The sequence below is a fragment of the Loxodonta africana genome, chromosome 11, assembly GCF_030014295.1.
Source record: "Loxodonta africana isolate mLoxAfr1 chromosome 11, mLoxAfr1.hap2, whole genome shotgun sequence".
NCBI lineage: Eukaryota > Metazoa > Chordata > Mammalia > Proboscidea > Elephantidae > Loxodonta > Loxodonta africana.
The window spans coordinates 20,586,333-21,096,654 of NC_087352.1; the positions used below are offsets into that span (position 1 = coordinate 20,586,333).

General features: G+C 43.1%; 12 protein-coding genes and 1 pseudogene across 56 annotated transcripts; all 13 read left to right on the forward strand.

Moving 5' to 3' along the window:
- Positions 1-2,736: 2,736 nt before the first annotated feature.
- LOC100672306 (vomeronasal type-1 receptor 4-like) lies at positions 2,737-3,800 on the forward strand (annotated as a pseudogene).
- A 47,127-nt stretch (positions 3,801-50,927) lies between these two features.
- LOC100672881 (zinc finger protein 613-like) lies at positions 50,928-98,891 on the forward strand. Of its 3 annotated transcripts, XR_010323391.1 has the most exons (7): positions 50,928-51,106; positions 51,519-51,600; positions 53,979-54,187; positions 60,767-60,893; positions 61,149-61,244; positions 73,928-94,883; positions 98,339-98,891. XR_010323391.1 is itself a non-coding variant. In XM_010586573.3 (6 exons), the coding sequence occupies exons 3-6, from the start codon at positions 54,173-54,175 to the stop codon at positions 75,538-75,540; spliced, it is 1,851 nt and encodes a 616-aa protein (XP_010584875.1). In that variant the 5' UTR covers positions 50,928-51,106; positions 51,519-51,600; positions 53,979-54,172; the 3' UTR covers positions 75,541-95,514. The 3 variants fall into 3 exon arrangements, 1 of the variants encoding a protein (XP_010584875.1); XM_010586573.3 differs by lacking the exon at positions 98,339-98,891 and having other exon boundaries at positions 73,928-95,514; XR_010323392.1 differs by lacking the exons at positions 50,928-51,106; positions 51,519-51,600 and having other exon boundaries at positions 54,076-54,187; positions 60,751-60,893.
- On the forward strand, positions 61,148-113,462 carry LOC104845514 (zinc finger protein 350-like). Of its 7 annotated transcripts, none has more exons than XM_010586571.3 (6): positions 61,148-61,244; positions 98,339-98,408; positions 104,954-105,080; positions 105,341-105,436; positions 106,680-106,829; positions 110,397-113,462. In XM_010586571.3, exons 3-6 carry the CDS (start codon positions 104,981-104,983, stop codon positions 111,989-111,991), a joined length of 1,941 nt encoding a protein of 646 aa, XP_010584873.2. In that variant the 5' UTR covers positions 61,148-61,244; positions 98,339-98,408; positions 104,954-104,980; the 3' UTR covers positions 111,992-113,462. The 7 variants fall into 7 exon arrangements, with proteins under 7 accessions (XP_010584873.2, XP_023399183.1, XP_064150218.1 ...); XM_023543415.2 differs by lacking the exon at positions 61,148-61,244 and adding an exon at positions 92,402-92,513; XM_064294148.1 differs by lacking the exon at positions 61,148-61,244 and adding an exon at positions 94,779-94,879.
- A 9,465-nt stretch (positions 113,463-122,927) lies between these two features.
- Positions 122,928-152,968, forward strand: LOC100673163 (zinc finger protein 613-like). 9 transcript variants are annotated; one of them, XR_010323402.1, is made up of 8 exons: positions 122,928-123,091; positions 126,158-126,236; positions 128,120-128,328; positions 134,670-134,796; positions 135,066-135,161; positions 142,634-144,235; positions 146,597-146,689; positions 149,851-152,968. XR_010323402.1 is itself a non-coding variant. In XM_064294179.1 (4 exons), the coding sequence occupies exons 1-4, from the start codon at positions 128,263-128,265 to the stop codon at positions 143,812-143,814; spliced, it is 1,470 nt and encodes a 489-aa protein (XP_064150249.1). In that variant the 5' UTR covers positions 122,928-128,262; the 3' UTR covers positions 143,815-146,576. The 9 variants fall into 9 exon arrangements, 1 of the variants encoding a protein (XP_064150249.1); XR_010323395.1 differs by having other exon boundaries at positions 122,928-127,857; XR_010323396.1 differs by having other exon boundaries at positions 122,928-126,669.
- A 6,194-nt stretch (positions 152,969-159,162) lies between these two features.
- Positions 159,163-170,978, forward strand: LOC135227247 (zinc finger protein 350-like). Of its 3 annotated transcripts, none has more exons than XM_064294170.1 (4): positions 159,163-159,276; positions 163,937-164,063; positions 168,025-168,090; positions 168,843-170,978. In XM_064294170.1, the coding sequence occupies exons 1-4, from the start codon at positions 159,241-159,243 to the stop codon at positions 170,318-170,320; spliced, it is 1,707 nt and encodes a 568-aa protein (XP_064150240.1). In that variant the 5' UTR covers positions 159,163-159,240; the 3' UTR covers positions 170,321-170,978. The 3 variants fall into 3 exon arrangements, with proteins under 3 accessions (XP_064150240.1, XP_064150241.1, XP_064150242.1); XM_064294172.1 differs by having other exon boundaries at positions 159,173-159,286; XM_064294171.1 differs by lacking the exon at positions 168,025-168,090.
- Positions 170,979-184,440: 13,462 nt separating this feature from the next.
- LOC100673747 (zinc finger protein 350-like) lies at positions 184,441-188,621 on the forward strand. Its single transcript, XM_064294183.1, has one exon. It carries the CDS (start codon positions 184,659-184,661, stop codon positions 185,733-185,735), a length of 1,077 nt encoding a protein of 358 aa, XP_064150253.1. The 5' UTR covers positions 184,441-184,658; the 3' UTR covers positions 185,736-188,621.
- Positions 188,622-222,468: 33,847 nt separating this feature from the next.
- LOC100675448 (zinc finger protein 613-like) lies at positions 222,469-450,775 on the forward strand. 15 transcript variants are annotated; one of them, XM_064294165.1, is made up of 12 exons: positions 222,483-222,796; positions 227,503-227,712; positions 245,059-245,185; positions 245,455-245,550; positions 248,674-248,814; positions 408,175-408,301; positions 408,584-408,679; positions 421,221-421,431; positions 424,177-424,303; positions 424,580-424,675; positions 436,845-437,048; positions 444,100-444,209. In XM_064294165.1, exons 8-11 carry the CDS (start codon positions 421,417-421,419, stop codon positions 437,027-437,029), a joined length of 423 nt encoding a protein of 140 aa, XP_064150235.1. In that variant the 5' UTR covers positions 222,483-222,796; positions 227,503-227,712; positions 245,059-245,185; positions 245,455-245,550; positions 248,674-248,814; positions 408,175-408,301; positions 408,584-408,679; positions 421,221-421,416; the 3' UTR covers positions 437,030-437,048; positions 444,100-444,209. The 15 variants fall into 15 exon arrangements, 13 of the variants coding, with proteins under 13 accessions (XP_064150235.1, XP_064150236.1, XP_064150227.1 ...); XR_010323394.1 differs by lacking the exon at positions 436,845-437,048 and adding an exon at positions 426,314-426,406 and having other exon boundaries at positions 222,665-222,796; positions 444,100-444,194; XM_064294166.1 differs by lacking the exons at positions 436,845-437,048; positions 444,100-444,209 and adding an exon at positions 435,515-436,837 and having other exon boundaries at positions 222,485-222,796.
- Positions 248,821-250,977, forward strand: LOC100674306 (zinc finger protein 613-like). Its single transcript, XM_064294182.1, has one exon. The coding sequence runs from the start codon at positions 249,219-249,221 to the stop codon at positions 250,389-250,391; it is 1,173 nt and encodes a 390-aa protein (XP_064150252.1). The 5' UTR covers positions 248,821-249,218; the 3' UTR covers positions 250,392-250,977.
- LOC100674592 (zinc finger protein 613-like) lies at positions 262,668-279,849 on the forward strand. 3 transcript variants are annotated; one of them, XM_064294180.1, is made up of 6 exons: positions 262,668-262,931; positions 268,439-268,604; positions 269,087-269,156; positions 272,221-272,347; positions 272,619-272,714; positions 276,198-279,849. In XM_064294180.1, the coding sequence occupies exons 2-6, from the start codon at positions 268,582-268,584 to the stop codon at positions 277,265-277,267; spliced, it is 1,386 nt and encodes a 461-aa protein (XP_064150250.1). In that variant the 5' UTR covers positions 262,668-262,931; positions 268,439-268,581; the 3' UTR covers positions 277,268-279,849. The 3 variants fall into 3 exon arrangements, with proteins under 3 accessions (XP_064150250.1, XP_023399199.1, XP_064150251.1); XM_023543431.2 differs by having other exon boundaries at positions 262,669-262,931; positions 269,087-269,290; XM_064294181.1 differs by having other exon boundaries at positions 262,672-262,931; positions 269,087-269,296.
- On the forward strand, positions 290,582-327,899 carry LOC100674882 (zinc finger protein 432-like). Of its 2 annotated transcripts, XM_064294150.1 has the most exons (6): positions 290,582-292,221; positions 304,143-304,338; positions 304,653-304,716; positions 314,891-315,017; positions 315,288-315,383; positions 319,731-327,899. In XM_064294150.1, exons 4-6 carry the CDS (start codon positions 314,984-314,986, stop codon positions 321,908-321,910), a joined length of 2,310 nt encoding a protein of 769 aa, XP_064150220.1. In that variant the 5' UTR covers positions 290,582-292,221; positions 304,143-304,338; positions 304,653-304,716; positions 314,891-314,983; the 3' UTR covers positions 321,911-327,899. The 2 variants fall into 2 exon arrangements, with proteins under 2 accessions (XP_064150220.1, XP_010584882.2); XM_010586580.3 differs by lacking the exon at positions 304,653-304,716 and having other exon boundaries at positions 291,934-292,221.
- On the forward strand, positions 344,169-383,850 carry LOC100675168 (zinc finger protein 350-like). Of its 4 annotated transcripts, none has more exons than XM_064294169.1 (5): positions 344,169-344,267; positions 349,110-349,318; positions 354,090-354,216; positions 354,479-354,574; positions 369,312-383,850. In XM_064294169.1, exons 2-5 carry the CDS (start codon positions 349,283-349,285, stop codon positions 370,787-370,789), a joined length of 1,737 nt encoding a protein of 578 aa, XP_064150239.1. In that variant the 5' UTR covers positions 344,169-344,267; positions 349,110-349,282; the 3' UTR covers positions 370,790-383,850. The 4 variants fall into 4 exon arrangements, with proteins under 4 accessions (XP_064150239.1, XP_064150237.1, XP_023399208.2 ...); XM_064294167.1 differs by lacking the exon at positions 344,169-344,267 and adding an exon at positions 344,319-344,581; XM_023543440.2 differs by lacking the exon at positions 344,169-344,267 and adding an exon at positions 345,164-345,219.
- A 118-nt stretch (positions 450,776-450,893) lies between the features above and the next one.
- Positions 450,894-467,274, forward strand: LOC100675731 (zinc finger protein 432-like). The gene is made up of 7 exons (XM_064294151.1): positions 450,894-454,478; positions 455,000-455,800; positions 457,132-457,211; positions 457,703-457,917; positions 459,291-459,417; positions 459,694-459,789; positions 465,191-467,274. Exons 4-7 carry the CDS (start codon positions 457,903-457,905, stop codon positions 467,152-467,154), a joined length of 2,202 nt encoding a protein of 733 aa, XP_064150221.1. The 5' UTR covers positions 450,894-454,478; positions 455,000-455,800; positions 457,132-457,211; positions 457,703-457,902; the 3' UTR covers positions 467,155-467,274.
- A 3,566-nt stretch (positions 467,275-470,840) lies between these two features.
- LOC111747583 (zinc finger protein 350-like) lies at positions 470,841-500,804 on the forward strand. 7 transcript variants are annotated; one of them, XM_064294173.1, is made up of 5 exons: positions 470,846-471,061; positions 479,611-479,836; positions 494,428-494,554; positions 494,833-494,928; positions 496,815-500,804. In XM_064294173.1, exons 2-5 carry the CDS (start codon positions 479,822-479,824, stop codon positions 498,170-498,172), a joined length of 1,596 nt encoding a protein of 531 aa, XP_064150243.1. In that variant the 5' UTR covers positions 470,846-471,061; positions 479,611-479,821; the 3' UTR covers positions 498,173-500,804. The 7 variants fall into 7 exon arrangements, with proteins under 7 accessions (XP_023399211.1, XP_064150248.1, XP_064150243.1 ...); XM_064294174.1 differs by having other exon boundaries at positions 471,061-471,157; XM_064294177.1 differs by lacking the exon at positions 470,846-471,061 and adding an exon at positions 471,167-472,244.
- Positions 500,805-510,322: the final 9,518 nt, after the last annotated feature.

The window sequence follows — 510,322 nt, forward strand, 5'->3', positions numbered from 1 at the left end:
CAAATTTTAGCTGCTGTCCTCTATTGTATGTTCAAACTAAGGGGTTCCTATGGGTACTTTGGAGTCCTTGGGTGGTGCAAAATGTTGATAAACAGATTGGAAGTTTGAGTGAGATAAAAGAGATCTTAGAAAAAATGCTTGGTGACCTACTTCCAAAAGTTCACAACATGGAAAACCTTATGGAGCAGTTCTACTCTGCCAGATTTGGGGTAGAAAAACTTCTCAGAGAAGCAAAGAATCTGTTGAGACACAAATACCTTGCTCCAGTCTTTCAAGTGTCAGACCTCAGCATTTCTTGCTCCCTCCATGTGGACCCTGTCTGCCTCAGGGATCATCAAAAGATAAGGCTCTACCAGACACTCAATTAGTCTCTCAGGATATGCTACTAAAAAATTTTAATTGTTTTTGGTAATTAGCAACTGGAAATAGCTTTTTCAGGAATATTCTCTGGTCACCAAGCCTGTAATCCCATTGCTGCCACAGGTGAAATGATAATTGCAGTTCTGTGGGGAGGTGAGGTCACAGAATCACTAACCCGTATCTCAGGGTCTGTCTGCCTCCTTCCCACACATGTACTATCTCCTGTGACCATCACACCGAGCCCATTGTCCATCAGTGGGAAGGAGTCAGTGAGTATTTTCTATTTCAATCTGGGAGACAGAGACTGTGAAGGAAGGAGGAGTATCAGGAGCCTGGATAAGTGACCATGTCAGAAAAACGCATTCTTCTGGGTTTGGAGCTGGTCCAGTGTCAAAGCCACACAGGAAAGGGGAATATTTCATGAGGCATAAGCTGAGCTGGCAAAGAGAGATTGGGTTCCTAGATCCTGCACTACGTCCCCATGGCTCCTAACGTGCTTTAATTGAATCTTCACTGATAGTGATTGTTGGGTTTAATCCAAGTGATAATGAAATCTGATTTTTAATGTGGTTAATGACTGTAGTTCTAAAATTAATCTGCTATTCAGGCTACCTTATGAGCATCATAGACTAAACTTTCAGGATTTCTAGAGGTGTGCTTGTAATATCTTCATACTTGCAATAAAGAATGGAATAAAACTGCAGGAATCATCAATTCCTGTTCAGCAACTGTACCTGAATGGCAGTTCCTGGGTTAACGGTGTTTTCTCAAACTCTGGAGGTATGAAGGGCTTATTGGAGACAGTAATTGTGTCTTTGATGGAAACATTCATGGTGTGTTGGTTATGGTGAGATTGTTTTCCTTCTTGGAGCCCTGGTAGTGAAAACCAAAACCAAACCAAACCCAGTGCCGTCGAGTCAATTCCAACTCATAGCGACCCTATAGGACAGAGTAGAACTGCCCCATAGATTTTCCAGGGAACGCCTGGCAGATTTGAACTGCCGACCCTTTGGTTAGCAGCCATAGCACTTAACCACTACACCACCAGGGTTTCTGTGGTTAAAAATTCAGTTGCGGACCGAAAGGTCAGCAGTTTGTATCTACCAGTCACTCCTTGAAAACCCTATGGAGCAGTTCTACTCTGACCTATAGAATCGCTATGAGTTGAAATCGACTCCAAGGCAATGGGTCAACGGTTTTCCTTCTTAAAAGGAGGAAAGCAGCATTTAAGGAAAGGTAACTGTGACTACAAGCTTCAGACTGTAGTTGTCAGGCATAAATGTATCTTGTGATATTTCCCCTGATTTAAAATACATAGTCTGATATCAGTTCAAACACCTACTATTTTAGTTTATATAATACACAAAATTTCTTCCCTTAAGATTTAATTTTGCATAGGTCTCTGATATTTTAATATCTCTCACAAATGCTGACTCATTTCTAACATTTTTACTTAACACAGCTATTAATAAATAGACAAGTGTTGTTGTTGTTGTTAGGTGCCATCGAGTTGGTTCCGACTCATAGCGACCCTATGCACAACAAAACGAAACACTGCCCGGTCCTGCGCCATCCTTAACAATCGTTGTTATGCTTGAGCCCATTGTTGCAGCCACTGTCAATCCACCTCGTTGAGGGTCTTCCTCTTTTCCGTTGACCATGTACAAGTATATGATCTTAAATTAGTAGTAATTTGTTTTCTATGCTACCCTATTTTGTGATGTATTTGTTTCATGTCCTATAGTTTAGGGCAGGTTATGAGTTTATTCAGTAATTTCTGAGATAGATGACAATGCCCTTCTGTGCCTGGCATAAAGGCAAATGAATCTTTTTGTGTCTTTCTTAACATCTGGACATTCTTGTGTTCATTAATGAAGCTTCTCATGGGGCAAGTTTGTCATGATATTATACTACAATCAGTGTATCTACATTTCATGAAGAGATCTAAAGCTTAATTCATAATTAATATTGACCCATAGAATAAATTATTATGTGCAAATAGAAACATTTTGAAAGCAAAATTATAAAAAAAAATCCCACCAATCTAAAATGAAGTACAAGAAGTAAAAGCAAAACTAAATTTAGATCTGCTGCATCTGAAGAACACATTAATATAGTATTTTAATATCGCATGGTGGTTAAATGCATTATTTTCATCACCAGCCCAGCCACCTTGGTGTCTCTAATTTGCCCTTATTTAAGTGTATGAATTCAGAAAAAAAAAACTTAACCTCTCTGTGCCTAAGATCCCCTCATCTTTATAAAATGAAGTTGTAGTATTTTCTGCCTCATAAATTTGTGAAGAATGAAGTTACCACATGCATATCCTTCATTGCAGCGATTCCTATATTGTAAGGGACCTTTGTTGGTTATACATTCAACTGTGAAACCTCTTAATGGGAGAAGCACTTTAAGTGATTATTTCTACGTGGGAATTATTGCTAAGTGGAGAGTATTGGATTTCAGCTGTTATAATACATGAGGCCCACACCTCATAGAACCGTCAGGATGGATGTCAGGGAACTGGCAATAGGAACTGCCTACTTATCCCAGACTGTAGTTGGAATCCTGGGGAATTTCTCTCTTCTATACCGTTATACCATCCTTTACTTCACTGGGTGCAGGTTACAGCCCACAGATTTGATTCTCACGCACCTATTTGTAGCCAATTCCATGGTCCTTCTCTCTAGAGGAATCCCCCAGACAATGGTATCTTTTGGGTGGAAAGGTTTTTTCAATGATTTTGCATGCAAGCTTTTTGCCTATACTTCCAAAGTGGGCCGGGGCGTGTCCCTTGCCAGCACCTGCCTTTTGAGTTTCTTCCAGGCCATCACCATCAGCCCCAGGAACTCCAGATGGGCAGAGCTTAAGGGAAAAACTCCCAAGTACATTGGCCCCTCTGTTTTCATGTGCTGGATGACACAAATGCTGGTAAATATCATTTTTCCTATGTTTGTGATTAGCAAACAGACCAACACAAATATGACATCCAGAAAAGATTTGGGATACTGTTCTTCTGTTCGTCACGACAAAACCAAAGACTCCTTGTATGCAGCATTGTTATTTGTCCCTGATGTTGTAGGTTTGGGGTTCATGATCTGGGCCAGTGGCTCCATGGTTTTCATCCTGTACAGACACAAGAAGCAGGTTGAACACATTCATAGGAACAACGTCTCCTCCAGCTCCTCTCCTGAGTCCAGAGCTACCAAAACTATCCTTCTCCTGGTGAGCACCTTTGTGTATTTTCACACCTTCTCCGCCATCTTTCACTGTTATATGGCTGTTGCTGATAAGCCCAATTGGTGGCTGGAGAATGCCTCCCCGCTAATCTATGCATGTTTCCCAACTGTTAGCCCCTTTGTTCTCATGAGCCATGTCTCCAGTGTCTGTAGGCTGTGTTTTGCTTGGATAAGATAGACAAAATCCCCTCACCTTTGGGAGACATGTAAACGGTATGTATTTGCCAATGTTCAGTTGTTCACTCGCTCATCCTCCACTCATCATTTGATGTACAATCATGAAAGGGTTGCATTGCAAGAACTGAGCTTCTGCTCCCAAAGAAACAATCAAATGTAATAGCACTGGTAAAGGAAATGTCAGGTAATGATGTGTTTGTAATTTAACAGTTTGTGCCAGTCAGGTACTCGGAAAGAAAAGGTAGTTTACTGCAAATAGCAAAATCACTTCCGTGACTTTAAAGAGTGTCTGCTCATTTTCTCATACAGAGTTTTGAACTAAAAGGGGCTTAATAGACCGAGTACCATCCCAATATTTAAAGTCAAATATTATCTCTCCTGCCCCAAATTTCTCCCTTCTCCTTCTACAAACAAATAATTAGGTTTGAATATATTTAATTCACTAAATGTTCAAATTTTAAAGAAAATATTATAGAATCCCTCATTTTGATTGGCTGAAACTGGCAGTGGGTTTTAGAGGTTATCTTTTATGGGTAAAGTTAACCATTCACGGCCCTTGTATTAGAATCTTTATTTTAATAAACTTGGGAAATCATGTTCCTTAAAAGAACAGTAGTAACAAATATCAGGATTCCCTACTTTATGAAAATACCACAGAAAATATCAACATAAATATGATTCCCTATTTTATGGGCAATACTACAGAAAATATTCAACATAGGGGTATTCATTGCATAACATTGCATAAAAACTTAAATGGTGAAAGAAAGTACATATTCATAGAAACAGACTGTGAATTGTCTGAAAGGTGTCTGTATGGGCTTTATATTACTGAGAATATTACACCAAATGGTTTTGTGTATTTGAGAATAGCTTATGTAAGAATAACAATTGAAATACAAAACGCAACGTCATAGAGTGAAATTAATCAAGATTTATTTTAATTTGGACAAGTGTCAAATGTACAGAGAAGTGTAAAGTTGGAACATGGCAAAAGCAAGAGTCTGACCTACAAAAGGTACATTCTGTAACAACAAGAGGCCAAATTTAAGGACTAATCCCTGGGAAGATTCTGCCACAAAATCCACATCTGTGTCCTTCTGCATTCAATATGGGAAGGTCTAAAATACTTAGATTATGATTTTTAGAGACACATAGGTACTGTTGTCAGGATATCTTCTGGTTACACAACTATTTGAGTAAATGTCATCTAGTGCACACTTTTGGGGTGCTCAATTGACTTAATAATTGGGGGACAGCATTGCCTTTGGGAAAGAAAATGGAGATGCTGAATGAAGTCAAGTTTTTGTGTGAATCTGCGGTGGGCTCTCTACTCTACATGGAAAGTATTTAGTTTCTCTGGGATTGAGGTCTTAGTAACTAGCATGTAGTCAAGAGGTGCCTGTGTTTGCCATGTGACAACATTCGAGGATGGAGACTCTGGGGATTGAGTGAAAAAAATTGTCCCTACCCTTATGTCCTAGAAAGGAAGACCAACAATAAGCAAAGAAATATATAAAATGTATAAGGCAATAAGTCATAAAGGAGTATTTAAAGAGAAGTTGGCACTTGAGCTAGATTTCTAAGAATAAGTAGTTGTTTTTAAATGTAGATCATTAAAGTGAAATCCTTTCAGAGTTTGTGTCCTGTCATGCCACACCTCAGCATTTAGGAGTACATGAAATCAGATACCCCTGCAAGACCACCTGTCTAAAGGCAAAAGGCACCATGCTGAGCAGGGTCTCTTAGAGTCTCTGAGTCAAGGTTTCTCTGACAAGTGTCACAAGAAGGATAAGCTTGGCTTTCATTGCCCAGACATACCCACCTACCTGTCATTTTTTTGCATGCTGGTGGCTTGTATGTTTCTGTGATGGAGGAAGCTATGCCATCAGTATTTCCAACACCAGCAAGGTCACCCAGGACGGACAAGTTTCAGTGGAGTTTCCAGAGTAAAATAGACTAGGAGGAAAGCCCGGGCAATCTGCTTCCAAAAATTAGCCAATGAAAACCCTGTGGATAACAACAGAACATTGTACCACTTGTTTGCTTTGGGCACGTCATCAGGACCACAGAGGAACACATCATTTTTGGTGAAGCAAAGGGCCACCGAGGAAAGTGGAGACCCTCAGTGGGTTGGATTAACAGAATAGTCACAGCAATGGGCTCAAACATGACAGCAACTATGGGTATGGCAAAGGACTAGGCAACTGTTTCGTTCTGTCACGCATAAGGTCTCCATGAGTCGGAGTCAGCTCCATGGCAGCTGACAACCACAAGCATGTATTAGGTGTGAAAAGAATATGACTCAAACTCTCTTGATTCCTGTGCATGTGAAACCTAGGCTGGGAGGAATACAGGGATCAAACGGACAATAAGTAACAGGACAGTTGTAAGCACCTCAGAGGGGAAGTACTTGGCCCTATGAGATCCCTGAAGAGGCATCTATTCTCATGCAGGTATGCCACTTGTTCAAAATTAATATGTTATTGTATATATTAATGTTTAACCACTGTTCCACCAGAGCTCCATATTAATGTTAGGTATACCAAAAAAAAAAAAATTCCATACACAATGCCATTGAGTCAATTCCGACTCATAGTGACCCTATAGGACAGAGTAGAATCACCCCACAGGGTTTCCAAGTAGTGGCTAGTGGAGTCAAACTGCCGACTTTTTGGGTAGAAGGAAAGTTCTTAACGACTGCACCACCAAGTGTCCTAATGTTAATTATAGTCAAAGAAAAACTGAAAGGCTGTGTCTTAGAGTGTCTTGGTCAGTCATATACCAGTTTGAAAGTATGACTGACCAATATCATATTTTCATATTAAACAGACCCATTGTTGTTTAAATTTAGATAGTCTAGGTATTGCCATGAATATGGAAAAAATATATATGAATATGAGCATATATTAATTTAAAATAATAATCAGTAAATTGACTATGCAGTTGTTCATTATTGATAATAGTAGACTGTACCAATTGAGATGTTACCAGTAATTAATCATTGGTAACAATTGTGGGTGAACAATTGCTGATGGCCCCAGTTGTTGTTAACCAATATTAGATTATAGACAAATCCTGCCACTACACCAATTGTTCTGACAGATTTCATCTTAGAAAAGTAATAGAGAGCTACTCCGGTTTGACATGCATAAAGTCATTCAGTCTATTGCAAGCAAGCTCATAAAGTTTATGTTCTGCATCCCAGTTTGTTGAGTAGTATCTGGGGTCTTAAAAGCATGTGAGCAGCCTTCTAAGATACAACTATTTGTCTCTAATTGTTCAGAGCTGAGATGGTTCATGTTGTGTATCAACTTGTTTGGGACATGATCCTCAGGGTTAGGCAGTTATGATGTAGTTTGGCAGCTATATAATGATGTCATCACTTCCTATGATGAGATCTGATATGATGTAATCATCTCCACCATGAGATCTGTTATGAGCAGCCAATCAGTTGAAGGGGAGTTTTCTTGGGAGTTTGGCCTGCATCCAATATATGTAGACTTTCTGGCAAAGATCACTGGCTTTCGCTCATTCTGGATCCTCCATCTGATCTCCTGTTCTTGGAACTTGAGCTAGCAGCTTATCTGTGTGTCTTGGGATTCATCAGCCTCCATAGCTTGTGAGCCAGGTTCTGCCGTCTTACCTCCTTATCTTGAGATTCATCACCCTCCAACACAAGTGAGCCAGCACCTGGCACCCTACCTGCAGATCTTAGGTTCAGCCGCCTTTATAGCTACGTGAGTAATGAGAAGCCTCCAGCTTGACCCATGGACTTGGGACTTTCCAACTTCTACAACTGCATGAGTCATTTATTTGATGTAAATCTCTCACTCTGTGTTTGTCTCTCTCTCTGTACATACGTATATGCATCCGTGGTTTTGCTTTTGTAGAGAACCCAGCATAAAACAGGACTAAACAAGAAAGAAAGAAACCAAGGACTTAAGTTAGTGAGTAGACCACAGAACTAATGGACTATAAGAACCACAGTCTCATCTACCCTGAGATTAAAAGAACTAGATGATAGTTGACTTTCACCACCAGCTATTCTGATCAGGACCACAATAGGTGGATCCTGAAAGAATGGGAGAAAAATGTGCAACAGAACTCAAATTCCTAAAAAGGCTAGACTTCCTGGACCAGCTTAGACTTCAGGGCTCCCCGAGTGTATTGCCCTGAGATACTCTTGAAACCTTGAACTGCAATTAGCCCCTGAGCTCATGTTTTAACTGAATAACAGATCGGCTCACAAAATAAAGAATATCACCTGTGAGTACGGTACACCTTTAAAAGTGCATCTACATGAGAACCAACAGTCAATAATTACTTTAAAATACAGATGAGAACGTAAGAGATCAGGGACACTGGATTAATGGATATGGAACAGGCAGAACAGAAATACTGAGAATGTGAATGTAATCAATGTCACTGAACAATTTGTGTAGACTTTGTTGAATGGGAACCTAAACAGCTGTGTAAAACTTCACCAAAACCCAGAAAATATTATTTTAAACATTGTGAATATGTCTAGAAATCTATTACCGCTGGTTAGCCCTTGTGATGATTTTTTTATAAGGAAGAAGCAAGGAGAAATAAATATCCTTAAAATTGCAAGGGTCTTGTTATGTTTTATTATCGTATAATAAAGCATGTGCTATATTTTAGATATACCACAATAAAGAAAGGTACAGTATTTTTTTCATGTCAGTCTTGAAGCATAAATGTTCTTCCAGGCATGAAAGATCATTGATACATTAGCAGTCCTGGGGAAGGTGCTGGACTGGCACTTCTGTCGGACACTGAGTACAGGATACCAGTAAATGGCCTCTCGTACCAGATGTGCTATGGTCGCATCCTATACCTGATGTTTTAGTTTCCTAGCTTGCTGTGATGGAAATACCACAAGTCAGTGGTTTTCAAAAACAGACATTAATTTTCTTAAATTCAGGAGGCTGGATGTCCAAATTCAGGGCACTGGCTCTAGGGAAAGCTGTCTCTCTACCAGCTGTAAAAAAGAAAAAAATTGGAGGGGGGAAGCTATTTGTGTCTTTCACTTTCTGTTCCTTGATTCCTTGACAATTGCGGTGCAATGGGTTTCTCTTTATACATGGCCTTTTTGACCTTGGGCTTATCATTCTGTCAAAACGATTGGCTAGGTCCTAATCTTGCAAAGAATTTGTTAGTCTACTATGCAATTTGGGTGTGTAAAACCACCCAGTAGGGTTAAGTGACCTCTCAGGATTGGTCAATTACTATGGAAATGAAGTGGCAATAAACTATCAAGGGCCAGTTAGTGGTTAAATGAATATTTTCTTTTTTAAGGATCAGCATAAAAAGTTCCCATAAGGCAGAGGTTAAAGATGTCCTAAATGTCCAACTTTTCCAAACTGCTGTGGCACTCCACCTTCTCTAAAATCAACTACTCTTCCTCCCCGCAGTACTCTCCCTCCCATCTTTGGGTTCAGTAATTGGCCTCAATGTCTCACAGAACTCACTCACCATTCTTACAGTTAAAGTGGTTTATTATTGAATAATTTGTTCACCTAGTGCTGCTCTAACAGAAATACCACACGTGGATGGCTTTAACAAAGAGAAATTTATTCTCTCACAGTGTAGGAGGCTAGAAGTCCAAATTCAGAGTGCCAGCTCCAAGGGGAAGCTTTTCTCTATCAGCTCTGAGGGAAGTTCCTTGTCATCAATCTTCCCCAGTGGAGGAGCTTCTCAGCACAGACATCCCATGTCCAAAGGACACTCTATTCTCTTGGCTCTTGTTTCTTGGTGGTATGAGACCCCCAAATCTCTCTGCCCAATCCTCTCTTTTATATCTCAAAGAGATTGGCTTAAGACACAACTTAATCTTGTAGGTTGAGCCTGCCTCATTAACAGAACTGCTTTAATTCCATCTCATTAACATCATGGATGTTAGATTTACAACACATAGGAAAATCACACTGGATGCCAACACAGTGGACAATCACACAATACTGGGAATAATGGCCTAGCCAAATTGGCAGACATATTTGGGGACACGATTCTATCCATGACAGGGAAGTAATGGGTTACTACTTCGGTTCAGAGTCAACTTTGGTGTAACAGGAACGACTAGGACACACTTCCTTGATCAGGACAGCTTCTTCTCACCCCCTTGGCCCAGGCCCTGCTGGAGGTCTTTTGCCAGCGGTCCCTGCTTGGGGCCTCTTGGGCCAGTGTTAAAATTAAAACTCTCAGCTCCGTTGGTCAGCAAGCTCCACAGTAGCCATCTCACACCAGGCTCTGTGTTCCTTCTGTCTCCTGCTGCTACTGCTCTTGCTGCTGCTGTCCACCATCTCTCCCATCTCTGTCCACATGTCTCCGTTAAGCCTAATGTGGTGACAAAACTGACCAATCCTCTTGTTAGTGTTCCATACACATATTAGCATGCTCCCACCCCCACAAGCGTGTCATGCAACTTATTTACATTATTAGCAAACTATGCTATCCTGACGAGCACCTCCAGGGCTCCATCTGTTTGTTGAAACATCTCAATTGATATTCCCTCAATTCCTGGAGCCCTGTTTCTCGCCAATGCCTTCAGAGCAGCCTGGACTTCTTCCTTCCGTACCATCGGTTCCTGATCTTATGCTACCTCTTGAAATGGTTAAACAACAACTAATTCTTTTAGATATAATGACTCTGTGTATTCCTTCCATCTTCTTTTAATCCTTCCTGCATCTTTTAATATTTTCCCCATAGAATCCTTCACTATTGCAACTAGAGGCTTGAATTTTTTCAGCTTGAGAAACGCCAAGCATGTTCTTCCCTTTTGGTTTTCCATCTCCAGCTTTTTGCACATGTCATTATAATACTTTACTTTGTCTTCTCGAGCTGCCCTTTGAAATCTTCTGTTCAGTTCTTTTACTTCATCAATTCTTCCTTTTGCTTTAGCTGCTCAACGTTCGTCTATGCCAAGAAATATGGAAGACAACTTCCTGGCCAACTGACTGGAGAAGATCCATATTTATGCCTATTCTGAAGAAAGGTGATCCAGCTGAATGTGGAAATTATAGAACAATATCATTAATATCACACGTAAGCAAAATTTTGCTGAAGATCATTCAAAAATGGCTGCAGCAGTATATCGGCAGGGAACTGCCAGAAATTCAGGCCAGTTTCAGAAGCGGATGTGGAACCAGGGATATAGTTGCTGATGTCAGATGGATCCTGGCTAAAAGCAGGGAATACCAGAATGATGTTTACCTGTGTTTTACTGACTATGCAAAGGCATTCGACTGTGTGGATCATAACAAATTATGGATAACATTGCAAAGAATGGGAATTCCAAAACACTTAATTGTGCTCATGAGGAATCTTTACATAGATCAAGAGGCAGTTGTTCGGACAGAACAAGGGAATACTGATTGGTTTAAAGTCAAGAAGGGTGTGCGTCAGGGTCGTATTCTTTTACTATACCTATTCAATCTGTATGCTGAGCAAATAAGGGAAGCTGGACTATATGAAGAAGAACAGGGCATCGGGATTGGAGGAAGACTCATGAACAACCTGCATTATGCAGTTGACACAACCTTGCTTGCTGAAAGTGAAGAGGACTTGAAGCACTTACTAATGAAGATCAAAGACAAATCTTCAGTATGGATTGCACCTCAACATAAAACAAAAATCCTCACAACTGGACCAGTGAGCAACATCATGATAAACGGAAAAAAGATTGAAATTGTCAAGGATTTCATTTTACTTGGATCCACAATCAACAGCCATGGAAGCAGCAGTCAAGAAATCAACAGATGCATTGCATTGGGTAAATCTGCTGCAAAGGACCTCTTTAATGTGTTGAAGAGCAAAGATGTCACCTCGAACACTAAGGTGCCCCTGGCCCAAGCCATGGTATTTTCAGTTGCATCATATGCATATGAAAGCTGGACAATGAATAAGGAAGACCGAAGAAGAATTGATGCCTTTGAATTGTGGTGTTGGGAAAGAATATTGAATATACCATGGACTGCCAAAAGAACGAAGAAATCTGTCTTAGAAGAAGTACAACCAGAATGCTCCTTAGAAGTGAGGATGGCGAGACTGCGTCTTACATACTTTGGACATGTTGTCAGGAGGGGTCAGGACACCATGCTTGGCAAAGCACAGGGCTAGCGGAAAAGAGGAAGACCCTTAATGTGGTGGATTGACACAGTGGCTGCAACAATGAGCTCAAGTATAACAATGATTGTAAGGATGGCACAGGACCGGGCAGTGTTTCGTTCTGTTGTGCGTAGGGTTGCTATGAGTCGGAACCGACTCGACGTCACCTAACAACAACAACAACATCCTGTCCCGTACCTGGGGCACAAGCATCTCATTTGCATAATCCCAACCAACCATTTGGTGGGAGTTACAAAGACTGTGGCTAAAGGGGTCATTATACTAATTCACTGAACCACAGGGCTCTGGTAGAAGAACCATGCCTTGAATTAAACATAAAGACAAATATCACAGAGATTGAATAGGACCTGACGAAAATCAAGAAAAGCCTGGAGCAGAGTGAGTCCTTTGTGTTCAGGGTTCCTACACAGAGAACCTCCTAGATACAATAGAGAGAGAGCTGTAACGTAGGAGAAGATATGAGACAGCAAGAAGCAGTGACAACCACAGTACTTCCCAGCAGCAGAGAAACAGCAGCAGCAGTTAAAGCGGAGGGAACCAGGAGACTGGTATGAGGCAGCTGCAGTGAGCCTGCTGATCCACGGAGTGAAAGAGAGCTGAGTGCTTTCAGGAAGTAGACTTGCAGGTGGAGGAGTGGGCCTCTGAACACTTGTCAGTGAATCTAAAGATATGATACCTGTAAGTGAGGAGGACAGAGGCTGAGAGAAAACCTAGCAGTGAGTACAGCGGAGAGCAGGTCCAGCAGTTGGTACTGCCAAGAGCAGGCCTGGCAGTTGGTGCAGCCGAGAAAAGCCCCAGTACTGGGTATAGCCAAGAGAAGGCCTGGCAAGCGGTACAGCCGAGAGCAGGCCCAGCAGTCGGTGCAGCCGAGAAAAGCCCCAGTAGTAGGTACAGCCAAGGGAAGGCACGGTAAGGGGTACAGCTGAGAGAAGGCCCAGCGGCAGGGCCAGCCAAAGAAGACTAAGTCACTGGCATAGCCCAGAAGTAGCTGAGATCCGTCTTGGTTAGCAGCCGTCCTGTTTGAAGACTTGCATCCTCTCTCCTGTGCTGTATCCTGTTACTTCCATAATAAACCACATAATTGTGAGTATGGTCTGTGTGTTATGTGTGACCGTAACAACAGATTATTGAGCCCAGCAGAGAAGTAGAGAGTGCCATGAAGGGGAACGGCCAGTGTCAGAAATAGTGAAGTAGTTGGACAGCAGAGGTATGTCTGACCTCAACCTCATAGGAATCAGCTTTATGCTGATTTTGATTCTCATCCCTCCTCTTGAAATCAGACCAGTTCACATGCTAGATTACAACAGTCTTCATGTGGCATCTATCTTCCACCATTTCCCCTAGCTTGTTTCTCTCTGTGTCTCATCATCTCTTTCTATATCTAAAAAGTCATGCTGTGTTAACGAGAGGTATAAGTTTAAGAAGCCTCCTTCATCTGTAGGATCTCATTAACAAAGCAAAGAAAACCCTATTTCCAGGTGGGGTTACATCCATAGCTATAGGCCTTATCATCCCAACACATATTTTGTGAGGACACAATGCAGTCTATTACACCTCATATCCCAAAGGAATGGAGAAAATGCTGTCGAGTGTTCACCCAACTTTAAGCTGCTGTTCTCTACTGTATGTTCCATTTAAGGCGCTCCTAGGGGTATTTTTTGGTTAGGTGTATTTTGGAGTTGGTGGGTGGTCAAAATGATCAAACAGGTTTGCTGCTAAAAAGAGGTTTGGGTCCACTCAGAGGCACCTTGAAAGAAAGGCCTGTCTGTCTACTTATGAAAGGTCATATCCTTGAAAATTTTATAGAGTAGTTCTACTCCTTACACATGGTGTCACCATTAGTTGGAATTGTCACAACAGCAGAAAACATCAGATTATGTGTAATAGAGCTTCTCAGGGAAGGAGAGCTCCAGGGAGACACACATGCCAGTCCCTCACATGTCAGACCTCAGCATTTCCTGCTCCATCCATGTGAGACCCTGCCTGCCTCCAGAGATCATGGAAAATGAAGAGTCTCCAAAACACTCCAATGGTCCTTTTAGAGATACTATCTAGAAACTTCTAATTATTTTTGGTAATTAGCAGCCAGGAAAAAACTTTTTCAGGACTGTTCTCTGGTCCCCAAGTCTGAGCTGCCATTGCTAATACTGGTGAAATGATAATTGCAGTTCTGTGGGAAAGTGAGATCACAGAATCACTAACCCATATCTCAGGGTCTGGCTGCCTCCCTCCCACACATGGACTATCTGCCGTGACCGTCACACCGAGTCCACCATCCACACAGTGGGAATTATTCGGTGAGTATTTTCTATTTCAATCTGGGATACAGAGGCTGTGAAGGAAGGAGGTGTATCAAGAGTGTGGATAAGTGACCACGTCAGAAAAAGGCATACTTTGTGTTTGTAGATGGTCCAGTGTCAAAGCCACACAGGAAGCGGGAATATTTCATGAGGCGTTTGGTGAGTTGGCAAAGAGAGATGGGGGTCCTAGATCCTACACTACTTCCCCATGGCTCCTAATGTGATTTAATGGAATCCTCACCAACAGTGGTTTAATCCAAGTGATAAGGAAACCTGATTTTTAAGGTAGTTAATGACTGTAGTTCTAGAATCAGTGTGCTGTTAGGTTACCCTATGGGAATCATAGACCAAATTTTCAGGATTTCTAGACTTGTGCTTGGCATACCTTCATGCTTGCAATAAAGAGTTGGATAAAGTTACGGGTATCATTGAATCCTGCTCAGATCTGTACCTGAATTGTAGTTCCTGGATTAGAAATGTTGTCTAGAACTCTGGGGGTATGAAGTGCTTAATGACAACCCTGACTATAAGAATCAGCCCAAGGCTGGTTCCCCTGAGGCTGAAGTCAAATATATCCCAGCTCCCCACCTGAACATTATTTCTACATTATTTCTGACACCAGCCATCCTTCTTCTGCACTCTCTTTTTCTAATGGGTTTGGTAATCCATTTGCAATGGTCACAGAGAATTCATGGAAACACCCTATCTTCGATAACTTAATGTAACAAAGAGGTATATAAACAAAAAATGCATAGGATGAGGTTTGCAGATATTTCCTGCACTGAACCGCAACACTTCAAGGGCATCTGCTTCTTGTTGTTGCTGTTAGGTGCCTTCGAGTTGGTTGTGACTCACTGGGACCCTTCATACACTAGAACAGTACATTGCCTGATCCTGCACCATCTTCACAGTCATTGCCCTGTTTGAGCCCATCGTTGCAGCCACTGCATAAATCCACCTCATTGTGGGTCTTCATCTTTTTCATTGACCCTCTACTTTACCAAGCATGATGTCCTTCTCCGTGTACTGGTCCCTCCTGATAACATGGACAAACTACAAGAGACAAAATCTCACCACCTTTGCTTCTAAGGAGAATTCTGGCTGTACTTCTTCTGTAAAAATGGCTTTGCAGTGGCATCTGACCTCCTCTAACTTCACAAGTGGGAAGAAGAATCAAGAAATCAACCGAAAACTAGAGTCACATAACAATGTGTGTATAAATTTTTGTATGAGAAACTAGTTTGAACTGTAAACTTTCACTTAAAGCACAATAAAAAAAAATAACAATAATGTGAAAAAAAATAACAATAATGTGGAAAAAAAGATCAACAATCGAAGGCTGAATCCTACGAGCAGAGGTCAGACATGCTTCCTCTTTCTGCCAACTTTACCATTTCTACAACCAACATCCCTCCCGCAGCACTCTCTACTTCTCTGCTGAGTTCAATAATTTATTGCAATGGCCACGGAAAACTCACAGATAATACTCATGATTGTGGGGTTTATTAGGCAAGTAACAGGTTACAGTTCAGGAATACTCAGGATATAGTTCTTCCATCAGGACAGTCTCTTCTCAGCCATGCCTGCAGGCACACCTGTCTGGCCCCTCTGCTTCTACGCTGCTCCAGCAAGTGTTACTGAGCTCTTTTACCTCTACCAATAAGAGCTCAGAGGCACCCCACTCCGATAGTAAACTTTGGCCCAAAGGCACTCAGCTCTAGCTCCATGAGTCAGCAAACCTAGCTCCACCAGGTGACCAGAAGCAGCCTATTCTGCCAGCAAACCTCCTGCCCAAAGGCACTCACCTTTCTCATGGGCCCGGAAGCCACTGTGCTGTCTCCCATTTTTCTGGCACCATTTCTTGCCATCTAGCCATATTCAGTGTTAGAGCTCTCTTTCTTGGTCTCCTGGGTCTAGGACAATTTTAGAGCAGGGATCCCAGGTCCAAAGGACGCACCACCCTCTTGACTCTTCTTTCTTGGTGGTGGTGAAATCCTTTCCTTCCCACTTCTGGAATGGCTTATTTTAAACCTAGTAGGATTCAAAAGTGACACATCCCTTCATCAGGGTCCCATAGACCTGATTTCCATGGTCCCACCCCCACATGGGTGACATGAACTTTATTTGCACTATTATCAAGCAATCCACTCCCCTTGGTGGGCCACAATTACGTTTTTTGTATAGACCCACTGAATCACTTGGGTGGGAGTTACAAGTCCGTGACAAGAAAGGCCATTAAGAGTGATGCATCGCATTGTATCTTCCAAGACAGACATGTTTGTTTTTCTGGCAGTCCAGAGTATATTCAATATTCTTTGCCAACACCATAATTCAAAGGCATCAATTGTTCTTTCATCTTCCTTATTCATAGTACAGTTTTCACATGCATGTGAGGCAATTGAAAATACCATGGCTTGGGTTAGGCACACCTTAGTTCTTAAAGTAAGTGACATCTTTGCTTTCTAACACTTTAAAGAGGTCTTTTGCAGGCAGACCTGTCCAATGCAATACGTCATTTGACGTCTTGACTGCTGCTTCCATGGACGTTGATTGTAGATCCAAGTAAAATTTAATCCTTGACAACTTCAGCGTTTTGATGTTGGAGCCCTGGTGGCACAGTGGTTGAGAACTACAGCTGCTAACTAAAAGGTTGGCAGTTCGAATCCACCAGTTGCTTCTTGGAAATCCTATGGGGCAGTTCTACTCTGTCCTATAAGGTCGCTATGTGTTGGAATTGACTTAACTGCAATGAGTTTTTTTTTTTTTTTTTTTCTTTTATCATGCTGTTGCTTATTGGTCCAGTTGTGAGGATTTTTCGTTGTTGTTGAGGTTCGATCCATAGTGAAGGCTGTAGTCTTTGATCTTCATTAGTAAGTGCTTCAAGTCCTCTTCAATTTCAGCAAGGTTGTGTCACCTGCATATAGCAGGTTGTAATCAGTCTTTCTACAATCCTAATGTCATGTTCTTTGTAAAAATGGCATCTCTGCAGCATCTGACCTTCTCTAACTTCAATAAGGGGAAGGAGAATCGAGCAAACACCAATGTTTTCCATAAACTGTTATGATCCACACAGTCCAATGGCTTTGCATAGTGAATAAAACAGGTAATCATCTTTGTGGTATTCTCTGCTCTCAGCTTAGATCCATCTGACATCAGCAGTGATGTCCCTCATTCCACGTCTTCTTCTGAATCTGGCTGGAATTTCTGTCAGTTCCCTGTTCCCTGTTGATGTACTGCTGCAACTGCAAAATTTCAGCAAAATTTTACTTCCATGTGCCCTTAATGATATTGTTTGAGAATTTCCTCATTCTGTTGGATCACCTTTCCTTGGAATGGGCACAAATATGGATGTCTCCCAGTCTTTTGGCCAGGTAGCTCACTTCCAAATTTCTTGGCATAGACAAGTGAGCACTTCCAGCCTTGCATCCATTTCTTGAAACGTCTCAGTTGGTATTCTGTCAATTCCTGGAGCCTTGTTTTTTTGCCAGTGCCTTCAGTGCAGCTTGGACTTCTTACCTCATTACCACTGGTTGTTGATTATATGCTACGTCCCGAAATGATTGAACATTGGCCAATTCCTTTTGGTACAGTGACTCTGTGTACTTCTTCCATCTTCTGTTGATGCTTCCTGCACCATTCAATATTTTGTCAATAGAATCCTTCAATATTGCAACTTGAGGTTTGAATTTTTTCTTTACTTCTTTCAGCTTGAGAAATGTTCTTCGCTTTGGGTTTTCTAACTCCAGGTTTTTGCACATTTCATTATATTACTTCATTTTGTCTTCTTGATCCACAGTTTGAAATCTTCTTTTCAGCTCTTCTACTTCATTTCTTCCATTCACGTTAGCTGCTATGCACTCAAGAGCAAGTTTCACAGTCTTTCTGGCATCCATTTTGGTCTTTCTTTCTTTCATGTCTGGTATTCCCTTACTCTCCCTGAAATAGATGTTCTCTGTTGTCACCTAGGAAACCTTTCAACCAGGAAATGTTCTGTGATGTCATTCAGTGGGTCCCACTGTTGACTGCTCTTCTCAGCTGGTTCCCAGCTACTCTTGGCCAGCTCCAGGATAGCTCTTGGACTGTCCCCTTCTTGGGCAGTCTTAGCTACTTTAGACCATCCACAACTCTAGGCTGGCTTTATGACAGCTCTTTGTATAGAACTCCCTTAGTGGTGTCCCTTTCTCTGTGGGCAGCCACCTGCTTATGGTGCCGCGACCCTCAGAGTGTTACAAGTCCTGGCCAGGGTTTGGCCTTTACACTGTGCTGCTACCTTCTAAATTCATTTGTTCATGCAATTTCTCATCTCATCGTAGGTGCTTCTTCCACTACTGTTGGCAGCTGCAAGTGTTACAGCTGTCTTACCCCGGGCTGGAATTGTCTCAACACTGGGACCCCATGTTTAAAGAATGGGATCGTTTTCCTTCTCTTAACTCTCATTGATCAGGAAGCCCTCCAAAATCTTCAGTCTTTTTGACCTTCACATAGGCCAGTCCTTAAGACTGGGAAGGGCTCCCGAGGCCATCCAGCTAAAGGTCAGGCTGAGCAGGTCTCCCCCACCAATCTGAGTAAAGGTGAGTTACTGGACAGGCTTCACAGCGAATCCTAGTAAAGGTTAGTCTGGCCATTCTCTCCAGCCAATTCTAGTAAAGCACAGACTGGGTAAGGTTAGTGTAACCTTGCCTGTGAAGCCAATTGTAGTACTAGTGTCAGACCTCATCTAACTTCAAGAGTACAGATGAAAACCAAGATCAGAACAAAGCTGATTCCCAAGAGGTGGAGGTCAGACATACCTCCGGTCTGCAAACTTTTTACCAAATCTGACAGCAGCCATCCCTCCCAGGCACTCTCTACTTCTCTGCTGGGTTCTATAATTCATTGTAGTGGCCACACAGAACTCACGAACTATAGTTCCAGTTATCAATTTATCAGGAAAGTAACAGATTTCAATTCAGGATCAAGAAGAATGTAGGCAAAGTCTCCCTTGTCAGTGCAGGACAGCTTTCTCAGTGCCTCTCAGCCCTACAAGGCTCCTGTCAGCCCCCTGAGGACAGGTTCCTCTCTGCCCCTCTGTCTGGTCTCTCCATTGCTGGGGCCAATGTTACAAAGCTCTTTGAAATCCGCTGATAAGTGCCCGGACACACCCCACTCTGTCAGCAAGTGTCCTGCCCAAAGGCACTCAGCCTTCTCACTCTGTGGGTCATCACACCCATTGTAGCCAGCTGGGTTGGCTGGGAACCACTGTAGTCGTAATATGTTTGTGTATCCCTAATAACTGTACTATGTATGTGTAAAAATTGTTTTCTCACAAATGTAATATTCTGCATTTTTCACATGCCCAACTATGCCTGGTCAGTAGTTGTCTTTCAGTAAGGGTTTGTGGAGTGAATGAATCTGTCCTTCACCACTTGAAATCAGGAGGTCTTACAACCTCTGTGGTCTACAGGTTACAGTGACTTGCTTGTACTTTACACTCTATGTAAGTTTTGCAAGGCCTCATTTAAGAAGCAGCCAAACCTGTATCCATTCATTATGTAGTATCTAACCTTGTTTCCACATTAAATGCTTTTAATGTTTGGGTGGCTTATATTACTGTATTTCTATCTGTGTGCAAGGAACATTAAGCATGGTGTTTTATTTACACTCATGTCAGAGGGTTATCTCTAAAGACCCATGTTCCATCAATGTATTTTTTAAAATGGCTTCCTTCCAAGTGAAGACCGTGGAAGAATGAATTGTTCTGTTTTTTCCTAGAAGTCATGAACATTGATGATCACCTAGCCAAACACTCACAAAATAGAAGAAGGGTGGACAGCATGGAACAATGCTATGAGTATAATGCATTGGAGAATATTTTTCATTGGCACAAAAATCACGCTTAGGGAAAATCATGCTATGTTTGACTTACATGAAAAAAGCTGTGAAATCAAATTTAACTTTCCCAGCATTCAACCAGGACAAAAGCAACGAAATAAAGAACTCTGCTGAGCTTCATGGGGATGAGATGTCCTTTCTCCATGCTGACCATGAGCAATTTTGTACTGATAAGGAATTTCCCGAGAGTGAAATATCCAACAGCATTAAGTCCCAACTCATTAAGCATCAGAAAACTGACAAAATAAAGAAACTGCATGTGTGCAGTGAATGTGGGAAAGCCTTCATCAGGAAATCTTTCCTCACTGATATCAGATCATTCAGATGGGAGAGTAACCTTATAGATACAGGCTATGTGGGAAAACCTTCTTTAAAAAGTTCAAGCTCTTTGAACATCATCATACAACTCATAAAGGATAAAAACCATATAAATGCACAACATGTGGCAAAGCCTATCTCCATAAACCACAGCTTAGGAAAACATCAGAAAACATATGGCAGAGAAATCATATATATGCTGTGAAGGTGGAAAAGGCTTGATCCAGAAGACACATCTCACTATTCGTCAGTGAACTCCTTGGAGAAAAATCCTGTATATGCAGTAAATGTGGAAAAGGCTTCAAGTGGAAGGGAAGTCTCCTACATCAGTGAACTCATCCTGGAGAGAAACCCTATATCTGCAGTGAATGTGGAAAAGGATTCAACCAAAAGTCATGTCTCATAGCACATCAGAGATTTCACATAGGAAAGATTCCCTTTTCATGTAGTGAATGTGGAAGATCTTATTCCCAGAAGTCAAGTCTCATTAGACATCTGAAAATCCACGCAAGAGAGAAACACTTTCAATGCAGTGAATGTTGGAAAGCCTTCGAAACAAAGCGAGAGCTCATTGTACATCAAAGATCTCATACAGGAAAGACACCATATGGCTGCAATGCGTGTGGAAAACTTCTGCCTATGCTTCTAACTTTTATTCACATAAGAGAAAACACAAAAGAGAGAAACATGTAGATTTAGGCAAGATGGAAGGCCCTTCGCAGTGAGTCACAGCTTATCACACACCAGTTAATACATTGACTATGCAAATGCCTTCTTTGGCAGCTCAGAGATCAGTAGACATCAGTGGGCTTTTAGCTAATAGGGACATACTCCTTGTTGGCCAGCGTGTTGGTAGATGTGAACCCTCGGGAAACAGCAGAGCATTTGTACAGGAGAAAGACACTGTGAATACAGTGAGTATTGTAGTGCCTTTAAACGCAGTGAAAGTGGTAGTACCTTCAGTGTCCAATTACATCTTATTCCCAACAAAACCTGTAGGATAAACTTGGATACATTCCCTGGGCACCAGGGTTGAGTAAAAATTTCTACCTCATTGAATGGCTACGAAGTGTATCCTAAGGGAAATCATATAAATGCAGAGACTGGGAAACCCTGGTACACTCATCCTGCGAAATCTGTGCTTTGATATCGAAACATACTCTTTGATGTTAACACAAAAACATACACATCAATGGTTCTATTGTGCCAATTAAACAAATCAAAGTCTGAGTTAATCTCTGTGAAGGAAATAAATCCTGTGAATTTTTAAAACAGAAAAAAACTTCGGTATCTGGAATGTTACTATAAATAAAAAACCACATAGTAGGTGGTTCACCGGAAAGGGGCAATACTGAACTGGTGGAATATGGAATATATATATATATAGACACACACATATTAGGTATATTTATACATATATATATATATATATATATCAGTTCAGTTTCCCCAGTTCATTGTGAAGGATTAACTAAATACCAGATTGTCTACTAAATAAATTATTTCAGTAAGATCAGTACAAAGTTAGTTCCTATGAGGCGAAGGATAAAGATGTCCCAATAGTGCTTTACTTATCTGGAACCTCTTCCATTTCCATATAAAAATAATTACTAGTTTTTCCATTCATTAAACAATGCTGTTTGTATCTGGATGGAGATTGCATTGTATTTGTAGATTGCTTTGGGTGGAATTGACGTGTTCACAGTGTTAAGTCTACCTATCCATGAGCATGGTATGTTTTTCCATTTATCTAGGTCTCTTTTGGTTTCTTGCAGTAGTGTTTTATAATTTTCTTTGTATAGGTCTTTTACATCCTTGGTTAGATTGATTCCTAAGTATTTTATTTTTTAGGGGCTATTATAAATGGTATTGCTTTCCTGATTTCCTTTCACGGTATAGGACTCCAACTGATTTTTGTATGTTTATCTTGTATCCTACTTCTCTGCTGAATCTTTCTATTATTTCCAGTAGTTTTCTTGTGGAGTCTTTTGGGTTAACTATGTATACTATCATAGAAAAAAAAAAATTTTTTTTTTCATCTGCAAATAGGGACAGTTTTGCTTCTTCCTTACCAATTTGGGTGCTGTTTATTTCTTTTTCTTGCCTTATTGCTCTAGCTAGGACTTTCAATACAATGTTAAATAGGAGTAGGGATAAAGGGCGTCCCTGTCTTGTTCCTGTTCTCAAGGGGAACATTTTCAGCCGATCTCTGTTAAGAATGATGTCGGCTGTTGGTTTTGTATGCCAAAGCAAACCAAACCCAGTGCCATTGAGTTGATTCCAATTCCTAGTGACCCTGTAGGACAGAGTAGAACTGCCCCATAGAGTTTCCAAGGAGCGCCTGGCAGATTTGAACTGCTGACCCTTTGGTTAGCAGCTGTAGCACTTAACCACTACACCACCAGGGTTTCCTGGTTTTGTATAAAAAAATAGACACCCTTTATTATGTTGAGGAATTTCCCTTCTATACCTATTTTATTGAGAGTTTTTTAAATCAGGAATGTGTGTTGGACTTTGTTAAATGCCTTTTCTGCATCGATTGAAATGATCATGTGGTTCTTTTTTTTATTTATGTGGGGAATTATGTTGATTAATTTTCTAATGTTGAAACATCGTTGTATATCTAGTGTGAATCCTACTTGGTCGTGGTGTATTATTTTTTTTATATGATATTGAATTCTATTGGCCAGAATTTTGTTGAGAATTTTTACATCTATATTCATGAGAGATATTAGTCCGTAATTTTCTTTTTCTGTGGAGTTTTTGCCTGGTTTTGGTATCAGGGTTATGCTGGCTTCACAGAATGAACTCAGAAGTATCTGATCCTTTTCTATATTCTGAAATAGTTTGAGTAGTGCTGGTGCAAGCTCTTCTCTGAATGTTCGGTAGAATTCTCCAGTGAAGCCATCTGGGCTAGTGCTCTTTTTTTTTTTTCCTCTGGAAATTCTGATTCTTAGGTTTTATTGCCTTGGGTGTAAAATGTTCTTAGAGTGCCAAATAAAGGAACAGCCAACAGTTTTCGGGGCCTTGTGTTAAGGTGAGTGTCAGGAGCAGTGGCAGCATCTGGGCCTAGAGGTAACGTACCACTCATATTTATTTTTCCCTTCAGCCTACAGGTCCTGACTCCCCGACAACAAGAGAATCAACTGAAAGAAGGAGGAAGAGCTTGCAGGATTTGGGTATTATCATTGCTGAGGACACCCTTCCTGGGACACTAAGATTTCTGAATGGAAATTAGAGCTAATCCAGAAAACATAAAGACACAGAATCCCACTTGCTGGCAAAAGTCCCAAGAACAAAAGAAAATGGTTGAGGCGCAGGGAACTTTTGGTTTATTTTATGCTTTTCTTTGTTCCCTACTGGATTTGTAGGGGTCTGTAAAGTATTAGTGCAGTTCATTTGAAAAGTATAAATTGGAAAAGCAGAAGCTGGAGAGCAATAAACTTAGGCTCTGACTTCAGTGTCAGAAAAAGTAGGATTGTGAATATATTGTTCATGAGATTAACACTAAATTATTGACATTGAACATAATATGTTATTGGAGAATTCTTTGGGTTATATTAGCTGCCAACTTGCATTTAATATTATCCTGGCCAACAGAAGAGAGTCATAATTTAAATTCTGTGCTATTTTTTGAGAAGAAAAAGATCACTTCCCCTTGAATTTCAATATTTCATGGAATTTTTGTTTGAGAAAGTTTCTTTAATGTTTATTCCTGGAGGTGGGGTAGTGGACAGTATTCCTGAATAGCAGCATTCTTACAGATGCAAAGGCAGGTTTCCTATGGCTGTTTCTTCCATGGTTCCTCAACTGAGGGGAGAACAGTTAAGGGTCTGATATCAAGCTCATTTGCTTGGTCGTGGGCAGGATTCAGTTCCATGAGAGCCTAGGTTACTCACTTTGTGTTGGCCAAAGGGAGACCTCTGTTACTTGCCATGTGGACCTCCCCACCATGGCTACTTCTTCATGAATACCAGTGTAAAATGCTGGTAGTAGTAATGCTATCAGAGCCTGTCTAACTTCAGGGGGTTTATTGCCCAAGGCTGATCTCTGCGAGGTGGAGATCAGATATACCTCAACTCTTTAACCTTTTTAAAAATTTTGACACCAGCTCTCCCTCCCATAGCACTCTCTACTGCTCTTCTGGGTTCAATAATTTGTTGCACTGGCCACATAGAACTCGCAGACCATAATTATCGTTAAGTGGCTTATTAAGGAAGCAACAGGGTACAATTTGGGATGAGGATTGTAAAAAATGTCATAGGGGCACGTGACCCCTTCATTTAACTTCACAAGGAGGGAGAATTACCATCAGCATCAGCCCAAGGCTGATTCCTATGAGGTGAAGGTCAAACATACCTCTGCCCTTTAAACTTTTTACCAACTCTAATATTAGACATCCCTCCCACAGCACTCTCTACTGCTCTTCTGAGTTTGACATAATCCTTGTCTCCCTCTGTATTTATTTTCTTCATATGTTCAGGTCTGTTTCATAACACCAGGTAGGGAAAACAGTCCTTTAGTCAGAAAAATAGAGTCCATTCAGATAAACATATAATATTTTTAAACATTTCGTTTCATTTTCTGTTTTCCATCCTCTGAGTATCTTATCCATTTGTAAGCGTGTGGTCTTAGGTCTCTGTCTAGGTCAAACCAGAAGACCCTGGCCCCTGTCAGTCATCCTGCTTAACCTGCTGGGCTTTCATGCCGGGTCACTCCAGGTGCAGCTTTCCTGTCTGCTGCTGCAGCATAACAATCAGCAATACAAAACGGAGGAGGCATTTAATATGTAATCTAATCACAGAATGGCATTGTATTACCTTTGCCACATTCTACTAGATAGGAGGAACTAGGCCAGCCCATACTCAAGGAGAGGGGACTGTGCAAAAGTGTAAATAGGACTATGTGGCTATCTTAGAATATGCCTGCCACATCTTTTGTTTTGTAAAAAATTATTTTTGAATACCGAGTGAGATATTTGGATATGTCTTCTCCCTTATTCTATTTTCTCTTTCAGAAGTTATGAATAGGCATATAAGTGAATACTTTCTTTTATATGGATCATCACAAAGCTGGTTTCTATGAGGTGGAGGTTAAAGGTGCCCCAAATGTCCAACTTTTCCAATCTGCTGTACCATTTCATCGTCTCTAATGTCGCTACTCCCTCTCTCCTCAGTACTTCCCATCTTTTGGTTCACTAATTCACTGCAACATCTCGCAGAACTCACAAACCATAGGAAAAAAAAAGGCTCATGTGAATGTGGAGGCTGGCAAGTCCCAAATGCATGGGTCAGGCACAGGCTTTTCCCAACCCATGTGGCTGCAAGGGCTGGTGAACTCAAACTGGCAGTTCAGACCACAGGCTGCTGGCTCACAAGTCTGCAGAAGCTGCAAATCAAGTCAGTCTATAGTTTCTTGGCCCATGGGGCTGTGGAGGCCAGCAGACCTCTTGCTTAGTCCCAAGAAACTAAGGTCAATCAGTCATCAACCAGACATGGCATCCAGATGCAAAGAGAGAGAGCCCTGTCAGTACACACACATACACCTTAGATGCAGTCTACACCCCAGGGAAGTGTGTAACTTGAGTAAAGGTGGGACTTGAGTTATGGCCTCCTGCAAGGCTGCCACCCAAGACACACCCTACACCAACCTGCCTCATCAACATGTGGAAATCAGGATCCACCACACATAAAATGGAGGACAACCATACAATGTTGGGAATCATGGCCTAGCCAAGTTGGCACATAATCTCAATCATCACAGGTTCTATATACCTTATTTGCATAGTGCCACTCAATCATTGGAAACCCCAGTGGCGTAGTGGTTAAGTGCTACGGCTGCTAACCAGAAGGTTGGCAGTTCAAATCCACCAGGTGCTCCTTGGAAGCTCTATGGGGCAGTTCTACTCTGTCTATAGGGTTACCACTATGACTCAAGGGCAGTGGGCTTTTTTTTTTTTTTACTCAGTCATTGTTTGTGAGTCACATAGACTATGTCTAGAAGGGCCATGTTAAGTAATCCATTACACTGCACATTCAGAGCAGTCCTTGTTGGTGTTTTGTGCCTCAGAGTGTGCAAGAGGAATGTGTCTGATTCAGCCCATCTCTGCATTGCTGCAGCATCTGCATGTCCACTCATTTCATGGACCCATTTGGCCACCTCAAGTGAGTGTACCAGCATGTCCACTTGGTGATTCCAGGTGCCTTCCGATCCAGAGGGGGTTCTTCAGATGAGCATCGACATGTCCTACTCTAACGAACCCTCTAAATTCCCAAAGTGCTTTCCATAGGCCTGTGCCCCACATGGGTGTCCCCTTAATAGTCCAATTTTCCATCGCCCATTTGCCTGACTGTGTGTCCAGGCTGTTGACCACTGCCCACGAATCAGTAAAAATTCAAACATATGGGCTGTCACCATTGCACAATTTGTGTGCACTTTATGGCTAGGAAGACAGCATGCAGTTCAGCTCATTAAGCTGACCTGTTCTTACCTTCTTCAATCAGAACCTTTCCATATGCTGGTCTTAATGAAGCAGCTTTCCACATCACATGTTGTCCATGTACCCTGGAACTGCCATCCATGAACCAGGCGGCCTTCTGCTGGTCAGCAGAAAGCTGTTCAAAGGGCACTGTCCATGTAGCAGTGCGCTTTGGCAGTTTCTCAGGTGGTTCCAGGATAGGACCTATAAGGAAAGAGACTACCTGCTCATGGATACAGTGGGTGCCTCCCTGCATTCCCCCAGTAGATTGTTCTTTTTTTTTTTTTTTTTATAACTTTTATTAAGCTTCAAGTGAATGTTTACAAATCCAATCAGTCTGTCACATATAAGTTTACATACATCTCACTCCCTACTCCCACTTGCTCTCCCCCTCTTGAGTCAGCTGTTTCAGTCTCTCCTTTCTTGACAATTTTGCCGGCTTCCCTCTCTCTCTATCCTCCCATAAGAACTATTTCCATTTTATTATGGAACTATCTTGAGCACCGCCTTCTGTATTAGGGTGTTTCTCTGACATCACCCAAGACATTATGGATATTTCAGGCCTCACGGTGATTATATGTCTTTCTATCACTGAGGTGGTCTCAATCTACGCCCAGTAGCAGGCGAGTAATTGCCGTCTCAAATGGTGTGTGGCATGCCGCAGCATCTGGGAACTTTCTAGGCCAGAATCCCAGTGGTCGTTGTAGGGTGGCATTCTCAGGTTTTTGCCATGGGTCCAGTCTGCATAAGCATGTGTGGCAGACACGTCCAAAATCATATCACAGGGAGAGTGAGACTGCTTACTATAATTCAGACATAGCCTGATATTTCTGGTTTCAGCCTTGTTCAGGCTGACCTCTTCAAGAATGAGGGACCAGCAGGAATTTACCTGGTTCCACCTAACCTTCGGTAGTGCTGCAATAGAGCCTTTGTCTCAACTCCATCAATACCCACTATGTTCATCCCATTTTTTAGTAACCACCTAAAAATCTCTGTCCTGCTGGGTTAGGTTCTTTCCCCATTGCCTCTTCCCATTCTCCTATGAATCACTCTTTTGTTTCTTGCATCTGTAAGACCCCTGTGGGAAAGCTGTGCTAATAGATCCAACAAAGCTTCTCAAATTGTTGTTTTATTTCACAGTAACGAGGGTACGTGGGTTGTCCATGTAGAAGGGGCATACTCATTGGATGAATATCCCGATCACCATAAAATCATTCCAGCATGACTTTCATGAGGAACACATTAGCTCCTTCCTCTGGAGTATCCCATTGGGTATTTAGAAGGGGAGAGGGGCAGTTTCTCTTCTCAGGGTGAATAAATCTCACTGCAAGTTTTGTCCAGTCCGCCAGCCTTGCTGTCCCATCTGGATTAATCTGCTGTGTAACTGGATCTTGTATCATCATTCGTGACTGTTCAAGAATGAGTTGTGGGTCTTGCATCAACAGAAACATATTCTTCCATTCTGTAGCATTCAAAACTAAAGACACTACACCTAAATTTGTCACTCTCACAGACCATTTTAGCAATGGTTCCTCAGGAAGCTGATGATACCGATCTACAAATTGAAGCAACTCCTTTATGCTGTATTCCCTGGTGTCTAGCTTCTTGGTTTTGCCCGTTTTCCTGCTGGACTACCTTCTTGGTGAGCAACTGTCATAGGAAATTTCTGTTGTTCCAACACAATTTTTCTTTCCAGGTTGACTCTGAGACTTGTGGTCTTAGCTCTGACTAGATGGATCTGTGCTTGGTTAAATGCTAAAATGGGCCCCTACATTCTTTTTCCCCGCCATTACAGTTATTACTGATAACAGAAACCAAAGACTTGTATGTCCAGCCCTTTCCTTATCACTCTGTGTTTCCGTAAGTGTCCAACTAGTCAATTTCTCAGGAGTTAGATCCTCCACTCCTAAATCCTGAGAATAGCTTTTTCCCTCGGTAACTGATTGCAACTTAACAGCTGATTCAATCCATGGGTGTTGTTTATCTCATCCAGAAACCAAAGCTTTCTCATTCTTCCTTTTAACCCCTTTTTTTTTGAAAATCATATATTCCAGTGAGTCTGGACCATTGCAGCAAAACCCACCATTCTGACACCAACTAAATAATTTCTTTTAGTAGGATCAGTACAAAGCTGGTTCCTATGAGGCACAGGTTAAAGATGTCCCAAATATCCAGCTTTTCCAAACTGCTGTACCACTCCATCATCTTTAGCATCAACTACTACTCTTTATCTCAGTGTGCTCCCTCCTGCCTTTGGGTTCCATAGTTCACTGCAAAGTCTAACAGAACTCACAAACCGTATCCGAGAAATGGCTCACATGGTTGTGGAGGTTGGCAAGTCCCAAATCCATGGGTCAGGCATAGACTTCTCTCGATCCATGTGGCTGCCAGGGCTAACGAACCAAAACCGACACCTGAGAGCACAGGCTGCAGGCTCACAAGGCTTCAGAAGATGGCGAACCAAGTCAGACGATAGGCTGCCAGCCCTGGACGAAACAGAGGCCAGTGAATCCCAGAACCTGCAGGTCAGACATGAGGACTCTGGCTCAAGTCCCAAGAATGGGAAGTTGGATGATCATGAGCCAGATGCAAGATCCAGATGCAGAGAGCGAGAACCCCGCCAGGGCATCCACACATTATAACTTAGATGCAGGCCACACCCTAGGGAAGGGAATAACTTGAGTATGGGTGGGACCTGAATCATGCCCACCTGCAAGGCTGTGACCCAAGACACACTCCACACTGATCCTGGCACATCAACACGTAGAAGTCAGGATCCACCACACATAAAATGGAGGGCAACCCCACAATACTGGGAATCATGGCCTAACCAAGTTGACACATAACCTGTACCGTCACAGATTCCGTATACCTTATTTGCATAGTCCTACCCAATCACTGTGTCAGTCACAAAGATGTTGGCTAAAGGGCCACATTAAGTAATTCATTGCAACACGGCATATGTTAGACATTCTCACTCTATCCATGTTCCCTAACCTCTCCTTTATATTGTCTCACTCTCTGCTAGATTTTGGTAATTTCAATTCTACATTACAGTTGACTAATACCACTTTAGTGTATTTCATATGCTGTTAACTTGTCTATTAATGTATATACATACATGTGTGCGTAAGATGCACGTGTGTGTGTTTGTAAGTGTGTGTGTATGTATATGTGTGTATGAGTGTACAGGCATACCTTATGTTATTTCACTTTGCTTTATTCCGTGTAAAAATGGCATGCCAGCAGTGTCTCACCTCCTCTAACTTCGCAATTTGGAAGGAGAATCAAGATCAACAGCCCAGGGCTGATTCCTATGATGCAGATTTCAGACATGCCTTATCTCTCTGCTGTCTTTACCAATTGTGACACCAACTGTCTCTCACAGCACTCTACTTCTCTGCAGAGTTTGATAATTCATTGCAACAGACACCCAACTCACAGAAAAGACTCAGGATTATGCAGTTTATTAGGGAAGTAACAGTTACAGTTCAGGTTCAGGAACGCTCAGGATACAGTTTTCCCATCAGGACAGCTTGTTCCCAGCCCTTTTGCAGGCACACCTGTCTCTGGCCCCCAGCTTCTGCCCTGCTCGGTCAAGTGTTACAAAGCTCTTTTAGCCCTTGCCCTCTGCTCTGCAGTGGCAAGTGTTATGAAATTCTTTAAGCTCTGTCAGTAAATGCCCAGAGGCACCGCACCATGCCAGTAAGCCTCAGCCCAAAGGTACTCAGCATTTTCCCACTGTGGGCCGGGAAGCCCCCTGCGCCATCTCTTACCAGTCTCTCCTGCCACCATTTCTCTGTCACTGATTCTTACAATCTTCAATGTTACAGCTCTCTCTCTCTTTCTCTCTCTTGATCTCCTATTTCCAGGAGCTTTTCAGCACAGGGATCCTGGGTCCAAAAGTCCTGGCTCTTCTTCCTTGGTGGAGGTGAAATCCTCTTTCTGATCAGGAATTGGCTGCCTTTTAACCCTAGCGGGATGGCAAAACTGACCAATCCCGTTGGTAGACCACAATTACCTTATTTGCACAGTCCCACCCAATCACTTGGGTGGGAGTTACAAGACCATGGTGAGAAAGGCTTCATAAATGTGATCCATCACACTTCAGGCGACCCCCCTGCAGTGATTTTTCTAGTCATGGACCCTTTCACACTTGAAGGATTAACTTTCCCCTACCAACCATTTTACCAGTCCAAAATAGTGATTAATAATTAGTTCTTCAGTAGGGCAAAAGAGACCTCAGTGTGAGGTTACTCGGATACCAGCGATTTAAATCTTCTACAGGTGTTCATCTGATCTCTCGTGTTCTCCAAAAGCCATCTCAGCTTCACCCCTTCTGGTGTCTGATAAAGTTTAACTGAGAGAAGATTATTCCCTTCCTCAGAGGCTCACAAGGTATCAGCAGAGCAGAACCTTTAAGGGACTTTAGGTTTGTCCACTGTGTTGCAGTCCAGTGGTAGCCGCCTCCTTAGTCCACACTGTCACATTTACAGCTTCAACAATTATACTTTGTACAATCACAATTAACCCTGTTAACAATGAATACTCAAAAATGATTTATATATTCTTTTTATCAGCACATTCCCCCATTCTCTCTTCCCTAGTCCCATCAGGAAAAGAGGAATCTAATCAGTGAGGATCCTCTCTTGTCCCCCTCATTTTGAGTGTACACAAGCCCAGGAAAACATGTAAGCCAGCTACTTTATGCCTTTATCTCCCTCTATGTTAGACAGCCAGTTCTTAAATTGCCCTTCCATATCAAACGAGTAGTCTGAGGAGACAAGCATGTTCCCTGGTCTTGAAAAATCTCCTGTTTCCGTTGAAACTTTGAGCATCTACATCCATAAGCAAAGTCAAGTCCAGAGCAAGCCATCAAATTGCAGCAGTATACACCAGCTGACAGTGTCAAATATCTTTTTCTTCATTATGTTTGGCTCTGGTCAACTCATCCATGTCCATCTAAGCTACATCACAATGGGTATCAGCCTTGAGAGTTCACACACACTTCCCGTCACTTCAGATCAGCCAGTCTGTTATCTCTTATTCTCATCCAAACCCCCCTTGGACTAGGTCTGCAGGTTCAATCCATAAACTCAAGAGTCCACAACACCTTTTACTTCTGACCAACCAACTCTCCCTCTCTCTTTTTCTCGAGATTAGCCCCTGTGGGCTGGGTCAATGGATGCCAGTGAAACATGTCCAAACTCAGCCCCCCTCTTCATTGCTGCACTTCTCCCACTTCCACTAATTGAGTAGACACAGCTGGTCTCCATAAGCAAGCGTACCAAGTTGTCTACTTGCCAGCTCCCTTTAACTTCCTGCCGTGGAAGGGGGTAACTTCTGATGAGCACTGAATCTTCCTGCGTCAATGACCCAAAGGCTAACTGCTTACCTGCTAGAAATTCAAAAAGGTAAACAGTCTTTTTTTTTTTCCTTGCAGGTCCTTCAAATCCAAATCTTCTGTTACCTCAGCAGTTCTGAGTGGTTCTGCATGTCTTTTCAAATGTAAATTCAGAGTGGGGCTCAGGTTCTCAACCTAAGCCCCACTCTATACACAGGGCTACTGGCTTAAAACAAAAAGCCTCTGTTTCATCAGGCAAATCCTAGTTGCCCTTTTAGCGTATCCAATCAAGTATTGCCTGAAGATGGATTTACATGTTGTCTCTAATCTATAATACCCAGTATTCATTTCTATCATTCATTTAGGTCTGCTTTACAATACTAGGTAGGAGAAATGTTCAATATCCAGAGTACATTCAAATAAACACATAACCCATTTCAAAACATTCCAGTTGCTTCTTCTCTTCTCCACCCCTTGACAGTCTTCCCATTCGTATGCATATGGCCTTATGCCTCTGACTGAGTGGAACCAGTAGACACTGGACCCCTGTCAATCATCTTGCTTATCCAGTCTGACTTTTACCCCAAGCCATACCCAACCTATTGCCATCTTGTCAACTGTGATTCATAGGAACCCTATAGGACAGAGTAGAACTGCCCCATAGGGTTTCCAAGGAGAGGCTGGTGAATTTGAACTGCCAACCTTTTGGTTAGCAGCTGAACACTTAACCACTGTGCCACCAGGGCTCCCAAGCCATGCCAGAAGCAGCTTTTCTCCCCTCAGCTGCAGCATAACTTTCCTTTCAACCATTGCAGATAATAATAACCAAAGTAACCATCTAAGAATAAAAAGTTTCACTTCCCAAGCCCCTTAGTTCTTTCTCTTACAAAGCCCAATGCTTCTACAAGTTTGGAGCCATTGTAACAAATCCAACTTCTGACACCAACTGTAAAAATGGCACGGGTGTGCCATCTGATCTCTAACTGCACAAGGGTGAAGGTAGACCAAGATCAGCAGCCCAAGGCTGATTCCTATGAGGTGGAAGTCAGACATACCTACTTTCTCTGACATCTTCACCAATTCTGACACCAACCATCCTTCCCATGACACACCTCTGCCGAGTTTGATAATTCATTGCCATGGCCACACAGACCTCATAAACAATATTCATAATTATGGGGTTTATTAGGGAAGTAACAGGGAACGATTCATGTTCAGGCTCACTTAGGATCCAGTTCTTTCATCAGGACAGCCTCTTCACAGCCATGCCGCAGGCACACGTCTCTCTGGCCCCTCGATGCTGCAAACTTTGTTGTCTTATTTTAAGAAATTGCCACAGTCAGCCCAACCTTCAGCAACCACCACCCTGATCAGTTAGCAGCCGTCAACATCGAGGCAGGACCCTCTACCAGCAAAACGATTATGACTTGCTGAAGACTCAGATGATGATTAGAACTTCTTAACAATATTTTTTAATTAAGGTATGTACAGTGATTTTCTTTTAGAGGTAACACTATTACACACTCAATAGACTACAGTATAGTGTAAGCATAACATTTACATGCACTGGGAAACCAAAAATTCTTGCAACATGGTTTGGTGCTTTATTTACTTTATTATGGTGGTCTGGAATTGAACCTGCAATACTGCCGAGATATGTATGTGTGTGTGTGTGTATATGTATATGTATACATATACCATACTCACAAGTTCCTACCACTTTCTGAAAGTAGAGCATTCCTATGAAAGTTTTCTTAAGCCACAATGGTGTAAAGTGAATAAGCAATTACCATTAATTTATATGGGAAAATTTTTTGAGTATTGTCAAACCCAAAAAATACCTTAGAACACATCTTGATAATGGATGCACAAAATAAATGGAGATAAAACACAGATGCTCCTAGACACAGTTCAAAGCTCTGGGAGCTTGATGCTGAGATGTTGAGTGTAGTTCCCCGATAAGGAGCTTGGCAACGCCGCTCTTGCTACTCGGAGTGCATGCCACCTTCTTTAACGAGTCATTTGAAAACAAACGCTGAATGTTATTTCCACTTCTAGAGTTTTTTCGTAAAACTGAAAATTCTCTTTGGATTTCTTTTGGGGAGTGAAAACAGGTACTAATGTAAGTCTTTCATAAAAGTGAAGTGGAGTAAAGCAAACTTTCCTAAAGTGTGGGATAGCTGTATATTTGTGTGTGTGGGGGGGTATATATTTAAATGTGAGATTTTTCTAATTGAGGAAGATTATTTCACTGCCTCACATTATAGAAAACTCTAATGATGGATAGTTTATTGAAAGCATACATTCAGAATATTATTAGGATTTTGATTTTCCTATAAGATATTAAAAAAAAAAAACCTAGGTATATAGATGCAGCAGCCTATATAGAAGACAAGAGCAGAACAACTTCCCTTACGTTTCATTCAAATCATCAATTGAAAAATACTTCATTAAACAGGATTCTCTTAATACAAGAATCACTGACATTTAGCGATGTGGCTATGCAGTTCACCTTGGAGGAGTGGCAGCTCCTGGGCCCTGCTCAGAAGAAACTATACTGGGACATGATGTTGGAAAACTATTGCAACCTGGTGTCCGTTGGTGACGACAAATCTCCTGTCATTGGCACTGTCGTTGGCCTTTCCTTTTTCTGCTGCTGAAATCTTTGGAATGTCTGTGTTGCTCTAAAGTGAAAAATGCTCAGTCCATTCTTTATCCCTAGTTATATAGGTATATTCTCCCTACTCCTGACAGGAAAACCATTAATTTGTATGTTTCAAAATTGTTTTTCTTAATATAACATGCCGCAGTCTTCACAAACCCAAGGCCACTTTGGTCAATATAAGATTCTGTCATTTCCCATGAACAGGGTATCAAGTTAGCAAACCAGATGCACTCTCCAGGTTGGAACAAGGAGAACAACCATGGACTCTATTAGAGGAAAGCCATAATGGAATCTTTTCAGGTAGGCGAATGAAAGGTGGTAAGGCGGGAAGGCTGTGGAAGTCATGTTCAAGTGAGAGAAGGCATCACATCTGTGGTGGGTGTCTGAGGATACATAAAAATGCCTCCACATATCTCTCTCCCCATGTGATACCTTTTTTTTTTTTCTAGGACTTCAGAGAAATGTACTCCTCTTTCTCTTCTGAGAACAGATCCCTGTTTATGTGATCTACATTTTGTTAATTTTGGTTCCGTAATTTCCTTCTTCTTAAAATTCTCAAATCTTTCCCTTCTTCGTATCCTACCTCCCTTATTATGAAATGCCACCTTCCAGATCTCTCTCTGAAGAGAGAACATTGAATTCGTAACTGTCCTCAAAGTAAGTCACCTTCTTCCCCCCTTGACTAATATGAATTTCCCATCCCAGCATCGAACACCACCTTGGATGTTTTGCCCCGACCCTAAGCTGGTCTTCCATTGTGCTTCTGTGTGCTTCCTTTGTTTTTCTCTTACCCCACACTGAGTTCTCTAAAGGTTCTGATTTCCATTTTCTCATTTGTTCTCCCAACCCTTTAATATTTCCTTCATTCTAAGGAGTTAATCTTCTGTTTCTTAGAGGAGACTGTCAAGTTGACATTTCCCTTGAAAATGTCTAACAGACTTCTTTGTGTATATTTACTCATCTTAATGCAACTTCCATATGAGTTCCCGATATCTGCAAGGAACAAGGATCATCTTCCTAGCAAGAAAATTTCCATTCAGTTTAGTTTATCCTTTAGTACTGTAAATATGATATCCTAGCCATCCCAGTAATAACCTTTAATATTTCCTGCCTGCAGGGCTCTCTTCTTTAAAGGTCTCTGCTCTTCCTGATTATTTTTTAACTAGGAAAAACATTAACATCCTACATTTTGAGTTGTATCATAATCCAAATCATAACTCATGTCTACTGAAATGATAATTCTGACTGAAAAATCAGCCAAAGCTGGTTCTTATGAGGCCGAGACTAAATATATCCCAAATTGCCCACTTGTACAGTATTTCTGACACCAGCCATTCTTCCTCAGCAGTCACAGAGAAATCACGGAAACATCGTATGTGCGATAATTTTAAGATAACGTAAAACCCAAACCCACTGCCGTCGAATTGATTCCAACTCCTAGCAATCCTATAGGACAGAGTAGAGCTGCACCATAGAGTTTCCAAGGAGCGTCTGGCAGATTCAAACTGCCGACCTCTTGGTTAGGAGCCGCAGCACTTAACCACTACGCCACCAGGGTTTCCTGATGTGTATAAATGAAGGATAAACAAAGAAATGCATAAGACAAGGTTCACAAGTGTTTCCTGCAGAGAACCTCAACATTTCAAGGGCATTCGCTTACTCTACCTGAAACAGATGTTTACTCTGGTCAACCACAAACATTTCAACCAGGAACTGTTCTGTGATGTCACTTAGTGGGCTTTGCTATCAACTGCTCTACTCAGTGGAATCCCAGGTCCTCCTGGCTGACTCCAGGATAGCTCATGGATGGTCCCAGTTCTTGACTAATTCAAGCTACTCTAGGCTGGCCACAACTCTACACTGGCTTCAGGACAGCTCTTGGTGCAATACTCCCTAAGTGGCATGCCCTCCACTGCAGGCAGCCCCCTGCTGATAGTGCCCCATCCTTCAAAATGTTATATGTCCTGGCCAGGGTTTTGGCCTTTACACTCCACTACCACCATCCATGTTTGCTTGTCTCCACACCTTCTAGATGCCTCCTCTGTTGCTGTTGATGTTCCAAGTGTCACAAAGACTGAATTGAAGGGCCATATTAAGTAATTCACTGCACTGCACTCATAATCATATGGTTTATTGGTGAATTAAGAATTTACAAACATGGGATTAGCATCAACTTGGAAGTAACAGGATACAACTCAGGAGACACAATACAGTTCTTCAACCAGGACCGCTTCCAACCAACACAGCTCTCAGCTCCTTCTCTCACATGCCTTCTCTTGGCCATGCCTACTGTTGGGCCTCTCTGAGACTCTGCCCTGCTTGGTAAGTGTTAAAGCTCTCTTGGCTCCACTGACAAGTGCCTGGAATCATCCCATTCTACTAGCAAGCCTCCTGGCGTTAGATGCTCAACTATCACAAATCCACTGCATATGTCTCATGCCGTCTATCACTGTCTTCAGTGGTATAGCTTCTTGACTTAGGTAGCATCTCTTTTAGGAGGTGCCCTTCCTCTCTCTCTCTGTCTATTCCCCTTTCTGAAACCAGCTCTCAACTCGCCACTTTTACAAGTAAGTCATTCAGTCCTATTGGGTGGTTCTATATACCTATTTGCATAGCAAACTAACAAACCCTCTACAAGATTGTGGCACAGCCAATCATTTTGGCAGAATTATAAACCCAGGGCCAGAAAGGCCATGTATAAGGTCAAACTACATAAAGGAGCCTATTACGCTACACTACTTTAATTGAATTCCATTGTATATTTACTAATTGTGCTAATTGCACTAAAAAGGAGGCAAGTAAGACAAATTATGCCTTCAATGATGACTGCATGGTATGAATCAGCCTAAAGCCAGTTCCCACCTTACCACATCTCCATTATCATTGTCATAAGCCACCCATGTGGCACGTTCTCCTCTTCCCTCTGACTGCCCAGGGCTAGGTCATCTCATCCATGGATGCCTGGGACCAAGTCCTGTCTTTCCCTGGCTGCCTGGGGACAGGTCTCCTGTGCCTGGCCACCCTGAGCCAGATCAAAATACACAAATTAGAAGGATGCAGTCCTTCTGATCGCCTGCCTGTACAGCCCTTCTCTGAGTTAGTCACCCCGAGCTCTGTTAGAGTGTACAAGTTAGAATGACTCTGTCCTCTGACTTCCTAAAGGGCAGACACCAGCCATGTAGGCTTATTGTCTATTCTATAGAAAGCGTCATAGAATTCACAGAGACTACCTATATTTATAGTTCCAAGCCAAGCCAATCCCATTGATGTCGAGTAGCGTCTGACTCATAGTGACCCTGTAGGGCAGAGTAGAATTTCCCCATAGGGTTTCCAAGGCTGTAAATCTTTACAGAAGCAGACTGCTATATCACTTTTCTACAGAGTGGCTCCGTGAATTCTATAACGCTTTCTATAGAGTTAACTAACCCAAATGGGACAATAAGTCTGCAGGGCTGGTGTCTGCCCTTTAGGAAGTCACAGGACAGAGTCATTGTAGCTTGTACTCTGTACCAGAGCTCAGGGTGGCTAATTCAGAAGGGCTGTACAGGCAGGTGATCAGAAGGACTATGTCCTTCTAATTTGTGTATTTTGATCCGGAACCACCCACCTTTCTCTTAACAGCTGCGAGTTTAACTATTGTACCAGCAGGGTTCTCATACTTACGATTAGCCGTTTGTTATAACCAGAGTGGATACAAACGAAGAGACCTCAGGCGTGATCTGGGAGAGGTCACAACTTGACACTCCCGTTGTCTCCAAGGATGTCCGCCTTCTCCCATGCATGGATGTTCTCAGCAGCCTAGGAAGCCTTGAACTTCTTTTTCTTATCCTTTTGATGGCTTAATTTTATAGTTGTGATTTGGGCCTCATTGCATATGCATCATCGATTGAAAAAGTGAGTATGCATGCACATCCCCTCGACTCTTCAGGCTAGTTAACAGGTATACATGTGTAGCTCAGTCATTTCAACACATTCGAAGGCTTTGCCTGACCATTATAAAAAACAAGGGCACCTTGATTGCTGGAAAATTCCAAGGGCTATCTTTTAAGGGAGGAGCCCTGGTAATGCAGTGGTTAAGCAATCTGCTGCTAACTGAGAGGTTGGTGGTTTGAACGCACCAGCTGCTCCATGAGATAAAGATGTGGCAATCTGCTTCAATAACGATTACAGCCTTGAAAATCCTGTGGCATGGTTCTACTCTGTCCAATAGTGTTGCTCTCAGTTGGAATGGACTTAATGGCAATGGGTTTACTTATTTATTTTTAATCTTTTAAGGGACCAAAGACAAAAGCCAGATAGATTTCCTAGTCCCACACTAATTCTAATCCTTAGTTCATTGTAAATATTACCACTGTACTTACTTCAGTCCTCAGGAAACTTTTGCAATTCCAAAGCTCTAAATGTTAGAATGATTGAAACCTGGGTGTTCATCTTTTAATATACATGTTCTCTGAACACGATCTTATTCTGTTCTCTGTCCTTAGATTATAGTTAAATACTGAAGTTTTCCAAATTGTTACTTCCAGTCAAGGTTTATTCAGCTTTCAGATTTCTTCATTTCTGTACTTGGAGGTGTAATAACCATCTTGAAGCTGATATGCCTCAGAATATTCTCTTGAATATTCCATAAATTAGTGCTATTCCTCATCTCATGAAAAGACACTACTACCCTATGGCTCAAGTGAAATACTTAACACCTACCCTTTATTCCTCACTCTATTTAGCACCTCCAGCAACAATGAAGTCATTAGTGAGCCTTCTCTTCCTTCCAAATGTATCCTCATTTCCTTCATCCCTTGCTAGCCTCTCATAAAAACCACTTTTCAAAATCTGCTACTACTTTCTTTGTGGCTTTCCCTGCCTTTCTTCAGTTGTTTATCAAACTAGAATGTAGGCTCTGTAAACATAAAGAATATGTTTGTGAATCCCCAAATCTCTACTTTCTAGGTATGAAAATTATTTTTCCCTATACGTAACATTTTGCATTTTTTACATACTCAACATGCCTGGTGAATAGTTGTCTTTCACTAAGGATTTGTTGAGGGAATGAATCTGTCTTCGCTAATTGGGATCAGGAGGCCTTACAACCTCTGTGGACTGCGGGTCAGAGTGACTTGCTCATATTTTACATTCTCTACATGTTTTGCAACGACTTATTTAAAAAGCAGCCAAATCTGTATTCATTCATTATGTATTGTTTAACCTTGTTTCTACACTAACTGTTTTTACAGTTTGGGTTCTTTATATTATTGTATTTCTCTCAGCGTGCAAGGAACATTAAGCATGGTGTATTATTTAAAATCGTATGAGAGAGAGGGTTGTCACTAAAGATCCACCTTACAGCAATGTATGTTTTTTATAAATGGCTTCATTCCAAGTCAAGACTATGGAAGGATTCATTGTTCTCTTCTTTCCTAGAAATCCAGAAAGTTGATGATTATCTGCCTGGGCAACAGCAAAATGAAAGCAGGGTTGACAGCATGGAACAGTGCTGTGAACATAATGCACTGGAAAATACTGTTCGTTGGCACAAAAATCATATTCCTTTAAGGGAAAATCATGCTATGTTTGACTTACATGAAAAAGCTGTGAAATCAAATTTAACTTTACCGACAGTTGACCAGAGCAGAAGCGACGAAATAAAGAACTAATGGAGATGAGAAAACCCCTCTCCATGCTGACCAGGAGCAATTCCCTGAGAGTCAAAAATCCAACAGCACTGACTTCCAAATCATTAGGCGTCGGAAAACTCACAAAATAGACAAAGTGCATGTATGTAGTGAATGTGGGAAAGCCTTCCTCAGGAAGTCTTTTCTCGCTGAGCATCAGGTCATTTATACAGGGGAGGAACCCTATAAATGCAGCCCATGTGAAGAAACCTTCTTTAAAAAGTTCAAGCTCAGTGAACATTATCACACAGCTCATAAAGAACAAAAACCTTATAAATGCACAAAATGTGACAAAGCCTATCTCCATAAATCACACCTCAATAAACATCAGAAAGCACATATGGCAGAGAAACCATATACATGCCGTGAATGTGGAAAAGGCTCTGTACAGAAGACACATTTCACTATTCATCAGCGAATTCATACTGGAGAGAAACCCTATATATGCAATGAGTGTGAGAAAGGCTTCAACCAGAAGGGAAATTTCATTGTTCATCAACGAATTCACACTGGAGAGAAACCCTTCGTAGGCAGTGCTTGTGGAAAAGGCTTCATACAGAAGAGAGATCTTACTGTTCATCAGAGAACTCATACTGGAGAGAAACCTTATATGTGTGGTGAATGTGGAAAAGGATTCATCTGCAAAAGAGATCTCACTATTCATCAGGTAAGTCACACTAGAGAAAAACCCTATATTTGCAGTGCGTGTGGAAAAGGCTTCATCCATAGAAGAGATCTCACTGTTCATCAGAGAATTCATGCTGGTGAGAAACCCTATGTATGTGGTGAATGTGGTAAAGCCATCAGTCCAAAGCCATGGCTCATGGAACATCAGAAAAGTCACCCAGGAATGACTTCTTTGTATGCAATGAATGTGGAAAATCTTACTCTCTAAAGTCAAGTCTCATCAGACATCAGAAAATTCACACCGGCGAGGAACCCTTTAAATGTGGTCAATGTGAGAAAGCCTTTGACGAGAAGCCAAAGCTCACTGAACATCAAAGATCTCATACAGGAGAGACTCTGTATAGCTGCAGTGAGTGTGAAAAAACTTTTGCCTCCATGTCTTGCCTTTTTTTCACATAAAAGAATACACACTGGAAAGAAATGTGTAGATTCAATTGAGGTGGAAGACCCTTCCACAGCGAGTCACATCAAATCACATACCACTGATCTCAAGCAGGATAAAAGCCCTGTTAATACAGTGACTATGGAGATGCCTTCTGTGGCAGCTGAGACATCAGTAAACACCTCTGAATCTCTAACAAATAGGAATATAGTCCTTGAGGGACAACCTTTTGCCAGATGTGAACCCACAGAAGATAATGGAGAGTTTGTACAGGAGAGAAATCTTATGAATACAGAGAATGTGATAGAACCTTCAGTGATCAAGTACCTCATATTTTATGTCACATAAAACAAACAGTCACTGGTGAAGTGGGTTGAGCAAAAATTTCTGTCTTTTATATGAATTATATGAATGCAGAGACCGAGAATGACTGATACACTCATCCTACATAAATATGTGCTTTCATATCATGACATAATGTTAACACAAACACATACACTTCAATTGTTCTATTGTGCCAATTAATTGAGTGAAAGTGTGAGTTAGTTTCAGTGGAGGAAATAAAGACTGAATTTCAAAAACAGAAAAGATTATCAGTGTTTTGAATGTTGCTATAAATGAAAAAAGCCATAAGAGGTAGTTGGTTGCAAAAGGGCAATATTGGATTGGTGGGATTTGAAGCACATATAGATCAGTTTCCCCAGGTCAGTGTGAAGGAACAATTGAAGACCAGAATGTGTACCTTCAATTTTACAACTTTCTATCATGCAGAAGGACCTAAAAAACAGTAATGTTACACTGAGTTTATTCATTAATGTAACAAATATTTGTCACATACTGCCTTTGTGCCTGGCCATGTTTCCAGGAACTAAGGATACAGGGGGGAATAAAGAAAAGCTTATGCGTTGGGAAGAGAACATTTTGTTATTTGGATTATATTTAAGTGGAATCTTGACGCTCCAGCTAATCTAGTCGGAGGATGATGCAACGTCTGCATTAGGTGAAAGAGACATGGGGTAATTGGTACAAGGGGTTTAGTTAGGATTTTTAGGAGTTAGAAAATCCTAAAAATTTCTTATGACAATTTCCTGTCAAATCTAGTTGCCATTGAGTTGATTCCCACTCATGGTGACCCCGTGTGTATGAGGGTAGAACACTGCTGCTCAGGATTTTACATGGCTGACTTTGCGGAAGTAAATCACCGGGCCTTTCTTTTGAGACGCCTCTGGGTGGACTCGAACCTGCAGTCTTTCAGGTTAGCAGCCAAGTGTGTTAACCATTGTCATTACACACAGATTCTTGGAGTAAGGACTCTTTTTAATAGTACTTAACCTTTAACCCTTGTAGGAAATTTTTCATTTTTTTTTTTCCAGTGCCCATGTCTTATCTCCTCAAGGAAATTACAGATTCATTGGTAGTTTTTTTGTTTTTGTTTTCCCGTTGTGGTGAAATCAGTTCCTCTGTGCGTGGCCTTTGTCCTTAGATTTTTTTAAAAAACAGCTTGAGAGATTTTTTTTCCTCTAAGCCCTGAGGAGGTCTTACTTTTGCCCTAGTTTTTTCAGAAGCAACTTGGCTGGAGGAAGGGGGTTCCTTGCATTGTTTTCTACCCCAAAAAGGATTGTTACTTATTTCCGTTTTCAATTGACATTTTCTGGGTAAGCTGTAAACAAGTTGATGGTTTGATAGTTTTGTCTAGTGTTGCCTGGTTATGATTAACAAGACCTGAGTTGATTGACATCTCATGGTAATTGAGGATTTGTTGAACTCTGGTATTGTGAGGGAGGCCCCACCTTGCAAATGATGAGAATCAGGATATATATATATATATATATATAGCTAAAATGGAGAGGTATGGGAGAGACCTTCTGGATGCCAGAAGAGATGCTGGCTATGAGCTAGGATGGCAGAGAAAAAGCCATGTGACAGCTGTGTGGTCCCAAAGTTGCTACACTGACTGAGCTTGTCCAATTAGTAGAGCTATCGATGGCAGAAAGGTCAGCAGTGGAGAGGCCTGATGTCAGAAGAGCTTGACTACGGAGAGCATCTGATAGTGCTGACCATGCTGGCTATGATCTAGGCAAGTTAGCAGCAGAGAGGCTGATGGCAGAAAGGCTGATAGGGGAGAGATGATGGCTGAGAGGCTCCATGTAGAGAGCAAGTAAGATCATAGCAAGCTGCTACAATGGCTGTAAGCTGGGCCACTTAGCAGCAGAGAGGCCAATGACAAACAGGCTGGTGGAGAGGCCTAACGCCAGGGAGGACCTAAGAGAGCTGAGCGGGCTGCTACAATGGCTCTGTGGTGGGTTATTTAGTGGTGGAGTGGCCAATGGCGGGTAGCCAGATTGCAGAGAGGCCCAACAGTGGAGAGCTGTTTCTAAAAGAGCAGCCAAACAGTTCCCTGCTTATGCATTTCTCAGTGAGTACCTCAAATACCTCTTTGCCATCCGAAACTCAGCCATAGGGCCTCTTCTGAGCCCACAGGTTGTGCCCTTTGACTTGTACACGAGGGCTAGGGATGAGAGAGAGAGAGAAGGGGCTGGCTGATCTGAAGTGCCAGGAGGTGGGTGGACTCTCAAGCCCATGACTGGTACCCATTGTCCTAGCCCACAGGGGCTAGGGTTGAGCTGACCAGATCGTGACCAAATATTAGAGAGACCTGATATCGTGAACTGGTGTAAATTGCTGTAATTTGATGGCCTTCCTGGGCTGGACTTTGCTTATGGATGTAGATGCTCAAAGTTCCATCTGGAACAGAAGATTCTTCAGATCAAGGAACATATTTGTCTCATCAGAGTACTGGTTTTGCAGGAACAGGCAATTTAGACACTGGCTATGTAAAATGGAGGAGAAAAAGGCACAATTTCGTGGATGAGCTTACACTCAAAATGAGGAGGACAAGGGAGAATTCCCACTGAATAGATCTTCTTTTCCTTTAAGATCTTGGGAAGAGAGGGTGGGGAAACATGCTGACAGGATGTGAGTGTTGATTGTTTACAGACTTAATTGTAATTGTAAAAAGCAATAACTGTGAAAGATTGGACTAAGGAGGGTGTGATGCTGAACGAGATTACAGTGGTTAAACCTATAGTCCCCTAAAGTTTTTGCTGTGCTGGTACCTCATGAGGCTCAGAGAAGGGAATAATCTTCTCTCAGTAAAATTTTATCAGACACCAGAAAGGGTGAAGCCGAGACAAATTTGAGAGAACCTGACGGGATTATATACCTGCAACAAACCTGAACGGCTGCTCCTGAGTAACTTCACCCTGAGGACTATCTGCCCTACAGAAGGACTAATAGTTAATGACTGGGGCTGGTAAAATGATTGGGAGAGGGAAGTTATCCTCCAAGTATGAAAGGGCCAATGGCTAGAGAAGCCACAGGTGGGCTACAGTGCGACGGGTTGCTATTAAATGGCCTTTCTCACCATAGTCTTGTAACTCCCACCAAATGACTGGGTGGGACTATGCAAATAATTGCTTGTGACCCCCCAAGGGATTGGATAGCTTGTTAATAGCACAAATAAGGTGCATGTCACCCTTGTGGAGGCGGAACTATCCAAATAAAATGTATGCAGCCCTAATGAGGGGATTGGTAAGTTTTGCCAGACAGAGGGCCTCATTACCACAAAGGAAGAAGGGATGGGTTAGAGTGTGTCCTTTGGGCCCTGGGTCCTTGCCCGGAGAACCTCCTATACCCAGGAGACAGAGCTGTAACACAGGAGATGGCACAAGATGGCAAGAAGTGGCAGCAAGTACACCACAGAATCAGCAGCAACAGAACCAGGAGACCAGCAGAAGACAGGCATTGGGCTTCCCAGCCTCCACAGCAATGGAACTGAGTGCCTTCGGGCAGAAGGCTTGCTGATGGAAAGGGTGCCTCTGTGCACTTGTTGGCTTTGCTAGGCTGAAGCTTACTGGTGGAGTGGGGTGACCCCAGGCCAGTTATTGTTGGAGCTAAAGAGCATTATAACACTTGAGCAGGGCAGAGGCTGAGGAGGGATCAAAACGCTGTGGGCCAGAGAGGGGCCTGCCTGCCGACTGAGCTGAGAAGCTGTGCTGGCCAACTAACTGTATCCTGAGTTGTCCCTGATCCTGAATTGTAACCTGTTACTACCTCATAATCATGAATTTTGTCTGTGAGTTCTCTGTGGCCATTGCAATGAATTATTGAATCTAGTAGATGGACAGTGCTGAAGGAGGGACAGCAGGTACAGGAATTGGTAAGCAGTTTGGAGAGAAGAGGTACGTCTGACCTTCACCTCATAGCAATCAGCCATGGGCTGTTAATGCTGATAATGATCCTCATTTCCCCTCGTGAAGTTAGAGGACCTCTGATGCCAGCACACCATTTTTATACTTACTATATGGAATTCGGTCTTCCTCATTCATTGTCCAGCTTTCACATGCAGATGAGGTGATTCAAAATACCATGGCTTGGGTTAGGCAAACATTAGTCCTCAAAGTGACATCTTTGCTTTTGAACACTTTAAAAAAGGTCTTTTGCAGCAGATTTACCCAATGCAATATGTTATTTGATTTCTTGACTGCTGCTTCCATGAGCATTGACCATGGATCCAAGAAAAATGAAATCCTTGACAGCTTCGGTGTTTATCATGATGTTGCTTATTGGTCCAGTTGTGAGGATTTTTGGCTTCTTTATGTTGCAGTGCAATCCATATTGAAGGCTGAAGAAGAATTGATGTCTTTGAGTTATGATGTTGGCAAAAAATATTGAATATAACACAGACTGCCAGAAGAACAAACAAATCTGTCTTGGCAGAAGCACAGCCAGAGTGTTCCTTAGAAGCAGGGATAGTGAGACTTTGTCTCCCATACTTTCGACATGTTATCAGGAGGAACCAGTAGCTGAAGAAGGGCATCATGCTTTGTGAAGTAGAAGGTCAGTGAAAAAGAAGACCCTCAAGGAGATGGATTGACACAGTGACTGCAATAACGGGCTCAAGCATAACAAAAATTGTAAGGATGGCGCAGGACCAGACAGTGTTTCGTTCTGTTGTACATAGGGTCTCTATGAGTCACAACCGACTTGACGGCACTTAATGGTATATGGGATTAAGGAAATGAACTCTGGATTGAAGAAGACTATTTAAGAGCCCCATTCACAGCAAAGTGAGAAGAAATGATGAAGATCAGAGAAATAACAGTCTCTATTCAGCAGGGCACATAGAACCTGGGATCTTTGAAATGGTGCTAATATCAAGGTTGACATAAGAGCTCACATCCAGAAAAACCCAAAAGGATTTGACCTCTCATCTCCTATACACTGTTCCATTCTTGGAGTCCCTGGATGGCAGAAATGTTTAACCACTGGAATACTTAGAGAAAGATTGGTGGTTCAAACATAAAACCAGAGGTGCCTCAAGAGACAGTCCTGGCAATCTGCTTCTGAAAGGTCGAAGCCTTGAAAACCCTACAGAGCATTTCTACTCTGTACACATGGAGTTGCCATGAGTCAGAATTGATTCTACAACAACAACCTCCATTCGCAGAGACTAAGGTTTTTGCTTTGCATTTTATTCTACTTATTCTGGGGATCCATCTCCTTTTCTGTTCTTCCATCTCTCTTTTCAGTTATTGAATCTCTCAAATGTCACATGAAGATGTTTCCGGAGGACAATTCCACACAGCCTTCCAATGGCTCACGATGACAAAACAGTCTTCAATTAGTTCCTGGGATCATTCATTCATTTTCCAAATAAATATGTAATGAGTTATTTTTCTGTGTGCTGGGTAATATAAAATCATGTAAAACAGTGCTCTCCAATATAATTTTCTGGGATGATGGGAATGATGGAGGTTTCTCTCAGTATACACGTTCCAGCCATAGAAGGAGCAAGAATGCCTTGCTCATTGTTCTGTCCAGTTTGGTAGGCAGTAGTCAAAGATGGCTACTGGACATGTGAACTAAGGAACTGAATTTTTAATATTAAATTGTCACAAATTTTTAATATCAAGTTATTTATAATCTACTTGAGTATAAATACAAAAACTATCAAGGAATTTAAAATAATGTGGGGATAAATAGTTGTGGTGTAGCATAAGGATTTGTCTAAATACATGAGGGATAAGAATCAGGATCAGCACACAGCTGGTTCCTGTGAGATGGAGGCCAGACAAACCTCAGCTATCCAACTTCACCATTTCTGACACCAGCTTTTCCGTCTGTGGCACTCCCTACTTCTCTGCTGCGTTTGCTAATCCATTGCAATGGCCACACACAACTCACAAACCATACTGACAGTTATGTGTTTATTAGAGAGGTAACAGGCTACAGCTCAGGATCAGGATCAACTTGAAAGTAAAACAATATAAACAGGATGGAGTTGGTCAGTTGGGACAATTTTCTCACAGGTTAACCGTTGGAGCAAAAATGCTCCCTGCTAATGCACTTCTCAATGAAGACCTCGAAAAGTTCTGCGCTTTTGGAGCCTCTCTGCTTTAGGGCCTCTCCTGAGCCTACGCCTGTAACACTGAAGACAGAGAGAATCCCAGAAAGGGGCTCAAAAAAACCAAAACACAAACCCGTCGCTGTCTAATCAATTTCGACTCATACTGACTGCATAGGACAGAGTAGAACTGCCCCCACAGGGTTTACAAGGAGTGGCTGGTGAATTCGAACTGCTGACCTTTGCTTAGCAGCCATAGCTCTTAACCACTACGCCACCAGGAGGTCCATCAGAGAAATGGCAAAAGCACCCCAGAGTTGAGTGGCAGAGAAACAGCAGCAGCAGTATGAGTGGCAGGAACCATAAAACCGGTAGACATTGATGGCGGGTGAGTCAGTCCATGGAGCATAGTTGGGCACCCAAATTAACAGGAAACAGCCACAGGCCAAGGCTGTGCAGGCAGATGCCCAAGCAAAACAAACTGCATTGTGGAACCAAGCTGGGCTGCCTTTGGCAACATCACATGTCACAGCTCTGCTGAGAGCTGTAACTGACGCTGAGAGGGAGCCAGTCCTGAAGGCCCAGAGGAGGCCAAGAGGAGACTTACCTGATAGGGATTAGAGGAAACCTGTCCTATGGGGGCTAAGAAGAGGCCTGTCTTGAGGGCCAGAGGAAGCCTGTCCTGAGGTGGTGGAGAAAGGGCTGACTTGACAGGACCCAGAGGAGACCTTTCCTGAGGGGGCCAAGATGCGGCCAGTCCAGAGCTCATACACACATTGAAAAGAGCCTGCTTGCCTGCACAGCTGAGAGAGCTGTCCTGGTTGGCAGCTGTCCTACATTGATGAAGGGAGGGATGTTCTGCCCAGCTTGTCTACATGCTTCCTAATCTTGATCCGTAGTTGTTCCTGTTACTTCCCTAAAAAACTATGAGTTCTGTGTGGCCATTGCAACAAATTATCCCTGCCAGCAGAGAAGTATATTGTGGATGGAATGGGTGGTGTCAAAATGGTAAAGAAGTTGCTTCATGAGAACCATCTTTGTGCTCATCTGATTCTTATGCCTTGGGAAGTTACGTGAGTCCATATGCTAGATGACCCCAAGTCAGATCTTTCCATTCCCTGAACTGATCAATCAGGGTCCCAGGATATGCTGAACAGTCCTGTTGTAAAAGTGGTGTGGGGGCAGTGTCTGACCTCCTCCAGCTTCACAAGGGAGGAGAATCAACAGCCCAAGCCTGGTTCCTATGAGGCACAGGTCAGGCATGCCTCCACTTTCTGCCAACTTTACCAATTCTGACACCAACTGTCCTGCCCGCGGCACTCTCTACTTCTCTGCTGGGTTTGATAATTCATTGCGATGGCCACATGGAACTCACAGACAATACTCAGGATTATGGGGTTTATTAGGACAATAACAGGTTACAATTCATGTTCAGGAATGCTCAGGATACAGTTCTTCCATCAGGAAAGCCTTTTCCCAGCCATGCTCGTCAGCACACCTCCCTGGTCCTCACCCTCTGCCCTGCTCAGGTAAGTGTTAAAAAGCCCCTGCCAGTAAGTTCCCAAAGGCACCCCAGGCACTCAGCTTTCTCAGTCTGTGGGCGGGGAAACCCACTGTGCAGTCTCCTGCTACTACTTCTTGCTGTCTTCAAGGTTACAGCTCATTCTCTTTTAGTCTTCTGGTTTCAGGAGCTCCTCAGTATGGATCTCATGGGTTCAAAAGACAAGCTCTCTGCTCCTGGGTGTCCCTCCTTGGTAGTGGTAGGATCCTCTCTCTCCAGCCTCTGGGATGCCTCACCTCAAGCCCAGTGGGATATCAAAATGGACCCATCCTTAGGTGGGCCACAATTGCCCTATTTGCACAGCCACACCCAATCACTTGGGTGGGAGTTATAACACCATGGTGAGAAAAGCCACACAAAAAGGTGATCCATACCACCTCACCTGCCCTGAGCCCTGTGCACCAGGTGCTGAACTCATCTCTTAAAGGTTGGCATCCCAAGTGAAGGAGTTCCAGTGCGCACCTATACCTGGTACACACAACCTCTGTTCCCACAGCCAGGATCCTTGTGGCCTCAGTGAAGATCATCCTTCACCCTTCACCTTTCTCCACCTGTCAGTGGAAGCTTGCATGTTTCTATGATGCTGAACATGTTTCATTCATGCAACCTTACTAAGACAGACTAGGAAGAAAGGCCTGGCAATCTACTTGTCTTAGTGGCCTCAACATTAGTGGCCTTTCCCCTATGCCCTACTCTAAATATAACCTTTTTTTTTTTTATCCCACCTGCTCTTTTGCACTGTCTGTGAATGCCACTCTCATACAATACCAGTTTCTCCAAGCCTTTTTCTGTCCCTAAAGCCACTTTCTAAAAACTGTTCAGTTAGAATATTTCCGTGGTGCTCAGGTTACCAGCCGTTTGCCTTTTACCTTTCCAAGAGCACGTCTGTGCTGTAGTTTGTTCCCCAACTTTTTTTCTTTTTTTAAACAATACGTTTTAAATAAGGCTGTTTTTTTTCTGCCTCGCCCGCTAAAAATAATTTGATCGGCTCCATTATTTTCCTGTAAAGCCTGAACCACTAAAAATCTATCCATTTTTTGTAAGGGTCGAGAAGACAGGGAATCGGACAGTATTGCTGGCTTTTTCGTTTTTCTGGCCTTCCCTAGCTACTGGCACGAAGGATGTCCCCTTTTGCTCTGTACGGCGGGTATTCAAATATGGCTGCCTCGAGAGCCAAGACAAGCTGGGCGCAGACATATTAACTCGTGATGCAATGCCGGAAAGACCGTTATACTCGCTCCTGCAAAAGCTCCAGGTCCTCGCCGGCCTCCGTAGGCTGACAGATTTTTTTTTTTTTTTTTTTTTGTGCGAGGCGTAGAGACGTAGGATCCGTTTACGGAAGTATTGCAACTTTTAGGAACTTCTGGTGATTCAGGAGAAAAACGGATCGTTGTGTGTTTCTGTCCTTGAAACAGGGCGAAGTAGGTGTGTGGACGTGGTGTCATGAGGACTTGCAAGCTCCTGAGGGGAGCGTCATGGTGGAGGTGCTTGAAGGAAAGTAGGTGTGAGTTCGGTGTATTTGGGGTCAGACATGGGACGAACGCTTTAGTACAATGAGTAAGGCTGTCCGGACTGTTAGGGTAAGGGGACTTTGCAGATCACTCTGCTTGTAAGTGGTGGAGGTGGATATATACGATGAAAGCAGTGTCTGGTTCGGGTTCGGAATTTAATATAGAGTTCAGTGGATTTGGAGCTAGGGGATGAGCATCGTAGGGGATGTCTGGTCTAGGTTTCGCTTATTAAGGGCGTGAGGGTCGTCTGTGTCGTTGGTACAGAGGATTGTGAGGACGGAACTTTGGAAGTCCAGGACCCTAGGAACCTTGGCTTCTGAAACAGAAGGCGGTATATTCTCCGGACAGTGGTTTGAAAGCCTTGATTTTGATAATCATATATTTTCTCTTCTCATCCAGTAGTGGGATAACTGTTGTCTGAAGGACTACTCTACCGCGCTGCCCATCGGTGTAGGGCTACTTTCGCACTGAAAAAGTAGAGGTGAGTCCTTGTGTGTGAGACCTTGTAACTCATAAACTTCAAGTACATGCACACTTTCCGCTTTGCTGATATGAATTGAATTGTATCCCCCAAAAGTAACTTTTGTAAATCCTAACCTTTATGCCCTTGGTTATAACCCTGTTTGGAAATGGGTTGTTTTGTTATGTTAATGAGGGAAGATTAGTGTAGGATATTTTTGAGTCAATCTTCTTTAAAATGTAAAGAAATTAAGCAAGAAAGTTAGTAAGCAAAGCTGGGGAAATATAGCTACCAGACTACTTGGAGATCTCCAAGGAACCAAGAAACAGAAGCCGAAGAGACAAGGACCTTCCCCAGAAATGACCCAGACAGAAAGCCTTCCCCTAGAGCCAAGCGCCCTGAATTAGGACTTAGGGCAGTGGTTAAGAGCTTGGCTGCTATCCAAAAGGTTGACTGCTTGAATCCACCAGCCACTCTTTGGAAACCCTATGGGGCAGTTCTATTCTGTCCTATAGGGTCACTACAAGTTGGAATCAACTGGAGGGCAATGGGTTTTTACCCTTCCTAAACTTAAGAACCTAAATTTTGTTTGTTAAAGCCACCCACTTGTGGTATTTCTGTTTTAGCAGCACTAGTTAATTAAGACATAATTTGGTACCATTAAATGGGGGTACTGCTGTAACAAGTACCTACAATGTGGAAAAAGTTTGGAATTTGGTGATGGGTGGAGGCTGAAAGAGTTTTAAGGTGCCTTTAAGAGACTTATATAAATGGAGTGATGGTGGCATCTGACCTCCTGTTAACTTCACCAGGGGGAGAGACAATCTTCATCAGCATTAGCCCAAAGCTGATTCCTCTGAGGCAGAGCTAAGACATGCCTCCTGTCTTGCCATCTTTACCAGTTCTGACCCTAATCGTCCCTCCCATGGTACTACTTCTCTACTGAGTTTGGTAAATCTTTGCAGTGGCCACACAAAACTCACAGACCATGCTCACTGTTACTGGGTTTATTAGGGAAGTAACAGGTTACAATTCAGGAACTCAGGATACAGTTCTGTGATCAGGACAGCCTCTTCTCAGTCAGGCCTCTCTGGCCCTGGGCCTATCCATCCTTCAACCCCTCAGCCCTTCGGGGTTGTGACCAGACAGGCCTCTGCCTTCCTTGGGCAAGTGTTAAAAAGCGCTTTAGAGCCTCTGATAAGGGCCCGTATGTACGCCACCCTGCCAGGAAACCTCCTACCTGAAAGAGTTCTCCTGCTGTGGGTCAGTTCCCACACTGTCTAACACCAGTCTCCTGGTTCTGCCCCCATTTCTCTGGATCCAAGGATGTACTTCACTGCCATCTCTTCTTTCTTGGTAGTAATGAGGTCCTCCCTCTGCTCTGGGATTGGCTCTCTTTTAAGCCCAGCAAGTTACAAAACTAACCAATCTCCTAGTTAGGGTTCGATACATCTTATTTATATGGTCCCACCCACACCAGGATGCCGTTCACCTTACTGCATTATTATCAATAGCTGCCTAATCCCCTTGGTGGGGTACAAGTACCTTATTTGCATAGTACCCCTCAATCATTTGGTGGGAATTAAAACTGCATGGTCAGAAAGACCACATAAAAGTGATCTATCTCACCGCGTTGGGTTACTACAAATAATACTGCTTTAAATGTTTTGGTATATGTCTTGTGGTTCAAATGTGCACTCATTATGTGGGGATATAAACCTCAGACTTAAATTGTTACTTCTGAATGTATATATAACTTCAGCCTAATAGATGATGCCTAAGTGTGTTCTGGAGACCCTGGTGACATAGTGGTTAAGAGCTATGCTGGCTTAGTAAAAGGTCGGCCATTTGAATCTACCAGGCGCTCACTGGAAACCATATGGAGCAGTTCTACTCTGTCCTATAGGGTCACTATGAGTCGGAATCAATTCAACAGCAATGGGTAAAGTGTGTTCTAAAGTGGTTTTAGAACTTTATAGTTTCTCCAGCAGAGTACTCTTCATTTTATAGTTCGTGCTTTATACAGCGTGTTTAAAATATATTTCTAGACCCTAATGTAAACTTACCTTCTTAAGGCTTCATTGATTTGTTATTCTCACTGAGGGTCACACTTAACCACGAATTGATAGTCTTGCATGTTGTGAGGTAGGGATCAAGCTTATTTTTTTTTCTTTCACATGCATATCTGATTGTCCAGGCATCATTTTTTGAGAAGACATCTCTTACCTATATGTTTGCAAATTCTGAATCTTAGGTTTTATTGCCCTGGGTGTAAAATATTCCCCAAAGAAGGGGACAGTAAACAATATTGAGGGCCTTGTGTTAAGAAGAGTGCCAGGAGCAGTGACAGCACCTGGGCCTGGAGGTAGTGTACTACTCACATTGAATTTTCCCTTCAGCCTACAGGTCCTGACTCCACAGCAGCATGAGAACCACTTGAAGGAAGGAGGAAGAGGTTGCAGGATTTGGGTATTATCATTCTGGGGACACCCTTCACAGGAGACTGAAATTTCCAAACAGAAATTAGAGCTGATCCAGAAAACACAAAGACAGACCTTCCCAGTTGCTGGCAGTGTCCCAAGAACAAAAGAAAATGGTCAAGGCCCAGGTGACTTTTATTTTATTTTATGCTTTTCTTTGTTCCCTGATGGGTTTGTAGAGGCCTGTAAAATATCAGTGCAGTTCATCCGAAAAGTATTAATTTGGAAAAGTAGAAGCTGGAGAGAAATAAATTTAGACTCCAACTTCTAAATCAGGCAGTGTAGATCAGGAATATACTGTTTGTGCGGTGACACTAAAGTATTGATGTTGAACATAACATGTGACTGGGGGATCCGACTCGATGGCACTGGGTTTACTGGGTGGGGATTCCTTGGGTTACATTAGCTGTCAACTTGCATTTAATATTTCTCTGGCTAACAAAAGAGATTCATTGTAATTTAAATGCTATGTTCGGTTTTTGAAGACAAAGTAGATCATTTCCTTGAGAGACTTCCATGTTCCATGAAACTTTTTCCTGAGTAAGTTTCAGTGATGTTTCTTCCTGGGGGTGATGTGGTGGTCAGTGTCCAGTAGAGCAGCATTCTCATAGATGCAAGTAATATGGGACTAGTAGTAATTTTTTTAGTAATAGTAGTATAAAAATGATGGGTGGATTCCAACCTCCTCTAACTTCAGGGGTAGGACAGAGAATCACTGTCATCATCAACCCAAATCTGATTCTCATGAAGTGGAGGTTAAACATACTCGTACCTTCCAACCTTTTTACCAGTTCTAACACCAGCCGTCCCTCCTATGGTGCTCTCTACTTCTTTACTGAGTTTGATAATTCCTGGTTGTAATGGCTACACAGAACTCACAGACCATACAGTTAGGAGATTTATTAGGGAAGCAACATGTTATTACTCAGGATTATAATCAATAGGCTACAACTTGGGATCAATATTAGGAAGCATGTACGCAAAGTCTCCATTCTTAGTGCAGGACAACTCTGTCTGTCTTCTCTCAGCCATGTAGGGCTCCTCTTGACCCCCTGAAGACAGGCACCTCTGGGACCCCTGAGAGCAGGCTCCTCTCGACGCTCTTAGTGCAAGTTCCTCTTGGTCGCTGTAAAAATGGTGTCGGGGCAGTGTCTGACCTCCTCTAACTTCACAAAGGGGATAGAGAATCAAGATTAACAGCCCAAGGCTGAATCTTATGAGGCAGAGGTCAGACATGCCTTCTCCCTCCACCATTTTTACCAACTCTGACACCAACCATCACTCCCACAGCAGTCTCTGCTCTGCTGAGTTTGACAATTCATTGCAGTGCCTATACAGAACTCACAGACCATACTCGTGATTATGGGGTTTATTAGGGAGGTAACAGCTTACAATTCAGGCTAGGAGCACTTAAGGTACAGGTCTTCCATTAGGACAGACTTCCCAGCCGTGCTCATAGGCACATCTCTCCCTGGCCCTCAGTCTCTGCACAAAGGCATTCAGCTTTCTCATTGCATGGGCTGGGAAGCCCACTGCACCATCCACTGTGAGTCTCTCCTGCTAGTCTCTCCTTGGTGTTGGTGGACTCTCTTTCCCGCCTCTAGGGTGGCTCATTTCAAGCTCGGCGGAATCAAAAAACTGAACAATCCCCTTGGTGGCCCACAATTACTCTATCACACAGTCCCGCCCAATCACTTGAGTGGGAGTTACAAGACGTGGCTAGACTGGTGATCTGCGGCACTGCAGTCCCTTGAGGACAGGCTCCTAGGAGCCCCATCAGGACAAGCTCCTTCTCTTGGCTCTTGCCTTGGCCTCTGAGTTGCTCAGTCAAGTGTTACAAAGCTCTATAACACAGACAGTAAGTGCCCAGAGGCACCTCACTCCACCAGCAAGTCTCGTGCCAGAAGACAATCCTGCCCACTTTAGCCACCATTTGGCATACCCACTGTAGCCACTTCACACCATGACCCAGCAAGCCCACCGCTCCTGCTGATGCCAGTCTCCTAGTTCTGACAGTATTTCTCTGCCACTGGACTCTGCTGTGCTTGTCGCTGCTTCTCTCCCTCTTGTGCCTTCTCTGGTGTTCTGGCTTGCTGTCTCCTGGGTCTAGCAGGTTCTTAGCACAGGAAACCCAGGTCAAAAAGAAATGCTCCACTCCCACCTCTTGTTGGTACTGAGGTCCCCTCTTTCACTCCTGAGATGAGTTCATATTAAACCTAGTGGGATGGCAAAACTGACCAAAAGGGTTCCAAACACTTTATTTGCATATTTCCACCCCTACAGTTGTTCCGTGTACCTTATTTGCATTATTAGCAGGCTGTCCAATCCCTTTGGTGGACCACAAGCACCTTTTTTGCATAGCCGCACCCAACCATTGTATAGGAGTCACAAAGACTATGGCTGGAAGGGCCATGTTAAGTAATTAACTACACTGCAAGAAGTAACTTCAGAACCTGTACAACTTCAGGGGGAATAGCAACCAGGATTAGCACAAAGGTAATCCCTGTGAGGTGGAGGTCAAACATACCTCCACTCTCCCTCTCCCACTTTTTTACCAATTCTAACACAAGCTATCCCTCCAATGGCACTTTCTACTTCTCTTCTGGGTTTGATAATTTGTTGCATTGGTCACACAGAACTCATAGACCTTAGTTACAGGTGAGTGGTTTATTAAGGTACAGGGTACAACTTGGAATCAGGATCAGCAGGCTGCAACTCAAGATCTGCTCCAGGAAGTATGTAGGCAGAGTCTCCCTGCTCAGTGCAAGACAGCTCTCTCAACTCTCAGTCCTCTCAGGACAGGCTTCTTTTCAATCCCATGTGTATAGGACTCCTCTCTGACCCTGAGGACAGGCTCTTCTCAGCCCCCTCAGGATAGGCTCCTCTTGGCCCTGCTGTCACCACTGACTGCTGCAGGGCCCGTTCCAGGCCTGTCCCCACCAGCACGGCCACTGTGCCCGTTACTTTCTTCAGTGTCATAGCCCTCAATCCGTGTTTCAGCTGTTACAGGAGATTCCTTGCCTTCTCACTGTTTTTGTTTCTTCTTTCTTCCTTCTGCTTTTTTCTGTCTCTCAAACCTCTGTAGGAATGGCTGGTTATATCTATAACTCCTTGCCAGTTTCATAGTATGCTCATCCAGTGGGCCTACAGAGTGAAAAAATCTCCTTTCAATAGGCCAGAGATACATCATTTGCATAGTATGCCACCGACACTTCATTTGCACAGTCTATTGACCAGTCCCTGGATTGCGCTTATCAGTTGCAGGGCAGGCTGCAGCCCAGGGCCAGACAGAAAGTATCAAACCAAGTTTTTTACAGCTTGCCCAGGAAATAGCAATCAACGTGACAAAAAGTTATCAAACCCTCTGGGGTAGAAAACTTGGGCTGAGGTAATTTCTCTGGATTTAGGGTAAAATTCTCTCAGAGTGTTTTTCCAAAGAACCAAGGCAAAAGGCACATAAAGGAACTCATTTCACAACAGTGCAAAAACAGGCTTCCTGTGGCTCACTCTTTCAGAGTCCCTCATAGACCCTCACAGGAATAGACTAGACAAACTCAGTGGCCACAGGAGATGGACTGGGATCTCATCTGAGGGTCAAATGGGGAAAGATTTCATTTGAAGTTCTCTTACTTGGTCATGGGAATGATTCAGTTCCATGTGGGCATCACTTCCTCAATGTGTGTTGGCCAGAGGAAGCCCTCAATTACTTGGATGTGGACCTCTCCAACATGGCAACTGGCTTCACCAATACCACCGAGACAGAAATAACACCAAATATGTAATCTATTCATGGAACAACATTGTGTCACCTTAGCACATTGTGTAAGAAAGGAGGAACTAGGCCAGTCTGTGCTCACGGAGAGGGGACTGTACACAGGTGTGAATGTGATCACGGGGCTGTCTTAGAATCTGCATGCCACGGGTCTTTCATTCAGTGAAAAATTACTTTTAGTGCAGAGTGAGGTCTTTGGCTGTTTCTTTTCCCTTAACTATTTTCTCTTCCAGAAGTTATGGGTACACGTATGTTAGTGTATGAATAACTTCAAATATAAGAATCAGCACCAAGCCAATTCCTATGAGGTCAAATGTATCCCAGATGTCCACATTCTCTAATCTGCTGTGCCGCTCCATCTCTGACACCAGCCACTCACCCTCTTCTCAGGACTCTTTCCTACTCAGTTTGAGGTCAATAATTCACTGCAGAGTCTCACAGAAATCATGAAATGTACTTACGGTGAAGTGGTTTATTAAGGAAGTAACAGGTCACAACTCGGTTGTTGTTGTTGTTAGGTGCTGTCAAGTTGGTTCCAACTCATAGCGACCCTATGCACAACAGAACGAAACACTGCCGGGTCCTGAGCCATCCTTACAATCGTTGTTATGCTAGAGCTCATTGTTGCAGCCACTGTGTCAATCCAGCTCGATGAGGGTCTTCCTTGGTATCAGGATCAAAAACCTGCAACGCAGGATCAGGGTCAAGGAACCTTTAGGTAAAGTCTGCCTTCTTCAGTGTAGAATAGCTCTCTTGGCTCCTCTTGGCCACGCAAACAAGCAGTCCCTCCTCTCTGTGTGCACACAACCTCTCAGCTGTTCAGGCCTCCTCTCAGTTCCCTCAGGACAGACTTCCTGTTGGCCCCCTCAGGAAATACTCCTCTTAGCCCTGCAGCCTGTCACCACTGTCTCTGCCACTTAGCTTCTTTAAGGCCTGTCTCTGTAGGCTCTGCCACTGGGCCCTTTCCAGGCCTGTTGCTGCTGGCACTACCTCAGGGCCCCTTCCAAGCCTCTCGCTGTCTTCCATGTTACAGCCCTCGTTCCGTGTTACAGCTGTTGTAAGAGGTTCCTTGCCTTCTCTTTCTCTGCCTTTTCTCTCTTCTCTCTTGCCTTTTCTCCTTTCTGCTGCTTCCTGCTTCCTGTCTGAAAAAATTGTAGCTTCAGCTGTAAACACAAACTTCTTGTCATTTCAAGGCTTAGCCCTCCCCCCAGGGCCATGAACTGACCAATCCACTCTTGGTAGGCCATTTGCATAGAGGGCTACAGTGACTTCATTTGCATAGTGTATTGACCAATCACTGCAAAGTGTGTACCAATCATAGGGCAGATTGTCGGCCAGGAGCAGACAAAATATATCAAATCAAGGTGTTTACAACTGACCCAAGAAGTGTAACAAACACTGTAAGGTAGAAAAGTAGGGCAAAGGTAACTCCTTGGGGCTTGGGGGAGAAATCTCTTAAACTGTTATTCAAAGAACCTAGGCAAAAGGCCACATGAAGGAACTCATTTCACCACAGGTTGGCATTCTCACACTATCCATGTTTACTAAACTCCCCTTTATATTCTCTTTCTCTCTTTGCTACATTTTGGGTAATTTCTTCAATTATACATTAAAGTCGACTCATTACCTCTTCAATATATCTGGTATATGTGGTGAATGGAGTTCCTTTATATGGCCTTTTGCCTTGTTTCTTTGGAAAAACAGCTTGAAAGATTTTTCCGGTAAGTCCTGAGGAGTCACCTTTGCCCTAGTTCTCTCCCAAAAAGAGATTGTTACTTTTGTCCTGGTTGATTGACATTTCCTGGGTAAGTTGTAAACAACTTGGTTTGATTCTTTCTGCCTGGCCCTGAGCTGTAGCCTGCCCTGACGTTGGTATGCCCCTTGCAGGAATTGTTCAATAGACTATACAAATGAGGGGAGTTATAGTCTAGCCACACTGACTATCCATAGGAAGTGTCGCTGGCCTACCAAGGGGGGATTCGTCAGTTCATAGCCTTGCCTTGAAGTTGATAATGACTTTGTAGGTGTAAGTAACTAGCACTACAGAGGTTTGTCAGAAAGAAGTAGAAGGAAGAAAGCAGAAAGAAGAAGCAGAGAGAGAGAAGAGGCAAGGAACCTCCTAGAAAAGCTGTAACTCTGGTCAAGGGCTGTAACACTGAAGACAGAGAGAGGCCCAGAAGGGGCTCAGTGGCAGAACCAGCGGTAACAGGCTCAGAAGGGGCCCAGTGCCAGAGCCAGTGGTGACAGACAGCAGTGCAGAGGAGCTGAGAGAGCTGTCCTGCACTATATGGGAGACTCTGCCTTCATGCCTTCTGATCCTGATCTTGAGTTGTACCCTGTTCTTTAATTAACCACTTAACTGTGAGTGTGGCCTGTGAGTTCTCTTTGGCCACTGCAATATATTAATGAACCCAGAATAGAAGTAGAGAGTGCCATGGGAGGGATGGCTGTTGTCAGAATTGGTAAAAGTTTGGAGAGTGGAGGTTTGTCTGCCCTTCACCTCCTAGGGTTCAGTCATGAACTGATCCGAATTGTTATCCCTCCTGAAGTTAGACAGGTTCTGACAACACTGTTGGTACTGCTACTACTCCTCGTCCCATTTCACACTATGCTTTAACTTGTCTGTTAATATATCTACATGTGTGTTTGTGTAGTATATGTGTGTCTGTGTGTAAATGTGAAATGTTTCTAGCTTATGAATAAGATTTTATTGCTACACATTATAGAAAATTCTAATTTCATGAGTGGGTGGATTATGGAATGCACAAATTCAGAATAATTTATTGCAATTTTGCATTTTCTATAAGATATTTAAAAAAATAGGTATATAGATGCAGCAGCCTATATAGAGGAAATGAGCAGAAAAACTTCCTTCACATTTCATTCATATCATGAAAAGGAAATCACTTCATTAAACAGGATGCTCTTAATACAGGAATCACTGACATTCAGTGATGTGGCTGTGAAGTTCACCTGGGAAGAGTGGCAGCTCCTAGACACTGCTCAGAAGGACCTGTACTGGGACGTAATGTTGGAGAACTATAGCAACCTGGTGTCCATTGGTGAGGAAAACCCTCTTGTCATTGGCCTTTCCTTGTTCCGCTGCTAAAATCTTTGGAAGGTCTTCTGGTGCTCTAAAGTGGCAGATGTTCAGTCTACTCTCTGATTCTAGATAAAAATAAGTGGGTATATTTTCCTACTCATAAAAACAATTCGTACATTTTGAAGTTGTTTTTTCACAAATATAATATTCTGCCGTTTTCACAAATCCAAGACCAATTTGTTGACTCTAAGATTCTGCAATTTCCTGTGAACAGAGTGTCAAGTTAGCAAGCCAGATGCACTCTCCAGGTTGGAACGAGGAAAACAATCGTGGACTATACTAGATGAAAGCCTTCGTGTAACCTTTTCAGGTAGGTGATCGAAAAGTGGTAAGTGGGGAAGGCTGTGGAAGTCCAGTACAAGTAAGAGAAGGTGTCACACCTGGGAGGGGTGTCTGAGGATATGTAAAAGTACCTCCATGTATCCCTTTCCCCATGTGAGACCTCATTTTCTTTCTATGAGTTTGAAGAAATATATACTCCTCTTTCTCTTCTAAGACAGATCCCATTTATTTGATCTACCTTTTGATAATTTTGGTTCCATAATTTTCTTCTTCTTAGCATTCTCAAGTGTTTCCGTTCTTCATATCCTTCCACTTCCTTTACTGTGAAATTCACCCTCCAGGCATCTTTCCAAAGATAGAACTTTGAATTCATGACTGCCCTCAGAGTTTGGCATCTTAATCCCCCTTTGAGTAATACTGATTTCATTTCTTAGCATGCAACCCCACTTTGATGTTGCGCCTGTACAGTAAACTGGTCCCTCATTGTGCTTTTATCTGCTTCCTTAGCTTCTCTTGTCCTCCACTCTGATATCCCCATTCCATTTTTTCCTTTGTTCTCCTAACGCTTTAAAGTTTCCTTCATTCTAATGAGTTAATCTGTTTCCTAGAGAAGACTGTCAGATTGTTGTCTCCTTTAAAATTGTCTAAAATAGCCTTTTCTGAATATGTTTTACTCATCTTGGTGAAACTTCCCTGTGAGTTCCCAGTATCTCCAAGGACCTAGGGTCATCTTTCCGGTGCGAAAACTCCAGTCAGCTTAAGTTGTCCTTTAGTACTGTACATCTGAAATCCTAGCCATCCCGGCGGTTACCTTTAATGTTTCCTACCTGCAGGGTTCTCTTCTTTAAAGATCTCTACTCTTCCTGATAATTTTTTAACTAGAAAAAAATTTTTTTTTTTAATTTTTATTGTGCTTTAACTGCAAGTTTACAAATCAAGTCAGTCTCTCATACAAAAATCAATATACACTTTGCTTTATATATTCCTAGTGGCTCTCTCCCTGATGAGACAGCACACTCCTCCTTTCCACTCTCTGTTTTCATTTCCATTCAGCCAGCTTCTGACCTGCTCTGCCCTCTCATCTCCCATCCAGACAGGAGCTGGCCACATAGTATCATTTGTCTACTTGATCCAAGAAGCTCACTCCTCACCAGTATCATTTTCTACCATAGTCCAGTCCAATCCCTGTCTGAAGAATTGGCTTTGGGAATGGTTCCCGTCTTGGGCTAACAGAAGGTCTGGGGACCGTGACCTCCGGGGTCCTTCTAGTCTCAGTCAGACCATTAAGTCTGGTCTTTTTATGAGAATTTGAGGTCTGCATCCCACTGCTCTTCTGTAGAAAAATATTTTCAACATCCTGCATTCTCAGTTCTGTCATAAACCAGATCAGCACTCATATCTACTGAAATGACAATTCAGAGTATAAGAATCAGCCCAATGCTGGTTCCTATGAGGCTGAGATCAAATATATCCCAAATTCCCACTTGTATGTTGTTTCTGACACCAGCTATTCTTCTTCAGCACTGTCTTTTTCTAGTGGGTTTGGTAATCTGTTGCAGTGGTCACAGAGAAATCACAGAAACACCGTATCTGCAATAACAACTTTTAATATGACAGAGATGTTTACTAACAAAGAATGTAAATGACGAAATGCATAGAACAAAGCCTGCAAGTATTTCCTGCAGAGAACCTCAACACCTCAGAGGCATTTGCGTACTCTTCCAGAAACAGACGTTCATTCTCGTCAGCTGGGAAACCTTTTAACCGGGAACTGTTCTGTGATGTCCCTTAGTGGGCTGCGCTATCAACTGCTCTTCTCAGCTGGCTCCCAGTTTCTTCTGGCTTGCTTCTGGATAGTTCTCAGATGGTCCCAGTTCTTGAGTGGTTCTAACTACTCTAGGTCAGCTACAGCTCTAGGCCGGCTTCACAACAGCTTTTGGTGCAGAATTCCCTTAGTGGTATACCCTCCTCTGTGGGTGACCACTTGCTCGTGGTGCCCCAGCTCTCAGAATGTTAACATGTCTTGGCCAGTATTTGGCTTTATACTCTGCTACCATTATCCTAGTTCACTCGTTTCTGCAGCTTCACGTCTTACTGTAGTCACTTCCTCCATTGCCATCGCAGCTCCATTGTTACAGCTCTCTTACCTGGGTCTGAGTGGGCCTCAACAGTGGGCCTCTATGTCCAGAGACAAGCTTGCTTCCTCCTGTTGGATCTCATTGTTCAGTGCCCCCCTGAATCCTCAGCGTTTTTGCCCTTCATGTAGGCCAGCCTTTAAGACTGAGCAGGGTTCCCCGGGCAATCCAGGTAAAGGTCAGATTACACAGGTCTCCCCCAACAGTCAGGGTGAAGGTCAGTTACAGGACATGCTCCACAGCTAATCCTAGTGAATGTCAGTCTGGCCCTTTTCTCCAGCCAGTCCCAGTAAAGGATCAACCAGCCACACTCCCCAGCCAGTCTGTTTGTGAAGCCAGTTGTTTTCTACTAGCTACAGACCTTGTCTAACTTCAAGAGTACAGGTGAGAATCAATATTAGCACAAAGCTGATTCCTATGAAGTGGAGGTCAGACATACGTCCACTTTCCAACTTTTTCACCATTTCTAACACCAGGTGCTGTTCTACCCACGGCACTCTCTATTCTCTGCTGAGTTTGATAATTTGTTGAGCTGGCCACGCAGAAGACACAGACCATATTCATTGTAAAAATGGTGCGGTGGCGCCTGACCCCTAACTTCACAAGGGAGAGGAGAGAGAATCATCATCAACATCAGCCCAAGACTTACTCCTATGGGGTGGAGGTTAGACATACCTCCTCCCTCCAACCTTTTTACCAATTCCAACACCAGCCGTCACTTCCACAGCAGTCTCTACTTCCCTGGTGGGTTTCATAATTCATTGCAATGGGCACACAGAACTCATAAACCATACTCACAAATTATGTGATTTATTAAGGAAATAACAGGTTACAGTTCAGGATCAGGAAGCATGTAGGCAAAGTCTCCCTTCTCTGCAGTACAGCTCTCTCAGCTCTTCTTGGCTGTGCAGGACTCTTGTAGTCCCCAGAGGATAGTTTCCTCTTGGGCCCTGTTATGGATTGAATTGTGTCCCCAAAACATGTGTGTAAACTTGGCGAGGCCATTATTCCCAGTAGTGTGTGATTGTCCACCATTTTGTCATCTGATGTGGTTTTCCTGTGTGTTGTAAATCCTACCTGAAAGTATGATGGGATTATCAGCAGAATTTGGTACTGGGAGTGGGGTGCTACTTTAACAGATAGCTAAAATGTGGAAGCAGTTTTGAAACTGAATGGATAATGGCTGAAAGAGTTTAAAAGTCCCCAACAGTAAAAGACTATTGCCTTGAAGAGAGGATTGGTAGAATTATGGACATCAAAGACAATTCTGGTGAGGACTGCGAAGGAGGTGAGGAGAGCTGTAACACTGGAGATGGCACAGATGGCAAGAAGCAGCAGCAGAAAAATGGCAGCAACAGAACCAGGAAAACTGAGAGACAGCACTGGATTCAACCTATGGTGTGAGAGGCCTGAGCGCCTTTAGCAGGAGGCTTCCTGGCAGAGTGGGCTGTCTCCAGACACTTATCAGTGGAGCTAAAGAGCTTTCAAAAGCTTGCCCGAGAATGGCAGACATGGGTGGTGAGACCTGAAGGGCTGAGAGGCCAAGGAACACTGAAAGCAGAGCTGCTTTAGTCTCAAAGGTTAGGGTCACAACCTGTGGAGTCTCAAAGAGTGGAGTCACCAATCCGATGGACTAGAAGAATGAGGCTACCTAAAGCTGAGGGAGCAGAGTTGCTATTCTAGTGGGCCTGGAAGATCAATCTGAAGCACAGGGCCAAGGGGCCTCTACCCAGAATCAGAAGAGTATGGCCAACACCCAGAATCTGGAGGGCAGGCCCATTGCCTAAATTGTTTCAGAGAACAGAGGATTCTTGTCAAGCCTTGAGAGCTAATATGATATGTTCTGCTGACTTGCTTGGTGACAGTTATCCCTTCTTTCCCTCCAATTTCTCCCATTTGTAGCGGAAATGTCTACCTTGTGCTTTTTCCACCATTTTGGAAGCAGTTAACTTGTATTCTAGATTTCAAAGGTAAAGAAGAATTTTTGGATTTTGGACTTGGAGTTGATTTAAGATTTTTACTATGATATGGTGGGGTGTCGAGGGCACTGGGATGGTGGGGTGAATGTGTTTTACGTGTGGCAAGGACATGAGTTTCTGGAGGCCAAAGGATGGAATGTTATGGATTGAATTGTGTTCTCCGAAAACGTGTGTAAACTTGGCTAGGCCATGATTGCCCATTTTGTGTGATTGTTCACCATTTTGTCATCTGATATGGTTGTCCTACATGTTGTAAATCCTACCATCATGATGTTAAAGAGGTGGGATTAGGGGCGGTTATGTTAATGATGCAGAACTCAATCTACAAGATTAGGTTGTGTTTTAAGTCAACCCCTTTATGGATATAAAAGAGAAAAGTGAGCAGAGAGATAGGGAAACATCATACCACCAAGAAAGTAGAGCCAGGAGTGTGTGTCCCTTCAACCCAGGGTCTCTGCACTGAAAAACTCCTATGGCAAGAGAAGATTGATGACAAAGACCTTCCCCTAGAACCAACAGAGAAAGCCTTCCCCCTAAAACTAGCACCCTGGATTTGGACCTCTAGCCACCTGAACTGTAAGAGAAAAAACTTCTGTTTGTTAAAGCCATCGACTTCTGGTATGTCTGTTATAGCAGCACTAGGTATTGAAGACAGCCCCCTCAGGATAGGCTCCTTTCACCTCATTATGACAGGCTGCTCTCTTGGCCTTTAGCCCTCAGACCTCGGCTGGGTCTCTGCAGTGCTTGGGTTCCTGATACAAAGCTCTTTTAGGTCTGCCAGTAAGTGCCTGTGGTGTGATGAATTGTTTTAATACAGCCTTTTTTTCCATAGTCTTGTGGTTCCCACCTAGGTGTTTGGGTGGGATTGTGCGGGTGGGGTAACTGTGGCCCACCAAGGGGGTTGGTCAGTTTTGCCATCCTGCTGAGCTTGAGGTGAGCCATCCCAGAGGCAGGAAAGGAGAGGATCCTACCACCACCACAGAAGAAGAGCCAGCACGTACATTTGATCTGGGGTCTCTGTGCAGAAAAGCTCCTGGAACCAAAAGACTGAGAGACAAAACTGAGAGATGGAAAGAAGCAGTGGCAGGAGAAGAGACTATCAAGAGACAGGGCAGTGGGCTTCCTGGCCCACGGAGTGAGAAAGCTGATGACTGGGGCTCCTCTGGGGATTTATTGGCAGGGGATAAAAGAACTTTGTAGCACTTGCCCCTAAGTAGGCCAGAGGCAGATGGGCCAGGGAGAGCTATTCCTATAACACGGCTGGGAAGCGGCTGTCCTGATGGAAAAACTACCCGGAGAGTTCCTCAACCTGAATTGTAACCTGTTACTTCCCTAATAAACCCCGAAATTGTGCGTATTGTCTGAGTTCTGCATGGCCATTGCAATGAATTATCAAACCCAACAGAGAAGTAGAGAGTTCCATGGGAGGGACGAATTGGGTCAGAATTGGTAAAAGATGGTGGAGAGATGAGTCATATCTGACCTCCACATCCTAGGAATTAGCCTTGGGCTGTTCATCTTGATTCTCCTTCCTCTGTGCACTTAGAGGAGGTCAGACGCCAGTCCCACACCATTTTTACGATGCCCAGAGACACACAACTCCGCCAGCAAGTGTCTGCCTGAAGGCACTCAAATCTCTCACTCTGTGGTCCAGCATGTCCACTGTTGGCTGAAAGCCTACCACAGCTATCTCGCTTTGGTCCTGGGTTCACTGCTGCCACTGAATTGTGCTGTGCTTTCTGCTGCTTCTTGCAGGACCCCGAGTACAGAGGATGCCCCCAATCCTGCCTCTTCTTCTTCTTGGTGTTACGAGATCTTCTTTCTGCTGTGAGATTAGCTCTATTTTAAGCCCAGTGGCATAGCAAAACAGAGCAATACCCTAAAAGTGTTACATATACCTTATTTGCATGGTCCCACCCCCAGGTGCCACCACTCATCTGTCAGTTTGTTGTACTGTGGTGGCTTGCATGTTGCTATATATGTATATTTGAAAATTACCGGCAGGGTCACCCCTGGTGGGCAGGTTTCAGTGGAGCTTCGAGACTTAACACTAGGAAGAAGGACCTGGCGATCTATTTCTGGAAAAATTGGCCAGTAAAAGCCTTACAAATAGCAGCAGAACATTGTCTGATATAGTGCTGGAGGACGAGTCCCTCAAGTTGGAAAGCACTCAAAACGAGACTGTGCAAAAGCTGCTTCATCAAAGTAGAGTAAACCTTAATGACATGGATAGGGTCAAGCTTTGGGGACCTTCATATGCTTATACAGCAATGGCTGAAACTGAGAAACAGTTGCAAACATCCATTAATAATCAGAATGTGGAATGTACAAACTATGAATCTGGGGAAGTTGAAAGTCATCATAAATCTTGGCTGAAAGCAGAGACTACCAGAAAGATATTTACCTGTGTTTTATTGGCTATGCAAAGGAATTTGACTGTGTGGATCATAAGAAATTATGGATAATATTAGGAAGAAGGGCATTCCAGAACACTTAATTTTGCTCACACGGAACCTGGACACAGACCAAGAGATAGTTGTTCGAACAGAGCAAGTGGATACATCACGGTTTAAAATCAAGAAAGTTGTGCATCAGGATTGTATCCCTTCACCATTCTTATTCAGTCTGTATGCTGAGCAAATAATCCATGAAACTGAACTATATGAAGGATGTGGCATCAGGATTGGTAGAAGACTCATTAACAACTTTCAATATGCAGATGACACAACCTTCCTTGCTAAAAGTGAAGCAAATTTGAGGCACTTACTGATGTAGATCAAAGATGTAGCCTTCAAGATGGATTACACCTCAACATAAAGAAAAATAAAAAATTTTCACAACTGGACCAGTAACCAACATCATGATAAACAGAGAAAAGTTTGACGTTGTGAAGTATTTCATTTTACTTGTGTCCACAATCCATGCCCATGGAAGCAGTCAGGAAATCAAACAACGTATTGCATTATGTAGATCCGCTGCAAAAGATCTCTTTAAAGTGTTAAAAAGCAAAGGTGTTACTTTGAGGACTAAGATGTGCCTGAACCAAGCCATTATATTTTCACTTGCCTTATATGCATGTGAAATCTGGCCATTGAATAAGGAAAACCAAAGAATTGATGCCTTTGAATTATGATGTTGGTGAAGAATACTGAATATACCATGGACTGCCAGAAGAACAAACAAATCTGTCTTGGAAGAAATACAGCCAGAGTGCTTCTTGGAAGAGAGGATGGTGAGACTTCATCTCACTTGCTTCTGCTATGTTAACAGGAGGGATTAGTCCCTGGAGAAGGATATCATGATTGGTAAAGTACAGGGTCGGCAAAAAGGAGGAAGACCCTCGAGATGGATCAACACAGTGGCTGCAACAGTGCCCTTGAGCATAGCAATAATTGTAAAGATGGCGGAGGATTGGGCAGCATTTTGTTCTGTTGTACATAGGGTCCCTATGAGTCAGAAGTGACTTGACGGCACGTAACAACAACTCCCAACAGGATTTCCATGCACTTTATTTGCATTAGCAGCAAACTGTCCAGTCCCCTTGATGAGCCATAAGCGCCTTATTTGCGTAATCCCGCCCAGTGATTGTGTGGTAGCCACAAAGACTATGGCTAGAAGGACTGTATTAAGTAATTCACAATACCACAGTCAGAATTATATGCTTTATTAGGGAAGTAACAGGCTGCAACATGGCATTGGTTGGCCCTTCTTCTGGCCACACCCACTGCCAGTCCTCACTGGGCCTCTGCCCTACTGGGCAATTGTTACAGCTCTGTTGGCTCCACTGACAAGTGCCTGGAGTCATCCCGCTTCTCTGGCAGGCCTCCTACCCTTAGAGGCTCAACTCTCTGTTGCAGATTTACTGCAGATGTCTCACACCATCTCTCACTGTCTTCAGTGTTACAGCTCGTGACCTGTAGTACCGCTCTTTTAGGAGATTCCCTTTCTCTCTCTCTTTATGTATGTCTCTCTTTGAAAACTGTTGTCAGATTGACTGCTTTCATAAGTAATTCAATATTATTGGGTGGCTTTATGCACCCTATTTGCATAGTGGAGCCCTGGTGGCATTATGGTTAAGAGCTCAGCCAGTGAACAAAAGTTCATCAGTTCGAATTCCCCAGCTGCTCCTTGGAAACCCTATGCGGCAGTTCTACTCTGGTCTGTTGGGTCGCTATGAGTCAGAATCAACTCAATGACAACGGGTTTTGGTATCTGCATAATAGAGTAACCAATCCTGGAAGATTGTGGCCCAGTCAACCACTTTTGGCAGAATTATAAACCCGTGGCGAGAAAGGCCATGTGTAAAGCAAACCATTGCACTGCAGCCACATGACGTGCCTGTTGCACTTTACTACTTCAATTGAATTCCTCTGTGTATTCACTAATTGTGCTAACTACACAACAAAGGGAACAAGTAGGGCAAATCCTGCCTCCATTGACCACTGTGGTTTGGATCAGCATGATACCAATTCCCACCTTCCCTCATCTCCATTATCATTCTTGCAAACCACTCATGTGTCACTTCCTCCTCACTGGCCACCTGGAACCAAATCCTCTCCTCCCTCACTACCCAGGGCCAGATCCTGTCATCGATTGCTTCTCCGAGCAAGGTCCTCTCATCCCTGCCTGCTTGGGGCCATGTCTTGTGTGTCCTGCCATCATGGTGTCAAAATACCCAAGTTAGAAGGTTGACAGGTATATCTGTGTAGCCTCGAATCATTTCCACACATTCTAAAATGTTGCCTATTACAAAAAAATGAGGGCACCTTGATTGCTGGAAAATTCCAAAGGCTATCTTTGAAGGAAGGAGCCCTAGTTTTGAAGTGGTTAAGCTCTCTGCTGGTAACCAAAAGGTTGGTGATTTGAACCCAGGAGCCGCTGTGCTAGAAAAAGATGTGGCAGTCTGCTTGCATAAAGAATACAGCCCTGGAGACTCTATGGGGCAGTTCTCTGTCTTACAGGGTCACTATGAGTGAGAATCGACTCAATGACACGGGATTTTTTTTTTTTTTTTAATCTTTCAGGGGACCAAAGACAGAAACCAAGTTGACGTCTTGTTGTTGTTAGGTGCCATCAAGTCGCTTCAGACTCATGGGGACCCTGTGTGGAACAGAACCAAACACTGCCCAGTCCTTATCTATTCTGAAAATCGTTGCTATGTTTGAGTCCATTGTTGCAGCCACTGTGTCATTCCATCTCATTGAGGGTCCTCTTTTTTGCTGACCCTCTACTTTACCAAGAATGATGTCCTTCTCCAGGGACTAATCCCTCTTGATAACCTGCCCAAAGTATGTGAGATGAAGACTCACCGTCCTTGCCTCTAAGGAGCATTCTGACTGTACTTCTTCCGAGACAGATTTGTTTGTTCTTCTGGCAGTCCATGGTATATTTAGTATTCTTTGCCAACACCATATTTCAAAGACATTGATCCTTCTTTAGGCTTCCTTATTTAATGCCCAGCTTTCATGTGCATATGAGGCAATTCAGTGGCTTGGTTCAGGCACATCTTAGTCCTCAAAGTAACACCTTTGCTTTTTAACACTTCAGAGAGATCTTTTGTGGCAGATTTGTCCAATGCAATACGTTGTTTAAGTTTCTGACTCCTGCTTTCGTGGGCGTTGACTGTAGATACAACTAAAATGAAATCCATTACTGAAGGCTATAGTCTTTGATCTTCATCAGTAAGTGCTTCAGGACCTTTTCACTTTAAGTAAACAAGGTTGTGTTATCTGCTTATCACAGGTTGTTAATGAGTCTTGGGTTCTTAGTCTCACACTACTTCTAAACTTTCTCTTAGTCTGTTGTAAATACAACTGAAATGACTTCATTCCCTCAGTGGACTTTTCCAATTCCAAAGCTTTAAATGTTATAATGATTAAAACTCCGGGTGTTCATCTTCTGTAAAAATGGCATAGGGGCCGTGTGTGATCTCCTCTAACTGCACAAGGAGGAAGAATCATCAAGATCAATAGCCCAAGGCTGATTCCTAAGAGGTAGAGGTCAGACATGCCCCCTGTCCCCACCATCTTCACCAATTCCGACACCAGTCATACCTCCCACAGCACCCTCTACATCTCTGCTGGGTTCGATAATTCATTGCAGTGGCCACACAGAATTCACAGACAATACTCACCGTTATGGGGTTTATTAGGGAAGTAACAGGTTACAGTTCAGGTTCAGGAATGCTCAGGATGCAGTTCTTCCATCAGGACAGCTTCTTCTTAGCCGTGCTTACAGGCATGGTTCTCTGGCCCCCAGCCTCTGTGCTGCTGCTTAGGCAAGTGTTAACAAAACTGTGTTACCTCTGCTGATAAGTACCCAGAGGCACCGTACTCTTCCAGCAAGCCTAGTGCCCTAAGGCATTCAGCTTTCTTGCTCCATAGGCTGGGAAGCCCACCATGCTGTCTCATGCTGTCATTTCTCTGCCATTGCTTCTCTAGAGCTTTCTCTCTCTCTCTCTGACTGGTTCCAGGAGCTTCTCAGCAAAGAGAATCCACTCCTGGCCGTTCTTCCTTTGTGGTTATGGGTTCTTCTCCTTCCCACCTCTGGGATGGCTTAGTTCATGCCCAACAGGATGGAAAAACTGACCAGTCCCTTTGGTAGGCCACAGTTATCCTATTTGTGCAGTCCCACCCATTCCCGTGGTTGGGAGTTGCAAGACCATGGCTATAAAGGGCACACAAAAACAACTTATTGCACCACATCTTGTTTTAATGTACATGTTCTCTGCACATGATCATATTCTCTTCTCTGTCCTTAAATCACAGTTAAATACAGCAGTGTGATGGATCACTTTTATATGCCTTTCTCACCGTGATTTTCTAAGTCTCACCAAATGATTGGGTGGGACTGTGCAAATAAGGTGTTTGTGGCCCACCAAGGGGATTGGACAGCCGGCTAATAATGGAAATAAGGAGCATGAAACCTTTGTGGGGTTGGGCCATGGAAATAAGATGTAAGGAACCCTAACAAGATGATTGCTAGTTTTTCCATACCACTAGGCTTAAAAAAGAGCTAGTCTTAGAGCAGAAGGGTACCTACTACCACCATGAAAGAAGATCTGGGAGTGGGCCAGGTCCTTTGAACTGGGGTCCCTCCACTGATAACCTGCTAGACCCAGGAGACAGAGATCTGTAACACTGGAGATGGCACAAAATGATGAGAAGCAGTGGCAAGTGCAGCAGAGACCCACTAGTAGCAGAACCATGAAACCACCAAGAGACAATGTGATAGGCTTCCTGGCCCACAGAGCTAGGTAACTGAGCACCTTCGGGCAAGAAGCTTGCTGGAGAAGTGGGGTGCCTCTGGGCACTTGGCAGATCTAGGCTCCTTGACGCACAGAGTGAGAGAGCTGAGTGCCTTCAGCTGAGGCTTGTTGGTGGAGTATGGTGTCTTTGGGCACTTATCAGTGGAGCTAAAGAACTGTGTAACATTTGCCTGAGCAAGGCAGATGCCAGACCAGGCCAAGTGGCCAAGGGCCAGGAAGAAGCCTGTCTGTGGGCATGGATGAGAAGCTATCCTGATCAAAGAACTGTATCCTGAGTTTTCTAATCCTGAATTGTAGCCTGTTACTTCTTTAAAAAAAAAAAAAAAACCATAACTGTCAGTATTGTCTGTAAGTTCTCTGTGGCCACTGCAGTGAATTAGCAAACCCAGCAGAAATGTAGAGAGTGCTGTGGGAGGGACAACAGGTGTTAGAATTGGTGAAAAGACTGGAGAGGAGTTATGTCTGACCTCTGCCTGACAGGAATCATCCTTGGGCTGAGGCTGATTCTCTTTCCCCCTTGTGAAGTTAGAGAAGATCAGATGACCCCATGTTACCATTTTTACAAATAGTAAACTTTTCCATGCTGTTACTTCCATTCAAGATTTACCCGTCTTTTAGACTTCTTCATATCTGCACTAACCCACTGCCGTCAAGTCGATTCCTACACTAATCTGGACTAGGATATGTAATAACCATCTTGAAGTTGATATGCTTCAGGATGTACTCTGGAACATTCTATACATCAATGATATTCCTTACCTCATTAAAAGATGCTAGTACCCCCTGTCTCTAGAGAAATACTTAGTAGCAACCCTTTTTTCCTCACTTTTTTATCCCATGCTGGCAACAAATGAACTCATCAGTGAGCCTTCTCTTTGTTCAAAATGTATCCTCATTTCTTCCACCCCTTGCTAGCCCTCTCATAAAAACTACTTTTCACAGTCTGCAGCTACTTTCTTTATGGCTTTCCTTGCTTTTTTTTTTTTTTTTTTGAGTAGTTTACCAAACTAGAATGTAGGCTCTGTAAAGAAAAGGGTTATGTTTGTGAATTCCCAGTACCTTTACTATGTATGTGTGAAAATTGTTTTCTACCAAATGTAACATTCTGCATTCTTTGCATACTGTACTTGGTGAATGGTTGACTTGCAGTGAGGATTTGGAGTGTGGACGAATCTGCCCTATCAGTGTGCAAGGAACATTAAGCGTGGTGTTTTCTTTACACATCTATCAGAGGGCTGTCACTAAAGATCACCTTACATCAATGCATTTCTTTAAATGGCTTCATTCTAAATAAAGAATATGGAAGTTTCATTGTCCTCTTCTCTCCTAGAAATCCGGGAAGTTGATAATCATCTGCTTGGGCGTTCACTAAAAGAAAGAAGGGTGGACAGAATGGAACAGTGCTGTGAATATAATGCATTGGAAAAGATTGGTCATCGGCACAAAAATCATTTTCCTTTAAGGGAAAATCATGCTATGTTTGACTTACATGGAAAAGGTATGAAATCCAATTTGACTTTACCAGCAGTCAACCAGAGCAAAAGTGATGAAATAAAGAACTCTGCTGAGCTTAATCGAGATGAGAAAGCCTTTTTCCATGCTGACCAGGAGCAATTTTATACTAAAATGAAAATCCCTGAGAGTCAAAAATCCAACATCAAAAAGTCTCAACTCACTAAGCATCAGAAAACTCACAAAATAGAGAAATCGCATGTATGTAGTGAATGTGGGAAATCCTTCTTCAGGAAGTCTTTCCTCACTGATCACCAGATCATTCATACAGGAGAGAAACCTTACAGTTGCAATCTATGTGGGGAAACCTTCTTTAAAAAATTCAAGCTCAGTAAACATTATCACACAACTCATAAAGGACAAAAACCGTTTAAATGTACAGATTGTGGCAAAGCCTATTTCCATAAATCAAAACTCAGTAATCATCAGAAAACTCATAGGGCAGAGAAACCCTATATATGCCATGAATGCGGAAAAGGCTTCATCCAGAAGACACATCTCACTATTCATCAACGAACTCATACTGAAGAGAAACCCTATATATGCAGTGAATGTGGAAAAGGCTTCATCCAGAACAGACATCTAATTATTCATCAGCGAACTCATACTGGAGAGAAACCCTATGCGTGCAGTGAATGTGGTAAAGGCTTCAACCAAAAGGGACATCTCATTATTCATCAGAGAACTCATACTGGAGAAAAACCTTATGCGTGTGGTGAATGTGGTAAAAACTTCAGCCATAAGGGAAATCTCATTATTCATCAGCGGATTCATACTGGAGAGAAACCTTATGTATGTGGTGAGTGTAGTAAAGGCTTCAGCCAGAAGTCATGCCTCATAGCACATCAGAGGTTTCACACAGGAAAGATGCCCTTTTCATGCAGTGAATGTGGAAAATCTTATTCCCAGAATGCAACTCTCATTAGACATCGGAAAATTCACACAGGAGAGAAACCCTTTCAATGCAGTGAATGTTCAAAAGCTTTCAAAACAAAGCGAGAGCTCGTTGTACATCAAAGATCTCATACAGGAGAGACACCATATTGCTGCAGTGAGTGTGGACAAACTTTTGCCTATACCTCTTCCTTTTATTCACATAAAAGAAAACACAAAAGAGAGAAAGGTGTAGATTCGATCAAGTTGGAAGGCTCTTCCACAGCAAGTCACAGCTCATCACATACCAGTGATCTCATGCAGGTGAAAAGCCCAGTTAATACAGTGACGCTGCAGATGCCTTCTGTGGCCGCTGAGACATCAGTAAACATCAGTGGGCTCCTAACTAATAGGAGCATAGTCCTTGTGGGACAGCCTGTTTCTAGATGTGAACCCTCAGGACGTAACAGGGAATTTGTACAGCAGAGGAACCTTCCGAATGCAGTGAATTTGGTGGTGCCTTCAGTTGTCAATTACGTCTTATTTTATGTCACATAAAACCCATGGGATAAACTCAGATACATACATTAGGGATGAGGATTGAACACAAATTTCTACCTCATTGTATGGCTACAAAGTGTACCCCAAAGGAAATCATATGAGTGCAGAGACTGGGAAGGCCTGATACACTCATGCTATGTGAATATGTGCTTTGACACTGAGACATAATCTGATGGTAACACACATATTCATCAATTGGTCTATTGTGCCAGTTAAACAAATGAAAATCTGAGTTGGTCTCTGTGGAGGAAAGAATTTTTTAAAACTCAAAAGATCACTGGTGTCTCAAATGTTGCTATAAATGAATAACCAAGTAGGAGCTGGTTGTTGGGAAAGGGGCAATACTGAATTGGTGGGATATGGGGCACATATATATGAATTCAGTTTCTCTATATCAGTGTGTAACCAAAAACTATATTGTCTACCATACATAATATAACTTTATATTATACAGATGGACCTATGAAACAATGGTCTTACATGGAGTCTGTTCATTAATAAACCACATAACTCTAAGTATAGTCTGTCAGTTCTGTGTGGACATTGCAGTGATTTATCAAACCCAGCAAAAAAGAGTGTCCTGTGGGAGGTCAGCTAGTGTCTAAATTGGTAATAGTTGGAGAGTGAAGGTATGTCTTACCTCCACCTCACTGGAATCAGCTTTGGGCTGTTGGTGATTCGCTTTCCTCCTGAAGTTAGAGGACATCAGTTGCTACTAGTACCAGAACTTTAAAGTTGGTATCAGAAGTGTGATTTGTCACAATGGCTCCTGATTCATGGAAACATGGGGCTTTGGAAGAGAAAAGAAGAACGGGCATGGCATGAGAAAATTTTGATTCTGGGGTGGTTATTTTCATTTTTGCTATATGTAATGCCTAAAATACAAGTAAGAGATGGTATGCTGAAGCAGTGGATAGGAAAGCTACACCTGGAATGGCTTGGAGTGAAAGCCCAGCAGGTTAACCAAGATGATTGGTAGGGGGTCAGGGTATTCTTATTCAACTCAGCCAGAGACCTAAATCCATATGCTTATCAGTGGGTAAGATAGATGCTGGAAAACGGAAGATGAAACTGCAGGGTTTAAAAAGGTTATGTGTTTATTTTAATGTACTATATTTGTCTGACTGAAGGAGTGTTTTCCTTACCTGGTGTAAAACAGACCTGAATGTATGATAGAAATGAATATTGGGTATGGTTTAAAAAAAAAAAAAAAGCGTGTAACTCCATCCCTCAGGAAATACTTGATTGGATATGCTAAAAGTTGTAAATAGTAAATGGGGATTATGTTAAAAGCCTTTGAGATTAGGAGATTTGCATTTGAGACACAATAATATTGAACTTTGAGGGTACCAGGATGATTAAAGTCTTGATGGACCAAAGAGCTACTTGTTGAATGAACAGTAAAAGAATGTTCATGTGGGGCACAGCCCTATGGAGTCTGAACGGTGTGTTCAATAGGATATATCAGTGACCATAAGAAGACCTCACTTTAAGGACTGGAAATTAATGGAAGCTGATAAGTAGGTAGCTTGGTATGCTCACTTGTGCCAGCTCCAGAGGAAGTCTTTTTCTCTCTGTCAGCTCTGGGGGAAAGTCCTCGTCATCAGTTTTCCCCTGGTCTAGGAGCTACTCAGTGTAGGGACCCCAGGTCCAAAGGACGTGCTCACTCCTGGTTCTTCATTCTTGATGATAGCAGGTCCCCCTGTCTCTCTGCTCCCTTCTCTCTTTTATATCTCAGAACAGATTGACTCAACATATAACCAGTCTTGTAGATTGAGTCCTTCCTCATTAACCTTACTGCCTCCAGTCCAGCCTCATTAACATCATAGAGATAGGATTTACAACACATAAGAAAATCACATCAGATGACAAAATGGTGGGCTATTATGCAACACTGGGAATCATGGCCTAGCCAAGTTGACACATTTTTGGAGGACAAAGTTCAATCCATGACATTCCATCGTTTGGCCTCCCAAAATTCATGTCCTTGCCACATGTAAAACACATTCACCCCATCATATTATAGCAAAAGTGTTAAATTAACTCCAAATCCAAAATCTAAAAATTCCTCTTCGTCTGAAATCTATAATACAAGTTACCTGCTACCAATGTTCAGTGGTGGAACAAACACAAGCTAGACATTTTCATTATAAATGAGAGAAATTGGACGGAAAGAAGGGATAACAGGCACCAAGCAAGTCAGCAGAACACATTATATTACGTTTTCAGGTCTTGAAAAGAATCCTCTGTTCTCTGAGAGCATTTAGCCAATGGCCCTGTCCTCCAGGCTCTAGGTGTTGGCCACACTCTCCTGAATCTGGGTGGATGCCCCTTAGTCCTGGGCTTCAGATGCACATTCCAGCCCACTGGAATAGCAACTCTGCTCCCTTGGATTTGGGTGGCCCCATTTGCCTAGTCCTTCTGCGTGGCGGCCCTACCCCTCAGCCCTGGCAGGCCCCATTCTTCTGGCCCTTGGGGATGGCAGCCCCAACCCCACAGCCTTGGGTGCTGGATCTGGCCCCATCTTGCTGGCACTCGTAAAAGGTAGCCCCACGCTCCAGAAACAAGTTGGTGAGGATATGGCCCTGAAACGTAGGAGGTGTGGCCTCACCATTTGAAATCCAGAGGCCATGTCTCCACCCTTTGAGATCCCAGAAATCATGGCCCTCCTCTTTGACACTGAGGCAGCTTTGCTTCCTGTGCTACTTTGTCTTCACCTTCTGCTTTCTGGTTCCTTGGCCTCTGCCCCTTGGGCCTCGCTTCCCAAATCTGCCCTGCTGGAGCGAGTGTTCCAAAACCGTTTAGCTCTACTGATAAGTGCTTCAGGGCACCCCACTCTGCCAGTAAACTTCAGCCAGAAGGCACACAGCTCTCTTGCTCCGTGGGTTGGCAAACCTTGCCCCACCATTAAGTGCCCAGATGCACCCCACTCTGCCAGGAAGCCCCCCGTGCAGAGGCACTCAGCTCTCTCTTGCAACTCAATGGGTTGGCTCCAGTGCTGCCTCTCGCTGGTCTCCTGGTTCTGCTGCTGCTTCTCACCATCTGCACCATCTCCAGTGTAACAGCTCTCCTCATTTCCTTCTGAGTCCTCACCAGAATTGTCTTTGATGTCCATAATTCCAACAACAGTCTCTTCAAGGCACTTTTTAAATTCTAGCCTCTCTTCGTTCACAGTTTCAAAACAGCTTCCACACTGTAGGTATCTTAGAGCAGCACCCTACTCTGTCGGTACCAAATTCTGTCTCGGTTATCTAGTTGCTATAATAGAAATACCACAAGTGGGAGGCTTTAACAAACAGATTTATTTTCTCACAATCTACTAGGCTGAAAGTCCAGATTCAGAGTGCCAGCTCCAGGGGAAGGCTTTCTCTCTCTTTTAGCTGTGCAGGAAGGTCTTTGTCATCAATCTTCCCAGGGTCTAGGAGCTTCTCAGCACAGGAACCCCAGGTCCAAAGGATGCATTCCCTCCTGGTTCTCCTTCTTGGTGATAGGAGGTCCCTGTGTCTCTCTGCTCCTCTATTTTATATCTCAAAAGAGATTGACACAAGAAACAACTTAGTCTTGTTGGTTGAGTCCTGTCTTATTAACATAACTGGCTCAATCTGACTTCATTAACATCATAGAGGTAGGATTTACAACACATAGGAAAACCACCTTAAATGACAAAATGGTGGACAATAACACAACACTGGGAATCATGGCCTAGCCAAGTTGACACACATTTTGGGGGGACACAATTCAATCCATGACAGTGGGGGAAGATGCCGATAGGATTATTTGATTCAACTGTGAATGTTGATTGTTAGCAGTGTTAATTGTGATTATAAAAACTTAATTGTAGAAGTTGTAACTGCTATGCTGATAACTCTTTAAACTTAGAGCAAAGGCATAAACTTTTCTCAGTTAAATTTTATCAAAGGCCAGAAAGGGTGAAATGAAACATCTAATGGAGAACCTGACCAGAACGGACGGATACCGGCAGCAGACATGAGTGACTGAGACCTGAGTGACCTTACCCTGAAGACTCTGCCCTACTGAAGGACTAGTTACTAATGATTGTTTTGGGCTGGTAAAATAATTGGATTAACTTGAAGTTAATCCTTCAAGTATGAAAGGGTCAATGGCTAGAATAGCCAGGGGTGGCCCGTGGTGCAGTGAATTACTTAATATGGCTCTTGTAGCCAAAATCATTGTAATTCTTAACAAATGACTGTGTGGGACTATGCAACGAGGTGCATGTGGCCCACCAATGGACTGACTACCTTGCTATTAATGTAAATAAGGTGCATGGAACCCTTATGAGGGAATTGGTCAGTTTTGCCATTCTGCTAGGCTTAAAAGAGAGCCAGCCTCAGAGCAAGGGGTGGATCTCTCCACCACGATGAAAGATGCAGCAGTGGAACGCATCCTCTGGACACGGATCACTGTGTTGAGAAACTTCTCGACCCAAGACACAGAAAGACTCGTAACACCAGAGGTGATGAAAGATGGCAAGAAGAAGCATCAGAGAAGCGAATACGCCAGAGGCACAAGAACCAAGAGGCTGGCAGGAGATGGCACGATGGGCTTCCAAGCCCACAGGGTGAGAAACCTGAGCACCTTCAGCCAAGGCTAACTGGTGGAGTGGAGTGCCTTCTGGCACTTATCAGCACAGCTAAAAGAACTTTGTACCACTTGCTTAAGCAGTGCAGAGCCCGGACCAAGGGGCTGAGGCGCCAAGGGGACAAGTGGATGCCAGGTCTAAAGGTTGAGGACCACAGAAAGGCATGCCTGCATGCATGGCTGAGAAGCCGTCCTGACTGAAGAACTGTATCCTGAGTTGTTGCTGATCTTGAATTGCAACATGCTACTTCACTAATAAACCTTGTGTTGTCTGTGAGTTCTCTGCGGCCATTGCAATTAATTATGAAACCCAGCAGAGGAGTAGAGAGTGCCGTGTGAGGCATGACTGGTGTGTGTCATTGATTGAATTATGTCCACCAAAAAATGTGTGCATCAAATTGGCTGGCCCATGATTCCCAGTATTGCGTGGTCGCCCTCCATTTTGAGATTGTAATTTTATGTTAAAGAAGATTAGAGTGGAATTGTAACATCTTTACTAAGGTCACATCACAGATCCAATGTAAAGGGAGTTTCTCTGGGGTGTGGCCTGTATCACCTTTTATCTTATAAAGGTGTAAAACCCAATATTCACTTATGTTATAAGAGATAAAAGGAAAGGGAAGCAAGCAGAGAGTTGGGGACTTCATACCACCGAGAAAGCAGTGTCGGGAGCAGAGCACATCCTGTGGACCTGGTGTTCCTGTGCAGAGAATTTCCAAGTACTGGGGGGAGATTGATGAGAAGGCTGACAGAGAGAGAGCCTTCCCCTGGGGCTGATGCCCTGAATTTGGACTTTTAGCCTTCTTTACTGTGAAGAAATAAATTTCTCTTTGTTAAAGCCATCCACTTGTGGTATTTGTGTTATAGCAGCATGAGATGACTAAGACAGTGTCAGAATCGGTGAAAAGGTTGGAAGGTGGAAGTGTGTCTGACATAAACCTTGAGCAATTGCAATGAGTCTGCTTCTGCGCCAACTGCAAAAATGGTGTGCTAGAGGCGTCTGAACTGTTCTGACTTTACAGGGGAGAAGGAGAATCATCAACAGCTCAAGGCTGATTCCTATGAGGGAGAGGTCAAGCATACCCCTCAGATATGCCCTGCTCAGACAAAAGTTACAAAGTTCTTTAGCTCCATCGATAAGTGCCCAGAGACACCCAGACCACCAGGAAATTCCTGCCTGAAGGAACTCAGCACACTTGCTCTGTGGGTCAATCCTGCTTCGCTTTGTATCATTTTCCTGGTTCTTCTGCTGCCATTTCTGCTTCTCACTGTCTTTCACCATCTCCAGTGTTACAGCTTCTCACTCTCCATCTCCCGTGTTTAGGAGTTTCTCAATGCAGTGACCCTGGGATCAAAGGATTGCTCTCCTCATGTCTCTTCTTCTGGGTGGTAGTGAGGTTCACCCTCTGATCTGGGATTGGCTCTCTTTTAAGCCTAGCAGATGGAAAAAGAACCAATCCCCTCCTTAGAGTACCATACACCATATCTGCATGGCCCCACCTTCACAAGTGTCCCATGCACGTTATTTGCATTATTAACAAGTTGTCCAATCCTCTTGGTGGGCCACAAGCCCTTTTTTGCATAGTCCCACCCAATCGTTTCCTGGTAATTCCAAGACTATGGCTAGAAAAGCAATCTATCACACCTCATTGGGTTATTACAAATAATGCTGCTTCAAAAATATTGGCACATGTCTAATGCTTGAAATGAACACTCAGTATAAGAGGAGATAAACCTCAGACTTAAATTGTTATTTCAAAGTGTATGTAGAACTTCAACCTAATGGATGATGCCAAAGTGTTTTCTAAAGTGGTTGTACAGCTTTACAGTTCCTCCAGCAGAATAGTTTTCAGTTTATAGTTAGTGCATTATATGGCATGTTTAAAATATGTTCTCAGAGCCTAATGTAAACTTATCTTCTAAAGCATCTTTGATTTGTCATTCTCATTGAGAGTCACACTTGAACACAAATTGATACTTTTGTATGTTGTGAGGTGGGTATCACGCAAATTTTTTCACATGTATATCTGATTTTCGAACACCATTTTTTGAAAAGACGTCTTTTACCCATATCTCTGCAAATTTTGAATCTCAGGTTTTATTGCCTAGGGGTTTATTCTGAGGTGTGCCTTTAAAACCCAATATTCATCTCCATCTTAAATATGTATCTGTATTATATTACTAGGAAGGAGAAACATTCAATATCCATAGTACATTCAGATAAACACGTAACCCTTTTTAAAACATTCCAGTTTTGTCTTCTCCACACCTTCAGTATCTTCCCATTCATATGCATGTGGCCTTGGGTCTCCAGCTGGGTGGAATCAGAAGACCCTGGCCTTCTATCAATAATACTGTTTAACCAGCCTGCTTTGTGCCCCACACCAGATGCAGCTTTTCTCACGTAAGAGACAGCAAAATATCACCTACTTTCCTTTCAACTAGGTAACAATAACAAAATTGACCATCTAACAATCAAAAGCGTCACTTTGCACACCCTGTCATTGTTTCCTTTGCAATGTCCCATGCTTCCGTGAGTCTAGAGTCATTACAATGAATCCCGCACTTGACAGCAACTGTAAAAATGAATAATTTGGTAGGATCAGCACAAAGGTGATTCCCATTAGCAGAGGTTAAAGATGTCTCAAATGTCCAACTTCTCTAAACTGCTGTACCACTCCATCATCTCTAACATCAACTACTCCTCCTCCCCGCAGTACCCTTTCTCTTGCCTTTGGGTTCCATAATTCACTGTAGTGTCTCACAGAACTCATGAACCTTACTTACAGTTAAGTGGTTTATTAGAGAAGTAACAAGGGTACAACTTGGGATTGGAACCAATATGGAAGTAACAGGAAGGACATCTCAGGATGAAGTTCTTTGATCAGGACAGCTTCTCACCCACTGCTAGTCCCTGCTGAGGTTTTGCTACCACTCACCCTGCTTAGGACCTTCTCAGGCAAGTGTTACAACTGTCTTTTTAAGCCTCACGGGATGGCCAAACTAACCAATCCCCTCATTAGGGTACCATATACTTTATTAGCATGTTCTCATCTGTTCTCTTGGGTGGAAATTACAATACCATAGTGAGAAAGGCCACACAAAAGCGATCAATCTCCCTACATCTTTTGTGTGGCCTTTCTTGTCATGCTGTTGTAATTCCCACCCAGTCACTTGGGTGAGACTGCATATAGGGCAATTGTGGCCCACCGAGGGGATTGGTCAGTTTTGTCTTCAAAGAGAGCCAATACCAGGGCACAGAGAGGATCCTACCACCACCAACGAAGAACAACCAGGAGCGGAGAGCATGTCCTTTGGTTCTGGGATCCCAGTGCTGAGAAGCTCCTGGAAACAGGAGACCAAGAGAAAGCGAACAAGCTGTAACCCTGAATATGGTGAGACGTGATGGCAGGCAAGATCAGCAGAAAGCTGCCTAGTGGGCTTTCCAGCCCGAGGAGCAAGAAAGTTCTGTGCCTGGGCTGCCTCTGGGGACTTATTGGCCACAACTAAAATGCGTTTGTAACACTTGCCTGAGCAGGATAGAGGCCTAGGGCCAGGGAGAGGTGTGCCTGCCAGCACAACTGAAAAGAGGCTGTCCTGATGGCAGAACTGTATCCTGAGTGTTCCTGAGCGTGAATTGTAGCCTGTTACTTCCCTAATAAACCCTGTAATTATGAGTATTCTCTTTGAGTTCTGTGTGGTCATTGCAATTAATTATCCAACCCAGCAGAGAAGTATAGAGTGCTGCATAAGGGACAGTTGGTGTCAGAATTGGTAAAGATGGTGGAGAAGGGAAACATGTCTGACCTCCACCTCATAGTTATCAACCTTGGACTGTTGATCTTGATTCTCCTTCCTCGTGAAATTAAAGGAGGTCAGAGACTGCCCCTAGGCCGTTATCACCGCAGGGGAATTTTAAGTTTTTCCATCCCACTAGGCTTAAAATGAGCTAATAATATGTGGAGAGGAAAGGTTCTCACCACCACCAAGAAAGAAGAGTTGGAGTGGAGTGCATTCTTTCGATGGTGTGGTGAGAACATCCTACTTCCAGGAGGCAGTGAGAGACTGCTGTAACACTGGAGATGGTGAGAAGCAGCAGCATAGAAACAACAGAAGTACCCAGAGACCACCAGAAGGCTGGCAGGAGACAACACAGTGGATTCCTGGTGCACAGAGTGAAAAACCTGAGCAGTTTCCAGTGGGAGGCTTGCTGGTGGAGAAGGGTGTCTCCAGACGCTTGGTGGAGTTAGGTTTTCCTAGCCACAGACTAGAGCAGAGCCCATTGGGCTAAGGCTTACTGGTGGGGTTTGGTGGCTCTGGACAGTACTGGCAGAGCTAAAAGGACTCTCTAATACTTTCCCAAGCAGTGTAGTGGCAAGGCCAAGCGGTGGAGGGCCAGAGAGAGACCTGCCTGCATGCATGGCAGAGAAGAGGCCTTCCTGATAGAAGAATTGTATCCTGAGCACTTCTAAACCTGAACTGTAAAATAATACTTCACTAATCCCCCACGTGTCTGTCAGTTTGTTGTACTGTGGGGGCTTTCATGTTGCTGTGGTGCTGCAAGCTGTGCCACCAGAATTCACATACCAGGGTCATCTGTTGTCTTGGTTCTCTAGTCCTGCTCTAAGAGAAATACCACAAGTGGATGGTTTTAACAAAGAAAAATTAATTTTCTTACAGTCTGGTAGGTTACAAGTCCAAATTCAGGGTGTTGGCTCCAGGGGAAGGCTTTCTCTCTCTGTCAGCTCTGGAGGAAGACCCTTCTCCTCAATCTTCTCCTGGTCGAGGAGCTTCTCAGGTGCAGGGACACTGTGTCCAAAGTATGGCATGAGGTCCCCCAACTCTCAGCTTGCTTTCCTTTCCTTTTATCTCTCAGGAGATAAAAGGTGTGCAGGCCACACCCCAGGGAAACTCCCTTTACCTTGGATCAGGGAGGTGACCTGGGTAAGGGTGGTGTTACAATTCTACCCTAATCCTCTCAACATAAAATTACAATCACAAAATGGAGGACAACCACACAATACTGGGAAGCATGGCCTAACCAAGTTGATGCACACATTTTTAGGGAGACATAATGCAATCCATGACATTCCACCCCTTGGCCCCCTAGAAATCACATCCTTGCAACATGCAAAACATATTCACTCCATCGTATCATAGCAAAAGTCTTAACTCCGACTCCAAAATCCAAAAATTCCTCTTCATCTGTGAAATCTAGAATACAGATTATCTGCTTCCAATGGTACAATGGCAGAAAAGGCACAGGCTAGACATTTCCATTACAAATGGGAGAAACTGAAAGACAAGAATGCATAACAGGCACCAAGCAAGTCAGTACAACACATTACATTAGCTCTCAAAGCTTTGAAAATAATCTTGGCTGTTCTCTGAGACAATTTAAACAATAACGCTGCCCTCCAGACTCTAGGTATTGGCCACACTCTCCAAATTCTACTTGTAGGCCCCTTCAGCTCTGGGCTTCAGCTCCACCTTCCAGGTTCACTGAAACTGCAACTCTGCTCCCCCAGCTTTAGGCCCTCCATTCTCCTAGTCCATCTGAGTGGCAATTCCACCCTTAGAAACACCAGAGGCCATGGCCCCACACTTTGAAACCCCTGAGGTCACGGCCATACCTTTTGAGACTGAGACAGCTGGGCTTCTTGTGTTCCTTGTCTCTTCAGCTACTGTTTCCTGGTTTCTTGGTCTCTTGGCTCCTCAGGCCTCATGCCTGCATCTGCCCTGCTGAGGCAAGTGTTCTAAAGCTCTGTAGCTCCAGCAGTAAGTGCCTGGAGTCACCCCACTCTGCCAGGGAGCCTCCTGTGCACAGGCATTCATCTCTCTCGCTCCCTGGGTCAGCTCCAGCACTGTCTCATGCTGGTCTTCTGGTTCTGCTGCTGCTGGTTCTTTGCTGTTGCCACTTTGCTGTCATTGCAGGTTCTCTGCTCTGCTTGTCCTCTGCCGCTGTCTCAACTCTATCCATTCACAGTTTCAAAATTGCTTCCACATTATAGGTATCTGTTACAGCAGCACCCCACTCTCTTAGTACCAAATTCTGTCTTGGTTCTCTAGTGCTGCTGTAACAGAAATACCACAAGTGGATGGCTTTAACAAAGAGATTTATTTCTCACAGTCTAGTAGGTTACAAGTCCAAATTCAGGGTGTTGGCTCCAGGGGAAGGCTTTCTCTCTCTGTCAGCTCTGGGGGAAGATCCTTCTCCTCAATCTACCCCCAGTCAAGGAGCTTCTCAGGCACAGGGACACCGTGTCCAAAGGATGCGCTCTTCTCCTGGTGCTGCTCCCCTGGTGGTATGAGGTCCCCAACTCTCTGCTTGCTTCCCTTTCCTTTTATCTCTCAAGAGATAAAAGGTGGTGCAGGCCACACCCCAGGGAAACTCCCTTTACCTTGGATCAGGGAGGTGACCTGGGCAAGGGTGGTATTACAATTCCACCCTAATCCTCTCAACAAAAAACACAATCACAAAATGGAGGACAACCACACAATACTGGGAAGCATGGCCTAACCAATTTGATACACACATTTTGGGGGAGACATAATTCTATCCATGACACTCATGGTGGATAGGTTTCAGCTGAACTTCCAGACTGAGACAGACTGGGAAAAAGGACCCAGCAATCTACTTCTGGAAAGAATTAGCCAGTGAAAATCTTATGAATAGCAGCAGAACACTGTCTGATATAGTGCCAGAAAATGAGCCCCTAAGGTTGGAGGGTACTCAAAATGCAACCAGGGAAGAGCTGCCTTCTCAAAGTAGAGTCGATCTTAATGACATGGGTGGAGTCAAGCTTTCAGGGCCTTCATTTGCTGATATGGCACGACCCAAAATGAGAAGGAACAGCTGGAAATATCCGTTAATATAATCAGAATGTGAAGTATACAAAGTATGAACCTAAGAAAATTGAAAATAGTCAAAAATGAAATGGAACACATAAACATTGATATCCTAGGCATTAGTGAGCTGAAATAAACTGGTAATGATCATTTTGATTCAGACAATCATATGGTCTACTGTGCCAGGAATGACATCTTGAAAAGGAATGGTGCATTCATTGTCAAAAAGAATATTTCAAGGTCAATCCTGAAGTACAAAGTGGTAAGTGATAGGATAATATCCATATGCCTACAAGGAAGATGAGTTAATACAACAATTATTCAAATTATGAACCAACCAGTAAAGAGAAAGATGGAGAAATTTAAGATTTTTACCAACTTCTGCAGTCTGAAATTGATCAAACATGCAATCAGGATGCATTGATAATTACTGGTCATTGGAATGTGAAAGAAAGCTAGAAACGAAGAAGGATCGGCAGTTGGAAAATATGGCCTTGGTAATAGAAAGGATGCCAAAGATTGCATGATAGTAATTTGCAAGGACAAGGACATCTTCATAGCAAATACCATTTTTCACCAACATAAACAGCAACTATACACGTGGACCTTACCAGATGGAATACACAGAAATCAAATAAACTATATCTCTGGAAAGAGACGATGGAAAGCTCAATATCATCAGTCAGAACAAGGCCAGGGTCTGACTTCGGAGCAGACCATCAGTTGGTCCTACGCAAGTTCAAGCTGAAACTGAAGAAAATTAGAACAAGTCTACAAGAGCCAAAGTACAACCTTGAGTATACCCCACCTGAATTTAGAGACCATCTCAAGAACAGATTTGACACGTTGAACGCTAATAACCGAAGATCAGATGAGTTGTGGAACAACATCAAGGACATCATACATGAAGAAAGCAAAAGGTCATTAAAAAGTCAGGAAAGAAAGAAAAGCCCAGAATGGATGTTAGAAGAGGCTCTGAAACTTGTTCTTGAATGTCACGTAGCTAAAGCAAAAAGAAGAAAAGATGAAGTAAAAGAGCTAAACAGGTGATTTCAAAGGGTGGCTTGAGAACACAAAGTAAAGTATTATAATGACATGTGCAAAGACCTGGAGATAGAAAAACAGAAGGGAAGAATATGTTGGGCATTTCTCAAGCTGAAAGAACTGAAGAAAAACTCAAGCCTCGAGTTGCAACAGTGAAGGATTCTACAGGGGAAATACGAAACGACACAGGAAGTATCAAAAGAAGATGGAAGAAATACACAGAGTCAGTATAACAAAAAGAATTGGTCAAGTTCAACCATTTCAGGAGGTAGCATATGATTAGGAACTGATGATACTGAAGGAAAAATTCAAAGCTGCACTGAAGGCGATGGCAAAAAACAAGGTTCCAGGAACTGTCAATACCAATTGAGATGTTTCAGCAAATGGATGCAGCACTGGAAGTGCTCACTAGTCTATGCCAAGAAATTTGGAAGACAGCTACCTGGCCAGCCAACTGGCAGAGATCCATATTTATGCCTATTCTCAAGAAAGGTGATCCAACAGAATGTGGAAATTATTAAACAATATCATCAATATCACAGAAAAGTAAAATTTTGCTGAAGATCATTCAAAAATGGCTACAGCAGTATATTGACAGGGAACTGCCAGAAATTCAATCCAGATTCAGAAGAGGTTGTGGAGCCAGGAATATCATTGCTGATGTCAGATGGATCCTTGCTGAAAGCAGAGTATACCAGAAAGATGTTTACCCGTGTTTTAATAACTATGCAAAGGCATTCGACTGCGTGAATCATAACAAATTCTGGATAACGTGAAGAATGGGAATTCCGGAACATGTAATTGTGCTCATGCAGAACCTGTACATAGATCAAGGTAGTTGTTGGAACAGAACAAGGGAATACTGCGTGCTTTAAAGTCAGGAAAGTTGTGCATCAGGGTCGTATCCTTTGACCATGCATATTCAATCTTTATGCCGAGCAAATAATCTGAGAAGCTGGACTATATGAAGAAGAATATGGCATCAGGATTGGAGCAAGGTTTATTAACAACCTGCGATATGCAGATGATACAACCTTGCTTGCTGAAGAGGAAGAGGACTTGAAGCACTTGCTGATGAAGATCAAAGACCACAGCCTTCAGTATGAATTACACCTCAACATAAAGAAAACCAAAGTCCTCACAACTGGACCGGTAAGCAACATCATGACAAATGGAGAAAAGATTGAAGTTGTCAAGGATTTCATTTTACTTGGATCCACAATCAGCACCCATGGAAGCAGCAGTCAAGAAATCAAAAAATGCATTGCACTGGGTAAATCCACCACAAAATATCTCTTTAAAGTGTTGAAAATAAAGATGTCGCCTTGAAGACTAAGGTGCACCTGACCCAAGCCATGGTGTTTTCAGCTGCCTCATATGCATGCTAAGGCTGGACAATAAATAAGGGAAACTGAAGAATTGATGTCTTTGAATTATCGTGTTGTTGAAGACTACAGAGTACACCATGGACTGCCAAAACAACGAACAAATCTGTTTTGGAAGAAGTACAACCAGAGTCTCTTTAGAAGCAAGGATGGCATGAGTATGTCTCACATAGTTTGGACATGTTTTCAGGAGGAATTATTGCCTGGAGAAGGAAATCAAACTTGGTAGAGAGTAGGCGAAAGGGAGGAAGACCTTCAATGAGATGGATTGACACAGTGACTGTAACAATGGGCTCAAGCATAACAACAATTGTGAGGATGGCGTAGGACCCGGCAATGTTTGGTTCTGTAGTACATGGGGCCAGTATGATTCAGAACTGGATTGAGGGCACATCACAACACTTCACTAATAAACCATTGTGAGTGTTGTCTGTGAGTTCTGTGTGGCTATTGCAAGGAATTATCAAACCTATCACAGAAGTGGAGAGTCCTGGAGAAGGAATAGTTGGTGTCACAATTGGTAAAAAGGTTGGAGGGGAAGTATGTCTGACCTCCGCTTCATAGAAGTCAGCCTTGGGCTGTATTTCTTAAGTTAGAGGAAGTCAGATGCCTCACCGAGCCATTTTCACAATGATTTTATGTTTCCAGGACACAGAAATACTTCTAATTATATATTGATTGTAAAGTGAATAAATGAGTGAATGGACTGATCTAATAGTATTTTTTTCGTTGGAATAAGCCATTGGAAGGCAGTTTATAAAATGGAATTTTCCCCCAGGAACTTTTTTCATGTGACATTGTTGCTGTTAGGTGCCATCAAGTCGGTTCCGACTCATAGTAACCCTGTGTACAACAGACTGAAACACCACCTGGTCCTGTGCCATCCTCATTGTTACGGTTGAGTCCATTGTTGCAGCCACTGTGTCAGTCCATCTCATTGAGGTCTTCCTCTTTTTTGCTCACCCTCTACTATACCAAGCATGATGTCCTCCAGGGACTGGTCCCTTCTGATAATACATTCAAAGTAGGTGAGATGAAGTCTCGCCATCCTCGCTTCTAATGAGTATTTTGGCTGTACTTCTTCCAAGACAGATTTGTTCGTTTTTCTGGCATTCCATGGTATATTCAATATTCTTCGCCAACACCATAATTCGAAGGCATTAATTCTTCGGTCTTCTTTATTCATTCTCCAGCTTTCACATGCATATGAGGCAATTGAAAACACCATGGCTTGGGTCAGGTGCACCTTAGTCTTTAAAGTGACATTGTTGCTGTGGGATTAGAGAAATGCAGAAACCGAATATAAAGGGGCAGAGTAGAAAAGGAGAAGGAGCCTCAGAATAAGTAAAATAAAAAGTAGGGCAAGACCCTTAGTGTCTACCAATGGAGGTGAGGATAGGAAATGGGAGGAGGTGAGGACAGGAGTAGGGAGTCGTTTTGTATTGTCCTAGAGGTAAACCCTTATATCACCTTTAAGGGCTGCCACCATTTCAAAGACTCAGTGTCCTCTGTGACCTGCTAATATGAGATATGTGATTTCTTCTATCATCATTATTCATTCTCGCTTTGCTTGGAGTGGGGCTCTTGGCCTCTCTCCTCTATCCATGTTAACTGAATGCCTCTCGGTTTTTTGTCTTGTCCTATTAGCTGATTGAGGTAAGATGGACGCTAATTGCAAGGGAAACAGAAAATGGCAAATTTATTGTCTGCGCATACAAGGAGCGATGCGGGGGTGGGGTGGGGTGGGGGGTCTAGCAACCATAAGGCCAGGTGCTCGACATCTGAGGGGGCTGGGGAGCTTTTTGTTTCCAATTGCGTCAGGGGTTGGGTTTGGTACTGGGAACTCTCCGCCCTTAGCCCTCCCATGCCCATATTTGGAGGTCCGGCTATTAAATCATCTGTCCGATGCTTGTGTAGTGTGACCGCTCGCTTCTAAAATGGAATCGGGTGAAATCATGGGCTGGGAAATATCGTTCTTTCCGGTGACAGTCGGGTCCGGGGTCAGTTGAAGGACGTGATCTCTTTAATCTGTGCATGCTTGGAGGTGTAGCTTGGGCTAGTTCAATGGATGGAGCCACTACCTGCTGCGACTTCCTGAACAGTGTTGCTCAAAACAAGTTTGTGGTTAGCAAGACAGAGGAGTGGTGGGGGGGGGGGGAGAGAAGGGTGTTGATTGGGGTTTTCATCCACAGTTCCTTTCCTTAATCCCATATACGAAGTTACAATGAGTCCTGCTCATATGAAAAGAGATGGAAATTTAACGTGCAGAAGCTGTCTCAGACTGCACTGTGAAACCCTGGATTAGTGGGTAATTCTTTCACTCAAAATTATAAATCCTTTCTTTCCTTTTGGAATCCAGGCTTACTAAATTTGAGTTTCCAAAAATATGGGTGGTGGAGGAGCAGAGACCATGCTGGGAACTGATATTCGTCGATCTCAGTAAAAGGCAGAGGGCAGGGTTCAATTAACTATGTTCAGATTAGCTGATTGATATTTATCCCTCCTCTTCTCTTTATAAGCCTCTTCAAGTAATTTGCTTTTTCCAGAATCAAAATGGTCTCCCTATACGCATATAGAATAACCGCTTAGAGTAAACCTGTATGTTCAAATTTATTTGAGTTTTGATTATTTTTAACACTAGCTGCTGGTACCAAAAAATTGCCCCATGCGTTTTGTACGGCGGGTGTTCAAACATGGCCGCCTTCGTAGAGACACGACAAGACGGGCGCAGACATATTGCCTCGTAAGTCAATGCCGGAAATGGGTTTCCCCATCCTCGTCGACCTCCGTAGGTGAACAAGGATTCTGCGCAGAGATCCAGTAATAGAAGCAGTTCACAGAAGCTAGTGCAATATTTCTAAAATCCGGGTGATTCTGTTGCCGGGTGGAAAACGCAGGTTCTGCTTGGCGTGACTCATTACAGCCAATAAACAACAGGCTGACGTGGGAGAGAAGAAAGACACCTCCATTTCATTGCGCAGGAAAGGAGCAGTTGGGGATGCTGCCTCCAAGACTCCTCGCAGGCAGTTGGGGGAAGTGGGCTTTTACAGAGATCCGACAAGGAAATGCAAATTATTCATGAATATTCAGGTTTGACCTTGACGCAGGTGCTCAGGGCTTGGGGGGTTCGATCCTCTGGGATGGATGAAGAGGTCCATGTTCCTTCATTAGTATGTTAAGTCTCCACCGAGAGGCGGGGTGTTTATATGTGTTTTTCACTTAATGAGCTAATGGGTCACTTAAAATGCGGAGATGGCTTTGAAAACCTGCTAAAACTGGTTGAGGCCATCTATGACCTTTCTGTGGTTACCTTGTCAAGGGCAAGTCTAGAACACTGTGCGGCCTATTCTGCTTGGTGTAGGAGGGTAAGCCAGAGTAGGTGTGTATTAGAAGGGTTGGACTCTGAGGCTGCCTGCCTCAGTTCAGGAGAAAAACTGGTCAGTGTTTTTGTCCTTGGAACAGAGGGAGGGAAGTGTGTAGACATGGTGTAGAGAGAATTCATGTAGTTCCTGAGGGGAGCGCTGGGGTCCAGGTGTGTGTGGGCAAGCAAGTGGGAGCGTGGTGCCTTTGGAGTCAGACTTGGGGTGATAGACTTTGTACGATGATTAAGGCTGTGTGGACTGTCAGGGTACTGGGTCTTTCCAGATCTCTCTTCTTATAAGGGGTGGTGATGACATTTATGACGAATGTGCCATCTGGTTTTCAGGTTCGTCATTTAATATGGAGCGCAGTTGTTACTGGGTAGAACCCACAGGTTCTTGCTCAGCATAACTCATACTGGTTAGTAAAAGAGAGACCATGAGGGGAGAACAGGAAAGGCACCTTTATTTCGTTGTACAAGGAAAAGGAGTCAATGGGAGCTGCTGCTGCTAAGACTGCTCCCTAAGGGCAAGGGGACAAGTTACTTTTAAAGGGGTTACAAGTAGGGAGTTCATACAAGTTACACCAGCAACATTCTTAATCATATTCCACAGGTCCAATGGGGTTTACATATAATCTCCAAGCAAAAGCAGGATTCAAGTACAGAGCCGGGGGAGGAGGAAGCCCAGCAAAAGAAACAGGATTTTTAATGCAACACTGTGGGAGCTCTGCCTCATTCCTTCCATTTCTGTTTTTGACATTGGTCATTCAGGACCAGGGTCTGTTTTGAGGTATAACCCAGCTCGGAACCATTTGGCATATTCTCAGTGAGGGGCAAATATTGGACCTAGGCCTTTCATTGTTGCTACTGACCTCTTGTTGGTTTATAGCTATTTACTAAATATTAAAAGAAAAAGAGTGGCTTTTATACACTATTTATGTGAATATATGTAACGATCGTCCTAGCTATTGTCTTCTTACCTCAGCGCCCAGCTGATGTGTCCTTGTGAGTCCAGCTTCAGCTGGGTCACATTCTTTATGCTCAAGGACAGGGAATAATGGCTCAAATTTTATCTCCTAAATCATTCTTTTCTTTTGCTCTGAGATTGGAGATAACTCATTGATGATTAATACCTGGATTTAGTTGAGCCTTTAGATGGCAGCCATGGGAGGTTCTGTAAATTTATGGTGCTGTTTTCCACCAAATACCATTTGGTTCTTCACCAGAATCTTAATTAAGAGCAATGTTTCCATCAATCGAATTGTCAAAGTGAGCAGGGTCAATGTACATCAGCATTTTAGCCTGAGGCTTTTTCAAGTATGTAAGACAATAAAAGATAAATTTTATACTGTCTGATACTATCAGGATACAGACTAAGAATATTATTATTTCTTGCAATAGTGATTTAGCTCATGTATTTATTCTTGATGGTAACTAACCAAATAAATCTGGTGTTTGTAAGGGTGTTATGGTGTGTATCCAAGTAGGTTGTTGTCTAATTCTGTGTGTATCCTGTTTTATTTCTCTTGTGTTACTTTTCTGAACAAAACAACAGGTATTTGCTACAGATTACCCTTTTTTGGGCTAAAAAAATCTGAGACTATTTTGTTATGTTACCTTGGCTAATGAGGTTCCGAGGTTGCTGTTGTGTTTTTATCTCATTAGCAACTTCATCTGCTATTTGCCCCATAATGATTGATGAATTTCTTAAAGAATTTTCCAGTTTAACTATACCATGATAGAAACTAAAGCTGCCAACCCCATCCTGAGTATTGGACTAATGGGTTTCGTTTTGACTCTGGTTTTGTAATGTGTAACAATTTAACATTACCGTTTCAATATTTACTACCATCATTAACTATGACTATATAAAGGTGATTTTAAAGTTCTCAAAGTGCATTGCCCGTGCATTCACTAGGAATCTAATCAAGAGATTGCCCACAGAAACTCACTGTCAGTTGAAAAGGGATCATTTAAACTAGTATAGTTGGATCCGCCACACAAAAACATATCCATAAGGAGCACACAAGTTTTGTCTAGAGGAAACAGAAGGTATAGAAGAATTCACATGTGGCAACCAGATTTTCATTGGAGAGTACGTGAGTAACAAGATAATATAGGATGGACCTCTCCTGTTGGAGGTCTTCAGTTAATCTGTTTAAAACATACTAAGTGTTCTTCTCCAGGGCAAGCTGCCCTGCCTGTTTACCTATTAACAGTCATGGATCACTTTCTCAGAAGTAGAAGTGTCACAAAACTTTTATTTTAAGCAAACTAATAGGGATTTTAATCCTATTCTATTTGGTAAAATCATAACTTGAATGAATTTCAGACACTTTTCTGGTTATGGTATTTACAACGTTGCTAAGTTTACCAATGAGAACTTCTAATTCGAAAGTTACAATATCAAAACCCATTAGTTAAATAATTTAGGAGAAAGGAAAATGGTTTCTTATATCCAGAAAGTAGGACTTAAGACATCAGCAGTGTGCCCATATAAAACCCATAGTATTCCTTTACTCAGTCTTCTGTAGTTAATTTCTGTTCCCTGTGATTCTGGATCAGCCGCAGCCTGTAAACTCATCAGCTTCTAAATAAGAGTTTTGGAAATCTTGATTCAGTCTAGTCACTGTTCTTTTCAGAAGTTTAATGTAGTCCATCATTTTGTTGAGATATTTTGGTCATTTTCAGCAAATCAGCAAAGTAAAAACTTACCTAAAAAAAAAAAAACTTACCTGCAGACAACAAATCTTAATATGGCTGTGATTAATTTATGAGCATAATACTCTTAATTATAAAAATTCAGAGCCCAGTAAAGTCAGTTTAAAAAAACTTTAGACAAAAATATTTTTAAATAATGATTAACGTTTATAAAGAGCTTCAGATATAATATACTATGTAATAATTCTGAGACGTAATGACATATAGTCAGGATATGCCAAGATTATCAAGTCTCTAGATACCTGAATAGTGTAAAAAGACTTCATAGGTAAATGATGTGAATGCCCCAGTCAAACCATTGGCTTTGATGCTAGATTCAAAAAATAAAGTTGCAGCCAAGTTAGCAATAAAGAAGTAATAATAAAACTATGGCATAATATTTTGCGTTTGCTGTCTTACATTAGGCAGAAACATAAAAGGAAATACTAACATATAAATTTTGACCCAAAGAGAATCAGGCATTTCTCTTGATTTTTGACTACACATTCCACGTAATTCATAGCTTATTAAGTTAACTTTTCCTTTATATATAAAAAAGAATTTTTTTTTCTCTCAAGCCATGCAGCTTGGTTTTTGACTCAGGAATTTTATTTTAATCAGAGGCTGAACCTTTGTCTTTGAGGCAAATTACACAAAGAATAAATTAACCCTTTAACTCAAAAATCAAAGAAACATTGTAAGGGAGGAAGCCAAGCAAAGGAAACAGGATTTTTCATGCAATGCTGTAGGGCCTTTACCTGACCAGGAACCTTGGCTGGTGGGACAGAAGGTGGTATATTCCCCAGCCGGTAGTTCTACAGCCTTTGTTGAGATAATCATATATTTTCTCCTCTCATCCAGTAGTTGGATAATTAACTACTGTCTCAGGGACTAATCTACCACGCTGCCCGTTGGCCTAGGGCTGCTTTTGGAGACCTTACAGTCCACAAAGCTTCACATACATGGACACTTTCTACTTCGCTGACAGACTATTTTGTTAATTATTCATACCTCTGGCAAAGTGACCCATATTCCAGTTTATTACTAAGACCTGTGTGTCCTGGTGGCACAGTGATTAAGCCCATGGCTGCTAACTTAAAAGGTCAGTGGTTCGAACCTACCAGCTGCTCCAGGGGGAGGAAGATGCAGCGATCTGCTTCCATGACGATTTATAGCCTTTGAAACCCTATGGGGCAGTTCTGCTGTGCCCAGTAGGGTTGCTATGAGTCGGATTCCACTCCGTTGCAGCGGGTTTTGTGTGTCCAGTTCTCATTGGTCGTATCAGGAATGGCACGCACATGAGCTTATGTCTGTGGAGTAATTCTGCCCAAGTATACAGTGTTGATTTTATCTGGGTCATTTCTCAGATTCAGTCCTTACATTCTCTGTGTGTGCCACTTCTATTTCTCTTTTGATCCATCTCACTAAAAAAAAAAAAAAAAAAAATCAGTGGCGGTCCCGTCGATTGACACCTCTTTCTCTAGCAGAGCGGATGGTTGGTTTGAACCACCTGAGGTTCACTCAGCAGCCCAGCATTTAGCCACTGTGCCACCAGGGTTCTTTTCCGATCTTACTAAGACTGTGTGTATTTTATTGGTCTTATCAAAGAAGAAACTTTGGTGTTTTGAGGCTCTTCATTTTTGTTTTGGCATTTTTGGACTCTTCTTTAATTTTTCTAAATTTATCTTCTTTTTTTTAAAAATTGTACAATTTATCTAGTATAAAGGCAATATAGGTGTAGCTAACCACTGCACAGGACAGAAAAATGGAACATCGCCAGCAGCCAAGCGGTTATAGCAACCACTTCAGGCTTTTCTTTATAGTTTTACTGTGTAGTTAACTGTTCCTAATCGTTATAATTTATTTAATTTTGCCTGTTTTCAACTGAGTATAAATGGAATTGTATATAATCTTTTTTTAAATCAGGATTGGTTTGCTCAATATTATATTTTTGTGAGTTATGTTATCACACAAAGGGGTATTTACTTTGCTGTGCAACAAGACTTGGTAAACTTACTCTGTGAATGGCTACCTAATAAATATTTTAGAATTTGCAGGCCACAGAAAGTTTCTCACATAGAATTCCTTGCTTTTGTTTTGTTTTGTTTTTTAACAATCCTTTAAATAATGTACCAAACATTCTTAGCTTGTAGGCTGGCCAAAAACTTCCATTGTTTGAATGTACAGCTTTTTTTTTTTTTCTTTTTTTCCTATTATTAATGTTCATTTGGGTTCTTTGAAGTTTGGGGTACTAAAAATGCTCCTTTGAAAATATTGGTACATGTCTCATAGTTCAAATTTGCACTCATTATAGGGGGATTTATACCTAGATGTATGGCTCAAGACAAATTGTTATTTCAAAGTGTGTGTATAATTTCAATCTAATAGATGATGCCTAAGTGTTTTCTAAAGTGGTTGTATCTTTTATAGTTCTTCTAGGAAATTAGTCTTCACTTTATAGTTAGTGCTTTATTTGGCATGTTTAAAATATTTTTCCATACCCTAATGTAAACTTATCTTAAAGATTTATTGATTTGCTGTTCTCATTGCTAGTCACGCTTGATCCCAAATTGATAGTTTTATATGTTGTGAGGTAGGGATCAAGCTTATTTTTTCTATTTCACATATATATCTGATTGTCCAAGCACCATTTTTTAAAAAGACATATTCAACCAATACCTCTGCAAATTCTGAATCTTAGGTTTCATTGCCCATGTGTGTAAACTGTTCTGGGGGCACCAAATAAAGGGACAGTCAGAAGTTTTAGGCACGTCATATTAAGGTAAGTGCCAGGAGCAGTGACAGCATCTGGGCCCAGAGGTCATGTACCACTGATAATGATTTTTCCCTTCAGCCTACAGGTCCTGACTCCCCAGCAACGACAGAATCAATTGAAGAAAGGAGAAAGAGTTTGCAGGATTTGGGTATTGTCATTTCTGGGGACATCCTTCACGGGTGACTAATATTTCTGAAAAGAAATTAGAGCCGATTCAGAAAACACAAAGACACAGAATTTCAGTTGCTGGAAATGTCCCAAGAACAAAAGAAAATGGTCAAGGCCCAGGTTACTTTTAGTTTGTTTTATATTTTCATTTGTTCTTCCATGGATTTGTAGAGGCCTGTAAAGTATCAGTGCAGTTCATCTGAAAAGGATAAATTTGTATAAGTAGAAATTGGAGAGAAATAAACTTAGATTCTGACTTCAACATCAGGCAAAGTAGGATCACGAATATATTGCTCATGAGATTAACACTGAATTATTGACACTGAACATAATATGTGACTGGGAATTCTTTGAGTTATATTAGCTGTCAACTTGCATTTAATATTGTCCTGACCAACAGAGAAGAATCATAATTTAAATGCTATGCCCAGTCTTTGAGGAGGAAAAAAAAAAAAAAAGGCAGTTCCCCCTGAGATTTCAATATTTTATGAAACTCTTGTCTAAGGAAGTTTCTTTAGTATTTCTTCCTGGAGATGATGTGGTGGACAGAGTCCTGAACAGCAGCATTCTCATAGATGCAAACGCAGGTTTCCTAAGGTTGTTTTTTCCATGGTTCCTCAACTGAGGGGTGAATGGTGAAGGATCTGATTTCAAGCTCACTTGCTTGGTTGTGGGCAGGATTCAGTTCCATGAGAGCCTAGGTTACTCACTTTGTGTTGGCCAGAGGGAGCACTCTGTTACTTGCCACGTGGACCTCCCTAACGTGGCAGCTTGCTTTATGAATACCAGTGTAAAATGGTAGTAGAAGTAATGGTGTCAGAACCTGTCTAACTTAAGGGGGATTAATGCCCAAGGGTGACCTCTGTGAGATGGAGGTCAGACATACCTCCACTCTTTAACTTTTTTAACAGTTCTGTCACCAGCTGTCCCTCCCACAGCACTCTCTACTGCTCTTCTAGGTTCAATAATTTGTTGCATTGGCCACATAGAACTCGCAGACCATATTTACAGTTAAGTGGTTTATCAAGGAAGTAACAGGGTACAACTTGGGATGAGGATTGTAAAAAATGGCAATGGGGGTCAAACATACCTCCACTCTTTAAACTTTTACCAATTTTGACACCCGCTGTCCCTCCCACAGCACTCTCTGCTGCTCTTTTGAGTTCTATATAACCCTTGTCCCCCTCTGTATTTACTTTCTTTGTACATTCAGGTTTGTTTCATAACATTGGGTGGGGAGGAGGCCAGCAAATCCCAGAATTGACAGGTCAGAAGGCAGGCCTCTAACTCAGGTCCCAAGAACTGGAAGTTAGACAATCATGAACCCGACATGGGATCCAGATTCAGAGAAACCCTGCCAGAGAATCCACATATATCCTTAGATGCAGGCCACACCCCAGGGGAGTGTATAACCTGAGTAAGGATGGGACTTGAGTCACGCCTTCCTACAAGACTTGACCAAGACAGCCCACACCAATCCTGGCTCATCAACATGTAGAGGTCAGATCCACCACATGTAAAATGGTGGACAACCACACATTACTGGAAATCATGGCCGAACAAGTTGGCACATAACCCCAACCCTCACAGGTTCTGTATACCTAATTTGCATAGTCCCACCCAATCACTGTGTCCATCGCAAAGACCATGGCAAGAAGGGCTACATTAAGTTATTCATTGCATCAAAGCATATGTTAGACATTCTCTCTCTATCCATGTTCCCTAACCTCTCCTTTATATTGTCTCACTCTCTGGTAGATTTTGGTAATTTCAGTTCTACATTACAGTTGACTAATACCACTTTAGCGTATTTCATATGCTGTTAACTTGTCTGTTAATCTATATACATACGTGTGTGTAATATGTTTGTATGTCTGTGTTTGCGTGTGTGTGTGTGTGTGTCTACAGGCATACCTTACTTTATTGTGCTTTGCTTTATTGCATGTAGAAATGGTGTGGCGGCGGCACCTGACCTCTAACTTCACAAGGGGGACGGAGAATCAAGATCAACAGCCTACAGCTGAGTGCTGTGATGCAGATTTCAGACATGCTTTCTGTGTCTGCCATCCTTACCAAGTGTGACACTAACCATCCCTCCCATGGCACTCTCTGCTTCTCTGATGAGTTTGATAATTCATTGCAATAGACACACACAACTTACAGACAATAGGCACGATTATGGAGTTTATTAGGGAAGTAAAACTTACCACAGTTCAGGTTCAGGAACACTCAGGATATAGTTCTTTCACGAGAACAGCTTCTTCCCAGCTATGCCACAGGCAAGCCTCTTTCTGACCCCTTTGGCTTCTGCCCTGCTCATTCAAGTGTCAAAAAGCTCTTTTAGCCCTCAGCCCATACCCTGCTCGGCCAAGTATTACAAAGCTCTCTGCCGGTAAGTACCCAGAGGCTCCCCACTATGCCAGTAAGGCCCTGCCCAAAGATACTCAGCTTTCTCACAACGTGGGCCAGGAAGCCCCCTGCACCATCTCCTGCTGCTGTTTGTTTGCCACTGCTTCTTGCCATCATCAGTGTTACAGCTCTCTCTCTCCCTTTTTCATGGTATCTTGGTCTCCCGGTTCCAGGAGTGTCTCAGCCCAAGGATCCTGAGTCCAAAAGACCTGTTCTGGTCCTGACTCTTCTTCCTTGGTGGTGGTGGGATCCTCTCGCTCAGGAAGGCAAACCTGACCAATCCCCTTGGTGGGCCACAATTACCTTATTTGCACAGTCCTACCCAATCACGTGGGTGGGAGTTACAAGACCATGGCGAGAAAGGCCACACAAATGTGATCCATTGCATGGCAGGCTACCCCCTGGCTTTTCTAGCCATCAACCCTTTCATACTTGAAGGATTAGTTTTCCCCTCCCAATCATTTTACCAGTCCAAAACAGTCATTAACAATTAGTCCTTCGATAGGGCAAAAGAGTCCTCAGGGTGAGGTTCCTCAGGTAACAGCCAGTCAAGTCTCTTGAAGGTGTTCATCTAATCTGGTCATATTCTCTAAAAGCCATCTCAGCTTCACCCTTTCTGGTATCTGAAAAAGTTTTTTTGAGAGATTATTCCCTTGCTAGAAGCCTCACAAGGTTATCAGCAGAGCAGAACCTTTAAGGGACTTTAGGTTTGTCTACTGTATTGCAGTCCAGCAGTGGCCTTCTCCTTAGCCTGCTGTCACATTTACAGCTTCAACAATTACAGTTCGTACAATCACAGTTGACCCTGTTAACAATGAACACTCACAAATGATTCATATAATCCTATCAGCATATCCCCCCATTCTGTCTTCCCTAGTCCCATCAAGAAAAGAGGAATCTATTCGGTGAGGATCCTCTCTTGTCCCCCTCATTTTGAGTGTACACTCACCCAGGAATACACGCAAGCCAGCCACTTTATGCTTTTATCTCCCCCCATTTTAGACAGGCAATTCTTAAGTTACCCTTCCATATCAAACCGATATTTTGAGGAGACAAGCATGTTCCTTGGTCTTAAGAAACCTCCCAGTTGAAACGTTGAGCATCTGCATCCATAAGCAAAGCCCAGGCCACAGCAAGCCATCAAACTGCAGCAATATATACCAGCTCACAGTGTCAAACATCTTTCTCTTTATTCGGTCTGGTCCTGGTCGGCTCATATCTAGCCATCCAAGCTAGGTCACAATGGGTAGCAGCTTAGACTTGAAAGTTCACATACACCTCCCAGCACTTCAGACCAGCCAGGCCCTTCTCCCTGTTACTCATCCCTAGCACCCTTCAACTAGGTCAACAGGTTCCATCCATAAAATCAGAATGCTACACAATTCCTTTTTCTTCTGACCAGCCAGCTCATCCACTCTCTCTCTCATGCCTAGTCCCCGTGGGCTAGGACAATGGGTGCCAATGGAACATGTCCATATTCAGCTGTCTCTTAATTGCTGCATGTCCCCCACTTCCACTAATTGAGTAGATACAGATGGTCACCTTAAGTGAGCATACCAGGGTGTCTACTCACCGACTTCCTTTAACTTCCAGTCCCTGGAAGGGGGTTGCTTTTGATGAGCACTGACTTTCCTAGCCTCAGTGCACCCAAAGGCTAACCACTTGCTTGCTGGAAATTCAAAAAGCTAAATAGTCTTTTTTTTTTTTTCCCTGCTGGTCTTTCCTTCAAATGTAAATCTTCTGTTATATCAGCAGTTCTGAGTGGTTCTACATGTCTTTGCAAATGTAAATTCTGGTTGGGGCTTAGATTTTCAACATAAGCCCCCACTCTATACACAGGACTACTGACTTGAAACAAAAAGCCTCTGTCTCATCCTGGATATCCTAATTGCACTTTTAGCATATTCAATAAAGTATTGCCTGACAGCCTAGTCCCATGCTGTCTGTAATCTATAATACCCAATATTCATTTCTATCATATATTTAGGTCTGCTTTACAATACTAGGTAGGAGAAACATTGAATATCCAGAGTACATTCAAATAACACATAACCCATATTTAAACATTCCAGTTGCTTCTTTTCTCCACCCCTTGACTATCTTCCCATTATATGCATATGGCCTTGGGCCTCTGGCTGGATGGAATCAGCAGACCCTGGACCCCTGTTAATCATCTTACTTATCTGGTCTGGCTTTTACCCCAAGCCAAGCTCAACCCATTGCCATCTTGTTGATTTCCATTCTTAGGGACCCTATAGAACACATTAGAACTGCCCCATAGGATTTCCAAGGAGTGGCTGGTGGATTTGAACGGCCAACATTTTGGTTAGCAGTGGGGCAATTAACGACTACGCCACCAGGGCTTCCAAGCCATAGCAGAAGCAGCTTTTCTCCCTTTGGCTGCAGCATAACTTTCCATTCAGCCATTAGAGGTAACAACAGCCAAAGTAACCATCTAAGAATAAGAAATTTCACTTCCCAAGCCCCTTTGTTCTTTCTCTTACAAAGTCCCATGCTTCCATGACTTCAGAGCCATTGCAACAAATTCTACATCCGACACCAACTATAAAAATGGCATGGGGATGGCATCTGAACTCCACTCACTTCACAAGGGTGAAGGAGGACCAATATCAACAGCCCAAGGCTTATTCCTGTGAGGTAGAGATCAGACACCTTTTCTCTCCACTATATCTATTCTGACCCCAACTGTCCCTCCCACAGCACTCTCTATTTCTCTGCTTAGTTTGATAATTCTTTGCCACGGCCACATAGAAGCACACAGACAATACACATGATTATGGGGTTTATTAGGGAAGTAATGGCACAATACATGTTCAGGCTGACTCAGGGTACAGTTCTTCCATCCGGACAGCTTCTTCACAGCCGTGGCACAGGCACACCTCTCTCTGGTTACTGGATGCTGAAACTTCATTATTGTCTTATTTTAAGAAATTGCCACAACCAGCCCAACCTTGAGCACCCACTACCCCATTGGTCGGCAGCCATCAACACTGAGGCAGGACCCTCCATCAACAAAGCAATTATTACTTGCTGAAGGCTGAGATAATTGTTAGCATTTTTTTAGCAATAAAGTATTTTTTAATTAAGGCATGTGCATTGATTTTTTAGATATAATGCTGTTGAACACTTAGTAGATTACAGTATAGCATAAGCATAACTTTTATATGTACCACTAAATCAAAAAATTCTTGCAACTTGCTTTACTGCTATATTTGGTTTGTTCTGGTAGGCTAGAATCTAACTTGCAATATCTCCAAGGTGTGCCGTGTATATGTGTATATATATATGTATGTATACAAATATATACATGTATAGATTTCCACCACTATCTCAAATTAAAGCGTTCCTATGAGGTTTTCGTAAGTCAGAATGATATAAAGTGAAGAAGCAATTACAGTTAATTTATATGGGAAAATTGTTTGAGCATTGCCAGAACCAAAAACTACCTTAGGACACATCTTGCTAACAGATGCACAAAATAAATGGAGATAAGTCACAGATGCTCCTAGACACAGTTCAAAGCTTTGGCAGCTTGATGCTGAGATGTTGAGTGTAGTTCCCGGAGAAGGACACCCACCACTCTTGCTGCTCGGAGTACATGCTGCCTTCTTTAACGAGTCATTTGAAAAAAAAAAAAATGCTGAATGCTCTTCCCACTTTTTGTCTTTTTTCATAATGGCTAAAATCCCCTTTGAATTTCTTTTGGGAAGTAAAAATAGGTACTAATGTAAGTCTTTCATGAAAGTGAAATGGAGTAACTCAAACCTCCCTAAAGTGGGGGATAGCTGTATATTTTTGTATTATATATATGTGTATATATACACACACACACACATATATATATTTAAATGTGAGATATTTCTAGTTTAGGAAGACTTTCACTGCTACACACTATAGAAAATTCTAATTTCATGAGTGGATAGATTTTTGAATGCACACATTCAGAATATTTTGTTAGGATTTTGCTTTTTCTATAAGATACATTAAAAAAAAACCTAGGTATATATAGAGGACATGAGCAGAACAACTTCCTCCACATTTCTTTCAAACCATCAAAAGGAAAATACTTCATTAAACAGGACGCTCTTAATACAGGAGTCACTGACATTCAGCGATGTGGCTATGGAGTTCACCTGGGAGGAGTGGCAGCTCCTGGGCCCTGCTCAGAAGAACCTGTACTGGAATGTCATGTTGGAGAACTATCGCAACCTGTTGTCCATTGGTGAGGACAAATCTCCTGTCATTGGCCTTTCCTTTTTCAGCTGCTGAAATCTTTGGAGTGTCTGTGGCGCTCTAAAGTGACAAATGTTCAGTCCAATCTCTATATTTATATAGGTATATTCTCCCTAGTCCTGACAGAAAAACTATTAATTTGTACTTTAAAAAAAAATTTTTTTTTTTTAAAAAAAACAACATTCTGTAGTCTTCACAAACCCAGGGCCAATTTAGTGAATCTAAGATTCTATGATTTTCCATGAACAGGGTATCAAGTCAGCAAACCAGAAGTACACTCCAGATTGGAACAAGGAAAACAACCATTGACTATATTAGATAAAAGTCATCATGGAATTTCTTCAGGTAAGTGAGCACAAAGCACTAAGGGGGGAAGGTTTTGGAAGTCTCGTTCAAGTGAGAGAAGACATCACATCTGTGAGGGATGTCTAAGGATACATAAAAGTGCCTCCACCTATCCCTCTACCCATGTGATACTTCTTTTTTTTCCTAGGAGTTTAGAGAAATATACTCCTCTCTCTCTTCTGAGATCAGATCCCCATTTATTTGATACGTGTTTTGATAATTTTGGTTCCATAACTTTCTTCTTCCTAGGATTCCCAAGTCTTTCCCTTCTTCATATCTATCCACTTCTCTTAATAAGAAATTCCACCTTCCAGGACTCTCTTCAAAGATAAAACTTTGAATTCATAAAACTGTCCTTAGGCTATGGCAGCTTTATGCCCCACTGAGTAATACAAATTTTCCGTTGTAGCGTGGAAGGCCACCTTGGATATTGAGCTCCCTTGCTAAGCTGGTCTCTCCTTGGGCTTCTGTCTGCTTCTTTAGCATCTCTATTCCCCATATTGATGTTCTCCAAAGGTTTAGATTTCCCTTTTCTCTTTTGTTCTTCTAACTCTTTAATGGTTCCTTTATTTTAATGAGTTAATCTTCTGTTTCTTAGGGGAAACTGTCAAATTGACATCTCCCTTGAAAAGTATTTAACAGACTTTTTTGTGTATGTTTTACTCACTTTCATGAAACTTCCATATGACTTCTCAATATTTGCAAGGAACTAGGATCATCTTCCCAGCAAGAAAACTCCTATCAGCTTAGTTTATCCTTTAATACTATACATCTGAAATCCCAGCCATCCTGGTAGTTACCACTTTTAATGTTTCCTACCTGCAGGGCTCTCTTCCATAACGGTCCCTGCTCTTCCTGATGATTTTATAACTAGAAAAAATATTAACATCCTACATTTTGAGTTGTATCTTAATCCAAGTCATAACTCATGTCTATTGAAATAAACTAAAAAAATCAGCCAAAGCTGGTTCCTGTGAGGCCAAGATCAAATATATCCCAAATCACCCACTTGTACGTTATTTCTGACACCAGCCATTCTTCCTCAACATGCTTTTTTTCTGATGGGTTTGGTAACCCATTGCAGTGGTCACAGAGAAATCACGGAATCACCATATCTACAATAACAACTTTTACGATAACAAAGATGTATATAAACAAAGGAATGCATGGGATGAGATTTGCAAGTGTTTCTTGCAGAGTACCTCAACATCTCAAGGGCATTCATTTACTGTCCCTGAAACAGATGTTTACTCTCATCAACCAGGAAACCTTTCAACCAGGGACTATTCTGTGATGTCACTCAGTTGGCTGCACTATCAACTGCCCTTCTCAGCTGTCTACCAGGTTCTCCTGGCTGGTTCCAGGATAGTTCTCGGATGGTCCCGGTTCTTGGGTGAGTGTAACTAATTTAGGCTGGCCACAACTCTAGTCTGCCTTCAGGACAGCTCTTGGTGCGGTACCCCCATGAGGCACACCCTTCACTACGGGCAGTCCCCTGCTCATAGAGCGCCATCCCTCAGAGTGCTACATGTCCTGGCCAGGGTGTGGCCTTTACACTCTGCTGTCAGGTTTCTTGTCCTGTAGCTTCTCATCTCATTGTAGGTGTTTCCTCAATTGCGGTCACAGCTTCAAGTGTCACAGAGACCACACATTGAAGGGCCATATTAAGTAACTCACTGCACTGTACTCACAATTTTGTGATTTACTGGCAACTTACCAGTGTACAATATGGGATTAGGATCAACTTAGAAGTAAGAGGATACAACTCAGGAGACACAACACAGTTCTTCAAGCCGAGCAGCTTCTAACCAAGACAGCTCTCAGCTCCTTCTCTTACATTGCCTCCAGGCAGGCAGCCCTTCTCTTGGCTAGGCTTACTGTTGGGTGTCTCTGAGATGCTGCCCTGCATGGCAAGTGTTACAGCTCTTTTAGCTCCATTGAAAAATGCCCAGAGTCACCCCCACTCTGCCAGCAAGCCTCCTGCCCTTAGCCACTCAACTCTGTGTCACAGATCTACTGCAGATGCCTCATGTTGTCTCTCACTATCTTCGGTACAGCTTCTTGACCTGTGTTAAAGCTCTTTTAGGAAGTACCTTTACTCTTTGTCTCTCTCTTTCCGTGTCTCTTTGAAACTAGCTGTCAACTGGCTACTTTTGTAAGTAAGTCATTCAGTCCTATTGGGTGGTTTTACATACTCTGTTTGCATAGTAGACTAACCAATACTCTGTAAGACTGTGGCCCAGCCAATCACTTTTTGGCAGAATTGAAAACCCAGGGCCAAAAAGGCCATGTATAAGAGCAAACTACATGATGGAACCTATTATACCACACTGCTTCAATTGAATTCCTTTGTATATTTACTAACTGTGCTAATGCTCTAAAAAGGAGGCAACTAGGGCAAATCCTGCCTTCATTGGTAACTGTGTGATATGGAGCAGCATGAAACTAATTCCCACCTTACCATGTCTCCATTATCATTGTTGCAAGCCACCCATGTCACACTTTCTCCTCCCTGTCCACCTGAACCAAATCCTCTCCCCCTGACTCCCCAGGGCCAGGTCATCTCATCCATGGATGCCTGGAACCAGGACCTCTCTTTCCCTGGCTGCCTGGAGTCAGGCCTTCTGGGCCCTGGTCATCCTGAACCAGGTCAAAATACACAAGTTAGAAGGACACAGTCCTTGTGATCAACTGCCTGCATGGAGCTTCTCTGGGTTAGCCCCCCTAAGCTCTGTTAGAGTGTACAAGTTAGAATGACTCTGTCCTCTGACTGCCGAAAGGGCAGATACCAGCCCTGCAGGCTTATTGTCCCATTTGGGTTAGTTAATTCTTTAGAACGCCTCACAGAATTCATGGACACTACCTATATTTACAGTTCCAAACCAAACCAAACCCACTGTCATCGAGTCGATTCTGTCTCATAGTGAACCTGTAGGACAGAGTAGAATTTCCGCCTAGGATTTCCAAGGGTGTAAATCTTTACAGAAGCAGATTACTAAATCAATTTTCTGTGGAGTTGCTGGTGGGTTTGAACTACCCACCTTTGTATTAGCAGCTGAGAGCCTAACTAGTGTACCACCAGGGCTCTTCATACTTATAGTTAACCATTTATTATAACCAGAGTGGATACAAATGAAGAAACACCTCAGGCATGGTCTGGTAGAGGTCACAGCTTGACAATTCCATTATATCCAGGGACGTTCACCTTCTCCCATGTGTGGATGTTCTCAGCAGTCCAGGAATCCTCAAACTTCCTTTTTCCTGTCGTTTTGATGGCTTATTTTTAGACACATGATTGGGGCCTCATTGCATTTTCGTCATTGATTGAAAAAATGAATATGCATGGTTTATTTTCATCAAACCCTCTCAACTCTTCAGGCTAGTTAACAAGCATACCTGTGTAGTTCAATTACTTGAACACAGTCAAAGGTTTTGCTTGATTGTAATAAAAAACAAGGGCACCTTGCTTGCTGGAGTATTACAAGGGCTACCTTTTAAGGGAGGAGCCCTAGTGAGGCAGTGGCTAAGCAGTCTGCTGCTAACTGAAAGGTCTGTGGTTTGAACCCACCAGCCGCTCTGTGAGATAATGATGTGGCAATCTGCTTTCATAATGATTTCAGCCTTCCTTGAAAATCCTATGGGGTGGTTGTACTCTGTCCTGTAGGGTTGCTCTCAGTTGGAATGGACTCAATGGCAAAAGGTTTATTTATTTATTTATATTTTTTAAGGGGCCAAAGACAAAAGCCAAATTTAGTTCCTGGTTCCACATTCATTCTAATCCTTCTCTTCATTCAGTGTAAGTATTACCACTGTACTCATTTCAGTCCCTCAGGAAACTGTTGCAGTTTCAAAGCTCTAAGTGTTAGAAGGGGTCCTGGTGGCACAGTGGTAAAGAGCTCCACTGCTAGCCAAATGATTAGCAGTTCGAATGCACCAGCTGCTCCTTGGAAACCCTATGGGACAGTTCTAATATTAGAATGATTAAAACTTTGGTATTCAACTTCCTTTAATATAAATGTTCTCTGAACATGACCTTACTCTGTTCTCTGTTCTTAAATCATACTAAAGTTTTCCAGATCATTACTTCCAGTCAAGATTTATTCATCTTTCAGATTTCTTCATTTCTGTACTTGAATATGCAATAACCATCTTGAAGTTGATGTGCTTCAGAGTGTTCTCTTGAATATTCCATACATTAATGCTATTCCTCAGCTCATGAAAAGACACTACCCCGTGACTCAAGCGAAATGCTTAGCAGCAACCCTTTATTCCTCACTTTCTTTACCACCCCTGGTAACAGTAAATTCATTAGTGAACTTTCTCTTCCTTCAAAATGTATCCTTGCTAGCCTGCTCATAAAAACCACTTTTCCCAATCTGCAACTGCTTTCTTTATGGCTTTCCCTGCCTTTTTTTTCAGTTATTTATCAAACTAGAATGTAGGCTCCATAAACATAAGAGATATGTTTGTGAACCCCCAAATCTTTACTGTATAGGGTGAAAATTATTTTCCCCCATTTGTAACATCCTGCATTTTTTACATACCGAACTATGCTTGGTGAATAGTTGTCTTTCAGTAAGGATTTGTTGAGGGAGTGAATCTGTCCTTCACCACTTGTGATCAGGAGGCTGCCTTACAACCTCTGTGGTGTGCGGGTCACAATGCTTTGCTTCTATTTTACATTCTCTACATGTTTTGCAAGGACTTATTTAAGAAGCAGCTGAATCTATATTCATTCATTATGCATTATCTGACCTTATTTCTACACTAACTGCTTTTACTGCTGGGTTGCTTATATTATTCTATTTCTCTCAATGCACAAGGAACATTAAGCATGGTGTATTATTTAAACTCACACGAGAGCGTTTTCACTAAAGATCCACCTTACAGCAATGCATTTTTTAATGGCTTCATTCCAAATCAGACTGGTGGAAGGATTCATTGTTTTCTTCTTTCCTAGAAATCCAGAAAGTTGATGATCATCTCCCTGGGCACCAGCAAAATGAAACCAGAGTTGATAGCATGGAACCATGCTGTGAACATAATGCACTGGAAAATACTGTTTGTCAGCACAAAAATCATACTCCTTTAAAGGAAAATCCTGCTATGTTTGACTTACATGAAAAAGCTGTGAAATCAAATTCAACTTTACCAGTAGTCAACCAGAGCAGAAGCGATGAAATAAAGAACTCTGCTGAGCCTAATGGAGATGAGAAAACCTCTCTCCATCCTGACCAGGAGCAATTCCCTGAGAGTCAAAAATCCAACAGCACTGACTTCCAAATCATTAAGCGTCGGAAGACTCACCAAACAGAGAAAGCGCATGTATGTAGTGAATGCGGGAAAGCCTTCCTCAGGAAGTCTTTTCTCATGGAGCATCAGATCATTCATACAGGAGAGGAACCCTATAAATGCAGTCTCTGTGGGGAAACTTTCTTTAAAAAGTTCAAGCTCAGTGAACATTATCACACAGCTCATAAAGGAGAAAAACCCTATAAATGCACAGAATGTGACAAAGCCTATGTGCATAAATCACACCTCAATAAACACCTGAAAACGCATATGGCAGAGAAACCCTATGTATGCGGTGAATGTGGAAAAGGCTTTGTACAGAAGACACACTTCACTATTCATCAGCGAATTCATACTGGAGAGAAACCCTATAAATGCGGTGAATGTGGAAAAGGCTTCAACCAGAAGGGAAATTTCATTAGTCATCAACGAATTCACACTGGAGAGAAACCCTTCAGATGCAGTACATGTGGAAAAGCCTTCATCCACAAGGGAGATCTCACTGTTCATCAGAGAACTCATACTGGAGAGAAACCCTCCATTTGCAGTGTATGTGGAAAAAGCTTCATTCATAAAAAAGATCTCATTATTCATCAGAGAATTCATACTGGTGAAAAACCCTATGTGTGTGATGAATGTGGTGAAGCCTTCAGTCGAAAACCATGCCTCAAAGCACATCAGAGATGTCACCCAGGAAAGTCTTCCTTTATATGTGATGAATGTGGAAAATCTTATTCTCAGAAGTCAAGCCTCAGTAGACATCAGAAAATTCACTTGGGCGAGAAACCCTTTAAATGCTGTCAATGTGAGAAAGCCTTTGACCAAGAGCCAGAGCTCACTGAACATCAAAGATCTCATACAGGAGAGACTCTGTATAGCTGCAGTGAGTGTGAAAAAACTTTTGCCTCCATGTCTTGCCTTTTTTCACATAAAAGAATACACACTGGAAAGAAATGTGTAGATTCAGTCGAGGTGGAAGACCCTTCCACAGTGAGTCACATCAAATCACATACCACTGATCTCAAGCAGGAGAAAAGCCCTGTTAATACAGTGACTATGGAGATGCCTTCTGTGGCAGCTGTGGCATCAGTAAACACCTCTGAATCTCTAACAAATAAGAACATAGTCCTTGAGGGACAACCTTTAGCCAGATGTGATCCCTCAGGAGATAACAGAGAGTACGTACCAGAGAGAAACCTTATGAATACAGAGAATGTGGTAGAGCCTTCGGTGATTAATTACCTCATATTTTATGTCACGTAAAATAGATACGGTAAAATCAGAAACACTCACTGGAGAAGAGGGTTGAGCAAAAATTTCTATTGAATTGTTTGGTTACAAAGTGTATCCTGAGGGAAATCATATGAATGCAGAGACCGACAATGCCTGATACAGACTCATTCTCCATAAATATGTACTTTGATATCATGACATAATCTGATGTTAACACACATACGCTGTTCTATTGTGCCAACTAAATGAAAGTGTGAGTTAATCTCAGTGGAGGAAATTAAACCTGTGAATTTTGAAAAGATAATAGATAATCAGTGTATTGAATGTTGCTATAAATAAAAAGACCTATGAGAAGTGGTTGGTTGCAAAAGGGCAACATTGGATTGGTGGGATTTGAAGCACATATAGATCAGTTTCCCCAGATCAGTGTGAAAGAACAATTGAAAACCAGAAAGTCTACCCTCAATTTTACAGCTTTCTATCATGCAGAAGGACCTAGAAAACAGTAATGTTACATTGAATTTATTCATTAATGTACTGAACATTTGGCACATACTGCCTTTGTGCCTGGCCCTGTTTCCAGGAACAAAGGATGCAGTGAGGAATAAAGAAGAGAAAAGCACATGTCTTCTTGAGGAGAGCATAGAATTATTTGGATTATATTGAAGTGGAGTTTTGACATTCCAGGTAATCTAGTCAAAGGATGATGCAATATCTACACTAGGTAAAAGAGACATGGAGTAATTGTTACAAGGGGTTTAATATAGAATTTTTAGGAGTTAGAAAATCCTAAAAATTTCCTATGATAATTTCATGTCAAATCTAGTTGCCACTGAGTTGATTCCCACTAATGGTGACTCCATGTGCGTTGACAGAACTCTGCTCCCTAGGATTTTCCATGGCTGATTTTTCAGAAGTAGATCACCAGGCCTTTCTTTCAAGACACCTCTAGGACTCAAACCTGTAGTCTTTTGGATTAGCAACCAAGTGTGTTAAGCATTGTCATTACCCACAGATTCTTGGGGTAAGGACCCTTTTAATAGTACTTAACCATCATAGGAAATTTTTTTTTCCACACCCATCTTTTGTCTCCTCATGGAGATTATAAATTCCTTGATAGTTTTTTTTTCTATTGTGGTAAAATCAGTTCCTTTATGTGGCCTCTGGCATTACCGTTTTTGAAAAACAGCTTGAGAGATTTTTTCCCCTAAGCCCTGATGAGGTCTTACCTTTGCATTAGTTTTTTGGAGAAGCAGTATGGGAGGAGGAAGTGGGTTCCCATGTTGTATTCTATCCCAAAAGGACTGTTACTTATGCCCAAGATATTTCCCTGTTCAACTGATATTCCCTGGGTACACTGTAAACAAGTTGATGGTTTCGTTGTTTTGTCTAGTCTTGCCTGGTAATTAACAAGACCTGAGGTGATTAACATTGCATGGGTTATTGAGGATCGGTTGAACTCTGCTATTGTGAGGGAGGCCCCACCTTGCAACTGAAGAGAATCAGGATATATATACATATGTGTGTGTGTATTTTTATATATATATATATATAGGAAACACTGGTGGCGTAGCGGTTAAGTGCTATGGCTGCTAACCAAAGGGTCAGCAGTTCGAATCTGCCAGGCGCTTGTTGGAAACTCTGGGGGCAGTTCTACTCTGTCTTATAGGGTCGCTATGAGTCAGAATCGACTCAACAGCACTGGGTTTGGTTTTGGTTTTGGTTTTATATATTATATTATATTAGATTATATTAGATTAGATTAGATTATATAATATAATATAATATCTAATATAATATCTAATATAATATAATATAATATCTAATCTAATATAATATAATATCTAATCTAATCTAATATAATATAATATCTAATATAATATAATATAATATCTAATATAATATAATATAATATCTAATATAATATAATATAATATAATATCTAATATAATCTAATATAATCTAATATAATCTATTAGATTATATTAGATATTATATTAGATATTATATTAGATATTATATTAGATATTATATTAGATATTATATTAGATATTATATTAGATATATATATAATGGAGAGCTTTAGGGGGAGGCCTTCTGGATAGCAGAAGAGATGCTGACTGAGAACCGGGATGGCAGAGAAGAGCCATATGAGAGCTGTGTGTGGTCCCAGAATTGCTATACTGACTACAAAGTTGCTATACTGAGTTGCTCACTGGCTTCAAAGACCAAAGCACCCCCTGATCAGCAGGCAAGACCACAGGTAATCTACTAGCTCAAGTCCCAAGAACCAGAGGTCAGACTAACAGGAGCCAGCTGCAGGATCTAGTGTGAGCAAAAACCCTGCTCTCTGACCTGCTGATCTTGGATTCGCCAGCCACTGTGGCTACATCAATCAGGAGAAGCTGCTATCTTGGCCCACAAACTTGGAATGTTCCCAGCTGTACAACCTCTTGAGCCATTTCCTTGATCTAAATCTCTGTATATTAATTTATACACTTTAGTGATTTTTCTTCTCTGGAGAACCCAGCCTAAGACATTTGGTACTGAGAGTGGTTCTAGGAAAACAAAATTGTAAGGATGAGTTTCTAAATGGATTCTCAAAGCTGGTTAGTCTTAAAGATGTTGATGACTCTGCTTCCAGTAGTAAAGAGGGCACTGCTAATCCATGGCATGAAGTAAAATACAAATAGGCAAAATATCACCACCAATAGATCAAATATTGGTGAAAGGTGAGGCTCTGGGTGATTGCATATGTGATACCATTATACAATTTTGTATAATGGGAAGTATAAGAAAGCTGGTTGGTTGGTCTTACTTTCACTAGACAAACTGATGAAAGAGAGATGAGCTCAGGGCTTCAGAGTCCAAGCTCAAGTGCCAGAAAAATGACCTCAAAATTTCCACTTGTGCCTTGAAAGAAAGCCTTATTTCTTGTAGTAACAGAGCTGATATTGCCAAAAACTAAACCCAGAGTTTTATTGTAAGAGTGGCTAAATTACAATGCCTGCTCAATTGCCAACCTCGAGAGGTGTCTGAAGTTAAAGGGAGGGCATTGACTGGGAAGAAAGGTGATCCTGAAACTTGAGATGGAGATATATGGGCAGGTAATCAGAAAGCTGGAGACAGTGAGCCCCTCAATTCCATTGAATCACTTCTGCCAACAAAACCAGCTGTCTCGCTCCCCTCTGAAGTGATTACTCCATGTTTGTCTGCTAAATCACCCTCCACAGTGAAACCATTAGCCCCTCCACCCCCATCTAATGAGATTAACCCAGCTCAATCTGAAGAGCCCTTGTCTGAGTCATTGCCAGCATGGCTGGGAAGAGGCTGTCCTGATGGGAGAGCTGTATCTTTGAGTGTTCCTCAGCCTGAGTTGTAACTTGTTACTTCCCTAATCAACCCCATAATTGTGAGTATGGCCTGTGAGTTCTGTGTGGCCATTGCAGTGAATTATTGAACCCAGCAAAGAAGTAGAGAGTGCCACGGGAGGGATGGTTGGTGTCAGAATTGGTAAAGATGGGGGAGAGAAGAGGCATGTCTGACCCCTGCCTCACAGCAGTCAGCATTGGGCTGTTGATCTGGAGTCTGCTTGCCCCTTGTAAAATTAGAGGAGTGCAGACACTGCCAGCAAACCATTTTTACACTTGATGAAGTAGAGGGTCAATGAAAAAGAGGAAGACCCTCATCGAGACGGACACAGCGGCTACAAAAATGGGCTCAAGCATAGCAATGATTTTGAGGATGGCGAAGGACCAGGCAGTGTTTCGTTCTGTTGTTGTACATAGGGTCACTATGAGTGAGAACTGACTTGAGAGCACTTAACAACAGCATATGTGATTAAGGAAATGATCTGTGCACTAGAGATGACTATCCAAGAGCCTCATTCACAGCAACATGAGAAGGAATGGTGAAGATTGGAGAAATCACAGTCTCTATTCAGGAGGTCACAGACAACCTGGGTTCTCTGAAATGGTGTTAATATCAAGGGTGACATAAGAGTTCACTTCCGAGAAAATCCTAAAATATGTCACATCTTCCCATCTCCTATACACTGTTCCATTCTTGGAGTCCCTGCGTGGCAGACATGTTTAGTCACTGGAATACTAACAGAAAGACTGGTGATGGAAACACACCCAGAGGCATGTCAAAATACAGGCCTGGCGGTCTGCTTCTGAAAGGTCACGGTCTTGAAAACTCTGCATAACTTTCCTACTCTGTATACAAGGAGTCACCATGAGTCAGAGTCGACTCTATGACAAACAACAACAACCTCCATTCATAAAGACTAAGGGTTTTTTTGTGTGTGTTTTAAGTGAAAGTTTACAAATCAAGTCAGTCTTTCATACAAAAATTGATATACACCTTGCTATATTCCTAGTTGCTCTCCCCCAATAAGACAGCACACTCCTTCTCTCCACCCTGTATTCCCGTGTCCATTCAGCCAGCCTCTGTCCCCTTCTGCCTTCTCATCCCACCTCCAGACAGGAGCTGCCCACATAGTCTTATGTGTCTACTTGAGCCAAGAAGCTCACTCCTCACCAGTATCATTTTCTATCTTTATAGTCCAGTCCAATCCCTGTCTGAAGAGTTGGTTTTGGGAATGGTTCCAGTTTTGGACTAACGAATGTCTGGGGACCATGATCTCTGAGGTCCTTCCAGTCTCAGTCAGACCATTAAGTCTGGTCTTTTTATGAGAAATTGAGGTCTGCATCCCTCTGCTCTCCTGCTCCATCAGGGATTCTCTGTTGTGTTCCCTGTCAGGGCAGTCTTCAGTTGTAGCCAGGCACCATCTAGTTCTTCTGGTTTCAGGCTGATGTAGTCTCTGATTTACGTGGCTCTTTCTGTCTCTTGGGCTCATAATTACCTTGTGTCTTTGGTGTTCTTCATTCTTCTTTGCTCCAGGTGGGTTGAGCCCAATTGATGCATCCTAGATGGCCGCTTGCTAGCATTTAAGACCCCAGATGCCACTCTCCAAAGTGGGATTCAGAGTATTTTCTTAATAGATTTTATTATGCCAATTGACCTAGATGTCCCCTGAAACCATGGTCCTCAAATCCCTACCCCTCTACTCTGGCCTTTGAAGCATTCAGTTTATTCAGGAAACTTCTTTGCTTTTGGCTTAGTCCAGTTGTGCTAACCTCTCCTGTATTGTTTGTTGAGACTAAGGTTTTTGCTTTGCATTTTGTTCTACTTATTCTGAGGATCCATCTCCTTTTCTCTTCTTCCATCTCTCTTCAGTTATTAAATCTCTCAAATGTCACATGAAAATATTTCTGGAGGACAATTCTGCACTGTAAACTGACTTCCAGTGGCTCATTCCCTTCAATGAAAAAACAGTCCTAAATTAGTTCATGGGATCATTCATCCATTTTCCAGATAAATATATATTTGGTTATTTTTCTGTGTGCTGAGCAATACAAAATTATATAAAACAGAGCTCTCTAATATAATTTTCTGGGATGATGGAAATAATGGAGCTTTCTCTCAGTATATATGCTCCAGCCATATAAAGAGCTAAAATGTCTTGCTCATTGTCTGTGCTGTCCAAATGGTAGACACTAGTCACACATATTTATGCCTATTCCCAAGAAAGGTGATCCCATCAAATGCAGAAATTATCAAAAAATATCATTAATATCACACGCAAGTAAAATTTTGCTGAAGATCATTCAAAAGTGGCTGCAGCAGTATATTCACAGGGAACTGGCAGAAATTCAAGCTGGATTTAGAAGAGGACCCAGAACCAGGGATGCTGATGTCAGATAGATATTGGCTGAAAGCAGAGAATACCAGAAAGATGTTTACATGTGTTTTATTGACTATGTGAAGGCATTCGACTGTGTGGATCATAATAAATTATGGATAACGTCTCAAAAAATGGAAATTCCAGAGCACGTAATTGTGTTCATGAGGAACCTGTACACAGATCAGGGGGCAGTCGTTACAGTAGAACAAGAGGATGATATTTCCTAGTTAAAAGTCAGGAAAGGTGTACTTCAGGGTTGTATCGTTTCACCGTAACTATTCAATCTGTATGCTGAGCAAATAATCCGAGAAGCTGGACTATATGAAGAAGAATGGGGCATCAGGATTGGAGAAAGACTTATTAACAACCTGCACTATGCAGATGACACAGCCTTGCTCGCTGAAAGTGAAGAGGGACTTGAAGCACTTAACTGAAGGTCAAAGACCACAGCTTTTAGTATGGATTACACCGCAACAGAAAGAAAACAAAAATCCTCACATCTAGACCAACAAGCAATATCATGATAAATGGGGAAAAGATTGAAATTGTCAAGGATTTCATTTTACTTGGATCCACAATCAACACCCATGCAGCAGTCAAGAAATCAGAAGACGCGTTGCATTGGGCAAATCTGCTGCAAAAGACCTCTTTAAAGTGTTGAAACCAAAGATGTCACCTTGAAGACTAAGGTGGATCTGACCCAAGCCATGGTGTTTCCAATTGCTTCCTATGCTTTTGAAAGCTGGACGATGAATAAAGAAGACGAAAGAACTGACGCCTTTGAATTGTGGTGTTGGAGAAGAACATTGAATACACCAGGGACTGCCAAAAGAACGAACAAATCCCTTCGAAGAAGTACAACCAGAATGCTCCTTAGAAGCAAAGACGGTGAGACCACAACTCACATGCTTTGGATGTGTTGTCAGGAGAGATCAATTCCTGGAGAAGGACATCATGCTTGATAAAGTAAAGGGTCAGCGAAAAAGAGGAAGATCCTCAAAGAGATGGATTGACACAGTGGCCGCAACAGTGGGCTTAAACATAACAATGATTGTGAGGATGGTGCAGGACCAGGCAGTGTTTTGTTCTGTTGTATATAGGGCCGCTATGAGTCAGAACTGACTCAATGGCACCTAATAACAACAACAACGGTCACCCATTTAAGGCCTGATGGCACAGTGGTTAAGATCTAGGCTGCTAACCAAAAGTTTGACAGTTTGAATGCACCATCCACTTCTGGGAAACCCTATGGGGTGGTTCTACTCTGTTGTATAGGGTCACTATGAGTTGAAATCGACCCGATGGCAATGGGTTTTTGGTTTACTCACACATGGCTATTGAACATGTGAAATGTGAATAGTGCAGATAAGTAAATGAAACTTTAATTTTAAAATTTACACAGTCACAAATTATATCATTATTTATTATCTACTTTCATATAAACACTCAGAAAATCCATCAAGGAACTTAAAACAATATGGGGTTAAATAGTTGTGGTGTAGCGTAAGAATTTGTTTAAATACGTGACGGCTAATAATCAGGATCGGCCCACAGCAGGTTTCTATGAGTTGGGGGCCATACAAACTTCCACTCTCCAAATCATTCACCATTGGTGACATAAGCTGTTCCACCGAGGGCACTCCCTCCTTCTCTTCTAGGTTTGATAATCCATTGCAGTGGCCACACAAAACTCACAAACCATACTCAGAGTTATATGTTTTTTAGGCAACAGGCTACAGCTCAGAAATCAGGATCAGCTTGAAGGTAGGATGCAATTGGTCAATCTGGACAGTTTTCTCACAGCTTTACCCTTGGAGCAAAAATACCGCCTGCTGATATAATTTTCGATGAGGGCTTTGGACAGTTCTCTGTTGTTGAATCCTCTCTGACCTAGCGCTTCCCTTGCGCCTATGGCTGTAAAACTGAAGACAGAGACAAGCCAAGAAGGGTGCCCAAGTGGGGTGAGTCAGCTCATGGAGCATCTATGAGAAGGGCACGAACAGAGCTGGTTGCCCTATAAACGGTAAGCAGTCACAGGCCAAGGTTGCACAGTTGGATGCTCAAGCAAAACAAACAGCAATATGGGACCAAGCTGGCCTGCCTTTGGCTCTGCTGAGAACTGTAACTCTGACACTGAGAGGGAGCCAGGCCTGAGCACCCAAAGGAGGCCAAAAGGACACTTGTCCTGATAGGAATGAGAGGAGGCCTGTCCTGATGGGGCCAAGAGGAGACCTGTCCTGATGAGGCCAAGAGGAGACCTCTCCTGAGGAGGCCAAGAAGAGGCCTGTCCAGTGCGGGGCCAAGGGAAGACCTGCCAGAGATTGCATGCATGTCTAGAAGGGCCTGCTTGCTTGCGCAGCTGAAAACACCTGAGAGAGCTGTCCTGGTTGGCAGCTATCCTACATGGATGAAGGGTGGGATGTTCTATCCAACTCAGGGAAGTCATTCAACCTTGTCTCTGTGCTTCCTGATTCTGATCCATAGTTGTTCCTGTTACTTCCCTAAGAAACTACATAACTGTGAGTATGCTCTGTGAGTTCTGTGTGGCCATTGCAACAAATTATCCAAGCCAGCAGAGAAGTACAAAGTACTGTGGAGGGAATGGCTGGTGTCAGAAAGGGTGAAGAATGTGGAGAGTGGAGGTATATCTGACCTCCACCTTATAAGAACCAGGTTTGTGCTCATCGTGATTCTTACGAAGTTATGTGAATCCTGATGCTAGATGACACCATGTCCGATCTTTCCATTCCCTGAACTGATCAGTCAGGGTCCCAGGATAGGTTGAACAGGCCTGATGTAAGAATGGTGTGGGGGCTGAGTCTGACCTCCAACTTCATGAGGGGGCAGGAGAATCAAGATCAACAGCCCAGGGCTGATTTCTATGCGCAGAGGTGACACATGCCTCCTCTCTCTGCCATCTTTACCAATTCTGACACCAACCGTCCCTCCCATGATGCTCTTTGCTGCACTCCTGGGTTCGATAATTCATTGCAATGGCTACACAGAATTCACAGACAATATTCACAGTTATGGGGTTTATTAGGGAAGTAAAGGTTACAATTCATGTCGTGGAATGCTCAGGAAACAGTTCTTCCATCAGGACAGCCTCTTCTAAGCCATGCCCGAAGGCACACCTCTCTGGCCCTCAGTCTCTGCCCTGCTTGGGCAAATGTTACAAAGCTCTTTTAACCCCTACCAGTAAGTCCCCAGAGGCACCCCAGTCACTAAGCTTTCTCAGTCTGTGGACAGGGAAGCCCACTACAGGTTCTCCTGCAGGTCTCTCCTTCTACCACTTCTTGCCCTCTTTGGGGTTACAGCTCTCTCTCTTAGTATCCTGGTTCCAGGAGTTTCTCAGCACACGGATCTTGGGTGCAAAGTATGCACTGTCCTTTCCTGGGTGTTCTTCCTTGGTGGTGGTAGGATCCTCTCTCTCCTGCCTGTGGGATGGCTCACCTCAAGCCCACCAGGATGGCAAAAGTGACCAATCCATTTTGTGGGCCACAATTACACTATCTGCACAAGAACACAGCAAGAAAAGCCAAGTAAAAGTGATCCATCCCACCACACCTGCCCTGAGCACTGCACACCATGTGCTGAACTAGTCTGTCAAATATTGACATCCCAGGTGAAAGAGTCCCAGTGTATACTTATGCCTGGTATACACAGCCTCTGTTCCCACACCCAGGGTCCTCTTGGTCCCAGTGAAGATCACCCTTCACCTACCTGTCTCAATGGCCTCAGTTCCTCCTGGGCTGAGAGGCAGTATTATCACATAGCATTTAGGAGTGACTCCTGAAGTAACACTTTCTGGGTTTGAATCCTGCCCTGACATGAACCAGGTATATAACAGGTAATTTAACTGTGTCTCCATTTTATTTTTGAAATTAGTATCTGCCTCATTCGGTGGTTTTGGAGAGTAGTTAAAATAGCACCTGGCAAACAAGTAATTAATAAAGGTATTATTCTTTTTTGTGTAGTCCTAGTGAGAAGAGGAGGAATAGTTGAGAAATAGTGTTGTCTGACCTTGATTGTAAATCTGTAGTTTGATAAAAACAAGTGTTTTCATGCACTAAGCCAAGGGTATCCCATATATCATAGCATTTAACCTTTTGAATAATCCCGTGGTGGCAGAGTCACTTGTCGGGCCAGTAAGGTGGCAAATTAAGCAGTAATCCAGAGCAGTGAAGTATAGCAATGAGGACAGAGTAGAGGAATTGATTCAATGATATTTTTCAGATAGCATCAACAGGAACTGGTGCCATTTGGGGGAATGACACATGGGTTATGTTTTGAGTTGGTCCTTTGACCTTTTCTCATTATCCTCCAGTATCCTACATTCAAGATAGTATCTATATTTTCCATTCTTAGTTGTTTGTGTTATAATGACTGCTGGTTGAGAAATGGAATGAAGGAGAAGTAAGTTGAGGGCAGTGGTGATTCAATAGTAGAATTTCTTGACTGCGATGCGGGAGATGCGCTTCAATTCATGCCCACCGTACCTAAAGTGCAGCCACCACTTGTGTCAGTAGAGGCTTGCATGTTGCTGTGATGCCGAACGGGTTTTATTGGAGCAACCTAAGATAAATAGGAAGAAAGGCCTGGTGATCTATTTGCCTTTTACCGGCATCACCTTTAGTGGCCTTTCCCCTATGCCCCACTCCAAATATAGCCTAGGTTCATCCCACCTGCTCTTTTGCACTGTGAATGGCAGTCTCATACAACATCAGTTTCTCCAACCCTTTTTTCTGTCCTTAAAGCCACTTTCTGAAAGCCATTTTCATCTAGAATAATTTCCTTGGTGCTCAGTTTACCAGCTTTTTGCCTTTTACCTTTCCAGGAGCGACCATCTGCTGTACAGACACTTGAACTCCTACTTTTTTAAAAAACATACTGTTTAAATGTGGGGCCGTATTATTTTTCTGCCTAGCCCGCTAAAAGTAATTTGATCGATTCCATGATTTTCTTGTGAAGCCTGAACTACTGAAAATCTATCCATTTTTTGCAAGGATCGAGAAAACAGGGAATCGGACACTTTCCTTGGCTTTCTCTTTTTCCTGGTGGCCTTCCCTAGCTACTGGCGCAAAAAAAAAAAAAAGGGTCCCCTTTTGGCCGGTACGGCAAGTATTCAAATATGGCTGCCTTCGGAGAGACAAGACAGGTAGGGCGCAGACATATTGTCTCGTAAGGCAACGCCGGAAAGGCCGTTATCCGCCGTTCTGCAAAACATATAGACCCTCGCCGGTCTCCGTAGGCTGACAAAGATTTTGTGCGCGAGGTGGGAAAGTAGGAGCAGTTTACGAAAACGTTGCAACGTTTCGAAACTTCTGGTGATTTAGGAGAAAAACGGGTTAGCGTGTACTTTCGTCCTTGAAACAGGGCAGGTAGGTGTGTGGACGTGGTGTCGTGAGGACCCGTGGAGTTCCTGAAGGGAGCCTCGTGGTGGAGGTGTTCGAGAGGAAGCAGGTGGTAGTCCGATGCTCCTTGGGTCAGACTTGGGGTGAGCGCTTCAGTACAAGGATTAAGGCTGTCCGGACTGACAGGGGAAGCGTAGCGGTTAAGTGCTACGGCTGCTAACCAAAGGGTCGGTAGTTCGAATCCGCCAGGCGCTCTTTAGAAACTCTGTGGGGTAGTTCTACTCTGTCCTGTAGGGTTTCCGTGAGTCGAAATCCAATCAACGGCGACGGTTTTTTTTTTTTTTTTTTTTTTCTCCCTACTGACAGGGTGCGGGTTCTTTGCCGATCGTTCTGCTTGTAAGGGTTGGAGGTGGTATTTATGATGAATGCGGTGTCTGGTAAGCCTAGATTGCCTTTAAGAGACTTGTAAAAATGGCGCGGGGGCGGCATCTGACCTCCTGTTACTTTGCTGGGAAGAGGGAGAATCAGCATCAGCCCAAGGCAGATTCTATAAGGCGGAGCTCAGACATGCCTTCTCTGGCTCTTGTTTTTTACCAATTCTGACACTAACCGTCCCTTCCATGGCATATTTCTGTACTAAGTTCTGTAATTCCTTACAGTGGCCACACAAAAGTCGCAAACTATGCTCACGTTTATGGGTTTTTTAGGGACGTGACATGTTACAATTTAGGAACGCAGGATACAGTTTTTTGATCAGACAGCTTTTTCTCAGCTGTGCCGGCACTGGGTTTTTTTTCTGGGTGCCTGCAGGCAGGTCTCTCTGTGGCCCTTGGCTTGTCTGTCCCTTAATCCCTCAGCCCCTAGAGAGTCTTGGGCCGGACTGCTCTTTGCCTTATTCGGGCTAGTAGTACACAGGTCTGTAGCCAAACCAAACCCCCCCTGCTCTTGAGTCAGTTCCGACTCATAGCGCGTCTATAGGGCAGAGGAGAACTGCACCATAGAGTTTCCAAGAAGCCCCTGGCAGATTCGAACTGCCAACCTCTTGATTAGCAGCTGTAGCACTTAAACACTACGCCGCCAGGGTTTCCCAGCTCCGAAGAGTCACGGATAAGGGCCCAGAGGCACCCCACCTCGTTAGGAAGCCTCCTGTCTGAAGGCTCTCAGCCTTCTTGCTCTGTGGGTTGTCTCCCCTGCCACCCAGCACCAGTCTCTGTTCTGCTGCTGTAAAAACAACTTGGGGACAGTCTCTGATCTCTTCTAACTTCACAGGGGAAAGGAGAATGAAGATCAAGAGCCCCAGGCTGGTTCTTATAAGGCAGAGGTCAGACATCACCCCCACACGGTTTTTTACAGTTGTCAGAAGCAAGATTCTTTGCAATGGTTCAGACTCACGGAAGCATGGGACATAGTAAGAGAAAGAAGGAAGGGGCTTGGGAAGTGAACCTTTTGATTTTTGGATGGTTGCTTTGATTGTTGTTGCCTGTAATGGCTGAAAAGCTGCAGTTGAAGTGGCCTGAGGCAAAAGCCAGGCCAGATAAGTAGAATTATTGATAGGGGGCTGGGATCTGGTTCCATTCAGCCAGAGCTCCAAGGCCACATGCATATAAATGGAAAGCATTAAGGTGTGGAGAAGATGCAACTGGAATGTTTTTAAAAAGGTTTATGTGTTTAGGATTATGTATTGATCTGAATGTACTATGGATATTGAATGTTCCTCCCACCTAGTGTTGTAAAGCAGACCTGAATGTATAGTGGAAATGAGTATTGGGTATTAGAGACCGTAGAGCACATGTAACTGCACCTTCGGCCGAGATTTGATTGGGGGTTTTTTATGCTAAAAGAGGAACTAGGATTTGCCCCAGGGAAACACAGCCTGTCGGTTTGAATGCAGTAGCCCTGTGTATAGAGGGTGGGGCTTAGGTTGAAAACCGGGGCCCAACCCAGATTTGCATTGAAGAGACTTGCAGAACCTCCCAGAACTGCTGGGAGAATGAGATTTGCATTTGCAAGCAGGACCTGCAAAAAAAAAGAAAAAAAAAAGGGACTGTTTTGCCTTTTGAATTTCATATAAGCAGTTTGCTGTTGGATGCATAGAAGTAGGAAAAGTCAGTGCCTAACAGAGAACTCCCTTCCAGGATTGGAAGTTAAAGGGAGCCAGTGAGTAGACAGCTTGGTCGGCTTGCGTCTGACCACCTAGGTTCACTCATGAGTGGAAGCAGGGGAAGTGCAGCAAGGAAGAGATGGGTTGAGTTTGTACATGTTCCACTGCTACCCGTTGACCTAGCCCATGGGGGCTAGGGATGAGGGAGAGAGAGAGGAAGGGCTGGGCAGGTTAGAAATCAAGGGAGATATGTGGACTTCTATGTTTATGGGTTCGTTGAGGTAGCCCAAGGGGGCTAGGGATGACAGTGTGAAGGGACTTTCTGAAGTTCATAGAGGTGTGTGTGAGCTCCTGAGCCTAAGGCTGCTACCCATTGTGACCTAGCTTGGGTGGCTAGGGATGAGCGGACCAAAACCCCAACTGAATGAAGAGAAAGATACTTGACACCGTGAACTGGTGTAGATTGCTGCAATTTGATGGCTTGCTCTGGATTGGACTTTGCTTATGGATGCAGAAACTGAAAATTCCAACGGGAATAGAAAATCTTCAAGACCAAGGAACATGCTTGGCTCCTCAGTACTGATTTGTAGGGATGGGCAATTTAGAATTGGCTGTCTTAAAAAGTGGGGGAGATAAAGGCATGAAGTGGCTGGCTTACATGTTTTCGTGGGGTGTGCTTACACTCAAAATGAGGGGCACAAGGGAGGATCCCCACTGAATTAAATTTTTCTTGATAGCTCTGGGGAAGAAAGGGTGGGGGAGAAGCTGATAGGATTATATGATTCAGCTGTGAGTGTTGATTGCTAAAAGGGTTAATTGTGATCGTAAAAACTGTAACTCTAAGAGCTGTAAATGTGAATCAGTGGACTAAGGGGGAGGCGCTGCTGGACTCCAGTTGCCAAACCTAAAGACCCTTAAAGGTCTTGCCACTTTGATACCTCAGGTGAGGCTCAGAGCAAAGGAATAATCTTCTTTCAGTTAAATTTTATCAGGGGCCAGAAAGAGAAGATGAGTCGACTTTTAAAGAATGTGACCAGATCAAATGAAATCTACAGCAGACCTGAATGGCCGGTAACTGAGTAACCTTACCCTGTGAACTCTTTGTCCTATTGAAGAACTTATTGTTAATGACTGTTTCATACTGGTAAACCATTTGGGAGGGGGAAGTTACCCTCCAAATATGAAAGAACCCTGACTAGAAAAGCCAGGGGCTGACCTGTGGCTTTTGTAGCCCTGGTCTCCTAATGCCTACAGATGTGATTGGGTGGACTGTGTAATAGGGTAATCGTGGCCCACCAAAGGCGTTGGTCAGTTTTGCCATCCTGCTGGGCTTGAAACCAGGGGCGGGAAAGAGAAAAATTCAACTGCCACCAAGGAAGAACAGCCAGGAGCCAGCATGTTTTGAACCTGGGATCCGTGTACTGAGAAGCTCCTGGAACCAGGAGGCAGAGAGAGACAAAGATGTAACACTGAATACGGAGAACCAGCAGCAGGAGACCATGCGGTAGGCTTCCCAGCTTATGGAGTGAAAAAGCCGAGTGCCTTTGGGCAGAGACGGGGCCAGGGAGAGGCGTTCCCGTGAGCACAACTAGGAACAGGCTGTCCTGATGGAAGAATTGTATTCCATGTGTTCCTGATTCTGGGGAAGTAATAGAATTATATCTATTACTTCCCTCATAAACCCCATAATTGTGAGTTTTGTCTGTGAGTTCTGTGTGGCCATTGCAATGAACTAACGAACCCAGTAGAGAAGTAGAGAGTACCGTGGGAGGTATGGTTGTTGTCAGAATTGGTCAGGATGGTGGAGAGAAGATACGTCTAACCTCTGCCTCATGGCAGTCAGTTTTGGGCTGTTGATCTTGATTCTCCGTCCCTTCTATGAAATGAGAGGAGGTCAGACAGTGCGCCCACGTCACTTTTACACCTGCCACTGTTTCTCTGCCGCTGTCTGACTGTCTTGCACCAGCTCCTGTGTTATAGCTCTCTCTCTTCCTATTTCCTGGTCTAGGAGGTTCTCAGTGCAGGGTCCTGGAACCAAAGGATGCACTTTACATCTGTCTCTTATTCTTGGTGGTAATAAAGTCCCTCCTCTAATCTGGGATTGGCTCTCTTTTAAGTCCAGCAGATGGCAAAACTAACCAGTCCCCTAGTTAGGGTTTTGTACATTTTTTTTATATGGTCCTATCCACACCTTGATGTCATGCACCTTATTTGCATTATTAACTAGCTGTCCAGTCCCTGTATTGGGGCACAAGCACCTTATTTGCATAGTCTCCCTCAATCATCTGGTAGAATTTACAAGACCTTGGCTAGAAAGGCCATATGGAAGAAATCTGTTTCACCACATTGGGTTACTACAACTAATGCTGCTTTAAATATATTGGTGTATGTCTTGTGGTTCAAATGTGCACTCCTTACGTGGGGATATAAACCTCAGGCTTAAATTGTTATTTCCAAATGTATATATAACTTAAACCTAATAGATGATGCCTAAGTGTTTTCTAAAATGGCCGTACAGCTTTACAGTTACTCCAGCAGCATAGTCTTCATTTGATAGTTAGCGTGTTACGTGGCATGTTTAAAATGTATTTCCAGACTGTAATGTAAACTTACCTTCTTAAGGCTTCGTTGGTTTGTCCTTCTCACTGAGGCTCACACTTAACCATGAATTGATAGTTTTGCATGTCGTGAGGTAAGGATCAATCTTATTTTTTTTCTTTCGCATGTATATCTGATTGTTCAAGTGCTATTTTTTTTGAGACAACATCTATTACCCATATCTCTGTACATCTTAAATCTTAGGTTTTATCGTCCATGGGTGTACAGTGTCCTGAGTCACCAAATAAGGGGACAGTCAACAGTATTGAGGGTCTCGTGTTAAGAAGAGTGCCATAAGCAGTGACAGCATCTGGGCCTAGAGGTTATGTACCACTCACATTGAAGTTTTGCTTCAGCCTACAGGTCCTGACTCCCAGGAAGCAAGAGAACCACTTGAAGAAAGTAGGAAGAGATTATAGGATTTGAGTATTGTCATTTTGGGGGACAACCTTCATGGGAGACAGTTTTCTGAACAGAAAATAGAGCTGATCCAGAAAACATGAGGACAGACCATCCCAGTTGCTGGCGAATGTCTCAAGAACAAAAGAAAATGGTCAAGGCGCAGGTGACTTTTGGCTTGTTTTGTGCTTTTCTTTGTTCCCTAACGGACTTGTAGAGGTCTGTAAAATATCAGTGCAGTTTATCTGAAAAATATTAATTTGGAAAAGTAGAAGCTGGAGAGAAATAAACTTCAACTCCAACTTCAAAATCAGGCAGTGTAGGATCAGAAATACATTGTTTGGGGGATTAACGCTGATTATTGACGTTGAACATGATATGTGACTGGTGATTCTTTGCATCACATTACTGTCAACTTGCATTTACTATTTTTCTGACCAAAAAAAGAGGTCCATTATAATTTAAATGCTATGTCCAGTTTTTGAGGAGAAAGTAGATCAGTTCTTTGAGAGACTTCTGTATTCCATGGGACTTTTTCCTGAGTAAGTTTCTTTGATGTTTCCTCCTGGGGGTGATGTGGTGGTCAGTGTCTTATATGGCAGCATTCTCATAAACCCAGTGCCGTCGAGTCATAGATGTGTGTAAAATGGGACTAGTAATAGTGGTATAAAAATGGCAGGCAGACTCTGACAGCCTCTAACTTCAGGGGTAGGAGAGAGAATCACTATCAAAATCAGCTCAAAGCTGATTTCTCTGACATAGAGGTAAAACATGCTTGCACTCTCCAACCTTTTTACCAATTATGACGCCAGCCATCCCTCCCCCGGCACTTTACTTCTTCACCGAGTTTGATAACTCATTGTAATGGCCGTGCTCACAGTTACGGTGTTTTATTAGGGAGGTAAAAGATGATTATTCAGGATCACGAACAACAGTCTACAAGTCGGAATCAGGTTCAGGAAGCGTGTACAAGATGTTTCCCTTCTCCAGTGCAGGATACCTCTCTCTGTCTCCTCTCACCCATGTAGGGCTCTGCTTGACCCCTTCAAGACAGGCACCTTTCGGCCCCCTGAGAATAGCTCCTCTTGGTCCCCTGAGTTCAGGCTCCTGTCAGCCCCCTCAGGACAGGTTCCCTCGAGGCTCTCAGCCTGGCCTCTGTCCTGCTTGGTCAAGTGTTGCACAGCACCATAACTCCGAAAATAAGCACCCAGATGCACCCACTCTGCTAGTAAGTCTCTTTCTGGAAGTCGTTCCCGTGCACTTTAGCTGCCACTCGGCACACCACTGTATCCACTTTGCCCCATGGCCCTGCAAGCCCACCTTTACTGCTTATTCCCATCTCCTGGTTCTGCCACCGTTTCTCTAAGACCAGACTCTGCTGTTTTTGCCGCCACTTCTCTCTTGTGCCTTCTGTAGTGCTGGAGCTCACTATCTCCTGGGTCTGGGAGGTTCTCACCATAGGTAACTCAGGTTGAAAGGACATGTTCTGCGCCCAGCTCTTCTAGTTGTTAGTGAGGTTGTCTCGCTTCCGAGATGTGCTCATTTTAAGCATAGTGGGATGGCAAAACTTACCCAATGCCCTTGTTAGGGTTCCATACACCTTATTTGCATGCTTCTACCCTCAAAGCAGTTCCATGCACCTTATTTGTGTTCTCAGGAGATTGTCCAATCCCTTTGGTGGGCACCTTATATGCACAGTTTTACCGAGTCATTGTGTGGGAGTCATAAAGACTGGCTAGAAGGCCATATTAAGTAATTCACTGCACTGCAAGTAGTAGCTTCAGAACCTGTCTAATTTTAGGGGAGATAACGGCCAGGATCAGCACAAAGATAATCCCTATGAGGTGAAGGTCAAATGTACGTCCACTCTCCAACTTTTTTACCAGTTCTGACACTGCTGTCTCTCTGATGGAATTTTCTACTTCTTTCCTGGTTCAATACGTTGTTGCATTAGCCACACAGACCTCACAGACCTTAGTAACAGGTAAGTGGTTTATGAAGGAATAGGATACAACTCAGGGTCAGAATGAACAGGCTACAACTCAGGACCTGTTGCAGGAAACATGTAGATAAGGACACCCTCCTCCAGTGCAGGACAACTCTCTCATCTCCTCAGCCATGCAGACCTCCTCTCAGCCCTCTCAGGACAGGCTTCTCAATTCCCTGAGTACAGGACTCCTCTCAGACCCTGAGGACAGGCCTCTCTTGTCCCCACCAGAACAAGCTCCTCTTGGCCCTGCTGTCTGTCACCACCAACTCAGTTGCAGGGCCCCTTTTAGGCCTGTTACTGGCAGCACTGCCACTGTGCCCCTTTTACCGTTTTCAGTATTATTGCCCTTGATCTACGTTTTAGCTCTATTAAGAGATTCCTTGTCTCCTCTCTCTCTGTTTCTTCTTTCTTCTTCCTTTTGCTTTTCTTCCTGCCTTCTGTCTCTCAGACCTCTGTAGGCTTGAGTGCTTATAGCTACAAGTCCTTGTCAATTTCATGGCATGCCCATCCAGTGGACCCACAAACTGACAGAAATCCCCTCTCGGTAGGCCACAGATACATCATTTGCGTGGTATGCCACAGGTACTTCGTTTGCATAGCCTATTGACCAATCTCTGCCTTGTGCCGATGTGGTGCAATGAATTAATATGGTTCATCTAGCCATGGTCTTTGTGACTCAAAGTGATTGAGTGGAACTGTGCAAATAAGGTATATGGAACCTGTGATGGTTGAGGTTATGTGTCGACTTGGCTAGGACATGATTCCCAATATTGTATGGTTGTCCTATATTTTATGTGTTGTGGATCCTGACCTCTATATATTGATGAGGCAGAATTGGGGTAGAATGTGTCTTGGGTTGCATCTTTGCAGGAGGGCATGACTCAAATCCCACCCTTGCTCAAGTTCCTTCCCTGGGGTGTGGCCTGCGTCTAAAATATATATTTGTCCTGGTGAGGCTCTCTCTCTCGCTGTATCTGGATCCTTCATCTGGTTTGTGATTGATTGATCTCTGGTTCTTGGGACTTGACCCAGAGGCCTGCTGTGATCCGTACTGCCAGTTTCAGGTCATCAGCCCCTGCAGCCATGTGGATTGGGAGAAGCCTATGCTTGACCCACAGATTTGGGATTTTTGCAAGCCTCCACAACCATGTGAGCTATTTCTTTTATGTGGTTCATGCGTTCTGTGAGATGTTGCAGCAAATTAGGGAACCCAAAGACGGGAGGCAGTCCTGAGGGAATTCTCTGGATTTAGGTAGAAATCTCTCAAGTTGTTTTTCCAAAGAACCAAGACAAAAGCTATACAAAGAAACTCATTTCACCAAAGGTAAAAGTAGGTTTCCTATGGCTCTTCCTTTCAGGGTCCCTCATAGGCCCTCATAGGAATAGGCCAAGCAACCTCAGTGGTCACAGAAGGTGGACTAGGGTCTCATCTGAGAATCGAATGAGGAAGGATCTCATTTGAAGCTAACTTACTTGGTGGTGGGCATGATTCATTTCCATGAGGTCCTCAGTTCCTCAATGTGCGTTGGCCAGAGGAAATCATCAATTACTTGTATATGGACCTCTCCAACATGGCAGTTTGCTTCATCAGTACCAGGAAGACTAAAATAACACTGAATATGTAATCTGTTCGTGGAATAACATTGTATCACCTTAGCACATTTTGTTAGAAAGGAGGAACTAGGCCAGTGTGTGTTCATGGAGAGGGGACTGTACACAGGTGTGTACAGTCATGGGACTGTCTTAGAATCTGCCTGCCACAGGTCTTTCATTCAGTGAAAAATTATTTTTTATTGCGGCGTGAGGTCTTTGGCTATTTCTTCTCCTCAGTTATTTTATCTTTCAGAAATTATGAATAGGCATATGTTAGTGTACGAATAACTTCAAATATAAGAATCATCACAAAGCCAATTCCTATGACATCAAATATATCCCAGATGTCCACATTATCTAAGTTACTCTGCCACTCCGTCTCTGACACCAGCCACTCATCCTTCCCTCAGCACTCTTCCCTCCCTGGTTTGGGGTCATTGGCAGCAACGTCTCACAGAAATCACTAGACAAGAGTCACTAACCGTATACACAGTTAGTTAAGTAAGTGGTTTATTAAGGAAGTAACAGGTTACAACTCGGGATCAGGATCAAGGAACATGTAGGTCAAGTTTGCCTTCTTCAATGCAAAATAGCTTTCTTAAGCTCCTCTCGGCCATGCAAATAAGCAGTCCCTTCTCTTTGTGTGGACACACTCTGAGCTGTTCAGGCCTCTTCTCAGTTCCCTCAGAAGAGGCCTCCTGTCGCCCCCTCAGGACAGGCTTCTCTACACCCCACATGACAGACGCCTCTTAGCCCTGCAGCCTGTTGCCTCTGGCTCTGCCATTGGGCCCTTTCCAGGCCTGTTGCTGTTGACACTGCCTCAGGGCCCCTTACACGCCTCTTCCTGTCTTCAGTGTTACTTGTTACAGTTTTTTTTAGGGGATTTCTTGCCTTCTCTCTTGCCTTTTCTCCTTTCTGCTTCCTTATTCCTTTATGAAAAACCTGTAGTATTGGCTGTGCACACTCACAAACTTCTCATTTCAAGGCATGGCCCTATCGAAGGGCGATGAACTGACCAATCCACTCTTGGTGGGCCACAGACACTTCATTTGTAGGGTAGGCTATAGTGACTTCATTTGCATAGTATGTTGACCAATCAATGCAAAGTGTATACCATTCATAGGGCAGATTGGCACCCAGGCGCAGACAAAAGGTATCAAACCGAGGTGTTTACAACTTAGCCAGGAAAGGTAACAAACTGTCTGAGGTAGAAAAACAGGGCAAAGGTAACTCCTCAGGGTTTAGGGAGAAAATCTCTTAAATTGTTACTCCAAAGAACCAAGGCAGAAGGCCACATAAAGTAAGTCATTTCACCACAGATAGGTATTCCCACTCTATCCATATTTACTAACACCTCCTTCATATTCTCTTTCTGTCTTTGCTGCATTTGGGGTAAATTTTTCAGTTATATGTTAAAGGTGACTAATTATCTCTTTAGTGTATTTGATGTGTGGGTTAAAGGAGTTCCTTTATGTGGCTTTTTGTCTTGGCTCTTTGAGAAAACAGCTTGAAAGATTTTTTTCCCCTAAGCCCTGTGAGTTACCTTTGCCCTTGTTTTCTGCCCCAAGGAGATTGTTACTTTTGTCCAGGTTGATTGATATTTCCTGAGTAAATTGTAAACAGCTTGGTTTGATTCTTTCTGCCTGGCCCTGGGCTGTACCCTGCCCTGTCATTGATAGGCACAGTGTAGGGATTGTTCAATAGACTATACGAATGAGGTGTTTGTGGCCTACGGAGAGGTGATTGGTTAGTTCATAGCCTTGCCTTGAAATTGGTGAGGAATTTGTAGGTGTAAGTATCCAGCACCACAGCGGTTTGTCAGACAGAAAGAAGGGAGAAGAGAAGCAGCAGGAAGAAGCAGAAATAAGAAAGAGAAAGCAGAGAGAGAGAGAGAGAGATAAGAAACCTCCTAGAAGAGCTGTAACACTGATCAAAGGCTATAACACTGAAAACAAAGAGAGGCGCAGTAGCAGCTCAGTGGCAGAACCAGTGGGAACAGGCCTAGAAGGCGCCCGGGGCAGTGTCGGTGGTGACAGACAGCAGTACCAAGAGGAGTCTTTCCTGAGGGAGCCAAGAGGAACCTGACTTAAGAGGGCCAAGAGAGCTGTCCTGCACTGAAGAAAGGAGACTGCCTTCATGTCTCCTGATTCTGATCTCAAATTGTACCCTGTTCCTTAATAAACCACTTAACTGTAAATATGGTCTGTGAGTTCTGCATGGCCATTGCAACATTTTAATGAACCTAGAAGAAAGGTAGAGAGTGCCATGAGGGTGGTGGCTGTTAGAGCTGGTAAAATGTTGGAGGGTGGAGGTATGTCTGACCTTCCCCTCATAAGGCTCAGAGTTGAACTGATCCGGATCGTTATCGGCACTGAAGTTAGGTTTTGACAACACTGCTGATACTGCTGCTGCTGCTAGTCCCATTTCACAGTGACCTTAACATGTGTTTATGTAGCGTGTGTGTATCTCTGGATAGGTGTGAGATGTTTCTAGCTTACGAAGAGAATTTCACTGCTACACATTAGAGAAAACTAATTTCATGAGCAGGTGGATTTTGGAATGCACAAATACAGAATAGTTTATTATGATTTTGCTTTTTTTTTTAAAGATATTAAAAAAAAAAAACTATGTGTATAGATGGAAACCCTGGTGGCGTAGTGGTTAAGTGCTACGGCTGCTAACCAAAGGGTCGGCAGTTTGAATCCACCAGGCGCTCCTTGAAAACTCTATGGGGCAGCTCTACTCTGTCCTATAGGGTCGCTATGAGTCGGAATCGACTCGATGGCACTGGGTTTGGTTTTGGTTTGGTATGTATATAGACAGTAGCAGCCTATACAGAGAAAGCCAGCAGGAAAACTTACTTCACGCTTCATTCATACCATGTAAAGGAAATCACTCCATTAAACAGGGTGCTCTTAATATAGGCATCACTGACATTCATCGACGTGGCTGTAAAGTTCACCTGGGAGGAGTGGCAACTCCTGAACCCTGCTCAGAAGAACCTGTACCGGGACGTGATGTTGGAGAACTATCGCAACCTGGTGTCCATTGGTGAGGACAACTCTCCCGTCATTGGCCCTGTCACTGGCCTTTCCTTTTTCAACTGCTGAAGTTCTTGGAATGTCCGTGGTGCTCTGAAGTGGCAGATTCTCAGTCCAATCTGTGGCTCTAGATAAGTGGGTATATTCTCCCTACTCATGACAGAAAAACCGTTAATATGTACTTTGAAAATTGTTCTTTCACAAATCCAACATTCTGCAGTCTTTACAAACCCAAAGCCAATTTGCTGAGTCTAAGATTCTGTGATTTTCTATGAACAGGGTGTCAAGTTAGCAAACCAGATGCACTTTCCAAGTTGGAACGAGGACAACCATGGACTATGTTAATAGACAGAAATCATAATGGAATCATTTCAGGTGAGCAAGTGAAAAGTGGGAAAGAAGGAAGGCTGTGGAAGTCCTGTACAAGTAAGAGAAGGTGTCACATCTGGGTGGAGTGTCCGAGGGTACATAAAAGTACCTCCATGTGATTCCTCTTTTTCTTTTTGGGAGTTTAGAGAAATATGTAGTCCTCTAGGAAAACCTGGTGGCGTAGTGGTTAAGACCTACTGCTGCTAACCAAAAGGTCGGCAGTTCGAATCCACCAGGCACTTCTTGGAAACCCTATGGGACAGTTCTCTTGTGTCCTTTAGGTTCGCTATGCATTGGAATCGACTCGACAGCAACAGGTTTGGTTTGGTTCTTTTTTATGGATGGTCCTTTATCTCTCCTGAGATAGATCCCCATGTATTTGATCTGCTTTTTGATAATTTCGGTTTCATAATTTCCTTCTTCCTAGCGTTCTCAAATCTTTCCCTTCGTTGTATCCTTCCACCTGTTACTATGAAATTCTACCTTCCAGGTGTCTCTCCAAAGATAGAAATTTGAATTCATAACTGTCCTCAGAGTACAGCACCTCATTCCCCCTTTGAGTAATACTAATTTTACTTCTTCACATCCAACCCCACTTTGGTGTTGCGCCCACAAAGTAAACTGGTCTCTAATTGTGCTCTTACCTGCTTCCTTAGCTTCTCTTACGGTTCTCCTAACCCTTTAATGTTTGCTCCATTCTAATGTGTTAATCTTCTGTTTCCTAGAGATGACTCAAATTGATGGCTCCTTTGAAATTGTGTAACATAGACTTTTTTGTGTATATCTTACTCACCTTGGTGAAACTTGCCTGCGAGCTTCCAATATTTGCAAGTAACTAGGATTGTCTTCCCTGCAAGAAAACTCCTGGCAGCTTAAGTTATCCTTTTGTACAGAGTACATCTGATATTCTAGCCATCCCGGCAATTTGCCTTTAATTTTCCTACCTGCAGGGCTCTGTTCTTTAAAGATCTCTGCTCTTCCTGATGATGTTTTTAACTAGAAAAATGTTTTTAACATTCTATATTTTTAGTTCTATCGTAAACCAGATCATAGCTCGTATCTACTGAAATGATAACTCTGACTATAGGAATCAGCCCAAAGATGGTTCCTCTGAGGCTGAGGTCAAATAGATCCCAAATTCCCCACCTTGACTTTATTTCTAACACCAGACATTCTTCTTCAGCACTCTCTTTTTCTAGTGGGTTTGGTAATTTGTTGCAAAGGTCATAGAGAGTTCACAGAAAAACCATATCTGCGATAACAATTTTTAATATAACAAAGATGTATATAAGCAAAGGATATAAATAAAGAAACATAGAAGGACGAGGTCTGTATGTGTTTCCTAGAGATCCTCAACACCTCAAGGGCGTTCATTTACTCTTCCTGAAACAAATGTTCACTTCAGGAACCAGGAAACCTTATAACCAGGAACTGTTCCGTGATGTCACTCAGGGGGCTCCACTATTAACTGCTCTTCTCACCTGGCTCCTGGCTTCTCTTGGCCAGCTCTGGGACAGCTCTCAGTTGGTCACAGTTCTTAGGCGTTTCTAGCTACTCTAGGTCAGCCACAGCTCTAGGAGAGCTTCACAACAGCTCTTGGTGCAGAACTACCTTAGTGGTACGCCCTCGTCTGCGGGCAGCCCCTTGCTCATGGTTCCTTATCCCTCAGACTGTTACATGTCCTGGCTAGGGTTCAGCCCTTAAACTCTGCTGCCACCATCCAAATCCGCTTGTTTTCACAGCTTCACATCTTATTGTAGGCGCTTCTTCTGTTGCCATCACAGCTCTGTGTGTTATACCTTAACTGGGTCTGAGGGGGACTTAACACAGGGCCCCCATGTCCAAAGGATGAGCTCACTTCCTCTGGTTGGATGTCACCAATTAGGGAGCCCCCCCTCCCTGGAAAATCCTCAGTGTTTTTGTCCTTCATGCAGGCCAGTCCTTAAGCCTGGGCGGGGTCCCCAAGGCAATGCAGGTAAAGGTCAAATTGGGCATGTCTCCCTCACCAGTCTGGGTAAAGATCAATTATTGGACAGGCTCCATGGCCAATCCTAGTAAACGTCAGACTGACCATTCTTACTAACCAATTCCGGTAAAGGATGGACCAGGCCGCAGTCCCAAGCCAAGCTGGGTAAGGTCACTGTAATGCCGTTTGTGAAGCCTGTTTTCTACTAGCGTCAGACCTCATCTAACTTCAAGAGTAGGAATGAGAATCAAAATCAACACAAAGTTGATACCTGTGAGGTGGAGGTCAGTCATAACTCCACTTTCCACCTTTTTCCACCATTTCTAACATGAGCCACCACCCCACCCTTAGCACTCTCTACTTCTCTGCTAGGTTTTATAATTCATTGTGATGGCCACATAGAACTCACAGACCTTACTGGCTGTAAAATGGTGGGGCGACATCTGACCTTACAAGGGGGAGGAGAGAGAATCAACATTAGCCTACGGCTGATTCCTATTAAGTGGAGGTCAGACATACCTCCTCTCTCCATCCTTTTATCTACTTTGACACCAGCTGTCACTCCCACAGCATTCTGTACTTCTTTGCTGGATTTGATAATTTGTTGCCATGGGCACACACAACTCACAGACCATACTCAAAATTAGGGGATTTATTAGGGAAGTAACGGGTTACAGTTCAGGATCAGAAAGCATGTTGGCAAAGTCTCTCTTCTGTGCAGGACAGCTCTCTCATCTCCTCTTGGCCCCCTCGGGACAGACTGATCTCTTGCCATTTTGCCCTCAGAGCTTGCTTGGCCTCTGCACTGCTTGGGCCAGTGTTTAAAAAGTTCTTTCAGGTTTGCTGATAAGTTTTTAGAGGTACCCAACTTCACCAGCAAGCCTCCAGCCTGAAGGCACTCAGATCTCTTGCTGCATGGTTCAGCACGCCACTGTAGCCCCCTCACTCAGTTGGCTGGGAAGCCCACTGCAGCCGTCTTGGTTACCTGCTTCCGCTGCAACCACTTCTCTGCCACTGGGTTCTGTGGTGCTTTCTGCTGTTTTTTGCCGGCTCCAATTTTACAGTTCTGTCTCCTGGGTCTAGTAGGTTCTCAGCACAGGGACTCCAAGTTCAGAGGATACACTCTAATCCTGGCTCTCCTTGGTGGTCGAACGTTTTCTCTCTGCTCTGGAGTTAGCTCTCTTTTTAAGTCCAGCAGGATGGCAAAACAGACCAATACCCTACATACACCTTATTGCATGGTCCCACCCTCAGCAGGGTTTCCATGTACCTTATTTGCATTAGTAGCAAACTGTCCAAACCCCTTGGTGGGCCCCAAGCACCTTATTTGTATAGTCCCACCCAATCATTGTGTTGTAGTGACAAAGACTATGGTTAGAAGGACTGTATTAAGTAATTCACTGTAGTATACTCAGAATTATGTTCTTTATTGAGGAAGTTGCAGGCTACAACATGGGATCATATCAACTTAGAAGTAATGGAATCAATTAAGGGGACACATTACCGTTCCTCAGCCAACCAAGATAGCTCTCAGCTCCTTTTCTTGCAGTGCCCACAGGCAGGCAGCCCTTTTCCTGGCTGTGCCAACCACTGGGCCTTGTTGGGCCATTGTCCTGCTCGGCAAGCGTTATAATTCTTTTAGCTCCACTGACAAGTGCCCGGCGTCACCCCACTCCACCGGCAAGCCTCCTGCCCTTAGGAGCTTAATCTCCTGTTGTAAATCCGCTCCAGATTGTCTCGTGCCTTGTCGCACTGTCTTCAGTATTACAGTTCTATTAGGAGGTTCCCTTACTGTCTCTGTGCATGTGTCTCTCTCTGAATATCACTGTTGGGTTGTCTGATTTTATAAGAAAGTCAGCACTATTGGGTGGTATTATGTACCCTATTTGCATAGTAGACTAACCAAGCCTTGAAGATTGTGACCCGTTCAGTTACTTTAGGCAGAATGTAAAAACCCAGGGTCGGAAAGACCGTGTATAAGAGCAGACCATTGCACTGCAGCCACATGGGGAGCCTTCTGCACCATGCCACTTCCCTTGAATTCCTTTGTATATGCACTAATTGAGCTAACTGCACGAAAAAGGCGCAGTTAGGGCAAACCCCACCTTCACTGTTAACTCTTTGGTTACTATCAGCATGAAACCAATTCTGTGTTATCATTTTTGCCACTCATATGGCAGTTTCTCCTCCCTGGCTGCCCGAAACCAAATCCTCTCCTCCCTGAATACCCGGACCCAGGTCCGCTGATCCATGGCTGCCCAGGGGCCAGGTCTTTTCATTGCCAGCTACCTGGGGCCAGGTCTTCTGTGTCCTGCACATCCTGAACCAGGTCAAAATATGCAAGTTAGAAGGTTGCAGTCCTCCTGGTCAACTGTCTGCCCTGCCCCTCACTGAGTTAGCCACTCTGAGCACTCAGAGTTACAAGTTAGAATGACTGTGTTCTCTGAGTGCTAAAAGGGGAGGCACCAGGCGTCGGGCTCGTTGTCCCCTTTGGGTTTGTTAATTCTTTAGAAAGACACAGAATTCACCAAGAGTATCAATACAATTCCAAACCAAACCCATTGCCGTTTATTTAGTCCATAGAGTTTCCAAAGCTTTAATCTTGATGGAAGTAGACTGCCATATCTTTCTCCCATGGAGCACCTAGTAGTTTCAAACCATTGACCTTTCAGTTAGCAGCCAAGGTACATAACCACTGCACCACAAGGGCTCCACTTACTTGGATTTAGCCATTTATAATAACCAGAGAGGATAGAAAGGAAGAGACAAGCGTGGTCTAGGAGAGGTCCCAGCATGGCACTTCCATTGCCTCCAGCTACATCCACTTTCCATGCATGGATGTCTTCAGCAGTCCAGGAAGCTTCGGACTTCTGTTTTATTGCGTTTTTATTGTTTCATTTTATACTTGTGACTGAGGCCTCAATGCATAGGCAACATCAGTTGAAAAAATGAATATGCGTGATTGCTTGCATCAAGCACCCTTCTCATCTTCAGGTTAGTTACAAGTATATTTGTGTAGCCCCCAATCATTTCCAGACATTCTAAAGTGTTTCCTGACTGTTATAAAAAAAAAAATATGGGCACCTCGATGACTGGAAAATTCCAAGAGCTCTCTTTCAAGGCAGGAGCCATGGTTTCACAGTGGTTAAGCACTCGGCTGCTAACCAAAAGGTCAGTGGTTTGAATCCAGCAGCCATTCTGCTAGAGAAAGTTGTGGCAGTCTGCTTCCATGAAGAATACAACCTTAGAAACCCTATGGGGCAGTTCTGCTCTGTCATATAGAGTCACTATGAGTCAGAATTGACCTAACATCAATGGTTTTTTTTGTTCGTTTTAATCTTTCAAGGCATCAAAGACAAAAGCCAAATTGAGTTCTTGTTGTTAGGTGCTATCGAGTAGCTTTCGACTCACGGTGACCTTATGTACAACAAAACCAAACATTGCCCAGTCCTGCTCTGTTCTCACAGTCACTGCTATTGTTGCAGTTTGTCTCACTGAGGGTCTTCCTCATTTTTGCTGATGTCTGCTTTACCAAGTATGATGTCATCAGGGACTGGTCCTCCAGATATATATCCAACGTATGTCAGATGAAGTCTCACTATTCTCGCTGCTCAGGAACATTCTGGCTGTACTTATTCCAAGACAGATTTGTTCGTTTTTCTTGCAGTCCTTATTCAGTATTCTTAACCAGTGTAATAATTCAAATGCATCAGTTCTTCAGTCTTCCTTATTCGTTGTCCAGCTTTCACATGCATATGAGGTGATTGAAAATACCATGGCTTGGTTCTGGTATACCTTGATTCTCAAAGTAACATCTTTGCTTTTCAACACTTTAAACATGTCTTTTGCAGTAGATTTGCTCAGTGGTATATGTCATTTGAATTTCTGACTGCTACTGGTTTGTTTTTACTTGATGGTAGATCCAAGTAAAATGAAATCCTTGACAACTTCAACATTTTCTCCATTTAGTTTAATGTTGCCTATTGGTCTAGTTGTGAGAGTTTGTTTTTTTTTGTTACTGAAAGCTGTAGTCCTTGACCTTGATCAGTAAGTGCTCCAAGTGCTTTTCACTTCCAGTAGGCAAGGTTGTGTCATCTGCTTATCGCAGCTTGTTAATGAGTCTTGAGTTCTTAGTCCCACCCTAATTCTAATCTTTCTCTTAGTTTATTGTAAATATTACAACTGAATTAATTTCAGTCCCTCAGTGAACTTTTCCCATTCCAAAGGTCTAAATGTTAGAGTGATCCAAACTTTGGTGTTCATCTTCTGTAAAAACAGTGTGGGGGCAGCATCTGACCTCCTCTAACTTCACAAGGGAGAAGGAGAATCAAGATCAACAGCCCAAGGTTGATTCCGATGAGATGGTGGTCAGACATGCCTTCTCTCGCCACCATCTTTACCAGTTCTGACACCACCCATCCCTCCCATGGCCCTCTCTACTTCTCTGCTGGGTTTGATAACTCATTGCAGTGGCCACGCAGAACTCACAGACAATACTCCCCATTATGGGGTTTATTAGGGAAATAACAGATCACAGTTCAGGTTCAGGAATGCTCAGGATACAGCTATTCCATCAGGACAGCCCCTTAGCCATGTTTTCAGGGATGCCTGTGCCCCTCAGCCTCTGCTCTGTTCTGCTTTCCTCTGCTCTGCTTGGAACAAGTGTTACAAAGCTTTTATCACTCTGCTGATAAGTGCCCAGAGGCACCCTACTCCGTCAGCAAGCTTCCTGCCCAAAGGCACTCAGCTCTCTCACTTCATGGACCGGAAATCCCACCACTCTGTCTCTTACTGTCTCTTGCCATTGTTTCTCTGCTATTGCTTCTCAAGAGCTCTCTTTCTGTCTTCTGGTTCCAGGAGCTTCTTAGCACAGGAATCCTGGGTTCAAAGGATGCACTCTCCGCTCCTGGCTGTCCTTCATTCGTGGTGGTGGGATCCTCTCCTTCCCACCTCTGGTTTGGAAGCCCAATAGAATGATGAAACGGACCAATCCCCTTGGTGATCCACAGTTATCCTATTTGCACTGTCCCACCCAGACACTTGGGTGGGAGTTACAAGACAAAAGTGATCCATTGCACTGCATCTACCAAAAGTAACATTCTGCATTCTTCACATACTGTGCCTAGTGATTGGTTAACTTCCAGCAAGGATTTGTAGAGTGAATGAATCTGTCTTTCACCAATTGGAATCAGGAAGCCGTACAACCTCTGTGGTGTGTGGGTCACGGTGACTTGCTTGTCTTTTACATTCTCTGCGTGTTTTGCAAGGCCTTCTTTAAGAAGCAACCAAATCTGTATTCATTCTTTTGTATTATCTAACCTTGTTTCTACACTAATCACTCTTACTGTTTATATTATTTCTATCACTGTGCAGAGAATATTTAGCGTGGTGTTTTATTTACACTCTTATCAGAGGGTTGTCACTAAAGATCTACCTTATGTCAATGAAGTTTTTTAAATGGCTTCATTCTAAACAACACAATAAAAGGACTAATTGTTCTGTTCTTTCCTAGAAATCGTGAACATTGATCATCATCTGCTTGGGTGCTCAGAAAAAGAAAGAAGGGTAGACAGATTGGAACCATGCTATGAGCATAATGCATTGGAAAATACTGTTTGTCAGCACAAAAATCAGTTTCCTCTAAGGGAAAATCATGCCGTGTTTGACTTACGTGAAAAACCTGTGAAATCAAATTTAACTTTACTGGCAGTCAACCAGAGCAAAAGCAATGAAGTAAAGAATTCTGCTGAGCTTAATCGTGATGAGAAAACCTCTCTCCATGATGACTGGGAGCCATTTTGTACTGAAATGAAATTCCTTGAAAGTCAAAAATCCAACAGCACGAAATCTCAACACACTCAGCATCAGAAAACTCACAAAACAGAGATATCACATGTATGCAGTGACCATGGGAAAGCTGTCATCAGGAAGTCTTTCCTCACTGAGCATCAGGTTATTCATTCAGGAGAGAAACGCTATAGGTGCAGTGTCTGTCGGGAAACCTTCTTTAAAAAGTTCAAGCTCATTGAACATCATCACACGACTCATAAAGGACAAAAATCGTATAAATGCACAGAATGTGGCAAAGCCTATCTGCATAAATCACAACTCAATAATCATCAGAAAGCTCACCTGGCAGAGAAACCCTATATATGCCGTGACTGTGGCAAAGGTTTCACCCAGAAGACACATCTCACTGTTCATCTGCGAATCCATACTGAAGAGAAGCCCTATATATGCGGCGAATGTGGTAAAAGCTTCAACCAGAAGGGACATCTCATTGTTCATCAGCGAACTCATACTGGAGAGAAACCCTATGTATGCAATGCATGTGGGAAAGGCTTCATCCAGAAAGGAGATCTCACTATTCATCAGCGAACTCATACTGGAGAGAAACCCTATGTATGCAGTGAATGTGGGAAAAACTTCAGCCACAAGGGAAATCTCATTATTCATCAGCGGATTCATACTGGAGAGAAACCCTATATCTGCAGTGAATGTGGTAAACGATTCAGCCAGAAGTCACGCCTCATAGCACATCAGAGGTTTCACACAGGAAAGATGCCTTCTTCACGCAGTGAAAATGGAAACTCTTATTCCCAAAATGCAACTCTCAGTAGACATCGGAAAATTCACACAGGAGAGAAACCCTTCAATGCAGTTAATGTTCGAAAGCCTTTGAAGCAAAGCTAGAGGTCATTGAACATCGAAGATCTCACCCAGGAGATATACCGTATTACTGCAGTGAGTGTGGACAAACTTTTGCCTATACGTCTTTTGATCACACGAAAGAAAGAAAGGTGTAGATTCAGTCAAGTTGGAAGACCTTTCCACAACAAGTCACAGCTCATACAAATACCGGTGATCTCATGCAAGAGAAAAGCCTGGTTAATACAGCGACTTTAGATGCCTTCTGTGGCAGCTGAGACATCAGTAAACATCAGTGGGCTCCTAACTAATACAGACTTCGTCCTTGTGACACAGCGTATTGCTACATGTCAAGCCTCAGCAGACAAGAGAGAATTTGTACAGCAGAGAAGCCTTATGAATGCAGTGAACTTGGTGGTGCTTTTCAGTGGTCAATTTTGTCTTATTTTATGGCAAATAAACTCAGGTACGTTCACTAGGGACAAGGATTGAGCAAAAATTTCTACCTCATTATATGGCTACAAAATGTATTCCAAGGGAAATCATGTGAATGCAGAGACTGGGAAGGCCTGATACACTCATCATACATATGTATGTGTTTTGATATTGGGACAGTCTGATGTTAACACACAAACACATACTCATCAATTGTTCTATTGTGCCAGTTGAATGAAAGTCTGAGTTAATCTGTGTGGAGGAAATAAATACTGTGAATCTTTAAATCACATAAGATCGTTGGTGTCTGAATGTTGCTGTGAATGTAAAACCAAATAGTAGGTGGTTGACAGGAAAGGGGCAATATTGAATTGGCGGGGTATGGGACACATATATATAAGTTCAGTTTACCCAGATCAGTGTGAAGGATTAACCAACACTAGATTGTATACGTAGTAGAATTTTATATTATGCAGATAGACCTGTGAAATAATGGTCTTACATTGAGTCTATTCATTAATAAACCACTTAACTTTAAGTATGGTCTGTCAGTTCTGTGTGGACACTAAAATGATTTATCGAACGCAGCAGAAAACTAGAGAGTACTATGGGGAGGTCAGCTGGTGTCTAAATTGGTAAAAAGTTTGGAGAGTGGAGGTATGTCTGAGCTTCACCTCACCGGAATCACCTTTGGGCTGTTGGTGATTCGCTCTCCTCCTGAAGTTAGAGGACTTTATTTGCTACTAGTGCTAGAACTTAAGTTGGTGTCAGAAGTGTGATTCGTTGTAATGACTCCTGACTCATGAAAACACGGGTTTTTGAAGAGAAAGGATGAGTGGGCATGGCATGAGAAGATTTTGATTCTGGGTGTTTATTTGATTTTTGCTATATGCAATGGCTAAAATACAAGTAAGAGATGGTATGCTGCAGCAGTGGATAGGAAAGCTGTACCTTGAGTGGCTTACGGTAAAAGCCCAGCAGATTAAGCAAGATGATTGATAGGGGACAAGGGGCTTGTGATTTGACCCAGCTAAAGAACTAAATCCATATGCTTACCAGTGGGTAAGATAGATGCTGGAAAACAGAAGATGAAACTGCAATGTTTAAAAAGGTTACTTACCTGAACATACTGTATTTGTCTGACTAAAGGAGTTTTTTCCATACCTGGTGTTGTCAAACAGACCTGAATGTATGATGGAAATAGAGCATGTAACTCCACCCCTCAGGCAATACTTGATTGGATATGCTAAAAGAGGGTAATAGTAAATGGGGTTTCTGCCAAAAGCCTGTGAGATTAGGAGATTTGCATCTGAGGGACAATTATATTGGACTTTGATTGAGAGTACCAGGATGATTAGTCTTGATGGACCAAAGAACTAGTTGAATGAACAGTAAAACAATGTCTTTTTTAAATGCAAATTCCCTAAGCAGAAAGATTCTGAGTGGGGTTCAGGCTTTCAACCTAATCTCAGTATTCTGTACACAGGGCTACTGCATTCAAACCAACAGCCTGTGTTTCTCTCAGGCAAGTTCTAGTTCCCCTTTTAACATATCCAATCAAGTATTGGCTGAAGGCAGAGTTGCAAGCTGTTATCTATAATATTCAATATTCATTTCTATCATGTATTTAGGTCTGCTTTACAATACTAGGTAGGAGAAATACTATCCATAGTACATTTAAATAAACACATAACCCTTTTTAAAAAAACATAAAGGTTTTATCTTCTCCAGGCCTTGACTATCTTCCCATTCATATTTTTATGACCTCAGGCCTCTGCCTGGGTGGAAACAGTAGACCTTAGCCCACTATCAATCATCTTGTTTAATCAAACTGGCTTTTGCCCCAGGACACTCCAGATGTGACTTTTCTCTCCTCAGCTGCACCATTACATCTCTTACCTTCCTTTCAGCCATCACAAGTAACAATAAAGTTACCATCTAAGAATCAAAAGTTTCACTTCTCAAGCCCTTTTGTTCTTTCTCTTACAAAGTCCCATGGTGCCATGAATCTGGAGCTGTTGCCACAAGTCCCACTCCTGACACCAACTGTAAAAATGACATGGTGGCAGAGGTTTCTGACCTCTAACTTCACAAGGGGGAAGTAGAATCACGATCAACAGCCCGTGGCTGATTCCTATGAGGTGGAAGTCAGACATGCCTCCTCTCACCAACCTGACACCAACTATCCTTCCAGTGGCACTCACCACTTCTCTGCTGCATTTGACAATTCATTGCAATGTCCACACAGAACTCATGGACCATAGTTCAGTTATGGGGTTTTTATGGAAATAATAGGTTACAGCTCAGGATCAGAGATGCTCAGAATACAATTCTTCAATCAGGACTGCTTCTTCTCAGCCTTGTCCACAGACATACCTCTCTCTGACCTTAGGGCCTCTGGACTGGCCTCCACCCTGCCCAGACAAGTGTTACAAAGCTCTGTTCATTCTGCCGATAATGTGCCCAGAAGCACTGTACTGTCTCAGTAAGTCTCAGCCTGAGGATGCTCAACTCTAGCTTTGTGGGTCAGCAAACCTAGCTTCACCAAGTGCCCATAGACAGCCTACTCTGACAGCAAGCCCCCTGCCCAAAGGCACTCATCTTTCTTGCTCTTTGGGCCAAGAAGCCCACCTTGCTGTCTCCTGCCAACCTCCTGGTTCTGCTGCCTCTGCTGCTGCTGTTTCTGTGCTGCTGCTTCTGGCCATCTCTCATTTCCAGCGTTCTCCAGTTCTCTCTTTCTCTGTCTCCTGGTTCTCAGCACAGGGATCCTGGGTCCAAAGGATGTACTTCACTTCTGGCTCGTCTTTGTTGGTGGTGGTTCCTTCCTGCCTCTGGGATTGGTCATTTTAAGCCTAGCAGGGTGGCAAAACTGGCCAATCCCCTTGTTAGGGTTCCACACACCTTACTTACATGGTCCCACCCCCAGAAGGGTGTCACGCACCTTATTTACACTATTAAGCTATCCAGTCCCCTTCCTGTGGGCCACAAGAAGCTCATTTGCATAGTCCACTCAGTCGATTGGTGGGAGTTACAAAGATTATGACTAGATGGGCCATATTAAGAATTTTACTGCACTGCCATATGGTCTTTCTGCCTCTGGGTTTGTAATTCTGTGAAAAATGATTGGTTGAGCCACAGTCTACCCTGTGATTGGTCTATGTGATGTACCTTGCAAGGATTGGTCAATTTGCTGTTCAATTGGTGGTTTGATAATCCACCCAATAGTATTGAGTGACTTGTGGTTCACCAAGGGAATTGTTTGGTTTGTGGTCCTTTTGAGAGGGATATGGCTTATATAAGCAGCCAACTCCACAGAGGTTTTTAGGAGAGAGAAGAGGAGGGAACCTCCTAAAAGAGCAGTAATATGGGTCAATCACTGTAACACTGAAGATGGTGAGAGGCCCAGAAGGGGGCCCAGCAGCAGAGAAATGGTGGCAAGCACAGCAGAGCTGAGCAGCAAAGTAACTGCAATAGCAGTACAAGCAGTGGGAACCATGAAACCGGCACACAGCTACAATAGATGAGTCGGCCATGGAGCATAGCTGGGCACCTGGCAGGAGGTCCCCAAGAGAGCTGGGTTCCCTGTAAAGGGAGCTGCCAAGGTCTTGCAGGTAACACCCAAGCAATCAAACAGAAGTGTAGGACCAAGCTGTCCTGCTGTTGGCAGTAGCAAAATGCCCTGGCTCTGCTGAGAGCTGTAACCCTGAGACCTAGAGGGGACCAGGCCTGAGAGCCAAGAGGAGTCTTAGAGGCACCCTGTCCAGAGTAGGGGTGAGAGTACGCTTGTCCAGAGGGAGCCAAGAGAAGACCTGTTGTAAAAATGGCATGGGGGTGATGTCTGACGTCCTTTAAATTCACAAGTGAGAAGGATAATCAAGATCAACAGCCCAACACTGATTTCTATGAGGCTGCGGTCAGACACGCCTCCTCTCTCCGCCATCTTTACCAATTCTGACACCAACTGTCTTAGTCATCTAGTGCTGCTGTAACAGAAATACCACAAATATTTGGCTTTAACAAAGAGAAGTGTATTTCCTCACAGTACCAAAACCCATCCTTTGCAGCAGATTTGCCCAATGCAATGCATCTTTTGATTTCTTGACTGGTGCAAAGGACCTCTTCAAAGTGTTGAAGAGCAAAGATGTCACCCTGAAGACTAAGGTGCGCCTGACCCAAGCCATGGTATTTTCAATCACATCATATGCATGTGAAAGCTGGACAATGAATAAGGAAGACTGAAGAAGAGTTGACACCTTTGAATTGTGGTGTTGGCGAAGAACATTGAATATACCATGGACAGCCAAAAGAGCAAACAAATATGGAAGAAGTGCGGCCAGAATGCTCCTTAGAGCCAAGGATGGCGAGACTGCATCTTACATACTTTGGACATGTTGTCAGGAGGGATGAGTCCCTGGAGAAGGACATCATGCTTGGCAGAGTACAGGGTCGGTGAAAAGAGGAAGACTATCAACAAGGTGGATTGACACAGTGGCTGCAACAATGAGCTCAAGCATAACAATGATTGTAAGGATGGCGCAGGACCAGGCAATATTCCATTCTTTTGGGCATAGGATTGCTGAGTCAGAACCGACTCAACAGCACCTAACAACAACACCACCACCAAAACCCAAACCAAACCCACTGCCGTTGAGTGGATTCCTACTCATAGTGACCCTATAGGACAGAGTAGAACTGCCCGATAGAGTTTCCAAGGAGCACCTGGCAGATTTGAACTGCCGACCTCTTGGTTAGCAGCCATAGTGCTTAACCACTACGCCACCAGGGTTTTAGGCTAAAAGTCCAAATTTCAGGGTGTCAGCTCCCGGGGAAGGCTTTCTCTGTCGGCTCTGGAGGAAGGTCCTTGTCCTCAATCTTCCCCTGGTCAAGGAACTTCTCAGGCACAGGGACTCTGTGTTCAAAGGATACTCTCTGTTCCTGGTGCTGCTTTATGGGTGGTATGAGGTCCCCAACTCTGCTTGCTTCCCTTTCTTTTTATATCTTGAGAGATAAAAGGTGGTGCAGGCCCCACCCCGGGGAAACTCCCTTTACATCAGGGGGGTGACCTGAGTAAGGGTGGTGTAACAATCCCACCCTAATCCTCTTTAGCATAAAATTACAATCACAAAATGGAGGATAACCACATAATACTGGGAATCATGTGGTTGACACACATTTTTGTGGGGACACAATTCAATCCATGACAGCAACCTTCCCTCCCACAGCACTCTCTACTTCTGTGCTGAGTTTGATAATTCATTGCGATGGCTACGCAGAACTCAGACAATAATCCTGATTATGGGTGTGATCATTAAGGTTGTGTGCCAATTTGGCTGGGCCATGATTCTCAGTGGCTTGGCACTTATAGTTTGGCAGTCATATGATGATGTGATCATTTCCATGATGAGATTTGATATTATGCAATTGCCTCCATGATGGGATCTTCTGTGAGTAGCCACTGAGTTGAAAGGGAGTCGCCTCGCAGGTGTGGCCTGCATCAAATATAAGTGGACTTTCTGGCAAGGCTTAGGGGCTTTTGCTCTCTCTGGATCCTGTAACTGGCTCCTGTTTGTCTGACCTCCAATTATTTGGGCCTGAGCTAGCAGCTTACCTGCTGTCTTGCCTGACGATCTTGTGATTCTCTTTCAGAGCCTGTGAGCAAGAGCCCTGCTGTCCGGCCTGCCGATCTTGGATTCATCTGCTCCTGAGGCTTCATGAATCAAGAGAGGCCTCTATCCTGACCCGCAGACTTGGGGTGTTCTAGCCTCTACAGTTGGCCCAAAGGCACTCAACTTTCTCACTTCTTGGGCCAGTAAACCCAGTGCATCATCTCCAGCCAGTCTTTCCTGCCACTGTTTCTCTACCATCTCTTCTCTCCATCCTTAGTGTTACAGCTCTCTCTCTCTGTGTCTCCTGGTTCCAGGAGGTTCTCAGCACAGGGATCCTGGATCCAAAAGACACACTCCGCTCCTGACGCATTCTTCCCTGGCAGTGGTGGAATCTCTGTGCTGAGAAGTTCCTGGAACCAAGAGACCAAGAAAGAGAGCAAGCAGTAACACTTAAGACAGCAAGAAGCAACAGCAGAGACCTGGCAGCAAGAGATGGCATGGTGGGCTTCCTGGCCCACAGCACTTGGGTGAAGGCTGAGGGCCAGGGAGAGGCGTGCCTGTGAGCACAGCTGGTTAGAGGCTGTCCTGATGGAAGAATTGTATCCTGAGTATTCCTGAGCCTGAATTGTAATTGTTCCTTCCCTGATAACCTCCATGATTGTGAGTGTTGTCTGTGAGTTCTGTGTGGCCACTGCAATGAATTATCGAACCCAGTACAGAAGTGGAAACCCTGGTGGCATAGTGGTTAAGATCAATGGCTGCTAACCAAAAGGCCAGCAGTTCAAATCCACCAGGTGCTCCTTGGAAACTCTATGGGGCGGTTCTACTCTGTTCCATAGGGTCACTATGAGTTGGAATCGACTCGATGGCAATAGGTTTGATTTGTTTTGGTACAGAAGTAGAGTGTGCCGTGGGAGGTACAGTTGGTGTCAGAATTGGTGAAGATGGTGGAAAGAGGAGGCATATCTGACCTCTGCCTCATAAGAATCAGCCTCGGGGTGTTGATCTTGATTCTCCTTCCTCCTTTGAAGTTAGAGAAGGTCAGATGTCACCCCCACACCATTCTTACAACCATGGTGAGTATAGTCTGTGAGATCTGTGTGGCTATTGCAATAAATCAACCAGCCCAGTAGAGAAGTATAAAATACTGTGGGAGGAATGGCTGGTATGAGAAATGGCAAAGAAGTTGAAGAGTGGAGGTATGTCTGACCTCCACCTCATAAAAACCAGCTCTGTGCTTATCCCGATTCTTATCCATTGGGACGTTACCAAAGTCCTGATGCTAGATTACACCAAGTCAGATCATTCCATTACCTGAACGGATCAGTCAGGGTCCCAGGATAGGATGACCAGGCCTGCCTTGAGCCCTGCAGACCTGGTGCTGAACTCACCTCTCAAAGGGTTGCTGTCCCAGGTGAAGGAGGCCCAGTGCATACCTATACCTGGTACACACATCCTCTGCTCCCACACCCAGGACTCTCATGGTCCCAGTGAAGGTCACCCTTCACCTGTCCCCATGGCCTCAGCCATGTGAGGCAGTATAATCAAGTAGTGGTTAGGAGTGAGTCTTGAAGTCTTACTGCCTGGGTTTGAAACCCGTGTCTCCACTTTTTCTTTAAAATAATTATCTGCCTCATAGGGTGGTCGTGGAAAGAAGTAAGAACAGCTCCTGGCAAACAGGCAATTAATAATGGTGTTACCGTTTTCATTAGTCCTTGTGAGGAGAAAGAATTGAGAACGTAGGGGTATCTGACCCTAATCATAAATCTATAGCTTGATGAAAATGACTATTGTCATCCAACGAGCCAGCAGTATCCCATACTGTGTAATCTTTGTAATAATCCTTTGGTAGCCAGTAAGGTGGCAAATTAAGCAGTAATTCAGAGCAGTGAAGTAGAGCAATGAGGACAGAGAAAAGGGAGTGAGCCCATGTTATTTCTGAGATAACATGAACAGGAACTGGTGCCAAGTGTTATAATGACTGCCGCTGAGAAACAGAACGAAGGAGAAGTAAGTGGAGGGCAGTGGTGATTCAGTGGTAGAATTCTTGCCTTCCATGCAGGAGATGGGGTTCGGCTCCTGCCCAGTACACCTCAGGTGCAGCCACCACCTGTGTCAGTGGAGGCTTGCATGTTTCTGTGATACCGAACAAGTTTCATCAGAGCATCCTTAACTAAGATGGATGAGGAAGAAATGCCTGGCAACCTGCTTGCCTTTTACTGGTCTCATCTTTAGTGGCCTTACCACTATGCCCCACTCCAAAGATAACCTAGGCTCATGCCATCCACTCTTTTGCTCTGTGTTGGCCACTAGTTTCTCCAAACCCTCTTCTGTCCTTAAAGCCACATCCTGAAAGCCGTTATCAGTGAGAATACTTCCGAGGTGCTCCATTTACCAACTTTTTGCCTTTTGCTTTCCCAGGAGCATGTCTCTGCTGTACAGACACTTGAACTCCTACTTAGACATTTACAATTTTATTTTCTTAAACATACTGTTTTAAGGTGGGGCCATATTATTTTTCTGCCCAACCCATTATAAGCAGTTCGATGTGGTCCATGTTTTTCCTATGCAGTTTGAGCCTCTTCAGCAAGGGTAGAAGATCAGGGAAACTGGACAGTTTCAGCGTGCTTTCTCCCTTGGGGGAACTGGCAGGGGAACCACTGACCTGAGCCACCAGCCCTCCTATGGTCCTTGCCTACATACCTGAAAACCAAGGCCATGGTTGTTGACTGGATTCTGACTCATAGCGACCCTGTAGGACAGGGTAGAACTGCCCCATAGGATTTCCGAAGAGCGGCATTGTGGATTTGAACTATGGACCACTGGTTAGTAGCTGAGTTTTTAACCACTGTGCCATCAGGAGTCTGCACCTTGCCTAACCCTTTGTCATGGAGTCTATTCCGACCCACAGCAAGCGCGCTCTTAACCACTGTGCCAGCAAGGTCCTTCAGTCCCTCCCTAAACCAAACCCAAAGCAAAAACCATTAAAGTGGAATCGATTCAGACTCATAGCGACCCAACTGTCTGTCCCACAGGGTTTCCACGGAGCGGCTGGTGGATTCCAACTGCAGACCTTTTGGTTAGCAGTGGAGCTTTTAACTACTGTGCAACCAGTCCTCCTTGCCTAAGCAAAAAAACAAAAACAAAAAACCAAACCCACTGCCATCAAGTCAATTCCAACTCCTAGTGACCCTATAGGACCCAGGAGAACTGCCCCGTTCGGTTTCCAAGGAGCACCTGGTGGATTCAAACTGCTGATCTTTTGGTTAGCAGCCCCATCTCTTAACAACTATGCTACTAGGGTTCCCCCCGACTTGGTCCACTGCCTGAAAAACAGCCACTGCGCCTTCTGTACGGCCGATTTTCAAACATGGCTGCTTCCGGAGGGACGTGGCGAGTACGGCGCAGACATATTACCTTTTAAAGCTAAGCCGGAAATGACTTTGTGCCACTCCTTAAGTTCCTTGACCTTCCCCGCTACCGTAAACGGACAAGTTTGTGCGTGACAAGTCCAGAAGTAGTAGCTGCTCACGGAAGAAAGTGAAACTGCCGAACTGTTCGTGGTTCAGGAGAAAAACTGTTCGAGGGACAAAAACAATGTGTGTTTTTGTCTTTGGAACAGGGGGAGGTAAGTGGTGTCGTGAGGACACTTGGAGTTCCTTGAGAGGAGCGCAGGGGTGGAGGTGCTTGAGGGGAAGCAAATGGGAGTCCGGTGTCTTTGGGTTCGTTCATGGGGTGAGCACTTTTGTACAAAGATTAAGGCTGTCAGGGTACGGAGTCTTTGTGGATTTCTCTGCTGGTAAGGGGTGGAGGTGGTATTTACGATGAATGGGGTATCTGGTTCATTATTTAATATGCGGCTGAGTGATGTTGTAGTCTGGGGGCGGGGTAGGAGAACGGACTTAGTAGGACGGTGTCTGGTCCAGGTTTTGCATTGAAACGGGTCTTGGATTGATCTGTGTCTGTGGTACAGAGGCTTGTGAGGCAGTCTGCTTCCGTAAAGATTAAAAACCCAAAGCCTTGGAAACCTTATGGGGCAGTTCTATTCTGTTCTAAAGGATCACTTTGAGTCAGAATCAACTTAACTGCAACGAGTTTGAGGATTTTTGGATGTATGTAAAAATCTGGGGGTTTCTTGGGGAGCATTATGACTTTTAAGTAGGCAATTCCTTGAGTCTCTTTTTTCATGGAGATGATCATACTGTTTGAAAATAATCTTAATTTTCGATCCTACCTTGTAATGTTTATACCTTATGCTTATCATGATGGATTGGCCCAGCTCTTCCATACAAAGTCCGTAAGTAGGTTGGTAGTTTTTGCTAAGATGTCTTTGTCTTGTTGCCCACTTATAAAACGTGCTTGCTGTATTGTCTGTTCACTATGTATTGTTGTTGTTAGGTGCCCTTGAGTTGGTTCCAACTCATAGCGACCACAGAACAAAATACAGCCCAGTCCTGTGCCATGCTTACAATCTTTGTTGTGCTTGAGCCCATTGTTGAAGCCACTGTGTCAATCCATCTTGTTGAAGGCCCTCCTCTTTTCTGCTGACCCTGTACTTTACCAAGCATGATGTCCTTCTCCAGGGATCAGTCCCTCCTGACAACATGTCCAAAGTATGTGAGACGCAGCCTCGCCATCCTTGCTTCTAAGGAACATTCTGGCTGTACTTCCTCCAAGACAGATGTGTTTGTTCTTTTGGCAGTCCATGGTGTATTCAGTATTCTTCGCCAGCACCACAATTCAAAGGCATCAGTTCTTCTTCCATCTTCCTTATTCGTTGTCTAGCTTTCACATGCATGTAATGCAATTGAAAATACCATGGCTTGGGTCAGGCGCTCCTTATTCTTCAAGGTGACATCTTTGCTTTTCAACACTTTAAAGAGGTCTTTTGCAGCAGATGTGCCCAGTGCAATGCGTCTTTTGATTTCTTGACTGCTGCTTCCATGGGTGTTGATTGTGGATCCAAGTAAAATGAAATCCTTGACAACGTCAATCTTTTCTCTGTTTATCGTGATGTTGCTCATTGGTCCAGTTGTGAGGATTTTTGTTTTCTTTATGTTGAGGTCCAATCCATACTGAAGGCTGTGGTCTTTGATCTTCATTAGCAAGTGCTTCAAGTCCTCTTCACTTTCAGCAAGCAAGGTTGTGTCATCTGCATAACACAGGTTGTTAATGAGTCTTCGTCCAATCCTGATGCAACCCTATATATACTGTGTTTTTTCTATGCATACCTACAATAAAGCTTAAAGTCTCAATTAGGCACAGTTTCACGGATAGAAGTTTCCTTCTTACAGTAGACCTTAGCAACCTCAGCATATGATTTTTCTTTCCTTATTAAGTTGAGAACTTTCACTTTTTCACTTAAAAGAAACACTTTACAGCTTCTCTTTGGCATATCACTATTCTTGCAATTTGGGGCCAGTATTAAGTAATACAAAGGTTATTTGAATTCAAACCCTGGGATACCTCGACAGTTGATCTGATAACCAAAACAGCTACTAAGTTAACTAAGGGGCAGGTAGTGTATGCAGCTTGGATATGCTGAAAAAAGGGATGACTCACGTTCTCGGTGGGCAGGAGCAGGACAGTGAGGGATTTCATCATGCTACTTAGAAGTGCAATTTAAAACATAAGAATTGTCTATTTCTGGAATTTTTCCTTTAATATTTTCGGACCGCAGCTGACTGCGGGTAACTGAAACTGGAAAGTGAAACCACAGATGGGGGAGCTAGTGTACCTCCGGTCTCCAAACTTTTTACCAATTTTGACACCAACCGTACCTCCCACGGCACTCTGTACTCCTCTGCTGGCTTCAGTAATTTGTTGCAGTGGACACACGCAACTCACAGGCTATACTCACAGTTATGGGGCTTATTAGGGAAGTAACAGGTTAAAATTCAGGATCAGGAATGACTAAGGATGCAGTTCTCCAATCAGGACACCCTCAGTCTTGCCTGTGGGCAGGACTCTATCTGGTTCTTGGCCTCTTGGCTCCTCAGCCCCTCAGCGTGACCTCTCCCCTGCTCAGGCAAATGTTACAAAGCTTTTTAGCTCTTCCAGTTATTGCCTGGGGGCACCCCAGTCCACCAGGAAGCCTCCTGCTTGAAGTTACTCAGCTTTCGCTCCATAGGTTGGCATGCCCACTGTGGCTACCTTTCTCTGTGAGCTGGGAAGCCCACCATGCTCTCTTTTTTTTTTTTTTAATTAATTTTTATTAAGCTTCAAGTGAACATTTACCATTCCAATCAGTCTGTCACCTGTAGGTTTACATATGTCTTACTCCCTTCTCCCACTTGCTCTCCCCCTATTGAGTCAGCCCTTTCAGTCTCTCGTTTCGTGCCAATTTTGCCATCTTCCCTCTCTCTCTATCTTCCCATCCCCCCTCCAGTCAAGAGTTGCCAACACACTCTCCAGTGTCCACCTAATTTAATTGGCTCACTCTTCATCAGCATCTCTCTCCCCCCCGCTGACCAGTCCTTTTCATGCCTTATGCGTTGTCTTCGGGGATGGTTCCTGTCCTGTGCCATCAGAAGTTCTGGGGAGCATTGTCTCTGGGATTCCTCTAGTCGCATTCATATCATTAGGTATGATCTTTTTATGAGAATTTGGGGTCTGTATCCCACTGGCCTCCTGCTCCCTCAGGAGTTGTCTGTTGTGCTCCCTAGCAGGGCAGACATCGATTGTGGCCAGGCACCAACTAGTTCTTCTGGTCTCAGGATAATGTAGGTCCCTGGTTCATGTGGCCCTTTCTGTCTCTTGGGTTCTTGGTTGTTGTGTGACCTTGGTGTTCTTCCTTTGCCTTTGCTCCAGGTGGGTTGAGACCAATTGATGTATCTTAGATGGCCACTTGTTGGCATTTAGGACCCCAGGCGCCACATTTCAAGGTGGGATGCAGAATGTTTTCATAATAGAATTATTTTGCCCATTGACTTAGAAGTCTCCTCAAACCATGTTCCCCAGACCCCAGGCCCTGCTCCGCTGACCTTTGAAGCTTTCATTTTATCCCGGAAACCTCTTTGCTTTTAGTCCAGTCCAATTAGGCTGACCTTCCTTATATTGTGTGTTGCCACCATGCTCTCTTGCACTAGTCTCCTGATTTTGCTGCTGCCGCTTCTCTGCTGTTGCTTCTTCCTACCTTGCGCCACCTCCGTTGTTAGAGCTCTCTTCCTGTCTGTCTCCAGGATCTAAGAGGTTCTCAGCATTGGGACCCTGTGTCCAAAGGACTTGTTCCATACTGTCTTGTCTTCTTGGTGCTAATGAGGTTCCCTCTCTGCCTCTGGGATGGCTGATTTTAAGCCTAATGGATGGCAAAACTGATTTCATTAGGGCTTGCACATACCTTGTTTGCATGGTCCCACTCCTGCTAGCGTTCCATATACCTTATTTGCATTGTTAGCAAGCTGTCCGTTCCCTTTGGTGGCCCACAAGCACCTTATCTGCATGCTGTTGTTGTTGTTAGGTGCCATCGAGTTGGTTCCTACTCACAGCTACCCTATGCGCAACAGAATGAAACACTGCCCAGTCCCGCGCCATCCTTACAATTGTTGTTATGCTTGAGTTCATTGTTGCAGCCACTGTGTCAATCCACCTTGTTGAGGGTCTTCCTCTTTTCCGCTGACCCTGTACTCTGCTAAGTATGATGTCCTTCTCCAGGGACTCATCCCTCCTGACAACATGTCCAAAGTATGTAAGACGCTATCTCGCTATCCTTGCCTCTAAGGACCATTCTGGCTGCGCTTCTTCCAAGACAGATTTGTTCATTCTTCTGGCAGTCCATGGTATAGTCAATATTCTTCGCCAACACCACAATTCAAAGGTGTCAACTCTTCTTCAGTCTTCCTTATTCATTGTCCAGCTTTCACATGCATATGATGTGATTGAAAATACCATGGCTTGGGTCAGGCGCACCTTAGTCTTCAGGGTGACATCTTTGCTCTTCAACACTTTGAAGAGGCCCTTTGCAACAGATTTGCCCAATGCAATGCGTCTTTTGATTTCTTGACTGCTGCTTCCATGGGTGTTGATTGTGGATCCAAGTAAAATGAAATCCTTGACAACTTCAGTCTTTTCTCCGTTTATCATGATGTTTCTCATTGGTCTGGTTGTGAAGATTTTTGTTTTCTTTATGCTGAGGTGTAATCCATATTGAAGGCTGTGATCTTTGATCTTAATTAGTAAGTGCTTCAAGTCCTCTTCACTTTCAGCAAGCAAGGTTGTGTCTGTCTGTCCTTACTTGCATAGTCCCACCCAATCACTGGGAGTTGCAAAGCCATGCATGGCTAAAAGGGCCATATTAAGTAATTGACTTTACCACAACGAATGTGTGTATATTATTGATTGTTTCCGTCAACAAGCTTTTTATATTTTTGGGCTCTTCTAGTCTTTAAATTTTTTTAATTTGTCTTTTTTTTAAATGTACAATTGTATGAATAATTTCAAATATAAGAACCAGCACAAAACCAATTCCTAAGAGGCGGAGATCAAATATATTGCAAATTCCACATACTCCAAACTGCTAAACTACTCTGTCTCTGACACTGGCCGCTCTCCCTCACCTCAGCATTCTTCCCTCCCCCATTTGGGTTTGCAAATTGCTTCAGAGTCTCACAGAACTCAGGAACTGTACTTGCCGTTAAGTGGTTGTAAGAAAAGCTTTATAGGGGCATCTGATGAAATATAATTTGGTGGGTCAAATTGATACAGTATCTTTTGTTACAATCCCTTAATGGTGTTTTTGGCATTTGTATCTCATGAGATATGCAAAGCCCAATTCACAGCATCTGTTCCTGTGAGGACCCATTTGTAGTCCTCTGGTGCCACCAGTGTCATTGGTCCAGTATAATCAACTTAACAGCTATATGCAGGGATTTCCCCCCCAGGCATACTTCATAGCCACCTGCAACCTTTGTCTTTTTTGCTGGCAGACCGAGCAGTCCTTATTGCACTTTGTGCCTCAGAGAGTACAAGGGGGATATGTCCAGATTCAGCCCATCTCTGTGTCCCTGCAGCACCCCCATGCCCACTCATTTCATGGACTGAATTGGCCGCCTCAAGTGAGTGTGCTAACAGGTGGACTTGCTGATTCCAATCACCTTCAGATCCAGAAAGGAGATTCTGTTGCTCATGGATGTAAAATGTTTTGGGGGCACCAAATAAAGGGACAGTAAACAGTATTGGGGGCCTTGTGTTAAGGTGAGTGCCAGGAGCAGTAATTTCCGGGCCTAAAGGAAATGTACCACTCACACTGAATTTTTCCTTTAGCCCACAGATGCTGACTGCCCAGCAGCAAGAAAACCAATGGAAGGAAGGAGGAAGAGGTTGCAAGATTTGGGTATTGTTGTTTCTGGGAACAACCGGCATGGTAGACCGAGGTTTCTGACCAGAAATTTAGATCTGATCCAGAAAACAAAGAGCATCTCAGTTGCTGGTCATGTCTCGAGAACAGAAGAAAATGATCAAGGCCCAGGTGACTTTTGGTTGGTTTTCTGCTTTCCTTTGTTCCCTAATGAATTTATAGAGGGCTGTAAAATATCAGTTTTATCTCAAAAGTGTACGTTTGGAGAGTAGGAGCTGGAGAGAAATAAACTTAGATTCTGACTTTAACATCAGACAGAATAGGATCAGGACTATATCGTTCATGGGATTTAACACTAAATTATTGACAATGAGCATGATATATGACTGGAAGCTCCTGTGGGTTAAATTAGCTGGCAATTTGCATTTAATATTGCTCTGGCCAACACAAGAGAATCATTTCAATTTAAATGATATTCCCTTTTTTTTGAGGAGAATGGAGATTATTTCCTCCCAGGATATCAATATTTCATGGTACTTTTTCCGAGTAAGTTTCTTTGATAGTTTTTTTCCTAGAGTTTATGTGGTAGATGATGTCCTGAACAGCAGCATTCTCATAGATGCAAAAGCAGGTTTCCTATGGCTGCTTCTTCCAGGGTCCCTCCAGTGTGTGAATTACTTAATATGGCCCTTGTACCAAAATGTTTGTGAGTCCCACACAATAATTGGGTAGGACTGTGCAAATAAGGTGGTTGTTCCCCTCCAAGGGGATTGCTGCTAATGCAAATAAGGTGTGTGGAACCGTTGTGGGGGTGGGGCCATGCAAATAAGGTATACTAAACCCTAACAAGGGGATTGGTCAGCTTTGCCATCATGCTAGGCTTAAAGGGAGACACAGAGAGAAAGGGAGGATGTGTAACATGGAACACAGTGAGAGACAGCATTGCAATAGCAATAGCAAGAGCAATAGCGATGTAAGATGGCAGGCACCAGGAGACGTGCAAGACAGCTGCAGTGCGGTTGCCGACCCACTGAGCTACGAGTTGTAGTGCTTGCTCAAGAAGGCTCTGACCAGGACTCATCATCAGAGGGTGAGAAGAAGTTTTCCTGATCAAGAACTGTATTCTCAGTTGTTCCTTTTACTGATCCTGAGTTATATTTTATTACTTCACTAATAAACCTCTTAACTGTAAGTATGGTTTGTGAGTTCTGTGAGATGTTGCAGGAGTTACGGAGCCCAAAGCCTGGATGGAGAGTATGAGGAGAAGGGAGGGTAGTTGGTGTTAGAGATGATGGAGTGGTATGGCAATTTGGAGAAGTTGGACATTTGGGACATCTTTAACCTCTGCCTCATAGGAACCAGCTTTGTGCTGACCCTTGTGAAAGAAATTATTCGTTTGGTTCCTCATAGCCCTGTGTGGGAATAGATGAAGCAAACTTAGTGGACAGTGGAGACAAGCACCTGTTAGCCCATGGACATAGCCTTGTGGTGGTCTCTAGGTTTATATAGGAATTAAACCTAAGCATACTTGTAAAATGTAAGCAATGCACGGCTGTCACACGATTCTCAATGAACTGGTGATTGAGTACAGATTTGGAAGTAGGGAGTAGCTCCGTGACCTTGCACATTGCTGTTTATGGCTGTGGTACACCTGAGTTCTCTAATCTGTAAAGTAGTGATGATGCTAATGGTGCCTGGCTATTTAAAGCATTTAGAAGAGTGTCTGGTATGTGATATGAAAGAGCATCCAGTGTCCGCAGTTCTTTCCAGTACTTACCATTACACAGTTATCAAATGTCATAACTTTCAATAGTCTACATGGTCAAAAATTTTCCTGTCTTACTCTCTTTTGTATTTTTCTAATAACTTTTGAGATTGAGGTCTTTCTTGTATTGGTCAGTTAAATTATTCATTTTCTGAAATACTTGACCATATCCTTTGGTCATTTATAAATCCTAATTTGTCATCCTAATTTAAAGGAATTGTTTATATGTAACGTGTATCGATCTTTTTTGTAAAAATCTCTTTTGGGAAATATTTTTTCCAAACCGTCACTGGTCTTTTTCCAGGCAGAAGTTTTAATTAAATCTTTGCTCTAAAATTTCCAATTTTTCCTTCCTGGCTTTTGAGTTATAAACATGGCGTGGCAGAGGAATCTGACCTCCTCTGTCTTCATGAGGCGGGGAGAGAAGCATTATCAGCATCGTCATCCCAAGGTGATTCCTGTGAAGCAGAGGTCAGACATACCACCGCCTTCCAACCTTTTTTTTTTTTTTTATAACAATTATGACACCAGCCATCCCTCCCACAGCACTCTACTACTCTTCTGGGTTCCAGAATTTGGTACAATGGCCACACACAACTCACGGACAATACTCACAATTGTTGGGTTTATTAGGGAGTTACAGGTTACAATTCAGGATCAAAAACAACTCGATACAGTTCTTCCAATAGGACAGCCTGCTCTCAGCTGTGACTGCAGGCAGACCTCTCCCTGACCCCCAGCCCCTCGGGCCTCTTGGGCCAGCATGGCCCAGCCTCTGCCATGCTCAGGCAGGTGTTACAAAGCTTTGTAGCTCCACTGATGAGTACCCAGATGCACTCCACTCGGTCAGTAAGTCTCAGCCTGAAGACACTCAGCTCTCTTGTACTGTGGGTGGGCGAGCCTAGTTCTGCCATGTGCCTGGAGGCATCTCACTCCGTTGGCAAGCCTCCTGTCTAAAAGTGCTCAGCTCTCTCACTCCGTAGGTCTCCTGCCAGTCTCTTGGTTCTTCTGCCTCTGCTGTTGCTGTCTCTCTGTCGCTGCTTCTCGCTGTCTCTCAGTCTCCTGGGTCTAGGAGCTCTCAGTGCAGGGGTCCTTCCTGGTTCCAGAGGACGTGCTCCCTTCCATTCTCTTCTTGGTAGTAGTCAGGTCCCCCCTTTCCACCTCTGGCATGGCTCATTTTAAGCCTACTAGAATGGCAAAACTGACCAATCCCCTTATTAGGGCTCCATACACCTTCTTTGCCTGGTCCCACCCCCACAAGGGTTCAATGCACCTTATTAGCATAGCCCCACACAATCATTGTGTGGGAGTCACAAAGACTATGGCTAGAAAAGCTGTATTAAGTAATTTCACTGTACTGCACTTGTGTCATAAATATATGCTATATTTTCATACCTTTTTTTTTTTAAGTTTTGAATTATCTGTTGCTTCCTAGCAAAGTGTTCCAACATTTTAGAGGCTTAAAACAGTTGACACTTACTATCTCGTAGCCTCTGTGGTGAGGAAATGCAGGCACAGACTCTCTTGGTGCTCTGCTTCTTGGTCTCTCACAAGACTGCAGTCAAGGTGTTGGCCAGGGCTGGGGTCTGATCTTAGGCTCGAATGGGGAAGGGTCTGCTTTCAAGCTCACTCACTTGGTTGTGGGCTGAATTCAGTTCCGTGAGGGCCTCGGTTCCTCAGTACGTGTTGGCCAGAGGCAGCCCTCAGGTGCTTGCCATGTGGGCCTCCCCAACATGACAGCTTGCTTCATTAAAACCAGCCAGACAGAAGTACCATATCTAATATGTAGTCTGGTGACAGAATGGCATTCCATCACCTTTGTCATAGTCTGTTAGATAGGAGCAAGTCACGAGGGCAGCCCCTGCTGAAGGGTAGGGGACCGTACACAGGTGTGAATGTGATTATGGGGCTGTCTTAGAATCTGCCTGCCACAGGTCTTTTGTTCAGTAAAAACTTAATTTTGAGTGCAGAGTGAGGTCTTTGAATATTGCATCTCCCTCACTCTCATTTCTTTTTCGGAAGTTATGGAACGGTGTATGCTAAGACATTCTCATTCTTCCCATGTTTTTACGTTGTCTCCCACTGCTACATTTTCGGTGATTTCTTAAACTGTAAATTACAGCTGGAAATGATCTGTCTAGTGTATGTGATATGCTGTGAACTTTTATGTTAACGTGCATACGTATGTGTGTTTGTTGTTAATGTCTATGTCTAGGTGTTTATGCGTGTATGTATTATTTATTTTTCCCAAATCCACCCAATTATTTTGTCTCTTGTTCTTTAAATATTTTTGATAGTTTCTTTAATTCCTTTCTACAGATTAACTTATTAACTTAATAAACCTGTCATTTCTTGTAATTTAGATGCCTGGGGTCTTTATAGATTCTGATATTGGCTCTGAAGGCTCATGTTGAATGTAGGAATATGTTCTATTCTCCTGGCTGACACTAATATTTATTTATCTCTTAGAATATAGGTGGTCAAATACACATACTCACATATATATATACATATAAGCATGTGTATATATATATGCCTGGAAACCCTGATGACATAGTGGGCTGCTAACCAAAAGGTCAGCAGTTCAGATCTACCAGGCACTCTTTGGAAACCCTATGGGGTAGTTCTACTCTGTCCTATAGGGTCACTGTGAGTCAGAATCGACTCAACAGCAACAGGTTTGATTTTGTTTTTTTTTAAATATATATGCATATACATGCATATACACACACACACACTCAGGTATATCCACATACACACAGATACATATACACATCCACACATTTGTATGTGTGTGCATGCGTGAATGTGAGATGTTTCTAGCTTAGTAAAAGGATTTCACTGTTACTCATTATAGAAACTTCTAATTGGATGAATGGATGGATGATTGAATACACACATTCAGAATATTTTGTTAAGATTTCTAGTCTCTTGCAAGGTGTTGAAAAAAACACTACAATTGTGGTTGCAGCGTATGTAGAGGAAATCAGCAGAACTACTTTCTTCGCATTTCAACCGTATCATCAAAAGGAAGTAAATTCATGAAATGGAACCCTGTTATTACAGGAATCACTGACATTCAGCGATGTGGCTGTGGAGTTCAGCTGGGAGGAGTGGCAGCTCCTGGACCCTGCTCAGAAGGACCTGTACCAAGACGTGATGTTGGAGAACTACAACAACCTGGTGTCACTGGGTGAGAACAGTTTCCGTGTGTCACTCAGGAGGTGGCCAGTGACCTTTCCTTTCTCACCTGTTGAAAGCTTAGGAGTGTCTGTGGTGCTCTGAAGTGGTGGATTCTCAGCCCACTCTGTGCCCCTTGACAAGTGGTATACACTCCCTACTCCTGAGAGAAAAACCTTTACTTCGTATGCTTGAATATTGTTTTTTTTTCACAAATGTAGCATTCTACTGGCTTCACAACCCCAAGACCAATTTAGTTTGTCTAACCACTTTATTTGCATTAGCAGACTCTTTGATCCCTGCATGTACCTAATTTACATAATCCCACCCAGTTATTTAACAGGAGTCATAAGACCATGAATAGCTGGAAAGTTCATATAAAATAATTCATTGCACCACAAGGTCAGACATACCTCCACTCTGCAGTCTTTCTACCCATTCTGACATCAGCCATCCTCCCCATGGCACTCTCTGCTTCTCTGCTGAGTTCTATAATCCATTGCAACCGCCACACAGAACTCACAGACAATACTTAAATGGTTTATTAAGGAAGTAACAGGGTACAACTTGGGATCAGGGTCAACAGGCTACAATTCAGGATCAGGAAGCATGTAGGCAAAATCTCCCTTCTTGAGTGCAGGACAGCTCTCTCAGCTCCTCTCGGCCATGTCGACCTCCTCTCTGGCCCCTAGGACAGGCTCTTCTTCACCCTGCCATTTGTCACCACCAGTTCTGCTGCATAGTCCTTTCCGGGCCTGTCATCACCGGGTTTACCACTGTGCCCATTCAGGGCCTCTCACTGTCTGCAATGTAACAGCCGTTGACTCTATTACTGCTCTTTTAGGAGATTCTTTATCTCTCTCTGACTCTTCTCTCTTCTTACTTCCTTCTGCTGCTTCCTGCTGCATCTCTTCCTGTTTCTTTCTGTCTGAAAAACCTTTGTGGGGCTGGCTGCATATATATATATATATATACAACTCTTTGTCAATTTCAAGATATGACCCCTTCTAGCAGGGACTGCAAGCCGACCAATCCCCTTAGTAGGCCACAGACACTTCATTTGCAAAGTGGTTTGTAGTCACTTCATTTGCATAGTCTATTTACCATTCCATGGAATGTGCATACCAATCACAGGGCAGGCTACAGCCCAGGAGCAGACAGAAATATCTAACCACAGTTGTTTACAGTTTACCCAGGAAATGTCAGTCAACCTGGACAAAACTAACAAACCCTCTGGGGTAGAAAACTAGGGCAAAAGGAACTCCCCAGGGCTTAGAGGAAAAATCTCTCAAGCTGTTTTTCCAAAGAACCGAGGCAAAAGGCCACATAAAGGAACTCATTTCACCACAGCTTTGGAAGTCACATTCCAGCCAGAGAAGGCATCACAACCATGAGGGGTGTCGAGGCTACGTAACAGCACCTCCACGTGTCCCTCTCTCATGTGAAACCTCCTGTTCTTTGTAGGAGTTTAAAGAAAAATGCACCTTTCTATCTCTTCTATGATCAGATCCCTTTTATTTGACATCTCTTTACTTCTTCGTAGGATTCTCAGTCTTTAACTTCTTCATATCCTTTCACCACTCCTGCTGTGAAATTCCACCTTCCAGGCCTCTCTCCAGAGAGAGAACTTTGAATCCATAACTGTTCTCTGAGCACGGCACATTCCTCCCCCATTGGGAAATACTGGTTTCACTTCCTAACATCGAGCCCCACCGTGGATGTTGCACCCCCACAGTAAACTGGTCTCTCACTGTGCTTCTATTTGCCTCCTCAGCCTCTCTTTTCCCCACTCTGAGGTGCTCCTAAGGTGGTCATTTTCACTTTCTCAATTTTTCTTCTAACCCTTTAAAATTTCCTCCATTCTAATGCGTTAACCTCCTTTGCTTCCCTAGAGGAAACTGACAGATTGACATCTCTCTTGATATAGTCTAATATAAACTTTTTAAAAACATACTTTACTCCTCTGAAGAAACATTTTTTACATCCTACATTCTTAGTTCCAGCATAAACTACATCATAACTAATGTCTACTTCAGTTTAATCTCTCTGCATATTTACTAATTCCAGTCTTTCTCCTAGTTCATTGTAAATGTTACCCCCATGTTCACTTCAATTCCTCAGGGGACTTTTCCCATTTGAAAGCTCTAAATGTGAGAATGATTAAAACCTTGGTATTCCTGTAATTTTAATGTACATGTTCTCTTGTTCTGTGAACATGATCTTCTGTCCTCTGTCCTTAAATCATTTTTTTCCTTTTTTAAAATTTTTATTGTGCTTTAAATGAAAGTTTACAAATCAAGTCAGTCTCTCACACAAAAACCCATATACACCTTGTTACTTACTCCCAATTACTTCCCCCTAATGAGACAGCCCGCTCTCTGCCTCCACTCTCTCTTTTTGTGTCCATTTCGCCAGCTTCTAACCCCCTCTACCCTCTCATCTACCCTCCAGGCACAAGATGCCAACATAGTCTCAAGTATCCACCTAAACCAAGAAGCTCACTCCTCACCAGCATCCCTCTCCATCCCATTGTCCAGTCCAATCCATGTCTGAAGAGTTGGCTTCGGGAATGGTTCCTGTCCTGGGCCAACAGAAGGTCTGGAGGCCGTGACCACTGGGGCTCTTCCAGACTCAGTCAGACCATTAAGTCTGGTCTTTTTATGAGAATTTGGGGTCTGCAACCCACTGCTCTCCTGCTCCCTCAGGGGTTCTCTGTTGTGTTCCCTGTCAGGGAAGTCATCGGTTGTAGCCGGGCATCATCTAGTGCTTCTGGTCTCAGGCTGATGTAGTCTCTGGTTCATGTGGCCCTTTCTGTCCCTTGGGCTCGTAATTACCTTGTGTCCTTGGTGTTCTTCATTATCCTCTTCAATCATTTTTTTATAAAGTTTTCTGAACTCTTTCTTCCATTCAAGGCTTTTTTCAAGATTTATGAATCCTTCTGAGATCTTCATTTCCATACTTACATATTTAATAACCATCTGTAAGTTGATATGCTTCAGAATGTTTGAACATTCTATACTTGAGTGATATTCCTTATCTCTTCAAAAGACAATATTTCCCCATCACTCAAGTCAAGCCAAATATTTACCAGCAACTTTAAATGCCTCACTTGATACCCCATCCCAATCCACCCCCCGCAACATTGAATTTATCAGTGAGCCTTCTCTTCCTCCAGCATGCGTCCTCATTTCCTCCACCTCTTCCCACCATCTCTTTCAAACCCCATTTCACAATCTACACCTACTTTCTTTGTCTTTCCATGCTTTTATTAATGGTTTTTACTGAAGTATAATGTAGGCTTTGTAAACATAAGGAATATGTTTGTGTATGTAAAAATGGCATCGGGGCTGTCTGATCTCCTGTAACTCCATGGGGAGAAGAGAGAATCAACATCAGCCCAAGGCTGATTCCTATCAGGTGGAAGTCAGACATGCTTCCTCTACACAACCTTTTTACCAATCCTGACACCAGTCGTCACTCACTCCCATGTCAGTCTCTACTTCTCTGCTGCTATTGATGATTTGTTGCAATGGCCACAAAGACCATAGTTATGAATAGGGGTTTACTAGGGAAGTAACAGGTTACAGTTCAGGATCAGGAACAACTCAGGATACAGTTCTTCCGCTAGGACACCTCCTCGGCTGTGCCTTCAGGCAGCCCTCTCCTTCAGCCTCTGGGTCCCTTGGGCTGGCCTCTTCCCTCTCAGGCAAGTGTTAAAAGACTGTTTAGCTCCCCAGTAAGTACCCAGAGGCACTCCACAGCACCAGGAATTCTCCTTCCCAAAGATTTTCAGCTGTTTTGCTCCATGGGTCGGCAAGTCTTCTGTAACCACTTTGGTTCGTAGGCTGGGAATCCTACTGCGCCATCTCACACTGGTCTCCTGGTTCTGGTGCTGCTGTTTCTCTGCCACTGTTTCTTGCTGTCTTATGCCATCTCCAGTGTTACAACTCTCTGTCTCTGTCTCCTGTGTCTAGGAGGTTCTCAAAACGGGGACACCAGGATCACAGGATGTGCTCTGCTCCCATCTCTTCTTCATTGTGGTGAGATCTCCCCTTTCCACCACTGGGATAGCTCATTTTAAGCCTAGTGGGATCACAAAATTGACTAGTCCCCTCCATATGGTTCCATACACCTTATTTGTATGCTCCCACTCCCACAAAGGTGCCATGTACTTTATTTGCATCATTAGCGAGCTGTCCAATCCCCATGATGGGCCACAAGCACCTTATTTGCACAGTCCCACCCAGTCATTTGGTGGGAGTTACAAAACCGTGGTGAGGAAAGCTATAAAAAAGGGATCCATTGCACTGCAGTGTAATACAAGTACCTTTACTGTGTACGTGTGAAATTTTTTTTGTCCTAAGTGAACCTTGCATTCTTCACAAACCCAACTATGCCTGGTGTATAGTTGTCATTTAGTGAGGATTTGTGGAATGAATGAATCTGTCCTTTACTACTTTGGATCAGATGACTCTCCAGTCTCTGTGGTCTTGCTGTTCACAGTGATTTACTTGCATTTTATTTTCTCTACAAATTCCTCAAGGCCTTCTTTAGGAAGGTGGCCAAATCTGTATTTATTTGTTATGTATGATCTAACCTTGTTTCTATACTAACTGCTTTAACTTTGCTTGTTTATATTACTGTGTGTTTACCAGTGTGCAAGGAACATTAAATTTATTTACACTCATACCATAGTGTTGTCACTAAAGAACCACCTTATATCCAAACATTTCTTGATCAATTTATTCCATATGGAGATGATAGAAGGATTCGTTGTTCTTTTCTTTCCTAGAAATCTGGAAATTTGATGATCATTTACCTGGGCCCTGGCAAAATGAAAGCAGAGTGGATGGAATGGAACAGTGCAATGAACATAATATATTGAAAAATATTGTTTATCAACACAAACGTCGTTTTCCTTTAAGGCAAAGTCATATGTTTGAATTACATGGAAAAGCTGTGAAATCAAATTTAACTTTACCAGCAGTCAACCAGAGCAGAAGCTATGAACTGAAGAACTCTGCAGAGCTTAACAGACATGAGAAAACCTTTCTCCATGCTCACCCTGAGCAATTTGTTACTGAATCTAAATTCCCTGAGAGTCAGATATCCAACACCACTAAATCCCAACTCTTTAAGCACCAGAAAACTCACAAGGTAGAGAAACCGCATGTATGCAGCGAATGTGGTAAAGCCTTCATCAAGAAGTCTTGGCTCATTCATCATCAGATAACTCATACTGGAGAGAAACCCCACAGATGCAGTCTATGTGGCAAAGGCTTTTCTAAAAAGTACAATCTCACGGAACATCATCAAAGAACTCATAAAGGACAAAAACCTTATGAATGCACAGAATGTGGCAAAGCCTTTCTCTATAATTCACAGCTCAATAAACATCAGAAAATTCATATGGCAGATAAACCCTTTATATGCCATGAGTGTGGAAAAGGCTTCACTGAGAAGTCATTTCTCATTATTCATCAGCGAACACATACTGGGGAGAAACCCTATATCTGCAGTGAATGTGGAAAAGGCTTCATCCAGAAGGGAAATCTCATTATTCATCAGCGAACTCATACTGGAGAGAAACCCTATGTTTGTGGTGAGTGTGGTAAAGGCTTCAGCCAGAAGTCATGCCTTATTGCACATCAGAGATTTCACACAGGAAAGAGTCCCTTTGTATGCAGTGAATGTGGAAAATCTCTTACCCAGAAGGCAAGTCTCATTAGACATCAGAAAAGTCACAGAAGAGAGAAACTCTTTCAATGTAGTGAATGTCCAAAAGCTTTCCCCACAAAGCACAAGTTTATTGTTCATCAAAGAACTCATACAGGAGAGAGACGGCATGGCTGCAATGAGTGTGGAAAAACTTTCCCCTACATGTCTTGCCTTCTTAGACATAAAAGAAAACACACAAGGAAGAAACGTGTAGATTCAGGCAAGGTGGAAAACCCTTCCTCAGCGAGTCATGCCTCCTCACCTACCAGTGATCTCATTTGGGACAAAAAGCCTGTTAGTACAGTGACTGTGCACATACCTTCTGTGGCAGCTCAGACATCAGTGAACACCAGCGGGCTCCTAACTAATAGCAACGTGGTCCTTGTGGGACAGCCTGTTGCCAGAAGGGAACCATCAGGAGATAACAGAGAATTTGTACAGCAGGGAGTCCTTATGAACGCAGTGAATGTGGTAGTGCCCATGAATGCGGTGAATGTGGTAGTACCTTCAGTGTCCAATTATATCTTATATTATATTCCACAAAACCCATAGGATAAACTCAGATGCATTCACTGGGGACTAGTGATTAGGAAAAATCTCTGCTTCATTATATAGCTATAAAGTGTATCATGAGGGAAATCATATGAATGCAGGAATTGGGAAAGCTTAATAAGTTTATTGTATCTAAATGTGTGCATTGATATCGAGACAATCTGATTTTAACCAAAACTCATACACATTGATTGCTCTGTTGTGTCAATTAAATGAATGAAAGTCTGAGTTCACGTCAGTGAACAAAATAAGTAATGTGAATTTTGGAAACAGAAAAGATAATTGGTATCCGGCATGTTGCTTCTTGTTACTTGCCTTCAAGCTAGTTATGAGACATAGCTACCCCATGTGGTATAAATGAAAAATCACTTAGGGAAGAAACCTGAGGGGCAATATTGGATGGGTGGGATTTGGACATATATACGTTAGTTCAGATCCCCCAGATCAGTGTGAAGGAACAATTGAAAACCAGAATGTCTACCATCAATTTTAGAACTTTATATTGTGCAGAGGGACCTATGACACAATAGACTGAGTTTGAGTCTATTCATGATTGTAAAGAATGTTTGTCACATATTGCCTTTGTACTTGGCCCTGTTTCCAGGAGCTGAAGATGCTATGGTGAATAAAGAAGAAAAAGTCCGTGCCTTCTTGAAGAGAGCGTTGACTTAGTTGGATTATATTTAAGTGGAATCTTGACACTGCAGCTTATGTAGTCGAAGGATGATGCAGTATCTACATCAGGATAAATAGATATCGAATAATTGGTACAAGGGGGTTAGATAGAAGTTTTGGGAGCTACAAGTAGCGTGGCAGGGGCATCTGACCTCATCTAACTTCACAAGTGGGAAGGAGAATTAAGATCAACAGCTGAAGGCTGATTCCTATGAGGCAGAAGTCAGACATGCCTCCACGTGCCAACCTTTTCTCCATTTTGACACCAACTCTCACTCCTGTGGCATTCTCTACCTCTCTGCTTAGTTTGATAATTTGTTGTAGTGGCCAGACAGAACTCAGACAATAGTCACAATGACAAGGTTTATTAGAGAAGTAACAGGTTACGATTCAGGTTCAGGAATGCTCAGGATACAGTTCTTCAGTCAGGACAGGCTCTTAACCAGACCCCCAGGCATGCTTCTCACTGGCCTCTCGGCCTCTGCCCTGTTTGTGTGTTAGCTCTTTTAGCTCTGCCGATAAGTGCCCCAAGGCACCCCATTCTGCCAAATAAGCCTCAGCCCGAAGGAGCTCAGCTCTAGCTTTATGGGTTGGCAGACCTAGCTCCATCAAGTGACCAGAGTCACCCTACTCGATCAGCAAGCCTCCTGCCTGCCCAAAGGCACTCGCTCCATGGGCCAGGAAGTGTACCATGCTGTCTGCTGCCGTAGTTTCTCTGCCACTGTTTCTCTTAATCTTTTGTGTTACAGCTCTCTTTCTCTCTCTGGGTCTCCTGGTTCCAGGAGCTTCATCAGCGCAGGGATTCTGGGTCCAAAGGATGCATTCCACTCCTGGCTTTTCTTTCTTGGTGGGGTGAGATCATCTCCTCCCACCTCTGGGATGACTCATTTTAAGCCTAGTGGGGTGGTAAACCTGACCAATCCCTTTGTTAAGATTCCACGCTCTTAATAGTCTCACTCTGTGTGTGAGTTACAAAGGCTATGGCTAGAAGGGCCATATTAAGTAATTCATTGCACCACACTTCTAACGACAATTTCTTGTCAAAATCTAGTTGTCATTGAGTTGATTCCTACTCCTTACACGTGTGAGATTAGAACTCTGCTCCCTTGGGTTTTCCATTGCTGATTTTCAGAAGTGCATTAACCATTTACACTATCCATGGATTCTTCGGGTAAAGAATCCTTTTAATGGTACTTAGCCATTTCAGAAAAAAAGTTACTTATTTTAATGTCCATGTATTATCTCCCCATGGAGATTATACATTCCTTGATAGCTGTTGTGACTGTTGTGGTGGAAGGTGTTTCTTTATGTGGACTTTTGCCTTGGCTTTTTGGAAAAACAGCTTGGGAGATGGTAAGAATGGTGGCAGAGGTGTTTGATCTCCTCTAACTTCACGAGAGGGGAGAGAGAATCACCATCAGCATCAACTCAAGGCTGGTTCTTGTAAGGTGGAGGTCAGACATACCTCCACCCTGCAGCCGTTTTACCAGTTCCAACACCAACCGTACTTCCCACGGCACTCTACCCCTCTGCCCTGTTTGATAATTTCATTGCAATGACCACACAGAACTAACAGACAATACTCATGATTATGTAGTTTATTAGGGAAGTAAACAGTTCAGGTTCAGGAACACTCAGGATACAGTTCCTTCATTAGGACAGCTTTTTCTCAGCCATGCACACAGGCACGTCTGTCTCTGGACCCTTAAATCTGTCCTTCTTGGGCAAGTGTTACAAAGCTCTAATTTTAGCTCTGCTGATGAGTACCCAGAGGCACCCCACTCCACCAGTAAGCCTCGGCCCAAAGGGATTCTGCTCTAACTTCATAGACCGGCAAACCTAGCTCCACAAAGTGCCCAGAGACACCCTACTCCAGCAAACTTCCTGCCAGAGGCACTCAGTTTCTCACTGGGAAGCCCCACAATGCCATCTCCTGCCATTCTCTCCTGTCACCATATCTCTGCTACCACTTCTCGCCATGTTCAGCATTACAGCTCTCTCTCTTTGTCTCCTGGTTCCAGGAGCTTCTCAGGGCAGCGATCCTGGGTCCAAAGGATGCACTGTGCTATTGGCCCTTCTTATTTGATGGTGGTGCTATCCTTTCCCACCTGTGGGATGGTTCATTTTAAGTCTAGCGTGATGGCAAAACTGGTCAATCTCCTGTGTGGGCTACAATTACCTTATTTACACCAAAAACCAAACCTGTTACCATTGAGTTGATTCCAACTCATACCACAGTCCTACCCAATCACTTGGGTGGGAGTTACAAGACTGTGATCATTACAGTTGGGTTGTGAACTTGGCTGGGCCATTATTCTCAGTGATCTGGCAGTTTTGATGTAGTTTGGCAGTTGCATGATGATGTGATCACCTCCATGATGAAATTTAATATAATGTGATCACCTCCAAGATGGAATTTGCTGTGAGTAGGCAATCAGTTGAAAGGGAGTTTCCTTGGGAGTGTGGCCTGCATCCAATATAGGTGGACTTTCTGGCAAGGTTCCTGGCTTTTGCTCGCTCTGAATCTTGCAGCTGGCTCCTGTTCATCTGAACTCTGGTTCTTGGGACTTGTGCTAACAGCTTACCTGCCATCTTGCCTGCTGATCTTGGGATTCTTTGGTCTTCGCTGCCTGTGAGCAATCTTGGGTTCACCAGCCACAGTAGCTACATGAATCAGGAGATGTCTCCAGCCTGATCCACAGACTTGGGAAGTTCCAGCCTCCACAACTATGTGAGCCATTCCCATAATATAAATCTCTCTGTATATGTCTATACACTTTACCAGTTTTGCTTCTCTAGAGAACCCAGCCTATGACATTTGGTACCGAGAGTGGTTCTAGAGAAACAAAACTGTAAGGATGAGTTTTCTAAATTGGTTCTGAATTCTAGTAGTCAAAGATGTTGATGACTCTGTTCTAGTAGTAGAGAGAGCACTGCTAATCCATGGTGTGAGGTGGCAATAGAAATACACAAAATGTCACAACAAATAGATTAGGAATTGGTGAAAGGTGTGGCTCTGGGTGATCACGTGTTTGATACTTCTCTACAGTTTTGTCATAATGAGAAGTACAAGAAAGCTGGTTGGTTGGTCCTACTTTTGCTAAAAGTGGTAAAAGAAAGCAATAAGCTCAGGGCTTCAGAACCAAAGCTCAAGGCCGCATAAACGACCTCAAAGTTTACACTTGTGCCTTGAAAGAAAGCGTTATTTCTTGTAGTAACTGAGCTGATGTTGCTGAAAATCAAACCCAGAGTTTTATCGTAACAGTGACTGAGTTACAATGCCAACTGAATTCTCAAACTTGAGTGGCATCTGAAGTTAAAGGGAGGGCATTGATTGGGAAGAAAAGGGATCCTGAAACTTGGGATGGCGACATATGGGCAGATAATCAGGAAGCTGGAGACACTGAGCCCCCAAATTCCATTGAATCCCTCCAGCCAACAGATCCAGCCCTCTCGCTCCCACCTGAAGAGATTACTCCATCTTTGCAAAGCCACCCTCCCCAGTAAGACCACTAGCCCTCCACCCCCATCTGATGAGATTAACCCAGCTGCATCTAAAGAAACTTTGAGCCATTGCCTGAGGCAGATACCTTACAAGACAATACTGAATGTTTCAAAACACATCCCCAAACACCCATTTTGGCTTCTAGACCTATAACTAGACTTAAGTCCTAGCGAGCCCCAAAACGTGAAGTACAAAGTGTGATCCAGGTGAAGGTATGCTACACTCCAAAAGAACTGCTTGACTTTTCTAATATGTACAAACAGAAATCTGGGGAATATGTGTGGGAATGGCTATTAATGGTGTGGGATAATGGTGCAAGGAATATAAAGATGGATCAGTCTAAGCTTACTGATATGGGCCCACTAAGCACAGATTCTTCATTAAGTGTTTCAGTTCAAGAGGTTAGGAAAGGGTCTAATTTAATTTGTTGAGCTGCTGAAGCATGGATTACCTGGTGGCCCACACTAAATCCAGTTGAAGTACCAGACCTGCTTTGGTATACTGTAGAAAAAGGCTTAGGAAAATTGGCGTATTAGAGGGGATTTATCAGGTTAGACCCACAGACTCACACATGGAGTGCCAAGAAGACACACCTTTTACAACAATGATGAGAAACAAATTTGTGAAGGGAGCCCCAAAATCCTTGAAGACTGCTGTGATTGCTATATTATGTAAGTCAGATTTGACAGTGGGAGCTGCCTAAACTGAATTAAGACACCTAACTACAATGGGGTTGGTTGGATCCTGTAGTAGTAGGGGTCAAATGGTGGCACTCAATCTACCTAAGCCCACTCTAAACACAGGGCTACTAGCTTGAAACAAAAAGTTGGTGTTTCTCCAAGGCAAATCCTAGTTCTTTTAGCATATCCAATCAAGTATTGGCTGAAGGCAGAGTTATACACTCTCTGTAATCTATAATACCCAATATTCATTTCTATTATGCATTTAGGTCTGCTTTACAATGCTCGGTAGGAGAAATCTTCAATACCCATAGTACATTCAAATAAACACATATCCCTTTTTTAAAACATTTCATTTTCATCTTCTATACCCCTTGACTGTCTTTTATTCATATGCATATGGTTTTTGCCTTGGGCTAGGTAGAACCGGAAGATGTTAGTCCTCTATCAATCATCACCTTTAAGTGCTTGGATCTTGCCAGTGCCACTCCAGATGTGGCACTTATCCCCTCAGCTGTAGGATAATTTCCCTTTTAGCCATTATAGGTAACAACAAAGTAACAATCTGAAAATCATAAGTTTCACTTCCCAAGCCCCTTCATTCTTTCTCTTACAAAGCCCCATGCATCCATGATTTTGGAGCCATTGTAATGAATCTCACTCCCGACACCAACTGTAAAAATGGCGTGGGGGTGGTGTCTGACCTTCTCTAACTTCACAAGGGGGAAGGAGAATCAAGATTAACAGCCCAAGGCTGAATCCTATGGGGCAGAGATCAGATATATCTCCTCTCTAGTCGCTATGAGTCGGAATCGACTCAATGGCAGCAGGTTTGGTTTTGGTTTCTGCCATCTTTACCAATTCTTAAACCAACCATACCTCCCACAGCTGGGTTCAATAATTCATTGCAGTGGCCACACAGAATTAACAGACAGGCCACACAGACTTAAAAGACAATACCAGTACTCATAATTAGGTTTATTAGGGAAGGAAACAGGTTTCAATTCAGGTTCAGAAACACTCAGGTTACAGGTCTTTCCTTAAGACAGCCTCTTTTCAGCCATGCCCACAGGCATGCCCCTCTCTGGACACTCAGCTTCTACCCTTCTCAGGCAAGTATTGCAAAGCACTTTTAGCTCTGCCAATAAGTACCTAAAGGCAACCCACTCTGACAGTAAGCCTTGGACCAAAGGCACTGAGCTCTAGCTTCATGATTTGGCAAACCTAGCTCTACCAAGTGCCCAGAGGCACCCTACTCTGCCAGCAAGCTTCCTGTCCAAAGGCTCCCATTTTTTCACTGGGAAGCACATGACTCCATCTCCTACTGCTCTCTCTAGCCGCCATGTCTCTGCTACCATTTCTTACTGTATTCAGTGTTACAGCTCTATTTCTCTCTCTCGGTCTCCTGATTCCAGGATCTTCTGAGCATAGGGATCCCAGATCCAAAGGATGCACTCCACTCCTGGCTCTTCTTCCCTGGTGGCGGTGAGATGCTCTCTTTCCGACCTCTGGGAAGGTTCATTTTAAGCTTAAAAAAAGCCCCAAAACCAAACCCATTGCCATCAAGTCAATTCTGACTCATAGCAACCCTATAGGTCAGAGTAGAACTGCCCCATAGAGCTTCCAAGGAGGGCCTGGTGCATTTGAACTGCCAACCTTTGGGTTAGCAGCTGTAGCACATAACCACTACACTGCCAGGGTTTCCATTTTAATGGAAAACCTGACCAATCCTTTTGTTGTTATGTGCCATTAAGTCAGTTTCCACTCATAGCTACCCTATGTATAACAATGAAATGCTGGCCGGTCCTGCACCATCCTCACAATTGGTATGCTTGAGCCCATTGTTGCAGCCACTGTGTCAATCCATCTCATTGAGGGTCTTCCTTTTTTTCGCTGACCTTCCACATTACCAAGTGCAGTATCATTCTCTAGGGACTTGTCCCCTGCTAACATGTTCAAAGTACATGAGACGAAGTTTCGCCATCCTTGCTTCTGAGGAACATTCTGGCTGTACTTTTTCCAAGACAAATTTGTTCATTCTTCTAACAGTCCGTGGTATGTTCAATATTCTTTGCCAACACCATAATTCAAAGGTGTCCATTCTTCGGTGTTCGTTATTCGGTGTTCCTCATTCATTGTTCAACTTTCACATGAACATTAGGCAACTGAAAATATCATGACTTGGGTTAGGCACACCTTAGTTCTTAAAGTGATATTTTTGCTTTTCTACACTTTAAACAGGTCTTTTACAGCAGATTTGTCCAATGTATCACGTCATTTGATTTCCTGGCTGCTGTTCCCATGAGTATTGATCGTGGATCCAAGTAAAATGAAGTCCTTGACAACTTCAGTCTTTTCTCCATTTATCATGGTGTTTCTCATTGGTCCAGTTGTGAGGATTTTTGTTTTCCTTATGTTGCAATCCATACTGAAGGCTGTAATCTTTGATCTTCATCAGTAAGTGCTTTAAGTCCCCTTGACTTCTGCAAGCAAGGTGGTGTCATCTGCATATCACAGGTTGTTAATGAGTCAAGCTGACAGATGTGTAGGGGAATCATTACTTACTCCCTTACAATCCCTAACGTCAGCTGATACCACATTACGAGGTGGTCTTTCTGGCTTGACAGCCCCCACTCATCAACACAAGCCTTCAGGTACTGGCCTAGATAACAAAAACACCTGAATTACTCAGTATCTTAGCTAGTGATGCTGTAACAGAAATACCACAAGTGGATGGTTTTAACAAAGAGAAATTTATTCTCTCATAGTCTAGGAGGGTAGAAGTCTGAATTCAGGGTGCCAGCTCTGGGGAAGGGTTTCTTTCTCCATCAGCTCTGGGGAAAGGTCCTTGTCATCAGTCTTTCCTTGAGTCTAGGAGTTTCTCAGTGCAAGGACCCTGGGTCCTAGAGATGCGCTATTTCCTGGCTCTTTCTCGGTCACATGAAGTCCCTGTCTCTCAGCTCCCTTCTCTGTCCTTTTATCCCTTGTAAGATAAAAGGTGATGCAGGCCACACTTTGGAGAAAATCCCTTTATATTGGATCAGGGCTGTGACCTGAGTAAGGGTGTTGATCCCACCTAATCCTCTTTAACATAAACTAATCTTGCTTTATTAATCACAGGCAGAGACTGGGATTTACAACACATAGGAAAATTACATCAGATCATAAAATGTAGGACAACCACACAAAACAGAATCATGGCCCAGCCAAGTTGACACATATTTTTTTTTTAACATTTCAATGCTTTTTTTAAATTGTACTTCAGATGAATGTTTACAGAACGAACTAGCTTCTCATTAAGCAGTTAGTACACATATTGTTCTATGACATTGGTTAACAACCCCACAACATGTCACAAGTTGACACATATTTTTAAGGGACACAATTCAATCCATGACATTCAGGACATGACAAGATTTTAACAGTATCTCTCAGGAACGGAGGGCAAAGACTAAATTACTTTAAGTAAGGTTAATTGTAAACCCCACGCTGTACATCCTGCCATGGCAAGTACACTGCAATGGGTTTCTCTTATATATGTCCTTTCTGGCCCTGGGGCTGTAATTCTGCCAGAAATCATTGGTTGGGCCACAGTCTGGCCTGTGATTGGTCTGTTTTACGCACCTTGTAGTGATTGGTCAATTTGCTATTCAAATAGTGTTTTGAAAATTCACCCAATAGGATTGAGTGACTTGCAGTCCACCAAGGGGATTGTTTGTTTCGGGGTCCTGTTGGGAGGGCCATGCCCTGAAATTGACAAGGCGTTTGCTAATATAGTGGTCAAGCACACAGAGGTTTTTAGGAAAGAGAGAGGAGGAGGGAACCTCTGAAAAGAGCTGCAATATGGGTCAAGCATTGTAATACTGCAGACAGTAATATGTCCAGAAAGGGCCCCAGCAACAGAGAAATGGTGGCAAGCACAGCAAACCTGAGTGGCAGAGAAACTGGAGAAGCAGTACGAGTGGTGGGAACCATGAGATTGGCAGACAGTGATGATGGGCAAATTGACAGTGGCGCATAGCTGGGCACCTCCTGGCAGAAGGTTGCAAAGAGAGCTAGGTGTCCCGTAAACAGGGAGCAGCTGCAGTCTGAGACCATGCAGGTGGACACACAAGCGATGCAAACAGCAGGGTGGAACCAAGTTGCCTGCCTTTGGCAACAGCAGATGCCGTGTCACTGCTGAGAGGTATAACCCTGACCCAGAGGGAGCCAGGCCTGAGGGCCAAGAGGAGGCCAAAAAGAGACCTGTCCTGAGAGGGGTGCGAGAAGGTCTGTCCTAAAGCGGTTGAGAGGAGACCTGTCCTGAGGAGGCTGCCAGAGGTCACATGCAAGGCCAAGAAGGGCCTGCTTGCTTGCACAGCTGAGAGCACCTGAGAGAGCTGTCCTGGTTGGAAGCTAACCTGCACTGATGGAGGGAGAGATGTTCTGTCCACCTCATGGGAACCATTCAACCTTGTCTTTGTGCTTCCTGATCGTGATCCCTAGTTGTTCCTGTTACTTCCCTGTGAAACCACATAACTGTGAGAACGCTCTGTGAGTTCTGTGTGGCCGTTTCAACAAATTATCCAAGCCAGCAGAGAAGTATAAAGTACTGTGGAAGGTTCCAGGAGTCATCTAGGTCAACTGGCATAATAAAGTTTATTAAGAAAATGTTCTGCATCCCACTTTGATGAGTGGCATCTGGGGCCTTAAAAGCTTGCAAGTGATCATCTAAAAACCAAAAAAAAACCCAAACCCAGTGCCATCGAGTCAATTCCGACTCATAGCGACCCTCTAAGATGCATCAATTGGTCCCAACCCACTTGGAGCAACAGAGAATGAAGAACACCAAAGACACAAGGAAAATATTAGTCCAAGAGACAAAAGGTCCACATAAACCGGAGACTCCATCAGAGACCAGAATACCAGAAGAACTAGATGGTGCCTGGCTACCACCAATACCCGTCCTGACAGGGAACAAAACACAAAGTCCTGAACAGAGCGGGAGAAAAATGCGGAGCAGAACTCAAATTCACGTAAAAAGACCAGACTTAATGGTCTGACAGAGACTGGAGGACCCTCCGAAACTATGGCCCCCAGATACTCTGTTAACCCAGACCTAAAACCATTGCTGAAGCCCACTCTTCAGACAAAGATTGGACTGGACTATAAAACAAAAATAATACTTGTGAAGAGTGTGCTTCTTAATTCAATCAGATACAGGAGACCAAATGGGCGGCTCCTGTCTGGAAGCACGATGAGGAGGCAGGAAGGGACAGAACTGGTTGAATGGACACAAGAAACCTGGGGCAGAAAAGGCAAGTGTGCTGTCACATTGCAGGGATTGCAACCAATGTCACATAAACTTTAGTGGCCTTTTCCCTATGCCCCACTCCAAAGATTGCCTAGGCTCATCCCACTCGCTCTTTTGCCCTGTCTGTGATGCCCACGGAAACCCTGGTGGCATAGTGGTTAAGAGCTCTGGCTGCTAACCAAAAAGGTCTGCAGTTTGAATCCATCAGGCGCTCCTTGGAAACCCTATGGGACAGGTCCACTCTGTCCTGTAGGGTCGCTATGAGGCTGAACAGACATTACGGCAATGGGTTTGGTTTTTTGGTTGGTGCCTCCTGCACGGCTGGTATTCAAATATGGCCTCTTCCAAAAAGACATGTCGCATAGGGCGCAGACATATTACCTTTTAAGACCGTAATGGAAATGCCGTTGTTCACGCGCCTTTAGAACTCTCTAACCCTCGCCTGCCGCCGTACACGGGCGAGCGTCTGTGAGACCCGTCCAGGACTTGCAGCAGCTCACGGACGTGCAACTTTTCGTAACCTTGCGTGGTTCAGAAGAAAAACAGGTCACTGTGCGTTTTTGGTCTTAGGACAGGGTGAGGGAGATGTGTGGATGTGGATTAGTGAGAACCCACGGAGTTCCTGAGGGGAGCGTATAGGTGGTGGTTTTGGGGGCAAGTAGATGGGAGTCGGTGCTTTTGAGGTCAGTCAGGAGGGGCGCGCTTTTGTACAGCGATTAAGGCTTCCCGACTGTCGGGATACGGGGTCTTTGCGGATCACTCTACCTGTAAGGGGTGGAGGTGGTATTTATGATGAAGGCGGTGTCTCCTGGGCGTTCGGAATTTAATATGAGACTCAGCGAAGTTTGAGCCCGGAGGATGGACTTCCCAAGGGTGCAGGTCCAGGTTTCGCATTAATGGGAGGCGGGAGTGGTCTGTGTGTAGTACAGAGAATTGTGAAGCAGACCGCTTCCGTGAAGATTACAGCCATGGAAATCCTATGGAGCAGTTACAGTGTCCTATAGAGTCACTGTGAGTGGGAATCGATATGACTGCTACTGGGTTTTTGTTTTTTTTTTTTTTGATGTATGTAAAAATCTGGGAGTTTCTCGGGGAGCGTTTTAACTTTTAAATAGGTAATTCCTTTAATCTCTTTTTTCCATGTAGATGATCATATTCTTTGGAAATAACCTTGATTTTATCTCCAACTTTGTAATGTTTATATCTTTTCCTTATCACGATCCACTGGCTCAACTTTTCATTCAAAATCGATAAATAGGTTGGTAATTTTTAAAAAATAATTTTCCTTGTGCTTTAAGTGAAGGTTTACAAATCAAGCCAGTCTCTCACATATAAACTTATATACACCTTACTACATACTCCCACTGACCCTCCCCCTAATGAGTCAGCCCACTCCCTCCTTCCAGTCTCTCCTTTCCTGACTGTTTTGCCAGTTTCTAACCCCCTCTACCCTCCCATCTCCCCTCTAGACAGGAGATGCCAACATAGTCTCACGTGTCCACCTGATACAAGTAGCTCACTCCTCATCAGCATCTCTCTCCAACCCATTGTCCAGTCCAATCCATGTCTGATGAGTTGTCTTCTGGAATGGTTCCTGCGCTGGACCAACAGAAGGTTTGGGGACCATGCCCGCCAGGATTCTTCTAGTCTTAGTCAGACCATTAAGTCTGGTCTTTTTATGAGAATTTGGGGTCTGCATCCCACTGTTCTCCTGCTCCCTCAGGGGTTCTCTGTTGTACTCCCTGTCAGGGCAGTCATCGGTTGTGGCCAGACACCATCTAGTTCTTCTGGTCTCAGGATGATGTAAGTCTCTAGTTCACGTGGCCCATTCTGTGGCTCATAATTACCTTGAGACCTTGGTGTTCTTCATTCTCCTTTGATCCAGGTGGGTTGAGACCAATTGATGCATCTTAGATGGCCACTTGTTAGCATTTAAGACCCCAGATGCCACACTTCAAAGTGGGATGCAGAATGTTTTCATAATAGAATTTATTTTGCCAATTGACTTAGATGTCCCTTGAAACCATAGCCCCCAAACCCCCGCCCTTGCTCCGCTGACCTTCGAAGCGTTCAGTTTATTCAGGAAACTTCTTTGCTTTTGGTCCAGTCCAGTTGAGCTAACTTTCAGGTTGGTAATTTTTGCTACAATTTCTTGTTTCCCACTCATAAAATGCACTTGCTATATTGTCTTTTCAGGATATAGGATTGTAAAAATGGTTTGGCAGGGGCATCTGACCTCTTCTAACTTCACAAGGGGGAAGGAGAATCAATATCAATAGCCCAAGGCTGATTCCTATGAGGTGGAGGTCAGACATACCTCCTCTCCGACTTTTTTTTTTTTGATCATTTCTGCCACAAACCATCCATACCATGCCACTCTTCTTCTCTGCTGGATTCAGTAATTCATTGCAATGGCCACACCGAACTCATAGACCATACTCAGAGTTATGGGGTTTATTAGGGAACAGCAGGTTACAATTCAGGTTCAGGAATGCTCAGGATACAGTTGTTCAATCAGGACAGCCTCTTCTCAGCTGTCCCTGCAGGTAGGTCTCTCTTTGATCCTCGACCCCTTGGCCTGGCTTCTGCCCTGCTCGGACAAGTGTTTCAAAGTTCTTTTAGCTCTGCCAGTAAGTACCCAGAGGCCCCCACTCTGCCAGTAAGTATCGACCCAAAGGTGCTTGGCTCTAGCTCTGTGGGTCAGCAAACCTAGCTCTGTCAAGTGCCTGGAGTCACTCTACTCTGCCTGCGAGTCTCCTGCCCAGTGTGCTCAGCTTTCTCATCCCATGCACTGGAAAGCCCACAAGTTGTCTCCTGCCTCTGCTTCCGTTGTTTCTCTGCCGCAGCATCTCTCTGTCTTTGGTATTACAGCTCTCTCTAGTCTTCTGGTTCCAGGCACTTCTCTGCTCAGGGATCCCGAGTTCAAAGGACTCGTTCCACTCCTAGCTCTTCTTTCTTAGTGGTGGTGAGCTCCTCTCTTCCAGCCTTTGGGATGGCTCATTTTAAGCCTAGCAGGATAACAAAACTGACCAATTTTCCTTGTTAGGAGTCCATACAGCTTATTTGCATGATCTCATCCCATTAAAAGACACTACTACCCCGTGGATCAAGTGAAATACTTAGCAGCAACCCTTTATTTCTCACTTTCTTTATCAGAGACCCTACTCTTCCTGCAAAATGTATCCTCATTTCCCCTGCGTCTCCCTAGTCCTCTCATAAAAACCACTTTCCACAATCTGCAGCTACTTTTTTTGTGGCTTTCCTTGCTGTTTTTCAGTGCTTTACAAAACTAGAATGTAAGCTCCATAGACATAAAGAATATGTTTGTATATCCCCAACAACTTCATTATGTTCGTATGAAAATTGTTTTCTCTCAAATGTTATATTCTGCATTCTTCACATACCCATCTATGCCTGCTGTATAGTTGTCTTTCTCAGGATTTGTGGAGTGAATGAATCTGTCCTTCACCAATTGGGATCAGGAGTTACACCAAACTCTGTGGACTGCAGTTCACAGTAACTTCCTTATATATTATAGTCTCTGCATGTTTTGTAATGCCATATGTAAGAAGCAGCTGTATGTGTATGTATTTATCATGTATTATCTAACCTTCTTTCTATACTGCTTTTACTGTTTGTGTTGTTTAGATTATTGTGTTTTTATGTTGTGCAAAGAACCTCAAGCATGGTGTTCTATTTACACTCATATCAAAGGGTTGTCATGAAAGGTCCACCTCACATCAATGCATTTTTTAAAATGACTTCATTCCACATTAAGCCAGTGGAAGGACTCATTGCTCTCTTCTTTCCTAGAAATCCGGAAAGTTGATGGTCAGCTGCTTGGGCACTTGAAAAACGAAAGCAGGGTGGATAGAATGGAACAGTGCTATGGACAAGATGCATTGGAAAATATTGTTCATAGACACAAAAATTATTTTCCTTTAAGGGAAAATCATGGTATATTTGACTTACATGACAAAGCTGTGAAGTCAAATTTAACTACCAGCAGCCAACCAGAACAGAAGTGATGAAATAAAGAACTTTGCTGAGCTTAATGAAGATGAGAAAATTTTTCTTCATGCTGACCAGGAGCAATTTTTTACTGAAAAATTCATTGAGAGTCAAAAATCCAACAGCACGAAGTCCCAACTCATTAAGTATCAGAAAACTTCTGAAGTAGAGAAAATGCATGTATGCAGTGAACATGGGAAAGCCTTCATCAGGAAGTCTTTCCTCACTGATCATCAAATCATTTATACAGGAGAGAAACCACAGAGATGCAGTCTATGTGGGAAAGCCTTCTCTAAAAATTTCAAGCTCACTGAACATTATCAGACAACTCATAAAGGACAAAAACCATATAAATGGATGGAATGTAGCAAAGGCTATCTGTGGGAATCAGTGCTGAAAAGACACCAGAAAACTCACAGAGGAGAGAAACCCTATGTATGCAGTGAATGTGGAAAAGTCTTCTTCAAGAAGGCAGATTTCAAAATTCATCAGCGAATTCATACTGGAGAGAAACCCTATATATGTAGTGAATGTGGAGAAGGCTTCATCCAGAAGGGAAATCTCATTACTCATCAGCAAATACATACTGGGGAGAAACCCTATGTATGTAGTAAATGTGGTAAATCCTTCATTCAAAAGTCATGCCTTATAGGGCATCAGAGATTTTACACAGGAATGACTCCCTTTTTATGTAGTGAATGTGAAAAATTTTATTCTCAGAAGTCAAGTCTCATTGAACATCAAAGAATTCACACAGGAGAGAAACCATTTAAATGCAGTGAATGTTGGAAAGCCTTCAACGCAAAACGAAAGCTCAATGTACATCAAAGATCTCATAAAGAAGAGACATCCTATGGCTGCAGTGAATGTGGAAAAACTTTTACCTCCATATGTTGGCTTGTTAAACATAAAAGAAAACACACAATTGAGAAACGTATAAATTCAGTCAAGGTGGAAGACCTTTCCACGGGGAGGCCCAGCTCATCACATGCTGGTGATCTTATGCAGGAGAGAAGACCTGTTAATACAGTGACTATGCAAATACCTGCTGTGGCAGCTCAGACATCAGTAAACAATAGTAGCCTCCTAACAAATAGGAATGTTGTCCTTGTGGGACAACCTGCTGATAGATGTGCACCCTCTGGAGATAACAGAGAATTTGTACAGGAGAGAATCCTTATCAATGCAGTGAATGTGGTAATGCCTTCAATGTTCAATTATATCTTATTTCATGACACACAAAACCCATAGGACAAACTCATACATTCACTGGGGAATAGGGATGAGCAAAAATCTTTACCTCATTGTATGGCTACAAACTGTAACCTGAGGGAAATAAATCATATGAATGCAGACACTGGAAAAACCTGATACACTCATTCTGTATAAATATGTGCATTGATATCAAGACATAATCTAATTTTAACCTAAATGCATAAACATCAATTGCTCTATTGTGTCAATTAAACGAATGAAAGTCTGAGTTCACATTAGTACATTCGTAGACAGAATAAGTAATGTGAATTATTTAAACAGAAAAGATAATAGTATCTGGAATGTTGCTCGTTGTTAGTTGCTGTGGTGTGGTGAATTACTTAAGATGGCCCTTCTAGCCATAGTGTGGAGCCCTGGTGGCACAGTGGTTAAAAGCTTAGGCTGCTAACCAAAAGGTTGGCAGTTCAAATCCACCAGCCAATCCTTGGAACCCCTACAGGGCAGTTCTACTCTATCCCGTAGGATTGCTATGAGTTGGAATTTACTCAACAGCAGTGGATTAGCCACAGTGTTTGTAACTCTAACCAAATGACTTGTGGGTTTATGCAAATGAGGTGCTTGTACCCATCAAGGGGATTGGATAGCTTACTGTTAATGTAAATAAGGTACATGGCACCCTTTTGGAGATGGGACAATATAAATAAGGTATATGTAACCTAATGGGTGAATTGGACAGTTTTGCCATCTACCTAGGCTTTAAGGGAGACACAGAGACAGAGAGAGAGGAGCTGTAACATAGAAGACAGAGGCAGAAGAGTTAGCAGAACCAGGACAGAAGTAGAGCTGCAACATTGGAGGCGGTGAGAAGCAGTGGCAGAGAAACAGCACCAGGAGACCGCCAGGAGATGGCATAGTGGGCTTCCCAGCCCACAGAGTGAGAAAGCTGGGTGTCATTGGGCAGGAGGCTTGCCAACCCAGTAGGGTGCCTCTGGGCACTTGGTGGAGCTAGGTTTGCCAACCCATGGAGCTAGAGCTGAGAGCCACGGGGCCGAGGCTTACTAGTGGAATGCGGTGTGCCTGGACACTTATCACCAGAGCTAAAAGAGCTTTGTAACAGTCACCCAAGCAGGGCAGAAGCTGAGCCAAGAGCCAGAGAGAGAACTTCCTGTAGGCACAGTGGAGAAGAGGCTGTTCTGATCGAAAAACTGTATCCTCAGCATCCCTGAACCATAAACTGTTACTTCTATAATAAACCCAATAACTATGAGTATGGTCTGTTAAGTTCTGTGTGGCCATTGCAAAAAAAAAAAAAATAATCAAATCCAGCAGAGAAGTAGAGAGACTCTGGGAGCAATGGTTGATGGTTGGTTGCAGAATTGGTAAAGATGGCAGAGAAAGGAGGTATGTCTGATGTCTGCTTCATAGGTATCGGCCTTGGGCTGTTGATCATTTGCTTTTGATTTTTTTTTAATTGTACTTTAGATGAAGGTTTACAGAGCAGATTAGTTTCTTAATGAACAATTAATACACATATTGTTTTGTGACATTGGCTGCCAACCTCATGACATGTCAGCACTCTCTCCTTCTTGACCTTGGATTTCCCATTATCAGCTTTCCTGTCCCCTCCTGCCTTCTTGTCCTTGCCCCTGGCCTGGTGTATCCATTTAATCTTGTTTAATAGGTCTGTCTAATGTTGGCTGAAGGGTGAACCTCAGGAGTGACTTCAGCACTGACTTAAAAGGGTATCTGGGGGCCATAATCTCAGAATTTCTCCGATTTCTGTCAGACCAGTAAGGCTGGTCTTTTTTTGGGAGTTAGAATTTTGTTCTACGTCTTTCTCCAGCTCTGTCTGGGACCCTCTATTGTGATCCCTGTGAGAGCAGTTGGTGGTGGTAGCGGGGAACCATCTAGTTGTGCTGGCTGAGAGCTGGGATGGCAGAGAAACCGAGCTGCGTGGGAGCTGAGTGGTTAGGAAGGTGCTACACTGCCTGTGAGATTGGCCAGTTAGCAAGTAGCAGCCAATGGCAGGAGGCCAACAGCAGAAGGCCCTGTCAGCAGAGAAGGCTAATGGCAGAGAGCATCTGTGAGAGCTGAGCATGCTGCTCCACTGGCTGTGAGCTGGGCTAGTTTGCAGTGAAGGTACATTACAGCTGAGAGGCCCAATATAGAGAGCACCTAAGAGCTGAGCAACCTGATACGCTGGCTGTGAGCTAGGCCAGTTAGTGGCTGAGAGGCCGTATATGGAGGTGCTGATGGTGGAGAGGCCTAATGGCAGAGAGCACTTGAGACACCTGAGCAGGTTGCTACACTGTCTGTGAGCTGTGGATAGGCCGATGGTAGAGAGGCCAATCATGGATTGGCTGACAAGAGAGACCCAAGGACAGAGAGCTGATTCTAAAAGCACCAGGGGAGAGAGCTGGCTGGTCTGCTATACTGATTGTGAGCTGGGCCAGCTAGCAGCAGAGGGTCCTATGGTGGACAGCCAGTGGCAAAGCAGCCAGATGGTAGAGAGGCTCTGACAGCAGAGCACTGAGGTCCTCATCTAGAATTGTAACAGCATGGAACATTTTTGCTGTAAGGGTTATCTTGCAAGTAAGCTGTCCAGTCTGACCAGTTGCATCATAGTTGTGTCTTGTTACTTTTAAGTTGATCCTGATTCTAAGCCTTAGCCTCTTACCTCCCTAATAAACCACGTAACTGTGACTGTGGTCTGCGAGTTCAGTGTAGCCATTGCAATGAGTTAACAAACCAAGCAGAGAAGTAGGGCATGCCATACAGCAAATTGCCAGTGTCAAAAATGGTAAAGAAGTTGGATGACAGGAGTATGTCTAACCACCATCTCAAAGGAACCAGCTTTTTGCTGATCTTATCTCTTATCCCTCAAGTATTTAGACAAATCCTTATGCTGCACCACAGCTATCCCCAAATTATTTTAAATTCCTTAATAGTTTTTCTGAATATTTATACCCAAGTAGATTATCAATTTGGTAAATAGCTGCTTGCCAACCAACTGGATGAGATCTTCATACTTGCCTATTCCAAAGAAAGGAGACCCAACAGGATGTGGGAATTATCGAACAATATCATTAATGTTACATACAAATAAAATTATGCTGAAGATAATTAAAAAATGGTTACATCACTACATCGACAGGAAACTGCCAGAAATTCAAGCTGGATTCAGAAGAGAATGTGGGACAAGGGATATAACTGCTCATGTCAGATGGATTTTGACTGAAAGCAGAGAATACCAGAAAGATGTTTACCTGTGTTTTATTGACTACGCAAAGGCATTTGACTGTGGGGATCAAAACAGATTATGGATAACATTGCAAAAAATGTGAATTCCAGAACACTTAATTGTTCTTATGTGGAACCTGTGCACAGACTAAGAGGCAGTTGTTCGAACAGAACAAGGGAATACTGCATGGTTTAAAATCAGGAAAGGTGTGCATCAGGGTTGTATTCTTTCACCATACTTGTTCCATCTGTATGCTGAGTAAGTAATCCGAGAAGCTGGACTATATGAAGAAGAACGGGGCATCAGGATTGGAGGAAGACTCATTAACTTGCAATATGCAGGTGACACAACCTTGCTTGCTGAAAGTGAAGAGGACTTGAAGCACTTACTGATAAAGATCAAAGACTACGGCCTTCACTATGGATTACATCTTAACATAAAGAAAACAAAAATCCTCACAACTGGACAAATAGGCAACATCGTGATAAATGGAGAAAATGAAGTTGTCAAAGATTTCATTTTACTTGAATCCACAATCAACGCCAATGGAAGCAGCAGTCAGGAAGTCACATGATGTGTTGCATTGAGTAAATCTGCTGCTAAGGCCTCTCTAAAGTGTTAAAAAGCAAAGATATCACCTTGAAGACTAAGGTACGCCTGACCCAAGCCATGGTATTTTCAGTCGCCTCACATGCTTGTGAAAGCTGGACAGTGAATAAGGAAGACTGAAGAAATGACCCCTTTGAATTATGGTGCTGAGGAAGAATATTGAATATACCATGGACTGCCAGAAGAACCAACGAATCTGTCTAGGAAGTACAGCCAGAAAGCTCATTATAATGGAGGCTGGCAAGACTTCATCTCACCTACTTTGGACATGTTATCAGGAGAGAGCAGTCCCTGGAGAAGGACATCATGCTTGGGAAAGTAGTGGGTCAGCAAAAAAGAGGAAGATCCTCAGTGGGATGTATTGACACAGTGGCTGAAACAATGGGCTCAAACATAGCAATGATTGTGAGAACGACGTAGGACCAGACAGTGTTTTGTTCTGTTGTATGTAGGGTCACTTTGAGTTGGAACCAACTCAACGGCACCTGACAACAACGACAGACTATCAATAACTTGATAGGAATAATTTGCGACTTTAAATTTGAAAATAAAAAAATTCAGTTCCTTAGTTGCACTAACCACATTTCATGTGTTCAGTAGCCATGTGTGACTAGTGCCTACCAGACAATGAGCAAGACTTTGTATCTCTTAAATGCCTGGAAAGTGTGTACTGAAAGGGATCTCTATTTATTTCTTTTATCCCAGAAAATTATGTTATAGAGCATATGGTTTGCATTATTTTATATTTCTCAGCACACAGAAAAATAATAGTATATTAATTTGGAAAGTAAATCAAAGAGTGTTTTGTCATTGAAGTGATTGGACCATTGAAAGGTAATTTACAAAACGTAATTGTCCCCAAGGAACTGTTTTTTTAATTATAATTTTGTCGTTATTGAGAATATACACAGCAAAGCATACAACAATTTGACCGTTTCTACATGTGCAATTCAGTGACATTGAGTACATTCTTTGAGTTGTGCAACCATTCTCATCCTCCTTTTCTGAGTTGTTCCTCTCTCATTATCTTAAACTCACTTTTCCCTAAGGTTTTATCTAATCTTTTGCTGTTGTCGATTTGATCCCATGTGGATAGTACTTTTTTTTTTTAATTGTGTTTTTTTTTTAAGTGAAAGTTTACAATTCAAGTCAGTTCCTCATACAAAAACTTATATACACGTTGTTATTCGACCCTAGTTGCTCTCCCTACACTATGACAGCACACTCTTCTCCACCCTGTATTTCCTGTGTCCATTCAGCCAGCACCTATACCCCTATGCCTTCTCATCTCATGTCTGGACAGCAGCTGCCCACTTAGTCTCATGTGTCTACTTTAGCTAAGAAGTACATGACTCACCAGTAACATTTTATGTCTTATAGTCCAGTCTAATCTTTCTCTGAAGAGCTGGCTTCGGGAATGGTTTTAGTTTGGGGCTAACAGAGAGTCCGGGGGCCGTGATCTCTGGGGTCCCTCCAGTCTCAGTCAGACCATTAAGTCTGGTCTTTTTACTAGAAATTGAGGTGTGCATCCCACTTTTCTACTGCTCCATCAGGGATTCTCTGTTGTGTTCCCTGTCAGGCCAGTCATTGGTGGTAGCCAGGCACCATCTAGTTTTTCCAATCTCGGGCTGATGGAGTCTCTGGTTTGTGTGTCCCTTTCTTTCTCTTGCGCTCATATTTTCTTTATATCTTTGGTGTTCTTCATTGTCCTTTGCTCCAGGTGTGTTGAGACCAACTGATGCACCTTAGATGGCCGCTTGCTAGCGTTTAAGACCCCAGACAACACTCGCTAAAGTGGGATGTAGAATGTTTTCTTAATACACTTTGTTATGCCAATTGACATAGATGTCCCCTGAAACCATGGTCCTCAAACCCCTGCGCCTGCTACTCTGCCCCCAAGGAACATTTTTATGTGTCATTTGAGAGAATAAGCAACTGAATATAGAGATGAAAGAGCAGAAAAGAGGAAGGATGTCCAGAATAAGTAGAATAAAACATTCAAAGCAAGAACCATAGTCTCTAAGAATGGAGGTTGTTGTTAGTTGCCCTTGAGTTGTTTCTGGTGCACGGAAACTGATTGTTAAAGTTGTGTGTCATCTTGTCTGGGCCATGATCCTCAGTGGTTTGGCAGTTATGATGTAGTTTGACAGTAGTATAATGATGGGATCACCACCATGATGAGATTTGATATAATGTGATCACTTCCATGATGGGATCTGGTGTGAGTAGCCAGTCATTTGAAACGGCATTTTCCTGGGGGTATAGCCTGCATCCAGTAGAGGTGGACTTTCTGGCATGGCTTGGGGCTTTTGCTTGCTCTGTATACTATAGCTGGCACCTGTTCATCTGACCTCTGGTTCTTGGGACTTGAGCTAGCAGCTTACCTGATGACCTTGGGATTTGTCAACCTCTGCGGTCTGAATCTTGGGTTTGCCAGCCCTTGCAGCTCCGTGAGTTGGGAGAAGCCTCCAGCCTGACCTACGGTTTTAGGACTTTCCAGCCTTTACAACCATGTGAGCCATTTCCCTCATATCTCTTGCTCTCTCTCACTCTGTGTGTGTGTGTGTGTATACGTACACATATATATATATATATATATATTTTTTTTTCCTGGTTTTACTTCTCCAGAGAACCTAGCCTAAGACAGACCCTATATATACAGAGTAAAAATTCTCCGTAGGGTTTTCAAAGCTGTGACCTTTCAGAAGCAGATCACCAGGCTTGTCCTGTGAGGCACCTTTGGGTGGGTTTGAATTGCCAGTCTTTTGGTTAGTATTCCAGTGCTTAACCATTTGCTCCACCCAGGGACTCCGAGAATGGAGCAAAGTATAGGAGATGGGAGGCGGTTAAGTCCTTTTGGGTTGTCTTGGAGGTGAACCATTATATTAACCTTGAGATTTACACCATTTCAAAGATCCCAGATTCTCTGTGACCTACTGAATTGAGACATGTGATTTATATTCATCATATTTCTCACTTTTCTGAGTGTGGGGCTCTTGGCCTAGCTCCTCTATCCAGAGTTCCTTTACTTAATACCATATTAAATGAATAATTTCTTTTATAAGGACCAGCACAAAGCTGGTTCCTATGAGGCAGAGGTTAAAGATGTCCTGAAAGTCCAGCTTTTCCAAACTGCTGTCCTACTTCATTATTTCTAACATCAATTCCTACTCTTCCCCTTAGGACTCTCTCGCCTGTTTTTGGATTCTGTAATACGCTGCAATGTCTCAGAAGTCATGAACCGTATCTCCAGGAAATAACTCACCTGGTTGTGGAGGCTGGCGAGTCCCAGATCTGTGGGTCAGGCATCAGACATCAGGATTCTCCCGACCCTCATCTCTTTAGGGACTGATAAACTCAAACCAGCAGGTCAGAAAGGCTGCTGTCTCACAAAGCTATGGAAGCTGGTGAATTCGATCAGATGATAAGATTGCTGGCTCAAGGAGTGGCAGAAGCTCATGAATCCCAGAATTGGTAAGTCAGACAGCAGATTGCTGGCTCAAGCTCCAAGGGCTGAAGGTCACATGATCACGAACGAGATACAGGATCCAGAGTGAGAGAGAACTTCCCCAGAGCATTCATGAACATTTGATGCAGACCATACCATCAAGGACACTACCCCACTTGAGAAGTCAGTGACTTGAGTTATGCCCTTTAGTAAGGGTTGTGACTGGCGAAAGGGTGGTGCCTCAAGATACATCCCTATTCCTGCCTCATTAACACAACCAAAGGCATAAAGGCTAGGATTCACAACACATCATAAAATGAAGGATAATTTATCAGATCACAAAATGGAGGACAGCCATACAATACTGGGAATTATGGCCTATCTAAGGCAACACATAACCCCAACCACCACAGATTCCATACACCTTATTTGTATAGGCCCACTCAGTCTTTGTATGTGAGTCACAAAGACTATGGCTAAAAAAAGCTAGAAGGGCCATATTAAGTAATTCATTGTACCTCAGACCACCCCCTGGCGCTTCTGGCCATTCCCTCTTTCATATTTGAAGGATTAACTTCCCGTTCCCAATCGTTTTACCAGTCCAAAACAGTCATTAACAATTAGTCCTTCAGGAGGGCAACAGAGTCCTAAGGGTGAGGTTACTCAGGTATCAGTCATTCAGGTCTGCTCTAGGTGTATCTGATCTGGTCAGGTTCTGCAAAAGTTCATCTCATCTTCACCCTTTCTGGCCTCTGATAAAATTTAACTGTTGTTGTTAGGTGCCATCGAGTCAGTTCTGATTCATAGCGACCCTGTGTACAACAGAACGAAACACTGCCTGGTCCTGCACCATCCTTACAATCGTTGTTGTGCTTGAGCCCATTGTTGCAACCACTGTGTCAATCCACCTCATTGAGGATTTTCCTCTTTTCTGCTGACTCTGTACCTTACCAAGCATGATGTCCTTCTCCAGGGACTGATCCCTCCTGACAACATGTCCAAAGCATGTAAGATGCAGTCTTGCTATCCTTGCTTCTAGGAAGCATTCTGGCTGTACTTCTTCCAAGACAGATGTGTTCGTTCTTTTGGCAGTCCACAGTATATTCAATATTTTTCGCCAACACCACAATTCAAAGGTGTCAATTCTCCTTTGGTCCTCTTTTAATTTTTTTTTTTTTTTAATTTAACTGAGAGAACATTGTTCCCTTGGCTCTGAGTCTCTTTCAAGGTATCTGCATAAATTTTAGATTCCCCCACTGTATAACTCATTTATTCATTCCTTTACCTTCAAACTTTTCCACCTTGGGAAAGGACATCAAGTTCAGCTGCTGTGCCACTCTAGATTGCTGATAGCAAGACCAGTCTATCAAGTGCTTCCCCTTCAGTCCACTCTCATTCGTGTTGGGTAAGGTTACATACGTACTGCACTAATGGGCTGTCTCAACCACTAGGCAAAAAGGCAGTATTCACTGTCAGCACCAGTTTTGCTAGATGAGGGGAAGGTACAACCCATCCCATCAGGACCTTGGGAATTCTGGCATATGAGTTCAGGGGTGTAGTTACAGTCTCTTGCTTAGGGCTCACCCGTGCTTCCGGCACCTGCAGCTGCATCCCTGGTCCAGGGACTGCAGCATCCGGTAGGAAGAAAGCGATTCTAGGTGATGTGGGGAAAAACTGTATGGTGGCACCAGCATCCTCCCCCTCCCTCTCTTCCTCACGTCCTCCAGAGAAGTGTAGGAATCTGTCCATTGGTGATCCTGTCTTTGCCCCCCTCATGTTGTGTGTGAGACACAGTCATGATGGTGTATGAGCCAGCCCTTCATGCCTTTATCTCCCCCTGTTTTAGGTAATAAATGTTGCTCATTCCGATTCTCTATCAAACCATTTTTCTGAGGGTGGTGTGCAGCATGGTATGTCCATTTAATATGATGTTTCTTGGCCTATGGCTGACCCCTGTAAAGTGTATTCCTTGGTCTAATGAAATATAACTTGGTGGCCCAATTTGGTACAGTGTCTTTTTTTCCAAACCTTTAATGGTGTTTTCGCCATTTGCTTCTCTCACAGGATATGCAAAGCCACGTCCAGAGTAAGTATGTATTCTTGTGAGGACCCATATGTAGCCACCTGGTGGCACTGGCATTGTCGGTCCAGTATAATCAACTTGCCATCTATGTGCAGGGCCTTCTGCCCAGGCAGTCTACCCCATAACCATCTGCAACCTCTGCCTTTCTTGCTGGCAGGCTGAGCAGTCCTTATTGGCAGTTTGTGTCTCAGAGGGTGCAAGAGGGATGTGTCTAATTTCAGCCCATCTCTGTATTGCTGCAGCGCACCCATGTCTGGTCATTTCACGGGCCCAATGGGCCACCTCAAGTAAGTGTGCCACCAGGTCCACTTGCTGATTCCAGTCGCCTTCCGATCCAGAAGGGGGTTCTTTTGATGGGCATTGACATGTCCTACTCTAATGTGCCCTCGAAATTCCCAGAGTGCTTTCCATAGGTCCATGCCCAACACGGGTGTCCCCTTAATAGTCCAGTTTTCCATTGCCCATTTTCCTGACCATGTGGCTAGGTTTGTGTCGTCTATTCAGAGTTCCTTTCCTTAATCCAATATTGTGTGTTACACTGAGTCCTGCTCAGAGGATCAGAGATGGTAATTTGCCATGGTGTTGCTCCTTTCTTGGAACTCAGTCTGAAATCCCTCATTAGCAGGTAATTCAGTCCTCCAGAAATATTTTGAAGCACCGTCACTGGACCAGGCACAGTCTTACACACTGGGGATACATAGGGCAACAAAACAGGCAAAGAAACAACCTTTATGAACCTTATAATTCAGCAGAGGAGACAGACACTAAAGTGGAGAATAAAGCGTCAGCAATGGTTGTTATGAAGAAAAATAAAGCCTAGTGAGTGTGGCAATTGTAATGGAGGAGCTATTTTAGTAAGAATTTTCAGGGAAGGGTTTACTGAACAGATCAATTGAGCCAAGACTTAAGTGCACTGAGTGGAGCCAGCCATTGGAGTATTTGAAGGGATAGAAAACTACGGGACTGTTTCTAAGTGTTGTGTGCGAGTTTCCTGCCTCAGGATTCTGTCAGAAGCTTGCAGAAGAATGCACATTCCTGAGTCACATCCCAGACCTCCTGAAGTAGACCTTCTGGGCCTGGTGCCCAGGCCTGTGTATTTAGAACAAGACTTTCTGCTGTACACTTAATTTTTTTTTAATTCTGAAAATGTACATCAAAAATATACACCAACACAACAAATGCCACATTTACAATGTAAAGACTGATTATATTTTTCATGTAGCATTACCAGTATCACTATGGTTTTCCAAAATATTCCACCATTAACTAAAACTCACTGCACCCAAAACAAAAGCTCCCTTCCCCCTCTCCTTCCCACTCCTGGTAAAGATTCATAAGCTTTGGTTTTTATATATTTACTTGTTTCATGTAAGTGAGATCATATAGTACTTGTTCTTTTCTGACATATTTTGCTCAGCATAATATTTCAAGGTTCATCCATGTGTGGCATGCATCAAGACTTCATTTCTCTTTAAGCCTGGGTAATATTCCATTGTATGTATATACCACATTTTGTTTATCCATTTGTCTGTTGATGGATTTTTCAGTTGTTTGCAAATTTTGACTCTTGTATTGAGAGCTTCAGTGAACATTGGTGTACAGGTTTCTGTTTGCGTTCCTGACTTCACTGCTTCTGGGTATATTCCTAGGATTGGGATTGCTGGGTCATGCACATTGAATTTTGAACATCTCTGCCCCGAAGCTTGGATTACTGCTCCCCTCCCCGCCTTCGCACTCTAACAGGATGGATTCATGCAGATACTTTTCAGCAAAGAATCAGAAAGGTGTGCGCCACAAACCACACCCTCCCCTTCCCTTGTCCTGTGAATTTGCATGTGTGGGAATCTCAGAATCCTCACTATTCTGATATCAGCTATGAGGGTAAGTATCAAAACAACCCAAATCTGCATTTCTTTTTGCTGTTCAATCTGACATCAGCCACCCGTGCAGCAGTTCTTTCTCTTTCTCTAGCCACTCAGAGCTAGGTCAGATTTCACGAACTAAAATGATACCATCCTTCAGCGCATGACTTAGGGTGCACCAAGCTCCCCTCACTTTTGACCTGTTGGCTACAGATTTGAGATTGTCTCTTTACCCCTTCCAGATGTCATCCATAAGCCTGTGGACCCCTATAGGCCTCCCTCACTTATGACCATATATATACAAATACCCCCTTAGCATCCTAGCAGTAAGCTTAAAGTTCTCCAGTGGACTCACTTCTGACCTGGGGGCTCCCATTAATTCCTTGAGATTGATAATTTACTAGAATGACAGAGCTCACTGAAAGCGCTATACTTACCATTAGAGCTTTTATTACAGCAAAAAAGGATACCAAGGAAGGCATGCATAGCTGAAGCCTGGGAGGATTCCCATCACAAAGCTTCTGTGTCCCAAAGGCTTTGCAGCCATCCTTCCCATGTGTATGGAGGTATTTCAGCAATCAGGAAACTTATGTTTCTTTCATATCCAGAGGTTTTATTGGCTTAATTACATAATCATGATTGGTGCCTCATTGCATAGTCTTGATTCATGATCCCCCACCCCCAGGTCAGCTGATATCAAGACACTAGGTGGTCTTTCTGGCCTGAACATCTCCCACTCATTAGCATAAGCCCTCAGATATTGACCCAGATAACAAAGGCACCTCAATCACTCAGGATATCACGGGATTTCTAATTATCTGTCAGGAACTGTGGGCAAAGACCAAATTCTTTTAGGCAAGGTTAATTGTATACCACACTGCACATCCTGCCATGGCAAGTCAGAGTATTGCATTCTGTGAACTCATCAGTCAGGGTCCCAGGATGGCATAGCCAGGCATACCCTGAGCCCTGCAGACCAGGTACTGAACTCACCCCTCAAAAGTTGACATCCCAGGTGAAGGAAGCCCAGTGTATACCTGTGCCTGGTACACACAGCCTCTGCGTCCAAACCCAGGGTCTTCATGATCCCAGTATAGATCACCCTTCACCTGTTTTCATATACTCTATTCCTTCTGGGCCGAGAGGCTGTATCATTACATAGTGGTTAGGAGTGAGTTCTGAAGTCACACTGCCTCGGTTTGAATCCTGCCCTGCCGTTCCCCAGTTGTAGGCCTTTAACTTACCTGCTTGTTGATTATATCTTTAAAATAATTATCTGCCTCATAGGGTAGTTGTGGAAAGTAGTTAAAACAGTTCCTGACAAACAGAGAATCAACAGTGGTATTGTTCTCATTATTAGTACCGTTGTCCCTAGGTATCTTTGGGGGGTTAGTTCCAAGACCCTCCATGGATACCAAACTGAGGATACTCAAGTGCTTTATGTAAAATGGTGTAGTATTTGCATGTAACCTACACACATCCTCCCCATATACTTTAAATCATCTCTAGATTACTTACAATACCTAATACAATATAAATGGTTTTCATACTGTATTGTTTAGTGAATAATGACAAGAAAAAAAAGTCTGTACATGTTCAGCACAGACACAACCACCATAGGCCTAACTACATAGTACATGTCAGCAACAACGTAACTTTTTTCCTCTAAAATTTTTGGTCCACAGTTGGTTGAATCCATGGATGGGGAACCGGCAGATACAGAGGGCTCGCTGTGCTTGTAAAATATTAGGAGGAGGAGGAGTAGCATCAGAACTTGTCTAACCTCACAGGGGGTGATGACCAGCATCAGCCCAAAGCTGATTTCGCATGAGGTGGAGGCCAGACATAGCTCCACTCTCCAACCATTTTACCAATTCTGACATCAGCTGCCCTCACCATGGCTCTCTACTTCTTTGCTGGGTTCAATAATCCATTGCAGTGGCCATAGAGGATCCACAGATCATACGTAAAACTAAGTGGTTTATTAAGGGAGTAATAGTGTACAACTTGGGATCAGGATCAGGAAGCATGTATGCAAAGTCTCACTTCTTCAGTGCAGGACAGCTCTCCCAGCTTCTTTTGTTCCCTTGTAGGCCTCTTCTCAGCCCCTTTAGGAAAGGCTCTACTTGTCCTCTTCAGGAGAGGCTCTTCTTGCCTTGCTCAGGACAGGCTCTGCTCAGGCCCTGCTGTCTGTCACCACTGACTCTGCTGTAGAGCCCCTTCCGACCTGTCACAGCAGACTCTGCTGCTGGGCCCGTTTGAGACCTGTCACCGTCTTCAGTTTTACAGCCTTTGATCCATGTACAGCTCTTGAAGGAGGTTCCTTGACTCTTCTCTGTCTCTCTACTTCTTCTCTCTGCTTTCTTCCTTCTGATTCTTCCTGCAGCTTCTCTCTGTCACAAAAACCTCTGTAGGGTTGGCTACATGTATAGACAAACTCCTCATCAAATTTAAGACATGGGCCTCCCAACAAGGCCACAAACTGACCACTCCCCTTTCAGTAGGCCACAGACACTTCATTTACATAGTAGGCTACAGACACTTTGTGTGCATAGTCTGTTGACCAGTCACTGCAAGGTGCATACCAATCACAGGCAGGCTGCAGCCCAGGATCAGGCCAAAAGTATCAAACCAAGTTGTTTACAGCTTGCTTACCTGGGATATGAATCATCCTGGACAAGGGTAACAAAACCTCTGGGGTCGAAAACTAATACAAAGATAACTCCTCTGGGCTTAGGGAAAAATCTCTCAAGCTGTTTTTGCAAAGAACCAAGGTTAAAGGCCACATAAAGGAACTAACATCACCACAGTACTATTGAGAAGAGGAGGAGGAATGGATAAGATATGTGACCTTAATCATAAATCTCTAACTTGTTGACAAACAAGCGTTTTCATAACATTGAGCCAAGGGTTTCCTATTTACCAAAATGTTTAATCTTTTCAATTATGCATTGGTTGCAAATTCATATGGTAGGGTCTAGTGAGGTGGCAAATGAAGTAGACATTCAGAGAAATTAAGTAAAGCAATGAGGACAGAGAAGAGCGTGTGATCCAAGTTATTTTTGAAATAGCATCAACAGAAAGCAGTGCCAAGTGTGTGGATGACAAATAGCTGAGTTTGGGTCGATCCTTTGACCTTTCTCATTAACCTCCAATAGCCTATAGTCTAGATAATTCCCAAAAGATCCATTCTTAATTGCTTGTGCAATAATGAGGGTTGACAGCTTAATGGAATGGAGGAGAGGTCAGTTGAGGGCAGTGGTGATTCAGTGGATGAATTTTCATCTATCATGTGGAAGGCCCAGATTTGGTTCCTGGCCAGTGCACCTCAGTTGCACCCACCTCCTGTCTGTCAGTGGAGGCTTGCGTGTTTCTGTGATGCTGAAGAGGTTTCAGTGGAGCTTCCAGACTAAGACTTGAAAGAAAGGCCTGGCGATCTACTTGCCTTTTACTGGACTCAGTTTTAACGGACTTTCCCCTGTGTTCCACTCCGAATATAACGTAGGCTCATCCCATCTGCTCTTTTGCCCTGTCTGTGATGGTCACTGTCATTCAGTACCACCTTCTCTAAACCTTTTTCTGTCCTTAAAGCTGCTTCTTATAAGCTGTTTTCACTGAGATTTACCTGATTACCCACTTACTGGCTTTGCTCCTTTTATTTTTCCAGTCGTGTCTCTGCTATACAGATACTTGGAACTCCCACACGTCCTGTTTCCAAGCTTTTTTCTTTTCTTTTAAACATACTTGTGAAAATGGCATAGAGGTGTGTTCTGACCTCCTCTAAATTCACAAGGGGGAAGGAGAATCAAGATAAACAGCCCAAAGCTGATTCGTATGTGGCGAATTTCAGACATGCCTCCACCCTCCAACCTTTTTACCAATTCTGACACCAACCATCCCTCCCTTAGTGGTCTCTACTTCTCTGCAGGGTTAGATAATTCATTCCAGCGGCCACACAGAACTCACAGATAATACTCACAATTATGGGGTTTATTAGGGAAGTAACAGGTTACAATTCAGGTTCAGAAATACTCAGGATACAGTTCTTACATCGGGGCACCCTCTTACCTGCCATGATCACAGGCACGCCTCTCTCTGGCCCCTTGGCCTCTGCCCTGCTCAGGCAAATATTACAAAGTTCTTTTAACTCTGCCACTAAGTGCCCAGAGACACCCCACTCCACCAGTAAGCCTCAGCCGGAAGACACTCAGATTCAGCTCCGTGGGTCTGCGCACCTAGTCACCCCAAGTGTGCAGAGGCACCCCACTCCACCAGCAAGCCTCCTCAAAGGTGCTCAGCTTCCTTGCTCTGTGGGCTGGGGAGCCAACTGAGCCATCTCCTGCCGGTCTCCTGATCCTGCTGCCTCCGCTGCCGTGGCTTCTCACCATCTCTTCCATTCTCTCTAATGTTACAGCTCTCTGTGTCTCTTGGGCTCAGGAGCCTCCTACTGCAGGGATGCCAGGTCCAAAGGATACACCCCACCCCTGGCTCTTCTTTCATTCTTGACGGTCATGAGGTCCCTCTGTCAGCAGTGGGAGGGTTCATTTTAACCCCAGCAGGATGGCAGAACTGACCAATCCCCCATAGGGTTCCATACACCTTATTTGCATTGTCCCACCCCCACAAGGGTACCCCATGAAGGTAACTATTTACATTATTAGCAAGCTGTTCAATCCCCTTGATGGGTTGCAAGCACCTTATTTTCATATTCCCACCTAGTCACTTGGTGGGAGTTACAAAGACTATGGCTGTTGATGTTATATGCTGTAGAGTCAGTTCCAACTCATATTGACCATGTGTACAACAGAACAAAACACTGTCCAGTCCTGCACCAGCCTCACAGTTGTCGTTATGGTTGAGCCCATTGTTGCAATCATGTTGTCAGTCCATCTCCTTGAGGGTCTTCCTCTATTTCACTCACCCTATACTTTACGAAGCATGTTGTCCTTCTCCAGGGACTGATTCATCCTGATAACATGTCCAGGGCATGTGAGACAGACTCTCACCATTGCTGCTTCTAACGAGCATTCTGCGTGTCCAAGACAAATTTGTTCATTCTGGCAGTCCATGGTATGGTCAGTATTTTTCACCAACGCCATAATTTAAAGGCATCAATTTTCTTCCATCTTCCTTATTCGTTGTCCAGCTTTCACATGCATATGAAGCAATTGAAAATACCATGGCTTGGGTCAGGCATACCTTAGTCCTCAAAGTGAGATCTTTGCTTTTTAACACTTTAAAGAGATCTTTTGCAGCAGATTTGTCCAATGCAATACATCATTTGATTTCTTGACTGCTCCTTCCATGGACATTGATTGTGGATCCAAGTAAAGTAAAATTTTTGACAACTTTCTCCATTTATCATGATGTTGTTTATTGACTCAGTTGTGGGATTTTTGTTTTCTCTATATTGAGTTGCAGTCCATACTGAAGGCTGTAGTCTTTGGTTTTCATCAGTAAGTGCTTCAGATCCTCTTCACTTTCAGCAAGCAAGGTTGTGTCATCTGCATATTGCAGGTTGTTCATGAGTCTTCCGCCAGTCCTTGGTGCCCTATTCTTCTTCATACAGTCAGACTTCTAGGAACATTTGCTCATACTGATTGAATAAGCATGGTTAGAGGATACAATCCTGACACATGCCTTTCCTGACTTTAAACCACACAGTACCCCCTTGTTCTGTTTGAATGACTGCCTCTTGGTCTTTGTACAGGATCCTCATGAGCACAATTACGTGTTCTGGAATTCCCATTCTTGCAAAGTTATCCATAATTTGTTATGATCCACACAGTTGAATGCCTTTATAAATGAATAACTTCTTTTATAAGGATCAGTACAAAGCTGGTTCCTATAAGGTGGAGGTTAAAGATGTCCCAAATGTCCAACTTTTCCAAACTGCTGTACCTACCGCTCCATCACCTCTAACATCAATTACTCCCTCTCCCCTCAATACTCTCCCTCTAGTCGTTGGATTCCGTAATTTGCTGCAACGTCTCACAGAACTCATGAAGCATATAAAGAAAATGGCTCATACAACAGAGAACCCCTGAGGGAGCAGGAGATCAATGGGGTGCAGACCCCAAATTCTCACAAAAAGACCATACTTAATGGTCTGACTGAGACTAGAGGAATCCCGGCGGTCATGGTCCCCAAACCTTCTGTTGGCCCAGGACAGGAACCATTCCCGAAGACAACTCATCAGACATGGAAGGGACTGGACAGTGGGTAGGAGAGAGATGCTGATGAAGAGTGAGCTATTTGTATCAGGTGGACACTTGAGACTGTGTTGGCATCTCCTGTCTGGAGGGGGGATGGGAGGGTAGAGAGGGTTGGAAGCTGGCAAAATTGTCATGAAAGGAGAGACTGAAAGGGCTGACTCATTAGGGGGAGAGCAAGTGGGAGTATGGAGTAAGGTGTATATAAGCTTATATGTGACAGACTGACTTGATTTGTAAACATTCACTTGAAGCTCAATAAAAATTAAAAAAGAAAAAAGAAAATGGCTCATATGGTTGTAGAGGCTGGCAAGTCCCAAATCCCTGGGTCAGGCGTGGGCTTTTCCTGGTCCATGCGGCTGCAGGGGCTGATGAACCCAAACCAGCAGTTCAGACTACAGGCTGCTGGCTCACAAAGCTGCAGAAGCTGGTGGTAATGATGGAAGCCGGTGAATCTCAGAATTGGCAGGTCAGACAGCAGGCCTCTGGCTCAAGTCCCAAGAACCCGGAGGTCAGTTGATCACAAACTGGATGTGGGATCCAGGTGCAGAGTGAGCGAGCCCCACCAGGTCATTCACACATGTATCTTAGATGCAGCCCACATGCCAGGGAAGGGCATAATTTGAGTGAAGATGGCACATGAGTCATGTTCTTCTGCAAGGCTGTGACCCAAGAAATACCCTATGCCAAACCTGCCTCATCGACATGTAGAGGTCAGGATCCACAACACATAAAATGGAGGACACCCATACAGTATTGAGAATCACGGTCTAGTCAAGGTGACACATAACCCCAACCATCACAGGTTCCATATATTTTATTTGCGTAGCCCCACTCGGTCATTGTGTGTGAGTCACAAAGACCATGGCTAGAAGGGCCATATTAAGTAATTCATTTCATCGCACTTTGCATAGTCAATAAAACACAGGTAAACATCTTTCTGGTATTCTCTACTTTCATCCAGGATCCTTCTGACATCAGCAATGATATCTCCTGTTCCACATGCTCTTCTGAATCAAGCTTGAATTTCTGGCAGTTCCTTGTCGATGTATACTGCAACCACTTTTGAGTTATCTTCAGCGAAACTTTACTTATGTGTGATATTAATGATATTGTTTGATAATTTCTGCATTCTGTTGAATCACCTTTCTTTGGGATGGGCATAAATAATGGATCTCTTCCAGTCATTTGGCCAGGAATCTGTCTTCCAAATTTCTTGACTTAAATGAGTGAGCACCTCCTGCACTGCATTTGTTTGTTGAAACATCTCAATTGATATTCCGTCAATCCCGGGAGCCTTGTTTTTCACCATTGCCTTCAGTACAGCTTGAACTTTTTCCTTCAATACCATGTGTTCCTGATCATATGCTACCTCCTGAAATGGTTGAATGTTGACCAATTTTTTTTTGGTACAGTGACTCTGTATAGTTCTTCTGCCTTCTTTTGATGCTTCAATACTTTTCCTGCTGAATCCTTCAGTATTGCAACTCGAGGCTTGAATTTTTTCTTCAGTTCTTTCAGCTTGAGAAATGCTGAGTGTATTCCTACCTTTTGGTTTTCTAACTCCAGGTGTTTGCTGATGTCGTTGTAATACTTTGTCTTCTCGAGCTGCCCTTTGAAATCTTCTGTTCAGCTCTTTTACTTTATCGTATCTTCTGTTCGCTTTAGCTGCTTTATTTTCAAGAGCAAGTTTCAGAGTCTCTTCTGACATCCATTTTTGTCTTTTCTTTCTTTCCTGTCTTTTTAATGACCTTTTGCTTTCTTCATGTATGATTGCCAAGCTCATCTAGTGTTCTTCAGCCGTTAGTGTTAATGTGTCAAATCTGTTTTTGAGATGGTCTCTAAATTCAGATGAGATATACTCAAGTTTGTATTTTGGCTTTCATGGACTTGCTCTAATTTTCTTCAGGTTCAACTTGAATTTCTTATGAGCAACTGATGGTCTGTTCTACGGTTGGCCTCAGGTTTGTTCTCACTGATGATATTGAGCTTCTCTATCGTCTCTTTCCACATATGTAGTCGGTTTGACTCCTGCATATTCCATCTGGTGAGGTCCACATGTATAGTTGCCATTTATGTTGTTTAAGAAAAGATATTTGCAATGAAGAAGTCATTGGTCTTGCAAAATTCTATCATGTGATCTCCAGCTTCGTTTCTATCACCAAGGCTGTATTTTCCATTTACTGATCCTTCTTTGTTTTCAGTTTTCAAATTCCAATCACCGGTAATTGTCAGTGCATCTTGATTGCATGTTTCATTAATTCCAGACTTCAGAAGTTGATAAAAATCTTCAATTTCTTCATCTTTGGCCTCAGTGGTTGGTGCACAAATTTGAATTATAGTTGTATTACTGGTCTTCCTTGTAGCGTTGTGGATATTATTCTGTCACTGATAGTGTTGTACTTTAAGATTACAGTGTAATAAATTGCTAAATGTGGCCCTTCTAGCCCTGGTCTTTGTGACTCACACACGATGATTGCGTGGGATTGTGCAAATAAGGTAGACCGAGAGATGGAGAGCTGTAACACTGAAGACTATGAGAAGTGGTGGTGGAGAAACAACCAGGAGAGACAGGCAGGAGATTGTGCAGTGGGCTTCCTGGCTGAGTGCCTTTGGGCCGAGGCTTACTGGCAGAGTGGGGTGCCTCTGAGCACTTATTGGCAGGGACTAAAAGAGGTTTGTAACCCTTGCCTGAGCAAGGGCAGAGGCCTCAGGCCGGACAGAGGCATGGCTGCAAACATAGCTAGAAAGAGGCTGTCCTGATGGAAGAACTGTATCCTGAGCATTCCTGAACCTGAATTATAATGTTACTTCCCTAATAAACCCCATAATTGTGAGTATTATCTGAGTTCTGGGTGGCCGTTGCAATGAATTACTGAACCCAGCAGAGAAGTTGAACGTGCTGTGGGTGGGACGGTTGGTGTCAAATTTGATAAAGATGGTGGAGAGAGGAGGCATGTCTGGCCTCTGCCTCCTGGGAATCAGCCTTGAGCCATTGTTCTTGGTTCTCCTTCCCCCTTGTGAAGTTAGAGGAGGTCAGATGCCATACCCCCCACTTTTGCAATGATGGGGCTTGAAATATTCTTTTTGGTGACGAGTGTGACACCATTCCTCTTCAATTTGTCATTACCTGTATAGTAGAGCATATGATTATCCAATTGAAAATGGCCAATACCAGTCCATTTCAGCTCATTAATGCCTAGGATATTGATATTTATGTGTTCCATTTCATTTTTGATGACTTCCAGTTTTCCTAGATTCATCTTCATAATCCTACATTCCAACTATTAATGGATGTTTTTTGCTGTTCTCAGTTTGTGTCCTGCCACATCAGCAAATGAAGGTCCCAAAAGTTTTACTCCACACATGTCATTGAGGTTGACTCTATATTGAGGAGACAGCCATTTCCCTGTTGTATTTTGAGTATCTTTCAACCTGAGGGGCTTGTCTTTCGGCACTATAGCAGACAATGTTCCACTGCTATTTGTAAGGTTTTCACTGGCCAGTTTTTTTAAAAAGTAGACTGCCAGGTCCTTCTTCCTAGTCTGTCTTAGTCCGGAAGCACTGCTGAAACCTGTGCACCATGGGTGACACTTCTGGTATTTGAAATGCCACTGACATAGCTTCCAGCATCACAGCAACATGCAAGCCACCACAGTACGACAAACTGACAGAAAAGCAGAGGCAACTATAGCTAGAAGAACCGTATTAGTTAATCCACCGCACCGCACTTCACAAACCCAACTATGCCTGTTGCATATTTGTCATTCAGTGAGGATTTATAGAATGAATGAATCTGTCCTTCACCAGTTTGGAGCAGGTAGCCCTCCATCCTCCGTTGTCTGCTGTTCACAGTGACATACTTGTGTTTTACAGACTCTACAAGTTTTTTAAGGCCTTCTTTAGTAAGCAGCTGAAACTTGTATTTATTTGTCATGTATGATCTGTCCTTGTTTCTGTACTAACTGCTTTTGCTGTTTGGGTTGTGTATATTACGGTGTGTTTACCAGTGTGCAAGGAACATTAAACATGGAGTTTTATTTACACTTATACCATAGCATTGTCACTAAAGAGCCACCTTGCATCAAAGCATTTTTTTAACCAATGTATTCCTAATGAGGTAACAGAAGGATTCATTGTTCTCTTTTTTCCTAGAAACCTGGAAAGTCGATGATCATCTGCCTGAGCACTGGCAAAATGAGAGTAAGTTGGATGGAATGGAACAATGGATGAACGTAATGCATCGGAAAATATTGTTCATCAGCACAAAGGTCATTTTCCTTTAATGCAAAATCTTGGTATGTTTGACTTACATGAAAAAACTGTATCAAGTTTAACGTTAATCAACCAAAGCAGAAGCTATGAAATAACTCTGCTGAGCTTAACAGAGGTAAGAAAATTGTTCTGCATGCTAACCATGAGCAATTTCATACTGAATCTAAATTCCCTGAAAATGAGATATCCAACACCACTAAGTCCCAACTCATAAAGCACCAGAAAACCCAAAAGATGGAGAAACTGCATGTATGCAGTAAATGTGGGAAAGGCTTCATCAAGAAGCCTTGGCTAAGTCGTCATCAGATCATTCACCCAGGAGAGAAACTCCACAAATGCAGTATATGTGGGAAAGCCTTCTCAAAAAAGTACAAGCTTACTGTGCATCAGAAAATTCATACAGGAGAAAAACCTTATGAATGCATGGAACGTGGCAAGGCCTTTTGCTCTGAATCACTGCTGAATAATCATCAGAAAATGCATACAGGAGAAAAACCCCATATATGCAGTGCATGTGGGAAAGGCTTCATCCATAAAGGAGATCTCATTGTTCATCGACGAACTCATACGGGAGAGAAACACTGTGTATGCGGTGAATGTGGTAAAGCCTTTAACAAGAAGGAACATCTCATTATTCATCAGCAAACTCATACTGGAGAGAAACCCTACATACGCAGTGAATGTGGAAGAGACTTCAACCAGAAGGGAAATCTCAATAGACATCGGAAAATTCACACAGGAGAGAAACACTTTCAATGCAGTGAATGTTGGAAAACCTTTGCAAGGAAATCAAAGCTCATTGTACATCAAAGATCTCATACAGGAGAGACACTATCTGGTTGCAGTGAGTATGTACAAACTTTTGCCTATGTTTCTAACTTTTATTCACATAAAAACACAAAAGAGAGAAATATGTAGGTTCAATCAAGGTGGAAGACTCTTCCACAGCTCATCACAAACCAGTGATCTCATGCGGGAGAAAAGCCCTGTTAAAACAGTGACTACGCAAATACCTTCTGTGGCAACGCAGACATCGATAAACTTCAGTGGGCTGCTAGTTAATAAGAATGTGATTGGGACAGGCTGTTGCTAGATGTGAACCCCCAGGAGATAACAGAAAATTCATACAGGAGAGAATCCTTATGAATACAGTGAATGTAGTAGTGCCTTCATTGTCCAATTACATCTTATTTTATGCCCCACAAAACCCATAGGATAAACTCAGATACATTCACTGGGGAATTTCTACCTCATTGTGTGGCTACGAAATGTATCCTGAGGGAAATCATATGAATGCAGAGACTAAGAAAGCCTGATGCATGTATCCTACGTAAATATGTGCTTCGATATTGAAACATACTCTGATGTTTACACAAACACATACACATCACTTGTTCTCTTGTGCCAATTAAATAAATGAAAGCCTGAGTTAATCTGTGTAAAGGAAGTAAATACTGTGAATTATTGCAACAGAAGAAATCATCAGTATCTGGAATGTTGCTATAAATGAAAAACCTCATAGGAGTTGGTTGATGGGAAAGGTGCAATACTGAATTGGTGGGATGTGGGGCACATACATATCAGTTCAGTTTCCCCAGATAAGTATGAAGGACTAACTAAAAACTAGATGATCTACCATACATAATAGAACTTTATATTATGCAGAGGGACCTATTAAACAGTAGTCTTACATTAAGCCTATTCATTAATGAATATTTGTCACATACTTCCTTTTAACTGGCTCTTTTTCCAGGAGTCAAACATACAGTGGTGAATAAAAAAGAAAAAGCCCATGCTCTTTTCAAGAGGGCATTCAGTTGAATCATATTTAAGTGGGATCTTTACACTCCAGTTAATCTAGTCAGAGGATGCAATATCTACATTAGGTGAAATAGACGTGGAATAATTGGTTCAAAGGGTTTAGTTAGAAGTTTTAAGAATTAGAAATGCTAAGAACTTCTTGTACAATTCCTTGTCACACTCTAGTTGCCATTGAGTTAATTCCAACTCATGGTGACCAGATGAGTGTGAGAGTAGAACTGTGCTCTGTAGGGTTTTCCATGGCTGATTTTTAACAGGTAGATAGGCCATGCCTTTCTTCTGAGTTGCCTCTGGGTGCACTTGAACCTCCAATCTTTTGGGTTAGTAACTGAGTGCATTAACATTTGTACTACCCACGGATTCTTAGGGTAAGGACTCCTCTTAATGGTACTTAAGCAGCCTAGGATACAGTCATTTTTTTTAATGCCCATGCCTTATCTCCCCAGGTAGATTATAAATCCCTTGATAGTTTTTGTGACCCCAAGTTATTTTAAATTCCTTCAGTTTTTCTGAGTATATCCAAGTAAATTATAAATAACATGATAGGTATAACTTGTGATTATTTAAATTTTAAAAATAAAATTAAAAATCAGTTCCTTAGTTGCACTCACCACATTTTATGTGTTCAGTAGCCATGTGTGACTAGTGTACACACAATTGGACAGCACAAACAATGAGCAAGACTTTCTTTTATTTTTATGGCTGGAGTGTGTATACCGAGGTATTTGTATCATCCCAGAAAATTACATCAAACAGCACTGGTTTACTTGATTTTATTTTCCCAGGACACAGAATACATCTAATTATATATTGACTTGGAAATTGAATAATTGAGCTGATGAACTAATCAAATGGTATTTTGTTATTGAAGTAAATGATTCATTGGAAAGCAGTTTACAGAACGGAATTCTGCCCCAGGAGCTTTTCATGTGGGATTAGAGAAACTCAGTAACTGAATGTAAAGGGGGCAGAGTAGAAAAGGAGAAGGATCCCCAGAATAGAAAGTAGGGCTTCTCATGTCTTCAGGGTTACAGCTGACTCTGCCTCCTAAGAATGTAGGAGAGGATAGGAGATGGGAGGAGATGAAGTCCTTTTGGGTTGTCTTAGAGGTGAACCATTATATCACCTTTAAGGGGTGCCACCATCTCAAAGATCCTGTGTCCTCTAACCTGCTGATATGAGACTTGGGATTTCGTCTATCTTCAGCATTCCTTCTCACTTTGCTGGGGGTTGGGCTCTTGGCCTCTGTACAAATGGAGTGATGTAGGCTTCTGACCTACTCTAACTTCACCAGGGGGAAGAATAATAAAGGTTAACAGCACAAGGCTGATTCTGATGAGGCGGAGGTTAGACAGATGTCCTCTCTCTTCCATCTTTACCAGTCCTGACACCAAACATCCCTCCCACAGCACTCTCTACTTCTCTGATGAGTTCAATAATCGATTGCAGTGGCCACACAGGACGCACAGACAATACTCAAAATTATGGCTAGCAGGGCCAAATTAAGTAATTCATTGCACTGCACTGCTGCACACTTTATTCTGAACATTTCTGCCCTAAAGTTCGGATTACTTTACTGCTCCCCTCACCACACCCACACCATGACAGAGTAACAGAATGCATTCAGGGCAGACACCTTCTAGCAAAGAATCAGAAACGGATGGATGCTGCACCAACCACGCCCTCCCATCACTTATCCTGTGAATCTAAATGTGTGGAAATCTCAGAATCCTCACTATTCTGACATCAACTCTGAGGATAATCATAAAATTAAATCCAAATTCTAATTTTTTACTGCTGTTCAGTTCTGATACCAGTGACCCATGCAGCACTTCTTTCTCTGACCCTACATACTTGGAGCTAGGTCAGCTCTCACAGGTTAAAAGGACACTGTAAAAACGATTTGGGGGCAGTGTCTGACCTCCTCCAACCCCACAAGGGGGAAGGAGGACCAAGTCTGACTCCTATGAGGTAGAGGCCAAGACAAGCCTCCCCTCTCCGCCATCTTTACTAATTCTGTCACCAACTGTTCCTTGCACAACACTCTCTACTGGGTTAGATAATTCATTGCAATAGCCATACAGAATTCACAAACCATACAATTATGGGGTTTATTAGGGAAGCAACAGCTATAGTTCAGGCTCAGGAACATTCAGGATACAGTTATTTCATTAGGATTGCCTCTTCCCAGCTGTGCTTACAGGCATGCCTCTCCCTGGCCCTCAGTCTCCATCCAGAGGCACTCAGCTTTCTCTCTGTGGGCTGGGAAGCCCACCGTGCCATCTCCTGCTGTTGCATCTCTCCTGCCACTGCTTCTAATGTCTTCAGGGTTACAGATCACTCTATGTCTCCTGGTCCCAGGGGCCTCCCAGAGACAGCTTCTGGCTGTTCTTCCTTGGTGGTGTTTGGATCTTCCTCTCTGCCCTGGAATTGGGTCTCTTTTAAGGCAAAACCAACCAATCCGCTTGGTAGGCCACAATTACCCTATCACAAAACCACCTAGACGGAAGTTACAAAGACCATGGCTAGAAAGACCACACAAAAGTCATCACAACACAGACACCATCTTTCAGCCTATGATTTCAGATGCCAACTGCAAGCTTGGGAGTCCCTGGTGCTCCTCTTGCTGCTAATCTGCTGGCTATAGATTCGAGGTTTTCTCATGACCTCTTTAGGATGCCAGTCATGAGCTTGGGGTGACCCTGGGCTTCCTTACTTCTGACTTGGTTACTACAAATTTGGCTGTATACCCTCTACCCCCTCAGGATACCAGCCACAGCTTAGGGGTTCTGAGCCACCTGACTTCTAAACTGCTGAGTTCCACTAGCTCTTAACCATTGCACCACTTGGACTCCACCACTATTCCCTAGGGTTAATAATTCATTGGAACAATAACCAGGCCTCATGAAAAGCACTATACCTAGGGAAACAGCTTTATTATACCAAAAGAAGGTATAAAGATGCATAGTACCAGATCTGGGAGGATTCCCAACATGAAGGGTCCATATCCCAAAGAGCATGCTCCCTCTGTAAAAATGGTGTGGCAGGGGTATTGTCCGGCCTCTAACTTCATAAAGGGAAGGAGAACCAAGATCAACAGCCCAAGGCTGATTCCTATGAGGCAGAGGTCAGACATGCCTCCATCTTGCAGCTTTTTTTTTTTTTTTACCATTTCTGACACCAACCGTTCATTCCGTGGCACTGTCTACTTCTCTGATGAGTTTGATAATTCATTACAATGGTCACACAGAACTCACAGACGAAGTAACAGGTTTGGGTTCATGAATGCCCAGGATACAGTTCTTAGATCAGGACAGTTTCTTCTCAGGTGTACCTGAGGCAGGTGTCGTGCAATGGATTGATTTTATATGGCCTTTCCAGCCATGGTTTTATAACTCCTACCAACTGACTGGGTAGGATCATGCATACAGGTGTATGGATCCTCAATAAGGGGATTGGTCAATTTTGTCATCCTGCTAGGCTTAAAGAGAGACACTGAAAGAGAGAGATTAGGAGCTATAACACGGAAGACAGAGAGGGAAAGCCATAACAGCAGAGTTGGCAAGATGCAGTGGCAGAGAAATGGCAGCAACAGAACCAGGAGACTTAAGGAGACCAATAGGAAACCAGCAGGAGATGACACGGTGGACTATCTGGCCCACGGAGTGAGAAAGCTGAGTGCCGTGAGGCAGGAGATTTGCTGGTGGAGGAGGATGCCTCCAGGCACTTGGTGAAGCTAGGTTTGCCAACCCATGAAACTAGAGCTGGGCACTTTCAGTTTTACTGGTGGAGTGGGGTGCTAACAGAGCTTTGTAACACTTGTCCAAGTACTATAGAGGCCAAGACAAGGAGACAAGGGCCAGAGAGAGGCCTTCTTGCAGGCACAGCTGAGAAGAGGCTGTCCTCATCAAAGAACTGTATCCTGAGCATTCTTGAACCTGAATTGTAACCTGTTTCTTTCCTAATAAACCTCATTATCATAAGTATGGTCTGTGAATTCTGTGTGGCCATTGCAATGAATTATCATACTCAGCATAGAAGTAGTGTGTACCGTAGGAGGGACAGATGGTGTCAGAATTTGTAAATACGGCTGGTGAGATGGGGTATGTCTGACCTGTGCCTCATAGGAATCAACCTTGGGCTGTTGATCTTGATTCTCATTCCCCCTTGAGAAGTTAGAGGAAGTCAGACGTCTCTGACATATCATTTTTACAGTTGGCGTCAGAAGTGGGATTTGTTGTAATGGTTCCCGATTCATGGAAGCATGAGACTTTGAAAGAGAAAGAATGAATGGGTCTGGGAAGTGAAACTTTTGATTGTTAGATGGTTACTTTGTTTTTGTTACCTGCAATGGCTGAAAGGAAAGTTATGCTGCAGGTGAGGGGAGAAAAGCCACATCTGGAGTGGGTTAGGGCAAGGACCAGGTCAGTTAAACAGCATGATTGATAGGGGGCCAGGGTCTTCTGGTTCCACTCAGCCAGTGGCCCAAGGCCATATGCATATGAATGGGAGATAGTCAAGTGGTGGAGAAGATGAACCTGAAATGTTTTAAAAAGGGTTATGTGTTTATTTGAATGTACTGTAGATATTGAATGTTTCTCTTACCTAGTGTTGTAAAGCAGACCTAAATGTATGGTAGAAATGAATATTCAATATTATAGATTACAGAGAGCATGTAACTTCACCTTTAGCCAATACTTGATTAAAAAATACTTGATTAGATATGCTAAAAGGGAATTAGAATCTGCCATAAGAAATACAAGCTATTGGTTTGAATGCAGTAGCCCTGTGTATAGATTTGAAAATCATAGGTCAAAAACCTGAGCCCCACCTAGGAATTTTGCATTTGAAAAGACACTCAGAATTACCTAGACCTGCTGAGAGAACAGGAGGTTTGCACTTGAAGGATGAACCTGCAAAAATAAAAGGGACTGTTTTGCGTTTTGAATTATGAGCAAGTGGTTTGCCACTGGATGCATTGAGGCAGGAAAAGTCAGTTCCCATCAGTAAAACCTCCCTTCTATGACTGGAAGTTAAAGGGGGCTGGTGAATAGTATGCCTGGTATTCTTGCCTCAGGGGCCCACCTGGGTCCACTCAATTAGTGGAAGTGAGAGAAGTGCAGCAATGAAGAGATGGGCTAAGTTTAGTCATGTACCATTGGCACCTGTTGACCTAGCCCATGGGGGCTAGGGACTAGAGAGGGAGAAGTTAAAGTTTTCTCTGGTCAGGAGTGCAAGAAGTTGTGTGGACTTCTGAGCTGAGCTTTCCGGTGATGTCCACTAACCTAGCCCATGGGGGCTAGGGATGAGGGACAGAGAAGAGGCTGGTTGGTCTGAAGTGCTGGGAGGTATGTGTCCACCCCTGATCTTACAGCTGGTACCCTTTGTGACCTAGCTTGGATTGCTAGGGATGAGCTGACCAGAACCTGACCAAATGAAGAGAAATATATTTGGCACCATGAGCTGGTGTAAATTGCTACAATTTGATGGCTTGCTCTGAAATGGACTTTGCTCATCGATGCAGATTCTCAAAGTTCCAACTAGAATAGAAGATTCTCACTCTGTGGGTTAGGAAACCCACCATGCCATCTCCTGCTGCCATTTCTCTGCTGCTGTTTCTCACCATCTTTGGTGTTACAACTCTCTCTCTTGGTCTCCTGGTTCCAAGGTCTTCTCATCACGGGGATCCCAAGTCCATAGGTCACACTCCACTCCTAGCCCTTCTTTGTGTTGGTAAGATAATCCCTTCCAGCCTCTCAGATGGCTCATTTTAAGCCTAGCAGGATGGCAAAATTGACCAGTCCCCTTGTTAGGGTTCCATATACTTTATTTGCATGGTCCCACTCCCACAAGAGTGCCAGAAACCTCACTTACATTATTAGCAAGCTATCCGATCCGCTTTGTGGAGCACAAGCACCTCATTTGCATAGTCTTACTCAGTCATTTTGTAGCACTTAAAAAAACTATGGCTAAGACCATATTAAGTAATTCACTGCACCGGATCCTTTCATGTGCATGGACGTGTTTCACCAACCAGGAAACACATCGAACTTTCATGTACAGAGAGCTTTTATTGGCTTCATTATATAGTCATGAATGGGGCCTCTGTATGTAGGCATAGTTGATTGAATCATTACTCCCTCACACTCCCTAAGGTTAGCTGATATCAGGCTATGAGGTGGTCTTTCTGACTTGGACAGCACCTGCTCATTAGCAAAAGCCTTCAGATGTTGCCCTAGATAACAAAGCCACCTTAGTTACTCAGGATATTACAAGATCTTAATGATATCTCTCAGGAACTGAGCATAAAGACCAAATTAAGTAAGGTTAATTGCAAACCCAACACTGCACATCCTGCCATGGCAAGCACAGTGCAATGCACTTCCCTTATTATGGCTTTTCTGGCCCTGCATTTGTAATTCTGCCAAATATGATTGGTCGGGCTACAGTCTGCCCTATGATTGGCCTATCTTATGAACATTGCTGGAATTGGTTGATTTGCTATTCAAATGTTGTTGTTAGGTGCCATCCAGTTGGTTCCAACTCATAGCAACACCATGTACAACAGAAAGAAACACTGCCCTGTCCTGTGCCATCCTCGTAATTGTTGTTATGCTTTAGCCTATTGTTGCAGCCACTGTGTCAGTCCATCTCCTTGAGGGTTTTCCCTCTCTTCCGATGACCCTCTACTTTAACAAGCATGAAGTCCTTCTCAAGGGACTGGTACCTCCTGATAACATGCCCAAACTATGTGAGATGAAGTCTTGCCATCCCTGTTTCTAAGGAGTATCCTGGCTGTACTTTTTCCAAGACAGATTTGTTAATTCTTCTGGCAGTCCATGGTATATTCAATATTCTTCGCCAACACCACAAATCAAAGGCAACAATTCTTTGGTTGTCCTTATTCGCTGTCCAGCTTTCACGTGCATATGAGGAGACTGGAAACACCATGACTTGGGTCAGGCGCAACTTAATCCTTCAAGTGACATATTTGCTTTTTAACATTTAAAAGAGGTCTTTTGAAGCAAGAGTTCCACAATCCAATATGTCTTTTGATTTCTTGACTGCTGCTTCCATGAGTGTTGATTGTGGGTCCATGTAAAATAAAATCCTTGACAATTTCAATCTTTTCTCCATTTATCATGACGTCACTTATTGGTCCAGTTGTGAGGATTTTTGTTTTCTTTATGTTGAAGTGTAGTCCATACTAAAGGCTATAGTCCTTGTTCTTCTTCAGTATAGGCTTCAAGTCTTCTTCACTTTCAGCAAGCAAGGTTGTGTCATCTGCATAACACAGGTTGTTAATGAGTCTTCCTCCAATCCTGATGCCTCGTTCTTCACATAGCCCAGTTTCTTGGATTATTCGCTCAGCATACAGATTGAATAAACATGGCGAAAGGATACAACCCTGATGTACACTTTTCCTGACTTTAAACCATGCAGTGTCCCCTTGTTCTGTTCAAACGACTGCCTCTTTGTCTATGTACAGGCTCTTTACAAGCACAATTAAGTGTTCTGGACTTCCCATCCTTTGCAATGTTATCCATAACTTGTTATGATCCACATAGTCAATGAAACACAGTTAAACATCTTTCTGTTATTCTGTGCTTTCACCCAGGATCCATCTGACATCAGCAATGATATCCCTCGTTTCATGTCCTCTTCTGAATCAAGCTTGCATTTCTGGCAGTCCCTGTTGATGTGCTGCTGCAACCACTTTTGAATGATCTTCAGCAGAATTTTGCTTGAGTGTGATATTAATGATATTGTTCAATAATTTCCACACTCTGTTGGATCACCTTTCTTTGGAATAGGCATAAATATGGATCTCTTCCAGTTGGTTGGTAAGGTAGCTGACTTCCAAATTTCTTGGCATAGGCTAGTGGGCAACTCCCTCCCTGCATCTGTTTGTTGAAACATCTCAATTGGTATTCTGTCAATTCCTGGAGCCTTGTTTTTTGCCAATGCATTCAGTGCAGCTTGGACTTCTTTCTTCAGTACCATCGGTTCTTGATCGTATGCTACCTCCTGAAATGATCGAAAGTCGACCAATTCTTTTTGGTACAGTGACTCTGTGTATTCCTTCCATCTTGTTTTGATGCTTCCTGCATCGTTCAGTATTTTGCCCATAGACTCCTACAATATTGCAACTTGAGGCCTGAATTTTTTCTTCAGTTCTTTCAGCTTGAGAAGTGCTGAGCATGTCCTTCCCATTTAGTTTTCTAACTCCAGGTCTTTGCATATGTCATTATAATACTTTACTTTGTCTTCTAGAACCGCCTTTTGAAATCTTCTGTTCAGCTCTTTTACTTCATCATTGCTTTCATTTGCTTTAGCTACTTGACATTCAAAAGCAAGTTTCAGAGTCTCCTCTGACATCCATTCTGGTCTTTTCTTTCTTTCCTGCCTTTTTACTGATCTCTTGCTTTCTTCATGTATGATGTCCTTGATATCATTCCAGAACTCTTCTGATCTTCAGTCATTAGTGTTTAATGCACTAAATCTATTCTTAAGATGGCCTCTGAATTCAGGTGGGAAATACCAAGGTCATTGTTTTAGTTATCTAGTGCTGCTATAACCGAAAAAACCATGAGTGGATAGCTTTAACAAAGAGAAATTTATTTTCTCACGGTCTAGCGGGCTAGAAGTCCAAATTCAGAGTGTCAGCTCCAGGGGAGGCTTTCTCTCTCTGTCAGCTCTGGAGGAAGGTCCTTCTCATTGATCTTCCCCTGGACTAGGAGCTTCTTCACACAGGAACCCTGGGTCCAAAGGATGCGCTCTGCTCCCAGCACTGTTTTCTTGGTGGTATGAGGTCCCCCTCTCTGCTCGCTTGCCCTTCCTTTTTATCTCTTGAGAGAGAAAAAGTGGTGCAGGCCACACCCCAGGGAAGCTCCCTTTACATTGGATCAGGGATGTGACCTGGGTAAGGGTGGTGTTACAATCCCATCCTAATCCTCTTTAACATAAAACTACCGTCACAAAATGGAAGACAACTGTGCAATACTGGGAATCATGGCCTAAACAAGTCAACACATATTTTCGGAGGGGACACAATTCAATCCGTGACAGTCATGCTTTGGTTCTCATGGACTTGTTCTAATTTTCTTCAGCTCCAACTTGAACTTGCATATGAGCAGTTGATGGTCTGTTCTGCAGTCATCCCTGGTTTGTTCTGGCTGATGATATTGAGCTTTTCTATTGTCTCTTTCCACAGATGCAGTCAATTTGATTCCTGTGTTTTCTATCTGGTGAAGCCCATGTGTATAGTCACCATTTATGTTGTTGAAAAAAGGTATTTGCGATGAAGTCGTTGGTCTTCCAAAATTCTACCATGCGATCTCCAGCATCGTTTCTATCACCAAGGCCATATTTTCCAACTACTGATTGAATAAATATGTCACTTCCCTAATAAACCCCATAAGTGTGAGTATTCTATGTGAGTCCTATGTGACCATTGCAATGAATTATCAAATTCAGGAGAGAAGAGGTGAAGAAGGGGGCCCATCAGCAGAGAAACAGCAGCACACGCAGCAGAGCTGAGCAGCAGAGAAAGGGCAAAAGTCATACCAGTGGTGGGAACCATGAGATTGGCAGAGAGTGATGGTGGGCAAGTCAGCCAATGGAGCATAGCCGGGCATCTCCTGGAAACAGGTTGCCAAGAGAGCTAGGTGCCTAGTAAATGGGTAGCAGCTGCACTCTGGGGCCATGCAGATGGATATCCAATCAAACAGCAGTGTGGGACCAAGCTGGCCTGCCATTGGCAATGGCTGATGCCCCAGCTCTGCCGAGAGCTATAACCCTAAGACTTACAGGGAGCCAGGCCTAATTGCCAAGAGGAGGCAATCCTCTTGAAATTGCCAAGGTGGGGCTGAGAGAAGGCCTGTCCTGAGGAGGCAAAGAGGAAACCTGTCCAGAGGGGGCTCAAAGGAATCCTGCCAGAGGTCACAATGCACGGTTGAGAAGGGCCTGTTTCTGTGTGCGGCTGAGAGCAGTTGGGAGAGCTGTCCTGCGTGACAGCTGTCCTACATTGATGAAGGGAGGGATGCTCTCTCCACCCCAGGGGAGCCTTTCAACCTGTCTATCTGCTTCGTGGGAAACGCTGGTGTCATGGTGGTTAAGAGTTCAGCCGCTAACCAAAAGGCTGGCAGTTTGAATCTACCAGATTCTCTTTGGAAACGCTATGGGGCAGTTCTACTCTATCCTATATGGTTGCTATGAGTCAGAATCGACACGACAGCGGTGGGTTTGGTTTTTGGTTTTATGTGCTTCCTGATCCTGATTCCTGGTTGTTCCTATTACTTCCCCAAGAAACTACGTAACTGAGAATATGCTCTGTGTGTTCTGTATGGCTATTGCGAGGAATTATCCAAGCCAGCAGAGAAGTATAAAGTTCTCTGGAGGGAACGGCTGTTGTCAGAAATGGTAAAGAAGCTGGAGAGTGGAGGTATGTTTGACCTCCACGTCACAGGGATCAGCTTTGTGCTTATTCTGATTCTGATTCTTCGGAAGTTATGTGAATCTTGATGCGAGATTACACGAAGTCAAATCATTCTATTTCCTGAACTAATCAGTTAGGGTCCCAGGATGGCATGGCCAGGCCTGCCCTGAGCCCTACAGACCAAGTGCTCAACTCACCTCTCAAACATTGACATCCCAGGTGAAGGAGTCCCAGTGGATATGTATGCCTGGTACACAAAGTCCCTGCTTCCACACCCAGGATCCTCATGGTCCTAGTAAAGATCACCCTGCACCTGTCTCCATGGCCTCAGTTCCTGCCACAACTCAGGTGTATGACCTTGAGTAAGTTACTTACCTGTATCTCCATTTTATTTTTTTAAATAATTATCTGCCTCATAGAGTGGTTGTGGAAAGTAGTTAGAACAGCACCTGGCAAAAAGGCAATTAATGAAGTTATTATTCTTTTTATTAGTCCTAGTGAGAAGAGAAGAAATTGAGATTATTGGTGTGGTGCGATGCGTTGTTTTTGTGTGGCCTTTCTCACCACGGTCTTGTAACTCCCACCCAAGTGATTGGGTGGGACTGTGTGATAGGGTAATTGTGGCCCACCAAAGGAATTGGTCAGTTTTGCCATTCTGCTAGGCTTGAAGTGAGCCATTCCAGAGATGGAAGGAGAGGATGCTACCAACACCAAGGAAGAACAACCAGGAGCAGAGAATGCATCTTTGGACCGAGATCCCCGCACTGAGAAGCTCCTGGACCCAGGAGAGAGAGAGTGAGCTGTAACCCTGAAGATGGCAAGAAATGGTGGCAGAGAAATGGCAGCAGGACAGACTGGCAGGAGACAGCGCAGTGGGCTTCTCAGCTCTTACAGCAAGAAAGCTGAGCGCCTCTGGGCACTTACTGGCACAGCTAAAAGAACTTTGTAATACTTGCCTGATCAGGGCAGAGGTGGAGGGGTAGAGAGGTGTGCCTGTGAGCACAGCTGTGAAGAGGCTGTCCTGATGGAAGAATTGTATCCTGTGCATTCCTGAATCTGAATTGTAATCTTTTACTTCCCCAATAAACCCCATTATCATGAGTATTGCCTGTGAGTTTTGCGTGGCCATCGCAATGAATTATCAAACCCAGCAGAGAAGTAGAGAGTGCCATGGGAGGCATGGTTGGTGGCAAAATTGGTAAAGATGGTGGAGAAAGGAGGCAAGTTTGACCTCTGGCTAGTAGGAATCAGCCTTGGGCTGTTGATCTTAATCCTCCTTCCCCCTTGTGAAGTTAGAGGTCAGACACTGCCCCCACAGTAGGGGTGTCTGACCTTTATCATAAATCTGTAGCTTTATGAAAACAAGTATTGTCATGCACTGAGCCAAGGATATCCCATATATCATAATTAATCTTTTTGCTAATCCTTGGGTTGCAGACTCACTTGCTGGGGCCAGTAAGGTGGCAAATTAAGTACTAATTGTGAGAGCAATGAAGTAAAGCAATGAGGACAGATTCAATGTCACATCCGAGATAGCATGAACAGGAAGTGGTGCCAAGTGTGAGGACGACACATGGATTGTGTTTTGAGTTGATCCTATGACCTTTTCTCATCCCACTCTCATACTGTATATTCAAGATAATATCCATATTTTTCATTCTTGTTTGTGTTTAATGACTGCTGGCTGAAAAATGCAATGAAGTACGTTGAGGGCAACGGTGATTCGGTGGTAGAATTCTCATCTTCCTTGCAAGAGATGGGGTTTGATTCTCACCATTGCATCTCCACCTGAGTCGGTGGAGGCTTGTATATTTCTGTGATGCTGAACCAGTTTCATCAGAGCAGCCTTACTAAGACAGACTAGGAAGAAAGGCCTGGCTATCAACTTGCCTTTTACTGACCTCACCTTTAGTTGCCTTTTCCCTATGCCCCACTCCAAATATATCCTAGGCTCATTCCACCTTCTTTTTTGCCCTGCCTTTGGTGACTACTGTCATACAATACCAGTTTCTCCAAACCTTTTTCTTAAAGCCTTAAAGCCACTTCCTAAAAACTGATTTCTGTCACAATATTTTCTTGGTGCTCAGTTTACAAGGTTTTTTGTCTTTTCTCTTCCCAGGAGTATGTCCAAGCCAGCAGAGAAGTATAAAGTACTGTACAGACACCTGAACTCCTACTTGTCCATTTCCAATTTGTTTTTTCTTTTTAAATACATTGTTTCACGGTGGGGCCATATTATTTTTTCTGCCCAGCACGCTTAAAGCAATTTGATACTTTCCATGATTTCCTTCTGAAGCTCGAGTCTCTGAAAATCTATCCATTTTTGCAAGGGTAGAGGATCCAGGAAAATGGACAGTTTCAGTGTCTTCCTGTCCTCTAGGCAATACTTGCCTAAAACAAAAGAACCAAACCCGTTGCCCACGACTTGATTCTGACTGGACTCATCATGATCCTGTATTAACAAACAAACAAAACCGGTTGTCAATTCCGACTCATACAGACATTAAAAAAGAAAAAGTTTCCCCAGGGGCAATTCCAACTCATAGCGACCCTACACCACAGAGTAGAACCGCCCCATAGGGTTTCCAAGGAGGGCCTGGAGGATTCGAACTGCTGACCTTTTGGCTAGCAGCAGTAGCTCTTTACTACTATGCCAGGAGGGTTTCCATAGCGACAAAGGACAGAGTAAAACTTCTCCATAGGGTTTTCAAGGCTATATATTTTTACGGAAGCTGACTGCCACATCTTTCTCCCACAGAGCCGCTGGTGAGTTGATGCCACGGAACTTTCAGTTAGCAGATGAGTGCTTAACCTCTGCACAACAAAGACTCCTTCGGTCCTTGCCTACTGCCTCGAAAACAGCCACTGTGCCTATTGAATGGCAGGGATCCGAGTATGGCCATTTCCAGGGAAACAGGTAACGTTGGGCGCACATATGTTACTTCCTAAGGCAATACCGGAAATGCTGTTGTTCACGCGCCTCCAAACTTTTTGACTCTCGCCGGCCACCGTAGGTGTACGAGGATTCAGCGCGACAGGTCGAGAAGAAGCTGTTCATGGAACCAAGGGCAACTTTTCGGAAGTCTTCGTGGTACAGGAGAAAAACAGGTCAGTATGTTGTTTTGTTCTTGGAACAAGGCGAGGGGGACTTGTGGAGGTGGGGTAGTGAGGACCCATGGAGTTCCTGAGAAGTGTGCCGGAGTGGGGGTTTTGGGGGCAAGTAGGTGAGAGTCGGTGCTTTTGTGGTTAGTCAGGAGGGGCGCGCCTTTGTACAACGATTGAGGCTGTCCCAACTGTCAGGGTACGGGGTCTTTGCGGATCACTCTGCTTATAAGGGGTGGAGGTCGTATTTACGATGACTGCGGTGTCTGGTTCAGGTTCGGCATTTAATATGGGGCTGAATTAAGTTGGAGCCGGCAGGGTAGACTTTATAGGGTCTGGTCCAGGTTTCTTATTAATACGGGGGTTAGGTTGATCCGTGTGTGTGATACAAACACTCTTGAAGCAGTCGGCTTCCGTAAAGATTACAGCCTTGGAAACCCTATGGGAGCAGTTCTAGTCTGTCCTGTAGGGTCACTATGAGTCAGAATCTACTTGAGAGGAACAAATTTGGGTTTTTTTTTTGGATGTGCGTAAAAATGTGTTTGGAGATTTTTGGGGGGAGTATTTTCACTTTTAAATAGGCAAGCCCTTGAATCTCTTTTTTCCATGTAGATGATCGTATTGTTTGAAAATAACCTTAATTTTCAGTCCTCCTGTGTAATGTTTATACCTTATGCTTATCATGATGCTGTTGGCTCAGCTCTTCCGTACAAAGCGATTAGTAGGTTGGTAGTCTTTACTACAATGTCTTTGTCTTGTTGCCCACTCATAAAATGCATTTGCTATATTGCCTTTTCAGGATTAAAAAAAATCATAAAATTATAAATGCATCCAAGATTTCAAGTTTAATGAAATAAAGAGGTTTGTAGGTTTATTTCAAGAATAAAAACTGTTTCATCTAGGTCATTTCTCCCATTAATATTTTTTTTTATTTGTGACACTTCTCTTTTGATCCCTCTCAATATGAATGTAAAAAATGGCTTCAGGGCCTCGTGACACCTCCTTGTCTAACTTCACAAGAGGAAGGAGGGAGAATCAAGGTTGACAACATCAGTCAAGAGCTGATTCCTGTGAGATGGAAGTCAGACATACCTCCTTTCTCCAAACTTTTTATCAATTTTGATACCAGCTGTACCTCCCAGGGCACTCTTTACTCTTCTGCTGGGTTTGATAATTTGTTGCAGTGGCCACACAGAACTCACAGACCATACTCACAGTTACAGGGTTTATTAGGAAAGTAACAGGTTACAATTCAGGACCAGGAATAACTCAGGATACAGTTTTCTGCTCAGGACAGCCTCTTCTCAGCCATGTCTGCAGTAGGCCTCTATCTGGTCCTCGGCCTCTTGGCCCTTCAACCCCTCAGCCTGAGCTCTGCCCTGCTTGGGCAAGTGTTAAACAAAGCTCTTTAGCTGCACTGGTTATTGCCTGAGGGTGCCCCAGTCTGCCAGGAAGCCTCCAGCTTCAGGACACTCAGCTGTCTTGTTCTGTGGGTCAGACGAGGAGGCTGTCTTTCTTCCAAATTTCTTGGCATAGATGAGTGAGCACCTCCAGCACTTCATCCATTTGTTGAAACATCTAATTGGTATTCATCAATTTCTGGAGCCTTGTTTTTCATCATTCCCTTCAATACAGCTTGGACTTCTTCCTTCAGTACCATTGGCTCTTGATCATATGCCACCTCCTGAAATGGTTGAATGTTGACCAGTTCTTTTTTGTACATGACTCTGTGTATTCCTTCTATCTTCTTTGGATGTTTCTTGCACTGTTCAGTATTTTCCCTGTGGAATCCTTCAGTATTGAAACTTGAGGCTTGAATTTTCTCTTCAGCTCTTTCAGCTTGAGAAATGCTGAGCGTGTTCTTCCGTTTTGGTTTTCTAACTCCAAGTCTTTGCACATTTCATTATAATAATTTACTTTGTCTTTTCAAGCTGCCGTTTGAATTCTGTTCAGCCCTTTTACTTCATTTCTTCCATTCACTGCAGCTACCTACATTCAAGTGCAAGTTTCACAGTCTCTTCTGACATCTATTTTGGGCTTTTTTTTCTTTCCTGTTTTTTTTAGTGACCTTTTGCTGTCTTCATGTATGACATCCTTGATGTCATTCCACACCTCATCTGGCCTTTGGTCATAAGTGTTCAGTGCGTCAAATCTGTTCTTGAGATGGCCTCTGAATTCAGGTAGGTATACTCAAGGTCATATTTTGGCTCTTGTGGACTTGTTCTAATTTTCTTCAGCTTCAACTTGAACTTGCCTATGAGCAGTTGGTGGTCTGTTCCACAGTTGGCCCCTGGCCTTGTTCTGACTGATGATATTGAGCTTCTCCATCATCTCTTTCCCCAGATGTAGTTGATATGATTTCTGTGTATTCTGTCTGACAAGGTCCACGTGTATAGTTGCCATTTATGTTGTTGAAAAAATGTATTTGCAATGAAGACATCTTTGGTCTTCCAAAATTCTATCGTGTGATCTCTGGCATCATTTCTGTCACCGAAGCTATGTTTTCCAACTACTGATTCTTCTTTGTTTCCGGCTTCCACATTCCAATCACCAGTAATTATCAATGGATCTTGATTGCTTGTTTGATCATTTTGATCAATTCCATACCGCAAAAGTTGGTAAAAATCTTCAATTTCCTCATCTTTGGTGTTAGTGGTTGGTGTTTAAATTTGAATAGTAGTCATATTAACTGGTCTTCCTTGTAGGCATATGGATATTATCCTATCACTGACAGCGTTGTACTTCAGATTAGGTCTGGAAATGTTTCTCTTCAATTTGTCATTCCCAGCATAGTAGACCGTATGATTGTCGGATTCAGAATGGCCAATACCTGTCCATTTTAGCCCACTGATGCCTAGATATTGATCTTTATGGGATCAATTTCATTTTTGAAGACTTCCAATTTTCCTAGATTCATACTTCGTACATTCCATGTTCCAAATATTAATGGATGTTTTTAGCTGTTTCTTCTCATTTTGAGTCATAGCACCACAGGAAATGATTAGGGAAGTAACAGATTACAATTCTGGATGAGGGAACAATTCAGGATACAGTTCTTCAGTCAGGGTAGCTTCTTCTCAGCAGTGCCCACAGGCAGGCCTCTATCTGGCCCTCGGTCCCCTTGGCCTGGCCTCTGCCCTGATCTGGCAAGTGTTACAAAGCTCTTTAGCTCTGTCATTAAGTGCTTGGGGGCACCCTACTCCTCCAGGAAGCCTCCTGCCTAAAGACAGTCAGCTCTTTTGCTCCATGGATTGGCATGCCTACTGTAGCCACCTTGTTCAGTTGTCCAGGAAGCCCCCAGCGCTGTCTTGATCTGGCCTTGTAGTTCTACTACCACCATATCTGTGTCACTGCTTCTTGCTGTCTGGCATTGTCTCCAGTGTTGCAGCTCTTTCTCTTTGACTTCTGAGTCTAGGAGATTCTATCTATCCGCATGAACCTCAGGTTCAAAGGATGTGGTCTTCTACCGTCTCTTCTTCTTGGTGGTACTGAAGTCCCCCACTTCCTGGTTCTGGGATGGCTCATTTTAAGCCTAGTGGGATGGCAAACTGACCAGTCCCCTCGTTAGGAGTCCATATACCTTATGTGCTTGGTCCCACCTCTGCAAGTGTTCCATGCACCTTATTTGCATTGTTAGCAAGCTGTCCATTCCCCTTGGTGGGCCACAATCACCTTATTTGCATAGTCCCACCCAGTTACTGTGTGGGGATTACAATGCATGGCTAAAAGGGCCATATTGAGTAATTCACTGCACCACAGCGAATGTTTATATTTTATTGGTCTTTTCAAAGAACAAGCTTTTAGTAGTTTCAGGGCTCTTCCCTTTAAGTTTTCTAAATTTATTTATTTAATGTGCAAATGTACAAATAACTTCAAATATAAGAATCAGTCCAAAACCAATTCCTGTGAGGCGGAGGTCAAATATATCTGAAATTTCCACATTCTGCAAGCTGTTGTACGACTTGATCTTTGACATTAGCCACTCTCCCCCCTCTCAGCACTCTTCCCTCCCCTATTTGGGTTTGACAAATTACTGCAAAGTCTCACAGAACTCAGACTTTGCAGTAATTTGTCAACGGTACATAGAGTTAGGTGGTTGTAAGAATGGTGTGGCAGGGGTGTCTGATGAAATATAACTTGATGTCCCAAATCGTTACAGTATCTTATGTTCCAATCCCTTAATGGTGTTTTTGGCATTTGCATTTCTCACAGGATATGCAAAGCCCAGTCCAGAATAAATGTTCCTGTGAGGACCCATTTGTAGCCCCCTGATGCCATGGGAGTTATTGTTCCAATATAATCAACTTGCCAGCTATGTGCAGGGCCTCCCCTCTTCCCCCTACCCAGGGAATCTGCCTCATCGTCATCTGCAACCTCTGCCTTTCTTGCTGGAGACAGAACAGTCCTTATTGGCAGTTTGTGCCTCAGAGGGTACAAGAGGGATGTCTAGATTCAGCCTATCGCTACATTGCTGCTCATTTCATGGACTCGATTGGCCACCTCAGGTGAGCATACCAACAGGTCCACTTGCTGATTCCAATTGCCTTCCAGTCCAGGATGGGGTTTCTATTGCCCATGGATGTAAAATATTTTGGGGCATCAAATAAAGGGATATTCAACAGTATTGGAGGCATTGTGTTAAGAATGACATGAGCAGTGACATCAACTGAGCCTAGGGGAAATGTACCACTCACATTGAATTTTCCCTTCAGCCCAGAGATCCTGACTCCCCAGCAGCAAGAGATGCAATGAAGGAAGGAAGAAGAGGTTGCAGGATTTGGGGATTGTCACTTCTGGGGACACCTTTCACGGGAGATTGAGGTTTCTGAACAGAAATTTAGTGTTCGTCCGGAACACACAAAGACACAGCATCCCAGTTGCGGGCCACGTCACAAGAACAAGAGAAAATGATCAAGGCACAGGTAACTTTTGGTTGATTTTGTGCTTTCCTTTGTTCCTTGATGTATTTATAAGTGCTTGTAAAATATCCATTCAGTTAATCTCAAAAGTATAAATTTGGAAGAGTAGGAACTGGAGAGAAATGAATTTCTACTCTTACTTCAACATCCGGCTACATAGGATCAGGACTTTATTGCTCATGGGATTAACACTAAATTATTGACATTGAACACGATATGTGACTGGAGGGTCCTGTGGGTTACATTAGCTCTCAACTTGCATTTAATATTGCTGTGGGCAACACGAGAGGATCATTATAATTTAAATGATATGTCCGGTTTTTTTTTAATTTTGTTGTTGAGAATATACACAGCAAAACATAACCAAGTCAGCTGTTTCTTCATGTATAATCCAGTGACATTGATTATATTCTTTGAGGCGTGCAACCATTCTCACCCTCCTTTTCTGAGTTGTTCCTCTCTCATTATCATAAACTGACTGCTTTTGGGTATGTACCCAGGAACGGAATTGCTGGGTCTTATGGTAGTTTTATTTTTGTTTTTTGAGGAATCGCCACACTGTTTTCCACAATGGCTGTACCATTTTGCATTCCCACCAGCAATGGATAAAGGCTGTAGTCATTCTACATCCTCGCCAACATTTGTTATTTTTTTTTTTTATTCTTACCCATTCTCTGTTAAAACCCATTGCCTTTGAGTCAGTTTTGACTCATAGCAACACTCTAGGACAGAGTAGTACTGCCCCATAGAGTTTCCAAGGAGCAGCTGGTGGATTCAAACTGCCGACCCTTTGGTTAGCAGCCGAGCTCTTTAACCACTACACCACCAAGGCTCCTACCCATCCTAATGGGCATGAAATGGTACCTCATTGTGGTTTTGATTCGTATCTCTGATGGCTAATGATGCTGAGTATCTTTTCATGTGCTCGGTGGCCATTTGAATGTCTTCTTTGGTGAAAAGTCTATTCAAGTCCTTTACCCATTTTATGATCAGGTTGTTTGTCTTTTTGTTGTTAATTTGTTGAAGTCTTATATATATTTTGATTATTAGAGCCTTGTTGGATATATGGTTTTCTATGATACTTTCCCAGTCAGTAGCTTGTCTTTTCACTTTTTTGTTAAAGTCTTGTGATGGACAAAATTTTTTAATTTTTATGAGATCTGAGTTATTTGCTTTTTTGTGTGTGTGCTTTTGTTATCATATTAGATAATCCATTATTGAAACCTAGGCCTGACAGTATTGCCCCTGCTTGTTGTCCTAAAAATTTTATGGTTTTAGTTTGTGCATTTAGGTCTTTAATCAATTTTGAATTTGTTTTTGTGTATGGTGTGGGGCATTGATCCTGTATCATTTTTCTGCTTTTGGAAATCCAGTTTTCCCAGCACTATTTATTTGAAGAGATTCTTCTTTTCCCATCAGATGGACTAAGCACCCTTGTCAAAAAGCAGTTGACCATAGATGTGTGGGTTTATTTTTGGATTCTGAACTCTATTCTGTAGTTCTTTAGGGTTGCTACGAGTTGAAATTGACTTGATGGCAATGAGTTTTGTTTTTTTTTTTTTAATGTGTCTATTGTTACACCAGTACCAGGCTGTTTTGATTAGTATAGCTGTATAGTATGTTTTAAAGTCAGGAAGTGTGAATCCTCCTACTATGTTCTACTCTTTCAATATTGTTTTAGCTATTCGGGGCCTCTTGCCATTCCATATAAAGTTGAGGATTGGTTCTTCTATTTCTGTAAAGGAGGCCCTTGAAATTTTGATCAGGATTGTGTTGAATTTGTAGATTGCTTTGGTTAGTGTTGACATCTTAACAATATTAAGTTTTTCAATCCATGAACATCTTTCCATTTATTTAAGTCTTCTTTAATGTCTTTCAGCAGTGTTTTAGAGTTTTCATTGTATAAGTCCTTCACGTCCCTAGTTGGGTTTATTCCTAGGTATTTTATTCTCTTAGGTGCTACTGTAAATTGAATTGCTTCACTAATTTCCCTTTCAGATTTCTCATTGCTGGTGTATAGAAACCCAGCTGATTTTTGTTTGTTGACCTTGTAACCTGCAACTTTGCTGAATTCCTCTATTAGCTCTAAAGGTTTTCTAGTGAACTTTTTGGGATTTTCTATATATATCTCTACAAATAGAGATACAGGTATCCCCTTGTAAAATTGGTGTGGCAGGGGCATCAGACCTCCTCATGTAACTTTACAAGGAGGAAGGAAAATCAAGATCAGCGGCCCAAGACTGACTCCTGTGAGGTTTAGGTCAGACATGCCTCCACCGTGCAGCCTTTTTTACCAATCCTAATACCAACTGTCCCTCTTATTGCACTCTACTTCTCTGCTGGGTTCAATAAATCATTGCAATGGCCACACAGAACTCACAGACCATACTCACAGTTATGGGGTTACAATTTACAGGTTCAGGAACACTCAGGATACAGTTCTTCAATCAGAACAGCCTCTTCTCAGCTATGCCACAGGCGGGTATCTCTCTGGCTCTTAGCCGCTTGGCCTGGCCTCTGCCCTGTTTGGGCAAGTGTTACAAAGCTCTTTTAGCTCTACTGATAAGTGCCCAGAGGCACCCCATTCCACCAGTACGCCTCAGCCCAAAGGCACTCAGTTCTCTAGCTCCATGGGTCAGCAAGCCTCGCTCCACCAACAAGTGGCTGGTGTAACCAACTATGCCAGTAAGCCTTCTGCCTGAAGGAGCTCAGTTCTCTCACTTTGTGGGTTAGCGAGCCTAGATCCCAGAGGCACCCACTCCACCAGCAGGCCTCCTGCCCGAAGATGCTTAGCTTCTTTGCTCTGTGGCCTGGGAAGCCCACCTGTGGTGTGGTGGATTGCTTTTGTGTGGACTTTCCTGCATTGGTATTTTAACTCCCACCCAAATGATTGGGTGGGACTGTGAAAATAAGGTAATTGTGGCCCACCAAGGGGATTGGTCAGTTTTACCATCCCACTAGGCTTAAAAGAGAGCCAATTCCCAAACACAGAGAGGATCTCACCGCAAACAAGGAAGAAAGGGCAGGAGTGAAGTGCGTCATTTGGATCCCTGCACTGAGAAGCTCCTGGAACTAGGAGACTGAGAGAGAGAGAAAGGCATAACAGTGGAGATAATAAGAACTGGTGGCAGAGAAATGGCCAGGAGAGACCAGCAGGAGACAGCGTGGTGGGCTTGCTGGCCCACGGAGTGAGAAAGCTCAGTGCCTTTGGACAGGCGTACAGTGCGTCTGGGTGCTTGGTGCAGCTACGTTTGCCAACCTCTGGAGCTAGAGCTGAGTGCCTTCAGGCTGAGGCTTACTGATTGAATGCGGTACTTCGGGGCACTTATTGACAGAGCTTTGTAACACCTGTCCACGCATGGCAGGGACTGAGGGGCTAGAGAGAGGTATGTCTGTGGGCGTGGCTGAGAAGAGGCTGTCCTGATCGAAGAACTGTATCCTAAGCATTCCTGAATCTGAATTGTAACCTATTACTTCCCTAATGAGCCCCATAACTGTGAATATTGTCTGTGAGTTCTGTATGGCCATTGCAATGAATTATTGAACCCACCAGAGAAGTAGAGAGTCCAGTGGGGGAGGGATGGGTGGTGTCAGAAATGGTAAAGATGGAGGAGAGAGGAGCCGTATCTGACCTCTGCCCCATAGGAATCAGCCTTGGGCTATTATTAATCTTGATTCTACTTCTCCCTTGTGAAGTAAGTGGAGGTCAGATGCTGCTCTCATCCCGTTTTTATACCATCGGGTCATCTCCTGCCCATCTCTTCGTTCTGCTCCTGCCTATTTTCTGCTGTGTTTGCCCATGCTTCTTGCTGTCTTGTGCCATCTCCGGCGTTACAGCTGTCTCCTGGGTGTAAGAATTTCTCAGTGCAGGAACCAGTTGTTTAAAGAATGCTCTCTACTCCCATCTCTTCTTAGTGATAGTGAGGTCCTACCTTTCTGCCTTTGGGATGGCTCATTTTAAGCCTAGCAGGAAGGCAAAACTGACCAATCCCTCATTAGGGTCCGTACACATTATTTGCATTGTCCCACCCTCATAAGGATGCCATGCACCTTATCTGCATTATTTAGCAAGCCATCCAATCCTCTTGGTGGGCCACTAGTACCTTACTTGCATAGTCCCACCCAATCATTTGAAGTAAGTTACAAGGCCATGGCAAGAAAGGCCATATAAAAGTGATTCATTGCACTGCAGTCCCTCATAGACCCCTGTAGGAATAGACCAAGCAAATTCAGTGGAAATAAGAGACAAACACATGTAACCCCATGGACTTAGCCTTGAGGTGGTCCAGGGCTATTTAGGAATTAAACCTAGACATGCTTGTAAAACGGAAGCAATGCACAGGTGTCAAATGACTCTCAATGAACTGGTATTTGAGTACAGATTTGGAAGTAGGGAGTAGCTCTATGACCTTGCACACACCATTTATAAGTATTGTACATTCGAGTTCTCTTGTTTATAAAATAGTGATGATGATAATGATGCCTGTCTTATACAGTTATTGTGGAGATGAAATTAGTTAACGTATTTAAGGCATGTAGAAGAGTGTCTGACATGTGATATGAAAAAGCATCCAGTGTTCCCACTTTTTCCATTTGTTTCTATTACAGTGTTATCAAATGTCATCACTTTTAACAGTCTTCATGGTCATATATTTTTCTGTTTTTATTTCTTTTGTATTTTTCTTATTCCTAGAGAGGTTGAGATCTTCGTACCAAGAGTGGTTCTGGAGGAACAAAATCATAAGGATAAGTTTTCTAAATTGGTTCTCAAGTCTGACTAGTCTTAAAGGTGCTTATGTCTCTACCTACAGTAGTAAAGAGGGTGCTACTAATCCATGCTGTGAGGTGGCAATATTAATATGCAAAATATCACTGCCAATAAGTGAAGTATTGGTGTGAAGCGAGGCTCTGTATGATCACGTTTTGATACTTTTCTACAATTTGGTCAGAATGAGAAGTATAGGGAAGCTGGTTGGTTGGTCCTACTTTTGCCAGACAAAGTGGTGAAAGAAAGAGATGAAGGGCTTCAGAGTCACAGCTAAAGTGCCGCATAAAAGACCTCAAAGTTAACCACTTTTGCCCTGAAAGAAAGCCTTATTTCTTCTAGTAACAGAGCTGATGTTGCCGAAAACCAAACCCAGAGTCTTATTGTAAGAGTGGCTGAATTACAAGGCCAACAGAATTCCCAACCTCAAGTGACACCTGATGTTAAAGTGAGGGCATTAATTGGGAAGAAATGGAATCCTGAAACTTGGAATGAGGACGTATGAGTAAATAAACAGGAAGCTGGGGGCATTGAGCCCCTAAATTTCATTGAATCACTCCTGCCAACAGAACCAGCCTGTTTACTCCCATCTGGAGATTACTCCATCTTTGTCTGCTATGCCACCCACCACAGTAAAACCATTAGCCCCTACCCTGATCAGATGAGATTAACCCAGCTGTGTGTGAAGAGCCTAGAATGGCATCTGAGTCATTGCCTGGGGCATAGCCTGAGGGAGATGCCTTACAAGACATTGCTGAATATTCTTAGAACACATTCCCACTACACATATTTGCTTCTAGATCTATAACTAGACTTAAGTCTCAGTGAGCCTCAAAAAGTGAAGTAGAAAGCATGACCCAGCAGGAGGTACCAAAACCAAATCCGTTGCCATTGAGTCAACGCCAACTCATAGCAAACCTGTGGAACAGAGTAGAACCGCCCCATAGAGTTTCCAAGGAGCACCTGGTGGATTTGAACTGCTGACCTATAGCTCTTAACCACTATGCTACAAGGGTTTCTGCACAAAAGAATTGCTTTACATTTCTAATATGTACAAACAGAAACCTGGGAAATATGTGTGGGAATGGCTATTAAGGGTGAGGGATAATGGTGCAAGGAACATAAAATTGGATCATCTGAGGTTTTTTTTTTTTATTATTGTACTTTAGATGAAAGTTTACAGAACAAACTAGCTTTCCATTGGTTAGTACACATGATGTTTTATGACATTGGTTAACAACCCTATGACATGTCAACACTCTCCCTTCTCGACATTCGGTTCCCTATTACCAGCTTTCCTGTCCCCTCCTGCCCACAAGTCCTTGCCCCTGGGCTGGTGTGCCCCTTTAGTCTTGTTTTGTTTTATGGTCCTGTCCAGTCTTTGGCTGAAGGGTGAACCGGATTATCTGAGTTTATTGATATGGGTCCTCTAAGCACAGATTGTTTGCTCAGTGTTTCAGCTCGAGAGGTTAAGAACGAATCTAATAGTTTATTAGGTTAGTTCACTGAAACATGGATTACATGTGGCCTATACTAAAGTTGAAACACCAGACCTCCCTTGATATACTGTAGAAGGTACCCAAAGGCTTAGGAAAATTGGCATGTTATTTATCAGGTTAGACCCATAGACCCAGACTTGGAGTACCCAGAGGTCACACCTTTTCTCACAACGTTGAGGATCAAATTGTGAAGGCAATCCCAGCATCCCTGAATAGTGCTGTGATTGCTAATTTATGTAAGTCAGATTTGACAGTGGGAATTGCCCAAACTGAAGATACCTAACTACAATGGGGCTGATTGGACCCCATGGTGGTAGGGCTGATAGTGGCAGCATTCAATCAACAAAGAAAAGATAGCCGTGGTTGTTACCATACGGACAATGGAGTCAAAGCGGTAATCAAAATAGTCTTGACTTGTATGGACTTATGGTGTTGGCTACTTAGTCTTGGTGTCCCTAGGAGTGAAATATATTAGAAAAACTACTAAATATTTACTTGATCTGTACAAGCAGAGGAATTCTAGGTCAAGTGAATGGCTGTCTAATTCAAATTGACAGAATAGAAAGTCACGGCCCCTCAGCCAGTTCGCAGAGTTGAGTGAGTTTACAGACCCACAACCTCTTGAATGAAGGGGAGGCCAAGTTCCTTTGAAGGAAGACTCCACTACATTGCCAAAAATTTATGCTCTTAATTTTTCTCCTAGTCTTCCCCAAAGGAATCTTCTGCCTTTTAAGAGAATGACTGTTCATTGGGGAAAAGGAAATATTCAGACTTTGGGGGATTTCTGGATACTGGCTCTGAACTGACATTAATTCCAGGTGACCCAAAATGTCACTGTGGCCACCAGAGTGGGTGCATATGAAGATTAGGTTATTAATGAAAGTCTTAACTTGGATTCATCTTACAGTGGGTCCAGTGTATCCCCAGACCCATCCTGTAGTGATTTCCTGCAGTTCTTCTGCAGTTCCAAAATGTATAATTGGAATAGAATACTCAGCAACTGGCAGAACCTCCACCTTGGCTCCCTGACAAGTGCAGTAAGGGCTGTTATGGTGGGAAAAGCCCATGGAAGCCATTAGAACTACCCTTCCCTAGGAAAATAGTGAACCAAATACAGTACCACATTCCTGGAGGAATTGCAGCGATCACTGCCGCCATCAAGGACTTGAAGGATGCAAGGGTGGTGATTCCCACCACATCCACATTCAACTAGCCTGTTTGGCCTGTGTGAAAAACAGATAGATCTTGGAGAAAGATAGTGGATTATTGAAAACTTAACCAGTTAGTGACTCCAATTGCAGTTGTTGTTCCAGATGTGGTTTCATCACTTGAGCAAATTAATACATCTCCTGGTACCTAATATGCAGCTGTTGATCTGGCTAATGCCTTTTTCTCTGTACCTATTTCAAAGGACCACGAGAAACTGCTTAACTTCAGCTCTCAAGGCCAGCAATACACCTTCACTGTCCTACTTCAGGGGTATGTCAATTCTCCAGCCCTATGTCATGATTTAGTCTGCAGGGACCTTAATTGCCTTTCCCTTCCTTCCACAAGATGTCACTCTGGTCCATTACATTGATGACATTATGCTGATTGGACCTAGTAAGGAAGAAGTGTCACAGACTCTAGACTTATTGATAAAACATTTCCATGCTAAAAAAAAAAAACACATTGCCGTTAAGTCCATTCCAACTCATGGCAACCCTATAGGACAGAGTATTGCTCCACAGAGTTTCCAAGGAGCACCTTGTGGATTCGAACTGCTGACTTTTTAACCACTATGCCACCAGGGTTTCCATTTGCATGCTAAAATCTCAATCTGACAAAAATTAAGTCACCTTCCACCTCAGTGAAATTTCTAGGGGTCCACTGGTGTGGGGCATGCCAAGTTATTCCTTCTAAAGTGAAGGATAATTTATTACATCTGACCCCTACCAAAACGAAATAGGAGGCACAACACCTGTGGGCCTGTTTGGATTGTGGAGGCAACATATTCCTCATCTGGGTGTACTGCTATGGCCTGTTTATCAAGTCACTCGAAAAGCTGCTAGTTTGAGTGGGGCTTAGAAAAAGAGAAGGCTCTGCAACAGGTTCAGGCTGCCACGCAAGAGGCTCTGCCACTTGGGCCATATAATCCAGCTGACCCAATGGTGCTTGAAGTGTCAGTGGCAGATAGAGATGCTGTTCAGAGTGTTTGACAGGCCCCTATTGATGAATCACAGGGCAGACCGTTAGGATTTTGGAGCAAAGTCCTGCCATCCTATGCAGATAACTACTTTCCTTTTGAGATACAGCTTTTGACTTGTTACTGGGCCTTAATAGAGACTGAACGTGTAACCATGGGCTACCAAGTCATTATGCAGCCTGAGCTGTCCATCATGAACTGGGAGTTGTCTGACCCAGAGAGTCATAACGTTGGACGTGCCCAGCAGCACTCCATCATTAAAAGGAAATGGTATATACGTGATCGGGCCTGAGAAGGACCTGAAGGCACAAGTAAGTTGTGTGAGGAAGTGGCCCAAATGCCAATGGTCCCTGCTCCTGTCACATTACCTGTCTTCCTCCAGCCAGCACAGATGTCTTCATGAGGAATTGATAATCAGTTGACCGAGGAAGAAAAATGCATGCTTGATTACAGATGGTTCTGAAAGATATGCAAGCACCTCTACCAAGTGGACAGTGTTAGCACTGTAGCCACTTTCTGGGACCTTCCTGAAGGTCAGTGGCAGAGGGAAATCCTTCCAATGGGCAGAACTTTGAGCAGTGCACCTGATTGTTCACCAACAGATAAGTGACCAGGTGTGCATTGTAGACTGATTCGTGGGCTGTTGCCAATGGTTTGGCTGCATGGCCAGGGACTTCAAAGACACATGGTTGGAACATTGGTGACAAAGAGGTTTGGGGAAGAAGTATGTGGGTATACCTCTCTGGATGGTCATGTGAATGCTCACCAAAGGATGACCTCAGTAAAGGAGAGTTTTAACAATCAAGTGGATAGGGTGACCCATTCTGTGGAAACCAGTCATCCATCCTCTTTCCTCAGCCACTCCCATCATTGCCTAATGGGCTCATGAAGAAAGTGGTCATGGGTGCAGGGAGGGAGGTTGTGCTTTGGCTCAGCAACATGAACTTCTACTCACCAAGGCTGACTTGGCTACAGCCACTGCTGAGTGCCCAGTCTGCCAGCAGCAGAGACCAACACTGAGTTCCCGATATGGTACACTTCCTGGAGGTGATCAGCCAGCAACCTGGTGGCAGATTGGTTACACCGGACTGCTTCCATCATAGAAAGGGCAGCGTTTTGTTCTTGCTGGAATAGACACTCTGGATACAGATTTGCCTTCCCTGCATGTGATACTTCTGCCAAAACTACCAGAATGCCTTACAGAACACCTTATCCACCAGCGTGGTATCCCACACAGCATCGCCTGAAACCAAGGGACTCACTTTACAGCAAATGAAGCGCCGCAATGGGCCCGTGCTCGTGGAATTCACTGGTCTTAGCGTGTTCCCCATCATCCTGAAGCAGCTGGCTTGATAGTACAGTGGAATAGCCTTCTAAAGACACAATTATTATGCCATCTAGGTGGCAATACCCTGCCGCATTGGGCAGTGTTCTCCAGGAGGCTGTATATGCTCTAAACCAGTGTCCAGTATATGGTGCTGTTTTTCCCATAGCCAGGCTTCATGGGCCCAGGAATTATGGGGTGCAGGTGGGAGTGGCACCACTCACTATTGCCCCTAGCAACATACTCACAAAATTTTTGCTTCCTGTCCCTGCAACCCTATGCTCTGTGGGAATGCTTCCACCTGGAGACGCATCACTGATTCCTTTGAACTCAACAATAAGAATGCCACCCAGCCATTTTAGGTTCCTCATGCCTCTGGATCAAAAGGCAAAGAAGGGAGTTACCATACTGGCTGGTTTGATTGCTCCTGGTTACCAAAAGTACATCGGATTAACATCACATAATGAAGGTAAAGAAGAGTATGCCTGGAATACAGGAGATCCCTTAGGGCATCTCTTGGTACTACCATGCCCTGTGATTAAAGTCAATGGAAAACTACACCAAGCCAACACTGACATGACTACTAATAGCCCAGGCCTTTAAGGAATGAAGGTTTGGGTCACCCCACCAGGCAAAGGACCATTACCAGCTGAGGAGCTTGCTGAGGGTAGAGGGAATTTGAAATGGGTGGTGGAAAAAAGGCGGTTCTAAATACCAGCTTTGACCACATGACCAGTTGCAGAAATGAGGACTGTAATTGTTATGAGTATTTATTCCTTTTATGTGTGTATCAATTATTTTTGTTTTCTTATACAATATAAGATGTAGGCAGGACTAGTGTATTTCCAGTTGTACATGTTAGTTTTATCATGTGAGGCGCAAATATGATTTTATAATTCTCTTTTTGAGGTTATGTATGGTTGAAGGAGATGTGTATGGGTGCCAGGTTGACAAGGCGTGGACTTTACTGGTTAAAGTTAGGTGTCCACTTAGCTAGGCCATGATTCTCAGTGGTTTGGCAGTTATGATGTAGTTTGGCAGTTATGTAATGATATAATCACCTGCATGATAAGATCTTATATAATGTAATCACTTCCATGATATGATCTACTTTGAGTAGTCAATCAGTTGAAAGGGAGTTTCCTTGAGGGTGTGCCCTGCCTCAGTATATCGGTGGATCTTCTAGCAAGACTCTCTCTGGGTCCTGCATCTGGCTTATCATAACCTGACCTTTAGTTCTTGGAACTTGAACTAGCAGCTTACCTGCTGATTTTGGGATTCATCTGTTTCCACAGCCTGTGAGCCAGCAGCCTGCCATTTTACCTGTTGATCTTGGATTCATCAGCCCACAGCCTGTGAGCCAGCATCATGCTTTCTGACCTATCAATCTTAGGTTCGTCAGCCCCTGCAGCTACGTGACCTGAGGACTTGGGACCTGCCAGGCTGACCCTGACCTATTGGCTTGGGATCTGCCAGCCTCTGCAACTGCAGAAGCCATTCCATTTGAGATAAATCTCTCTCTATATATACACATGTATATGTATATACACTTCACTGATTTTGCTTCTCTAGAGAACAAATGCCAGGACACATGGAGATCTCCAAGGCCCAGGAAACAGAAGTTAAAGAGATAACTACCTTCCTTGAGAGCTGACAGACAAAGCCTTCCTTTAGAGTCAGCACCCTGAAATCAGACGTCTAGCCTCCTAGACTGCTCCAGGAATTGATGGAATACCAATTGGGTTGTTTCAACAAATGGATGCAACAATGGAAGCTCTCACTCATTTATGCCAAGAAATTTGGAAGACAGCTTCCTGGCCAACTGACTAGAACAGATCAATATTTGTGCCCGTTCCAAAGAAAGGTGATCCAATAGAATGTGGAAATTATTGAACAATATTGTTAATATCACACACAAGTAAAACTTCGCTGAAGCTCATTCGAAAGCAGTTGCAGTAGTGCATCGACAGGAAACTGCCAGAAGTTCAAGCTGAATTCAGAGGAGGACGAGGAATATCACTGCTGATGCCAGATAAATCTTGCCTGAAGATGTTTACCTGTGTTTTATTGACTATGCAAAGGCATTCGGCTGTGTGGATCATAACAAATTACGGATAACACTGTGAAGCGTGGAAATTCCAGAACATTTAATTGTGCTCATGCAGAACCTGTGCATAGACCAAGAAGCAGTCGTTTGAAAAGAACAAGGGGATACTGTCATTTAAAGTCAGGAAAGGTGTGCGTCAAGATTATAGCCTCTCACCATATTACACAGTCTATATGCTGGCAAATAATCCAAGAAGCTGGACTGTATGAAGAACGGGGTATTAGGATTGGAGGAAGACTCATTAACAGCCTGTGATATGTAGATGACACAACCTTGCTTGCTGAAAGTGAAGAGGACTTGAAGTACTGATGAAGATCAAAGACTACAGCCTTCAGTGTGGCTTGAACCTCAGCATAAAGGAAACAAAAGTCCTCACAACTGAACTAATAGGCAACATCATGAGAAATGGAGAAAATATTGAAGTTGTCAAGGATTTCATTTTACTTGGATCCACAATCAATGCCCATGGAAGCAGCAGTCAAGAAATCAAATGACGTATTTGGATTGGGCAAATGTGCTGCAGAAGACCTCTTGAAAGTACTAAAAGCAAAGATATCACTTTGATGACTAAGGTGTGCCTGACCCAAGCCATGGTATTTTCAATTGCCTCACATGTGTGTGAAAGCTGGACAATGAATAAGAAAGACTAAAGAAGAATTGATGCCTTTGAATTATGGTGTTGGCGAAGAATATTGAATACTGAATATACCATGAACTCCCAGAAGAACTAACAAATCTTTCTTGGAAGAAGTACAGCCAGAATGCTCCTTAGCAGCAAGGATGGTGAGACTTCGTCTCATATAATTTGGATGTTATCAGGAGGGACCATTCCCTGGAGAAGGATGTCATGCTTAGCTGCTTCTAAGGAGCATTCTGGTTGTACTTCTTCCAAGAAAGATTTGTTCATTCTTCTGGAAGTCCATGGTATATTCAGTATTCTTCACCAATACTATTTATAGTGTTTTCACTGGCCAATTTTTTCAGAAGTGGACTGCCAGGTCCTTTTTGCTAGCCTGTCTTAGTCTGGAAGGTCCACAGAAACCTGTCTGCCACAGATGACCCTGCTGGAGTTTGAAATTCCGGTCACATAGTTCCAGTATAGAGCAACATGCAGGCCACCACAATACGACAAACTGACAGATGTTACAGCTCTCCTGTGTCTTCTGTGTTACAGCTCCTAGTCTCTCTATCTCAGTGTCTCCCTTGAAGCCTAGCAGCATGGTGAAACCAACCAATCCCCTCTCTGGGGTTCCGTACACCTCATTTGCACAGCCCCACCCAGTTATATATACCATATACCACTGAATACCAGAAGAACAAGCAAATCTGTCTTGGAAGAAGTATAGCCAGAATTGTCCTTAGAAGTGAGGATAGCAAGACTTTATCTTATGTATCTTGAATATGTTATCAGGAGGTACCAGTCCTTGGAAAATGACATCATGCTTGGTAAACTAGAGGGTCAGCAAAAGAGAGGAAAACCCTTAAGACGGATTGACACAGTGGTTGCAACAATGGGGTCAAGCATAGCTGTAATTGTGAGGAAGGCCTGAACGAGGCAGTGTTTCATTCTGTTGTACATGGAGTCACTGTGAGTCGGAACCAATTCAACACCACCTAACACAAACAACCTAGTCCCTTGGTGGGAGTTACTAAGACTGTGGGTAGAAGGGCCATATTAGGTAATTCACTGCACTGCAGGCTGCCTCCTGGCTCTTCTAGCCATTGGCTCTTTCATACTTGAAATATTAACTTCCCCCTCCCAATCATTTTACCAGTCTAAGACAGCTATTAACAATTAGTCCTTCAGTAGGGCAAAGAGTCCTCGGGGTGAGGTTATTCAAGTACAAACCATTCAGGTCTACTGCAGGTGTCTATCTGATCTGGTCAGGTTCACCAAAAGTTCGTCTTTTCTTCACCCTATGTGGTGTCTGATAAAATATAACAGAGAGAAGATTATTCCCTTGCTCTGAGCCACCTGAGGTAGCAGCATAGCAAAACCTTTAAGGGATTTTAGGTTCAGCTAATGTACTCCATTCCAGCAGTGCCTCCCCCTTAGTACACTCTTTCACAGTTACTGCTTGTCTTAGTCATCTAGTGCTGCCATAACAGAAATACCACAAGTGGATGGCTTTAACAAAGAGAAATTTATTTCCTCATGATAAAGTAGGCTAAAAGTCCAAATTCAAGGTGTCAGCTACAGGGGATGGCTTTCTCTCTCTGTCGGCTCTGGAAGAAGGTCCTTGTCTTCAGTCTTCCCCTGGTCAAGGAGCTTCTCAATTGCGCAGGGACCCCATGTCCAAAGGACGTGCTCTGCTCCTTGTGCTGCTTTGTTGATGGTATGATGTCCCCAACTCTCTGCTTGCTTCTGTTTCCTTTGATCTCTTGAGAGATAAAAGGTGGTGCAGGCCACAACCCAGGGAATCTCCCTTTACCTTGGATCAGGGAGGTGACCTGGGTAAGGTTGGTGTTACAATCCCACCGTAATCCTTTTAACATGAAATTACAGTCACAAAATGGAGGACAACCAGAGAATACTGGGAATAGTGGCCTAACCAAGTTGATACACACATTTTGAGGGCGGACATAATTCAAGCCATGACACTGCTTCTACAATTATACTTTTTATAATCACAGTTATCCCTGATAACAACACTCACAACTGAATCATATGCTATCAGCATCTCCATCCACCTTCTTCCCCACACCTGTCAGGAAGAGAGAAATCAGTGGGGACCCTCCCTTCTCCCCATCATTTTATATAAACACACTCTCAAAAGCATGTAAGCCAGTCTTTATCTCCCCCCATTTTAGATAGCCAATGTATAAATTGCCTGTCCATATCAAACCAGTACTCTTAGGAGACAAGTATGTACCTTTGTCCAAGAATCTTCCGTTCTGATAGGAACTTTGAACATCTGCATCCGTAGGCAAAGTCTAGGCTAAATCAAGCCATCAAATTGCAGCAATCTACACCAGCTTATGGTGTCAAATATATTTCTCTTCATTAGGTCCAGTTGTTGTCAGCTCATCTGTAGTACCTGTGGGCTAGGTCAATTGGTACCAGCTGTAGGCTTGTGAGTTCACGCACCTCCCAGCGCTTTATATCAACCAGCCCCTTCCCTCTCATCCCTAGCCCACGGGGGCACTACCCGTAGGATTTGGAGTCCATACAACAGTCTGCACTTCAAACCAGCCAGCCCTTTCTCTCTGTCATCCCCAGTCTCCTTGGGCTAGGTCAACAGGTGCCAATGGAACATGTCCAAACTCAGCCTGTCTCTTCATTGCTGCACCTCCTCCAATTTCACTTATGTGTGGACCCAAATTGTCACCACAGGCACATGTACCAAGCTGTCTACTTGCTGCCTTCCTTTAGCTTCCAGTCCTAGAATGGGGTTTTTGGATGAGTACTGACTTTTCCTACCTCGGTGTATTCAAAGGCAAATCACTTGATGAAAATTCAAAAGCAAAACAGTCTTTTTTTTTGTTTCTGCACGTCCTTCCTTCAAATGTAAATCTCTTCTCTCAGCAGCTGGCGGGGGGGGGGGGGGGGGGTTGGTCTGCATGTCTCTACAAATGCAAATTTTCTGACTTCCAAGGGTTAGGGTGGGGGTCAAGTATACAAAGGGCTACTGCATTGAAATGAACAGCCTGGTTTCTTTCCAGCAAATCCCAGCATATCCAATCAAGTATTGGCTGAAGGCAAAGTTACATGGTCTGTGTAATCTGTAATATCCAGTATTCATTTCTATCATTCATTTAGGTATGTTTTCCAGCTCTAGATGTGAGAAATATTCGATATCCATAGTACATTCAAATAAACACATAACCCTTTTAAAAGCATTCTAGTTTTATCTTCTCCACCCATTGATTATATTTGCATTCATATGCACATGGCCTTGGGCCTCTGGTTGGTTGGAACCAGGAGAGCCTGGCCCCCTTTCAGTCATCTTGTTTAATCAACTTGTTTTTTTCCCCAGGCCACTCCAGATGTGAGTTTTCTCCCCTCAGATGCAGTATAGCATCTCTTACTTTCCTTTCAGCCATTACAGGTAACAACCAAAGTAAGCATCTAAGAATCAAAAAATTTCACTTCCCATGGCCCTTCATTCTTTCCCTTACAAAGTCCTGTGCTTTCATGACTCTGGAGCCATTTCAACAAATCCCAACTCTGACACCAACATTAAAAATGGCATGACAGGGGCATCTGACCTCTTCTAACATTGCAAGGGGGAAGGAGAATTAAGATTAGTGGCCCAAGACTGATTCCTGTGGGGTGAAGGTCAGACACACCTCCTCCTGCCAGCTCTTTTTACCAATTCTGACATGACCTGACCCTCTCATGGTGCACTGTACTTTCCTGCTGAGCTCAATAATTGGTTACCATGGCCACACACGACTCACAGACAGTTCTCATGATTATGAGGTTTATTATGAAAGTAACAGGTTACAGTTCAGATTCAGAAATGCTCAGGATACAGTTCTTCAATCAGGACACCCTGTTCTCAGCCATGCCTGCAGGCAGGTCTCTCCTTGGCCCCTCTGCCTAGCCACTGCCCTGCTCTGCAGGTTTCACAAAGCTCTTTTAGCTCTGTTGTTAATGGCCCAGAAGCACCCCACTCCACCAGTTAGTCTCAGTCTGAAAGGGCTTAGGTCTAGGTTCATGGGTCAGCAAAGCTAGCTCCACAAGGTGCCGGTAGGCACCCTATTCTGCCAGCAAGTGTCCTGCCTGAAGGTACTCAGCTTTCTCTCTCCATGGGCCAGGAAGCCCACTGTGCCATCTCCTCCCAGTCTCTTGCCGATCTCACTTGGCCTCCTGTGGGTCACCTGGTTCTGTTATTGCCATTTTCTGCTGCTGCTTCTCACCATCTCCAGTGTTACAGCTCTCGCTCTCTCTCCTTTGTTACAGCTCCTACTCTGTCAGTCGCTCCCTTTAAGTCTAGTGGGATGACAAAGCTGACCATTCCCCTTGTTAGGGTTGCATGTACCTCATTTGCATAATTCCACCCAGTCGTTTGGTGGGAGTTAAAACTATGGACAGAAGACCCATATTAGGTTATTCACTGCACTGCGTATACACAACTAAGAATTGTAACACTTGCCTAAGAAACACGTGTGTGTCTTTATACACTCGCACACTCACATACATCCACATGTATACAAGTATATATACACAAAGTATATATACACACATGTGTTTCTGTGAATGTGATGTGTCGTAGAGAATTTCACTGCTACTTATTATAGAAACTTCTGATTTGATGATTTAATGCATTGAGTACTATGATTAGATGGATGATTGAATACACAAATTCAGAATATTTTGTAGGATTTTGAGTCTTATAAGGTGTTGAAAAAAACACTAGACATGTACTTGCAGCGTATGTAGAGGAAATCAGCAGAACAACTCTCTTCACATTTCAGCCATATCAAAAGGAAGTAACTTCATGAAATGGAACCCTGTTATTACAGGAATCACTGACATTCAGCGATGTAGCTGTGGAGTTCACCTGGGAGGAGTGGCAGCTCCTGAACCCTGCTCAGAAGGACCTCTACCAGGATGTGATGTTGGAGAACTATAACAGCCTAGTGTCAATGGGTGAGGACAACTCCTCTGTGTCACTCAGAAGGTGGACAGTCAGTAACCTTTCCTTTCTCAGCTATTGAAAGCTTAGGTGTATCTGAAATGGTAGATTCTTAATCCACTCTGTGGTTCTAGACAAGTGAGTGTATTCTCTCTACTCCTGAGAGAAAAACCTTTACTTCTTACTTTTGAATATTATTTTTCCAAAAATGTAACATTCTGTAGTCTTCATAAACCCAAGGCCAAATTGGTTTGTCTAAGATTCTCTGATTTTCCATGAACAGGGTATCAAGTTAGGAAACCAGATGCACTTTCCAGGTTGGAACGAGGAGAACAACCATGGACTGTATTAGACAAAAAACATATTCGAAACTTTTCAGGTGAGTCAGCAAAAACCAGCAAGGAGGGAAGGCTGTTGTAAAATGGTGGGAATAGTAGTAGCATTGTCAGAACCTATCTAACTTTAGGGGGGATAATGAGAGTCAAGATCAGCCCAAAGCTGATTCCCATGACGTGGAAGTCTAAAAAGAATAATTTCTTTTTATAAGAATCAGCACAAAGCTGTGTCCTATGAAATGGAGGTTGAAGATGTCCCATATGTACAACTTCTCCAAACTGGTGTACCACTCCATCATCTCTAACAGCTACTTCCCCTATCCTCAGTACTCTTCCTCACATCTTTGGCTTTGGTGATTCACTGCAACATCTCACAGAACTCAGGCACCATACTTTCAGTTAAGTCATTTATTAGGAAGTATCGTTACAAATGAGGATCAGGATCAACAGGAAGTAACAAGAACAACTCAATATACATTTCTTTGTTTAGGACAGCTTCTTTTTGTCCTATAACCCTGGGCTGTGCTCGAGGCCTTCTTGAGCAAGTGTTACAGCTCTTAGTTCCATGGGTTGAAAAGCCCTACCACAGTGCTCTGGCATTGGTCTCCTGGTTCTTGATGTCTTGCCCTGCTATCACTCTTGCTGCTGCCATGCCACCATCTCTCTCTGCCTTTACCGCTCCTTCTCTCTCTCTCTGTTTCCCCGTGTCTCTCTGTTAAAACCTCTGTCAGGTAATCTTGTTACATAGCAAGCTCCTTATCAATTTCAAGGTGTTGTCCCCTTCAAGAAAGACCGTGAACTAACCAATCCCCTCTTACTGGCCAGACACATTTTGTTTGCATAGTAGGCTACAGTATCTTCATTTCAGTAGTCTGTAGTCACTTCATTTCTATACTGTATTAACCAATCAATTCAAGGTGCATACCAATCACAGGGCAGGCCACAGCCTAGGAACAGACAAAAAGTATCACACCACAAGTTTTTTACAGTTTACCCAGGAAATGTCAATCAACCTGGACAAAAGTATCAAACCCTCTTGGGTAGAAAACTCCAGCAAAGGTAACTCCTCAGAGCTTAGGGGAAAAAATCTCTCAAGCTGTTTTTTCCAAAGAACCAAGGCTAAGGCCACATAAAGGAATTCATTTCACCACAATTTTGGAAGTCACATTCTGGTGAGAGAAGGAATCATAACTGAGGAGCATCTGAGGATACATAGCAGTGTCTCCACTGTTACCTCATAACAGTGTCTCTCCCATATGAGACCTCCTTTTCTTTGTAGGAGTTCAGTGGAAAATATACCCATCTATGCCTTCTGTGATCAGATCCCTGTTTATCTGACGTCTTGATATTTTTATTTGTATAGCTTTCCTCATAGGATTCTTAGATCTTTAACTTCTCCATATACTTCCATCACTCTTGCTATGAAATTCTAACTTTAAGTCCTGTCTCAATAGAGAGAACTTTGAATTCATAACTGTCCTCTGAGTACAGCACCTTCCTCCCCCATTGAGAAGTACTGATTTCACTTCCTAACATCCAGCCCCACTGTGGATATTGTGCCCCCACAGTAAACTGGTCTCTCACTATGCTATCTGCTTCCTCAGCTTCTCTTTTTCCCACTCTGAGGTGCTCCTAAGGTGCTGATTTTCATTTCTCATTTGTTCTTATAACCCTTTAAAATCCCTTCATTCTAATGCATTAGCCCCCTTCGCTTCCCTAGAGGAGGCTGTCAAGTTGAGATCTCCCTTAATATCGTCTGACATAAAATTTTTTTTTAATATATTTTATTCATCTGAAAAAAAAAACATTTTTTTCATCCTACATCTTGAGGTACCAGCATAAATCAGATCATAACTAATGTCTGTTTCATTTTAATTTCTTTATATATTTATTACTCAGGATCCATCTCCTAGTTCATTGTAAACTTAACCACTATGTTCTCTTCAGTCCCTCGTGGAACTTTTTCTGTTCCAAAGCTCTAAATGTTAGAATGATTAAAACCTTGGTGTTCACCTTCCTTTAATATACGTGTTCTCTTGTTCTATGAGCATGATCTCCTCTTCCCTGTGCTTAAATCATATTTATATACTAATGTTTTCCGAATTGTTACTTTCAGATAAGACTTTTCTCAAGGTTTATGAATCCTTCTGAGATCTTCATTTCTGTACTCAGATATTTGAAGTTGATGTGCTTCAGAATGTTTGCTGGAGCATTCTATACTTCAGTGATATTCCTTATCTCATTAAAGACAGCATTACCCTGTAGCTCAAGCCAGAAACTTAGCAGCAACTCTTGATACCTCACATTCTTTACCTCACCCCAACCCACAACTCCTGGCAACAGTGAATCCATGAGTGAGCCTTCTCTCCCTTCAAATATATCCTCATTTCCTCCACCTCTCTCCACACTCTCTTTTAAACCATGTTTCACAATCTGTGGCTATTTTCTTTGTCATTTTTTGCTTTTTTTTTTTAATGATTTTTACCAAAGTAAAATGTAGGCTCCATAAACATAAGGAGTATGTTTGTGTACCACCAATACATTTACTATGTCACGTGAAATTTGTTTTGTCCCAGTTGTAACATTCTGCAATCTTCAGACACCCAACTATGGCTGCGGCATAATTGTCATTTGGTAGGGATTTGTGGAATGAAGGAAAACCTGGTGGCATAGTGGTTAAGTGCTACGGCTGCTAACCAAAGGGTTGGCAGTTCAAATCCGCCAGGAGCTCCTTGGAAACTCTATGGGGTAGTTCTACTCTGTCCTATAGGGTAGCTATGAACCGGAATCGACTGGACAGCACCGGGCTTGGGGCTTGGGTTTGTGGAATGAATACATCTTTCCTTCATCAGTTTGGATCAAATGGCCCTCCAGCCTCTGTGGTCTGCTATTCACAGTGATTTCCTTGTACAGTCTCTACAAGTTTTTCAAGGCATTCTTTTAGGAAGCAGCCAAATCTGTATTATTTCTCTACTAAATGCTTTTAAATGTCACTTGTTTGTATTATTGTGTGTTTACCACTGTGCAAGGAACATTAAATGTGGAGTTTTAGTTACACTCAAACCATAGGATTGCCACTAACGAGCCACCTTACGTCAAAGCATTTTTTAAATCAATTTAATCTTAATGGAGATAATGGAAGGACTCGTTGTTCTCTTCTTTCCTAGAAATCTGGGAAGTCGATGATCATCTGCCTGGGCACCAGCAAAATGAAAGCGGGGTGGAGAGCATGGAACAGTGCTATGAACATAATGCATTGGAAAATATTCATCAGCACAAAAATCATTTTCCTTTAAGGGAAAATCATGGTATGTTTGACTTACATGACAAAGCTGTGAAATCAGATTTAATCAACCAGAGTAAAAATTATAAAATAAAGAACTCTGTTGAGCTTAACAGAGTTGAGAAAACCTTTCTCCATGCTAGCCCTGAGCAATTTGGTACTGAATCTAAGTTCCCTGAGAGTCGGATATCCAACACTGCTAAATCTCAACATACTAAGCACCAGAAAACTCACAAGATAGAGAAACCGCATGTATGCTGTGAATGTGGGAAAGCCTTCATCAGGAGATCTTTCCTCACTAATCATCAGATCATTCATACAGGAGAGAAACCACATAGGTGCATTCTGTGTGAGAAAGCCTTCACTAAAAAGTTCAAGCTTACTGAACATTATCAGACAGCTCATAAAGGTCAAAACCCATATAAATGCATGGAATGTGGCAGAGCGTATTTGCATGAATCAGGTCTCACTAAACATCAGAAAACTCATAGAGGGGAGAAACCCTATATATGCAGTGAATGTGGAATAGGCTTCTTCGAGAATGCAGATCTCGTTATTCATCAGCAAATTCATACTGAGGAGAATCCCTATATATGTAGTGAATGTGGGAAAGCCTTCTCCAAAAAATACAAGCTCATTGAACATCATGAAAGAACTCATAAACGACAAAAGTATGAGTGCTTGGAATGTGGCAAAGTCTTTCTCTATAATTCACAGCTCAATAAACATCAGAAAAGACATATGGCACAGAAACCGTACATATGCAGTGACTGTGGAAAAGGCTTCATTGAGAAGTCAGCTCTCATTATTCATCACCGAATTCATACTGGAGAGAAACCCTATATATGTAGCGAATGTGGAAAACGCTTCATCCAGAAGGGAAATCTCATTATCCATCAGCGAACTCATACTGGAGAGAAACCCTATGTATGTGGTGAATGTGGTAAACGCTTCAGCCACAAGTCTTGCCTCATAGGGCATCAGAGATTTCACACAGGAAAGAGTCCATTTGTATGCATCGAATGTGGAAAACCTTATTCCAAGAAGTCAGGTCTCATTAGTCACCAAAAGATTCACACAGGAGAGAAACCCTTTCAATGCAGTGAATGTGGGAAAGCCTTCATTACAAAGTCAAAGCTAATTGTACATCAAAGATCTCATACAGGGGAGACACCATATGGCTGCAATGAGTGTGGCAAAACTTTTGCCTATACTTCTTCCTTTTATTTACATAAAAGAAAACATACAAGTGAGAAACGTATAGATTCAATCAAGGTGGAAGACACTTCCACAGCTCATCACAGCTCATCACATACCAGTGATCTCAGGCAGAGTAACAGCCCTGTTAATACTGTGACTCTACAGATGCCTTCTGTGACAGCTCAGACATCAGGAAACATCAGTGGGCCCTTAACTAATAGTAATATAGTCCTTGTGGGACAGCCTGTTGCCAGATGTGAACCCTCTGGAGATAATAGAGAATGTGTACAGGAGAGAAACCTTATGAATGCAGTGAATGTGGTAGTGCCTATGAGTGCAGTGACTGGTGTAGTGCCCTCAGTGATGAATTATATCTTATTTTATACCACACAAAAGCTGTAACATAAACTTGGATACATTCACTGAGGAATAGGGATGAGCAAGAATTTCTTCATTATTGTATGACTACGAAATATATCTGAGGGAAATCATACGAGTGCAGACACTGGGAAAGCCCGAAACACTCATTCTATGTAAATATGTGCATAGACATCAAGACATAATATAATTTTAACCTAAACACATATACATTGATTATCGTGTCAATTGAATGAAAGTCCAAGTTGATGTCAGTGGACAAAATAATTAATGTGAATTTTTAAAACACAAAAGATAATTGGTATCTGGAATGTTGCTTGTTGTTAGTTGCTGTCAAGTTGATACTGACTCATGGTGCCTCCAAGTGTTACAAATGAAAAATCACTACAAGGTGATTGGTGGGTGAAGGGCAGTATTGAATTGGTGGGCATTGGGACACATTTATATCAGTTCAGCTTGCCCAGATCAGTCTGAAGGATCAGTTGAAAACCAGAAAGTCTACCATCAATTTTAGAAGTCTGTATAGAGGGACTTACGAAACAATAGGCTTACATTTAGTCTATTCACGAATATAAGGAATATTTGTCACATAATGCCTTTGTACCTGTTCCTGTTTCCAGGACCTGAGGATATAGAGGTGAATAAAAAAGAAAAAGTCCATGCCCTTTTGGAGACAGCATTGAGTTGGATTATATTTAAGTGGAATCTTCATACTCCAGCTTATCTAGTCAAAAAAAAAAAAAAAAGGATGATACAATATCTACGTTAAGCAAAATGGACGTGGAATACTTGGTACAAGGAGTTAGAAGTTTTGGGAGCTGTTGCTGTTAGGTGCTGTCAAGTCAGTTCCGACTCATAGCGACCCTATGTGCACCAGAATGAAACACTGCACAGTCTTGTGCCGTGCCCACAATTGTTATACCTGAGCCCATTGTTGCAGCCACTGTGTTGATCCATCTTGTTGTGGGTCTTCCTCTTTTTCGTTGACCCTGTATTTTACCAAGCATTATGTCCTTCTTCAGGGAATGATCTCTCCTGACATTATGTCCAAATTATGCAAGACATAGTCTCACCATTCTTTGCCTCAAGGAGCATTCAGGTTGTACTTCATCCCAGACCATGTTCTTTTGGCAGTCCATGGTATATTCAATATTCTTCCCCAGCACCACAATTGAAATTCTGTTCTGTCTTATTCATTGTCCAGCTTTCCCATGCATATGATGCTATTGAAAATACCATGGCTTGGGTCAGGTGCACCTTAGTCTTCAAGGTGATATCTTTGCTTTTCAATGCTTTAAAGAGTTCTTTTGCAGCAGATTTGCCCAATGCAACATGCCTTCTGATTTCTTGACTGCTGCTTCCATGGGAATTGATTGTGGATCCAAGTGAAATGAAATCCATGACAACTTCAGTCTTCTCTACATTTATCACGATGTGGGTTTTATTGGTACAGTTGTGGGGATTTTTTTTTTTTAAGTTTTTATTGTGCTTTAAGTGAAAGTTTACAAATCAAGTCAGTCTCTCACACAAAAACCCATATACACCTTGCTACACACTCCCAGTTACTCTCCCCCTAATGAGACAGCCTGCTCTCTCCCTCCACTCTCTCTTTTCGTGTCCTTTTCGCCAACTTCTAACCCCCTCCACCCCCTCATCTCCCCTCCAGGCAGGAGATGCCAACATAGTCTCAAGTGTCCACCTGATCCAAGAAGCTCATTCCTCACCAGCATCCCTCTCCAACCCATTGTCCAGTCCAATCCATGTCCGAAGAGTTGGCTTCAGGAATGGTTCCTGTCCTGGGCCAGCAGAAGGTCTGGGGGCCATGACCACTGTGGTCCTTCTAGTCTCAGACCATTAAGTCTGGTCTTACAAGAATTTGGGGTCTGCATCCCACTGCTGTCCTGCTCCCTCAGGGGTTCTTTGTTGTGTTCCCTGTCAGGGCAGTCACCTGTTGTAGCTGGGCACCATCTAGTTCCTCTGGTCTCAGGATGATGTAATCTCTGGTTCACGTGGCCCTTTCTGTCTCCTGGGCTCGTAATCACCTTGTGTCCTTGGTGTTCTTCATTTTCCTTTGATCCAGATGGGTTGAGACCAATTGATGCATCTTAGATGGCTGTTTGCTAGCGTTTAAGACCCCAGACACCACTCTTCAAAGTGGGATGCAGAATGTTTTCTTAATAGATTTTATTATGCCGATTGACTTAGATGTCCCCTGAAACCATGGTCCCCAGACCTCTGCCCCTGCTATGCTGGCCTTGGAAGCATTCAGTTTATTCCGGAAACTTCTTTGCTTTTGGTTTAGTCCAGTTGTGCTGACCTCCCCTGTATTGTGTGCTGTCTTTCCCTTCACCTAAAGTAGTTCTTATCTACTATTAGTGAATGCCCCTCTCCCACCCCCCTCCCTCCCCCCTCTCATAACCACAAAAGAATGTGTTCTTCTCAGTTTAAACTATTTCTCAAGTTCTTATAATAGCGGTCTTATACAATATTTGTCCTTTTGCAACTGACTAATTTCACTCAGCATAATGCCTTCCAGGTTCCTCTGTGTTAAGAAATGTTTCACAGATTCCTCACTGTTCTTTATCAATGCGTAGTATTCCATTGTGTGAGTATACTATAATTTATCCATTCATCCATTGATGGGCACCTTCCTTGGTTGCTTCCATCTTTTTGCTATTGTAAACAGTGCTGCAATAAACATGGGTGTGCATATATCTGTTCGTGTAAAGGCTCTTATTTCTCTAGGATATATTGCAAGGAGTGGGCTTGCTGGATTGTATGGTAGTTCTATTTCTAACTTTTTAAGGAAGCGCCAAATCGATTTCCAAAGTGGTTGTACCATTTGACATTCCCACCAGCAGTGTAGAAGTGTTCCAATCTCTCTGCAGCCTCTCCAACATTTATAATTTTGTGTTTTTTGGATTAATGCCAGCCTTGTTGGAGTGAGATGAAATCTTATTGTAGTTTTGATCTGCATTTCTCTAATGGCTAATGATCGTGAATATTTCCTCATGTATCTGTTAGCTACCTGAATGTCTTCTTTAGTGAAGTGTCTATTCATATCTCGCCCATTTTTTAATTGGGTTATTTGTCTTTTTGCAGTTGAGTTTTTGCAGTATCATGTAGATTTTAGAGATCAGGCGCTGATCAGAAATGTCATAGCTAAAAACTTTTTCCCAGTCTGTAGATAGTCTTTTTACTCTTTTGGTGAAGTCTTTGGATGAGCATAAGTGTTTGATTTTTAGGAGCTCCCAGTTATCTAGTTTTTCTTCTACGTTCTTTATAATGTTTTCTATACTGTTTATGCCATGTATTAGGGCTCCTAATGTCCCTATTTTTTCTTCCATGATCTTTATCATTTTAGATTTTATATTTAGGTCTTTGATCCATTTTGAGTTAGTTTTTGTGCATGGAGTGAGGTATGGGGCTTGTTTCATTTTTTTGCAGATGGATATCCAGTTCTGCCAGCACCATTTGTTGAAAAGACTGTGTTTTCCACATTTAACTGTTTTGTGGATGGATTTATGTCTGGATTCTCAATTCTGTTCCATTGGTCCATGTATCTGTTGTTATACCAGTCTACGAGGTCAAGTTGGTTGATTGTGGCATTTATATTTTCTGCATCTTTATTGAGCTTCTTTCTGGATGTCCTGTCCTTCACCGAAAGTGGTGTGTTGAAGTACTATTACTGTGGAGCTGTCTGTCTCACTTTTCAATGCTGATAGAGTTTGTTTTGTATATCTTGCAGCCCTGTCATTGGGTGCATAAATATTTAATATGGTTGTATCTTCTTGGTGTATTGTCCCTTTAATCATTATATAGTGGCCTTCCTTATCCTTTCTGATGGATTTAACTTTAAAGTCTATTTTGTCAGAAATTAATATTGCCACACCTGCTGTTTTTTTTTTTTATAATAACTTTTATTAAGCTTCAAGTGAACGTTTACAAATCCAATCAGTCTGTCACATATAAGTTTACATACATATCACTCCCTACTCCCACTTACTCTCCCCGTCTTGAGTCAGCCCTTTCAGTCTCTCCTTTCTTGACAATTTTGCCGGCTTCCCTCTCTCTCTATCCTCCCATCCCCCCTCCAGACAAGAGTTGCCAACACAATCTCAAGTGTCCACCTGATATAATTAGCTCACTCTTCATCAGCATCTCTCTCCCACCCGCTGACCAGTCCCTTTCATTTCTGATGAGTTGTCTTCGGGGATGGTTCCTGTCCTGTGTCAACTGAAGGTCTGGGGAGCATGGCCGCCGGGATTCCTCCAGTCTCAGTCAGACCATTAAGTTTGGTCTTCTTATGAGAATTTGGGGTCTGCATCACACCTGCTGTTTTTTGATTGTTGTTTGCTTGATATATTTTTTTCCATCCTTTGAGTTTTAGTTTGTTTGTGTCTCTAAGTCTAAGGTGTGTCTCTTGTAGGCAGCATATAGACGGATCTTGTTTTTTAATCCATTCTGCCACTCTCTGTCTCTTTATTGGTGCATTTAGTCCATTTACATTCAGAGTAATTATGGATAGGTATGAATTTAGTGCTATCATTTTGATGTCTTTTTTTGTGTGTTGACAGCTTCTTTTTCCCACTTGATTTTATGTGCTGAGTAGATTTTCTTTATATATTGTCCTTTCCTCATATTTGTTGTCGTTGATTTTGTTTCTGCTGAGTCTGTATTTTTCCCTTGTATTTTATTTTGATGAGTAGGATAGTTTGTCTCCTTTGTGGTTACCTTATTATTTACCCCTATTTTTCTAAATTTATTACTAACTTTTGTTTCTTTGTATTGCTGTAGTTTCCTCTCCGTATGGAAGGTGTATGATTACATTTCTTAGTCCCTCTTTATTATTTTAATGTTGTCTTCTTTTATATAATAACATTGCTGTTACCCTGTGTTGGGCTTTTTTTTAATCTTGCTTTTTTTTTTTTCCCCCTGTCTGGGTTGACTTCTGGTTGCTCTGCCCAGTATTCTGGTCTTGGGTCAATACCTGATATTATTGATTTTCTAACCAAAGAACTCCCTTTAGTATTTCTTGTAGTTTTGGTTTGGTTTTTATGAATTCCCTCAACTTGTGTTTATCTGGAAATGTCTTAATTTCACCTTCATATTTAAGAGATAGTTTTGATGGATATATGATTCTTGGCAGGCAATTTTTTTCCTTCAATTTTTTAAATATGTCATTCCATTGCCTTCTTGCCTGCATGGTTTCTGCCGAGTAGTCCGAGCTTATTCTTATTGGCTCTCCCTTGTAGGTGACTTTTCTTTTATCCCTCGCTGCTCTTATAATTGTCTCTTTATCTTTGGTTTTGGCAAGCTTGATTATAACATGTCTTGGTGACTTTCTTTTAAGGTCTACCTTATGTGGAGTTCGATGAGCATCTTGGATAGATATCTTCTCATCTTCCATAATATCAGGGAAGTTTTCTGCCAACAAATCCTTAACAATTTTCTCTGTATTTTCTGTTATCCCTCCCTGTTCTGGTACTCCAATCACTCGTAGGTTATTTCTCTTGATAGAGACCCACATGATTCTTAAGGTTTCTTCTTTTTTTTAAAATTCTTTTATCTGATTTTTCTTCAAATATATTAGTGCCAAGTGATTTAGTTTCGAGTTCAGAAATTCTAGCTTCTATTGCTCAGTTCTGCTCTTCTGACTTTCTACTGAGTTATCTAATTCTGTAATTTTATTGTTAATCTTCTGAATTTCTGATTGCTGTCTGTGGATTTTTCCAGCTTATTAAACTTTTCATTATGTCCCTGAATAATCTTTCTGATTTCTTCAGTTGCTTTATCTGTGTGTTCCTTGGCTTGTTCTGCATATTGCCTCATTTCCTTCCTGATGTCTTGAAGGGTTCTGTATGTTCAACTTTTGTATTCTGCATCTGGTAATTCCAGGAATGCACTTTCATCAAAAAGATCCCTGGATTCTTTGTTTTGAGAGCCTGTTGAGGTGATCATGGCCTCTTTCTTTATGTGACTTGATATTGACTGTTGTCTCTGAGCCATCTCTAAGTTATTGTATTAGTTTATGCTTGCTTACTGTGTCGTAGCTGCTTGCTTTGTTTTGTTTTGGTCTACCCCTATGGGTTGTTTGAGTGAGCTAGCTTGATTATTTTCCCCTTTGGAGCTCTGATGTCCTGTCCCCAGCTGGCTAGAGCTGTTATCAGGTATATCAGTCTAGGAGTCCATTCAGTTTTCTTGTATAAATTCAGCTCAGGTTTCCAGGTAGCTGCTATCAAGTGTGTGGTACAGGCTCTGTCTGCAGTCTTTGAGGGGCAGGGGTGATTGGCGTGTATACCCAATATATACGCCAATAGGGGGTATATATTGGGTATACCTATTGCAGCAGGGGGTCACGTTCTGAACAAGGCAGGGGGCTGAGAACCGACTCCCAAGTGTCTGAGGAAAACGCGTCTGTGTTCCCTAGAGCATGCCGGTGGGTGGGCTCTGCAGAGGGACCATGGGCACCAGTTGTGGGGATTTCTGTTTGTTTTATGTTGAGGCGTAGTCCATACTGAAGGCTGTGGTCCTTGATCATCAGTGTTTGAAGTCCTCTTCATTTTCAGCAAGCAAGGTTGTGTCATCTGCATAATGCAGACTGTTAATTAGTCTTCCACCAATCCTGATGCCCTGTTCTTCTTCATATAGTCCAGCTTCTCAGATTATTTCCTCAGCATACAGATTGAATAGGTATGGTGAAGGGATACAACCCTAACACACACCTTTCCTGAGAGAAAATCCTAAAAAATTTCTTTTGACAATTTCTTGTCAAAATTTAGTTGCCATCTAGTTCATTCTCACCCATGGTGACCCTGTGTGTGAGTAGAACTGTTCCCTATGGTTTCCCATGGCTGGTTTTTCAGAACTACATCACCAGGACTTTCTAGACAAGTCTGGGTGGACTCGAACCTCCAACCTTTTGGGTTAGCAGCTGAGTGCATTAACCATTTGCACTCCCACGAATTCTTGGAATAAGGACTCCCTTTAATGGTACTTAACCATCCTAGGAAACAAGTTATTTAATGCCCATGTCTTATGTCCATAAAGAGTTTATAATTCCTTAATAGTTTTTGTGACTGTGTGGTGAAAGGAGTTCCTTTATGTGGCCTTTAGCTTTGGTTTTTTTTAAAAAAAACAGTGTGGAAGAGTTTTTCCACTAAGCCCTTAGGAGTTGTTACCTTTGTCTTAGTCTTTTGGAGAAGCACTGTTGAGGGTTGAGTCTCCCAGATTGTTTACTCCCCAGTGTGTTTGTTACTTTCGCCCAGGGAATTCCTTGCCTTGGTTGACATTTCCTGGGTAAGCTGTAAACAACTTGATGATTTTGATACTTTTGTCAGGCTTGTCCTGGTAATTAACAAGACCTGAGCTGACTGACATCTCATGGGTAATTGAGGATTGGTTGAACTCTGGTCTGGTGAAGGAGGCCCTGCCTTGCAACTCATGAGAATCAGGATATATAAAGGGCTAAAAAAGAGAGATTTTTGGGAGACCTTCTGGGTGGCAGGAGAAATGCTGGCTAAGAGCTGGGATGGCAGAGAAGCAGAGCCACGTGGGAGCTGTGTGGTTGCAGAGCAGCTGCACTGGCTGTGAGCTTGGCCAATTAGCAGAGGAGCAGTTGATGGCAGAAAGACCAACGATGGAGAGGCCTAATGGCAGAGAAGCCCAAAAGCAGAAAGCATCTATGAGAACTGAGCATGCTGCTACACTGGGTATCAGCTGGACTAGTTTGCAGCAGAGAGGCATGACGGCTGAGAGCCCCAATATAGAGAGCTCCTAAGAGCTGAGCAAGCTGATACACTGGCTGTAAGCTAGGCCAGTTAGTGGCTGAGAGGCCAACTATTGAGACGCTCGTGGTGGAGAGGCCTGATGGCAGAGAGCACCTGAGAGACCTGAGCAGGCTGCTAACACTGAGCCAAGACTTAAGTGTACTGAACAGGGCCAAGCATTGTCATATTTTAAAACAGATAACCGTTTCTAATGGTTTTCTGTAAACTTCTTGCCTGAACATTCTCTCAGAAGCTTGCAAAAGAATGCACACTCCAGGCTCACATATCCCAGACTTCCTAGACAAGGCCTTCTGGGCCTGGGATTATGTATTTATAGCAGGGCATTCTTCTGCACACTTAATTTTTTAAAATTGTTGTGAAAATATATGTCAGAACATTTGCCAGCACAATAAATGGCATATTTACAATTTCATAACTGATTATATTTTTCATGTAGTGTTACCATTATTGCGATCATTTTCCAAAATGTCCCACCACCATTAACGAAAATTTACTGTACCCCAAACAAAAGCTCCCCTTCCCTCTTCTTCCCACTCCTGGTAAAGATTAATAATCTTTGGTTTTTATACATCCACTCATTTCATGTAAGTGAGATCATACTTTACTTGTTCTTTTGTGACTGACATATTTCCCTCAGCAAAATATTTTCAGGGTTCATCCATGTATGACATACATCAGGACTTCATTTCTCTGTAAGGCTGAGTACTATTTCATTGTATGTATATACCACATTTTGTTTATCCTTTTATCTGTTGGATATTTCAGTTTCCATTTTGGCTCTTGCGAAGAGAGATATAGTGAACATTGGTGTACAGGTTTCTGTTTGCCTTCCTGAATTCACTTCTTCTAGGTATATAGCTAGGTTGGGATTGTTGAGTCATGCACACTGAATTTTGAACATCTCTACCCTGAAGCTTGGATTACTGCTTCCCTCACCACCCCCACACTGTAACAGGATGGATTCATGGCAGATAATTTTCAGCAGTGCGCCACAAACCACGCCCTCCCCTCCACTGGTCCTGTGAATTTGCATGTGTGGGAATCTCAGAATCCTCACTATTCTGATATCAACTATGAGGATAAGCATCAAAAAACCCAAATCGGTTTTTCACTGCTGCTCAGTTCTAACACTAGCTACCCATGCAGCGGTTCTTTCTGTTACTCTAGCCATTCAGAGCTAGGTCAGATTTTATGAGCTAAAATGACACCGACCTTCAGCCCAAGGCTTTGGATGCAATGATGGTCTCCTCACTTTTGACCCGTTGACTACAGATTTGGGTTTTTCCTTTACCCTTTCAAGATGCCATCCATAAGCCTATGGACCCCTTCAGGCCTCCCTCACTTATGACTGTCTACAAACACCCCCTTAACATCCTAGCCGCAAGCTTAAGATTCTCCAGTGGACTCACTTCTGACCTGGTGGCTCCTTTTAATTCCTTGAGAATGATAATTTACTAGAATCACAGAGCTCACTGAAAGTGCTGTGCTCACCATTAGAGCTTTATTATTGCAAAAAAGCATACCAATGAAGGCATGAATAGCTGAAGCCTGGGAGGATTCCGATCACAAAGCTGCTGTGTCCTGAAGGCTACAGTACCATCCTTCCCCTGTGTATAGATGTATTTCACCAATGAGGGAACCCATGGAACTTTCATATCCAGAGTGTTTATTGGCTTAATTACATAATTATGATTGGGGCCTCATGGCGTAGGCATGATTGATTGATTGATGACCCCCCCCCCACACACACACACATTCCCTGAGTTCAGTTGAGAAAAGGCCACGAGGTGGTTTTTCTGTCTTGGACATCACCCACTCATTAGCACAAGCCCTCAAAACACTGGCCCAGATAAGAAAGGTACCGCAGTCACTCGGGATATAGGATTTTTAGTTCTCTCTCAGGAACTGCAGGCAAAGACCAAATTCCTTTAGGTAAGGTTAGTTGTACACCCCCACACTGCACATCCTGCCATGGCAAGTCAGAGTATGAGATTCCATGAACTGATCAGACAGGGTCCCAGGATGGCATGGCCAGGCCTGCCCTGAGCCTTTTGGACCAGGTGCTGAATCACCTCTCAAACGTTGACATCCCAGGTGAAGGAAGCCCAGTGTATACTTACGTGTGGTACACACAGCCTCTGTGTCCAAACCCAGGATCTTCATGATCCCAGTGCAGATCACCCTTCACCTTTCTCCATATATTCCATTCCTTCTGGGCTGACAGGCGATATCATTACGTAGTGGTTAGGAGTGAGTTCTGAAGTCAGACTGCCTGGGTTTGAATCTTGCCATTCCCCAGTTGTAGGCCCTTGAGCACGTTAACTTACCTATGTCTTGATTTTATCTTTTAAAAAATTATCTGCCTCATAGGGTGGTTGTGGAAAGTAGTTAAAACGGTGCCTGGCAAACAATCAATGAAGGTATTATTCTTGCAAAAAAAAAAAAAAAAATGTTGCCATTGAGTCGATTCCGACTCATAGTGACCCTATAGGATGGAATAGAACTGGCCCATTGGGTTTCCAAGGAGCATCATATTAAAAAAAAAAAAAATTTTTTTTTTCTTTTTTTTTAATATAGTCCTTGTAAAATAGTAAGCGTTAAGAGTAGTAGCATCAGAACCTATCAAACTTCAGGGGGATAATGACTAGGATCAGCCAAAAGCTGATTCCTGTGAGGTGTAGGTCAGGCATTCCTCCACTCTCCAACCATTTTACCAGCTCTGACACGAGCTGTCCTCCCCACGGCACTCTCTGTTAGTTTGCTGGGTTCAAAAACGCGTTGCAATGGCCACACGGAACTCACAGACCATACTTACAGTTAAGTGGTTTATTAAAGGAAGTAACCAGGCACAACTAGGGATCAGGATCAACAGGCTAAAACTCAGGATCGGGAAGTATGTAATCAAAGTTTCCCTTCATTGCAGAACAGCTCTCTTAGCTCCTCTTGGCCATTCAGGCCTCCTCTCAGCCCCCTGAGGACAGGCTCCTCTTGGCCCTGCTGTCTGTCACCACTGATTCTGCTGTTGGGCTCCTTCCATGGCTGTCACGGCCATCTGCCACTGGGCCCCTCTGAGTCTGTCAAGGTCATCAGTGTTACTGCCCTCTTTTAGGAAGTTCCTTGGCTTATCTTTCTACTTCTCTGTTCTTCTGGTTCTTCCTGCTGCTTCTCTTCTGTTTCTTTCTGTCTCAAAACTTCTGTGGGGATGGCTGCACATATACACAAACTCATTGTCAGTTTCAAGGCAGGGCCCTTGCACCAGGGCCAAAACTGACCAATCCCCTCTCGGTAGGCAGAGACACTTTATTTGCATAGTAGTTTACAGACACTTCATCTGCATAGTCTATTGACCAATCCCTGCAAAATACATACCAATCACAGGTCAGGCTGTAGCCCAGGACCAGACCAAAAGTATCAAACCAAGTTGTTCACAGCTTACCCAGGAAATATAAGTCAACCTGGAGAAAAGTAACAAAGGCTCTGAGGTTTAAAAAAAAAAAAAAAATAGGGCAAAGTTTTCTACCTTAGGGCTTAGGGGAAAAATCTCTCAAGAAGTTTTTCCAAAGAAGGGAGGCAAAAGGCCATATAAAGAAACTAATATCACCACGGTATCGTACTAGTGAGAAGAGGAGGAGGAATTGAGAACATTGATATACCCGACCTTAATCATAAATCTGTAGCTTGATGACGACAAGGGTTGTCATGCACCGAGCCAAGGTTTTCCTACTGAGGAGTTTATTCCTTTGAGTAATCCTTTGATTGCAGAGTCCCATGTAGGGGTCAGTGAGGTGGCAAATTAAACAGCAATTTGGAGAAATGAAGTAAAGCAATCAGCACAGATAAGAGGGAGTAATCCAAGTGTTATTTGAAATAGCATCAACAAAAAGTTGTGGTGTGTGTGAGGATAACACATGGTTGTGTTTTCAGTTGATCCTTTGATCTTCTCTCATCAGTCTCCAGTAACCTATATTTGCCCTGTCTGTGATGGTCACTCTATTTCACTACCACCTTATCTAAAACTTTTTCTGTCCTTAAAGCCGATTCCGTTGTTGTCTGCTTACTGGCTTTTCTCGTTCATTTTCCCAGTCGCGAGTCTCTGCTATACAGACCTTTGAACTCCCACTCGTCTGTTTCCAAGCTTTTTTTGTTTTTTAAACATTCCGTTAAGAATGGCGCGTGGATATTATTTTTCTGCCCAGCCCGCTGATAGCAATTTGATTGGTTCCATGATTTCCTTGTGAAGCTCGAGCCTCTGAAAATTTATCTAGTTTCTGCAAGGGTGGAGGAGCCAGGAAACAGGACAGCGTCAGTGGCTTCTTTTCCTCTTAGCCATTCCTGGCGACTGGCTCTTGAACTTTGTCTTGCGTTCTGTACGGCTGTTATTCAAATATGGCTGCCTCTATATAGTTCTTTTGGGATGGGCGCAGACATATTACCTTGTGAGGCCATACCGGAAACCTCATCTACTGCCGTTCATCATAGGTTCGCTATGAGTCGGAATCGACTCGACGGCGCTGGGTTTGCACTTCATCAAATGTTTGTGGCCCTGGCCGGCCTCCGTAGGCGGGCAAATATTTTGCTCGACCGGCGGAGAAGTACAAGCAGTTCACGGAAGTAAGTGCAAACTTTTTGGAACTCTTCGTAGTTCAGGATGTGAACAGATTAGTGTTTGTTTTGTTCTTGAGACAGGGCGAGGGAAGTATGTGGACGCCGTGTAGTGAGGACCTGTGGAGTTCCTGAACTGAACGCCGTGGTGGAGGTGGTTGGGGGCAAACAGGTAGGAATCGGTGCTTTTTGGGGTCAGATAGGGGGCGAGCGCCTTTGTACAACGGCTAAGGCTGTTCCGAATGTCAGGGCACAGGGTCTTTGTGGATCCCTCTTGTAAGCGGTGGAGGTGGTATTTACGACGAATGCGGTGTCTGGTTCGGATTCAGGATTTAGTATGAGGTGCAGTGATGTTTGAACCGGGGGTATTGGACTTCCTACAGGGTGTGTGGTCCAGGTTTTGCATTATTACGGGGGGTGGTTAAGTGTCTGTGCTACAGCGGCTTGTGAGGACTGAAGCTTTGGGAGCCCAGGACCCCTGGCTAGAGGTTGAGTTGAGATTGGAAAATCAGTTGGTGGGACAGAAGCGGGTACAGTCCCTGGGCAGTAGTTGAAAATTTTTAACTTAGATAGTCCTCTGATCATGGCTTAGCTAGTATAGACCTAAGGACTAATCCACAACATCCACGGGTCTGTAGCTGCTCTGCCATTGCAAACATAGAGTTGAGTTGTGTGGGAGACCTTATGGCCCACAAAGCTGGACATAATTCACACTTTTTACTTTGCCAATAATCTGTATTTTGTTAATTTTTTATCTCTGTGGCAATGTAACTCTTATCCTAGTTATTTGAAAGTTCAATGTCCTAGTAAGTCCTTGTTTGTCCAATTTCAGTTCCCACTGCTAGTGTTTAGGAAAGGCAAAGAGATGAGCATGTTTATATGGAGCAATTCTATCCAAGTATGTATGTAAAAATCTGCTTGGGGGTTTCTGTCTGTAATGAGGTATAAAGAATTGCCTAGATTCCTGAAGGATAAGAATCAGGATCAGAACACAGCTGGTTCTTATCAGGTGAATGTGGTGCAGTGAATTATTTAATATGGTCCATGGTGACTCCTACAGAATGATTGTGTGGGACTATGCAGATAAGGTCCTTGTGGCCCACCAAGAAGATTGGATAGCAAATAAGGTGCTTGAGACCCTCGTGGGGGTGAGACCTCACAAGTAAAGTTGCTGGAATCCTAAAGAGGGGATTGGTCAGTATTGCCATCCTGCAAAACGAGCCATCCCAGAGTCAGAAAGGGGGACCTCTACTACCAAAAAAGGACACCCAGGAGTGGAACATGTCCTTTGGACCTGAGATCTCTGTGCTGAGAATCTCCACAGCCAGGAAACAGAAAGAGGTGTAACACCAGAGATGGCAAGAAGCTAAGGCAGAGAAATGGCTGCAGTAGAATGAGGTGAGACAGGTGAGTGGGCTTTCCAGGCCACAGAGTGAGGTGGCTACAGTTTATGTGCTGACCCATGCAGTGAAAAAGCTGAGAGCTTTCAGGCAGGTGGCTTACTGGCGGAGTAGAATGCCTCCAGGCACTTGATGGAGCTAGGCTCACTGACCCATGGAGCAAGAGAGAGCTGGGTGCCTTCTGACAGGAGGCTTCCTGACAGAGTGGAGGGCCTCTGGGCACTTCAGTGGAGCTAAAGAGCTTTGTAACATTTGCCTGAGCAGGGCAGGGGCTGAGGGCCAGAGAGAGGCCGCCTGCAGGCACAGCTGAGCAGAGGCTATCCTGATTAAATAATTGTATCCCGAGTCCTTCCTGATCTTGAACTGTAACCTGTTACTTCCATAATAAATCTCATAATCATAAGTATTATCTGTGAGTTCTGTGTGCTGTTGCAATGTATTATCAAACCCAGCAGAGACGTAGGGATGCCTGGTGTCAGAATTGGTAAAAGGTTAGAGATTGGAGGTATGTTTGGCCTCCACCTGATAGGAATCAGCCTTGGGATGATGATGATGATTCTCCCTGCCTCCTGATGTTACAGGAGGCCTGATGACACTGTTGCACCATGTTCAGAGTGGAGGTCATACATACCCCGGCTTCCAAATACCTCATAGTTTCTGATACCAGCCATTCCCTTCATGGCACTCCTCTGCTGCACTTGGTAATTTTTTTGGAATGGTTATAAGAAGTCTCAAACTGTATTTAAAGTTAAGTGGTTTATTAATGAAGCAAAACAGTACAACTTGGGATCAGGATCAACTTGGAAATAACAGTCTGTAACTCTATCCTTTGTTTCCAACTTTCGCGTGGAATTATCAGTTCATCCTAATTACATGTTCGATCGATTTCAGACTGCAGAAGCTGACAAAAATCTTCAGTTTCTTCATCTTGGGCCTTAGTGGTTGGTGCATAAATTTGAATAGTAGTCATATTAACTGGTCTTCCTTGAAGGTGTATGGATATTATCCTATCACTGACAGTGTTGTACTTCAGGATAGATCTGGAAATGTTCTTTTTGATGATGAAAGCAACACCATTCCTCTTCAAGAAGAAGGATGGGTAATTGGAAAATATGGCCTTGGTGATAGAAACCATGGCAGAGAGCAAATGATAGAATTTTGCAAGACCAACGACTTCTTCATCACAGATACCTTTTTTCAGTAACATAAATGGCAACTATACACATGGGCCTTGCCACGGGAATCGAATCGACTACATCTGTGGAAAGAGATGATGGAAAAGCTCAATATCAACAGTCAGAGCAAGGCCAGGGGCTAACTGTGGAAAAGATGATCAATTGCTGGTATGCAAGTTCAAGTTGAAACTGAAGAAAATCAGAGCAAGTCCACGAGAGCCAAATACAACCTTGAGTATATCACACCTGAATTTAGAGACCATCTCAAGAATAGATTTGACGCGTTAAACACTAATGACTGAAGACCAGACGAGTTGTGGAATGACATCAAGGACATCACACGTGAAGAAAGCAGGAGGTCACTGAAAAGACAGGAAAGAAAAGACCAAGATGGATGTCAGAGAAGGCTATGAAACTTGCTATTGATTGTTGAGCGGCTAAAGTAAAAGGAGGAACGGATTAAGTAACAGAACTGAACAGAAGATTTCAAAGGGCGGCTCGAGAAGACAAAGTAAAGTATTATAATGACATGTGCAAAGAGCTGGAGATAGAAAACCAAAAGGGAAGAATATGCTCAGCGTTTCTCAAGCTGAAAGAACTGAAGAAAAAATTCAAGCCTCAAGTTGCAATAGTGAAGGATTCTATGGGGAAAATATTAAACGATGCAGGAAGCATCAAAAGAAGATGGAAGAAATACACAGAGTCATTATACCAAAAAGAATTAGTTGATGCTCGACCATTTCAAGAGGTAGCATATGAGCGGGAAGCTGAGGGAGGAAGTTCAAGCTGATCTGAAGGCATTGTGAAGAACAAGGCTGCAGGAATTGGTGGAATATCAATTGAGATGTTTCATCAAACGGATGCAGCACTGGAAATGCTCCCTCGTCTATGCCAAGAAATTTGGAAGACAGCTACTTGGCCAACCAACTGGAAGAGATCCATATTTATGCCTGTTCCCAGGAAAGGTGATCCAACCAAATGTTTAAATTATTGAACAGTGTCATTAATATCGCATGCAAGTAAAATTTTGCTGAAGATCTTTCAAAAGCGGCTGCAGCCGTATATCAACAGGGAACTGCCAGAAATTCAGGCCAGATTCAGAAGAGGAGGTGGAACCAGGGATATCATTGTTGATCTCAGATGGATCCTGGCTGAAAGCAGAGAATACCAGAAGGATGTTTACCTGGTTTTATTGACTATGCAAAAGCATTCGACTGTGTGAATCATAACAAATTGCAGATAACATTGCGAAGAATGGGAATTCCAGAACCCCTGATTATGCTTACGAGGAACCTTTACATAGATCAAGAGGCAGTTGTTTGGACAGAACAAGGGGATACTGAGCGGTTTGAAGTCAGAAAAGATGTGAATCAGCGTTGTATCCTTTCACCATTCCTATTCAATCTGTATGCTGAGCAAATAATCCAAGAAGCTGGACTATATGAAGAATAACGGGGCATCAGGATTGGAGGAAGACTCATTAACAGCCTATGTTATGCAGGTGACACAACCTTGTTGCTGAAAGTGAAGAGGACTTGAAGCACTTACTGACAAAGATCAAAGACCACAGTCTTCAGTATGAATTACACTTCAACATAAAACAAAAATCCTCACAACTGGACCAATAAGCCACATCATGATAAATGGAGAAAATATTGAAGTTGTCAAGGATTTCATTTTACTTGGATCCACAATCAACACCCATGGAAGAAGCAGTCAAGAAATCAAACGAGGCAGTGCATTGGACAAATCTGCCTCAGAGGACCTCTTCAAAGTGTTGAAAAGCAAAGATGTCTCCTTGAAGACTAAGGTGTGCCTGACCCAAGCCATGGTATTTTCAATCACCTGATACGCATGTGAAACGTGGACAGTGAATAAGCAAGACCGAAGAAGAATTGATGCCTTTGAATTGTGGTGTTGGCAAAGAATATTAAATATACCATGGACTGCCAAAAGAATGGACAAATCTGTCTTGGAAGAGGTACAACCAGAATGCTCCTTAGAATCAAGATGGCGAGACTGCGTCTTACATACTTTGGACATGTTATCAGGAGAGATCAGTCCCTGGAGAAGGACATTATGCTTGGTGAAGTACAGGGTCAGCAGAAAAGAGGAAAACCCTCAATGACATGGATTGACACAGTGGCTGCAACAATGGGCTCAAGCATAACAATAATTGTGGGCATGGTGCAGGACTGGGCAGTGTTTCATCCTGTTGTACGTAGGGTCACTATGAATCGTAACCGACTCAACAGCACCTAACAGCAATTCCCAAAACTTCTAACTAAAACTCTTGTACCAATTATTCTATGTCTATTTCACTTAACAGAGATACCTTATCATACTTTGACTAGATAAGCTGGAGAGTCAAGATTCCACTTAAATATAGTCCAGCTAACTCCGTGCTGTCTCCAAAAGGTTATGGATGTGTTCTTTTTTATTCACCTCTGTATCCTCAGGTCCCGGGCCAGGTACAAAGGCAGCATGTGACAAATATTCCTTATATTCATAAATAGACTCAGTGTAAGTCTATTGTTTCATAAGTCCCTTTACGTAATATAGGGTTCTAAAATTGATGGTAGACATTCTGGTTTTCAGCTGATCCTTCACAGTGATGAGGACAAACTGAACTGATACAAATGTGCCCCAATTCCCACCAATGCAATACTGCCCTTTACCCACCAGTCACCTCCTTTATGATTTTTCATTTATAACACCTGGAGGGAAACCCTGGTGGCATAGTAGTTACGTGCTACAGCTGCTAACCAAAGGATCGGCAGTTCGAATCTGCCAGGCGCTCCTTGGAAACTCTACGGGGCAGTTCTACTCTGTCCTATAGGGTCGCTATGAGTCAGAATCAACTCGACGGCACTGGGTTTGTTTTTTTAACACTTGGAGGCACCCTGAATCAGTGTCAAGTCGACAGCAACCAACAACAACAAGCAACTTTTCAGATACCAATTATCTTTTGTGTTTTAAAAATTCACATTAATGATCTTGTCCACTGACATCAACTCGGGCTTTCGTTCATTTAATTGACACAATAATCAATGCATATGCGTTTAGGTTAAAATTATATTATGTCTTGATGTCTATGCACATAGTTACATAGAATGAGTTCCTGGAGGACCACATCATGCTTGATAAAGAAGAAGAGCCTCAAGGAGATGGATTGACACAGCGGCTGCAACGATGGGCTCACACACGGCAATGATTGTGAGGATGGCGCAAGACCCAGCAGTGTTTCATGCTCTTCTGTATTGGGTCACTGTAAGTTGGAACCCAGTTGATGGCACCTAACAACAACAACAAAAATGTTGCCTAAAGTGTGTGTACTTCTTAATAGTTTCTGCAGCAGAACGGTCTTCCCTTTTCGGTTAGGTTTTAGGTGACCTGTTTAAAATATGTTTCAGTACACTAGTATCGTCTTAAAATTTTACGGATTTGCTTTGTCATTGAGAGTTACAGTTGAACAAGGTTGTATATTTGTGTATGTTGTGAGGTCAACCATATTTTTTTCTTTCACGTATATATCTGATTGCCCACGTGCCATTTTTTGGAAGGAGATCTTTTGCCCATATATCTGCAAATTCTGAATCTTAGGTTTCAATGCTCATTCATGTAAAATGTTCTAGGGCACTAAATAAAGGGACAGTCAACGTATGGGGATCATCGTGTTAGGGTGATTGCCAAAAGCAGTGATAATGTGTGCCTAGAGGAAATGTACCACTCACATTGAATTTTTCCTTCAGCCTACAGGTCCTGACTCTTCAGCTGCAAGAGAATGAATTGAAGAAAGGAGGAAAAGTTTCCAGGATTTGGGTATTGTCATTTCTGGGGACACCCTTCACAGGAGACTGAGATTTCTGAACAGAAATTTAGAGCAGATCCAGAAAACACAGAGAGAGAGATCCCAGATGCTGGCTTTGTCACAAGAATAAAAGAAAATGGTCAAGGTCCAGGTGACTTTTAGTTTGTTTTATGCCTTCCTGTGTTTCCTAGTGGATTTTTAGAGGCCTGTAAAATACCAATTCAGTTCATCTGAAAAGTATAAATTTGGACAAGTCAGACCCGGAGAGAAATAAACTTAGACTCTGACTTCAACATCAGGCAAAGTAGGTTCAGGAATATATCGTTCATGGGATTAACACTAAATTACTGATGTTGAACACAATACATACTGAACAATCATACAGGTTACCTTAGCTGTCTACTAGCATCTAATGTTTCTCTGGCCAACATAAGAGAAACTTTATAATTTAAATGATATGCCCAGTTTTTGAGGAGAAAGATCAGTGCCTCAGGTGATTTTAGTATTTTATGGGACTTTTGTCAGAGTAAGTTTCTTTCATGGCTCGTCTTTTAGGGGATGTGGTGGATGCTGTCCTGAACAGCAGCATTCTCATGAATGCAAAAGCAGGTTTCCTATGGCTGTTTCTTCCCAGGTCCCTCGTAGACCCCCTGTGGGAATAGACCAAGCAAACTCAGTGGACACAGGAGACAAATGCAAGTTAGCCTGTGCCCTCAGCTTGTGGCAGTCTGTGTTTATCTAGGAATTAAACCTAAACATCCTTGGTAAATGGAGGCAATGCACAGATTTCAAACAATTCTCAATGAACTGGTGTTTGAGTAGAGATTTGAAAGTAGGGAGTAGGTCTGTGACCTTGTACACACTGTTAAGCTGTTGTGCACCTGAGTTTTCCTATCTGTGAAACAGGAATGACGATGAAGGTGCCTCATGTGGAGATGAAATTAGTCAGTCTATTTAAAGCTCATAGAAGAGTGTCTAATAAGTGATATGAAAGAGCATCCAGCACCCCTAGTTTTTCCAGTGTTTGTTATTGCAGTGTTACCAAATGTTAACACTTTCAACAACAGTCATGGTCAAGTGTTTTCCTGTCTTGCTTGCTTTTGGATTTTTCTAATTACTGGTAAGGTTGAGATCTCCTTTGTGTTGGCTAGTTAGATTATTCATTTTTGCAAGGAACCGTCCATATTCTTTGCTCATTTATAAATTCTGATAAGTCTTATTGATTTAAAGGAATTGTTTCTATGTACTGTATATTGATCTTTCTATTTTGGAAAATATTTTTTCCAAACTGTCATTTGTCTTTTTCCATGCAGAAGTTATAAATTTACGCATTTTCCCATTCTGGCTTTTGACTTGTGTCATAAATATATTCTACATTTTCATACCTTTTTTTTTTTCAAGTTTAGGTCTTAATATGACTTATCTGTTGGTTCCCAGCAAAGTGTTCCCAACATTTTAGAGGCTTAAAACAGTTCACATTTACTGTCTCCCAGCTTCTGTGGTCAGGAATCCAGACATGGCCTCTCTTGGTGCTCTGCTTCTTGGTCTCTTACAAGACTGCAATAAAAGTGTTGGCTAGGCAAAAAGGACACGAAAAGAGAGAGTGGAGGGAGAGAGCAGGCTGTCTCATTAGGGAGAGAGTAATTGGGAGTGTGTAGCAAGGTGTATATGGGTTTTTGTGTGAGAGACTGGCTGGATTTGTAAACTTTCACTTAAAGCACAATAAAAATTATTTAAAAAAAAAAAGTGTTGGCTAGGGCTGGCGTCTGACCTGAGGCTCGAATGGTGAAGGGTCTGCTTTCAAGCTCACTTACTTGGTTGTGGGCTGGATTCATTTCCATGAGGGCCTCAGTTCCTCACTGTGTGTTGGCCAGAGGCAGCCCTCAGATACTTGCCATGTGGGCCTCCCCAACATGGCAACTTACTTCATTAAAACCAGCCAGACAGAAGTAACTTTTCTAATGTGTAATCTAGTGACAGAATGGCATTCCATCACCTTTGTCATAGTCTGTTAGATAGGAGCAAGTCACAAGGGCAGCCCCTGCTAAAGGGTAGGGGACTGTGCACAGGTATAAAGATGATCACGGGGCTGTCATAGAATCTGCCTACCACAGGTCTTTCGTTCAGTGAAAAATTGTTTTTGAGTTCAGAGTGAGGTCCTTGGATATTGCTTCTGCCTTACTCTGTTTTCCCTTTCAGAAGTTATGAACAGACATGTGTTAGACATTCTCACACTATTCATGTTTACTACCCTCTCCTTTACATTCTTTGTCTCTGCTACATTTTCAGTGATTTCTTAAATTGTAAATTATGGCCGACAGTTATCTGTTTAGAGTATTTATATGCTGTTAACTTGTCTGTTCACATATATCCATAAGTGTTTGTATATATGTATATACATGTCTGTGTATTTTTGTGTGTGTATGTTATTCTGTTTTTCCCACATCTACCCAATTATCTTGTCTGTTATTCTTCAAATATTTTTGATGGCTTCTTTAATTACTTTCTATAGATTAAACACATATATTAAATATATCATTTGTTGTGATTCAGATACCTGGGTTTTTTTCTCTGTAGATTCTGTTATTGGTTCCGAAGGCTCATGTTGAATGTAGGAATGTGTTTTATTCTTCTGGCTGTCACTAACATGTATTTATCTCTTTGCACATATGTGGCCTAACACATACACACTTACATATGTGTGTGTGTCTGTATATATATCCATGTATATATACACATATGCACACATACATACACTCTCTTTTATCCACATAAATACATATACACGTGCACACACCACGTGTTTCTGTGTGTGGATGTGAGATGTTTCTGGGTTAGTAAGAGGATTCACTGCTACTCATTATAGAAACTTCTGATTTGATAAATGGGTAGATGATTGAATACACAAATTCAGAATATTTTGTTAAGATTTCATGTCTCTTACATGGTGTTGAAAAAAACACTAGCCTTGTGGTTCCAGCATATGTAGAGGAAATCAGCAGAACTACTTTCTTCGCATTTCAACCGTATCATCAAAAGGAAGTAAATTCATGAAATGGAACCCTGTTATTACAGGAATCACTGACATTCAGTGATGTGGCTGTGGAGTTCACCTGGGAGGAGTGGCAGCTCCTGGACCCTGCTCAGAAGGACCTGTTCTGGGATGTGATGTTGGAGAACTACAACAACCTGCTGTTGGCAGGTAAGGACAGTTCTCCTGTGTCACTCAGAGGGTGGCCAGTCAATAACCTTTCTCAGCTGTTGAAAGCTTAGGAGTGTCTCTGGTGCCCTGAAGTGGTAGATTCTCAGTCCAGTCTGTGGCCCTAGATGAGTGAATATACACTCCTGGCTCCTGAGAGATACCTGTACTCCGTATGTCTGAAGATTGTTTTTCACAAATGTAGCATTCTGCAGGCTTTACAATCCCAAGGCCAATTTGGTGAGTCTAACATTCTGTGATTTCCCACCAACAGGGTATCGAGTTAGCGAACCAGACGCACTCTCCAGGTTAGAACGAGGAGAACAGCCATGGACTATATCAGACGAAAGTCATACTCGAAACTTTTCAGGTGAGTGATTGAAAAGCAGCAAGGCGGGAAGCCTGTCGTAAAATGGTGGAATGGTAGTAGCATTGTCAGAACCTGTCTATCTTTAGGGGAATAAAGAGAATCAAGATCAGCCCAAAGCTGATTCCCATGAGGTGGAGGTCTGAAAAACTAACTTTTTATTGGAATCAGTACAAAGCTAGTTCCCGTGAGTTGGAAGTTAAAGATGTTCAAAATGTCCAACTTCTTGAAACTGCTATCCCACTCCATAATCTCTAACATCAGCTATTCCACCTCCCCTCAGTATTCTGCCTCCCGTCTTTGGGTTCCCTAATTTGCTGCAACGTCTCACAGGACTTATAAACAGTACTTAAAGTTAAGTGGTTTATTAGGGAAGAGAGAGGGTACAGCTCAGATCAGGATAAACTTGGAAGCAAGAGGAACAACTCAGGATACAGTTCTTCAATCAGGACAGGTTCTTTTTGCTCTTTGCTGTTGGGCCCTGCTTGGGGCCTTCTGCTGGGCCTTGCTTGGGGCCTTCTCACTCAAGTGTTACAAGTCTTAGTTCCATGGATTGGCAAGCCCCGCCACAGCCATCTTGCACTAGTCTCCTGGTTCCTGACGTCTCATGCTGCTGTTCCTCTTGCTGCTGCCTTCAGTGTTACAGCTCCTCTCTCTCTCTCTGACTCCCTCTTCCAACCTCTGACAGATAAGCTTGTCATATAGCAAGCTTCTTATCAATTTGAACGTGTGGTCCCTTCCAGCAAGACCATGAACTAACCAGTCCCAAATAAGGGATCCACGTACCTGTGGTGTGGTGGATCGTTTTTGTATAGCCTTTCTCGCCATGGTCTTGTAACTCTAACCCAGTCGATTGGGTGGGACTGTGCAAATAGGATAATTGTGGCCCACCAAGGGATTGGTCAGTTTTGCCATCCTGCTGGGCTTGGAGTGAGCCATCCAGAGGTGGAAAGGAGAGGATCCCACTACCACCAAGGAAGAACAGCCAAGAGTAGAGCGTGTCCTTTAGATCTAGGATCCATGTGCTGAGAAGCTCCTGGAACCATGAGCCCCATAGAGAAGAAAGCGAAAGAGAGAATGATGGAACTGAAGACAGTGAGAAACGGTGACAGAGAAAGTGGCAAGAGAACACACAGAGCGAGAAAGCTGAGTGCCTTTGAGCCAAGGTTTACCGGTGGATTGTGGTGCCTCTGGGCACTTATTGGCAGAGCTAAAAGAGCTTTGTAACACTTGCCTGAACAGGACAGAGGTTGAGGGGCCCCAGAGAGGCATGCCTGCGGCATAGCTGGCACGAAGCTGTCTTGATGGAAGAACTGTATCCTGAGTGTTCCTAAACCTGAATTTTGAACTGTTACTTACCTAATAAACCCCATAATTGTGAGTACCGTCTGTGAGTTCTGTATGGCCACTGCAGTGAATTATCAAACCCAGCAGAGACGTAGAGAGTGCTGTGGTAGGGACAGTTGGCGTCAGAATTGGTAAAGGTGGCGGAGCGAGGAGGACTGTCTGACCTCTGCCTCATGGGAATCAGCCTTGGGATGTTGATCTTGATTTTCCACCCCCCTTGTTAAGAGAGAGGAGGTCAGATGCAGCCCCCATACCACTTAACAACTCGTTGTCAGCTTCAAGTCATGACCACTGCCTGTGGGGCTACTCAGTAGGCCAGACACATAACAGTGTCTCTACAGTGTCTCTCCCATGTGAGACCTCTTGTTCTTTGTAGGAGTTTAGAGGAAAATACACCCATCTGTCTCTGCTGTGATCAGATCCCTGTTTATTTGACATCTTGTTTTTATTTGTATACTTTTCTTCTTATTAGGATTCATAAATGTTAACTTTTTCATATCCTGCCACCACTCTTGCCATGAAATTCTAACTGCCAGGCTACTCTCCAAAGAGAGAACTTTGAATCATAACTGTCCTCTGAGTATGGCACCTTCCTCCCTTACTGAGAAATACTGGTTTCCCTTCCTATCATCCTGCCACACCTTGAATGTCGCACCCTCACAGTAAGCTGGTCTCACTGTGCTTCTATCTGCTTCCTCAACTTCTCTTTCCCCCACACTGAGGTGCTCCTAAGGTGCTGATTTTCATTTTCTCATTTGTTCTCTTAACACTTTAAAATTTCCCTCATTCTAATGAGTTAACCTCCTTCGCTTCCCTAGAAGAGGCTGTTGAATTGACATCTCCCTTGATATCATATAACATAAACCTTTTATATATACATATTTTACTCATCCAAAAAAACATTTTTTACATTCTGCATTCTCAGTTCCACCATAAATCATATCATAACTAATGTCTACTTCAATTTAATTTCTTTATGTATTTACTAATTATGATCTTTCTCTTAGTTCATTGTGAACGTTACCACTGTATTCACTTCAGTCCCTCAGGGAACTTCCATTCCAAAGTTCTAAACGTGAGAATGAGTAAAACTCAACGGCACCTGACAACAACAACAAAACTCTGGTGTTCCTCTTCTTCTAATGTATATTTTTTTTGTATGATCATGATCTTCTTCCCTTGTCTGTGCTTATATCGTATTTATATACTAAAGTTTTTTTAAATTGTTGCCTCCAGTCGAGACTTTTCTCAAGATTTATGAATCCTGCTGAGATCTTCATTTCTGTACTTGGATATTTAATAACTGTCTAGAAGTTGATATGCTTCAGAACTTTTGCTTGAACATTCTATACTTCAGTGATATTGCTGATCTCGTTAAAAGACAATACTACCCCATCGCTCAACCCAAATACTTAACAGCAACTCTTAATTCCTTACTTTCTTTACTTCACCGCAACCTACCACCCTGGCAACAGTGAATCCATCGGTGAGCCTTCTCTTCCTCCAAATAAATCCTTATTTCCTTCTCCTCTCTCCACCGTCTTTCAAACCACGCTTCACAATCTACAGCTACTTTCTCTGTATTTCCTTGCTTTTTTTATTGATTTTTACCAAAGTACAATGTAAGCTCCATAAACATGAGGAATATGTTTGTGTACCACCAATATGTTTACTGCGTACGTGTGAAATTTGTTTTGTCCCATTTGTAACATTCTGCATTCTTCAGACACCCAATTATGCCTGCTGCATAGTTGTCATTCGGTAAGGGTCTGTGGAATGAATGAATCTTACCTTCACCAGTTTGGAACAGGTATCCCTCCAGCCTCTGTGGTCTGCTGTTCACAGTGATTTCCTTGTACTTTACAGTCTCCTCAAGTTTCTGAAGGCCTTCTTTAGGTATTTATTTGTTATGGATGATCTAACCTTGTTTCTGTACTAACTGCTTTGAAGTTTTACTTGTTTATATTATTGTGTGTTCACTTGTGTTTACCAGTGTGCAAGGCACGTTAAACATGGAGTTTTAGTTGCACTCATACCATAGGATTGTCACTAAAGAGACACCTTACATCAAAACATTTTTTTAATCAGTTTAATCCTAATGGAGATGATGGAAGGACTCATTGTTCTCTTCTCTCCTAGAAATCTGGGAGGTTGATGATCATCTGCCTGGGCACCAGCAAAATGAAAGCCAGGTGGACAGCATGGAACAGCGCTCTGAGCATAATGCATTGGAAAATATTATTCATGAGCACAAAAGTCATTTTCCTTTAAGGGAAAATCATGGTATGTTTGACTTACATGGCAAAGCTGTGAAATCAAATTTAATCAACCAGAGCAAAAGCGATGAAATAAAAAACTCTGCTGAGCTTAACAGAGTTGAGAAAACCTTTCTCCATGCTGACCAGGAGCAGTTTCATATTGAGTCTAAATTCCCTGAGAATCGAATATCCAACACTACTAAGTCCCAGCTCACTAAGCCCCAGAAAACTCACAAGATAGAGAAACTGCAGGTATGCAGTGAATGTGGGAAAGCCTTCATCAAGAAGTCTTGGCTCATTCGTCATCAGATCATTCACCCAGGAAAGGGTCCCTTTGTATGTAGTGAATGTGGAAAATCTCTTACCCAGAAGTCAAGTCTCATTAGACATCAGAAATGTCACAGAAAAGAGAAACTCTTTCAGTGCAGTGAATGTTCGAAAGCTTTCTCCACAAAGCACAAGCTTATTATACATCAAAGAACTCATAAAGAGAGACGGCATGGCTGCAACGAGTGTGGAAAAACTTTTCTTTACATGTCTTGCCTTTTTAGACATAAAATAAAACACACAAGGAAGAAACGTGTAGATTCAGGCAAAGTGGAAGACCCTTCCCGAGCAAGTCATTCCTCATCACATACCGGTGATCTCATGCGGGATAAAAACCCTGTTAGTACAGTGACTGTGCAGATACCTTCTGTGGCAGCTCAGACATCAGTAAACACCAGTGGGCTCTTAGCTAGTAGGAACGTGGTCCTTGTGGGACAGCCTGTTGCCAGAAGGGAACCCTCGGGAGATAACAGAGAATTTGTACAGCAGAGAGTCCTTATGAACACGGTGAATGTGGTAGTGCCCATGAATGCGGTGAATGTGGTAGTGCCTATGAATGCGGTGAATGTGGTGGTACCTTCAGTGTCCAACTGTATCTTATTTTATGTTCCACAAAACCCGTAGGATAAACTCAGATACCTTCAGTCGGGACTAGTGATTAGCAAAAATTTCTACTTGACTGTATAGGTAGTAAGTATATCCTGAGGGAAATCATATGAATGCAGGAGCTAGGGAAGCTGATATGCTCATTGTACGTAAATATATCCATTGATATCGAGACGTAATCTGATTTTAACCAAAGTGCGTACACATTGGATTGCTCTGTTTTGTTGATTAAATGACTGAAAGTCTGAGTTCATGTCAGTGGACAAAATAGGGAACATGGGTTTCTAAAACAGAAAAAATAATCAGTATCTGGAATGTTGCCAGTTATTTGCCATCAAATCAATTGTGATTCATGGCAACCCCATGTGGTATAAAAAAAATCACATAGGAGGTGATTGGTGGGTAAAGGGCAGCATTGGATTGGTGGGAATTGGGGCACATTTATGTCAGTTCAGTTTGTCCAGATCAGTGGGAAGGATCAATTGAAAACCAGAATGTCTACCATTAATTTTAGAATTCTATATTTTGCAGGGGGACTTATGAAACAATAGACTTACATTGAGTCTATTCATGAGTGTAAGGAGTATTTCTCACATACTGCCTTTTTGCCTGACCCTGTTTCCGGGAGCTGAGGACACAGTGGGGAATAAAAAAAAGTCTATGCTGTTTTGGAGAGAGCATTGAGTTAGTTGTATTATATTTAAACGGAGTCTTCACACTCCAGATAATCTAGTCAAAGGATGTGGGCATGGCAGAGGTGTCTGACCTTCTGTAACTTCACAAGGAGGAAGAAGAATCAAGATTAACAGCCTAAGGCTGAGTCCTATGAAGGGGAGATCAAATGTACCTCCTCTCCCCACCATCTTTACCAATTCTGCCACCAACCGTCTCTCTCATGGCACTCTACTTCTCTGCTGGGTTTGATGATTCATTGTAATGCCATACAGAACTCACAGACCATATTCACAGTTACGGGGTTTATTAGGGCAATAACAGGTTACAATTCAGGCTCAGAAACGCTGAGGATAAATTTCTTCAATTAGGACAGCTTCTTTTCAGCCATGCCCACAGGCATGCCCCTCTCTGGCCCTTCAGCCTCTGCCCTGCTAGGACAAGTGTTAAAAATCTTTTTTTTTAACTCTGCTGATAAGTGGCCAGAGGCACCCAACTCCGCCAGTAAGCCTTGGGCCGGAGGCACTCAGGTCTGGCTCCATGGGTCTGCAGCGTAGTGCCACCGGATGGCCAGAGACACCCTTCACCAGCAAACCTCCGCCCAAAGGCACTCAGCTTTATCGTTCTGCAGAAGCCCACTGCACCATCTCCTCCTGGTCATCTAATTCTGTTGCTTCCATTTCACTGCCACCACCTCTGGCTGTTTTCAGTGTTACAGCTCTCTCTCAATCTCCTGGCTCTAGGAGCTTCTCCTTGCAGGGATCCCAGGTCCAAAGGGAGCGCTCCAGTCCTGGCTCTTTGTGGCAGTGTGACCCTCTCCTTCCCACCTTTGAGATGGCTCGTTTTAAGCCTAATGGGATGGCAAAACTGACCAGTCCCTTTGTTAGGGTGCCATAGACCTTATTTAGATGGTCTCACCACCACATGGGTGCCCTGAACTTTATTTTATTGTTAATAGGGTATCCAGTCCCCTTGGTAGGCCACAATTACCTTAATTCCCGTGTTGTCGTGTGCCATGGAGTCGATTCCAACTCATAAAAACCCTATAGGACAGAGTAGAACTGCGCCATAGGGTTTCCAAGGAATGGCTGGTGGATTCGAGCTGCCGACCTTTTGGTTAGCAGCCTGAGCTGAGCTCTTGATGACTTCTGCAGCATAGCTACAAGACCATGGTGATAAAAGTGATCCATTGCACCACAAAGGATGATGTAATATCTACATCAGTTGAGGTAGACATGGAATAATTGGTACACCGGTTTTAGTTAAAAGTTCTGGTAGTGGGAAAGTCCTTAAAAATTTTAATGACAATTTCTTGTCAAAATCTAGTTGCCATTTGAGTTGATTCCTGCTCCTGATAACCCCATGCATATGAGAATAGAACCATGTTCCCTGGGGTTTTCCATGGCTGATTTTTCAGAAGTAGATCATCAGGCCTTTATTCGAAGCACCTGTGGGTAGACTCGAGCTTCCAACCTTTCAGGTTAGCAGCCAAATTCAGTTAACTGTTTGCACTATCCACAGATTGTTGGGGTAAGGACTCCTTTTAATGGTAGTTAACAATACTTGTTAAGCTGTTGTTGGTGAAGAATAACAAATGTACTGTGGACTGCCAAAAGAACAAACAAATCTGTCTTGGAAGAAGTACAACCAGAATGCTCCTTAGAAGCAAGGGTGGTGAGACTTCGTCTTACATACTTTGGAAGTGTTATCAGGAGCGATCAGTTCCTGGAGAAGGACATCATGCTTGGTAAAGTAGAAGGTCAGCAAAAAAAGGAAGACCCTCAACGGGATGGATTGACACAGTGGCTGCAACAATGGGCTGGAGCATAACAATGATTGTGAGGATGGCGCAGGACCAGGCAATGTTTCGTTCTGTTGTACATAGGGTCACTATCCATTGGAACCAACTTAAAAAAAAAAAAAAAAGGGCACCTAATAAAAACAACAGTCCTTGGAAACAAGGTATTTATTTTAATGTCCATGTCTTATCTCCCCAAGAAGATTATACATTCCTTGATAGTTTTTGTGACCATTTTGGTGAAATGAGTTTCTTTATGTGGCCTTTTGCTGTTTCTTGTTTTTCTTTTTTTAAATGGCTTGGAAGATTTCCCCCATAAGCCAGATTGCAAGGCCTGTCTTGTGAGGCTTGTCTGGATGGGTTTGAACTGCCAACCTTTGGTTAGTAGTCCAGCACTTCACCATTTGTGCCACCTAAAGACTCCAAGAATGGAGCAGAGCACAAGGATGGGAGGAGGTGAAATCCTTTTGCAGTACCTTGGAAGTGAACCCTTATATCAACATTGAGATTTGCACCATTTCAAAGATTCCAGGTTCTCTGTCATGTGCTGAATTGAGACATGTTACTTCTCTTCATTATTCCTTCTCACTTTGCTGGGAGTGAGGCTCTTGGCCTGTCTCTTCTATGCAGTTTCCTTAATCCCATATAGTAAGTTAAGTGAGTGTTGTTCAAAGAAACAGAGATGGAAATTTGCCATGCTGTTTCTATCACAGAACTCCATCTGAAATCCTGGGTTAGTGGGCAATTCAGTCCTTTAGAAATACTTTCAAGCACCATCATTGTTTCAGGCACTTTTACACACTAAGGATACAATGGTGGAAAAAGACAGATTTTATGGATACTGTACAGTCTTTTTTTTTTTTTTTTTATACAGTCTAGCAGAGAGACATACGGTAAAGTGGAGAATACAACATTGGGAAGCAATAATTGCTGTGAAGGAAAATAAGGACTACCCATAGACTCCTTCACTATTGCAACTCGAGGCTTGAATTTTTTCTTCAGTTCTTTCAGCTTGATATATGCCAAATGTGTTCTTCCCTTCTGGTTTTCCATGTCCAGCTCTTTGCACATGTCATTATAATATTTTACTTTGTCTTCTATAGGGTCGCTATGAGTCGGAATCGACTCGACGGCAGTGGGTTTGGGTTTTTGTTTTTTGTCTTCTCGAGCCACCCTTGGAAATCTTCAGATCTTTTACTTCATCATTTCTTCCTTTTGCTTTAGCTATTCGATGTTCGAAAGCAAGTTTCAGAGTCTCCTCTGACATCCATCTTGGTCTTTTCATTCTTTCCTGTGTTTTCAATGACCTCTTGCTTTCTTCATGTATGATGTCATTCTACAACTTTTCTGGCCTTGGGTCATTAGTGTTCAATGCGTCAAATCTATCCTTGACATGGTTTCTAAAGTCAGGTGGGATATACTCAAGGTGGAACTTTGGCTCTCATGAACTTGCTCTGATTTTCTTCAGTTTCAGCTTGAACTTGCATATGAGCAATTGATGGTCTTTTCCACAGTCAGCCCCTGGCCTTCTTCTGACTGATGATATTGAGCTTTTCTGTCGTCTCTTTCCACAGATGTAGTCAGTTTGATTCCTGTGTATTCCATCTGATGAAGTCCACGTGTATATAGTCGCCATTTATGTTCGTGAAAAATGGTATTTGCAATGAAGAAGTCGTTGGTCTTGCAAAATTCTATCATTCGATCTCCAGCATTTTTTCTTTCACTAAGGCCATATTTTCCAACTACCGATCCATCTCCTTTGTTTCCAACTTTCATGTTCAATCAACAGTAATTATCAATGCATCGTGATTGCATGTTCAATCAATTTCAGGCCGCAGAAGCTGGCCTTAGTGGTTGGTGCATAAATTTGAATAATGGTGTTATTAACTGGTCTTCCTTGTAGGCGTATGGATATTATCCTATTACTGACAGTGTTGTACTTCAGGATAGATCTTGAAATGTTCTTTTTGACAATGAGTGCAACACCATTCCTCTTCAAGTTGGCATTCCCGGCATAGTAGACTGTATGATTGTCCAATTCAGAATGCCAATACCAGTCCATTTCAGCTCACTAATGCCTAGGATATCAATGTTTATGCGTCCCATTTCATTTTTGATGATTTCCAATTTTCCTAGATTCACACTTCTTACATTCCCTCTTCTGATTACTGATGGATATTTGCAGCTGTTTCTTCTCATTTTGAGTCATGCCACATCACCAAATGAAGGTCCCAAAAGCTTTACTCCATCCACGTCATTAAGATTGAGTCTACTTTCAGGAACCAGCTCTTCCCCAGTCGTCTTTTGAGTGCCTTCCAACTTGGGAGGCTCATCTTCCAGCACTATGTCAGACAGTGTTCCGCTGCTATTCATAAGGTTTTCACTGGCTAATTCTTTTCAGCGGTAGACTGCAGGGTACTTCTTCCTAGTCTGTCTTAGTCTGGAAGCTCAGCTGAAACCTGCCTTCCATTGGTGACCCTGCTGGTATCTGAATACCAGTGGCATAGCTTCCAGCATCACAGCAACACGCAAGACCCCACAGTACAATGAACTGACAGTGTTCTACCATTTCAAGAGGTAACATATGACCAGGAACCTATGGTACTGAAGGAAAGAGTCCAAGCTGCGCTGAAGGCATTAGCAAGAAACAAGGCTACAGGAATTGACAGAATATCAATTCAGATGTTTCAACAAACAGATGCTGCGCTGGGAGTGTTCACTTGTCTATGCCAAGAAATTTGGAAGACAGCTACCTGGCCAACCAACTGGAAGAGATTCATATTTATGCCTATTCCCAAGAAAGGTGATCCAACCGAATGAGGAAATTATTGAACAATATCATTAATATCACATGCAAGCAAAATTTGCTGAAGTTCATTCAAAAGTGGCTGCAGCAGTATATCGACAGGGACCTGCCAGAAATTCAGGCCAGATTCAGAGGAGGACGTGGAACCAGGGATATCATTTCAGATGCCAGATGGATCCTGGCTGAAAGTAGAGAATACCAGAAGGATGTTTATGTGTGTTTTATTGACTGTGCAGAGGCATTCGACTGTGTGGATCATTACAAATTATGGATAGCATTGCAAAGAATGGGAATTCCAGAACACCTAATTGTGCTCATGAGGAAAAAGGGGATACGGAGTGGTTTAAAGTCAGAAAAGGTGTGCATCCAGGATGTATCCTTTCACCATACCTATTTAATCTGTATGCTGAGCAAATAATCTGAGAAACTGGACTGTATGAAGAAGTATGCGACATCAAGACTGGAGGAAGACTCATTAACAACCTGTGTTATGCAGATGACATAGCCTTGCTTGCTGAAAGTGAAGAGGACTTGAAGCACTTACTGATGAAGATCGAAGACTACAGGCTTCAGTATGGATTACACCTCAACATAAAACAAAAATTCTCACAACTGGACTAATAAGGAACATCATGATAAATGGAGAAAATATTGAAGTTGTCAAGGATTTCAGGATTTCATTTTACTTGGAGCCACAATCAACACCCATGGAAGAAGCAGTCAAGAAATCAAAAGAGGCAGTGCATTGGACAAATCTGGCTCAGAGGACCTCTTTAAAGTGTTGAAAAGCACAGGTGTCACCTTGAAGACTAAGGTGTGCTGACCCAAGCCATGGTGTTTTCAATCACATGATATGCATGTGAAAGCTGGACAATGAATAAGGAAAACCGAAGAATTGTCCCCTTTGAATTGTGGTGTTGGCAAAGAATATTGAATATACCATGGACAGTCAAAAGAATGAACAAATCTGTCTTGGAAGAAGTACAACCAGAATGCCCCTTAGAAGCAAGGATGGCGAGACTGCGTGGCGAGACTGCATCTTACATGCTTTGGACATGTTAGGAGGGATCGGTCCCTGGAAAAGGACATCATGCTTGTTAAAATAGAGGGTCAGCGGAAAAGAGAAAGACCCTCAATGAGATTGACACAGTGGGTGCAACAATGGGCTCAAGCGTAGCGATGATTGTAAGGATGGCATAGGACTGGGCATTGTTTTGTTCTGAGGTATATAGGGTTGCTATGAGTTGAAACCGACTTGACGGCACCTAACAACAACAACAGCAAGTGTAGAGATAGGGAGAAGTTATTTAGTAAAAATTTTCAGGGAGGCGTTTTCTGGACAGATGTAACTTGAACCAAGACTTAAGTGTACTGAGTGGAGCCAAGCATCATCATATTTTAAAGCAGAGAATGCAAATCGAAACAAGTTTCTAAGCGATGTCTGTGAACTTCTTGCCTAAAGATTCTTTCAGAAACTTGCGGGAGAATGCACATTCCTGGGACACATCCCAGACCCCCTAGAGCAGGCCTTCTGGGCCTTGGGCTGGGGATTATGCATTTATTACAAGGCTTTCTGCTGCACACATTTTTTTTTAATTGTTGTGAAATTATACATCAAAACCTTCTCGAGCCCAACAAATGCCACACTTAAAATTTAATTACTGATGTTATCTTTATGTAGCATTACCATTATCGCTATCATTTCCCAAAATATTCCACTACCATTCACCAAAACGCACTGCACCCCAAACAAAAGCTTCCCTTCCCCCCTTCTTCTCACTCCTGGTAAACAGTAATAGTCTTTCGTTTTTATGTATTTGCGTATTTCATGTAAGTGAGATCATACAGTACTTGTTCTTTTGTGACTGACATATTTTGCTCAGTATAGTGTCTTCAAGTTTCATCCATTTGTGGCATGCATCAGGACTTCATTTCTCTTCACCACTGAGTAATATTCATTGTATGGATATACCACATTTTGTGTATCCTTTTATATGTTGATAGATATTTCGATTGTTTCCATAGTTTGGCTCTCGTGAAGAGAGATGTAGTGGACATTAGTGTACAGGTTTCTATTTGTGTTTCTGATTTCTTCTGGGTATATGCCTAGAATTGGGATTACTAGGTCATGCACACTGAAGTTGGAACATCTCTGCGCTGACGTTTGGATTACTGCTCCCCTCATCACCCTCACACCATAATAGGATGGATTCATGGCAGACACTTTCCAGCAAAGAATCTGAAATGGGTGCTCAACCAACCACAGTCTCCTCTCCACTTGCCTTGTGAATCTGCATGTGTGGGAATCTCAAAATCTCCACTATTCTGTCATCAGCAATAAGGATAAAGATCAAATCAATTCCAAATCCTCATTTGTCGATATTGTTCATTACCAGCCACCTATGCAACACTTCGGCTCTAGCCACTCCGAGGTAGGTCATCTCATCAGTTAAAAGGACCATCTTTCAGTCTAAGACATCTGGTGGCATCGGGCTCCCCTCACTTCTGACCTACTGGCTACAAATTCAGGGGTTCCTTATACCCTCTTAGTTTCCCAGCTAAGATTTCTCAGTACCTCACTTCTGTCTTGGTCACTCACACTAATCTCTTGGGTTTCCTGCTTTGCTAGAATGACTCACAAAACTCACAGAAAGTGCTGTACTTACAATTAAAGCTTTGTTATACCAAAAAAATGATACAAACAGAAGCATGCATAGGTTGAAGCCTGAGAGGCTGTCCATTGCAAAGCTTCTATGTTACAAAGGCTGTGCTACGGCCTCTTGATGTGCATGGATGTATTTCACTGCAGTGCAGTGAATTACTTAATATGACCTTTCTAGACATAGTCTTTGTGACTCCCACACAATGAGTGGGTTGATCTATACAAATAAGGTGTTTGTGGCCAACCAAGTGGATTGCACAACTTGCTAAGAATGCAAAAAAGGTCCATGGAATCCTTGTCACAGGTAGGAGTGTATGGAACCCTAAAAAGGGGGTTGCTCAGTTTTTCCATCCTAGTAAGCTTAAAAAGAGAATTCCAGAGCAAAGGAGGGACCTCATTACCAAAAAACCAAAAACCAAACCCAGTGCCGTCGAGTCGATTCTGACTCATAGCGACCCTATAGGACAGAGCAGAACTGCCCCATAGAGTTTCCAAGGAGCACCTGGCAGACTTGAACTGCTGACCCTTTGGTTAGCAGCCGTAGCACTTAACCACTACGCCACCAGGGTTTCCACCTCATTACTAGACGGGGGAATTCACTGCCACCAAGAATGAAGGCTAGGAGTAGAGTGTGTCCTTTGGGCCTGGAGTTCCTGCGCAAGAACCCCTTAGACCCAGGAGACAGAGAGCTGTTAACAATGGAGCCTCCAAGAAGCAGCAGCAGAGAAACAGAGGCAGCAGCACCAGGAGACTGGAACAAAATGGTGCAGTGAACTTTTCACCCCACTGAGTGAGGTGGTTATAGTAGGTGTGCTGACCCACAGAGCAAAAGAGCTGAGCACCTTCATACAGAAGGCTTGCTGACAGAGTCGAGCACCTTTGGGTCAAGGCTTCCTGGCGGAGTGGGGTGCCTCTGGGCACTTATTGACAGAGCTAAAGAGCTTTGTAACACCTGCCTGAGCAGGTCAGGTCTGAGAGGCCAAGGGAGCTGAGGGGCTGAGGGCCAGAGAGGCCTGCCTTGTAGGCATGGCTGAGAAGAAGCTGTCTTGATCAGAGAACTGTTCCTGAATTGTAACCTGTTAACTTCCCAAATCAACCCCGTTACTGTGAGTATCATATATGAGTTCTGTATGGCCGGTGCAATGAATTATTGAATCTAACAGAGAGGTAGAAAGTGTCGTGGAAGGGACGGCTGATGTCAGAGTTGGAAAAAGGTTGGAGAGAGGAGGTATGTCTGACTTCCTCCTCATAGGGATAAGCCTTGGGCTGATGCTGATGATCTTGATTCTCTCTCCTCCCTCTTGTGAAATCAGACGAAAAAGTCTGACACCTTCACCCCAACTCTGCCATTTTTACATTCACCAACCAGGAAAACCATGGAACTTCCGTATCCAGAGCTTTTATTGATTTCATTTCATAATCATGATTGGGGCTTCATTCCATAGGCACGATGGATTGAATCATGACCCCCTCAATCCCTGAGGCCAGCTGATATAAGGCCATGAGGTGGTCTTTCTGTTTTGCACATCTCCCCACACAAACCCTCAGATACTCGCCCAGATAAAAAAGGCACCTCAATGACTCAGGTTATTACAGGATATTTAGAGTTATTTCACAGGAACTGAGGGCAAAGACCAAATTCCTTTAGGTAAGGTTAATTGTAAACCCCACACTGCACATCCTGTCAGGGCAAGTCTGATCATTGCATTCCCTGAACTAATCAGGCAGGCTCTGTGGCAAAATGAGTTCCTTTGTGTGGCCTTTTGCCTTGGTTCTTTGGAAAACAGCTTGAGGGAGATTTTTTTTCCCCTAATCACTGAGGAGTTACATTTGCCCTAATATTCTACCCCAGAGGGTTTGTTAAATTTTCTGGGTAAGCTGTAAACTAGTTGGTTTGGTATTTTTGTCTGCACTGTGATTGGTACGCACCTTCCAGGGTTTGGTCAATATGCTACGCAAATAAAGTCATTATAGCCTACTTTGGAAATGGAAGTATCAGTGGTCTACCAAGAAAGGATTGGTCAGTTTGTGGCCCTGGTGGGAAGGTCATACCTTGAAATTGACAAGGAATTTGCTTACATATATATCTAACCCAAAAGAGGTTTCAAAAGCAGTAAAGAGTAGACAAGAAGCAGAAAGGAGAAAAGGCAAGAGAGAAGAATCAGAAAGAGAGGAGGCAAGGAAGCTCCTAAAAGAGCTGTAACACTGGTCAAAGGCTGTGATGCTGAAGACAGTGAAAGGCCCAGAAGAGGCCCAGTGGCAGAGCTGGCAGCAAATGCGCCAGAAGGCCTAAGCAGCAAAGCCAGCAATGACAGCCCCAGAAGGGGCCCAGCAGCAGAGCAGGAGGAGATAGAATTGGAAGGGGTCTGTGGATTGCTTTTATATGGCCCTTTTGCCATGGTTTTCTAAATCCCACCAAGTGGGTGGGACTAAGCAAATAAGGTACTCGTGGCCTACCAACGGGATTGGTCAGCTTGCTAATAATGCAAATAAAGTGCATGAAACCCTTGTGAAGTAGGACAATGCAAAGCAGGCATATGGAACCCTAAAAGCATTGGTCGGTACTGCCATTCCACTAGGCTTAAAAGACAGCCAATCCCAGAGCAGATGGGGGACATCACTACCACCAAGAAGACATAGGAGCAGAGCATGTCCTTTGGACCCAGGGTCCCTGTGCTGAAAACCTAGACCCAGGACACAGGAGCTGTAACACGATGGACAGCAACAAGCAGCAGTGCAGAAATGGTGGTGGCGGGAACCAGGAGACCAATGCCAGATGGCTGCTGTGGGGCTTGCCAACCCATGGAGCTAAGATCTGTAGCACTGGCCTGGGCAGGAAAGAGGCCGGGTTGAGGGGTGAGTTCCAGAGAGGCCTGCTTGTGGGCATGGCTGAGAAGCTGTCCTGATGGAAGAACTGTATCCTGAGTCATTCCTGATCCTGAATTGTAACCTGTTACTTCCCTAATAAACCCCGTACTTGTGAGTATGATCTGTGAATTCTCTGTGGCCATGGCAACGAATTATAAAACCCAGCAGGGAAGCAGAGAGTGCCATGGGAGTGATGGCTGGTGTCAGAATTGGTAAAAAGTGTGGAGAGAAGAGTTAAGTCTGACCTCCACTTCATAGGAATCACCATGAGCTTTGTGCTGATGGTGGTTCTCTCTCCTCCTCCTAAAGGAAGAGGACTTCAGGCACTCCTAGTACTACTACCAGTTTATACATACTGTATAATCTTTTGTATATTTTGCTTACAGGGTCACTTGTAGAGACCAATGAAGTGGCAAATTAAGCAGTAATTAGGAGAAATGAAGTAAAGAGGATTAGAGAAGAGTGAACCAATGTTATTTTTGAGACAGTACCAACAGTAAGTGGTGCCAAGTATGAGGATGACCCATGGGTTGTGTTTTCGTTTTATCCTTTAACCTATTCTCATCAACCTCCAATAATCTATATTCCAGATAATACTCCGAAATATCAATTCTTAATTGCTTGTGTATTAATGACTGCTGGCTGACAAATGGACTGGAGGAGAAGTAAATTGAGGGTGGCATTGATTCAGTGGGAGAATGCGAGACTACCGTGTGTTAGGCCACGGTCCCATTCCTGGCAAATGCACCTCAGGCAGAGATACGTCCTGTATGTCAGTGGAGGCTTGCATGTATCGATGATGAACAGGTTTCAGTGAAGCTCGCTTACTGTGAAAATGGCATGGCGACAGGGTAAGACCTCCTCCTCTAACTTCACAGTGACTCAGGATACAGTTCTTTGGTGAGGCCAGCTTCTTGGCTGTGCCTACTGGTATTCTTCTCCCTGGCCATTAACTCCCAGCCTCGGTTCCTCAAGCCCCTTGGGATGGCCCAGCCTCTGCCCTGCTCAGGCAAGTGTTATAAAGCTCTTTTAGCTCTGCCAATAAGTACCCAGAGGCACCTCACACGACCAGTAAGCTTCAGTCAAAGAACTAGAAGAACTAGATGGTGCCTGGCTACCACTACCAACCGCTCTCACCGGTATCACAATAGAAAGAATGGGTAGAAAATGTAGAATGAAATACAAACTAAAAAATAAAAACAGACATACTAATCTGGGTGAAACTGGAAGACCCCCCCAACACTGTTGCCCTAGGACAACTTTCCAACTTGAAGCTATAAACATACCTGGAGGCCACCTTTCAGCCAAATAATAGACAGGACTATAAACAATAACATCCGTGATGAATGTGCTCCTTGGAACAGTTGACTATACAAGACCAAAAGGGCAACATTTGCCCAAACCAAAGATAAGAAGATAAGGAAGGACAACGAAACCAGACAAATAGAAACTAGGGAGAAAATGGGGAGAGTGCTGACACACTGCAGGGATCACAACCAATGTCCTGAAAAATTTATGTAAGAATCATTGGTTGGAAAATTGATTTGCTATGTACATATTCACCTAAAGAGCAAGAAAATGTTAAAAAAAAAAAAAAGAAGAAGAAGACCCTAGCTCCACATCAATCATCTTGTTTAACCGGCCTGGCTTTCTCCCCAAGCCACTCCAGATGTGGCCTTTCCCCACTCAGCTGAAGGATAACATCTCTTACTTTCCTGTCAGCTGTTACAGGTAACAATAACCAAAGCAACCATCTAAGAACCAAAAGTTTCACTTCCCACGCCCCTTCCTTCTTTGTCTTACAAATTCCCGTGCTTTTATGAGTCTGGAGCCATTGCACTGAGTCCCACTTCTGATGCCAACTGTAAAAATGGCATGGCGGCAGGATCAGACCTCCTTGTCTAACTTCTTGAGGGAGAAGGAGAATCATAATCAGCATCAACAGCCCAAGGCTGACTGCTCTGAGGTGGAGGTCAGACATACCTCCATCCTCCAACCTTTTCACCAGTTCTCATTCCCGTGTCCCTTCCACTGCACTCCCTACTACTCTGCTGGGTTCAATAACCCCTTGCAATGGCCACAAAGAGCTCACAGACACTACTCATGATTATGGGGTTTATGAGGGAAGTAACAGGATTAGGAATGACTCAGGATATAGTTCTTCAGTCAGGACCACTTCTCGGCTGTGCCCACAGGCAGGTCTCTCCCTGGCCCTCAGCCTCTCAGCCTCTGCCCCTAGGGCCTCTTGGGCTAGCAGAGCCTCTGCCCTGCTCAGACAAGTGTTACAGAGCACTTAAGTTCCACCATTAAGTGCCCAGATGTACCCCACTCCACCAGTAAGCCTCAGTTTGAAGGCGCTCAGCTCTCTCCATGGGTCAGCAAGCCTAGCTCTACCAAGTGCCTGGGGGCACCCCAATCTGCCAGCAAGCCTCCTACCCAAAGGCGATTATTCTTCTTGCTCAGTAGGCCTGGAAGCCCACCTTGCCATTGTCTTTCAGTCTTTTGGTTCTGGCTGCATCTGCTGCTGCTCTTTCTGTGCCGCTGCTTCTCACTGTCTCTAGCTGTCTCTGGTGTTGCAACTCTCTCTGTCTCCTGGGTCTGGGAGGTTCTCAGTGCAGGGATCCCAGCTCCAAAGGATGTCCTGCACTCCTAGCTCTTCTTCTTGGTGCTAATTAGGTCCCTGCCCCCTCCCCCATCCACCTCTGAGATGGCTCACTTTAAGCCTAGCAGGATGGCAAAACCTGCCAATCTCCTCATTAGGATTCCATACACCTTATTTGTATGATCCCACCCCCACAAAAGTGTGTAATAAACCTTATTAGCATTATTAGCAAGCTATCCAATACCCTTGGTGGGTTACAAGCACCTCATTTACATAGTCTCACCCAGTCACTTGATGGAAGTTACAAGACTGTGGCAAGAAAGGCCATTGCGGTGTGATGGATTGCTTTTATATGCAAGATGGTGGGTTTCCCGGCCCATGGAGCAAGGTGGTTACAGTGCGTGTGCGGACCTGCCAAGTGAGAGAGATGAGTACCTTCGGGTCAAGGCTTACAGGCCAAGTGGGGTGCCTCCTGGCACTTATCAACAGAGCTAAAAGAGCTTTGTAACACTTGCCTGAGCAGGGCAGAGAGAGGCACGCCTGCGGGAATGGCTATGAAGAGGCCGTCCTGATGGAAGAACTATATCCTGATGTTCCTGAACCTGCATTGTAACCTGCTTGTAACTTCCTTAATAAACCTCTCAACTGTAAGTATTGTCTGTGAGTACTGTGTGGCAACTGCATTGAATTGGGACCCAGCCACCCCCAAGCCACTCTTACAGCCACGGAAAAGCAATCCATCACATGGCACCAAGTTGGACTAGGAAGAAAGGCTAGGTGATCTACTTGTTTTTACTGGCCTCACCTGTAGCAGTCTTTCTCATATACCCCACTCCAAATATAACCTAGGCTTATTCCACCAGCTTTTTTGCCCTGTCTGTGATGGACACTCTCATATAAAATCAGTTTGTTTCTTCAAATCTTTTTCTGTCCTTAAACCGCTTCCTGCAAGACTTTTTCAGTCAGAAGCTATTCGTGGTTGTCCGTGTACCGGCTTTTTCCCTTTACCCTTTATTCTTTTCAGAAGCCTATCTCTGATGCACACTCTTGAACTCCTGCTTGTCCATTTTCAAATGTATTTTCATTCTGATTTTTTTTTTTTTACAAAGTGTTTAAAGGAAGCGACAATATTACTTTTTTGCCCATGCAATTTGATCTCTGCCTTGTTTTCCTAGTGAAGTTCGAGCGACGGAAAATCTATCCATTTTTTGCAAGGGTTGAGGAGACAGCATATCCAACAGTTCCGCTAACTTTCTCCTCCTCCTGGCTTTTGGCACAAAGAAGCTGCTGCATTTGTTCTGTACGGCCGGTACTCAAATATGGCCGCCTCCACACACACACACGCACACACACGCGCACACACACACACACAACGGGAATAGCTCAGACGTATGACTTGAAAAGGCCGTGCCGGAAATGCCCTTGTCCGCGCTCCTTCAAAAGTCTCGACCCTCGCCTGTCGCCGTAGGCAGACAGGGATTCAGCGCGGAGAGTGGGGAAGAAGAAATAGTTCACGGAAATCAGTGCAACTTTCGGAACTTGGGGTGATTCAGAAGAAAAACAGGTCAGTGTGTGTTTCTGTCTTGAAACAGCGCGAGGTAGGTGTGTGGACGTGGTGTCCTGATGACACTGATTTCCTGAGGGGAGCGCCGGGGTGAAGCTGTGAGAGGGGAAGCAGGTGTTAGCGCCGTTGGGGTCAGAGATGGGGTGAGCGCCTTTGTAGAACGATTAAGGCTTGTCCTGACTGTCAGGGTCCGGGGGCTTTGCGGATCTCTCTGCACGTAAGCGGTGGATGGGGTATTTACGATGAAAGCGGTGTCTGGTTCGGGATTTAATATGGGATCAGTGAAGTTGGAGCCGAGGGATGGGCATCTTAGGGATGTCTCGTCTAGGTTTCGTCTTCATAACGGCGTGAAGGTGGTCTGTGTCTCTGGTACAGAGGCTTGTGAGAACGAATATTTGGAAGCCCAGAACCGCAGGAACCTCGACTGGTGGGACAAAGGGCGGTATATTCCCCGGCCAGTAGTTCGAAAGCCTTGGTTTTTATTATCATCTATTTTCTCCTCTCAGCCAGTCGTTGGCTAACTGCTGTCTGAAGAACTAATCCACCACGCCGCCCATAGGTCTAGGGCTGTTTTTGCGCTGCAGAGGGAGAGTTGAGTGGTTGTGTAGGAGACCTTACGGCCCACAAAGCTCCGCATACGTGCATACTTTCTGCTTTGCTGACTGTGGATTGAATTGTGTCCCTTAAAAATACGCCTGGTAAATCCTAACCTCTGTGCTTGTGCTTATAATCCCATTTGGGAATGGGCTGTGTTTGTTTTGTTAGTGAGGTAAGATTGGTGTGGGGTGTATCTCAAGTCAGTCACTTTGGGGATATAAAAGAGATGAAACAAGCAAGCTAGCAAGCAGAAACGGGGGAAGATTGATGCCAGCCACGTGGAGATCTCCAAGGAAGCAGGAAACAGAAGCTGAAAAGACCAGGGCGTTCCCCCAGACCTGACAGAGAGAGAGGAAGCCTTCCCCTAGAGCTGAAGCCCTGAATTAGGACTTCCAGCCTCCTAAACTGTGACAAAATAAATTCTTGTTTTTTAAATCCATCCAGTTGTGCTATTTCTGTTACAGCAGTACTAGATAACTAAGAATTTGGTACTGTAAAAATGGCATATGTTCAGTGTTTGGCCTCCTCCAACTTCACAAAGGAGAAGGACAATCAAGATCAACAGATCTAGGCTGATCCCTATGAGGCGAAGGTCAGACATGCCTCCTCTCTCAGTCGTCTTTACCACTTCTGACACTAACTGTCCCTCCCAGAATGCCCTCTACTTCTCTCCTGGGTTCGATAATTCATTGCAGTGGCCCACAGAACTCCACAGATAATACTCGTGATTATGGGGTTTATTGGGAAGTAACAGGTTACAATTCAGGGTCAGGAATGCTCAGGATACAGTTCTTCCATCAGGACAACCTCTTCTTGGCTCTGCCCACAGGCAGACCTCTCTCTGGCCCCTCGGCTTCTGCCATGCTCAGGAAAGTGTTACAAAGCTTCTTTAACTCTGCCAGTAAGTGCCCCAGGCCACCCCACTCCACCAGTAAGCCTTAGCCCAAGGGTGCTCAGCTGTAGCACCATGGGTTGGCATCTTTCACCATGTGTCAGCAGCGTGGAAACAGCAGACAAGAAATCAAACCATGCATCGCATTGGGCAAATCTGCTGCAAAAGATCTCTTTAAAGTGTTATGCCAAGAAATTTGGAAGACACCTACCTGGCCAACTGACTGAAAGAGATCTTTATTTATGCCTGTCCCAAAGAAAGGTGATCCAACCAAATGCAGAAATTACCGAACAATATCATTAATGTCATACACAAGTAAAATTTTGCTGAAGGTCATTTAAAAGCAGTTGCAGCAGGACATCAACCGGAAACTGCCAGAAATTCAAAACGGATTCAGAAAAAGATGTGGAACGAGGGATATCATTGCTGATGTCAGATGGATCCTGGCTGAAAGCAGAAAATACCAAGAAAGATGTTTACCCGTGTTTTATTGACTATGCAAAGGCATTCAACTGTGTGGATCATAACAAATTATGAATAACATTGCGAAGAATGGGAATTCCGAAACACTTAATTGTGATCATGAGGAACCTGTACATAGATCAAGAGGCAGTCGGGTGAACAGAACAAGGGGATACAGTGGTTTAAAGTCAGGAAAGGTGTGTGTCAGGTTTATATCCTTTCACCATATTAACTCAATCTGTATGCTGAGCAATAATCCGAGAAGCTGGACTATATGAAGAACAGGGCATCAGGATTGGAGGAAGGCTTATAACAACCTTCATTGTGCAGATAACACAAGCTTACTTCCTGAAAGTGAAGAGGACTTGAAGCACTTACAGATAAGATCAAAGACTGCAGCCTTCAATATGGATTACACCTCGTCATGGATTGAATTGTGTCCCCCCAAAATATCTCAACTTAGCTAGGTCATGATTCCCAGTATTGTGTGATTGTCCACCACTTTGTCATCTGATGTGAACTTCCTGTGTGTTGTAAATCCTATCTCCATGATGTTAATGAGGTGGGATTAACGGCAGTTATGTAGACTCAATCCACAAGATTAATCTACATTTTAAGGCACTCTCTTCTCTTTTGAAATATAAAAGAGAGAAGTGAGCAGAGGGACAGGAGGACCTCATACCACCAAGGAACAAGAACCAGGAGAATAGCGTGATCTTTGGACCAGAGGTCACTGTGCTGAGAAACTCCTCAACCAGGAGAAGATTGTTGACAAGGACCTTCCTTCAGAGCCAACAGAGAGAGAAAAACCTTCCCCTAGAGTGGACACCCTGTATTTGGACTTGTAGCCTACTTGACTGTGAGAGAATAAATTCCTCTTTGTTAAAGCCATCCACTTGTGGTATTTCTGTTATAGCAGCACTAGATGACCAAGACACTTCAACATGAAGAAAACAAAAATCCTCACAACTGCATCAATAAGCAACATCAGGATAAACGGAGAAAAGATTGAAGTCGTCAAGGATTTCATTTTACTTGGGTCCACAATCAACATCCATGGAAGCAGCAGTCAAGAAATCAAACGACATATTGCATTGGGCAAATCTGCTGCAAAAAACCACTTTAAAGTGTTAAAAAGCAAATATGTCACTTTAAGGACTCAGGTGTGCCTTACTAAAGCCTTACTCAAGTGGTGTTTTCAGTCGCTTCATATGCATGTGAAAGCTGGACAATGAATAAGGAAGACAGAAGAAATTTGATGCCTTTCAGTTATGGTGTTGGTGAAGAATGTTGAATATCCCCTGGACTGCCAAAGAAATGAACAAATCTGTCTTGGAAGCAGTACAACCAGAATGCTCCTTAGAAGCCAGGGTGGTGAGACTTTCTCTCACATACTTTGGACGTATTATCAGGAGGGACCGGTCCTTGGAGAAGGACATCAGGCTTGGTAAAGTAGAGGGTCAGTGAAAAAGGGCCAAGACCTTCAACGAGATAAATTGACATAGTGGCTACAACAATGGGCTCAAGCATAACTACGATCATGAGGATGGCGCAGGACTGGGCAGTGTTTCATTCTGTTGTACATGGGTCACTATGAGTTGGAGCCAACTGGATACCTAACGACAACGTCAAACCAGTTCTCTGAGGAGAAAAGCATGTTCCCTAGTCTTGAAGAATCTTCTGTTACGGTTGTAATTTTGAGCATCTACATCTATAAGCCAAGTCCAGTCCAGAATAAGCCATCAAATTACTGCAATTTACATCAGCTCACAGTGTCAAACATCTTTCTCTTCACTCTGTTGGGTTGTTGTCAGCTCATCTGTAGCCATCCAAGCTAGGTCACAATGGGTAGCAGCCTTAGGCCCAAGAGATGACACACGCCCCTGACACTTCAGACCAGACAGCCCCTTTTCTCTCTCATCCCTAGCCCCCTTGGCCTAGGTCTATGGGCTCCACCCATCAGCTCAGGAGTCCACACAACTTCCTGCATTTTTAACCATCCAGCCCTTCTCTCGTCCCTACTGTCCATGGGATAGTTCAGTAGATACCTGTGGAACATGTCTAAATTCAGCCCATCTTTTTTTTTTTTTTTATTCTTTAATATACTTTCCCCACTTCCACTCTTTGAGTGGACCCAGGGGGTCACCTCAAGTGAGTATACTAGGCTGTCTAATCACGAACTCCCTTTAACTTCCATTCCTTGAAGGGGATTTTGATGAGCATTGACTTTTCCTGGCTTGATACATCCAAGGGCAAACTGCTGGCTTGATCAAAATTCAAAAAGCAATACAGTCATTTTTTGTTTTTTCTCTGTGGGTCCTTCCTTCAAATGCAAATATTCTGTTGTCCCAGCAATTCTGGGTGGTTGTGTGTGTCTTTTAAAATGCATATTTTCTGGGTGGCCCCCAGGTTTTTGGCTTAAGGCCCCAATACTTTATATGCAGGACTACTGTATTCAAAACAACAGCCTGTGTTTCTTTCATGCAAATTTCTAGTTTCTCTTTTAGCATATCCAGTAAAGTATTGGCTGAAGGCAGCCTTACACACTGTCCATAATATCCAGTATTCATTTCCATCTTACTTGTGGATCTGCTTTACAACACTAGGTAGGGGAAACATTCAGTATTCACAGTATGTTCAGATAAACACATAACCCTTTTAAAAAATATTCTAGTTACATCTTTTACACCTCTTAATTATCTTTCAGTTCATATGCATATGCCCTTTGGCCTCTGGATGGGTGGGTCCAGTAGACCCTGGACCCCTATCAATCATCTTGCTTATCTGGCCTAGTTTTTGCCCCAGGCCACTACATGTGTCTTAGTTATCTAGTTCTGCTATAACAGAAATATCACAAGTAGCTGGCTTCAACAGACAGAAACTTATTCTCACAATGGAGGAGGCTGGAAGTCCACATTCAGGGCTCCAGTTCCTGGAGAAGGCTTTCTCTGTCAGCTCTGGGGGAAGGTCCTTGTCATCAGTCTTCTTCTGCTGTAGGAGCTTCTCAGCACAGGGACCTCAGGTCCAAAGGATGCACTCCACTCCTTGGTCTTCTTGCTTGGAGGTAATGAGGTCTCTCACTTCTCTGCTTGCTTCTTTCTTTTATATCTCAAAAGAGATTGATTCAAGCAAGATACAACCTAAACCTGTAGATCGTATCTTTCTTTATTAACACAACTGCTTCTAATCCTGTCTCATAAACATCATAGAGATTTACAACACATCACAAATTGGAGGACAGCCACACAATACTGGGAATCATAGCCTAGCCAAGTTGGCACACATTTTGGGGGGACAAAGTTCAATCCCTAACAATGGGTAAGAACAACAAAAGTAACCATCTAAGAGTTAAAAGCCTCATTTCCCAAGCCCCTTTGTTCTTTCTCTTACAAAGTCCCATGCTTCCATGAGTATGGAGCCATTGCAAAGAGCCCCACTTCTGATGCCAACTATAAAAATAGTGTAGTGGCAGCATCTGACTCCTCTAACTTCACAAGGGGGAAGGAGAATCAAGATCAGCAGCCCAAGATTGATTCCTATGAGGAGGAGGTCAGACATGCCTCCTCTCTCCTCCATCTTTACCGATTCTGCCACAACTGCCCCTTCCGCAGCACTCTCTACTTCTCTGCTGGGTTTGATAATTCATTGCAACAGCCGCACAGAACTCACAGACAATACTCACAATTGTGGAATTTGTCAGGAAAGTAACAGGTTACAATTCAGGTTCAGGTATGCTCAGGATACAGTTCTTCTTTCAGGACAGCCTCTCCTCAGTCATGCCTGCAGGCACACCTCTTTCTGGCCTCTAAGCCTCTCTGCCTTGCTGTGGGACGTGTTACAAAGCTCTTCAGTTCGGCCAGTAAGTGCCCAGAGGCACCCCACTCTGCCAGTAAGCCTCGGCTTGAATCCACTCAGCTCTAGCTGTGTGGGTTGACAAACCTAGCTCTGCCAAGTGCCCAGAGGCAACCTACTCCACCAGCAAGCCTCCTGCCCGAAGGCATGCAGTTTTCTCACTCCGTGAGCCAGTACGCCTGCCACACCATATCCTGCCAGTCTCTACTGCAGCTGTTTCTCTGCCACTGCTTCTCGCTGTCTTCATTGTTGCCTCTCTCTCTCTCTCTCGATCTCCTAGTTCCAGGAGCTTCTCAGTGCAGGGATCCTGGGTCTAAATTACACACTCCACTCCTGGCTCTTCTTTCTTGGTGGTGGTGAGATCATCTCTTCCTACCTCTGAGATGTCTCATTTTAAGCCTAGAGGGATGGCAAAACTGACCAATCCCCTTGGTGGGCCACAATTACCTTATGTGCACTGTCCTCACTTGGGTGCGAGCTTCAAACCACAGTGAGAAAGGGCACACAAAAGCAAGCCATTTCACTGCAAGTACTGAGAAGTGGGAGTGCTGCTCTAACAAATACCTACAATGTGGGTGTAGTTTTGGAATTGGGTGATGGGTAGAGGCTGGAAAAGTTTTAAGGTGCCTGATAGAAAAGCCTAGATCGTCTTGAAGAAACTGTTGGTAGAATTATGAATATCAAAAGTAATTCTGGCAAGGGCTCAGAAGGAACTGAGAAGAGCTCCAGGAAAAATCTTAGAGAATATACCTGATTCTAGCAACAAAGTGTTGCTAGAAATGTGAACATTAAGTGTGCTTCTGGTGGGGCTTTAAGAAAATGATGAACATGTGATGGACAATGGAGGAAGGGCGATGCTTTTCATGCTGTGGCAAAGAACTTGTCTGAATTATGTTCAAATGTTTGGTGGAAGGTAGAACTTGTAAGTGATGAACTTGGATACCTGACTAATGAAATTTCTAAGCAAGATCTTAAAGAGGCTGTGTGGTTTCTTCTTGCTGCTTACAGTAAAATGCCAGAGGAAAGAGGTGGACTTAAAAATGAACTGTGCAAACTTAAAGATTTGGAAAATTCATTTGTACAAACTAAGGACCGATATCCTAGAATGTTCAGCAAATATGTGGCTACACATTCTTTTATTAAAGATATTAAGCCTGTGTCAGATGGTTCTAACCAACTACCACAGCAGAAAGCCCATAGCTTAGACTGAAAGTGGTAGAGAAAGAACAGAAGAAAATGACACTGTCTGTCTGTTGGAACTCTATAGGCAGAAAACAGGCCAAAGGAGCTACTTATGTTGTCCTTGAAGAAAAGAAAAGGACAATCCCTGGAGGAGCCTGGAGATCAGCAGAACTGTTGGAAGGTGTACAGGAAGCAAGGTCTTCTCGGTTTCTAAGGATGTGTGGCCACAGTTCCTGATCTCAAAGGGTGGGGTCACAGCCCCTTAGGTTCCAAAGCATCAGATCTTCACCAACTTGGTTCTAGAGTGTGGTGCTGTCCTTAACCTGTGCCAGGGGCATGGGGCCACCCCCGCAAAGTTGAGGGGTCGGGACTGCCATTTCCAAGGTGCTGAAGAATGGGGGCTGCCAGGACCGGGGGGTAGAATTGCCTCTCAGATGGACTCGGAGAATAGGGCCACCCAAAGGGAAGGGAACAGAGTTGCCATCCCATTGGGCCTGAAAGGCAGAGCTGCAGCTCAGGGCAGAGGGTCCTCAACCCAGAATCCATAGGGTGTGGCCAACACCCAGAGTCTGGAGGACAGGGCCACTTCCCAAATGCTGCCAAAACTGACCATTCATTATTTATCCTATGGAAGGTGAGCCATATCCGAGTTTATTAGTAAGTCATTGTGTGTCTGGTCCCCATTGGTAGTGTTGCGAATGGCATGCAGATGAGCTTAGGAATGTGGAGCAGTTCTATCCAAGTATGTACGGAAAAGTGCTTGGCTACTAGAAGATGTCGATTTCATCTGGGTCATTTCTCCCATTAATTCCTTACATTCTTTATGTGTGCCGCTTCTCTTTCTCTTTTAATCAATTTCATTAAGAATGTGTATTTTATTGGTCTTATCAAAGAACAAACTTTCTGTGTATTGGGGCTCTTCAGTTTGGTTTTGATATTTTTGGGCTTTTCCATTCCTTTAATTTTTCTAAATTTATCTTTTTTTTCCAAAATGTACAACTTAACTAGTATAAGGGCAATATATGTATAACTGACCTCTGCCCTGGGCAAGAAATAGAACTTTGCTAACACCCAAGTGGTTATAGCAAGCACTTCCAGACATTTCTTTATAGTTTTACCATGTAGCTAATTATTCCTAATCTTTATAATTTATGTAGTTTGCCTATTTTAAACTGAGTATAAATGCAATTGCATATAACCCTTTTTTAAAAAAATCAGGATTTGTTTCTTCAACGTTTGTGAGAGTCATTCATATTGTTACACATAGATGTATTTACTTTGCTCTTGTAAAAATGGCATGGCTGAGTCATCTGGCCTCCTCTGACTTCACAAGGGGGAAGGAGAATCTAGACAAACAGCCCAAAGTTGATTCCTATGAGGCGGCAGTCAGATATACCTGTCTCCAACGTTTTAACCAATTCTTATACTAGCCGTACCTCCCAAAGCACTCTCTTCTCTGCTGAGTTGGATAATTCATTTCGATGCTCACACAAACTCACAAACCATACTTACAGTTATGGAGTTTATTAGGCAAGTAACAAATTACAATCCAGGAACTCAGGATACAGTTCTTTGATCAGAACAGCCTCTTCTCGGCTATGCCTGCAGACAGACCCCTCCCTGGCCTTCAGCCTCTCAGCTCCTCCGTCCCTCAGACAGGCCTTTTCCTTGCTTGGACAAGTGTTACAAAGTTCTTTAGCGCACCAGTAAGTGCCCGGAGGCACCCCATTCCACCAGTAAGCCTCTTGCAGAATGATGCTTACCTCTCTTGCTCTGTGGGTTGACACACATACTATAGCTGCCTTACTCTCTCAGCCGGGAAGCCCATGCGCCATCTCTGACTGGTCTCCAGATTCTGCTGCCATCATTTCCCTGCCTCCACTTCTTGCCATCTCATGCCATCTCTGCTGTTACAGCTTGCTCTCTGTCTCCTGGGTCTAGAAGGTTCTCAGCCTAGGGACCTCTGGTCCAAAGGACGTGCTCCGTTCCCATCTCTTCTTTCTTGGTGGTGATTAGGTTACCCTTCCGCTCTGGTATTGACTCTCTTTTAAGCCTAGTGGTTGGGAAAATAACCAATCCCTTTGTTAGGGTTTCATATACCTTATTTGCATGGTTCCACCCACACAGGGCTGCCATGCGCCTTATTTGCATTATTAGCAAGCTGTCCAATCCCCTTGGTGGGCCACAAGCACCTAACATTTGCTGGGATGGTAGAGCATATGATTTTCTGATTCAGAATGGCCAATACCAGTCCATTTCAGCTCACTAATGCCTAGGATATTGATGTTTATGCATTCCATCTTATTTTTGAGAATTTCCGATTTTCCAATTTTCATACTTCGTACATTCCATGTCCCTATTATTAATGGTTGTTTGCAGCTGTTTCTTCTCATTTTGCATTGTGCCACATCAGCAAATGAAGGTCCCAAAAACTTGACTCCATCCACATCGTTAAGGTCAACTTTACTTTGAGGAGGCAACTCTTCCCTTGTCATATTTTGAGTGTCTTCCAACTTGAGGGGCTCATCTTCCAGCACTATATCAGTGTTCCACTGCTATTCATAAAGTTTTCACTGATTAATTTTTTTCACTGGCTATAGGTCCTTCTTTCTAGTCTGTCTTAGTCTGGAAGCTCAGCTGAATCCCGTCCACAGTGGGTGACCCTGCTGGAATTTGAAATACCAGTGGCATAGCTTCCAGCATCACAGCAACATGCAAGCCACCACAGTATGACAAATTGATAGACGTGTGGCGTTATTTGCATAGTCTGACCCAATCATTTGGTGGGAGTTACAAGACCATTGCTACAAAAGCCATTAACAACAATCCATCACACTGCCTTGGGTTACCACAAGTAATTCTACTTTGAAAATATTGGTACCTCTCTTGTGGATCAAATGTGCACTCATTATGGGGGAATACATACCTCAGACTTAGAGTGTTATTTCAAACTGTATGTATAACTTCAACCTAATAGATTATACTTTAGTGTTTTCTAAAGTAGTTGTATAACTTGACAGTTTCTCTAGCAGAATAGTCTTCAGTTTATAGTTAGTGCTTCATGTGGCATGTTTAAAATATGTTTCCAGGCTCCAGTGTAAACTTACCCTTTTTTTTTTTTTTTGTGCTTTAAGGGTAAGTTTACAAATCAAGTCAGTCTCTCGCACAAAAATTTATATACACCTCGCTACATATTCCCAATTGCTCTCCCCCTAATGAGACAGCCCGCTTCCTCCCTCCACTCTCTGTTTTCGTGTTCATTCCGTCAACTTCTAACCCCCTCTACCCTCTCATCTCCCCTCCAGACAGGAAATGCCAACATAGTCTCAAGTTTCCACCTGATCTAAGAAGCTCACTCCTCACCAGCATCCCTCTACATCCTATTGTCCAGTCCAATCCCTGTCTGAAGAGTTGGCTTTGGGAATGGTTCCTGTCCTGGGCCAACAGAAGGTCTGGGGGCCATGACCACTGGGGTCCTTCTAGTCTCCGTCAGACCATTAAGTCTGGTCTTTTTATGAGAATTTGGGGTCTGCATCCCACTGCTCTCCTCTTCCCTCAAGGGTTCTCTGTTGTGTTCCCTGTCAGGGCAGTCATCGGTTGTAGCTGGGCACCATCTAGTTCTTCCGGTCTCGGGCTGACATAGTCTCTGGTTTATGTGGCCCTTTCTGTCTCTTGGGCTTGTAATTACCTTGTGTCCTTGGTATTCTTCATTCTCCTTTGGTCCAGGTGGGTTGAGACCAATTGATGCACCTTAGATAGCTGCTTGCTAGCGTTTAAGACCCTAGATGCCACTCTCCAAAGTGGGATACAGAATGTTTTCTTAATTTTATTATGCCAATTGACCTAGATGTCCCCTGAAACCATGGTCCCCAAACCTCTGCCCCTGCTATGCTGGCCTTCGAAACATTCAGCCTTCTTGGCTTTTGGTTTAGTCCAGTTGTGCTGACCTCCCCTGTATTGTGTGTTGTCTTTCCCTTCACCTAAAGTAGTTCTTATCTACTATCTAATTAGTGAGTGTCCCTCTCCCACCCTACCTCCGTCCCACCTCTTGTAACCATCAAAGAATATTTTCTTCTCTGTTTAAACTATTTCTCGAGTTCTTATAATAGTGGTCTTATACAATATTTGTCCTTTTGCAACTAATTTCACTCAGCATAATGGCTTCCAGATTCCTCCAAGTTATGAAATGTTTCGCGGATTCATCACTGTTCTTTATCGATGTTTAGTATTCCATTGTGTGAATAATTTATTTATCCATTCATCCGTTGATGGGCACCTTGGTTACTTCCATCTTTTTGCTATTGTAAGCAGTGCTGCAGTGAACACAGATATGCATATATCTGTTCGTGTAAAGGCTCTTATTTCTCTAGGATATATTTCAAGGAGTGGGATTGCAGGATCATATGGTAGTTCTATTTCTAGCTTTTTAAGGAAGCGCCAAATTGATTTCCAAAGTGGTTGTACCATTTTACATTCCCACCAGCAGTGTATAAATGATCCAGTCTCTCCACAACCTCTCCAACATTTATTATTTTGTGTTTTTTGGATTAACGCCAGCCTTGTTGGAGTGAGATGGAATCTCATTGTATAAACTGATCTTTTCAGAGCTTCATTGATTTGTCATTGAGAATCACACTTAACCATGAATTGATAGTTTTGTATGTTGTGTGGTAGAGATCAAGCTTATTTTTTTTTCTTCCAGATGTGTATCTGATTGTCTAAATGCCATTTTTTTTAAAGACATCTTTTATCCATATCTCTGCAAATTTTGAATCTTAGGTTTTATTGCCCACTGGTATAAAATGTTCTGAGTCACCAAAAAGGGACAGTCAACAGTATTGAGGACCCTGTGTTAAGAAGAGTGCCAGGAGCAGTGACAGCATCTGGGCCTAGAGGTAGTGTACCACTCACATTGAATTTTCCTTTCAACCTACAGGTCCTGACTCCTCAGCAGCAAGAGAATCACTTGAAGGAAGGAGGAAGAAGTTGCAAGATTTGAATACTATCATTCTGGGGACAGCCTTCACAGGATACTGGAATTTCTGAACTGAAATTAGAGCTAATCCAGAAAACACAGAGTATCCCATTTGCTAACAATGTCCCAAGAACAAAAGAAAATGGTTCAGGCCCAGGTGACTTTTGGTTTGTTTTATGCTTTCCTTTCTTTCCCTGATGAATTTGCATAGACCTGTAAAATATGAGTTCAGTTCATCTGAAAAGAATAAATTTGGAAAAGTAGAAGCTACAGAGAAATAAACTTAGACTCTGAGTTCAACATCAGGCAAGGTAGAATCAGGAATATATTTTTCACGGGATTAACACTAAATTATTGATTGTTGAACATAGTATGTGACTGGGAATTTGGGTTATGTTAGTTGTTAACTCGTATTTAATATTTCTGTGGCCAACTCCAAAAGAATCATTATAATTTAAATGTTATGCCTAGTTTTTGAGGAGGAAGAAGATCAGTTCCTTGGAGGATTTCAGTATCTCATGGGACTTTTGTCTGAGTAAGTTTCTTTGATGTTTCTTTCTAGAGGTGGTGTGGTGGACAGTGTCCTGAACAGTAGCATCCTCATAGATGCCTTTACAATGGGACTGGTAGTAGTGGTAGTATAAAAAGGCAGGTGGCTTCCGACTTCCTCTAACTTCAGGGGTAGGAGAGAGAATCACTATTAATATCGACACAAAGCTGATTCCAGTGATGTGGTGATCAAACATGTGCACCCTCCAACCTTTTTACCAGTTCTGACACTAGCCGTCCCCACAAGGGACACTGTACTTCTCTGCTGGGTTTGATAATTGGTTGTAATGGCCTCACAGAACTCACAGACCATACTTACAGTTATGGGATTTATTAGGGAAGTAACAGTTTGTTCATAAGAATGGCAATTTCAGAACACTTAATTGTGCTCATGAGGAACCCGTACTTAGACCAAGAGGCAGTGGTTCAAACAGAACAAGGGATTTGTTATGAATTGAATTGTGGCCCCAAAAAATGTGTGTCAGCTTGTCTAGGCTGTCATTCCCAGTCATGTTAACGAGGCAGGACTCAATGTACAATATTAGGTTGGGTCCTGAGTCAGTGTCTTTTGAGATATAAAAGATGGAAGCAAGCAGAGAGACAGGGGAACCTCATGCCACCAAGAATGAAGAACCAGGAGGGGAGCATGTCCTTTGGACCCAAAGTTCCTGTGCTGAGAAGCTCCTAGACCGGGCGAAGATTGGTGACAAGGACCTTTCCCCAGAGCTGATAGAGAGAGGAAACCTTCCCCTGGAGTTGGCACCCTAAATTTGGACTTCTAGCCTCTTAGACTGTGAGAGAATAAATTTCTCTTTGTTAAAGCCATCCATTTCTGTTATAGTAGCTATAGATAACTAAGACAAAATTTGATACTGAGAGTGTGGTGCTACTGTAACAGATACCTAAAATGTAGCAGATACCTAAGATGTGGAAGTGATTTTGAAAGTGTGTACGGGTAGAGGCTGCAAGAGTTTCAAAGTACCTGATGTAAAAGCCTAGATTGCCTTGAAGAGACTTCGTGGAATTATGGATGTCAGACAGTTTTGGTGAGGACTCAGAAGGAAGTGAGGAAAGCTGTTGCCACAGATGGCAAGAAACAGCCGTAGAAAAACTGCAGCAGTAAAACCATGATACTGGTGCAAGACAGCACTAAAGCTGACCCACGCAGTGAGAGCTGCCTTTGCTCAGGAGGCTTCCTGGCAGAGTGGAGTGCCTACAAGCACTTACTGGTGGAGCTAAAGAGCTTTGGAACACTTCCCTAAGCATGGCAGACACTGGCAGGCCCAAAGGTCCAAGCAGCCGAGAAGCCAAGGAACCAGGAAGCAGAAGCTGAAGAGACAACACAGGAATCAGAGCTGCCTCAGTCTCAAAGGGTAGGGCCATGAAGTCTGGGGTCTCAAAGGGTGGAACCATGGCCTCTGGGGCTTAAAAGGGTGTGGTCACAGGCTCCTAGGTTTCAAAGAGTCAGATCTTCACCAACTAGGTTCTGGAGTATGGGGCTACCATTCATGAGTTCCAACGGGATGGGGCCAGATCCACTGCCAAAAGCTGAGGGGGCAGGGCTGCCATGCCCGAAGAGCAGAAGAACAGGGCCTTGCTGGGGCTAAAGGTATAGGGTCGTGACTCAGACAGACTAGGAGAATGGGAACACCCAAACTCAAGGGAGCTGAGTTGCTGTTCCAGTGAGCCTGGAAGGCAGAGCTGAAGCCCAGGGCCAAGGGACCTCCACTCAGAATCTGGAGAGTGTGGCCAACACCCAGTGTGGAGGGCTGGACCATTGTTTAAAGGATTTCAGAGAACAGAGGATTATTTTCAAGCCTTGAGAGCTAATGTAATGTGTTCTGCTGACTTGCTTGGTGCTTGTTATCCCTTCTTTCCCTCCAGTTTCTCCCATTTGTAATGGAAATATCTACCTTGTGCCTGTTCCACCATTGTATTTGGAAGCAGATAACTTATATTCTGGATTTCACAGATGAAAAGGAATTTTTGGATTTTGGACTTAGAGTTGAATTAAGATATTTGCTATGGTATGATGGGGTGAATGTATTTTACATGTGGCGAGGATGTAAATTTTAGAGGGCCAAAGGATGGAATGTTATGGATTGAATTGTGTCCCCTAAAAATGTGTATGAACTTGACTAGGCCATGATTCCCAGTTCTGTGCGATTGCCCACCATTTTGTGATCTGATGTGATTTTCCTATGTATTATAAACCCTTCCTATGGTGTTAATGAGGCAGAATTAGAAGCAGTTATGTTAATGAGGCAGGATTCAATCTGTATCAGTCCAGTTGTGAGGATTTTCGTTTTCTTTATGTTGAGGTACAATCCATATTGAAGTCTGTGGTCTTTGATTGTCTTTAGTAAGTACTTCAAGTCCTTTTCACTTTCAGCAAGCAACGGTGTATCATCTACATAATGCAGGTTGTTAATGCCTCTTTCTCCAATCCTGTTGCCCCGTTCTTCTTCATATAGTCCAGCTTCTCAGATTATTACTCAGCATATAGATTGAATAAGTATGGTGAAAGGATACAACCCTGATGCACACCTTTCCTGATTTTAAGCCACACAGTATCCCTGTTTTAGTTATCTATGGCTGCTACAACAGAAATACCGGAAACGGATGGCTTTGACAACGAGAAATTAATTCTGTCACCGCCTAGAAGGCTCAGAGTCCAAATTCAGGGTGCCAGCTCCAGGGGAAGGCAGTCTCTCTCTGTTGGTTCTGGGGGAAGGTCCTTGTCATCAATCTTGCCCGGTCTAGGAGTTTCTCAGTGTTGGGAACTCAGATCCAAATGACGTGCTCCCCTCCTTGTTCTTCATTCTTAGTGGCATGAGGTCCCTCTGTCTCACACCTTCTCTGAGTGTGACCTGGGTCTAGATGGTTCTCAGAGCAGGAACCCCTGTTTAAAAGGACATGCTCTATTCTCGGCCCTTCTTTTTGGAAGTGAGGTCCCCTCTTTCACTTCCAAGATGAGCTCATTTTAAGCCTCCTGGAATGGCAAAACTGACCATTCCCCTTCGTAGGGCTCCACACACCTTATTTGCATGGTCCCACCCCCACAAGGATTTTATGCACCTTATTTTTTTTTTTTATTTACATTATTAGGAGGCTGTCTAATCCCCTCAATGGGCCAGAAGCACCTTATTTCAACATCTCACCCAGTCGTTGTGTGGGAGCCACAAAGACTTTCACTGCACCGAAAGTAGTAACATCAGAACCTGTCTAACATCATGGGGAGTGATGACCAGAATCAGCCCAAAGCAAATCCCTATGAAGTGGATGTCAAACATACCTCCACTCTCCAAGCTATTTACCAATTCTGACATGAGCTGTCCCTCCAACGGCACTCTCTACTTCTCTTCTGGGTTTGATAATTTGTTACAATGGCTACACAGAACTCACAGACCATACTTATAGTTAAGTGGTTTATTAAGGAACAGGGTACAACTAGGGATCAGGATCAGCAGGCTGCAACTCAGGATCAGGATCCGGAAACATGGAGGCAAAGACCCCTTCTTCAGTGCAGGCAGCTCTCTCAGCTCCTCTCAGGCCTGTCGGCCTCCTCACAACCCCCTCAAGACAGGATATGCTCCTCTTGACCCTGCCATCTGTCACCACCGACTGCTGCAGGGTCTTTTCTTGGCCTGTCACTGCTGCTGTGCCCCTTCTTGGCCTATTGCTGCTGGCTCTACTGCTGGGTCCCTTCTGGGCCTGTTGCCACCTTCACAGTTTTAGCTCTTGACCCATGTTACAGCTCTTTTAGGAGGTTTCTTGCCTCTTCTCTTTCCCTGCTTCTCTCTTCTTTCTTCCTCCTACTTCTTTCCGTCTCTGAATTCTCTGTGGGCTTGGCTGCTTATATGTACAACTTCTTGTCAGTTTCATGGAAAGGCCCCTCCAGCGGTCCCACAAACTAACCAATCCCCTCTCAGTAGGCCACAGACACTTCATTAGCATAGTATGCTACAGAGACTTCATTTGCATAGTCTATAGACAAATCCATGCAAGGTGGTTATCAGTCACAGGGCAGGCTGCAGCCCAAAGCCAGACAGAAACTATCAAACCACTTTAGTTACAGGTTACTGAGGAAATATCAGTCAACCTAGACAACAGAATCAAACCCCCAGGGGTACAAAACTAGGGCAAGGGTAACTGTAGGATTAGGGGAAAAACCTCTCAAGCTGTTTTTCCAAAGAACCAAGGCAAAAGCCACATAAAGGAACTCATTTCACCACAATGCAAAAGCAGGTTTCCTATGGCTATTTCTTTTGGGATCCCACAGAGACCCCTGTAGCAATACAGCAAGCAAAATGAGTGATCATAGGCAATAGACTGTACTCTTATCTGAGGGTAACTCCTACCCAGGTGATTGGGTGACACTGTACAAATAAGATAATTGTGGCCCACCAAGGGGATAGGTCAGTTTTGCCATCCTGCTAGGCTTGTAATGACCCATCCCAGAGGAAGGAAAGAAAGGATCTCACCACCACTGAGGAAGAGGAGCTAAGAGTGGAGCATGTCCTTTGGACCCGGAATCCCTGCACTGAGAAGTTCCTGGAACCAGGAGACAGAGAGCTGTAACACTGGAGATGACAAGAATCAGTGGCAGGATAGACCAGCAGGAGGCAGCGTATTGGGCTTCCTGGCCCAGGGAGCAAGAAGGCTGAGTGCCTTCGGGCAGAAGGCTTGCTGACAGAGTAGGGTCCCTCAGGCCACTTGGTGGAGCTGGATTTGCCAGCCATGGAGCTAGAGCTGAATGCCTTCTGATGGAGGCTTGCTGGTGAAGTGAAGTGTCTCAGGATACTTATCAGCAGAGCTGAAAGAGTTTTGTAACATGTGCCCGAGCAGGGCAGAGATCAAAGGGCCAGAAAAAGGTATGCCTGCAGGCACAGCTGAAAAGAGGCTGTCCTGATGAAGAACTGTATCCTGAACTGTGTTCCTGAACCTGAATTGTAACCTGTTACTTCCCTAATAAGCCCCATAATCGTGAGCATTGTCTGTGAGTTCTGTGTGGCCATTGCAAAGAATTATCAAACCCAGCAGAGAAGTAGAGAGTGCTGTGAGAGCCACAAATGGCGTCAAAATTGGTAAAGACGGTGGAGAGAGGAGGCATGTTTGACCTCTGTCTCATAGGAATCGGCCTTGGGTTGTTGATCTTGATCCTCCTTTCTCCTTGTGAAGTTAGAAGAAGTCGGATGCTGCCCTCCCACCAGTTTTACACATGTGAACCTCCCCAGCATGGAAACTTGCTTCATCAATACCAGCCAGAAAGAAATAACACCTAGTATGTAATCTGATCACAGAATAACATTGTTTCACCTTAGCATATTCTGTTAGGCAGGAACTAGGCCAGCACATAGTCATGCAGAGGGGACTGTCCAGAGGTCCAAATATGATTATGGAACTATCTTAGAATCTGCCTGCCACAAGTCTTTCATTCAGTAAAAAATTATTTTGAGATTCAGTGTGAGATCTTTGGCTGTTTCTTCTCCCCAACTCTGTTTTCTCTTTCAGAAGTTATGGATAGGCATGTTAGTGTACGAATAATTTAAAATATAAGAATCAGGACAAAGCCAATTCCTATGAGGTGGACGACAATATATCCCAGATTTCCACATTCTCCAAGCTACTGAACCACTCCCATCTCCGACACTGGCTACTCACGGTCTCCTCAGCACCTTTCCTTCCTTCATTTGGGTTCAGCAATTTGCTGCAACCTCTCACAGAAATCACAAACTGTACTTACCACTTAAGTGGTTTATTAAGGAAGTAACAGGTTACAACTCAGGATCAGAATCAGAAGCCTACAACTTGGGATCAGGATCAAGGAGCATGTAGGCAAAGTCTGCCTTCTGCAGTGTAGGACAGCTTTCTTAGCTTCCCTTGGCTGTGCAAACAAACAGGCCCTTCTCTCTGCATGGACACTCCCTCTCAGCTGATCAGGCTTCCTCTCAGTTCCCTCAGGACAGGCTTCTGTCAGCCCCCTCAGGACAGCCTACTCTCAGCCCTCTCAGAACAGGCTCATCTTGGCCCTGCTGTCTGTCACCACCAACTCTGCCACTGGACTCCTTCCAGGCCTATCACTGCCAGCTCTGCCGCTGCACCTCTTCTGGGCCTGTCACACTGACACTGCCATATGGCCTCTCTGAGCCTCTTGCTGACTTCAGTGTTACAGCCCTTATTCCATGTCACAGCTCTTTTAGGAGGTTCCTTGCCTCCTCTCTCTCTACTTCTTTCTTGCCTTTTCTTCTTTCTGCTTCATATCTGAAAAACCTGTGGCATTGGCTGTATATTTACAGAAGCTCCTTGTCAATTTCAAGGCATGGCCCTCCTCACAGGACCACGAACTGACCAATCCCTTCTCAGTAGGCCATAGACACTTCATTTGCATAATAGACTATAGTCACTTCCTTTGCACAGTATATTGACCAATCACTGCAATGTGCATGCCAATTACCAGGATAGGCTGCAGCCCAGGAGCAGACTAAAAGTTTCAAACCATGGTGTTTACCACTTACCCGGGCAATGTAACAAACCCTCAGGGTTAGAAAACTAGGGCAAAGGTAAATCTTTCGGGCTTAGGGGAAAAATCTCAAGCTGTTTTTTCAAAGAACCCAGGCAAAAGGCCACATAAAAGAACTGATTTTACCACAGGTAGACATTCTCACTCTATCCACATTACCTAACTTCTTTATTTTCTGTTTCTCTCTTTGCTGCATTTTGGATAATTTCTTCAGTTGTACATTAAAGTTGACTAGTTATCTCTTTAGTATTTGATATGTGTGGTGAAATGAGTTCGTTTATGTGGCTTATTGCCTTGGTTCTTTAGAAAAACAGCTTGAGAGATTTTTTTCCCTTAAGCCCTGAGTAGTTACTTTTGCCTTGGTTTTCTACCCCGAAAGAGTTGATTACTTTTGTCCAGGTTAGTTGACATTTTGTGGGTAAGTTGTAGTCAATTTTGTTTGTGCGGTACAGTGAATTACTTAATATGGCCCTTCTACCCGTAGTCTTTGAATTCCCAACAAATGACTGGGGGAGAATATGTAAATGAGGTGCTTTTGTGGCCCATCTAGGGGATTGGATAGTTTGGTAATATAAATAAGGTGCATGGCACACTTGTTGGAGTGGGACCATGCAAATAAGGTGTATGGAACCCTAACGAGGGGATTGGTCAGTTATGCCATCCCACTAGGCTTAAAAGAGAGCCAGATGTGGAGCAGAGGGGGAAAAACCTCACAACCATCAAGAGGGAAGAGCAGGGAGTGGAGTGTGTTCCTTTGGACCTGGGATCCCTGCACTGAGAAGCTCCTGGGACCAGGAGACTGCAAGAGAGTGAGTTGTAACAACAAAGACGGCAAAAATTGGCTGCAGGGAAACGGTAGCAGCAGAGGCAACAGAATCAGGAGACCAGCAGGAGATGGCACGTTGGGTGTGCTGATCCACAGAGTGAGAGAGCTGGGCACCTTTGTGCAGGAGGCTTGCTGGTGGATGGGGTTTCTCCGTCCACTTGGCAGGGCTAGGTTCACCAACCCATGGGGTAAGAGAGCTGAGCATCTTTGGGCCAAGTTTTACTGGTGGAGTGAGATGCCTCTGGACACCTATTGGCTTAGCTCAAAGACCTTTTTAACACTGGCCCAAGCAGATCAGAGGCCTGGCCGAGGGGCCGAGAGGTTCAAGGCCCTGGGAGAGGCCTGCCTGTGGCGTGGCTGAGAATAAGTTGTCCAGATCAAAGAATTTTATCCTGTGTATTCCTAAACCTGATTTGTAACGTGATATTTCCCTAATAACCAAACATCTGTGAGATGGTCTATTAGTTCTGTGTAGCCGTTGCAACAACTTATCTATCGAACCCAGCAGAGAAGTAGAGAGTGCCACGGTAGGGACAGTTGGTGTTGGAATTGATAAAATGGTAGAGACAAGAGGTCTATCTGACCTCTGCTGTATAGCAATCAGCCTTGGGCCATTGATGCTGATGATTCTCTCTCCCCCTCCTGAAGTTAGAGGAGGTCAGATGCTTCCGCCACACCACCATTTTTATAGTTTGAAACTTCCTGCCTGGCCCTAGGTTGCAGCCTGCCCTGAGGAGCTACTTTTGCCCTGGTTTTCTACCCTAGAAGATTTGTTGCTTTTGTCCAGGTTGGTTGACATTTCCTGGGTAAATTGTAAACAACCTGATTTGACACTTTCTGCCTAGCCCTGGGCTGCAGACTGCCCTGTGATTGGTATGCACCTTGTAGGGATTGTTCAGAAGACTATGCAAATGAGGTGAACTGTTGCCCAGCCAAACCTACTATGCAAATGAAGTGTCCGAGTCCTACCAAGAGGAGATTGGTCAATTTATAGCCACGTCTTGAAGTTAACAAGGTGTTTGTATGTATAAGCAGCCAGCCCCACAGAGGTTTGTCAGACAGAAGCAAGAAAAAAAGCAGCAGGAAGAAGCAAAAGGAAGAAAGGAGAAAGAAGAAGCAGAGAGAGAGTGGAGACAAGGAGTCTCCTGTAAGAGCTGTAACAGTAGTCAAGGGCTATAACACTGAAGGCAGAGAGAAGCCTAGAAGAAGCCCTGTGGCAGAGCCAGAGGCAGGCGTAGAAAGGGCCCATGAGCAGAGCCAGTGGTGACAGGCCCAGATGAAGCCTGGGGGCAGAGCCAGTGGCAATAGGCCCAGAAGGGGCCCAGCAGCACAGCCAGGGGTGACAGATGGCAAGACCAAGAGGAGCCTGTCCTCAGGGGCTGAGAGTAGCTAAGGGTGCTGTTCTGTATTGAAGAAGGGAGACTCTGCCTAGGTGCTTCCTGATCCTGATCCTGAGTTGTAGCCTGTTGGTCCTGATCTCGAGTTGTTTCCTGTTACTTAATAAACCATTGAACTGTAAATATGGTCTGGGAGTTCTGTGTGGCTGTTGTGATGGACTCTCAAACTCAGATCAGAAGTAGAGTAGAGTGGGAGGGACAGCTGGTGTCAGAATTGGTAAAAAGATGGAGGATGGAAGTATGTCTGAGCTCCACCTCCTAGGGCTCAACCTTGAACCAACCGTGATCATTATTGCCCCTGAAGGTAAACAGGTTCTGATGATGCTACTGATAACTGCTACTATCCCTAATCCCATTTCACAATATGCTATTGAAAAAACCAGAGTGGAGGCGGCATCTGACCATCTCTAACTTCACGAGGAGGAAAGAGAGTCAAGATCAACAGCCCAAGGCTGATTTCTCCTGTCCGCCCAATTCTGACACCAACCGTCCCTCCCATGCCACTCTACTTTTCTGCTATATTCAATAATTCATTGTAATGGCCACACAGAAGTCACAGATAATACTCGTGATCATGGGATTTATTAAGAAGGTCACAGGTTATAGTTCAGGTTCAAGAACACTCAGTATACAGTTCTTCCATCAGGACAGCCTCTTCCCAGCTGTGTTCTCAAGCACGCCTCCCTGGCCCTTGAATCTGCCCTACTCAGGCAAGTGTTACAGAGTTCTTTTAGCTCTGTTGATAAGTGCCCTGAGGTACCCCACTTCGCTAGTAAGCCTTGGTCCAAAGGCGCTCAGCTCTAGCTCCATGGATAAACGATCCTAATTCCACCAAGTTGTCCAGAGGCGCCCTACTCCACCAGCAGCCCTCCTGCCCGAAGTCACTCAGCTTTCTTGCTTCAGGGACTGGGAAGCCCACTGCACCATCTCCTGCCAGTGTTCCCTGCCTGTCTCTCCTGCCCCTGTTTGTCTGCCACTGCTTCTCACTGTCTTCAGTGTTACAACTCTTTCTTTGTCCAGGTCTCTTGGTTCCAGGAAGCTTCTCAGTGCAGGGATCTTGGGTCCAAAGGATGTGCTCTGCTTTTGGCCCTTCTTCCTTGGTGGTGGTGAGATCCCCTCCTTCCCACTTGTGGAGTTGCTCATTTCAAGCCAAGCAGGATGGCAAAACTGACCATACCCTTGATGGGCCACAATTACCCAATTTGTACAGTCCTACCCATTCATAAGTTGGGGAATTATGGAATGTACAAATTCAGAATAGTTTATTCCAATTTTGCTTTTTCAATAAGATATTAATAAAACCATAGGTATGTAAATACTGCAGCCATATAGAGGAAATGAGCAGAACAACTTCCCCCACATTTCATTCATATAGCAAAATAGAAAATCGTTAAACAGGATCCTCTTAATACAGGACTCACTGACATTCATTGACGTGGCTGTGAAGTTCACCTGGGAGGAGTGGCAGCTCCTGGACACTGCTCAGAAGAACCTGTACTGGGACGTGATGTTGGAAAACTATAGCAACCTGGTGTTCATTGGTGAGGACAACTCTCCTGTCATTGGCCCTGTCATTGGTCCTTCCTTTTTCAGCTGCTGAAATCTTTGGAGTGTCTGTGGTGTTCTAAAGTAGCAGGTGCTCAGTCCACTCTCTGGCTCTAGATAAGTGGGTATATTCTTCCTACTCCTGACAGAAAAAGCATTGAATTGTGTGTTTGAAAATTGCTTTTCACAAATACAACATTCTGCTATCTTCACAGAACCAAGGCCAATTTGATGAGTCTTAAGATTTTGTGATTTCCTATGAACAGGGTATCAAGTTAGCAAGCCAGATGCACTCTCCAAATTGGAACGAAGACAACAATCATGGACTGTATTAAACGAAAGCCATAGTGGAATCTTTTCAGGTGAGCAGGTGAACAGCAGTTATGGGGGAAGGCTGTGGAAGTCACATTCAAGTGAGAGAACGTGTCACATCTGTGAGGGATTTCTAAGGATACATAAAAATACCTCCGTGTATTTCTCTCCCAATGTGAGATCTCTTTTTTTTTCTATGAGTTTTTGTCATTGTTTGGTGCCATCGAGTCGGTTCCAACTCATAGTGACCCTGTGTACAACAGAATGAAATACTGCCTGTTTCCTACGCCGTCCTCACAATTGTTATGCTTGAGCCCATTGTTGCAACCACTGTGTCTATTATCTCATCGAGGATCTTCCTCTTTTTGCTGACCCTCTACTTTATCAAGCCTGATGTCCTTTTCCAGGGACTGGTCCCAGCTGATAACATGTCCAAAGTATGTAAGACGAAGTCTTGCCATCCTTGCTTCTAAGGAGCATTCTGGCTGTAGTTCTTCCAAGACACATTTGTTCGTTCTTTTGACAGTTCATGATATATTCAGCATTCTTTGCCAACATCATAACTCAAAGGTATTGATTCTTCAGTCTTCCTTATTCATTGCCCAGTTTTCGCATGCATGTGAGGTGATTACAAACATCATGGCTTCGGTCAGGTGCTTTTTAGTCCTTGAAGTGACATCTTTGCTTTTTAAAACCTTAAAGAGGTCTTTTGCAACAAATTTGCCCAATGCAATGCATCGATTAATTTCTTGACTGCTGCTTCCATGGGTGTTGATTGTGGATCTGTGTAAAGTGAAATTCTTGACAACTTCAGTCTTTTCTCCATTTACCATGATGTTCCTTATTGGTACAGTTCTGAGGATTTTTGTTTTCTTTATATTGAGGTGTAATCCATACTGAAGGCTGTGGTCTTTGATCTTCATCAGTAAGTGTTTCAAGTCCTCTTCACTTTCAGCAAGCAAGGTTATGTCATCTGCAACACAGGTTGTAAATGAGCCTTCCTTCAACCCTAATGCCATGTTCTTCTTCGTATAGTTCACCTTCTTGGATTATTTGCTCAACATACCAGTTGAATAAGTATAGTGAAAGGATCCAACCCTGATGCACACCTTCTCTGACTTTAAACCACACAGTATCACCTTGCTTTGTTAGAAAGACTGCCTCTTGATCTATGTACAGTTTCCTCATGAGCACAATTGTTTTGGAATTCCCATTCTTCACAATGTTATCCATAATTTGTTATGATTCACATAGTTGGATGCCTTTGCATAGTCAATACAACACAGATAAACATCTTTCCAGTATTGTCTGCGTTCAGCCAAGATCCATCAGACATCAGCAATCTTCTTCTGAATCTGGCTTGAACTTTTGGCAGTTTCCTGTCAATATACTGCTGCAACCTCATTTGAATGATCTTTACCAAAATTTTACTTCTGTGTGATATTAATGATATTGTTCAATAATTTCTGCATTCTGTTGGATCATCTTTTTTTGGAATCGGCACAAATATGGATCCCTTCCAGTTGGTAGGCCAGGCAGCCATCTTCCAAATCTCTTGGCATAGATGAGTGAGCACTTCCAGTGTTGCATCCATTTGTTGAAACATCTCAGTTGGTGTTCTCTCAATTCCTGAAGAGTTGTTTTTTGCCAGTGCCTTCAGGGCAGCTTGGACTTCTCTTCTTGGTTATATGCTACCTCCTGAAATGGTAGAATGTTGACCAATTCTTTTTGGTATAGTGACTCTATGTATTCCCTCCATCTTCTTTTGATGCTTCTTGCATCGTTTAATATTTTCCCTGTAGAATCCTTCAGTATTGCAACTCGAGCTTTGAATTTTTTCTTCAGTTCTTTCAGCTTAAGAAATGCCAAGCATGTTCTTCTCTTTTGGTTTTGTAACGCCAGGTCTTTGCACATGTCATCATCTTCTCAAGCTGCCCTTTGAAATCTTTTCTTCAGCTCTTTTACTTCATTATTTCTTCCATTTTCTCTGGCTACTTTATGTCCAAGGGCAGTTTTCAGAGTCTCTTCTGATATCCATTTTGGTCTTTTCTTTCTTCCCTGTCTTTTTAATGACCTGTTGCTTTCTTCATGTATGATACCCTTGAGGTCATTCCACAGCTCATCTGGTCTTCAGTCATTAGGGTTCAACGCGCCAAATTTATTCTTGAGATGCTCTCTAAATTCAGGTGGGGTATGCACAAGGTCGTACTTTGGCTCTCGTGGACTTGTTCTAATTTTTTTCAGCTTCAATTTGGACTTGGTATGAGCAGTTGATGATCTGTTCCACAGTTGGCCCCTGGCCTTGTTGTGACTAATGATATTCAGCTTTTCCATCGTCTCTTTTCACAGATGTAGTTCATTTGATTCCTATGTGTTCCATCTGGTGAGGTCCACATATATAGTTGGCATTTATGTTGCTGAAAAAGATATTTGCAATGAAGAAGTTGTTGGTCTCACAAAATTCTATCATGCGGTCTCTGGCATCGTTTCTGTCACCAAGGCCATATTTTCCAACTGCTGATCCTTCTTTGTTTCCAACTCTCAAATTCCAATCAAACTGAAAGTTAAGTGGTTTGAACCAACTGGCTGCTCTGTGAGAGAAAGATGTGGCAGTCTGCTTCCATAAAGGTTACAGCTTTGGAAATCCTATGGGTTTACTGCAGGGTTGATATGAGTCAGAATCGACTTGATGTTGATGGGTTTGATTTTTTTTTTTTTAATCTTTCAAGGGACAAAAGACAAAAGCCAAATTGAGTTCTTAGTCCCATACTGATTCTACTTTTTTTCTTAGTTTATTGTAAATTTTACCACCGTATTGACTTCAGTCCCTCAGTGGACTTTTCCATTTCCAAACCTCTAAATGTTAGAATGTTTAAAACCTTGGTGTTCAGGGACTCCATCAGTCTGAGACTGGAACTAGATAGTGCCTGGCTATCACTGATCACTGCCCTGACAGGGAACACAACAGAGAATCCCTGACAGAGCAGGAGAACAGAAGGATGCAGATCTCAAATTCCTGTAAAAAGAACAGGCTTAATGGTATGACCGAGATTGGAGGGACCCTGATGGCAATGGTCCCCGGACCCTTCGTTAGCCAACTTTCCAGACAGGGATTGGACTAGACTAGAAGATAGACAATGATACTGTTGAGGAATGAGCTTCTTGGCTCAAGTAGACACATGAGACTACGTGGGCAGCTCAGCTGATGGCGAGATGAGCAGGAAGAGGGGGACAGGAGCTGGTTGAATGGACATGGGGAATACAGGGTGGAGAGGAGGAATGTCCTGTCTCATTAGGAGGAGAGCAGCTAGGAGTACATAGCAAGGTGTGTATAACTTTTTGTATGAGGGACTGACTTGCTTTGTAAACTTCCACCTAAAGCACAATAAATTAATTAATTAAATAAAATAAAACCTTGGTGTTCATCTTTTAATGTACATGTTCTCTGAACATGATGTTATTCTGTTCCTTGTCCTTAAATCATGTTTAAATAGTAAAGTTTTCCAAATTGTTACCTCCAGTCAAGATTTATTCTTCTTTCAGATTTCTTCATTTCTGCACTTTGATATGTAATAACCATCTTGAAGTTGATATGCTTCAGAATGTTCTCTTGAACATTCTGTACGTCGATGATGATTTTCATCTCTTTAAAAGACACTATCGTACTACCCCATGGCTCAAGTGAAATACTTAGCAGTAACCATTTATTCCTCACATTCCTTACCCAACCCCGGCAACAGTGAATGCATCAGTGAACCTTCTCTTCTTTCATAATGTACCCTCCCTCATTTCCTCCACCCCTTGCTGGCCCTCTCATAAAAACTACTTTTCACAATCTACAGCTACTTTCTTTATAGCTTTCCTTGCTGTTTTTCAGTAGTTTACCAAACTAGAAAATAGACTCCATAAACTTAAGAAATATGTATTTCTAGTACCTTTACTATGGACGTGTGAAAGTTGTTTTCTCCCAAATGTAACATTCTGCATTCCTCACATACCCAACTATGCCTGGTAAATAGTTGTCTTACAGTAAGGATTTATGGAGTGAATCAGTCTGTCCTTCACCAGTTGGAATCAGGATACCCTCAAACCCCTGTGGTTACAGTGATTTGCTGGTATTTCACATTCTCTGCATGTCTTGCAAGGCCTTATTTAAGAAGTAGCCAAATCTGTATTCATTTATTATGTATTATCTAATTTTGTTTCTACACTAACTGCTTTGGGTTGTTTATATTATTGTAGTTTTATCAGTGTGGAAGGAACACTAAGTGTGGTGTTTTATTTACATTCATATTAGAGGATTGTCACTAAAGATCCACCTTCCATCAATGCATTCTTTAAATGGGTTCGTTCCAAATCAAGTTAATGAAGGGGTTCATTGTTCTTTTCTTTCCTAGAAATTCAGAAAGTTGATGATCATTTGCTCAGGCACTCGCAAAATGGAAGCAGGGTGCACAGCATGGAACAATGCTGTGAACATAATGCATTGGAAAATATTGTTCATCGACACAAAAATCAATTTCTTTTAAGAGAAAATCATGCTATGTTTGACTTACATGAAAAAGCTGTGAAATCAAATTTAACTTCACCGGCAGTCAACCAGAGCGGAAGCGATGAAATAAAGAACTCTGCTGAGCTTAAGGGAGATGAGAAAACCTTTCTCCATGATGATCAGGAGCAATTTTGTAGTCAAATGAAATTCTCCAAGAGTCAAAAATCCAACAGCATGAAGTCCCAACTCATTCAGCATCAGAAAACTCCCAAAATACAGAAAATGCATGTATGTAGTGAATGTGGGAAAACCTTCATCAAAATGTCTTTACTCACCAATCATCAGATCATTCATACAGGAGAGAAACCTTATAGATGCAGTCTATGTGGGGAAACCTTCTTTAAAAAGTTCAAGCTCATTGAACATCATCACACAACTCATAAAGGACAAAAACCCTATAAATGCATGGATTGTAGCAAAGCCTATGTCCATAAATCACAGCTCAGTAAACATCAGAAAACTCATATGGCAGAGAAACCCTATATATGCTATGAATGTGGTAAAGGCTTCATCCGGGAGATGCATCTCACTATTCATCACAGAACTCATACTGGAGAGAAACCCTATATATGCCATGAATGTGGAAAAAGCTTTATCCAGAAGAGAAATCTCACTGTTCATCAGCTAACTCATACTGGAGAGAAACCCTATGTATGCCGTGAATGTGGAAAAGGCTTCATCCAGAAGAGAAATCTCATTATTCATCAGCGAACTCATACTGGGGAGAAGCCCTATATATGCAGTGAGTGTGGAAAAGGCTTCATCGAGAAGTCATCTCTCATTATTCATCAGCGAACTCATACTGGAGAGAAACCCTATATATGCAGTGAATGTGGGAAAGGCTTCATCCAGAAGAGAAATCTCATTATTCATCAGCGAACTCATACTGGAGAGAAACCCTGTGTATGCAGTGAATGTGGAAAAGGCTTCAACCATAAGGGAAATCTCATTGTTCATCAGCGAACTCATACTGGAGAAAAACCCTATATATGCAGTGAATGTGGAAAAGGCTTCAACCAGAAGGGAAATCTCATTATTCATCAGCGAACTCATACTGGAGAGAAACCCTGTGTATGCAGTGAATGTGGTAAAGGCTTTATCCATAAGGGAAATCTCATTATTCATCAGCGAACTCATACTGGAGAGAAGCCATATATATGCAACAAATGTGGAAAAAGCTTCAGCCATAAAGGAGATCTCACTGTTCATCTGCGAACTCATACTGGAGAGAAACCCTACATATGCAGTAAATGTGGAAAAGGCTTCATTCAGAAGAGATATCTCATTATTCATCAGCGAAATCATACTGGAGAGAAGCCCTATATCTGCAGTGAATGTGGAAAAGGCTTCAACCAGAAGTCATGCCTCATAGCACATCAGATATTTCACACAGGAAGGATGCCCTTTTCATGTAGTGAATGTGGAAAATCTTATTCCCAGAAGTCAAGTCTCATTAGACATCAGAAAATTCACACAGGAGAGAAACCCTTTCGATGCAATGAGTGTTGGAAAGCCTTCGAAACAAAGCGAGAACTCACTGTACATCAAAGATCTCATAGAGGAGAGACACCGTATGGCTGCAATGAATACGGAAAAACTTCTGCCTATGGTTCTAACTTTTATTCACATAAAAGAAAACACAAAAGAGGGAAACGTGTAGATTCAATCAAGGTGGAAGACCCTTCCGCAGCTCATCACAGCCCATCACATGCCCACGATCTCATGCCAGAGAAAAGCCCAGCTAATACAGTGACTGTGAAAATGCCTTCTGTGGCAGCTCAGACATCAGTAAACATCAGTAGGCTCCTAACTAATAGGAACATAGTCCTTGTGGGACAGCCTGTTGCCAGATGTGAACCCTCAGGAGATAACAGAGAATTTTTACAGGAGAGAAACCTTATGAACACAGTGAATGTGGTAGTGCCCATGAACGCAGTGAATGTGGTAGTGCCTGTCAATGCAGTGAATGTAGTAGTACCTTCAGTGTCCAATTGTATTTTATTTTATGCCCCACAAAACGCATAGCATAAACTCAGATACATTCACTGGGGACAAGGGCTGAGCAAAAATTTCTACCTCACTGTATGGCTACATAGTTATCCTGAGGGAAGTCATATGAATGCAGAGACTGGGAATGCCTGACACACACATCCTATGTAAATATGGGCTTTGATATTGAGACATCTGATGTTAGCACAAACACATCAGTTGTTCTGTTGTGCCAGTTAAATGAATGAAAGCCTGAGTAAACCTCTGTGGAGAAAATAAATACTGTGAATTTTTAAAACAGAAAAGATCATCAGTATCTGGAATGTTGCTATAAGTGCAGAGCCACATAGGATTTGGTTGGTGGGAAGGGCACAATACTGAACTGGTGGGATATGGGACACATATATATAAGTTCTGTTTCCCCAGATTAGTATGAAGGATGAACTGAAAACCAGACTGTCTACCATACATAATAGAACTGTATATTATGCAAAAGGTCCTATGAAACTATAGCCTTAAATTGAGTCTACTCATTAATGTAACAAATGTTTGTTACGTACTACCTTTGTACCTGGCCCTGTTTCCTGGAGCTGAGAATACGGTGGTGAATAAAAAGGACAAAGGCCATGCCCTCTTGGAGAGAGCATTGGGCTGAATCATATTCAAGTGGAATGTTGATACTCCCACTAATCTAGCCAAAAGATGCAATATCTATATTAGGTGAATATGGAATTCTTGTTACAAGGGGCTTAGTTAGAAGTTTTAGGAGTTAGAAAATGCTAAAAAAAATTTCTTATAAATTTCTCATCAAAATCTTGTTGGCATTGGGTTAATCCCGACTCACAGTGACCCCATGTGTGTGAGTATCATTTTGCTCCCAAGGGTTTTCCGTGGCTGATTTTTCACAAGTAGATTGCCAGACCTTTCTCCTGAGATGCCTCTGGGTGGATTCGAACTGCCAGTCTTTTGGGTTAGTGAGTGTATTAACCGTTTGCACTACCAACGGACTCTTGGGGTATGGACTCGTTTTAATGATACTTAAGCAGCCTAGGAAACAGTTATTTTTTAATGCCCACATCATATCTCAACAGGTAGCGTATAAACTCCTTGATAGTTTTTGTGACTGTTTTTCCCAAAGTTGTTTTAAATTCCTTGATAGTTGTTCTGAGTATTTATACCCAAGTAGATTATAAATAACTTGATAGTTATAACTTGGGACTGTTTAAATTAAAAAATAATAGTAATAATAAAATTAAAAATCAGTTCCTTAGTTGCACTAGCCACATTTCGTGTGTTCAGTAGCCATGTGTGACTAATGCCTTACCAAGTGGACAGTAGAAACAATGAGCAAGACTTTCTAGCCCTTTATATGGCTGGAATGTGTATACCGAGGGAAATCTACATAATTTCCATCATCCCAGAAAATTATATCAGAGAGCACTGGTTTACATGATTTTATGTTCCCAGCACAAAAATACATCTAATATATTGATTTGGAAAAGGAATAAATGAGCTGATGAACTAGTCAAATGATATTTTGTCATTGAAGTGAGTGAGCCGTTGGAGGGCAGTTTATAGAACAGAACTTTCCCCCAGGAACTATTTTCATGTGAGATTAGAGAAACTCAATAACTGAACATAAAGGGGACAGTAGGAAAGGAGAAGGATGCCCAAAAAAGGTAAAATAAAAAGTAGGGCAAGAACCATACTGTGTAAGAATGGAGGAGAGGACCAGAGATGGGAGGAGTTGAAGTCCTTTTAGGTTGTTTTAGAGGTGAACCCTTATATCACCTTTGAGGGGTGCCACCATTTCAAAGATGCTGTGTACTCTGTGACCTGCTGATATGAGACATGTGATTTCTTTTATCTTCATCATTCTTTCTTTGCTGGAAGCGGGGCTCTTAGCCTCTCTCCTCTATCCATTAAGTTCCATTCCTTAATATATATATATATATAGTGTACTAATTTATAGTGAGTTCCGCTCATAGGAAAAGACATGAAAATATGCCTGCAGAGGCTGTCTCAGAATTCATTGTGAAATCCTGGGTTAGTAGATAATTCACCCCTTCAGAAATAATTTAAAGCAACGTGACCACCCCAGGCACTGTTTCACGCACTGCGGATACGGCAGTGAACAGGCAAACAGGTTTTATGAACCTTACAGTCTAGCAAGGGAGACTTACAGTAAGATGGATAATAAAACATTAGGAAGCATGAGTGCTATGAAGAAAAATAAAGGCTAATAAGTGTAGAGATAGTAATGGAGGAGTATTTTAATAAGAATTTTCGGGGAAGGCTTTTCTGAGCAGATATATAAGCTAAGACCTAAGTTAGCTGAGCTGAGCCACCCGTCATCATACTTGAAAGAAAACACTACAGGACTTTTCTACGTGTTGTCTGTGAGCCAGCTTCCAGCCTCAGGAGTCTCTCTGAAGCTTGCAAAGTAATGCCCGTTGTTGGGTCACGTCCTTCTGGGTCTGGGGCCAGCTCTGCATTCATAACCAGGGCTTTCTGATGCACACTTTATTTTGAACATACCTGCCCTACAGCTTGGATTAGTGCTCCCCTCACCACCCCACACCATAACAGGATGAATTCAGGGTACTTTCCAGCCAAGAATCAGAAATGGACACTGCAGCCCCCACGCCCTCCCCTCCACTCGTCCTGTGAATCTGCACCCGTGGAAATCTCAGAATCCCTGCTATCCTGACATCAACTATGAGGATAATCATGAAATCAAATCCAAATCCTCATTTTTCACTGCTCTTCTGACTCTAGCCACCCATGCAGCACTTCTTTCTCTGACCCTAGCTGCTCGGAGCTAGGCCAGATCTCACAAGTTGAGGACACCATCTTTCAGCCTAGGATTTCAGATGCCAGCTGCAAGCTTTGGAGTGCCCGGGGCTCCCCTTGCTTCTGGCCTGCTGGCTACAGATTCAGGGTTTTCCTAGGACCCTTTTTTTTTTTCAAGATGGCAGTCATGAGCTTGGGGTACCCCTGGGCTCCCTCACTTCTGACTTGCTACAAATTTGGGTGTGTTCCTTCTACCCTTCAAGACACCAGCCACAGCTTAGGGGTACCCAGCCATCTCACTTCTAACCTCCTGGGTTCCACTATTCCCTAGGGTCTGGTAATTCCTTGGAACAACACCCAGAACGCTTGTAAAATACTATACCTGAGATTACAGCTTTATTATACCAAAAGAAGATACAAAGATGCACAGTGCCTGGTCTGGGAGGGTTCCCAACATGAATGGTTCGTGTCCCAAAGGACATGCTACCCTCCCATGCACATGGACATCTTTCACCAACCAGGGAACTCATCAACTTCCATGTACAGAGCTTGTATTGGCTTTGTTACATAGTCACGACTGGGGCCTCAATGCTCAGGCATGGTTGATTGAATCATTACTTACTCCCTCTCACTCCCTAAGGTCATCTGATATCAGGCTAGGAGGTCATCTTTCTGGCTTGGATAGCCCCACTCATTAGCACAAGCCCTCAGGTATTGGTCTAGATAACAGAAGTACCTCAGTTACTCAGCATATTAGAAGATTTTAGAGTTATTTCTCAAGAATTAAGGGCAAAGACCAAATTAAGTAAGGTTAATTGTAAGCCCCATTCACCACACCCTGCCATAGCAAGTGCAGTACAATGGATTCTCTTCTTCTGGCCCTGTGTTTGTAAATGAATAATATCTTTTATAAGGATCAGCACAAAGCTGGTTCCTATGAGGTGGAGGCTAAAGATATCCCAAATGTCCAACTTTTCCAAACTGCTGTACTACTCCATTTCTAACATCAAGTACTCCCTCTCCCCTCAGTACTCTCCCTCCCATCTTGGGTTCACTATGACATCTCACAGAATGCATGAACCATATAAAAGAAATGGCTCACACAGTTGTGGAGGCTGTGAAGACCCAAATGCGTGAGTCAGGCATAGGCTTCTCCCAACCCACGTGGCTGCAGTAGCTGACGAACTCAAACCGGCAATTCAGACGACAGGCTGGTGAATCAGGTCAGATGATAGGCCACCAACCCACAGGGTCAGACAGCAGGCCTCTGGCTCAAGTTCCAAGAACCAGAGGTCAACTGATAATGAACCAGACTCAGGAGCCAGATGCAGAGAAAGAGAGAAGAGAGAGCCCCGCCAGGTCATCCACACATATATCTTAGATGCAGGCCACACCCCAGGGAAGGGCATAACTTGAGTAAGAGTAGGACTCGAGTCAGGTCCTCCTGCAAGGCTGTGACCCAAGACACACCCTACACCAATCCTGCCTCATCAACATGTAGAGGTCAGGATCCACAACACATAAAATGGAGGACAACCATACAATATTGGCAGTCATGGCCTAGCCAAGGTGACACATGATCCCAACCATCACAGGTTCCATATAACTTATTTGCATAGTCCTACTCAATCATTGTGTGTGAGCCACAAAGACCATGGCTAGAAGGGCCATATTAAGTAATTCATTACACTGCAGTTTGTAATTCTGCCAAAATAATTAATTGAGCTGAAGTCTTCCCTGTGATTAGTCTATTTTATGCATCTTGCAGGGATTGGTCAATCTGCTATACAAATACAGTAGTGATTTGAAAATACACCCAATGGGATTGAGTGACTTGCACTTCACCAAGGGGATTATTTGGCTCTTTGTCCTTCTGGGAAGGCCATGCCTGAAAATTGACAAGCAGTTTGCCTATACAAGCAGCCAACCACACAGGTTTTTAGGAGAGAGAGAGAAGAGGAGAGAGAACCTCCTAAAAGAGCTGTAATATGAGTCAAGCACTGTAACGCTGAAGATAAGAAGAGCCCAGAAGGTGGCTCAGCAGCAGAGAAATGGTGGCAACAGTACCAGTGGTGGGAACCATGAGAGCAGCAGACAGCAAGCCCACGGAGCATAGCTGGGCACTTGGCAGAAAGTTGCCAAGAGAGCTGGGTGCCCCATAAAAAGAAAGCAGCCACAATCCAAGGCCATGTAGGTGGATGCCCTAGCAAACAGCAGTGTGGTACCAAGCTGGCCTGCCTTTGGCAATGGCAGATGTCCCAGCTCTGCTCAGAGCTGTAGCACTAAGACCTAGAGGGGGTCAGGCCTGAGAGCCAAAAGGAGGCCAAGAAGAGACTTGTCCTGAGGGGGACAAGAGGAGGCCTGCAGTGCACTGAAATTACTTGGTATGGCCCTCGTTAGCCAGAGTCTTTGTGACTCACACACAATGATTGAGCAGGACTATGCAAATAAGGTATATGGAACCCTAAAGAAGGGATTGGTCAGTTTTAATATCCCACTAGGCTTAAAATGAGCCATCCTAGACACGGGAGAAGAGGATCTCACCACTACCAAGAAAGAAGAGCCGGGAGTGGATTGCATCCTTTGGACTTGGGATCCATGCTCTGAGAAGCTCCTAGAACCAGGAGACAGAGAGAGAGAGAGAGCCATAACACTGAAGACAGCAAGAATCAGCAACAGAGAAATGGCAGCAGAACCGGGAGACTAGCAGGAGACTGTGAGGTTGGCTTCTCAGCCCTCATAGGGCAAAAGCAGAGTGCCTTCAGGCAGGAGGCTTGCTGATGGAGTAGAATGCCTCCAGGCACTTGGTGGAGCTAGGTTTGCTGACTCATGGAGCTAGAGCTGAGCACCTTCAGGCTGAGGCTTACTGGCAGAGTGGGGTGCCTCTGGGAATTTATCAGCAGAGTTAAAAGAGCTTTGGAACACTTGTCTGAGCAGGGCAGAGGCCATGGGCCAGAGAGAGGTGTGTCTGTAGGCATGGCTGAGAGGAGGGTGTCCTGATGGCAGAACTGTGTCCTGAGCTTTTCTGAACCTGAATTGTAGCCTGTTACTTCCCTAATAAGTCCCATAATCGTGAGTATTGTCTGTGAGTTTTGTGTGGCAATGGCAACAAATTACAGAACTCAACAGAGCAATGGAGAGTGCCCTGTGAGGGACAGTTGTTACAAGAATTGGTAAAAAGGTTGGAGGGTGGAGGCATGTCTGACCTCCACCTCATAGCAATCAGCCTTGGTGTCGTGAGGAGGGGGTCACAACGACTACTCCAAATGATTTGTGTCTTTCCACAATGTCTTTATTAATTATTAGGCACACAGGTTCTTGGCTACCCCAGATGCCAGAGATCTCAATTCACCAGGGAAAAGGAGAGAGAAAGCAAGCAAGCTTACGGAAAATGAGGACAGTGTTTGGGCGTTGTTGTTTTCTGGTCCAGGCCAACTCTTGACCACGCCATCGTCGTCGATGGCTTGGATGTCAAATCAGCCTTGATCCCCGAGAATCTCTCATGGATCTCTGTCATGTCTCTGGAGCACAAGGGCTTATCATCTCTTAGCTCTCAATGTATGGCCAAAGCAACGTGTGTTGGGTCGGGAGTGAACTAGGAGTAAACCCAGGTGAGCTGTCGCAGCCCACTGCTTCCTAGCTCATTCAGTCTCGACGCTCAACATATGACCGAGATAGCGGAGCAGCAAGAAACGTATGTTAAACTAGGGTGAAGGTCGAGAGTAAGCCTGAGCGAGCTGCTGCAGCCTAGTGCTTCCCAGTCCGCAACGTATGACCGAGTTGGCTCTGGTTATGACTCTGAGCAAAGCTGAGTCTTAGTGTCCCTTCTTTTATACACGTTGGAGCTCTTTGAGCCCGTTTGGCTGGTATTGATAAGTCATTGCTTGTGACTTAGTTGGTCCCGGTGTCTTCTGTTGATAAGGTTGTTTTTCTCCTCTAGGTTGCATCATCTTCTTTATCTCCTTTCTTCACATGTTGTTTGCTTTCAGCTAGCCTGCTGTCCACACTTGGGCTGTTGATCATGATTCTCCTTTTCCCTTGTGAAGTTAGAGGAGGTCAGATGGCACCCCCATGGCATTTTTAAAAGGCCTGTCCAGAGGGGGTGGAGAGCAGACCTGCCAGATGTTGCATGCACGGTTAAGAAATTCTGCTTTCTTGCATGGCTGAGAGCATCTGAGAGAGCTGTCCTGGTTGGAAGCTGTCCTACACTAACGAAGAGAGGGATGTTTTCTCTACCTTGGGGAGCTGTTCAGCCTCATCTGTGAGCTTCCTGATCCTGGTTCCTAGTTGTTTCTGTTACTTCACTAAGAAATCACATAACTGTGAGTATGGCCTGTGAGTTCTGTGTGGCCATTAAACAAATTATTCAAGGCAACAGAGAAGTGTAAGTACTGTGGAAGTAACAGCTGGTGTCAGAAATGGTAAAGAAGTTGGAGAGTGGAAGTATGTCTCACTTCCACTTCATAAGAACCAACTCTGTGCTTATGCTGATTCTTATCCCTTGGGAAGTTACACGAGTCCTGATGCTAGATTACACCAAGTCAGATCATTCCATTCCCTGAACTGATCAGTAAAGGTCCCAGGATAGGATGACCAGGCCTTTCCGGAGCCCTGCAAACCTGGTGTTAAACACACCTCTCAAAGGTTGACATCTCAGGTGAAGGAGGCACACTGCATATCTATGCCTGGTATACACAGCCTCTGCTCCCACACCTGGGATCCTCATAGTCGTAGTGAAGATCGCCCATTACCTGTCCCCATGTCTTCAGTTTCTTCTGGGCTGAGAGACAGTATTATCACATAGTGGTTAGGAGTGAGTCCTGAAGTCACACCGCCTGGGTGTGAATGCTGCCCTGCCACGATCCTGGTGTATAGCCTTGAGCAAGTTACTGAACTTACCTGTGACCCATTTTATCTTTAAAATAATTATCTGCCTCATAGGTGGTGGCGGAATGTAGTTATAACTGCGCCTGGCAAGCAGTCTGTAAAAATGGAGTAATGGGGGCAAATATACTAAGCCAAATACTTAACAGCAACTTTTAACACCTCACTTTCTTTACCTCATCCCAACCCACCAAACCCGGCAACAGTGAATCCATCAGTGAGCCTTCTCTTTCTCCAAAGTTATCCTCATTTCCTCCACTTCCCACCCTCTCTTTCAAACAGTGTTTCACAATCTACAACTACTCTCTTTCCTTGATTTTTTAATGATTTTGGGAGATGCTGATAGGATTATATGATTCATTCGTGAGTGTTGATTGTTAACAGGGTTAGTTGTGATTGTAAAAGCTCTAACTGTAGAAGCAGTAAGTGTGCAAGAGTGAATGAAGAGGGAGGCACTGCTGGATTCCAGCACAGTGGCTGAACCTAAAGTCCCTCAAAGGTCTTGCTATGCTGATACCTCGTGAGGCTCAGAGCAAGGGAATAATCTTGGTTAAATTTTATCAGACACCAAGCAGGGTGAACCCAAGACAACTATTGGAGAACCTGACCAAATCAGATGAATACCCGCAGCAGACCTGAATGGCTGGTACCTGTGTGACCAGAAGCTGACCCACAGAGCATGAGAGCTGAGTACCTTTGTACAGGAGGCTTCCTTGCAGCGTGTGGTGTCTGGGGGCATTTGCTGGTGGAGCTGGACATGCCAACCCAAGGAGCAAGAGAGCTGAGTGCCTTCCAGCCAAAGTTTACTGGTGGAGTGAGGTGCTTCCAGGCCATTGTTGGAGGGTCTAAAGAGCTTTGGAACATTTGCATGAGCAGGGCTGATGCAGGCAGCGAGGCCCAAGGTGCCCAGAGGCTGAGGAATCAGGAAGCAGAAGCTGAAGAGACAAGGAACACAAGAAGCAGACCACATCTCCTGTCCGGAGGGGGGATGGGAGGATAGAGAGAGTTGGAAGCTGGCAAAATTGTCACGAAAGGAGAGACTGGAAGGGCTGACTCATTAGGGGGAGAGCAAGTGGGAGTACGGAGTAAGGTGTATATAAACTTATATGTGACAGTCTGACTTGATTTGTAAATGTTCACTTGAAGCTCAATAAAAGTTAATAAAAAAAAAATGGTGGAAAAAGAAGCAGACCAGTCTCTACCTCAAATGGTAGGTCCATGACCTCTTGGGTTTCAAAGGGTGGGGCCACAGCCCCATCGGATTCAGAATCAGATCTTCACCAACTGGTTCTGGAGTGTGGGGCTGCCATTCATAAGTGCAAGTGGATGGGGCCAGATCTACTGCCCAAAGCTGAGGGGGGTGGGGCTACCATGCCCAAGGGGCAGAAGAACGGGGCCTGCCGGGTTGAGGGGATAGGGTCACCACTCAGATGGACTAGGAGAATGAGGCCACCCAAAGCTGAAAGCACAGAGTTGCCATTCCAGTAGGCCTGAAGCTCAGGGTCAAGGGACCTCCACTCAGAATCCAGAGTATGTGGCAAACACCCAGAGTCTGGAGGGAAGGGCCATTGGTTAAATGCTCTCAGAGAACAGAGAATTATTTTCAAGTCTCAAGAGGTAATCTACTGACTTGCTTGGTGCCTGCTATCCCTTCTTCCCCTCCAATTCCTCCCATTTGTAATGGAAATGTCTAGGCTATACTTTGGAAGCAGATAACTTGTATTCTAGATTTCACAGATGAAGAGGAATTTTTGGTTTTTGGACTTGGAGTTGATTTAAGACTTTTGCTATGATATGATGGGGTGAATGTGTTTTACATGTGGCAAGGACATGAATTTGGGGAGGCCAAAGGGTAGAATGTTATGGATCAAATCGTGTCCCCCCAAAATGTATGTCAACTTGGCTAGCCCATGATTCCCAGTATTGTGTCTGTCCACTATTTTGTTATCTGATATGATTTTCCTATATGTTGTAAATCCTACCTCTATGATGTTAATGAAGCAGGATTAGAGGCAATTGTGTTAACAAGGCAGGATTTCAATCCACAAGATTAGGTTGCGTCTTGAGTCAATCTCTTTTGAGATATAAGAGACAAGTGAGCCGAAAGACAGGGGGACCTCTTACCACCAAGAAAGCAGAGCTGGGGGCAGAGTGCATCTTTGGATCCAGGGTCCCCGTGCTAAGAAGCTCCTAGACAAGGGGAAGATTGATGACAACGTAACAAAACTGAATCATATGATCCTATCAGCATCTGCCCCCACCCTTTCTTCTCCAGACGCATCAGGAAAAGAGGAATCTATTCAGTGGGAATCCTCCCTTGTTCCCCTCATTTGAGTGTAAATACACCCATGAAAGGCTGTAAGCCAGCCACTTCATGCCTTTATCTTCCTTTATTTTAGCCAACATTTAAATTGCCCATATCAAACCAGTATTCTAAGGAGACAAGCATGTTCCTTGGTCTTGAAGAATCTTCTGTTCAGGTTGGAACTTTGAGCATCTGCTTCCATAAGCGAAGTCCAGTCCAGAACAAGCCACCATGTTGCAGCAATCTATACCAGCTCATGGCGTCAAACACAGCTGGCCTAACTTCCAGCATCACAGCAACACGCAAGCCCCCACAGTACAACAAATTGACAGATGTGTGGGGGAAATATTTATAGTATTTAAAGAGTTAAATCTTCACCAACTCAGTTCTGGAGTGTGGTGTTGGCATTCATGAGTGCTAGCAAGATGGGGCCAGATCCTGTGCCCAAAGCTGAGGGGGCAGGACTGCCATCCCCAAGTGACAGAAGAGTGGGGCCTGCCAGGGCCAAATGGGTGGGGTCACCACTCAGATAGACTAGGAGAATGGGTCCACCCAAACTCAAGGGAGCAGAGTTGCCATTCCAGTGGGCCTGGAGAGTGGAGCTTATATCCAGGGCTGAGGGGCCTCCACTCAGAATCCAGAAAGTGTGGCCAATGCCCAGAGTCTGGAGAGGAGGGCCATTGCCTAAATGGTCTCAGAGAACAGAGGATTATTTTCAAGTCTGGAGAGCTAATGCAATGTGTTCTGCTGATCTTGTTTGGTGCCTGTTATCCTTTCTTTCCCTCCAATTTCTCCCATTTGTAATGGAAATACCTACCTTGTGCCTGTTCCACCATCATCCTTGGAAGCAAATAACTTGTGTTATAGATTTCACGGATGAAGAGGAATTTGGCCCCAGGATGGAATTCGGACTTGCAGTTGGTTTAAGACTTTTGGGATGACATGATGGAGTAAAATATGTGGCAAGGACATGAATTTTGGGGGGCCAAAGGATAGAATATTATGAATTGTGTCTCCCAAAAATCTGTTTCAACTTGGCTAGGCCATGATTCCCAGTATTGTATTGTTGTCCACCACTTTGTGATTTATCCTGTGTTGTAAATTCTAACCTCTATGATGTTAATGAGGCAGGATTAGAGGCAGTTATGTTAATGAGGCAGGACTTGATCTACAGGATTAGGTTGTATCTTGAGTTGATGTCTTTTGAGATATAAGAAAGAGAACTGAGCAGAGAGGATGCGGACTTCCTACCACCGAGAATGAAGAACCAGGAGGGGAGTGTGTCCTTTGGACCCAGGGTCCCTGTGCTGAGAAGCTCCTAGACAAGGTAAGAGTGATGATGACAAGAACCTTCCCCCAGAGCTGACAGAAAGAGAATGCCTTCCCCTGGAGCTGGCACCCTGAATTTGGACTTCTAGCTTCCTAGACTGTGAAAGAATAAATTCTTCTTTGTTAAAGCCATCACTTGTGGTATTTCTGTTATAGCAACACTAGATAACTAAAACAGACCGTATTAAGTAATTAACTGTACCGCAGCCACCCCCAGAAGCATTCCATGTACCTTATTTGCTTTAGCAAACTATTTGATCCTTGCATGCTCCTTATTTACATAGTCCCACAGAGTCATTTAATGGGAGTCACAAGACCAGGAATGGCTAGAAGGGCCATATTAAATAATTCACTGCACCTCAAGGTCATACATACCTCAATTCTGCAAACTTTTTATCAATTCTGACATCAGCTATCCTCCCTAGGCACTCTTTACTTTTCTGCAGGGTTCAATAATCCATTGCAATGGCCACAAAGAACTAACAGACATTACTTATCGTTATGTGGTTTATTAATGAAGTAACTAGGTACAACTTGGGATCAGGATCAACAGGCTACAACCCAAGATCTGGATGCATGTAGGCAAAATCTCCCTTCTTCAGTGCAGGACAGCTCTCTCAGCAACTCTTGGCCATGCAGGCTTCCTCTTGCCCCCCCTCAGGACATTCTCCTTTAGTCCTCTGAGGACAAGCTCCCCTCCAGCCCCTGAGGGCAGATTCCTCTATTTCCCCTGAGGACAGGCTCCTCTAGGCTCCCTGAGGGTTGGGTCCCATTGGACCCCTCAGGAAAGGTGCCCCTCATAACAAGCTCCTCTTGGCCCTGCTATTTGTCACCACCAATTCTGCCCCAGGGCCCCTGCCATGCCTGTCACCAACAGCTGTGTTACTGTGCCCCTTCTGGGCCTCTCACTGTCATCAGCGTTACAGCCCTTGACCCACGATACAGCTCTTTTAGGAAGCTCCTTGTCTCCTCACTTTCTACTTCTTCTGTCTTCTTTTTTCCTTCTGCTTCTTCCTGCTGCTACCCGTCCTGCTTCTTTCTGTCTTAAAAACCTCTGTGGGGCTGGCTGCATATATACACAACTCCTTGTCAATTTCAAAGCATGGCCCCTCCCAGCAGGGGCCACTAGCTGACCAATCCCTCTCAGGTGGCCACAGACATTTCTTTGGCATAGTAGGCTATAGTAACTTTTTTTGAATAGTCTATAGTCACTTCATTTGTATAGTATATTGACCAGCCCCTGCAAGATGCATACCAATCACAGGTCAGGCTGCAGTCCAGGATCAGTCAAAAATTATCAAACCACTTTGTTTACAGGTTACACAGGAAATGTCAATCAACCTGGACAAAAGTAACAAACCCTCTGAGGTAGAAAACTGAGCAAAGGTTACTCCTCAGCTTAGGGGAAAAAAATCTCTCAAGCTGTCTTTCCAAAGAATTAAGGCAAAAGGCTGCATAAAGGAACTCATGTCACCACAGCTTTGGAAGTCACATTCTAATCAAAGGTGTCAAACTGTGAAGGGGGTCTGAGGATACATAACAGGGCCTCCACGTATCCCTCTTTCACGTGAGATCTCGTGTTCTGTGTAGGAGTTTAGGGAAAAATATACCCATCTATCTTGGTGGTGTAGTGGTTAAGTGCTACTGCTGCTAACCAAAAGGTCGGCAGTTTGAATCCACCAGGCGCTCCTTGGAAACTCTACAGGGTAGTCCTACTCTGTCCTATAGGGTGGCTATGAGTCGGAATCGACTCGATGGCAGTGGGTGGGTTTATCTCTTCTGTCCCCCGCGTGTCTGTCAATTTGTGATACTGTGGGGGCTTGTGTGTTGCTGTGATGATGGAAGCTATGCCACTGGTATTCAGATACCAGCAGGGTCACCCATGGAGAACAGCTTACAGCTGAGCTGCCAGACTAAGACAGACTAGGAAGAAGGCCCTGGCAATCTCCTTCTGAAAAGAATTAGCCAGTGAAAACCTATGAATAGCAGCAGAACACTGTCTGATATAGTACTGGAAGATGAGCCCCCCAAGTTGGAAGGCACTCAAAAGACAACTGGGAAAGAGCTGCCTCCTCAAAGAAGAGTTGACCTTAATGATGTGGATGGAGTAAAGCTTTCGGGACTTTCATTTGCTGATGTGGCATGACTCAAAATGAGAAGAAACCGTTGCAAATATCTGAGATTTCATCTTACATACTTTGAACATATTGTCAGGAGGGATCAGTCCCCAGAGAAGGACATCATGCTTGGTAAAGTACGGAGCCAGCAGTAAAGAGGAAGACCTTCAAAGAGATGTACTGACACAGTGGGTGCAACAATGGGCTCAAGCATAACGATTGTAAAAATGGTGCAGGACCGGGCAGTGTTTTGTTCTGTTGTGCATAGGGTCACTAAGAGTTGGAACCAACTCGACGGCACCCAACAACAATCTCTTCTGTGATCAGATCTCTGTTTATCTGACATACATCTTTATATTTTTGTTTCCATAGTTTTCTTCTTCATAAAACCAAAAACAACCAAGCTCGTCGCTGTCACGTCAATTCCAACTCATAGTTACCCTATAGGACAGAGTAGAACTGCCCCATAGAGTTTCTAAGGAGCGCCTGGTGGATTCAAACTGCTGACACTTTGGTTAGCAGTTGTAGCATTTAACCACTATGCCACCAGAGTTTCTGCTTCTTCATAGGATTCTTAAATCTTTCATTTCTTCATGTTCTTCCACCACTCCTGCTATGAAATTTTAACTTATAGGCCTCTCTCCAAAGACAGAACTTTGAATTCATAACTGTCCTCTGAGTACGGCACATTTCTCCCCCATTGGGAAATACTGATTTCACTTCCTAACATCCAACTCCACCATGGATGTTGCATCCCCACAGTAAACTAGTCTCTCGTTGTGCCTTTATCTCCTTCCTTAGCTTGTCTTTTACCCCACTCTGAGGTTCTCCAAAGGCATCCATTTCAATTTCTCATTTGTTCTAACTCTAAAATTTCCTTCATTCTAATGAGTTAACTTCCTTATTTCCCGCAGTGGAGACTATCGAATTGACACTTTGATATCATTTAGCATTAACTTTTTTTTTTTTTAATATATTTTACTCATCTGGAAAAAAAAATTCTTTACATCCTGTGAACTTTTAAAACACAAAAGATAATCGGTATCTAGAATGTTGCTTGTTGTTTGTTGCCATCAAGTTGATTCTGACTCATGGTGACTCCAAGTGTTATAAATAAAAAAAACACAGAGGAGGTGTGTTATGGATTGAATTGTGTGTCCCCAAAATCTGTGTCAACTTGACTAGGCAATGATTCCCAGTGTTGTGTGATTGTCCTTCATTTTGTGATCTGATGTTATTACCTCTGTGTTGTAAATCCTAACCTGTATGATGTTAATAAGGTGGGACTAAAGGCAGTTATGTTAATGAGGCAGGACACAATCTACAGGATTATGTTGTATCTTGCATCAATCTCTTTTGAGATATAAGAGAGAAAGGAGCAGAGAGGAGAGGGACTTCATACCACCAAGAAAGAAGAGCCAGGAGTGGAGTGTGTCCTTTGTACCCAGGGTCCCTGCACTGAGCAGTTCCTAGACCAGGGGAAGATTCATGACAAGGACCTTCCACCAGAGCCAACAGAGAGATAAAGCCTTCCCCTAGAGCTAGTGCCCTGAATTCCAACTTCTAGCCTCCTAAACTGTGAGAGGATAAATATCTCTTTGTTAAAGCCATCCACTTGTGGTATTTCTGTTATAGCAGTTCTAGATAACTAAGACAAACCAGTTGGTGGGTAAAGGGCCATATTGGATTGGTGGGAATTGGGGCATGTTTATATCAGTTCAGTTTGTCCAGATCAGGGTGAAGGCTCAATTGAAAACCAGAATGTCTACCACCAATTTTAGAACGTTATATTATGAAGAGGGACCTATGAAACAATACTCTTAACATTGAGTCTATTCATGAATGTAATGGATATTTTTCACATACTGCCTTTGTGCCTAGCCCAACGTCATGGATTGGATTGTGTCCCCCCAAAATATGTGTCAACTTGGTTAGGCCAAATTGTGTGGCTGTCCTCCATTTTGTGATTGTAATTTTATGTTAAAGAGGATTAGGGTGGAATTATAACACTGTTACTAAGATCACATCCCTGATCCAATGTAAAGGGTGTTTCCCTGGGATGTGGCCTGCGCCAGCTTTTATCTCTCAAGAGATGAAAGGGAAGCAAGCAGAGAGTTGGGGACCTCGTAACACCAAAAAAGCAGTGCCAGGAGCAGAGCATGTCCTTTGGACCTGGTGTGCCTGCACAGAGAAGCTCCTAGTCTGGGGAAAGATTGAAGAGAAGGTTGACAGAGAGAGACAAAGCCTTCCCCTGGAGCTGACACCCTGAATTTGGACTTTTAACCTCCTTTACTATGAGAAAATAAACTTCTCTTTGTTAAAGCCATCCACTTGTGGTATTTCTGTTACAGCAGCACTAGATAACTAAGACACCCTGTTTCCAGAAGCTGAGGGTAACAGTGGTGAATAAAAAAGAAAATATTTATACCCTCTTGGATAGAGCATTGACTTAGTTGGATTATATTTAATTGGAATCTTGATACTCCAGCTAATATAGTCAAAGGATGATGCAACATCTACATAAGGTGAAATAGACATGGGATAATTGGTACAAAGATTTTAATTAGAAGTTTGGGGAATTAGAAAATTCTTAAGAAACTTCTAATGACAATTTCTTGTGAAAATCTAGTTGCCATTGAGTTGATTCCCTCTCCTGATGACCCCGTGTGTGTGAGATTAGAACTCTGATCCCTAGGGTTTTCCATGGGTGATTTTTCAGAATTAGATCACCAGACCTTTCTTATAAGACACCTCTGGGTGGACTCAAACCTCCAACCTTTTGGGTTAGCAGCTGAATGCATTAACCGTTTGCACTACCCACAGATTCTTGGGGAAGGGACTCCTCTTGATGGTACTTAACCATCCTAGAAAATGAGGTATTTATTTTAATGTCCACAAATTATCTCCCCAAGGAGATTATGCATTCCTTGATAGTTTTTGTGGCTATTTTGGTGAAATGAGGTTCTTTTTGCCACCTTTTGCCTTGTTTTTTGTTTTTTAAACAGCTTGGGAGATTGCCCCCCTAAACCCTGAGGTGTTGTTACCTCACCCTAATTTGTTAGAAAAGCAACATGGGGGAGGGGGTCTCCCAGCTTGTTTTCTACCCCAGAAGGTTTATTACTTTTGCCCAGTGGATTCCCGGGTTTATTGACATTTCCTGGGTAAGGCATAAACAACTTAATGGTTAGCTATTTTTGTCCAGCCTGGCCTAGTAATTAACAAGACTTGAGTTGATTGTCATCTCATGGGTAATTAAGGATTGGCTGAACTCTGGTATTGTGAGGGAGGCCCCACCTTGCAACTGATGAGAGTTAGGATATATAAACAGCTGAAATGGAGACTTTTGGGTGAGGCTTTCTGGATGGCAGAAGAGATGCTGGCTTAGAGCTGGGATGGCAATGAATAAGAGCCACATGGGAGCAAAATGGCTAAGAAGCTGCTACACTGTCTGTGAACTTGGCCGATTAGCAGTGAAGTGACTGATGACAGAAAGGCTGACATTGAAGAGATTTTATAGTGGAGAGGTCTGATGGCAGAGAGCATCTAGGAGAGCTGAGCATGCTGCTATACTGGCTATGGGCTAGGCCAGTTAGCAGTGGAGAGGCTGATGGCAGAAAGTCTAACAGCAGAGAGGTATGATGGCTGACAGGCCTGTGTAGAGAATAGCTAAGAGCTGAGCAAGCTGCTACACTGGCTGTGAACTAGACCAGCTAGTGGCAGAGAGGCCGATGATGGAGAAGACTGATGTCAAAGACCAGCTGAGTGAGCTGCCATACTGGCTTTGAGCTAGACCAGTTACCAGCACAGAGGCCGATGGTGGAGAGCCAGTGGTGGAAGTTGCATACAGGGGAGAGTCTCTGGTGACAAAGAACTGTCTGTGGTACTAATCAGGAATTGTATCAGCACGGAGTATTTTTGTTCCAAGGGTTATGGTGCAGGAAAACTGCCCTGACTGACCAAGCATCCTAGTTGTATCCTGCTACTGACTTCTAAGTTGATCCTATTCCCAAGTTGTAGCCTGTTTCCTCCCTGATAAACCATGAAACTGTGAGTTTTGTGTGGCAACTGAAACCAATTGCCAACCCAGCAGAGAGGTAGGGAGTGCCACAGGGGTAAGCTGTTGGTGTCAGAAATGGAGAAGGAGTTGAACAGCGGAGGTATGTCTGACCTCTACCTCATAGGAACCAGTTTTGTGCTGACTCTATTATCCCTCATGTATTTAGACAAATGCTTATGCTACACCATAACTATTTATCCCATTATTTTAAATTTTTATGGCTTTTCTGAGTTTTTGTAGCCAAATAGATTATCAATAACTGATAGAAATTTGTGACTTTTAATTTTAAAATAATAAAATTAAAAATTCCCTTCTTTAGTTGTACTAGCCAGATTTCACATGTTCAGTAGACATGTGTGACAAGTGCCTACCAAACAGAACAGCACAGACAATAAGCAAGACTTTTTAGCTCTTTCTATGGCTGGAAAGTGTGTACTGAACCTCTATCATTTCAATCATCCCAGAAAATATTGAAAAGCACTGCTTTACATGATTTTATATTTTCCAGCACTCAGAAAAATAATAAAGTCCATATTGATTTGGAAAGTGAATGAATGATTCCATGAATTAATCAAAGAGTGTTTTGTCATTGATGTTAGTGAGCCATTGCAAGGCAGCTTACAGAATGGAATTGTCCCCCAAAAATATTTTCATGTGTCATTTGAGAGACTCAGTAACTGAATATAGAGATGGAAGACCAGAAAGGAGAAAGATTCCCAGGATAAGTAGAATAAAACACAAAGCAAGAACCTTAATCTCTATGAATGGAGGTTGTTGTTCTTATAAGTTGTTGTCAAGTTGATTCTAACTCATGGCGACCCCATGTGTATGGAGTAGAACTGCACTCCATAGGCTGTGACATTTTCAGAAGCAGATTCCAGGCCTGTCTTGCAAGGCTTATCTGGGTAGGTTTGAACCACCAATCTTTGGGTTAGTAGTTCAGCACTTCACCATTTATGCCACACAGGGACTCTAAGAATGGAGCAGTATATAGGAGATGGAAGGGGGTGAAATCCTTTTGGGTTGTCTTGGGGGTAAACCATTATATCGATCTTGAGATTTGCACCAGTTCAAAGATCCCAGGTTCTCTGCGACCTGCTGAATTGAGACATGTGATTTCTCTTATCTTTATTATTCCATTTCATTTCACTGTGAATGGGACTCTTGGACAGTCTTCTCTATCCAAAGTTCCTTTCCTTAATCCCATATGGTAAATTACAGTGAGTGTTGTTCATTGGAATAGAGATGGAAATTTGCCATGCTGTTGCTATCTCAGAACTCAGTCTGAAATCCTGGGTTAGTGGGTAATTCAGTCCTTCAGAAATACTTCTAAGCACCATTACTGTTTCAGGCACTTTCGCAAATTGGGGATACGCTGGGGGAAAAAAAAACAAGCAAAGAAACAGCGTTTATGGATGTTACAGTCTATGAAGAGAGACACACAGTAAAATGGAAAATAAGACATCAGGAAGCAATGATTGCTATGAAGAAAAAAAACTAGTAAACGTTTAGATAGTAAGTGAGAAGTTATTTTAAAGTAAGAATTTTCAGGGAAGGCTTTTCTGGACAGATGTAATTTCAGCCAGGATGTAGTGCGATGGATTGCTTTTGTATGCCCTTTTTCACCATGATCTTGTAACTCTCACCAAATGACTGGGTGGGAGTATGCAAATTACATGCTTACGGCCCACCAAGGGGATTGGATAGCTTGCTAATAATGTAAATAAAGTGCATGTAACCTTAATGAGGGGATTGGACAGTTTTGCCATTGTACTAGGCTAAATGAAGACATGGAAAGAGAAGGGAGTTGTAACACAGAAGACAGCAAGAGATGGCAGTGCAGCGGTAGCAAGAGCAAAAGTGGTGGGAGATGGCAGGGACCAGGAGACCACCTTGAGATGGCTGTGGTGGGATTGCTGAACCATGGAGCTGAGAGTTGTAACTTTTGCCCGAAAAGGCCCCGAGCAGGCCCCAGCAGCAGGAGGCCCCAGCAGGGCCTGGTGGCAGAGGGCAAGAAGAAGCTGTCCTGATTGAAAAACTGCATCCTGAGTTTTTCCCTTTACTTTCAAGTTAATCCTCGTTCCTAGTTGTACCATTACTTCCTCAATAAACCCTATAGCAGTGAATATGATCTCTGAGTTGTCTGGCCATTGCAATGAGCTATGGAGCCCAGCAGTGAAGTAGAGAGTGTTGTGGGGAGGATGGCTGGTGTCAGAATTGCTAAGGATGGAAGGTGGAGGCATGTCTGATCTCTACTTCATAGGAATCAGGCCTGTTGATGCTGATAATGATTCTTTCTCCTCATGAAATTAAAGGAGATCTGACACCTCCACCACACTGTTTTTACAATGAGTTGTTATGCTGAAGCTGAGGGGGAAAAACCTGCATCTTAAATGGCCTGGGGCAAAGCCAGGAGCCAGGCTAACTAAACAAGATGATTGATAGGAGGCCAGAGTCTACTGGTTTATGTATATGAATGGGAAGGCAGTTAAAGTGTAGAGAAGGGAAGATGAAACTAGAACGTTTTAGAAAGGTGATGTGTTTATCTCAATGTACTATGGATAGTGGGGTTTAGCTGCTGCTGGGCTCTGTTTGGACCTTGCTACCACCAGACCCCGCTGGAGGCCTTCTGTCCCAGGGCTCTCGTGGGGGCCTTTAGTTGCCTGGCCCTGCAGTGGGCCTTCTTGGGCAAGTGTTACACCTTGGGTCAGCAAGCCCCACCACAGCCACCTCCAGCCAGTCTCCCGATTCCTGTCGTCTTTTGCTCCCATCTCTAGCCGTCTTTCGTGTTGTATCTGCTCTCTCTGTCTCCCTTTAAGCCTAGTGGGATGGCAAAACTGAACAATCCCTTTATTAGGGTTCCATACATCTTATTTGCATGGTCCCACTCCCACAAGGGTGCCATGCACTTTATTTACATCGTTAGCATGCAAGCCAATCCCCTTGGTGGGCCACAAGCCTTCATTTGCATAGTCATATCTAGTCATTTGGTGCGAGTTACAAAAACTGGCTAAAAAAAAAAAAACAAACCTGTTGCTGTTGAGTTGATTCTGACTCATAGTGATCCTATAGCAACCCTATAGGACCCAGTAGAATTACCCCATAGGGTTTCCAGGGAGCGCCTGGTGGATTTGAACTGCTGACCTTTCGGTTAGCAGCTGTAGCTCTTAACCACTATGCCACCAGGGTTTCCAAACTATGGCTAGAAGGGCCATATTAAGTAGTTCACTGCATGACACTGGTCAAGGGTTGTAACACTGAAGACAACAAGAGGCACGGAAGGGGCCGGATGGCAGAGCTGAGAGTGACAGCCCTAGAAGGGTCCCAGTGGCAGAGCTGGCAGCCACAGCCTTGGAAGGAGTCCTGCAGCAGAATCAGTGGAGGCAGGTAGGCCCAAGAACAGCCTGTCCTGAGAGGGCCATGAGGAGGCCTGTCCTCAGGGAGCTGACGGGAGGCCTATCTTGAAACTGCTGATAAAGAGCCCTGCATAGCAGAGAGGAAGGCCTGCTTGCTTGCACGGCAGAGAGCATCTGAGAGAGCTGTCCTGCACTGAAGAAGGGAGACGTCACCTATATACCTTCTGATCCTGATCCCAAGTTGTATCCTGTTACGTCCTTAATAAACCAGTTAACTGTAAGTATGGTCAGTGAGTTCTGTGTGGCCATTGCAGTAAATTATCCAACCCAGTAGAGTAGAGAGTGCCATGGTAGGGATGACTTGTCAGAAGTGGTAAAAAGGTTGGAGAGTGGAGATATGTCTCACTGCCACTTCATAGGAATCACCATGAGCTTTGTGCTGATGGTGAGTCTCCCTCCACCTCCTGAAGTAAGAGGACTTCAGGCACTACTTGTACTACTACCATTTTACACATACTGTATAATATTTTGAGTAATGTTTTGGTCACAGCCTCACTTGTAGGGACCAAAGAGGTGACAAATTAAGCAGTAATTTATAATATTTTGAGTAATGTTTTGGTCACAGCCTCACTTGTAGGGACCAAAGAGGTGACAAATGAGGTGACAAATTAAGCAGTAATTCAGAGATGAAGTAAAGCAATGAGGACAGAGAAGAGGGAGTAATCCAGTATTATTTTTGAGATACCATCAACAGTATATGGTACCAAGTGTGAGGATGTCACATATGTTGTGTTTTTCGTTGATCTTTTAACACTTTCTCATCAACCTCTAAAAACCTATATTCTAGATAATTCTCAAAAATATCAATTCTTAATTGCCTGTGCATTAATGACTGCTGGCTGAAAAATGGAATGAAGGAGAAGTAAGTTGAGGGCAGTGTTGATTCAGTGGGAGAACTCTCAACCACTATGTGTGAGGCCAGGATTTGATTCTCGGCCAATGCTCCTCAAGCACTGACACCTCCAGGATGTCGGTGGAGACTTGAATGTTTCTATGATGCTGAACAGGTTTCCGTAGCACTTCCTTACTACGAATGACTAGGAAGAAAGGCCTGGGGATCTACTTGTCTTTCACTGGCCTCACCTGTAGTGGCCTTTCCTAGGCCTCTCCCACTAGCTCTTTTGCCCTGTCTGTGATGGACACTCTATATAATACCAGTTTTTCCAAAACTTTTTGTTCTTAAAGCCGCTTCCTGCCAGCCTTCTTCAGTCAAAAACTACTTGCGGTTGTCCGCTTACCAGCGCTTTCCCTTTATTCCTTCCAGGAGCGCGTCTCCACTGTACTGACACTTGAACTTCCACTTGCCCTTTTTCAATTTTTTTCTTCCTTCCTTCCGTTCTTTTTTTTTTTTTTTTTTACATAGTATTTAAGGAAGCGGCCATATTACTTTTTTGCCCTGACTGCGAAAAGAAATTTGATTCGTGATATGTTTTCATTGTGAAGCTCGAGTCACTGGAAATCTATCCACTTTTTGCAGTGGTCGAGGAGACAGGTAATCGGACAGTTTCGTTGGCTTTCTCCTTTTCCTGACCGTTCCTAGCTACTTGCACAAAAAAAGGCCCCGTTTGTTTTGTACGGCCGGTACTGAAATATGGCCGCCTACATACAGACGCGACAAGAAGGGCGCAGACATACCACCTCGTACGGCAATGCCGGAAATGCCTTTGTGCGCGCTCCTTCAAAAGTTCCTACCCTCGCCGGCCGCCGTAGGCGGACAAGGATTTTGCTCGAGGGGTGGAGAAGTAGAAGCAGTTCACGGAAGTATTGCAACTTTTCGGAACTTCAGGTGATTCAGGAGAAAAACAGGTCAGTGTGTGTCTCTGTCCTTGAAACAAGGGGAGGTAGCTGTCTGAAGTGGTGTCGTGAGGACACATGGAGCTCCCGAGGGGAGCGCCGTGGTGGAGGTACTTGAGGCGAAGCTGGTGGGACTCTAGTGCCTTTGGGGTCAGGCACTTTAGTGCAAAGATTGGGGCTGTCCCGACTGTCAGGGTACGGAGGCTTGCTGATCGCTCTTCTTGTAAGGGATAGAGGTGGTGTTAAATATGAATGCGGTGTCTGGTTTGGGTTCGGGATTTAATATGGGGCTCAGTGAAGTTGGAGCCGTAGGATGGACATTGTATCGGGTATCTGGTTTAGGTTTCGCGTTAATAAGGGCGTGAAGTTGGTATATAATTTTAACAGTAATAGACCACTGGTGGCGCAGTGGTTAAAGCCTTTGGCTGCTAACAGAAAATTCTGCGCTTTTTACCCATCAGTCACTTAGTGGAAGAAAGATGTGGCAGTCAGCTTCAGTAAAGATTTACAGACTTGGAAACCCTATGGGGCAGTTCTACTCTACCTTTTTTTTTTTTTTTTTTTTAGTTTTGGTGGTTTGTATCTGTGGTACAGAGGATTGTGAGGTCGAAGCTTTGGAAACCCAGGGACCTTGGCTGCTGGAACAGAAGGTGGTCTATTCCTGGGGCCGTAGTTCGAAAATCTTGGTTTAGATAATCATGTATTTTCTCCCCTCATCCAGTAGTTGGCTAACTACTGAAGGAGGAACTAATCCATTGCTCTGCCCATCGGTGTAGGGCAGCTTTCACACTGCAGAAGTAGAAGTGGGTCGTTGTGTAGCTGACCTTATGGCCCACAGAACTTCACATACAAGCACATTTTCTGCTTTGCTGACTGTTATGAATTGAATTGTTTCCCCCCAAAATATGTGTTGTGAACCCAAACCTCTATGCCTGTGATGATAATCCCATTAGAGAACGGGTTGTGTTTGTTATGTTAATGAGACAGATCATTGCAGAGTGTTTTTTGAGTCAGTCTCTTTTGAGATATAAAGAGATTAACCAAGAAAGCCAGTAAGCTGAGATGGGGAAAGATAGATGCCAAACCGTATGGAGATCTCTCAGCACCAGGAAACAGAAGCTGAAGAGATAAGAAACGCCCCTCAGAGCCGGCAGAGAGAAAGAAACGTTCCCTAAGAGCTGGTGCCCTGAAATAGGACTTCTAGCCACCTAAACTGTGTGAAAATAAATTCATGTTTGTTAAAGTCATCCACTTGTGGTATTTCTGTTACAGCAGCACTCCATAACTAAGAATTTGGTACGGAGAAGTGGGAGTGCTGCTCTAACAAGTACATATAAGGTGGAAGTGGTTGTGGAATTGGGTAATTTGTGGATGCTGGAAGACTTTTAAGGAGGCTAATTGTAAAAGCCTAGATTGCCTTGAAGAGACCGTTGGTGGAATTATGGATGTCAATGGCAATTTTGGCATCAGTTCAGAGGGAAGTGAGGCAATCTGTAGAGAAATCTCTGCTGTCTTAGAGAATACACTTGGCACCAGCAACAGAATGTTGCTAGAAAGGTAGAAGTTAAATGTGCTCCTGGTGAGGCTTTAAAAGAGAATAATGAACATATGATGGACAGTGGAGGAAGGGCAGAGCTTTTTATGCAGTGGCAAAGAACTTCCCTGGATTATATTCAAATGTTTGGTGGAAGGTAGAATTTGTTAGTGATCAATTTGGATATCTGGCTGATGAGATTTCTAAGCAAGAAAAAGGGACCATGAGGTTTCTCCTTGCCACTTATAGTAAAATGTGAACGGAAAGACATGGACTGAAAAATGAACTCTGCAAAATGAAAACAAAAAGATTTGGGAAATTTTGTTGTACAAACTAAGGACACATGTCCTAGAATGTTCACCAAAGATGTGGCTACACAATCTTTCTATTAAAGAGATTTAGCCTGTGACTGATGGATCAAACCAACTACCACAGCAGAAAACCCGTAACTTAGACTGAAGGGGACAGAGAAAAAACACAATGAAAGAATGCTGTCTGCCTGTTGTAATTCTATAGACAGGAGACAGGCCAAAGGAGCTAAACCTGTTGTCCTCCAAGAAAAGAGAAAGACCATCCCTGGAGCAGCTCAGAGATTAGTAGAACTGTTGGAAGGAGCACAGGAATCAGGGCCTTCTGGGATTCAAAGTGGAGGGGGGGCCACAGTCTCCTAATCTCAAGGGGTGGGGCCACAACCTCCTAGGTTTCAAAGAGTCTGATCTTTGCCAACTCAGTTCTGGAGTGTGGGGCTGCCATTAAGATGTGACAGAGGGATGGGGCCACTGCCCAAAGCTGACGGGGTAGGGCTGCTCCCAGACCCAAGGAGCTGAAGAACAGGGCCTGCAGGGGCTGAGAGTATGGGGTTGCCACTTAGGTGGACTAGGAGAATGGGGCTGCCCAAAACCCAGGGGAGCAGTGTTGCCATCACAAAGGGCTTGGAAGGCAGAGCTGAAAGCCCAGGGCTGCAGGTCTTCCACCTAGAATCCAGAGGGCGTGACCAACACCCAGAGTCTGGAAGACAGGGCCTTTCCCAGATGGCCCCAAAACTGATTGTTCATCATTTGTCCTCTAGCAAGGTGAGCCATATCCCAGTGTCTTTGCAAGTCATTGTGTGTCCAGGTCCCCTTCATAGTGTTAGGAATGGAATGCAGATAAGCTTAGGTACATGGAGCAATTCTAGTCAAATATATACGTAAAAGCACTCGATTACTAGAAAGATGTCGATTTTATCTGGGCCATTTCTCCAATTAATTCCTTGTATTTTTTATGTGTGCCACTTCTCTTTCTCTTTTAATCCATCTCATTAAGAATGTGTGTCATATTGGTCTTATCAGATAACAAACTTTGATATTTTGTGGCTTTCCATTTAGCTTTTAGTATTTTGGGAATCTTCCATTTGTTTTATTTTTCCAAATTTATCTTCTTTTTTAAAAATGTACAGCTTCAGTAGTATAAAGGCAATATATGTGTAACTAACCACTGCCATGGGAAAGAACTAGAACTTTTCCAGCACACAAGTGGTTATAGCAAGCACTTGCAGGCTTTTCTTTATGGTTTTACCTTGTAGATAATTATTCCTAATGATCGTAATTTATGTAATTTTTCGTATTTTAAACTGAGTATAAATGGAATTTTATATAATCCATTTCTTAAAATCAGGATTAGTTTCCTCAGTATTCCTGAGAGTCATTCATGTTGTTACACATAGATGTATTTGCTTTGCTCTTGTACAAATGGCATGGCAGAGACATCTGACCTCATCTAACTTCACAAAGATGAAGAACAATTAAGATCAACAGCCCAAGGCTGATTCCTATGAGGAGGAGGTCAGACATACCTCCTCTGCCAGTGGTTTTTGCCATCTTTTGCAGTCTCGTATTACATCTCTCTCTCTGTCTCTTGGGTCTTGGAGGTTCCCAGCACAGGGACCGCACATCCAAAGGATGCACTCTGCTCCCATTTCTTCTTTCTTGATGGTAGTGAAATCCCTCCTCTGCTCTGCCATTGGCTCTCTTCTAAGCCTAACTGGTGGCAAAATTTCATCCTCCTTAGGGTTCCATATACCTTATTTGCATGGTCCCACCCCCACGGGGGTGCCGTGTACCTCATTTACATTATTAACAAACTGTCCAATCTCCTTGGTGGGCCACAAGCACCTTTTTTGCATGGTCCTATCCAGTCCTTTAATGGGAGTTACAAGACCATGGCAAGAAAGGCCATGTGAAAGCCATGCATCGTACCGCCTTGGGTTACTACAAATAATTCTACTTTGAAAATATTGGTACTTGTCTTGGTTCAAATGTGTACTCATTATGGAGGGGATATATACCTCAGACTTAAATTGTTATTTCAAAGTGTATGTACAACTTCAACGTGATAGATGATGCCTAAGTGTTTCCTAAAGTGGTTGTACAACTTTACAGTTTCTCCAGCAGTCTTTAGTTTATAGTAGTACATTATATGGCATGTTTAAATTATATTTCCAGACCCTAATGTAAACTTACTTTCTTAAAGCTTCATTGATTTGTCATTCTCATTTAGAGTAACACTTGACCACCAATTGATAGTTTTCTGTGTTGTGAGGTAGGGATCAAGTTTATTTTTTTCTTCACATGTATACATTATTGCTTAATTGTTATTTTTCGAAAAGACATCTTTTACCCATTAAAAAACGCCATTGCCGTCAAGTTGATTCCGACTCATAGGTGGTGCAATGGTCAAGGCTACAGCTGGTAATCAAAAGGTTGGCAGTTTGAATCACCAGCTGCTCCTTGGAAACCCTATGGGGCAGGTCTCTTGTGTTCTATAGGGTTGCTATGAATCTTTTACTCATATCTCTGCAAATTTTGAGATCTTTGGTTTTGTGGCCCATGAGTGTAAAATGTTATGAATCACCAAATAAAGGGACAGTCAACAGTATTGAGGGCCTTGTGTTAAGAAGGATGCCAGAGCAGTGACAGCACATGGGCCTGAAGGTTATGTACCACTCACAATGAATTTCCCCTTCAGCCTACAGGTCCTGACTCCACAGCAGCAAGAGAACCACTTGAAGGAAGGAGGAAGAGGTTGCAGGATTTGGGTATTATCATTCTGGGGACACCCTTCACAGGAGACTGAAATTTCCAAACAGAAATTAGAGCTGATCCAGAAAACACAAAGACAGAGCTTCCCAGTTGCTGGCAATGTCCCAAGAACAAAAGAAAATGGTCAAGGCCCAGGTGACTTTTGGTTTGTTTTATGCTTTCCTTTGTTTCCTAATAGATTTGTAGAGGCCTGTAAAATATCAGTTCAGTTCATCTGAAAAGTATAAATTTAGAAAAGCAGAAACAACAGAGAAATAAACTTAGACTCTCTCTTCAACACCAGGCAATATAGGATCAGGACTATATTGTTCATGGGATTAACACTAAATTATTGTCACTGAACATAGTATGTGACTGGGGATTTTTTGGGGTTATGTTAGCTTTCAACTTGCATTTAATATTTCTATAGCCAACCAAAAGAATCTTAACCTAAGTGCTATGCACAGTTTTTGAGGAGAAAGAAGATCAGCTCCTTAATTTCAGTATTTCATGGACCTTTCATCTGAGAAAGTTTCTTTGATGTTTTTTCCTAGAGATGAGGTGGATAGTGTTCTGAACAGCAGCATTTTCATAGATGCATGTAAAATGAGACTAGTAGCAATAGTAGTACAAAATGGTGGGGGCTTCCAACCTCCTCTAACTTCAGGGATAGGAGAGAGAGTCATCATCAACATCAACCCAAGGCTGATTCCTGTGAGGAGAAGGTCAAACATACCTGCACCCTCCAACCTCTTTACCAATTCTGACACCAGCCACCCCTCCCTCAGGACTCTCTACTTCTCTGCTGAGTTCGATAATTGGTTGCAATGGCCACACATAACTCACAGATCATACTCATAGTTATGGGGTTTATTAGGGAAGTAACAAGCTATAAGAACAGGAATTCCAGAACTTTAATTGTCCTCATGAGTAACTTATGTGTAGACCAAGAGGCAGTCATTCAAATAGAACAAGAGGATACTGTGTGGTTTAAAGTCGGGAAGGCTGTGCGTCAGAGTTGTGTCCCTTCACCATACTTATTTAATCTGTGTGCTGAGCAATAATCCAAGAAGTTGGACTATATGAAGAAGAATACGGCATCAGGATTGGAGGAAGACTCTTTAACAACCTGTGATATGCAGATGACACAACTTTGCTTGTGGAAAATGAAGAGAACTTGAAGCATTTACTGATGAAGATCACAGACTGCAGCTTTCAGTATGGATTGCATCTCAACATAAAGAAAACAAAAATCCTCACAACTGAACCAATAAGCAACATCATGGTAAACAGAAAAAATACTGAAGTAGTCAGGGATTTCCTTCTACTTGGATACACAATCAGCACCCATGGAAGCAATAGTCAGGAAATAAAACAATGTATTTGCATTGTGCAAATTTGCTGCAAAAGACCTCTTTAAAATGTTAAAAAGCAAAGATGTCACTTTGAAGACTAAGGTAAGCCTGACCCAAGCCACAGTACTTTCTGTCACCTCATAAGCATGTGAAAACTGGACAATGAATAAAGACGAGAGAAGAATTGATGTCTTTGAATTATGGCGGTGTTGAAGAATATTCAATATACCGTGGACGCCCAGAAGAACAAACAAATCTATCTTAGATGAAGTTCAGCCTGAATGCTCTTTAGAAGAGAGAATGGCAAGACTTTGTCTCACGTACTTTGGATATGTTATTAGGAGGGACCAGTCCCTGGAGAAGGATATCATGCTTAGTAAAGTAGAGAGTCAGTGAAAAAAAGAAAAACCCTCAATGAGATGGATTGACACAGTGGCTGAACAGTGAGCTTAAGCATAACAACGGTTATGGGGATGGTGCAGGACCAGGCGGTGTTTTGTTCTGTTGTACATAGGGTCTCTATGAGTCGAACCTGACAAGATGGTATCTGACAACAATAACAACGCGTGATACCTCGATATCAGGATCAAAAGTCTACAACTTGGGATAAGGATAAGGAAGCATATAGGCAAAGTCTTCCTTCGGTGCAGGACAACTTTTTCTGTCTCTTCTTGGCCGGCTCCTCTCAGCCCCCCTCAGGACAGGCTCCTCTTGCCTCCCTAAGGACAGACTCCCTCCCTAGGCTCTTGGCCTGGACTCTGCCTTGCTCTGAAGGTAAGCCTACCATGCCTTCTTTCACCAGTCTCCTGGCTCTGCTGCCACTGTTTCTCTGCCACCGGACTCTGCTGTGCTTGTCATCACTTCTTGCTGTCTCGTGCCTTCTCTGGTTCACAGCTCAGTCTCCTGGGCCTAGGAGTTTCTCAGCACAGGGAGCCCTGTTCAAAAGGACGTGCTGTGCTTCTGGCTCTTGTTAGTAGTGAGATCCCCTATTTGGCCTCTGCCACGAGCCCATTTTAAGGCTACTTGGATGGCAAAACTGACCAATCCCCTTTTTAGGGTTCCATATACCTTATTTGCATGGTCCCACCCCCACAAGGTTTTCCCACACCTTATTTGCATTATTTGCAGGCTGTTCACTCCACTTGATGGACCCCAAGCGCTTTATTTTTATAGTTCCACCCAGTCATTGTGTGGGAGTCACAAAGGCTATGGCTAGAAAGCCCATATTAAATAAGGCATTGCACTGAAAGTAGTAGCTTCAGATCCTGTCTAACTTCAGGGGGGATTACGACCAGGATCAGCCCAAAGCTAAACTCTGTGTGGTGGAGGTCAACTATACCTCCTTTCTACAAACTTTTTACCGACTCTGACAGTAGCCGTCTGTCCGACAGCACGCTCTACTTCTCTTCTGGGTTTGATAGTTTGTTACAATGGCCACACAGAACTCACAGACTATATACTTACAGTTGTTTGTTAAGGAAGTACCAGGGTACAACTTGGGATCGGAATCATGAAGCATGTAGGCAAAGCCTCCCTTCTTCAGTGCAGGACAACTTCTCAGCTCCTCTTGGCCCTGCCAGCCTCCTCTCAACCCCATGAACATGGGCTTCTGTTGGGCCCTCTGAGTACAGGCCTTCTCTCAGCCCCCTGAGAACAGGCTCCTCTTGGCCCTCTCAGTATAGCCTCCTCTTGGCCCTGCTGTCTGTCACCTCTGAATCTCCTGCAGGGCCTCTTCTGGGCCTATCACCACGGGCATTGCTGCTGTACCCTTTCTGGGCCTATTGCCGCTGGCTCTGCTGATGGGCCCTTTCTGGGCTTATTGCCATCTTCAGCTTTACAGCCTCTGACTCATGCTACAGATGTTTTAGGAGGTTCCTTGCCTCTTCTCTCTTCCTTCTGCTGCTTTTCCTGCTTCTTTCTGTATCTGAAACCTCTGTAGAGTTGGCCGGTCATATATACAACTCCTTGTAAAACTCCTTGTCACTTTTATGGCATGGCACCTTCAGCAGGCCTACAAAATAACTGGTGCCTTCTTGGTACGCCGTAGACGCTTCATTTGCAGAGTTTGTAGACCAATTTCTGGAAGGTACTTAGCAGTCACAGGACAGGCTTTAGCCTGGGGCCAGGCAAAATCTATCAAACCACTTTGTTTACAGCTTACCCAGGAAATGTCAGTCAATCTGGACAAAAGTCTCAAAATGCTCTGGAATAGGAAGCTAGGGGAAAGGTGACTCCATAGGCTTAAGGGAGAAAATCTCTCAAGTTGTTTTTCCAGAGAACCAAGGCAAAAGCAACATAAAGGAACTCATTTCACCACAGTGCAAAAGCAGGTTTCCCATAGCTGTTTCTTCCAGGCTCCCTCACAGACCGCTCTAGGAATAGAGCAGGCAACCTCAGTGGTCACAGGAGCTGGACTGGGGTTTCACCTGAGGGTCATGTGGAGAAGGATCTGAACTGAAGCTCATTTATTTGGTCGAGGGCAGGATTCAGTTTCATAGGGCCTCAGTTCCTCAGTGTGTGTTGGCCAGAGGCAGCCCTCAGCTACTTGGCATGTTGAGGTACATTGGGTCACTTTCGTGTGGCCTTTGGCACTATGATATTGTAACTCCCACCCAAATGATTGGGTGGAACTGGGCAAATGAGATAATTACGGCCCACCACGGGGATAGGTCAGGTTTGCCATCCTGCTAGGCCTAAAGTGAGCCATCCCAGAGGCAGGAGAGGATCTCAGCACCAGCAAAGAAGAGGAGCCAAGAGCTGAAGCATGTCCTTTCAACCCAGGATTCCTGTGTTCAGAAGCTCCTGGAACAAGGAGACGGAGAGAGAACTAGAACACTGAAGACAGCTAGAAGCGGCAGCAGGAAGAGGCTGGCTGGAGATGGCATGGTGGGCTTTGAGGCCAAGGAGCAAGAGAGCTGAGTTCCTTTGGTTAAGAGGCTTACTGGCGGAGTAGGGCCCCCTTGGGCACTTGGTGGAGCTAGGTTTGCTGACCCACAGAGCTAGAGCTGAGTACCTTTGACTGAGGAATCCTGGCAGAGTGGGATGTTTCAGGGTACTTATCGGCAGAGCTAAAATAGCTTTGTAACAGTTGCCTAAGTAGGACAGAGGCCAAGTGGCCATTGAGAGGTGTGTGTGCAGGCTCGACTGAAAAGAAGCTGTCCTGACAGAGAGCTGTATCTTGAGTGTTCTGAAACCTAAATTGTATCCTGTTACTTCCCTAATAAACCCCATGTTGTTGTTGTTGTTAGGTGCCGTCGAGTCGGTTCCGACTCATAGCGACCCTGTGCACAACAGAACGAAACACCCCATAATCGAGAGTATGTTTCTAACTTATGAAGACAATTTCAGTGCTACACATTACAGAAAATTCTAATTTCACGAGTGGGTGGACTATGGAATGCACAAATTTAGTATAACTTATTACAATTTTGCTTTTTCTATATAAGACATTAAAAAAAAAAGGTATGTAGATGTAGCAGCCTATATAGAGGACAGGAGCAGAACAACTTCTTTCACAAATTTATTCATATCAAATGGAAAATACTTCATTAAACAGGATCCTCTTAATACAGGAATCACTGACGTTCAGCGACGTAGTTGTGAAGTTCTCCTGGGAGGAGTGGCAGCTCCTGGACCCCGCTCAGAAGGACTTGTACTGGGACGTGATGTTGGAGAACTATAGCCACCTAATGTCCGTTGGTGAGAACAATTCTCCTATTGTTAGCCCTGTCACTGACCTTTCCTTTCTCAGCTGTTGAAATCCTTGAAGCGTCTGTGGCACTCTAAAGTGGCAGATTCTTAGTCTACTCTGGCTGTAGGTAAGTGGGTCTATTCCCTCTACTCCTGACAAAGCATTGAATTATATGTTTGAAGATTGTTTTTACATATATAGCATTCTGCAGTCTTGACAGGCCCAAGGCCAATTTGGTGAGTCTAAGATTTTGTGATTTCCCACGAACAGGGTATCAAGTTAGCAAACCAGATGCGCTCTCCAGGTTGGAACAAGGAGAAGAACCATGGACTATATTAGACGAAAGTCATAGTGGAATCTTTTCAGGTGAGCAAGCGAAAACGGTAAGGGGGGAAGGGTGTAGAGAGCACATTCAAGTGAGAGAAGGCGTCACATCTGTGAAGGTTGTCTGAGGGTACATAAAGATACCTGAGCATATATCCCTCTCCCCATGTGAGACTTCTTTTTTTTCCTGGGAGCTTAGAGAAATATATACTCTACCTCTTCTGAGATCAGATCCCTGTTTGTTTAATCTATATTTGGTAATTCTTGGTACCATAATTTTTTTCTTCTATGAGACTCAAATCTTTATGTTCTTCACATCCTTCCACCTCCATTGCTATGACATTCCACCTTTCAGGTTTCTCTCTGAAGAGATCTTTGCATTTTATAACTGTCCTCTGAGCACAGCACCTTCCTCCCTCATTGGGTAATATGATTTTATTTCCTAACATCCAACCCTACCTTGAATGTTGCACCACACAGTAAACTAGCCTTCATTGTGCCTGTATCTGTTTTTTTACTGTCTGTCCTCCTATTCTGATGTTCTCTAAAGATTCTGGATTCCATTTTCTTATTTGTTCTCCTAACTCTTTAAAATTTTCTTCATTCTAATGAGTTAAGCTCCATATGTTTCCTAGAGGAGACTGTCCAATTGACATCTCCGTTGGAATTGTCAAACATAGGCTTTTTTTCTATATATTTTACTCTTTTTTTTTTTTTTTAATACAAAGCACTTTATTTTTTCTTATAAAACAAGAAATCCGAAGGTCGGAATTATAGAGCTAATTGACCAGCTCAAGTATGCCATCAGGAACTCATATTCTTCCCATCTTATTTCTGCACCATCATTAGGGGACAGACAGTCAACTCATACTTAATTGTTTCATAGTTGCAAGATGGGTGCTCTGCCCACAGGCTTTGCACAATATTCCAGGTAGAAAGAGGAGGGTAAGGCAAAGTTGCAAAAAGTAGTGGTAGCTGTATCTATTCCCCTTTCATCAGGAAAACAAAAGTGTTCCCAGAATACTCCTCAGTAAATATGTATTTACATTGAATTTGCCAAAACTCTGTCAAACAGCTACTACTAACTGTAAGAAAAACTGGGAAATCGAATATTCAGTTTTCCAGTGTGTAAAGTAAGAAAAAGTAGGAGGGGTTGAGAATACATTTTTTTGTTTGTGTTTAAATAATAGGTTTTATTTTTAGCTCTATTAGTATTTTTTTTTTTATGGTGCTTTAAGTGAAAGTTTACAAATCAAGTCAGACTCTCATAAACACCTTGCTGTATACTCCTTTTTCCTGTCCCCCACAATGAGACAGCACACTCCTTCCTTCCACTCCCTTTTTTTTGTGTCCATTCAGCCAGCTTCTGACCCCCTCTACCCTCTCATCTCCTCTTCAGATGGGAGATGCCAACATAGTCTCATGTGTCTACTTGATCCAAGAAGCTCATTCTTCACCAGTATCATTGTCTATCCCATAGTCCAGTCCAATCCCTGTCAGAAGAGTTGGTTTTGAGAATGGTTCCTGTATTGGGCTAACAGAAGGTCTGGGGACCATGACCTCTGGGGTCAGTCTAGTCTCAGTCAGAACATTTAGTCTGGTCTTCTTTCGAGAATTTGAGGTCTGTATCCCAACTGCTCTGCAGCCTCAGGAGTTCTCTGTTGTGTTCCCTGTCAGGGCAGTCATCAGTTGTAGCTGGGCACCTGGTCTCAGGCTAATGTAGTCTCTGCTTTATGTGACCCTTTCTGCCTCTTGGGCTCATAATTACCCTGTGTCCTTGGCGTTCTTCATTCTCCTTTGCTGCAGTTGGGTTGAGACCAGCTGATGCATTTTAGATGGCCGCTTGCTAGCATTTAAGACCCCAGACGCCACTCTCCAAAGTGGGATGCAGAATGTTTTCTTACTAGGTTGTGTTATACTAATTGACTTAGATGTGCCTTGAAACCATGGTCCCCAAACCCCTGCCCCTGCTACGCAGGCCTTCGAAGCGTTCAGTTTATTCAGGGAACATCTTTGCTTTTGGTTTAGTGCAATTGTGCTGACCTCCCCTGTATTGTGTGTTCTCTTTCTCTTCACCTGAAACAGTTCTTATCTATTATCTAATAAGTGAAAACCTCTCTCCCTCCCTCTCTCCTTCTCCCCTCCTCATAACTGTCAAAGAATATTTCCTTCTCTGTTTAAACTATTTCTCGAGTTCTTATAATAGGGGTCTTATACAATATTTGTCCTTTTGCAGCTGACTAATATCACTGAGCGTAATACCTTCCAGGTTCCTCCATGTTATGAAATGTTTCTCAGACTCATCGTTGTTCTTTAGTGATGTGTAAAATTCCACTGTGTGAATTTACTGTAATTTATTTACCCATTCATCTGTTGATGAGCACCTCGATTGCTTCCATCTTTTTGCTATTGTAAACACTGCTGCAGTGAACATGGGTGTGCATATATCTGTTTGTATAAAGGCTCTTATTTCTCTAGGATATATTGCAAGGAGTAGGAATGCAGGATCATATGGTAGTTCTATTTCTAGTTTTTTAAGGAAACACCAAATCAATTTCCAAAGTGGCTGTAACATTTTACATTCCCACCAGCAGTGTATAAGTGTTCTAGTCTATCCACAACCTCTCCAAACCAAAAAACCAAACCAAACCCACTGCCGTCGAGTCGATTCCGACCCATAGAGACCCTATAAGACAGAGTAGAACTGCGCCATAGAGTTTCCAAGGAGCGCCTGGCAGATTTGAACTGCCAGCCTCTTGGTTAGCAGCTGTAGCACTTATCCACTGCGCCACCAGGGTTTCCACAGCCTCTCCAGCATTTATTATTTTGTGTTTTTTGGATTAATGCCAGCCTTGTTGGAGTGAGATAGAATCTTATTGTAGTTTTGATTTGCATTTCTCTAATGGCCAGTGATCGTGAGCATTTCCTCATGTATCTGTTAAGCTACCTGAATGTCTTCTTTAGTGAAGTGTCTGTTCTTATCCTTGCCCATTTTTTAATTGGGTTATTTGTCTTTTCATAGTTCAGCTTTTGCAGTATCGTATAGATTTTAGAGATCAGATGCTAATCGGAAATGTCACAGCTAAAAACTTTTTCCCAGCGTGTAGGTAATCTTTTTACTCTTTTGGTGAAGTCTTTGGATGAGCATAGATGTTTGATTTTTAGGAGCTCCCAGTTATCTGGTTTCTCTTCTGCATTGTTAGTAATGTTTTGTATACTGTTTATGCCATGTATTAGGGCCCCTAGTGTTGTCCCTATTAGTCCCTATTTTTTGTTCCATGATCTTTATCGTTTTAGGTTTTATGCTTAGTTCTTTGATCCATTTTGAGTTAGTTTTTGTGCATGGTGTGAGGTATGGGTCTTGTTTCATTTTTTTGCAGATGGATATCCAGTTATGCCAGCACCATTTGTTAAAAAGACTGTCTTTTCACCATTTAACTGACTTTGTACCCTTGTCAAATATCAGCTGTTCATATGTAGATGGATTTATATCTGGATTCTCAATTCTGTTCCATTGGTCTATGTATCTGTTGTTGTACCAGTACCAGGCTGTTCTGACTACTGCGGTGGTATGTTGTTGTTGTTGCCCTCAAGTTGGTTCCGATTCATAGTGATCCTATGCACAACAGAACGAAACACCGCCCGGCCCTGCGCCATCCTTACAATCATTGTTATGCTTGAGCTCATTGTTGCAGTCACTGTGTCAGTCCACCTTGTTGAGGGTCTTCCTCTTTTCCACTGACCTTGTACTCTGCCAAGCATGATGTCCTTCTCCAGGGGCTGATCCCTCCTGACAACATGTCCAAAGTATGTAAGACGCAGTCTCGCCATCCTTGGCTCTAAGGAGCATTCTGGCCACACTTCTTCCAAGACAGATTTGTTGGTTCTTTTGGCACTCCATGGTATAGTCAATATTCTTTGCCAACACCACAATTCAAAGGCGTCAATTCTTTGGTCTTCCTTATTCATTGTCTAGCTCTCACATGCATATGATGTGATTGAAAATACCATGGCTTGGGTCCAGTGCACCTTAGTCTTCAGGGTGACATCTTTGCTCTTCAACGCTTTGAAGAGGTCCTTTGCAGCAGATTTGCCCAATGTGATGCGTCTTTTGATTTCTTGACCGCTGCTTCCATGGGTGTGGATTGTGGATCCAAGTAAAGTGAAATCCTTGACAACTTCAGTCTTTTCTCTGTTTATCATGATGTTGCTCATCGGCCCAGTTGTGAGGATTTTTGTTTTCTTTATGTTGAGGTGTAATCCATACTGAAGGCTGTGGTCTTTGATCTTCATTAGTAAGTGCTTCAAGTCCTCTTCAGTTTCAAAAAGCAAGGTTGTGTCATCTGCATAACACAGGTTGTTAATGAGTCTTCCTCCAATCCTGATGCCCTGTTCTTGTTCATATAGTCCAGCTTCTCGTATTATTTTTTCAGCATACAGATTAAATAGGTGTGGTGAAAGAATACAACCCTGATGCACACCTTTCCTGACTTTAAACCAATCAGTATCCCCTTGTTCTGTCCGAACAACTGCCTCTTGGTCTATGTAAAGCTTCCTCATGAGCACAATTAAGTGTTCTGGAATTCCCATTCTTTGCAGTGTTATCCATAGTTTGTTATGATCCACACAGTCGAATGCCTTTGCGTAGTCAATAAAACACAGGTAAACATCTTTCTGGTATTCTCTGCTTTCAGCCAGGTCCATCTGACATCAGCAATGATATCCCTGGTTCCACATCCTCTTCTGAAACCGGCCTGAATTTCTGGCAGTTCCCTGTCAATATACTGCTGCAGCTGTTTTTGAATGAGCTTCAGCAAAATTTTGCTTGCGTGTGATATTAATGATATTGTTCTTTAATTTCCACATTCGGTTGGATCACCTTTCTTGGGAATAGGCATAAATATGGATCTCTTCCAGTCAGTTGGCCAGGAAGCTGTCTTCCATATTTCTTGGCATAGACGAGTGAGCACCTCCAGTGCTGCGTCTGTTTGTTGAAACATCTTAATTGATATTCCATCAATTCCTGGAGCCTTGTTTTTTTGCCAATGCCTTCAGAGCAGCTTGGACTTCTTCCTTCAGTACCATCGGTTCCTGATCATATGCCACCTCTCAAAATGGTTGAATATCGACTTTCTTTTGGGTATAATGACTCTGTGTATTCCTTCCATCTTCTTTTGATGCTTCCTGCGTCGTTTCATATTTTCCCCATGGAATCCTTCACTATTGCAACTTGAGGCTTGACTTTTTTCTTTAGTTCTTTCAACTTGAGAAACGCCGAGCATGTTCTTCCCTTTTGGTTTTCCATCTCCAGTTGTTGCACATGTCATTATAATACTTCACTTTGTCTTCTCGAGAGGGCCTTTTCGAAATCTTCTGTTCAGTTCTTTTACTTCATGAATTCTTCCTTTTGCTTTAGCTGCTCAACGCTCAAGAGCAAGTTTCAGAGTCTCCTCTAACATCCATCTTGGTCTTTTCTTTCTTTCCTGTCTTTTCAGTGACCTCTTGCTTTCTTCATGGATGATGTCTTTGATGTCATTCCACAACTTGTCTGGTCTTTGGTCACTAGTGTTCAGTGCATCAAATCTGTTCTTGAGATGGTCTCTGAATTCAGGTGGGATATACTCAAGGTCATATTTTGGCTCTCGTGGCCTTGCTCTGATTTTCTTCAGTTTCAGCTTGAACTTGCGTATGAGCAATTGATGGTCTGTTCCACAGTCGGTCCCTGGCCTTGTTCTGACTGATGATATTGAGCTTTTCCATCATCTCTTTCCACAGATGTAGTCAATTTGATTTCTCTATGTTCCATCTGGCAAGGTCCATGTGTATAGTCACCGCTTATGCTGGTGAAAGAAGGTATTTGCAATGAAGAAGTCGTTGGTCTTGCAAAATTCTACCATTCGATCTCCGGCATTGTTTCTGTCACCAAGGCCGTATTTTCCAACTGCTGATCCTTCTTCTTTGTTTCCAACTTTCACATTCCAATCGCCAGTAATTATCAATGCATCTTGATGGCATGTTCGATCGATTTCAGACCGCAGCAGCTGATAAAAATTTCTGTTTCTTCATCTTTGGCCCTAGCGGTTGGTGCATAAATTTGAATAATAGTCATATTAACTGGTCTTTCTTGTAGGCGTATGGATATTATCCTATCACTGACAGCATTGTACTTCAGGTTAGATCTTGAAATGTTCTTTTTGACGATGAATGCAACACCATTCCTCTTCGAGTTGTCATTCCCAGCATAGTAGACTATTTGATTGTCTGATTCAAAATGGCCAACACCAGTCCATTTCAGCTCATTAATGCCTAGGATATCGATGTTTATGCGTTCCATTTCATTTTTGATGATTCCCAATTTTCCTAGATTCATACTTCGTACATTCCAGGTTCCGATTATTAATGGATGTTTGCAGCTGTTTCTTCTCCTTTTGAGTCGAGCCACAGCAGCAAATGAAGGTCCTGAAAGCTTTACTGTGGTGGTTTAATAGTTTCTAAAATCAGGTAGAGTGAGGCCTTCCACTTTGTTCTTCTTTTTCAGTAATGCTTTACTTATCTGGGGTCTCTTTCCCTTCCATTTGAACTTGCTGCTTTGTTTCTCTATTGCATTAAAAAATGTCATTGGAATTTGGATCGTAATTGCATTGTATCTATAGATTGCTTTTGGTAGAATAGAGATTTTTACTATCTTAAGTCTTCTTATCCATGAGCAAGGTATGTTTTTCCACTTATGTAGGTCTCTTTTGGTTTCTTGCGATAGTGTCTTGTAGTTTTTTATGTATAGGTCTTTTACATCTTTGATAAGACTTATTCCTAAGTATTTTATCTTCTTGGGGGCTACTGTGAATGGTATCGATTTGGTGATTTCCTCTTCGATGTTCTTTTTGTTGGTGTGGATGAACTCAACTGATTTCTGTATGTTTATCTTGTATCCGTAAACTCTGCTGAACTCTTCTATTAGTTTCAGTAGTTTTCTTGAGGATTCTTTAGGGCGTTTTGTGTATAAGATCATGTCATCTGCAAATAGAGATATTTTTACTTCTTCCTTACCAATCTGGTTGCCCTTTATGTCTTTATCTAGCCTAATTGCTCTGGCTAGGACCTCCAGCACAATGTTAAATAAGAGTGATGGTAAAGGGCATCTTTGTCTGGTTCCCGATCTCAAGGGGAATGCTTTCAGACTGTTCTACTCTGTCCTATAGGGTCGCTATGAGTCGGAATCAACTCGATGGCACTGGGTTTTTGGGCTTTCCATTTAGGATGATGTTGGCTGTTGGCTTTGTATAAGTGCCCTTTATTATGTTGTGGAATTTTCCTTCTATTTTACTGAGAGTTTTCATCATGAGTGGGTGTTGAACTTTGTCAAATGTCTTTTCTGCATCAACTGATAAAATCATGTGGTTCTTGTCTTTTGTTTTATTTCCATGATGGATTACATTGTTTTTCTGATGTTGAACCATCGCTGCATACCCGGTATGAATCCCACTTGGTCATGGTGAATTATTTTTTTGATATGTTGTTGAATTCTCTTGGCTAGAGTTTTGTTGAGGATTTTTGCATCTAAGTTCATAAGGGATATAGGTTTGTGGTTTTCTTTTTTTGTGGTGTCCTTACCTGGTTTTGGTATCAGGGATATGCTGGATTCATAGAATGAGTTTGGGAGTATTCTGTCCTTTTATATGCTCTGAAATACCTTTAGTAGTAGTGGTATTAACTGTTCTCTGAAAGTTTGGTAGAACTCTGCAGTGAAGCCACCCAGGCCAGGGCTTTTTTGGGGGGAGTTGTTTTGATTACCTTTTCAATCTCTTCTTTTGTTATGGGTCTGTTTAGTTGCTTTACCTCTGTTTGCGTTAGTTTAGGTAGGTAGTATGTTACTAGGAATTCATGCTTTTCTTTTAGGTTTTCAAGTTTCCTAGAGTAAGCTTTTCATAGTAATCTGATATGACTCTTTTAACTTCAGTTGGGTCTGTTGTAATATCACCCATCTCATTTCTTATTCGGGTTATTTGCATCCTCTCTTGTTTTCTTTTGTCAGTTTGGCCAGTGGTCAATTTTGTTAATTTTTTTAAAGAACCAGCTTTTGGTCTTGTTAACTCTTTCAATTGTTTTCCTGTTTTCTATTTCATTTCGTTCTTCTCTGATTTTTATTATTTGCCTTCTTCTGGTCCCTGAAGTTTTCTTTTGTGGCTCTGTTTCTATTTGTTCAAGTTGTAGGGATAATTCTTTGATTTTGGCCCTTTCTTCTTTTTGTGTGTGTGCATTTGTTGATCTAAATTGACCTCTGAGCACTGCTTTCGCTGTGTCCCAAAGGTTCTGAAAGGAGGTGTTGTCCTCATTGGATTCTGTGAATTTCTTTATTCCCTCCTTAATGTGTTCTATAACCCAGTCTTTTTTGAGCAGGGTATTGTTCAGTTTCCAAGTGTTTGATTTCTTTTCCCTGCTTTTTTTGTTATAAATTTCTGCTTTTATGGCCTTATGGTCAGAGAAGACACTTTGCAATATTTCTACGTTTTGGATTCTGCCAGGGCTTGCTTTACGGCCTAATATGTGGTCTCTTCTAGAGAATGTTCCATGTGCGCCAGAAAAGAAGGTAGACATGGCTGCTGTTGGGTGAAGCATTCTATATATGTCTATGAGGTCAATTTGGTTTATTGTGACATTTAGATCTTCCATGTCTTTATTGAGCTTCTTTCTGGATGTCCTGTCCTTCACTGAAAGTGGTATGTTGAAGTCTCCTAATTGTGAAGCTGTCTGTCTCACTTTTCAATGCTTTTAGAGTTTGTTTTTTGTATCTTGCAGCCTTATCATTGGGTGCATATATATTTAATATGGTTATATCTTTCTGGTATATTGTCCCTTTAATCATTATATAGTGTCCTTCCTTATCCTTTGTGGTGGATTTAACTTTAAAGTCTATTTTGTCAAAAATTAATATTGCCACTCCTGCTCTTTTTTGATTGTTGTTTGCTTGATGTATTTTTTTCCATCCTTTGAGTTTTAGTTTGTGTCTCTTAAGTCTAAGGTGTGTCTCTTGTAGGCAGCATATAGACAGATCTTCTTTTTTAATTTATTCTGCCGCTCTCTGTCTCTTTATCAGTGCATTTAGGCCATTAACATTCAGCATAATTATGGATAGGTATGAGTTTAGTGCTATCATTTTGATGTCTTTTTTTGTGTGTTGTTGACAGTTTCTTTTTCCCACTTAATTTTTTTGTACTGAGTAGTTTATATTTTGTCTTTTCCTCTTATTCGTTGTTGTTGATTTTGTTATTGCTGAGTCTCTTTTTTTCTTGTATCTTATTTTGGTGAGTGGGATAGTTAGTCTCCTTTGTGGTTACCTTAATATTTACCCATATTTTTCCAAGTTTAAACCTAACATTTATTCCTTTATATTGCCTTGTTTCCCTCTCCATATGAAAGCTCCATGACTACATTTCTTATTCTCTCTTTATTATTTTAATGTTGGTTTTTTTTTTTTCACAAAATGACATTGATGTTTCCCTGTTTTGAGTGTTTTTTTTTTATTGGTTTATTTTTGTGATTTCCCAGTCTGGATTAACATGTGTTTGTTCTGTCCAGTGTTCTAGTCTTGGGTTGATATCTGATATTTTTGATTTTCTAACCAAGGAACTCCCTTTAGTATTTTTTGTAGTTTTGGTTTGGTTTTTATGAACTCCCTAAACTTCTGTTCATCTGGAAATATCCTAATTTCGCCTTCATATTCCAGAGACAGTTTTGCTGGGTATGTGATTCTTGGCTGCAATTTTTTTCCTTCAGTGCTTTACATAAGTCATCCCGTTGCCTTCTTGCCTGCATGGTTTCTGCTGAGTAGTCTGAGCCTATTCTTATTAACTGTCTTTTGTATGTGCCTTCTCGTTTATCCCCAGCTGCTCTTAAAATTTCTTTATCTTTGGTTTTGGCAAGTTTGATTATAATATGTCTTGGTGACTTTCTTTTTAAAATCTACCTTATGTGGAGTTCGATGCGCATCTTGGATTGATATCTTCTCAGTTGTCACGATATCAGGGAAGTTTCCTGCCAACAAATCTTCATCAATTCTCTCTGTGTTTTCTGTTATCCCTCCCTGTTCTGGTTCTCTAATCCCTTGTAGGTTATTTCTCTTGATAGAGTTCCACATGATTCTTAAGTTTTTTTTATTTTTTAAATTTTTTTTATCTGATTTTTCTTCAGATATATTGGTGCCAGGTGCTTTATCTTCAAGGTCACCAGTTCTGCCTTCCGCTTGCTCGATTCTGCTCCTCTGACTTTCTATTGAATTATCTATTTCTGTAATTTTATTGTTAATCTTCTGAAATTTTGATTGCTGTCTCTCTGTGGATTCTTATAGCTTATTAAAATTTTCATTATGTCCTTGAATAACCTTTTTAATTTCTTCAACTTTTTTATCTCTGTGTGCCGTGGCTTGTTCTGTATGTTGCCTGATCTTCTTCCTGATGTCTTGAAGAGTTCTGTATATTGATCTTTTGAATTCTGCATCTGGTAATTCCAGGAAGTCACCTTCATCCAGAAGATCCTTTGATTCTCTGTTTTGAGAGCTTGTTGAACCAGTCGTGGTCTGTTTTTTTATGTGGTTGATATTGACTGTAGTCTCTGAGCCATCTGTAAGTTGTTGTATTGGTTTATTTTATGTTTGCTTACTGTATGCTAGCTTCTTGCTTTGGTTTGTTTTGATATCTCCTAATGGGTTGCTTGAGTGAGCTAGCTTATTTTCGCTGTTGGGGTCTGATGTCCTGTTGTAGTTTGGCTAGAGCCGTTATCAGGTATATGATCTTATGAGTCCATTCACTTCTCTTGTGTGGATTCTGCTCAGGTGTCCAGGTAGGTGGTCATCAAGTGTGTGGTGCAAGCTCTGTCCTACATTCTTAGGGGGGAGGGGTGTTTGGTGTAGATACTTGTATCTGGTTGCAGCAGGGGGTCATGCTCTGAACAAGGCAGGAGGCTGAGAACTGTCCCCCAAGTGTCTCTGAGGAAAGCATGTCCCTGTTCCCTGGAGCATACAGCTGGGTGGGTTCTGAAGATGGACCATGGGCACCCAGTGCTTTTGGTTGTAAGGGCTGGGAGTTACCAGTTATCCTTGGACCCCTGTCGTGAGTGGCTGGGAGACCTGAGTGGAGCCACTAGTCTTTATGCCCCTGATGTGGGTAGGTGAGGACCCTGTTTAGTAGGCAAAGCAGTGTCAAATATCAAACACCCACCTCTCTTCCACACCACTTAAACAGTTGCAGTCTGCCAACAAGGACCTATTCTCTCCTGAAATAGGCCCACACAGGTCCACACAGGGGGAAAGGTATTCATAGTCCAGGGATCGTTTATGCCTGGATAGGAGTCACTTCTGTCCTGAGCTCTGCACGTTAGTGGATGTGGCAAATTATCTTTTCTCCGTCTTGTGAATTTATCCCTTCTCCATGTCTGGGAGCATGGCTCAGGGTGCTCAGAAGTGTCTGTTTCAGGCCCATAGAAATGAACAGCCGCTGAAGCCAGCTTGGGGTCTGGGGTGCGGTAAAGTGTACGTAAGTACTTAGCTTTTGCTGAGAACACCGTTCTTCTCTGGTTCCGGAGCTGTGAGTAGGCTGTGCAGCTGCTTGCTTCTCCCTGAGGAAACTGCAGCTGAATGCTATCACAAGCCTGCCGCAGGCGCTCCTGGGAGTGGTTCCTGAGGGATCCCAGCGATTCAGGTCCAGCAGCTCCTGTCACCTTCTGAATCGTCTCTCCCCCTTCTGCTCAGTCCATTTTCTAACTTTGCCTTTGTTGTTCAGGGCTCCTCGCTTGTCATAAATATAATCGTTGCACTTGATTTTTTGGGTGTTTTTATAAGAGGGATCGCTGGAAGCATCTGCTCTTCTGCCGTCTTGGCCCCACCTCCTCTATTTTATTCTTCTGATAAATCTTCCATATGAGTTCCCAGTATCTACAAGGAGCTAGTGTCATCTTCCCACCAAGAAAACTGTCAGCTTAGGTTATCCTTTAATACTGTACATCTGAAATCCTAGCCATCTGGCAGTTACCTAGAATGTTCTACATACAGGGCTCTTTTCCTTTAAAGTCTTTGCTCTTCCTTTCAATTTTTTAACTAGGAAAACCATTTTTAACATCCTGCATTCTGAGTTCTATCATAAGTCATAACTTATGTCTACTGATGTGATAACTTCTGAGTATGAGAATCAATGCAAATCTGGTTCCTATGAGGTAGAGGTCAAATATATCCCAACATCCCCACTTCTGTATTGTTTCTGTTATCAGCTATTCTTCCTCTGTACTTTCTTTTTCTCTTCGGCTTGGTAATATGTTACAGTGACCACAGAGACTTCACGGAAACACTATGCCTGTGATAACAACTTTTAATATAACACAGAAGCTTGTGAAGAAAGAATATAAACGAGGAAATACATAGGAGGGAGGTCCTTGAGGGTTTCCTGGGTGTAAGCTTAACTTGACAAGTGCATCCGCTTACCCTCTCAGCACTCTCGTCAACTAGGAAACCTCTTAAGCAGGAACAGTTGTGTGATGTCACTCAGGAGGCTCTGCTGTCATCTGTCTTCTCAACTGGTCCCTGTCTTCTCCTGGCTGGGTCCAGGATAGCTCTTAGGTGGTCTCACTTCTTGGGCAGTCCTAGGTACTTTAGGCTGGCAATATCTCTAGGCTCACTTCATGACATCTCTTGGTGTAGAGCTACCTTCAATTTGTTCCCTCCGTCATAGCAGCCATCTGCTTGGTATGCCCGGTCCCTCAGAGTTTTACAGGTCCTGGTTGCAGTTCGGCCTTTACACACTGCTGCAGCCATCCAAGTTCACTTGTTTCCACAGCTTTTTGTTCCCATAGGCGCTTCCTCTAGTGGTGTTACAGATGCAAGTGTGTTACAACTTTCTTACCTGGATCTGCAAGAATCTCAACACAGGGCACCATGTCTAATGTACAAACTCATTTCCTCTTCTTGGCTCTCATCGATCAGAACACTAGAAAGAAAAATAAAAAACAGACCCATTGCCATCAAATTGATTCCAGTTCATATCGACTTCACAGAGCAGAGTAGAACTGTCCCATAGGGTTTCCAAGGAGTGGTGGTGGATTTGAATTGCCCACCTTTTGGTTAGCAGCTGAGCTCTTAACCACTGTGGCACCAGGGCTCCCCAAAATCCTCAGTGTTTTTGCCCTTCATGTAGGCCAGTTCTCATGAGGGAGCAGGGCTCCCCAGGCAATCCAGATAAAGGTTGTACTGGGCAGGCCTCCTCCCGCAATCTGGTTAAATATCAATTATCGGACAGGCTCCACAGTTCTTCCCCCCAGTCTCAGTATAGGACGGACCTGGAGGGGCTCCCCAGCCAGTTTGGGTAAGGTCAGCGTAATCCTGTTCATGATGCCAATTGTGTTCTACTAGCTTAAGACCTCATCTAATTTCAAGGGGAGGAATGAGAATCAAAATAGGTACAAAGCTGATTCCTGTGAGGTGCAGGTTAGACATACTTCCACTCTCCATCTTTTTCGCCATTTCTAGCACCACCACCACCACAGCACTCTCTACTCTTGCTGAGTTTGATAATTCATTGCAGTGGCCACACAGAACCCACAGATTATACTCACAATTATGTGGTTTATTAGGGAAGTAATAGGCTACAACTCAAGATTGGGATCAACTTAAAAGTAGCAGGATACAACACAGGAGACAGTTCCTCAACCAGAAAAGCTTCCAGCCAAGCCCTTTCTCAGCTACTTCTCTTGCCCTGCCCATAGGCAAGCAGCATCTCTCTCGGCTGTGCTTGTGCCAAGCCTTACTGGGCTTCCTTCCTGTTCGGGCAAGTGTTACAGCTCTTCTGGCTGTGTCGGCAGGTGCCCAGAGGGACCTCACTCTGTCAGCAAGCCTCTTGCCTGAAGGCGCTCACCTCTCTCACTATGTGGCACAGCAAGCCCACTGCATACATCTTGCATTGTGTCACGCCATGTCTCACTATGTTCAGTGTTAGACCTCTTGACCTCTATTACAGCTCTTTTAGGAGGCTCCTGTCCAATCTCTCCATCTTCTCTCTAAAAACCCTGTCTGGTTGGCTGCTTATATAAGAAAGTCACTCAATCTGATTACTTTCTTTATCCCACCCTGACAAGAATGAATTCATCAGTGAGCCTTCTCTTCCTTCAGAATGTATCCTCATTTCCTCCTCCTTTCCCTACCTCTCTCATAAAAACCACTTTTTCCAACCTTCAGCTCCTTCCTTTATGGCTTTCCCTGCTGTTTTTCAGTAGTTATGAAACTAGGATGTAGGTGCTGTAAACATACGGAATATGTTTGTGTAGCTACAACAACTTTACTGTGTACGTGTGAAAATTGTTATCTCCCAAATGTAACATTCTGCATTCTTCATATACCTAACTCTGCCTGGTGAACAGTTGTCTTTCAGTAAGGATTTGTGGAGTGAGTGAATCTGTCCTTCACCAGCTGGAATCAGGAGGCCTTACCACCTCTGTGGTCTGCAGATGACAGTGACTTGCTTGTTTGTGACTGTCTCTGCATATTTCATAACGCCTTATTTAAGAAGTGGCTGTGTCTGTATTTATCCTGTATTACCTAACTTTCTTTCTACAGTAGTTTGCCATTAGGGTTGTTTATGTTATTGTAGTTTTATCAGTGTGCAAGGAACATTAAGCATGTTTTATTAACAGTCATATCACAGGGTTGTCACTAAAGATCCACCTTACTGCAGTGCATTTTTAAAATGGCTTTAATCTGAATAAAGACAACGGAAGGATTCATTTTTCTCTTCTTTTCTAGAAATCCAGAAAGTTGATGATCATCTGCTTGGGCACTTGCAAAACAAAAGCAGGGTGGACAGAATGGAACAGTGCTATGAGTGTAATGCATTGGAAGATGTTCATCGGCACAAAAATCATTTTCCTTTAAGGGAAAATCATAATACGTTTGATTTAGATGACAAAGCTGTGAAATCAAATTTAACTTCTCCAGCAGTCAACCAGAGTAAAAATGATGAAATAAAGAACTCTGCTGAGCTTAATGAAGATGAGAAGACCTTTCTCTGTGCTGATCCTGAGCAATTTTGTACAGAAATGAAAATTCCAGAAAATCGAAAATCCAACAGCACCAAGTCCCAACTCAGTCAGCATCGGAAGACTCCCAAAATAGAGAAGATGCATGTATGTAGTGAATGTGGAAAAGCCTTCATTAGGAAGTCTTTCCTCACTAATCATCAAATCGTTCATACAGGAGAGAAACCCCATAGATGCAGCCTGTGTGGGAAAGCCTTCTCTAAAAAGTTCAAGCTCACTGAACATTATCAGACAACTCATAAAGGACAAAAACCATATAAATGCACAGAATGTGGCAAAGCCTATCTCTATCAATCAGGGCTTATTAAACATCAGAAAACTCATAGAGGAGAGAAACCCTATATATGCACTGAATGTGGAAAAGGCTTCTTCGAGAAGGCGGATCTCATTATTCATCAGCGAATTCATACAGGAGAAAAACCCTATATATGTAGTGAATGTGGAAAAGCCTTCATCCAGAAGGGAAATCTCATTATCCATCAGCGAACTCATACTGGAGAGAAACCCTATGTATGTGGTGAATGTGGTAAAGGATTCAGCCAAAAGTCATGCCTCATAGGACATCAGAGATTTCACACAGGAAAGAGTCCCTTTGTCTGTAGTGAATGTGGAAAACCTTACTCCCAAAAGTCAGGTCTCATTAGCCATCGAAAAATTCACACAGGAGAGAAACCCTTTCAATGCAGTGAATGTGGAAAAGCCTTCAACACGAAACCAAAGCTTCGTGTACATCAAAGATGTCATACAGGAGAGACACCGTATGGCTGCAGTGAATGTGGAGAAACTTTTGCCTATACTTCTTCCTTATATTTACATAAAAGAAAACACACAAGTGAGAAATGTGTAGATTCAATCAAGTTAGAAGACCCTTCCACAGCGAGTCACAGCTCATCACATACCAAGAATTTCATGCAGGAGAAAAGCCCCGTTAATACAGTGAATATGCAGATTCCTTCTATGGCAGCTCAGACATCAGTAAACATCAGTGGGCTCCTATCAAATAGGAACGTAGTCCTTGTGGGACAGCCCGTTGCCAGATGTGAACCCTCTGGAGATAACAGACAATTTGTACAGGACAGAATCCTTATGAATGCAGTGAATGTGGTAGTGCCCATGAATGCAGTGAATGGGGTGGTGCCTTCAGTGATGAATTATATCTTATTTTATGCCACACAAAACCCGTAGGATAAACTCAGATACATTTACTGGGGAAAACGTATGAGCAGAAATTTCTACCTCATCATATGGCTACAGAATGTATCCTGAGGGAAACCATATAAATGCAGACACTGGAAAAGCCTGAAGTGCTCGTTCTACGTAAATGTATGCATGGATATCAAGACAAAATCTAATTTTAACCTAAATGCATACACATCAGTTACTCTATAGTGTCAATTAAACAAATGAAAATCCAAGTTCATGTTAGTGGACAAAATAAGTAATGTGAACTTTTAAAACAGAAAAGATAATCGGTATTAGAAATGTTGCGTGTGGTTGCTGTCGAGTCAGTTATGACTCATGGTGACTCCAAGTGTTACAAATGAAACATCACATGAGAAGTGGTTGGTAGGTAAAAGCAGTATTGGGTTGGTGGGAATTGAGGCACATAAATATCAGCTCAGTTTGTCCAGATCAGTGTGAAGGATCAATTGAAAACCAGAATGTCTACAACCAATTTTAGAACTTTATATTATATAGAGGGACCTATGAAACAACAGTCTTACATTGAGTCTATTCATGAATGTAAAGTGTATCTGTCACATAACTGCCTTTGTACCTGGCCCTGTTTCCAGGAGCTGAGGATACAGTGGTGAAGAAAAAAGAAAAAAGACCATGCCCTCTTGGAGATAACATTGAGTTGGTTGGATTATGTTTAAGTGGAATCTTGACACTCCAGCTTATCTAGTCAAAGGCTGATGACATATCTACATGAGGTGAGATAATAGATGTGGAATAATTGGTACAAAAGGTTTAATAGAAGTTTTAGGCGTGCAAATATCCTAAAAATTAATGACAATTTCTTGTCAAAATCTATTTGCCATGGAGTTGATTCTCACTCGTGATTCCACGTGTGTGAGGGTAGAACTGTGCACCATAATCATGGCTGATTTTTTCAGAACTGCGTCACCAGAAATTTCTTTCTAGATATGTCTGGGTGGACTTGAACCTCCAGCCTTTTTGATTAGCAACCAAGTACATTAACCATTTTTGCTACCCACGATTCTTGGGGTAAGGACTCCTTTTAATGGTACCTAACCATCCTAGGAAACATAGTATTTATTTTAATGCCCGTGTCTTATCTCCTTAACCCAACCCAGTGCCGTCGAGTTGATTCCGACTCATAGCGACCCTATAGGACAGAGTAGAACTGCACCATAGAGTTTCCAAGGAGTGCCTGGCGGATTTGAACTGCCGACCCTTTGGTTAGCAGTTGTAGCAGTTAAGGAGATTATAAATTCCGTGATAATTTTTGTGACTATTTTGGTGAGATGAGTTTCTTTATATGACCTTTAGCCTTGGTTTTTTTGAAAAACAGCATGGGAGATTTTTTTACCCTAAGCCCTTTGGAGCTGTTAACCTTTGTTCTAGTTTTTTAGAGAAACCCTGTTGGGGGTTCAGTCTCTCAGGTTGTTTTCTACCCCAGTGTGTTTGTTCCTTTTGCCCAGGGAATTCCTTGTGTTGGTTGACATTTTCTAGGTGAACTGTAAACAACTTGATGGTTTGATAGTTTTTACTGGCCCCTTCTGGTGATTAAGACCTGAGTTGATTGATATCTCATGGGTAAATAAGGATTGGTTGAACACTGGTCTGGTGAGGGAAGAGGCCCTGCTTTGTAATTAATGAGAATCAGGATATATAAATGGCTGAAATGGAGGATTTTTGGGGAGGCCTTCCAGATGGCAGAAGAGATGCTAGTTAAGAGCTGGGGTGGCAGAGAAGCCGAGGTACATGGGAGCTGAGTGGTTATGAAGCTGCTACACTGGATTTAAGCTTGGCCAGGTAGCAGAGGAGCAGCCAATGGCAGAAAGGCTGATGGCAGAGAGGTCTGACGACAGAGAAGCTCAGAGCATCTGTGAGAGCTGAGCATGCTGCTATACTGGCTATGAGCTGGGCCAGTTGACAGTGAAAAGGCATGACAGCTGAGAGGCCCTGTGTAGAGAACCCCGAAGAGCTGAGTAAGCTGATACACGGGCCATGAGCTAGGCCAGTTAGCAGCTGAGATGCCAACCTTGGAGATGCCAATGGTGGAGGGGCCTGAGGGGTCTGCTACCCTGTCTGTCATCTGTGCTGTTTAGCTGCGGATAGGTTGACAACAGAGAGACTGATCGTGGATAGACTACAGCAGAAAGGCCCACTGGGAGAGAGCTGTTTCTGAGAGCACCAACTGAGATAGCTGAGCAGGCTGCTACACTGATTGCGAGCTGGGCCCGTTAGCAGCGAAGAGGCCAATGGCAGGGAGCCAGTGGTGATGGAGCCAGACAGTAGAGAGGCTTCAACAGCAGAGAACTGTTCTGAGGTCCTCATTTACCACTGCATCAGCAGGGAGCATTTTTACTCCAAGGGTTATCCTGCAATAAAGCTGTCCACACTGACCAGTTTCGCCCTAGTTGCATCCTATTACTTTTTAGCTGATCGTGATTCTGAGCTGTAGCCTATTACCTGCCTAATGAACCCCATAACTGTAAGTATGGTTCTTGAGTTCTCTGTGGGAATTGCAATGAATTAACAAACTGAGCAGAGAAGTAGAGAGCGCTGTACGTGGAATTGCAGGTGTCAGAAATGGTGAAAAAGCTGGAGAGCAGAGGTATGTCTGACCTCCTTCTTGTGGGATCCAGCTTTTTGCTGATCCAGATTCTTATCTGTTAGGATTGAATTATGTCCCCCCAAAATATGTGTTGTATGTCCTAACGTCTATGCCTGTGGTTATAATCATATTTGGGGATGGGTTGTCTTCATTATGTTAATGAGGCAGGATTAGTGTAGGATGTGTTTTGAATTAACCTATTTTGAGATACAGAAAAGATTAAACAAGCTGACAGAGAGAGAGATGGGGTAAGGTAAGTGCCAAGACAAATGGAGCTTTCTGAAGAAGCAGGAAGCAGAAGCTTAAGAGACAGACCTTCCTTCAGAGCTGACAGAGATAGAAAGCCTTCCCCTAGAGGTGATGCTCTGGACTTGGACATCTAGCCTCCTAAACTCTGAGAAAATAAATGTCTGTTTGTTAAAGCCATCTACTTGTGGTATTTCTGTTATAGCAGCAAAACATAACTAAGAATTTGGTACCAAGAAGTGGGGGTGCTTCTCTAATAGATACCTAATATGTGAAATTGGTTTTGGAATTGAGTAACGGGTAGATGCTAGAACAGTTTTAAGGTGCCTAATAGTAAAAACCTTGATTGCCTTGCAGAGATTGTTGGTAGAATTATGGTTGTCAGTGGCAACTCTGGTGAGAGCTCAGAAGGAAGTGAGAAGAGCTGTAGAGAAAGTTCCTGTCGTCTTAGAGAATACATATGGTGCCAGCAACACAGTGTGGCTAGAAATGTGGGCATTAAATGTGCTTCTGATGAGGCTTTAAAAGAAAATGTTAACATGTGTTTGGGCAGTGGAGATAGAGCAGTGGTTTTTATTCAATGGCAAAGAACTTGCCTGAGTTATATTCAGATATTTTGTGGAAGGTAGAATTTGTAAGTGATGAACTTGGATATCTGGCTAATGAGATTTCTAAGCAAGATCTTAAAGGTGCTGTGTGGCTTCTCCTTGCTGCTTATAGTAAAATGCAAGAGAAAAGAGATGGAGTTAAATATGAATTGTGTAAAATGAAACCAGAACTTGGAAAGATTTGGAAACTTCTGTTGTACAAACTAAGGACACATGTCCTAGAATGTTCACTAAGAATGTGGCTACACAGTCTTTATTGTTAAAGAGATTTCGCCTGTGACTGCTGGATCAAACTACCACAGCAGAAAACCCAAAGCTTAGACTGAAGGAGACAGAAAAACAAAACAGAAGAACACTGTCTGCTGGTTGGAATTCTACAGACAGGAAACAGGCCAAAGGAGCTATACCTGTTGTTCTCCAAGAAAAGAAAAGGACCGTCCCTGGAGCAGCTCAGAGATCAGCAGAACTATTGGAAGGAGCACAAGAATCAGGGCCTTCTGGGCTTCAAAGGGTGGGGCCATAGCCTTCTAGATTTTAGAGTCTGATCTTCACCAACTCAGTTCTGGAGTGTGGGACTGCCATTAAGGTATGCCAGAGGGATGGGGCTGCTGCCCAGAGCTGAGGGGGTGGGGCTCCCATACCCAAGGAGCAGAAGAACAGGGCCTGCTGGGGCTGAGAGGGTGGGGTTGCCACTAGAAGAATGGGGCCACCCAAAACCAAAGAAACAGAGTTACCATCACAGAGGGCTTGGAAGGCAGGGCTGAAGCCCAGGGCTGAGGGTCCTCCACACAGAATCAGGATGGTGTGGCCAACATCTAGAGTCTGGAGGACAGGGCCGTTTCCCAAATGGTCCAAAAGATTGACAGTTCATTATTTATCCTCTGACAAGGGGAGCCATTTCCCAGTTTATTAGTAAGTCATCGTGTGTCCAGTTCCTGTTGGTAGTGTTAGAAATGGCATGCAAATGAGCTTAGGTATGTGGAGCAATTCTACCCAAGTATATATGAAGTATATATGTAAAAGTGCTAGACTACTAGAAAAAGTCAATTTCATCTGAGTCATTTCTTCCATTAATTCCTTACATTGTTTACATATGCCACTTCTCTTTCCATTTTAATCAACATCATTAAGAATGTGTATTTTATTGGTCTTATCAAAGAACAAACTTTTGGTGTATTGGGGCTCTTCATTTTGCTTTTGATATTTTTTCAGAGTCTGATCTTCATCAGCTTAGTTCAAGAGTGTGAGGCTGTCATTAAGGTGTGCCAGGGGGATGGTGTTGCTGTCCAAAGCTGAGGGGGTAGGGCTGCCATGCCCAAAGGGCAGAAGAACTGGGGCTGTGAGGACAGAGGGGATGGGGTCACCACTCAAATGGACTAGGAGAATGAAGCTGCCCATAGCTGAGAGAGCTTAGTTGCTGTCCCAGTGAGTCTGGAAGGTGGAGCTGAAGGCCAGGGCCAAGGGCCTCCACCCAGAATACAGAGGGTGTAGCTAGCACTCAGAGTCTGGAGGGTATGGGGGCCATTGACCAAAACAGAGAAATATTTATTTTCAAGCCTTGAGAGCTAATGTAATTTGTTCTGCTGGGTTTTGGACATGCTTGGTGCTTGTTACCCCTTCTTTATCTCCAATTTTTCCCATTTAGAATGGAAATGTCTAGCTTGTGCCTGTTCTACCATTGTACTTTGGAAGCAGATAACTTGAATTCTAGGTTTCACAGGTTCACAGATGAAGAATTTTGTTCCAGGATGAAATACGATTAAAGTCTCATCCATATTTGATTTAGATGATTTCAGAAGATGAGACTTTGGACTTGGAGTTGACTGAAGACTTTCGGAATGATGTGATGGGTTGAATGTATTTTGATTGTGGCAAGGATGTGAATTTTTTGGGCCCACAGAGTGGAATGTTTTGGATTAAATTATGCTCTCCAAAAATATGTGTTGTAAATCCTAACCTCTATGTTTGTGCTTCAGAATGGATGTCTTTGTTATACTAATGAGGCAGAATTAGTGTGGGGTGTATCTTGAGTCAATCTTTTTTTTTTTCTTTTTAAGATTTTCTTGTGCTTTACATGAAAGTTTACACAGCACATTAGTTTTTCATTCAGTGATTCATACACAAATTGTTCTGTGACATTTGTTGCAATACCCTTGAGTTAATCTCTTTTGAGATATAAAAGAAATTAAGCAAGTAGCAGAGGAGAGATGGGGTAGGACAGATGCCAGGACTCATGGAAATCTCCAGGGAACCAGAAGTAGAAGCTAAAGAGACAAAGACTTCCTCCAGAGCCGATAGAGAAAGAAAGCCTTTCCCTAGAGCCAGTGCACTGAATTCGAATTTCTAGCCTCCTAAACTGTGAGAAAATAAATTTCTGTTTGTTAAAGCCATCTGCTTGTGGTATTTGTGCTATAGCAGCACTAGATGACTAAGACAGAATCCATCGAGTATTTAGACAGATCCTTGTGCTGCACCACAATTATTTATCCCCAAATGATTTTAAAAGTACGTGATAGTTTTTCTGAGTATTTATGCCCAAGTATATTATCAATAACTTGATAGCAATTATATGTGACTTAAAAAAAAATCTTAGTTCCACTAGCCACATTTCACGTGTTGACTGGTGACTACCAAATTAGCACAATGAGCGAGACTTTCTTATAGTTCTGGAGATAGTATAGTGAGAGGAATCTCCATTATTTTTATCATCCCAGAGAATTATATTGGAGAACAATTGTTCTATATTATTTCGTATTTCCCAGCACACAGAAAGATAATTATATATTGATCTGGAAGTAAATGAATGATCCCATTAACTAATCAAAGAGCTTTTGTCATTGAAGTGAATGAGCCATTAGAGGGCAGTTTACAGAAAAGAATTGTCCCCCAGAAACATTTTCATGTGTCATTTGAGAGAATAAGTAACTGAATATAGAGATGGAAGAGCATAAAAGAAGGTCCCCAGAATAAGTAGAATAAAATGCAAAGCAAGAGCTTTTACTTTCTAAGAACGGAGGTGGTGGCGGTTGTCGATTCTGACTCATGGAGATTACGTGTATACAAACTAGAACTGCTCCACTGGGTTTTCAAGGCTGTGACCTTTCAGAACCAGATCAGCAGGCCTGTCTTGTGAGGCGTCTCTTGGTGGGTCTGTACCACCCACCTTTTGGTTAGTATTCCAGCACTTAACCATTTGCTTCACCCAGGGACTCCAAGCATGGAGCAGAGTATAGGAGATGGGAGGAGGTTTATAAGTCATAATTTCTTTTATAAAAATCAGCACAAAGCTAGTTCCTATGAGGCGGAGGTTAAAGATGTCTCAGAAGTCTGACTTCTCCAAACTGCTAATGTCAACTACTCTCTCTCCCCTCAATACTCTCCCTCCCATTTTTGGGTTCAGTAAATCACTGCAAGTCTCACAGAGCTCATGAACCATACTTACAGTTAAGTGGTTTATTAGGGAAGTAATGGTACAATTTGGGATTGTACCGTTATACGGTACAACTTGGGATTGGGAGCAATTTGGGATAACAGGAACAACTCAGGATGCAGTTCCTCAGTCAGGACAGCTTCTTGCCCTCTGCCACCAGGCCCTGCTGGGGGACTTCTCAGCAGGTGTTATAACTCTTAGCTCTGTTCGTCAGCAAGCCCCACTGCAACCATCTCACACTGGTCTCTTGTTTCCTACTGTCTCACACTGCTGGCACTCTTCATACTGCTTCACCGCCGTCTCTTGCTGTCTTCTGTGCTATGGCTCCTCTCTGTCTCCCTTTAAGCCTAGCGGGATGGCAGAACTGACCAATCCTCTTGGTAGGGTTCCATGCACCTTATTTGCATAGTCCCACCTGGACAAGGATGCCATGCACCTAGTTTGCATTATTAGCAAGCTGTCCAATCTCTTGGTGCACCATAAGCACCTCATTTGTATCCTTCCACTTAGTCATTTGGTGGGAGTTACAAAGACTATGGCTAGAAGGACTATATTAAGTAATTCACTGCATCACAGTTGTCTTGGATGGAAACTGCTATATTACCCTTCAGATTTAAATTTCAAAGATCCCAGGTTCTCTGTGACCTTCTGAATTGAGACGTAATTTCGCTTCATAATTTTTTCTCACTTTGCTGAGCGTGAGGCTCTAGACCCTTCTCTTTCCAGAGTTCCTTTCCTTACTTCTATATGCTATGTTACACTGAAGAAACTTACACGAAGAATATGAAGATATGTTACGTGAAGAAACTGAAGATTTTTACCAAGGTCTGTAGTCTGAAGTTGATCAAATATGCAAGCAAGATGCATTGATAGTTACTGGGGATTGGAATGCGAAAAAAGAAGGAACAGAGTCAGAAAATATGGCCTTGTCGATAGGAATGATGCCAGAGATTGCATGATAGAATTTTGCAAGACCAATGATTATTGCAAATACCTTTTTCAGCAACATAAATGGCAACTATACATGTGGACCTCACCAAATAGAATGCACAGGGACCAAATTGACTACACCTGGTTAAAGACGATGGAGAAACTCAGTATCATCAGAACAAGGCCAGAGGATGACTGTGGAACAGATTATCAGTTGCTCATATGCAAGTTCAAGTTGAAGCTGAAGAAAATTAGAGCAATTCCATGAGAGCCAAAATATGACCCAGAGTGTATCCCACCTGAATTTAGAGATGAGATCAAGAATAGATTTGACACATTGAGCACTAATGACCGAAGACCAGATGAGTTGCGGAAGGACATCATGAACATGATACATGAAGAAAGCAAGAGGCCATTAAAAAGACAGGAAAGAAAGGACCAAAATGGATGTCAGAAGAGACTCTGAAACTTGCTTTTGAACATCAAGTAGCTAAAGCAATGGAGGAAACGATGAAGTAAAAGAGCTGAACAGAAGATTTCAAAGGGCAGCTCAAGAAGACAAAAACCCATTGCCACTGAGTCAATTCCAACTGATAGCGACCCTATGAGAGACGGTGTAAACTGTTACAATGACGTGCAAAGACCTGGCATTAGAAAATCAAAAGAGAAAAACACTTGGCATTTCTCAAGCTGAAAGAACTGAAAACAAAGTTCAAGCCTCAAGGTGCAGTATTGAAGGATTCCAGGGGGGAAAATATTAAATGATGCAGGAAGCATGAAATGAAGATGAAAGGAATATGCAGAGTCACTGTACAAAAAAGAATTGGTCTACATACAATTTCAGGAGGTAGCATATGATGAAGACTTGATGGCACTGAAGAAAGAAGTCCAAGCTGCACTGAAAGCACTGGTGAAAAACAAATCTCCAGGAATTGACAGAATACCAACTGAGATATTTCAGCAAACAGATTCAGTGCTGGAAATGTCCAATCATCTATGCCAAGAAATTTGGAAGACAGCTACCTGGCCAACCAACTGGAAGAGATTCATATTTATGCCTATTCCAAAGAAAGGTGATCCAACCGAATGTGGAAATTATCGAACAATATCATTAATATCACGTGCAAGTAAAATTTTACTGAAAATCATTCAAAAGTGATTGTAGCAGTACATCAACAGGGAGCTGCCAGAAAACTCAAGCCGATTTCAGAAGAGGATGTGGAACTAGGGATATCATTGCTGATGTCAAATGGATCTTGGCTACAAGCAGAGAATAACAGAAAAATGTTTACCTGTGTTTTATTGACTATGCAAAGGCATTCGGCTGTGTGGATCAGAATAATTATGGATAACATTATGAAGAATGGGAATTCCAGAACACTTAATTGTGCTCACGAGGAGCCTGTACATACCAAGAGGCAATCATTCGTACAGAACAAGGGGATATACTGCATGGTTTAAAATCAGGAAATACATGTGTCAGCATTGTATCCTTTCACCATACAATCTGTATGCTGAGCAAGTAATCCGAGAAGCTGGACTAAATAAAGAAGAATGGAGCATCATGATGGGAAGACTCATTAACAACCTGCAGTGTGCAGATGGCACAACCTTTCTTGCTGAAAGTGAAGAGGACTTAAGCGCTTACTGATGAAGATCAAAGACTATAAGCTTCGGTATGCATTACACCTCAACATAAAAAAAACAAAAATTCTCACAACTGGACCAATAAACATCATAATAAATGGGGAAAAGATTGAAGTTGTCAAGGATTTCATTTTACTTGGACCCAAAATCAATGCCCATGGAGTAAGCAGTCAAGAAATCAGATGACGTATTGCATTGGGCAAATCTGCAAAGTGTTAAAAAGCAGTGATACCACTTTGAGGACTAAGGTGCACCTGACCCAAGCTATGGTATTTTCAGTTGCCTCATATGTGTGTGACAGCTGGACAATGAATAAGGACGACTGAAGATGAATTGATGCCTTTGAATTATGGTGCTGGCAAAAAATAATTGAATATACCATGGGTTCCCAGAAGAACAAAAATCTGTCTTGAAAGAAGTACAGCTAAATGCTACTTGTGAGGATGGCAAGACTTCATCTCACATACATTGGACATGTTATCAGGAGGGACCAGTCCCTGGAGAAGGACATTATGGTTGGTAAGGTAGAGGGTCAGAGAAAAAGGGGAAGACCCTCAAAAAGATGGATTGGCACAGTGGCTGCAACAATGGGCTCAAACATAACATAGATTGTGAGGATGGCATAGATCCAGGCAGTGTTTCATTCTCTTGTACGTAGGGTCGCTATGAGTCAGAACTGACTCAAGGGTGCCTAACAACAACAACCACCACCTTACACTGAGACCTGCTCATAAGAACAGAGATGGTAATTTGCCATGCTGTTCTGCTAACTCAGTCTGAAATCCTGGGTCAGTGGGTAATCCAATCTTGTAGATGAGTTCTAAAGCACTGTCACTGGTTTACACACTAGGGATATGTCAGGCACCAAACAGGAAGAGAAACAACCCTATGAACCTTTTAGTCTAGCAAGGAAGACATACACTAAAGTGGAGAATAAAACATCAGGAAGCAATGATTACTATGAAGAAAAATAAAGCCTAGTAAGTGTAGTGATAGTAATGGAGGAGCTGTTTTAGTAAGAATATTCAGGGAAGGCTTTTCTGGACAGATACTTTGAGCCAAGACTTTAGTGAGTGAAGCCAACCATCACAATATTTGAAAGCTTCCTGACTCAGGATTCTCTCAGAAGCTTGCAAAAAAAAAAAAAAAAAAGCACATTCCTGGGTCTCATTCCAGACCTCCTGAACTGGGCCTGGGACCCAGGCCTATGCATTTATAGCAAGGCTTTCTGCTGCAAGCTATTTTTTTTTTATTGTGAAAATATACATCAGAACACACCAGCCCAACAAATGCTGCACTTACAGTTTAACAACTGCTTACATTTTTCATGTAGTGTTGCCATTATTGCAGTAGTTTTCCAAAATATTCTACCACCATTAACAAAAACTCACCATACCTGTCCTAGTCATCTAGTGCTTGTATAACAGAAATACCGCAAGTGGATGGCTTTAACAAAGAAATTTATTCTCACACTCTGGTAGGAGGCTAGAAGTCCGAATTCAGGGTGCCAGCTCCAGGGGAAGCATTCCTCTGTTGGCTCTGGGAAAAAGTCTTTGTCATCAATCTTTCCTGGTCCAGGAGCTTAGCACAGGGACCCCAGGGTCCAAAGGATGCGCTATACTGGCTCTTCTTTCTTGGTGGCATGAGGTCTCCCTGTCTCTGTTTGCTTCTCTCTTTTATATCTCAAAAGAGATTGGCTTAAGTTGTAGATTAATCTTATAGATTGAGTCTACATAACTGCCACTAATCCCACCTCATTAACATAGAGATATAATTTACAATGCATAGAAAAATCACATCAGATGACAAAATGTTTGTCAGTCACACAATACTGGGAATCATGACCTAGCCAAGTTGATACTTTTTGGGAACACAATTCAATCCAGGACAGCACCCCTAATAAAAACTCTCCTTCCCCCCTCCATCCCACTCCTGGTAAACATTAATAATTAGTGTTTATATATTTGCTTATTTCATATAAGTGAGATCATACAGTACTTGTTTTTTTGTGACTGACATATTTTACTCAGCATGATGTTTTCCGGATTCAGCCATGTGTTACTTGCATCAGGACTTCATTTCTCTTTAAGACAGTAATATTTCATTGTATATACCACATTTTGTTTATCAATTTATCTGTTGATGGACATTTTGGTTGTTTCCATATTTGGGCTCTTGTGAAGACTGCTGCTCTGAACATTGATGTGCACCTCTTCATTCCTGACTTCACTTCTGAGTATATACCTAAGATTGGAATTGCTGGGTCATGCACACTGAATTCTGAACATCTCTGTCCTGAAGTTTGGATTACTGCTCCCCTCACCACCCCAACTCTATAACAGGATGGGTTCATGGCAGATACTTTCCAGCAAAGAGTCAGAAATGGGTGCGCCACAAACCACACCCTCCTCTTCACTTGTCCTTTGAATCTGCATGTATGGGAATCTCAGAATCCTGACTGTTCTGACATCAACTATGAGGATAAGCATCAAAACAATCCAAATGCACATTTCTTACTGCTGTTCAGTTCTGACACCAGCCACCCATGTAGCGCTACTTTCTCTTACTCTGGCCACTAAGAGCTAGGTCGGATTTCATGAGCTAAAACGACACCGTCCTTCAGCTCAAAACCTCGGATGCCACAAGGCTTCCCTCACTTTTGACCAGCTGGCTGCATGTTCAAGGTTTTCCCTCCATCACTTCATGATGCCATCCATAAGCCTATGAACCACCACAGGCCTCCCTCACTTATGACCTTCTCTACAAATACCCCCTTAGCATTCTAGCAGCAAGCTTAGGGTTCTCTAGTAGACTCACTTCTGACCTGGTGGCTCCCGTTAAGTCCTTGAGTTTGGTAATTTGCTAGAATTACAGAGCTCACTGAAAGTCCTGTATTTACCATTAGAACTTTATTACAGCAAAAAAGGCACAAATGAAGGCACGCATAGCTGAAGCCTGGGAGAATTCCTATCATGAAGTTTCTATGTCCCAAACTCTATGCTACCGTCTCCCCATGTGTATGGATATATTTCACCAATCAGGAAACCCACGGCACTATTGTATCTAGAGCTTTTATTGGCTTAATTACATAATCATGACTGGGACCTCGTTGCATAGGCATGATTGATTGATTCTTGACCACTTCATTCTCTGAGGTCAGCTGATATTAGGACAGGAGTTGGTCTTTCTGTCTTGGACATCCCCCGCTCATTAGGACAAGCCCTCAAATATTGGCCCAGATAACAAAGGCACCTCAGTCACTTTAGGATATTACAGAATTTTTAGTTATCTTTCAGGAACTGTGGGCAAAGACCAAATTCCTTTAGGTAAGGTTAATTGTACACCCCACACTGCACATTGCGCCATGGAAAGTCAGATTATTGCATTCTGTGAACTCATCAGAGTCCCAGGATGTCATGGCCAGGCCTGCCCTGAGCCCTTCGGACCAGGTGCTGAACTTACCTCTCAGAGGTTGGCATCCCAGGTGAAGGAAGCCCGGTGTATACCTATACCTGGTACACACAGCCTCTGCTTCCAAACCCAGTCATCCTCGTGGTCCCAGTGTAGATCACCCTTTACCTGTCTCCATATACTCTGTTCCTTCTGAGGTGAGAGCGCATGTTATTACATAATGGTGAGGAGTGAGTTCTGAAATCACACTTCTGGTTTTGAATCCTGTCCTGCCATGCTCCAGTTGTATGCTCTTCAGCGAGTTACTTAAATTACCTATATCTTGATTTTATCTTTAAAATAATTATCTGCCTCATAAGGTGGTTGTAAAACTTAGCTAAGACAGTGCCTGTCAAACAGGCAATCAACAAAGTTATTGTTCTTCTTGTTGTTAGGTGCTACCTAGTCAGTTACAACTCATAGTGACCCTGTGTACAATGGAACAAAACGCTGCCCGGTCCTGTGCCATCCTCATAATGGTTGCTATGCTTGAGCCCATTGTTGGAGCCACTGTGTCAATCCATCTCATTGAGGGTCTTCCTCTTTTTCACTGACCCTCTACCAAGCATGATATCCTTCTCCAGGCTTTCATCCCTCCTGATAACATGTCCAAAATATGTGAGATGTAGTCTCGCCATCCTTGTTTCTAAGGAGCACTCTGGTTGTATTTCTTCCAAGACAGATTTGCTCGTTCTTTTGGCAGTCCGTGATATATTCAATATTCTTCACCAACACCACAATTCAAAGGTGTCAACTCTTCTTCAGTCTTCCTTATTCATCCTCCAGCTTTCGCATGCATATGAGGTGATTGAAAACACCATGGCTTGGGTCAGGCACACCTTAGTATGCAAGGTGATATTTTTGCTTTTCAACACTTTAAAGATGTCTATTACAGCAGATTTGCCCAATGCTATGCGTCTTTTGGAAACTCTAGTAGCATACTGGTTAAGCGCTACAGCTGCTAACCAAAGGGTTGACAGTTCAAATCCGCCAGGCGCTCCTAGGAAACTCTATGGGGCAGTTCTACTCTGTCCCATAGGGTCACTATGAGTTGGAAGTGACTCGACGGCATTGGGTTTGGTTTGGTTTTTGGTTTATGCGTCTTTTGATTTCTTCACTGATGCTTCCATGGGTGTTCGTTACAGATCCAAGTAAGATAAAATCCTTGACAACTTCAATCTTTTCTCCATTTATCATGCTGTTGCTTATTGATCCACTTGTGAGGATTTTTGTTTTCTTTATGTTGAGGTGTAATCCACACTGAAGGGTGTGGTCTTTGATCTTCATCAGTAAGTGCCTTAAGTCTTCTTCACTTTTCAGCAATCAGGGTTGTGTCATCTGTGTAATGCAGGTGTTAATGAGTCTTCCTCCAGTCCTGATGCCCTGTTCTTCTTCATATAGTCCAGCTTCTCGGATTATTTGCTCAGCATACAGATTGAATAAGTATGGTGAAAGGATACAACCCTGAAGCAGACTTTTCCTGACTTTAAACCACGCAGTATCCCTTTGTTCTGTTTGAATGACTGCCTCTTAATCTATGTAAAGTTTCCTCATGAGCACAATTAAGTGTCCTGGAATTCCCATTCTTTGCAATATTATCAATAATTTGTTATGATCCACACTGTCAAGTGCCTTTGCATAGACAATAAAACACAGGTAAACATCTTTCTGGTATTCTTTGCTTTCAGCCAGGATCCATCTGACATCAGCAATGATATCCCTGGTTGCATGTTGTCTTGTGAAACCAGCTTGAATTTCCGGCAGCTCCTGGTCAACGTACTGCTGTACCTGCTTTTGGATGATCTTCAGCAAAATTTTACTTATGTGTGATATTAATGATATTGTTCAATAATTTCCACATTCAGTTGGATCACCTTTCTTTGGCATAGGCATAAATATGGATCTCAGTTGGTTGGCCAGGTATCTGTCTTCCAAATTTCTTGGCATAGACAAGTGAGCACTTCCAGTGCTGCATCCATTTATTGAAACATCTCAATTGGTATTCTGCCAATTCCTGAAGCCTTGTTTTTGACCATTGCCTTTAGTGCAGCCTGGACCTCTTCCTTCAGTACCAGCAGTTCCTGACCATATGTTACCTTCTGAAATTCCGAATGTTGACCAGTTCTTTTTGGTATAGTGACTCTGTGTATTCCTTCCATCTTCTTTGGATGCTCCCTCTGTCCTTTAATATTTTCCCCATAGAACCCTTCAATATTGCAACTCAAGGCTAGAATTTTTTCTTCAATTCTTTCAGCTTGAGAAATGCTGAGCATGGTTTTCTATCTCCAGGTCTTTGCACATGTCGTTATAATAGTTTATGTTGTCTTCTCTAGCCGCCCTTTGAAATCTTCTGTTCAGCTCTTTACTTCATCTTTTCTTCCATTTGCTTTAGGTATTTGATGTTAAAGAGCAAGTTCAGAGTCTCTTATTATTACACGTAAAATGGTGGGAGGAGTGGTAGTGTCAGAACCTAATTTCAGGATCAACCCAAAGCTGATACCCTTGTGGTGGAGGTCAGACATACCTCTACTCTCAAACCATTTTACCAATTCTGACACCAGCTGTCCTGCCCACGGCAAACTCTACCCCTCTGCTAGGTTCAGCAATCCATTGCAATTGGCCTTGCAGAACTCTCAGACCACGCTTACAATTAAGTGGTGTATTAAGGAACTAACAGTGTACAACCTGGGATCAGCACCTGGATCAGGATCAGGAAGCATGTAGGCAGAGTCTCCCTTCAGTGCAGGACAGCTTCCAGCTCCTCTTGTCCTTGCAGGCCTCCTCTCAGTCCTCTTAGGAAAGGCTCCTCTTGGCCCTCTCAGGTCAGGCTCCTCTCAGCCCTCTCAGGACAGGCTTTTCTTGTATCCTGAGGAAAGGCTCCTTATGCCCCCTCAGGACACGCTCCTTTTGGCCCTGCTGTCTGTCACCGTCGACTCTGCTCCAGGGTCCCTTCCTGGCTGTTCACTGCAGGCTCTGCTGCTGGGCCCCTTCCAGGCCTGTCACAGTCTTCAGCGTTACAGCCCTTGACCTGTGTTACAGCTCTCTTAGGAGGTTCCTTGCCTCTTCTATCTCTGCTTCTTCCTTCTGATTCTTTCTGTTTCTTCTCTTCCTGCTTTTTTCTGTCTCAAAATCCTCTGTGGGGATCACTGCATATACACACAAACTCCTTTTCAATTTCAAGGCATGATCCTCCCATGAGAGCCATGAACTGACCAATCCCATCTGGGTAGGCCACAGATACTTCATTTGTATAATGGGGTGCAGATGCTTAATTTGCATTGTCTATTGATCAATCCCTGCAAGGTCCATACCAATCATAGGGTAGGCTGCAGCCCAGGAACAGACAAAAACTATCAAACCAAATTGTTTACAGCTTACCCAGGAAATGTCTGTCAACCTGGACAAAAGTAACAAACCCTGTGGGGTAGAAAACCAGTGCAAAGGGCTTAGAGGAAGAATCTCTCAAGCTGTTTTTCCAAAGAACCAAGTCAAAAAGCCACATAAAGAACAAATATCACCATAGTACTAGTGAGAAGAGGAGGAGAAGTTGAGAATATATGTATACCTGTCTTTAATCATAAATCTCAAGCTTGAAGACAAGGGGTGTCATGCACTGAGCCTAGAGTTTCCCATATACCCAAATGTTTAATCTTTTGAATAATTCATTGGTTGCAAAATAACTTGTATGATCCAGTGAGGTGGCAAATGGAGTAGAAATTTAGCAAAATGAAGTAAAGCAGTAAGGATGGAGAAGAGGGGGTGATCCAAGTGTTATTTTTGAGATAGCATCAATAGAAAGTGGTGCCAAGTGTGAGAATGACATACAGTTGTGTTTGGGTTGATCCTTTGACCTTTTCTCATCAACCTCCAATAACCCGCATTCTAGATAATTTCAAAAATATCCATTCTTAATTGCTTGTCTTAAAAATGGCATGGTAGGGGAGGCGTCTGACCTCCTCTAACTTCACAAGGGTGAGGGAGAATAAAGATCAATAGCCCAAGGCTTGATTTCTATGAGGCAGAGGTCAGGCATGCCTTTACCCTTCAACCTTTTTACCAATTCTGACAACAACCATCCCTCCCACAGCACTTTCTACTTCTCTGCTGGGTTTGATAATTCATTGTAATGGCCACACCAAACTCACAGACCATACTCACAGTTATGGGGTTTATTAGGGAAGTAACATGGTACAACTCAGGATCATGATCAACTTGGAAGTAACAGGAACAGCTCAGGCCACAGTTCCTCTATTATGACAGCTTCTCACCCTCTGCCACTGGGCCCCACTGGGGACCTTCTGCCACAGGGCTTTGATGGGGGCCTTCTTGAAGAAATGTTACATCACTTAGCTCCTTCAATTAGCAAGTCCCATCACAGCCAATTTGCACCAGTCTCCTGATTCCTGCAGTCTTATGCTGCCATCTCTTGTTGTCTTCTGTGTTACATCTCCTCTCTCTCTGTCTCCCTTTAAGTCTAATGGGATGGCAAAACTGAACAATGCCCTTGTTAGTGTACCACACCCTTATTTGCATGGTTTCACCCCTACAAGGGTACCAGGCATCTTATTTATATTATTAGCAAGCTATCCAATCTCCTTCGTGGGCCACAAGCACCTCATTTGCATAGTACCACCCAGTCATTTGGTGGGAATTACAAAGACTATACCTCGAAGGGCTATATTAAGTAATGTACTGCACCACAGGCCAAACCTGGCTCTTTTAGCCATTGGCCCTTTCATACTTGAAAGATTAACTTCCCCTTCCCGATCATTTTACCAGTCCAAAACACTCATTAACAATTAGTTGTTCAGTAGGGCAAAGAGTCCTTAGGCTGAGGTTACTCAGTGTCTTAATTATCTAGTGCTGCTATAACAGAAATACCACAAGTGGATGGCTTTAACAAAGAGAACTTTATTCTTTCACAGTCTGGTAGGCTAGAAGTCTGAATTCCAGGTGCCAGCTCCAGGGGAAGCCTTTCTCTTTCTGTTGGATGTGGAGGAATGTCCTTGTCACTGTTCTCCTAGCTCTTATTTCTTGGTGGTATGAGGTCCCCACGTGTCTCTACTCATTTTTTTCTTTTTTATCTAGAAAAAGATTGACCTAAGACACAACTTAATTGTCTTAGTCCTTTAGTGCTGCTGTAACAGAAATACCACAAGTGGATGGCTTTAACAAAGAGAAATTTATTCTCCCACAGTCTAGTAGGCTAGAAGTCCAAATTCAGGGCATCAGCTCCAGGGGAAGGCTTTCTCTGTCAGCTCTGGAGGAAACTTATCATCATCAATCTTCCCCTGGACTAGGAGCTTCTCTGATTGGGAACCCTGGGTCCAAAGGACACACTTTGCTCCCGGTGCTGTTTTTTTGGTGGTATGAGGTCCCCTGTCTCTCTGCTCGCTTCTCTCTTTTATATCTCAAAAGAAATTGGCTCAAGACACAACCCAATCTTGTAGATTGAGTCCTGCCTCATTAGCATAACTGCCGCTAATGCCACCTCATTAACATCATAGAGGTAGGATTTACAACACGTAGGAAAATGACATCAAATGACAAAATGGTGGACAATCATACAATACTGGGAATTATGGACTAGTCAAGTTGACACACGTTTTTATGAGTGGGGGAGGGTAAACTCAATTCAATCCATAACACTCAAGTACCATCCATTCATATCTACTGCAGGTGTCCATCTGATTTGGTCAGGTTCTCCAAAAGTTGTCTCAGGTTCACCTCCTCTGGCCTCTGATAAAATTTAACGTAGAGAAGACTATGCTCTTGCAGTGAGAGCCTCTGAGCCTCCTGAGATATCAGCATAGCAAAACCTTTAAGGGACTTTAGATTTGGCCATTATCCTCCAGTCCAGCAGTGCCTCCCCCTTAGTCCATCCTTTCACAGTTACTGCTTCTACAATTACAGGTTTTGCAATCACAACCCTGCTAACAATCAACACTCACAACTAAATTATATAATCTTATCTGCATCTTCCCCCACTGTCTCTTCCCCAAACCCAGCAGGAAAAGAGAAATCTATTCAGTGGGAGTCCTCCCTTGTCCCCTCATTTTGAGTGTAAGCACACTCACAAAAGTGTGTAAGCCATCTTCTTCATGCCTATATCTCCCTTCATTTTATATGACCAATGTTTAAATTGCCAGTCCCTATCAAATCAGTACCTGAGGAGACATATTCCTTGATCTGACAAATATCTGTTTCAGTTGGAACTTTGAGCATCTGCGTCCATAAGCAAAGTTCAGTCCAGAGCAAGCCATCAAATTGTAGCAATTTACACCCGCTCTTTTTTTTTTTTTCATGGAGTCAAACATATTTCTCTTTATTAGGTGTGGTTCTGTTCAGCTCAGTCCTAGCCCCTTTGGGCTAACGGGTGCACCCATAGGCTCAGGAGTCCCCACAATTCCCTGCACTTCAGAGTTGCCAGCCCTTTCTCTGTCTCTCATCCCTAGCCTCTGTGGGCTAGGTCAATATGTGCCAACAGATCATGCCCAAACTCAGCCCATCTCTTCATTGCCATACTTCCCCCACTTCAGTTCATCTTGTGGACCCACGTGGTCAAGTCAAGTGAGCACAGCAGGCTGTCTCCTCCTTGGTTCCCTTTAACTTCCAGTCCTGGAAGGGGGTTCCTTCTGATGGGCGCTGACTTTTCCTTCCTCAAAGCACCCAAAGGCAAACTTCTTGCTCAAAATTCAAAAAGTCATAGTCATTTTTTTTCTACAGGGCCTTCCTTCAAATGTAAATTTTCTGCTCTCTCAGCAGTTCTGGGTGGGTCTGCATGTCTTCTCAAAAGCAAATTTCCTGGTTCTGAAGGTTCAGGGTAGGGCTCAATATTTCAACCTAAGCCCCTAATACTCTACACGCATGTATACTGCATTGAAACCAACAGGCTGTGTTTCTTTCAGGCTAATCCTAGTTCCCCTTTTAGCAAATCCAATCAAGTATTGTCTGAAGCAGGAGTTACACACTCTCTGTAATCTATAATACCCAATATTCATTTCTCTCATATATTTAGGTCTGTTTCACAACACTAGGTAGGAGAAACGTTCAATATCCATAAAACTTTCTAGTTTCATCTCTTCTCCAATGCTTGACTAGCTTTCCATTTGTATCCATATGGCCTTGGCCTCTGGCTGGGTAGAACCAGAATACCTTGGCCCCTTATTAACAATCTTGCTTAACTGGCCTGGCTTTTGCCCCTATGTACTCCAGGTGTGGCTTTCACCCCTTAGGTGCAGCATACCATCTCTTACTTTCCTTTGAACCATTACAGGTAACAACAACCTAAGTTAACATCTAGGAATCAAAAGTTTTCCTTTCCACACCCCTTTGTTCTTTCTCTTATGAAGTCCATTGCTTCTATGAGTTTGGAGCCATTAAAACAAATCCCGTTCCTGAAGCCAACTATAAAAATGGTGAGGCAAGGGCATCTGAGCGCCTCTAACTTCACAAGGGGAAAGAAGAATCAAGATGAACAGCCTAAGGCTGATTGCTATGAGGTGGAGGTCATACATGCCTTCACCCACCAACCTTTTTTTTTTTTTTTTTCTGACACCATCTGTCCCTCCCATGGCACTCTCTACTTCTCTGCTGGGTTTGGTAATTCATAGCAGTAGCCACACAGAACTCACAGACCATACTCATAGTACTGGGGTTTATTGGATGACTTACAGTGTTCAGCTTGGGATTGAGATCAACTTGGAAATAATAGGAACAACTCAGGAAGCAGCTCCTTGATCAGGTTAGCCTATTGTTGAACACTGCTACCAGGCCCCACTAAAGGCCTTTAGGTGCCAGGTGCTGCTGGGGGCCTTCAGCTGCCAGGCCCTGCTGAGGACTTGCTGCCACTGGGACCTGTGAGGGCTTTCTCCAGGAAGTGTTACACTTATTAGCTCCATCAGTCGGCAAGCCTGACTGCAGGCATCTTGCCCTGCTGTCTTTCACTGTCTTCCGTGTTATAGCTCCTCTTTCTCTCTGTGCCTCCCTTTAGCCTAGTGGGTTGGCAAAACTGACCAATCCCCTCATTAGAGATCCTACAACTTATTTGCATGGTCCTGTCATCACAAGGGTGTCATGTACTGTATTTACATTATTAACAAGCTATCGAGACTCCTTGGTGGGCCACAAGCACCTTACTTGCATAGTCTCAGTCAGTCATTTGGTGGTAGTTACAGAAACTATGGCTAGAATGGCCATATTAAATAATTCACTGCACCACACTTGTGCAATAATGACAGCTGGGTGGGTCTGAAACAGAGTGGAGGAGAAATAAGTTGAGGGCAGTGGTGATTCGGCAGAAGAATTCTCACCTACCCCGTGGGAGGCCTGGGTTTAATTCCCAGCCAATGCACCTCAAGTGCGCTCACCTCCTGTCAGTGGAAGCTTGCCCATTTCTATGATGCTGAAGAGATTTCAGTGGAGCTTCCCTACTGAGACAGACTAGGAAGAAAGGCCTGGCCATCTACTTGCCTTTTACTGGCCTTATTTTTAACGGACTTTCCGCTATGTTCCACTCCAAATATAACCTAGGCTCATCCCATCTGCTCTTTTGCCCTATGATTGCCACTCTCATTCAGTACCACCTTCTCTAAGCTTTTTCTAAACTTAAAGCAGCTTCTTGCAAGCTGTTTTCAGCCAGAAGATTTCCGTGGTTGTCCACTTACTGGCTTGTCGCGCCTCTGCTACACAGACATCTGAACTCCCACTCTGCTCGAAAACTTTTTTTCTTTTAAACACACTGTTTAAAGGGGTGCGGTCATATTATTTTTATGCCAAGCCCGCTGGTGTCAATTTGATTGGTTCCATGTTTTCTTTGGGAAGCTCGAGCCGCTGAAATCTATTTTGTGTAAAAAGATCGAGGACCAGGAAAAGAGCAGTGTCAACAGCTTCTTGTCCTCCCTAGCCATTCCAGGCTCCTAGCTCTGGAACTGCATCTTGCGTTCTGTACGGCCGGTATTCAAATATGGCCGCCTCTGGTTGCTAAGAGGGCGCAGACATATTACCTTGTCGGGACTACGGGAAACCCGTTTACCGCATCCCTCGGGATCCTCGCCGGTACCCGTAGGCGGGCAAGGATTCTGCACTACTGATCGAGAAGTGGAAGCTGTTCACGGAAGTGGAACTTTTCGAAACTTATCGTAGTGCAAGAGAAGAACAGGTCAGTGTTTTCTCTTTGAAACAAGGCTATGGAGGTGTGTGGACTTGGTGTAGTGAGGACCCATGGAGTTCCTGAAGGGAACGCCATGGAGGAGGTGTTTGGGGGCTAGTAGGTGGGAATCGGTGCCATGGGGTCAGGTAACGTGTGAGCGCCTTTGTATAAAAGTTAAGGCTGTCCCGACTGTCAGCATACGGGGCCTTTGCGCATCTCTCTTCGTGCAAGGGGTAGAGGTGGTATTTACGAAGAATGTGGCGTCTGGGTCGAGTTCGGGATTTAATATGGGGCGCAATAATGTTTGAACCGGGGGAATGGCCTTCCTACAGGGTGTGAAGTCCAGGTTTTGCGTTAATACGGGGCGTGGTAAGAGTCCGGGCTACCGCAGCTACTGAGAACGGAAGCGTTGGGAGCCCAGGACCCCTGGCTAGTGGTTGAGTTGAGGTTGGAAAATCAGCTCTTGGGACAGAAGGCGGTTCAGTTCCCCGGCAGTAGTTGGAAATTCTTGATTTAGATAATCATATGTCTTCTCTAATCCGTGGATTAGCTAAATACAGACCTAGGGACTAATCCACAACACTCATGGGTCTGTAGCTGCACTGCCATTGCAAACAGACTTGAGTCTTTGTGTGGGAAACATTGCAGCCCACAAAACTGGATATAAATTCACACTTTTTGCTTTGCTGACAATCTGTATTTTGTTAATTTTTCATTCCTCTGGCAACACGACCCTTATCCTAGTTTATTCGAAAGTTCCACATCACGTTAAACCCATTTTGTCTTATTTCAGTTCCCACTGCTAGCGTTTAGGAAAGACATAAGGTGAGTTCCCATATATGGCGCAATTCTACCCAAGTATGTATGTAAAAATCTGCTTCAGGGTTTCTTGGTGCAGTGAGATTCCTGAAGGATAAAAAGCAGGATCAGCACAAAGCCTGATCTTGTGAGGTGAATGTGGTGCAGTGAATCACTTAATACAGCCCTTCTAAGCATGTGTGGCTTTATGACTCCTACAAAATGATTGAGTGGGACTATGCAAATAAGGTGCTTTTGGCCCACCAAAGGAATTGGACCACTTGCTGCCAATGTAAATAAAGTGCAGAGGACCTTTGTGGGTGGCACCATTGCAAATAAGGTATATGGAAACCTAAGGAGGAATTGGTCAGTTATGCCATTCCTCTAGGCTTTAAATGAGCAATCCAAGAGTGGAAAGGGGGACCTCACTACTGCCAAGAAAGAAGAGCCAGGAGTTGAGTGCGCCCTTTGGCCTGGGTCTCTGCAGCTGAGAACCTCTGTGAAAATGGTGTGAGGTTGCGTCTGATCTCCAACTTCACCGGGTGTAAGGAGAATCAAGATCAATAGGCCAAGGCTGATTCTATGAGGCAGAGGTCAGACATGCCTCTTTTCGCCACCATATTTACCAATTCTGACACCAATCATCCCTCCCATGGCACTCTACTTCTCTGCTGGGTTTAGTAATTTATTATAGGCAACAATCATGATCATGGGATTTATTAGGAAAATAACAGGCTACAGTACAGGTTCACGAACACGCAGGGTACAGTTCTTCCATCACGATGGTGTCTTTTTAGGTGTGTCTGCCGGCGTACCATTCTCTAGCCCCTTGGCCTCTGTTCTTCTCGGAGAAGTGTTTTGAAGCTCTGCTAGCTCTGCCCATAAGTGCCCAGAGGCACCACACTCTGCCAGGAAGCCTCAACCCAAAGGTGCTCTACTCTAGCTCTGTGGGTCAACAAACCTAGCTCCACTAAGTGCCCAGAGGCATCCTACTTTGCCAGCAAGCCTCCTGTCCAAAGACACCCTGTTTTCTCACCCTGTGGGCGGGGAATCACACTGCGCCATGTCTTGCTGGTCTCTCCTGCCGGTCCATCTTCAGTGTTACAGCTCTTTCTCGCTACAGTGTGATGGGTCACTTTTGTGTGGCCTTTCTTAACATGGTCTTGTAACTCTGTGATGGTTAAGATGGTGTGTCAACCTCACTGGGTCATGATTCTCAGTGTTTGTATGGGATTACTCCCATGATGGGATCTGCTGCAAGTAGTCAATCAGTTGAAAGGGAACTTCCTTTGGCGTGTGGCCTGCATCCAAATATAAGCAGACGTTTTGGCTTTTTGCTCACTCTGGATCCTGCGGCTGCCTCCTGTGTGTCTGACCTCTGGTTCCTGGGACTTGAGCTATCAGCTTATCTGCTGATCTCGGGATTCGTAGATCTTCACAGCCTGTGTGCAAGAGCCCTGATCTCCAAGCTGCCCATCTTGAGTTTGCCAGCCCCTGTGGCTTCGTGAATGGGGAGAAGCTACTGTCCTGATCTACTGACTTGGCATGTTCTAGCATCTACAATCTAATGAGCCGTTTCCTTGCTATAAATCTCTCTCTGTTTATATTTATGTGCTTTACTTATTTTGCTTCTCCAGAGAACCCACCCTAAGACAAACTCCCACCCAAGTGATTGGCCAGGACTGAGCAGATATGGTAATTGCAGCCCACCAAAGGGATTGGTCGGTTTTCCCATCCTGCTGGGCTTGAAATAAACCACCCAGAGGCAGGAAAGAGAACATACCACCAGCACCAAGGAATAAAAGCCAGGAGTAGAGATTGCATCCTTTGGACATGGAATCCCTGTGCTGAGGAGCTTCTGGAAGTGGGAAACCAAGAGACAGAGAAAGAGAGAGCGAGTTGTAACCCTGAAGATGGTAAGAAGTGGTGACAGCAGAGACCTGGCAGCAGGAGACAGTGTGGTGGGCTTCCTGGCCCAAGGAGAGAGAAGGCTGAGTGCCTTTGGGCAGAAGCCAGAGGTCAGGGAGATGCATGTTTCCAAGTATGGCTGGAAAGAGGCTGTCCTAATGGAAGAACTGTATTCTCGAGTGTTCTTGAGCCTGAATTGTAACCTGTTACTTTCCTAATAACCCCATAATCATGAGCATTGTTGTGAGCTTTGTGTGACCATTTTAATGAATTATTGAACCCAACAGAAAAGTAGAGACTTCCATGGGAGGGATGGTTGGTGTCAGAATTGGTAAAGATGGCAGAGAGAGGAGGCTTGTCTGGCCTCAGCCCCATCGGAGTCAGCCTTGTGCTGTTGCTCTTGGTTCTCCTTCCCCCTGGTGGGTTTAGAGGTGGTCAGACACTGCCCCCACACCATTTTTACATTCTCTGTCTCTTGGTTTCCTAGTTCCAGGAGCTTCACAGCACAGGGATCCCCTGTCCAAAAGCCACACTTTGCTCTTGGCTCTTCTTCCTTGGTGGTGGTGAGATTCTCTCCTTTACACCCCTGGGATAGGTCATTTTAACCCTACTGGAATGGCAAAACCAACGAGTCCCTTCATTGTGTTGTTGTTAGGTGCTGTCGAGTTGGTTCCAACTCATAGCAACCCTGTGTACCAGAGAGCGAAACTCTGCTTGGTCCTGTGCTATCCTTACAATCATTGTTGTGCTTGAGCCCATTGTTGCGGCCACTGTGTAAGTCCATGTCATTGAGGGTCTTCCTCTTTTCCGCTGACCCTGTACTTTACCAAGCATGATGTCCTTCTCCAGGGACTGATCCGTTCCAACAACATGTCCGAAGTATGTAAGACACCATCTCGCCATCCTTGCTTCTAAGGAGCTCTCTGGTTGTACTTTATCCAAGACAGATTTATTCATTCTTTTGGCAGTCTGTGGTATAATCAATATCCTTTCCCAACACCACAATTCAAAGGCGTCAATTCTTTTTCGGTCTTCTTATTCATTGTCCTGCTTCCGCATGCATATGACGTGATTGAAAATACCTTGGCTTGGATGAGGCGCACCTTAGTCTTCAAGGTGACATCTTCACGTTTCAACACTTTAAAGATGTCCTTTGCAGCAAATTTGCCCAATGCTGTGTGTCTTTTGATTTCTTGACTGCTGCTTCCATGGGTGTTGGTTGTGGATCCAAGTAAAATGAAATCCTTGACAATTTCAGTCATTTCTCTGTTTATCATGATGTTGTTTATTGATCAAGTTGTGAGGATTTTTGTTGCCTTTACGTTGAGATGTAATCCATGCTGAAGGCTGTAGTCCTTGATCTTCATCAATAAGTGTTTCAAGTCCTCTTCACTTTCAGCAAGCAGGGTTATGTCATCTTCATAACACAGGTTGTTAATGAGTCTTCCTCTAATCCCGATCCCTTGTTCTTCTTCATAGAGTCCAGCTTCTTGCATTATTTGCTCAGCATACAGATTGAATAGGTATGGTGAAAAGATACAACCCTGATGCACACCTTTCCTTACTTTAAACCACTAGGTATCCCTTTGTTCTGTTCGAATGACTGCCTCTTGATCTATGTACAGGTCCCTCATGAGCACAATTAAGTGTTCTGGAGTTCCCATTCTTCACAATGTTCTCCATAATTTGTTAGGATCCACGCAGTCGAATGTCTTTGCATAGTCAGTGAAACACAGGTAAACATCCTTCTGGTATTCTCTGCTTTCAGCCAGGATCCATATGACACCAGCAATGATATCCCTGATTCCAGGCCCTCTTCTGAATCCGGCCTGAATTTCTGGTGGCAGTTCCCTGTCGATATACTGCTGCAGCTGCTTTTGAATGATCTTCAGTAAAATTTTGTTTGCATATGATATTAATGATATTGTTTGATAATTTTCCACATTCAGTTGGATCACCTTTATCGGGAATAGGCATAAATATGGATCCCTTCCAGTGGGTTGGCCAGGTAGCTGTCTTTCACATTTCTTGACATAGATGAGTGAGCACTTCCAGGGCTGCAGCCATTTCTTGAAACAGCTCAGTTAATATTCTGTCAGTTCCTGGAGCCTTGTTTTTTGCCAGTGCCTTCAGTGCAGCTTGAACTTCTTCCTTAACTACCATCAGCTCCTGATCATACGCTATCTATTGAAATGGTTGAATGTAGACTAATTCTTTTTGGTATAATGACTCTGTATTTCTTCCATCTTTTGATGCTTCCTGCATCATTTAATATTTTCCCCATAGAATCCTTCACTATCACAACTCAAGTCTTGAATTTCTTATTCAGTTCTTTGAGCTTGAGAAATGCCAAGCGTGTTCTTCCCTTTTGGTTTTCTATCTCCAGCTCTTTGCACATGTGATCATAATACTTTGTTTTCTCAAGCTGCCCTTTGAATCTTCTGTTCAGTTCTTTTGCTTCATCATTCCTTTTGCTTTAGCTGCTCGACATTCGAGAGCAAGTTTCAGTCTCCTCTGTCTTGATCTTTTGTTTCTTTCCTCCATCTTGATCTTTTCTGTCTTTCTTGTCTTTTCAATGACCTCTGCTTTCTTCATGTATGATGTCCTTGATGTGATTCCACAGCTTGCCTTGTTCATGGTCGTTAGTGTTCAACGCTTCAACTCGATTCTTGAGATGGTCTCTAAATTCAGGTGGGATATACTCAAGGTCATACTTTGGCTCTCCTGGAGCTGCTCTTATTTTCTTCGGTTTCAACTTGGAGTCGCATATCGGCAATTGATGGTCTGTTCTGCAGTCGGCCCTTGACCTTGTTCTGGCTGATGATACTGAGTTTTTGCATCGTCTCTTTCTACAGATGTAGTCGATTTGATTCCTGTGTATTCTATCTGGTGAGGTCCATGTGTATAGTTCACGTTTATGTTGGTGAAAAAATGTATTTGCAGTGAAGAAGTCCTTGGTCTTGCAGAGTTATATCATTCAATCTCCGGCATTGTTTCTGTCACCAAATCCGTATTTTCCAACTACCGATCCGTGTTCTTTTTTTCCAACTTTTGCATCCCAATCACCAGTAATTACCAGTGCATCCTGATTGCATGTTCAATCAATTTCAGACCGCAGAAGTTGGTAAAAATCTTCGGTTTCTTCATCTTTGGCCTTAGTGGTTGGTGCATGAATTTTGAGTAATAGTGGTATTAACTGGTCTTCCTTATAGGCGTATGGATAGTATCGTATCACTGACTGCATTGTATTTCAGGATAGCCCTTGAAATGTTCTTTTTGGTGACAAACGCAACACCATTCCTCCTCACATTGTCATTCCTGGCATAGTAGACAATATGATTGCCCAATTCAAAATGGCCAATACCGGTCCATTTCAGCTCACTAATGCCTAGGATATCGATGTTTATGCATTACATTTCATTTTTGGCGATTTCCAATTTCCCTAGATTCATACTTCATACATTCCAGGTTCCGATTATTAATGGATGTGCCACGTCAGCAAATGAAGGTCCCAAAAGCTTTACTCCATCCACGTCATTAAGGTCGACTGTACTTCGAGGAGGCAGCTCTTTCCCAGTTGTCTTTTGAGTGCCGTCCAACCTGGGGGGCTCATCTTCTGGCATTATATCAGACAAGATTCCACTGCTATTCATAAAGCTTTCACTGACTAATTCTTTTCAGAAGTAGACTGCCGGGTCCTTCTTCCTAGTCTGTCTTAATCTGGAAGCTCAGCTGAAACTTGTCCTTCATGGGTGACCCTGCTGGTATCTGAATACTGGTGACATAGCTTCCAGCATCATAACAACACACAAGCCCCTACAGTATGACAAACTGACAGACACATGGGGGACACAATTACGTTTTTTGCACAGTCCTGCCCAATCACCTGGGTGGGAGTTACACGACCATGGTGAGAAAGGCCACACAAAAGCGGTTTATCACACTGCAACCTCCTAGACCCAGGAGATGGAGAGAAAGGTGTAATGGGGAGATGGCGCAAGACAGCAAGAAGCAGCAGCATAGAAATGGTGGCAGCAAACATTGTTCTTGATGGAGAGAGGCTGAAAACATTCCCCTTGAGAACAGGAACAAGACAAGGATGCCCTTTATCACCACTTCTATTTAACATTGTGTTGGAAGTCTTAGCTAGAGCAATAAGAGAAGAAACAGAAATAAAGGGCATCCAAATTGGTAATGAAGAAGTTAAACCATCCCTATTTGCGGATGGTGTGATACTAAGAAAATCCAAAAGGCTCCACGAGAAAAGTACTGGAACTAAAGAAAGACTTAGGAGAGCAGCAGGATACAAGATAGACATACAAAAATCAGCTGGATTCCTATATACCAATAAAATGAATAATGAAAAGGAAATTAGGGAAACACCTAAAAAAAATAAAATACTTGGAAATAAGTCTAACTAGGGATGTAAAAGACCTATACAAACAAAACTACAAAACACTACTGCTAGAAACCGAAAGAGATCTACATAAATGAAAGAACATACCATGCTCACGGATAGGTAGAGTCAGCATTGTGAAAATGACAATTCTACCCAAAGCGTTTTACAAATGCAATGCAATACCAATGCAAATACCAACAACATTCTTTAAAGAGATGGAAAAACTTATATTAACTTTATACAGAAAGGGAAGAGGCCTGGGATAAGTGAAGCACTATTGAAGAAGAAGCTTAAAGTAAGAGGACTTGTACTACCTGACTTCAGAACCTACTATACGGCTACAGTTGTCAAAACAGCCTGGTACTGGTAGAGCGACATACATTGACCAGTGGAACAGAATTGAGAACCCAGATGTAAACCCATCCACCAATAGTCACCTGATCTTTGGCAAGGGCCCAAGGTCCATCAAATGGGGAAAAGACAATCTTTTTAACAAATGGTGCTGGCAAAACTGGATGTCCATCTGCAAAAAAATGGAACAGGACCATAAAAAAAAAAACAGGACCCATACCTCACACCATATACAAAAACTAACTCATAATGGATCAAACACCTAAATATAAAGCCAAAAACTATGAAGTTCATAGAAGAAAACATAGTGTCAACACTAGAGACCCTAATACATGGCATTAACAGGATACAAATCACAACCAACAACACACAAGCTTCAGAGGTTAAGCTAGATAACTGAGATCTTCTAAAAATTAAACACTTATGTTCAACAAAAGACTTCACCAAAAGAGTGAAAAAGAGAACTTACAGACTGGGAAAAAATTTTTGCTATTGCAAATGAGACAAAGGTCTGATCTCTAAAATCTGCAAGAAAATCCAACACTTCTGCAACAAAAAGATAAATAATCCAGTTAAACAATGGGCAAAGGAAATGAACAGACACTGCACCAAAGAAGACATTCAGGCGACCAACAGACACATGAGGAAATGCCCACGAACACTAGGCATTAGGGAAATGCAAATCAAAACCACAATGAGATACCACCTCACCCCCGCATTACTGGCACTAATCGATAAAACAGAAAATAACAAATGTTGGAGAGGCTGCAGGGAGATTGGAACTCTTACGCACTGCTGGTGGGAATGCAAAATGATACAACCATTTTGGAAAACAATATAGTGCTTCCTTAGAAAGCTAGAAATAGAAATAACCATATGATCTAGCATTCCTACTCCTAGGAATGTGTCCTACGGAAATAAGAGTCATCACACAAATAGATATATGTACACCCATCTTCATTGCAGCATTGTTCATAATAGCAAAAAGATGGAAACAACCTAGATGCCCATCAACAGATGAATGGATACACAAACCGTGGTACCATACACACAGTGGAGTATTAGGCAGCGCTGAAGAACAGCAATGAATCTGTGAAGCATTTCATAACATAGATGAGTCTGGGGGACATTATGCTAAGTGAAATAAGTCAATCACAAAAGGACAAATGTGCGAGACCACTACTGTAAAAACTCATGAAAAGGTTTACATACAAAAAGAAGCAGTATTTGATGGCCACAAGGGAGGGGAGGTTGGGGATGGAAAAGGAGTTAATAGGCAATGAGTAATTGGTAACTTTGGTGAAGGGTAAGACTGTACACAATACTGGGGCAACCAGCACAACTTGTACAAGGCAGGGCCATGGTAGCTCTGTAGACGCATCCAAACTCCCTGAGGGACCGAATTGCTGGGCTGAGGGCTGTGGGGACCATGGTCTCCGGGAACATCTAGGCCAGCTGGCATACCAGAGTTTGTAAAGAAAGTGTTCTACATTCTACTTTGGTGAGTAGCGTCTGGGGTCTTAAAAGCCTGTGAGCGGCCATCTAGGATACTCCACTAGTCTCAGCCCTTTGGGAGCAAGGAATAATGAAGAAAACTAAAGACACAAGAGAAATTTTAGTCCAAAGGACTAAAGGACCACATCTACCACGGCCTCCACCAGACTGAGTCCAGTACAATGAGATGGTGCCTGGCTACTACCACTGACTGCCCTGACAGGGATCACAATAGAGGGTCCCAGACAGAGCTGGAGAAAAATGTAGAACAAAATTCTAACCCAAAAACAAAGAACAGACTTGCTGGTCTGACAGAGACTGGAGAAACCCTGCGAGTATGGCCCCCAGGCACCCTTTCAGCTCAGTAATGAGGTCCCTCCTGAGGTTCACCATTCAGCGAAAGATTGTACAGTCTTGTGGAACAAAACAAGACTAAAGGGGCGCAGCAGCCCTGGGGCAGGGACTGGAAGGTAGAAGGGTACAGGAAAGCTGGTAATGGGGAGCCTGGGGTTGAGAAGGGGGAGTGTTGCCATGTCATGGGGTTGTTAACCAATGTCATACAACAATGCGTGTACTGACTGTTTGATGAGAAACTAGTATGTTCTGTAAACATTCATCTAAAATTAAAAAAAAAAAAGAAAAGGCGGCAGGAGACTGGTGTGAAATGGCATGGTGGGCTTCCCGACCATGGAGCAAGGTGGCGCCAGTGAATGCGCTGACCCACTGAGAGAAGGAGCTGACAGCCTTTGGGCAGGAGGCTTACTAGAGGAGTAGAGTGGTTCAGGAACTTGGTGGAGCTAGGCCCACCGACCCACAGGGCGAGAGAGGTGAGTGCCTTCAGGCAGCAGGCTTCCTGGTGGAGCCGGTTGCCTCTGGTCACCTATTGGTGGAGATGAAGAGCTTTGTATCCTTGCCCAAGCATAGCAGGGCCCGATGGCCCACACTCCAGAGAGAGTCTATGGGTACTGCTGAGAAGATGCAGTCCTGACAAAGAGCTGTTCCTTGAGTTGTACCTGAGAACTTCCCTAATAAACCTCATAATTGTGAGTGTTTTCTGTGCGGCCATTGCAATGAATTATCGAACTGAACAGGGAAGTAGTAGCTGGATTGGTAAAAAGGTTAGAGGGTAAAGGCATGTCTGTGCTCCGCCTCATAGGAATCAGCCTTGGTATGTTAATTTTTGATTCTCCTTTCCTCTTGTGAAGTTAGAAGAAGTCAGATGCCTCCCCCACCATGCCATTTTCACAATCCAACATGTGTGCTTAAAGGAAATGTACCACTGTGTTATGATGGATCACTTTTATGTGGCCATTCTTGCCATGGTCTTATAACTCCTGTCCAGGTGATTGGGTACCTGTTGTACCTGTTGCCATCGAGTCAATTCTGACTCATAGTGACCCTATGGGTGGGGCCATGCAAATAAGGCCTAAGAAACTGTAATGAAGGGATTGGTCAGTTTTGCCACCCCACTAGGCTTAAAATGAGCCATCCCAGTGGCAAGAAGGAAAGAGAATCACACCACTACAAAGGAAGAAGAGCCAGGAGTGGAGTGAATCGTTTGGACCTGGGATCCCTGAACTGAGAAGCGTCTGGGACCAGGAGACAGAGAGAACTATAGCACCAAAGTTGTTGAGAATCAGCGGCAGCAGAACCAGGAGACAGCGAGGAGACCTGCAGGAGACAGCGCAAGGAGCATCCTGGCCCACAGAGTGAGAAAGCTGAGTGCCTTCGGGCAGGATGCTTGCTGGCGAAGTAGGGTGCCTCCGGGTACTTGGTGGAGCTAGTTTGCAGACCTATTGAGCTATAGCTGTGAGTCTTCTGCCCAAGTCTTCCTGGCTAAGTGGGGTGCCTCTGGGCACTTATCGGAGGAGCTGAAAGGGCTTCGTAACACTTGGTCAAACCAGCTAGAGGCCAAGGGCCAGAGAAAAATGTGCCTGTGGGTACGGCTGAGAAAAGGCTGTCCTGATGGAAGAACTGTATGTTGAGCATTCCTGAACTTGAATTGTAACCTGTTATCTCCCTAAGAAACCTTGAGTATTGTCTGTGAATTCTGTGTGGCCATTATAATAAATTATCAAACCCAGCAGAGAAGTAGAGAATACCTTGGGAGGGATGGTTGGTGTTAGAATTTGTAAAGATGGCGGAGAGAGGAGGCATGTCTGATCCCTGCCTCATAGGATTGAGCCTTGGGTGGTTGATCTTGACTCTCCTTCCTCCTTGTGAAGTTAGAGGAGGTCAGATGCCACCATGCCATTTTTACAACTGCTCACATTGAATTTTCCCTTCAGCCTACAGGTCTTGACTTTCCAGTAGCAACAGAATCTATTGAAGAAAGGAGGAAGAGGTTCCAGGATTTGAGTTTTGTCATTTCCGGGGACACCCTTCAAGGGAGACTGAGATTTCTGAATGAAAATTTAGAGCTGATCCAGAAAATACAGAGAGCATCTTGGATGCTGGTCATGTCACAAGAATAAAAGAAAATGGTCAAGGGCCAGGTGACTTTTGGTTTGTTTTATGCTTTCCTTTGTTCCCTAATGGGTTTGTAGAGGCCTGGTGGCCCTCGGAGTCCTGGTGGCACAGTGGTTAAGAGCTGGGCTGCTAAACAGCTAAACAGCTTGACTGCGAATCTACCCCCAACTCGTTGGAAACCTAATGGGGCAGTTCTACTCTGTCCTATAATGTTGCTATGAGTCGGAATCGACTTGAACAGTAACGGGTTTGTTTTTTGTTTTTTTATAAAATATTGGTTCAGTTAATCTAAAATCTAAAATGTATAAATATGGAAGTCAGAGCTGGAGAAAAATAAACTTAGACTCTGAGTTCAACACCAGGCAAAATAGGTTCAGGAATATATTGTTCATGTAATTAACACTAAATTAAATTACTGACATTGAACCTAGTATGTACTGGACAATCCTGGGGGTTACATTAACTGTCAAGTAGCATCTGATATTTCTCTGGCCAAAACAAGAGAATCAGTATAATTTAAATAATAAGCCCAGTTTTTGAGGAGAAAAAAGATCAGTGTCTCAGGTGATTTTAGTATCTCATGGGACTTTTGTCTAAGTAAGTTTCTTTGATGGTTTTTCCTAGAGGTGATGTGGTGGTGGATGGTGTCCTGAACAGTCGCATTCTCATTAATGCAAAAGGAAGTTTCCTATGGCTGTTTTTTCCAGGGTTCCTCACAGAGCCTTGTATGGATAGACCAAGCAAACTCAGTGGACTCAGCTTGTGGTGGTCTAGTTTTATATGTTAATTAAACCTAAACATGAGTGGAAAATGGAAGCAATGCACAGGACTCAGATGATTCTTAATGAACTGTTGTTTGAGTACAGATTTGAAAGTAGGGAGTGAGTTCTGTCACCTTGCACAAGCCCTTTAGCTGCTATACATCTGAGTTTTCTTATCTGTGAAATGGGGATGATGATAGAGGTATCTCATATTTTTCTTGTGGAGATGAAATCAGTCTATTTAGAAGAGTTCTAATATGTGGTATGAAAGGGCATCCAGTGCCCCCAATCTTTACAATACTTGTTGTTGCAGCAGTATCAAATGTCATGACTGTCAACAACCTACATGGTCAAATATTTTCCCATCTTGCTTTCTTTTGTATTTTTTAATTGCTGGCGAGGCTGAGATCTTTCTTGTATTGGTCAGTGTCATGGATTGAATTGTGTCCCCCCAAAATATCTGTAAGCTTGGTTAGACCATGATTCCCAGTATTGTGTGGTTGTCCTCCATTTTGTGATTTTTCTATTTGTGTTATAAATCATAATGTATACCTATAGTTAAAGAGGATTAGAGTAGAATGTAACACCCTAGTTCAGGTCACATCCCTGATCGAATGTAAAGGGAGTTTTCCTGGGGTGTGGCCTGCACCACCTTTTATCTTACAAAAGATAAAAGGAAGGGATGCAAGCAGAGAGTAGGGGACCTCATACCACCAAGAAAGCAGCATCAGGAGCAGAGTACCTCCTTGGGACCCAGGGTCCCTGCACCTGAGAAGCTCCTTGATCAAGGGAAGATTGATGACAAGGACCTTTCCCTAGAGCCAACAGAGAGAGAAAGCCTTCCACTGGAGCTGATGCCCTGAATTTGGACTTCTAGCCTACTAGGTGGCGAGAGAATAAATTTCTCTTTGTTAAAGCCATCCACTTGTGGTATTTCTGTTATAGCAGCACTAGATGACTAAGACAGTCAGTTTGATTGTTTTCTGAAATAAATAAATTCCGATTTGACTTACTCATTTGAAGGAATTGTTCCTATGCACTGTGTATTGATCTTTTTGTAAAAGGTTTTTTTTTAGAGAATATTTTTTCCAAACTTCACTTTTTTTTTTTATGCAGAAGTTATAAATTTACACATTTTCCCATTCTGGCTTTTGACTTGTGTCATAAATGTATTCTTTATTTTCTTCCATTATTTTCATACCTCGTTTTTTGTTTTTTAAGTTTAATTCTTATATGAATTATCTATTGGTTTTTAGCAAAATGTTCCAACATTTTAGAGGCTTAAAATAGATGACATTTATGATCTCGAGACTTCTGTGGTCAGGAATGCAGGTACAGCCTCTCTTGGTGCTCTGCTTCTTGGTCTCTCACAAGACTGCAATAAAAGTGTTGGCTAGAGCAGGCGTCTGATCTGAAGCTCGAATCGGGGAGGGTCTGCTTTCAAACTCACTTGGTTGTGGGCTGAATTAAGTTCCATGAGGGCCTCAGTTCCTCACTGCATGTTGGTCAGAGGCAGCACTCAGGTACTTACCATGTGGGCCTCTCCAACATGGCAGCTTACTTCACTAACACCAGCCAGACGGAAGTAACGTATCTAATATGTAATCTAGTGACAGAATGGTATTCCATCCTCTTTGTCATAGTCTCATAGGAGCAAGTCACGACTGCAGAGGTGTGAAGATGATCACAGGGCTGTCATAGAATCTGCCTGCCACAGGTCTTTCATTCGGTAAAAGCTTATTTTTGAGTGCAGAGTGAGATTGTTGGATATTGCTTCTACCTTACTCTGTTTTCTCTTTTGGAAGTTATGAACAGACATGTGTTAGACTTTCTCACACTATTCATGTTTACTAACCTCTCCTTTACATTCTCTGTCACTCTCTGCTACATTTTCAGTAATTTCTTAAATTGTAAATTATAGCTGACAGTTAACTGTTTAGTGTATTTATATGCTGTTAACTTGTCTGTTCATATATATCATACGTATGTGTGTATATATGTATGTGTATGTGTTTATTATTTTTCCCGAGTCCACCCAATTATCTTGTCTCTTGTTCTGTATTTTTGATAGCTTTAATTCCTTTCTACAGATTAAACACATTTATTAAACATGTCATTTTCTGTAATTCAGATACCTAGTCTTTTTTCTGTAGATTTTGATATCGTTTCTGAAGGCCTGTGTTGAATATAGGAACATGTTTTATTCTCCCTCTGTCGCTAACATTTATCTCTTAGCATATAGATGGCCAAATACATATATACCCTTACACCCACACGCATTTTTACGTGTATATATACTTAGTTATCTAGTGCTGCTAAAACAGAAATACCACAAGTGAATGTCTTTAACAAAGAGAAATTTATTTCTTCAAAGGAAAGTAGGCTAAAAGTCCAAATTCAGGGCGTCAGCTCTAGGGGAAGGCATTCTTTCTCTGTCTGCCTTCTTGGCCTTCTCATCAATCTTCCCCCAGACTAGGAGCTTCTCCACCCTCTGCTCCCAGCACTGCTTTCTTGGTGGTATGAGGTCCCCCACTCTCTGCTTCTTGCTTCCCTTTCCTTTTATCTCTTGTAACATAAAAGGTGTTCCAGGCCACACCATGGGGAAACTCCCTTTACATTGGATCAGGGATGTGACCTTAGTAAGGGTGTTACAATCCCACCCTAATCCTCTTTAACATAAAATTACAATCACAGAATGGAGGAAAACCACACAATACTGGGAATCATAGCCCAGCCAAATTGATACACATGTTTGGGGGGACACATTTCAATCCCTGGCATACACATATATGTGTACACACATACACACCCCCACTCACATATGTCCACATGTGTACAGATACATATTCACATACACACGTGAGTGTGTGTGTGTGAATATGAGATGTTTCTAATTTAAAGGATTTCACTGCTGGTCATTATCGGAACTTCTTATTTGATAATTGAATGGATGATTCAATACCCAAATACAGAATATTTCTTTACAATTTTGCTTCTTCTACAAGGTATTAAAAAAAACACAACACTTGGTATATAGAGGAAATCAGCAGAACAACTTTCTTCACATTTCAACCATATCATCAAAAGGAAGTAACTTCATGAAATGGAATCCTTTTATTATAGGAATCACTGACATTCAGCGATGTGGCTTTGGAGTTTACCTGGCAGGAGTGGCAGCTCCTGGACCCTGCTCAGAAGGACCTGTACCGGGATGTGATGTTGGAGAACTATGGGAACCTGGTGTCCCTGGGTGAGGACAGCTCCCCTGTGTTCCTCAGAGGGTGACCAGTCGGTGACCTTTCCTTCCTTAGCTGTTGCAAGCTTTGGAGTGCCTGGTGCTCTGATGTGGTAGATTTTCAGTCCGCTCTGTGCCCCTAGATAAGTGTGTATATTCTCCCTCTCCTGAGAGAAAAACCTTTACTTCTTACAATTAAATGTTTTTTTTTTTTTTTGACAAATGTAGGATTCTGTAGTCTTCACAAAACCAAGGCCAACTTGGTTAGTCTAAGATTTTGTGATTTCCCATGAACAGGGTATGAAGTTAGCAGACCAGATGCACTCTCCAGGTTGGAACGAGGAGAACAACCATGGACTATCTTAGACAAAAGCCACAGTCGAACATTTTCAGGTGAGTGAGTGAAAAGCAGCGATGGGGGAAGTCTGTGGAAGTCACAGTCTAGTCAGAGAATGTTCTTAGCTCTCAGGGTGTCTGAGGATACGTAACAGTGCCTCCACACAGCCCTCTCTCATGTGAATCATCTTTTTCTTTGTAGGAGTTTAGAGAAAAATAGATCCCTGTATCTCTTCTGTGATCAGGTCCCCATTTATTTGCCATGTATCTTTATACTTTTGTTTGCATAGTTTGTTTCTTCATAGGATTCTTAAGTCCTTACATTCATCATATCCTTCCACCTCTCTTGCTATGAAATTCTACCTTCCAGGCCTCTCTCCACAGAGAGAACTTTGAATTCGTAACTGTCCTCCGAGTACGGCACCTCCCTCCCCCATTGGTAATACTACACTTGATGTTAGCCAGAAGGCTGAGAAGTGATCTCCACTGGGAAGTACTGATTTCACTTCCTAACATCCAACCCCATCGTGGATGTTGCACCCCCACAGTAGACTGGTCTCTCATTGTGCTGCTATCTGCTTCCTCAGCTTCTCTTTCCCCTACTCTGAGGTACTTCTAAGGTGCTGATTTTCATTTTCTCATTTGTTCTCCTAACCCTTTAAAATTCCTTCCTTCTCCTTTGATATTGTCTAACAAAAACTTTGTTCTATATATTTTACTTATTTGAAAAATCATTTTTAAAATCCTGCGTTCTCAGATCCAACATAAACCAGATCATAATAATATCTACTTCAATATAATTTCTTCGTATATTTACTAATTCGGATCTTTTTCCTAGTTCGTTGTAAATGTTATCACTCAGTTCACTTCAGTGCCTCAGGAGACTGTTCTAGTTCCAAAGCTATAGTTAGAATCATTAAAACCTTGGTGTTCATCTTCTTTTAATCTGTGTTCTCTGAACATGATCTTCTTATGTGTCCTTAGTCATATTTATATACTAAAGTTTTCTGAATTTTTATCTCCAGTCAAGACTTTTCTCAAGATTTATGAATCCTTGTGAGTTTCATTTCTGTACTTGGATATATAATAACCATCTAGAAATTGATATGTTTCAGAATGTTTGCTTGAACCGTCTATGCTTTAGTTATTTCAGTTAATTCAGAAATTAATAATTTCTCATCTTATTAAAAGACAGTATTACCCTGTGGCTCAAGTCAAATACTTAGCCACAACTCATGATTCCTTTCTTTCTTTTCTTGAACCCGACCCTCGCAACATCGGAAACAATTATTCCATCAGAGAGCCTTCTCTGCCTCCAAAATAAATCTTCATTTCCCCCTCGCCTCTCTACCGTCTCTTTCAAACCGCATTTTACAATCTACAGCTAACTTTCTTTATGTTTTTCCTCGCTTTTTAAAATGATTTTACCAAAGCAGAATATAGGCTCCGTAAACAAAAAGAACATGTTTGTGTACCACCAGTACCTTTACTATGTAGGTGTCAGAATTGTTTTGTCCCAAATGTAGCATTCTGCACTCTTCCCAAACCCAACATTGCTGCTGCATAGTTGTCATTTGGCAAGGATTTGTGGAATGAACGAATCTGTGCTTCACCAGTTTGGAGCAGGTGTCCCTCCGTCCTTCATTGTCTGCCCTTCACAGTGACTTGCTTGTATTTTACAGTCTCTACACATTTCGCTTGGCGTTTTTTAGGAAGCAGCCAAATCTGTATTTATTTGTTATGTATGATCTATCCTTGTTTCTACGTTAACTGCCTTTATTATTTGGACTCTGTGTATTATTACGTGTTCACCAGTGTGCAGGGAACATTAAATGTGAAGTTTTATTTATATTCATACCATAGGATTGTCACTAAAGAGCCGCCTTACATCAAAGCACATTTTAATGAATTTATTCTTAATGGAGATGATAGAAGGTTTCATTGTTCTCTTCTTTCCTAGAATCCTGGATATTCGATGATCATCTACCTGAGCACTTGCAAAATGAAAGCAGGGAAGATAGGATAACACAATGCTATGAACATATTGTATTGGAAGATACTGTTCATCAGCGCAAGGGTTGTTTTCCCTTTAGACAAAACCACGGTATATTTGAGTTACGTGAAAAATTTGTGAAGTCAAATTTAACTTTAATCAAACAAAGCAAAAACTATGAAATAAATGCTGAGCTTAACAGAGGTGAGAAAGTCTTCCTCCATGCTAACCATGAGCAATTTCATATTGAATCCAAGTTCCCTGAGAATCAGATATCCAACACCACTAAGTCCCAACTCATGAAGCACCAGAAAGCTCAAAAGGTAGACAAACTGCATGTATGCGGTGAATGTGGGAAGGCCTTCATCAAGAAGTCTTGGCTCATTCGTCATCAGAAATGTCACAAACTCTTTCGGTGCACGGAATGTGGAAAATCTTTTTCTCAGAAGTCAAGTCTCATTAGACATCAGAAACGCCACAGAAAAGAGAAACCCTTTCAGTGCAGTGAGTGTGCAAAAGCCTTCGCCACGAAGCAAAGGCTCGTTATACATCAGAGATCTCACACGGGTGAGAGACCGTATGGCTGCCAAGAGTGTGGAAAAACTTTTGCCTATATGTATTTCCTTGTTAAACATAAAAGAATACACACAAGAGAGAAATGTGTAGATTCAGTCAAAGCGAAAGGCCCTTCCGCAGTGAATCGCAGCTCATCACATACCAGTGATCCCATGCAGGGGAAGAGCCCCGTTAATACAGTGATTGTGCAGCTGCCTTCTGTGGCCGCTCAGACATCGGTAAACCTCAGTGGGCTCCTACCAAACAGGAACGTGGTCCTTGCGGGACAGCCTGTTGCCAGGAGTGAAACAGCAGATGGTAACACTAATTTTGTACAGCAGAGAATCGTTATGAACGCAGTGAATGTAGTAGTGCCTATGAATGCAGTGAATGTGGTAGTGCCTTCAATGACCAATTACGTCTTATTTTATGTGCCACAAAACCCATAGGATAAACTGAGAGAAATTCCCTGGGGCTAGTGATTAGCAAAAATTTCTACTCATTATATGGCTATAGATCGTATCCTGAGGGAAATCATATGCAGGAGGTGGGAAAGCCTGGAACACTCACTGTACATAAATACGTGCACTGATATTGACACATAATCGGATTTTAAACCAAAAGCATATGTATCAATTGCTCTGTTGTGTCTATTAAATGAATGTAAGTCTGAGTTCATGCCTGTGGATGAATTAAGTACTGTGAATTTTTAGAACAGAAATGGTAGGTATCTGGAATGTTCCTTCATCTTGTTAGTTTTTGTTGAGTTGATTCCCATTCATGGTGATCCCATGTGTCACAAACGGCTGAAAAGAAAGTGATGTTATGCGGCAGCTGAGTGGAGAAAAGCTGCATTTAGAGTGGCCTGGGGCAAAAACCAGGTTGATTAAACAATATGATTGATACAGGGCCAGGTCTACTGGTTGCACCCAGCAAAAGGCCATATGCATATGAATGGGAAGAGGTGGAGAAAATAAAACTAGAATATTTTAAAAAGGGTTATGTGTTTATTGAATGTACTATGGATATTGAATGTTTCTCTGTCCTGGTGCTGTAAAACAGAACTAAATGTATGATAGAAATGAGGGAGGAAAAGTCAGTGCCCATCAGAAGAAGCCCCTTCCAAGACTAGAAGTTAAAGGGAGCTGGCGAGTAGACAGCCTAGTATCCTTGCCTGTGGTGACCCCCTGGGTCCACTCATGAGAGGAAGTGGGGGAAATTCAGCACAGAAGAGACAGTTTCCATTGGTACCCGCTGACCTAGCCCATGGGGGCTACAGATGAGAGAGAGAGAGAGAAAGGTAGCTAGTCTGAAGTGAGGGAGTTGTGTGGACTCCTGAGCCTACAGGTAGTGCATGTTGACCTAGCTCATGGGGGCTAATGATGAGAGGGACAAGGGGGTGGCTAGTCCGAAGTGCTGGAGGTGCGCGTAGACTCCCGAGCTGAGGTTTCTAACCAAAAGGTCAGCAGTTTGAATCTACCAGCCACTCCTTAGAAACCCTATGGGGCAGTTCTACTCTGCCCTGTAGGGCTGCTATGAGTTGGAATCATCTCGACAGCACACAACAACAACTATAAGAAATACTGTATTAATGGGTGGCTTTAACAAGCAGAAATTTATTCTCTCACAGTTTAGGAGGCTAGAAGTCTGAATTCAGGGTGCCAGCTCTAGGGGAAGACTTTTTCTCTCTTTTGGCTCCAGGGGAACGTTGTCGTCTCTCTTCAACATCTGTACACTCTTCATTCCTTGCAGATTTCCATGTGTTTTGACATTAATCTGCCCTTAGGTCTAGGAGGTTCTCAGCACAGGGACCCTGGGTCCAAAGGACACTTTCTGCTCCTAGCTCTTCTTTCTTGGTAGTAGTGAGGCCCCTCTCCTCTGTGCTCATTTCTCTCTCCTTTTATTTCTTGTAATATAAAAGGTGTGACTCAAGCAAGGGTGTGAAGGATGGTGATTTAAGTAAGGGTGATGACTTAACAAACAGAACCTAATCCTCATTAACATAACCTAATTCTGCCTTATTAACATAACAAAAACTGATTTACAAATGGGATTGTAACCACAGGCATAGAAACTAGAATTTACAACACATCACAAACTGTAGGGTAATTACATTAGATCACAAACTGGAGGACAACTACAATGTGGTGCAATTGATCACTTTTGTGTAGCCTTGGTCTTGTAATTCTCATCCAGGTGATTGGGTGGGACTGTGTGATAGGGTAATGGTGGTATACCAAGGGGATTGGTCAGTTTTGCCTTAAAAGAGCCATTTCCAGAGCGGAGAGAGGATCCTACCTCCACCAAGAAGAACAGCCAGGAGCAGAGAGCACGTCTTTTGAACCCAGGATCCCTGTGCTGAGAAACTCCTGCAGAGAGAGAGAGAGAGAGAAAGAGTGCAAGCTGTAACCCCGAAGATGGTGAGAAGTGGTGGCAGGAAAGACCTGGCAGCAGAGACCTGGCACATTGGGCTTCCCAGCCCATGGAGAGAGAAAGCTGAGTGCCTTTGGGAGAGACCTAGGGTCAGGGAGAGGCATGGAACTAGGGATATTATTGCTGATGTCAGGTGGATCCTGGCTGAAAGCAGAGAATACCAGAAAGATGTTTATCTGTGTTTTATTGACTATGCGAAGGTGTTCCACTGTGTGGATCATAATAAATTATGGATAACATTGAGAAAAATGGGAATTCCAGAGCACTTAATTGTGCTCATGAGGAACCTGTACATAGACGAAGAGGCAGTTGTTTGAGCAGAACAAGGGGATACTGTTTTAAAATCAGGAAACTTGTGCATCAGAGTTGTATCCTTTCATCATACTTATTCAATGTGTATGTTGAGCAAGTAACATGAGCACAGTTCAGAAGAGGCTGTCCTGATGAACTGTATCCTGAGTGTTCCTGAGCCCAAATTCTGTTACTTCCATAATAAACCCCATAATCATGAGTGTGGTCTGTGAGTTCTGTGTGGCCATTGCGATGAATAACTGAACCCAGTAGAGAAGTAGAGAGTGCTGTGGTAGGTATAATTGATGTCAGAGTTGGTAAAAATGGAGGAGAGAGAAGGCATGTCTGATCTGTGCCTAATAAGAATCAGCCTTGGACTGTTGATCTTTGTTCTCCTTCCCCATAGTAGGGTTAGAGGAGGTCACTGTCCCCATGCTTTTTGTACACACACAATACTGGAAATCATGGCCTAGCCAAGTCGACATATTTCTGGGGGACACAATTCAATCCATGACAGTATGTAAGATGATGTCTCGTCCTCTCTTTTAAGGAGCATCTGGCCATACTTCATCCAAGACAGAATTTATTCGTTGCTCTGGCAGTCCATGGTAAATTCAACATTCTTCACCAACACCACAATTCAAAGGCATCAATTCATCTTTGGTCTTCCTTATTCATTGTCCAACTTTCATGTCCTCTTCTGAATCTGGCTTGAATTTCTGGCAGTTCCCTGGCAATGTACTGCTGCAATCATTTTGCAGCTGAAGTAGCAGAGGCAGGAGATGGAACAGTAGGATTCCCCGCTCACGGAGTGAGAAAGCTGTGTGCTTTCGGGCCAAGGCTTACTGGCAGAGTGGGGTGCCTCTGGGCACTTTTCGGCAGAGCTAAAGAGCTTTGTAAGGCTTACCTGAGCAGGACTGAGGCCAGGCTGATGGTCCAAGGGGGCCTGCGGGCACGGCTGAGAAGAGGCTGTCCTGAGCGAAGAACTGTATGCTGAGTTCTTCCTGATCCTGAATTATAACCTGACGCTTCCCTTATAAACTCCATAACTGTGAGTATGGTCTGAGAGTTCTGTGTGGCCATTGCAATGAATTATCAAACCCAGTAGAGAAGTAGAGTGTGCCATAGGAAGAGATGGCTGGTGTCAGAATTGGTAAAAAGGTTGGAGAGAGGTGGTGTCTGTCCTCCAGAAAAACAAACCCGTTGCTCTTTGAGTCGATTCCCACTCATAGCAACCACCTTAAAGGAACCAGCCTAGAGCTATTGATCTTGATTCTCCTTCCCCCTTGTGAAGCTGGAGGTCAGACGCCGCCCTCAGGCCATTGTTACATGTAATACTAATACCTGAGAAATGGAATGAAGAAGTTGAGGGTAGTGGTGATTCAGTGGTAGAATTCTTGCCTTCCACGTAGGAGATGGGGTTTGATTCCCAGCCAGTGCACCATAAGCATAACCACCATTCTGTCAATGGAGGTTTGCATGTTACTATGATGCTAAACAGATTTCATCAGAGCTTCCCTACTATGATGGACTAGGAAGAAAGGCCTGGCAATCTACTTGCCTTTTACTCATCTCTTAATAGACGTTCCCCTGTATTCCACTCCAAATACAACCTAGGCTCATCCCATCTGCTCTTTTGCCCTGTTTGTGATGGGCATTCAGTACCTCCTTCTCTAAACCTTTTTCTGTCCTTAAAGCTGCTTCTTGCAAGGCGTTTTCAGTCAGATTTCCCTGGTTGTGCGCTTCCTGGTTTTTTGCCGTTCGCTTTTATTTTCCCAGTCTTGAACTCCCACTTCTCTATTTCTAAACTTTTTTCTTTTAAACATACCATTTAAAACGGCGCGGCCATGTTATTTTTATGCCAAGCCGTCTCGTATCAATTTAATTGATTCCGTTTCCCTTGTGAAGCTCGAGCTTCTGAAAATCTTTCTATTTTCTGCAAGGGTCGAGGAGCCGGGACACAGGACAGTGTCAGTGGCTTCTTGTCTTCCTGGCCATACCTGGTGGCCAGTGTCTCTAAAAGGGCGCCTTGCGTGCTGTACGGCAAGTGTTCAAATATGGCCGCCTCTAGCTCTGTTAAGACGGCGCAGACATATTAGCTCGTAAGGCCGTATCGGAAACTTGGTTTACAGTTCCCCGTCAAACGGTACTGACCCTCGCCGGCCCCCGTAGGCTGACAGGGTTAGTGCAACACCGGTCAAGAAGTCGAAGCTGTTCACGGAAGTAAGTGCAACTTTTCGGATCTGCAGGTAGTTCAGGAGAAAAACAGGTCAGTGTTAGTCTTGTTTTTGGAGCAGGGCTGGGAAGGTGTGTGGACATGGTGTAGTGAGGACCAATGGAGTTCCTGAGGGGAGCGCCATGGTGGAGGTGTGTGAGGGCAAGCAGGTAGGAGTCGGTGTCTTTGGGGTCAGATATGGGGTGAGCGCGTTTGTACAACGATTAAAGCTGTCCCGACTGCCAGGGTACGGGGTCTTTGCAGATCTTTCTTCATGTAAGGGGTGCAGGTGGTATTTACGACGAATGCGGCGTCTGGTTCGGGTTCGGGTTCGGGATTTAATATGGGGCGTAGTGATGTTTGAACCGGGGACTGAGGTTCGTACAGGTGTGTGGTCTAGGTTTCGCATTAATAGGCTACAGCCGCTTGTGAGGACGGAAGCTTTGGGAACCCAGGATTCTTGGCTAGTGGTTGATTTGAGGTTGGAAAATCAGCTGCTGGGACAGAAGGCGGTACAGTCCCCGGGCAGTAGTTGGAAATTCTTGATTTAGATAATCGTATGTCTTTTCTTTTCTAATCCGTAGATTAGCTAAGTACGGACCTAGGGACTAATCCACAACAAACGTGGGTCTATAGCTGTTCTCCCATTGCAAACGTAGAGTTGAGTCGTTGTGTGGGAGGCCTTATGGCTCACAAAGCTGGGCATAAATGCTCACATTTTTCTTTATAATAAACTTTATTTTGTTAATTTTTCGTATCTCTGGCAACATGACCCGTATTCTAGCTTATTGGAAAGTTCCATGTTCCAGTAATCCCTTGTTTGTACAATTTCAGTTCCCACTGTTAGTGTTTAGGAAAGGCAAAGAGATGAGCTTGTGTGTATGGAGCAATTCTATCCAAGTATGTATGTAAAAATCTGCTTGGGGAGTTCCTTGGTGTACCCATACCCAGTGCCATCGAGTCGATTCCGACTTTGAGGTGTAAACAATCGCCTAGATTCCTGTAGGATATGATTCAGGATTAGGACAAAGCTGTGAGGTGGTTCTTACGAGGTGGATGTGGTGCAGTGATTCCTTCTAGGCATACATGAAGCCCTGGTGACCCAGTGGTTAAGAGCTTGGCTGCTAACCAAAAGGTCTCCAATTTGAATCCACCAGCCACTCCTTGGAAACCCTATGGGGCCGTTCTACTCTGTCCTGTAGGGTCACTGTGAGTCAGAATCAACTTGACAGTAACAGCTTTGGTGTTTTTGGTTTTAGGCATACAAGGTCTTGTGAGTCACCAAGGGGATTGGACAGCTTGCTGCTAATGCAAATAAGGTGCATGGGACCTTTGTGGGTAGGACCATGCAAATAAGGTGCTTGGAACCCTAACTAGGGGATTGGTCAGTTTTGCCATCCCTCTAGGCATAAAATGAGCCATTCCAGGGGTAGATAGGGAACCTCACTACCACCAAGAAAGAAGAGCCAGGAGTGGAATGTGTCCTTTGAACCTAGGGTCTTTGCACTGAGAACCTCCTAGACCCAGAAGATGGAAAGAGAGGTGTAACACTGGAGATGGCACAATACAGTGAGATGTGGTGGTAGAGAAACAGTGGCAGCACCACCAGGAGACCGATATGAGAAGGCACGGTGGGCTTCCCGGCCACGGAGCAAGGTGACTACAGTGAGTGTGCTGATCCATGGAGCGAAAGAGCTGAGAGCCTTCAGGCAGGAGGCTTACTGGCAGAGTGGGGTGTCTCCAGGCACTTGGTGTACCTAGGCTTACTGCGTGAGAGAGACCTGAGCACCTCTGTGCAGGATGCTTCCTCGTGGAGTGAGGTCCCTCTGGTCACTTACTGGCAGAGCTAAAGAGCTTTGTAACCTTGCCCAAGCAGGGCAGGGGCTGGGAGGCCACAAACCAGAAACATGCCTCTCAGTGGGGACAGCTGAGAAGAGGCTGTCTTGATTAAAGAACTGCATCGTGAGTCTGTCCTGATCCCAAATGATAAGCTAGTACTTCCCTAATAAACCCCATAATTGTGAGTATTGTGAGTTCTGTGTGACCATTGCAATGAATTATTGAACCCAGCGGAGAAGTAGGGATGGCTGTTGTCAGAATGGGTGAAAAGTTTGGAGGGTGGGGGTATGTTTGACCTCCACCTCATAGGAATCAGCCTTGGACTGATGCTGATGATTCTGCCCGCCTTGTGAAGTTACAGGTGGTCTCCTGACACTGTTGCACCATTTTTACAGTGGAGGTCACGCATACCTGTGCTCTCCAATTATTTAACCATTTCTGACAGCAGCCATTCCCCCAAGGCACTCTCTACTTCTTTGCTGGGTTTGATAATTCATTGCAATGGCTATGAGAACTCAAACTGTACTTACAGTTAAGTGGTTTATTAAGGAAGTAACACGGTTCAACTTGGGAACAGAATCAATTTGGAAATAACAGGGTGTAACTCCACCCTCCAAGCTTTTTACCAATTCTGACACCAGCCATCCCTCCCACAGCACTCTCTACCTCTCTGCTGAGTTCGATAATTCATTGCATTGACTACAAGAACTCACACACTATACTCATGATTACAGGGTTTATTAGAGAAGTAACAGGTTACAATTCAGGATCAGGAATGACTCAGGATACAGTTCTTCGATCAGGACAGTGTCTTCTCAGCTGTGCCTGCAGCCAGGCCTCTCTCTGGCCCTCAACCCCTTGGCCTCAGTGCCTCCCTGGTCTAGCAAGTGTTACAAAGCCCTTTTGCTCCACCTGTAGGTGTCCAGAGGTACCCCACTCTGCCAGTAAAACTTGGCTCTAAGGCACTGAACTGTCTCCCTCGGTGGGTCTGCAAGACTAGCTCCACTGACACATGCCTGAAGGTACCCTATTCTTCAGGAAGATTCCTGCCCAAAGACTGTCAGCTGTCTTGCTTCGTTGGTCTTCACACCCACTGTAGTCGCCTTGCTCCATGGGCCAGGAAGCCCACCACACCTTTGTCTCCTGGTTCTGCTGCCACTATTTCTTTGCTTCTTGCCATTTTACCCCATCTCCAGTGTTACAGTTCTCTCTGTCTCTAGCTCCTGGTCTAAGAGGTTCTCAGCGCAGGGACTCCTGGGCCAAAGAACATGCTTTGCTCCTGTTTTTTCTTATTTGGTGGCAGTGAGGGTCCCCCCTCTTCTCTGGAATTGGCTCTCTTTTTAAGGCTAACGGGATGGCAGAATTGACTATCTCATCATTAGGGTTCTATACACCTTATTTGCATGGTTCCACACAGTGGTGCCATGCATCTTATTTGCATTATTACCAAGCTGTCCAATCCCCTGTGTGGGCCACAAGCCACTTATTTGCACAGTCCCACCCAATTATTGTGGAAGTTACAAGACTGTGCATGGCTAAAAGGGCCATATTAAGTAATTCACTGCACTGCACTTGTGGTTGAAATGTGTGGTCATTATGGGAGGATATGTACTTGATGTATACCTCAAATTTAAATTATGTCAAGGTGTAGGTATAACTTGCACCTAATAGATGATGCCTAAGAGTTTTCTAAGGAGGTTGTACTACTTAACAGTTCATTCAGTGGAATGAATGATCTTCACTTCATACTAGTGTTATAGGTGGCCTGTTTAAAATATGTTTCAATACCGTAATGTCATCTTATCTTCTTAAAACTTTATGGATTTGGTTTCTCATTGAGAGTCACAATTAAACAAGAATAGGTATTTGTGTATGTTTTGAGGTAGGGATCAACCTTATTTTTCTCTTTCACATGTACATCTGACTGTCCAGGCACTGTGTTTTCAAAAGACGGCTTTTACCCATGTTGTTGCTGTTGTTAGGTGCTGTCGAGTCACATCCAACTCACAGCGACCTTGTGTACAACAGAAAAAAACACTGCCTGGTCCTTTGCCATCCTCACAATTGTTATGCCTGAGCCTATTATTGCAGCCAGTGTGTCATTCCATCTCATTCAGGGTCCTCCTCTTTTTTGCTGACCCTCTACTTTAACAAGCATGATGTCTTTCTCCAGGGACAGGTCCCTCCTAACAACATGTCCAAAGTATGTGAGACAAAGTCTTGCTGTCCTTGCTTCTAATGTGCATTCAAGCGGTACTTCTTTCAAGACAGACTTGTTTGGTCTTCTGGCAGTCCATGGTATATTCAGTATTCTTCTCCTTATCCATTGTCTATCTTTTACATGCCTATGAGGCAAATGAAAGCACCATGGCTTGAGTCAGGCACACCTTAGTCCTTAAAGTGATATCTTTGCTTTTGAGCACTTTGAAGAGGTCTTTTGCAGCTGATTTGCCCAATGTAATGCATCCTTTGATTTTTTTGTGTGTGTGTGTTTTAAATGAAAGTTTCTAACTCAGGTCAGTTTCTCATACAAAAACTTACACACACATTGTTATGTGACCCTAGTTGGGGATCCTTTGATTCTTGACTGCTACTTCCATGGGTGTTGATTGTGGATCCAGGTCAAATGAAATTCTTGACAACGTCAGTCATTTTTCCATTTATCATGATGTTGCTTATTAATCCAGTTGTGAGGATTTTTGTTTTCTTTATGTTGAGGTGTAATCCACTTTGAAGGCCTGGTCTTTGATCTTCATTAGTAAGTGCTTCAAATCATATTCACTTTCAGCAAGCAAGGTTGTGTCATTTGCTTATTGCAGGTTGTTTAATGAGTCTTCTTCCAACCCTGATGCTGTGTTCTTCATGTAGTCCAACTTCTTAGATTATTTGTTCAGCATACAGATTGAATAATTATGGTACCCATATATCTGCAAATTCTGAATTGTAGGTTTTATTGCTCATGGATGTAAAATGTTCTGAGGCACCAAATAAAGGGACAGTCAGCAGTATTGGGGACTTTGTGTTAAGATGATTGCCAAAAAGCTGTGACAACCCTGGTGGTATAGTGGTTGAGTGCTGTGGCTGCTAACCAAAAGGTCAGCAGTAGGCATCCACCAGGTACTCCTTGGAAACTCTATGGGGCAGTTCAACTCTGTCCTGTAGAGTCGCTGAGTTGGAATTGACTCGAGGGCAATAGGTTTTTTTTGTTGTTATTTGGTGACAACACGTGTGCCTAGAGGAAATGTACCACTCACATGGAATTTTTCCTTCAGCCTACAGGTCCTGACTCCTCAGCAACAAAAGAATCAATTGAAGAAAGGAGGAAGAGTTTCCAGGATTTGGGTATTGTCATTTCTGGGGACACCCTTCACAGAAGACTGAGATTTCTGAACAGAAATTTAGAGGTGACCCAGAAAACACAGAGAGAGAATATCCCAGATGCTGGCCATGGCACAAGAATAAAAGAAAATGGTCAAGGCACAGGTGACTTTTATTTTGTCTTATGCTTTACTTTGTTTCCTAATGGATTTTTAGAGGCCTGTACAATATCAGTTCAGTTGATCTAAAAAGTATATATTTGAAAAAGTAGGAGCTACAGAGAAAAAAACTTAGACCCTGACTTCAACATCAGGCAAAGTAGGTTCAGGAATGTATTGTTGACTGGACTAACACTGAATTGTTGGCGTTGAAAATAATATGTGACTAGACGATCCTATGGGTTACATTAGCTGTTTACTCAAATCTAATACTTCTCTGGTCAACACATGAGAATCGTTACAATTTAAATGGTATGCCCAGTTTTTGAGGAGAAAGAAGATCAGTGCTTCAGGTGATTTTAGTGTTTTATGGGACTTTTGTCTAAGTAAGTTTCTTTGATGGTTCTTCTGTAGGTGATGTGGTGGATGGTCTCCTGAACAGCAGAATTCTCATAATGCAAAAGCAGGTTTCCTATGGCTGTTTCTTCCCCGGTTCTTCATAGACCCCTGTAGAAACAGACCAAGCAAACTCAGTGGCACAGGAGACAAACGCAAGCTAGCCTATGGACTCGGCTTGTGGTGATCTAGGCTTATCTATTAGTTAAACCTAAACATGATTGGAAAATGGAAGCAATGTACAGCTGTCAAATGATTCTCAATGAACTGTTGTTTGAGTACAGATTTGGAAGTAGGAAGTAGCTCTGTGATCTTGCACACACTGTTTACAGCTATCGTACACCTGAATTCTTCCATCTGTAGAATGGGATGATGATAAACGTTTCTCATATGGTTATTGTGGAGACGAAATTAGTCAGTCTATTTATAGTGTGTAGAAGAGTGTCTAGTAAGTGATATGAAAGAGCACCCAGTGCCCCCAACCTTTCTAATACTTGCTATTACCGTGGTATCAAATGTCATTACTTTCAATAGTCTACCTGGTAAAATATTCTCCTGTCTTGCTTTCTGTTGTATTTTTCTAATTACTGGTGAGGCTGAGAACTTTCTTGTGTTGAGCAGTTAGAATATTTATTTTCTGAAATATCTGTCCATATCCTGTGCTCGTTTATAAATTCTCGTTAGTCTTACTGATTTAAAGGAATTGTGTCTACGTACTGTGTATTGATCTTTTTTTTAAATATTTTTTTGATAATATTTTTTCCAAACTGTCACTTGTCTTTTTCCATGCAAGAAGTTTTCATTTTTTATTAAAACTTTGTCACAGAATTTCAGATTTTCCCTTTCTGGCTTTTGAATTTTGTCATAACTATATTCTACATTTTCTTTTATTATTGTTATACTTTTTTTTTTTTTTTTTAAGTTTAAGTCTTATATGACTTATCTATTGATTCCTAGAAAAGTTTTTGAACATTTTAGAGGCTTAAAACAGCCCACATTTATCATCTCGTAGCTTCTGTGGTGAGGAATCCAGGTACAGGCTCTCTTGGTGCTCTGCTTCTTGGACTCTCACAAGACTTCAGTCGAGTTGTTGGCCAGGGCTGGGGTCTGATCTGAGGCTCGAACGGGGAAGGATCTGCTTTCAAGCTCACTTACCTGGTTGTGGGCTGGACTCAGTCCCATGAGGGCCTTGATTCCTCACTGCGTGTTAGCCAGAGGCAGCCCTCAGGTACTTGCCATGTGGGCCTCCCCAACATGGCAACTTACTTCATTAAAACCAGCCAGATGAAAGTAACATGTAATATGTAACTTAGTGACAGAATGGCATTCCATTACCTTGGTCATAGTCTGTTAGATAGGAGCAAGGCATGAGGGCAGCCCGTGCTGAAGGACAGGGGATTGTGCACAGGTGTGAAGATGATCATGGGGCTGTCTTAGAACCTGCCTGCCACAGGTCTTTCGTTCAGTAAAAACTTATTTTCGAGTGCAGAGTGAGATTTTTGGATAATACTTCTACCTTACTCTTTTCTCTTTCTGAAGTTATAAATAGGCGCATTTCAGACATTCTCCCTCTATTTGTGGTTTACTAACCTCTCCTTTAAATTCTGTCTTACTCTCTGCTACATTTTTAGTAATTTCTTAAACTGTGAATTACCACTGATAATTATCTGTTTAGTGTATTTACAGGCCATTAACTTATTTTTTAATATACATACATCGTGTGTGTGTATGTATATGTTCAGGTCTGTGTTACTATGTCTATTATTTATTTTTCTCAAATCTACCCAATTATCTTGTCTTTTGTTCTTTAAGTATTTTTGATAGCTTTTTAAATTCCTTTCTACAAGAGATTAAACACACTTATTAAACGTGTCATTTCTTGTAATTCAGAGACCTGGGGTCTTTTTTCTGTAGATTCTGATACTGGCTGTGAAGGCTCATGTTGAATGTAGGAACGTGTTTTCTTCTTCTGACTGACATTAACAGTTAGGTGGCCAAATACACATCCACAGACACACACGTGTGTGTGTCTGTGTATGTGTTTCTGTGTATTTGTGGATATACATGTGTATGCGTGTGTATGTGAATGTGAGGTGTTTCTAACTTAGTAAAAAGATTTCACTGCTACTCATTGTAGAAACTTCTAATATGAGGACTGGGTGGAAGATTAAATATACAAGTACAGAATTTTTTTTAGAATTTTGCTTCTTCTACAAGATATTAAGAAAACACAACACTCAATATATAGATGCAGCATACCCAGTGTATAGAGGAAAGCAGTGAAACAACTCTCTTCGCATTTCAACCGTATCATTAAAAGGGAGTAACTGCATGAAATGGAACCCTGTTATTACAGGCATCACTGACGTTCAGCGATGTGGCTGTGGAGTTTACCTGGCAGGAGTGGCAGCTCCTGGACCCTGCTCAGAAGGACCTGTACCGGGATGTGATGTTGGAGAACTATGGGAACCTGGTGTCTATGGGTGAGGACAGCTCCCTTGTGTCCCTCAGAGGGTGGCTAGTCAGTGGCCTTTCCTTTCTTAGCTGTTGCAAACTTTGGAATGTCTGGTGCACTGAAGTGGTAGATTTTCGGTCCGCTCCGTACCCCTAGATAAGTGGATATATTCTCCCTCTTCTGAGAGAAAAACCTTTACTTCGTATGATTGGATACTGGTTTTTGACAAATGTAGCATTCTGTAGTCTTTACAAACCCAATTCTAACTTGGTGAGTCTAAGATTCTGTGATTTCCCATGAACAGGGTATGAAGTTAGCAAACCAGATGCACTCTCCAGGTTGGAACGAGGAGAACAACCATGGACTATCTTAGACAAAAGCCACAGTCGAACGTTTTCAGGTGAGTGAGTGAAAAGCAGCAATGGGGGAAGTCTGTGGAAGTCACAGTCTAGTCAGAGACTGTTCTCAGCTTTGAGGGTGTCTGAGGATACGTAACAGTGCCTCCACACAGCCCACTCTCATGTGAATCATCTTTTTCTTTGTAGGAGTTTAGAGAAAAATGTGCCCTGTGTCTCTTCTGTGATCAGATCCCTGTTTTTTTTTTTTCTTTTTTTACATACATCTTTATATTTTTGTTTGCATAGTTTTCTTCTTCATAGCATTCTCAAATCTTTCCCTTCTTCCGTATCTTTCCACCTTTCTTGATATGAAATTCTACCCTCCAGGCCTCTCTCCACAGAGAGAACTTTGAATTCATAACTGTCCTCTGAGTATGGCACCTTCCCTCCGCATTGAGCAATAGGGATTTCCCTTCCTGTCATCCTGCCTCACCGTGGATATTGTCCTTCCATAGTAAACTGTTCTCTTATTATGCTTCTGTCTGCGTCCTTGGAACCCTGGTGGTGCAGTGGTTAAAAACTCGGTTGCTAGCCTACGGGTCAGCAGTTCAAATCCACCAGCTGCTCCTTGGAAACCCTGTGGGGCAATTCCAGTCTGTGCTCCAGGGTTGCTGTGAGTCGGAATCTACTTGACGGCAGCAGGTAGTAATAGTGGTATCTGCTTCCTCAACTTCTCTTTTCTTCCAGTCTGAGGTGCTGATTTTCATTTTCTCATTTGTTCTCCTTATCCTTTAAAATTTCCTTCATTCTAGTGAGTTAACCTTTTTCAGTTGCCTAGAGACTTTTAAATTGTTTTAGGGACTTTCAAATTGACATCTTCCTTGGTATTGTCCAACATAAACTTTGTATATTTTATTCACTTCAAAAATCTTTTTTAACATCCTGCATTCTCAGATCCAACATAAACCAGATCATAACTAATACCTACCTGAATTTAATTTTTTTGTATATTTAAGTTCATTGTAAATGTCACCAATTTATTCACCTCTGTCCCTCAGGGGACTTTTCCAGTTCCAAAGCTCTATAGGTTAGAATGATTAGAACTTTGTTGTTCCTCTTCTTTTAATATACATGGTCTCTGAACATGACCTTCTGTTCTCTGTCCTCAGATCATGTTTATATACTAAAGTTTCACCTCCAGTTAAGATTTTTCTCAAGATTTATAAAGCCTTGTGAGTTTCATTTCATGTAATGACCATCTAGGAATTGATGTTTCAGAGTGTTTGCTTAATCATTCTATGCTTCGGTGATATTTCTCACCTTATTAAAGGACAGTACTACCTGTGGCTCAAGTCAAATATTTAGCCGTGCCTCTCGATTCCTCACTGTCTTTACCCCAGCCCAATCCCCCAACCCCAGCAGCAATGAATCCATCTGTGAGCCTTCTCTTCCTCCAGAATGAATCCTCATTTCCTCCGCTTCTCCCCATCCTCTCTTTCAGACCGCGTTTAACAATCTACAGCTACTTTATCTTTTCCCTTCCTTTATTAGTGATTTTACCGAAGTAGAATGTAGGCTGCATAAATATAAGGAATATGTTTGTGTACCACCAATACCTTTAGTTTGTATGTGTGGAATTTGTTTTGTCCCAAATGTAACCTTCTGCATTCTTCACATACCCAACTATGCCTGCTATATAGTTGTCATTCAGTAAGGATTTGTGGAAAGAATGAATCTATCCTTCACCGGTTTGGAGCACGTGGCCCTCCAGCCTCTGTGATCTGCTGTTCACGGTATTTATATTTTACAGTTTCACTAGGCCTTTCGTAGGAAGGAGCCAATTCTGTATTTACTTGTTTTGTATGTTGTAACCTTGTTCTGTAGTAGTTGCTTTTACTCTTGGGGTTGTGTATATTATTGTGTGTTTACCAGTGTGCACAGAACATTAAACATGGAGTTTTATTTACGCTCATACCATAGGGTTGTCACTGAAGAGCCACCTTACATCAAAAAAAAAAAAAAAAAAAAATTTTTTTTTTTTTTTTTTTAACATCAAAGCACGTTTAAATCAATTTATTCCTAACGGAGATGATGGAAGGATTCACTGTTCTCTTCTTTCCTAGAAATCTCTAAATTTGGTGATCATCTACCTGAGCACTTGCAAAATGAAAGCAGGGAAGATAGAATGAAACAATGCCAATGCTGTGAACATAATGCATTAGAAATGATTATTTATCAGCATAAGAATCTTTTTCCCTTAAGGCAAAACTGTGGTATATTTGACTTATACAAAATATCTGTGAAGTTAGATTTAACTTTAATCAAACAGCAGAAACTATGAACTAAACAACTCTGCTGAGCTTAACAGAGGTGAGAAAAATCTTCCTCCATGCTAACCATGAGCAATTTCATATTGAGTCTGAATTCCCTGAGAGTGGGTTATGCAACACTACTAAGTCCCAACTCATTAAGCAGCAGAAGGCTCAAAAGGTAGACACACTGCATGTATGCAGTGATTGTGGGAAAGCCTTCATCAAGAAGTCTTGGCTGGTCAGACATCAGAATTGTCACAAACTGTTTCAGTGCAGTAAATGTTCAAAGCTTTTCCCACAAAGCACAAACTTATTATACATCAAAGAACGCATATGGGAGAGAGGTGGCACGGCTGCAGTGAGTATGGAAAAATGTTCCCCTACATGTCTTGCCAGGAAACCCTGGTGGTATAGTGTTTGAGAGCTACATCTGCTAACCAAAAGATAAGCAGTTCGAATATACTAGGTGCTTCTTGGAAGCTCTGTGGGGCACTTCTACTCCGTTCTGTAGGGTTGCTATGAGTCAGTCCACTCGACAGCAACAGGTTTGTTTGTTTGTTTTTTAACATGTCTTGCCTTCTTAGACACAAAAGAAAACACACAAGAAAGAAACGTGTAGATTCAGGCAAGGTAGAAAACCCTTCCCCAGCGAGCCACGCCTCCTCACCTGCCAGTGATCTCATTCGGGACAAAAAGCCTGTTAGTACCGTGACTGTGCAAATGCCTTTTGTGGCAGCTCAGACCTCAGTGAACACCAGTGGGCTCCTAATAGGAACGTAGTCCTTGTTGGACAGCCTGTTGCCAGAAGGGAACCATGGGGACATAACAAAGCATTTGTACAGCGGAGAGTCCTTATGAATACAGTGAACGTGGTAGTTCCTTCAGTGACCAATTACATCTTATTTTATGCCTCACAAAACCCGTAGGGTAAACTGAGATAACATTCGCTGAGGACTAGTGATTAGCAAACATTTATACTTCATCATATGGCTACAAAGTATATCCTGAGGGAAATCGTATGAATTCAGGAACTGGGAAAGCCTGACATGCTCATTGTACGTAAATATGTGGATTCATATCATGACGTTATCCAATTTTAACCTAAACACATACAGTTTGATTGCTGTATTGTGTCAATTAAGTGAATGAAAGTCCAAGTTTATATCAGTAGATGAAATAAGTAATGTGAATTTTTTTTCAAATACAGTCTTAATTTTTATTTCTTGCTATCCTTGGGTTCCATGAGCCATCCGTATATCCTTATTTTTATTAACTTTGTTTTTATTCATCGAGCAATCGTTTTTTTTTAATTGTACTATCTTTTATTTTACTTTGTTTTTTTTAAATTATGCTTTAGGTGAAAGCTTACAGAACAAATTAGTTTCTCATGAAACAGTTAATATATATATTGTTTTGTGACATAGGTTGTAATGTGAGATTTTAAAACAGAAGCGATAACCAGTATCTGAAATTGTTACCTGTTGTTAGTTCCAGTGGAGTAGACTGTGAGTCATGTTGACCTCATGTGGTATAAATGAACAGTCACTTAGGAGAGAAACCCTAAGGGGCAATATTGGATTGGTGGGATTTGAACATAGATATTAGTTTAATTTTCCCCAGATCTATGTGAAGGAACAATTGAAAACCAGAATGTCTATCATCAATTTTTTAACTTTATATTATGCAGAGAGACCTATGACACAGTAGACTTACTTTGAGCCTGTTCATGAATGTAAGGAATATTTCTCACGTACTGTCTTTGTGTTTGGCCGTGTTCCCGGGAGCTGAGGATGCAGTGGTGAATAAAAAAGAAAAAGGTGATGCCCTTTTGGAGACAGCATTGAGTTAGTTGGATTATATTTAAGTGGAGTCTTGACACTCCAGCTAATCCAGTCAGAGGATGATGCAATATCTATATTAAGTAAAATAGACATGGAGTTATTGGTATAAAGGGTTTAGTTAGAAGTTTTCGGAGTTAGAAAATCCTTAAAACTTCTAATGACAGTTTCTTGTCAAAGTCTAGTTGCCGTTGAGTTGATTCCCATTCCTGATGATCTCGTGTGTGTGAGATTAGAATTCTTCTCCCTAAGGTTGTCCGTGGCTGATTTTTTGGAAGTAGATCACTAGGTCTTTCTTTCATAGCAGCTCTGGGTGGACTCCTAACCCTCCAACCTTACGGCTTAACAGCGAGTGCTCCCAGATTGTTTTTTACCCCCACAGAGTTTGTTACTTTTGCCCAGGGAATTCCCCATGCTGATTGACATTTCTTGGGTTAGGTGTAAACAACTTGGTTTCATAGTTTTGTCAGTTCTAGTGTGGTAACTAATAAGACCTGAGTTGATTGATGGAACCCTGGTGGCTCAGTGAGTAAGAGCTACAGCTGCTAATCAAAAGGTGGGCATTTCGAATCCACCAGCTGCTCCTTGGAAACCCTGTGGGGCAGTTCTGTACTATAGGGTTGCTATGAGTTGGAATTGACTCAACGGCAATGGGTTTGCTTTCTTTTATTATTATCTATAACTTGACAGCAATAATTTATGACTATTTAAATTTAAAAATAAAAAAAATTCAGTTCCTTAGTTGCATTAGCCACATTTCATGTGTTCAGCAGCCATGCGTGACTAGTGCCTCACCAAGTAGACAGCAGAAACAACAAGCAAGATTTTGTCACTCTTTATATGGCTGGAATATGTATACTGAGAGGAATCTGTATTTATAACAAGGGCTTCCTGCTGCACATTGAGCTTTTTTAGATTGTGATGAAGATACACATCACAAGATTACCAATTAGAACTTGCACATATACAATTCAGTGACTGATTATGTTTTTCATATTCCACCACCATAATCGCTATCATTTTCTAAAATATTCCACCACCGTTAACATAAACTCATTGACCCCAAACAAAAGCTTTGCCCTCTACCTCCCTCCTGCCACTTCTAACCATTAATAATCTTTGGTTTCTATATATTCCCTTATTTCATGTAAGTTACTTCATACAGTAGTTTCTTGTTGCAACTCCCTTATTTTGCTCAGCATGATGTTTTAAAGGTTCATCCACCTTTTGTTGTACATCAAGACTGAATTTCTTTTTATGGCTGAGTAATACTGCATTATATGGATAAACCACATTTTGTTTATCCATTCATCTATTCATGGCCATTTTGGTTGTTTACTATTGTGAAAAGTGCTGCAGTGAACATTGGTATAATGTTTTCTGTTCGTGTTCCATCCTTCATTACCGGGTATACCTACGATGGGAATTGCTGTGTCGTGCCCACTTAATTTTCAACATCTCTGACCTAAAGCTTGGTTTAGTGCTCCACTTAACACCCCACACTATAACAGGATGGATTCTGGGCATATTTTTCCAATGAGTGGGGGATGTCCAGTAAAGATTCAGAAATATATGCTCCAGCAACCTTGCCATCCCTTCTGCTTGTCCTTTGAGTCTGCTTGTGTGAGAATCTCAGAATTCTCACTATTCTCACATCAACTGTGAGCATAATCATCAAATCAAATCCAAATCCTCATTTTCACTGCTGTTCAGCTCTGACACTAGCCACCCATGCAGTACTTCTGTCTCTGACACTAGCCACTCATGGTTGGGTCAGATCTCACTAGTGAAAAGGACACTGTCCTTGAACCCGAGACCTTGGATGCCTAAAGCCTCCCCTTGCTTCTGACGTACAGATTCAGGGTTTTCCCACTATTGCTTCAGAATTTCAGCCACAAGTCTGGGGACGTACTTGCTACAAATTTGGGGGTTTCCTCTACCCCCATAGTATACCAGCCACAAGGTCAGAGTTTCCCAACATCCTTCTGACCTGGTGGCTCACACTAATACCTCGTGTTTCATAATTTGCTAGAATGACTAACATAGAATGACTCACAGTGCTCACGAAAAGTGCTGTATTTATAATTACAGCTTTGTTATAGCAAAAAAAAGGTACAAAGACATGCATAGATCAGTCTGGTAGGATTCTCAACAGAAGCTTCCATAACTGCGGTGCAATGAATTACTTAATATTGCTATGCATGGTCTTATAACTCCTGCACAATGATTAGGTAGGGCTATGCAAATAAGGTACTTATGGTCCACCAAGGGGATTGAATAGTTTGCTAACAATGCAAATAAGGTTCATGAAACCCTTGCAGGGAAGGGGTGGGACCATGCAAAATAAGTATATGGAACCCTAACTAGGGGATTGGTCAGTTTTGCCATCCCACTAGACTTAAAATGTGAGCCAATAACAGGATGGGGGCCTCGCCACCATCAAGAAAGAAGACTCAGAGTGGACCGCATCCTTTGGACCAAGGGTCCCTATGCTGAGAACCTCCTAGACCCATGTACTGTGATAAGTCACTTTTATATGGCCTTTCTCACCATGTTATTATAACTCCCACCAAATGACTAGGTGGGGCTGTGGAAATGAGGTGCTTGTGGCCCATCAAAGGGATTGGATGACTAGCTAATAATGTAAATAAAGTGCATTGTACCCTTGTGGGGGTAAGACCGTACAAATAAGGTGTATGGAACCCTATCGAAGGGATTGGTCAGTTTTATCATTGAGCTAGGCTTAAAAAGATGGCCAATCCCAGAGTAGAAAAGGAGCCTTGCTCCCGTCAAGAAAGAAGACCCAGAGGCAGAGTGCATCCTTTGGACCTGGGGTCCTTATGCTGAGAACCTCCTAGACATGTGGTATGATGGATTGCTTTTATATGGCCTTTCTTGCCATGGTCTTGTAACTTCCACTACATGACTGGGTAGGGCTATGCAAATGAGGTGCTTGTGGCCCATAAGGGGATGGGATAGCATACTAATAATGCAAATAAGGTGTACAAAACCCTTGAGCAAGTGGGACCATGAAAATAAGGTGTATGGAACCCTTACAAGGGGATTGGTTAGTTTTGCCATCCTGCTAGGCTTAAAAGGAGGCACAGAAAGAGGAGCTGTTACATGGAAGATAGCTAGAGATAGTGGCAATGGAAGACAGTGAGAGATGGCAGCACAGCAATAGCAAGAGCAGTAGTGGCTTGAGGTAACAGGAACCAGGAGACTGGTGTGAGACAGCTTTGGTGGGACTTGCCAACCCATGGAGCTGAGAGTTGTAATAGAGCCCAGTGGCAGCAAGGCCCTGAGCAGGGCCCAGCAGCAGAGGGCAAGAAGAAGCTGTCCTGATCAAGAACTAGTACTCTGAGTTGTTTCTGTTACTTCTGAGTCATTCCTGATTCCAAATTGTACCGTTATTTTTCTAATAAATCACTTAATTGTAAGTATGGCTTGTGAGCTCTGATAGATGTTGCAGTGAGTTATGGAACCCAAAGATTGGAGGGAGTACTGAGGGGAGTGGCAGTAGTTGATGTTAAAGATGAGGGAGTGGGACAGCAGTTTGAAAAACTTGGACATTTGGAACATCTTTAACCTCTGTCTCATAGGAACCACCATTGTGCTGGTCCTTATAAAAGAAATTATTCATTTACTTAATGCCAGAATGGTGGGATTTGCTGTAACAGCCCAAACTCACTGGAATATATGGTTTTGGAAAAAAGGTGGTAAGTGGGAGAATGAGAAACCTTTGAATCTGGATGGGATAAAAAACATCCATGGGTTGAAAAAGCAGCTATTACATGTGTTTGCATGAAATCAGTTACCCAAGGCAAAAGCTATCCGTGGAAAGTAGGAGTGGCAGGTCTGACTCCTGAGGGATTGGCTATTTGGGTGCATAAGGAAATACAGAGTGATAAGGAAAGGAAGAGACAAAATTTCTTGGCTGCTGTTACCAGTGATAGCCGCAATGGCAGGGAAAAAGAATGTAGGGGTGAATTGGAGCACTGAACCAAGCCTAGATCCAGTCTGGTCGTAGCTATGGCTACTAGTCTCAGGGTCGACCGGGAAAGGAAAAATTGTGTTAGAACAAAGGAAATATTGCTATGACTGCTGATCACCAGGAATGTAGTTGGGAGGGGAACGGGCAAAATCAAGAAATGACTGAAACTAGGGTGTATAAGGTAAAGGAGTTGCTTCAGTTTGTAGGTGGGTATCATCAGATTCTGGAGGACTGTTACTCAAATGGATTGTGAGAGCGACTAATTTAGGGGCAGTGTCTAGTTTTGAATGCTGCAGAATGGAAGAGTATGTTTGGGTAGATGCAAGACCCACAACTCATTATGGAACAGTCACGAATGACGATATAAGATACAGGTACAGAGCTGATTAACCCAAAGGGTACAGCCAGCCTGAAGGATAAAATTTGCAGTGAGATTTGTTTACCCTGAGAAGGGAAACTGCACTTTTCCACTCTGAATAGTCAATGGAACACTCCAGAGGAAGCAGCTTATGTGCTGCTTATGCAAGTCATGGCTTTATGATGATCAGAATATTTACCCAATGAGTATGCCCTTGACACAGATCACGGCAGATATGGTAATCAAGGAAGCCCCTTCTACATGGGTACTCCATGTAAACTTGCTACTGTGAAACAAAGCAATAATCTGAGAAGCCTTGTCAGATCTGTTGGCATACCTTCCTTGCATTGGTCTTACAGATGCACGAATATAAGAGTGATTCATAGGATAGTGGGAAGAGGCAATGGGGAAAGAACTTACTGCAGCAGGGTGGAGATTTTTAAATGGTTACTAAGAAATGGGATGAGTATAGTGGACATTGATGGACAAAGTTTCTAATGCTTCACAACAGGAGGTTGGGTGGGCCAAATGGAAACTCGTACTGGTGCCCCGACATTGAAGAGGCCTGAACAAGTGTGTTCTATTTATCACAGTTGGGAGGAAATTAGTAATGGGAAGTCCCACCTAGGACCATTTGGAGCAGAAGCTCAGCCAGGCAGTCAAAATAAGGATTGACAAGGGGCCAGTGTCTTCTGGTTCAGTCCCACAGGTGACACCAGGCCCTATGTACATGTGTTGGTGAAATGGCTGAGGGGTGGGGAAGAGACAGGAGCCCAATGCCCTGTAATCCCCAAGCCTGTCAATAAAATCTTGAAGGGGCCTAAGGTTAAACTGGAGGGATATGGGAATGCAGATGGGACTAAGGTGAAAGTTTAGATGAGAACTGGAAAATATAACAAATCTTGTATGAAGCAGTTGCATCTCCTTTACCTGAGTGTATCATTGGTATGGATAGTATATCTAATGGGGCACACACCCTCTATCTGATATTGTAAAGTTGAAGGTGTGTAAATCTGACTTTATGGCAGTATTGATTGGACATGCTAAATGGGAACCATTTAGAATTGCCCTAACCACTTAGGTTGTTAATGTGAAACAACATAAAATTCCTGGTGGACAAAAGATTATTGCTTTGATGAAAGACATGTGATAGGCCAGAGTGTTGGTACCAGCAGATTCTCTGTATAATAGCCCTGTATGGTCTGTGAAAAAGGCAGGTGGCTCATGGAGGCTGACAGTAGACTATTGAGGCCTAAATAAATAATGCCACCTGTGGCTTCAGCTGTTCCAGACATGGTATCAACAGTGCAGAAGATACAGAAGGCTAAGGACTGGTATCCAGTGACTGATCTCGAAAATGACTTTTTCTCCATCGTAGTCTTGGAAAAGAGCCAGCTGTGATGGTTAAGATTGTGTGTCAACTTGGCTGGGCCATGATTCTCAGTGTTTTGACAGTTGTACGATGTTGTGATTCACTTTCCTGTTAAAATTTTTTTTTTAATAATTTTTATTGTGCTTTAAGTGAAAGTTTACAAATCAAATCAGTCTCTCACATAAAAACTTATATACACCTTATTACATACTCCCAATTACTCTCCTGCCAATGAGACAGCCCGCTCCCTCCTTCCACCCTCTCTTTTCGTGTCCATTTTGCCAGCTTCTAACCCCCTCTACCCTCCAATCTCCCCTCCAGGCAGGAGATGCCAACGTAGTCTCAAGTGTCCACCTGATCCAAGTAGCTCACTCCTCACCAGCATCCCTCTCCAACCCATTGTCCAGTCCAATCCATGTCTGACGAGTTGGGTTCGGGAATGGTTCCTATCCTGGGCCAACAGAAAGTTTGGGGGCCATGACCACTGGGGTCCTTCTAGTCTCAGTCAGACCATTAAGTCTGGTCTTTATGAGAATTTGGGGTCTGCATCCCACTGCTCTTCTGCTCCCTCAGGGCTTCTCTGTTGTGTTCCCTGTCAGGGTAGTCATCGGTTGTAGCTGGGCACCATCTGCTTCTGGTCTCAGGATGATGTAGTCTCTGGTTCATGTGGCCCTTTCTGTCTGTTGGGCTCGTAATTACCTTGTGGCCTTGGTGCTCTTCGTTCTCCTTTGATCCAGGTGGGTTGAGACTCATTGATGCATCTTAGATGGCTGCTTGCTAGCGTTTAAGACCCCAGATGCCACTTCCTGTTGAAATTTAATATGTGATCACCCCCATGATGGGATCTGCTGAGTGGTACCAGTGGGGGTGGGGTTTGTGGCGACTCACCACCCCCTCTGCCTTCAATCTCTTTGCCTTCCCCCATTTCCTTCCTTTTTCCTGGTCGCCTTGCAAAGGTTGTTGGCTTGTTCTGGACCCAATAGCTGTCTCTTGTCTGACCTCTGGTTCTTGGGACTTGTGCTAGCAGCCGACCTGTCCATCTTGGGGTTCGCCAGTCTTCATGGCCTGCAAGCAAGAGTCCTGCTCCCCGACCTGCCTATTTTGGGTTTGCCAGCCCCTGCAGCCGACTCAGGAGAAACCTTGTGGTCTTGCCCGTGGACCTTGCGGATTCCTTGACTGTCACAACTTGTGAGCACGATCCCTGCTCTCCAACCTGCTCATCTTGGGTTCACCAGCCTCTGTGGCCCTGTGAATTGGGAAGGGACTCTATCCAGATCCAAGGACTTGGGACATTCCAACCCCTACAATCACATGAGCTGTTTCCTTAATATAAGTCTTTCTCTAAATATTTATACACATTACTGGTTTTGCTTCTCTAGAGAACCCAGCCTAAGACACCGGCCACAGTTTGCTTTATGTGGGAAGGATTCCAATTTACATTCACTCTATTGCCACAGGGTTACTTGAATTCATCAGTTTACTGTCATAGTTTGGTTAGAAGAGACTTGGACTTGGTGCAGATCGCAAGTGTAATGGTATGTTACATTGGTGATACTGTGTTAATATCAAACACTGAAGAACAAGCTAGGGCTAATGTGAATATAGTGATGGCCCACATGACCAACAGAGGCTGGATAATAAATCCAGCAAAAGTCCAGGGCCCTGCTGAAGCAGTGAGGTTCTTGGGAATAACTTGGGCAGGAGCCACCCGTGACATTCTGCAGGCAACCAAGAATAAGTTGCTGTTACTACCTATCCCCCAAACTAAGCAGGAGACCCAACATTTGGTTTGTCTTTTGCGATTTTGAAGAAAACATATTCTACATCTGGGAATATTACTGGCTCCCATCCACAAATCTACTCAGAAGAAAACTGCATTTGAATGGGGGCCAGAGCAACAGCAGGCTATGTCTGAATTACAGAAAGCAGTCTCACTCTCCCTGGCTTTAGGCCCTTAACGATCCATATTCAGACATGACTTTAGAGGTGTCTGTCACATGTGCTTATGCAGACTGAAGCTTATGGCAAGAACCTGAGAACGCTGTGCTATGGCGACTGCTAGGATTTTGGACTAAAACGTTTCCAGATGCTACAGCACAATACACAGCATTTGAAAGGCAATTACTCGCCTGCTATTGGGCATTGATTGAGATTGGTTCAATGACAAAAGGACATAAAATTATCATGAGAAATACCCATAATGTCTTCGGTGATGTCAGAGAAATAATCTAATAAGAAAGGCAATACCCAAAATTGTTCCATAATAAAACTGAAATGGTTCATGTAAGAACAAGTTGCTGAGGGAATGTAGGGAGGCACCCACTGTATCCATGAGCAGGTAGTCTCTTTTCCCATAGGTCCTAGCCTGAAACCACCTGAGAAGCTGCCAGTGCTCATTACTACGTGGACAGCCCTCTATGAACAACTCTCTGTGGACCAGCAGAAGGCTGCTTTGTTCATGGATGGCAGTTCCAGGTTACATGGACAACATTTGATGTGGAAAGCTGCTGCATTAAGACCGACAGATGAAAAACCCCCCTGATTAAAGAAGATAAGAACAGGTCAGCTCAGTGCGCTTCCTAGCTGTGATGGAAGAATTGAGCAGTTGTGAGAGCCCATATGTTTGGATTTTTACCGACTCACGGGCGATAGCCAACGACCTGGCTGTATGGTCAGGGAAATGGGCAATAGAAAATGGGACTATAAAGGGGACAGTTGTGTGGGGTATGGACCTATGGAAAGCACTCTGGGAATTTAGAGGGTACATTAGAATGGGACACGTTGATGCCCATCAGAAGAACCCCTTTACTGGATTAGAAGGTGATTGGAATTGGCAAGTGGACCTGCTGGTATGCTCACTTGAGGTGGCCAGTTGGGTCCGTGACATGAGTAGACACGGGGGTGCTGTAACAATGCAGAGATGAGCCGAATCTAGACACATCCCTTTTGCACCCTCTGAGTCATAAAATGCCAATAAGGACTGCTCTGTACACTTACCAGCGATAAAGGTTGCAGATGGCTACGGCATACATTCCCTAGGAGGGGTGAGGGGAGGCCTTGCACATAGCTGGCAACTATTGGACTAATGATACCAGTGGCACCAGGTAACTGCAAATGGGTCCTCACAGGAATAGATACTCTGGACTTGGCTTTGCATACCCCATGACGGATACAAATGCCAAAAACACCAGAAAGGTATTGGAGCAAAATATACTGTACCAATTTGGAACACTGAGTTATATTTCATCAGACCAAAGAACATACTTTAGAGCTCACAGAGTGCAGCAGTGGGCCCAGAAACATCATATTAAATGGACATACCATATTGCATACCACCTTGGAATGGGCAGTTGAAACATTTGATATCTAAAATGGGGAGAGATAAAGGCATGAAGAGCTGTCTCACACACCTTCATGAGTGTGTGCTTATACTCAGCGTGAGAGGACAAAGGCAGGACCACCACTGGACAGATTCCTGGGCTTCTCTGGGGGATCTGGGGAAGAGGGGTAGGGGAGGACACTGGTGTCACTACCATTCTTCCCCACATAACCTAAAACTTTTTTGCTACTGGATGCTGTGGTCCCAGGACCAGGGATGCAGCTGCAGGTACTGGAATCAGGTGAGCCCTAAGCAAGAAACTGTAACTATACCCCTGAACTTGTATGCCGGAATTCCCAAGGGCCTAATAGAATTGATTGTACCATCCCCCAACCTGGCAAAATTGAAGTTGACTGAATACTGCTGTATTGCCTAGTGAGTGAGATAGGCCATTAGTGTTTACCTATGTAACCCTACCCAACATGAATGAGAGTGGACTGAGGTGGAAGCACTTGCTACCAGCATTCTGGACGGGCACAGCAACTGAAACTGATGTCCCTTTGTAATAATGGTGTGGTAGAGGTATCTGACTTCCTCTATCTTCACAAAGGGGAAGGAGAATTAAGATCAACAGCCCACGGATGATTCCTCTGAGGCCTAAGTCAGGAATGCCCCTTCGCTCCTTAGTCTTTACCAATTCTGATACCAGCTATCTCTCCCTTGACACTCTACTTCTCTACTGAGTTCAATAATTCATTGCAGTGGCCACACAGAGCTCGCAGACAAGGCTTACAATTATGGGGTTTATTAGGGAAGCAGCAGGTTGCAGTTCAGGTTCAGGAATGCTCAGGATACAGTTCTTCCATCAGGATAGCCTCTTCTCAGCCGTGCCTGCAAATACACTTCTCTGGCCCTCAGCCTCAGCCCTGCTCAGGCAAGTGTAACAAAGCTCTTGTAGCTCTGCCTGTAAGTGCCCCAAAGAACTCCACCGTGCCAGTAAGCTTTGGCCCAAAGGCACTCAGCTCTAGCTCTGTGGGTTGGTAAACTTAACTCCACGAAGTTCCAGGAGGCACCCTACTCCACCAGCAAGCCTCCTGTCCAAAGGCACTTAACTTTTCCATTCCATGGGCTCTCAGACCACCACACTATCTCCTGCCAGTCTCCTGCCAATCTTCCTCTGCTGCCACCATTTCTCTGCCACTACTTCTTGCCATGTTCATTATTACAGTGTACTCTCTCTCTCTCTCTTTCGTACTCCTGTTTCCAGGAACTACCCGGCACAGGGAACCTGGGTCCAAAGGACAAGTTTTAACTTCTGGTTCTTCTTCCTTGGTGGTGGTGAGATCCTCCACTCTCACCTCTGGAATGGCTCATTTTAAGCCTAAAGGGACGGCAAAACTGATCAATCCCCTTGTTAGGGTTCCGTACACCTTATTTGCATAGTACCACTCTATCATTGTGTGTGAGTTACAAAGACAGTGGTTAGAAGGGCTGTTTTAAGTAATTCACTACACTGCACTGATGAAGATCAAAGACTACAGCCTTCAATATGGATTACACCTCAACATAAAACACAAGTTCCCACAACTGGACCAATAAGCAATATCATGATAGAGAAAATATTGAACTTCTTAAGGATTTCATTTTACTTGGATCCACTGTCTACACCCTGGAAGCAAAAGTCAAGAAATCAAACGATATATTGCATTGGTCAAATCTGCTGCAGAAGGCTTCTTTAAAGTGCATGTGATGAGACTATGTGGGCAACTCTTGTCTGTAGGCCAGATGAGAAGGAAGAAGGGGACAGGAACTGGTTGAATGGACACAGGGAATACAGGGTGGAGAGAAGGAATGTCCTGTCTCGGGGAGAGCAGCTAGGAGTACATAGCAAGGTGTGTATAACTTTTTGTATGAGAGACTGACTTGATTTGTAAACTTTCACTTAAAGCACAATAAATTAATTAATTAAAAAAATAATAAAGTGCATGTGAAGGCTGGACAGTGAATGAGGAAGACCAAAGAAGAATTTATGCCTTTGAATTATGGTGTTGGTGAAGAATATTGAATATACCGTGGAATGCTAGAAGAACGAACAAATCTGTGTTGGAAGAAGTACAGCCAGAATGCTCCTTAGAAGCAAGGATGATGAAACTTTATCTCACGTACTTTGGACATGTTATCAGGAGGGACAAGTCCCTGGAGAAGGACATCATGCTTGGTAAAGCAGAGGGCCAGTGAAAAAGAGGAAGACCCTCAATGAGATGGATTGACACAATGGCTACAACAATGGGATCAAAGATAGCAATGATTGTGGGTATGGCACAGGACTGGACAGTGTTTCATTTTGTTGTACACAGCACTGTGAATCAAAACTGACTTGATGGCACATAACAACAAGACAATAAGGAAAATTCCATTGTCTGTGCTCCTGCCAAAGTCTCAGACCCTTGCCAGCCTGTGTAGGCGGACAAGGGTTTGCTTGATGAGCAGAGAAGTAGAAGCTGTCACAGAAGTAAGTAAAACTTCTTTGGAACTCTTCGTAGTCAGGAGAAAAACAGGCCAGTGTGTATTTTGTTGTTGAATCATGGCAAGGGAGGTGTGTGGACATGATGTAATGAGGATCCATGGAATTCCTTGTGGGGAGTGTTGGGGTCAGGTTTTTGTGGCAAGTAGGTGAGAGTTGTTGCCTTTGGGGTCAATCAGGAGGGACACACCTTTGTGCAATGATTAAGGCTGTCTCAATTGTCAGGGTATGGGGTCTTTGTAGATCTCTTTGATTGTAAGGGGTGGATGTGGTATTTACAATGAATATGGTGTTTAGAAAGAGTTTGGGATTTAATATGAGGCTCAGTGAATTTGGAGCCGGAGGGGTGGACATCGTATGGGGTATCTGGTCCAGGTTTCACATTAATATGGGGCTGGGGGTAGTCTGTTTCTGTGCTGCAGAGGCTTGTGAGGCTTGAAACTTTGGAAACCTAGGATCCATGGCTGGTGGTTGAGCTGAGGTTGGAAACTCAGCTGCTGGATCAGAGGTGGTTCAGTCCCCAGGCAGTCATTTGAAATTCTTGATTTAGATAATCCTAATTGTTTCCTTCTCTAGTCTATGGATTGGCTAAGTACAGGCCTAGGGACTAATCCACCCATCCATCTGTCTAGGGCTGCTTTCGCGCTGCAAAAGTAGATTTGAGTTGTGTCGGAGACCTTATGGCCCACAAAGCTTGCCATAAATTAACTTTTTGCTTTGCCGACAGAATCTCTGTTTTGTTAATTATTCATCCCTCTGAGAATATGACCCTTATCCTAGTTTATTAATAAGTCTTATATCCTGGTAAGCCCTTGTTTGTCCAATTTCATTTCCTACTGCTAGTGTTAGAAATGGCATGGAGGTGAGTTTGGGTATATGGCTAAATTCTACCTAAGTATGTATAGGGTTGCTATGAGTTGGAATTGACTTGACAGCAGTGGGAGGAGGAGATGTATGTAATAATCTACTTAGGGAGGTTCCTTGGTGTAATGAGGTGTAAACAGTCGCCTAGATTCCTAAAAGATAAGAATCAGAATCAGCACAAAGCTGGTTCCTATGAGGTGGAGGACACACATACCTCTTCTGCTCTCCAGTTTTTTCACAATTTCTGACACCAGTCGTTCCTACGATGGCACTCTATACGTCTCTGCTTCTTTTGATAATTTGTTGCAATGGCCACAAGAACTCACGAACTGTACTTACAATTAAGTGGTTTATTAATGAATGTGGTGCAATGGATCATTTTATATGGCCTTTCTCACCATGGTCTTGTAATTCCCACCAAATGATTGGGTGGGGCTATGCAAATACAGTGCTTGTGGTCCACCAAGTGGATTGAACTGCTTGCTAATAATGCAATTAAGGTGCATGACACCCTTCTGGGAGTGGGGCCATGCAAATAAGGTATATGGAACCCTAAAAAGAGGATTGGTTAGTTTTGCTGTCCCACTAAGCTTAATATAAGCCATCACAGAGGCAGAAAGGGAGGACCTTGCTATCACTAATAAAGAAGAGCCAGGAGTGGAGCACATCCTTTGAACCTGGGGTACCTGCACTTAGAACCTCCTAGACCCAGGAGACAGAAAGCTGTAGCATCAGAGATGGTACAAGATGGTGAGATGTGGTGGCAAGTGCAGAAGAGAACCAACAGCAGCAGAAACAGGAGACTGACAGGAGATGGCACGGTGGGCTTCCCAGCCCACGGGGTGAGAAAGCTGATTGCCTTCGGGCAGGAGGCTTGCTGGCAGAGTGGGTTGCCTCTGGGCACTTGATGCAGCTTGGCTTGGCTTCCCACAGAGCAAGAGAGCTGAGTGCCTTCTGGCAGGATGCTTGCTGGTGGAGTGTGGTGCCTCTGGGTACTTATCAGTGGACCTAAAGAGCTTTGTAATACTTTCCCAAGCAGGACAGAGGCCAGGCAGGCCCAAAAAGTCCGAAGGGCTGAGAGGTGGAGTGCCAAGAGGCCAATTGCCAGAGAGAGGCCTGCCTGTGGGCACAGCTGAAAAGTTGTCCTGACCAAAGAACTGTAACCTGAGTCGTTCCTGGTCCTGAATTGTAACCTGTTACTTCTCTAGTAAACCCCATAATAGTACTATCTGTGAGTTCTTTGTGACCATTGCAACGAACTATCCAACCCAGCAGAGAAGTAGAGTGCCATGGTGGGAATGGCTGGTCTCAGAATTGGCGAAAAGATTGGAGAGAATAGGTAAGTCTGACCTCACTTCATAGCTTTGGGCTGATGCTGGTCGTGATTCTCTCTCCCCATCATGACATTAGAGGAGGTCAGACACTCCCACCGTGGCTTTTTTACACCTTGCTAGTCCAATCAAAAAACTTACTTTTCACAATCTACTGTTACCTTCTTTATGACTTTCCTTGCTCTTTTTCAGTGGTTTACAAAACTAGAATGTAGGGTCCGTAAACATGAGGAATGTGTTTGTGTATCCCTAAATGAATAATTTCTTTTATAAGGATCAGCACAAAGCTAGTTCCTATGAGGTGGAGGTTAAAGATGTCGTAAATGTCCAACTTTTCCAAACTGCTGTACCACTTCATCATCTCATATGAGCTACTCCCCCTCCCCTCTCTCGCTCCCGTCTTTGGGTTCTGTAATTCACTGTAACATCTCATAGAACTCATGAACTGTACTTAAAGTTAAGTGGTTTATTAGTGAAGTAACAGGGTACAACTCCGGATTGGGATCCACCTGGAAGTAACAGGAACAACAATTCAGGATGAAGTTCCTCAATCAGGACAGCTTCTTCTCACCTTCTGCCACTGGACCCTGCTTGGGGCCTCCTGTCCGAGTGTTACGCCCCTTAGCTCCATGATTTGGCAAGCCCCACCACAGCCATCTCATGCTGGTCTCCTGATTCCTACTGTCCTGCACTCTCATCTCTTGCTGTCTTCTGTGCTACAGGTTTTTCCCTCTGTCTCCTGGATCTAGGAGGGTCTCAGTGCATTGATCCTGGGTCCAAGAACGTGCTTCACTCCTGGCTCTTCTTTCTTGGTGATCGTGAGGTCCCCCTGTCCACCTCTGGACTGGCTCATTTTAAGCCTAACAGGGTGGCAAAACTGACCGATCCCCACACTAGCATTCCATGTGCGTTATTTGCATGGTCCCACCCCCACAAGGGTGCCACACACCTTATTTACATCATTAACAAGCTTTCTAATCCCTTTGATGGGCCACAAGCACCTCATTTGCATATTTGCACCCAGTCATTTGGTGGGAGTTACAAAAAAATGTAGCTTGGAGGGCCGCATTAAGTAATTCACTGCACCACAATCCTCAACAACTTTACCATGTATATGTGAAAATTATTTTCTTCCAAATGTTACATTTTGCATTCTTCATATACCCAACTGTGGCTAGTACATAGTTGTTTTTCACTAAGGATTTATGGAGTGAATGAATCTGACCTTCACCAGTTAGGATCAGGAGGCCCTCCAATCTCTGTGGTCTGCTGTTCACAATGACTTGCTTTTATATTACAGTCTGCATGTCTTCTAAGGCCATATTTAAGAAGCAGCCAAATCTGTGTTTATTCATTATGTATTGTCTAACTTTGTTTCTATACTAACAGCTTTTATCATTTGGATTGTTTATACTGTTGTTTTTTTTAAGTAGTATGCAAGGAACAGTAAGCATAACATTTTATTCACACATATCATAGGGTTTTCATTAATGAGCTGTCACATCAAAGCATTTTTTAAATAGCTTTATCCAAATCAAGGTGATGGAAAGATTCATTGTTCTTTTCTTTTCTAGAAATCTGGAAAGTTGATAATCTGCATGTGCACTCACAAAATGAAAGCAGAGTGGATAGAATGGAACAATGCCATGAACATAATGCATTGGAAAATACCATTCATCAGCACAAAAGTAATTTTCCTTTAAGGCAAAATCATGGTGTCTTTGATTTAGATGAAAAAATCGTGAATTCAAAATTAACTTTAATGAACCAGAACAGAAGCCATGGAGTAAACAACTCTGCTGAGCTTCACAGAGACGAAACCTTTCTCCATGCTAACCATGAGCAATTTCATATTGAAACTAAATTTCCTGAAAGCCAAAACCACAACAGTAGTAAGTCCCAAATCATTAAGCCCCAGAAAGCTCCCAAAGTAGAGAAACCACATGTACGTAGTGAATGTGGGAAAACCTTCATCAAGAAGTCTTGGTTCATTCATCATCAGATCATTCATACAGAAGAGAAACCCCATAGATGCAGTCTTTGTGGGAAAGCCTTCTCCAAAAAATTCAAGCTCACTGAACATCATCAGAGTAGTCACAGAGGAGAAAAACCATATAGATGCATGGAATGTGCCAAAGCATATCTCTGTAAGTCACAGCTCAATAAACATCAGAAAACTCATATGGCAGAGAAACCCTATATATGCAGTGGGTGTGGAAAAGGCTTCATCCAGAAGAGAAATCTCATTATCCATCAGCGAACTCATACTGGAGAGAAACCATACAAATGCAGTGAATGTGGAAAAGACTTTATCCAGAAGGGAAACCTCATTATCCATCAGCGAACTCATACTGGAGAGAAACCCTTTGTATGTGGTGAATGTGGAAAAGGCTTCATCCAGAAGGGAAGTCTCATTACTCATCAGCGAACTCATACTGGAGAGAAACCCTATGTATGTGGTGAATGCGGTAAAGGCTTCAGCCAGAAGTCACGCCTCATTGCACATCAGAGATTTCACACGGGAAAGAGTCCCTTCGTATGCAGTGAATGTGGAAAACCTTTTTCCCAGAAGTCAAGTCTCATTGAACACCAAAGAATTCACACAGGAGAGAAGCCCTTTCAATGCAGTGAATGTGGGAAAGCTTTTGCTGCGAAGCAAAGGCTCATTATACATCAAAGATCTCACACAGGAGAGAGACCATATAGCTGCAACGAGTGTGGAAAAACTTTTGCCTATGTGTACTGCCTTGTTAAACATAAAAGAATACACACAAGAGAGAAATGTGTACATTCAGTCAAGGCGGAAGATCCTTCCAGAGCAAGTCACAGCTCATCTCACACCGGTGATCTCATGCAGGACAAAAGCCCTGGTAATGTGACTATGCATATGCCTTCTGTGGCAGCTCAGACATCAGTAAACATGAGCGGGCTCCTATCAAATAGGAATGTGGTCCTTGTGGGACAGCCTGTTACCGGAAGTGAACCATCAGGAGATAACAGAGAATTTGTACAGCAGAGAAATCTGATGAATACCGTAAATGTGATAGTGCCTGTGAATGCAGTGAGTGTGGTCGTGCCTTCAGTGACCAATTACGTCTTATTTTATGCACCACAAAACCTGTAGGGTAAACAGATATATTTACTGGGGCTAGTAATTAGCAAAAATTTCTACTTCATTGTATAGCTACGAAGTGTATCCTGAGGGAAATTATATGCAGGAACTGGGAAAGCCTGATAGCTCACTGTACATAAATATGTGCATTGGTATCAAGACAATTTGATGTTAAACCAAGTGCATACATATTGATTGCTTTATTGTGTCAATTGAATGAAAGCATCACTTTATGTCAGTGGATGAAATAAGTACTGTGAATTTTTAAAACGGAAAAGAATCGGTACCTGGAATGTTGCTTCTTGTCGTTAGTTTCTGTGGAGTGGATTCCCATTCATGGTAACCGCATGTGCTACAAATGAGAAACCACTTAGGAGAGAAACCGTAAGGGGTAGTATTGGATCGGTGGGATTTGGGGCACATATTTATTGGCTCACTTTCCCAAGATCACTGTGAAGGTTCATTTGGAAGTGAGAATGTCTACCATGAACTTTCAGAAGTTTATATTTTGCACTTTAGAAGTTTATATTTTGCACAGGGATCTATGAAACAGTAGCCTTGCATTGAATCTATTCGTTAATGTAATGAAAATTTGTCACATATTGCCTTTGTACCTGGGCCTGTTTCCAGAAGCTGAGAATACAGTGGTGAATCAAAAAGAAAAAGTCAACACCCTCTTGGAGGGAGCATTGAGTTAGTTGGATTATATTTAAGTGAAATCTTTATACTGCAGGTCATCTAGTCAAATGGTATAATAGCTACGTTAGGTGAAACAGACGTGGGTTAATTGGTACAAGGTGTTTAATTAGAACTTTTAGGAGTTAAAAAACCCTAAAAACGTGTCATGACAATTTCTTGTTGTTTTCCACTTGTAAAGATGTAGGGGCAGTGTCTGACCTCTTCAAACTTTACAAAGGGGAAGGAGATTAAAAAGCAACAGCCCAAGGCTGATTGTTACAGGCAGAGATCAGACATGCCGCCTGTCTCTGCCATCCTTACCAATTCTGACACCAGCTGGTCCTCCCACTGCACTCCCAGTTTCTCTGCTGGGTTCAATAATTCACTGCAGTGGCCACACACAACTCAACAGACAATTCTTAAGAATTATGGGGTTTATTAGGGAAGTAACTTTGGACATGAAAGCCTTGCAGATTTGACACCTAATTACAGTGGGGGTAACTGGACCCTGTGGTGGTAGGGGCCAAGTTGTCTCTTGGTTGACAAAGACAAGCTGAATGTGGTTACCGTAATGGACAGCGGAGTCAAAGCAGTAATCAGAATAGTCTGACTCGTATGGACTTAGCATTGACTGCTTAGTCACGGTGTTCCTAGGAGTGAAATAGATAGGAAATCCACTAAATATTTACTTGATTTGTACAAGTAGAAGAATTCTAGGTCAAGTGAACAGCAGCCTAACACGAATCGCCAGAATAAATAATCACAGCCCCTTAATCAGTTCCCAGACTTGAGCAAGTTTAAAGACCCACAACCCCTTGAATGAAGGGGAGGCTGAGTCCCCTTGAGAAAGGACCTCAGTACACTGCCAAAAATTTATACTGTTAATCTTTCGCCCAGCCTTCCCCAAAGGGATCTACAGCCTTTTACAAGAGTGACTGTTCATTGGGGAAAAGAAAATAATCAGACTTTTCGGGAATTCAAGGAAATACCTCACCCAGTTGTGGAGGCTGGCAAGCCCCAAATCCATGGGTCAGGCATAGACTTCTCTTGACACATGGCTGCCGAGGCTGAGGAACCCAAATTGGCAGGCCAGTGACAAGCTGCTGACTTGCAAGGCTGTGGAAGCTGGCAAGTCAGGTCAGATGATAGGCTTCTGGCCCATGGAGCTGTGGAAACTGGCAAATCCCAGAATCAGCAGGTCAGACTGCAGGCTGGTGGCTCAAGTCCTAAGAACTGGAGGTCAGATGATCATAAACCAGATGCAGGATGCTGAGTGAGAGAGAACTTCCCCGCATAATTTACATATATTTCCGGTCAAGGAAACTTCCTGCTGTTTGAGAAGGCAGTGACTTGAGTCATGCCTTTTAGTAAGGGCAGTGACTGGGGTAAGGATAATGACTTGAGTCCCACCCTCTAGTAAGGTGACGGCTCAAGATACATCCCTAATCCTGCTTCATTAACACGACCACATGCATAGAGGCTAGGATTCACAAAACCAAAACAAAACCCGTTGCCATTGAGTTGATTCTGACTCATAGTGGTCCTATAGGACAGAGTAGAACTGCTGCATAGTATTTTCAAGGAATGGCTGGTGGATTCAGACTGCCGACCTTTTGGTTAACCAAACCAAAAAAAACCAAACCCAGTGCCGTTGAGTCGATTCCGACTCATAGCGACCCTATAGGACAGAGTAGAACTGCCCCATAGAGATTCCAAGGAGCACCTGGCGGATTCAGAATGCCGACCCTTTGGTTAGCAGCCGTAGCACTTAACCACTACACCACCAGGGTTTCCGCTTTTGGTTAACAGCCGAGCTTTTAACCACTGTGACACCAGGGCTCCAAGGATTCACAGCACATCACAAAATGGAGGACAACCACACAGTACTGGGAACCATGGCCTAACCAAGTTGACACATAACCTAAATGATCACAGGTTCCATATACCTTATTCTCATAGTCCCACTCAATCATCGTGTGTGTCACAAACACCATGGGTAGAAGGACCATTTTAAGCAATACATTGCACTGAATCATCACAAGTTATTACTGTGAAGTTATTTATATTTGATGGGTATAAATACTCAGAAAAACTATCAAAGAATTTAATTAGTGGAGAAATAAAAAAACTATCAAGAATTTTATTTTCTACCTGGAGAGATAAGACATTGGGATTAAAAAAGAACTTATTTGTTTTTTAGGATGCTTAAGCACCATTAAAAGGATTCTTTACCCCAAAAGTGGGGAGTAGTGCAAAGAGTTAATGCACTTGGCTGCTAACCTGAAAAGCTAGAGGTTTGAGTTTACCCAGAGGCCTGGCTATCTACTTCCGAAAAATCCTAGGGAGCAGAATTCTACTCTCACACTCATGCGGTCACCATGAGTGGTGTGGTGTGATGGATCACTTTTGTTGCCTTTCTTGCCATGGTCTTGTAACTCCACACCCACCGAATGATTGGGTGGGACCATGCTAATAAAGTATATGGAACCCTAATGAGGGGATTAGTCAATTTTGCCATCCTGCTAGGCTTAAAAGAGAGCCAATTCCCGGCCCATGGAGTGAGACAGCTGAGTGCCTTTGGGCAGGAGGCTTGCTGGTGGAGTAGGGTGCCTCAGGGCACTTGGTGGAGCTAGATTTGCTGGTCCACGGAGCTAGAGCTGAGCGCCTTTGGTTTAGGCTTACTAGCAGAGTGGGGTTCCTCTGGGTACTTATCCAAAGGCTTTGTTACCCTCCCATGTGGCTGGATGTCTTTCATCAATCAGGAAGCCCATGGAACTTCTGTGTCCAGAGTTTTATTGGCTTAATTTTGCAGTAATGATTGGGGTTTCAGTTCATAATCATGGTTGATCGAATCATTACTGCCCCCCACCCCCACTCCTTAAGGTCAGCTGATATCAGGCCACAAGGGTCTTTCTGGCTTGGACAGCCACCATTCATTAGTGCAAGCCCTGGTGAAGGAGGCCCGATGCACACTTGGGCCTGGTAGGCACAGCTCCTGCCACCAAACCCGGGATCCTCCTTGTCCCAGTGAAATCACCCTTGACCTTTCCCCATGAGCTAGGTTTCTTCTGAGCTGACAGGCAGTATTATCACCTGGTGGTTAGGAGTAAGTTCTGAAGTCACACTGCCAGGGTGAGGAGTTGAGTCCATGCCCCAGCTGTAAGCTGTTGAGCAACACTGAGTACTTAACTTACCTGTGTCCCAATTTTATCTTAAAACAATTACTGCTTCATAGAGTGTTTGTGGAAAGTACAGTCACACATGGCATAATGTCCATTTGGGCAACGTCCAACCCAGGGACGGATTACCCAATAAGCAAGGTATCCATGGGTTTAATTGTGTTTGCTTTCTAATCCGTAGCGCACGATTTCACCTGGGTTTCACCATATCAAAGATGTGCACTACAGGTGAGTAAGTAAGCACAATTAAACCTGTGCATACTTTGCTTGGAGACCGTAGTGGCTAAGAGCTACGGCTGCTAATCAAAGGGTCGGCAGTTCAAATCCACCAGGTACTCCTTGGAAACTCTATGGGGCAGTTCTACTCTGTCCTATAGGGTCTCTATGAGTCGGAATCAACTCGACGGCACTGGGTTTGGTTTTGGTTTATACCTTGCTTATGGTAAGCTGGTACAAATCGTGCTTACTGGTTTATCAGCCCCAGGTCTGACCACATACATGTCTGTGGCTCTGGGTGCGGGCTCTCAGGCTTTGTCGGGCAGGCAGATGGGTGGCGGTGGTGGGGGCTGCAGGCCTGGCTGTTCCTGCTCCTCAGGCAGGTGGAGCTGTGGACAGGACTGGGTGCACTCTGCTTGCTCCTCACTTGCTTCCTATATCTCCACTCACATCACTGCCCTCTCAGCCACCACTGCCACCCATTTCTCTGGCCTCCAACAGCCACTCCAGCAGCAGCAACAGCAACAGCGACGATGACAGTTGGAAGTGGGCACAAATAAGGTTTTAATATAATATGCTTTATGAGTATTGATTTGTAACTACGAGTTGCATGTAAGTCAGATGTTCATAACTTGAGGACTGCCTGTATATAATATGGTGTTCAAAGAACATCCAAATCACATAACATCGTATTTCACAGAACGTATCGTGGACATTAAGCAATGCATGACTGTAGTTAAAACAGTTTCTGGGAGGGAAAGAGACCCCAGATAAGTAAAGCATTACTGAAAAAGAAAAACAAAGTGGGAGGCCTCATACTACCTGATTTTAGACTATACTATACTGCCACAGTAGTCAAAACAGCCTGGTACTGGTACAACAACAGATACATAGACCAATAGAACAGAATTGAGAATCCAGACATAAATCCATCCACATATGAGCAGCTGATATTTGATAAAGGTCCAAAAATCTGTTAAATGTGGAAGACAGTCTCTTTAACAAATGGTGCTGGCATAACTGGATATCCATCCGCAAAAAAAAAAAAAAAAAAAAATGAAACAAGACCCATACCTCACCATGCACAAAAACTAACTCAAAATGGATCAAAGACCTAAATACAATATCTAAAACAATAAAGGTCATGGGAGAAAAAATAGGGATAACGCTAGGAGCCCTAATACATGGCATAAACAGTACACAGAACATTACTAACAATGCACAGACACCAGAAGAGAAACCAGATACCTGGGAGCTCCTAAAAATCAAACATTCATGTTCATCCAAAGACTTCACCTACACACTAGGAAAGAGTTTTTGGCTACAGCAAATCCGATCAGCGGCTGATCTCTAAAACCTACATGAGACTGCCAAATCTCAACAACAAAAAGGCAACCCAGTTAAAAAATGGGCAAAGGATATGAGCAGGCACTTCACCAGAGAAGACATTCAGGCTGCTAACAGATACAAGAGGAAATGCTCACGATCATTAGACATTAGAGAAATGCAAATCAAAACCACAATGAGATACCATCTCACCCCAACAAGGCTGGCATCAATCCAAAAAACACAAAATAATAAATGTTGCAGAGGTTGTGGAGAGACTGAACACTTATACACTGCTGGTGGGAATGTAAAATGGTACAAACACTTTGGAAATCGATTTGGCGCTTCCTTAAAAAGCTAGAAATAGAATTACCATATGATCCTGCAATCCCACTTCTTGGAATATATCCTAGAGAAATAAGAGCCTTTACACGAACAGATATATGCACACCCATGTTTATTGCAGCACTGTTTACAATAGCAAAAAGATGGAAGCAACCAAGGTGCCCATCAACAGATGAATGGATAAATTATGGTATATTCACATAATGGAATACTACAAAACAAGAATAATGATGAATCTGTGAAACATAACATGGAAGAATCTGGAAGGCATTATGCTGAGTGAAATTAGTTGCAAAAGGACAAATATTGTATGAGACCACTATTATAAAACTCAAGAAAAGGTTTAAACAGAGAAGAAAATATTATTTGATAGTTACGAGGGTGGGGAGGGAGAGAGGGGGTATTCACTAGATAGTAGACAAGAACTATTTTGGGTGAAAGGAACGACAACACACAATACAGGAGAGGTCAGCACAACTGGACTAAACCAAAAGCAAAGAAGTTTCCTAAATATAACCAAATGCTTCGAAGGCCAGAGTAGCAGGGACAGAGATCTGGGGACCATGGTTTCAGGGGACATCTAGGTCAATTGGCATAACAAAATGTATTAAGAAAATGTTCTGCATCCCACTTTGGTGAGTGGCGTCTGGGGTCTTAAACACTAGCAAATGACCATCTAAGATACATCAATTGGTCTCAACCCACCTGAAGCAAAGAAGAATGAAGAACTCCAAAGACACAAGGTAAATACGAGCCCAAGAGACAGAAAGGGCTACATAAACCAGAGACTACATCAGCCTGAGACCAGGAGAACTAGACGGTGCCCTGACAGGGAACACAACAGAGAATCCCTGGTGGAGCAGGAGAGCAGTGGGATGCAGACCTCAAATTCTCATAAAAAGACCAGACTTAATGGTCTGACTGAGACTAGAAGGACCCTGGAGGTCATGGTCCCCAGGCCTTCTGTTAGCCCAAGACTGGAACCATTCCCAAAGCCAACTCTTCAGACAGGGATTGGACTGGACTATAAGACAGAAAATGATACTGGTGAGGAGTGAGCTTCTTGGCTCAAGTGGACACATGAGACTATGTGGGCAGCTCCTGTCTGGAGGGGAGATGAGAAGGCAGAGGGGGTCAGGAGCTGGTTGAATGGACACAGGGAATACAGGGTGGAGAGGAGGAGTGTGCTGTCTCATTAGGGGGAGAGCATCTAGGGATACATAGCAAGGCATGTGTAAGTTTTTGTATGAGAGACTGACTTGATTTGTAAACTTTCATTTAAAAAGCACAATAAAAAAAAAAGCTGGAAATCAGGCAATTAATAAAGGTATTGTTCTTATTAGTCCTAGTGAGAAGAGAAGGAGGAATTGAGGATATAGGTGTGTCCAACTTTAATTATAAATCTGTAGCTTGATTACAAGGGCTGTCACGCACTGAGGCAAGGGTTTCCCATGGAGCAGTTTCATCTTTTGAATAAAACTTTGGTTGTAGAGTCACTTGTAGGGACCAGTGAGGTGGCAAATTCAACAGCAATTCAGAGAAATGAGGTGAAGCAAAGAGGACAGAAAAAAGAGTGATCCAAGAGCCATTTTTGAAATGCCGTCAACAGGGGAAGTGGTTCAACATGTGAACTTTTGGCATTTTCTATTCAACCTCCAATACCCTGTATTTCAGATAATCCCCCAAATCTCCATTCCTAACTGTTTGTGCAATGACTTCTGGCTGAGACATGGAATGAATGAGAAGTTGAGGGCAGTGGTGGTTCAGCGGTAGAATTCTCCCCTTTCATGTGGGAGGTCCTGTTTCCATTCCCAGCTCATGCATGTCAAAGGCGGCCACCATCTTGTCATTCATATAGCGTAATTGTGGCCCACCAGGAATCCAGACACTTTTAGTGCCTTTCTGGTCTTCCAGGCCATCCAAGACTTGAGACTTTAGTTGCCATTGAGTGGATATTTGACTCATAAAGGCCCCATGTGACAGAATAGAGCTAGCTGCCCCTGGTAGTCACTTCTGAAAAAATTGACCAGTGAAAACCTTATGAATAGCAGCAGAACATTGTCTCGTATAGTGCTGGAAGATGAGCCCCTCAGGTTGGAAGGCACTCGAAATATGACTGTGGAAGAGATGCCTCCTCAAAGTAGAGTCGACCTTAATGACGTTGATGGCGTTAAGCTTTCGGGAACCTTCATTTGCTGATATGGCACGACTCAAAATGAACAGAAACAGCTGCAAACATCCATTAATAATCAGAACATAGGATGTACAAAGTATGAATCCAGGAAAATTGGAAGTTGTCAAAAATGAACTAGAACACATAAAAATCGATATCCTAGGCATTAGTGAGCTGAAATGAATTGGTATTAGCCATTTGACTTGGACAATCATATGATCCACTATGCTAGGAATGACGAATTGAAGAGGAATGGCATCACAGTAATCCTGAGAAAGAACATGTCAAGATCTATTCCAAAGTACTTATCCTTAAGCCTCAAAGGAAGACCAGTTAATATCACTGTTTTCAAATTTACGTACCAACCACTAATCCCGATAAAGAAATTGAAGATTTTTACCCGCTTCTGCAGTCTGGAATTTTGGGTAGCATCTGACCCATTAAGCCCTTAACCACTGTACCACAAAAAGAAAAAAAAAGAAGGAAGGGGTGGGGGGAACCTCTGCCTTCTGTACGGCTGATTTTCAAATATGGCCGCCTCCAGTAACACACATCTAGATGGGCGCAGACATATCACCGCTGAAGGCCGTGCTGGAAATGACCTTGCCGGTGCTCTTTCCAGAAACTCTGGTAGCGTAGTTGTTAAGTGCTAAGGCCGCTAGCCAAAGGGTTGGTAGTTCCAATCCGCCAGGCCCTCCTTGTATACTCTATGGGGCAGTTCTACTCTGCCCTATAGGGTCGGTAGGAGTCGGAATCGACTGGACGGCACTGGGTTTGGTTTTGGGGCTCTTTCTAAAGTCCCAGACGCTCGCCGGCCTCCGTAGGAGTACAGGGATTCTGCGCCGGGGGAGCGGAAAAGTCGAGGCGCTTCACGGAAGTAAATGCAACTTTTTCGAACGCCTTGTGATTTAGGAGAGAAAACAGGTCAGTGTATGCTTTGTCCTTGGAAGAGGGCCAGGGCGGTTTGTGGTCGTGGTGACATGGAGTTTCTCAGGCGAGCGCCGTGGTGGAGGTGTTTGAGGCGTAGCAGGTGGGAGTCCGGTTCCTTTGGGATCAGACATTGGGTGAGCGCCTTTGTACAAGGATTAAGGCTGTCCCGACTGTCAGGGTACGGGGTCTTTGCGGATCACTCTGCTTGTAAGGAATGGAGGTGGCATTTACGATGAATGCGGTGTCTGGTTCGGGTTCTGGATTTAATGTGGGGCTCAGCGAAGTTGGAACCGGTGTTGGACATCATAAGCGTGTCTGTCTAGGTTTCCCCTTAATAAGGGCGTGAGGGTGCTCAGTGTCTGTACCAAAGAGGCTGGTGAGGACGAAGCTTTGGAAGCCCAGGACCCCAGGAACCTCGGCTGCTGGGACAGAAGGCGGTATATTCCCTAGACAGTAGTTGGAAAGCCTTGGTTTAATCAGATATTTTCATAATACATATTTTACCTCTTATCCAGTACTTGGCTGACTACTGACAGAGGGACTAATCCACCACGCTGCCCATCGGTCTAGGGTTGCCTTTCGCGCTGCAAAAGTAGAAGTGAGTCGTTGTGTGGGAGACCTTATGAACTGCAGAGCTTCACGTACGTGCCCGCTTTTTGCTGTGCTGACCGAGAATCGCTATTTTGTTGATTATTTATCCTCTGGCAAGGTGTGCCGTGTTCCAGTTTATTAGTAAGTCCTTATGGGTCCGGTTCCAGTTCCGATTGGTAGTGTTAAGAATAGCATGGAGTTGAGCAGTTCTACCCAAGTATGTACGTAAAAGCATTCAACTACTAGCCGGTAGGTTGGAGGTTCGGACCTACCCAGAGGAGCCTCATGTTTCAGGCTGCTGGTCTGTTCTGAAAGGTCACAACATTGAAAACACTATGGAGCGGTTCTGTTCTGCACACATGGGGTCACCATGAGTCAGAATCAGCTCCACCTAACAACAACAAAAACAACAGGTGTGTAGAAAATCTGCTCCTTGCTTCCTGGGGGACTCTTTTGTCTGAAATAGGCGATTCCTTCAATCCCCTTTTCCATATAGATGAAAATAACCTAATTTTTTGTCTGTCATTGTAATGTTTCTGTTTGAGCTGTATCATGATGCACTGGCTCTGTTCTTCAATACAAAATAGATAAGTAGGTTGGTAGTTTCTCGTACATCTTTGTTTTGTTGCCTGTTCATAAAATTCATTTGCTGTATTGTCTTTCCAGGAAGTGGAATCATAAAATCATCAATTCATCCAGGACTTCAAATTTAATAACATAACGAGGTTTGTAGTATTGTTTGTTGATTTTATCTGGGTCATTTCTCCTGTTAATTCCTTATGTTCTTTTTTTGTGCCATTTCATCTTTTGATCCATCTTGCTATGAATGTTTATATTTTCTTGGTCTTATCACAGAACAAGCTTTAGGTATTTCTGGGCTCTTCATTTTGCTTTTGGTGTTTTTGGGCTCTTTCGTTCCTTTCATTTTTCTAAATTTATCTTTTAAAAAATTATAACTGGTATATATACATGTAACTAACCACTGCCCAAAAGAAGAAATAGAACATTGCCAGCACCCAAGTGGTGCCTTGTCCCAATCATATCCCAACCTCACACTCTAAGGTTATTACCATTCTGCTCTCTGTAGCAAGTACTTCCAGGTTTTTCCTTATAGTTTTCCCGCATACTTAATTATTCCTGATCATCATAACTTTTTTAAAATGGTAATTTATCATGTTTTCAGTGACGGTTTACACAACAGTTTAGGCTCTCATTCAACAATTTCTACACAAGTTGTTCAGTGGCATTGCTTACATTCTTAACAGTGTGTGAACCTCTCATTTCTGTTTTCGTTGTTCCATTTCCATTAATCTAATTTCTCTGATCAATATTATTTATTTAGTTTTGCCTCTTTTCAACTGAGTATAAATGGAGTTGTGTACAGTCAATTTTTTTTAAATCAGGGTTGGTTTGCTCAATATTATATTTGGGAGAGTCACGCATGTTGTTACACACAGGTGTTTTTACTTTGTAATAAGAATTGGCAAACTTTGTGAATGGTTACATAGTAAACATTTTAGGCTTTTCAGGCTGTATAAATTCTCTCACATAGAATTGCATGCTGCTTTGCTTTTTTTTTTTTAGCAACCCTTTAAAAAATATACAAGGGGTTCTTAGCTTGCAGTCTGGCCAAAGGTTTTGGTTGCTCTGTAGCATTCCATTGTTTCAATATAGAGCATTTTTTTCTCTTATTAATGTACACTTTGATTGTTTGAAGTTTGGACTACTACACATGCTCCTTTGAAAACATTGGTGCATGTCTTGTTGTTCAAATGTGCACTCATTATGGGGGGATATATATCCACTAGCTCTCGGGTGCTAACCAATAGGTTGGTGGTTCGAACACACTAATGGCTCTGCAGGAGAAAGGTGTGGCAGTTCGCTTCCATAAAGATTACAGCCTTGGGAAGTCTGTGGGACAGTTGTATGTCCTATAGAGTTGCATGCAACGAGCTAGAATCGAATCAACGACAATGGGTGTTTGGCTTTACACCTCAGACTCAAATTAACTTCTACCCAAAAAAAAAAAAAATTTTTTTTTTTTTTTTTCCAGTAGATGGTGCATAAGAGTTGTCTAAAGTGGTTCTTTCACTTTACAGTTCCTCCAGGAGAATAGTCTTCACAGTGATTTATGTGGTATGTGTAAAATGTGTCCATATCCTAATGTAAAGTTGGAAACCCTGGTGGTGTAGTGGTTAAGTGCTATGGCTGTTAACCAAAAGGTCAGCCGCTCTAATCTACCAGGTGCTCCTTGGAAACTCTTGGGGACAGTTCTACTTTGTGAAGATCTATAGAACTCTGATAATGTAAAGTTTTCTTCCTAAAGCTTTATTGATTTGCCATTCTCATGGAGAGTCATAGCTGACCCTGAATTGATAATTTTATATGTTATGAGGTAGATATATTTGATTGCCCAAATGCCATTGTTTTGAAAAGACATCTTTTGCTCATATCTCTGCAAATTCTGAATCTTAGGTTTTATTGCCCAGGAGTATAAAATGTTCTGGGGCAAGAAATAAAGTGACAGTCATCAGTATTGGGGACCTTGTGTTAGGATGAGTGCCAGGAGCAGTGACAGCATCTGGGCCCAGAGGTACGGTACCACTCACATTGAATTTTCCCTGCAGCTTACAGGTCCTGACTCCCCAGCAGCAAGAGGATCACTTGAAGGAAGGAGGAAGAGGCTGCATGATTTTCATATTGTCGTTTCTGGGAACAACCTTCACAGGAAACTGAGATTTTTGAGTAGATATTTAGAGCTGATCCAGAAAAGACTAAGACAGAGCATCCCAGTTGCTGGCCGGCCGTGTCTCAAGAACAAAAGAAAATGATCGAGGCCCAGGTGATTTTGGTTGGTTTTAGGCTTTCCTTTGTTCCGTAGTGGATTTGTAGAGACCTATAAAATATCATTTCAGTTCATCTGAAAAATATACATTTGGAAATGTAGGAACTGGAGAAAATAAACTTAGACTCTAACTTCAACATTCAGCAACATAGGATCAGAAATATACACATTTCATAGGATTAACGCTAAAGTACTTACTTGATTATGGGCAGGATTTAGTTCCACGAGGGTCTTATATCCTCACTGTGTGTTGCCCAGAGGCAGCCCTCACTGACTTGCCACGTGGGCTTCCCCAACATGGCAGCTGGCTTCATTAAAACCAGCCACACAGAAGTAACATCTAATATATATCCTAATCACAGAATGACATTCCATCACCTTTGCCACGTTCTGTTAGATAGGAGGAAGTTAGTAGGCCAACCCATACTCAAGGAAAGGAGACTGTACAAAGGTGTGAAGGTGACCATGGGGCGGTGGTGGAATCTGCCTACCACAGGTCTTTCACTCAGTAAAAAATTATTTTTGAGTTCATAGATGTTTCAATACTGCTTTTCCTTTACACCATTTTCTCTTTGTGAAGTTATGGATAGTTGTATGTAAGACTTCTTATTTTGTTCATTTTTACTAACCTCTCCTATATGTTCTCTCTCTCTTTCTCTGCTATATTCTGCTATAGTTTCTTCAACTGTTCATTACTGTTGACAAATCATCTGTTTAGGGTATTTGATATGCTGTTGTCTGTTAATATACATACACATGTTTGAGTATATCTTTTTGTGTTTGCATATTATTTATTTTTCCAAAATGGGCCTAATCATCTTGTGACTTGTTCTTTAGACTTTTTGGATAGTTTTTTTCATTCCTTTCCACATATCATACACACTTATTCAATGCGTACTTTCTTGTAATTCTGACGTCTGGCATCTTTTCACCGTAATTCTGATATTGGCTGTGAAGACTCATGTTGAATGTAGGAATATATTTTATTCTCCCGATGTCACTAGCATTTATTTATCTCCTAGCAAATAGGTGGTCAGATACACACAGCCATATGTACACATGTATTTACATACACTCATGTATATATACATGTATACAGATACATATCCATTCGTGTGTATATGTTTTTGTGTGTGAACGTGATATTTCTGGCTTACAATTTCACTGCTACACTTTATAGAAACATCTCATTTGATGAATGGTTGGATGGCTGAATACAAATATAGAATATTTTGTTAGGTTTTAAAAAAACACTAGGCATATCAACGTAGCAGTCTGTATAGAAGAAATGAGCAGAACTACTGTCCCGAAATTTTACTCACATCATCCAAAAGGAGATAATTTCATTAAACAGAACCCTGTTAATATAGGAATCACTGGCATTCGAGGATGTGGCTGTGAAGTTCACCTGGGAGGAGTGGCAACTTCTAGACCCTGCTCAGAAGAACCTATACTGGGACGTGATGTTGGAGAACTTCAGCAACCTGGTGTCCATGGGTGAGGACAGCTTCCCTGTGTCAGTCAGAATGCCCTGCCATTAGCCTTTCCTTTATTAGGTGCTGAAACCTTTGGAGTGCCTGTGGGTCTCTGAAGTGGTAGATTCTCAATCTGTTCTCTGGCCCTAGACAAGTGGGCATATTCTCCCTACTCCTGAGAGAAAAATCTTTACCTCATATGTTTGAAAATTGTTTTGTCCCATATGTAACATTCTCCAGTCATCACAAAGCTGAGGCTAATTTGGTATGTCTAAGTCTTGTCATTTTCCGTGAACAGGGTATCAAGTTACCACACCAGATGCACTCTCCAGGTTGGAAAGAGAAGAACTGCCATGGAATATATTAGATGAAATTAATAGTCAAAACATTTCAGGTGAGCGAGCAAAAACCACCAAGTGGGTTGGCTGTGGAGGTCACATTCTAGTCGAGTCATACAGCTGTGAGGGGTGTCTGAGGATACATTAACAGACCTCCACGTATCCCTCTCCCCATTTGAGACCTCGTTTTCTTTGTAGGAATTTAGAGAAAAATACACCCCTCTATCTCTTCTGAGAAAGGATCCCTTTTTGTTTGATCAATACTTTGATATTTTTGGTAGTTTTCTTCTTCCTAGGATTTTCAAATCTTTGCCATCTTCATATCCTCTTATAATGTCCTAGTAGTGACTAAAGTCCTCTCACTTCAGGATGAGGAGAGAGAATTACTGTCAGCACAAAGCTGATTCTTATGAGGTTAAGGTCAGACGTACCGCCACTCTCCAACTTCTGTCTGACACCAGCCATTCTCCCCACGGTTCGATAGTTGCAATGGCTACACAGAACTCACATGCAATACTTCCAGTTAGGTGGTTTATTAAGCAAGTAACGAGGTAGAACATGGGATCAGGATTAACAGGCTACAACTTGCAATCAGGATCAGGGAGCATGTGGGCAAAGACTGGAAGTCTTCCCTGAAGTGGAGAGCACATCCCTCCCTTCTTCAGTGTAGGACACCTCTTCTTGGCCATGCAAGTAAGCAGGCCTTTCTCTCTGTCATGAATGTTTCCTCAGACCTCGCAGGTCTTCTCTTGGCTGTGCACGTCTCCCGTCACCCTTGCAGGCCTCTCTGCTGTCGGCCTTCCTGCCACTGGCCTTTCCATTGCAAGCTGACCCAAGTCAGTGTAGCAGCTTTCAGCACTCTTAGCTGTATTCCTAGCAGCAGGTTTCTGCCGTCACCACCGACTCTGCTGCAGGGCCCCTTCTGGGCCTGTTGTCACTGGCTCTGCCGCAGCGCCTCCTACAGGCCTCTCACAGTCTTCAGTGTTGCAGCCCTTGACCTTTTTGCAGCTGTTTTATGAAGTTCCTTGTCTCCTCTCTCTGTGTTTCTTCTCTCTTGTAACCTCTCTTGCCTTTTTTCTTTTTTCTGAAACCTCTGTGGGGTTAGCTGCCTATATCAGTAAACTGCTTGTTAATCTTAAGGCATGGCCTTCCCCACAAAGCCAGGAATTGGCCAGTCCCCCCTGTACCATATCTGCTTCATGTGCATAGCCTTTAATCACTTCATTTCCATAGTCTGTAGCATATTGACCAATCCCTGGAAGGTGCATAAAATTGACCAGTCACAGGTGAGGCTGTAGCCAAGGACCGACAAAAACCATCAAACCATGAAGTTGTTTACTGCCTACCCGGGAAATGTTAATCAATCTGGACAAAAGTAACAAACCCTCTGAGGTAGATAACTAGGGCAAAGGTAACTCGTCAATGCTTAGGAGAAAAATCTCTCAAGCTGTTTTTCCAAAGAAAGCAAAAGCCATATAATGGAACTCACTTCACCACACCTCTCACCGCCCTTGCTATGAAATTCCACCTTTCAGTCCTCTCTCCAGAGAGAGAACTTTGAATTCCTAACTGTCCTCTGAGTAAGGCACCTTCGTCCGCTTTTGTTTAATACTGATTTTCCTTCCTTACATCCAAACCCACCTTGGATATTGTGCCCCACAGTGAACTGTCTCTCACTGTGTGTTTATCTGCTTCCTGAGCTTCACTTTTTCTCTATTCTGAGGTTCTCCAAAATTTGTAATTTCCATTCATTTCTTTGTTCTCCTAACCCCTTAAAGTTTCCCTCAGTCTACTAAGTGAAGCTCCTTCTGTTTCCTAGAGGACACTGAAACTGCCATCTTCCTTGATATTGTCCGACATAGAGTTTTTTCTATATATTTTACTCATCTTGATGATAATTCTCCTATGAGTTCCCAATATATGCAAGGAACTACATCATCTCTCCGCCAAGAAAATCCCTGTCAGTACATGTAAAAATGGCGTGGAGTCAGTATCTGACCTCTAACTTCACAAGGGGGAGGGAGAATCAAGAGAACAAGCCAAGGTTGATTCCTATGACACGGAGGTCAGACATGCCTCCTCTCCCCACTATTTACCAACTCTGACATGGGCCGTCCCTCCCACAGCACTTTCTATTTCTGTGCTGGGTTCGATAATTCATTGAAATGGTCACATAGAACTCACAGACGATATTTATGATTTTGGGGTTTATTAGGGAAGGAACATTTACAATTCAGGTTCAGTAACACTCAGGATACAGTTCTTCCATGAGGACAGCCTCTTCCCAGCTTTGCTCACAGAGACGTGTGTCCCTGGCCCTCTGCTTCTGCCCAAAGGCACTCATCTTTCTCCCTCCATGGGCTGGGAAGCTCACTGTGCGGTCTTTCCTTCCAGTCTCTCCCGCCACTGCTTCTGTGCCATCGATTCTAGCTGTCTTCAGGGTTAAAGCTCACTCCATGTCTCCTGGGTCCAGGAGCTTCTCAGTGCAGGAATCCCAGGTCTAAAGGATGTGCTCTCTACTCCTGGCTGTTCTTCCTTAGTGGTGGTAGGATCCTCTCTTTACCATCTCAGGGTACCTCATTTTAAGCCCAGCAGAATGGCAAAACTGACCAGTGCCTTGGTGGGCCATGATTACCCTATTTGCACAGTCCCGCCCGGTCACCCGGGTGGGAGTTACAAGACCATGGTGAGAAAGGCCACACAAAAGCGATCCGCTGCACAGTAGTACATCTAAAATCCGAGCCATCTCAGCAGTTACCTTGACTGTGCCCTACCTGCAGGGCTCTCTGCTTTAAAGGTCTGTGCTAGTCCTAGTAATTTCTTACTAGAGAAAACATTTTTAACACCCTGCATTCTCAGTTCCTGTATTATCCAGATCATAATTCGTGTCTACGTCAATTTAATACCATTATATATTTACTAATTCTGATCATTTTCCTAGTTCTCTGTAAATGTTATCACTGTATTTACTTCACTTCCTCAGGAAACTTCTTCAGTTCCAAAGCTTTAAAGGTGAGAGTGGTTAAAACCTTGGTATTCATCTTTTTTTTTAATGTACATTATACCCGAACATGATCTTTTTGTGTTATCTGTTCTTATTTATATTTGTGTTCTCTGTCCATATTAATATACTGAATTTGTCCATGTGTTATCTCTAGTCAAGACTTTTCTCAAGATTTATGCATCCTTCTGAGTTCTTCATTTTTTTACTTGGATATGTCGTTACCACCTTAAAGTTGATATGCTATAAGAATGTTTGCTTGAGCATTCTTTTCTTCAGTGATATCCTTCACCTCATTAAAAGACAGTACTACCCCATGGCTCAATCTAAATACTTAGCAGCAACACTTGATTCCTCGCTTTCCTTACCACACCCCAGTGCTCTAACCCAAGCAACAGTGAAACCATCAGTAAACCTTCTCTTCCTCCAAAATGTATCCTCATTTCTTCCATCTCTTCCCACACTCTCTTTCATACCACTTTTCACAATTTCCACCTACTTTTCTTTCTTTTTTATTGTGGTGAAAATACAATAAAACATACAGCAAGTCAACAATTTTTACATGTATAATATAGTGACATTGATTACATTCTTCAAGTTGTGCAACTGTTCTCGGTATCGTTTTTCAAAATTATCCCACTGTGAGGAACATGCATTGGTAACGACTAATTATTTTTTTGTTTTTATATCTTTTATTATTTTGTACATGTGAAATCATAGAGTATTTGTCCTTTAGGACTGTGTTATTTCGCTTGTTGTAGTTGTTAGGTGCCATCGAGTATGTTCAACTCATAGTGACAGTGTGTACAACAGAACGAAACACTGCCCGGTACTGCACCATCCTCACCATTGTCGTTATGCTTGAGCCCACTGTTGCACCCACTGTGTCAGTCCATCTCGTTGAGGGTCTTCCTCATTTTTGCTGACCCTCTACTTTACCAAGCATGATGTCCTTCTCTAAGGACTGATCCCTCCTGATAACGTGTCCAAAGTACATGAAGTGTAGTTTCACCATCCTTCCTTCTAAGGAGCATCTGGTCATACTTCTTCCGTGACAGATTTGTTCATTCTTCTGGCAGTCTCTGGTATATTCAATATTCTTCACCAGTACTACAATTCAAAGGCGTTGATTCTTCTTCGTTCTTCCTTATTTATTGTCCAGCTTTCACATGTATATGAGGCCATTGAAAACACCATGGCTTGGGTCAGGTGCACCTTAGTCTTCAAGGTGACACCTTTGCTTTTCAACACTTTAAAGAGATCATTTGCAGCAGATTTGTCCAGTGCGATGCATCATTTGATTTCTCGAGTGCTGCTTCTGTGCATATTGATTGTGGATCCAGATAAAATGAAATCCTAGACAACTTCAATCTTTTCCCCATTTATCGTGATGTTGCTTATTGGTCCGGTTGTGAGGATTTTTGTTTTCTTTATGTTGAGGTGTAATCCATACTGAAGGGTGTGGTCTTTGATCTTCACCAGTAAGTGCTTTAAGTTCTCTTCACTTTCAGCAAGCAAGGTTGTGTCATCTGCATAAAATGGGTTGTTAATGAGTCTTCCTCCAATCCTGATGCCGTGTTCTTCTTCATATAGTCCAGCTTCTTGGATAATTTGCTCAGCATACAGATTGAACAGGTGTGGTGAAAGGATACAACTCTGATGCATACTTTTCCTGACTTGAAACCACACAGTATCCCCTTGTTCTGTTTGAACGACTACCTCTTCATTTATGTATTGGTTCCTCATGAGCACAATTAAGTGTTCCGGAATTCTCATTCTTTGTAATGTTATCCATCATTTGTTTTGATGCACTTTCGCTTAGCATAATGTTTTCTAGGTTTATCCATGTTGTGGCACGCATCAGGACTTCATCGTATAGCTACTTGCTTTATGTCTTTCCTTGCTTATTTTAGTGGTTTTATCAAACTTCAGTGTTGGCTTTGTAAACATAAGGAATATGTTTGTGTGTCCTCAACACCTTTACTGTGCATGTGGAAAAATTGTTTTGTCCCAAACATAACATTCTGCATTCTTCACAAACGCAAATATGTCTGGTGCATAGTTGTCGTTCAGTAAGGTTTTGTGGAATAAACGAGTCTGTTGTTCACCAGTTTGGATCAGGTAGCCCTCCAGCCTTTTTGGTCTGCTGTTTACAGTGACTTGCTTGTATTTTACAGTCTCTGAATATTTTACAAGGCTTGATTTAGGAAGCAGCCAAATCTGTATTTCTTCACTATGTATTATCTAAACTTGTCTCTACCCTGTCTGCTTTTACTGTTTGGGTTGTGTATGTTTTTGTCTTTTTACCAGCCTTTAAGGAACATTAAGCTTGGACTTTTATTTACACTGATATCACAGGGTTGTCACTAAAGAGCCATCTCACATCAAGGCATTTTTAAGTCACCTTTATTACTAATTGAGATAATGGAAGGATTCATTACTTTCTTCTTTTGTAGAAATCCGGAAAGTTGTTGATCATCTGCCTGAGCACCTACGAAATGAAAGCAGGGTGAATAGATTGGAACGATGCCAGGAACATAATACATGGGAAAATATTTTTCATCAGCGTAGAAGTCATTTTTCTTTAAGGCAAAATCATAATATATTTGACTTAGATGAAGAATCTTTGAAATCAAATTTAACTTTAATTGACCAAAGCAGAAGCTATGAAGTAAAGAACTCTGCTGAGTTTAATAGAGATGAAAAAACCTTTCTCCATGCCAGCCATGAGCAATTTCATACTGAAATAAAATTCCCTCAGAGTCAAAAATCCAACAGCACTAAGTCTAAAATCATTAAGCATCAGAACACTCACAAAATAGAGAAACCACATGTATGTAGTGAATGTGGGAAAGCCTTCATCAGGAAATCTTGGCTCATTAGTCATCAGATCATTCATTCAGGAGAGAGACCCCATAGGGGTTATTCATGTGGGGAAGCCTTCTCCAGAAAGTTTAAGCTTACTGAACATCATCAGAGAAAACATGGAGGAGAAGAATTTTTGGAATGCATGGGACGTGGTAAAGCTTTTCTCAAGAAATCACAGCTGAATACACATCGGAAGATTCATACAGATGAAAAATGGTATAAATGCAGTGAGTGTGGAAAAGGCTTTACCTGGAAGAGAAATCTCATTAGTCATCAGCGAATTCATACTGAAGAGAAGCCCTACATGTGCAGTGAATGTGGAAAAGGCTTTATTCGTAAAGGGAATCTCATTATTCATCAGCGAATTCATACTGGAGAGAAACCCTACGTATGTGGTCAATGTGGAAAAGGCTTCATGTGGAAAGGAAACCTCGTTCTTCATCAGCGAATTCATACTGGAGAGAAATCTTACATATGCATTGAATGTGGAAAAGGCTTCATAAAGAAGGGAGATTTCATTATTCATCAGAGAACTCATACTGGAGAGAAACCCTATGCGTGCAGTGAATGTGGAAAAGGCTTCAGCCAGAAGGGAAATCTCATTATTCATCAGCGAATTCATAGTGGAGAGAAACCCTACATATGCGCTGAATGTGGAAAAGGCTTCATACAGAAGAGAGATTTCATTATTCATCAGCGAATTCATACTGGAGAGAAACCCTATGCATGTGGTGAATGTGGAAAAGACTTCATCCGGAAGCAATATCTCATCATCCATCAGCGAATTCATAGTGGAGAAAAACCCTATGTATGCACTGATTGTGGAAAACGCTTCATACAGAAAAGAGATTTCGTTATTCATCAGCGAACTCATACTGGAGAGAAACCCTACGTATGCGGTCAATGTGGAAAAGGCTTTATCCGTAAGGGGCATCTCATTATTCATCAGCGAATCCATAGTGGAGAGAAACCCTACATATGCACCAAATGTGGAAAGGGCTTCATCCAGAAGCGAAAGCTCATTGTTCATCAGCGAAGTCATAGTGGAGAGAAACCCTACATATGCACTGAATGTGGGAAAGGCTTCATACAGAAGAGAGATTACGATATTCATCAGCGAATTCATACTGGGGAGAAACTCTATATATGTAGGGAATGTGGAAAAGCCTTCACCCGGAAGGGAAATCTCACTATTCATCAGCGAATTCATACTGGAGAGAAGCCCTATATATGCAGTGAATGTGGAAAAGGCTTCATCCAAAAGGGAAATCTTATTATTCATCAGCGAATTCATAGTGGAGAGAAACCCTACATATGCACTGAATGTGGAAAAGGCTTCAACCAGAAAGGAAGCCTCATTACTCATCAGCGAATTCATACTGGAGAGAAACCCTATGTATGTGGCAAATGTGGTAAAGGCTTCAGAAAAAAGTCACACCTCATAACACATCAGAGATTTCACACAGAAAGAGTCACCTTGCATGCAGTATATGTGGACAGTCTTATTCTCAGGAGTCAAGTTTCATCGAACATCAAAAAATTCACACAGTAGAAAAACCCTTCCAATGCAGTGAATGTGGGAAAGCCTTTCCCATGAAGCAAACACTCACTGTACATCAAAGATCTCATACAGGAGAGAGACCGTATGACTGCAGTGAGTGTGGAAAAACATTTCCTTACATGTATAGTCTTGCTTCACATAGCAGAATACATACAAGAAAGGAATGTATAGATTCAGGCATAGAGAAAGATGCTTCCGCAGCTCATCACAGCTCATCACATACCAGTGATTTCAAGCAGAATAAAAACCCTGTTAAAACAATGACTGCAAATGCCTTCTGTGGTAGCTCAGACATTGGTAAACATGAGTGGGCTTCTGTCACATAGGAGCGTATTCCTTGTGGGTCAGCCTAGTGGCAGATCTGAAACCTCAGGAGAGAACAGAATTTGTACTGCAGAGAAATCTTATGAATGCAATGAATATGGAAGTGCCTTCAGTGATCACATTACATCTCATTTTATGTCACAAAAAATGTGTAGGATAACCCCATATACATTCACTGAGGAATTGAGTTGAGCAAAAATTTCTGCCTAATTGTTTGGCAATGAAATGTATCCTTAGGGAAATTATTTGAATGCAGAGACTGATATTGATCTTTCATAAAGATGTTCATTGATATCGAGACATAATCTGATGTTAATCCAAATATGTACACATTGATTGCTCTGTTGTGCAAATTAAATGGATGAAAGTTTGAGTTCATCTTAGTGGAGGAAATAAATAGTGCATTTTAAAAATAAAAGGTCATCAGTAGCTGGTATGTTGTTACAGTTGAAAAACCACACAGGAGGTGGTTGGTGGGAAAGGGGCAACACTGGATTGGTGGGAATTGTGGCACATATATATCAGTTCAGTTTTCCCAGCTTAGTGTGAAGCTCTCATTGAAAACCAGAACACCTACCATAAACTTTTAGAACTTTACGTTATGCACAGTGATCTTTGTGGCATTATATGGAGTCTGTCCATTAATATAACACATACTTTCTTTGTCCATGGTCTTCTTCAAGGTGTTGAGGATACAGTGGTCAATGAAAAATAAGTCCATGCCTCCTTGGGGAGAGCACTGAGTTGAATTATATTTAAATAGAATCTGTACACTCCACTTTATCTAGTCAAGGGATGCAGTATCCATTAAGTGAAATTGACATGGGGAATAATTGCTATAAATGGCTTTGTTAGAATATCCTAAAAACATGAATATTTCTTCAAAAAAAAAAAAATTGTTCTCAAGTTGATTCTAACTCATAGTGAGTCCATGTGTGTGAGTGTAGAATTGTGCTCCATAGGGTTGTTCGTGGCTGATTTTTCAGAAGTCAATTTCCAGGCCTTTCTATTGAGGTGTCTCTGGGTAGACTCAAGCCTCCAGCCTTTCAGGTTAGCAGCCGATTATGTTAACCATTCTTGCCACCCACAGAGTCCTGTGGTAAGGACTCCTTTTTATGTTACTTAAGCATCTAGGATACAAATACATTATTTTTTTTTAATGCTTACATTTTGTCTCCCCAAGTAGATTATAAATTTATTGATAATGTTTGTGTCTGTTTACGCCCAAGTAGATTATAAATGCCTTCATAGTTTTTGTGACTGTTTTCCCTTTCGTGCTTATAGTTACCTCTAGAAACCAAGTACTTTTTCTGCCTCTAAAGGTTTATTGTAGACATTCCCAAAACCAAACCAAACCCACCGCCGTTGAGTTGATTCCGACTCATAGCGTAGGACGGTGTGAAACTGCACCGTAGAGTTTGATGTCTGGTTCAGACAGGTTGGAAATCACTTACCTGTCAAGACAACCAAAAGCGATGCAGAGAATGCAGCACTAAGAAGAAACACACTCGAACAATTGTGTGCAGCAAGTACAAAGTGCCTTTATGTGTCACCTGTGTTTTCAAATTTTTCAAAATCAAATTGATAACAATCGTGTGCAGCAAGTGCAATGTGCCTTTATGTGTTACACTATGTTCAAAATTTTCACACACACACACAAAATAGGTATGATAAAATGAGCTTTGCCCTGCCTTATTCCACCTATCCTACCTCTGGAATCCACTGGGACATATGTTATCCTACATAATATTTATAAAAATTCATCAGACATAAAAAATTACCAACACTCAATGATTCGGCATGCATTCTATTAGTGAAAAAACATGACATCACAAAAAAATTACAGACCTAAAATAATTCAGTCACAAAATGGTTAAATTTTAAAATTAGGAAAAAAAGTGAAAACAAATGGAATAAAAAGTTCAGTTCTTTAATCTCACTAGCTACATTTCACATGATCAATAGCCTTGTGTGAGTATTGCCTACAAGTTTGGACACAATGAGCAAGGCTTTCCAGCTCTTTAGACAGCTGGGAAGTATATACTGAAAGAAGTTGCCATCATCCCAGAAAGAGCACTGGTTTACATGATTTTATATTTCCCAGCAAACAAAAGTAATTATGTATTGATTTGGAAAATGTATGAATGACCTCATGAACTAATAAAGGTTTATTTTGTCATTGAAGTAACTGAGTCGCTGCAATGCAGTTTACAGAATGGAACTGCCCTCCTGAAAGGTGTTCGTGTGTCATTAGCTCTAATAATAAAAAGGTGGCAGAACATAAAAGAAGGATCCCGTAAATAAGTCAAACACAAAGCAAGGAAAGAACTTTGGTCTCTTAAGAATGGTTGAGAGTATATGAAATGGGAGCAGGTGAAATCCTTTTGGGTTGTCTTTGTGGTAAACCCTTATATCACCCTTGGAAAGTTGCCACTATTTAGAGACTTCAGTTCCTCGGTGAGTTGAGATATGTGATTCTTACTATTTACATCATTCCTTCTTGCTTTGACTGGAGTGGGGCTTTTGGCCTGTCTCCTCTATCCAGAGTTCCTTTCCTTAATGCCATGTAAGTCACAGTGAGTACGGCTCATAGAAAAAGAGATGGAAATTTGCCATGCAGACCCTGTCTCAGAATTGTCTGATACTCTGGGTTGTTGGGTAATCTACTTCAGAAATATTTTCAGGCACCATCACTGTACCAGTCGGTTTTACACACTGGGGATACATTTGTGAAACAAGTATATGAATAAGAATCAGCATAAAGCTGGCTCCTCTGAGGGGGAGGTCAGTTATATCCCCACTTTTTTTTTTTTTCCATTGCACTCGTTCCGTGTTGGGTTGATAATTCTTCCTAAAGTTTCACAGAACTGGAGGCCTATTTTATGGTTGTGTGGTTTATTAGGGTAGTAACCAAGTACAACCAGAAGTAACAGGATCCTACTCTTAAGTTCAGCGTCAAGAAGAGATACAAGGACGGGCAACCTCTGTTAAGGTTCCCTAAGCAAAGGGCACATAACCTCTCTTGGCTTTCAGGGCAGTTTACTAGCCTTTTGACTTTTACCTTCCCGGGACAGGAGCACGTCTTTGTTCTACAGACACTTAAGCCCCTACTTGCCGTAGTTTTTTTTTTTTTTTTAAACAAAGTGTTCAAGGTGTGCTATCGTACTACTCATTTTTCTTTACTCTGCCTGTGGAAAGGAATTTAATCCGCGCCATGTTTCCTTTTGAAGCTCGAGACTCTGACAGTCTATTTTCACGAGGGTCAAGAAACCAGGAAACAGGAGGATTTCAGTTACTTTTCTTCCTGGCGGTGCCTGGCTCCTGGTTACAAAAACTGGCATTGCTCTCCTTACGGCGAGTTTTCAAATATGGCCGCCTCCGGACAGAGATGTCACGAAGGGCGCAGACATATTACCTCCGAAGACAATGCCGGAAATCCTGTTGTTCGCGATCCTATTAAACTGTCGTATCCTCGCCGGCCGCCGTAAGCGGACTCTGGCCGAAGAGTGAAAAAGTAGAAGCAGTTCCCGGAAGTAAGTGCAACGTTTCGGAATTCCTAGGGGTTCAAGAGAAGGTCAGTGTGTGTTCTGTCCATGAAACTGGGCGAGGGATGTGTGTACGTGGAGTAGTGAGGACACATGGAGTTATTGAAGGGAGCTCTGGAGGGGAGGTGTGTAAGGGGAAGCAGGTGGGAGTCGGTGCCTTTGGGATCAGTCAGGAGGGGCGCGCCTTTGTACGATTAAAGCTGTCCTGACTGTTAGGGTAACCGGGTCTTTGCGGATCCCTCTGCTTGTAAGGGGTGGAGGTGGTTTTTTACGATGAATGCGGTGTTTGTTTCGGTTTCGGGATTTAAAATGGGGCTCAGTGAAGTTGGAGCCGGGGAGGTGGGGGGATGGACATCGTAGGGGGTGTCTGGCCCAGGTTTCGTGTTAATCTGGAATGGGAGTGGGCTCTGTCTGTGGTAGAGGCTTGAAGCTTTCGATGCCGAGGACCCCTGGCTGGTGGTTGGGTTGAGGTTGGAACCTAGACTGCTGGGACAGAAGGCGGCGTATTGCCGGGGCAAGTAGCCTGAAACACTTGATTTAGATAATCTTATGTCTTTCTCCGCAAATCGACGGGCAGGCTAACTATGCCTATCAGCCTTTTAGCGCTGCAAAAAAAAAGTAGAGTTGAGTCGTTGTGTCGGACACCTTCTCGACCCCAAAGATTGACATGCATTTACACTTTATACTTTGCTAACAGAATTTCTGTTTTGTTAATTATTCGTCCCTTTGGCCATATAGCGCATATTCCAGTTTATTAGTAAGTCACATAATCCCAGTTTATTGTTAAATTCGTGTGGGTCCAGTTTCGGTTCCCATTGCTAGTGATAGAATTGGCAAAGAAATGAATTTAGGTTTATGGTGCAATTCTAGTCAAGTATGTATGTCAATATCGGCTTGGGGGTTTCTGGGGGGGGTGGTATTTTAAATAGGCAATTTTTGAATCTCTTTTTCCATGTAGATTATCCCATTGTCTGATAATAACCTCAATTTTCTTTCACAATTTGTATTGTATCTACCTTTTGCTTTATTATGATGCTTAGTTTTCCATATAAAATAGGAGAGCGGGGTGGTATTAGGGCTACAACATTTTTGTCTTGTTGCCTACTCATAAAATTCACTTGCCATAGTGTCTGGAGAAATCCTGGTAGTGTGGTGGTTAAGTGCTGTGGCTGCAGTTCGAATCCGTCGGGCGCTCCTTGGAAACTCTATGAGGTGATTCTACTCTGTCCTATAGGGTCGCTATGAGTCAGAATTGACTCAACCGCAATGGGTTTGGTTTGGTTTGGTTTTTAGTGTCTAGAGTTAGAATTAGCATCTTTCCAGGAGGTAGGATCATTGAGATGTAAATCCACCCAGGATTTCAAATTTAATGACTTAGAGAAGTTTTTATATTATTTCAAAATTAAAAGATGCCTCTTTTATCTGGATCATAAAAAACATATCTCCCATTAATTCCTTATGTTCTTTCTTTGCATCAGTTCTCTTTTTCTTTTGTTCCATCTCTTTACAAGTGTGTATAATTTATTAGTTTTTTCAGAGAAGAAGCTTTTAGAATTGTTGAGCTTTTGTTTAATATTACAACTTAATGTAAAGACAGTATTCATGTAACCAACCAATGCCCAAGGCAAGATGTAGAACATTGCCAGCACCCAAGTGGTGTTCTGTGATCCCCTTCCCAGTTATACCCTAACCTTACACCCAGAGATCATTACCACCCTGCTCTCAGTAGCAAGCCCTTTCTGGCCTTTATAGTTTTGCCATGTAGTTAATTATTCCTAATTAGTGTAATTTATTTAGGTTTGCCTATGTTCAACTGAGTATCAAAGAATTTATATGTAATTCATTTTTTGTATCAGGATTTATTTGCTCAATATTATATTTGTGACAGTCATTGGTATTGTTACACATAGGTATATTTACTTTCTCTGTAACAAGAGCTGGCAAACTTATCCCGTGAATAGATAGGAAATATTTTAGGCTTTGCAGGCCACGTAAGGACTCACATGATTCTTTGTTTTTTATTTACAAACCTTTAAAATGATAAAAAGTACTCTTTGCTTGCAGGCTTGCCAAAAGTTGTACTTGATGTATAACGTTCTATAGTTTGAAAACTTACAGCAGTTTTTTTCAGCTATCGATGTACGTTTGAGTTGTTTGAAGTTTGGACTACTACAGATAATACTGCTATGAAAATATTTGTACATGCCTTGTGGTTCAAATGTATGTTTATTGTAGGGAAATATGATAATGTATAACTTTAATGATATGTATAACTTCAACTAATAGGTGATGCCTGTTTCCTAAAGCTGGTGTAACATTTTACGGTCTCTCCAGCGAAACAGTCATGACTTTATAGTTAGTGCTTTATGTGGCTTATTTAAAATATCTTTCTATATCTAATGTGATCTTATCTTCTTAAATCTTTATTGATTTACCTTTCTCATTGAGAGTCACATTTGACCCCAAATTAATATTTGTGTATATTGTGAGGGAGGGATTAACCTTATTCTTTTTTCTTCTAATTGTCCAAGTACCATTTTTTAAAACGATATCTTTTACCCTGTAAGAATGGTATGATGGTGTCTTAGGTGTACAGAACTCTAACTTCATGAAGGGGGAGAATCATGATCAGCATCAGCCCACAGTTGATTCCCATGAAGTGGAGGTCAGACATACCTCTGCTCTTCAACTGTTTACCAGTTCTGACATCAGCAGTCCCTCCTATGCAGTGGTGAGATGGATCACTTTTTTGTGGCTTTGTTCGCCATGGTCTTGTAACTCCCACCCAAGTGACTGGGTGGCACTATGCAAATAAGGTCTGTGGAACCATAAGAAACAGATTGGTCAGTTTTGCCATCCTGCTAGGCTTAAAATGAACCATTCCAGAGTTGGGAAGGAGAGGATCTAGCCACCACCAAGGAAGAAGAGCCAAGAGTGGAGCATGTCCTTTGAACCCAGAATCCCTGGATTGAGAAGCTCCTAGAACCAGGGGGCCGAGAGAGAGAGAGAGAGAGTTGTAACACTGAAGACAGCAAGACACAGAGACAAAGAAATGGTGGCAGCAGAGGCCCACAGCGATAAAGCTGAGTGGAGTGCCTCTTCGTACTTATAGGCAGAGCTAAAAGAGCTTTGTAACACTTGCCCTAGCAGGGCAGAGGCCACGGGTCCAGAGAGAGACGTGCCTGTGGGCACAACGGAAAAGAAGCTGTCCTGATGGAAGAACTGTATCCATAATTGTGAGTATTGTTGTGAGTTCTGTGTGGTCATTGCAATGAATTATCAAATTCAGCAGGGAGGTAGCGAGTGCCATGGGAGGGACAGTCGGTATCAGAATTGATAAAGATGAGGGAGAGAGGAGGCGTGTTTGACCTCTGCCTCATAGGAATCAGACTTGGGCTCTTGATCTTGATTCTTCTTTGCCCTTGTGAAGTTAGAGGAGGTCAGACGCCATTACCACACCATTTTCACAGTCATAATGGTCACACAGAACTCACAGACAATATTCATGATTATGGGGTTTATTAGGGAAGTAACACGTTACAATTCTGCATCAGGAATGACCCAGGATACGGTTCTTCAATCACGACAGCTTTTTCTCAGCCATGCCTGCAGGCAGGTCTCTTTCTGGACCTTGGCCTCAAGGCCTCTTAGTCCCTGGCCCAGCCTCTACCTGCTTGGGCAAGTTTTACAAAGCTCCACCAGTAAGTGCCTGGGGGCACCCCACTCCTACAGCAAGCTTCCTGCCCAAAGCCACCCAGCTCTGTTGCTCTGTGGGTTGGCACACCATCTCATTCTCTGGGCCAGGAAGCCCACCACGCTGTCTTGTCCTCGTCTCCTGGTTCTGCTGCTGCCTTTTCTCTGCTGTGCTTACTGCCGTTTCTTGCCCTCTCACACTGTCTCAGTGTTATAGCTCTGTCTCCTGGGTCTAGGATGTTCTCAGTGTAGGGACCCCAGGTCCAAAGGACGCGCTTTGCTCCTGGCTTTTCTTTTTTTGATGGTAGTTAGGTCTCCTTTCTACTTCTGGGATTGGGTCCTTTTAAGCCTATCAGGATGGCAGAACTGACCAATCCCCTTGCTAGTGTTCTGTACACCTTGTTTGCATGATCCATCCCTTGCAAGGGTTTCATGCACCCTGTTTGCATAATTAGGCTGTCCAATAACCTTGGTGAGCCTCAAGCACCTTCTTTGCATAGCCTCATGTAAAAATGACATGGGATCAGCAGCATCGTCTGACCTCCTCTATTTCACAAGTGGGAAGGAGAATGAAGATCAATAGCCCAAGGCTGATTTCTTGTCCAGGCATGGACCACTAACTTGAAATTTGCCTCCAAAAATGGAGGGTGCCAAGGGATCAAAGAAAGAGGTGGACAGCTTCAGGGTGGCAGCAAAGGAGTTTATTAGGGAGGCTTACATATGAGGCAAGTCCTGGGAGGCAGCAGGACCACAGCAGATCTCCACACCCCACAGTAGGAGGACAGAGGTTTTATAGTGGTGGTGTACAATAGTGGCTAGAAGCCAGGAGATTGCATAAGTACCACTCAGCAAATGGTAGTGAACTGACGGACCACATGAGGGCATTAGTATTTGGCCTTGCAAAGCCTGGTTCCCCTTCAGTTCACCCCCTCGAGGTTGGTTCTTACAATCTGGCATGCTCCCCCTATTGTGTCATAGTATGAGAGATCCTGTCCCCTCTCCTCTGGGAACAGATGTTGAAGTGGGGTTGACCAGGTGCCATATGGTGCTCGAGCATGTGTAAGACACAGAGGAAGTTACCATGTGCCTAGAGTGGCGGGGAGACTTCTCTGATAAGGAGAAGCAACTGGGAGAGAGAAGGCGACCCAGTTCCCAGCATCCTTATCAGAGCATGCTCTGGGCCCAAGGCCTTTATATTGGCTGCCTTGGTGGGAGGCACAGAGGCAGACCATTCCCCCAACATTCCTATGAGGCAGAGGTCAGACACACCTCCTCTCTCCACTGTCTTTTACTTGCTCTGACACGAACCATCCCTCCAGTGGCACTCTACTTCTCTGCTGGGTTCAATAATTCATCACAGTGGTCACACAGAACTCATAGATGATACTTAAAATTATGGGGTTTATCAGGGAAGTTGTTGTTGTTGTTAGGTGCCGTTGAGTTGGTTCTGACTCATAGCCACCCTATGTAAGACCCTATGTACAACAGAACAAAACACTGCCTGGTCCTGTGCCATGCTCACAATCGTTGTGCTTAAATCCATTGTTGCAGCCACTGTGTCAGTTCATCTTGTTGAGGGTCTTCCTCTTTTTTAATGACCCTCCATCTTACCAAGCATGATATCCTCCAGGGGCCAATCCCTCCTGATAACATGCTTCTCAGGAACATTCTGGTTGTATTTCTTCCAAGACAGATTTGTTCATTTTTTTGGTAGTCTGTGGTATACCCAATATTCTTCTCCAACACCGTAATTCAAAGGCATCAGTTCTTTGGTCTTATTCATAGTCCAGCTTTCACATGCATATGAGGTGATTGAAAACACCATGGCTTGGATCAGGTCCACCTTAGTCTTCAAGGTGACGTCTTTGGTTTTGAACACTTTAAAGAGGTTTTTTGCAGCAGATTTGCCCAGTGCAGTGTGTCTTTTGATTTCTTGACTGCTGCCATCATGGGTGTTGATTGTGAATCCAAGTAAAGTGAAATTCTTGACAACTTTAATCTTTTCTCCATTTATTGTGATGTTGCTTATTGGTCCAGTTGTGAAGATTTTGGTTTTCTTAATGTTGAAGTATAATCCACAGAGAAGGCTGTGGTCTTTGATCTTCATCAGTAAGTGCTTTAAGTCCTCTTCACTTGCAGTAAATAAGGTTCTATCATCTGCATATTGAAGGTTATTAATGAATCTTCCTCCTGTCCTGATGGCCCATTCTATTAGGGAAGTTAAACAGGTTACAATTCAGGTTCAGGAATACTCAGGAAACAGTTCTTCCAACAGGATAGCCTTTTCTCAGCCATGCCCACAGGCACGCCTCTCTCTGGCCCCATGGCCTCTGCCCTGCTCGGTCAGGTGTTACAAAGCTCTTTTGGCACTGCCCATAAGTGCCTTCAGGCGTCCCACTCTACCAGTAAGCCTCAGCCTGAAGGCTCTCAGTTCTAGCTCTGTGGGTAGGCAAACCTAGCTCCACCAAGTGCCCAGAGGCGCCCTACTCTACCAGCAAGCCTCCTGCCCAAAGGCATATCTTCAGTGTAATAGCTCTCTTTCTAGATCTCCTGGTTCCAGGAGCTTCTCCCTGCAGAGATCACTGGGTCCAAAGAATATGCTCCGCTCTTGGCTCTTCTTCCTTGGTGGTGGTGATAGCCTCTCCCTGCTATGAAATGGGCCCTCTTTTAAGCCTAGCATGATGGCAGAACTGACCAGTTCCCTTGATGGGCCTCAATTACCTTATTTGCACAGTCACACCCAATCATTTGGGTGGGAGTTACAACACAGGGAGAGAAAGGCCACACAAAAGTGATCCATCACACTGTAGGCACCCTCTGGCTTTTCTAGCCATGGCTCTTACATTCTTGGAGGATAGCTTCCCCCTCCCAGGGATTTTACCAGTCCCAAACAGCCATTAACAATTAATCTTGTGGTAGGGCAAGAAAGTCCTAAGAGTGGGGTTAGTCGGGTACCAGCCATTCAGGTCTGCTGAGGTTTTCCCCCGGTCAGGTTCTCCAAAAGTCATCTTGGCTTCACCTTTCCTGGTGTCTGATAAAATTTAACTGAGAAGATTATTGTGAGCTTCATGAGGTATCAGCATAGCAAAACCTTTAAGGGACTTTAGGTTCAGCCACTGTACTTCAGTCCAGCAGTGCCTCCCCTTTAGTCCATTCTTTCAGTTACAGATTCTACAGTTAGGTTTTACAATTACAGTTAACCCTGTTAACAATCATTACTCACAGCTGAACCATATAATCCTATTAGCATCTCCCCTACCCTGTCTTCTCCAAACCCATCAGGAAAAGAAACATCGGATCAGTGGGAATCCTCCCTTGTTTCCCTCATTTTGAGTCTAAGCATGCTCACAAAAGCATGTAAGCCAGCCATGCCTTTATCTCCCCCCATTTTAGATAAAAAAAAATAGCCGGTGTTTAAATTACCTGAGGAGACAAGCATGTTCCTTGGTCTTGAAGAATCTTCTGTTCTCACTGAAACTTTGAGCATCTGCATCCATAAGCAAAGTCCAGTCCAGAACAGGCCATCAAATCACAGCAGTCTACACCAGCTCACAGTGTCAAACATCTTCCTCTTCATTCAGCTGGGTTCTGGTCATCTCATTCCTAGTCTTCCGAGCTAGGTCACAGTGGGTAGCACCTTCTCTCTTTTTCTCTCTCTTATCCCTATCCTCCTTGGGCTAGGTCAGTGGGTTCCACCCATAAACTTAGGAGTCCACACAACTCCCTTCATTTTTGACCAGCCAGCCTTTCCTCTCATCCTTAGCCCCAGTGGGCTAGGTCAACAGCTGCCAGTGGAACATGTCCAAACTCAGTCTGTCTCTTCGTTGCTGCACTTTCCCCCATCCGCTCATGAGTGAACTGAAGTGGTCTCTACAAGTGAGCATACCAACCTGTCTACTCACCGGCTCCCTTTAAACTTCCAGTCCTGGTAGGGGGTTCCTTCTGATGGGCACTGACTTTTCCTGCCCTGATGTACCCAAAGGCAAACTGTTTGCTGGAAATTAAAAAAAGCAGAACTTTTTTTCCTGCAGATCCTTTCTTCAAATGCAAAACTTCTGTTCTCTCAGCAGTTCTGAATTGGTCTGCATGTCTTTTGAAATGCAAAATCTGGGTGGGGCTCAGGTTGCAGAGGGTTACTGAATTCATACCAACACACTGTGTTTTTTTTTGGGCAAATCCTAGCGCCCCTTTTAGCGTATCCAATCAAGTACTGGATGAAGGCAGAGTTACATCCTCTGTTATCTGTAGTACCCCGTATTCATTTCCATCATACATTTAGGTCTGCTTTACAACACTAGGTAGGAGAAACATCCAATATCCAGAGTACATTCAAATAAACATATAACCCCTTTTTAAAACATTCCAGTTGCATCTTCTCTTCTCCACCCCTTGACTGTCTTCCCATTCATATGCATATGGCCCTGGGCCTCTGGCTGTGTATAACCAGTACACCCTGACTCCCTATCAGTCATCTTGCTTATCTGGCCTGGCTTTAGCCCAGGCCACTCCAGATGCTGCTTTTCTCCCACAGTTACCTCATTTGCACAGTCTTACTCAGTCACGTAGGTGGGAGTTACAAGACCATGGTGAGAAAGGCCACACAAAAGTGGTCCATCACATCACATTCCACAAAATCATTTTGTGGGAGTCACAAGAGCCATGAATGGCTAGAAGGGCCATATTAAGTAATTCACTGCCGTGCATACTTGTAACACTGCACATTCTGAATCTTAGGTTTTATTTCCTAAGGTTGTAAAAATTTTTGTGACACCGATTACAGGGATAGTTAGCTATATTGGGTGCATCCTGTTAAGTTGAGTGCTATGAGCAGTTATAGGATTTGGACCCATAGATAGTGTATCACTCAATTCAATTTTCCCTTCAGCCCACAGGTCCTGATTTCCAAGTCCAAGAGAATCAGTTGAAGGAAGGAGGAAGAAGTTGCAGGATTTTGGTATTGTCGTTTCTGGGGAAACCCTCGATAGACTGAGATTTTTGAACAGAAATTTACAACTGATCCAGAAGATACAAAGACAGAGCATCCCAATTGCTGGCTACTCCCCGAGAACCAAACCAAACAAAAACAAAACAAAAAAATGATCAAGGCCCAGGTGACTTTTGGTTTGTCTTGTTCTTTCCTTTGTTTTCTGTTGTAGAGGCCTGAAAAATATTTGTTCAATTAATCCGAAAAGTATCAATTTGTAAAAATAGGAGCTGAAGAGAAACTTAGACTCTGACTTTAACAACGGGCAAAATAGGATTGGGAATATACTGTTCATAGGATTAACACTAAATACTGATGTTGCAACATGCCAGTGGAGGATCCTGTGGGTTACATTAGCTGTCAACTTACATTTAATATCTCTGGCCAACACAATAGAATCATTATAATTTATATACACTGATTTTGAGAAGAAAGCAGATCAGTTCCTCAGGTGATTTCAATATTTCATATGACTTTGGTCTGAGTAAATTTTTTGATGGTTCTTCCTGCAGGGATTCGGTAGATATTGTCCTGAACGGCAGTGTTCTCATATTTGCAAAAGCAGGTTTCCTTTGGCTGTTTCTTCCCGGGTTTTTCATAGACCTCTGTAGGAATACGCTAAGCAAACTCAGTAGACACAGGAGATCAATATAAGTTAACCTGTCAACTCAGCCTTGTGGTGGTCTGGATTTATTCAGGAGTTAGACCTAATCATCCTTGGAAATGGAAGCATACACAGCTTTCTAATGGTTCCCAATGAACCTGTTTTTGAGTACAGATTCTAAAGTAGGGAGTTGAAAGTACTGTTGTTTGGTAATGTCTGGGGCTGTTGAAATGTATGATTGACTTTAGTACTTCACCTCATTTTAGAAAATGCAGAGGTATTTCCCCTTGTTCGAATCTGATCCTTATTGTCCTTGTTAAAAAAAAAAAAAATTGTCTTTATTGTTTTTAAGTACACAAATGCCTCAGGAATGTATTTTAAATCTAAAAGACTGAAATTATAAAATAAACATCACAAAATATAAGCTCCTTCTTCATGCACTTCTTTCGTAATCTGTGTTTTTAAAAGTTGGCAGTGGTTACTCTCTGCCTGATGTGTGTTTGTGTGTGTGTGTGTGTATATATATAGCTATTATAATATTTTCACATGAATGGAATTGTAGTCCAAAGACCATAGCAGCCAATGTGAAGGGACTCAGTTTTGACCTTAGGTGGCACACTTTGAATGTCTAAAGGGAAATGACTGCAGTTTGTTGAGAAACATTTCCCTGATTCTGTAGTTATATCTGAAAAAAATAAAGAACATTGCGGGTTGGGAGACAACTAAATATTTGATTTGAAAAATAATGGGGTACCGTCAAACATGTTCTTTTATGTAGGAGGGAGTTGTAAAATGGGGGCAGTAATAGTAGAATCAGAACTCGTCTAACTTCAGGGTAGATAATGTGAATCAAGATTAGCACAAAGCTGATTCCCATGAGGTGGGGGGAATATATAACTCCACCTTGTAACCTTTTTACCAATTCTGATAGAAGCTGTCCCTCCCACGACGCTCTACTTTTCTTCTGTGTTTGATAATCGGTTGCGGTGGACGCATAGAACTCACAGACCATACTTAACAGTTAAGTGGTTTATTGAGGAAGTTACGGGGTACGGTTCAGGGTCAGGAAGCATGTAGGCAGCATCTCCCTTCTTCAGTGCAGGATGGCTCTCTCAGCTTCTCTCCACCATGCAGATCTCCTCTTAGCCCCCTGAGGACAGGCCTGCTCTTGACACCCTGATCACAGGCACCTCTTGGCTACCTCAAGACAGGCTACTCTCCGCCCCCTTCGGACAGGCTCCTCTTGGCCCTGCCGTCTCTTACCACCAACTGCCACAGAGCCCCTTTTCGGCCTGTCGCCACCAGCTCGGCTGCTGACCCACTTCCAGGGCTGTCACTGTCTTCAGTATATCACCTTGGACTTGTGTTATAGCTATTTTAGAAGGTTACTTGCCTCCTTTTGCTCTGCGGCTTCTCTTTTCTCCCTTATCCATTTTCCTTTCTGTTCCTTCCTGCTTCCTGTCTTCTTGCTTCCTGTCTAAAAACCTCTGAAGGATTGGCTGGTTATATCTACAACTCCTTGTCAATTTCAAAGCATGGCCCTCTCACCAGGCCCACAAACTTACCAATTCCCTTTCAGTAGGCCACAGATACTTCATTTGCATAGTCCAACGTTACTGCATTTGTACAGTCCAAAGTCACAGCATTTGCATAGTCTATTGATCAATCCCTGCAAAGTGCATACCAATCATAGATCATGCTGCAGCCCAGGGCCAGAAAAGAAGTATCAAACCATCATTGATTATCGTTTACCTGGGAAATGTCAATCAAACCAGACAAAAGTAACAAACCCTCTGAGGTAGAAAACTAGGGCAAAGATAACTCCTCAAGGCTTAGGGGATGTAAAAATGGTGTGGGGCAGCATCTAATCTCCTCTTACATCACAAGGGGAAGGAGAATCAAGATCAACAGCCCAAGGCTGATTCTTATGAGGTGGAGGTTAGGCAGGCGTCCACTCTCCAACCTTTCTACGATTCTGACCCCAACCATCCCTTCCACAGCACTCTACTTTTCTGCTGGGTTTGGTAATTCATTGCAGTGTGCACAGAGAATTCACAGACCATACTCACGTTATGGGCTTTGTTAGGAAAGTAACAGGTGACAGTTCAGGTTCACGAAAGGTCAGGATACAGTTCTTTGATCAGGACAGCCTGTTCTCAACCATGCCTGCAGGCAGGTCTCTCTGGCCCTTAGCTGCTTGGCCTGGCCTTTGCCCTTTTTGGGCAAGTGTTACAAAACTCTAGCTCTGCCAGTAAGTGCCCAGGGAGGCCCTTCGCTGCCAGCGAGCCTTGGCCTGAACACTGCAGGCCGCCCCCTGGCTTTACTAAAAAAAAAAAAAAAATTTTTTTTTTTTTTTTACTAGCCGTGGTTTTTTCATACTCAGAGGATAACTTCCCCTCCCAATCATTTTACCAGTCTGCAGTGCACTGGATTGCTTTTTATAGTCTTTTTCACTGTGGTCTTATGATCCCCACCAAATTGTTGTGTGGGCCTGTGGCCCACCAAGGGGATTGGACAGCTTTCTAATAATGCAAATAAGGTGCGTGGTGCCCTTGTAGGGGCGGGACTAGGCAAACAATGTACATGGAACTCTAACAAGGGGATAGGTCAGTTTTGTCATCCTGCTACACTGAAAATAAGCCATCCCAGAGGCAGGACGGGAGTGACCTGACTACCACCAAGAACAGACAGGAGCAGATCATGTCCTTTGGACCTGGGATCCCTGCGCCAAGACCCTCCTAGATCCAGGAGACAGACAGAGAGGAGCTGTAACATGGAGGACAGCGAGTGATGGTGGTTCAGCAGCAGCAAGAACCATAGTGGCGCAAGACGGCAGCAACCATGAGACCAGCAGGCAACAGTGGGGCGGGCTTCCTGGCCCACAGAGCAAGCAGGCTGAACGCCTCCCAGCAGGAGCCTTTCTGGCAGAGTTGGTGCCTCTAGGCGCTTGGCGGACGGAGCTCAGCTCACCAATCTGTGATGGGAGAGAGCCGAGCACCTTCAGCCCCAGGCTTCCTGATGGAGTAGGCTGCCTCCAAGCACTTACTGGCTGTGGTAAAGAGTTTTGTAGCACTTACCCAAGGAGAACAGAGCTGGACCAAGGGGCAGAGAGAGGACTACCTGCTAGCATGGCTGAGAAGAGACTGTCCTGATCAAAGAACTGTATCCTGAGTTATCCCTGATCCTAAATTGTAACCCATTCCCTAATAAATTCCATAATCATGAGTATAGTCTGAGTTCTGTGTGGCCATTGCAATGAATTATTGAACGTACAGAGACGTAGAGAGTGCTGTGGGAAGGACAATTGGTGTTACGATTGTTAACAAAAAGGTTGGAGAGAGGAGGTATGTGTGACCTCTGTCTTGTGGGATCCAACCTTGCATTGTTGATAATGATTCTCTCTCTCCCTCGTGAAGTTAGAGGCTAGACACCCCTACTGTGCCATTCTTACAGAGTCCAAAACAGTCATTAACAATCCTTCAGTAGGCCAAAGAGGTCCCAGGGTGAGGTTGCTGAGGTACCAGCTATTCAGATCTGCTGGTCTGTCAGATTTTCCATAAATTGTCTCATCCTCATCCTTTCTGACCTCTGATAAAATTTAAGTGAGAGAAAATTATTTCCCTGCTCTGAGCCTCTCAAGGTATCAGCATAGCAGTACCTTGAAGGGATTTTAGGTTGGGCCAATATACCCCAATCCAGCAGTGCCACTCCCTTAGTTGACCATTTCACCCTTATTGCTTATACAATTACAGTTTTTATAATCACAACTCTGTCAACAGTCAACCCTCACAACTCAATGGTATAATCCTATCAGCATCTTTCCTCAGACCCATCAGGAAAAGAGGAATCTATTCAGTGGGAGTCTTCCTGTCTCCCTCATTTTGAGTGTAAGCACTCCAATGAAAGCATGTAAGCTGGCCACTTCATGGCTTTATCTCCCCCCATTTTAGATAGCCAGTGGTTAAATTGCACATCCCTATCAAAGCAGTACTCTGAGGAGACAAACATATTTCTTGATCTGAAGAATGTTCTGTTCCCATTGGGACTTTGAGCATCTGCATTCATAAGCAAAGACACGTCCAAAGCAAGCCATCAAGTTGCAGCAATCTGCTCCAGCCCACAGTGTCAAAAATCTTTATCTTCGTTTGGGTAGGTTCTAGTCAGCTCGTCCCTAGCCTCTCTGGTCTGAGTCGATGGGTACCAGCCGTAAGCTAGGGACTCCACATACCTTCCTGCAGTTCAGACCTGCCAGCTATTTCTCTCTCTCTTAGCCCAAGCCTCTGTGGGCTAGGTCAACAGGTGCCAGTGGAACGTGTCCGGCTGTCTCTTCGTTGCTGCACCTCCCCCACTTCTACGCATCAAGTGGACTGAGGTGGTCACCACAAGTGAGCATAACAGGCTGTCTACTCGCCAGCTCCTTTTCACTTCCAGTGCTGGAAGGGAGTTCTTCTGATGGGCACTGACTTCCTGCCTGTGTGTACCCAAAGGCATACTGCTTGCTCAAAATTCAAAAAAGCAAAACAGTCATTTTTATCCTCCAGTTTCTTCCTTCAAATGCAAATCTTCTGCTCTCCCAGTAGTTCTGAATGGGTCTGTGTTTCTTTTCAAATGCAAATTTCCTGACTTTGAAGGCTCTGAGTGGGGCTCAGGTTTTCAACCCTCAGCCCCCAATACTCTATACACAGGGCTACTACATTCAAACCAACACCCAGTGTTTCTTTTGGGCAAATCCTAGTTCTGTTTTAGCATATCCAATCAAGTATTGGCTGAAGGTGAAGTTATATACTCTCTGTTATCTATAATACCCAGTATTCATGTCCATCATACTTATAGGTCTGCTTTACAACACTAGGTAGGAGAAACATTCAGTATCTCTAGTACATTCAAATAAACACATAACCTTTTTAAACATTCCAGTTTTGTCTTCTCTACACCTTAACTATCTTCCCATTTATCTGCATATGGCTATATGGAACCAGCAGACCCTGGCCCCATATCAATCATCGTGTTTAACTGGCCACTCCAGATGCGATTTTTCTTCCCTCAGTTGCAGCATAACATCTCTTACTTTCAGCCATTATAGATGACACCAACCAAGGTGAAGATCTAAGAATAAAAAGTCTCAGTTCCCACGCCCCTTTGTTATTTCTCTTGCAAAGTCTTGTGCTTCCATGATTCTGGAGTCATTGCAAGAAGTACTGCTTCTCACGCTCACTGTAAAAATGGTGTGTCGTCATCATCTAACTTCCTCTAACTTCATGAAACCCATACAAAACCCATTGCTTTCGACTCACGAGGGGGAGAGAAAAGATTAACATCAGCCAACAGTTGATACCTATGAGGCGGAGGAGGTTAGACATGCCTCCTCCCTCCAGCCTTTTTACCAATTCTGACCCCAGCCATCCCTCTCACAGCACTCTCTACTTCTCTTCTGGGTTTGATAATTTATTGCTAATGGCTACATAAAATTCACAGACCATAATCACAGAGATTATTAGGGAAGTAACAGTTTCCAATTCAGGATCAGGACGCACTCAGGATACAGTTCTTCGATCAGGACACCCTCTTCTCAGCCATGCCTGCAGACTGGACTCTGTTTGGCAGTTGGCCTCTCTGCCCTTCACCCCATCTGCCCTGCATAGGCAAGTGTTACAATACTCTTTAGCTTCACCAGTAAGTCCCTGGGGGGCACCCACTCTGCCAGTAAGCCTCTACCCAAAGGCATTCAGCTCTCTTGCTTCATGGGTCAGCAAGGCTAGCTATGCCAGGAAGTGGTGGAGGCACCACTGAAGGCTCTCAGCTCTCTCATTCCATGGCTTGGGAAGCCCACTACGCCATCTCACACTATCTCCTGGTTCTGCTGCCACAGCTTGTTACCATCTCATTATTTCCAGTGTTACAGCTTTCTCTCTCTGTTTCCTGGGTTTAGAAGGTTCTCAGCACAGGGACCCCAGGCCCAAAGGACGCGCTTCGCTCCTGTCTGTTGCTGGTAGTGAGGCCCCCTTTTTATCTCAGAGATGGCTCATCTCATTCCTAATGGGATGGTGAAACTGACCAATCCCCTTATTAGGGTTCCATATAGCTTATTTGCATGGCCCCACTGCCACAATAGGTCAGTGTACCTTATTTGCATTATTAGGAAGCTATCCAGTCCCCTTGGTGGACTACAAGCACTTTATTTGCATAGTTCCACCTAGTCATTTGGTGGGAGTGAGAAGACTGTGGCTAGAGAGGCCGTATAAAAGCAATCCATCACACCAAACAGTGTATGGATAACCAATAAAAGATAACCAATAATTTCAAAGTAAAACAATCGTTGGGCTATTTTAGAATCTGCCTGTCTTAGGTCTTTTATTCAGCAAAAAGTGGTGATTTTTGAGTGTATAGTTGTATCTTTGAATATTTCTTCTCCCTTCTCTTTCCTCTTTCAGAAGTTAATGGATAGGCATATGCTAGACATTCTCACTCTGTCCATATTTACTAATTCTTCATTTATATGTTCTCTTGCTCTCTGCTACATTTTGAGTAATTTTATCTATTATATATTGTATTTTACTAATTATCTGTGTGTTGTATTTTATATGCTCTTAACCTATCTGTTAATATACATAATGTGTATATATGTATATGTGTGTGTATTAAATTTATTTTTCACAAATCTTCCTAATAATCTATTTTAGTCTCGTGTTCTTTAACCATTTTTGTAGTTTCTGTTATTCCTTTGAATGTATTAAATAACCTTATTTAACTTGTACTTTTTCCTAATTCTAATATCTGAAGCTCCTTTACTGTGGTTTCTGATACAGGTTTCCCCACTATCCGAAAGTAGGGGGTTCCTATGAAACCTTTCATAAGCCAAAATGGCATTAAGTGAAGAAGCAGTTACCATTAATTTATGTTGGAAAAATTTTTGAGTGTCCTCAGCCCTCCCAAAAATCTACAAAATCATACCAAATAACATAAAACCTAAAATAACACTAACATATAGTAGAAGCAGGAATGATATGATAAATACACAGCCTATATAATGTTTTTTTTTTTTATATATAATGTAGAAATAATGTACGTACACTGGTTTGATACTGAGATGCTGAGTGTAGTTCCCAGCAAAGGAGCTTGGCGACGCCACTCTCACTGCTCAGCTTGCTGCAAAACAAACACTGAACACCACTTCTCCTTTTTGCCTTTTTTTGTAAAAGTATAAATGAACAAATTATTCAAGAAGGATCATCACAAAATTGGTTGCTTTGAGGTGGAGGTTAAAGATGTCCCAAATGTCCAACTTTTCCACACTGCCGTACCACTCCATCATCTCTAACCTCATCTACTCCTCCTCCCATCATACTCTCCCTCCCATCTTTGGGTTCTGTAATTCACTGCAACATCTCACAGAACTCAAACACTGTCAAGGAAATAGCCCACGCAGTTGTGGAGGTTGGCAAGTCCCAAATATGGGCGTCAGGCATCGGGCTGGAGGCTTCTCCTGACTCATGTGGTTACAGGGGCTGACGAGCCCAAGTCAGCATGTCAAATGATAGGCAGCTGGCTCATAAGGCTGCAGAAGCTGGCAAATTGGTTAGATGATAGGCTGCTGCCTCACGTTCCAAGAACCAGGGGTCAGATGATGACAAGCCAGATGCAGGATCTAGAGCAAGAGAGAGAACTTTGCTTAAGTATTCATACCTATATTTGATACAGATCATACCCTCAAAAACACTCCCCTTACTTGAGCGAGGCAGTGCAAGAGTGTGACTTCTTGAATAGGGTGGTAAGGGTGGTGATGGGTAAGGATGTTGACTTGAGTCATACCCTCTAGTAAGGTGATGACTTGATACATCCTACCCTAATCCTGCCTCATTAACACAATGGACAACTCATTTTCAAATGAAATCATAGCCACAGACATAAAGGCTAGGATTTACAACACATCACAAAATGGAGGATAATTACATCAGATCACAAAATAAGAGACAATTACATCAGACCACAAAGTGGATGATTATATTATATAACTGCCAAATGACATCAATATGTAACTGCCAAACCACTGAAAATCATGGCCCAGTCTAGTTGACACATAACTAACCATCAGGTTCCACACACCTTATTTGCATTCGCAGCAAGCTATCCATTCACCTTGGTGGGCCACAAACACTTTATTGCATGGTCCCACTCAATCATTGTGTGGAAGTTACAAGGACTATGGCTAGAAGTGCCATATTAAGTAATTCACTGCACTGCAAAGTGAAAATCCTTGTTGGATTTCTTTCAGTTACTGAAAACAGGCTCTGATGTAGGCCTTTCATAAAAGCCAAGTGGTGTAAAGCGAACTTTGAAAAAGCAGGGGATACCTTGTATCGGCCGTGGAGGCTCATGTTGAAATTAGAAACATGTTTTATTCTCCAAATGGCATTAGCTTGTTTAGCAGCACTTAGCAAGTTGATGGCCAAATACACACTGTCATGGATTGAATTGTCCTCCATTTTGTCATCTGGTGTGATTTTCCTGTGCTTTGTAAATCCCATCATTATGATGTTAATGCGATGGATTAGTGGCAGTTATGTTGATGAGATCTGCAAGATTGGATTGTGTCTTAAACCAATCTTTTTTGAGATATAGAAGAGAAAAGTGAGCAGAGAGGCATGGGGACCTCATACCACCAAAGAAGAAGCACTGGGAGCAGAGCTTGTCCTTTGGACCCAGGGTTCCTGTGCGGAGAATCTATACCAGGGGAAGATTGACGACAAGGACCTTCCTCCAGAGCTGACAGAGAAAGCCTTCCACTGGGGCTGACACCCTGAATTTGAACTTCTAGCCTACTAGACTGTGAGAGAATAAACTTCTGTTAGCCCCATCCACTTGTGGTATTTCTGTTACAGCAGCACTAGATGACTAAGGCACACGCATACATACACATATGTGTATATATGAGTATGTACACATATGACTCTAACTTGTAAATGTATTCTTTATAATTTTGTCATTGTAAATGTAATTATACAGTTTTAAATGGTGGGAGTAGACAAGCATCAGAAACTGTCTAACTTCAGAGTAGGTAATGCAAATCAAGGCTGGCTCAAGGCTGAGCTGTATGAGGTGAAGGTCAAACATACTTCCACTCTCCAACCTTTTTACTAGTTCTGACACCAGCTGTTCCTCCCATGGCAATCTGTACTCCTCTTGTGGGTTCGATAATCCATTACAATAGCTGCACAGAACTCACAGACTATACTTAACAGTTAAGTGGTTTTTTAAGGAAGTAGCAACCTGGAATCAGGATCAAGAAGCATGTCTTTCTTCGGTGCAGGACAGCTCTTGCAGCTCCTCTTGACCATGCAAGCCCCCTTTCAGTCCCCTGAGGACAGGCCTCCTCTTGTCCCCCTGAGCATAGGTTCTTCATGGCCCCTTTAGTTCAGGCTCCTCTTGACTCTCTCAGGACATATCCTTCTGGGCCCCCAGGACAGGCTCCTCTTGGCCCTGCCGTATGTTGTTGCCGGCTCTGCTGCTGGACCCCTTCTGGGCCTGTCATCATTGGCTCTGCCACTGGGCCTTTGTGGGTTTCTCGCTGTCTTCAGTGTTATAGCCCTTGACCCATGTTAACAGCTCTTTTAGGAGGTTCCTTGCCTCTCTGCTTATTTCATCTCTCTTCTTCCTTCCACTTACTCCTGCTGTTTCTCTTCTTGCTTCTTTCCATCTGAAAAACCTCTGTGAGGTTTGCTGCTTACATCTATAAACTCCTCATCAGCTTCACAGTGTGGCCCTCCCATCCAGGCCATGAACTGACCAGTCTCCTTTTGGTAGGCCTCATATACTTCATTTGCATATAGTCTATTGAACAAATCCCTGCAAAGTACATGCCAATCACAGAGCAGGCTGCAACCCAAGGCCAGACAAAAGTAGTTTACAGCTTGCCCAGGAAATGTCAATCAACCTGGACAAAAGTACCAAACCCTCTGGGATACAAAACTAAGGCAAAGGTATGGTGAGATTGATCTCTTTTTTGTGGCCTCTCTTGCCATGGTCTTGTAACTTACACCCAAGTAATTGGGTGGGGCTGTACAAATAGGATAATTGTGACCTACTAAGGGGATTGGTCAGATTTGCCATCCTGCTAGGCCTGAAATGAGCCACCCCAGGGAAAAGAGAGGAAGATCCCATCACCAGCAAGGAAGGAGAACCAAGAGCGGAACGTGTCCTTTGGACCCAGAATCCCTTTGCTGAGAAGCTCCTGGAACCAGGAAACCAAGAGAGAGAGATCTGTAACACTGAAGATGGCAAGAAGTGGTGGCAGGAGAGACCATCAGGATGGTGCAGTGAGTTTCCTGGCCCATGGAGCAAAAAAGGTAGAGGCCAAGGGGCCAGAGAGAGGTGTGCCCATGGCACAGCTAGGAAGCTGCCCTGATGGAACATGTGTTTCCTCAGCATTTCTGAACCTGAATTGTAACCTGTTACTTCCCTAATGGGAACCCTGGTGGCATAGTGGTTAAGTGTTACAGCTGCTAACCAAAGAGTCGGCAGTTCGAATCCTCCAGGCACTCCTTGGAAACTCTATGGGGCAGTTCTACTCTGTCCTGTAGGGTTGCTATGAGTCAGAATCGACTCAACGGCACTGGGTTTGGTTTGGTTTTGGTACTTCCCTAATAAACTCCATAATCATGAATATTGTCTGTGAGTTCTGTTTGACCATTGCAATGATTTAATCAAACCCAACGGAGAAGTAGAGAGTGCTGTGGGAGGGATGGTTGGTGTCAGAATTGGTAAAGATGGCGGAGAAAGGAGACATGTCTGACCTCTGCCTCAGAGGAATCAGCCTTGGGTTGCTGGTCTTGATTCTCCTTCCCCCTTGTCAAGTTAGACAAGGTCAGACGCCACTCCCACACTATTTTTACAGAAGGTTACTCCTCAGGGCTTAGGGAAAAAAATCTCTCAAGCTGTTTTTTTCTGAAAAACCAAGGCAAAAGACCACACAAACTTATTTTACCACATACAGTGTATAACCTTTTGAAATAAGACGATTAGCGGGTTGCCTGGGGTTAGATAGGAGGGGAGGGAGGGAAGTGGCTGAGGCTGTAAAAGGGTACCATGAAGGATCCTGTTGGTGTTACTTTTGTATTTTTTTTTTATGTTTGTGGTAAAATAAATATCAAAAAAAATTGCTGTTTCAACATGTCTTAGGTATACAATTCAGTGACATTAACTACATTCGCCATGATATGTGCCTTTAAACATGGCATGGGGGTGGTGTCTGACCTCCTTTAACTTCACAAAGGGGAAAGAGAATCAAGATCAACATCCCAAGGTTGATTCCTATGAGGTAGAGGTCAGACATGTCTCCTTTCTCCGCCATCTTTACCAATTCTGACCCCAACCATTGTTCCCATGGCATTCTCTAGTTCTCTGCTGGGCTTGACAGTTCGTTACAATGGCCACACTGAACTCACAACAATACTCATGATTGTGGTGTTTATTAGGGAAGGTAGCAGGTTACAGTTGAGGCTCAGCAACACCCAGGATACAGTTCTTCCATCAGGGCAGCCTCTTCTCAGTCGTACTCGCAGGCACGTCTTTCTCGCCCTCTGCCTCTGCCCTGCTCAGGCAAATGTTAAAAAGCTCTTTTAGCTCTGCAAATAAGTGCCCAGAGGCACCTTACTCTGCTAACAAGCCTCTTGCCCAAAGGCACTCAGCTTTCTTGCTCCAGGGACTGGGAAGCCCACCGTGCCATCTCCTGCCGTCGTTTCTCTGCCACCATTTCTTCAGAACTCCCTTTGCACACACCCCTTCCCCCCGGCATCTCCTGGTTTCAGGAGCTTCTCAGCACAGGGATCCCAGGTCCAAAGGATGCGCTCTCCACTCCTGACTGTTCTCCTGTTATGGTAGTGGGACCTTCTTTTTGCTGCCTCTGAGTTGGCTTATTTCAAGCTCAGCGGGATGGCAAAACTGACCAGTCCCCTTGGTTGGGCACAATTACCTTATTTGCGCAGTTCTACCCAAGTGATTTGTGGGCCCATGGCAAGAAAGGCCACACAAAAGTGATCAATTGCACTGCAGCACCCTTTTTAATTATAGTGGTCACATGAATCTACAGATGTGATAAAATTGCATAGAGCTCTAAAAACATGAACACGTACAAATAAGTTTATGTAATCTTTAAATAAGGTGGATTTATTGTGACAATGTCAATTTCCTGGTTATTTTATTTTACTATGGCTATGCAGATGTTAACATTGGAAGAAACTGGGTGAATGGTATATGTGCTCATTCTGTATTTCTTACAACTAAACATAAATACAATTATCTTGAAAGGTAAAAAAAATTCATATAAAGATAACAAATATTTTCGATGTAAAACAATCATTGGACTATCTTACAATCTGCCTTCTACAAGTCTTAGTAAAAAATTATTTTTGAGCGTGTAGTTAGATTTAGATATTGTTTATCCCTTACTCTCTTTTTCATTTTATGGATAGGCATATATTAGACATTCTCACTCTATCCATGTTTTCTGACCTCTTCTTTACATTCTCCCTGTGCAACATTTTGGGTAAATTTCATCAGTTATACATTACACTTTACTAATTATCTGTTTAGTGTATTTAATATGTTGTTAACCTGTCTGTTAATATACATACATTGTGTGTATTTATATATGTATGTGTGTATTTGTGCATGTGTATTAGATGTATTTTTCCTAAATTGTTCTTGCATCCCTGGTGGCACAGTGGTTAAGAGCTACAGCTGCTAACTAAAAGGTTGGCAGTGCGAATCTATCTGTTCCTTCGAAACCCTGTGGGACAGTTCTACTCTGTCCTATAGTGCTGCTGAGTTGAAATCAACTTGATGGCAATGGATTTGGTGTTTTTGGTAAATTGTCCTAATTATCTTTTATACTATTGTTCTTTAAACATTTTTGATACTTTCTTTTATTCCTTTTAAACTGCGGCACCGTGGATTACTTTTGTGTGGCCTTTCTAGCCGTGGTCTTGTAACTTCCACCCAAATGATTGGGCAGGACTGTGCAGATTTGGTAATTGTGTCCTACCAAAGGGATTGGTCAGTTTTTCCATCCTGCTGGAATTGAAATGAACCACCCCAGAGGCAGGAAAAAGAAGATTCCACCACCACCAAGGAAGAATACCCGGGAGCCTTTGGACCTGGGATCCCTGTACTGAGAAGCTCCTGGAACTAGGAGACAGAGAGAGAAAGAGATATGACACTGAAGGCAGCAGAGACCAGCAGGAGAGACCCACAGGAAATGGTGTAGTGGACTTCCTGGCCCATGGAGTGAGAAAGCTGAATGCTTTTGGGCAGAGAAACTGAGGGCTAGTTAGAGGTGTGCCTGCAAGCATGGCTGGGAAGAGGGTGTCCTAATGGAAGAATTGTATCTTTGAGTGTTTCTGAGCCTGAATTGTAACATGTTACTTCCCTAATAAATCCCATAATCGTGAGTGTGGTCTGTGAGTTCTGTGTGGCTATTCCAACGAATTACCAAACCCAGCAGGGATGTAGAACATGTCATGGGAGGGAGGGTTGGTGTCGGAATTGGTAAAGATGGTGGAGAGAGGAGGCATGTCTGAGCCTTGCCTCATAGGAATCAGCCTTGGGCTGTTGATCTCGAGTCTCCTTCCCCCTTGTGGAGTCGGAGGAGGTCAGATGCTGCCCCCATGCCATTTTCACACAACCTAATAAACATGTAGTTTCCTAATAATTCTGACATCTGAAGTTCCCCTGTAGTTTCTGATATTGGCTGTGAAAGCTCACGTTGAATGTAGGGACATGTTTTAGTCCATGAGTTTCACTAACATATTCATCATGTAGCAAATCAGTGGCCAGATACACACACACATATATGAATGTGAGATATTTCCAGGTGACCAAGAGGACTTAACTGCAACCGCTACACGTTATAAAAACTTCTAGTTTGATGAATGAATGGATGATTGAACGCATAATGACAGAATATTTTGTGAGGATTTTTCTTCTTCTACAAGGTATTTAAAAAACAACAGGTATATAGATGCACATATATAGAGAAAATAAGTAAAACAACTATCTTCACTTTTCAACCATACCATCAAAAGGAAATCACTTTATTAAATGGGACCCTGTTATTACAGGAATCCCTGACGTTCAGCGATGTGGCTGTGGAGTTCAGCTGGGAGGAGTGGCAGCTCCTGCTCCCTGCTCAGAAGGACCTGTACCAGGACGTGATGTTGGAGAACTACAACAACCTGGTGTCTGTGGGTGAGGACAGCTCTCTGGTGTCACTCAAAGGGCACCTTGTCAGTGGCTTTTACTTTCTCAGATACTTAAATTGGGAGTATCCGTGCTGCTCTTAAATGGTGTATTCTCAGTCCACTATCTGGCTCTAGACCAGTGGGTATATTTTCCCTGCTTCTGAGGGAAAAATCTTCACTTTTTACTTGTGAAAATTCTTTTGTCTCAAATGTAATTTTCTGCGTTCTTTACAAACACAAGGCCAATTTGTTATGTCTGAGTCTTTTATCATTTTCCATGGACAGGGTATCAAGTTAATAAACCAAATGCACCATGCAAGTTGAAAAGAGGAGAACAGCTATGGACTATACAAGATGAAATCCATAGTCGAACCTTTTCAGGTAAGCAAGCAAGTACCAGCAAGGGGTGGAAAGCTGTGGAAGTTACAGTCTAGCCAGAAGGGGGATCACAGCTATAAAGAGTATCTGAAAATATGTAAGAGTGTGTCTTAATTGTCTAGTGCTGCTATAACAGAAATACCACAAGTGGATGACTTTAACAAGGAGAAATTTATTCTTTCACAGTTTAGGAGGCTAGAAGTCCAAATTCAGGGCGCCAGCTCCAGGGGAAGGCTTTCTCTCTTTGTTGGCTCTGGGGGAAAGTTCTTGTCACCAATCTGTACTTGGTCTGGGAGCTTCTCAGCACAGGGACCTTTGGTCCAAAGGATGTGCCCTGCTCCTGGGTCTTCTTGCTTGGGGGTAATGAGGCCCCCCTCCTCTCTGATTACTTCTTTTTTATATCTCAAAAAAGATTGACTGACAATACAACCTAATCCAATAGATTGAGTCCTGCATCATTAACACAACTGCCTCTAATCCTGCCTCATTAACATCATAGAGGTTAGGATTTACAACACATAGGATAATCACATCAGATCACAAAATGGTGGATGACCACACACTACTGGAAATCATGGGCTAGCCAAGTTGACACACATTTTGGGGGACACAATTCAATCCATAACAGAGTGCTTCTACGTGTAGCTCTCCCTGTGTGAGACCTCTTTTTCTTCATTGCAGTTTAGAGAAAAATACACCCCTCTATGTCTTTGAAGGATTCCTGGAGACACAATGGTTAAAGCACTCAGCAGCTAGTAAAAAGATTGGCAGTTTGAACCCACCAGTCACTCCGTGGGAAAAAAGACCTTGCGATCTGCTCCCATAGAGATTACAGCCTAAAAAACCCTATGGGGCAGTTTTGTTCTGTCATATATTGTCACTATGAGTCGGAACAACACCAGCATCTCTTCTGAGATCACATCCATATATTTGATTTATATGATTACAGTTCTAAGATAGCAAAAGGATACAAATGAGGAGATGCATAGGGCAAAGTCTGCTTATGTTCCCAATGTGAAGCTTCCATGTCCCAAAAAGGGCTATGCTGCCCTTTTACTTACATCGCTATCCTTCACCAAACAGGAACCTCATAGGACTTTTGTGTCTAGAACACTTATTGTGGACTCATTGTCTAGGCATAATAGATCAAATCAATCTACTTCCTCTGAGATCAGCAGATATCACAGAGTGGTCTTTCTGGCCTTACCGGCTCTTACCTTCATCACTTCATTAGCTGTCATGTCTAATATATTTATATGTCATGTCTAATGTTATCTGTTGATAACAAAGGTGCCTCAATTACTCAACACATTCAAAGGGTTTAGAGTTATGGCCCAGGAACTGAGGGTAAAGACCCAATTTGTTTGGGTCACTTTAATTGTAAACTCTGCTTCCTTTTTTTTTTTTTTCAGATGGTTCTACCCAACTAGAATATAGGCTACACAAACATAAGGCATATGTTTATGTATCCCCAACAGTAGCACTATGCCTGGTACATAGTTGTCATTCAATAAGGATTTGTGGAATGAATCTGTTTTTCAGCAGTTTGGATAAGGTGGCTTTCCTACCTCTCTAGTCTGCTGTTCACAGTGTCTTGCTTGGGTTTTACGCTCTCTGCATGTTTTACAAGGCCTTATTTAGGAACCAGTCAAATCTGTATTTGTTTGTTATGTATTATTTAACCTTGTTTCTACACTAATTCCTTTTATCATTTGCTTTGTTTATATTATTGTGTTTTTACCAGTGTGCAAGGAACATTTCACGTGGAGTTTATATACACTCACAGCATATGATTTTAACTAAAGATCCACTTCACATCCAAATATTTTTAAAATAGCTTTATTCCAAATCAAGATAATGCAAGAATTCATTGTTTTCTTCTTTCCTAGAAATTTGGAAAGTTAATGATCATCTGCCTGGGCAGTCGCAAAATGAAAGGGTGAATAGAATGGAAAGCTGCCATGAATATAATGCATATGAAAATATTTTTAATTGGCAAAAAAGTCATTTTACTTTACATCGAAATGATGGTATATTTGACTTACTTGGAAAAACTGCAAAATCAAATTTATCTTTAATCAACCACAGCAGAAGCTATGAAATAAAGAACTCTGCTGAGCTTCATAGAGATGAAAAAGCCTTTTGCCATACTAACCATGAACAATTTCATACAGAAATTAAATTCTCTGAGAGTCAAAAATCCAACAGCATGAAGTCCCAAATCATTAAGCATAAGAAAACTCACAAAATAGAAAAATTGCATGTATGCAGTGAATGTGGAAAAGCCTTCATCAAGAAGTCTTGGCTAACTGATCATCAGATCATTCACACGGGAGAAAAACCCCATAGATGCAATCTATGTGGGAAAGCCTTCTCCAGAAAGTTTATGCTAACTGAACATCAGAGAACTCATACAGGAGAAAAACCTTATGAATGCACAGAATGTGGGAAAGCCTTTCTTAAGAAATCACGGCTAAATATACATCAGAAAACTCATACAGGAGAGAAACCCTATACATGCAGTGAATGTGGAAAAGGCTTTATCCAGAAGGGAAATCTCATTGTTCATCAACGAATTCATACAGGTGAGAAACCATATACATGCAGTGATTGTGGAAAAGGCTTCATCCAGAAGACATGTCTCATAGCACATCGAAGATTTCACACAGGAAAGACGCCATTTGTTTGCAGTGAATGTGGAAAATCTTGTTCTCAGAAGTCAGGTCTCATTAAACATCAAAGAATTCACACAGGAGAGAAACCTTTTCAATGCAGTGAATGTGGGAAAGCCTTTGCCACAAAGCAAAAGCTAATTGTACATCAAAGAACTCATACAGGAGAGAGACCGTATGGCTGCCCAGAGTGTGGAAAAACTTTTGCTTACATGTCCTGCCTTGTTAAACATAAAAGAATACACACAAGGGAGAAACATGTAGATGCAGTCAAGGTGGAAGACCCTTCTGCAGTGAGTCACAGCTCATCACATACCAGTGATCTCATGCAAGACAAAAACCCTGTTAATAAAGTGACTATGCAAATACCTTCCATGGCAGTTCAGACATCAGTAAACATCAGCGAGGTCCTACCAAATAGGAACATAGTCCTGGTGGGGCAGCCTGCTGCCAGATGTGAACACTCAGGAGATACCAGAGAATTTGTACAGGAGAGAAACCTTATGAATGCAGTGAATGTGGTAGTGCCTTCAGTGATCAATTATGTCCTTTATTATGTCACAGAAAACTCATAGGATAAGCTCAAAAACATTCAGTGTGGAAAGGGTTGAGCAAAACTTTCTAGCTGATACCTCATTATATGATTTCCAGATGGAAATCATATGAATGCAGACACTGGGAAAGCCTGATAGGCTCATCCTATGTAAATATTGCATTGATATCTGTGGTGCAGTGAGTTCCTTTATGTGGCCTTTTGCCCTTGATTCTTGGATAAATAACTTAGGAGATACCCAGAGTTGTTTTCTACCCTTTATGGTTTGTTACTTTTGTCTGTTCTGTCTAGGTGGCCCCACCTCACATAGTAATTGACAATGTAATGACAAGAAAGCTAACACAAGATACCTTTGCCAAGTAATTCACAGAGCATGAGTTTATTGACATTTCCTGGGTAGTTGAAGTTTGGTCGGGCTCTGGTGTGGCTAGGAGAGGACCCTAAGTTGTAACCGACAAGGAGTATGAGTAATGACTTACATAATGGACGGAAACACAGAGGGTTTTTGGGACTTCTTGCTGAGAGCTGAGAGGGTTGGCGGGTCCATTAGAACATAGAAGCACCGTGCCAGAAACCATCCCAGGCTTGGATGAAAGAGGTGTAACATGCTTAGAGTTGTGGACGGTGGAGTGGCTGTAACTGCCATAAGCGGTGGAGACAAGTGTAAGTGGATGCTGAGCCAGCATAGAGCAAAGAGCTGTGTTGATGAAAGCTAAGATGGGAGAAGAGTGACTGTGGCATGAGTGGAGCTATCTTGAAGCTGCTAGTTGAGAGCTGGAGCCAGTCAGCTACAAGAGCAGAGCTGGTGAAGAGGAGCCATGGAGAGAGAGACAGCACAAGTGACAGTAGCTGCTGCTTCGTGGGACGTGGGACTAGAATGACAGTACAGAGCCTGACACCTCAAGCCGAGCACATATACCAGCACCCAAGTAGAAAGCATGGGCCTGGCCCAGACAGAAGCAGCAGCGCACAGGGCCCAGAGTACAAGAAGTGTGTGGCGCTGAACTGGCCTTCCACAGAAAGGGACTGACCCAAGCTGGAGCCCCAAGCAAGGGAAACAGCACTGCATGACAATAAAGCCCTGTAGGAAGAAGTGATTGAAAAAGAGCTCACCTGGAAAACAGCTATCTTGGTCCTCATTGACAGCCAGTAGGGAGCTGTCCAGGTCCTGACCACAGTTTCCTGGTTGAAAGTTTCCTGATTAATGTGAGTGAATATATGTTCTTGGGAGGGTAAGCGGGTCCCCTTTGAGATGGTATGGCTCTGTGCTGTACCCCTCCCACACCTCACACTATATGTTTCTCTGTTCACATCCTTTGTTTATATCTTTCTCTGTTTGTATTCTTCTCTGTTATATTAAAGTTGCTATCTCAGGTACGGTGTTTCTGTGAGCTCTGCTAGAATTTCAATGAATTATTGAACTCAGTATATATAGAGTTGTGGGATGGCTGGTGTCAGATGTAATGGAGAAGTTGGAAAGTGGGAATATATTTAATCTCTGCCTCATTAGAACCAACTTGATGGTTTATGCTGTTTCTCATAGTCAAAGTTATTCATGAAGTTATCCTAATTTAATATAGATATAATCTGATGTTAATCTGAACACATACACATCAATTGGTCTACTGTATCAATTAAACAAAGAAAAGTCTGAGTTAATCTCAGTGGAGCAAATAACTAATGTGAATTTTTAAAACAAAAGATAATCAGTATCTGGAATGTTGCTGTAAATAAAAAACCACTTAAGAGGTCCTTGGTTGGTTGGAAAGGGGCAATATTTGACTAGTGGTATTTGAAGCACATACATGTTAGTTTACTTTCCCCAGATCAGTGTGAAGGATTAACTGAAAACCAGAATATCCACCATAAAGTTTTAGAACTTCATATTATGCAGAGGGACCTAGGAAACTTACATTGAGTCTATTCATTGATGTAATGAATATTTGTCACATGCTTCCTGGGTCACATGGTCCCATTCCAGTAGGTGAGGATGAAGTAGTTAATAAAGGAAAATTCCATGCCCTCTTGGGGAGAGCACTGAGTTAGCTGGATTATAATTTAAGCGGAGTTTTGACATTTCAGTTGATCTAGTCAGAGGATGCAATATCTACATCAGGTGAAACAGACATGGACTAATTGATACAGGGGGTTTAGTTAGAATTTTTAGGAATGAGAAAAATCCTAAAAAGTTCTTATGGTAATATTTTATTAAAAAAATCAGTTGCCATCAAGTTGATTCCAACTCGTGGTGATCTCATGTATGAGAGTAGAACTGTGCTCGATAAGAGTTTTCCATGGCTGATTTTATAAAGCAAGTCACCAGGCCATTCTACCAAGCTGCTTTTGGTTGGGCTTTTAGTTATCAGTTGAGTGCCTTAACAATCTGTACCGCCCATGGATTCTTGTGATTAAAAAAAAAAAAATTATGAAATTATGGCTCAAAGACAATACCATTTTTTAAATTCTTGATCCATATTACCAAATCGCATTTCAAAAAAATTATCTTAATTTAGTGCCACCAGCTAAATTGAGGAGTCCAGCTTTCACCATAGTTTTCTCAGAACTGAGTACTCATTTTATACATTTAGCTAATTTTATAATAGACAACTCTCCATTGTTTTTAAATTTATTTTTGATTAGTAGAATGGTTGATTTTTTTTTTTTTAATCACAAGAATCCATGGGCGGTACAGATTGTTAAGGCACTCAACTGATAACTAAAAGCCCAACCAAAAGCAGCTTGGTAGAATAAGACTCCCTTATTGGTATTTAAGCATCCTAGGAAAGAAATTATTTTTTTAATACCCATGACTTATTTCTTTAAGTAGTTTATAAATTTCTGGATAGTTTTTGTATTTCAATTTGAAAGTTAAAAAAAATTAAATAAATTTAAAATTAAGTTCCTTAGTTGCACTAGCCACATTTCATGTGTTCAATAGCCATGTGTGCAGTGAATTTTACACCTAAGACACATTGAAACAGCAAATTAAAAAAAATTTTTTTTATTGTGCTTTAAGTGAAGTCAAGTCAGTCTCATACAAGAACTTATATACACCTTGCTACATACTCCTAGTTGCTCTCCCCCTAATGAGACAGCACACTCCTGCCCTCCACTCTCTATTTTCGTGTCCATTTGGCCAGCTTCTGACCCCCTCTGCCCTCTCATCTCCCCTCCAGACAGGAGCTGCCCACATGGTCTCGTGTGTCTACTTGATCCAAGATGCTCACTCGTGACCAGTATCATTTCCTATCCCATAGTCCAGTCCAATCCCTGTCTGAAGAGTTGGCTTTGGGAGTGGTTCCTGTCTTGAGCTAACAGAAAGTCTGGGGACCGTGACCTCCGGGGTCCTTCTAGTCTCAGTCAGACCATTAAGTCTGGTCTTTTTATGAGAATTTGAGGTCTGTATCCTCTGCACTCCTGCTCCCTCAGGGGTTCTTGAAATAGCAAATTTTTGGTGATATATATATTTTATCATTAAAACAAGGATACGTAACAGTTCCATCACAGAATCCCTCATTTCACCCTTTTATAGCCTCACCTACTTCCCACCTTCTCCACCTCCCTAACCCCTGGCAACCCACTAATCTGCCTATCTAAAAATGTTACACACTGATGATCACATTTATACAACATTCTTTTAAGGACAAAATTACATACAGAATATATTTTAAAGTCAGAGTGAACACCCCCTCTAGTGCAATGAGTTCCTTTATGTGGCCTTTTGCTTTGGTTTTTTGGAAAAGCAAAGATTTTGAGGTATTTTTTTTCCCTTGCGGTGCAGTGAATTACTTAATATGGTCCTCTGGCCATAATCTTTGTAACTTCCACCAAATGCCTGGGTGGGACTATGCAAATGAGGTGTTTGTGGCCCACCAAGAGGGCTAGATAGCTTGCTAATAATGTAAATAAGGTGCAAGGCACCCTTGTCGCGGTAGGACCATGCAAATAAAGTATATGGAACCCTAAAGAGGGGATTAGTCAGTTTTGCCATCCCAGTAGGCTTAAAATGAGCCATCCCACAGGCAGGAACAGAGGATCTCACCACCAAGAAGAAAAGCCAGGAGTGGAGTGCATCCTTTGGATCCAGGATCCCTGTGCAGAGAAGCTTCTGGAATCAGGAGATTGAGAGGGAGAGACAGAGAGAGAGAGCTGTAACACAGAAGACGGTGAGAAACTGTGGCAGAAAAATGATAGCAGCGGAGGCAGGAGACTGGCAGAAGATAGTGCAGTGGCTTCCTAGCCCACAGAGTGAAAAAGCTGACTGCCTTCAGGCAGGAGGCCTGCTGATGGAGTAGGGTGCTCTGGGCACTTTGTGGAGCTAGGTTTGCCGACATATGGAGCTAAAGCTGAATGCCTTCGGGCCAAGGCTTACTGGCAGAATGGGGTGCCTCAGGCACTTATTGGCAGAACTAGAAGAGCTTTGTAACAGTTGTCCAAGCAGGGCAGAGGTCAAGACACCAGAGAGAGGCATGCCTGCTGTCACGGCTGAGAAGAGGCTGTCCTGATTAAGGAACTGTATCCTGAGTGTTCCTGAACCTGAATTGATACCTGTTACTTCCTTAATAAACTCCAGGGTGTGGTCTGTGAGTTGTGTGGCCATTGCAACAAATTATTGAACTCAGCAGAGAGTAGAGGGTGCTGTGGAAGATATGGTTGGTGCCAGAATTGGTAAAGAGGTTGGATGGTGGAGGTATGTTTTTCCTTTTTCTCATGGGAATCAGCCTTGGGCTGTTCATCTTGATTCCCCTTCCCCGTTGTGAAGTTGGAGGAGATCAGATGGCATTCTGCCACACCTTTTTTACAATGTGTGACTAATGCCTACCAAATTGGACAATACAGACAATGTGCAAAACTTTGTAGCACTTTGCATGGCTGGAAATTGTATACTCAGAGAAATCACTATCATTTTCAGGATCCTAGAAAGTTAAATTGGAGAGTACAGGTTTACATTATTTTACATTTCTCAGCACAAAGATACTTAACTATTGATTTTTTTAAAAATGTATGAGCCAATGAAATAATCAAAGAGTATTTTGTCATTGAAGTGAATGAGCAATTGGAAGGCAGTTTAAGGAATGGAATTGTCTCCCAGAAACATTTCCTGAGTGATTAGAGAGACGCAATCACTGAATATTATAGGGGCAGGGCATAAAAGGAAAAAAATTCCCAGAATAAGTCAAACAAAAAGAGAAGAAGCTTAGTCTTCTAAGAATGGAGGCCAGTATATGAGATGGGAGAGGATAAAATCTTTTTGGGTTGTCTTAGAAATAAACCCTCATATCACCTGTGATAGTTATGTGTCAACTTGGCTAGGCCATGATTCTCAGTTTGGCAGACATTATGTAATTATCCTCCATTTTGTGACCTGATGTGAGCAGCCAATCAGTTAAAAGGGGAGTTCCCTTGGGGGTGTGGCCCGCATCTAATATATATGGATGTTCTGGCAAAGCTCGCTCTCTTGATCCTGTATTCGATCCTGCATTCATCTTATCAGCATCCTGCCACCTGACCTGCAGATTTTGGATTCGCCAGCTCCCACAACCCTGTGAGACAGTGGCCTGCCTCCTGACCTGCAGATTATGGGTTCGTCAGCCCATTACCATGTGAGTCAGGAGAAGCCTCCAGGTAACTATGGATTTGGGACTTGCCAATCTCCACAACTGCATGAGCCATTTTCTTGAAATCAGTCTCTATATATTTATATATATGCTTCTCTGGTTTTGCTCCTCTAGAGAACCCAGCCTAAGACATTACTGTTGAGAGCTGCCACCATTTCAAAGACTACAGGTTCTCTGTAATCTGCTCAGTTGTGATGTGATTTCTCTTTATCATTTTTTCTGACTTTGCTGTGAATGGGACTCATGAACTGTCTCTTGTCTCTATCTAGAGTTTTTCCTTTTAATCCCATAATAATATTGTGTAGATGGTGAAAATCATCATAAATGAAATCCCACTATGAGGATCAAGCAAATCCTGCATCTTCCCTACCTTGTTCAGCTCTGACACCAGCTGCCCATGCAGCATTTTTTTCTCTGACCCTATCCACCCAGAGCCAGATCAGATCTCACAAGTTAAAAAGACACTGTCCTTCGGACTGCCAAACAGGCTGATGCCAGCTTCACGTTTGGGAATCCACATAACATCCTAACTTCTAACCTGCTGACCATGAATTTGGGGGTTTCTTCTACCCCTTCAGGATACCAACCACAAACTCGGGAGTTTCCCTGGGGCCCCTAGATTCTGACCCCCACAATTTCTTTTAGGGGTGACAATTCCATGGTGGAAATCCTGGTGGCATAGCGGTTAAATGCTACGGCTGCTAACCAAGAGGTCGGCAGTTGGAATCCGCCAGGTGCTCCTTGGAAACTATTGGGCAGTTCTACTCTGTCCTATAGGATCACTATGAGTTGGAATCGACTCAACGGCAGTGGGTAGTGGGTTAATTCCATGGAATGACTCACAGAAAATGCTACACTTAAACAATTACAGCTTTATTATAGCAAAAAGGATACAAACGAAGAGGACAAGGTTTGGGCGCCAACGGCAGCTTCCATTCCCCAAAAAGGGATGCACATCCATTTCACATGCATGGATATCTTTCACCAACCAGGAAACCCATACAGTTTCTATGTCCGGAGTCTTTACTGGCTTTATTACATAGTCATGATTAAGGCCTCACTTTTTTGCATAGGTATGATTGATTGAATCATGCCACCCTCTCTTCCTGAGGTCAGCCACACGGTGCTCCTTCTGGCTTGGCAAAGCCCTATTCATTAGCACAAATCCTCAGGTATAGTCTGTAATCCTACATAACAAAAAGCACCTCAATTACTGTAACAATGGCATGGTGGGGGCACCTAACCTCCTCTAACTTCACAAAGGGGACAAAGAATCACCATCAGCATCAGTCCAAAGGTGATTCTTATGAGGTTGGGGTCAGATATACTTCCTCTCTTCAAACTTTTTACCAATTCTGACCCCGCTGTCCTTCCCACGGCATTCTACTTCTCTGCTGGGTTCGATAATTCATTGCAATGGCCACACACAACTCACAGATTATAGTCACAGTTACAAGGTTTATTAGGGAAATAACAGGTTACAAGCCAGGATCAGGAATGACTCAGGATACAGTTCTTTGGTCAGGACAGTTCCTTGGCCACGCTTGCAGGCAGGCCTCTCTCTGGCCCTCAACCTCTTGGCCCCTCAGCTGGTCTCTGTCCTGCTCGGGCAAGTGTTACAGAGCTCTTTAGCTCCACCAATAAGGGCCCAGGGACACCTCACGCCGTCAGCAAGCCTTGGCAGTTGGTAAGCCTAGTTCTGATGACAAGTACCCGGAGTCACACCACTCCACTAGGAAACCTCCTGCCCAAAGGAATTCAGCTCTCTCACTCCATGGGTCAGCATACCCACTGTAACTACCTTACTCCATGGGCCGGGATGCCCACTACCCCATTTTGAGCCAGTCTCCTGGTACTGCTGCTGCTGCTTCTCACCGTTTTTTGCCATCTCCGATGTTACAACTCTCATCTCCTAGGTCTAGGAAGTTCTCAGTGCAGGGACCCTGGATCCAAAGAACATATTTCACTCTCGTTGCTTCTTTTTCTTGGTGGTGAGGTTCCCCTTGTTCGCCTCTGGGGTGGCTCATTTTTAGCCCAACTAGATGGCAAAACTGACCTATCCCATCGTGTAAAAATGGCGTGATGGACGCGTCTGACTTGCTCTAACTTCACAAGGGGCCAGAAGAATCACGGTCAACTGTGGAAGGTTGATTCCTATGAGACGGAGGTCAGACATGCCTCTTCTCTCCACCATCTTTACCAATTCTGACACGAACCATCCCTCCCACAGCACTCTCTACTTCTCTGCTTGGTTTGATAATTTGTTACAATGGCCACACAGAACTCACAGGCCATACTCAGTTATGGGGTATGATCATTAAGGTTGTGCGTCAACTTGGCTGGACCGATTCTCAGTGGTTTGGCAGTTATGATGTAGTTTGGCAGTGATGTGATCACTCCATGATGAGATTTGATATAACATGATCACCTCCATGATGGAATCTGCTGTGAGTAGCCAATCAGTTGAAAGGGAGTTCCCTTGGGGGTGTGTTCTGCATCAAATATAAGCGGACTTTCTGGCAAGTCTTGAGGGCTTTTGGTCACACTGGATCCTGCAGCTGGCTCCTGTTCGTCTGACCTCCAGCTCTTGGGACCTGAGGTAGTAGCTTACCTCCTGTCTTGCCTGGCGATCTTGGGGTTCATTGGTCTTCACAGCCTGTGAGTCAGAGCCCTATTGTCTGAGTTGCCAATCTTGGGTTTGCCAGCCCCTGTGGCTACGTGAATCAGGAGAAGCCTCCAGCTTGAGCCATGTTCCAGCCTCTACAACTATGTGAGCTATTTCCTTAATGTAAATCTCTCAGTGGTTAAGAGACCAGCTGCTAACCAAAAGGCTGACAGTTTGAATCCACCAGCCACTCCTGGGCAACCCTAGGGGCAGTTCTACTCTGTCCTATAGGGTCGTTATGAGTCAGAATTGACTTGACGGCCATGTTTTTTTTTTTTTTTTTTTTGGTATATATATCTATTTCTCTCCCTACCTACCTACCTATCCACCCACCCACCCACCTATCTACCTACACGCTTTACTGATTTTGCTTCTCTAGAGAACCCAGCCTAAGACACAGGGTTTATTAGGGAAGTAATGGGGTTATAATTCAGGTTCAGGAACACTAAGGATACAGTTCTCTGCTCAGGACAGCTTCTTCTCAGCCATGTGGAAGGCAGGCATCTCTCTGACCCTCAGCCCCTCAGGCCCCTTGGGCCGGCCTGGCCTCTGCCCTGCTTGGGCAAGTGTTACAAAGCTCTTTTAGCTCTACCAATAAGTGCCCAGAAGCATTCCATTCTGCCAGTAAGCCTCAGCCCGCAGGCGCACAGCTGTCTAGCTCCGTGGGTCAGGAAGCCTAGCTCTGCTGACAAGTGCCTGGAGGCACCTCATTCTGCCAACAAGCCTCCTGCCCGAAGGCACTCAGCTTTCTAGCTTTATGGGCTGGGAAGCCCACCACAATGTCTCCTGCCAGTCTCCTGGTTCTGCCACCTTCCTGGTTCTGCCACCTCTGCACTGGCCGTTTATCTGCCCCTCCTTCTTGCTGTCTCTTACCATCTCTGGTGTTACAGCTCTCTCACTCTGTCCTGGTTGAGAAGGTTCTCAGCACAGGGATCCTGGACCCAAAGGATGCACTTCACTCTTGTCTCTTCTTAGTGGTAGAGATCCCCTCTTCCCCTTTCCACCTCTGGGATGGCTCATTTTAAGCCTAGGGGGATGGCAAAACTGACCAATCTCCTTGATAGGGTTCCATATGCCTTATTTGCATGGCCCCACTCCCACAAGGGTGCTATGTACCTTATTTACATTATTAACCATCCATCCATCCCTTCTGGTGGGCCACAAGCACCTCATTTGCATAGTCTGCCAGTCATTTAGTAGGAGTTACAAGACCATGATGAGAAAGGTCATATAAAAGTGATCCATTACACTGCACCTCATTAGTGTTTCATACACCTTATTTGCATGGTTCCATTTCCACAACAGTTCCATGCACCTTATTTGCATTATTAGCTAGCTATCCAATTTTTTGTTGGGTTACAAGCACCTCACTTGCATAGTCCCACCCAGTCATTTGGTGGGAGTTACAAGACCGTGGAGAGAGAGGCCACATAAAAATGCTCCATAGCACTGCAATTACTCAAGAAAATTTCCAAGAGTTGTCTCAGAAACCAAGGACAACAGACAAATTGTTATTCATTAACTCACAGATATAAAGTTACAGTGAGTTCTACTTATAGGAAATAAGATGGACATTTGCCATGCCATGGCTGTCTCAGAATTCAGTCTGAAATCCTGGGTTAGTGGGTAATTTTATCCTTCAGAAATATTGTAAAGCACTATCACTGTACTAACTATTCTTTTACACACTGGGGATACATCAATGAACAAAAGAGGCAAAGTGACAGCCTTTATAGACCTTGTGTTATACCAAGGGAGACAAATAGTAGAAAATATAATGTCTAGAACTGATAAGTGCTATGAAGAAAAATAAATCCTAGGAAGTGAGGAGATAGTAATGGAGGAGCTGCTTTAGTAACAATTTTCAGAGAAAGACTTTCTGGACAGATGTAATTTGAACCAAGACCTACGTGTACTACCTATGTCAATAAACAAGGAGTGGGTATATAGATAGGGCTTTTGGCTGTGCATGGCCTTGTGACTACTACTAAATGATTGGGTGGGACTATGCAAAAAAAGGTGCTTGTGGCCCACCAAGGGGATTGGACAGCATTGCTAATAATGCAAATAAGGGGCATGGAAACCTTTGGGGATGGGACCATGCAAATAAGGTGTATGGAACCCTAACAAGGAGATTGGTCAGTTTTGCCATCCCGCTAGGCTTAAAGAGAGACATGGAGACAAGGACCCATAACATGGAAGACAGCAAGAGATGGCAGTGCAGCAGTAGCAAAAGCGATAGTAGTGCAAGATGGCAGGAACCAGGACACCAGCGCAGGACGGCTGCGGTGGGGCTTACTGATCATGGAGCTAAGGGCTGTAACACTTGCCAGAGAAGTCCATGAGCAGATGCTGGCAGCAGAAGGCCCCGAGTAGGGCCCAGCAGCAGAGGGCAAGAAGAAGCTGTCCTGATCAAGAACTGTATCCTGAGTTGTTCTGTTACTTTTGAGAAATTCCTGATCCCAAGTTGTACCCTGTTACTTCCCTAATAAACCACTTAACTGTAAGTATGGTTTGTGAGTTCTGTGAGACATAGCAGCAAATTACCAAACCTAAATACCAGAGGGAGAGCACTGAGGGCATGGGGAGTAGTTGATGTTAGAGAGGATGGAGTGATACTGCAGCTTGGAGAAGCTGGACTTTTGGGACGTCTTTAACTTCCACCTCATAGGAATTAGCTTTGTGCAGATCCTTATAAAATGAATTATTCACTTACTAAGTGTTGTTACGCAGCATCTTACATACTTTGGACATGTTGTCAGGAGGGATCAGTCCCTAGAGAAGGACATCATGCTTGGCAGAGTACAGGGTCAGCGGAAAAGAGGAAGACCCTCAATGAGGTGGATTGACACAGTGGCTGCAACAATGAGCTCAAGCATAACAACGATTGTAAGGATGGCTCTGGACTGGGCAGTGTTTCCTTCTGTTGTGCATAGGGTGACTATGAATCGGAACCAACTTGACAGCACCTAACAAACAACAAGTGTTGTTTGGGGTGCATTTTGTATGGAAATCTCAAATCAAATCAATATCAAATAAAAAATATTATCACAATACCCAATTTTTCACTTCTCTGTTAAGTTCTGATACCAGCTCCTGCTAAACAAAGGTTGACGGGTTGAACCCACCCATTGGGTCTGCTGGAGAAAGACCTGGCAATCTGCTCCCATAAAGACTATAGCCAATAAAACCCTACGGGGCAGTTCTCCTGTCACATGGGGTCACTATGTGTCCAAATCGACTTAATGGCACCTATCAGCAACGACATCCACCCAGAGTTAAGTCGAATCTCACAAGTTAAAAGTACACAGCCCTTCAGACTGCCAAATAGGCAGACGCTAGCCATAGTCTGGGAATCCACATGACGCCCTACTTTCAAACTGATAGCTACGAATTTGAGGTCTCCCTTCCCCCTTCAGGATTCCCACGGCAAGCTCTGGAGTGCCTATGGGCTCCCTCACTCCTTACCTGCTGGCTCCACCTACTCCTTTGGGTTAAGTAATGCAATGGACTGACTCACAGAAGTCACGGAAAGTGCTATACTTACTATTACAGATTTAACAAATGAATACAAATTAGGGTCAGAATAAAAAAGGAGATGCATTAGGTGATGACTGGGAGGATTCCCAAAGAGGAGCTTACGTGTTCCAAAAACGGACAGCCTCTCCCCTATGCCTCTGTCTCAAGTATAACCTAGGCTCATTCCACGTGCTCTTTCTCCTCCTCTGTGTCGGCCACTCTCATACCGTACCAGCTTCTCCAAACCTTTTTGTGTCTTTAAAAGCTGCTTCCTGCACGTCGTTTTCCTTCAGAAGCTTTCCGGGGTTGTCCCTTAACGGCTTTTTGTTGTTGCATTTTTCTTTCCCAGGAGCGCGTTGGCTGCTGTACA

What these genes read in the sequence shown, in the direction of transcription:
- LOC100672881 (XM_010586573.3), top strand. An exon ending in TAGCAACCTGGTGTCCATTG is followed by an intron (nt 60,894 to 61,148) that starts GTGAGGAAAACC and finishes TCCTGTGAACAG; the next exon opens with AGTGTCAAGTTAGCAAGCCA. An exon ending in CCTTCGTGTAACCTTTTCAG is followed by an intron (nt 61,245 to 73,927) that starts GTAGGTGATCGA and finishes CTTCTCTCCTAG; the next exon opens with AAATCCGGGAAGTTGATAAT.
- LOC104845514 (XM_023543410.2), top strand. Translation starts at nt 98,513, where the DNA reads ATGTCCCAAGAACAAAAGAAAATGGTCAAGGCCCAG. An exon ending in TCGCAACCTGTTGTCCATTG is followed by an intron (nt 105,081 to 105,340) that starts GTGAGGACAAAT and finishes TTCCATGAACAG; the next exon opens with GGTATCAAGTCAGCAAACCA. An exon ending in CGGATGGTCCCGGTTCTTGG is followed by an intron (nt 106,830 to 110,396) that starts GTGAGTGTAACT and finishes CTTCTTTCCTAG; the next exon opens with AAATCCAGAAAGTTGATGAT.
- LOC100673163 (XM_064294179.1), top strand. Translation starts at nt 128,263, where the DNA reads ATGAGGACAGACCATCCCAGTTGCTGGCGAATGTCTCAAGAACAAAAG. An exon ending in TCGCAACCTGGTGTCCATTG is followed by an intron (nt 134,797 to 135,065) that starts GTGAGGACAACT and finishes TTCTATGAACAG; the next exon opens with GGTGTCAAGTTAGCAAACCA. An exon ending in TCATAATGGAATCATTTCAG is followed by an intron (nt 135,162 to 142,633) that starts GTGAGCAAGTGA and finishes GTTCTTTCCTAG; the next exon opens with AAATCGTGAACATTGATCAT.
- LOC135227247 (XM_064294170.1), top strand. Translation starts at nt 159,241, where the DNA reads ATGTCTCGAGAACAGAAGAAAATGATCAAGGCCCAG. An exon ending in AGAAAATGATCAAGGCCCAG is followed by an intron (nt 159,277 to 163,936) that starts GTGACTTTTGGT and finishes CTGTTATTACAG; the next exon opens with GAATCACTGACATTCAGCGA. An exon ending in CCCATCTCTTCTTCATTGTG is followed by an intron (nt 168,091 to 168,842) that starts GTGAGATCTCCC and finishes TTTCTTTCCTAG; the next exon opens with AAATCTGGAAATTTGATGAT.
- LOC100673747 (XM_064294183.1), top strand. Translation starts at nt 184,659, where the DNA reads ATGCATGTATGCAGTGAACATGGGAAAGCCTTCATCAGGAAGTCTTTC.
- LOC100674306 (XM_064294182.1), top strand. Translation starts at nt 249,219, where the DNA reads ATGGAATGTGGCAGAGCGTATTTGCATGAATCAGGTCTCACTAAACAT.
- LOC100674592 (XM_064294180.1), top strand. Translation starts at nt 268,582, where the DNA reads ATGCTCTTCTGTATTGGGTCACT. An exon ending in GAAAAGTTTCCAGGATTTGG is followed by an intron (nt 269,157 to 272,220) that starts GTATTGTCATTT and finishes CTGTTATTACAG; the next exon opens with GAATCACTGACATTCAGTGA. An exon ending in CAACAACCTGCTGTTGGCAG is followed by an intron (nt 272,348 to 272,618) that starts GTAAGGACAGTT and finishes TCCCACCAACAG; the next exon opens with GGTATCGAGTTAGCGAACCA.
- LOC100674882 (XM_010586580.3), top strand. Translation starts at nt 304,303, where the DNA reads ATGTCCCAAGAACAAAAGAAAATGGTTCAGGCCCAG. An exon ending in AGAAAATGGTTCAGGCCCAG is followed by an intron (nt 304,339 to 314,890) that starts GTGACTTTTGGT and finishes CTCTTAATACAG; the next exon opens with GACTCACTGACATTCATTGA. An exon ending in TAGCAACCTGGTGTTCATTG is followed by an intron (nt 315,018 to 315,287) that starts GTGAGGACAACT and finishes TCCTATGAACAG; the next exon opens with GGTATCAAGTTAGCAAGCCA.
- LOC100675168 (XM_064294169.1), top strand. Translation starts at nt 349,283, where the DNA reads ATGTCCCAAGAACAAAAGAAAATGGTCAAGGCCCAG. An exon ending in AGAAAATGGTCAAGGCCCAG is followed by an intron (nt 349,319 to 354,089) that starts GTGACTTTTGGT and finishes CTCTTAATACAG; the next exon opens with GAATCACTGACGTTCAGCGA. An exon ending in TAGCCACCTAATGTCCGTTG is followed by an intron (nt 354,217 to 354,478) that starts GTGAGAACAATT and finishes TCCCACGAACAG; the next exon opens with GGTATCAAGTTAGCAAACCA.
- LOC100675448 (XM_064294157.1), top strand. An exon ending in TGGGAACCTGGTGTCTATGG is followed by an intron (nt 424,304 to 424,579) that starts GTGAGGACAGCT and finishes TCCCATGAACAG; the next exon opens with GGTATGAAGTTAGCAAACCA. An exon ending in CCACAGTCGAACGTTTTCAG is followed by an intron (nt 424,676 to 444,099) that starts GTGAGTGAGTGA and finishes TTTCTTTTCTAG; the next exon opens with AAATCTGGAAAGTTGATAAT.
- LOC100675731 (XM_064294151.1), top strand. An exon ending in CAGCAACCTGGTGTCCATGG is followed by an intron (nt 459,418 to 459,693) that starts GTGAGGACAGCT and finishes TTCCGTGAACAG; the next exon opens with GGTATCAAGTTACCACACCA. An exon ending in TAATAGTCAAAACATTTCAG is followed by an intron (nt 459,790 to 465,190) that starts GTGAGCGAGCAA and finishes CTTCTTTTGTAG; the next exon opens with AAATCCGGAAAGTTGTTGAT.
- LOC111747583 (XM_064294173.1), top strand. An exon ending in CAACAACCTGGTGTCTGTGG is followed by an intron (nt 494,555 to 494,832) that starts GTGAGGACAGCT and finishes TTCCATGGACAG; the next exon opens with GGTATCAAGTTAATAAACCA. An exon ending in CCATAGTCGAACCTTTTCAG is followed by an intron (nt 494,929 to 496,814) that starts GTAAGCAAGCAA and finishes CTTCTTTCCTAG; the next exon opens with AAATTTGGAAAGTTAATGAT.